We start from the raw sequence: 471,465 nt of genomic DNA, 5'->3' as shown, positions 1-471,465 counted from the left end.
CGATGTTTTTTCGCCCTAAAAAGCAGTCAGTCAGTTTCCCTTTTTAAGATGTCTGTTAATCTCTTTAGTCTTCCTTGGAGCAGTGAAGCTGGATTTATTTATGTAACTTTATGTCTCAGAAAATACAAATACCTCTGAAATCTGCAGTGTCCAGATAAGAGGCACTGAAAGTGAGCTTTTCTACATCTACAACCTAGCAGGATGTCTGCAGTATCTATCAACCCTGGTATCCTGTTCAGTTCACCAAATTACAGTTTCTAAAGCAGAATTCACGTCCAGTTAACATGAATATTTATCATAAATTGAGTCATCATTGACAAGACTTGCCTTTGGGTGATATTTACTTTCTCCACTAGAAATAAGTTTTTTTTTTTTTAATTTAATTTTTCGGGAAATAAGTTATCTGACTAGAACTATAAACAGAAATATGTCAGAGATACCAATGTAAAGTAAAGGCAGTAGTTGCTATGAGTTAATCAACATTTTACAGTGATACACACACACATTTCCAAACATATTTACCAAACATAAACTTAATCCATAGCCATAGTCACATTTCACGAAACAGCTTTGCCTCTTTGGGATGTGACTCTCATACAATATTGCACCAGGAAATATACAGTTAAGCCTTTGTGCACATGTGCTCATAGTTTGCTGAAGTGAGAGGTGCAAGACTGAGCATAGCTGAACATAGTTGGAGCATGGGAGTCCAAGCTGCCCATTTCCTAGATTTCCTGAGATTCTTATCCGTATCTAGAAAAAACAGATTTAGTTACAGGAGGAGAAGCTGGATCCATGAATACTTTGGTGAGTCACAGATCCTGCTTCAGAACATCTGTGGGCTAAAGAGCCATTGTGACTATCTTGGTTAAACAGATTTTCCCAACAGCAACACTCAGCACATGCTGCTGAAACAAAGCATCTCTTTACTTGTGATGTCAGTTAATTCAGCTGCAGAATTTGGTGCCTTTGAGAGTGAATTTGCAAATCTTTGTAAAGCCGCGCTTGAAGAAACACAGTCTAGGACTAAGTTTAGCATGGGTGCATTTGTATACAAATTATGAACTCTCATAATATCTCTAGTCAGTCTGAAATGCGGCGTATGCAGCAAAATCATACATAAAACCCACGATGACTTTTTCCCACTCCGAATAATCACACTCAGCCAGTGCCCTCAACATGGATTTCAAGCATGTCTGTGAAGGAATATTATAGTGACAATAAACATCAGCAGCAGCCACAGTAGCCGTAACTCAATGTCTTCTCCTCTTCCCAATAGGAAGAAATGAAATTTCCAGACCAATGGGCATAATCAGTGCACCATGAGCATACTCTACACTTTAATTTGCTAGACATATTAAAAGGTGGTATTAATAATCAGAATTTGAAGAATCCACTGTGGACCTTGTCAAGATCAAGGTAATAGAAATATCCCACCTGTAGCTTTGAATCAGGCATATAGACCATTAGTATTCAATTTACTGCATTTTCTTCTGCTTAAAGGTACTACTAAGATAGAATTTTACAATCATTAAAAGTAATGAATATTTGATACTGCTTTGTTTGTTTTCACAGCAGCCACCAGAGGCATGAACACACATTTTGGCATTCCTTACTCTGTTGTTTACAGGAGCAGAAAAGGCCTGTGGCCAGACAAAGCTCCCCAATGACACAATACAGTGTCGTGCTGCAGTGCAGTAGAGTAGAGCCAGGTGAGTGGGCAAGTTAAATCCACAGAGTGCAATACCATGCAGACACCCCAGCTTGTACTCCAAAAGCAGCATGTGAGTGAATGTTTGTACTAGTCAAAACATTTTTCATGCAGCTTTACTTTATGGCAGTATAGGCTAACATGTCCTGCTCAGTTATTCCTGCTATAGGGCAGAAACCGTTGGAAGAAGGTCAAAGTGAAAAATCCAAAGTTAGTAAGTCTATCAAGGAATGTAAAGCCACTTCACAGTGATCTCCATTCATAAGCTTGTCAGACTCAATCCAGGACATAGTCCATATTAATATTTAAAGCACAAGGCCCTGTGGTTGTTTATGTTTCTGTTTGGTTACTTTTTTGTTGGGTGGAGGGGGAGCGTGTTGGGTTTTTTTTTTGATTGGGTGGGGTGATTTTTTTCTTTTTTGTTTTTCCTTGTAGTTGTTGGAGAAAAAATAGAAATTTTTAGATTGCATCTATCAGGTCCTTTTAAGATTTATTTATTAGGATTAGATTATTTATCACATTAATAAGTTAATTCCACCATGATACTGTAATGTAATCAGAAAGATCATTTCAAGTAAATTTTTGTCACAAAGTAAATATTCTAAATCTTCAAAATTATCAATGTAGCTGAAAATATGATAACTGCTTCTGAGAGTTTTGTCTTAGAAAGCCAGCAAATAAAAGCAGTGGGAAGGACAAATCTAATAGCGTTCAACAACAAAATATATACTGGGGAATGGCTTCAGATAGAGGGATTATTTTTGTTGGGTTTTTTTAATCAGACAAAATCATTAAGTGATGTACACTCATTTATTCAAGGTCATGTTTCATCAGAGACTAACAAGAAATCATCATTATTTAGATTTGCTTGGAAAATACGGGAATTAGAACTTGCTTTCACACCACATTGCAGTGAAAAAAGGATATTCATAAACCTGAAGTATAACTTCCAAAAAATACTTGCCTTTCTATCTTCCTGCCTTTTTCATCATGTTGAAAAAGAGCAAAGATGCTTTTTAACTTTCAAAAAGTTTAGTATTTTATTTTATGTGCACTGACCTTTTAAGAGTGTGCATATGGTAGAAATTCACTGAACCTCCAGAATATAAAATATTCTCTGAAAACGATGAATATTCTGGCCTAGAACATTACCCTTTCTGTTCTGCACTCTGGCTTTTTGACTCTTTTCCACACTTTCATGGCATTGCTTTGTGAATTTCATTAAACATTACACCAGGCACACAGAATTGTGAGCTGGCAGATGAATATTTAGCTGTGAGTTATTTACATTTGTGTGGGGTTAGTGTCTGTAATGATTTGAGATCTGCTTACCCACAGGAACTTTTAGAAAACACCTTGATTTGTGATTTGTTATCATAGTTCCTGTGCTTGAGTGGATTAGATATTGTAGGGATATTTTTCATTGCATAGACAGGCAGTTGTGGGAAAGAAAAAAAAAAAAAAGAAGAAAGGAAAAAAAGAAAGGAAAAGGAGAATAAAAAATATTTCAAAACATTTTCCATCCCACCTATCTCTTTCAAAGCATTTAAAATGTTCAAATTAGGGAACAACAGAAAAGAAGAAACAGTTGCAAGATTGCAGATTACCTTTCTGGGGCTTCTTCAGTGCTTCCTTACTGGTTGATGTGGTCACCTCTTGTGTCTCTGGTGGTGAATGTAGCATTGGTATGAGCAAAAGCACTTCCCATCCTCTTCTGTAGCTGTCAGTGGAGCCTAAGCTGCCAAGAGGACTGCCACTTCTACAGCTTGTGCCAGGGAACAAGCCCTGGTAAAGACAACTTTCTGTCATTGCAAAAGCTGTGTAAGATCAAAGGGTGCCAGAGGACACATTGTTGGGAGGGAGTTCAGTGTAGGATGATTGGTAAGGGAGTAGATGGAAGCTATGGGGAACTATTTCTTATTCAGAATGACTACTTGCAATTCAGAGCGTTTGATATTGTACAATGCAGGAGAAGGAGGAAGGAAAAGAGGATTTGTTGGTAACTTCTGTATTTTGAATTTGTCCTCTTGGAAAACTGGTTTCACAAAACTGGAAGTAAACAAATCGCTCTACTTGGCCAGCAGGTGCCATATGGTCTACACAGCTTTTACCTGCAACGAAGTCAGCATAGAGGGCCATAGTTATTGCAATAACACAAAGCCCTCAAAAAATAAAAAACCTTTCAGCCTGTTGGGAGCTGGATACGCATGCAGGCTACGCTTTCAAAGGCTGTAGAGGAATTGTGTTAGAATAGAATAGTATTTGGGCTATAAAGGATGTGGATTTTCTTTCTTCTCACTGGACAGAAGGCTATAAAAGTCTTTGAAAGGTCAGAGAGCTGAAAACCAGACTATGATCTCTTTCTGGTCCTGCATTCAGTCCACCGCCTACATAAGAATTGGGGGATTTAAGCCACATTAAAAAGTGTATCAAACAAAGCAATTAGTCTATTTCTGTAACCATAAACAAAACACATATTGTGGGAAGTATCTTCTTACCTGAAACAGAACTTTTCTGTCATTAGCACAACAAAGACTGTTTTCCCCACACTAGGTCTAAATAGGCAAGCAGACCAAGGTCTGATTAATCAAGGACATAGCCAGGGCAGTGATTTCTGCTGCACAGACTGTGTGTATTTATTTAATGCATACAAGACTTTTCTCTCTTGTATGTTTGCTGGTCTTGTTTTTTTCTGGTGTACCACAGAAGTATTGCGGGGACAGAAACAAACATCGTATATTCATATGCTTTGAGTAACAAATATGAGACTTTACTGTAAGATACAGAATTCACATGTCAAAAAAAGGGAATATTTCAAGAAAATATTTCAGGCAACTGAGCTAGGTCCTTGTGGCAAAGTGTTAAAGTTATTCCACAGTATTATGCAAACTAGCAACTAATTTCCAGCCTTCTCTTTAATGACAGGAACAGATAGATACCACACAGATCTCCATGCTAAGCAATTTCTCCATATTTAGATTTGTGTTGCTTTAAGGATCAGATTTCTGCTCAAAAGAAAATTGATTTTAAATCAGAGGCAGGATCTGATAGAGACTGAACAATTTCACCCCTACAAAAGAACTCTTTGCTTTCCAATCTACCAGGAAATCTTTGGGACTTTCTACCACAAGCAAATAAAATAATCTCATCTAGGCTTCTTTTCCTTTGAAAGTCTGGGCCAGATGATCTTTCCAGGTTCCTTCCAACCTGAGCTGGTCTGTGAATTCGTCATTCTGTGAATACGACTGTTCAGTCAATTGCACCCCGTTTACTATGTTGAACACAAAGTAAAGCTACTTGTGTCTTTATCTGGCTTCATATTTGCCTGCCAGTTAATTGTAAAATCTTTCTGTTACTTGGTCCTCAAAGAAAGATGCCTTAAGAAGCAAAGTCATCTGCAAGAGAAAGTACCAGGTGACAACAGAATGTTCTTTGGTGCCTCTTAATATTCATGTTAAAAGTGGAAGAAGGCTTCGCTTCTATATGGGTTTTGTATGTTTAATAACTTGTTTCTCTATTTTCTGGCCTCACTACGGAACTAGGTACTGGGGGAAAAAAGTGCTTACGAATTTACTTTTTGAATGAATAGTGTTCCAAGCTTCAGAAAGACGGAATTAGAAGAAAATACATCACAGTGTTTAGTAACAGCAATGACAGCTACTGAGAGATCCATATGATCCAGCTAGACCTCAGCCATATATCACTTCCTCACCTTTTATTAGATTTAATTGGTTCTCCGGACTTGTTAGCTTCATTGCTAATTCTTTTGAGATCAGAAGATGTCCAGAATAGAAAAAAAATCACCTGCTGGTATGCCTGAGTTACAGTGATGAAAAGCTGATACTGCTGGTAGCCCTGACATATGTACATGCTACAAGACTTAAAAGGAGGCTCTGTAGCTTATCAGAGTTCCCTGGATATCAAACATCAGATCACTCTGCCGGAGTATAACACAAACAAGGTAGAATTGCGTCATTAAAGAAGAACATTACTCTGAGTTAGGAATGCCTGCTGTTTAACATGTAATGCAATTAAGTGAAGTTCACCAACCACACAACCTGGAAATATGATGAACAGATTAACTGATTTCCATATGATATGCTGAAGGTTCATCACTTTCCACAAGAAGGCTCAGAAAGAAAGTTCTTCCCATTGAACTTGGATCCAGGCTTAGGCCTGTCTTTCTTTTCTTCATTTTATTCCCCCTACCCCCCAAATGGGATTATTTCTGCTTTCCATCATTATAGTATCTGAAATTAAAACTAAAAGCTTTATGGACTTCATAATTGCGTGAGTAATCTAGTGGGCTTCTGTGATGGAGTAACTGTGTTGGTGGATAAGGGAAGAGCAACTGATGTCATCTATCTTGGCTTCTCCAAGGCCTTTTACAAGATTGCATACAACACCCTTATTGCTAAATTGAGGAGATCTGTGTTTGATGGATGGATTATTTGATGGACAAGGAACTGGCTGGATGGCCACTTTGAAAGGGTTGCAGTCAATGGCTCAGTGAGGCAGTGGAGAGATGGAGAACAGTAAAAAGAGATCTCCTTCAGGGTATTTTTTATTACCTTTATCAATTGAGTGCACCCTCAGCATGTGGGTGACATCAAGTTGAGTGATGCTGTTGATTCAGTAAAGGGAAGGGATGCCATCAAAAGGGACCTTGACAGTCTGCAGGAGTGGGTACATGTGAAACTCATGGAGATCAAGAAGGCTAAGTTCAAGGCCTCACACCCCGTCTGGAGTAATCACTAGTACCAATACAGACTAGAATATGAAGAGATTGAGAGCAGCCGGGCAGAGAAGGACTTGGGTACTGATGGGTGAAAAATTTGGTACAAGCTCACCACATACAATTGCATTCCAGAAAGACAACCCTATCCTGGGTGCACCACAGGAAGCATGGCCAGCAGGTCAGGGGAGGTGATTCTGTCTTGTGAGACCCCACCTGGAGTAATGTATCCAGCTCTGATGTCTCCAGTACAAGAAAGACATGGACTTGTTAGAGTGGGAATAAAAGAGGGCCATGAAAATGACCAGAAGGCTGGAACACCTCTCCTGCGAGGACAGGCTGAGAGAGTTCGGGTTGTTCAGCCTGAAGAAGAGAAGGATTCACGAAGACCTTATTGTGATTTTTCAGTCTACAAAGGGGGGCTTATAAGATAGAGAGAGAAAGACTTTTTACCAGAAACCGTAATGATATGACAACGGGCAATTATTTTAAACTGAAAGAAGGTAGATTGAGATTGGCCATAAGGAAGAAATTACTTTTATTTATTTTTTTTTTTAACATGAGACACTGGAATGGGCTGCCAAGAGGAGTTGTGGCTGTTTCGTCATTGGAAGTGTCCAAAGTCAAGTTGGATGGGGTTTTGAGCAGACTGATCTGGTGAAAGCTGTCTCTGCCCACAATAGGGGTGTGGGACTAGATAACTGTTAATGGTCCTTCCCAATGCAAGCCACTCTATCATTGTATGATTTGATGATTCATAATCCTACTGTACGTGTGAACCACATACATGGATAGTGCTTGTATCAAAGATTATATGAATCTGTTTCATATAGTATAAGCTGAAGTTTTTAGAGTTAGAGGTTGCCTATCCTGTTCTAATAAAGTTATGGTCAAAAGTTGCAACTCTCGATACATAAACTCCCAGGAGACTGCTGAATTAACTGATGATTACTATGCACAGTACAATAACATTTCCTGTAGACATCTCCTGTTGCTTCTGTTCGTATCTTGACATTTTCATACCCCTGCCATTTCTGTTTATATCATCAGTTTTAAACACTTTAAAGATATCTGGAAAACTATTCCATAATTTGGGTTTTTCAAGCGAAAGCCTGCATTCTGTTCCCAGGAAATGAGGATTTTACATTAGAAGCTTTCTGCCCAGAATATTCCATCTATGCTCTGACTGTATTCTCAATTATCTTATTATCTCCATGAGGGTTCAGCAGTCCCTTGAGTTCCCCTTATTTCTCTAGAGAAGATGTTTTTCTGTTGTTTTTCTTTTTTAAAAAATTATTGTATTTAAGAATGTAATTTAGATGCAAGCACCATACTAGGCACTTCAGAGAAATCTGCTACAGACTTTCCTCCTAGAAGGGAGTGACTCTTCTTCAGATCAGTGATTTTGTTGGAGGAACTTGAAACCAATCTTCTAGCACATTTGGTTTGCTATTTTTAAAAGAGGAATATCAGCAGCTGATTAGATTTATACAACAATGTATCTGGACAGGTACAAACACAAACTGTGACCTAGTTTTAGAAAAACACGTTGTGGATTCTAAAAGGTAGCTCATAGATGTAAGTCTTCTTTATTAAACAATACTGCATGTTAATAAAACGCATGCATACAACACTTGATATTTAACTAGATTTCAGGGCAAAAAATACCCCACCACTTTTATATATATCTATAAAACTATCCAGAAAAGGAATGTGGACAAACACATTCAGAGAGAATTTCTTCACTGCATCATTTCTCCAGTGTTTAATTTCTGAAACACAGCTTAACTCCTTTGAGTATACCTGAGATAACCAGTGAAGATGCAATTATGTTGCTCAGCAAATATATACTGTATGTCCTACTTCTCAAGAATAATGCCACTTTTAATTTTAAAAACCTCCTGAATCTCTTTGAAAGCTATTTGTTTTCCAGAATTATTTCAATTATTTCCATGTGTTGCCCTCTGTTTATGAGTTAGGTACATTTTGCAATTACCAGAATATATGCAATGTACGTACAAAATACACATCTTTGGCAAGTAGTAGTGTGGAACGCACATGTGGTTTGCATAAACGTAAACAATTCATAAAAACTAAAGTTAACAATTAAGTTAATAGTTAATCATTAATTCCCTTGTGGGATTTCATCTGTGTTTCCCTGTTGGATCCTCTTAATTCAGGAGACCCTGGCTCATCTCCATAAGACTTCAAGTGTGCAGCAGTGTAGCCAGCACATCCAAGAGCAACAGGTTGAGGGCCCTCACTGGCAACCCATCCCTCTAACCTTTGGATGTCATCCCCCTGCCCATCACAAGGTGTGTGGAACTAGATGATCTTTAGGGTCCCTTCCAACTCAAACCATTCTATAGATTCTATGATCTCTTAAAGAACCCTTGGGTCATGGAAAGATGTCGCCTTTAACATTCTTCTACTCTGCTTTGCCTTTTAAATTTGCCATTCATAGGGATAATTGTCTGAACTTCAGGCCTGGAAGTGGTCCAAGTTCAAGTATCCAAACGCAGATACTCTTATTGAAGCTAAAAAGCTAAGCACATCCATTTCAGAAAGGGAAAAAAGAAACAAAACAAAACAAAACAAAACAAAACAAAAGCGTTGAGAGAAGGTATAGTCTGCCTGAGGCACACAAGTACACATTTTTGGTGTATAATGCTGTGTTCAGGACTCAAGTCCTAGCGGATCTTTGAGTAAAAGAATTAACATCAGCTCCTTTCCAAACTCACCAGTCATATTGCAAAAAAGCACAAATATTCATTGCCATCTCTCTCTACAATTAGAAAGAAAACCATCTTAGCCTGGGTTACTGAAAGCACCAAACTTCTTGTCAGATAGACAGACTCCACACAAACTGCAGGGAAGAATACTTAATCCTCAAATTGGAAATTACTGCACCACTGATCATAGTAATAAACTTATTTCTCAGTTCACTTACTTCTGTGCCTGGCTGAGCTTAACTGGGCTGGAGGATTTTTGTCAAACAATTCTTAGAAGCTTCTTCCAAGATAAAAAAACATAAATCACAACTTTTTAAAAAAGGGCATGTGAAGAAGCTGTGTTGAAGTTCCTTATATATTAATGAGCACTTAATTCTCTTTTGCTATGAAGCAGTCAATCCCCTGGGTGAGTGATGGAGAACAAGAGCAGTCTACCATCCCAAGTAGAGAATAAAATAGGGGAAGATATTCTACCCTTTGCAGATGCCTTATCTGTCCCTTCAACAAGGCCTAACAATTGAGTCATCGTATCTCCACTCTTGTGGATATTTCCTCATAATCATAAACACTGAATAGGTGGTGGTTCTTGATCAATGTCTGCCTTTGGGGGCAGGTCTTTGGCTACTTTCTTCTCCATTTCTCACTTGCTGCTTAAGGTGTACTTATGTTCAGTTGATTTCCTGCCTCTACCCTAACCCTCTGTGCATGTGATTTACTGAGCCTGACCATCTCAATGAAAGCTGTGACAGGGCACTTGTGGGATTTAGATCTCTTGCCAAGGAGACTAGGATTTATCTAACACAATGTAATGCATGACCTGCAGTTCTGAAACCGAATATTCACAGTTCCCATGTAGGACCCACACACTCTTTTACTTGAAAGGCATTGCACAGGACTTGTATGTGCTCCCATCATACAGAGAGGTTTCCACAGCACACATGCAAACCTGTGAACTAAAATGGGTAGTCTGCTACAGTCTGGTATAGTCTGTTCATCACACACTTTTATGCAAAGTAACATTTTTTAAAAGAAATATAAATATTTGTCTCTTTTGTGCCTTACAAAAAAGGGTGAAATTACTTATTTAGCATTTATTATGCACTTAGAGGCACAAATGCCAATGAAATGAAAGAGTATCCTTTTGGAGGTGTGTTCAAATAGTACAGAATTCAAGGCATCAGGAACACGCATAAAGCAAAATATTGAATAGCTTCTTATTGTTCATTTGGTGCCCTGAATACGATAAGAATCTGATTAAAAGGGGTGTGATTTTCTTTTGTTACAGTTTTTAAAAAGGGTATATACATTAGAGGGTCAAACTAAAACTATAAAGTTAAAGAAGAGTCCTGATCACTGCCTACAGCTACCTGAAAGGAGGTTGTAGTGAGGTGGGTGTTGGTCACTTGTCCCAGGTGATAGGTGATAGGACAAGAGTGAATGACCTCAATCTGCACTAGAGGAGGTTCAGATTAGACATTAGGAACAAATTCTTCACCAAAAGGGTTATTAGACACTGGAACAGGCTGCCCAGGGAGGTGGTTGAGACCCTGGAGGGATTTAAAAGATGGATAGATGAAGTGTTTAGGGATATGATTTGGTAGTGGACAGGTACAGTTGGAGTCAATGATCTCTAAGGTCTTTTCCAACTAAGCGATTCTATGATTTACTATGTGATCTAGTGTGACTGTCTATCTCTGCTAGAGGTGCCTTTCAGAACAGATTCTAAACCATCGTTTTTTCAGATTTATGCGACTGAGATTTTTTTCACTGTGAGTTCTAGTTGATTGCTTGTAATGATAATAATAATAAAGATAACAACAACAGAATATGAATGCTAACATATGACCTGTGAAAATAATTTCAAGTATCTGTGGAGAATCTAGATGAACCTAAAACAATACATAACCACCTGACAGTCAAAGATTTGGTTTCCATACTTTTCTTTTATAGTCAGTGTAGAGAAGTCTTCTCTTTGATCTTGGCAAAAAGATTCTCATCCTCAGAATCAAGCAAGGCATAAATAGTTATAATAAAATCAGTTACATGAGTGCTAAACTTTATATATAACTGTTAACTTTTCTATTAAAAAGTAACACGAATATATAAAACATGATCACTACTTAATGAGGAAAAGTTTGCATCTGCATATGTGTACACTCATAATCTTCCTTTTGATTTTTGTGGGAGGGAAAAGTCATATCTTGTTGGATCAGATTTGGAACATAAATTCAGCTTTCACTTTCTAAGTTAATGTTGATTTTGATTCTGGAAATGTTTCAAAATATTTAAACTGATAAAGCTTTTCCCTATTATTATTAGTTTTTTTATTGCAGCTTTGAGCAGCATGTGGAAGGGACCAGACTGTCAGATAGCAGCAAGGGATGGAAAGCTTTGTTTGCAAGGCAGTGGCCTCATCAACCAAGGTCAGACAGTGCCCCTGAGCGAGGTGAGTGGGACAGGCTGGGGACGGTAGCTGTGCTCAGCCCAGATTCCAGGTGATCAAACAAGTCCGTAGCAATAAGGCAAGTCCAAGATCTAGCAGGGAAGTCAGTCCTGTGGACTCAGCAAGGTCAAGGCAAGTTTGCAGTGTACCTCAGACAAGCATCAGGCAAGGGTCTAAATATAGCTTCCAAGCAAAGGGCCGCTTTCTTAAATAAATCAGCGGGGTTACACCACTGTGTCATATCAGAGCTGACATCCAACACCAAAATTATGGTGGGGCAGAGGCTGCGGAGATGGTGTCTGCAGTTGGATCCCCAATACCGACTTTGATATGCAGGTCACTAGTTTTAATGTGACAGTGCATCATGACCCATTACGCCTGGCACAGGCAGTGTCTACGTCATGTCAACATACAACAGGACTAGAGCTGGACAGGGTGAAAACCTGATTTTTGTACCCCTGACTGTAACCGTTTTTCTCACTCCAGCTGTATTCGGGTGGTGAGTCACCCTTAGTGATGAAGGCGTAAGAAGCACACACAGGAACATAAGGAACAGACATTACACAGCTGAATTGTCAAAACTTCGGTGAGTTTCTGGGATTTTTGTGAACTAAGATTCACAAGACTCATATTTAATGCATGAAGTTAAATAGTTTTGAATTCCTTCTACCTAAAAGACTTGGAAGTAAATGTGTTATGTGCTAAAGATTGTGCTCCTACAGTGAGGACCTAAAAAAGTTCTTAGATCTATATAACATGTATGGCAATGATAGGGCTATGAAGTAGGTTTAGGAGGAAAATCCAGCAACTCTCTGTATTAGTAAAGAGCCCTTGGTGCACCTAGTTCTCTATTTGCTGCACTTGGCGGTGGCAGCCGTGTCCTGACAACATACAATTCGGAGACTCACTGGAAGAGAAAATATTTAGGCTTTTAATTCATTTTTTGTATTTCTGGGATAGTAAGAGATAATAAAATGCTTCTTCTGGAAACGAAACCAAACACAACAAAAAGAAACACCCTAAACCACAAACTTCCCAGATCATTCCCAATGGATTCAGTTTTCAATATGAATGACTAACTTCTCTTTTTCTCTGGCATCTGAAAAGTTTAAGGAGAGTATTCGTTTGGAAGAATAGTTATGTGCTCCTGATAGCATGACACAACTGGGGATTAAACCAAACAAGTGCCAGAATGCCTAGAATGGCCTGATGTTTCTGGGATACTAATGGATATCTTCTGTTTACGCCATCACAGAGGCCCATATGCAATGTCAAGTCTAACAGAAAAAAGCGTATTGAAAGGATTCTTGAAAGTCTAAAGAATTATGGTCTTTCTTGCTTTATCATCAGCCACGAAAAGACTAGGTTGCTAAAAACTAACTTGAAAGCTGTGATGTAACATTTTGTCACAGTCAATAACCCTATGGGGAGAGCTTGGTTATGCATATTGATTTTGCTGCAAACTTTTACCCTTCCATGGTTGCTGCCTTTTGGCCCAAAAATCTGATAAACTGTTAAAAAATCAGACTCTTTTCATGTACTCACACTTTTTATACTGCAGCTTGTTAAATATTTTTAAATGGTTTTAATTATACTATGACAGATTATTTTTGTGTCTGAGTTGTTGGGACGATGTGATGTGTGTGAGTGTACATTGCTGCATTTTTGATTCTAGGAAAAGTGAACATTTTTAATGGATGACATGTTCCAGCCCACTGTGTTCCTACATACATCTGGAAACATAATTTTTTTTTTGTGAAATCTTCCAATATTGAGGAAATAATGAGATCTTGTGGCATTCTTGTAGTCTGCTGGTGGTGGTTCTCCTTGCAGTCCTTGGTTTTGTGAAAGGGGAGTAAAACAAAGAGGAGAAATTTGTTGCGTTGCGCAGACCTAGGTTATTCATGCTTCTGGTTTCTAGGACCTTGTGAGGTCAAGTATAGTTTAAACAGAAACAGAACTGTGCAGGTGTATTTTAGGAGCTAGTCTCATCTGAGGACACACACGAGGCAGAAATGATCATTCCTTTTAAAAGGTTAGAGGATCTGCTTGGCTTTCAGCTAGGTAGCCACTACTAAGTATCTATTTCAGTCTAGTACTGAAAACTCTCCTTTGTAGCAGAAGCATTCTCAAATTTCAAAGGGCAATGCCAGAGCATTTTAATACTGCAAATAGGAGTATAGGGGGAGAGTCCTATAAGCCATTTCTTGTATTCTTTGTTATTACACTGCATTCGTCACGATGTCATCTGAGCTTTTGTTTGCTTTCCATTGCAGGTTTTGTGAGCCACTCAGGTTATTTTACTCCTTTGATTTACTATTGATTTTTGCCACTCTGTTTTCTGTACTAGCCAGTTAATCATTAACTCTGTGTAAAGAAGTATTAACAATTATAAATACAACCAAAAAAAGGAAAATTCAATCATGACTACTGTGAAAAATAAGCAGAGGATAGTTTTAATACTCTTCAGAAAACAAGGCATCAGGGAATCCCAGACAAAGAAGTAGTGGTGATCATGGTTTCATGGATGTGGTGATCCATGGTTTCATGGATGGAAACCTCATCGTGCAATTACAAAGTACAGAGTATAGCTACAAAAAAAAGTTACTGGGAAGATCTAGATTTACTTATTGAGTAATTAGAATGGCAGAAAGCCCCTTTGTAGACACACTTGTATGGCTGTTTCACTGATTGAAAAGATAAAATAAATATAGATGCTGATATTAGCTGTGATTTTGCTGGCAAATGAACAAAGGAACTCTTAACGATTGAAGTTGCCCCTTATGAGAGGAAATGCGCAGCTGACTCAGTGTTAGCTCCTGATTCCTTCTGGTTGTGGGGCAAAACAAGTTAATTTATGTAGCTGTCAGAAGGTCTAAACACATCCTGCTTCAAAAATGAGAACGTTCAAAGCACATACAAAAGACCAGAAAGGCAGAACATCTGTGAAAAAAAATAAATTGCTAAGCTGCTATAAATCACACTCAGTTACATAACCGTAGCCTAAGGGCAAATGGTTGGTATGTCACCTCTTCACAACACTGCCTTTGCTGAATTTCGAGAGCAGTACGAAGCATAATTTCTTGCTGCTCATTCTGTTCATCAGATTTTCATGGGACATTTCAAGTTATTTTTGGCCTCTTTATACCCATCACAGAGTCAAGGAATGGGAAGACAATGTGCTTTTCTGTTCTTGTTCCCACTGTTATAATGCAAATGAATTAATATTGTGTCATTCTCCATTCTCATTACTATCCTTCTTAGAGAAACAGAATAACACGAAAACATACTGGTCAGCAAAACCTTCTGTGATAACTCAGCATTGTGATGAAATGTGCTACAGTACAAGATGTAACATGCATGTGCTCATTTCATTTTGAGGAAATGGAAGATGGCAAGAGGAGGATGGAGGACAAATTAACCCTTTCTGGTAACCGAAGTTAGCTACCCTCGAGAAGCTTCTCTGCTTCTCTTAGTTGTAAGGCATGTGACAGCACAGGGCACAATCTGTATTGATCTCCAGCGGATATTTTTCCCCTTTGTAGCAAAACAGCCCATTAGGTAAACAGAGCTTTGTTACCCATAGCAACAGAAATTCCATTCTAGCAGGATAACAATGTATTTTAGTTTTGCTTATTTCTTTCAAAGTTAAAAATAAAGATCAGGAGGAAAAGAGAAGTACAATTACAATTATTCCTTGCTTAATAAAGACTGTACAACTATAATGAGAAAGAACAAGATTCATCATGAGAATGCTGAAAAATAAAGCATAATTTTGTAGCATTTACTTGCTGCTTATTTTATTTACAGCAGTGATAGCCTGGCTATTCAGCTATTCCTACCACTGCCGGACAGCTTGCCACAAAGAAGCTGATGTTGTTCATATTATGTTTTCAGACATTGTCTGATTTAGCTTACATGAAAGTGTATTCCAAAATATAATTTGTAATCTTACAGCATAGGATGTGTACTTTCCAGTCAGTGTTGTCTCAAGGAAATAAAGTTACAATTGTAATTAATGTGTTGTGTTTTAGCCCTGGTGCAGCCTAAATGGCAGCTAAACCACAAGCAGTTTGTCTCAATTCCCACCCCTCCACCCCAGGGAAAGAGAAAAGGGGAAAGAGGGGAAAAAGGCTTGTGGGTTGGAAACTAAAACTAAAACAGCTTAAATGAAACACTATTAACACTATTAACAAAAATAAAATACTATCAATAAGAAAACAACAAAAGACATGCAAATATAAAAAATTGTCCCGTCCCCTTGATGACTATGGCACCACAGATCTTGCAGAGCCGACGTGGGGAAAGGTCCCTGGGTGACCTCAGCAGCAGGAGAGAGCTAGACTCAGGAACTGGATTCAGGAACACAGAGATCCAGGATCAGGTGGGAGAAAAGACAGACGAGGTCCTCACTGGACATTGACCATTGAAGGAGAGTGACCTTTGTTATCCCTAAGGAATGGGATGAAGAAGTCTACCAGTATTAGTTAGCTATTCAGGTTAGTAAGAACAAGAGGAAACTGAAAATAATATGACGCTACATCACTACAATCAACGCAAATCAATGTGAACTGATGAACAGCAGAAAAAGAAATTGAACCTCATGTATCCAATGATAACATCTGGATATTTTGCCCCTATACAAATACGTGGTTTACCCTTAAAAATTCTTTCAACCTTTTTCAAGTCTACTGTCTTTTTTAAGAAGAATGGTCCATAAATGTGTAACTTCAAACAGAACGATGAAAGGTATGGAATGGCTTCCATACCAGGAAGAAGGGATCAGTAAATAAAGTCTCTTCGGCCAGGAAAAGAACTGAGTGAAGGGAGTATAATGAAGAACTACAGAACTGTGAGTGGCATGGAGAAGGTGGGCAGCAAATCATTTGTCACTGTCTCTACCAACACAGAATCTGTGGGCAAGCAAATAAAACTAGCAGAAGACTGCTTTAAAACAAAGCAAATGAAGTGCATTCATCATGCAACAGGTGAATAACCGTGAAAGTTTACACAGACTTGAGCAAAGTCTAGGAGTTCAGGGAAGACAGACTTGTTTCATTCTGCGAAATGCACATCTGCCTCAGGAAGTTCCCAGAGATGAAAAATCTTGGAAGATGGGACAGTATCAGGGGAAATATCACCATCCCATATTGATACATCCTGTGACTGGAGTCTGGAATCCACATCACCAAACTTACCATGACTGTTCTAATTACTGAAGTTATGGTTAGATTCAAACATGCACTGTTTATTAGATTTAAGATGATAACATGTCTGCAAAATTTTGCACCAGAAAAGGTTAGTATCTGAAACCTGTCTTCCAAATCATTTGGAAGCACACCTCTTGCATTTAGGTAGGTGTAGAATATGTGTACCCGCTAGATTTAATGAGGTGCAAGAGAAGAGAGGGACGAGGCTTTAAATTTTTTAACTTTGCTTTAACTTCCTCTAGAAAAGGGTTTGGAAAACTTTTCAAGTCATTTTCTTTCTAGTTGCCTTTATTTCTTGGTTGTCAGACTTTTTTTTTTTTTCCTTTTCAAGGAAAGATATGGATAGGATTGGTTGAAATACAACTACAAAGAAAACACTGAACTGCAAGAGAAATAATACAAGATTTTATCTAAAATACTGAACTGGTGATACTTTTTAGTCATCTGAGTTTCTTCAGTTTTTATTATGGCTGAGTTACAAGGATTTACTTTACAGTGGGGAATGTCTTGTATCTTTAAAAAAAGCTACGGACGTGCTTACATGGATGGTAGGTAGTGACACAAATTGAAATGCATTACTGCTGCTATGGAGAGAAAGTCTCCAATAATTCATAAGTCATCAGGGAATCAGAGGCAGTTTCTTATACTTGGTTTAGCAGTAAGAACAAGCCTGAGAACTTTTTCATCCATTTAGAAAAATACCTACAAATAAATTATACCCCATTAGTTATAGAATAATTCTTGAACGGTTTTGTTTGTGAGAAGCTCAGAAACCCTCTAAAACTATACACAGACATCTGAAAGATGTTGCAAGGACCACTATTATTTGCCATTTCTAAAATATAAGCTCACGGAGTCAAGGTATTATTTTAGACCACAACTTTTTAATATTCTTTTTTAAATTCATATTTATAGCCCATATGACTCCAAAGTAGAATGAAAATGTAGGACTCAAAGACTTTTTTTAGAACATACAAGGTAAATTTAGGTAACCAATAGTTAAATATTTATGTATTTCAAACAATTCCTTATTTCAAGGATAAGCTCATTATTTCCTGGTACTTCACGGTACTTGAATGCCTGGTTTTATTTTCCTTAATTGCATATTATAGTTTAACATCAAGAATCACATTTCTAAAATAAATGCTAGCGCTTATTAATTCAAAATGTGCTTTCCGTGAATATTCTGCAATAATAGCTTAAGAATTGATACTTCTTTGCAGTATTTGCCAACTAGAAACCATATCAATGTGAGTGGTGCAGGAGAAATGGAGAGTGAAATTAACTGGATACTGATGAGACTATTTTCACTAAAGAAATGCAAAAATCACATTTGGTAGAAAAGTAAACCCCCGCAAACCTGAAATTGCCTCTAAAATGACTTTTGGGCAATTTTGATCATGATTGAATGTGCTCTGCAAAAACATCTGAATAGAGTTTTTTATCACATAAGTACTAAAAAAGCTGTTCTGAAATAAAATTAACTGTAGGCCTATAATCTCTCCAATAATTTATTGGTTTGTGATGGTGTCTAATTAATGCAGTGTCTTTCACACATTTTCTTTTATTTCCTAACATTTCCTTGACTGTTCATCTCACCATTTTTTTCTCTCAGAATTCCATCTTGCAACTGCCAAATTACAGAAATTTCATTTTTAATATTTTCAAGAATTTACATCTAAACATTCGATTACGTATAGACTCTATTTATTCAAATCTGCTTGTGATCCCTTTCATATTAAACAATCTCATCGCTTACCGTATATTTTTGTAGTCAAAGCACTCTTCACATACATGCTTCCCAATTCTTTAATGATTTACCCGAGGGAAGTGAAGAAATAACTCTTTTGAATTAGTGGCCACTAACTCAATCACAGGCAGTTTACCTGCCAAGAGTTAGAATCAGGACTGGCACACACGACTTTCTGGTAGCTGGACTGTACAAAGTCTTTGAGATCACAAGCGTCTCAACTGCTGATTGAAATTCAGGGAGTGTCCATGTTAGAGAAAGCTTAGCTAAAATAAAACTGATAGAATTATTTTATCAGCCTTCTCCGTATCCACAAATACTCCGGTGATATTTTTATTAATAAGTTAGTCAGTACAATCCAGCTATATTCTTTCCTAATTTTCTTAAGTATAGCATTTCACTTGGTTGTGACTTACTTGTGAAAGACTGCTTTTGACCATGATTACAATTCACAAATTACCTCTGAAGGCTGAAAATATTCTCCTTCAATGAAAGCTAAATCTGTTTGGAATGTGATGCTTTCATATTAATTTTCCGTTTACAGGCAAGATTTTTTTATCCATGCAAACAACAGTACCAGATCAAAGCCACTCATGGCTTCTCAGAACATGACAGAGCCAGGAACCAGTTTAGAGTCACTATGAACAAATTATAAAAGGAGTTAACCAGGGCTTGGGAATCAGCAATCCTTCCTCTTCATTAAAAACAACTGTACAGGTGAGAAAAAAAAAAAAAAAAAGAAAAAAAAAACCAAACAAACTATGTAATAAAAAAATAATAGGCTTTTTTTTTTTTTTTCCAGTCTGGAAGGTTGAAGTGTGTGTGAGTAGGAGGAAGAGGTTGGGCAAAAGAATAAGGATCAGTCCTCAAATGATTAAATGGTGACAAGTGAATATAAAGAAAGATCATTAAAGTTTGATTAGCTTACAATCATTCTGAGATGGGGCTCTGTAATAATCTTAATTTGTTGCTGCAGTTATCAATATGATTTTGACCTAAGAAGTTGATAGCCAGTATGATTAATAGTGACACAATAGAGCTAATAGTCAAGAACGACCAGGCTTGCAAAACAGAGGCCAGATGCAGAGCTGGAAGTGATTGATTGCAATGCCTGGAAAATGCAAAAGACCAATCATTAAGTACATAGAGGCAGTCACACAAAAATCCGGTGAGGCATGAGCGTACACATTAACCTCAGTGGTGGGCTAGAATGCTGTATTTCAAACATTGTTTTGTGTCACTCAGGTGATTGCGAGCAAAGACAAGCATTGCTTGTTGTACTCAAATGTATTTTTACACAATTTTTGTGTTTTGTATTTTACAGTGCTCAGTTGCACTCAGGTTAACTGGATTTTTTGGTGCAAGGTACAGATGCTCTTGAATTTTAAAGTGAAAAATATCACTGAATGAACAGATTAGCCTTGATCACTACAGTATACATGTGACGATTGTAGCACTGACAATTAAATAATCTTACAATCATCAACTGTCATATTATGATGATTTATAATTTCACCTATTCAGTCTAATCTGCTCTTTGAACCTAGTCATCTGAAATCAAATCTCATGAAGCTAGCAGAGATTCTTTCATTAATTTCTGCAAACCCTGAATCAGCCCCATGGATATTACAGTGACAACCAACTCCTGCTTTGGTACATAAGTTGTGGTTGACACTTCCTAACGTAGATAAGATATCAGGATCCACTATAACTATGCTGTTTAACACAACTGTGTACAGGATTACAGTAGATTTTCCTACAAGCAGTTAATAACATGCTCAGACAAAAACCACTGCATGCACATTCTATTATATACAACTTCGTAAATTATCTACCTTTCTTCTGACAGTAGGAGGTCAATCCCAAGTTTCTAGCTGTTAAATAATTCACGTTAATTTTACTGTCTGCTTATCTAAAAATTGAAGCAGAGTCCCCTGTTTAATCCTGTAGGTACTGTGATTGCACAGAACTATTCAATATTTATTAGGTAAAATGTAAAAGAGCAATATGAACAACACAGGAGTCATAAAATGAATCTCAGAGAAAACATTGTGAGCTGCCTATTTGAAATAGCTGTTTCCAGGTTCTCCTAGTAATTATCAATTAACTTACTTTTATTTCTTTACACTAGAGCTAGATATGAGATTTTCTTTTACTTTAATAACTTTTTTGACTTTCAACTTTGTATATTTACACATGAAAGCCGTGTAAGAAAAAACATGTTTTTGTGTCCTCAATATATATAAATGATGTTTTAATAAAAGGAAACAAATTCTTCTTCTGGAAGCTTAGCTTAGCTTAGCTTCCAGGAACAGTTCTAAGTCTTTAAAGTGAAAATATATAATTTTTGTCAAATACAGTAAGTTAATATTTTCACTTGATATATTTCAACCACTGCCTGTTCTGCTAACAACTTTTCTTCATTAAGATAGGTCAAGCTTTACATTAAAATTTAATAAACTTCTCTTAATATTCTAATTTTATACACTCCTGTTTGACAGCTCTCAGCAGTTCAGTTTATCAGAAGGTGAAAGCCCTCAGTTTTCTCTAAAACCATACATTCCTTACAAACCTAGGAGTTACATCCTTCCCTGCACAAGAAAAAAGAATAATCTAAATGTCCCATACTCCTACAGAACAAGAAGGACTAATAACAAATAACTGGGTCAGAGTGAGATGGCCCACTTTGCTTAACAAGGAGCTGAAATGGTTTTAAGTGGGTCAAAACACCTACTAATTTGGCAGCCAGCAGACTTGTGGTCAATCACAGAGCACGTTTTACACTACCTTTAATTGATAGTTAAACATTTTCCTCTCCCTCAACATCTAAGCTTGGTATGTTAAACTACGTGAAAAGTGGACAATGACACATGACATGGTAGAGACCAGGGCGAGTGCCTTCCAGTGGGAAAAGGATCTCAAAAAGCCACACTTAGACCTCAGAGTTGCTGACCACCTTCCTCTCCAGAAGCAGTGTCATGTGGCAGATACAGCTGCTTAGCACAGCATAGAACAGCTTGAAATTCAGTGTGGGATCCCAGTCTATGTGGAAAGCCAGTGTTGCAGTGCTTATGTAGCAACACACACACAAAAAAAGCTGTACTGCAAACAACTAAATCCATGAAGTTTATGTTCAGCAGTAAAAATGTCCTTGTTGTGAATGTCATTCTACCAATTCAAGTCTGTCAGAGGAAAATATATGAGCTATTTTAGCATTTTAAGATTTTATAACTGTAATAACAAATTGTTTGCTTCATAAAAAAATTATACATCTACATTTCCTGACATTTTATTTACTACCACTAAGCATTTCCCAATTTACATATTAATGTAGCTTAGCCAATAAAGTTTACATGACCCACCTGGGAAAAATTCCACTAGATAGGTGGTCACTGCAGCATTGTAAAGACACAGTTCAGATGAGTGTTTTTCTCATTCCTGTTTTAAATAATTGTAAAATGACTGTGTTAATGTCAAATATAGGACAGAGTTGTGAATTGAGACCAAAACCCAGGTTTGCCTTAGCAAGCTCCTAGCAGAACAGTCATACTTCAACAGTTTTCTTTTGGCCCAAACAAATATTGCAAAGTGGCCCTGTTTGAGCACTGGGCTATTGAATATCCAGTCATCTGAAGACAATGATGTTACGAGACTTTAACATTAATATACTTTCCACTTTGAGGATTTCATGTTGTCTGGATAGCTTGAGATCAAGGTTTCTTTCAAGAAACTTCTATTTTTTTCTCTCTCGATATTTGGAATTAAAGAAAGTTACCGAATATCATTAATTTGTGGGAAACTTGTGAAAAGTGGCCAGGTGATTTTTAAAAAACACTATTATTCTCCACGAGAGTAGAAAAAACAGAATATGCAGATAGTTTTTCTATTAAGATCTTCTGCATTTCAAAGCTATAACATAGCTTAAATGTTGCACAGAAAAAATTCTTTTTTGCAGGATAAACTAAATAAGTCATAATGCGTGATAGCGGCAAGACCTTCTTACCCAGAAAGCTAATGCAAACCCTCTCACAGAAGCCTTATACTACCTGACAGAAACAGCCAGTTCACTGCAATACGCCCAGCATATTTGGACGGCAGGGCAGTCATCCAATCATGTCTTTTTTCTGTTCCTTCACAGATGTGTATATAATATTTCAATAGCAAAATTTGCTAAAAGAATAGTCAGGCCACTCAATCTCTTTTAAACACAACACTCTCTCCTGAGTCATATTCTCCAACAATATCTAATTCAGCAGGATGGCTTTGATGTGCTGCCTTGTTTTCCCTCTGCTTTCCTTTACTGTGCTGCAAAAGACAGGTGTGACCAATGGTTTGGTTCAGAAATAGTAATTTGCTTGTGCATTTCTGTCCACATCTGTTCTCACACGACTAGATGGATGACTTCTCTCTGATCTGATAAACTATTCTTTCCTAGGAATGTCAGAGTTGAAATGCTTACTTCGGGAATATGCCTGAGAGCATTATTTCCAGATATACAATGCAAGTTATCCCCAGTGCATTTTGCTTTCCCACTAGCACTGCCATCAATCCACATTATTGTGATTTATTAAGTATGTAGGTGTTACCCTGATAGTGACTCAGCAGCAACAGGGAGATTACTCACTTTTTTTGCATGTCTACAAGGTAGGTGTCAGTGGGATAACAGCAGAGAAAAAGATACGGTTTTTGTGTCAATGGCAGGTGGAACTCCAATTTACAGTAAAGTGTTTCTACACACAGCTGCAATCACTTTTTATGTATTTACATGATAAATAAGCTGTATGATGAGGCTGCCACTATCTGTCTGTGTATGTCTGTGTGTTTTTTAAGTGTTTTGTCAAGAAAATGCAGGACTTTGAAGGGGTGTCCATTTCCATCATGGAAAGCACAGACACTGCCAGTGACAAAGTCAGGTCACTACGGTCACTTTTATGACCATATAATCTTCTGTTTGTGAGACTAGAAAAAAACAGCCAGGGAAAACAAGAAAAATGATGTTCTAATCTGTCAGTCTACCAATTTTCCATGTGGTTTTGGACACCTTTCACTATCTCCTTTCATAATTGTTTTATTATCTCTTCAGGGAAGAACTTTCCCTTTGTACTCGTTTGGATTGTGGATGGCCTAAATGAGGCCCTGCCCTCAGTTTCAGCCTTAAAACTCTGCCATGGAACAAACACCTGTAAAAGACACATTTACTGGCCTCTCCATTAAGATGCCTTTTCTGAAATCCATGTGATGGAATTGTTTCATAATTATTCACCATAAAACCTCATGGCTTTTAGAGAAGGAAACAATGTGATATACAAATGTATTCATCTGTATTTATTTTAAAAATAAAGATGCTTTGACTGCCTTCACATATTTCCCAGAGTGTTCTCACTAATTAATGCTTTCAGTACAGATAACAGCTACAATTAAAAGTTGTTTTAGTATCTAAAATCAAAACATCAATCTAGGATTGAAATGAGAACTCCTAAAAGAAATGTGAATAAAAGACTCAGCTGTAAAATCTTTTTATTTTGTTGGCTTTGACGGAGGTTGTGGGGGAGGGAAAAGCAGGGGTTTTGTTACTCTTCTTGAGTAAGAATCAGATTCTAATGTTAGCTACAGTGAAGGCACTGGTACATAAATCATCATTCCACTAATGCATTCTGACAGATGATTATGTCACACGTGTGGCAGGATGTGTCAGACACTTTGATTTAGAGTCTTCTCTAGCAGACTCCACATCCAAAGAAGTGCATAAGGGTTTTGACTCCACCTCCGTAACTGCTAATAAAACCACATTGAGAAATTTGACTTAGTGGGACTTCTGTATCAAGTGATGGTCTGAGACAGATGAAAAGTTGCCTGGTTATCTCTGTAGGTGGTAAGGAAAAAATGTAACAAGACAGCAAAAGCAACTAAGTGTTAAGGTCCATTAGCCTCTATCTTCTAACTGACACAGCTGGTACTTGAACAATTTCCTAAATATGCAATGTTAGTTTGACCTTGTGATCTCTTCCCTGAGATCAACTTCATAGTATATTTAAAAAAAAAAATTACATCCTTATCATGCTGGTGTTTCTGATGACGTGATGTTTTTGAAATGTAATTAGGCCTACAATAATAGCAAAAATTAACAATATATACGGAAAAGGTAATGTAATTGCAGGTCACTCAAGGAACCCATTATGGCAGCTATTCTTTATATTTTGGATTCTTTAAGAAGCTGCAGTGTCAGCAGTGATAGAAACTGGTTCGTGTTGGACCTCCAGCAATGTTCTAAATGATTGACTCCACTCAAGGTATATCAGTGAGGTGCAAAACAAGCAGATCCTATACAACAGATAAGTTAATCAATCTCTTTGAACCAAAAAAATACATTTCAGAAAATCTTCCAAACCTGCTCCTTGACATTCTTGCTGAAAATTCTAGCCTGGATATTTCTATTTATACATTGTAGTTTACCACCTCCTATTCTCTTATTGAAAGTTCAGTTAAGTACCAGTTTTGTTAAAAGGAGTAAAATTCCTTGTGAGTAAGCCTAGCTAACCGAGAAAACATTTGGATTGGCAATGAATGTGATTTACATTCGTAGTGTCTTCTGAATTGCAGTATTCAATCTAGCTCTGAAGGATTTTCATTGCTTTCATGACATTTATGACTTGAGCTGAGCACGCAGCTCTCCTGTTCCCTGCAGATCCATCACCTTGACCAAGAGTCAAACTCTGGGAGCCAAAGTTGTGTAAATAAATTAATAAGCAGTAATTCTAGGTTCTCTGATTCTTCCATTTTCATACTTAATCCATATAAGGGAAACTGGAAAAGATAAAATAGACTTGACAAAGTCTGCCCATTGGTAGTTATTCTGTTAGAAAATTTTTAATGATTGAGTTAGTTAAAAAATGCTGTCAATGGGAAGGCCTTCATTCACCCTGAAGGCTGACTAAGCTAAACAGTTTATTTCACTGAGCTCCAGTATAGTCAATGATGAAGTCTTTTCCCTCCAGAGGTTACATAGAGGATGTAAGATGACAAACCTTCCAATCTAAACTCTACAGCTGCTTCTTAATTAAAAGGGCAAAAATATGTTTCTTTCTCTCCCATGATGCAGAAAATAGTCATAAATACTACATGTTTGCTTCAAGCATACAATACTTTAACACTCTTTTTAAAGCATACTGGTTTAAAGCCTGGGGTAGGCACAAGTCTACTTGAAAGTTTACAACTTACTCTGGGGAAGGGGGCGTATAAGCCAGTATGATTTAATGTTCTTCTCTAATCTTGAAATCTGACTGTATGAAATGTTTTGAAGAAGGAGAAGCTATACTTCACATTTCGATTGAATTTCAAGACCTGCATGTAATTTGCTTTCCTTAAAGATTCTGAAAACTTTTTACCTTTGTTTATAGGATACATATCTCCTCGAGCTCTGTTCAGGAACTTTGGAAATGCTAGCAAAAATTTTCAGGATTACTTGGATCCTTTCAGTCTTCAAAATTCACTCTCTTTGCATCTGCCTTTAAGATCTCCTGTATTTCGCATTTCCTGTTTTCACTTTTCATTGACAAGCATCTGGAGGTTTTTGCAAGCCAAGTGCAAATTCTGTATCCTATAACTTTAGAAGCTGAGATATTCCATCTTGCTCTGGTTTCTAATTCCCACTCCCACTTTCCTCTTTTCACATTTTGTAATGAAATACAATAATCGTAATTACCATAGCCTATCTTGCATAACATACATTTACATTTTGTGTAAGAGAGAACGTATAAAAGATGGAAATGTCCTGAAAGCAGATCAAAGCTCATTATTCCATTTCAGAATGTTTCAAATTTATCAGGAAAATGACTTACAAATTTTACTGTGGGGCTGAAGCAAACTCGGAAAAGAAAGAAAATTTGGATTGAGGCTGGCCAGACATCTGTTCTTAAATCACTGGGAAAAAAATGCCAGGTGACATAATAATAGCATTTTCAGTCTAAATTAATTTCCCTGGGCTCTTTCATCTCTAAGACTGTGAGCTAAGGTATCCAGACACTGTGTCTATTTTGTAGCACTTCTCTCCCATTATTTTTCTTTATTTTCCCAAAACAGTCAATATACTTGTTGTTACTCGGTAGTTAAAAGTGAGTATTAGCCCCAGAGATATTCAGCTTGAAAAACATAAATTGACAGCCATCCACAGGGATGGTTTTGGCATTTCCTTAATTTCAGTGAATGCATTTAGAATATTATGGATAAGAAAGGGCAAATTTTATTGTGTAAGCCTAAAGAAAAATGAAGAAAAGTAAGTGTAAGAATTAAGAGACATAATTTGTGTGCAGTAAGAGACATATAAAGGATAGTTTATATTAATTTCAGCTCCCTTACAATTGTTTAAAGCTGGAGGAGGTCAGTCTCTAAGAACTATTTCCTATCCTGAATCAAATGTGTAGGGGAACTTTAGTCAGGTGCCCTGTGCTAGCTCATGAATACTGATGTAGAAGTCTACTGTGGACCTGAATGCATACATGCCTGAATTTCATCTCTTAGTTTCTGTTATATAAAACTGTGTTATCTTGCACTCAGATTTCTTATATTCAATGTCTTGATATTAAGCTAGTGAAGTTTTTAGGGTAAGTGTTTAACAGGTTTTTTGTAACAATGACTGTTCTGGTATCCTGTTTCCTCTAGTGGCCACAAGTAGAAGTCCAAGGAAGAGTGTAAGAACAGAAGAAGCATATGTGATTTCCTTCCCCTAACAGTCTTGGAAGCTACACTCATTTTCAGCTCTTAGGCTGCCCAAGGCATATGTGGCTTTCCTCCATTTCGTAATCCTTAGTGGAGGAGCTCATCCAGTCTCAACTTGAATCCATCTAAACTTTTAACATTCACAACATTCTTTGGTAATAAGTTCTACAAAAATGCTACCTGTTTTGTAAAAAATCATCACTTTTGTTTATTTTAAGCCTGTCTACCACTAACTTCAAATGGTGGCCTTTGTTTTTTTGTTCTGGAAGAAACAGGAAATGTCCACCTAACTTTACCACACCACCCATGACTCTATATTTGTCTACAATATACTCCCCATTCATAGACTGTCCAGGCTCAAGAATCCTAGCACAATTAGCCACTCCTGCCTGGTAAAGATTTATATCTGTTGGTCAGGAAAAATAAGAGGAATAAAAAAAAAAAGTAGTAATAACAGTAAAATAAATAATGACTGTAAATGTCTGCTGCTTAGGACTTAATTTCTTATTGTCTCTCTCACTGAATTTCATCCATGTATTAAGAATATACTTCTGTGTTCCTAGGGGTTCAGTTAGATTGGTAAGAAAAAACGAAGTTTTCAGTCTTACCTGTTTTTACATAGTTCCCAAACCTAGAACAGCTTGAAGTTTTTGGGAACCTCTGAAGACCATCTGGTGCAACAACCCTGCACAGAGGCTCTGTCCAGCTGGAGAATGTCTCCAACTCCAAGGATGAAGACTCAACAACCTGTCTAGGCAAGCACATAATGTAATGCTTGCACCAAAACCGTAGAACTGAGTACCAGTACAGTGTAGGATATTAAAAATCCTAAACCCGCTTTGCAGTAGTCTTTTTGCACCTTTTGAATACCTTAGTTTGCCATATTTTAGCTTAAATGCTGCATGCTACACTTACCTACTTTTTTTACTAACTCTGTGACAATTTAATAATTTCCTTACCATCTTCTAAACATGCACACAGAAAATTAGATCACTTCATACTGTCACACCTTTTAAATCCAATTGCAAAAATTTATTTTTGAAAGTCTCTTTGAATTTTCTGGTGGAGTTTAGGACTAACATATTTGGTTTGAATTTCTTCAAGGCATTTTCTTTTTGTGTTTGTTGCTTGTCTTTAGAATAAATACAGTTCAAGTTTGTGCTGAACTAAGTCCAAGCTGTGACTATTTATTAGAGCACTCCTAAAGAATAAACTATTGAGTTACCTCTTCTTGCCGGATAATTGCCTCATTAATTTTTTCAGAAACTGAGGGTACAGGATTTAAGCATGAAGAAACCAAAAGATAGCTTGCTAATGCATTCGTAGAAATAGAGAGGCAAAGTAGGGTGACTAGGGCAAACCATATTTCATTGCTAATTTTAAATTACTCCCTCAAATTATTTCTCCTCCTCACTGTATTTGCATTCTGATTTTGCTGGCAGGTAAGTTTGTACAGTTTTCCTACTTTCACTGTGTGTTAGTGGATGTGTGAAAAGTGTACTCTATATCTGCAAATAGTCACACTCCATTTGGCAGCTAAATGGGCAAAAGAAAGATGTGCTTTGTGGTCTGTGTCCAATTGACACAGCTTGAAAATTGAAACATATTATATATGAGCATCCACTTACAGGATGAGAATTATTGCCACGGTCTGGCCAGAGTCCTGCAAATGTTAATTCAGATGCATATGGACAGATTAGTTGTTTTGAGTTCATTTGAGCAGTTTACTGATGGAAGCGAAGGAAGCTGTTCAGAGCCCTACAGCCTTGGAGTGCCTTTCCACGAGCTGCAAATACCAATCACCAAATGTAAAGTTCACTCTGTAAAGCTCTGCTAAAGGAGTTCACCTCAGCTGTGAAGCACTGCCAGGAAGACTCTAACAGATGTTTCAAACAGTTGGGAATTTTGTTGACTTCTTTTTCCCTTGTCCGTATCCCTTTTATGAGCTGTGAGGAAAATACCACTATAGAGACTATAAAGAAGGATTACTAATGAAAAAGAGTTGTCAGAGCCCTCACAGCATTCCCTGTCCCAGACCCTGGGCTGCAGGAGCTCACAGCCTCTGCTGCTTGGCCTTCACTGGAGCTCCAGGTCCTGCAGTGCCATAGCCTTGCAATTGCCAGGCCCTGGGCCTCCGGGGTCTGGGTTCTGTCTCCCATCCGCTGGCTGATGTTCCAGACCAACCCTATCCCCAGGGACCTGCCTGGTGTCCAAGGCTTGGGCTGCCCCGGCTGCCCCCCAGCCTGTCCTGCCACCCCTGGGAACCCTTGGCTACCCCAGCAAAGGCCCTGCTGGCTCTCCCAGCACCCTGCGAGATTCATTGGAAATATTGGGTTTGCCTCTAAAGCATTACACTTTTTTTTTTTTTTAATTCAAGGAGGTAGGAGACTACTCGCTGAGAAGTACAAATGTTCATTTCTTAATAACTCCCTTACTATGAACACTGCTAGAAATTTGTGGAAATACATACACAGAGCTCATCTGTTTAATAGAATCATAGAAACACAGAATAGTTTGGATTGCAAAGAATCTTAAAGAACATTTAGATTCACTTCCCCTGCCATGGGCAGGGACATCTTCCACTAGATCAGGTACTCAAAGCCTCATCCAACCTGACTTTTAACACAACTTTTCTGGGCAACCTCTTCCAGTTTCTCACCAATCATAGTAAAAGATCTCTTCCTAAGATCTAATATAAATCTACTCTTTTTCAGCTTTAAACCATTACCCCTCATCCTACCACTACACTTCCTGACAAAAAGACTCTCCCCAGCTTTCCTACAGACTCCTTCAAGTACTGAAAAGCTGCTGTAAGGTCTCCCCAGAGCCTTCTCTTCTCTAGGCTGAATAACCCAAACTCTTTCAGTCTGTCATTGTATGTTCCAGCCATCTGATCATCTTTGTGGCCCACCTCCGGACCTGTTCTTCCAGTTTTGATATTTTATTCATTAGTCAGGATGAGTATACTGATCAGGAAATTGATATATATGAACATATCCATCTTCCTGCCCAGTGAACAGGATATAAGGCAATATATACAGCCTTGCTGTGCCAACTTACTATATCATCTGAGTCAGCTGCAGAACGACCTGAGCTATCTTTAGGTTCGCATACATGGTAGGAGAATTTGGCTTAGTCCTAAAATGAATGGAACTTACATTCTTGTTCATATCTGAGCAAATACATCTGCTTCCATGTTCTTGACTAGAAACTCCTGGCAAAGAGCTAGATGTTAAAAACTGAAAGAATTTTCAGTTTGCAGAAAGCAATTATGTATGTTTTTCTCATATTTCATTCTTGCATATCTTTTGTTTACATTTAATATCCACACTTACTTTTTTTTTTTTTTTTGCACATCCAGTTTATTATACACAGTGTCCTGTGGTTATTGGCAGGAAATAAAATACTAACTCAGTCTGGCGTAGATGTGTCTACTGAGCAAGAGGGACCATCTTCTCAACTTGGAGACTGTATAACACTTGAAACTGCTAATCAGATGCTTTATGTCTACGAGTGAAAAAATGCTGATTGTAAAAATGTTAGAATTGTATACATACAAACCAGTAAACAAGAATGTAAACAAGGAGATATATTTTTGCCATATCAAATAATAGGCTTGGAGTGACCAAAACTTGTCAGGTGTGAGGAAAAAAACTGTGTTTGTCTTGGCACAGTTGCAGCTGATTTTAACTTTCACCTGATGGCAAAGTGCTGCTTCATACTTGTATGAGCTGAAGGCTTGTGAACAGCCAGAAGAGTAAAGATCTGGGGGACTTATTGCCTTGCAAGAAACAGCCCTTGATAACCCCCGAGGCTAGGGAAGGCAACTTCCAGACTTCAGCAGGGAACAGGTGATAAAGAGGCAAACTACAACAAGGAAACATGCAAATATAACTCTCAGTGGATCCCAAGAGAGAAGAGGAAGAAACTCTCACCCACTGTGAACATCAACCTGAGAAAGCGAGGAGATGTTCAGACGTGATAGGAAGTGTTTCTTTACTAGGTGGGTAAACAAACAATAGAACAGGCTTCCTAGACAGGTGGTTGATGTCCCAAGTTTGTCAGTGTTTATGAGTAAATTAGACAATGCTCTTACTACCATGCTTTAACCTTTGATCATTCATGAAGCGATCAGACTGTTGGGCTAGATGATCATTGTACATCGCTTTCATCTACATTATTCTATTCTATTCTATTCTATTCTATTCTATTCTATTCTATTCTATTCTATTCTATTCTATTCTATTCTATTCCATTCTATTCTATTCCATTCTATTCTATGGATTTCAGCTCATAAAAAACTGACAAAGACTGACAACACATCATAACCACTGCCCTAACTCCTGCTTGGAAACTGCAACTGTCAACCATAGAACAAAGGGAATATTGCAAGGATGACTATAATGCCAGAGAAAAGGGAAGAATATAGGAAGAGGGATTCTGTGTAATGATTATAACTGTTTCATTAATATGAATGTTATATATAATATATAATGTTTCAATTGGATGATCAGACTGTTAAAACATTAATTCAGCTCAAATGCTTTAGTTATATATATGTAGTTCTACATATTGCCAGTAACATTATTTTACATGACACAAACTATACCTTGAAATCCAGCCTCAGAAACAAACTGAGATATGGCTGTAGAACATAGCTGTATTTGTTTATATGATGTTGAATTTAAGCTCTCATAAATATATTTTTAAATGTCAATGCTCATAGCTAACATATTTCTACTAGGCTTGCCTATTACTCAGTCAGTTTTCTTGTCCCTAACGTTCGTAGAGAACACCCACATCTACATTTAAAATACACTTGATAAATACACTATCATAAGGAAAGAGGAAGTGATTCGGTAGCACTTGCCCTTTTACTCATACTCAGGATGGGAAACAGGGTGGGACGACTGAGTGGGTTAGACCATTTAACCATCTGTCTTTATTTTGCAGGGCTTATAATACAGCAACTATATTTCTCTGTCATATTTACTCTAGCTAGATGTTCTCTTGTTCTTTTATAGGTCTAACTGTTGGAAGCCATAAGCATTCATTTTACTCTTCAAGATAAAGGTCTGTTTTCAGAATTCATTATTGTCGTGGAGACAGTCATAGAGCTGTTTAAATGATGTGACTGAGACTAGGCAGCATTAACATCTGGCAAGATCAAACAGTCAGCTCTTATGCCAGATATAGCTATGGAGCCTTGTAAAGTCCTAATATGCTAAACTCTCCAGCTACCCAAGAGGGAATTTTTCAATATTCATAGATTAAATACTGTGATTTTTAACCTACTTCTCTCTACTAAACTTAGAAAGATATCCACAGTTTTTCTTCGTGTGTGGTTGAAAGTCGTGTCTTTTTGTTAGGCCTGAGCAGCTAGACACTTGTTTCGTCTTGTTCAAGATCTTTAAACCAGATGCTTGTCTGCCTACTAAGGAGATGGATGTATTAGAGGTTCTCAAAGTTCATTTAATGTGGTGATTGTATTCATTTCAACACAAAACTACTTCTGTTCAAATTATGATCACATAGATAAGTTTTGCTATCTGTCTCTTAATTCAGAAGCTCAGGATTACAGAGGGATTCCTATACTGGATCTGAATCACAGCTACAGCCACTCTCTGACTCCCAGGAGCCAATATCACCACTTTTCAAAGAAATGGAGTAGGATTTTTCTTTTTTTTAAAGTTTAAGGGTTTTACAGCATAAAATTTAGAAGTTAACATAGTTAATCCACTAGATCATGATTTTAAGCTCAAAGGAGAAAAATAGGTTCCCTCTCCTCTCAGTTCTTCCCCTTTCCAGGAAAGTGTCTTGTTCTAACAAAGAGCTCTCAACTCATGTGATGAGATTGGTTTTGTGTACCAGAAATCTAATTCTCTTAGTTTAAGGAAAGTAGACATCTGCTTTTTCATGTAGCCTCTTAGGTCATGAGCAGAGAGCTGAGGAAGACCTGGTCTCTTCTCCAGGAGTTAATTGAAATAGATACACAAACAATTATTGAAAGAAAAATGTTCTTCGGTACTTAAAATCATGATCTAGTGGATTAACTATGTTAACTTCTAAATTTTATGCTGTAAAACCCTTAAACTTTAAAAAAAAGAAAAATCCTACTCCATTTCTTTGAAAAGTGGTGATATTGGCTCCTGGGAGTCAGAGAGTGGCTGTAGCTGTGATTCAGATCCAGTATAGGAATCCCTCTGTAATCCTGTTAGTTCCCACACCTCTACAAATCTTGCCTTCATCTTTTCTCCGATTTTCCTATTAGCTATTTCAGGCTTTATGTTACTTACTAAAGAAATTATAGTGAATTCCATTTTGTGGTACTTAATTCCTTCTAGGTACTGATTAAGGAACATCAAGTATTTAGCCCAGGGTTATCAATTAAGGCTAACTGGAAAGTTTAGTTGTAGTTTTCTTCATCACTCAAAATTGGCTATCTTCTTGGCAAGATTTATGGAGGACAAAAATTCATAGCAGCTCTATTCTTTTGAAGAAATGCTGGAAGCTGTAAAAAGTAAGTATACTCTTATAAATGTAGGATGTAGAATTTTTTTCAAATTCCTTGTCTCTAGGGAGGGAAAAGAGGTTCTTTTGAACTGAAAATATATTTAAAAGAGAGCAAACAACCCTCCCCCACCAGCATGTGGAAAATCTGCTTCTCAGCTAGGCTACTTGCCTAAACTCTGGTATTCAGCCATTAGCCTGGTGTTCAATACTCTGAATGACTTAATCTTGCTTAATGTGGAGTCTGCTTTCCAGTTAAAAAAAAACTCTTAAGAGACTCTTAAGAGTCCGCAAACTGAAGAAAATAGAAAAGCACTGGTGCAAGTTATGATTCAGCACTTGAATATGTTACAGTTCAAGGGTCTTAGCAGGTAATCGGTTCTTAACTGGAAGAAACATTCCTGTTTGGCAAAGATGAATTATTTTAATACCAAATTCACTCCACCTCTTTTTTTTTTTTTTTTTTTTTTGAGAAAACTGCATGAAGGACAACCATGGTGGCAGGCATTAACATCTTACTCCAGGGGAAACAGGCATTTACAGGGGAAAACTGGTAAAGTGATGCCTGCACTAAAGAGAAAGTTAAAATTCCACATATAACTTGGATAAAACAGTGTCTGATATCTTTTAAATTAAATCCTGGCTTCCCTCAAGTCCATTACATAATTCAGCTGATTTCCCTGGGGAAAAGTTTTCGATTTAATTTTTCTTCACTTGGTGGGACTATGTCAAGCAAATAACGAGACTGATATCCACAAATACAAGTGACTGGGTTAATTATTCAAAAGAGAGTTACCTCTTGAAATTATCCTTCTCTGTTAATAAACAGTAATAGCTTCATTTATACTCATTTACCCACAAATAATCTATTTTTACGTATAGTTTATTACTGATATCTTTGTACTGAATACTACTTTTAAGACTTGCAAAGCTGAATTTGATCCTTGAGCTTTTTTTTATTTTTTTTATTACACTACTGCTTCCCCGAATAAAAGCACTAAAGACAGATTGGTAGTGTGAGCATAGTACATAAAACCCGCAAGAAGGACAACTAATTGTTTCAATTTGAAATTAATATCAACACAAAATGAAAATGAGTCTATTTTCCTCAATTAAATGAGTTACTGCTATATTCTGAAAATGTCTGTTCAATAGCCATTCTTCTGAGTCAATATTGCTTACAAATGCTTAGAAAAATGCCAACAGAAGTGTGCAGGAATTTTTCTTCAGTCACTGACACGGAATGGAAAGGCCATATGACTGAGGAAGACTATTGAGGATCCATGTTCTGTGGCTTTGATAGCACTGAGTCTCCTGCTTTCATAAGCAACAAATTCACTATGCTCAAATACCTACAAACTGCCTCATAAAGATTCACTCCAGCTACCTCATTTATTGAAAACAAAAATGTGAAATCTGACATGAGCCTTTGAAATATTGTTTTATTGAGTTATTTCTAGTTTGTTATTATACTATGGTTTTTTTTGAAACTGCTTTTTAAAGTGTACACTCTGATACAATGTTTGGACTTGAGATTAAATGCAGCCTCTGCAGTGTTTTTCTAAAGCAGTTCCTCCTTTGTCAAGAAAATGTCATTTGTTCTAAAATACAAATATGTGAACAATGTGAGCAATACAAATATTGTTAGCTCCTTCTTGTGTAAGAAGCACAACATAAAGTCAGACATCTTTTCCTCTTTTCCCTTTAAGCTAAAAATACATAGAAATACCTGAGGTGGCCTAACATAAAATACCTTTAAGTATTTTGTGGGCTGTTCTCCAGACATCCTGTTCTAAGGGGCACTGTAAAGAATTGTTGTGCAGGATTTATCATATCAATGTGAATGTGTGCAGAAACAGAGATTGGATTGCTTTGCTCATTTTTTATTTTTCGCTTAATTCTCAAAGAAGATGGATTATTCACGCAGATCTCCAAGTGCCTCTAAGGTCTCCATACTTCCCACTGCATGTAAAATGTTTCAAAGTGGATAGGAGGGAGTGGAACACAGAAAGAGATGGAAATACATCCATAAGTTTATTATCAGAAAGCAACATATGAGTATAGAACGCCAGCAACACCAAAAATTTTCCTCAGACTATCCTCCACTTAACAGATCTCATGAAACAAATATTGCATCTACCTTCTGATTTTTACCTTTCCTCAACCTGTCTCTATCTTTCTTTATCAGAAGATCATTAGAAGTCCAGAGAAAGAAGAAAGTAAAGGTCTGAAAGTTGTCTTTTGATCTGAAGTTGACTAAAAATGAAGCTTTTCTCCAACACAGTTTATATCATAGTCAAATATAGCTCACACACACATAATTTCATAAAGGGCTATAGATTGAAGTAAGTACATTATAGTTTTACTGATAATTGTTAGTATAATTATACAGTCTTTTCTGACTGCTCTTTGTGAGGCCTAAGAAGTAAATTCAAGTTTCCCAATGAAATGCTGGCTGCTATATGTATCTTATAAGCTTGATTTCGTCTTTATTGGAAAGAAGAATATATATTAATTTCTAAGGAGTAAAAAGAAGTCATGTTATAATGATAATAGACTAAATATTATTTGCTCTAAATACCAGTCCAATTAACCAATAGTATTAATAAAAGGAGACTCATTCAAGCCAGCTTATTAGAGTTAAGTCAGAATTTTTAACAACATCTAAGGAACATTTCAATAGTCATGCTGCTGTCATAACACACACACCTACGTGGTTCCTTAACCCAGATAAGGCACATGGCTGAAAAAAAGGTAAGATTTGCATCTTCATAAGTCACCTGGAATGGCTCTTCCTACTGGTCCTAAATTCAAGCTTCAGAGAACTCTGCGCATCTTCCTAAATATTTCTGTGGACTGAAGATTATTGAACATTAATTTTAGTGCTGTCATTGTACCGTCATCGTCAGGGAAGAGAAGCTGATGGCCCAGAGAGACCAGCTGAGACTTATTGGACGATACTAGGCACAGGCCAGTAACAAAGCCAGACACCGGTGAGGTGCCTCTCCCACTAAGGGTCGGCATCCTATAAAAAGCTTGAGAGCATCTCTGCATTTTCAGCATTGCAGCAGCTGGCATTAAAATAGACAGCAGAAGGGCTGTGGCAAAATGAGTCATACACATCTGAAAATGTTCAGATACCTGTACAGGCCATTCAGAAGAGACAGGAGAGGAAGGAAGGTGGAGGCATTGTCTTCTACATCAAGAAATGAATAGCGTGCAGGACTGTCCCTGAAGAATAGCCATGAGCAGGTTGAAATCCTATGGGTAGGAATTAAAGACCAAGGCAACAAAGGGAACCTCGTGGCTGGTGTCTACTACAGGCTGCCCAATCGAGGGAAGCCTATTGATGAAGCCTTCTTACTCCAGTTACAGGAGTCATCACTCTCACAGGATCTCTTCCTGCTCAGGGACTTCAACCACCCTGATATCTGCTGGAAAATCAGCATGGGGACTCCTGAACAAGGTAACAGACAGCCCTGCCACAGGGAATGTGTTACTGAACCTGATGGTCACCAACGCAAGTGACTTAGTGATGTCAGGGCTGGAGACAGCCTGCACTGCAGTGATCATGCACTGGTGGAGTTCACAGTCCTGTGGGATATGGGTCGGGTGAAGAGTAAATTCAGGACCTTGAATCTTAGGAAAGCAAAATTCCATCTGTCTAGGGACTTAATCAATGGAATCTCCTGGATAACAGCTCTCAAGTGGACAGACTGGAAGATGGGGACTACGGGGGAGGAAAGTCCTTTCCATTGTAAGAGAAGATTGGTTTCATGACCATTTGAGGAACGTGAACATGCATGGTCTATGAAACATGATAAAATGCATCCTACAGTCCTGAGGGAATTGGCCAATGTAGTTGCCAAACCACACTCCGTGATCTTTGAAAAGTCATGACAATCAAGTGAAGTCACTGGTGACTGGAAAAAGGGAAACATTATGTCCATTTTTTGAAAGGGTAGAAAGGAGGACTCTGGGAACTACCAACTTGTCAGCTTCACATCTGTGCCTGAGAAGATCATGGAACAGATCCTCCTAGAAGCCATGTTGAGGCGCATGCAGGACAGGGAGGTCGATAAGGGAAAAGCTACGGATGTCATCTATCTGAAGACAATTTCTGTAACGCCTTTGATACAGTCCCCTACAACATCTTTCTCTCTAAAGTGGAGAGATATCAATTTAATGGATGGACTGTTTGGTGGATCAGAAATAGATTGAGTGGGTAGTAACCAATAGCTCTGCCAAGGTCTTGGAGGTACTGGTGGATAAAAAGCTGGACGTGAGATAACAATGTGTGCTAACAGTCCAGAAGGCCAACCACATCCTGTGCTGCTCCACAAGAAGAATGGCCAAGGGTGGTGATTCTGCCTCTCTACTCTGCTTTGGTGAGACTGGATTACTGAATCCAGCTCTGGAGCCCTCAGCACAAGAAAGATAAAGATCTGTTGGTGTGGAACCAGACGAGGACCACATAAATAATCGGAGGCACAGAACATCTCTCTTACAAGGAAAGGCTGAGAGAGTTAGGGTTGTTCAATCTGGAGAAGAGAAGGCTCTGGGATGACCTTATTGCAGCCTTTTAGTACTCAAAATGGGACTCATAAGAATGGTGGAGAGTAACTCTCTAACTGGGTCTGTTGCAAAAGCTGAAAGGGTAATGATTTTAAACTAAAAGAGGGTAGATTTGAACTAGATATATGGAAAAATTTTTTTATGATGAAGGTGGTGAAACACTGGAACAAGTTGCCCAGAGGGGTGCTCCATGCCCCATTGCAGGAAACCATTCAAGGTCAGGTTAGAGGTGGTTCTGAGCAACTCCATCTATCTGAAGATCTCTCTGCTTATTGCCAGGTGAGTGGACGAGATGATCTTTAAGGGTCCCTTCCAACTCAAACTGTTCTATGACTCTATGAAAAAGGGCCAGCAGTGCCTTTTGAAAGTCATCTTAAGTCATTTAAAAACAGCTTTTTCATCTGATAACAAATAGCTCACTACAGTTGCATTGGTATTCCCCTTTCTATCCTACTTTAATGCTGTCTTTTGCTGTTCTGAATCCATTTTTCTTCTCTTCTCCATTAATTACTTCACTATTGTTTATTCCCATTTCTTCTTGAGGAGATTTAGAAACAAAACCCATGAAACTTGCACCTCAACACAGAATAAATATCCTAGAAAACAATATTACTTCTTCAAGGTTCCATAATTGCAAGTGATGTAGCTGTTAAATAGAGTCGGTGTTAAATTTCTGTACAGTAAGACAAAACATCCTATCAGAATAAGAAAAAGACTCCTAACGGGAAACTGATATAATTGATAATATAATTGATATAACTGATATATTAAAATAGGATCACGTATAATTCAAGTGAATACTGAGACTGCTACCATTTGTCACGTAGCTTTCAGTTCCCTTCCACAGATATTCAGTGGTAAGAACAAAGTACTTGGTTATCTCTATGGAGTTGTGACAATCTCCTTACTTGCATGGAACGAGATGTACATGATTAAACTGTCATGCTTAGAAAGGAATATTAGCATTATGAGCATCTCAGAGGGAAGGGATGGCTCAAACCTACTGTCACTCAAAGAACACTTTCTAAAGTTGAATTGGCATCTATTACACGTAAGAATACCCATGTCCTGATGCTGCTAATCACATGAGCATCAGACTATGCTACAGTTTCAAACTGAACCGTGAGAGGCATCAAGCAATGACTAGCCAAAACCAGCAGTAAATAATAAGGAGCATAGAGTAATAAGGAATTTGGGCGAGGAAAATGGGCGAAGATGTTGTCTATCTTGTACATGATTTTGATGGACTGAAACATATAGTCTTACCAAGATGTCATAGATGATGGCTCTGAGAAAAAAAAAATAGCCACAAATAGAACAAAATGACAGGTGAGAAAAATGGATTCCTTCACACCTTGGCCGAGAAGGTCAGAGGGGAATCTTATTGCTGTTTAAGCTGCTTACTGGGAGGTCACCAAACTGTTTTCAGAGCTACACCACAAAATGATGATGGATAGAGGATTCAAGCTACTTTGAATGTTTAGCTGCCAGGAGATGTTTAGGCCTTAGGAGATATTATCCAGATGCATAACTTTTTTTAGCTGATGATAAAGTCTTTTTATGTCACTTATTACCTGAAACCAATCCTGAGATCCTAAGTATGTGTTAAAGTACACAAGGTGCATACCCCATGCGGCTAAAAAAAAATTAAAAATGTCACCATACTGCTAGGCTTTTTTTTTTAGATCTTTTATCCAAGTCTTCCTTCTAACTTGCACATTCATTCCTTAGTTGCACTGGTATAATGCACAAGTCTCCTAACAGATAGTAACAAGTACTTCATGCCAAAGCAACCCCAAAGCTACAAAATCTACCTTCCCATAATCTCTCTGTTTGCCACTTGCCCTGATTTATGAAAACTTGCCATGGGGGACAGGGACAGAGTGAGAAGATTACTCCAATTAAGTAGCTGTAGGTTTCAGTGTGGAAAAAGCTTTGAAACGAAACCTCAGTAACTACATCTATATAAAATCTTTATTCTAAATAACAAGGGGAGGAGGGCATTGAAAAAAATGCTTTCAAGCAAGTAAGGTAAATATCTTCACAGGGATAATAGGAAATAAAAGATATTATCCTTAACAGTGTGAACAGAATTTGGTTATTGAGTATCCCTAAAATCCACAGATAAAGTAAAATTTGTCAAAAAACACGTTAACTTGTTAACTTTTACTTTTCAATGGAAAGTGGAAAAAATAAAATATCAAAGTAGGTAAATAAAAAAGAGAAGAAGAAAGCTGTAATTTTTATACAGGATGAAAAGGAAAGAGAAAACAAAATACTTGGGTCAGTTGTCCCTAAAATAAGTTCATTCAGTGTTCAAAGACATATATGATAGCATAACAGGAACAACACAACAGCAGGAGTAACTATGTAGCTAGAAATTCTGAGGTAGATTAAGAACTCAGAGAAAAATCAGAGAGGTAATCAGGGACTAAAAAAACTAGCATATTACATCACAGAGGAGTTAATCAACTTTGTGACATCATTTGAGCTCATTCTAGCAAATGAAGTATTTCTAAAAATAATCGTAGAATCATAGAAGAGTTTGGCTTGGAAGGGACCTTAAAGATCATCCAGTTCCAACCCCCCTGCCATGGATAGGGACACGTCCCATGAGATCAGGTTCCTCCAAGGCCCCACCCTACCTGGCCTTGAACACCTCCACGGATGGGGCATCTACAACTTCCCTAAGTAATCTGTTCCAGTGCCTCACCACCCTCATCATGGAGAAATTCCTCCTTATGTCTAGTCCAAATATGCCCCTCTCCAGTGTTCAGCCATTGCCCCTAGTCCTATCATTATATGCTTTTGTAAAAAGGCATAATGATGCGGGGAAGTTAAGACCTGAATATTTAACATCCAAAGCATGCAAACTTTTAGGGCCATTTAAGGAATGGAAACTTAAAGATATCCATATACCAAGGAAATGGAGTAAAATACATTCCAAGCTTGATCATGCATATATCGCTTCGACTAACTGGCTGCTGGGCTGCTCTACTAAGGGTAAAGCCTCCAAGTTAAAAGAAGTTCTCATTACTCTCTAATTTGGTTCCGTGAGATCATAACAACTGGTTTATGTCCTGTTTCGGGCTCCCTCCTATTAGGATGATTTTAAGCAAGTCTAGCAGAAGGCCATCAGCATTGCTACTGGCTAGATTTATTCAGCCTTGAGAAGGAAGTGGGATGGAGAGGTGATTTTGGCAAGGATCTAATCACCATCTTCAATGACTTAAATGTTAGTGGTTATGGGGAGAACCGTGTACTACAAGGCACATATGAAGGCACATATGAAAAGGGCAAGGAGCAGCCTTCAGAGATTATGGCAGATGAATATACCAGAAAGATGAAAGGATTAATTATTTCTAATAAGATTGGTAAGAATTTGGAACAGTTTCTCTAAAAAAGATTTGGAATTTCCATCTATTGAGTAACTCAAAACCCAAATGGATAAGGCCCTGTGTATCCTCTGACTTTGGAGTTAGTCATGCTTTGATTTGGAACTGGTACAGATGACTTCCAAGGGTCCATTCCAGCCTAAATTATTCTGTAATTCTGTGATATTTCTTTAAATAAGGTAAATAGTTCTCTATACTTACTAAATGTGATTGATTTAATTTCTCTGGGCAAAACAGACTTGATAGGAGTGACACCAGAAGTTATTTTCAGTGAGGTATTTGAACTATGATTTGGGGAGAGTTTATATACATGAAATTCCAGGTCAGATTTGAAAAGAAATGTTTGTGCAAATTTCCTAGCTGAGTAGTAATGTGTAACTCCATAAGAACTATGCGCATGGTTTATAAACTGTTATTTCAATCCAGACTTCTTAGAGTGTGTTATCTTTGCATTATCAACAATATTTTTTTACTCCTTAGGAAAAATATAACATGCATCAAGTTCTCTCTTGTATTCTCTGGCTTGCTCTTAATTTTGCAGATCTTAGAGACATCCCATTTATTTTAGTCTTCCCCTTGAATTGCTCTGCCCATTGTGCTGTCAGATCTATTGGCTTCTCCACAACTTGTGTTATTTTAGGTTTTAAGGATGATGTAGATTCCAGCTTTTGGTGTTTGTTTGCTTGTTTGTTCTTGTTTGTTCCCTTGTTTGTGTATAAATCTGGAACACCCTTATGTTTCATCTGTATTGCTGTCCTGATTTGATACCATCTCCAGAGGATCAGGAATAATTTTACAAGTGCAGCCTTTTTAGCTACTGATATCTTATATATTTGATTGCTGCAAATGGTTTAGCTCTAATGAATCTTTGTCATAGTAGACTTGATTAGACGTTTTTATGTTTTCCTAACATGATTTTACAACAAGATACTTTTACCATTTACTTCTACGTAATCAGGTAACCTGATTCTAAGATTTTAATCAAGCAATATTTCAGCAATTTCTACTCCAGTTTTCAAGAGTGCTGATCTATAATGCAGTGATGCTGAGGAGAGATCTGACTCTTCAGCTTTTTTGAAATATCCTTTCAATGCTCTTAACATTTCACACAAAACCATTAGGGAGTGAATACGAAAACCAGAAAGCAATATGCTTACAATCAAACTCCTTTGAAAAGGAGTTAAACTCATAATAGCGAACCCATAAGTCATATCACTGCTGCAGTGGGCATGACACATCTCAGAACTACAGGCGCATTTAGCAACTGCATTCTTTAATGATGTTATTTACAGACAGCTTTATCATAAGGTTGAAAAAATAAACTCATATTACTCTATAATTTCCAGTAGTATTTTCAAACATAGGTCAAGAGCAAAGTGGTGAGCCAGGCTTTTTGCTCTTTAACTGTTTTATAGGCAGTGTCTCTCTTTTTAACAGTATTAGGTGTTGATGTTTTGCTTTAACCTTCGTGGTCCAGAAGGACTCCTTCCACAGGGCATAATTCCTGAAAGAGGTAGATCCTACAGTTTTATGTCATCTGGCTACTTCTGAGTTAGTTGTCTAGATATCCTTTAAAGCTGGTTAAGAAAAATAAATATCTAGGGTATTATTAATTTTTGAGCTGTTAAGCTTCTGACTACCTATTTGCTTTACAAATAATCCTGCCCAAATTATAGGTAAACTTAATATTCAGTCTTCCAGAAATATTACAGTTAATGTCCTCAGAGTACAGGCCATTGTTTTACAATATTTGCCATAGGCACAATATAATGGGAATCTAGTCACATGTCAGACTCGCCAAGTTAGAGACACAAAAATGTTAATAAAAACACTTCTGCAAGTCAGAAATTAGACTTGGGGTCTAATTAGTCAGACACTTCCAGAAATCCTCTATGTCATTAAAATATCTTTGGTCCACTAATGCTTTTAGAATACAAATATTAAATAAAACAGCAAAAGAACATCTAGAATTTCCTCCTACCTATATACATTTTCTTTCACATTTTAACTCCTTCTTTTTCGTGGATTTAAGTGTTGATGGGATTAATATTTGAACTATGAGTGCCTCAAACTTATTTGTAAGCATATTTCAAATCTAAGAGGCTGCAATTTTTTATTTATAAGGCTGAACATTTTTTTCAGTAGGAGAAAAATTACTTGAAAACATTTAAGAAAAAATGAGGCATATATAATCTGCAGTGGAACATACAGGATAGCCTGAGCGCATGTGTAATGTTGCACCTCTTAGATTTACCTGTTTATTTTGAGGCAAATCTAAGCTTTCTCACCTAATTATCCAGTGAACTATGCAGCTTCACCCTCAAAGGAGAAGAGAGTACAGCATGAAATTCTGCAGAAGCCAGAGCTACAGAAACTGTCACTGATGTGTGAGGATAATATGTAATGGATTCTGTTTCTCTGGGTACAGGCGGAGATAGTAATGACACTGTTTAGTGTTAGACTTTTCGCTCAGTACTCATATTCTTGAAAAGATACATAAGTGATTGTGGAGGAAGGTGCACTGTGTAAAAACTGTGTGCTGAGAGATTAATTAAATCATCATCTTTTTATTTAGTGTTTTGATTCTAACACAGACATGGTGGTTTGGTTTTGTCTTTGGGGGAATTGCACTGTTCCTGTTTAGGGGTCTGTTTTCCATGGTACTAAAACAACCATAAGGATCTGGATTGTATGTTAATGTTTATCACAAACCTTCAATGTTAGAGAGGATCTGCCAACAAATGAGAGCAGCAGAAATTAATATGAGGTTTATTCTCTATTTCTTTTCAGCCAGCACTCTGAACCTTATGAAAACAGTTGGCTGAGGATTTTTCTGAAAGATTAAGAGTTTCAATAGGAGCATTTCTCAGGTTGTAATTTAACATGCAACTTAAAGTTTGGGTTTTTGCTTTGTTTTTGGGTTTTTTTGTATGAATTTGTTTGGTTGTTTTGTAAATATTAAATAGTAAAGGAGCAAAAGCCAATATGTACTGTCCTCTTAGGACATAACATTAATATTTTGATCACAAACTACTTACTATAACTGTGACATTAGGTTTACTTAGTTATTATACAAGCCACTCATTGTAGTTCCTCTTAGTATACTTAATTTTTTCATCCATAAAAAGAAGTAACTGAATATTATGATTCTTTAATTTTTAATGCAACCAAATGTGTTTATATGAGCTATAAAAACCTCAGGAGTAGCAGTAAGCTCTTGATAGATTATGTTCTCTGTGGCTACTGGCCAGCTGATCAAAGTTACTGATTCCAGCAATAATGAAAGCTCTTAAATACAATGTTCCTCTTTTTTCTCTCAGTACCACTCCAGATACAGCAGATACAGCAGTTGCTAGGACTTGGACAGTCTCTCCTGCAGCATTAACAGAGAGCAATCTTGCCTCCTAAAACATGAAGGGAAGAGAGAGAGACTGAAGTCTATTTTTTTTCTGTGAAAAAGGAATGCAGAAAATTGCATTTTCTCAATCCTTTCATAGAAGACAGGTTTCATTAATGAGGTGCTATTTTAATTTGGAACTGTAAAAGCCTCTCTTAAGACTGATTTACTCATCCTAATATAATTCTTTGAGTCTGCTTAGTCTAAAAAGTAATTGGCTTGCTATGTTGATTTTGTTAGCACAACTTAGTATTTAGGTGACTAAAATATATATGATTTAAGACCTATGAAGTTGTTCGTGAAGTAGGATGTCCCATAAGAACTCGGAGTGACAGAACTGGCCTGTAGTACACTCAGTAATGCCAATGACAAGTTTACCCAACATATTGTGTCATCTTTTGTATTTCTTTCACTAAAATATTTATTCCTTTCCAAAGAATTTACTAACAACAAACATTTACTTAGGATCCTCCTAGGAGGCTGAAGCACAGAAACACGCATGAGGTAATGTTTCCCAGTTATTGCATTCAATTCCAGTGGCAAATCCAATAAACTTCCAGTGGCATTAATTTGTCTTTCATTTTTAAACAGATATGTTTCTTCCACATTGGAATATAAAACCAGCAGGCAAATTACTTCTGTATTTTTACAGTAGAAGATTTGATAGATGATATTTTTTGGCAACAAATTCACATTGAGTAGTGCTCACTCTCTTGCAGCGAGACAAAAATACTCTTTAGAAAACAGACTAATGCTACCTCACTGCTTTTTCTCTTCTAAAGATGTGCTGTGGTGCCAAATGGAAGGAAATAAAAGAATGAAAATGTAGCCTCTTGAATTTCAGAATCTGTGCTCTATTTGGTAAAACCTTGTTTCAGTAATACCTTCTTTCAAGAGACTAGTTCATGTTCCTAGTAATGGGAAGTTTACTGATTGGGTTAATATGGCTTCTAATCTATTGACTGGTGCCTTCAACCATTTCAAAACCTCATACCTGAGAAGGTTTTGCAGTGGTAACATCTTGACATTGCTTTGAATACTTTTGCATTTTCGTGCATATTTAAGGGGATAGTTTTAATGAAATGCATGAAGTTCAGTAATTAAGACCTAACCACAGCAGATGGAAAATACATTATTCCTTTCTTATTTACAACCTTTTTATACAAGTGAAATATATATTGAAATATTATTCTTCTTCATTATCTGTTTTTTTTCAAGATTTACTCCCACTGCCTAATGCATTCTTTTCTGGAATTCCAATCTTTTGTCTCTTTTCTCTGAACTCTACAGAGCAGAAGGTAGTGTCCATTTGGAAACTGTCCTGTTCAAGGAGGAGTCAGTAAGTTGCGAAGTGGAAGGAATCCTCTACAGATTGTTCTTCTGATTTATGTGATGGTATAATGTTTGATTTAACAAGACAGTATTATTGACTTGCATAACTTGTGATCCATTATAACCTCAAATCTTGTTTTGCTTACTGCCCTGCCACTCTTCATTCCATGTTTAATTAAGTGGGTGTGCCAAATAAAGTTATTTGCTTATTTTTTTTATATGTACAGAATCCCAACGATATCAAGCTATTTCTGCAACTTTTCAATATAATGAATTTAGACTACAGTATTGTCCTCCAGTATAGTCACAGTGTCCTTCAGATTAATTTTGTTGAAATTTTAATAAGAAAATAAAAGTTAACAGGATTTTTCCGTCATCCCAAGATAGGTCCCTATGCAGTATAACTTGATATTTTGTTATTTGCCAGTGAAATACAGATCACTGTTCTGCAGGCAAGGCCATCTATCTAGTTTTGCACGCAACCTGTATCATTTTTATTCACCTTGTTTTTCTTCCTAATTTACATGATTTAATGGATTCAGGATAGAACACCTACTGCTTGTCTCCACCTGCAAGGCCTACTACTGTTCTAGAAGACAATTATACTGGTCTGTTACGTGCCAGATTCTACCTGCTATTCCCATTCAATTATTTCCCAGGCATTTGAAATACTTTGATTACCACTCTAGAGTTTTTCTGATTAGCAAAAAAAAAAAGAATTCAACACCGAAAATCATAGGAAAGTAGGTAATAATTAGTATGATTTGCAGAAGATTTACTGAATAAATTTGACTGTAGAGTTATTCAAAGGTGCTCACAAACTCTGATTGTTCAGGCATCTAATGTTTCTTAGTAGACAGGTCAAACCTGTGGCATTGGACTGTGGGAAAGGTTTTCCTCAGAGAGTTGTTAGTGTCAAAAGCAAATAATGGGTTTGAACCTGTGTTTATTTACATCGGAACCTCACCAATACTTCACTGAAGAGAGAAAGGCATATAAAAATGGGATCTATGCTGTCATCATCAAGTACCACAAAATTCCCTCTAATCTTGTACAGCTGCAAATAGGCCCTTACTGCAAATAACCATAAAATAACTCTGCTCGTTTTGCTTTCTTTCTTTTTGTCTTATTTATAACTTATTTTATTTTTAACAAGTGTATATTCTCCATATATACAGATCACAGAAGTTTCCTTGTTTTGGAGAAGGAGTGAGAGATTTTGTGAGAGCAGGGGAAGTTGTAAAATATTGCTTTGTCAGTAATTCTGATAGTCATGTCTTCCTGATTGCTCTTGTTACTTACAGCTGGTGAAAATTCAAACAAAAAAATTAACTTCCTTCTTAAATCAGGGCAGATACAAAGGTAAAGTTGAAAGTAGCAATCTTGCTCTCCCTGTGCTCTAAATATGCTAAGTACAAACAACGCATTCAACTTTGTCCTTAAACCATTATTTTCAAAAGAGTGTAGTTTGGACACAAAAAAATAGGGGAAAATATCTTACTACAGTCATTCCTTCAGGCATCTGTTGTCAGCCTCAACCTCTGTCTTGAAAAGTGGTATATCATCACCTTAGCAAACAGATCAGATGCAGTGTTCCCAAAAAAATCGATACAGCATTTGCATTCATTTTGCCAGTTGCTTATGGTTTGCTTTTTCCTTCTTTTTTTTTTTTTTTTGGTTCTGATAGCTCCATTCCCTCTCCCTCAACACAGACAGTAATGAATGTATTCACATTTTTTTTTCCATAAACAAAGAAGTGCGTATAAACATTATCAGTGCGTAAATGGTTCAGAGGTGCTTAAATTTATGCCAGGTGATTCAGTGATTCATTACCAAAAGGGGCAATGTCTGAGAGCTTAACAAGATATCCATTTTTCCTGCTCGAAATGTCTTTTCACAGAAGCTTTTTTCTGTTAAGAGCCATCGTTGATCACAGTTGCTCAGAATGCAGAATCAACCATAGCTGAAAAGGCAGCTTAAAAATCTGAGTAATTTTCTTCCACTATCTACATCAAAACAGTAATTTTTCAACAGTCAATTATTTATGGAAATTCAAATAAGATGCCTTTAAGAAAACCTTATTTAAGAAAATAGTGCTAATATATTTGTTGGGTGTTTTTCAGTTATAAAAGCACAATGTATATTGACACTATGAAAAATCTGTGATTTCTTGTTTCCTACAACTTGATCAGAATGAAAATTAGTTGTCATTTGGGAAGAAGAATATGTACAAAAGTTGTAAAATAAACCAGAAGATACTTAGGCATCATTCATTCTAATCTGTGTTGGTTTTGCGGTTTGGCCAGCACTTCAGCCTGCCTCTTCTGACTCATTTGGAACCCCTTTACCACAAGACTGTGTCTTATTTCAACCAAATTAATTCAGAAAAAAATAGAAGAAATATGTATTACAAAATGAATGACCATTCATTTCCTAGTCTGCTTTATCCTCTGATCTATGAAACACACTCATATTCTAAATGGAGTCATATTCTGAGGTGTAACACTGAATATCACATTGAAAATTATTTTCATTCTCCAATATACTGAACAAATTTTTTTAGTGTCCTTTAGGACACTTAGATAGTGTCTGAACACTGACCTCTTGAGCACTGGCATTGAGCTGTAAAGTGTTTTTATTTTGATGCATTTTCATTTCTAGTATTTGTCTACATGCGCAGTTGGTCACCGAAGCAAAGCTTGTAACGAGTTGAGAATTTAGAGAGTTTCTTTTTAATAGGTGATGAATTTAAAGGCCATAATGACACTGACACTTTAATGTGTAGATACTCACCTAAGTTGATACACATTTTACATTAAAAGAGAACATTCAGATTTTATAACTATTTTTCTGTTTATTCTGCAGATAATATTTTCACTTGCTGAGATAAAAGAACAGAGTGAAGTGGGTGGGCTACTGTTTCTGAGCAGTATCGCCTAGGTGTCAGGTGTTATCACAATGCTGCGTTGTTTAGCATAAACACATTATGAGCATTAAAGAAAAGTTTTCCCTTTCTTTTCTTTCTAAAGGTAATGAAAATGTAATCTCTCGGGATTAACAGTTTGATCTAAAAGTCATTAAAATAGATGGAAACAGATCCATTCATTTAACCAGTCTTTAGAGCTGGCACTTAAGTGGCTTTTAATGCTTTTCTCTCTAGTTCAATGAACTTTATCTTTACTATATAGGTAAAGCTGTGAAGTCATGGGAAGGTTAAATATTGATTCAAAGACTACAAAATGAGGCAGTTGCAAACCCAATACTAAAATATTGCAAGTTCTCTACCTGTATTTCATATTCAAGACAAAACTTTATTCTTTTTTTGTCTAAATAAATGAGTAGTTAAGACTAATTTTTTAAAAAGGCATTATATTTTTTAAATAGTTCTTGATCTTGCGATCATCAAAAAAATAAAAATTAGACATTACTTTAATAGAACAAAGAACCTGTACTGTTCAAGACAGACATTAGTCAAAGATTGTTACGTTATGTTACACAACACAGCGAATAAGAACTTTGCATTAAAAACATTAGCATATTGATAGAAAATAAGAAGTTTTTCTTAGTTTTACTACCAAGGTCTCTCTGAGGTGACAGTGGAATAAGTACAAGTATTTTCAGTGGTATTTTGACTGGATTACTTAAGCTATCTTTAGACAGGCATGCAAATAAAATTGTATATATAGAAAAATAAGCCTCTATAGTCAACCACATAATGCAGTCAAGAAGACAGAACAAAGCTAGTATGGAAGTCAAGAACCACAACTCAATTATAAAAAAGAATTATGCAAAACTTCTGCACAAGTAGGTAGATTAAAAATTGTGTACCAGTGTTTTTATTTATGAGGGGTCTTATCTTAGTGACCAGTTCCAATGAGCCTAGGTGGAAATTACATAGAGACTTTCAAAGAAATTAAATACCCAAATCCTTTTTCCGTATACGCCTCTGTAAGTTAATAGATTTATGAGGAGCAATAGAATTGCAATCTTTCATCTTGATGGTGAAAATATAACAATATTAGCTCTTATTGCCATTAAATCATGGATAATTTGAGATTTGGAAGAAAAAATAAACCTTCTCCTGTGTGCTGTAGCACAGCTACCAGTGAGAGGTCTTCATTGGTTTTAATGTGAGCATGAACACTTCTGAGGCACTGCCTTAAAGAAAGGTTGAATGACTCCTTGCTGGGGAAGTGTGAGGAGGGTGAGGCCTCTCCCCATTCCTCTTCATTGGTCAAGCAAAGCTGTCAATGCTTCCTGAAACAATAGAGACATTGTGAAGTTCAAAGGAAGGAAGAGGGTTGGACCTTACTGTATGGAATTGACCTCAGAGGGCCAGAAGATTAATCCCAACAATGGTATCATCAATTTGATTTTACACCTGCTATAGGTTCAGTCTCAATCTAGCTATGGAATTAATGTTGAGGTCCATCTCCACAGCTACAGTTAAAGAACCTTTATGAAACAGCAATATCTGAATATAGTATACAGAAGTCAGCTTATAAGACGACTCTGACTCAAGCGAAATTGATTTTAAAATGAATAGTACTTATGTTTCTTCGCTATGTAATTATATGTCAAGTAATTTCTCAGAGTGTACTCCTGACTTCAGTCACTCATGGGGAAAATCCAACTTCTCCATATATATTGTTTTTTTTTTTTTTTTTACTTCTCTAATTATATTGGTTTTAAAAGATCAAAATACCCTCTCCATAATTTTGCAGTCCACTTAGGTGCCCAAACAAGTACATTTGACTTTTTGTTGGCAACAAACACATTCTGTACCGCTGAGCTTTCAAAAGCAGGTTCAGAAAGTTCCAAGGATTTGAGACAGAAGCATAAATCAATCTGTTTAGTATAATTTAACTAAACTACTGCCACCAATTTATATTCAGAGTCCCTTTGTCAGTGCCTTGACAAGAAATAGAAAACTCATTGCCAAAGAATTGTCTGAATCAGAATGAAATGGCAAAAAAATCTTCATTTAGTTTCCTCGTATCCTTCACCATCATTGGTCACTACAATGTATTCACATTAGAATAATATAAAAAAGTTATATTCTTGGAATAAATTATACAGAAAGAAACATTCTCAAAATTGCTTTATGTTATACTTAAATTCTAAATATTAGACTAGATTTTGAAGGCTTTCTGTAGTAAGATAAAATACCCTCAAAATCCAGAATATTTTGTAGAGTAACAAACCAATGTTTAAAATCTGAAGTCTGGTCCTAAATCTGAAAAGGAGTTCCAAAATGTATCTAAGATTAAATGCTGGATTAGTTTTGGTGCTAGAGAGAATTCACCTTTTCTCTTAAGTCTGTATCACAGGAAGAAGAGATTCTGTGTCCAAAGGAGAGAACAAAATGATTAGATTTTTTTAAAAATAATATTCTTTGAAAAGAAGGCAAAGGAGCTGAGATTGTTATGGATTTATTTCTTTAATGCTTATCCTAACTCAGTATTGACAGGCAAACTGAATGTATCTGTATTATCCGATTATGTGCTTATTTTGTGATCACTTCAAAAGCTGAAACCCTGCCTTGTGCTCTCTGAACAGGCTAATGGCACAAAACTCAGTTTCTAGTGTATTCATGGGCCAAAGTACATGTTTTAGGAGTCTGTATTTAGCTCAGTGCAGAACAGGTGCCCTTGTTACCACAGGGAGATTGGTTAAGGTTTATTTGGTTGATAAAAGTTTTTCTTTTCACTTGCTCAATAAAAGAATAGCAATATCATATTGATAAGTTCTTGATAAGTTCTCTATTATTGTAGAGCACCAGCTGGGAAATCTGGGGTGTTTGGTTGCTCTTTTTGTGTGCGCTTGTCGGTGGTTTTTTGGATTTTTTTTTTTTTTGCTGCGCTTTCTTTTCATTATTATTTTTATTATTTTGGACTTTTTTTTCTTCTTAGGATCACTTCTGTTACTACTCTTTTCTACCTATTGTTCCCTATGTTTCCTTTTAACTTTATTTCCATTCTCTGTCATTACTTATTTTTACTGACACAGTCAACCCCAAGGTAGCTTGCAGTTCAGCACTAGATATTATTGGCAGAAATTATTAACAGCTAGTGCTCCTTGAAAATGGATGGGATACGCAGGCCAAGAGAGCTTTTGATTAGTTCACCTGTATCTCATTTCTGGAAGCAGTTGTTTTGTTTAACAGTGCTCAATAGAGTAGTGTACAAATGATTATTCACAATGAACAAACCTTGTGAAAGCTTAGGCTGTGGTCCTGGAACATACCTTGTTACAGTCACTTATTACAGAAGCTTTCAAGGCCTGCTTTGTAGGGCTAAAAAGTAGGTTGCAGGATGACTGAAGAAAGACTGGCCCATGGCATCATTTCTTCAACAAGATTGTTACATAAATGGCAAAATAATGAAAGAGTCATTAAAATGATTGGCTACTATTCTTATTTTCCATTTAAGCACTTATCCCAGAAGACGGTTGTTGAAAATTGACACATGATTTTCTGCTGGAATGAATGCAAGTCACTCACTCTCCAATAAATCCTCAGATAATGAATATAATACAAAATTTTCATATTGGCTTTACAGAGATATTTCTGGGCAATCAATGTTTCTGATCACTTTTGTCAGGCTGCAAGTTTCTCTTAGCCCAATTCTTCTTTCTCTTACTCTGCGCTCACAGTTCTTCACTCTATCTACTAACTCAGCCTTATATTTGTCAGAAATACAGGAATTTAACATCTTTATAAGTGATCCAGTTGATGAGACCTAGTGTACCTTGATGAAGCTCGCTAATGATATGAAACTGAGTGAGGAAGTCGACACTTCTGAAGTGAGAGCCACCCTGCAGGAAGACCTCAATAGGCTGGGAAGAGTGGGCTAACAAGAACCTTATGAAGTTCAACAAACACAAATGTAAGGTATTGCAGCTGGGAAAGCATAATTCAGGAGTCTAGCACAGGCTGGGATCTACCCAGCTGGGGAGCAGCATTGTGGGAACGGACCTGGGAGTCCTGGTGGACAGTAAACTCAATATGAGTGAACAGTGTGCTGCTCTGACAAAGAAACCAACAGGATGCTGGGATGCATCAATAAAGGCACCACCAGCACAGATAAAAAAGTTTTTTTATTGACTCTACGCAGCACCTGTCAGGCTACACCTGGAATGCTGTGTTCAGTTTTGGTCCCCACAACATTAAAATTTGTGGACAGGTTGCAGAGGGCCCAGAGAAGGGCCACAAAGATGATCAAAGGACTGGGAAGCCTGACACGCGAGGAAAGGCTGAGAGAACTGGGTTTGTTCAGCCTTCAGAAAAGAAGGCTTAGGGGAGACCTTATCACCATGTTCCAGTACTTAATGAATGGCTAAAAAGAAGATTAATGTTCCTTTTTTAACAATGAGTCACATAGAAAAGATGAGGGGCAATGGGTAGAAGTTACTCCTGGGGAGATTTTGATCGGACACAAGAGTAAAATTTTTCACAGTGAAATCAGCCACTGGAATAATCTCTCCAGGGAAGTGGTGGATTCCCTAGCGTTGGACACTTTTAAGGCTCAGCTGAATAGGGTGCTGGGCCATCTTTCCCAGACCATGATTTTGCCAAGAAAGGTTGGACCAGATGATCCTTGAGGTCCCTTTCAACCAGTTATTCAATAATTCTATGATTTTATGATTATATTAATTCTGCTTCTATGAATGTCATATTAATCTCAGAGCTGTACTGAAAATGTTCTCAATTACCATCATTATAATCCTTCCACTGCAGTGACTGTAGTCAGCAAATCATCTTTACATGGAATTTACATGGAAGGAGGTAATCTTATTTGTCTCACTAGTACATCCATTGTTCTCTTTAGCAATTTAATTCTGTCTGTTGTGCAGTGTCAATATTGCACTGTGTAAACTGGGGTATCTATGAATTAAAATTATGCTCTAGGTAGTAATTTCCCAAGCACCAAGAGAAGTAAAGCACTATAGTTTGACTTAATCAGAGCAATACAACTTAATCCGTTTTATAAAACAACCCAGACAGGGCCAGCAAATCACTAAAATTGTGGACAGGAGAAGATCTTGTCTCCTTTAGAAGAAAAAAAAAAGGAAAAAAACCTACATACTGGTCTGTATAATCTATACACAAAGACATTTTTTTCTTATAATATATTGGCAGGACTGGGTATGGTAGTCTTTATAGCTGAAACCTGAAATTCCAGAGACATGAAAAAGATCTGTAAGGCTTGGGCTACAATTGTTGTAATTTTCTGTAGGAAAACTCACAGAAGTTGTGCTGCTTTGTATCTGACTCATGATTTTGATTTACTCTACTGTCACAGGTGATCATTCAATCACTAGCTATTATGATCCCTTCAAAACTATGACAGATATCTTTCAAAAGCTTGAGAAACAGTTTCACATTACTGCTACAGCACTAAGATATATTTGAGAAGCACCTCGCTTAGAAATCCCTCAAAAATAATTAAACCGACTCTCCTGCTGTTGCTGCTGCTTTAGTCATACTGTTTTCTTCATGTAAGTGTATTAGCAACACGATGGACATCAGATTCCTAGATAAGGTTATAAAGATATACTGACACTGCATTTCCAGAAAACAGGAATGCCCTGGTCACCATCCTAAAATTCCTCATGATCTATTTTTAACACTAAATTAGTCTATGGACTGTGAATTTCCCTTCACCCACTCCCTTTTTCTTAGCACCAATTATTACTGTATTTCAAAGTGCAGCAGTAGTTAAAAACATTCTATAATGATCTCATTTTCAAGATACTGATTTCATATGTTACCTGTACCCTATAAAATATGGCATTTAACAACCACCTTTAAAAAAAAAAAAAAAAAGAATCCACTGTAATAGTTGACTTTGCATTATCAGGAAATGCTTTAGATAATTCTGGGTTATATGATATTTTGTTTATTTTGTTGTGCTTGATGAAGTAATTTCATTAAGGTTCACAAGAAACATACGTGCTCAATACTTTGACAAGGGTACTTCTTAACAGTACTTACAAAAGATAAATTCAGATAGTGTCACTTTAGCCACAAATTTCATTAAGAATTTTACAGTAGTTCCCGTTCTTGCTTTTGAACAAATCTGCAGACTATTAATATTTTTAATACTGTTAGAGTCTTGGCACACTGTCCATTAAAAGTAATTCATGTACCCTGGCATCAGTTTCTCTGTAGTTCATAGAAACTAGAATTCTTTCCAATACATGCACCATCATAATTTAAAGACTGTTTCCCCGTTTCTTTTTACCAAAAATTACAGCAGAAGAATACATGTGGAATTTATTCCACTATCCATCAGATTTCAGTTCTAGTTGATGAACATTTTACTTCACCTCTTTTGTAAGATTTTTAAAACTTGGTGCACAGGTACATTGTTCTCTGGCATTACATTAGGCAGATGCGTATACCACTCCACTCAAGTGAGTCAGGAAATCACAGAATGGTTGAGGTTGGAAAGGACCTCTGGAGGTCATCCAGTCCAACCCTTCTGCCCAAGCAGGGCTGTTTTAGAGCCACTTGTCCAGGACCATGTCCAGATAGATTTTGAAGATCTCCAGGATGGGAAAGTCCAGTCCAAACTGTGTCAGTGCTTGGTCATACCCACAGTAGAAAAGTGTGCTCCTGTGTTTCAGTTTCTGCCCATTGTTACATATAGTGTCTGTTTGATATGATGTATTTAAGACTGCATAGAATAAGCTTAACTAATAAAAACATAAAAGTATTTGTTGTTAACTACTTTAAATTAAAAGTTCCCCAATATGATCAAAATATTTCAAGGGGGATTTGTGTAGCTTAGCTGTCAAAGCCCAACTGAAAGACCTCTAAGCTCTGTCCTCAGGTGTTGCCATGTCCCTGAGAAGCCCCAGTTCTTACAGATACCTAGCATTTTCATGTTTGATAGTGCTTATTTCTTTCTCTAAATATAAACTGTTTTTCAACTTTGACATTGTTGATCCACTTTATTCATAGCTCATCCAAGCAACTTGGTCTGAAATGGCTTAATCTGAATCAGTTTTTGACAGGTTAGGCTCCCTCAGATTTGGGATGTATGAAAACTTCCTTTGAGGAAAAGAGTATCATGCAAAATATTTTTGTGTTTAGAGAAGTTGTCATGCCAGAAGGATGGGATGTCATCCAGAGGAACCTGGACAAGCTGGAGAAGTGAGTCTGTGTGAATCTTATGAGGTTCAACAAGGTCAAGTGCAAGCTCCTACATCTGGGCTGGGGCCATCCACAATTTCAGTACAGGCTGGGGGACCACATGATTGAGAGCAGCCCTGCAGACAAGGACTTGGGAGTACTGGTTGATGAGAAACTCAAAATGATCCAGCAATGTGTGCTCACAGCCAAGAAGGCCAATGTTATTCTGGACTGCATCAAAAGAAGCATTGCCAGCTGGTAGAAGGAGGTGATTCTCCCTCTCTACTCCACTCTTATGAGACCTCACCTGGAGTACTGTGTGCAGTTCTGGAATCCCCAGCATAAGAAAGATACCAAACTGTTGGAACAGGTCCAGAGGAAGGCTATGAAGATGATCATAGGGCTGGAGACGCTCTGCTATGAGGACAGGCTGAGAGAGTTTGGGTTGTTCAGCCTGGAGAAGAGAAGGCTCCAGGGAGACCTTGTAGCAGCCTTCCAGTACCTGAAGGGGGTACAAGAAAACTGGGAAGGGACTCTTTACAAGGGCATGTAGTGATAGGGTGAGGGGGAATGGCTTTAAACTGGAAAGGTGAAGATTTAGATTAGACATTAGAAAGATATTCTTCTTGATGAGGATGGTGAGGCACTGGAACAGTTTGTCCAGGGAAGCTGTGGATGCCCAATCCCTGGAAGTGTTCAAGGCCAGGTTGGATGGGACCTTGAGCAGCCTGATCTAGTGGTATGTGTCCCCGCCCATGGCAGGGGGGGTTGGAACTAGATGATCTTTAATGCCTCTTCCAACCCAAACCATTCTATCTTTTTATAATTCTAAGTTGTCAGGAAGTAGATGATAGGATGTGGTTCTTAATTCTGTTCAGAGGAATACAAATCCACATTTCTTTTAAAAGTTTCCATTAACCACAGGTGATAACCAACACTGAGGTGAGTTCTGTCTACTCCCCATTTGAAACTATATCAGTGTTAAGGTAAGAATTTACTGTTCAAAGTGTTAGTAAAGGTTATTAAGAAAGAGAGCAAACAGCTTGCTTAGTGTTTAGGGAACTGTCTGGGAGGGAGAACAACTTGTTCCAGTTTCTTACATGGAATGCACCAAAGCAGATTCCAAGTGCTCCTTACAATGGATGGAAAGGAGGAGATAAGTAGCATTAACTCTTTGACTTCACTCAGTGTATTCATAGATCGTGGTTCCTCTCTTCTCTTTCACCTGGACGCTATGCCTGCTTGTCATCTCCAGGCTTCAATGCATGCAATAGGTGTAACAAAGATGGTAAAGAACAGAGATGAAAGGATGTTTCTTGTTATTTTCAGTGTGGCCAGGATATCTCCCTGAGTTTCTGAATAATAATAAAGGAAAGTTAAATTGTTTAAATTTGCTTTCCCACTTGATTTTCTGATGCTTTATGGTAAAAATTCCCAATAGGTGTATTGTGATGGCCAGTGTATTCTGCTCTGCATCCAGTCTAAATAGCCTGGAAAGAGCACGAGGTCTCAGGATATCAGTGAGCAGCATATCATGCATGACCGGTCCAGCAGCTGGTCATAGTTGTATTGGGCAGAGCCAGGACTGCTCAGGAAGATCTGTCACATGCCATCAACTTTAACACAGAAAATCATGAGCCTCATGTATCAAAAGTCTGGGAAACATTGGCTGTAGTATCTGGACTAATCAATTAGTTCTGTTATCATGGATTAAAACATATAGCAATGATTTACTTCTCTGTGCAGCCAAAGATTTGGTCTTTAAAAGGAAGTTCAATGTATTATTTGTGTGTGTTTCAGGGCATGCAAATCTTTCAATTTCCATTTAGGAAACTTGACTTCTTTTTATAAAGCCTTCTTGAACTTTTCATGTCTAAAACTGGAAGATTTGGGTCAACAAATATTGACATCTGCATTTAGATTCTAGTCTTTAGGGATCGGAATACCTTTGAAGAACTGAATTCCCACCGATCGTCTCATCCAATGGAAAGCTATCAGCAAACACTTCTGACTGAAGATTAATTGAGGGAAAAAATATAATAATTGTGCCATAAATGCTGCTGTCAGTAAAAAATACACCCTGTCAGGCCTTTGCCACTCCATAACAAGCAGGAGATTGTGTAGTTCCAATATAATCTTGGCTTATTTGCAAAGTCTAGTGAATTAAGGATTCACTGGTGTGAATATTTTGTATATAATTACAGAAAAGCGGGAGTATTTCCTCCATATAAAAATGCTTAAAGCATTTTAAACAAAATATAAAAGTGTATCATTCTGAAGAAGTCCTGAGTAAGTGCATGAAGGCTGATTATGTCACAAAATATGAACGTAAAAAACGTCACTAAAATACACAAGGATCCTCAAAACCTGTGATACCTAAATCTAAACCACAGTGACTTTGCAAAAGAGATCTTAATTCTAATTAGATCTAGTCATAACTTATATAAAATAATATTTGCTTTTCACTTAGCCTTTTATTTATTATTTTTTCTGATTCCTGAATTAGTTGCCAAACAATCCACAATTGCCCATGCACCTTGACTGGTTCCAACAATTCCAAAGTTAGGTAAGCTTTTAAGAATACAGTTTTAAACCTTAAGCCATCAGCTAAGGCATTGAATATAACATATCAGACATAATAAATCACCACTGTTAAATCTCTATTTAATGGGAACAGCTATGGCAATTGCTTACAGTTGTGACAACGAGATTAAGTTTTGTAGGAATCCAACAATTTTACTTTGTGCACTGTTGTATAACAGACTTGCCAGGCCTTGTGGATGGCAAACACCAAACTCACCATGAATTTGCAAAAGGGTAGTGATTCAACTTGAACAACAAACAAATTTATCACAGAATCATAGTATCACAGTACTATGATACGGTTTAGGTTGAAAGGGATCTTAAAGATCATCTAGTTCCAACCAACTTGCCATGGCCAGGGACACTTTCCACTAGACCGGGCTGCTCAAGGCCCCATCCAACCTAGACTTGAACACCCCCCAGGGATAAGGCAAGACAGATGCCAGTAAGACACATGCTGGTAAAACAGATTAACTGGGTTACGGGCTAATGTTCAAATCAGCTGAGTTACCCCTGGGGTGAGAAGGAGGCCTCAGCCTGATGTTGCTTCAGTTAAGAACATAAAGACCCTCTGAAAGCAAGTCCTGAGCCCCCCCCACCTTGAAGGTGTGGAGGACCAGCCAAATCCCCACTTCTGATGACAGAGCAAACCTTGCCAAGAACCAGTCAACACATAATAATTGACTTAGTCCTATCCTGCCAAGAGGCACCGAAGAGTTTTCAAAAAGTATGAAACTGACACTTGAAAACCCTTTTTTTGGGAGGAGGAGTCATATGACTACCTTACATGACGGACGGGTCGACGAACCTGCAACTCTCTTCCCCTCCAAGAAAGAACGACTTTTTGATAAGAGTCCTGCACCCCTGACTTTGTTGAATGTTCCCCAGGAATATAACTACTAACTGGATTTTCAGTTGTTACTTCTTTGATATAAATGTATATTTTTACATTGTTAACCAGTTGTAATTATCCAATGCTAATGCAGCAAGTGAACTTAAAGCATCAATGCTGAACTTCTTTTATCTATCACTCTAAATAAATTTCCTACTGTTTCAGCATTGCAAAAGTGTATTAGAGAGAATCCTTGGAAGGCTCTGATAGGCATTGCAAACCTGTTTGACTGCTCTGGTGACCCCTGACTTGGCTTGTTGACAGCAACTGTTAATCCTATGTGTGAGAGCTTCTGAGGAGACTCACAGGTAACACTGACTCTGATTGGTGGCCAACATGTATACTTACACTCATATAATCCTTTAGTCATAAACTGTTGACAAAGTCTGGGGCTAGGGATAGATCCAGATACACCTAGGCTCCTCTTTGAGGAGAAGCTTAGAAAGCAAGGGTTCTGTCCTGAACCTCGTGACTCAATGGGAAGACATCCCTCAGCCACCTGTCAGAGTCGTATCAGAGCTGTACCTATTTATGCAACAGTGTTCCTTTGCATCTGACAGCTATTTTGTCACATAGAAATTACTTACAAGAAAATCAAACTTGAAATCAAGACACAGTTTCTTATGAGTGCAGTAGAAAGAAGAACTGAAGCTATATAGTTCATTTCACTTTTAAGTTATGCAAGTCTCATTTTCTGGGAAGCTCTTATATTGTACTGATGGATAATTTATAAAATTCTTAGATCATTCTTTGTCACTCATTGGAAACCGTTGAATTTATTCCGGCAGCTAAGAGATGTGGTGTGGGAACTGCATACTCTTAAGAAGGCCAAGAACCAAGGCGAAGGTGTTGGACAGAAAGTCTCCACTTGCCAGCATGAGATTTCTTCAGGACTTTGGTATGTGAACTAATCTCTTTGCTTTAATTTATTTAAAACTAGAAATAATTATATTGCTGTAGTCTAGAAGGCTTTGGTGATTCTAAATTTAGTACTGTTTGTAAAGCCTTTGAGAGGTTTCATTGGAAGATGTTCTAAATTATCAGTACGTACTTACAAATACGCCATCATTTCCTTAAAGGCTGATACTTCCTGGCAGCATTAACTCAGTATTTTCAAGGGACAGATTGCTAATTATTTTTTTATATTGTGGAAGCACACTAAAACTAAGAAGTACTCAGTCCTGCTTAACATAAATTACTTAAAACTTAACTCTTGTAATACTAGGTATTGATACTTTTTTCATACTATAAATATCTAATTTAAAATTGAAAAGCCATTACATATGAAGTCACATAAGGAATAATATGGAAAATAAGCAGGGAAAGCCCACTGCACAGTTCATGGGATTATAAGAACAATGTGATGGATGGTACTTTCTCCACTAACTATAGTTCAAGCCTCAACAGTAAAGCCATTTCAACATTCTTAAAACTTCCTGCGGGTGTGATTGAACTGTTCCTGTCATGTGTGCTTTATTTCAGTCTTGTTTTTCCTCCTTATTTAGACTTCACATCAGCTTTGCTTTGTAGTCTTTTTATCTTCTTCCTGTGTCCCATTTATTTTGGTTTTTTTCAGCTGACTGGTAGCCTCTTCTAAATAAAATCCCTCACAGATACCCAGTAATGGATAATTGGTACCTAAAGGAACTACAGTTGGTTTTTTATGTGACTCTTAGCTTTCCCTGTCTTCTACGTTTCCCTCTCCCCATGTCTTGAAAGGTTAGAATGTGTGTTTTCTATGGGGAGTTCACCAGAGATTTGCAAATTTGATCAGACAGGAGGTAGAGCAACTGTTTTTCAATAATATGTTTTTAAAATGTGGCAGCTGCTTTGAAAAAGTTCAGTACTATCAGGAAAATAATTTAATCTGGAGCATACTCTGAGAATGAAAAAAATAAGCTTTTTAAAAAGGAGCGGTCTAGGGAAGGAGAAAAGAAATATTTAAATTTCTGTTGCACAGCAACACAACTTCAAGTTTAGCACAAAAATATGGAGGAGAAAGGGAAGGTGATTGAGTCGGAACAAAGAGAGGCAGCATAACTTTCTCACAGGCAGTCTCTTTGAAGGAGGTAGGAAGGTCCTCTAACTCTAAAACTTGAAGTTTGCTTTTAAAAGGCACTGCCTAAGGTTAGAGTGAATCTACAAAATTATCTTGGCTTCTACAGCTAAAATTAAGCTTCAAGAAGTCATAAATGGCATTGAAAACAAGATGCTGGATACTAGGATTAAATGACAGGATGTAGTTTCCTCTCATGCTTTTCTTCTGTAATACCACGCTGGGTTTTGTGATCAAGAAGTTGACACAAATTGGCTTTATCTCCTTTTCATTTTAAGCTTGACGAGTATTTAAAGTGAATTCAGGGATATAGTACACTTATATGGAGTTTTTACTAGTGCAGAAGAAAAAAATCTACACAACAGGAGGTATGCAAATAAATTGTCTCAATGTTTAAATTCAAGCAGTTCTTGGTATTATGTATATCCCATTCATGTGCAGAAGCCAAACTGGCACCTGATATCCATAGTATATGAAGCTTACTCCTGTATTTATGAGTGGCTCTAGCAAAGAACTGTTAGTGAAAGGACAATCTATGACTTGAGGAGAGTACATTTACTTTTCAGAGTAATAAATTACAGCTAAAATTTTGGTATAGAACAGCAGGCAATACCTCCTGAGTTTACTGCAATTTTGTTCACTTACCCAAACCAGATCAATGATCTGCATGAAAAACAGTTTCTTTGGGACTTGTGTATATAGGGGTTCTTCTTGGAAGAAATGTGTTGGGCCAAATTCTTAGCTTGTTCATGGGAACTGAAGTATTAAATAAATCATTGCACATAGAGAGATTAATGTCATCAATTCTCAAGATTTTACCTAGTCCTTTGCCCTTCAGGTTGCAGAGAACATCCCAAGATCATTATTCTCACATGTTCAAATCAGATGGGAAACAAAAATAATCCAATCTGTAAGTTGTCTGAAAATTCATGAGGTTTTTTTTTGCATTTTTTTCAAGTCTCATGACTTATTGTGCCTGTCTTATGATTTTTCAAGTGTCTGACTCTGACAGTACAGTTAAACATAGAATATTCATTCATTTTATTCAATTCAGTTTCTAAAAGGTATCTGTCAAAATCTTTCCACCAGCACATTCAGATTTCCATTTAGCTAGCTGACCCCGTCGCAGAAAGACAATCAGCCTTGTACTTAGCAGCGTTAAAATTTAATTAAATTGCTCTAAATATACTTTTTTTTCCCCAAAACTGTGTTTTGTTTTGTTACAATAATGTTCAATACTCTTTGAAAAAGCATTCTTTCTTTTTCCTGTTGCTTTCTTCAAGCCTTATGCTATGCTTAAAATTTTCATTTAGCAGCTGCTAAGACATTTTGCACTTCAGTATCTCCTATCACTGAAACTATCTGCAGAAGAAGATGAAAATATCCAGGGTGTATTTAAAAGTGAAAAGTATAAAGACTTGCCAGGCTGGTGACCATCATAATTGGCTACTTACGAGCACAGCTAAATCCTTGTAGGGAGGAAAATATGTAGTATTTAATATCATATAGGCAGTAGCACAGCTTAAGTAGACAAGGCAGAATATCTTTTTTTGCATGATATTGCACGATATCTGCTCAGTAAGTATTTCTCTTAATTGTAAAGTGCTGAGAATGTCCAAGGAAAGGGGAAAAAATATCTTATTCCTGAGCCGAATTTACAAATTCAGCCTAGCATAGTGTGGAGTAAGATTCATCTACCACTTTCTTTGCCCGTGAAAGGATTTTCTAATCTATACAATCCTTCCCTGTTTATTACCATAATATTTGATTTCTAAGCTGGTAACATAAATATCCTATTCTTTAATTTCTCACTGAAATTGTAGTGTATCTCTTATTCTGATTAAGGAGAACACTTAAGAGAATATTCTGATTAAGAAGAATACATACCCATACTTTTACCCTTAATTGATCTCACATATAATCTATCCAACACACAACTAAGTAACATTAGTAGAATTGGTCACATAGTTCAACAAGTGGAAATGCAAGAGGAACAACCAACTTAGACAGTAGTGGATACTAGTGGGAAAGCAGCTTTGCAGAAAATGGATCTGGACATCCTGGCAGACACGTAGTTGAACATGAGCCAACATGTGCCCTTGCAGCAAAGAAGGTTAATGGTATCCTGGCCTGCATTAGGAATGCTGCCAGCAAGTTGGGAAAGGTGAACCTTTCCCTTAATTCAGTGTTAGTGAGGCCAGAGCTGGAGTACTGCGTCCAGTTCTGAGCTCCTCAGTACAGGACAGACATGGACATGTTGGAAAGAGTCCAACAAAAGGTGACAAAGATGATGAAAGGGCTGGAGTATCTCTTATGTGACGACAGGCTGACTGAGCTGGGACTGTTCAGCCTGGAGAAGAGAAGGATCAGATCTTCCCAACGTGTACAAATACTTGAAGAGAAGGTACAAAGAAGCTGGAGCCAAACTCTTCTCACTGATGCCCAGAGACAGAACAAGAGGCAACATGCACAACTGAAACACAAGAGGCTCTGTATGAACATCAGGACATACTTTTTAATTGTGAGAGTGACTGAGTACTAAAACAGGTTGTGGAGTCTCCCACCTTGGAGATATTCAACATATGAGGTCCTGGGCAACCAGGACCTGATGAGGTCCTGATGATGTCCTGGGCAACCAGATCTGACTGAGCTTGTGTGAGCAGTGGGGTTGGAATACCCGCTGTCAGAGATCCCTTCGAACCTTAGCAGACTGTGATTGTGTGCTTTACTATTTTCAGCTTGTTTTATTGAGACAATATTTCCCAAATTTCACTTTTAAATGAATCTTGGTTTGGGAATTATATCCCGCTGAATCTGAACAAGACTTATAAAAACTATAATGAAAATCACTGTCCTATGCCTCCGTGTCTAAACATAAGTAATACTGAACAGTGAAAGGTTGTTACAGTTGATTTTGATGAGAGTTAACTCCAACTCTATTTGAGTAAAGTAAATATCTGGCAGATTCTTTTTTCTTTGACATGCTAGTTTTACTTAGCACTCTCTTGCAGCACCTGCATGCACATAACCTTCAGAACAGATCGCTTCTAAAAGAGCTTAGACATATCATCAGAGGTAACATTTAGTTATTTTATCTTAAAATAAATATCAATGCTCTGTGTCTCTAACACTGTTGATTTATGGTCCTCAGAATAATTTTGCTGTCTTGCCAATAATTCATTCCTAGTATGTGTTTTAGAGGAATGTGTTTTGAAACATAACCTTTTAGATTAAAAGCCTCAATTAAATGAGGTAAATGTGCTATAATTGCAACAGAGATGCATAGAAAAGTTTCAGAGAAAATTAACTTAAAAGCTAGTTCTAAGCGCTTAAATGTCAGTTTAATTCTTAATGGAAAACTTACTGTTTGTAATAGATGATGAAATGCACCTCCTAGACTGTAGTTATTTGTGTGAAAATTAGAAAGTGCTACGTGTTTTGTTATTTGATGTCCTCTTGATTACATATCTGGTCTACTCTAATAGGGACTTTCTCTCAGGCTGACTGATCAGTCTTCATGTCATTTAATGTATGAAATATCTACTTTGAGTGCCATGACATAAGCAGAAATGTTCTACCAGAAATTCACGCGCTACATACTTCCATCGCAACACATCTATATTTAATTACCGTATATCAGTGTCAAAAAATGTGCATGTTTGTGTTTTATAAGATTTAGATCTTGGCATTTGAATAAGCAAATATTAATATGTCTGAATTGGTTTTACATGGCAAGGCTTGGGTAGCAGGAGGAGGGGCTAGAAGGATGGCTTCTGTGAGAAGATGACACAAGCTTCACCCCTGTTTGGCACAGTTAATGCCAGCTATTTCCAAAACGGACCCACCACTGGCCAAAGACGAGACAATCAGTGACAGAAGCACCTTTGTAATAACATATTTAAAAGGGGAAAAAAACTGCTGCAGAAGAGCAGCCAGAAGAGAGGAGTGAAAATATGCGAGAGACACAACTCTGCAGACATCAACACTGGTGAAGAAGGAGGGGGAGAAGATGCCCCAGGTGCTGGAACAGAGATTCCCTTGCCTCCTCTGGTGAAGACCATGGTGAGGCAGGCTGTGCCCTTGCATCCCATAGAGGGACACACACTGGAGCAGGTGGATGCCTGAAGGAGGCTGTGCCACCATAGGAAGCCATACTGAAGAAAGTTCCTGGCAAGACATGTGGCCCTGGGAAAAGGAACCCACATTGGATGAGGTCTTCTGGCAGGACCTGTGAACCCACAGAGGGCCACCGATGGACTAGTCCATTTCTGAAGGACTACATCCCATAGAAAGGACACACGCTGGAGCAGTTCGTGAAGAACAGCAGCCTGTGGGAAAGAGTCACATTGAAGAAGTTCACAAAGGACTGTCTCCCACGGGAAGGACCCCATCCTGGAGCAGGGGAAGAGTGTCAGGAGGAAGGAGCAGCAGAGACAGCACATGACGAACTGACCACAACCCCCGTTGCCCATCCCTTTGCATTGCTTGATGGTAAGAGGTATAAAATGCAGGAATAAAGTTGAGCCTGGGAAAAAGAGACGGGTGGCAAGAGGATGTTTTTACAGTTTGTTCTTATTTCTTCTTATTCTACTATGATAGAATATTCAAGTTAATTTTTAATGCCTAGATTGTTTCCCCAATAATTCCATTGAAATGTCGTTCCACAAAGACACTGTTCTCCAGCTAGAAACAGTCTTCTAATTTCCAAGATAATTTAATAATGACTAGTATATCCATTTGTCCCCGTGCTGGCATTGCCCTGTAACTTCTTGGCTTCTATATGTTTATTTTTCTGATGTATTTAGAGAACGTAATCATATCCTTTCCTCAGCCTTCATTTTACTAGGGTAAAAAGGCCTAGAGTCCTTTAATAACCAATCCTAAAACAGGCACATTTGTAGTGCTTTTGGTTGAATTTCTTATCTGTTTTACTTCAATTTAATTTCTCTTGAAACAGAATGACCATGCTTAATATAAACAGTATTGCAGATGAGACCTTAAGGTCTTTTATAGTGACATTAAAAATTCTATTTCTATCCTGAAAATACAAAGCCTGAAACATTTTTAGATTGTCTTTAGTGTTATTCAGAACCTTCTCGCTTCAGAGGTTTCTAGTCATCCTGTAAAAGATATATTTACCCATGTTCTTTTCCTTTGCTATTTCAGACTCATGCTCTGGATTGTGGCATCAGTTCCTGTTGTTTAGCCTAAAGTTCACAAGCTATTGAATTTCATTTCATTTCTATTATTGCCATCCTCAAGGTCATCAAATTTGTCCTATATGGAAGAGAATTCCAATTCTTTTCTGTATGGATGACAACTCCAAGTCTTTTAATGAAAGAATCTCATTAACCCGCTCCACTTTGTGCAAAGGACATCAGAAAGTGTATTAAAAAGATTAACCTCATGACCAGTTCTAGAAAAGTGCTACTTGTAAACCCTCCTCAAGCTTTTTCTTCTGCTCTTCAATGTGTTATTTCATATTTCTTGCTTCCTAGCTATCTATAAAACTGAATATCTCGACCTTGTGCGATGTTCACAAGTGTGACACTATCTCAGATGCTTAACTGATATCCAGAAAGGTAAGGTGAGCCCAACCTTTACGTAAAATCTATATGCAGACTTACATGTAGAAAGTTCAGGTTAGTCTAGACTTGTAAATTCATTCTTTTTCATTTGCTTTTACATCAATGTATCGTGATACACAGGGATTTTTTCAGTATGAACATTTAAAGGTGCAAAAAAGTACCGGAATGGTAAAACAATTTGATCAATGAAAGGCAAACTTAGAATATAACCTTGCTTTCTGTCCTTCTGTGAGTGAAATGTATGGAGAAATGAATTAGGATACCATAAAAAAAATAGGGAAAGGTCTAGGAAAAAGGCAACTATTACATTAGATGTTTTTAGATGTTATTAATTGTTGTTTTGGGCTGTATGCATAGCATAAAAATTAATTTGTCTGGAGTATTAACACCTTTTTCACTGAAATTGACACTAGTATTTTTATGGAGTTCTCTCTGAATAACAAGTTATTTGGCTGCTTACGCAAAAGTAATAGAAGCATTTAGAAAGTTCCTCAAGAAACTTAGCAAAACTGTCCATTTACTGTATACAATACCTTAACTCTGTAAATTTACTCAAATAAACAGTTTTAGTGATAGCATCTGCATGAACTTTCTACCTAATGCAGCTGCCACAACCTCTGTCTGCAGTTAGCATTTCTGTGCCCTGCTAAAGAACACAGCTCAGGGGAAAAAGTAAGGCCACATTGGCTTCCTTAGGGAAAGAAAAACCCTGGCATGAGGTAACTCTGTCATCTCAGTAATTTCTTTAGATAATGAAAATTGCAAGGGGTTGTTTTTCCTGAACTATGAAGGACAAAGTAAATAATTAATTACAAGGGGAAAGTAGCTACAGGAAAACCTCTTTACTAAAGCAAAAAAAAGGGACCTCTTATTTATGAGATTTCCCTTCCGTCTGCATTTTACACTTGCACCATTAAATAATGGAAGATAAATAGTTATGACCTTTAAACAGAGTTTGGAATAGACAGGTTAAATCTGCTTTTAAAATATTTTTTTCTCCTCCTGATGCTTCTTGCAGACTTCATTTTCTCTCTTTTACATGATAATAGTGTTCATTCAGCAGTAGATTAACGTTCTTATAAAAAAAGGAGTACACTATATTTTTTTAGAAAGCTGCTTAACTATAGGTGAAATTTCCAGTAATTACAGTTCAGTTTGATGAAAGGTTGAAAAACATGGCAAAGTGTATATATAAGGAGACATAAAAGCAAAAAAGCAAACAAGAAAACCTTCTGAACACGGGGAACTTTTTATGTTCTTAAGTGCTGAGCTCTAAGGAACTCTTTCTCTTTTTTTTTCTTTTCTTTTTTTTTTTTTTAAGTTTGTCATTATTTAAGTTCTTTCCTCACTGTTGAGGAACTGAACATACTCTTCTTGCAGATATACATAGCCCTAGAAATGGAATTACTTTTCTTGTCACTTACAGCTAAAAGGTAATTAACAGTACTAAGTTTAGGAATATTCTCCCTCCACAGCTGGAAAAAGTAATATATTTTCTCCAGAATTTGCCAGATGAACCTGTGAATCATGTCTAGGATATTCAGTATATTTTTGCCCCAGTTTGGGTCAAATAAAACCTTTAAATTCTTGCTTCTGATGGTACAGTAGGAGTGGGAGAGCCATGCAAGAAATGGAGCTGATCCTGACTGAGATTAATCCACTGTATACTTTCACAGAGAGACAAGTGAACTTGACAGCCAGAGGCAAAAGAACTTGACTACAGTATTAGGAGTAAGTAAATGAACAGCATTTCCAGAGAAGTTTTTCCATTACAAGAAAGCTTCAGTCAAAGCTGTATTACAATAAATTATAAATATGCTCTTACTTTTGGGAAGAGAAAAGGAGACATCTTTTTAAGAGTTTATCAACAAAGAGTTAAAATATTTGGAGAAAGGAAAAGCATTTGTACTAACAGCACAGGCAGCTGTCTTGGTTTGGTTCTGTTTATGCCTCTGGAAATGTCTAGCAAGCTTGCAGGCAATGAAAAGAAACATGATATATAACAGATATAAAAAGTAAAGTTCCACCTTCAAGCCTCAGGGGAGGAAATTGGAATGTGGCTGAGCATAAACGTACTTCACAGTTTGTGCTTCATTTCTTTCAGTGCAGTCCCATTGGCATCAATGTGTAATCTATGGTGGAAGTTACCTTGTAACTGGTTCCTGCAAATTGTGTGATTTCCTTTAGAGCTGAGACTATAAGGCTACTGAACAGATCCCGGTGTGCCTCTGAGGAAAAAAAATAATTCTGTACCAGAATTATCTGATGTTTTCTTGATGTATCAATTATATCTCCTTCCATAAACTGTGTACATGGAGAAAGTCCGTGGGCACTGGGCTGTGTACCAGGGCTCGCTAGTCATGATCATGTTCATATGGTGTAACTTCTGATCCAGGTCTAAAGAGATTCATTGGGATCTTGCCACTGATCAATGATTTGCAGCTGTAGACTTCTATCAAATTCAAAAGGCACCTACTGTTCTTCTCCTTTGGGAAGATGTCAATCCAATTAACTGTTACGAGGTTCAGCGCTTGAGATATGAATGCATTTAATTAGCCTATTTTGCTAGAACATACAGCATCTGTGTTTTCTATTTTTACAGTTAATTAGGAAACGTTTGGTGATGCAGAGTATGCAAGTAAATGCACCGTTCAAATAAGCAGTGATATCAGTTGGCATTTTCCTGATTTTTAAGTTCAACTATTGAGGCATACTATAAGAATAAAACCACAGGTGACTATTTATAATAAATATTAATCTCTTTATAATTCTGAATTATTTATCAAACTCATGCCAATAGGCTGAAGGGGTGTTCAAGGTATAGAAATAATAAATTTGAAAAGTATAAACTACAATGTCTTTTTAATTTTTTTGCCTAAGTTCTCCCAAATTTAGACTTATCAGCTGTATATTACGTTTATGTAGATTACATAATTCCTACCCTAAATAAGCAGAAGGAAGAATAAAAAAAATTGGAGGAAGCAATGGAAAAAATCCTGAATGCACACAAGTTAATGACAAAACGTACTGACTTCAATAAGATAAAAATGTCATTAATTATGCTTTCTAGTTTCAATGGTTTGTGATTAAGTCTTGCTGAAAAATGAATAAAAATGGAAAGTTGGTATTTAGAGTAAAAATATATAACACTTAAAAATTTTAAAGTTGTTGAAGTGTGAAATTCTATTTCACATGTTCTGATCATCAAAATCCTGAAACTTTTCAACCAGCTTTACCACTTCATATGTTGGCAAGGAGATACCACAATTTAAATGTTACAGCTACATTCTTAGCTGAGATATCTTTGGAAGAGATTTTCAGTGGAGGGTTTTTTTAAACTTATTTTTAACTTCTTTTTAAATAAAATATTTGGAACATCATGGAAAAGGTACATTGTTCAGGAGAGATACTCATAAAGAGGTATTTATTTTCTTTTTATGCATATAACTAAAATAAACAACAGCCTTTGTTACTCAGAGTCCTGTAACACAGACTTTATATCTGTTTTATGCAGTTTTTTGCAGAACTAATCCGACTATTTTATCAGAGCCAATGTTAAAACTTGAAGCTGATTTTAGAAGGCTGTGTCTGCCAAGGCACCCCCTACCTGTTCTGAATAAATCACTTCCTGACAAGACACAATAAGACCATTCTAGTACACAAGAATGGAAAAACTTCATATGAGGGAACATATAGGATGCGAAAATTAAGCCGGCTATTGAGATTTTCTTCAGTTGAAGTGCTAAGAGAGAGCAAAGTAATGACAGTTCTTTGCGAAGGTGAAGTAATAGTTATCTTGGATTGGAAAGGACATTTTTAAAATGTAGAGGCAGAAATGTAGCAGTTGCCTCTGACCTTGTATTTTTTCTCCATCTGTACCCAGATACATGACTTTGCAGGAAGGATAGGATAAGATAAAGTGGAACAACATCTGCATACACAATCACAGAAGGACACACAAAATTTCTGCTCTTGTTTCTACCAGTAACATCTTGTATTCTGATGCCAGGTACCTGAAAGAGCTTCCTGTTTGCTTTCAAGATAGATATCAGAGCTGAAAGTTATTACATGCATAATTATCAAATAAACAATCTGACAACCTCCTATCTTCATAGTCATGGACTGCTCACAGTAAGCAGTATGGGATGGCCACCTAGTTTTGGAATAGTACAGAGTTTACTTGAGTGGACATGAGCCCTGCCGTGCCAATAAATATCAGGGCCAGGAAGCATTTTATTCAGTAATATCTATTGAACATCCTACGAGTTAATTGTAAACAGTGTAAAATATCTTTCCATTAGTCCAGCGGGTTAAATTAATTGTGTGAACACAGAGATGTGGTTTTAATACAAGTATTTCAGCTGCAAGACTTACCTTGGTTTCTTACAGTTTGTCTTCCAAAGTAAATTTCTGGATAAACATAAATTGTCACATAAGGAAGACTGGAACATACCTTGTTGTGCTTAAAAGGTAGCAAAATACTGAGGTTTAGAAGTAGGTATGAATCTTAGTGCAATCATTTATCTGAATAAAACATGCTATAAATTAATTTAAAATAATGCCATTTAGGTTACAAGTGGTACATCACACCAAATGTGTGAAAACTGCCTCCACTAATTTTTTTATCCTGTAAATAACAAGTAGGTATCAGTGGAATATTTGCTTTGGTTGACCACAGCTGGCTGACAGACACCCGTGGACCCACTCTTTTCCTTCTCCTCAACAAATCAGTGAAGAAAATAAAAAATATTGTGCATCGAGATAGAGAGACCACTGGCCAACTACCATCATAGTCAAAACAGACTCAATTAATTTAATTTATTGCAATTAAAATCGAGTTGGATAATGAGAAATGAAGATAAAAATTAAAACACTGAGCCACATCCTTTTTTCCAAGCTTCATTCCTTCATTCTGACTCTGCTACCTCCCCCTGCCTCACCTGGTGCAGGGAAATGGGGATTTGGTTGTTGCAGACAGTCCATAACAACTCCTCTCTGCTGCACCTCTTCCTCACACTTTCCCCCCTCTCCAGCATGGGAGATTTAACATGATTTTTGAAGGTATGTTTCTACTGTGCATATACAACAGAAACAGAACTGGAATTTTCTGAGCTGAAGATATAAATTTATTTTTGTTGTTCTTGATTTCATAGTTTGGTTTTTTGTGGTTTTTTTGTTCCCTTATTTGTCTTACTGGTCTGTTACAGCCATTGCAGTGAAGAAAATTGCTTTGACTCTGCAAAGTGTGACAGGCTTGATAGCTAACAACAAGGAATGTGAATGTATCAAGGAGGCAGCCATTTCGCTTCCACTGAACTGTACTATTTACCCAGATCCGAGCCCAGGAAAATACATAAACACACTTCAACAAACAAGGAAAGAAGGAGATCCTGAAAATCAATTCAAAGTCACTAGTTTCAACATAAATTTCAGAAACTGGCCAGCAGACTGTTGAGGTGAAAACATGTCACCTAAAGTTCAAAGTAGATAGCTTCAGTGAATGAAGACAACAAATTAATTGTCTTGCTTGTATAATGATGAACTACCAGAAACTTTCTTTGAACTATTACTCAGCTGCTGAAATGTGTTAGTGTGACATGGCTAATGAACACAGTGTGAGTGATTTGGAAGAGCCATCACTTGCAGACAGCAAGGACATCTCACTTGCTCAAGGTACATAAGTTATAAATTACATTATTTATTTCGCATGTGGCTATGGGGTACATTGAAAGGTCACTATCAGAATTAAAGCAAAGGAAAAAGTAAGTATCTTTACATTGTAGTAGACTAAGATAAGCTTCAACCATGTGATTCTGTGATCAGGGAAAATACTACAACTTTTTATGGGAATTCACACAATATTTAAATGCTTCTTACACATTAGTGCATACTTTGCTTGTGTATGTGCATAAGGCAAGTTTTTGTTTTCTTTAGATGTCCATATATATGGCCATATCTGAGCATAATCTAAAGCAGTGTCAGACTTTAAAGGTATTACTTCAGCAATAGGATATCTGTCTCTAAAGGATTAGGTACTGGTCATGCAGAGAATTTTGTGTTGCAGTGGAAACAGAACCCACCTCATTTGAATCTCGGCTTTGAGATTGTCATTCCAGCACAATCTGGTTTTCTGTCTATCGGAGCTTTTTAAGACCCACCTAGAATGTGTAATGCCTATTATGGATTTGCATGAGAGTAGCTAGTAAAAAAGAAACCCCAAACATATTATACACAATTTAATTCTATCTGAACTGTGACGTAACAAATGCACAAATCAAACCATACATGTGAAAACACCGATAAACCCACTCAAATGCTAAAGTGACAGTAAAGAAAATAAAAATAAAATAATATGAACTCCTAGTATGCATTCACACAATCAGAACAGTAATCTTAATCTATAATCCTCATGGGATCTAATCTGCTTTCGTCTATCGGAAGCAATCATGCTAGGTCAGCTTGTTCCAGCTATGGTTTGGGTTTGTTCTTTTCAATTCTACTAGCTGAGAATGGAAGGTAAAAAAGCAAAAGTGAGTAAAAAATATTAGACTGTGAATATTAAAAAGCTTTCCCCTTCAATGAATTGAAGCATTTTCAGAGCTCAGCAAATAAACTGGCAAAGTTATTGTGAAGAAGACAACAGTATTTTGCTACTTGTAGAGATGATAAAACTTTTTTTTAACATATGACACCAATAAAAATAATCCACACAAATATGTTGCTAACTAAATGAGAAATTCCTCTTCCCCCTCAAACTAATTTCCTTAGCTTGCTTGAGGAATAGTGGTTATCAGACATAAGAGAGCGTTAGAGAACAGCTCAGACAGGAAAGGTAAGTAAGTGTGAACTGGCAGCTGTCCAGAGCTGAGTGTGTGTGTGTGAGGGAGTAGGGCACGTGGCAAAAGTTTTTGGATCAGGGCCAGCTATGTTCTAAATCTTTTTTTTGTTCACATGCTGCGTGGAGCTGCATTAACTATACTACTGATAGCTTTCTAAATTAAAAAGAATTGTTTGAAACATTACATAATAAACATAGTCAAGGACACCATTAAAGATATAACACTGGTATAGTCCTGTTCTGAAAATACTGCTTTCCTTTGTAAAATATATCTTGAATAGGATAAACCTTATATAAGATGGTTACATTATAAAACAGTATGTGGGCTCAAATTACTGTCCTGCGATGCTGAGTTGGAATCACTGATTTTGCAATCTGTGTTTGGTATTAAGAATTACACAAAGTACTCAGTTGTGCCAGAGAGGATATGAAGAGATTAGAGAGACCAATATATCACAGACTAACCTCTTTGCTCTGGACATTCGCAGGGACACAGGCAATTCTCATTCTACGGCTACCTGGAGCCACTAGACAAGAAGACAAATCTGTCAAATCACAAGAAAAGCTGAAGTTTAAGGTAAGCATTTTTTTATTAGTTGTAGTTTTTCATGTTCAGCAGCTTTTAAATTCGCATTGTTTATGTTAAATGTCATTTATAGTTAAAAAAAAAAGAAAATGAAAAATAATCTCAGGAGCTGAACAGTTACTAGCAGCAACTAATTCACTTTTTGTTTTACATTTCCTTAGTGGAATTCCTAAGTGTTAGCACTGGTTATCCCAACTTTATTTAAATCATGGTAAAACAAATAGTTCTAGCAAAGAGGTAAAAATTAGGGCATTATTAGGAGTTGCTTATTCTTTGAAAAACATCAGAAGTCTGTACAGGTACATAAAAATCACATAGCACAACACAGATAAGTGATACAAATACATTTTATCTTCATGGCAGCATATAATATATTGAAAGGCGCAGTCTTATATAACAAAATCTCTCATTATAATTAATTTTTTTTACAAAATAGGTTAATAGTAGATAATAAGTTATAATTAAATACAGCTTGGATGGCTTTTTTACTTGTTCCATTGGGAGATATTCTCAGCTGCACTACTTTCTTAGTATTTTCAAAATATACACTAAATTTTTAGGATCATGCTAAAACTTCTAGTTCGTGTATAGATTACCTTTTTCTGGCTGTACTCTCTCAACAACAAGATCAGCAGTTCTGTGACAGGTTTTAGAGCAACATGAATCCTAGCTATACACAAACAGTTAAACTGTAGCTTCACTCTAAGGAGAAAGTGATGTTTCTGAAGGTGTTCATGAATAGTGAATTAATTGTCTTTCAAATTTTCACTTGAGAAAAGGGAGGTGAAAGAAGTAACAACAATCAGAATAAACAAGAATGGGAATGAAAACTGAAGAAAAATAACTCTTTCAACCCTACTATTGCACTCATAACTGTTGTTATTCTCTGTAAGTGTACATAGGAGGGTGCTATACAGCTCGTCATATTCCTAAATGCTGTTACACATTGCTCAGGCTCTGGAAAAATGGTCTTAAAATTGCTCTCAACTAAGTTATTTTGACCTCTTGTGACGTGCTGTGATCCTCATTGCTGAAAATATCTGCTGCTTCTAGAAATTTCTACGATCTTGGAACACCTGGTGAAGCAATGTTTCATTTGCCATTAATTGTATCAATTAAGTAGTAAATTTGTACTACAAATTCAGTGTTGCTGAAAATTTATTAAAGGCACCAAGCCTTGGTCTACTTAGAATTAACTTACAGAAAATGTTCTTAAATGTAAATATAAAATAAAAGTTCTTAAATAGAAATCAATAGCAGCTGAGTGACAAAAGTAGGAGTTTGGAATTAACTGGCCTTTGAAACTCTAATTTTAAATTATATACAAGCCTGTTGATCCTGTAAGGGAAATCTTACACTTATGCCTACAGTGTTTGGCCAAGAATAATAATTTTAATTTATTATGGGGTTTTGTGCACAAATCTCTTCTTTTTCCTTCCTTTATGCTCAAGCTTCCTATGGTTTTCCTTGGTGCCCATAGGAAATTTGAGAATAAGATTAGAAAACTACTCACTTGATGTCCTATGCAGATTAGAGTAAAAATGCAACAAATAAGACAAGGTGGTAGTCCTCTTGTATTTGTTTGATCCTCATGGGAGCAGAGAAAGATTTCTATCAGCTGAATAATTCAGCACATCCTTAGCTTTACCAAAAGTAAGTGAGTGAGTCAGGAACTTATGCTGAGGAGTTATGGAAGGACTTAGCTGGGAAGAGACTTGAAATAAAATAAAATAAAATAAAATAAAATAATGTATCTAGTCCTTGGGGAAGCACTGAGTCAGGATCATGGAAAGCTAAGACACAGAAATAGCTGTGTGTTCAAACCTGAGACTACTGGCAGTTGTTAAGTCTTGGTCTCTTAAGAGTTTTGATTTGCTGCTCCAGAGTTGTTTCTGGAAGAAGAAATCTTTACAAATGTGGAATGTTGGCTATGGTACAGATCTTTTTAATTTTATTTTACTTCATGATTTTTCAGGTCTGGGGTGCATAGTTAATAGCAAATACGGCTGTACTAGAATTTGTCTATGATATTTTGGTATGTAAATGAAACTGGGAGTCACTTCTTTAACACAGAGGAAAACATTTACATTCCTAGTGATCTTCTTCCATTACGCTTTTGCTTCAGACAAACTCAGAAAGTATCCTTCTGGAAGGCCTAAAAAGCATCTAGATCATATTTTACAAAGAGGAATCTTAGGATTAAAAGTCACTTTTCTAGGTCAACAGGAAGAAGAGAGAACATCCATTTATTTAGCATAGTCTCTGAAAACGTATATTTTCTCTAAGTCTTTGCAGAAATCTATATTTTTATGATAAAATGTTTTAATCTTCTCCACAATCATAAGAGTATCAAAGACAGTGCAGTAATGAGCAAAGTTAAGAACTCTGCAAGGTCATACCTCACCTCTCCCGACAGAACCTGGGGGAAGTGCTCTGCTACTCTTTGATTCTCTTCTTTCTGTGGTTTCTGAATTATAGCTGATTATTTTTACTTGTATTTTTGTAAATGTAGTACAAGTGTTAAGGGAATTAGATAGACGGAATGATGACTGGTAGATACTCCAGGGCGGGGGATGAGGAAGGATAAGATGAAAGGGGGGAGAGGACCTGTGTGGGAGGGAATATATGCTTGTTTTAGCTGAAATTATAGATTCACCTCTCTTCATATCCTCAGAACTTCTTTTAGTGAATTAGTTCAAAAACTTTAGGAACTGTTAAGAAACTTCACTGAATCTGCTACAGCTCCAGCAATCTCTGTGCTGTGTGAGTCAGTTCTGTTTCACCTGGTGAGAACTGACCTGAAAGACTAAAATCAATGGGTGCAAGAGAAAAACTAGTTCAGCCCAAATGGGTGAGGTTTATTTGAAATTGGATTAGTAAATAGTAGTAATTTAAAACCCTATATGAGTTATTTATGATTTAGCTAAATACTTTCTTTATGTAACAGGCAGGCTGGTAAGTGAAATGAACTGGACATTTTTATTCATGGTGTGTTTGCTGCTGTTCTACTGCCTAATCTCTGAAGTGACTGTATTTTTTATTTTCTTTTGTTGTGGATACTGTTTTGGGAAATCCTGTAGCTGAATTAGATCATAGATGTGCTTGTGACTTTGGTGCTATATTATTGTGAGGCATCAAGTTTTTAAATGGTATTCTACTGAAAAAATGGAACCTAGTGGACTCTCCATCCTTAAAAAAGCCATCTGGACATGACAATTTGGTCTAGGTATCCCTGCTGGAGCAGGGAAGTTGGACAACGTGGTCCCTTTCAACCTCAGACAGTCTGCTGTTCTGCAAACTTTCCAATAAATCCATAAAAATATGCTTCTTCCACCTTGCCCATGAGCAGCTTGACCACCTTTCCAAAGTAGTATTTGAAACAGTTCACATAATCCTTTCTTTCTGTGCCTTAAATTGCTACAGAGACTTTTCTGTGAAGCCTATAATGTGTTCTTGATCTTAACTGTGGGTGTCATTTGCACTGCGTATATTGGCCAGTGTCTTACACAGGAAGGGAAAAGGGTAAGGAATACTTACAAATTTTACCTTTCAAGAAGAGACTTAAAATGAAAATCAGATGAAGGCATAGGGACATCTAAATTTTAAGCTATCTGTCTGACTTCCCGTTTCGTTAATGGAAGCTCACACCAGGCTGGTTAACTTTCTGATGTATGCACTGCTCCCAAGTCATGTGCTCACAGGTAGGTATGTAATGCCATTTAATAAGCCTTACAGTAGGGCTGGCAAATATGACTGAGAATTTACAAAAGAAATTTTATACCTCATAAAAGATCTCTATCTCTCTGCATTGGCAGCTGAAGTTCAAGTAGCCCACAACATGTTTATGCAACTGAATCCCACCTGGTGTTCACCTGAATCCTCCTGTGTGATTTATGGACTGGCTTTCCTCCAACTACAAAGGGATTATTAACTCTTAGCTCACATGTAGAGTCTGTATGTAGGTATTTAATGTAGGCTTCCTAATTTAGCTAAAACGTACCCTTGATTCTAATTGCTTAGTGGAAAAATGCTGATAAAGACTTTGATAATCTGAATTCATATTTACAGAGACAAAACACTGTTAAGAGAAGTGACTTCAGAACTCAAGCGAGTTTTCCTCATAGTCCACTAGATGTAAAGCTGCTGTGATTCCCTGTTTGAAGTCTACACAGTAGTGACGTCAAGCATATGTTAGTACACACACGCTAAATTACTCCCACAGTACAGACCTGGTCAACAGACAAATGCAGTCAGAAAGATAATGCCTTTATTTGTGGTGCATACATACAATCAGATCTCATAATAACATGAAGAAAGGGCTTGATCCTGCTCTTATTTGATAAATAATGAGATAGAAAGATTTCTAGCATATCACACAAATACTCTCACACATATGCTCTCACACAACTTTTTCGTAACTTTTTCAAAATCTTTAGACGGTACAGTATCCAACCTTTGGGCCTTCTGTTTTACTTAACAGTGAGACCATCTTGATTTCATTTATTGTCTTCCACATAAAATAGTCCACTCTGGCACATGCAGCAGCATGATATTCTGTGTGATATTAGAATCATGATAAATGAGAGAAAGGTATTCCACTCTTCATGCCCTCAACTGCATGGTCATCGACATGGGCAGCAATGACACTACCAAAGAAGACTCTGAGATTAGCAAGAGCAACTAGAGAGCTCTGAAGGCAAGAGTAAACAGGAGTCTGAGTCTCATTCTCAGTCCTGATGACAAAGACGAAAGGCTGGGTAAGAGCAGATGCATATTTCATGAGATCACAGGAATGTCTGGGATTTAGTGGGGTCACTCACATGCCTTGTTCGCAGAGATGGATGGAAAGAAAATCTTTAAGAAAGATAGGTAGAGGTGAAGAGAAAGAGGATTGCTGCTGATGTAAAGGAGCAGCTTGAACGTGTGAAGCTTTTCATTGGTATGGGCAACTACCTAGTTGGGAACTTGCAGGTCAGTATCACAGGAGAGGACAGTAAGAGTGATTTTGTGGTGGGAGTATATTACAGACCCTCCAAATCTGCGTGAAGTGAACAGCCTTCCTAAAACAATTGACCAAAGTCTGTATATTACAGACTCTGCTTCTTACGGGACTTAAACATCCCTGAAAGTAGACAAAAAGGTGGTACAGCATGACACAGCAATCTCAAAAATTTCTGGAGGCTGTCATGCATAATATCTTAATACAGGGGCTGTATGAGAGGTGATGTTCTGGACATCACTACTCTGAAGTGCTTGTTGGGGGTGTGATAATCAATAACAGGCTTGGTTGTAGTGACTATGAAACTTCAGAAGTTGAGACCCTGAAGGGAAAGAGAAAAGCAGAACACAGATCCGAATTACAAGAAAGTGGACTTCAGCTTAGAGAATCAGGAGGTATATGAACTGGGAGGTAATGTGGTGCGAAGCAGTATTGAAGGACAAAGGTGCTCATGACAGTTAGCAGATCTTTAAGGACAGTCTCCTCCGAACAAAAGGATCATCCATCCTAGTACTCACAGAAAATGAATAGACAGATCAGGAGCCCATGTTGGCTAAACAAGGACCTGACTATGGTCCAGTGCCAAAAGAACATTTATATAAATGGAAGTGAGGGCAGGCTGTGAAGGAGGAATTTAGAAACATTGCTTTAGTATGCAGGGATGGTGTTAGGTAAGCTAAATATTGAAAAAGGAACAAGTCAGAGATCTGACTAATTTCAGTATATACAGATACTTGGGACTAGAAAGGATGCATCTGTGAGTACTGAGAAATTTGCCAGTGTCGTAGTGACATTACTATCAGACATCCTACAAAGGTCATGGAAACTGGAGGAGTTCCCTGGTAGCTGGGGAAAGGAAAATTCCACAATCGTCTTCAGAAAGGGCAAAAATGAGCAGTGAACTAAGGACAGGTCAGCGTCACCCTAGTTCCGAGAAAAATCATAGAGTGAGTCCTCTTGTAAACCATTTCTGTGCAAGCAAAGAAGGTGGTGAATGGAAATAGCCAGTATAGATGTGCAACAGGCAAATTATGTTTTGGCCAAGTTGATTGCCATTTATAATGAAAAAAATAAGCCTGTGGATGAGGTGAGAGCAGTGATATTGGTCTTTAGTCTTGATTTAGCCACGCTTTTAACATGATCTCCTATGAATCCTTGCATCAATGTTGGAACTTTACAGTTTAGATGGGTGGAACAGTAAATTGATGAAAAACTGCCTGGATCACTGGGTTTGAAGTATACTAGGTAGTGATTTGTACTCTGTCTAGAGGTCAGCTCAAGTGAAGCTCTCCTGGGGTTTGTCCAGGGACTTATCATGTTTAATAAATTTATCAGTGATCTGGAGAAGGAACGTACGCTCATTAAGTTCGTGTGTGATACCAAACTGGTGGATGAAGTCAATGTGTTCTGTGGCAGTGCTGTCATTCAAGGAGACCTAGCAAGGATGGAGGAATGGATCTCATGAAATTCAGGAAGGATTTTTGTGAAGTCCTGTGGAACCACCTGGGATTTCAGGTGGTTAACAACATATTGGGCTGTATCAAAAGGATCGTAGCCAAGAGAATAAGGGGAGTGATTATTCCTTTCTACTCAGCATTTGTTAGATCAGATCTGGAGTGCTGTGAACAGGCTTGGGTTCCTCAGCATAGGAAAGAGATTGACAAACTGGGACAAGTCCAGTGGAGGGTTGTCCAGACTGTTAGGAGACTGGAGCATCTGACCTGTGAGGAGAGGCTGAGAGAGAGAGCTTTGTGCCACCTTATGAATGGAAGGCTCATAGTGAATCCTGTTGCCATCTTCAGGTTCCTAATGTGAAGAGACAGAGGCAATTCCCAGGGTGCATACTGAAATGATGAGAGGTATCTGAGGCAGGCTGCAAGAAAAAAAAAAACAACTCATCAGATATAAGGTTGCTCAGAGAGACTGAAATCTCTGTCCTTGGAAATACTCAGTTTAACTGAAAATGGTTCTGAGCAATCTAACCTATGTTGGGCTTGTTTTGAGAAAGGAGTTGGAGCAGGTGACCTCCACAAGCTCTTTCCCACCCATTCTAAGACTGGGTTTGGACCTAAATGAAAATCAAGGTATTTGAGATGTGTAGATATGGTTTTCTATGTTCCTTTATGAGCTAGGAGCTATTTCTAATGTCAAGAGTATAAAGCCTCTAAGTAAATACCTGATGAGAAGAGTAAACTTTCTTAGTCTTAAACAGATACACTTTCTGTGATAAAGACTGTTTACTTTACAGGAAATGAGCAGTATCCAGAACTCATTCTATGAAGGACTTTAGACATCAAAGTTAAACTTTTTACTTTTTTTTTCCACAGAGCCAGTTGGCAGCTCATGCCAGAAAACTTAGTTAATGTATATTTGACTTGATCTACAATGTGTCACTCAATGCATGGATAGCAACAGTCAGTAGCCATTGGAACTGTGTGCTCTGCATTGCTGTTTATCACTCTATGTATGAGATCCTAAAGAAGGATTCAAGCGCTTAACTTTAATATGGTATCCTTGGAAATGATGGCCTGGGCCAAAATTTAGTTATATATGATACTTAGAATAAGGCAGGTTTCATCTCAGGAATTCTATTTTAAGTAAGAACAATGTAATATAGGTGAACTATATCCACTCCCCTCATGGATTATACTAATTCAGAAAAAAAAATGGGTTTAAACAGAAAGCCCGTGCTCTGTGGCACAGGCAGGACCTGAACACAACCTATATATGTGCTTTACTAACAAGACTTTCCTCTGTTCAGGCTACAGAGTTTTCAGTTTTAAGTACCTACTGTGTCCTGGATATGAAAGAGATAACTGCTAGGGGAACCAAAACTTTCAAAACTTTTACTTTAACAATTACAATCCTAAGAGAACGATCCTGAGAATCTCACCGTTACACTTACTGATGCAAACCCAATTGAATTTACTTTATTCTAATGTGATCTATCAGAATTTGATGCTTGTGATGGTTCAAATAAATTTTTAGGCTCTTCCTAACTGAATGCTTTGGCTCTTGAATTGTAATAATCCTAATTACTATTGTTTCAATGTACAAGCAAATAAAAATTGAGGTCTTTGTGCTGATGTTTGTACCACTGCTAGTTTTACTTAACTGCTGCAGGTGGACAAGCTCAAATTAGAGAAAGCATCTGGAGAACAACAGGATAAAAGTACCTATTGTTGTTGTTGCAGGTGTTTTAGGAGATAGGCGTTGCGATTAAGTCTTTTTTGTCCCATTCTTCAGTTTAGATGCAAATCACTGTTTGTGTATTAGAAGCTCTGATTGCAAATAAACATTTTTAACATTGTGACTAATCTATACTGTGGGAGTCCATATTGTGAGCATATCAGCATTGCTGTGCTGCAGGCATTGGCAGACACTCTTGTTTTGTTTAAGCAAGCAAATCTTGTTGTGAGATCGCCAGGATAACTTAGACAGGTGTATATGCACTGCCTGTTCACTGGACTAGAATGCAGGTACTAATCCTGTTTCAATTGGACTGATGATAACGAGGCTAAAACACTTGTATCTCCAGTGGCTGTTCAAAAGTAATTTAATAATAAATAGGATACTGTAATATTAATGATATTGTATCAGAAAAAAACCCAGATATTCAGGAACTCTAGAATACTGAAAATAATCCTGCTCAGGGTATTTTCTCTTACCTGGGCACTTTTATGCTATAGTCAGTCTTTTTTTTTTCTTTTTTTTTTTTTTTTAATTTCCTTAAGTTGGTGTTTTTTGCAGGATCTCTGGACAAGAGTGACTCATTATTCTGATGGTTTTGAAATCTGAATGTACAAAGTGCTGGAATAGAGAACTCTGTGTAAAGAGAGAAAAGTAATACATATGTGAACAGAAGCAAAATACACAAAGCTTTACACAAAGCTTTGCAAGGTACGTTGTTATCGTCCTTTACTGGTTGTTTCGCTGACCAGTAAGATAGGTGACACAAGATTTATTATGATCTTGAAGAACGTTTGCTGTGCAGCCCTTATCTAGACTTTGCTTGATAAACAAGAGTAGTTTTGGTACAGAATTAGTACTTGTAAGAGAAGAAGCCTTAGTCTCCTGTGTTCTTGTTTCCGAACATAGAACATGTTTTCAGCCATTTTATGCAGACTGTGTCTGCATTTGCTTCCACTCCTTAACACGTATTTCATATAGCCTGCACCAGGGAGCTGCCTACTATGCTTGTGCACCGGTGGCACATACAGGTGCACATACAAACATGTACTTTAAAGCATTATGTACTTTTGGCTTATGCATTTATATAGATAAAACTTATATTTGAAATTATTATTTCCTAAGTTTTGCACAACATTTTCCAGAAAACCAATTCATACCCTTTTATTTCATCCTTTAAAAACTCAAATCAGTTTTTTTTTTTTGTATTGGATGACTTCCATTCAGTATACTGATTCAATCTGGTTTTGGTGTGTCCCACCATTTAATGTCTGGTGCCGTGAGCTCACTTGCATTTTGAGACAGTGATTAGGAGAGGACAGTAAGCATAATTGTGTGACTGACTGTACTGTGGTATTCTGTATTTTCTTTTATAAATTTAAATATATTTATCAAATGTATTGTTTTAATTGTTTGGAAAGAGCTATCATAAAGAGGCATTGGTCATTCTGTATAGCAGATGGACTGAACTGTTGGATGCATCTTAGCAATCTCCTTTGAACTCAAAATACCTTCCACAGTCGCTGTAGCTCTGAAATGGAGTAGGTAAAGGTGATAACGGCATAGTAACATTTAGCTAGGTATTTGTAGAAATTAGAATATGAGATCATTAATATGTAATGCATTATAAATATGTTTATGCAAATTCTAGGTCCTCTTTAACTTTACCTTACTTTGTGGTACAGATCAGTACAGTCTCTGTTAATTGTTAATGATTAGAACACCTTCTTCCTTCTTCATTTTTATCTGGGCATAACGCCAGGCATATTATTAAGATATAAGAGTTTTCCTTCCCCTGCCGTTTTGCCAGCTCATGCCAGGGTTTTAGTGACCTCTTATTCCTTTCTTCTGATGATCTTAGCATTAGTTCTCCAAATTCAATGCACTAAATGGCTTTTATTTTCTTCCCTTTAAAATGTAAAAATTACATCTATACTAAACAGTTTACTGATGAGACGATTGGATGTCTTCAATGTTGTCCACCAGTACATTAACTTCAAGCACTCGTTTTAGTGCTGAAGTACACACTTAACTGAGATTCACTTGCCCCACATCCTATTCAGCACTGGAAACCAGCAACCTTGTGCTGCTTCTGCCTATTTGGCTCTAACTTGAACTGGCTCCTCTGGAGATTTGATGCATCAAGTTTGCATATCAAACAGGTCAGGACCAGATGAAAGCACTGTGTTACTGATACAGTGCAGTCCTTAGTCTGAATGAAGTTACATCACTTCAAACACACCGTGCCTTTGTTTTGCAGAGATAATAATACCATGCATGGACTTCATACTGTAAAACATATAAATGTTTGTTGATTGTGCTGGTCTATTGTAGTTTCAAACAGATATAATGAAAATCTAACAAAAACTGTAAGTGACCCTTCAAAGGGTATGTTGGATTTGCCTGTGTTTATGATTATCCTTTTTATATTCCCTAGTATCTAAGCAAAGGCAACTCACTTCTCTGTCTCTGTTTCTGTATTTATACTCAGTGTTCTAATTTGCATGCATTTTTAAAAGACTATTTTATCTCTGAAGGATTTAAATAATATTTTTCAGTGCTAGTGATTAAGAAAATACATTTTTTAAAAAATAAGACTACTTACCCTGAAGCCATCAAGCTGTTTCTTGCATGTCAGACATCATTACTTTTGAGAAAAAGGCTGATTCATTTGATAACTCTTCTTGCTACAACATAATGTTATGCCTCATTGGTTTGTGAGTTTTGTTGGTAACACGAAAATGAGAGAGTTGGTCTCACTTTTGGACAGGTTGTGAAGTATATAGGGAGAAAGATGTGCAAATTATGAGATATAGGGAAAACAGTCCTGCAGTGGGACTTAGGGGACCTATAATGTTTTCATTCTATTTCATAAGAAAAGGTAAATGTCAAAGAACTGTGAAAAGAGTCAGTTTCCACAAAAATCCCTAAGATATTTGAAATCATAATCATTTTAAGGTGACATCCTTCGCTTCAGTGAAGCCAATAGTGAACTTCCCACCAAAGGTTATTTCTCATCCTGCATCTCTATTTGGGCTCAGTTTACTTCCTTAGGCACGGTATGTTTCTTCCCTACTGTCTTCTATCACAGGACACGTTAACAGTAAGATAGGAACGGATATAGCTTTGAGCAGTAAGCACTAGCAGAACTACTGTTTCCCCAGCTTTGATTGTTTTATTGAGTGAATTTAATGCGTTTTGATCTCACTTGTTTTGTCTGCATCTATATCCAACACATGCCATCTGTTTTTAAACAGAAGATGACTTCTAAGTCTGAGTCAAAAGACGTAGTTATTTGTTTGGCTTTGAATAAAGAAACATCGGGAGTATGAGGTTTTTTTAGAAAAAAAAATGCATTTAGGAATTTAATAAAGTTCCAGACTACCCAGCTAACAGACAGGAACACCACTTTCCACAGAATATTTAAGTACACGTGTATATTTAAGTGCACATCAATGCCTACACTAGTGTGTATCAGAAAACCAACTTTCACTGATTAAATCCCCTCCTTCCCCATCTTTGTTGAGCATTCACCTTCTCCCAGGCTGCAGCACTTTGCACATCTATTCCTATCTAAGCACATGGTGTTCAGTTGTGCTAAATGAATACATATGCGCATTTGCCTCCCTCTAAAACCTCTAACTGAAATCTGTATCTTTCCTTTACATGCCAAGTGAATCCACCTTTGTTCAGGTTGACTGTGTTGTGTGTCACCTCTTTCACACGTCTCTCTGGTGTCTTTACCTAGAACAGTGTATGAATAGGCATCCACTTACATTCATGTCATACTACTCCATTTTGAGGATTTTCCCTCTGTGTTTTATCATGTTCCCTGCTGAGCTGTTCTTTTGAGGTGTAACATAAAATCACTTGAGAGAAAAGCAGATAACCCCCAACTGCTACTAGTTTCATCATTTACTGTGAATGAGTACTGGGAAAAATAGTTCCTGATTGTCACAATACAAGAGTACTATAAATATTTGGACAGCATCCTTATGTAGGTCATTTTGGGGGCTGGTCTGCATATATCTGTGTCTGGAGAAATAGAGTAACGGTGCTACAGAATGAGACAAGCAAGAGCAACAAATGCTGTCACATCCCTGTAGCTAAAACAACCAATAGTTGTGAAGATCTAGCTGTTTATCAAGCACATTGTGATATTCAAAATACAGCCACAATTTAGTAAGGTCTCTGGGAAGGATTTGGGAAAAAAATTGGCCACCAATCAATGAGGCAGGAAAATTAGTGGCAAAGGACATAGAAGAGTCAAGGTACTTAGTGGCTTTTTGCCATGGCTTTTATGAGTGAGGTTTGTCCTCTAGTCTCCCAGGTCCCCAAGCCTAGTAACAGAATATGTGAGAGCAAAGCATTATCTGCAGTAGAGTAAGACAGACTTAGGGAGCACTTAAACCAGCTTGATAACAGGAGTTTATGAGACTTGATGGGGTGGAGCAAAGGGTGCTGAGGGAACTGGCTGATGCTATTGCAAAGTCACTGATCATCTTCAACATGTCGTTGGGAAAGTTGCCCGATGATAAGAAAAGGGCAAGCATTGCATCTGTCTTCAAGAAAGGGCACTCACAAGAGAACTACAAGGCAGTTAGGCTAAGTGTGTCTAGTACTCTTCCTGGGAAGGTTACAGAGCAAATTGTCCTGGAAGCCATGTCCAAGTAGACAACAGACAGGAAGGTTATTGGAAACAGACAGCATGTATTTACCCTATCAGGCTTTCAGCATGATCAACTATAACATCCTTACAGCCAAATTAGTGAGTCTTGTACTGTGGATGAAAAGAAGACTAAACTCTAAGTCTCAAATACGTTGTGGTTAGCTTTTTCAAGTCTAACAGGTGGCACATTACTGATTGTACCTTTCTGACTAATAATATTTAATGTCTCTGGTAATGATGCAGGCAAAGGCATGGAACACACCCTCAGCAAGTCTGTGAATGATGCCAGTGCAGAGAACAGCAGATACACTAAAAGCAGGGCTGCTGTTCCCAGGGTCCCTAAAAGGCTGGAGGCTGGACTGGCAGAAACTTCATAGAATCATAGAATCACCAGGTTGGAAAGGACCCACCGGATCATCGAGTCCAATCATTCCTAACACTCCCCTAAACCATGTCCCTAAGCACTTCATCAACCTGCTCCTTAAACACCTCCAGGGAAGGTGACTCGGCCACCTCCCTGGGCAGCCTGTTCCAGTGCCCGACGACTCTTTCTGTGAAGAATTTTTTTCTGATATCCAGCCTGAACCTCCCCTGGCAGAGCTTCAGGCCATTCCCCCTTGTCCTGTCCTCAGGCACTTGGGAGAAGAGGCCAGATCCCTCCTCTCCACAACCTCCTTTCAGGTAGTTGTAGAGAGTAATAAGGTCTCCCCTCAGCCTCCTCTTCTCCAGGCTAAACAACCCCAGCTCTCTCAGCCGCTCCTCATAAGACTTGTTCTCCAGCCCCCTCACCAGCTTTGTTGCTCTTCTCTAGACACGCTCCAGAGCCTCAACATCCTTCTTGTGGTGAGGGGCCCAGAACTGAACACAGTACTCGAGGTGCGGTCTCACCAGTGCTGAGTACAGAGGGAGAATAACCTCCCTGGACCTGCTGGTGACCCCATTTCTGATACAAGCCAAGATGCCATTGGCCCTCTTGGCCACCTGGGCACACTGCTGGCTCATGTTCAGTCGGCTGTCAACCAGCACCCCCAGGTCCTTCTCTTCCGTGCAGCTCTCCAGCCATTCTTCCCCCAGTCTGTAGCGCTGCATAGGGTTGTTGTGCCCCAAATGCAGGACCTGGCCTTTGGCCTTGTTGAACCTCTTGCCATTGGCCTCAGCCCAGCGGTCCAGCCTGTCCAGATCCCTTTGCAGAGCCTCTCTACCCTCCAGCAGATCGACACTTCCTCCCAGCTTAGTGTCATCTGCAAACTTGCTGAGGGTGCACTCAATGCCTTCATCCAGGTCATTGATAAAGACATTGAACAGGGCTGGACCCAGTACTGAGCCCTGAGGAATCCCACTTGTGACTGGCCTCCAGCTGGAGTTAACTCCATTGACCACTACTCTCTGGGCCCGGCCATCCAACCAGTTTTCAACCCAGGAGAGTGTGCGCCCATCCAGGCCAGAGGCTGACAGTTTCTGAAGCAGAATGCTGTGAGAAACTGTGTCAAAGGCTTTACCGAAGTCCAAAAAGACTACATCCACAGCCTTTCCCCCATCCAGTAGTCGAGTCATTTTGTCATAGAATATGCTCAACGATGTTGACCAGAGGCAAGCACAGAGGCCTGTGTCTGGGAAGGAATAACTGGAATGACAGGCTGGCTCAAAAGCAGCTTTGCAGAAAATTTCCTAATAGATGAGAGGGTGAACATGTTTCAGCAGTATGTTGTTGTGAAGAAAAATGCCAATGGCAGATCAGGCTGTGCTGCCTCAAGTGTGGCCAGCAGGTTAAAGAAGGTGATTCTTCTTAATATATCAGCAGTTTTGAGACTACATTAGGAGTACTGAGTCCAGTTTGGGGCCCATCAGTCCTGGAACGACATTGACATACTAGAGTCAGTCATCACAAAGGTGGTCAAATACTGGGATAGGGGCCCACAAGGGTTATGACCACTAACTATACACAGTTCCATACCCTAACCCTATCGCTACCCCCATAGATTTTCCCCCAAGGAGAGTGAGACGTGTAGAGTTGTCCTGAAGAGAGTTATCCACTGTGAAGGGTTGGCCCTTTCCATCCCAGAGGGGCTGTGAAATCTCCATTCATAGAGACATTCAAAACTCATCTGTGCATGGCCCCGAAAACCTGACCGCATTGGCACAGCTCTGAGGGGGTTGCTTGGATGGATGTCCTCCAGATGTGCTTTCCAGTCTCATAGAATCCTAGAATCACTTGTTTGGAAAAGACCTTTGAGAACACCAAGCCCGACCACACCTGTCAGCTACTAAATGATATCCCTAAGCACTTCATCTGCCTATCTTTTAAATACCTCCAGGGACGGAGACTCAACCACCTCCCTGGGCAACCTGTTCCAGTGTTTGATAACTCTTTCTGTGAAAATAATTTTCCTAATGTCCAACCTGAACCTCCTCTGACACAACTTGAGGCCATTCCCTCTCATCCTATCACCTCTTACTTGGGAGAAGAGACCAACACCCACCTCTCTACAACCTCCTTTCAGCTAGTTGTAGACAGTGATCCATCAGCCTCCTCTTCTCTAGGCTGAACAATCCCAGTTCCCTCAGCCACTCATCATTAAGACTTGTTCTCCAGTCCCTTCACCAGTCTTGTTGCTCTTCTTTAAACACGCTGCAGGACCTCAATATCTTTCTTATAATGAGAAGCTCCATCGTGCTTTGTGGGAAGCTAAGCTCCACCGACATTGGGGAAAGCTAAGCTCCATGGAGCTCTGGGGGAGGCCAAGCTCCACCGAGCTCTGGGGGTAGCCTAGCTCCACCGAGCTTTGGCTGCCCCTGAGCACACATGTATTTGCCGACGAAGGCCGAAGAGAGGGAGGCAGCCCCGGGGAGCGGAGGGCAGAGCCAGCTCGCACCCCTCCGCCCCCTCTCCCGCGGTGCGCTGGCCGCGGTCGTTGCTGGTGCTCGCGGTGCCTTTAAAGCCCGGTGGGGGGCGGGGCCGGGGCGGGGGGGGGGGGGGGACGCTGCCCGCGCGGAGCATGCGCCGCGCCGTTCGGAGCAGCACGGCGGGCGGGCGGCTGGCGGCGCCGCTCCTCCCCGACAGCAGCAGCGGCAGCAGCGGCGAGCCCGGCCCCGGCGGGGGCCGCGGTGGCGGCCGCTACGGAGCGCTGAGCATCCCGCCGCGCAGCGGGGCCGCGCCCCCCTGCCTGCTCTGCGCCCCGGGGAAGAGGCGGCGAGCGGGCAGCCGCGGCCATGGGCAACGAAGCGAGCCTGGAAGGAGGCGAAGGGCTGGGCGCCTTACCCGAAGGGGCGGCGGCAGGCGGGGATGGCGGCGGCCCCGCGGCCCCCGGGCAGCGCCTGGTCCCGGCCGGGGTGGAGGCAGACCTGAGCCGGCTGAGCGAGGAGGAGAGGAGGCAAATCGCCGCTGTCATGTCAAGGGCGCAGGGGCTGCCCAGAGGGAACCTCGCCGGCGCGGAGCCGCCTCCCATGCAAAGGCACGCACGGAAAATTCTCCCTTCTCCCGCTGTTCCCTTCCTCCTCCGTCCATCCCCTCGCGGTGGGGCGGGGGGCGAGTCGCAGCACGATCCGGGCCCGCCGCAGCGAGCGTTGCGCTTTGCTGCTGAGGGAGGGAAGGGAGCGGCTGCACGAGTAGGATGGAGGCTGCACTCTCCAGCTCTTCCCACTCCGGTGGTTTCTAATAATAATGACGATCCTCGGTCCTGGGGGGCTCAGTCCTCTCTCTTCGCATGGGTAGTTTCTGTGCCCAGGGAGGGGAGAGGTTGGCACACGTTTCGGTTTTGTCTCTGTGTGTGTGCCTCACGGATCTGGAGTGCCCTGCAGCCCAGGTAGCAGCCAGGGGAGCTCTCTTCAGGGCTGATGGGCTCTGCAAGCTGCTCCTGGAGAGATTCTCGTTGAATCCTTCAAAGCTTCTGGGCATAATGTGTTTGCTAGCCATTACTCTGCCAGTTCTTCAGCTGTACAACTATCATTTGGCTTCATTAAATAGTCATGGATTGAGGAGGTCTGTTTGAGGCTGCCTTTCCTCCTTGATTTTTTCCCCTGGATTTTTTTTTTTTTTTTTGCCTTATTTGTTGGAAAGGGAGGAGAAATAATGGATTAGATTGATTGCCACGGGATTCGGTATTGTGGGCAGTGGTGGCTTTACCTCGCTGTGCATCTGCAAAGGCTAGGGCCATTTCCTTGTCCCTCCTTTCTCTGCCTCTCAGCAGATTGACTGCCGTCCGTGCAACAAGCCCGTTCCGCGCCCGGCCCAGCTGGCCCCGCGGTGCGGGGCATGCTGCCCTGTCCACGGTCCTGAACTCGCCCGCTGCCCCTGTCCACGGTCCTGAACTCTCCCTCTTCCCCCCTCTCATCACCCCACGCTCTCCGTCTGCGGGGCTGGGTGTGTTGTTTGCCTTGGAGGAGGGTGCTGAAAGGAGCTTCCTCGAGGGATTGTTCAACACAGTTCTTGTGTATTGATCTCAGCCTAGATAGATGCATATTGCGTTTATATAATATAAGGTTTATATAAGTGAATTCTAAAAGAAGAGAAGCAAAGAGAGGGGGACAAAATTCATCTTCGGGCAAACTACTGAAGACACTGGGATTATGCCTGAGATGATGGTTTTCCTTTTTTTTAAAAAAGCAACTGGATGTCAAGTCCTTCTATTTTATATCTTGCATGATTATTAAACAGGTGTTAACACTGTGTAAAATATAATTTCCCATTCAGTTCAGGACTCTATAGATATTAATGGAAAAAAAAAATCCTGTTGATTAGTTCTGTGACACTAAGCTCTAATTTCCTTTTTGTGTAGCAGTCTATGAGCAAAGACACAAAGGCTTTAAAAGTTTATTGTTTCATACTAATGTTCCAGTGAAAAGCAAGATAAATGTACTTGGAAGATTTTAGAATAGGCTAAACTTATTGCAATGTGAATATTTCTGCATTGATAAATGGCTGCTTTCCTGTATTTATGCTGTCAGACACTACTTTGGTCTTAGTGTACTGTACTTCCATTCTCCATTTAAAATGAAGGTGCTCTGTATTAGTGACTCACAGAGTTTTAACTTTTAGTCAAAGTTGGCATTTTAACATTCAGTGCAATAACCTATAAACTAGCTTTTCTTGTGGGGTTGTAGCAGTTCCCATCATAGTGGTTTTGTGCCTGTCATGCTTTAATGAGGTTACTACCAGTCTTTGCTTCTGTGGCTGTACTTGCTCTTGCCTGCCTCTTTTCTATCGAAATCTACCAAGAGTGATGGGAATAATTATTAACAACTTGATCCAAATCCTTGGAGTAAGACTCTTCTAAGGACAAAGGATCAGCCTCTTCCAGACTTCAACTTAAGTAATGAACTAGCCTGCTGAGACTCATATTCTGTAGCTTCAAGCTTTTTATAGTCTCTGTGGCCAAAGAAATTGGATGTGGAAAATACCTCTTAACTGATGCTCTACAGCTGTTGTTCTCAACAGTTTTTAAATGAGTAAAATGGTGATCCAAAGAAGAATTCTGGTTTCCAGTTCATATAGCCTTGCTTTGTGACAGTGTCCCGATTACATTGTCTGTTAGTGTTTTTCATGTTGATAACTGGATTTTTCATCTGTGATTTCCAGTATAACATCAGCTGTTATCCATTCTTACCTTACTTTCATTCCCCTCACAAAGTAACCGAAGTCTTGAAGTGTACAAGTTCCTTATGATTGATGTAACAATTTTTGAAACGACAGGCTTTTAAATAGTAAGTAATGTATTCATCAGTATAATAGTTACACCTTTACCACTATAAAATATGCTACGGCTTCTAGGACTTGTACAGGCTTTGAGCTCTTAAGTCTTCAAAAATGCGATAACTAAATAAACGCAATTAATATTTATTATGCATTTTAATATAAGCAGTTAAATGTAGAGCACCTAAAGTGACCTGCCTAAATCAAATGTACCTTTTAATTCCTTTTTCTTTGAACATTGTATTCTCTGTTCCAGTCGGAGTTTGGGATGCTAGCACCTGGGAAAATAATTCTATCCTATTTCAGTTACCTGCCATCAGAAAACTCATGCTTAGGAGTTTTAGCGGAATCATACACGCTCAATTTGTAAGCAAGTTCCAGTTGTTCTAGCCTCATTGAAAAACTCTGTAACTGTGTCAGTGCCCACTTGCTGAGGAATTATTCCACATAATCTGAAAGAATTAGATGACCAAACTGAATATATGAACCATCTAATGCAACTGGGTCTTTTGGGGGTTTTTTTTTGGTTTTTTTTTTGAGTGTCACATTTCTAAAGTATGTTTATGGTGTATTTTCTGCAAGAAATAGGTATTTTTGTTAATGCCATCACTCTATTGACTTAAACAAAAATGAGCCACCAGGGCTGTGCATAAGATGATGCATTTCTTGTTTGTAGATATGGAAAGATCTATCTGTCTTGGGATTATGTGGTTCTTGCACTTCTCTCTGAAGCTGTTTAGACTGATGAAGGGGAAAAATACATGCCTACTGTTCATACGTTTTTATAATTATGGCATTCAAGAACTGGACTGGTAGTCTCTGTTAAATCTTTTCTTGACTCCAAAATAAGCTTTGAATTGGCTGTAATATTCCCGTAAATGGATAAAGTTGAGCTCTGCATCAAGGCCAAAGTGAAGAGAAACATAGCAACACAAGGGAAAGAATTAGGTGAGGGAGGACTAAATGATTTTTTCTTGTTGAGTCTGGATAGAAAACCTTTTAATCATGAGTATTCCAGTGTTGTTTTAAAGGTTTAAAAATAACATTTTTGTCAAATAATGACAAGACCTTTTTTTTTTTTTTGAGGATTTCTGATTCTCCAGACTTTATTTAAAACATTCAGTGTCAGTATGTGGCTGGTTGTAAAATTGTTCTAGAAAAGAAGGCTTTAACTTCCATCTACCTAAAGCTAAATGGAGCAAGTCCTGGCATTTCACAGAAGTAACGTTTCTCAAGAAGCTTGTCTTTTCAAAGCTTTCTTTCACTTGTTAACCATGCTCTGTCTCCATTGCTTAGAAACACTGTTATGTATAACGGCAAGACAAGTCTGATGTTCAGAACACACCAGCAGCCTTTAAGAATCACTTGGGTTTTTTATTTCCTAGATCCATGGGTTTTTCAAGTCCTGACATCTGATCATAGAATGTTTTGGGTTGGAAGGGACCTTAAAGATCATTTAGTTCTAATCCCTCTGTCATGGGCAGGGACATCCCACTAAATTAGCCTGCTCGAGGCCCCGTCCAACCTGGCCTTGAACACCTCCAGGGACGGGGCAATTTATCAGGTAGAAATTTATGGAGCATAAATTTATTTTGATAAAAATGAAAGCTGGAGAACTGTGTTCCAGTTGGGATCCACAGTTATTCTTAATGCACTTAATTCCTGTCAAGTTGAATTTCTAAAAGCAGTTTGGTTTTTTCTTCCATCCTCACACTGTAAGGTTTGGGCATGGTACCCTGTTTCCTGACCTGAGTTTTCATAGTACCATTCATTCTTTTCATTTTTCCTCGTCACTCTTAGCATTGTTAAATGAAGCCTTTCAACGTTTTGAACGCTTGCAAGAATAAATGCTGGAAGTATACCAGACTACCACAAAAAGACACATTGAAATGATTTCGCTTAGTGAGCATTACCTCCTTGGGTAAACCTGGAGTGCTTATCTAAATAGCAAGAAACAGAACTCCAGGTAGACCTACCGAGTTGCTAATGAAAGCAAAAAAATTGTTCTTTTAACAAGCAAAAATACCAAATATTTGGATAAATTAGGTTATCATTGGGCCTTTCTGAATTAACTTATTTTTGAATAATGGCTTAATCAGTGTTCACTGATGTCAATGGAAACACATGTGCTCACTTTGTTGGGTTCCACTTTAAGGTTGTAAACTTCTCAGAATTATGGCCAATTTTACAAGAATGTGGAAGGATAAATGGAGTTATGGAAGACTGGAAATAGTTTGTTCTTAAGCACATCACATGGAAATTCTTAATTTACAAAAATGTCAGAAACAAGGTTGTGGGAAAAGCATATGTTGCAAGGAGTTCAAGAACAGAAATGACTAACTCTTGGCTTCTATATTACCATTGCTGGGTATGTAATGAAAACTCTAATTGTTAATCAGAAATAGTAGTAAACCCATGGTGACATTAACAGTGTAAAATATATTTTTGAATGTGTCTATTATATATGATTCCAGAGACTTTTGATAAAACGCTAAACAGAATTGTGAATTTATTTATTTATTTTTTTATTAAGTTGAGGAATAAAGTTAAATGTAATGAGTGGTTGTTTATTTTGATCCTGAATGCTCAAGAAGGAATGTCATGTCTGGAAAAACAAGATCACAGTTAGCTGGATCTCAAAGTGAAAACTGAGAATTTTATATTTTCAGCACTGTTGTGGCACTGAAGAAAATGTTGTATCTTCCAACAAAAGCATGGTGATAGCACTGAATACAATATTTTACTATGTCTTGTAGCAATAGCATTGATTACAGTATTATTTCTTCCAACTGTAGCTCACTATAGCAACAAGTAGTATACTACACCACATATGCAAGCATGATCTTGACTTTGGTTCCTACCAAAAGTCAGTTTTATTTTCTCCTATAAGGAAACACAGCAAAATGTTGTTTTTAGAGAATTAGGAAAAATCCCTGTTTAATGGGAGATTTTGTTTTTATTTTTGGGCAGTGTGAATTCTTTGGATGATGCTGGGAGGAAGCTCTATAGTACTATTTAAAAATAATAGTAAAAGAAGCTTCAGGACTAATTCTGTGAAATTACATCTGTTTTATCCAATTGAAAATTATAATTTTTGAGTGATAGTAGGCAAATTAAATAGTTTAAAGAGAAGCACAACCTTAACCTACCTGGATTTTAGGGTTTTAAATTCCCTGCTGCACACTGAATTTTAAATATATCAAAATTTTGTGCAAATAGCCAAAACAGAAATACATAAACATTTCATATAGTGCAGTGTTTTTTCTTTTATGGCTGTTATGTGATCTCTTAATTTTCTGACATGTCTGTTTCTTTTATTCTTCTCTGTCTCCCCATGTTTGTACCCCAAGGGGTAGAGTGGAGAGTTAGTCATTTGGATATAGGTAAAATAGGAAGTTGTATCTGTCAGTTCTTCAGATTTCTGAAGAGAAAATTGTCTGTTTAAACACTGTTGTTCTATGGGATTATTTTCTAAATAATAAATCAGTCTATGTCTGAATACTTGTGTAAGCCTTTATATATGTTGTAAGCTTTGTTTTTGCTGAGAAACTTCACACTGTTACTATAGCACTTCCAGGGTCACAGGTACATCTTATTTTATCTCATTTTTCTGTTACTCGACGTTATTTTAATTTTATTATATTTTCTGTCCACAGACATCCTGAGCTCGATACAAGCCGGCATCCCAGGCAACCAGGTAAGCCTCCAGATCCAGGACCACCAAGTTTAAGTAAAAGCAGAACAGTAGATGTGCTGAAGACAGAACAACGGGCACCTGGACGGAGCCCTTCTTCTATTAGCCTAAGGGAATCAAAATCCAGGACTGACTTTAAAGAAGATCAGAAACCAAGTATGATGCCCAGTTTTCTCTCGGAAGCCAATCCACTGAGTGCGGTCACTTCAGTTGTGAACAAATTCAATCCTTTTGATTTGATATCAGATTCAGATGCAGCCCATGAAGAAGCTGGTAAGAAACAAAAAGCTACCCAGAAAGAGCAAGGGAAACCTGAGGAGCAGAGGGGCCCTGCAAAGCATCCAGCTCAACAGCAGTCTCCAAAATCAGCTGTTCAACAACAAGGACCTGTCAGACCTACCCCCCAGCAAACAGAGTCTTCCAAACCAGTGCCTCAGCAGCAGCAGCCTGGGGAACCAAAGCAAGCTCAGAAACCAAGCCCTGGTCATCCGGCAGACTCTAAGCAAGAGCAAGCAAGACAACCAGCCCAGCCACGAGGACCACAGAAATCTCAGCCCCAACAGTCAGAACCAACGAAGCCTGTTCAAGCTTCTGCAAAACCTTCATCAGGCCCAACAAAACCATCACCACAGCAATCAGACAGTGCTAGAACGTCATCCCAAGCACCACCACCTACAAAACCATCATCACAGCAGCCAGGACCTGTAAAACAAGCATCTCAACAGCCAGCACGACAAGGTGGTCCTGCAAAGCCATCTTCCCAGCAAGCAGGGCCTCCAAAACAGCCTTCTCAGCAACCTGGACCTGAAAAGCCATCTGCTCAGCAAACAGGACCCACAAAACAACCATTGCAGCCTGGACCTGGAAAGCCACCTCCACAGCAAACGGGTCCTGTGAAACAAGTGCAGCCACAGGCAGGGCCTACAAAACCATCTTCTCAGACTGCAGGGGCCACAAAGCCTCCAGCACAACAACCAGGATTTACAAAACCACCAGGTCAGCAACCAGAGCCTGAAAAACCCTCACAGCAAAAGCAAGCTGGTGCAACTCAACCTCCTGAGTCTGCCCCAAAGAAAACCTTCTGTCCTCTTTGTACAACCACTGAACTGCTGCTGCATGCTCCAGAAAAGGCCAATTACAACACCTGCACGCAGTGTCATACTGTAGTCTGCAGCCTGTGTGGATTCAATCCTAATCCTCACATAACAGAGGTGAGTAGTTTCTAAACTGATGTTTGCTACCAGAGCACAAAATTAAGTTTACCTTCCGTACGCTGAAACATCATCACGATCACTTAAGGCTTTAAGTTCAGTGAAAATGATGCTATTTGGGAAAACTGCTTACAAGTAAGAGGGGCTGATATTGGGGAAAAAAGAAGGTAGAGGTTCTCTGTTGTACGTTGGTTTTTTCGTATAAAGATGGAAGAACTTCTGTGTGGCTTTTCTGCCATTTTGCTTGATTTTAAGTACTCACTGTCTGTGTTTATAATCTGCCCACAACCACCATGTGCTAATATGTTTATAAATAAGCAAAAATTGCTTCTATAAGAACTAACTAAGCAAAAAAATATGAAAATGACTCTTCATAGCCCTGGTGTTTGTTTTGGAAAATGATGTAGGTTGGATTTTGCTATCACTAGCAGGTAATCAGAGTCATGAGTTTTGACTTGGTGGTACTCAGGTTATTTCATTCTTGTGGGATGCTAAGAAAGAGATCTCTGACTATTTCTAACATTGATCAATATTTTTGCTGTAATTATAGAACACAGAAATGTCATAGAAAGTAGTATTGGGACTTCATTTGAATTTATTTTAATCTGCTTTTTGTGGTGACTTGATTTATGTGCTTATACATATCCATGTTCTTCACTTGCTCTGCCTGAGAATAAGGCTTCATATGAATGTCTGATCTCTTCTTATTACTTGAACAGCTTCTTGTACATCCTGATATGCTAATTTTAAATTTTCAATGTAGTTGGGTTTGTTTTCAGTATGAACACTTCTATCAATTTATAGAAATTCAAGTATAGCGGACTTGGCACTGAAGACTAACTAGTGATAAATAGCCAGAAGGGGTATGTTTGTCTTGTTTTTCTATTAGTTTAGCTGGTCAGAGACGCTGTTAGGAAGAAGTACTGACTGCTACTATATGCTGGATCTGACAAATAATATCCTCAGGTTTAAATTGGAATCAAAGAATTGCTGAGGATGAAAGGGTACTATGGAGATTGTGTAATCCAACCATCTGCATAAAGCAGAATCGCCTACAGCAGGTTGCTCATAGCCATTTTTTAATATCTGCAAGGATGGACTCTCCACTGTCTCTCTGGACAACCTGTTTCCTCATTTCTACAATGTTTTAAAAACAGTGCTAGCCATTAGATTTCTTTCCAGTGTGCATGCTTATTAATGATAATTTTAAATGGGTGCCTGCTAACAAACAGTAGGGGTTTTGCATACAGCAAGTATTTATTGATTTGTTGTTAAAATTTCAAATTTAAACCTAAAAGGCAAATTACAGTAACCATTGCTAGCACATTGCATCATTTAGGAGTATACACTTATTGGAGTTTAGGGAAATTTATGATTGAGATAGTTGGCATTAATGCTTGAATGGGAAAAAAATTGACTTGAAGAGCTGTGTGCAGAAATTTCAGAGTGTCTGCAACTGACCAGGTGCTCAAAGATTATATTGTCAAGGTCCATTTGAAGAAAGGTCATAAAGCATTTAATTTTGGACAGTTTGAGGTAAAGAAAGATATATTTATGTTTAACAGACAAGAAAGGTCGTACATTGATGTTGAAGTTGGAGGAACTTTTGTAAGAAACTTTACGTTCAAGTTCTAACAGAATGTTTTTAGACCAAAATTTAGTACATTTTTTTTGTGGGTGCCGATTTGTTTATTTCATTGGTGTGTTCCTGAAGTCTCTTGGAGCTCCGAGTTTATCTTCCTTTAAAAACTCCAAATTTCCCATGGAAATGGTAACAACTTTGATATGTTCAAATGAAATGTGTTTTGAGAGAGAGAGTGTTTATGTAAGGTCTCAAAGAATTTGGAAATTCCGTGAATAAATACTGTTTTTTGGAGTAGGTACTCAATATATGTGAAATTGAGGTAATAAATACAGCTGCGTTTAAGACTAACTGATTGCATACATATGTAAAAGCAGATTTGAATTTCATATTACACATTGAAATAAATGTGGGATATGCATTTATTTCATGATGGAATCATTTAAGTAAATGAAGGTATTGGACATCTAATTCATTCTGCGATTAGTTCCAATCTCCTGACTCCCACACAGACTTTTCTCATTTGCTCGGCTTTGCACCACCAGCTGTCTTGCTGAAACTTCATTGCGGATGTCCTGCTCCAATCCACAGTGAAGTGCAACAAAAGTCTCATCTGACTTTACTACTGAACATCTGGAGCAGAGTAATAGGGCCTGCCCTGGCACATACGGAAATATGGCTTATTTCAGCTGCAAAGGTTCCCACTTGAGTTATTATCAAACTTCCCCTCTAGTTTCCCTTTCCTTTAAATATTTAGACTATTAACAAAAGTTTCTGATTCCTCCTTTACAATAGTTTACACATTTATTCCTATCTAGCATGAAAACCATGGTTTGTTCCTTGAGGGTCAGTTTTCTTGATTATAGTGCAAGTTTTTTTCTTTTGCCTTCTCTTATTTTAAGTTCTCCTAAAGCGTTACTGACAAAAGTCTTTGTCTCTTACCCATGCACTTACTGACTATATCTTCACCTTTTTTGTTATACTTTGACTTCTGCTGTTTTTTTTGCCAAGTTTCATAATTCTGTAATCCTGTGTTGTGCCTTTCCCAAGCTCTCCATAGCCACTTGTTTTTTTGCTTATATTAAAACACATTACTGATTGGAAAGAAATAATTTCTAATTAGATGTGGAGAGAGTGAAAAGAGTTCTTAACTAATAGTTGTTATAGTCTTCATGACTAATACAGTGTATTACTTTTCCCAATATAGATCTTTCTAAATTTCTGTATTCTGTGTTTCTAGCAGATTCTGGAAGGAATATAGCAGGCTTTATAAACTGGCTCAAGAAGTAGATTGCATGCATTATAAAACCATTATAAAAAGTGTGGACTTTTAAAAATTATTTCTTTTTTTTAAAACCTCTATTTAAATTGCAGAAATACATCTATTCTGTCTGTTTTAACTCACTAGAGAACTGTGTAACTAAGAGCAGAAAGTGATACCTGTACTGCCACAAGGTCAGACACCTTGAACTATTTTCTGAACCATCTGACATTGTGGTCCCCTTGGGAAAAAGATAGTATTTTGGTTTTGTATGGCAATCTAGAGAGAAAACACACCATACATAATCTGTGCAGTAACATATGTCTCTCTAATCAGTGTAGGTATTCACACTCCACTCATCACCATGGCACATGCCTGCCTAGCAACAGTTGCATAAAGTAATGGAAAAAAAAATATGAACAGGTTTGATGACTAGTAGTCTGTTCCATTTTCCTTTCACATAGATCAGAACCTTGTAGCAGGTGCATATTTATTTTATTACGTGGTGTTTTACTTTTCACATTGTTTTTAAATTTTATTTTGCCAAAACCAGTCCCCTGAAGCATTAGCAACAGAAACCGTCATTTCTTAAAAAAAGATTCAGTCCTCTAGATCATGTGAATAGGAGTAGGCTTTCTGAAAATGAGCAAAGACATCTGAAGAACTGTCCATCTTATTAAATTCTTATATTTAGTTTTTGATAAAGCTAAGCAAAAAGCATTGATCTACTGTAGTTAAATCTAAATGATCAGTGCTTACGCTCAATAGATGGACTAAATTTTCATCCCCTGTGAAATAGTTACTGGAAGATACATGCAACGTGGACTGAACACTAGTTTAAACTCTAAAAAGATACCTTTACATTCTTTATGGTGGATATCTGTAAATTTGATCATCAAGTGCAGTGTTAAGGCTGTTAACGTTGGAAACTTGGGTATATGAAACCTCTACTCCATGAACCTGGCCGTGATGAATATGTGTGCATATGTGAATGCCTGTCTCCCACGTAGCTTTTAGGAGGGATTATTTTTCAGGCATTTTATCTATGTCAGTCTGTTTTGATATGCTTTTGAAAGACCATCTAAAATTAGTCTTGGATCCAGGTATAAATTTTTACTTAGATAGTTGCTGGAAAGTTCATTCACATTTGGAGAATGTGAAGATATGTATCGATGAAGGCTTTTGTTTATTTGCCAAAAGCTCTTCTAGGTGGAGACAAAGTGAGTTCTAAGAAATATTTTTTTGGTTCTGATTGTTTTTGAAACAATGTACCTGTATCAAAGTTGCCTTAATCCTAATTGAAAAAGAGGAGCAGAAAAAAAAGGTTTTGATCTCCCAAAGTGGAATGTGTAATTTCAGATCAAGTAGGACATTTTACTGGATCTATGGTTTGGTTTTTTTCAATTTGGCAGGAAAGGTTTTTCAACCCAATCTGAAAATATTTTCTTGGTTTTTGATGTTGTTGGAATGTTTTTGGAGGAAATGTCTTTTGGTTTATTCTTCTTCTGGTAGGGCTAAGAAATTTCTGGATCTTGTGCTCTAGCTACTAGAGCTTTGAAGTTTTAGTCTTTCTGATTCCATTTTTATGTAAAATCATATCACCATCTTTGGTGATTTTAAGAGTATCATGATCTAGTTCAAATACTCATAATATGAGTCTCAGTATTTGTATTTTTTTAATTGACATCCTGCATCTCCAAGTTTTGTAAACAGTAGCAAATACTTGGTCATGAAGTATTTTCAGCAGCTAAACAGAATTTAAGCAGATAGAAATGCATCAAGTTTCTTCAATTATTATCATTATTATTTGCTTATACAGGGAAAGGAATACATAACAATTTGAAATTCTGATCATATAAGGAAGATGACTTAGTTTTGTGGTGAACGCAGAGAAGTTCTGCTTACACTTACAATAAAATTAATAGAAATGACTCTGTTAAGTCTTTGTTGATTACATGACAATGGAAGCTATTGATTGAATTGAAATATTCCTGTTTAGACCCTGCTGTGTTGCAGTAGTGCACAAGAACTAGAATGCAACATGGACTGGAAATGACATATAAACAAAAATAAAACTGCCATCTCTGTGGGTACTGATGTGCTGCAAAGTCTAAAGTCTTGGATACCAGGAAAAATAAGCTTTGAAACTGTAAACTTAGACTTGGGTGGGTTTTCAGGGTATTATAAGTAATGTAAAACAATATAGAAAAGAACTCTAATCTGACCATCACCTGATATAATCACAAGTTGTAAAGACAAGGGTTAAAGCCTGCCAAAGCTTTTTTTTTTAACTTTCTCAAGAGCAGATATCTTAATATCTGCACCGAAGTCAAGCTAGAGGTAAGCTGTAAAAGAGGATGGAGCCTGGATTCAAACTGATCAGAGAGCAGATTCAAACAACACTTGTTTTGTTGTCTTTTAAAAATTATCCAAGTCTGAAATATTTCTGTGTGAAATATTTGTTTTGGTCCAAAGAATGTTTGGGGTATTCCAGTGTTAACACTGCAACATACATGGAAGTGGGGATTGTTCACGTTTTTTCGTGATGAAAAGAAGTTTGTTTACCTCCTTTAGTTCTGCCCCTAGCCAGAACTGCCACATTGGCATTTGGAAAAATTATAAAGATCCTCAAATAGAAGGTTATGGAAGTACAGAATAATGTTTCTCTCTGTGGAATGTTCTTAAACACACTCCCACACTGCACACTGTTTCTTTCTCAGAGGAAGACTATGTGCCTACATATCTCCTTTACATTTAGGATTAGGTGTATTAACCTGTATTTTTCTTTCTCTCTCTCTTTTTTTTTTTTTTTTCCCCACCTTATAAGAAGAGGGCAGAACATAGAAAGAAGCAAACACCTGTGCATGGCAAATAGTTTCTCAATATTTAATTTGCCATCATGGAAACGTGATGGGATGAATCCCACGACTGGAATGTAGCTATTGATGGCTACAGGCTGTTCATAAGGGACAGACCGGGTCAGGAGGGGTGGAGGCGTTGCCCTCTATCTCAGGAAAGGGATAGAATGTGAAGAGCTGTTGTTAAAGAGTAGCCATGAAGAGGTTGAAAGTTGTGGGTCAAAATTAAAAGACAGAAGAACCAATGGGGAACCTTGTGGTTGGTGTGTACTACAGGCCAGCCGAACAAGGAGAGACAACTGATGAAGTCTTCTTCCTCCAGCTACAGGAGGCTTTGCGCTCGCAAGCTCTCATCCTGCTCAGGGACTTCAACCACCCTGACATATGCTGGAAAAGTAGCATGACAAGCTGAAGGCAATCCAGGAGACTCCTGGAGTGCATTGAGGATAATTTCTTAGTCCAACTGATAGAGACCCCCACCCAAGGAGAAGCAATACTGGACCTTATAGTCACCCATACAAGCAAACTCATCAGTGACATTAGGATCGGAGGCAGCCTGGGCTGCAGTGATCATGCACTGGTAGGATTCAAGGTCCAGAGGGATATGGGACAGGTGAGGAGTATAGTCAGGAGACTAAATTTCAGGAAAGCAGACTTCCAGCTCTTCAAAGAATTACTCGGTAGGACCTCCTGGGACATGGTCCTCTGAGACAAAGGAGTTGAACAGACCTGGGAAATATTTAAGGAAGCTTTTCCACAGGGCACAAGAGCGCTCAGTCCCCGTAGGTAGAAAATCAGGCAGGAAAGGGAAGAGACTGGTGTGGCTGAGTCGAGACCTGCTGGTTAAACTAAAAAAAAGGAGGGAACTGCACAGGCAGTGCAAGTGGAGACAGGGAACCTGGAACATGTATAGAGATGCTGCCCGGTTGTGTAGGGTTGAAGTCAGGAAGGCCAAGGTGCAGCTGGAGCTGAACTTGGCAAGGGAAGTAAAGACCAACAAGAAGGGCTTTTACAGGTGCATCTATTAAAAGAGGAAGGTCAAAGAGAACGTACCCGCACTGATGGTTGGAAAGGGAGATCACGTATCAACAGATGAGGAGAAGGCTGGGGTACTTAACAACTTTTTTTGCCTCCGTCTTCACCGATAACAGCTCTCCTCACCCCTCCTGGGTCATAGGACAGCAAGATGGTGACCAGGGGTGTAAACCTCCTCCCACAGTAGAGGAGGATCAGGTTCATGAACACCTGAGGAACCTGAACACATATAAGTCTATGGGACCTGGTGAGATGCATCCCAGAGTCCTGAGGGAATTGGCAGATGTGGTTGCCAAGCCCCTCTCCATGATATTTGAAAAGTCATGGCAAGGGCTGAGGGGAGACCTTATTGCTCTCTACAACTATCTGAAAGGAGGTTGTGGAGAGGAGGGAGCTGGCCTCTTCTCCCAAGTGACTGAGGACAGGACAAGAGGGAATTGCCTCAAGCTCCACCAGGGGAGGTTCAGGCTGGATATCAGAAAAAAAAAAATTCACAGAAAGAGTCATTGGGCACTGGAACGAGCTGCCCAGGGGGGTGGTCGAGTTGCTTTCCCTGGAGGTGTTTAAGGAACGGGTTGATGAAGTGCTTAGGGACATGGTTTAGGGAGTATTAGGAGGGGTTGGACTTGATGATCTGGTGGGTCCTTTCCAATTTGGTGATTCTATGATTCTATGAAAAGCAGCGTGGCCAGCAGAGCTAGGGAAGTGATTCTGCCCCTCTATTCCTCTCTTGTGAGACCTCATCTGGAATCCTCAACGTAAGAAGGATATGGAGCTGTTGGAATGAGTTCAGAACATGGCTATGAAGATGATTGGAGGGCTGGAGCACCTTGCATACGAGGACAGGCTGAGAGAGTTGGGCTTGTTCACCCTGGAGAAGAGAAGGCTCAGAGGAGATCTTACAGAGACCTTCCAGTACCTGAAGGGGCTACAGGAAAGCTGGTTCATAAAGGCTTGTGGTGATAGGACCCGGGGGAATGGGTATAAACTGGAGAGGGGCAGATTTAGACTGGACATTAGGAAGAATTTCTTCACCATGGGAGTGGTGAGACACTGGAAGAGGTTGCCCAGGGAAGTTGTGGATGCCCCATCCCTGGAGGTGTTCAAGGCCAGGTTGGATGGGGCCTTGGGCAGCCTAATCTAGTGGGATGTCCCTGCCCACGGCAGAGGGGTTGGAACTAGATGATCTTTAAGGTCCCTTCCAACCCTAACTATTTTATAATTCTGTGATTCTCTGATTCTAATTGAGCAATAGTCTACAATATGTTGGAGTATTTACTCATTAGCCCAGAAAACTGTCCTGTCCAGTTTTTAACACAAGTAAATAATAAATTAATCTGCATAGCTAAAGATGTCAACTGCAGTGAGCCATCTGCGCCAGTGTTGCTGTTGCTCAGCAACTGTAATTTACTACTATGTTAGGCCATGTGATGTGGAGATGCTGTTTGCTGGGTAATCACCGGGCAGGAAGCGTGGCCCAGCCCTGCTCTGACGAGACAGCATAATCTGTTTTCAAATCCCAGCGATATTCACTCAGCTGTGCTCTGTGCAGCACAGATGTACTTTGTTAACCTGTTCTTTGCTGCTCTCTTGATTTGCTGTTACTTCTTTTTAATCATTCGTGTGTTTCTAATATGTTAAACCTAGATGCAGTTAATGAAAGCAATCAGCACTTGTCGCAGTGCACGATGCAGTGCACTGAGCTGTGTTTAAAAGTCTTTTTTCCTTGTCCAATGCATGAGGCAGCTTAAACACGTTCAGCTATTAACTTTTAGTTATTCTGAAATACTGGTGTTCAAAAAATAAAAAAAGTCAAAAGCTTATATGTTCATTATTTTGCGTTATGATTCTAATTATAGCAGCTATGAAGTAATAGTTCCCCGAACACTCATACTTCATAGGCAAGCTATTTTGTAGTAGTAATTTAGTCAGGTAGTGAAGGAGGTTTTAAGATGGTGATAACTACATAACACAATTCATCCAGTAATGTTTTTTAGTAGTTTTAGATAGCTAAGTAACATCTGAAAAATAGTCTTTTAAAATGGCTGTTCAAAAAGTTTGCTCGAACATTGGTTTGGCATCAAGCTACAGGACTTGTAACCATTGCTCTAGTTTGTGGAATGGATACTTGGGGATCCTGCTGCTGACTAGAACCTACCATCACTTGTGTGAGCACTTTGTGTCAGTGTTCCCTGATAAACTCCCTAGTTACCTTACTTTCAGATATAAAAGGCAAATATTTATTTTGTAGTGATAATCTGTTTGCCTCAAATGAGGATCAGTCACATACTGTGTACAATAGTTAAGTGTTTGTTTCATTGTAATTACTTCAAATAGATGAGATTTTATTCATGGAATGATGGCATAGAAGGAAAACTTTGTCTCTATTGTTGCCCAGGCTACTTTAGAAGACGTTTTCAATTGTATGTTGACACAGTAATTCCGTTTATTCTGTGGCAGAAGTTGTTACTTTTTTGTTTGTAATTTTCTGAGCCAGTTTCTTGTCTTTTATCATATTCTACCGCCCTACATGAAGCTGCATAAAATCATGAGCTCAAGTGCCTTATTTTTCATACTTCTCTCATCATCTTGGCAGAAATGTATGCTAAGATCCAAATCTGGGTTCCTCACTCCTCTCTAAAATTGTGAGGAACAACCAAATAAGCTGATGTGTTTTCAGAGTAGAAACTGATTTTGCGAGTAAAGCTTTGGGGCAGCATTGAGCAGTGTCAGCAGAGTCTATTTACGTATCTGTGGCAGTATAAAGGTTCTGTAAATCTTTACATTTCTGTGGTCATGTAAAAGGATATTGATATTGTATGCATATCTTACAATTCCTTTTTATAGTACCAGGTGACTAGTCTAAATAAGAATGAGACCCATTGCCTTAGAATGTGGTTCTGTTCTGTAAAAGGGCTGTTGAAATGGCTTGAGCACTACAATAATATTGTGTGCCAGTAATTTTTATATGAAATAGGTTCAATATGCAAGTAAAAAACTCTTTCTTACAGTACATATGGAGTCTTAAAATCAAGATGGATTCTCTTTCTCCCCTACATCATCAGCAGGAATACAAATTGCGTACATCAGTTGATGCACTCACCCTCTGACATTTTTCCTATGGCTTTTAATGGGTTTGCGTACTTAGAACATATCTGAACACTTTTTCAGAAAGGTATAGGCTCCAGATTGCCTCCACTTGTGTTGACTTCGTTTGGGATAAGGAGGACTGAAGTGTAGCTTGTATTTGTTATTGAAGTCTTTATTCATTATGAATGAATAAAGAAAGGTGAACTATGGAACGTGGTGCTATAATTTTCTTCAATGTAATTGTTCGTTGATGTTTTCACTAAAACACTGTGAGTAAATTAATTTTATACTCCCAACTAATGGAGTCTTTCTGAAGCTTTTTTAAATGTGGTATGGATGATGAATACATAAAATATATTTTAATTACTTTGTTGTAAGAGCATATAGTTTCTACTTCAGTGAGTTGGAAAGCAAGGTAGCACTTTCTATGTTCAGTAGTTGAAGTCTAAACAAAAATACTGTATGAAATATGACAAATTTACAGTTGTAGTCATGAAAATTAATGCATGAGTCTCAGGATGAGGAAAATCATGTGCATTTCTTCTAGAAATAAGACCCAGCCACCACCCCTATCTATCAATGTATAAATATAGCACTTGGGGTCCACAGCATCAAGGAATAGTCTACTTTACAAGTAGGCAGGACTGCAAAATGAGGTGTTGCTCTGGAAACTTCTACATTATATTCTAGGTGGTGTTATGAGAAATACAGAGAAAGAAACTAGAAAATAACACAACTGCTGTCCAGGAAGACCTTTAAGGATAGACAAACTCCAGTATTTTAGCTGTCTACAGCAGCAGCTAGTTTTACTTCATCCGTAGTAACATATAAGAGCGTCTGTACTTAACAGAAGCCTGCTCCTGTTAAAGTTCATGAAATTCTCCATAGCTGCAGTAGAGTGAACAGGCCAGTCTTTGATACAAAAGGGCATCATACAACACACTTCATTTTGAACTCCTGTAGTTCCAAACACAGCACATTGCACAGTTTGTGCAATTTTGTATTTGTCTGAAGATGATGTGTGTAAGCTATAATGACTTGAGGGTTTTGGCACTTAATTCCTCCCACTAAAATGCATGGGACAAATTTTGTCTAAACTAGAAAGATTTAAAAAAATAATATGGTGAAGTAAGACTTCCTACGTTCTCCATTTTGAAGTTCAGCTGTAGGAGTTGTAAAGTCATTTTAAGTTTTAAAGGCTTCAATTAATACTGAGAGTGCACGTCTGTATATATTGGTATAGAATTTTTCATAACCCCCCCCCGCCATTTGAGAGTTAAGGTTTTGTATTCTGCAGAAGATTGTGTTAAAAACTGTATACAATTAACTTTTGTTTGGACTCCGGTTAGATGGTAGAGTCAGGCTGGACCAGCTGCATGTTGAAGACAAGCATGAATACTTATAAATACAGTTGGAATCTGCACACCTTAATAAGAATTATTCAGACTACTTGTTCTGTAGCCCCACCTTACCCTACGCATCATTCCTTTGGGACCTTAAAGGTGTCATAGTGACTTAAAATTAGATTTTCAGGAAGCTGAGTGAGAGCAGGTAAGCACCTGTTACTGCCATGGTTTCATCTGTTCATCTTACTTTAGAGTATAGAACTTTCACTAAAAAAAAAGGAAATGGGCAAGCAGGGATGTAAAAAAGAAGCAGAAACAGTGAATCACCATGAAAGCTGCATTGTCTAAATCTCTGTGAAAGTTCTCTAGGCAGTGGGAAAAGACATTTCTCACTTAGGCCCATCAGAGAGCTCCTTACAGGATCCTGTCTTTTTGCACTGCAGAGGAGAGCTCAGTTCCCTAAAAAAAGAATTCTTAATTGCTTTGCCAAAGTTGGACAAGCTGTGATAGCTGAGATGGGTGTTCAGAGTATGTGGCTGAAGTCTGATCTTTGATTAGAATTAAACCTTTCAGCAAACCCTTAAGAATTCATTCAGAAATGTTATTAATGTGTTTCTTATGAAATTAGATAACCGATATCTAAAATGAGGTGTCATAATTAACATTTGCTTATTGCAAGTAATTGTCCCTTGGACAGGGGACTCATAGGGGAACTGATCACCAATCAAACAATATGGGAGTTAGGCTGAATGTAAGCTTTGGTAAAGGCCTCTGTGCAGATGTGAACTTAATTCCTTTAACAATTCAAAGCAGAGCTTAAACATGTGTCCTGGTTTTGTTCCAGATGGTTTCAGTCTTGGTAACAGACACTTATTATATAGGTTGCAAGTAGATGGGACAATTGTTTAAACAATCGAAAAAAATCTAAAAAAAGTTGCACTGAACATGAAAGATAAAAGCAGTATTATTATGAATGGTAACTTGATTACTCTGAACTTACAGTGGGGGCTAAAATTGGGCATATCTTTGTGAAGCTTTTAGTAATAGCAAACTCATATTCCAAACTGAGTATAGGTGTATTTGTTCTTCTAATTTTTGCTGCTGGAAAACCAAGATGCTGGCAAAGCACACCAAAGTAATGAGTTCATTGCCTCAGTCCATGACATCAGAGTTCTTTCCTTCCAGTGAGCTCTGATATTAGACAGACAAATTCTTTCTTTGCGTGTAATATCTCTAGATTCATCCCATGGTTTATGGTAGAGATTTCAGATCTTTATGAGAAACAGGATCCAAAAACCTTCACCCTTTGCTGAAAAGACACGAGTCCTATATTCTATGTCCTCCTGATTGCAGTTCCCCTCTGCCGCTGTGGTGCATGCAAAAATGCCATAGCTGGTACCCTGCATTTCACACACAGACTAAAGAACAGAAAAGCTGCAGATGACCTGCTTAAGTATCTACTTGCAGGTGTAGGCCCACGGGACTGTGTCATGTTGAATAGCATTTTTGCTCCCTATATTGTTTCTGCTAGCCATGTAAAATATGGAAAATAGCACATACTGCTTACTGACAACATGCTGCTCTCGCCTGTTTGAACCTTTGTCAGATTGTGAGTACAAAAGCAAAGGTAGGGATGACCGCTTAGGATTATTGGTTTTTTTTTTTTTCTGTCTTATTAGAAAATACAGTTTCCCTCTTGTGTAATACTGCTTGGGAAGCAGAAAAAATGTTTTAATTTTTTTAGGTACTAAAATTAATGGGAAACATGGGCAAATACATTATTTGCTTTATTCCTTCTCCTCAGCGTTGAAGAGAGAGGCTCATTGTGATTCTATGATTTTTGAAAGGTGTGCAGTAATTACCTTGCTAGATTATTTTAATAATAAAGAAATTTGGGTAAACCTAATTATGACTCTTAAAATACCATCAGGTCTTAGGCAAAGCTCCTCACTGATTGCAGATGAAGACTTGCCTCAAATAGGCGGTAAAATTTGAGTCTAATACATGGTGTCCACTAACACACCTCAGCGCCTAATTCATTGGATACATGTATACTGCCAATACTTGTGATACTGCCAATACTGTGATTTAAACCATTACCAAAACTGTGAGCTGTGCAAAGAGCTTGACAGATGTGTGCTTAAAAGTACTTATGCATTTACTGTGTTTTAATTCTGATTATTGTTTTCTGTCAGCAGATCTGATGTGTCAAACTATTTTAGCAGTATTTGTCTCTTTTTCTCTATTCTGGCAAATCATTGCTATAAATTAATCACTGCTGGGTCCAATGAAATTCCAGTGCATTTCTGCATTCTGCTGGAGTTTTATCCTCCAATATTCAGCTCTGCATAAACTGAATGTGAGGTCATTAGAAGCATGGGCTTGAATCACAGGAGTGTGGAGAACAAAAAAATCATTTGGGCATGTTAACTACAAAATAGTGGTAATATTTATCCCTTTTTACACATAATTCTGAAACAAGCCGTACACTAGAATAGCCTATTGCTATGTTGATTTTATTAACTTTGTCTTATCTTATTATAATAACTTTAAAATTATTTTTTTCTGCAGATTAAGGAATGGCTCTGTTTGAACTGCCAGATGCAAAGAGCATTAGGTGGTGACTTAGCACCAGGTCATGGTCCTGGGCCACAGCCACCTCCACCCAAACAGAAGACACCTGTTCCACCTTCAACAGCTAAACCACCTGTCCAGCCACAGCCAGTTCAAAAGAAAGATGCTTCTCCAAAACCTGATCCTTCACAGATAGCAGAATCGAAAAAGACCCTGCCACAGAAAAAGCAACCATCCTTGCCTGGATCTCCCCCTGTAAAATCAAAGCAACCCCGTGCTGAGCCTGCTGAGATCTCTCAGCAGGTAGATCCTGCTCCAAAGTCTGATCAGGCCAAGCCAACCCAGACAGAAGATAAGCAAAACCAATCCACTATACAGAAGCCAACAACTGACACTGTGCCTACCTCTGCAGCCCCAGGGCCGAAACAGGATTCAGCAGGTCCCAAACCTCCACCAACTCAACAGAAAGTGACAGATTCTCCAAAGCCAGAGCTTGCCAAACCGTCACAGGACACTCATTCTACTGCAGATAAACCGGATTCCAAACCTCTTCCGCAAGTGTCTCGGCAGAAGTCAGATCCCAAGCTTGTGTCTCAGCCTGGGGCTCGCCCAGATGCTAAAACTCAAAAGCCTGTTGAGCCAACACAAACAAAAGATGATCCTAAGAAGTTACAAACAAAAGTGGCCCCAAAACCTGATACCAAACCAGCTCCCAAGGGCCCACAAGCGGGGGCAGGTCCCAAGCCAGCACCAACGCAGCCGGTGCCTCAACCCCAGCCGCCTCAGAAAACTCCTGAGCAATCAAGGCGTTTCAGCCTTAATCTGGGAGGCATCACTGATGCCCCTAAGCCTCAGCCAACAACACCACAAGAAACAGTTACTGGGAAACTCTTTGGATTTGGAGCTTCAATCTTCAGCCAGGCCTCAAATTTAATTTCCACAGCGGGTCAGCCAGGGTCTCAAACATCAGCCCCACCTCCACCTGGTCCTGCAGCAAAGCAGCCTCAGCCTCCACCGCAGCCTCCAGCCTCTCAGGCAGCCCCTAAAGAGGCTGGTCAGGCTCAGCCTCTTCCAAAAGCTGTTCCTGTAAAGAAAGAAGCCAAGCCTCTTATGACTGAGAAATCAGAGCCATCAAAAGCGGATAGTGTTTTAACTACTAAAGGATCTGATTTAGAAAAGAAACCTGGTTTGGCTAAAGACAGCAAGCCTCAGGCTGCTGAAGCTAAGAAACTAGCTGGGCTGTCGGAACCAGAGAAGGCCAGCCAGCCTGAAGTGTCTTGTCCTCTTTGTAAAACAGGACTAAATATTGGTTCTAAGGATCCCCCCAACTTTAATACGTGTACAGAATGCAAGAAAGTTGTGTGCAATCTCTGTGGATTTAACCCAATGCCGCACATAGCTGAGGTAAGGTGATGGAGTGTATTTATCGGGCTCTTACCTGCCATCTTCTCGTGCTTTGGAGATCAGTCCATAGCTGATTTTTAGCTTCCAAATTGTTGAGAAAAAATTGAATGTTTCATCATCTGAGGGCTTTTAAAATTAAATATCTGTGTCGCATAAAACTTGGTCTGCAGTCAGAAAGTACTTGCAACAAGTTTCTGGAAGGTTGAGGGAGTCTGGTATGGCTGGTCACTAGGTTTTTGAGGGATAAACTGATAGTTAATTATGGTCATGAGCTCTTTTGAAATTGGTGCTACTATAATACAACAAACTACTGTACTTTCAGTCCACCGTGGGATAAATTTTTCTCATATGCTTCAGTATTTTGTGGTAACATATATGCTTCTGTAATCAATGCCCCTGATTCAGACAGTTATCAAATGAAGGAATCTGTTAATACTTAGTTATTCCCCTTCCCTCTTGTTTAATATATCTGTAAATTTATTCCAGCAATCTTATTCTGGCTCTGGAATTTTTGCATGTGTTAATGCACTTATTAGGAAGGTTGATGTGTGAGTGATATGTTTGGGGAAATAGGTAGGTTTTTTATGTAAGTAATGTAAGGTTTTCTTCATTCATTTAGGAACATGAGTTTGAAAATGCCTTTTCCATGATTGCCTAAGACAAATACAGTAGGGCAAACTTTAAAAAAATTAAGCAACTTACTTTCAACAATTTCCTCACATTCCATATTTTTCCCTTCTGTTCTTTCTTTTTTTGGCAAGGAGATTGGAAACTATACTAGCTTAGCAGAAAGGCGGCAGCACACCTTACCTGCTGTATCAATTTGGCAAATTCAACTCAACATAAATAGACTACCTAAAAATGCTTGCAAATAATTTAAATATGTAAGTCTGTGTAGCACATGAGGAAATTTGCTGTCAGTCTTGTGTCTTTGAAATCTAAACTAATAAATTGGAAATGGCTCCTTGGGTTAAATATTACCATAGCTCTGCCTTAAGGTGAGAACTAACGTCTGGAGAATAGCAAGTTGCAGAGAAAATACTGCTGATGTTCTCTTCATATGCTTTTTCTGTGGATTGTTGTCTGGAACATACTATAGTTCTAAAGGTATTTGTTCTACTGTGATAACCACATTTTATCTAGCTTACAAATATGTTGTTTACTGTCTTTGTGGTCATTTAGCTCAGAAAGAAAGACCTGAAAACACAGGAAGATTGATCAGTGAATGGAAGCCAGTATTCAATTGACTTGTAATGTTTCTTGTGTGTTGAATTCCATCAAACACACATTCCTTCATCACTGTCCAACCCCCTGACCCATACACACACACACAAACACACACTTCTTTAGGTTTTAAATGTGGAAAATGCACGTGACTTTCTCCAGGGCCGCTTTATTATGCATACACAGAATACCACAGAAACAAGATGTCAGTAGGGGTGAAACACAGTGCTACAGTGACAGCTACTGAAGTCCTGGTGCAAATTGACTTCTTCAGAGTTGACTTTGGTGTGATAATGGGGGACAGCCTTGCAGTGTGCAGATTTATAGTCTGTGTTTCTTCTGCTTAAGATGAGAAGGCTGGTACTCCGTTTCTTTTCTCCCCATCTCTATTATTGCCGGAGAATTCTCTCTGTTCCACTCTTTGGAATGTGAAGAGCTTGAAATACTATTGATCTTCTGTAGTCTGATTTCCTTATCTTTGCCTCCTTTTTTTGGCTCCTTCTTTGCATTTTCTTCCTTATACTACACACTTTCGTCTCTGTCCACAGTTTTCCATCTTCTTAATTTTTGGTAAAAATCAGCAAACTGCTTTTCCCTGACAACAGGAGGTAGTTTGCTTGGCTGAGGGCAACCTGGTTTTCCTTTTAATGGAGATGGGAGACAGAAGAGGGGGTTCATCCTCTCCTCTCCCAGATAAGCTGTGTGAATAATGTATTTAACCTCAGATAGCAATTCTGTCCCTGTATGCACTGTATATAATATATACCTGTTCTACGGCATAAACATGAGGAAAAACAAATAGTTTATGCTTACTGGCATACTCTTTTCCTCCACCAAATTTTTCTAACATGTTGAGTACAGTTTTAAAATTGGTCTTTCTGGTATTTTTTTACCTATTTCTTTTATTCTTATATTCTACATTCGAAAAAGTACTTACAATTCCTTAAGGCTGTACTCCCTCTTGGCCCCAGAAAGCGTTTTGGATGAACAAACGTAATGGGTATTTAAACTCCATAGGCACTTCTGCCTAAAGATCTTTCAGCAGGGAATATCTTCCAGACAATGTGCTCCTGTACTGCAGACGTGGCTGAGAGTACTTTTAAGGGCTTTCTTGCAGTGGCAGTTGTTTGTTCTTGCCTGTATGTGACAGAAATAATTTTCAAAAAAGTCTTTAGGCTGCTACAAACAGTCGGTGTTCTAATAACCCTCTTCTGCAGGAAATAAGAGAACTAGACTTTTACCTAGTATAAATCAACAATATGTTGTTTACTTCAGTGAAATTATTCTGATTTGTGCAAGCTGAGAATTAGGCTAGAATGCTTTTTCCTAAAATGGGCTGGCTGATAGTTCTTTTTCTTCCTGATTTGTTGATCCAACAGTCAAACAGCTATTTACTTAAATAGTAATTTATCCATGGAGCAAAGAGGCACAAATGATTAAATAAATGACACCTGATAGATTTCAAAGATCCACAGGTCCATGTGCACCCTGGTGCATTAGCAGAGTCCTTATTCTGCCATTTGCTTAATAGGGAGGAGCACTGTTTACCAGCTCTGTAATTAGCTTTCCAGCTCAGGTAGTTGGAAGCAGCTCTATTTTTAGTAACAAAGCACAAGATCACAACTGAAGAAGCCAGAAATGAAGTGTGTGGCAACGACCATTTTGTGCATTTAAAACTCAGTGAAGCTGTTCAGAGTATTGAACAGGAGCAGAGATGGTTACCTTTAATGTAATTAAGTATGTTGAGGCAGCAAGGTCAAGAATATAGAACCTGTGATGAATTACTGTAGTAGTAAAATAAAAAAGAAGATTTAAAAACTAAGCTAAGGAAAACTAAGATATCCAAATTTGTAGAATCTGTATGGGCAACAAGAAAGAATAGCATCTTAATATAATCACATGTTATAAACAGAAAGAGCCCGAAATGTAATGTGTGTGTGTGTGTGTACTAATGGATTTAATCTAATAGAACTGCCGAGGGAGCAACGGAAGCACTTTTTAGTCTACAGATAGCTATAAAATTATCTGGAAAGGTATTTGGAGGTAAAAAATATTCCATGTGTGAAATAAATTATTTGGTATACATAAAGGAGAGAATTGTTTTGAATGAAGGAGAAAGACAGGGAAGACTGGGGAAGGGCAGACAAAACATCATGTCTCAGATTTGCTAAAGATTTCTTGTTTGAAAAGAGATGTAATCTGTTAGAGATGTGATCAGAATAGATATATAAACGATTTCACATGGAGAGAGATTTTTCTTAGTATGTTTATTACAGAGAATGTTGTCTGTATGAAATTGTTTGACATGGGTGAATATGATAGCAGGCATCTATAAGCAGGAGTTTATAAACAATGACCTTGATGGTTCCTGTCCGATCCATATTCTCATTCATAGATCTTTTTAAAAAATAGATGTAAAACCCACTAAAAGAATGTAGATGCTTTTCTGATGACTTCCTACTGTTACTTACTAGACCAAACTATATAAGTATTTTTTCTCCTATGGAGAGAGGTAAAAGCAAAAAAAAACCACCTCATTTTCTAAGGAAGCTCAGTGCTATTATTAAACTCAATAGTTCAGTAAGGTTAAAAATGGTACATTGCTCCTTCAGTACAAACTTCTACAAGTCACAGTAAATAGTTTGCGTTTTGGAACTGATATAAGCATCTCTGGAGATGAGGGGAGCTCTCTTGTCATGGTGTGTTGTCATATACATGAATACATCTCAGGTTCTTGTATCTCCTCCTAAAATCCTGCAGAAAGGGTACTGGGACAGGTGGGTCCCTGATGTAAATATCTCTGGCAGTTTCTATTTTCCCAAACTTTAGCTGATATCCAATTGCAAATGGAGCAAGGCTCTCGGCAGCTGTGACCATTACTGAGGCTTTACTATTAGACGTTGAAGAAATTATTTTTAAAAGCTCCGGGCCTATACCAAATGAGTTGAACCCTGCCAGTGAATGCCCAAATGTGGTTTGGACATCTTAAGGCAAGTGTGCAGGAACACTGTAAAGTAATGACCCATCTATGACCTTAATGAAAATCCTTCAAAATGGAGTGCTGCTTCATGTGAGGTGACACCCATTGCCTATCTTTAATTTACTGACAACTCTGTACTATCTTTTTTTTCCCCCGTTTGAGAAAGCTCAGGCCATTCTGCAAGTTAGCAGGTTTAACTCCTCTTAGAAATTCCTGTCTTCTCTGTTATGTTTGGTGATGAGTTGTTTTGGAAACATGATGTCTGGGAAGCACTGAGGAGGAATTTGCCCTGAAGATACAGAAAGAAAAACAGATACTCCTTTCAGCTGCATCATTTTCTCTGCCTATTCCCTCTCCCTTTATATTTAAAGCTCCTTTTCAAATTTTGATTGTCAGAAAGTGAATACTATTAATTATTAATAGGAATAGCCAAATATTACACAACCTAATAGGCTAGCACAATGTATTCACGAAAGTTTATGGAAATTGTATCCATTAAATGATAAGTCTATAATTGAGAAAATGTTAAAACTGGTACTAATTATTATTTTGAAAGATAAAATCTGGCATTGTAAAACAGCATGCATGTTAAGTGATCAAAACCCCACTGTATTTCATGACTGTTAGAATGAAATTAATTTAACTCCAAACGAGGTATGCTGCTTCTCCTGTTTTAACTAATTCAATATGCATAATAGAAACAACATTAAAATGGAAATATTTTTTATAGTAGAATGACTCACTTCTTCCATTTTTCCTATAAATCACACATTGTGTATATACAGAATAGAAGGACTAATATGGAAGGACCTTTGATAGATGAATTAGTCAAAATTGAACACAAATATTTTGAAAAAATTAGTGCCTGAATTCACCTTTGAAATGATGAAACTTAAGCTCTTCAGCCTTAACAGAGTTAGGCTTCTGGTATTCATATTTGCAGAAGTATTTAAATGCTTAAAGATGAAGACTTGAGTTGTCCATGATACTTGTAAGTATGTGTTAGGAACTTCTGTCCTTCTCTGATGCCTCAGCTTAGGCTGTGTTTCAAAAATTGCTGCTTTGACCTGATGATTCTCCAGAGGCCTGAACTTCATTCTTTCTCATGTGCTTTGAACCATTCCTTCTGAGCAATGTCTAGTTTCTATTTAAATTCCTTTTGAGGAATAATAGCAATAATATTAATAAAGCCTGCTTGTGGTCGATCACAGTGTGGTGGTGGTTTGTTGAGTTTATTCGTTCTCCAAAAACATTATATGCAAAATACAGATTTGCAAATGGTCATGTGACTTTAGGACTCCTGTCCTCAGCTCAAGGCTGTTACTGGGATGCTACAGGCAACCTTCTTGTCTCCTGGTCTCCTCCATGACTGCATGAGTTTGCACTCTTTGAGTTGCAACAGAGGAAGTGAAGAATAAGCCACTGCATCCAGATAAGCTGGATTAATAGATGTCCTGTGGTGGTTTTGTTTGAATTCCTTGTCACTGTAGAGGGAAATTAAAACATCCTTACTTTCTCACAAGTGTCTCACAAGTTCCTCTCGACAGATATCTTGCATTTCAGTAGGACTGTCTGGCCAAAACAAATTGTGAACTAATACAGTTCTACTTTTTTGGCAGTCAGATTTTGATGGTTGCTTCTGAATGTGATAATCTTAGGACATTTGAAAGCAAAACTTCAACTAGGGGCTTACAAGAAAGCTGGAGAGGGACTTTTTACTAGGGCATGTACTGATAGGACAAGGGGTAATGGCTTTAAACTGAAAGAAGGTAGATTTAGATTAGATATTAGGAAGAAATTCTACACTGTGAAGGCAGTGAGGCACTGGCACAGGTTGCCCAGAGAAGTTGTGGACGCCCAGTCCTGGCAAGCATTCAAGGCCAAGCTGGATGAGGCTCTGAGCAACCTGGTCTAGTGGAAGGTGTCCCTGCCCATGGCAGGGATGTTGGGACTAGATGATCTTTAAGGTCCCTTCCAACAGAAACTTTTGTAAGATTCTTAGATCTCTAGGGTTACTATTCAAGGCATTAGCTACAAGATTGCATTCTTGTTAATTTTTCTTCCCAGCAGTTATGACTATAAAAATAGTGTTGTGGGTTTTTTTTGGTTTTTTTTATTTCTTCCTCTGGAATTAAATTCAAGGTGTGAAGAAGATTGCTATCAGTGCTCAAAGTAATAGCGTGACCTTTGGAAGCGCTATTACCATGATTAATTGCCTGCTGTTTGTTTTCCTTATTCAGGTTTCTAAAAGTTTCCAAATTACCTTTCACAATGAAGAACTCCAGGCATGGATAAATATCATTGAAACAAACAATGAGATATAGACACAAAGCTGTGCAAGGCCGTATGGTTTTTATTAATATTGATAATGGTCATTGATAGTGTGAAATCCAAAGGGATGTCTACTGCAGCTCTGCTGACACAAACAGTTCCTGTCTAGCTGGCTGCTTTCCTCATCCCATTGGAATTCATATAAAATAACTCCTTTACCTGTGCTATATGTTCCATCTCTAGATGTTTCTGCACCTTTGAAACATAAAATGCTTAGGTGAATGATTAACACAGTGCTTTTAATGTTGATTCTTGTCTGTGATTTGCTTTTTTTCCCTGTGCCATTAGGAAATCAGCTTCTACACTAGTGTGTTAGCGAGGGTCAAGCTGGAGTCACAAATCTAAAACAGATAATCAGGAAAATTACTGACCTGGCCTTGAGCCAGATGATTTTCTTCTCAGTTATTTGATTAGAAATTTGGTTGGTGTCCCATTATTAAATGAGGAAGAAGTCTTCTGAAAGCTAAGCTGGTATTAATTGCATCCAAGTTTGAAATTTTCTGTTGAACTTTGTAATAATATTTTAAAGAGATTTTATTTAATTCAGATAATGATATTTTGGTTTTTTTCTTTTATATAACAGAATAATACATTTTTGTTCATGTTTTATTGAGAAAAAAATGCTTAATTTACAGACTTTAAATATTGGTGTCAGATTCAGTTAATTCCAAGATAAGACCCAATGAGACAGGAATACTTTGACCCAGTTCCAGATTTTTATGAAGCATACAGACAGTATCTAATGGATGTTAAGTGCTGCAATTTTTTTTTTGGTGCCCAGCTGAGGTATCTCAGTAAGACATAACTTGTCATTTGATCATATTAACGATATGTGCAGACATCATCAAAAACGTTGATCATAAAAATATAAAGCATTTAACATTTCATCAGAACAAATGCTGTAATAGCATATTTTAAAATATCTGAGGATTTTATAGATTTGAAAACAGAAAAAGTTTCACCGAATATTTGAAAATGTAATAGTTGGATTAATAGGACAAACAAATATTTGAGTATTTAGTAAAAATCTGAAAACAGATTGCACTGCAAATTTAAACATTCACGTGCATTTTCTGATCTTATTTCTCACACGATGGAACTATTGATGTTGTTAAAGCAGTTAACCAAAAAGCTAATATTTGCCACACCATAATAGTACGTTAGTAAACAAAGGTCAACATTCTGCACAAAGCAGGTCTAAAAATCACTTGTTTGCCACTGCTGTATGGTGATTTTGAACTTAATGAGATTGATTCCTTTAAATCAAAGGCATTTTGCAGTTAATTTTAGCTGATCACATGGAGTGTCCAGCAGTAAAAATAATTAATTAAACCTTAAGCTAGAAAGAAGGAGAAGAAATAAACAAGATGGGGCACTTTTGATTCCTTTTTGTGTGCTGTATATTAGTAGTTCTCCCTGAGTAATGGAGAGAATGTGTAACTTAAAATTACAGTGGCCAGTAATTATTTTTCATATTTCTGAAATGCATATGATTCAGTGGACCAGAATGAGAACAAACCTGGCTTCAGATTGAATATTATTTAGGTATTTTATTTCTCCAGTGTTACAAAGAGTAAGAATGGAAGTTGAGGGGAGCCTAAACTAGTTGGGGAAAGGAGATTAGGTTCATGCCAATAAGCTGTTTGAGGTCCTATCCAGCAGCATTGGAAGCAGGAGGTCATGGACTGTTTCTGAAGAGGGAAATTATCTGCCTCTAAATTATTCTGACTGAATTTTGTACAAAATGATGTTGTATTGGGACAGGGTGAGGAAGAATATTTTCACAGTCCCTAGATACAGTCTAGGCTGTATCAGACCAGAACACTCGCATACCTCTTCACAGTTAGTTTTCCATCTGTGTTTTGGAGGTTAATGAAATTACTCAGAGAGTGAGGTAACCTAGGCTTCTAAGGACAAGACTTGAAAGACCATATGGTGGTCTTCTGTTTTTAGTATTCCTTGGTTAGTAGTCTTTTGAGGTTGTTTATTTATTTTTTTTTTTCTGCTAGGTTACAGCCTTCACATTGGAAATGGTCCAGTTGTCATGTACAGAGGTTAGAATTTGAGCATAAGAAATCTTGTCTTTAGATTTATTAATTTAATTTATGGAGATTCTGTGTCCTCGCAGTTAACTGAATAACCAGGCTAAAACCTGCAGGTGTATTATAATCTTTCTATTTTTTTCTTGAGGTTTCTGAACATTTTCCTGACTATCCAGGAGTATATTGTTTTGTTTTACAATGGTGTTCACTCATAATTGTACACATTTGCAAATACAGGAGTATATTGAAGATAGTAATGGTGATAGATGATTCTTATTGGTAGTTGTCAATACAAGTCTCTGAATTCAGGTTTTGAAGTGCTGATTTTATAATTGATCTTAAGCTTTGTATCTTCTCTTTTATGTAAGAAGAAAACCTAAAGATACATATATCTTTCTGGATGTTGACAGACTTTTTTTTTTAACTAATCTCTTTAAGACACTAGCTGGTAACTATCTTTTGTACATTTATAGCACAGTGCAGTTCTTTATTGTCTGGAAAAGCTGTCAGATACATCTGACCTCCCTGCTCCTCCCCCAAACTAATAAACCCTTAAATTTCAATGTAAATATTATTTTCCTAAAGAAATATAAGAGGAATTTTTGCTGAAAAATTGAACTCTGACATATTACATAAAAAACAACTAGAGCACATAAACAACTTCAGATACTCTCTTCTTGCTTTTGAATTATAGTAGGAATAAAAGGAATATTTTTGAAAATTGGTGTGTCTTAAAAGTTTTTGTTTTGAAATATGCACCAAATATATTTTTGGATTAAAAGTCTATTTTACACTGAAAATTAGCTAAACCAGTAAAATTTCAACATACTCTACTTTTTGTCAACTCTTTTTAGTATCTCATAATAGATTTTTTTTCCACTTTTCTTTCAGTGTCAGAACTGGGTATTGGATTAAAATTCCAGAGCTATCTCTAAAAGTATTTGTATTTTTATAATGTTTAATTTTTACTATAGAAGGGCAAGAATTCTGGTGAAACCAGTTTTAGTTTAGATTTTTTTTTTAGAAGAAAAAAATTCAATTTAGAATCCCCTTAAGGTGACTCAAGGTTGATGTCATGGTGTGACATTTGTAAGACTGTGAAATTGTAAGATTTTACTCATTATGGAATAAGTAGAATAGAGCTACCTTTTTCCCAGGCTTTTGTACATCCACCTTTGCACTGACCTACAATGTGTTTCTGTTTTGTCCTGGATCATGTCTGAGCCAAGAACAGTTGTATTGTGCTGCATAGTGAATTTTTAAAGTCATGTGCCCTCTATAGCTGATACTCAATTACACTATTATCCTAGGGCTCTACAGAGAAAGAGCACTGCCGTTTTTCTTCTGTATCACCTACCAGCGGAAGGATCTCCTGATCAAAACTTAATCTCTCATGTGATTTGGCATCCTTTTAAATATTTTAGCTGTGCTGCTTTTTTCTCCACACGTGTAAGAACTGTTAGTGCTCTCTCATCCTTCAAGTGACTAATCTGGTCAGTGCTGTTTAATGAGGCGTAGTGTGCAGTGAAGCTAAAGGAACTTTTGCTTGAATATGTGTTATAATTAATTAATACATTATAATTAATTGCAGTCGTAATTGGAGGCTTCAGTGAAATTCATGCCCTCCCCTCCTCCTCATTTCTTCTATGTACTATTGATAACCGGAATCAAGAAAATCCAAGTTTAACACACAGTGAATTGGCCTGTTCTGGGTGTTGGTCTGAGGCACCAGTGCAGTAAATTTCTACTTGATCAGACATTATACACTTTACTTTTTCTGTACATTATTCATAATCAGTAGCAAATAATTATTTCTGTATTATAACAGGAATCAGGCTGAAATCTTTGGGACTTCATCAGCATGCAGAATATAATTTTTAGAGCATGTCTAGGAAAATTTACACTAATTTTCTTTCTGGACTGTGATAATCATTACAGCGGTGATTTTACACCCACCCACCCCCAATTTGCTTTAATCCAATTGATTAGTTCTGTCCTTATGACTTCGACTAATTCTGCGTATATTGCATGGCCTTAGTATGTCTTTTAATTACTTTCCTATTGCACACATACATTGGATAAAATGGGGCTTCATTGTCTGTGAGGAATCATTGAATAATGCATTGAAAGGCATTTAATTCCTTTCAGTACTAAACTTTGTATGCCAGTAGTAGAAAACAGAAAAGATCAAGGTGTCCTTGCGATGGAACATCAGTTTCCTCTGCACAGGTTCCTCTCTTCATGTGTTAGAATCTTGTTTATGCAACTCCTTCAGTGGAAAGAAAAAGGAATGCCAGTAGACTGAAACAGTTTTAAGGTCACGTTTTGAATTTCTGAGTACAAAATTTGTACTTGCTGATAAAGTAGGGTCAGGTAGTAGTTGTTAGAAACTAGTCATTTCCCTGGTATGCCTTCTGAGTCCTTACATGCACAGCTACTGTTCAGATAAAAAATAATATTTCTGTTGACACATCTTGTCTGTTGTTTCTTTGGCATCACTTATTTCTCTATTCTTGACTTCAAGTCTGTTGCACTGAATCTGTCTGAGAAGAGATAGATCTCGGATTTTGTGTTTGAAGCACTACTAAGTGCTGTGTTTTAGCCATACTAAAGCAGTTATTGCCTATTTTCCACTTGATAGTAAAGTCAAATGTGTGAACATCCCATTTTATTTAATTACCAAAAAGTAAGATAAATTTTCTAAAACATTAAGAGAAATGAAACTAGACAAGTGGAAAGAAGAAGGTGCTGACAGAAAGATGGTTATTTGCAAGTTGGTGTAATAAAAAGTAATAAGATCTGTTGTTAACATAAATCTATTTCCTTGCAGTTATATTCTTTTTGTCTCTTGAATGTACCAAACCTGAAACCAGTATTTCAGCATGGTAGAACGTGATAGATGGAATTATTTCTGTGAAATAATTAAGACGGGCTCTTAAGTTTGCAATGTCATGATTTATTTTCGGGCTTCAGTCTATGATGCTGTCTATTCTTAGAATCATAAAAAATAATGCACGTATACAGAGATTCACATGCATAGATTCATACTGCATATCACCCTTATGTGTCTGCAGATGGTGTGTATTTTTGCATATTGTCTTTTAAAGGCTGGATTTTATGGTGGTTAGAATATGTTGCAGACTCTTGTATTTGATGGGGTAAATGTAGGGGAGTGCAAAAATTAATTGCAAATGATTTAATTCAAAGATTTATATGTACATTTTGTAAGCGATTTAGTTTCCAATGAAGGCTCTAAATCGTTACCTTATTGCTAGTTCTTTTAAATTTTGATGATATTGTTTCCTTGTTCAGTTGAAAAGGCCAGGAGTCTGAGCTATTAAATGCTTGGATGCTTAATGTTGAAGGCTTTGTCTATATATGAGGAGAATAAAATCAAATAAGACCTTGTAGTGCATAGAACAAAAGAATAAAGGAGGTCCATTTTGATAAGATTTTTGTTCAGACTTCAAATGGGCACTCTAATATAATTTCAAATGAGGAAAGTGAAAGCAGCGTATGTTTGAATTATGCATGACCTACAAAGATAAAGGTAGAAAGACATGCACATTGTCAGTCATAGAAGTGCATTGCAATGATCAGCCACAAATTGATCAATTCAATTAATTAGGCTTTTTCCCTGGTGTCCATGGAATTATAGGTTATGACATTCCTGCAATCAATTCTTGAGGACAGTCTTTCGTCCCAGTATCCGGTTTTTAAAACTCTTCCTTCTCACAAGGAGGTACCAAAAGGGAAACATGAGTCAGCTAGTGCTATGTGGAGAGTGCTCACCAGGAAAGCGCTGTCTGTACTTAACTTTTGCAGTGGCCTTCAGTCTTCATCACAGGTGGAAAAGTCATGGCATCAACAGCTTCTAAACTAGACAGATGTTTAAGTTATTATGAGACTGGTAAGAAAGGAAGGAGAAGGCACAGGGCAAGTAATTTCTTCTCTGTTCATTGACTCACAAGAAGGGGATGCACTTTGCCCATGTGGGAGTCCCACAGCTTCTACTCCTGTGACAGGCATCTGTCGGCACAGTCCAATCAAGCCTGTTGAAGTAACTTCAAAGTTGAGATGAGGGATCAAGTTAGGGAGATTTTGCTTTGGCAAGACATTTTAGAATGCGACATGAGTAATATGGTTGATTGTGGGGTTTCCTCGTATGTGATAGGACTTCCATGGACAGATTATTAGTAAAAATAGATAGGATGTTAAGAGTGACAGTGGATTAGATTTCTACAACATCAAGTGTTATGTATTTTCTTTGTCTAGTTCTTACTGATGGAGGATTTCTATTGCTGACTTCTACTGACAAAAGCCCCTTTTGGAGACATTAAACCTCTAAACCAGGAAAAGAAAAGTTTGTTACAAAACACTACAAGATAAACTCTGTTAGTCAGCTGAACTGTGGCAAAAGAGCAAACCATTTCTAAACATCACTACCAGAAATAATGTATTCCTCAGGTCTGTTTGTGAGGTAGCCGAAGTAACTTTTGAAAGTCTCAGTGGTGTCTTTTAGAAGAAAGGAGTCTCAAAATTAATCAAACAAGGAAAATAGCATTTATATTACCTGATTTACTTCTCAGGAACTGCTGGAAATGACTCTGATTTCAGAGAGACTAGAATTGGTCAATCAGCATCATGTAGCAACTGTTCAAAATGACGGACTATGTTTCTTGGTTTTAGTAAATAGCATTGTCTGACAGGATGTGACTGAAGCAAGTCAGCCTTGAGGACTAACAGAATCAGAATTAAATACTGCTTTAAGTGCTTGCATTGTTTCTGGGGATAGACTTTCATAATGGCATTTAGGATTTTAAAGCTTCATCCTCTAAACTGATTAGGTAAGTGCTAAACTTTGGCTCTTGTTAGTTATTTCCAGCTATGTTCAAAGGTATGGCACTAGCACCCTGAACGTTATATTTTTGAAATTACAACAATTTTCAGGAAATTTTGGAAACTAACAGTTCAAGCCTTAGTCGTGCAAGTAATAAACTTTCTTGTTGATAATCTGATCTACTTCAGCCTTCTTCTACTTATGGGTAGGATGCTGCCATGTTTCACTCGTTTGAAGGATTGACTTATCCTATAAGGAGCTCAGTCTGCTTATTCGGAATTTAGGTGCTAAATTTCATTCTTCCTAAGTAATGACCACTATGATGAATGAAATCTTTTAGGGAGGTGACTAATGTGGTACAATTGCTTGAAGTGGTGCATAATGGTTTTTCATGGTGCTGCTCTACACAGATGGACAACTTCTGAAAATATATAATTGTTTATAAGTAGAAACTTTAGTCACAAATAACATAGGAACTTTTGGATGATTGCTCAGTACTTTTTGGATCTTGTCTCAAGCGTTCCTAAATATGCAATTATATTTTTATTTTATTTGGGGGGGGGAGACTTGTATTTGAAGACATCACAGAATGCTTCTAAAAAGTGTTTTTAGTCTATATATGTTATAGAGGAACAAAATAGAATTAAGAGGAGAAATTTAGAGGAATGTCATCTTGAAACAATAGTAATATTGAAGAGCATTCTGAAGGCATAAATTTTAAAGTAGCATTTGACCTATGAATCAGTCCTAATATACATTTATGCTTTCATTTGTATTAGTGGTGAATGCTTTGCTGTCAGTTGCTGTCAGTGATCAACATGACTGGGCTCCTCGACAAGGGAGCTAAGGGTGATGGCAAGACTATGACCTCATCAATGAAATGTGCAGTCCAACAGTACCTGAACAGGACAAGGAGAGCAGGTTTGGTGACTATAACAAAGTTCAGCCAACACTTGGGTTGGTGATTACCAATGAAGTCAGTCAATAGAGTCAGTCAGTAGTCAGTCAATAGGGTAAATTTGAGGTTGAACAAGTAGTCAAGTCAGCAAGGCAGGGTCAGCATCAACAAGGTGCGATCTGCAGCAGGGCAGAGGCTTCAATGCAGCACCCCGGTGAATGAGTGGAAGCTACGTGGGTGGGAGCCCCATTTGCAGCTTCTCACAGCAGTTTTCACACAGCTTTGTTCTTTTTGTAAAAATCCCATCCAGGCTTACACAGCTATGCTCTATCAGAGTAGTCTTTTAACCCAAGTACCTAAACCTGTGGCAGAGCAAGAGTCTTGCAGAGAAAAATGGCTTAAGACTGGGGAGGGCAACTGGAGCCTGTTGGTGTTCTCAAGGGACTGACACTTCAAGCTAGCGTCACCAGATAGTTGGGGACCATAAAGATGGAGACACAAGGGATGGGAGACTGCTTTTTTTGCTGATCATCCTGTCATGTTACCCTTAATGTGTACACTGTAACAGGCATTGCTAATGGCAGAACTTTAGCTCCGTATTTCCTCTAGGTATATCCATGTTGAAAATTGTTCATAGAGGTGGCTGGACTTTTTCTGATGAAATCAAGTGTGTACTTTCAAGGTTCTGACACTTCAAAGAGTTTGAGATTTTTTAGGATGGGAAGAGTTATATTGGAAACTGGTATTTTAAACTTAATGTGTGGAGCTCATATGTTTTGTCTGTGGACAGTGCAATGCAGTGGACAGCTGCAGCCGGTCACATTCATGAAGGTTAACTTTACTCAGCAGTAGGCTAATCAATGTAGTTAATGAAGTGATGTGATTCATCTACATATGGTCATATGAACTATTGACTGAACTCCATGGACTGTATTGACTAGGTCCCTACTGACTATAATGGGATCTTAGACAATCAGCTCAAATGCAGAAGTTTAAATTGGAGATACAGAATGATTAATGTTAGAAGGGACAGCAGTAGCTTATTTAGTCCATCCTCCTGTTCAAATCAGTTAGTGGACCAGACCAGGCTGGCCAGGACTTTATCCTGTCTAACCTCCAAGAGAAAACCTCCAAGAATGGAGACTGCATAATGTCTGTGGGGAACATGTTCCATTGCTTGAAAGTCCTTTATGGTGAAATAAAAAACAATAAAATACTTTTTTCCTTATTTTTGGTTTAAATTTATTTGTGGTATCTTGTCCTCTCACTAGGCTCCTCTCTTAAGTGCCTGGTTCCATCTTCAGGATTACCTCTCTGTAAGGACTGTTAGGTTTCTCTTAGGGTCTCTTGAAGCAGTCTTCTCCTGGCTGAACAAACTTTCCCTCATTTTCTACTTAAAAAGGAGTTGCTCTAACCTCTTGGTTCGCTCTTACTGAAGTATCTGTGGTTTGTTGCTATTTTTCTTGTACTGGGATGCAGCATGCTAGATAAGTACTGGGTAAAATTACCCACTTTGATATACTGGCTGTGATCCTTTTAAAGCAGCCCAGGATGCTCTAGGCCTTCTTTGTCGTCAGTGTGCTACGTTCACCGTATTTAGCAGTGCGCCTTGTATTTTTCTTCTGCTGCCTTTTTCTTGCTTGTTGAGTGTAGAAACTATGCTCTTGATGTCTCAATGCACATGGCTGTGCATTGTTTCTAAATTCCTCCTATGTTTCCTGTCTAATTAGAGTGCTAATTCTGGAGTAGAAGCAGGGTTCAGAGATCCAGGCATCCTGTCCTGTATACCTAGCTGGTTGCTTTAATGCCTTAGATCTTATTGCAAACAGTATATGCAAATTACTATATATGAAAAGTATGCAGGAATATTTTAAAAGAAGCAAGCCAGTGCAAAGATATATAGAAATATGCACTTCTCAATGCCATTTGGGTTTTGAAGTAGTGCGTTACTAATGTCACTGTGTTTTTACAGTCTCCTAGTCCAGGCATAGGCTGTCCCTGTAGTGGCAGTTTTTATTTCTGATATCCATAAGAGAACATTTCAGTTCCCCAGAGATGAGAAAGCTATTGTCCCTGTGAATCAAATTTACTTGACTGTTAATGCACTTGTTCATCTAAACTTTATGATAATGTCTTGTTTTTCTGCACTGAGCTACTTGACACCATTGTATCTGTCACATTAAATGAAACTATAATCCTCTTCAACTTTACTTTATGTAGGAATTGTCAGACTTTGCATATCAACACATGAAATTGTATCATTGGTATGGGATAGGGTTGGTTTACCATAGCAAAGAATTTGCCCTTCAACAGTAAGAATACGGTTAGTGTAAGTTACTGCATTTATCACTTCTCATAGCAATACTTATTTTTCTGTTATAATATCTGATTGTAATTCTGACAGATGCTCTGAAAGAGGCATTACTAGACAGTAATATTTTAAATGACTGCTTATTTGATTTGTTATTTATCTCTGATAGATCAGGATATAGCATAGAGGGTGGAAAACGTAGGTTAAACTAAAGTTGTAAAAGAAACAGTTTTAATGTGTTAAACACAAAATTTTCTTGACAAGCAAAAGAAAGGCTCTGTGTATTCAACCCTGTAGCTCAATTTTAGGAAATAATTTTTTTTTTTTTTTAAACCAAATACCTTGACAGATAGTGAAGATTTGTTATGTAAGTTGAAGACGGAAGGATTTATGTAATATTACTCTGTAGGCATAATTTGAATGGAAGTTATTTCTATATGGATCAAATATATATATTTTTATTTTAGAATTTAAAGCTTATATTATAATAAGCCTTGGGGGTTAAATTGCAGATAATAGCCGAAAGCAGTTATGTCAATGGTCTTTCATTTGAAGTTAGTGACTGGCCCAGCTCTGTCTGAATGAAGTTATGGCCTCAGAATAGGAAGGAAATGTTTGGTTAGGCTCAAAAACTGGGTGCCTTCCCTTGTGCCAGGACATAGCTGTGCCACTTTCTGCTACAGATCAGCTGTACTGTAGGAAGGACAAGAGCTAAAAGCAAGTTTCCCACCAAGTCTGGTCACAGGCTCGTTACCTTATTACAAATTGCCTTGACAACTGTTGACAATCCTTCATTTATAAAAGGTAAGATCACCCTGAATCCATCTGAGTACAAGAAACTTGAAAGTTAGCCAGTGGACATGACAAGGTAGCCCCAAATCTGTGTCCACTGAATCATTTTTCCTGTTTGCTATGTTTATACCAGCTTGCAATTTGTTTGGTTGCCATCATTCACTATGTACTGTTGAGATTAATATCATCAGCTGATTTTAATTTATGCAAGAGGATGGTTATTAGAGTTGTTACAGTAAAGAAATACAGCATTTTGATATTAACCTCCGAGCTGTTATAAACCAGACAGCAGATTATAGCCCCATCAGCTACTCTCATTTAGATCAGTATAAATCTGAAGTAGCTTCACTGACACAGTAGAATTTCCTTCATATGCAACAATATACCTGAGAGTAGAATTCAGCTTTGCAGTCATTTCTGAAGGCAAGCCATCTTTTTTCGTCCAAGTAGCTATCTGCACCTGTAGTAACTCCTAACACTTGCTGTAGGTGGACTTGAACTGGATATTTGGAGCTCTTGATTCTAAAATTGACAATATGTGGGCAACGTTTTACATTTCGCTTTCCAGATATTGACCTGTTTAGTCTGCCAGCTATGTTTGTCTGCTTAGCTCAGAACTAGCCATGGTTTTGAATGCTACTGAGATATGAATGGTGACAACAGCTTTTCAAATGGGAATTCTTAAACTCTAGAAAATCTCCATCTGCTTGTGTATCGACACACAGAATATTAGCTGCTCAATTTGCATTGTATTCTATAGAGAGAAGATTTTTTATTATCTCCATACATCCTGCTGCGAGCCAACTGGGAATGTAAAACATCAAAAATTGTTAGGAAATCTGTCCTTGTGAGATTACTACCTAAGTTTTGCAGAGCCAAGAAGTTTTTAAGCTTTCAGAAACGCTCATTTCTTTATGTGTGTTTATCTAAAATGAATATGCAAATATGGTTTTGTTTGTTTGTTTCTGTTGTAGGATATTGTAATGTTTCTGCATTAGAAAGAGATGCTGTATAATAGATTGCTGGCAAAGAAGGCTGATCTTATGGTTAAAGTAAAAAGCAGTTTAGATTAATGATTGACTGCTGTAAACAGAAATTCTAGCACGCGGTATGGGATATAAAATACTGGACATGTGAATCCTGGATTAGCAAGAATGCTGGTGTGCTATAAAGCCATGGTACTGGACTTAAAAGACCAAGAGGTATTTGATAATTTGTTCATATTTTATCTATAAAATGTATGCTTTTATGACTGCTGATATTTTGGAAGGGCACTCAAGAGACTGTAACAATTAATTTATATGTGATTAAACAGACAGCCTCCAGAAAGACAGAAAAAATGTATTTTCAGTCTATTTTGATGAGGAAAAGCTTAAGATCAGCTTTTGTAAAATTCTTTGAGTACCTGATGAACGGAGTTTGATAGCAAACAGCTCTTGGGGGTAAACAATTCTAATTACTAACTGAACATAGCTGTTTTTAGACAATCAGAAAAGGTGCAGTATTGAGCACAGGTAGTTATTTCAACAAAGTACCAAGAATTAGTGATAATACACTATTTTTTCATTGCATGACCTGAGGAGCTACTACCATAAATGCCATGAATATCAAGAAAATAAATAGATGCATTGTATGTAATAAATAGAGATTGTCTCAGTTTGGGTAAGACTGTACAGTAGTGTTAAACACTAACCACTAAGTCAGACTAATTGAAAAAAAGTGATTTCCTGTGCCTGTGAACAGTGCAATTGATGATGAGCTCTCAGGTAGTTTAAGTGTCCTCTGGCACATGATTAAGGAAAAAGTAGAAAAGTTCCTTCACTTGTAGAGCAAAGAGTATTAGATTTATAGGCAAAACACTCTTTCTTTGACTAGGATTCATATAACACCAAATTTTGATAGGTGACACTGGCTTTTTTTTAATTAATAGTAAGTGAAGTCTTCATTTCTTTCCATTCTCTGAGTCACTAATCATCACATAATAAAAGAAAAATTTTTTTCATTGAAAATCTATTATGGATACAATTTAGTCTAACAACAAAGAGATCTGGGAAACGGAGAAAACAACATTAACCCTGAAAAACCGAACTCAAGGTTTCTGCAGCCAACCACTGACCGTTTTCAGCATCATGTATAGCAATTATCCTGGTACCATATTAACTAAAATATCTCAGAAAACAGGACTGATTTTTTTTTTTGAGTCAGCAATTAAAGAATGACTTTGAAAAAAACACATATCTTAAAATTCAACTCTTCCAGAGGTTGCACTGAGTCTTGCCTTTGCCTTTATTCCACAAAATATAACAAGACTAGTCTGCAGAACAAGGATTTTTGCAGGTGTTAAGATCAAATAAAATGAATCACTTGTGGAGATGGTCTTTAGCTGGGTCACTGGGTCTGAACCCTTTTGCCTCGTTTAAAGTTCACGTGTAGAGCTAGATGTAAGCTTTGTGATTGACACTGCTACTGTTCTTTTATTTTATGAGGTTGTGTAGACATTATAGAGGCCTCTTTCTCTAGACTTCTGTCTTCACAGTGTGTGTTATGTTGTTCTAATGTGGAGAAGGAAAAGCTATCTTTAGGTTTACTACTTTCTCTTTAATTTGGTGAATGTTGAGATTACCGCTGGATGAAGGCATTCTTATGCTAATAGCTACATTTATTGCACTTTTATGCATTAGCAATGGTACACAATCGCCCCAAGACAACATCTGTTCTCATTTGTCTAGTTTCATTTATGTTAATGTAAAAACTGAGGTTTTGATAATCACTTACCTACTTTAAATCTTATTTCTGTGTGTTATACCATTGGTTTTGTTTGCCAATTTATGTATCCAGCTAAGTAACTCTAAGTGCTGGATAAACAACCAAACCAAAGACAGTCTCAGAAGAAAGTTATCTGAATAACTCTTCCTCTGCTCTGTTCTATGTCTGTCAGTGTGCTGTATTCCAGCATGGAATATATTGAGTCTGTTGTATCACATTTCTTGTAGCTACTGTTACATACTGTCAGATCTAGGTTTCATGATAGCACTTGTTCAAGGTTTTTATGGATGTATTAATTTTCTCTTTCTTTCAATTATTGCCACTGGTGATTTCTATGAATATTCTTTCATGCACAAATTTGGTTTCATTTCTGTACATGAATGGGGCTAAAATAAGTGTCCCAGGGACTGGTCAGGTTTAGTAGTAGTTTCTTTTCTACTTGCTGCTCTGGCAATGTCTCGTAACTCTAGGAAAGTTAAGTGTGAGAGTGGATACTTATTTCAATCTGCTATTTTTTCTGTTTTTTGAGGAGAGCCACAAATTCTTCCTAGACATTAGGAAGAATTTCTTCACCGTGAGGGTGGTGAGAACACTGGAACAGGTTGCCAAGGGAAATTGTGGATACCCCATACCTGGAGGTGTTCAAGGCCAGGTTGGATGGGGCAACCTCATTTAGTGGGATGACCCTGCCCATGGTGGGGGGGTTGGATGATCTTTAAAGATCATTAAAGATCTTTAAAGATCTTTAAAGTCCCTTCCAACCCAAACTATTCTATGATTCTATAAATTCAGCCATCTTGTTGGCCAATGTGGCAAGTGTGGCCTTCGTCCAAGAATGACACTATGAAATGATATCCTTGACAGATGCTTGAGCATAGTCAGAGTGACTAATCTCCTTTTTAACTTAGCTTTATGCCTATGCAGCCTCTTTACTGCTTAGATAATTGTGAATGTAAAGCAAGACTTACATTTAGAGGGAACTGAACACCTCCAAATGCATTTTGTATATTTTCCTTGCAGCTGAAGTTCTGACAAGTGGACAATTAGTGTAACTGTCATTATACCCAGGGAAACAGTGTGGTTCACAGGAATTTCAAAGATGACCGATAGTCTTATGATTGTTCGGTTTCCTGCCTTCCTCCTCCTTGCTTTAATCATCTGAAACATATTGACCAGAGTCTTACTTACATGCAAGTCAAGGATCTAGAAAAACATGAAGATGACACTTCTCTCAGAAAAGTAACCTTTCCATGAATTATTCAATGTAAGCTTCTATTTTGGGATGTTTAACTTTTGCTTTATTCTCACTTCAAACTTAGCAAGTGTTAATAACACCTTAAAAATAGTTTCCTATACTTTCCCCCGATTTCTCTAACTCTATTTTTGTATTCTCTCAAAACATTCTCACTTCTTTTCATCTTTGACTGGTTTTATTTTTAAATCTGATAACGTCTCATTTCTTTCTGCATTTTTCTCTGCTGTTTGTCTTTGTGAATCAGTACAAAATTATATTTTTCTTTTGGATATATGTAGGGAGGGCTGATTACTGCTGCTGCTGCCAGACTTTATACAGCATTTTGTACACTTATAGCTAAAAAGTAGTATGGGCTTATTTATAGTTATTAATGTTTCACAGATGGGTGGATTTACCACCTGTTCCTACTGCTGTATCCAGCTGTTTCAGTGATAATTACAATTTATCATCATGGGAATAAGTCACAGACAAACTCAAAAGTGTAAAACCCATTTTGGTCTGAATTGAGAAAAGAGTGAAGTGAAAAAAAGATGCCCTGAAGTTCCACATTGGTGCATTTTCCACTTGTAGTGTGTTGTCATATGCTTTGTGATATTGAAATATTCCCCGTGGTTTCTACTGTGACAGTAAGCAGATCAGCTAAGCCAGCATTGCTGAGAGCTCTATGAGTAAAGATAGTGCCTCTTCCTTATATTTCGCAGTTCCAGTGTCACTGGGACTTCTTGCAGCTCAGTAGAAGTGATAATGTGATAACTGGCCCTTGTCTGTATTCCAACTCTATCTGTTTCCTCCTCCTCCATGTCACCCCAATCTTGAGGTTTTACATGATATTAGGAGTCTCCAAGAAGCAGCTCTAGGGTAAATTTCCATTTGTATCATCCAAATGCATAGGTCTTATGTATGGAAATAAAACTTTTATGAGCCTGCCTAGGGTCTGGGAAATTTCCTATTCTCTTGCCTATTACCCTTTGTCTCCAGCTCAGAACACAGTGTGCTATGTGTGTCTTGGTTACTAATAGCACTATCTCACCAAGTAAACTTAAGTATTATTTTACTCCATTTTTGTGTATTTCTCTAAGGTCAATTTATAAAGTCTTTCATCATAATTGTTTTTTCATAGTAGAAAGTAATCTTCCTTATTTTCCTTGAGGCAAAGCATGGCAGGAGAAGATCCCTATCATCTGACATAGTAATCCCTGATTACAAAGAGGTATGTATTGTAGCAACTGTTCAAAACTCAGGCATTGTCTGACTCATAGTGAGTCTGTCTTCACTGTGAGCACAGTTATGAATTTCTCATGAAGCTGTCAACAGCATTTAAATAACTAATGCCTCCTGGGATTGATTTTTGTGACTGATATAGAAAAAGACGTGTAGATTCAAATTGGCTAATATATGTTTATGTATACATGTGCATAAAAGACAAGGATAATGTTCTTCCTCAAATATTGTTAATTTGTATACATTTATAATGACTTACAAAACACGTGGAAGGAGGATCAATGTGCTTAGTATTCTGTTGCATACAGAATGCAATGCGAAAAGTTTTGCTTAAAAAATGGGAAGACGCTAGAGATCAAATGGGAGTTGTATACAGATCTTCCCTATGTAAAATTATAAAATCCCTTTGGAAGCCCATTTTTATGACATCAAAATGTTGTTTTGAACTTCAGTGTGTGTGTATGACCATCTATTTGTTTGCAAGAAGCTTATCATCTTTGGTCAGATCTAGCAAAGCAGCTTCAGTTCCTAGCAAGAGCAGCGTAGTTTGAAGCATCTTTCAGTGTATTCTTACACATCCTGAGGGTAAAGGCTGCTAGTGCTGCCTGTCCCTTCAATATCCTCAGAACCTCCTTAATTTTGTTTAATGTCTTGACAGTTCTTGGATTTGTTTAATATTTTCATTGATAATATAGACAGAGAGATTGAGTGCACATTCAGCAAGTTTGCATATCAAGCTGAGTGGTGCATTGGTCACACCAGAAGGAGAGGATGTCATCCAGAGGGACCTGGAGAACTGGGCCTTTTTGAACATCGTAAGATTCAACAAGACCAAGTGCAAGTTCCTACACCTGGGTTGGGACAATCCGTGGTTTCAATACAGGCTGGGGGATGATGTGATTGATAGCAGCGTTGAGGAGAAGGACTTGGAGGTGCTGATTGATGCGAAGCTCGACATGAGCCGGTAATGTGTGCTCACAGACCAGAAGGCAAATTGTTTCCTGGGCTGTATCAAAAGAAGCATTGCCAGCAGGTTGAGGGAGGTGATTCTTCCTCTCTGCTCTGCTCTTCTGAGACCTCACCTGGAATACTGTGCCCAGTTCTGGAATCTCCAACGTAAGACAGATATGGAACTTTTGGAATGGGTCCAGAAGAGGGCTGCAAAGATGATCAGAGGGCTGGAGCCCCTCTGCTATTAGGGCGGGCTGAGAGAGTTTTGGTTGTTCAGCCTGGAGAAGAGAAGGCTCCAAGGAGACCTTATAGTGACCTTCCAGTACCTGAACGGGACCTACAAGAAAACTGGGGAGGGACTTTTTACAAGAGCATGTAGTGACAGGATAAGAGGGAATGGTTTTAAATTACAATGGGGAAGATTTAGATTAGACATAAGGAAGAAATTCTTCATGATGAGGGTGCTGAGGCACTGGAACAGGTTGCTCAGGGAAGTTGTGGATGCTCCCTCCCTGGAAGTGTTCAAGGCAAGGTTGGATGGGGCCTTGAGCAGCCTGATCTAGTGGAGGTGTCCCTGCCCATGGCAGGAGGGTTGAAACTAGGTGGTCTTTAAGATGCCTTCCAACTCAAACCATTCTATGATTCTATGAATTTTGTCCTTAGTCTGTTCTTCTACATGGGGTCTTTCTCCTACCAAGTGCCAAGCATCCTCAGCTTTAACTGAAGGAATAATGATGGTCCTTAACAGACATTTTGTAGGGTTATACTATTTCATATGGATTAGTTACTTGAATAAACACAATAAATATCAAGAACTGAGTTGGAAATGATGTTTAACATAATAATCTGTGTGTGCAAAAGTGGCTGGTTTGGGTTCCATATGCTGAATTTATATTGCCATCTCCCTTTTCTGCATCTCCTCCTACTTCTGTACTTTGTTCATCCACTTGGTGATGAATCTACTTTGTTTATTCCTATACGAGGGCTTTTCCTGTGTTGTTCTTTTTTCATTTCATTCCATTCTCTTTGGTTTCATTCAGTGCAGTCTCATTCTGAATGTGGTTTTAGTGTAACGCGTGCTTTTTTTGGACTGAAAAATATGTTGTTCTAAACTGTTATATTTTGAAAGTGAAAACTAGGTATTACTTTTCTATTTCTTAAAATTGACTTATTTATAATATTATCTGTTTTACTGATTAGCATTCTGCATTGAATTTAGTTGCCTCAGCTGAGTGTTGCCACTTTGCGAGACAGTCACACTGGCAGACCAGGCATGTGCTCTCTGAAACAGCAGCTGGAGGCCAGGGAGGATGTTGTAGGGCATATGAAATACCTTCACAGGGACATCTGTACTTAAACATGTGAACGCACCACCTGATTTTACCTGATCTATAAAATCTCTGGGTGTCCTGTATCAGTGTTTTTTGTTTGTTTTTCTCCAACTCTTGCTATATTTTTTAGGAGTTTCTTCTGATTCTTTGTTTTGTTGAGAGTTGAAAATATTAGTATTATTAAGTCTGAAGAGCACCAAAATTCATCTGGTTACCTGTATCCTTAATTGCTATCTCAGTTAACTACTTCAAGGGTCTTTTCTATGAAGTATGCATTTAGCCGTGTTCCGTTTCTGTGTCTGCATTGGTTAGCACAGTGGTGTGGGCTGACTTGTTGGAAAGCTGCTGGTTGAGGAGAGAAGCTCTGTGGTCAATCAGACACCCCAGGCCTTTGGCTTTTCGAGCTCACTCAGTGTACAACCAAACTAGACCAGGAGTGTAGAAGAGCTTGAGGTACGCTGAAATGGGAGAATGCCAGTGTAAAAGATCGTAAATAGAAGCAATGACATGGGAGGAAATCTGGATAATAGCAACAGAAAGGGAAAATGTGACATGATTTTTATGTATACTGCAGGGACTGAAAGAACCCCAAGAAATAAACCCCAACCCTGCTCATGACTAACCTCTCACCTTGGCTACTCTCAGGTATTTCAGAATGGGATCTAAAAAATCATGGTGATTGTTACAGAATTCCCAGTGCACTAGGGACAGATTTATTTTCTTGACGGTACCTGTTAGTGAAGAGTTGTGGATGAGCTATCAGAGTTTGTATCTCACCATGCATGTTCATTTTCTGGTATACAAGAATGAAACATCAAATGATTTTTTAAATTTTTTTTGTTGTCCACGTAAGGTGCCGGCAGCTTTGCAGTGTGGGTACAAATGATTTTTGCTTCTCTAAGTAAGGGAAGTGAGAGAAAGACAAGAAAAAACAAGGAAAAGTGGGAGCAGAGCAGTGTGGCCTGACTGGTGAGCAGCCTCTGGTGCCAGAGCAGCAGGAGAGAGGAGAAGGAGGAGAGGGGCACCAGCACAAGCCACCACCTCCTCAGGCTGTGGCACAAACCCAGCAGGCAGGAAGACCACAGTCGATGCACTGCTCCTGGCAGTTGGTTGCCTAGTGCGACTGTTTATTTTGCCTGTGAAGTCAGTTCTGACTGTTTCGTTGATCATTTTGTACCACTTGTGAATGCAGCATTACTCAGCTCCTTTTTAAACAATCCCAGCCCTTTCAAAGGCTCTGTGTGTAGGAGTCTTTACAGCTACTCAAACACCTTTTTTTTTTCTTTTTTTTCTTCTGTTAATCACCTGGTTTTGGACTATTTTTCAGTGTTAGTTCCCTGTGTTTGAACCCGGAGAGCTGAGAGGTGTTTTGAGGTTATGGGCTTCCTTGAGTTTAATAAGATAAACTGTTATTTTCAGCTTTATAGTGGCTTCAGTATCAACCTTTTGGTTTTGCTCATTTTAGCTGCACACTGGTGGTGAGGGATCAGTCATTCAGATGCCTTTATTATATTTGTGTTTTATATAGGTGTTTTAAAATTAATTTGGGGTCTGATAATAGATTTTTGTTGTTGTTGTTGTTTTGGTGGGGTTTTGGTTTGTTGTTTTTTTGTTTTGTTTTGTTTTTTATTCTACACTGCCTTCAGAGATATTCTGGAAGAGATTTGGAAATCTGTAGTTTTGTTATCTTCACCTGGACCTTGTAAGCACTGTCTTTTCTCTTTTGAGTAGTTTTGATATTTGAGCTCCCAATTTTTTGTGATGCAGTTTTCATTTGACATAAAGAGAACAGATAGATGTATGCTTGCATGTTCTCTGAACTTCATTTTATTTTGCACCATTCATTTTGCCTAAAGTCCTTCTGCAATGCTGTGCAGTCTTTCCTAGATGTGATTAGAAGGGAAAGTGGTGTTTGATTGTGATGTTTTGCAATCTCAAATCTTGTTTCGATACATATTTAGTGTTTGCAAATGTGAACAAAGCAGTACCAGTCAGTACAAATTGTATGGTTGTATATTCATTACGAGCTATGTATTCCTTTTTTTTTTTTTTTTTACAACTACATAATAAAATGGTGGATTACAAAACAAAAAAAAAAAAAAAAAAAAACAAACCCCCAAACCAGAAAACATTCATCAGTCAATTATAGTAAACATAGAATCATAGAATGGTTTGAATTCAAAGGGACCCTAAAGATCATCTAATTCCAACCACAAGGTTCCTTTTGCTGCCTCCGTCTTTTATTCTGACCCATAAGCTTTCAACCTGTTTGTGGCTGCTTTTCAAAGACAGCTCTTCACACCTTCTCCATTTCCTGATATAGAGGGAAGCGCCTCCACCCCTCCTGCCCGGTCTGTCGCTTCTGAACAGCCTGTAGCCGATAGCCACACTCCAGTCAGGGGATTCATCCCACCAAGTTTCAGTGATGGCAACCAGATCATAGCTTTCTAGTAGCATGGTATCTTCCAGCCCTTCCCGTTTGTTGCTCAAACTTTGTGCATTTGTAGAGAGGCACTTCAGCTGGGCTGTTGGTCACATTGCTGCCTTACTGGAAGACCTCTTATTTCCTTTAAGTTGTTCTGCAGAAGTTTCCTTCCTTGCACCTCCTACCTCAGGAGTCTCCTGCTCATCTCCACAGGACTTCAACTGTGCCATGGCATCCCCAGCATGCCCCGGTACAGCAGGTGGATGGCCCATACCAACGCCCCATCCCTCCAGCCACCCTGTGTCCCCCTGCAGCTTCTCATAGGCAAGCCTGATATCCCCCACCTCTTCACATCTAGTTTAAAGCCCTATCAATGAGCCCTGCAAGCTCCTGAACAAATACCCTCTTCCCCCTTTGAGAAAGGTAACTCCATCTGATACCTGTAAGCATCGGGACTAAATTCTAGTTTATCATTTAAATGCAACATTTATCACTTGGCATTTAATAACATGACAGATATTTATAAACCAGGTGGGATTGAATCGTAGAATCATAGAACCATTAGGTTGGAAAAGATCTTTGAGATCATCAACTCCAACTGTACCTGTCCATTACTAAATCATATTTCTAAGCACTTAATCTACCTGCATTTTAAATACTTCCAGGGATGGTGACTCACCCACCTTCCTGGGCAGCCTGTCCCAGTGCTTGATAACCTGTTCTGTGAGGAAATTTTTCCCAATGTCCAATCTAAACTTTCCCTGACACAGCTTAAGGCCATTCCCTCTTGTCCTATCACATATCACTTGGGTGGAGAGACCAGCACTCACCTCTCTACAACCTTCTTTCAGGTATTTGTAGACAGTGATAAGGTCTCCCCTCAGCCTCCACTTCTGCAGGCTGAACAACCTCAGTTACCTCAGCCATTCCTCTTAAGACTTGTTCTCCAGCCCCTTCACCAGCTTCGTCACTCTTCTCTGGACACACTCCAGAACCTCAATGTCTTTTTTATCGTGAGGGGCCCAAAACTGAACCCACTATTCGAGGTGCAGCCTCACCAGTGCTGAGTACAAGGGCAGAATCACTTCCCTCGTCCTGCTGGTCACACCATTTCTGATACAAGCCAAGATCCTGTTGGCTTTCTTGGCCACCTGGGCACGCTGCTGGCTCATGTTCAGTCTGCTGTTGACAAACATTCCTATGTGCTTCTCTGCCAGGCAGCCACTCTTCCCCAAGCCTGCAGCACTTCACAGGGTGGTTGTGTCCCAAATGCAGGACTCTGCACTAGGCCTTGTTAAACCTCATCCCGTTGACCTCAGCCTATCGATCCAGCTTGTTCAGATCCCTCTGCAGAGCCTCGCTACCTTCAAACAGATCGACACTTCCTCCCAGTTTAATGTCACGTGCAAACTTGCTAAGGGTACACTCAGTCCCCTCATCCAGGTCATTGATAAAGATATTGAATGGAATTGGACCCAGCACTGGTCCCTGAGGGACGCCACTTATGACTGGTCTCCAACTGGATTTAACTCCATTTACCACAACTCTTTGGGCCCGGCCATCCAGGTAGTTTTTAACCCAGCAGAGGGTGTACCTGTCGAGGCCAGTTGTAGCCAGTTACTCAAGTAGAATACTGTCAGAAACAGTGTCAAAGGCTTTAGTAATGTCCAGATACTGCATCCACAACCTTTCCCTCATCCATCAAGTGGGTCACCTTGTCATAGAACATGATCAGTGGGCCTAATCACCCAGTTGTCTGTTGTGTGCTGTGTGATAGCACTCAAGGTCACCTGTTCGGTGACCTTCCCTGGCACTGAGGTCAGACTGACAGGTCTGTAGTTTCCTGGATCCTCTCTCTGGCCCTTCTTGTAAATGGGTGTAACATCTGCCAGCCTCCGGTCTAGTGGAACTTCCCCAGTCAGCCAGGACTGCGGGCAGTTGTGTTAGGAAGTTTTCTTCCACACACCATATTAAATAGTCGAACATGGGGTGGTTGATTATTGAGCAACATCATCTGCTTTAAAAGCAGAGTACAGTGATTTATACTGCAGAGTTATTTTTATTGGCAAAGAAATAGCCAAGGTATCACGCAGCTATATTTTGCTGTTCTTGATTTCTTTCAATCTGAACCATACAGGTAGATCTAGAAGTTCTTCTGTTAAATAAATAGAAATAGGTGTTACAGTTTTTAATTTGAAGCCTTTATCAAATAAATCATTAGTAGTACTTGCATAATAGATGAAGAAAGTGAGAGGATCTGCACAAAGCTAGGATTGTAGGTGGCAGACTGAAATTTTATATGCTTGGAAATACAACAGTTTTCAAGGTACAGAAATAATGAATATTTAATCACTTGAAACCCCAGTAATACTATATTCCAGGTTTATTAAAATATTATTTTCTGTCCAAGCTATTTTATACCATGCCTAGTTATTTCATCCATAACATATTTTTGTCATTTTTCCTTATGCTTAATCTTTTTATGCAGTTTGCTCTGGGAAATAAGATAAACATTTAACAACATTTGGTTTTGCTGAGTTACTTGGTATAAGATTGGGATTAGGCAATAAGTAATAGTCTTTCAAAAAGAAGTAAAACATCTCAAAATGTTAAAGAGCTGGAATTTCTCCATAAACTTGTGGCAAATCAGACTGTGAATCTATTAGATGTTGTTGTCGTCATCTTTGGTAACATTCAGCAGATCCACTGTAACTCTAATAATTTATTGGTAGAAATGTATGATATGGGTCACTCCAGTCCTAGAGAGGATGAAGGGAACTGTGTAATGTATTTTTCAGTTTTTACAGAGTTGTTTGAGATGACACAGTTGTGAGCAATTCCAGTAATGTTGCTGTTGGAATTAAAATAAGTTGTCATTTCCTATTAAATATCCATAATCATTGTACAAGTTGATGGTAAAAAATACGCTGACTGTATTCTTCCTTAACCAAAATGACAATGACAGTAATAAAAGTTGAGTTGGGGAAACAGGTGCTTTCTACTCAGTTTTCAAACTGTGCTGGATAGACCACTGGTGTAGTTTATGGGCTTCCCAAAATCATGCATTGCTTGTTGGATAAATTTCTATCAGTAATTGAGAAGTAAAAAAAAAGAGAATGTTAAATGTTTTAACTGGTGAGTTTTGTCATGAAAATAAATTAAACTGTCTCTAAATTGCTGTCAGGAACCTTGCTGTATAAGAGTGGTGGGCTGATGTTAGTACGCTCACAGCTAAAGCCTCTAACTGGGACTTTACTAGGCAGAGCAAGATGAATGGAGATACATCTCTCCTATAGGCCGTACAAACTTCTGAATAAGTAAATCCTTCAAGAACATGCACAACTGAAATCTGATGTGTTTTAGCTAACTAGAACTAGTCACCTTAATGTTTTACTAATTCTCTTCCTGAACATGAGTTTAGAAAAGGAAAGATGATGAAATATGGTAGCACTGGTTTTACTGAAAATCACTTGGGCAAGCGCGCAGCAGTTCATTAAAAGAGCTAGGAAGAGTAAGGTTTCCTACTATCTAATCAGTTTTGTAAATTTGGGAGAACTCTGTTGCACCTCTAAAATATCTGCATGCTTTTTGTTGGGGACCATAGTAGTTTTTTGCCATTGCTTTTGATGAATCCCAGAAAAACTCAAAATGCCACCTCCCACCCAAATTAAGAGGAAGAGCAAGAAGTTGGGAATGCTGTTACAAATGTTTGTTTCCTGCAATTGAAAGGAGTACAATTTGTAAACAAAGTAAAACTTGACTCTAGGTCTGGATACTTCCATAGACACCTACCTAGTGCAATGGAGATTACAGTTTCAGTGCTGGAAACTAGCTGTATGGACAATTGCCTTGGGTGTGATAAGACCTACCTTGATTGCAGTATGACTTGTTAGATTTCACTTGTTAATAGAGGAATTTTAAGTGATTGAGTAGTTTGATCAGCCTCCATTGAATGATAAAAAGAAATTTCAAATCACATCAGGCAAGTATCAAAAGTCCACATTGATATAATTAGCATAAAGTTGATGTGTATATATAGGTAAAATTCAATGAAATGAAACTGGTTTAAAAAGAAAGACAGTCTGGAAAGGATAGTTGTACTAGAGATTGCTGCACTTTTTGGTCAAGTAAACAATTAGCTGAACTTCAGCATGACATCAAAAGCTCTCGAAGTTGCAGTTATGTACTCTTTGGCTTTCTCTTTCCTTACCAGTTTGAGCTCCAGGGGTACTGGTTCTAGTTCTACAAAACTGAATGAGGGGTGCTGCTTGTTCTGTCTGTGGGGACAATAACTCTGCCATGACTGTGAGCTTGGCTCTTTAAGAATGAGTTTTTAGGATGGGGAAAATATCTAGGGAAAAAATGATACATATCATTTCCTCCTATTCAATGTATGGAGTACTAATGAGGTCGCTTAATTCTGTATCTAATAATGCGTATGATGACACTGAGAACAGATTAGGGCCTTAATCTAAAAGAAGATTCTTCACCAGATTTAAAGAGGAGAGGAAGATCAACTCAATATCTTCATCATAATTATGTATGAACACAATTTTGGGATAGTGTCACTCCACCCAGGAAAAACTATAGGAATACTTACCAAGAGCAGAAGAACTACACTGCATGACATCCAGTATGTATCTTTAGATAGATTTCTGAAAGAATTAGTTATTTTTGTTTTTAATGGATGGCAGGCATAATTACTCATTTTGCCCTCTGTAATTCAGAGTTCAATTTATTTTAAAGGTGAGAAAAAAAAATCTGAAATTGAAATTTTTGAAGTTGAAATTGCTTTAGAAAAAAATACATGTTAATCAGAATAATACACAAGATACTGAATGTAGACTAATGTTCTAGTCTGATAAAACCTATTTTTAGCTTTTATTAATAGTTTTTCTTCAGAGTGTAGATGTTGAGTGGAGAAAGGTAAACCGTTTCTCCTGGCAGCAGAGGTGTTATCTCTTCAACCAATAACATCTTTGTGCACAGAATATAACAACATCTAGGAAAACATTAAGTTTACCAAGTGATTACAAAAATTGTAATAGAATGAATATGAGTTAGTATTGATATGTTGATACATATATACATTCTGTACAACACTTCAGTAGGTGTTTGTACTTATGGAGAAAGATAAGCAAAGCAATGAATGTAGCAACAGAGGAAAGAATAAGAGGGGGAAAGAGCTATCTATTTTGTGAAGTTTTGTGAATGAAGAATAATATTTTTAATAAAAATGTAACTATAATTTTAAACAAGATAACTAGATAAGAGAAGTTTCGTAATGTAATGAAACTTCAATACAAATCAGATACAAATGGCTGATGAGCACTTCTTTAGTACAAATTAGCAAGTTCAAATGCCACTTTTAATAGAAAATGAACACAGAAGCAGACATTCCACAGTAAAATAGTCATCTTAAAGTTCAGATACAATGATAAAGAGTCAGGTTGCTTAGTGGTACAGAATAATTTCAGTTTTTTCCATAATTTAGTTATGCAAAAGATTATTCTAAAGAATGCCCAATGATTGTTACTGAGAGTGCTTTGATGAAGACTGCTCTTAATCTACCGGGATCAGTACTTCTCCCATCAAAAGTGTTATGTCAACACCTTATGGCAGGTCTTTTGTCTTGCTTCAAAGTTCTTCCATGGTGGGTTTAGATTTTCCTAGTAGTTTGACCTGTTCTTTGGGGAGGGAGGTTTATAAAGCAGCTTTGTGGTGAAAATGCTAAAAAATATTTCAGTGCTTTTTTCCTCCTCAGTGAAAAATTTGGTGTTTTTTTCCACAACAACCCCTTCTTTTTTTTCTTTGTGTTTTAAAAGCTACTTTTCACCACATGGATTTGTCTTAAAAAGATTTTCAGTGCAAGTATTAAACTGTGTGTTCCTAACCTATATTCATCCTGACTACTGAAACACTGATTTACTGATTGGAGTGACCCTTTAACAGGGAAAAAAAAGTGACTGTTTTGTGTGACTTGAGAATCTGGGACATGAAAGTATATTGAATAAGTTAAGCTCTCCACTCTCACCCAGAGAGTGTTGCCATGTTTGGAAGACTATTAGCACAGTAAATTCAGCGTGACTTTGGATGTTCTACTTTTTAATTCCTCATGCCATTTATAACAGTACATTGTAGCCTTTATAGTAGCACATAAATACACATAAAATTATAACACAAACTGTGAGCTTGAAGGTTTTGTTTGTACATTGTTGAAAAAAAAATAAAGGGGTTTGGTTGTCAGTACAGTTGATAAAATAACAGGTCAGCTGGTAGGTAGTTACTTAAAGAGTGGTAAAATCTCTTAGGGTGAATGTAACATTATATCTAATGTGAAATGCAGAAGAATAAATAGTATTTTAACAAAAACAAATCATGCTCCAGAGTTAAATTTACACGTTCATTTTTCTTGATTTAGAATTATTGTAAGTGAAATATTATCTCAAGCAGTCCCTTTCTCTCCATTCTTTTGATGAACGAGAAGAGGCATTGTATAAAACAAAGCTTGATTTAGTGATGCTCTTGGCTTTCAAAACTTTGACGGCACAATTAATTTTTAGGGTAGCTTGTTATCTTAAAAACAGTCATCTTTCAAAGGAAGATATTCGGGAACTAATCCCATTCCAGATGAAGGCATAACATTTTTTTTTTTCATTGCCTAAAGACACAGTGTAAGGAAATCTGCAATTAGCAGTAAATCATCACTAGTTTTTCTGGGCTGGGTTTTGTTTTGGTCTTCTCTCTTCCTTATAGTAATCATGCTGGGTTCTCCTTTACAACATGTGCTCAGGTTTGGAGAACACAAAAGAGTGTGTCTTAACACCTTTCTCCATCTTGAGAGATTTGAAATTCTCTCTTTCGAGAGACTGTATGAACAATCTGATTATTCTGGAGTACAGTGGTTGCTGACTTTACAGGAATATGAATTCAGATTTGTGTATTGTAATTTGGGATAGACAGATTTAAGCATTTAAGTGGACTGCTGTATCTAGCTCAGGTGCCTAGTAAAGATACTATGTGAGTGGCTTACTAGTTTTGTGATTTGAAAATGAATATTTATTCCAATTTGTTGGTGTCAAATGAATTTATAATATATTCTTTACATCATTGTAAGTATTTCATAGATTAGAATGTGTGTGATAGTATAATGTGCACAACAACCGTTAATAAGGATGAACGGTTAATAATAAGGATGATTATATGTCAGATATCTATTATCTGTGTTGTTAAATGTGTTTACATGTATACGTACTTCCCCTATGTCACTGGTATTACTCTGACAATCAATATGAGAAGACAGAGAAGGGTTGTTACACTATTTACTATATTATGCCTTGTCGCAGCAGCATTGAAGGGAAAAAAACACTCTCCATAACCTGGAGGTGTTGGCTTGGACAAGTAGTTGGAATTTTAAATGATTTTGGGGTATACAGCAGGAAAATGGCACAAGCCCATGTGCCCCTTCTCAGCTGAGTGTCCTGTGTGCAAATGGGATCATTTCATGATTTCACTCTTTAACTCCTGAATTTTTTTTTTTCTCTCCACAACAGATAAACTTTAGGTGATGTAACCCTATACAGTCACTGAACTTTGTAGTTAGAGAAGTTCTGTAAGTATGGGTTTGAATGTGCTTGTGCAGAGAACAAAATTTAATCTGGGTCATCCATATGAAGTGTGCTAGTGCTTTAACCAGAAAGTTATTACATAAAACTGGAGACCACAGATTTTTATTTTTTTTTTCCCCCTTGTGGTCTTTTGTAAGAATGCCCCATTGCATTGAGTTTTCCAAACACTCTGAGAGGCATACTGGCTCAAGCCTTTCATGGGTTTAGATGGAAGATTTGCTGTCTGCTTCCTTACTTGGTTTAAATTTAAATTAGCTGTGCAGATTTATATGCCAGTGATATTACAACTAAGACCCTTGGTGCCTAGAACACTTTAAAATGTTGGATTATAGCATATCTTTCAAGAGTAATGTTTGGAACACATGTAATATGTCACATATATATATATATATTCTATGATTCTACGTTATGCATATGTAGATAGTTTGATAAAAAGTCACTGGTTTCCAGACTTGGAGTTTCTAAGCTGTGTGTGTAAGTTTACATAACTGTGAAACGGTGGCTGTGTGGGTAAGCTTTACAGTTATTTTGCTTTTGGGAAATAAGAGATTGGGACATGAGAGATTTAAAATTAGAGTACAAGCTACTGTGTAAGCAGCTGTATGTAGAAAAACTGTCTTAGGCTGTATTAGTGTTTTTGACCTAATTCTTGGTAGTAGTTAAATCTAATCTATATTTAATTGATGATATTAGATAAAGAATATCAGAGCTAAAACAGTCTCCATTCTATCCGTGTGAATGTCTTAGGTACTCAGCTGGCATCACTCTACAATTTTCTTGGAGCTGAACCTATTACATCAAATAAGGATCTCTTTTTCCCTTGGTGTTTAAAATCTGTGATCATCCAAGATGAAGTTTCCCTGCTGTGTTCTCATTCCTCCTCTGCAGGTGCCCAAAATACTTTTGCATTTAAAAAACAGCAAATCATTCTATAAGGTTCTCTTCTTGCCCAGGAAAAATAATGAAGCTGAAGAAGTTAAATTCAACATATGAATATTCCTACTCTGTGTGTGTGTGTGTATAAGCATATATATGCACCTGTGTGTGCACATCGATATACAATGTACAGATTACAGGTAATGTAGACATTACATAATCTGTAGTAATGTTTACATTGTATGTATACATCCATAGTCTTTCATATACTAATGAAAAAGAAGTGGAGAATAAATAAACATACAATCTGCATGGATGTACTGTTATCTAACCATTTTGGAGACTGCAGGGAAAGAAAAGCTCAGATATTAGATCATAGAAAAGAGCAGAATTGTCAACGTTCTTAATAAAAACTGGTAAGAATTAATCCTAAAAACAGCTGCTTTATGGTTAATTCTCAGAAATGGAGACTAAGTAGAAGTGAAATGTAAAAATCTAGAAAATTGATTGGCTTTGAATTAATATTGAACACACTTTGAAACCAGTGTGGCTAATTTTTAAAGCGCATTTTTCTAGCTTCCTGGAATAGTTACATATATGTATAATAATTGTCATTTCACTATACTTTGGTGAAAGAAAGGAAACTGACTGCCATATAGAAACCAGCTTATTACTGTACTGGATTTTTCTTTTAATTCTTCAAATTGAGAATAAAAAAATGTGAAGCTGTATGTCTGTATTCAATTTCATGATATGTATATTTAGGTCTATACAGGAAAGAGGGAGGTTATAGGTATAGCCACTAATTTTAGATATTAATTTACTTTCTCTGAAATTATTTTTACAATAGAAGTGTGTGAATATAAAAACTCGTGATGGCATTAAAATAAACTTGAATATTTGCACTATTGATTGTGTTTAATCTTAAAAGGTGTTCTAGTGAAAGAGGCAAGCATTTTACATTATTTAGTACTCTGTTTAGAAAAAAAGGCATTTGCAACTGAGAGCTTTAGTGAGGGATTTTTGTTGTAAAGCAGATAGCTTACACATTGCTTTGTAGCAACAGCAAACAACTCAATATTTTTATATTACAGAATAATATACCTTCTACTATGTCATGTGCGTCAACTTGGTTTTATTATTAGGCCTGATTTCATTTCAACAGTCTCAGTTAGGAGAGGTAAATACCAAGATAAGTAACATTCACAAATGATTGTAAATTGAAAGTTATTGCTGGACTACAGAGGTCTCAGAAGTGTTCAAACCAAATGTGTATGCATGCAGCATAGACATGTTGCAAATATATTTGCATAGATGTATACGAATAATGTATGTGTGTCTTTGTGTGTACTGTATGTGTATGTTTGACAAAAATACTTCTGAAAAAAAATCAAATTACTTATCTCGTATGAGAAAAAATGTGCACACACAGAGACACAAAATGAGGATTTGCATGCTGCTGTGTAGTCTGAGGGGGAAGGGGGTTATGGTTTTATTTGAATCCTGACCTTGTTCAACATTGTTACAGCAGCAGGAAACAAAACTGGCTTTCCTCTGGCAAGCTACTTAGTGCAGCTGTAAATCAGTCAAAGAAAAAAGAGATTGGAAAGCACCCAGCATGTAGAAGGTCAGAGAGTATAACTGACGTTTATGCGTTTCGTATTGTTTCTGTCACCAACAGGTTAATATACTGGAAATGTCTTCTCCTTATCCACATCTCAGAGTCATCAAAGTAATCAGTTCCCTATCCAGTGGAGTTCCTAGGAAACCATCTCATAGCCCTTTCAAATGCCTGCACAGTGCAGGAGGAGCAGAGACAGCTGGAAGTGATTAGAATAGACTGACATGGGAAATCACGTGGGAAGGGATTCATCTCACTGAAGAAGAGGAATCAATGCTCTGTTGTGTAGGGGAAGAGGAGTTTAAGTATAAAAGTGAGCAGATTTTCAAAGGGGAACATGGAAATTGAGCTTCGTGATTGCACTGATGCCATTTAATATTGCAAATCACATTCTACCCTCGGTAGATTATATTTAAAAGCAGGCTGATAATCACAGATGATAGTTTCATAAGAGCATAGGAACCAACAGGCAGGAACACAGCAGTTGTTCCCTTATCCTGGTCCTCCCTCTTAACTCTCCCAAAGCACACAGTGATATCAGAAAAAATAATAGAACATTAGTAAGTACATAGCTGTAAATGTTTAATCTACAGTGTGAAAAAGTGATGTTTCCTGGACATGCAAGGTTTGATGATTTCAAACCTTGATGATTTAGCTATGCTAAAGCACATTAAGGACAGAGAGGTGGTAAGAGGCAGCCCGCATGGCTTCACCAAGGGTGAGTCCTGCCTGCCTAGCCTAATGGCTTTCTATAATGAGGTGACCACATAAGTGGATACAGAAAAAGCAACGGATGTGATCTATCTGGACTTCTGTAAAGCCTTTGACACGGTCTCCCACAACACCCTTCTCTCTAAATTGGAGATACGGATTTGATGGCTGGACTGTTGGGTGGATAAAGAATTGGTTGGATGGTTGCATTCAGAGAGTATTGGTCAACGGCTCGATGTCCAGATGGAGATCCATAGCAAGTAGTGTCCCTCAGGGGTCCATACTGGAACCGGTGCTGTTTAGTACTTTCATCAGTGATATAGATAGAGAGATTAAGTGCACCCTCAGCAAGTCTGCAGATGATACGAAGTTGAGTGTTGCATTGGTCACACCAGAAGGAAAGGATGCCATCCAGAGGGACCTGGACAAGCTGGAGAACTGGGCCTTTTTGAACGTCATAAGGTTCAACAAGGCCAAGTGCAAGGCATTACACCTGGGTTGGGTCAATTCATGGTTTCAATACAGGCTGGGGGATGATGTGATTGAGAGCAGCCTTGGGGAGAAGGACTTGGGGGTGCTGGTTGACACGAAGCTTGACATGAGCCTGTAATGTGCACTCACAGACCAGAAGGCCAACCGTATCCTGGGCTGCATCAAAAGAAGCATGGCCAGCAGGCTGAAGGAGGTGTTTCTCCTCCTCTATTCCACTTTTGTGATACCCCACCTGGAGTACTGTGCCCAGTTCCAGAATCCACAATATAAAAAGGATGTGGAAGGATATGTTAGTGGATTCTTGGTGTAGCAGCAGATTGCTAGTCTAAGAACTTATTACTTTACAGACATAAAAACCTGCATCATTTGGGGACTAGGTAGAGCTTTTCTTCTAATATCAGATTATGATGTTTTTGTTCTTTTGAAACCTGAAAAACTAGGTGAGACAACTTAAGTAATTATTGAATTTTGAGAATATTCACACATACTTTATTCATCTCCTAGAAACTTGTGTAATTTCATATTGATTTGTGCCTTATAGTCATGAAAAATGTGGATTGGATTCAGAGACTTCACAATTTTTCACCCACCTGAAGTGATTCTTTTCTTGTTTTAAAATTATGTAATGTTTCGTTAATTATGCCTTCATGGGAGATGGGCAGTGTTGTCGAGGCCCTAAAGTATCATGTGTGTCTGCCATCTAGAAGTGTTGATGAATTGCCTTGTGAATGTCATTTCTCTGTGTGACATTCTGGCAAGCAATCCCATCTGCGGGTGTCCTTCCTTTTGGTTTGCTCAAGCAAACCCAGTGTTTAAAATTGTTTACAATGACTGTTCTGGAAAGGAACAGACCCTTTTTGTTCCATGAAAGCAGTGAGAAAATGCCATCCAATGCAAGACCTAGTTAATGTTATAGACAAAGAGATTTAGTCCTCTTCCCACAGGTTCTTTGAATTAAATTTTGATGTGGTTCTCCTACCTGTACTGTCCTATTTGAATTAAAATACTTGCATTTTTGACTGGAGAAAAAACTCATACATTTCCCTTATTTAGCTTCCCTTGTCAAGTATCATTTCTCTAGGTGGTAAAATTACTTCTTACATCCGTAAGTTATTGTTATGAAGCTTGACAGTTTATTAAAGAGGTGAATATTAAGTGTTGTAAATGAAATAGTAAAAGCCTGCAACATAATCCTGTCATATAAGATATAAAAGAGGAACCCTTACTGTTGTGGACAGAAGTCATTCAGTAACTACCTTCATACCACGTGCAACTCTGGTCTCTCTTACTGTCTAAAGTGCAGCTTGATCTCCTCTGCCTTTAGCCATGAAAACTGTTAAGCATCTTGTCTAAATTATTCATTAGGGCTCCCTCTGTGTGTTTAGTGGAGTGAGGCTGTTTTTTGCATGAAGTCGGTGTCTGGTTAGAATGTCAGTGTTTGTCCATTGGAGGTGAATTTCCCTGTCGACTACAGCCATAGCCATGATAAGTGGCCTGTTATTAAGCAAAAAATGCTCGTATGTTTAGAGGTAGGAATGCATCCTGTTCTTGGAACAGCTGCTCCGGCCAAAGTGTAGTCTAAACCAGAGCAAAGCCTTTTGATAAACATTTTGAGTGCATTGCCCCTTAGTCACCGAATAATCCTCTAGTAAAAAATAAATGAAAAGGAATTAAAAATGAAATAGTAACAGAAAAACCTGTCCTAATGGCAAAGACACATAGTACTTTAAGCAATTGCCTATTTCTTGATGAAAACATTTTTCTATCATGCATTATGAACAGGAATGTCTGGCAGAATAGTGCCCAGTCTTAGCTGAGATAAACCGAAACACTTTTAAGAGTCTCCTAGCAGTTAGCTGGAAAAATGTAGCAATACTCATTTCATTGCTGTTGAGAGTATCTTACCCCACTATCAATGGGCACCAAGTGACCTTGCTAGAAAACCCAGTCACATGTTTTAGGCTTTTTTTCAAACTTTTGAGAATAATATTAAAAAAATAGTAAAACATCTAATTTCATATACGTGTCTGCAGACACACACACACATATATATAGACATGTATATATGGGCGGAAAGTTAAGTAAAGTAACTCACAGAAAATAAAGGAGCTTTGAAAAATAATTTTCATGATTCCAGAAATATGCTTCATTTTAAAGCTACAAAACATGTTTTCTACCCATCTATCATATGTGTCCTTATGGATGTGTGGGTGTGAAAATTCTATGCAGTAGCTTATGTAGAGTGAAGGCATTATTAATTCAAAGCCTGAAGGATTGGATATGGCAATGTCGGGCTGGTTTGATTGTAATTTCAGAGTAGCCCATATTCATCCATTCTAGATAAAGTATTCCTTTTTGTTTTTCAGCCTGCATAGAGTGGTGATGGTTTTGGGTCAGACTGAGGTACACTGAGCAAAGAGTTCTGTCTCCATTAGTGGCAGATGCCAAAGGAAGAGTAAGAACAGGGAGAACAGATATTACTTTCCCCTGATATTCTCCCTGCATCCACTTCCTTGGGCAGAGGTCCTGTATTCAAATGTAGTTAGGGGCTGCCAGCCTTCCTGGTGTCCACTGTAAAGTTCTCTTTCTCAGACTCCCCTGAGTTTTTTTCTGGCCTTTGCATTTGTACCTGCTTTGTGCCGGTGTTCCCAGTCTTCAGGTTCTGTTTCTTCTCTTTGTCTATTCTGTTGATTTTTACCATGTTGCTTCCTTTGTTTTGTATTTGTATTTCAGTCCTTTAGAGTAACCCTTCATTTTTCTTGCAGTATGACATAAAGATAAAAGCGAAAACATTGGCTAGCTTTATTAGGGAATCATCAGACCTGATTGTTCATTATATGACTATATGACAGTTCTTTAGAGCTCCAAAAATGATAAAGGAATGTAAGTCACATTTGTGTCATACTGTCACAGCTTTAAACCTGTCCCTTAGCAGCCTTCCGTGGTCTATGAGCTGGGATATTTGAGCAGATGCAAAGGTAACTCCAAAATGTTTTATATGGAACAACATTCATGTAAGAGACTTGATCTCTTATGCTGTGCTGTAATTAACTGTGCCTATACCTGTGTTGTGCATCTGAGGCCATTGACAGAGGAGCTTCAGTTCTTACCATTAAAACTCTTCTACCCTTTAAACTGCAGTGGTTAAACTTGCAGCGTGTATTGGGAGTGATCGCTCGCTTTGCCTGGGAATAGTTTGAGAGTGGCTTAGGTCAAACCTGCTCCAGAAACTGTTCAAGGAATTTCACAGGGTAAGGAGCACAGTCCAGGGACTGTGCTATGGATCAGGTTTAACGTAGGTATGAGTCATTACCCATGGTTGTATCTGTGAAAAGGCCGTTTATATATCAATTCTGAAGTTGCTTTGCATTGGTTATACGCAAACAACCTGACAGGAGTGACCTATAATCATTACACTATAGCCTATGCGGGGAAGCCACATCCCATTTCTAGGATGCGTATTCAGTGCCAGGATTACGCTGCAGGTATGTTTCTTATAAATATTTAATGGTGAAGTGTGACCTTTAGTTGCTTGCCAGGCATCTTATGACTCTAACACAATAACCTGTGACAGATTGTTTGAACTGAAGAGCCCCGGAGCCCTGCTGTAGGTGAAAAGAGGATGCTCCTTACTTACAGTGAAGCATGTCTAACAAGGGAACAAGGAGAGATCTTTTAAAAAAAACGACAAAACCAACAGAAAAAAAAAAATCCTATGAATAACAATAAACAGCAAATAAAGGAGATCTAGAGTTGGGAATCTATTTTGTTCAGAACCATATCTCCAAAAGTTTTTTGCTTTCAGTCATTTTTGAATTAATCCACATAATGAACGACTCAAATTCAGCACCTTCTGGTCTGTGCTACCTATGCTACATCTGCTGTCTGAGGCTGTATCACCTCTGCTGATGCCTTCTGTTTAATTTCTCAGAGCTGTAAACCAGCTGTCTGCTTTCTGCCAAAGAGTAAATACTTGATACTGACTCAGCTTCGCTAATTTATCAAGAGAATATCTTCGCTTTTTGTCTCTGCCCACCTACTATGCAGTTGTAAGTGAGAAGCTTTGTGGGGAACTCAGAGGAAATCTATACAGGTCACCTCACAAATGAACACATCCTATTTTTTCAGATTTTATGCTATAATTAGGTTTTCTAGACTTTGTGTTCTTTGCACTCTCTGGTTATTTTCCTTAACAGTTACTCAGTGTTGTGAAAACTTTAAAATCAAGGTACGTGGTGCTGACTGCAAAAGAATTGGAATAGGGCAAGATGCATATGTTTCCGGGAGAGAAAACTGCTTCAATGTAATTTTATTAGTGGTAGGGCAATGCCATACCTCTGATTACTAACTGAATGCAAGAAGAAACTGGATACGTGGCAGTTAAAGGAATTAAATGCTTTGGCTGTCCAGAGTGAGTTACAGAATAGAAGGTATGAGCTGATGGTTAATGGGGTGGGAGGGTGCCACTTCTGTCCAGAAGAGCTAATGAGAAACATTATGGGTATTGTATGTGGATGGGGCTAATGAGAAGAAGGGATAGCACTTCAGATGTTGGACAGGACTTAAGAGGGGAAGGGGTTGTTGTTCTAGTTGGTGGAGAGGGATGTGATCTGAATATTGGACTTGATTTGAACTCTGCCCATTAAGAGGAATTGGAGGCTCTTAGTTGTCTCATTAGAACTTCTGACACTGAAGTTCTGGCACAGATCACAGGTTTTGCTATAAATTCTGCCTGGTAACTGCTCTAGAGAGGCATAACAGCTGTTACTTATAGTATGCTGTGTTTTGGCTACCATGTCGGCACATTCTGGAGTGCCTCAGCACACTGCCTATTTTCGACTTGACAGTAGGAGCACAGAAATGCACCACATAGTCCTAATTCACTGGAGCACGTTTCCAGGAAGTGACCCAACATCATAGTCCAGAGTCAATTTCTTTGCATCTGTTATGTTTCTGTTTGGCACCCAGATCTTGGGAATCACTTTTGAAAACTTTAGTATTAAGCTTTGAAGAAGCTCTGCCTGAGTCTACAAAACATTAGTTTCTCTATCTGAAGGGGAAAGTTTCTATAATTGTGTTGTTCTGTGACACAGCAAAGAAACCTAATACCGCATGGCAAAATGTGGCTTAGGTCAAAATATAACATTTAGTGTGTCAGACTGAGAATCTGTGGATGGATACAGTTCTCAAGACTGTCAAGGAAATTGCCTTGCCTTGTGTGGGGAGGTCTGTATACCTTATCTCTCTTCATAGTACCATAGGGTGATACTGGTTGGAAGGCACCTTCGCCCAAACATTTAGAAGATAATCTCCCAAAGTAATTTGTTTACATTCACGTAAAGGAGTTAAACTGAAATTTTTATCTGACTCAATGCTTGTCACGTACGTAGAGATAGAAATAGTAGTTCCTAGATGTTGCTAGTTACTTGTTAAAAAGCTACAAGGGATTTACTATTTACAAATCATTTACCAGTGATTGCTTCATGACAACCTAGAGCACTGAAATTTCCTCTCTTGAAGGAGCAGTGTATGTCCTAGTCACTAGGCCACAAAGGACATAGCTATAGGAACATGTACAAATGACTACCAGCTGTGCTATCTCATTCCCTGAGCTATCCAGAGATAAGATATCTCCAGAATCGAAGCCAAATATTCATCTTAAGCAATGCTCAATGCTTAAGGAAGTTTGACCTATTTCCTTGCCGGGGCATACTGTGATAATGGCATGGCTCTGTAGCATCTGAACTAAAGTTATCTCGTGCTCACAGCACAGGCAGTGCAAGCTTAAATCTGTTAGTCCCTTGTTATGGTGTCTAAAATCCTGCTACGTTTACATATATTTAGACCTAATATATATTACTCGTTTTGTTGCTGCTTCTGGCAAAGTGATCCTGCTTTCCTAAAGCACAGAATTATTTGTTTGACTGTAGGATTTCAGGAAAACCTAGCTTGATCTGATGACTTCTTAGAGCAGCTTTATATTTTCATGTGAATCTTACTCTGAAGATCCCGCCGTCATTTGCATATAGTCCAATGTGGCAGTAGCCTTTGGTCTGCATCATGAAACTCCATTTTTAAAAAGAGTTTTTCAGCAATTAATACTTTGGGGGTTTTTTTTTAATAACAACCGTTCACTAAACAGACGAAATAACATCAGTTTTGAATGCTGCTATCACTTTTCTGTTGATGATAAACACTACTGTCACTTGTGCTATATCTGAATAATGATTTCTTTGAAAGTGCAATTAAAACCCTGTCTTCTTCATAATCAGAATTTGTTTTATATTGTGAACTTGATTCAATAAATAGCCATCTGACTCACACAGCAGAAATGAACACTTGGGCTTATGACTTTTTCAGGAAGAAACAATATTTGATATAAAATGCTGTATTCATTTGGATGCATCAAGTTGGAAGACACCTCAAGAGGATATGTTGTCCAACCTCCTGCTCAGAGCTGGGTCAGCTCTGAAGTCAGGCCAGGTTATTCAGGGCTTTATCCAAACTCATTGGGAAAACCTCCAAGGCCTGCACAAACACTACATAACCTCCATCTGCAGCCAACTGCATCCTTAAGAGAAATCCGAGAGATTGAAGAGGGAATGAAAATACATTTAAAAAAATGGAGAGACTTGATAGAGCACATGTTGTAAATCAGATGCCTTTTTACGTGCTTCTTTATGACCACTTATGTTCTTAACTACTTCAGTGTTGACTTCTTCATATCCAGTGTTTAAAGTGCATTAATTGACATAGCCTGTATTCTAACGAGGTGTTAGGAAACATAGAAGTTAAAACCGCATTAGGTTAAATTAATTACCTGTTTCCTGGCCTTGAGAAGCTGCAAATCAGTGAACAATGTTCTATCCTGTGCTTGTCTGATGAGAGGGAAAAGTGCAGTGTAATGACCTGTTGATGCTGTTTCATGCAGTTTGGTTAGACTTGGTCTCATTTCAGCTTTTCTCTTTATCAGTGCATTCTTACATAACCTCAGCCTGCTCCAGTACCACCCAGAGAAAATGTGAAAATTGACAGTTCCCTTATTCAGACTAAAGATATGAAACTCTCGGGAAGTTCTACCAATAAGGCATGTACACTTTTCAGATGAGCACTTTCTTACTATTATCCTCGCTTTTGTTCCACAGTCTGTCTCTGAGTTCTGAGGAAGTGTTAATGAGCTTGATTTGTAGGAGAGAAATTCTCCACCTTTCAGTGGAAAGGAAATGCAGTCTTTGATCATTATTGGAAATATAAATTGCCCATCCTAAGAGCTAAAAAGTCAGAAAGCTTGGTTTAATTTCTTTTGAAAAAAGGATGCTTCTTCGAGGCATGATCAAGGACAAAAATCTTCACAGTTTATTTACTTATCTTAATGTGAAAGACTATATTACTGTGTGAGAAATAAAAAGGGAGATTGTAATAGAAATGATTATAAAATCATAAAATCATTAAGGTTAGAAAAGACCTCTAAGATCATCCAGTCCAACTGTCAGCCCAACACCACCATGCCTACTAAACCATGTGCCAAAGTGCCATGGCACCACTTCCCTGGGCAGCTGATTCTGATGCCTCACCACTCTTCCAGGAAAGAAATTTTTCCTAATATCCAATCTAAACCTCCTCTGGCACAGCTTGAGGCCATTTCCTCTTGTCTTATCACTTGTTATCCAGGGAAGGGACCAGCACTCATCTTGCTACAACCTCCTGTCAGGGAGCTGTATTTGAGCACTCACAGAGTAGGGACCTAACTGACTTCTGTCACCCCAATTCTCTCCCAGTAGCACTTGACAGGGACCACTCATAGAATCAATGATGCTCAGCTGACTCCATAAAACTTGGTAGCTACTGGATGCTCTCTATATAATCCTTTCCTCTCTTTTTTTTTTTTTTTTTTTTTTTTCAATAAGGGATGACTTAAGAATCATGCTCTAATAGTCTCTTCCCTATGTAATCCAAGGAAAAAGTTCCCATCTTCAAAGGTCTTCTTTTGCTGGGGGTGGTCTGGCACTGATTTGACAGTATAGCTTTTTCTGCTGACATTAGGTTTTTTGTGCAGACATCTCTAATGTTTCTGCTGTAGCCGTACTATACTTCTAGTGCTATATTGAAGGAGAACATTTTATAACTTTCAAGTCTGATGTGTTTCTTGGTCTTGTAATTCCTTTTCGCAGTTTACCAGATGACACTGTTTGTAAACTCATGTCGAGACTTTGTACTATACCAAAGCATCTGGGGATTGATGAAACCTTTTGACTATTCAGTTCGAACTGTGGCAGAGGATTTAGTTAAAGGGTTTTTTAGAGCACTGAGAAAACCGTGTTAAAAATGCACTAGGAGACGTGACTGCACTGGGAGAAAATGACAGCAACTGGAAGTTTCTCTTTTGCAGTACTTTTATGAATTCAAACATACAAAACATGGTACTAAAGCATTCTCATTTTTTTTTTTTATGCTGTTGAAAAGTTTTATTTGTACGGATGAAAATGCTAGCTACCAACCAGGAACTTGGGACCATTATTTCTTGTAGCAGAAGTAAAGAAAGTAAAATTAACTTCTGTAACAGGGGTCTTACAGATGTGATTAGTTTAAATAAGTGATTGACCATAGTGGCTGGTCAGTCTCTCTTCATATAGACAGTTCCATTTTTTCCTATTGCTGCCAGTGGTAAGAGGGAAGCAGAGTCTGCCACGTTGTCTCGGTGTAGTCTTAGTCCTAGTAGTGGTATGGTCATGATATTTAGGAGAGGAAGAAGTACACTTTGGGAAATTTAACCAGATAGTAGAGAAGGAAGGCTACAGGAGAGTGACTTTTTTCAGAGAGGGGAGAAAAATGAGTGAAACCAGGAAAGAGCTAAGGTCTGAGGCAAAAGCATCTTTCATATGAGAAGAGGCTGAGACAGCTTGGATTTGCTTAGTCTAGAGAAGAGAAGGGTCAAGGGGATCTTACCACTGTGTGTAAATACCTGATGAGATGTTGTAAAGAAGATGGAGCCAGGCTCTTTTGAGTGGTGCCTACTGAGAAGATGAGAGGCAATGGGCACAAACTGAAAAACATGAAATTCCATTCTAACCTAAGAAAGAGAGGATTTTTTTTCCTTTCTTTTTTCTTTTTTTCTAACTGAAGGCTGTCAAACACTGACACAGGCTGCCCAGGGAAGTTGTGGAGTTTCCCCCTTGGAGATACTCAAAACCTGAGCACACACAGTCCAGAACAACCTTCTTAGCTGATCCTGCTTGAGCAGAGGTGTTGAACTAGTTCAACTAGGAGGGCTACAAAGATGATTGGAGGGCTGAAGCACCTCTGCTATGAGGACAGGCTGAGGGAGTTGGGCTTGTTCAGCCTGGAGAAGAGAAGGCTCCGAGGAGATCTTATAGGGACCTTCCAGTACCTGAAGGGACTACAGGAAAGCTGGAGAGGGGCTATTCACAAAGGCTTGTGGGGATAGGACCAGGGGGGATGGGTACAAACTGGAGAGAGGCAGATTTAGACTGGACATTAGGAAGAATTTCTTCACTATGAGAGTGGTGAGACACCGGCACAGGCTGCCAAGGGAAGTTGTGGATGCCCCATCCCTGGAGGTGTTCAAGGCCAGGTTGGATGGGGCCTTGGGCAGCCTGATCTAGTGGGATGTCCCTGCCCATGGCAGAGGTGGGTGGGAAGTAGGTGATCTTTAAGATCCTTCCCACCCTAACTATTCTATGATTCTATGAACTCAAGAGGTCCCTCTCAGCCTAACTTCTGTGACTCTGCCACTTAGATTTAACCTTCTTTGAAAGTGGACCGATACTTTGAAAAAGCAGGTCCTGGATGCTTTTGTACGTAACACATTTATTACCTTCTGTAACTCTAGTCACAAAATAAAAATAAGGTATTATTCAAGCTTTGTGTAGACAACGTTTTTTTCCGAATTGCACCTGACTTTTCAGAACACTACTGAAATGGAATAAAAAATGGGAATTTACATTTTGCATAATGTATCTATATCTTTATTTTACTAAAGGTTAAACAATTCAAGAGAAGCAACTATCTGGGACACTATAGTACTCTAGGTTGAAGATTTTTATTTGTGAGGTTAGGGTATGTAAGGGTAGATGTAGTTAAAAGACCACAATAAATATTTGTTTAAATTATTTAATTGGCCCATGTTCTGCAGAAGTAAATGCTTCCCTATGCGATGTCTTCAGCTTCAGGTTAGTTTTTTATCATGCTGAAGTCAGTATTATCACAGGTAAGAGCTTTTAGCTAAGACTGCATTTTAGCATAGTTAGCACCGAGTATGCAAATAAAGTAAATACCCTTTTCACCGATTATCAAAGCCATTGTATTCTGCTCGTAAGCATGAGGCAGCAAATGTACTCCTCCATGTAATTTAGTGCCACAACAGACCATATAAAAATGGAAGTCAAAAAAAGTTTAGTTTTTCCTTTGAATGTGACCCATGATATATCACTCAATGTAGTATTACTGCTCTTGCTGGATAAGAAGGAGGTGACAGGAAAAATACAAATGCTGAAATAAATAGTGCCCTTTTCACAGTTCAGAGGACCTGTCAGTTAGTTCCTCCCAAGATATGAGCTTGTGCCCATGCAAAAATGACTTGCGTATGGTGTGAAGAATGAGTTTCTAAAGTTTGCAGGTGCTACAAAACATTGCAGCAGACTTTTCTTTGAAGCTAGAGGAGAAAAATAGCTGAAGGGTATGGGAATGCTGAGTTAATGGAAGGTGAAATTACAGATTTATTAATTTTTTTATTAATGAAATAGCTTCACTTAATCAACTAATTAACTAAGTGTGTGTATATGGTTGTGTATTTTCCCACCCTCTCCCAGCTCTGACAAATGGTAAGCTTTGACTTAGATTTTGTCATTGCAGAAAAATAACTTGGAGTCATCACAGAGGGATCTTTGAAAACATAAACTCTGTGTTCAGGAGTCAAAAGGTTAGATATATTATTTCCTAGGTGACAAGTGAAGTACAAAACAAAAATGCATTGTGATTGTCTGTAATTTCATATCACACCCATATCTTGAATTCATCTAGAATTGTTCCCAGTCTTTAAGGTTATTCTAGGAGCTGTAAGGAAATGATGAAGGCTGACCTGACAACTCAAAAGTACAGGCATACTTCCGTGCAAGAAAAGATTAAGTAAACTAGGATGTTTCATCTTGGAAAAGAGACTGTTCGTAACTATTATGACATTTACATAAAATCACAGATGATGTGAGAACACAAACTGAACAATGATTTTAGTCTGAACCTAGGTATTGGGGAACAATTAGATAAGAAGTATAAAATTAAGAAGTTTTTTTTTTTTCTTTGTTTTACATTTGACAATGAAATTGTGTAAATTCTTCACAGAAAATTTTGCATTTATTAATCATATAAATAAATTCTAAAAAACCCAGTAGACAATTTGTGGATAAAGTCATTTCTGTCCTCTGAGACAGATGGGATTTTTAAATACGTACCGAAATTTAGGAGCTTTAATATCAAAATTATTCTCACTTTTTAAAAAGTCATTCTTACCACAGCTGATAGGAATGCATCTTCACTAAGATTCCTACTGATAGTGATTGCTCTTTTCCCATTGGAATCAGTATTTTTATTTTAAGGGTTTCTTCATAAAAGAAGAAAAAGTTATGTTTAGAAATCCATCTCTGGAAAAAAAATACAGAGCCTAGTTTATTGATAATCTTAAATTTTAGGTCACTCTGTTGTGGCAATACTTGTCTGTTCTTTTTATTTCTTGTTGTATGCCATGACTTTGACAGTGTCTAGCACAGTGAGACAGTAGTCCTTATGGATGCTGTGACTGAAAAATAAGTGATCCTTAAAACAGAAATTATTTGGCCCCCAGAAAATACTAGATTACAAATTCTTTAATTATGGACAATCTCATTGAAATAAATGTTATTCTTGCCAGTTGTAAATACAGAGTACTGCCTTGCCCAGAGTGAAGCAAACCTACCTGTAATGTCTTGTGATGACATTTACTCTTACAGAAGCTTTGGATGTAAAAGTGTAGAGGTTGGATGTTCTTATAACAACAGCCATTTTGGAAAGTAAACAGTTCCACACTGTGTAGATTGTCTTTCTGTTTAAGAAACTAAAAAGCTTCTGAGTTATTTTGTATATTAAGTAACTGAATCTTTCTTTGACCATTAAATCTTTATTATATCAATTTAATACTAGTCTTTCAAACAGCTAGAGTTATATTAGCATTCTTTCTGTGAAGTTGATTCTCTTGCACCTTTATCACATACACTGTAGAAACAAAAAATTGATTGCTGCTATGGACTGTTCATTTGCCCTCTGTTTTGTCAGTTATACCTGTACAATGTGAGTAAAGAGTAGATTTTGAGCGCTGCAAAATCAGTGTATTTTCTGAAATGTGCTTCCATTATGTGCATGACATAAAACAATGAAGACTCAGTTTTGGTCTCAGTTTTGGTCACTGCTGTTATTTTTTCTAACATCTTTTAATTCCTAAGTCTTGTGTCTGCTTGCTGAAAACTCTGGTTCCTCCCCAGGATTTCTCATTTTCTAGTATATAGTTTGGTCTTGTGGGGGACATTTTGTTTAGCTTACCTCATTCAGAAGCTTTCAGAATACTTACCTGATTAAAGTGTATAATATATATAATTATAGATACTTGCAAGAGAAGAGATTTAGGTTAGCATTATTTTTAAGGTTGTAATTAATGAGCTAATCTCTCATCCCTGCATCAAGGAAGAGGATTTGCTACAAGAGAATCTATAAGTCCTGAAGATGTTGTAATCCATTGAGCACCTCCAGTGTCTAGACCAGTGATACTGGCAGTCTCTTATAATTGATATAAGTAATCTACAATATGTCACAGTTGAAATGTTTGTTTGTTTGGGTTTGTTTTTTTTTAAAGAATTGTAAGAAATCTGGTTGTATTATGAAGTAGGGGCTTACTAACTGTTATACAATTAACCTTCTATAAGGAGCCAGTTGGTATTGCAAACCATAAGCCATCATAGACCTTTCTAAAATACCAAAAGAACAAAATGCACTGTCTACAAGATTTTCACATTCTGCATACCTATGAACAAAGAAGTCAAAGCTGTTAATTTTTTTTTCTTAATTTCTCTTTCAGTATTTAGATCTGTGTTAATGTGTTGTAAAAACACATGAAGATGGCTCAGCTATTTCTGGCCTTATATGTCAAAATGTTGTGCATCAAAAATGTGTGGTGCAAACCCACACATCCTAGCTAAGACTTTACTGACTTTTTATTTAAGATGGTTGTCTTCTTCAGCTGAATGTATCCAGAAATATGTGTGTTAGGCCTGTCACAATGAAAACTCGCCACTTAAAATAACAGGATAATTTGGGTTGAAAGGAACCTCAGTGTTTCAGCTAGTCCGAACTCTTGCTTAAAGCAGGGTCAGCTCTGGAGTCAGATCAGGCTGCTCAAGGCTTTATCTAGTTGGTCTGAAAAACTTTCAAGCATGCACAACCTGTGCATGGTCAATCTGTGCTACTCGCTGGCAGTCTCAGTGAAAAAGTTTCTCCTTACACCCAGTCTGAACCTCTCATCTTTCAACTTATGCCCATTACCTCTCACTTGCTCACCAGACACTGTTTTGAGGAGCCTGGAAACATCTTCCAATAATATCCTCATAAATATTGGGGAATTGCTGTTAGGTTCCCCAGACGCTATGTCTTCTCTAGGCTGGATAAGACCTCTCCCTCAGCTTCTTATCACAGGTCAGGTGCTTCAGCTCCAACTAACTTGGTGACCCTCCACTGAATAATTCTTCCTGTATCATGTGGGGTGAGGCAGTCAGGGAGATGCTACAAGCTGGATGCAGGTTGTGTTGTTATTGAAAGAACTGCTATACGTTTTTCTCTTGACACAGTCTTCCATGTACAAATCCCATCATAAAATTTAAGCTTACATTTTTATTTGTAAAATGAAGAATATTCATAATTTAAGTAAATTTGTAGAAGCTATGATATATAAAATAAGTTATTAATTGAGATTCACATTACCAGATGTAGGAGTATCTGTTGCATGCGTCTCCAGCTCAGCTGATGGCCAAGAATTCCCTTTAAATTCCCTTAAAAAAGTAAGAACTACTAATATTTTACTTCATCCTGGAGTAAATATTGGACATAAGGAATATTAAATTTGGCCTTCAAAGTAGCTTTTTTTACCACTGTAGAGTCTAAGCTTAGGCAGCCACAATCTTTGGCCAGCGCTTGTTTGCTTGTAGACCCTGGTGAAAGGAAGGCATAGGAAGAGATCTCAACTATATCTTAATGAATGTGTAGATGATGAACCTGATGTGTCTGCATGAATACAAGTGCGTTGGGATCTCGGTTCAGAGTTAAAATAGAAAGGCTATTGTTGACTGAGGTACAGTGGAATAAAGGTTGGGCTTCCTATGTATACTCTGTAAACTTCAGTACAAATTTCCAAAATTATTAATAAATTAACCCAATGAAAGCACAAGTCCCTAGCCTTTTAAAACTCAGTGATATTATTTATAGAAGATATGTTTATGTATTGGAGCATCTTGGAAGTGAGTTAAATATTTTTATGAAGTTTCACTTATAAATTTCAGTTGTATTTTTGCCTGTTCATTTATATACAAGTGTTGTCAACTCTAGCTTATTAATTGTTTGTGTTACTGTTTTGATAATATCCTCACAGGAGCTCTTGCATAGTCTTCTGTAGTTTTTACTTGGGGTTTGTTTGTCTCTGTTTCTTTGCTGCCCCAAAACTTCCCTTGTAATGTTTTTATTAAATAGCAAACCTTCTATTCAGAGGTCCTCCAAAAAATTCTCCTTAGAACTAATTATAGCTTCCTTTAAAAGCTACTAGCTTCTACCTCCCCAAAGTAGTTTTATACTGAAAGATAATATTCTAAGTAAAATGTTAAACTTTCTTTTACTGCATAAAGGTACTTTGATGTGACATTTATGCATTGTATTATTATCAAGTTCTGAAAAACTTATTAAATCATGTTCCAAGTGATCAATGGATTTATCCTTTGCAAACTAAGGTGCTCATCATTCATGGCACTCCTTTGTTCTGGTGGAATGGAAGACAGTTCTAATGCATCTTGTCAGGTCCTTATTCTCTTTATTTCTTGGAACATGATCTTTACTTTTCCATAAAAAATTGAAGAAATGGTCATTAAGTAACAGCCAGAAACATTCTTTTTTTTTTCCTCAGAAGCAAATATAATCATATCTTTTTCTTTTTTTTTAATCCTTATATTTTTTGAGGCTGAGTGGAGACAAACACAGCCATAAAATTTTGTTTTTCAGAGAATTTCAACAATATAACCCTTTCATTTCACAAATTACTTACTAGCAGATCTCCAAAATTACAGAAATTCACTTCATGGAATTCATAATGTATGATGGAGAAAACAATCAGATGTTGGACTTAGTCCACAGTGTAAATAGTTGACAACTATTTCTATGTCAGTTCTTAAGAACAAGCTGCTGTACTCTGTTTGCTGAAAACTGCTTTCAGATTTACTCGCAGACAGGAATTCAGAACAGATGACCACAGGAAGAGGCAAAATTTTGATTCCTAACTGAGATCCATGTATACCTTATCCTTTTGGCTTTAGAGAAGTAACTTCAGAAAGTATTTGATGTAATAGGTGGCATCAAACAAGCAATCTAATGCTCAGATATTAATTTATGGCAGTTTGTGTGTTATAAATGATATAAATGGTATTCCCTAGGTTTTTTAATGCTAACCATAAAACTGAACTTTCTTTTGTTCCTAATTCAGCAGCACACAATTTCTATAACAGTAAGGATATGTGAGCATGTTATAGAAAGGAGGAAGATTCACCTGACTGTGAAAGGCAAATGAAACAAGATCATGAAATATATATAAAATACTAGACAGAAGAGCTGTGTTTTAATTATGTAATAAAGTATTTAATCTCAAATAAGAATTGGTATAGAAGGATATATAGTAGGGAGTATATAAGTAGGTGACATGCCTTAAAGATCATGAGTTTGGGTTTTTTTTCAGTTTTATATTTCAAAATTTGGTTTTGTTATATGTCACAGTGAAAATAAACCTTTCCTAGTGTTGATATAAAACAAAAATATATTGGAATTTCCATTTTATTCACTTGGAATGACCAGGTATCCTTCAGATTGGAGAGTACACTGAAGGGGAGAAAAAGCTCACCATTACATTTAAAATATCACATAATGCTACAATTTGCCACAAACTTATTTAAAAAAAAAAAGTTTTAACACTGGAGTGCTTATCTCAAAAGAAATAATAGTGTTTAAAAAAGTAATAATAACAGCATAATACAAAATCTGATCCATTTCTACTTTGGAATTTGCCTTTTTGTTTTGTTTGTGTGACATATTGTCTTAGATAAATAATGTTGCACTTCTTTCCTAGAAATTAACTTTATTTTCTTTTGCTCATCTAATTATAATGATTTTTCTTAATTATAGAAATTATACCTTGTGTCAAGAAAATCAGTTAAGCCCATATTTTAGTCATCAAAGGCCAGGAAACCTAAAATAACAGAGATTCTAATGCTATGTAAAAGTTGCGAGGCAGGGAGGTAATTATCACAAAATGCGTTATCTAGACACTAGCAATACTTCGTCTTGTGAGAGAGAAAAAACATGGTGGTGAGATTAAGTATCAGGAAGAGAATCTATGGATTCAGTATTGGTGAAATCAAAGATTTTCAAAGAGACTGTAACTGGCAAATAACCCATATGGACTGTCTTTATTTAGGATAAAAACAGTTGCATTGTTTGCAATGCCGGGATGGGCTAGCAATTAGTTTTGTCATTGCCATAGGTACTGTCTTTCACAAATGTGCATATGTTTCGAACGACACAGAACGACAACGGCTGTGCAGTTGGCTGTGTCTGCAAAGGACTGCTTGCCCTCCCTTTGCAGTTAGGGGAGAGCTGTTCAGGGCACTCAGGGTGGCGTTCCATGTGTAGTCTCTTCCACAAGTAGACACCTATACTTGGTGAGATGGATAGTGCTCTAAATTTTATTGACTGTATTGACTAGGGGCTTGGTTCAGTTACCTAAACAGTGACATGTAGTACTAGTTGAGATGCCTGTGGGCATTTTGCCTAGCTTCTTGGCTGGTCCAGAGGCTTGCAGACTGTATTATCTGCCACCATGCGTATGTCAGGGCATATCTGATGGCACTGATGTTCCTCTGCTGACATCTGTTTTAGGCCACTGAAGTGAGATCTAGGTCTCCCTTCAATGTAGAGCTCTAAATAGCTGACTAAGGAATAGATTCTTGCTTTGTATCCGTCAACAGTTAGGTGAGATAAAGGCAGTTTCAATAATTCTTTGCGTGTATCAAGCTGGTTTGTTCAGCAACAAAGAGAGTCTCTGCTTATTTCAGCTAGCTGAAGTCCTCCAAAGAAAGAACCAAAGTCTAGGCCAGTGTCCATACATACATCTTATGTAAATGTGAGTAAAATTATTGACACCTGAACTATTGGAATACACCCTTTTTTTCTTTATAAATGTGGATGCTAATTGCTTTGATATTTAAGTCATGTATAATGTAGGAATTGCCATTCACATAGCAGTAAAGGTGCAGAATATCAGTCATGCATGAGCATTTCATCATTTGGCATTTGAGTGTGGAATGCTGGAGGGAAGAGATACTTCCTGCATTGATCACCAAGCTAGATTTGCAATATCCAGTGTTTGAGAAGAGGTGGTCACTGAACAGGTGCAATTACAGAAGAGACTTATCTCCTGCTGGTGACTTGGAGAACCACACCAGTGGCAGACGGATTGTAGATCCTCTAGTCTTACCTCACAGATTACTTTTGAGGATTAGAAAGGGGAATTTTCTTTTAATAGAAAGAAATAGTTCATATTTTAGAATAGTTTTGGAACTATTTTAGAATAGTTCACATGCATAATGAAAAGAGATTGGCCTCTATAGAATAATATTTCTCTTTTAATGATGATCTTAGTATTATGAATTGAGCATTCTGATATAAATCTGTTATTATGTTCTTAATATGCTTGGTTATTTCCTTTTTATACATTTATTTATACATATATTTAAATACAATATGTTGTCAGATTGAAAATAGATTTTTCTTTAGCTCATTCCATTTCAAAAGGAAACAAAATCAAGATTAAACTAACCATTTTACAGATTTCAGAATGTGTAGAGCTTAATAAATCTTAAAGTATAAACAGAATAATATGTTTTATAAAGGAATTAATATCTTTTCTAACCTGCTTCCAGAGGGTTCTAAAACACAGAAATATTTCACATATTTAATTGTCACATTTCATTTTCAGTTACATTTAGATATGATGATGATGATGATGGTGATGATGATGAATTCAGTAAGTACTTTTTTTTGTCTGGGAGAGACAACTTAGAGGTAAGGCCAGGGAGTCTCAAGAGGACTTAAAGTTCCTATTCTGACTGAAGTGTTTATGATAAGGTATTTTTTTCAGCAGGCTAGAGATTACTAATCCAATGTTTAGACATTGAGGCTGATTTCACATGTATTTGTCATTTATATTCAGTATAAATAATCCATATCAAGTAAGTTCTCTTTAAAAAATATCTGCATGTTTTGTGTCCACATGTATGTGTGAGAAATTATGTCAGATGGCTTATTTCTTTATCTGCATATGAAATCACTGGCATATTATTTAGTACTGGTGATATCCAATGTCCAAGCATAGTAAAAATTTCTCAAATTTTTGATACTATTATCCAAATATACTTCAAAAGATACAGTTTTGAAAAGCAAAATGAGCTTTTCCTTGAATATGTAAATGTGTAAGGTTGATCACATAGCACAGACTTTTGGAGCACTCAGTTCAGAATTTAGAATAAATATGAGATCAAAATAGTCCTAACCATTAACAAGACCTTGTTATTACGCTTTAGTACTGAGGGCAGGTTCAGTTTTAGGCATGGCAAAAGAAGACAGTGGCATAGAGTTTAAAAAAATGTTGGACTTATGCAAGAGAGAAGATTTCTACTCTAAAAGAACTGTCTGAAGTTCTATGTCTGACTCAGAGGTGGCCATAGGTTTTCACTGCAAAATCCATTTAGTGTCTGAGCAGTAGGGCTGAGCAAGCCCCTTGGCTCAGTCATAGGCAGTAGAAGGGTGTTTCTGCCTGGGCATCCAGCCTCACACTGGTTAATGAGGAGACCCATAAAAAATAGCGAAGAGTAGAGTGTGTTCGGTCTAGAGAGATGTCTCAGTCTCAGCACCCAAACACATTGAAGAAGATGATGTGCAAGCAAACGGCTCTCCTATGACCAGGCAATGGTCCATGCAACTTGTTCTTGGAGTCTGAGATAGTACTTTGTATAGTATAGATTCCAGAGAAGTCGAACAGAAATGTTGTGGGAGTATAAATAGCAATAGTGTTTTCATAAAATCCTAAGATGTGGAGTAATGGATGATTTTTCTTAAATAGCCATCAAAGGCTAAGTTATTTATTTCTTAGAGGAAGGATGAGGAGCCAGTTACATTTTTATAACACCACTGAAGGAAATATAGATAGAATATAAATTTCTCTCTACACTGCAACAGAAGAAAAGAAACATTAAATATTTTGCAATTTTTGAAATAGCATGGGTTTCTATGTTTAATCTTTCACTGTCCAAAGCCAAGGTAACTTCCAAATTTTCCTTGAGTATTCTCAACTGTTCATTTAAATGTGGTTTTTTTACTGTTTAATTTTATGAATATAAATTAACAGGAACAAGAAATGTTGGCTGTGAGTTCCAGCTCAGATGGTTGTATTTCAGGAGGTGTCACAGTTCTTTCCCCGACCCTTGTCCTGAAATCACAGTTTTAGGAAGCAAACAAAAAACCCCATGGGATATTTTACTGGGTCATTACTAGGAATAGTACACAAATTTGATGAATGATATCTGGTTTGGGGTTTTGAAAATATTCAACAATTCATTCTGAGATTCACAAACCGTTTACAAGTCAGTGTCAGTCTCTGTTGCTTACTTGTGATTGACAAACATCTGACACATTGTATGCATTCAGTAAATATATGGTCTCCAAATTTTGAGTATTTTGTTCGAACACCATAGTGATTTAAATAATATGCCACTCTACAGCAATCATGACATCCTGAAATAACAATTCATGCTAAATTAAGCAGAGAAAAGTGGCAACAGCTGACAAATGTCTCATTTAGGAAGACTGCAGTTTTATTGATAATTCAGTACTGATTTTCAGTGTATTAGGCTTTCTTCAAAGTGCAGTTAATAATTTTAAGATATGAGTGTGGTCTATTATATCTCGTTCTGTCATGTTTAGTAGACATGTCTATGGGACATTTTTCTGATGATAACAAGCTAGCTAGCTGGTTAATTGTAGTTAATTGTTCTAAGAACACTGTTTAGTTTTATGAGATCCTTGAGTATCTAATACAATAATAACATTTATTTGAGCTCTTCTGAAATTCCTGATGTTAAAATACCAGGGACTTCTGGAGAAAATTAGTTTTATTAATTCCAGTTAGTTCTAAAAAAGTGAACAAAATTCTTAACCAGTCATTTAGATTACAAACAATTATTTTTCTGTTCTTCCTATAAATTTATGTTTCCTCAAGCCTGTATTATCTTCAAGGTAACACAACTGATTTTTGTGAAATCAGTGAACCATTTCAACATTATTTTTCTTTTAATAGAACCATTCTTATGAAATTAGGTAGTAGTTGAAGATATCACCAGAGAGATGTATGTTCCTACAGTTACGGAATTAGCATAAAATGAAAAAGTAGAAATTTTTGTGCATCAAAATGTTGCATAAATGGCCGTCTTTAAAAAGAATGCAGATGACAAAGAAATAGTAGCCTTCAAATTTTATGATTAATTTTGTATCCAAAAGAAATTCTATTTGCATTACCCAGTACTTGCCACATTGTAGAAGGGCCTTTGTAAGACATTTATAACCTACTTGAAGGTATCATTTTTAACTACTGTCCGCAAAGAAAGAAATCTGGTAATGCATTATAAAAAATGTATACTATAAAAAAGATTGCTTCTACATTCCCTTTTATCTTCACAGGAGGAAAGACAAACAATACTGCATTAGATAAATCTTCAAATTTAAAGATATAAGTCAGAGAGGATTGTTATAAAGATATAGAACTGACCCACAAAGCAGTATAGATGATCAAGTTCCTCTCCTCTAGCAATTCTTTTTTTGGCAAGCTCAGAATACCAACTAGGGAAATAAATTTTCAGTACAGCTGTAATTAAAACTGTCTGCTCACTTTTCTACCACATCTGCCCAGCTGAAGGAAGAAATAAAAGTCTGACAGAGCTTTGTGGTTTTTATTTTAAAAATACGTGATTTGTTTCCTTGACATAGACAAAGCTTCCCTTCTGGATTCCTTGCTGTCTTCTCCAAATTTCTGTGAATTACAAATCGTGAGGAGGAACAACATGACATAAGTAGATCTTGTATCCAAAACTGACCTACATGTCTGATGGCAACTACACTTAATAAATGGACGTAGAAAAGAAAGGGAGGAGGAAAGGGAAAGAAGGTCAGAACACTTGCTGTAGCTCTGAAAACAAGAATTTTCCATTACTATTAAAAGGCGAAAGTCATTGGACTGAGTTGACAGTGCAAGGTATCAGGACATATATGGGATTGGTTTGGCATGGTTTCAGATTTCTTTAATGATTACCAAGTGGCAAAGTGATTACTGCCTCACCTTTGTGTGAGCTGAAGCTTTGTGAACACCAAAAGTGGTAAAGGTGCAGCACTGGTGCAGCTCTGCCTTACAAGTAACAGCCCTTGATGTCAGCTGAGGCTGAGGGGAGGCAACGTTCAGACCTCAGCAGGGAACCAGTGAGAAGAAGGCAGAGTGTGATAAATAAATAAATAAATAAATAAATTTACAAGTATGCCACAGGATAGAAAAGGAAGAAACTCCCACGACTGTGAACATCATACTCCCTGCAAGGATCTCAGGTTGCTCACAATTTGTTGTAGTTCCCCCTCTTTCTATTTATGGAAGACTGTAACTCTCAGCCCTGGGAACTAGAGGAATATTGGATGAGCAAGAACAGTGTCAAATGGTATTAGTAGATCCTAGAAGAGTTTGGTATAACTAATGGGTTTTGTTGTATTATTTAGATAACTGCGTGTTTAGATAAACATGACTGTTTAAATACTAATTTAACTAACTGTGAATTCTTATCTCTTTATATGTAGTGTCTTCCCTTTTTTCCATAACAAGATTTTGAATATAATGCCATGTTGTATTTTTATGACTTTCAGCAAAGGGCAGGAGACCTCAATGGGCTAAACAGTCACAGAGCAATCATCTGGGAGAAGCCAAATAAATCCCTAAGACAGGCAATCTGAAATGTGTAGAGAATTTCCTCCTCTGCATGGCTGTGGCTGGTATATTCCTCTGGATTTGGGAGATAGAAGGCTCAGGAGGGTCTAGAATCAGGTTTCTAATCCTTTGCTAAGTTCTTTAATTACTTTGATGTGCAAAATACCATTGTGTTTACCACTGATTCCTCCCCTGTGAGACAAATGGTTATCCACCTAAGCCTCAATCACTGCAGTGCTCAGGGTGGAACAGAAACATCTGCTGCCCAAGGACAAGCTCTTCTGAACATTTCATGTGTCAGAAGATAACCACAGAGGGAACTTCGAGGCAACCAATTGAAATATCAATAAAGTCTTAAGCACAGGCTTGGAAACACTAGGTGAGCCATGGATTGAATTCCTTTCCACCCTCTTCTCTCACTCCCTTTTTAGTGGGACAGATTAGCCACAGTTAGTGCTGTGGGCTAGGAATTGTGCTATGGAAGTCAGTGAAACCCGTCCATCTGGTTTTATTGCTGGAGCTTGTGATCATGTAGCTATTGCTCCTCTTATTCTCACATACCTCTCTGGAATAAAGAAAAGCTGTGATTGCTAGATCACTGTGTCTCTGATATCACTCTGATATGTATCAGAAGGGATACCTAAAATCTTACAACTCTAATGATTTTAAAGACAAGAAAATCTTCTTGTTTGTATTGTTGCAGCGTCTGTAGTGTGGAACAATGGAGACAAAGTTCTTCTGAAAGGAAATAAATATTCAGGTTCACTGAAATATGGGCAAATACTCAACATGGGTCTTACAGGAGCTGTGAAATGGTTACAAATCCCCATGACAATATTATAACACCAGCTCTCTAACAGTAAAATCTTCAGAGCAGCTTAAGTGCCTTGGCTAAATGAAATCTTTTAAGACAGGAAAGGACTCTTAAGTAGAACTCTGAATGAACGTATGTTTTCTAGTTGTCACAAACCTATGACTAGGCTGGTTTACCAGGTCAGGTTGTCACCTTGAAAACTGAGCCAAGCAATTTAATCCTGCAGTGTCACCCAGCATCAGAGACCAGTTCAAGGCATGACTGAAACACAGTAAGGGGCAATGCATTGAAACCCCTGAATGGGCAACTATCACAGGATGCAACAGTATGCAATCGTATTACATGAAATCTGAAAACAGTATGGTGAAATACCTGACTGGTCTTAGTTCTAGGCATAATTCAAATAAACCTCAATCAGATATCAGTTTGAAGTTTGCTTCAACGAGTCAGCTGGTGTTGTTTCTTCATTTTCATGACATAGCTATGACCTTAACCACAAACCCTGCTGTGGTAACCGTCTGGAAAGTTATGCCATTTGACAACAGGTTGAAGTATTCATGATCACAGAGTCAAAGAATGCATTGGTTTGGAAGGGACATCTAGTTTAAATGTCATCTAGTCCAAATCCCTGGCAGTGAGCAGGGACATATTCAACTAGGTCAGGTTGCTCGGAGCCCCATCCAACCTGACCTTGAATGTTTCCAGGGGTGGAGCATCTGGGAAACCTCTCTGGGAAACCGGTTCTAGTGTTTCACCACTCTCATTGTAAAAAAAAAATATTCCATATATCTAGTCTGAATCTACCATCTTCTAGTTTTAAACCATTATGCATTGTCCTATCGCAACAGGCCCTGCTAAAAAATTTTTCCCCACCATTCTTATAGGCTCCTTCCAAGTACTGGAGGCTGCAAGGAGGTCTCCCTGGAGTTTTCTCTTTTCCAGGATGAAGAAACCCAACTCTCTCAGCCTTTATTCATAGGAGAGTTGTTCCATCCCTCTGATTATTTTTGTGGCCCTCCTCTGAAATTGTTCCAAGAGGACCATGTCTTTCCTGTGCTGAAGGCTCCATAGCTGGATGCAGTACTCCAGGTGGGGTCTCATCAAAGTGCAGCAGATGGGCAGAATCACCTCTCTTGATCTGCTGACCACACTTATTTTGATGCAGCCTAGGGTACAGTTGGCCTTCTGAACTGCAAGCGTATGTTGTCAGTTCGTGTCCAGCTTTTCATCCGTCAGTACCCGCAAACCCTTCTCAGCAAGACTTTTCTCAATGCCATTACCCTCCAATCTGTATTGATATTGGGAGCTGCCCCAGCCCAGATGCAGGATGTTTCACTTGGTCTTCTTGGATGTCATGAGATTCACATGGACCCACTTCTCATTCTCTGCATGGTGTCGCATCCATCAGGTGTGTCAGCCACACCACTCATCTAGGTGTCATCCACAAACTTGCTGAAGGTGCACTCGATTCCACTATCTATGCCATTGAATAAGTTATTAAGCAGTGCCAGTCGCCATACAGACCCTGAGGAACACCGCTTGTCATGAATCTCCATCTGGACATCGAACAGTCCATCCATTCCTGAACAGTCCATCCATCAAATCCATATCAATTTAGACAGAAGGATCTTGTGGGGGACAGTGTCCAAGGCCTTACAGAATTGCAGATAATATAAGAAGTGTTCTGTTGCTTCATAGATGCTATTTGCTTGGCGGTAAATATTTTGCTGTCAGCAGAACAGTTGCCAGATGGTGAGTCTCTATGAAGAGCAGAACTATTGATTCAGAGTGGTCTTTCAGTCTTAAATCTGCAAACTATGAAATGCGTTCACTTTCGCTGAGAAAACCTAAGCCACAAAGATGTAGAAATATGCTGTCACGGCAGATGAAAACAGTTACTTTTTAGGTGTTAAATGTTTAGCTTCAGATGTCTTTTTTTTCCCTGTCATAGAGAGGGAAACCATTAAGTAAACTGTAACAAGACTTCTAAGACTCATTAGACTTCTCTAGCATTTCCCAATTCATTCTGAAGCATTGGTACATTAAATATTGTTTTTTTGCATGCAGCCAAACTTTCATTGAGAGGAAACATTAGATAGCCACACTGTTTACATGAGCCGTCAATTGTGTATTACAAAGTTTTATGATGTGGTGTTTACACACTCAGGTCCTACTGACATAGGTAGCCGGTAGCTCTTTTCCTTCCCTTTTTAAGACTTACCAAAGGTAGTTAAAGGTTGGTTTTGAGAACTACTCTCAGAGACACCGACAACCATTTATCCTCTTAGTATTGCTCTATGCCTTGTGTGTGTATGTATGTATGTCTTTATCTTAAATTAAGTAATAAAGAAAAAAACAATTTTGCTGAAACTGCGGTTTTATCAAAGGTTTCTGTTTGAGCCTTCTTCAAGAAAAATATGAAGAAAACTGTAAGGATTTTTTTTTTTTTTCCAAATATATTTATCTCCAAAGGTTGGGAGTACATTCAGTACTTGTTACCTATTCTCAGTGCAGAGTGTTGATAGGTCTTGTGGCCGAAGTGATGCACCCTTTTGGACTGTGTTCTGGGTATCACAGTGTTAAGGGTGATGTATTTCACGGTCCTGCTTTCTTAAATACCCCTGCACCTTCACGTGAAATTAGAGCTCTCTTGAGTATTTGAAGCACTGACCTACAGGATGTTAAGACTGCTTGACTCTAGGCATCTAACACAGGGAAATTCAGAGTATGAAAAGTAAGCTGCTCCGTTGTCACCCTGTAGAGACACTAATATCTTTCCTTTTACTTCACAAGAAGGTGGGAAGACTAACTTCCTATCTGTCAAAATAAGGCTAATAATATATATTACTGAAAAAAAGAATTATTATTTGGGGAAAGTGAATAGTCCTTCAGTTTAATATGAAGAATGAGGAGAGCAAGAAGATAAATTCCTTTATTCAAATCTAAGAGTGCCTCTCAGCCCACCCCAGAGACATTTTTAAAACTCCTTTCCTCATCAGACAACATTGCTAAGTAACAGAGTAGCTCAGACCTGTGGGTGAGGTGGATGCCATGGTAACAGCATCAGGTGAGTAAGTGCTTCTGTATTTTTTAATGAACATTTTACTTGACTCTGTAAGAACATTTACGCTGACTCTCTGTGAGAGGAGTTCAGCTCAGGAGTTTTGCTTTGGTCCTTCAGAATTGTGGTTTATACGGACACCAATACACAATTTGACCAGTAATGGCAAGAGTGATGTGAAACAGTAATTGTCTGACATGCTACCTCTGTCTCTATTTGTGTTTTTATTTTAGGTTTACAGCTGTAGTTTAGCCTGGTGAGGAAGCAAGTTTAGTTAGATGATAGTAAGATTGAAGCCATTTCCTGTTCTGACAGATGCTTTATAACCATCTTGCAGATCTTGATGCAGGAGACAAACATAGTGTAGCATTAAATTTTCTGTTTTACGCGTGGACAAATGAGGTTAGTGTTCCTGGCAGACACTGGAACCTTTCAAGACAGAGCTCCAGGAAGATTTTAGGGCATTGCTTCTCAGAGGTAAAAGGATCTGTGATATTCAGCAGGTTTTTGTTTGGCTCGGGGTGCTACCTGAGCAGCATGATAAAGTCCTGTGGTATGGATGATGTACATATTCACATTCATATGACTTGTTTTCCTTTGATTTGTCTTTCTCTCCCTCCTGCTTGAATCTGCAAGCATGTGAATTTTTTTAGCAAGATGCACAAACATCTGTTTAGCTATGCAGCTTTTTTCCTCTTAGTTAGCATCTCTGAGATTCTGTAATTACACTTCTGGGTAAAATATGCTGTCATGATAATTTATGTCCAGAATACACTGTTTAAAGTGGTGGGTCCCATTCTGCTTGGATTTACACAGAGTAAGAGGTTGTGCCTATGGATGGAAGTAGATTAGAACAAATTTGATCTTCCTCTGAGACAAACAGCTGAAGTTCATCAACTCAGCATAAACCTGACCAGCCTCTGGAAAAATGTAAAAGGAAGATTCTTCTGTGTGGTATAATATGGAGACTGCAGATTACCTTTTGTTTTTTTTCTTGTAGGTTTGCACTTTCATTTAGCCAATGAGTCTTCTGTTCAGGTTGTGCTACTGACCTTTAAACTTATTAGCAATTGGAAGGAATACAGGATTGGCAGCTGCTGCAGTGCTGACATCAATTACTCAGCGATAGCAGCTTGAGAGTAAGATTGATGATCCTGTGAACACTTTAAAGAGCGTAACCCAGAAGATTAATCTAGTGAAATATATTCCAAAGAAACACAATTGCCGAGAGACAAAGTTAATCTCGTAAACAATGCCTTGTAGTATCCTCGTGGTGTTTTTTTGTGAATATGTCAGGAGAGATTGTTTGCTATAAGGAGTCTCCTCAGAAAGGGAATTTTTTGATTGTGGAAAATTCTGCAACTTTGCCTCAAACATATCATGCAGGATATTTTCCCTCTAGCTCTAGTATGAAACACAGGCATCCTATTCCCAGACAAGCAGGCTTTCTGCAGAATCATACTGATTTCACCGAGAGCTCAGCAGAGATCTCATAGGATGAGCTTTTGACTCACCAGTATGAGGTTCACTAAATAAACTCTAACGTCCATTTGAAATCAGAACCTAAACTTCTCAGTTTTACATAATTTCACAATGGATTTTGCAGTGTGGTAACATTTTGACTTGAAGAAGGGTGGTGACCCAGATTACTAGAGTTAGTCTTTAGTTAGTTAAGAAATTTCAAAAATAAATATGTATTTATGTTTTGCTATTAAATCCTCTACAGAAGGTAATTTCTTGCTGCTTTGAGTTTCATAAGAACAGCTGGATGTTTTTAAATGCTTTTATAAGAGGTGCTGAAAAGGAACAAAGGCTAGAAGGTGCTAGAACTTAGAGAACCTTAAACTTTGCCACAAACCTGTTTTTTCCCCTTAGCTTTATGATACAGATATCCTGGTATTGGTCTGTTTGAAAGAACAAAGAGTTTTTCTACCTTGGCACAGACTTGAGTATCTGGTTTGCTAAATAATTACCAGGCTGATTCAAGGATGAATAAATTGATCCTCACTGGACTGAAATGGTCTTGAGTAGGGCACTTTATGGAACCCATAAAGTAGATAATATGAAAAATATACAAGAGAAGAAACATGCTACAGCTTTAACAGATAAGAATTAAAATTCATGCTATAATATTTTTACAGAAAGCAACATAAATGTGAGTAGAAGGTCTCCTGGAGGAGAAAACTGGGCAGAATTCCACATCTCTGCTGCCTAGAATCATGTATGATGTTCAGTCTTACTTAACTGAACAGAATTTTTGTTAATTTCCGTATGACTCTCATGACAACAGTATGAAGAGAGTGGACTTCCTCTACTATATATTCCTTACAGGGATAGTTAGCAAGTAGTTAAGAACTGATCTAATGCATTCCTTCCCTACTTTACAGGGTATTTTGAGAATACACTTTCACAGACTGCTTTTCTTTTGTAGATTTGAGTAATTTGTCTGTTGAGCCATTTTTAAGAGTGATCTGATATGATTGATGCCCTGCCCACCTCCTTTAATTATGACATTTTGGATTTAATAAATAGACAGTGGAGAGATGAAGCCAAGAAGTTAAAATCTGTTACAATATCATTAGAGTGCCTTTCAGCAAATGCTTTTAGAATTAGGAATTGGAAACTATTTTTTAATTTGATATGTCTTCTTTTATGTGTTGCATGCACAGCCATCTTCTTGTGAATGCATAGATTCATAAGCTACTCATTGATACCCAGAGTTGGACATAATTGCAGTTTTTAATATAAAATTCTGTTAATAAGTGCTGTTGGCAGATGCTTTTTAAAATAAAATTGAGAATACAAAGAAATGTTTCTGTCAGTCTGAGTTGTATCATACTGAGTATCATTTCAGTTGGTAAGTAAGGTTTTCAAATAATTCTTCATGACTTTCCATGAACCACCTCACCTGGCTATTGACGTTTCTTATGTGGCAAAAATCTGATACAACTGTACTACCCCAGAATGTCGATAATAGAGAAAGCAAATGTTGTTTCAAATTTACCTTAGATGTAAAATAAAGGAGTAATACAAAAAAAGTATAATTAATTTCTAACAGAAAGCCAATCTAGATATTTACATATTCACATTACAAATACATAATTGAAGGCAAATACAGCCTAACTGGTGTTGTGATTAGCTTATCCCAAAAATATTAAACAGATTAGTGTAGGAAAGAGATTAATTGCATATGATTTTGTTTTGTTATTCCCTGTGTAGGAATTTCCCTGGAAATACCCACAATAGTAATATTGCCAGCATTTGTAAACTTTCAGTTGGCTAAACTACAGGAAGGAGAAATTACTTGATATCATTAATTTCAGGGAGAAATTTTCCGGCAGTGATTCTAGTGCAAAATCGGGATAAGAATCTGCTAATGAAAAGTCTCAGTTTCCATCCAGGAGGGAATAGTAGCTGCACACCAGTAGTTACAGAATGGTAGTTTTAGTTGTGAAGGTTACCACTCCTTGATGGAGATTTCAGATTTTGTGTGTAGCATTGATTCCAGTGTGCTGTTGCTCAATAACAATGCTATAGCCTGGACTTGGACATTCTGATCAAGAAAAAGTTGTCACCCGTCTTTGTTCCAAGATGAAAATGTTTCATGTGCTGAGCTATGCTACAGTGGAGTGTCATTTATGTGAAAACCACACAAGCTTTTACATGCTTTCAACAACAGTGAATCATTTGAGGGTTCACTGACATCGGAGATAAAACTGTAATTGAGTTTCACCCATCACAGATTTTTATTTAGTGCAACTTAAAAGAGGATTTCTTTTTTAGTTTACTGATACTGAATTCACCAACACATTCACATTTTATATAATTTGCTATGTGATAATGTTGGCTTTATATAGAATGTGGTATAGAATTGCTCGTACAAGTGATATTTCTATATATAAATTAAGTGCTGCAGATGATTTGCATTCAGAAAGGAGTTTATCAGTATTAAATTATAAGATCATTGTGACTAAATGAAATACAATTTTTTTTAACTTTCATTGTGAATTCTGAGATTGCTCTTCCGAAACTATAAAATGTTATTTCCTAGATTTGAAATCTAGTTATTTATAGAAGTTCTTATGCAAAGAGGTTTTTTTTCTTCATACCTAACAATTCTTCCACCGGTGTATCAGCACTAAAAATAAAATTAGGATTAAAGAAGATAATCTGCTAGGATTTATTTCCACTTTAAAGTGTTTGGTCTTCTAACTTTTGCGTCTATACATTATTATCTAATAACTGCTTCTATATTTGGAGATAATAACTGTCTCAGTTTTAGAAATCCATTAATAGAAAGGAACATGAATGATATTTCTGAAATAGTCTATGGTAGATATAGGGTCAACTAGATTGCAGGATTTACATATGGAGATCAATACTCATCCACTAGTTAAAATTTGTGTTATGGCATGTACTTGCACTTTTCAGACTTCAATTTCATGCAAATTTTTTTACTTCCTTTTTGATTGCTCTTTGTTCTTATGTCTACATCTGTGTGTACACTATCTGTGTGTTCACTGTCTCTGCAGCTGGAGGAAAAAAGCTATAGATGTCATGATGGAGAGCTTAATGAAAATTTTGGCCTGATATACAAATGTACTCCAAGGAAAGGATTGCTAAGGAAAACAATAAAAGAAAATATAATATGTGTTCCATTTTTACTATATAGATTAGTTTAGTATTCTGGCCTGAAAATCTGTATTGCTTTCAGGTTACTGTGTCTCAAAAATGTGAAATAGCAGGAAACATTTGGAGGCAGTCAGGGGCTGCCAAATCTGGTAATTCAAGAGAAACAGAGCGAACACAGCTCCCTGTCCCCAGGTCCAGTCGGCAGCAAGGCTCAGCATCTGTTCCTGATAGGTACACGCACACACACACACATACATGCAATACACAGAAAACCAGAAACAGCTGGACATAGATACCACAGAATGCAGAGCACTCACACAAATGCAAATAGCACCAATGGCCACATCCTGTTCTCCACTCCCGCTAATAAGAATGAAGGTCAGTTGGCGGAAAATATATAATATATGACACAGATAATTCCTGTCATTGAAACCTCCATCAAAAAAGAAACAGACTGGAAAGAATGGTACTGTTTACTTAGGTGATAGACAAACCTTTCAACTTGTACTGGTCATACAGCTTAAGAAACATTTGAAATAGTAAAGTGAAAATCTAAAATGAATTAAAAGAAATACCCCTTCTAGAAAAGACTTATCTATGGAGCTTTTCTTCTGCAGATTCTGAGATTAGATTTGATATGTCAAAGAGAAAATCATTAAAATAACTGTAGTCTACTAAAATAAACAGGGTTATAAACTCACACTGATCTCATTGCAATGTTTGGAGAACATCCTTCTGTGGAGATGCTCTCTCCTAACTGTTCCGTATTTTCCTGTACATTTTCCTTAGAACTGTTTTGGGAAAAAGATTTTTTTTCATAGGAAAACCCAGTTGTGTCAAACTTAAAGTGTCAGTTTGAATGAAATTTCAGACAGGCAAGAAGGTCAAGAGAAATCATTAGGTTTTCCTACAGATAGTCTCTGGTGTGAGAGAGTGTGGTTGGGTAAGGTAATAATGTGTCATTTGGATTGTTAGCAGTAAAAGAGAACAATGAAGATGGATAATAAAAAATATTTTTATTTTGCAATAAATTTAAAAGTCTTGTCATTTCCTTTCAAACTTGCTTGGAGACCCTGATTTTTCTTCTAGTATTAATTTGAAGTGAATCAGTTCTAATTCACTTTGCTTTGGAAGTGGTCACTGTTGCATGTTGAATAGCAAGATAGGATCAGCACACCTGATTGTTTTGTAGAAAATTGTGTACTCATGTTATAAAAATTAAAACCCAATTTAATTTTATGCCTCTGTGCTTATTGGAAAAGTCTTAGAAGTCCTTTTTAAAATATAAGTTTATACCCTGCCCATCAACGGAGTAAACTAAATTTACTGAGGGATAAGGGAATATTAACAAGGTTAATAAGATAATGATATATCTAGCATAAATTAAACAAATTTCATTGCAGACGCTTTCAAATTCTTTTCTTTGGCTATAATTTCTTAAAAAATGATTGCTCAATAGACATTTTGAGTAGCTGCCACTTACTGATGCACCTTTTTCTGGGATTATAGATTAATTTAGATAACTAGCATTTGTCTTGAATAAAGGGTAGTACATTTCTGTATTTGTTAAGCAAAAATATTACAATGATGAAGTAAAAATATCTGTTTTCTCACACTAGTGAGTAGTTATGATTATGATTAGTCAGAGATAAGGGAAAAATGGTTTCTGCAGTGCTTCACCATCAGGTGAAATACTTCTCAAGATATGTCCAATTCCAGTTAATTTATATTTTTTGCAATTTAAAAAAAAAAAACAAAAAACAAACAAATCTAAACTTTCTGATTCTTCTGTATTGAAAAAAGAAGATGGCTTCTTGGCAGAAGGACTTACCTCGTGGACTTCACTGTCTTAAATATGTTGTTAGAGTAAAAACCTTAAGAAATTGACTGTTTTTTCTACCTACAGCTACAAGAAAGTTCAAACCAACTTTTGCTTACTTTGTAAGCCTTAGTTACTCGTGAGCTCCTCTATTAGTTTCCAGAAACAAATTGTGCTACAAAAAGTTATAGGGAATAATGCAACGCACAAAATGAAATTATGTTCTTGTTCCTTTGCAAATTCTTTTGTTTGTTTATAAGACATGAGCTTGAAAACTAATAAAAATCCTACAGAGACAATCATAATGTTGGACAGAATATTTTTACAGCTCCTTAATGAAGCATAATGTCTGTATTACCGCAAGCTCTCCAGAACTGGGACTTTATTTTTCTTATATTTTTGATATTGTTTTAGGTTTTTTTATATTTTTTCTATGTATATTAACCATCTGCAAACCATTTCCAGACCGAAGACTAGATGGAAATGGAGTTTAACTCAGGGAAGGTTTCTTGTAAATACATGGCAAACTAAATTCAAAAGATTCAGAGTGAAAACTAAAGATTGTAGCTGGAGGGGAAAAACAACAACAACAACAACAAAAAGAACAAACCAGAACCGAACAACCTTAAAAATGAAGTGTACAAACGCTGAGTTGATATGTGAGCGGATCTCTGGTCCAAGATTTTCTTAAAGAGACTTTGTGTGTTTACTATATGAATAGTGTATTATAGTTTGCATATACACAAACACATGCTGTTTGTGTTTGAATGTCTTAAAAACCTTCGACCTGCAGTAAAAATACTAAATATGCTTATTTTACCACTGAATTTCCTACCTAGCCATATTAGTTGCCTCAGATCTTGTGGCTGAGTAGGAAGCAGGTGGGAAAGCTCATTGGCAAATTCAGACCAAGGCAGCGCCACATGGATTCATTATAGGAACCTAAGCTGCCTCACGAAAACAACATACATAACTAAAAAATCAGCATAGAGTGTATTTAAAAGTGGGTGTTACTGTGTACCTTAATACTGCAGATCGGAACTGGAGTCCAGGGTACTAACTGCGATCTTAACTGATGACCTCTGCCTGAAAATGCTAACAGATACCATGAGCAGTAATTATGGGTTAGTTCTTTGATCCTGGAGATTATTGTGGAGACATCACTAAGCTATAGGAATTTTTAGAGTAACAGCAGTAGAGCAGATTTCAGTCCTTTCAGTTGCCAAGAATGATGATCTGCGAACGTTTACATAAAAGATACATTTCCTAAGCTACTCAATTTTGCTGTCTCTGATAAATTTTTATTGTTCAAGAAAATATTACCAATAGCTTATTCAAAGGTGTGCTAATACCTGTCCTTATCAAGAACAGAAATTGCTCTTCAGTACATCAGTTGCATGGAGAAAAAAAAAGCAAACATATTGGTGTTTCTGTGAGCTTCTAACAATTCTAAATTTGAATTTTCAGGAATTTAGTTTATTTTTAAGCACTTAAAAGCCACAGTGATTAAAATTTCAGATTTCAGAGTATAATGAATATGCATAGAATAAACATTCTCAGAAAAAAAAAGCGAATGCTAGTTCAGCTTTTTAAAAATATATGGTTTGGCAGACACTGGCTTCTTATTTTTGCATATCATTATTTTTCTTCAGTATCACCTTTCAAGGAGGAAGGAAGAGTGCACTTTGTGCTAGCAGTATGTAGCAGAAGTACGATCTGGTTTATATAACCAATATGCACATTTGCCCAATTGAGTTTTAAATAATTTATTTAATGGATCTATTCTATTACTTACCTATTATAGGTTTTAATATGATGATTTTCCGGTTTTCTTACCTTAAATATAAAAAAATAAAATTACAAGATGATGTTTTAGATACTGAAGTTGTTTGCTTACTGTTTAAACAGGGATTTTGTTGACATCTGTGTTATTCTGAAATTCACCTGGAACATTATTCTGACAGAATTCTCAAAAGCATCCTTCTTTTGTGATGTTACTCAAAACACAGATGCAGATGGGATAGCTTTTTCCATAATTTTTATTCATTTATGGAAATATATGAGCTAAAAAAAATAGCATGCTATTTTGTTGTTTGGTTTTTGTTTGGTTTTGTTTTGTTTTGTTTTTTTTAACGTATTTTCAACTGATGCTTTACTTAGTTTATAGTTTTAATAAGAGACTATGATCAACTGGAGGAATCATGTACCATGTTGACCACAATGAATATTTATTGGTTTTCCCTTACACAAGTGTTGTTAAGCAAAACCAAAATCAATTTAAAAAAAAAACCAGAATAAAACAGAACAAAACAAAAAATACCACCCTTCTTTTACTCTTTCATGAGAAAATACTAAAATAAACCAAAATGGTTCAGTTTTGGAGGGACAGATGAATATCCAACTACTTCTCTGCAAATTACCTCCTTGTAGAATTTCGGGCAAATCCATCTTGAGACTATCCATCCATCTTTAGATAATCTCAAATAATTACTTTTGAGCTCCTTTAATCTTCAAATCAAGAGGATTCTTAAAACGCTTTTCTGAAAAGTGAAGATTTTAGTTTAGATGTTGAATTTCCATGTTAAAAGTAATGGCTTAGAGCTAAGACAAATTGTAATTTGCTTATAGCTTAGCCTGAGTGGATAGTTTGACATAAGTGAACTTTGTTTTTACCATTAGTGAACTTTGTTAGCAAGAATGACTAAACAGAAGTCGTTCAGGGCGTCTTGCCCCACAAAGATATTAAGGACCAAAACCTTGATATCTTGTTTAGGGTGTGCTCCTCCAGAGACACCGAGCCCGGGCTGCAAATAGACCATCTCTGTGGTAGAACTGAGGGTCTGAACTCTTCATTTCAGTCAGAGGCTAAGACTGGATCCAGCTGCTAAGACTGCAGAGGCTAAGATCCAGAGGCTAAGACTGGATCCCAGATCTTTTGGGACTCTTCTATGACAAGTTTTATTTGTGGACTTCAATGGAAATATTTATGTAAAGGCTTCTCCTACTAAATTCTTCTTTTGTTTGACACGGAAGCTATATGTTGATAAAAAGGACAAGCCATAATAAAAATAAAATATTAATGTACACATCTTGGTTTTGTAATGAATGGTAAAGGTTGGCACCCCTTGAGTTCAGGCAGATGATCATTTCAGTTTACTTTCCCAGTAAAAGACCCTGGTGGTTGCTAATAGCTGATCACTGTTTTAGTTAAACAAAGAAGAAAAAACAGATGGAAACAAAGAAAAATGGAACTTATTACTTTCTCACAGATAACAGTTCAATAGCATTGAGTCTGGAGAAGAGCAAAGCTGAAAAATAAATAATAAAAAGAATATCTGAGCACCTGAGATGGAACACAGTAGTTTAGACACCACCTTAAGCTAATGTATGCTTAGGAAGATCTTTGCTTATTAAAGCAGTTTCCTTAAGTGAGGAATGTCTGAAGAAGATATTTCACCCATGAATGAACAGGCGAACCTCTTAAAAAGAATAGTATTTATAACAGAAAATGTGAGATAGAGCTATAGTTATGCCAGTGGAAGTTACATTGTAGAAAGTACAACTAGTCACGGAAAAAAAAAAAAAAAAGGAAATATAAAAGAAAATACAATAGTACAGGTTATTTTCTTGTCCAAATGATGTACTAGTTCTACCGGTCCTCACTAAGTATCTGTGATAGTTTGTCTTAACCTCACATTGCAAGAATCATATAATTATGTAGTTCTTCAGTAATATTTACATTAAGGTGTTCACAGGAAGTCTTTCAATATTTATCATCATAATCAAAACCTAATTGATGCATATATGTAAACTTTGATTGTCTTTAGGGAGTGAAACTAACTGCAGATCTCTAACTGGCATCATATTGCTAACATCATCTCTTGTGTCAGTTATGTTCTCCACAATTATTTTCCCCTGCTAGGCCTATCTGTATAAACTTTGCTATACATGTAATAGCTTTTATTCTAGCATATAATATATTTAAATATAACAAGCATATGCTTGTAAGTGACAATAACGAAATAGCTACAATTTTATCAATGTTTTCTTCATGTTTACATGCAAGTCTTGTGGGTTCCCTGTTTTCTTTGCATTATTCACTCCTGTCCCTGCCCTCTTCCTGCCACGTTCTCAATACACAGTATTATATTTGCCTTTAGACACTATTAAGTTATTTCTCTTAATTGGTGTCCTGTTAGCATGCATTTTGCCCAATGGCTTTGATTTTTTTTCCTTTTTTCCTCTTTTCTAGCCAGGGAGCTAAGGTAAATTGAGCTACCTGTTCTGTGCCTAGCCGATTCTTCCCCTTAATCATCACAGCTGCTTTGAACAAATAAGGCGAACTAATCTTGCTTTACAAATGTATGTAATTTTCCTTCGCCTTATTAGAATGTCTCTTCTTTTTTTGTTGTATTTTTGTTCTTGGAAGAGCACAAAGATGTATTACCAGAGCACTTGCTAGTTATTAACTCAGCCAGTGCCTTGGATTACAGGAAATGTGTCCAAGATCATGCAAAAGTTAATGAGAATTAAATCTCCGAGGAAGCAAAATCCATGGCATTGCCATTCTGCTTTGGGCACTTGGCCATTATGAAAATCTGGTTACAACAGATACATACCCATAAAATGTCTGCTTTCCAGAAACAACGTAAAGTAGATTTATTTGGGGGGCAAAAATGCCTTAAAGCAAATTATGAGGTTGGAAATCTTTAAAAGGGCCATGAGATATGCAGTTGTCCATGACAAGAGGAGCCTGGCTTCCAAACCTCACTCTGCTATTTGACTCGAATATTTTATGCAGAGAACTCTGACTTTAGTTAGAAAACATGAATAATAGACCAGTCTGTAGACATAAGATGCAATGTATAGAGACAAGAATGTATTAGGATTGGCATCTGTACCCAACCACCCATATATTTATGGTGTGGCAGAAATAAAAGATATTACAGGCACTTGGTGAATTTCTGATGCTGCTTAGATTTATATTGATAGCCAATTCAAAGGATCAAATACTCATTTTTGAGTTCAAACTGAAGCAAAGAAATATGGGGAAAAGGAAATGTAAAAGAAATTCAGGTCTGATAGAACAGAACTGTAAACCTGAAAGACAAGTTATGAAGAAAAATGTATTAGAACTGTGGCTGTATCTATGAAAGTGAAGGTAATAATGAATTTGAGAACTTAAGCAATTCTTCCTGAATAAAGTTCTGCACCTAAAGGTGGATATTCCACTCCTTAGATTTTTCTAGGGTGTATGATTATTTACGATTATAATTCCCAAGCATACAGTTGGTTGTTCAGGGGAGTTAAAACCTTGGCAAACTAGATTCTTGGAACCTTTCTATTTGAATATAATTATTTGAGGATCTCATAAGGGATATTATTAGATATCAAACAGCATATTGTTCATAATTGCCCAGACAAAAGAATGTTAAATATTTAAAAAATACCCTGCAAATTTGCAGATTCTGCCTCAGGGTCCAAGTTAAGTATCTGATAGAAACTTTCATCAACCTTTGCACAATACAATTGGAAGCACATTTAGTCCTAGCTTCACTGTTTGTTTTGCTCTTGCTCCTTTAGCGTTGTCTTTGATATATTTATACATGGTTTTCTAACTACACAGTTGGATGTCCTACTTTGAATAATACATGCTCTATGTGAAATCTAACTTCTCACCCTCCCTAGTCTCTTTGCAGCTTGCTATACCAGCTTTCCATTGCCCTTAAATCCCCTCTTCTGAATGTGAACTATTAGTAATCAGTATTGTGCTGCATGTGTTTCTGCTGATTGTACCAGAGGGACTCATCACCACTGTATATCCATCAGATCACTCAGAGAGGAAGGTCTAACAAGTGTATGCTGGGGTAGAATGAACTGTAGTTAAAGTCTGCTGATGACAAATCCAAACTATTCCTCTACATTTGTAAACTTCCAAGATCAAAGGTGAAACAAACCAATGTGTTCCTTAGTCAGGACTGCTAGACAAGATGCGAGTTTACTGGCATTCTTCAAATGGTGTCTTTACTTCCATCTATCTAAGTTTTTCTCCCACTTTTCCTCAATCTCCTCAACTTCTTTCCCTCTCCACCCATCTTTCATTCATGTTTCTTTCCCCTCGAGTTTCCTTCTATTCCTTTTTGCTCATTTTTTATTTCAGGGTTGACAGAAATGGGCCCAAGCTACATCCTCTTATAAGAAAGCTATTGTGGCCCACCTAACACGTAAACTTTTTCTGATGTGAATATAGTGAAGAATTTATACAGCCTGGCAGAGCAGAACAAAAAGGCCTCATAAAAAAATGTAATTAAACAAATTGTGGCATCGGGACTTTCACACTTCACCTCATTTTCCCTCTGATTTGATTGTTATTCTGTGAAGATATTTTCTGTGGTATTACTCGCTTTTAAGTGTCCCGTTTTAGAAATGTCAAAACACTAAGTGATTGCCTTAAGGAAAATATTCTTCTACTCTCTGACTTCCCATTTTTATGACATAATGGAAGTAAATTGTTGAATATACATGCAGTTCTCGGTCTTGTCATCTTGAATTTATGTGGTTTGCTGAAATAAAAACTTTAGATTTTGGGGGTAAAAATAACACATTTTCACACTGCATGTAGACCTCTTTATAAAGTAAAATAAAAATTATTTTAAAATGAGAAATATTGCATCAGTTTTACAAAACTAGCTTATTTGATTTCTAGATACTTGGTGCATTTTAACCTTTCTGGTTTTATCCAATGATAGTTGACTTGAAATAAAAATAATAATAAAAAAAGAATATTATTTCTAAAAGGAGTAATTGGAGACTATTTTTAAAAATAGCAACCAAATATACCAAATGATCATTTTGGCAAGCTATTTCAGATGTTTTCTACTTTCAGAAAGTAGAATAATGCTACATTACTAATTAGCATCTTTTACTTCTCTCTTGACACCCTGTGGTGGGAGACTAATGAAACTTTCTTAAAAAACTCTGTTTTTTCTCTGCTGTGTTGTGCTGTACCTCTAAAGACTTTGGTTCAACAAATCTTTCTCTCATTTTGCTTCACTCAAAGTTTGGATTCAATCCAAAATCTTCTATCTTGCCAGAGTCTGTTATACTTTATATAAGATGAGGACTGTTTTTGTGGTTTTCTGTCAGAAAACTTATGGTTTATGTTCCGTAATTTATGGTACGATGTAGCATGAGAACATGTAGAGGTGTTTAAGACTGCAAAGCTTACTGGGACAGTGGTGAATGGTGGTGTGTATTTGGAGATAACCGGAGGCAGTGAAACCTTATTCAGTTGCCTGTTGGGAAAAGTATATGTTGTGGTGAGTCCCCTGATGCACCCCTGACAGTTGCCAAAAATGCAGCAAGAGAATACAGATTATTAAACCTTGTGGTTTAGAACTTGTGCTCACTCCTTCTCCTCATAGTATTTAATAGATTGGACATAACCTCTGTCTCTTCTGCTGAAAGCATTCTGCTTGTATATGAAGTACTTGAATATTCATTTGAAACACTAACTCCTGCCTTTATAGGCGGGAGACGCATTCTCTAGTCCCATGAATACATAAGTAGAACAGCTTCAAACAGGATGAATTAATAAATCAGTGTTTCATCTGTTAGGCTTGTGCTCTCAGTAATGCTATCGAAAAGGAAAATATTTCCATTGAATCTGGGAGATGTAAGAGAGTGGTAAAGGTACAAGAGGAGACCCAGGCTCCAGGATCGTATGTTCAATTGAATTAGTTGAGCAGATGGTGTTTAGGGAGGCATAGAGAAAACAAAAGGCTCCAGGGAAATGAAATTAAAAACTCTTAAGCCAAGGGGAAAAAAAAATATATGTACACTAATTTTGTTTTAAATGAGGAGAAGGCATGGAAGCTAGAGGTTGAGAAGAAAAATGAATGCAGAAAAGACTGAAAAAGAGCCAAGAGAAGTATCATATATGAGCATGATCACAGTAAAGGAGAAAAATATAACAGGTAGGGACTGGAGAAACTACAAAGACCAATGGAAGGCCCAGTAGTTGGAAAATCAAAGACAAGAGGAAAGGGAAAGAGAGAAAATATCTAGCCAGAGAGTTTCTTCTCCCCCTCCACTCTTTCTGTTCCATGTACTGATGCATTCTGCACTTCTTCTTCAGGTTGGCAGATGTAGGTTCCTGGCATTGCAAATCATCAGGCCATGATCACTGTCTGGTTTCATTAGTAAGATAAACACATGTGTATCCTTCAAGGCCTAAATTTTAATTGTTTGAAAACTTTATTTGCAATTAAATCAGCAAACTGTCACCAAACTTTTGTAGATACAAAAGTATCTACAAAAGGTGATGAACCATTCAGGATAACAATGTGAGAGCCCAAATTGCCATTTTGAGTGAATTCTCATTTTAATTTCCAAGACCAGCAAGTCCTGATCCCTTGGGGGAAGAAAAATTATGGGCAAATACATAAAATCCCGAAGTTGTCAAGGATAATATATTGAATTTGTTGCTTTTCTTGTATCAGATATAAGGATTGATATGCATTTTGTTGCACATATAATAACAACTCCCAACACAAATGTCATAACTTCCTTCCTTTCCAAAAAAGAATCAAAGAAAGTCTCAGTACATGACTGGATCAGCACACTATGGTTTTTTACCATCCATTGAAGATGGTGAGAATATTTTTGTTAATTTAGAGACATTTCAAAGCCTACTGAAATTAGTAGCTCATTTGCCATATAGCAGTATGTTACCTTTAACGTTACAAAGGAAGATGAGAAATAAAAGAGTTAAGAAAATGAAATGCAGTTTCATGTCTGTTGATACATGTCTCAAACATTATTCAGTTACTCCCATGGTTCTCCTCTTCTTGGTAATTATCCTTAACTCTCATGCTCTGTTATACAATTGCCTATGATGGATCTCTTTAAATATATCTAGTAAGCAGTTAAACATACTAATGATATTTTTTTAGTTCATTGTAAATCACTGTAGTAAATATTTGCAGGTGGATATTGCAATCGTTACTTTTTCAAACTTAGTGAAGAGAGTTCAAAATAAACTTCATGAATCCTACTTTGAAGTTAACTCTAATTTTTCACAGTAAGTTGGAAAAGTTTATTGTTTTGACTTGAAGATTGAGAAAAAATCTGACCTGTTCCCATTTAGATTGATGAAAATAAAACTAGCAGTAAAATAACACATAGTTCTAACACATAAAGATGTTTCTTTGTGAAGATTGTGAGCCCTACCAGTTTAATAAGCCAAACTATATCAACAAAGAATCTATTACTTTTTATTGTGCTGCAGTAAGAGTTTTGTGATTCCACAACAGATAAGAAAATATAAACTATTTCCTAAGCTTCCTTTCTATGATTTATATCATTATTTTAGAAAAAAAAAAAAAAAACACCGAAAAATAATAAAACCCATATGAAGTTGCTCCTGGTCTTTCCAAAGGAAGGATGCTTATTATTTTGATGCATATCTTTCAGTGTCTCTCCTCTCCTTTTCTTTCAGTGTCTTCTTTCTAGGTTCTTTTGTTTGGGGTTTTTTTTTTTTTTTTAATGCACACACACATGTATTTTATATACACACACACATAAAATTCCTGGGTCATTACTTTTATTCTTAGAATATCTTTCATTTCTCAGATCACCAAGTGATCATTTTTTATTCTTTCCTGATAATTGAGCCACTCTAACTTCCGAGGCAGTGAGCACTTTCTGCTCTAATGTTAGGAGTACTGTGCTTTTGACCACAAATTTTGTGAACACTTATCCACTTTTGCAAACATTTGGCAGCACTTTCTCTTTCTGAATAGTCAATTTTTCAGTGTCTCCCTCACAATTTGAACAATTATTTCATCCAGAAACAAGAAAGATTAAAATAACAGGAAACTTTTTACTGTAAATAAAGATAAAGAACACACAGCTACAGAGCTACAGAACAATGTCAGTGGGAGTAAGAGCAACTGGAAAAACTGAAATAATTTATAACTCATAACAAAGCTTGTAAAGATATAATACAAAAGATGCAAATAGAGAATGATTTTTCTCTTTTTTTTTTTTTCAGCAGAAGCTATTGTGCTGAGTTTTTTACAGCTGCATACCAACACAGTATTTTTGGTTCTCATTAAAAGGATCCAGCTTGTTCTATCCAGTGTTGCATATGGAAAAATTATTCTACAAAATCAGTGACAATGATTTTCACTGGGATGAAAACCATCCATTCCTTTAGTATGAATTGACATTGGTCCATATTTTGCAAAGATGTACACACCTTTTAATTATGCACTTTAAAAATCTGATTGTTTTTAATGGTGCTAAGCAAAATATGTAAACTGGTGCAATGTTGTATTAAACAGTCAAGGTCAGAGATTTACAAAAGTGTATTAGTAAATAGAAAACCAGGAGGAACACAAGACTTATTTAATGCTATCAAAGCCTTGTGTACGGAAATGCCATTGAACGCACTAGCAGAGTTTATCCATCAAATAGAAATCATTATTCTACAGCCTCTTTTCTTTCTTGCGGAACTAAAAACTTTTGCCATTAAAAGTGATTTGTATAAGAAGCTAAAGAATGGTTAATAAATATGGATAATAAAAAAGGAATCCTTTAATTCCTGGTCAAAGGAAATATTCTTTGGAGCGGCATGAAATTCAAAATTCACAAAATGTTATTGAAGGTTGCTGTTGTCTCTGCAAATTTTGTGCAGACTAAATTCTTATGTCAAAGCTTGTCTGTCATCATACTAATCAGTAAAGATACCAAGGCTAAACTCTTCACCTTCGGTAACACGGATTGTCACTGTTAGGCTGTGCTTTTCCTTTCCAGTGTGAACTCTCTCACGTTCAATGCTACTGTTTTACAGACGAACTGTTGTAAAATCTTTATTGGATTTGTTACATTTAATGTACTGTCATGTTCGAATGTATGTCAGAACTTTTATTAATCTGTCAAATTATTTCATTAAGGAAGTGTCATTTGGTTATGGGATATTTCTGAGCTGTCTTTTCAGAATGCATAGTTCCCATTCCACTGCTCAGTACAGGAACAGAATTCAGAGGTTAAAAGGGAGCTCTGGAGGTCCTCTACTCCAGCCGTCTTCTTCCAACAATTAGATCAGGACTTTGTCCAGTGAGGTTGTTAATGTCTCCAAGGATAGAGATTCCACAGCCTCTCTGGGCAACATCTTCCAGGGCATGAAAAGGTTTTCCTTATATCAGAAGTTTGCTTGTTCAGCTAGTGCCTGTTGTCTCTCAGAACACGCCAGGGAGGTGTGAAGGGCAGGTGATGGGTTCTGCTGCCAGTAAGCCCTCTGGCTTTATCTCAGGTGGGAGAGCTGTCATTTCCTCTCACTTTCAATCTATTTTGTAAAACAGCCAAAAATTCTCCAGTATGTTTATCAAGTCCTAGAAAATGATTTTCTGATTAACATTTTTTTTCCACTGGAACAGGCTGCCCAGGGAGGTGGTTGAGTCACCATCCCTGGAGGCATTTAAAGATCGGTAGATGAAGTGCTTGGGGATATAATTTAGTAGCAGACAGGTATGGTTGGACTTGATGATTTTCAGCCTCGGGATTGTATGACTCTGTGGATTACAGCATTTTAAAACTAAGGTAAATGTCCAAATATTTAAAAATTTGTAATGCTGTAGTGAATGTGTTGCCATTCCATTTTGATGGAATGTGGACTTGAGTCAGAAAAAATAAGCAATTTCTCAGAGGTAAAAGCCTAGCAAGCAAAAGCAAAAAATAAGTTTATGTAGTACTTTGGTTTGATGATGATCGTACCCTTTGGAAGGGCTATTGTTAAATGTCTTTTATGACTTCTGTATCACCTCAGAAGGTGGGTAGGAGCAAGAGGAACTTAATATTAAAAGTCTCCAATATCCGTATTGTAGTTAGTCACTTGAGACTTCCTACATGTTCACTGAAACAAAGCAAGCCCTTTTAGAAAGGGTGCTATTTATCTCATCTTGAAGTAGACATCTAAAATCAGTTGAATTAATTGCACCTCTACAGTCACTATAGAGGAGTCAAAGGTAGCCAGTTCTGATGCTACATGTTTAGTCAGATAAAGCCACTCCAAGATTTTTTAAAATCTTTTGGTTTCATTGGATAAGGTCAGTGCCAAACTGAACTCTTATCTCCTGGAAGTCTGAATTATATTCTTCAGTGCATGGTATGGAATTTGATGTCTGCATTTTCTACTCACAATTTATAACAATGAATTTAAGATGGTCTAGTGAGATGAAATTTTGGGGATACAAGAAGGTTAATAAAGCCAGCATGTGTCTATGCTGACATCAGCATATATTGAGCAATGGACAGTTCTTGATTCAAGTTCTAGCATTATTAGTAAGTAATTGAAAGCTATCCTAAGTGAAAAATGAGTAACTTTAAGCCAAAATGAAAAAGATAAGAGGAGTCAAAATGCATAAGATGTAGTCTCCTTTTAAATGATCTCCTGAGCTAAAATATATGATAGTTTAAGATTATATTCTACAGTAATATTTGTATACATTTCTTTTGTGAAAAAGCAAAACACTGTGTCTTAGAATTCACTTGCATTCCAGTGGGGTGTCATAGTATTACTAAAGGTTGAGTTTAGAAATTATTTCCTCAGATCAGTGTCAGTAGAAGTCAGACTGTATTATATTGAACTCCTACCAGTATTTTCAAGAGGCAACAATCTAGTGCCCTGTATGTTTTGTCCACAAACACTGCTGTAATTGTGCTTGACAAAACAGTAGAATCATGCAAGAGGAAGTACTCGCAAGGTAAAATGCTTGCAGAGCCTATGCTTAAAGAGTAATAAAATCCAGGAATATTCTCTTATTGGAATTTCCTGGAGTGTAGGCATTGGATTTCACACACTGGGAATTTCTTCTGCTTATCTTTTGCTAATGGCAGTTTGAAAAATGCAGTACATGCTAAAATAGCTTCAAAGATGCATTATAATACAGGGCTTATAATAAAAGAAGCAGAAGCCGTTATCAGAATGACTAGAGATTTTAATTTCTTGGGCCTGACATTCTTTAGCTTATAGAATTGCTGCTGTGAATTTAACCTTACTTCCTGTCTAGAGAAGCTGAAACCAAGAAAGACCTGTTAGAAATGCAGTCATCTCACAAAACTCAAAACCTTTTTGATTCACAAGGGATATTTACCTTGTTGCAGTCATTGTTCTGTAATTGCTCAACTATTTTAAAGTGGCTGTACAGTATTTGCAATGATTTTATTTATTAATTTATTCATTATAATTTATGTATTTATTTATTTTAAGAATTACTCTCAATAAAGAGAGTTGCCTTAGAACGTTCTTGCAGCATTTATATTGAGTCCATCACACTACTAGCACAGGGAAGCGGTTAGAAGGTGGCCCTTGCTATTACTATTTCACAGCCTCCAGTAAAGCCCGAAGCCCTGTGTAGGCTGTGTATGAACTACTGCAGCTTCTGAAGCTGCTTTTATCTGAGTGCTGTTCAAGCTTCCTTCTTTGCCTTTAAGAAAAAAGACTGTACTTGTTTATTCTTTCAATGGCTGCATATGCCAATGGGCAAAATACCTCTCACATGTTCTGTCTGGTGAGATCAATCCAAAGTACAAAACTAAATGAAGATCAAATGAATACAACTTCTAAGTTCAAGAGCATACAAGCAGCTTCCCGACTTCAGCTCACAAATGTTGCTTGATTAATTTTTAAAGCAGTCTTGCTTGGGCCTCCTGGCTTTTCTGGAAAATTAAATGTTAAGAGCTTGTGAATCCTCTTATCCTGGCACCTCCATTTCCTCATCTTGCTGTGGTTAGTGCCTTCTGAGATCTTCCAAATGTAAGCTGTAGGCTGAATGGGCCTCCAGGCCGTTTCATCTGGGATTATGAGGGGGTTGTTGCCATTTTGTCCATTTGCTAAACTTAAATGCCAGTGTCAATACCAAAGTTTGCTTCCCTTTCCCAACACGCATACATACACTATCAAATACTTATGAAACTGTGCTAGACATGAATGTCTGAGCTATCAGCTGCGGTCCTTGTGTTGTCTATTTTGTTTTCTCTCTCCCCACTTTCTTCAAAACAACATGTATTACTCTTACAAAAATGCTGATCAAAACAGACTGCTTTTTTCACCCCCCATCTATGCTATGTATGTGCTGGCTGCATTTGCAGTTTTTTGGGTTTTTTTTATCTCCTGGGCATTTACTTGGCTGATTTTCGTTTCGACAGTGTATGCAACTGTCTGTGTTGTTTTTGCTGTGCTACTACTTTGAACTCTGTCTGCCTTATCGCCTCAGGTCTTCTTTTTTGTTTTTTTGGGGTTTTTTTCAGTATTTTGCATACTGCCTCATCCAAAAGTGTTATCATTTGTGATAGGCCTTATCCTATGAGATAATTTCTTTTGATCAATAAATTTAGTTTGCTTTATCAAGAATTTATTCTAATAATTGTAACTATTCTTTCTCTGCTTTGTATTCTTACTGATTCGAATTACAGTCTTCTTTTTATTAGGAATTTCTCTAGCCTTTGTGAATTGCAAGACTGTATTTTTTAATTCAGATGAGGTTCCATGTGTGGTATCATATGCCATGGCATTTGCAAATTCTCCTTTGGTCTTCTTTTTTGTACCTCTTTTTTTCCCTCTCTCCAGTTTTATGTTAGATCTCTAGTAATTGCTTGCAATTAAAGAGTCTGGTCCGGATAAATTTGTATTACTGTTGTCTTCCAAATTCCCCAGCTTTCAATGCTGGTGGAACTTTTAATGCAAAATCCTTCCAGTGCTCTTTGGCGTTTTCCTTGTGAATGTGTCTGTTGTGGGGCAGAATCCAGTTATGTGCTGGCTTTGATGCTTCCAAGAAATCCACCTTGTGATGAGACCTCCCAAGTTGTATCTCTACTGAAGTCAGTTTGCTAGCCTTGCGTGGCACAGGTTGCATCCCTACAGCTACATGTGCTCTTCCTCCTGCAAGAGGGAACCTTGCAGGGATAAGGGTTTTTTTTAGCAGACCAATTTTTAACAGAGAATATCAAACCAGGATGCTTGCTAACAATAAACCAGGCTGGATAGTCATGAACCAGTGTGTGTCTGTTCCATGACCCTGCTTGTTTTAGTAGTCTAAAAGTAATGTCAATAATGCATTGAAATTATACATAGAGGAATTTCAACTATTAAAATATTTGGTTCATCAGGAGAAGGAGTTGATTTGCTCTCGGAAGTAGAAATAACAGTGTTGCCTAACTTCATATTCTCAAATATTAAGCAGTTAGGCATTCCCTGAGACAGAGGGAATCCCACATTCAGATCTCTTTTAAACCTTACTTGGAGCAAAGGTTTAAGCTTTGATCTCCTGTCTCTGAACCCTTAGGCTTGCCGAGTCAGTCTGTCTCTATCTGTAATCCAATGAATATTTAATTATTGAAAAGTGGAATAGTGCTTACAGAACACATTATGGTATATGGTTGCCGTCTTATAGCTGCAAAATAATTATTTCAGCGGGTCTAATTTTAACACCTGGAATCTTTGCTAATTTATCTGAAACAATCTAATTCACTGAGTACTAATGGTGTGTAGTAATTGAAACAAGGGAAATGGTTGTGAACATTGTGTGCTAGGGTAAACTGAAGGTATCTTGCCTTCCAATTTGGCTTGTTTGTAAGGAATTCAAAAATAAATGCTTCTGACATGTTTCTCTTTTTTGCATTACTCTGGAACATTATGTGCCTTTGGCAGTTTGCTGTCCTGGTCTAAGTATTTCCATTGCTTTTGTAGCTTTAATCTTTTAGGGAAATTTAATTTCAACTGGCTTTTTAGATTGTTCATGAAGACATGCTTTAATTAGTATGAGTGTGAACTGGACTTTCCTGTGCAATTGAATGATTTATAATTAGCATTCTTGGTTTTTGTTGAGCTGCCATAGTACGCTACATTCTTTCTATTCAGTTTTGTTTGTGATGATTTTTCCTTCTGTTCTTTCAAAGTTATTTTCATCTATGTTCTTCTGGGAAAATATAGTAATTACACCTTTATGAATTACAGCCTCTGCCCTATTAATTGCAGATAAGGGAATCCATACATTCTGTATAAATGAAGGCAAAAAGAGACAATGTGGATTTCAGAAGCTGACATTACTTTCTCATCTCCTCCTTCTGTATTATGCTGCTTATGTGTGCAAAATTCAAGATTAAGATGGAAACTAGAAATATCCCGTTCATAACCTTGTATTCAATATTCATGGTTTTAAGTAGGAGAACCTTTGAAAAAAAATTTGTCATAGGGTTTTTGTTTTTTTTTTTTTTTCCTACCATACTTTTTCCTTGTTGTCTATGAAATATTCTGTTCAATAATAATGTGATGACCTGCTATCTGTGTTCCTGGAGCAATCGAGGGAGTCATGTAGTGAAAATTGTACCTTCAGCTATGTAGGGCTAGAAACAAATCCCTGTGCACATGTGGGAAGGAAAAAAAAAAAAAAAGCACACAAAACATTTATATTCCTGTTGAGTTAAAAAAGATCAGCTGACAGAGAGCTGGTTTGCTTATTTTTGACAGGAAGTCCTTTTCGTGCAGGATTGTTCTCTGGTTTACATTTCTTCATTTGTTAGGATAAAAGCAATTACAAAATAATTTGGGGAAAGTAGAGAACTGAAAGTTTCTTTGCTTCACAGTTTTGCTCAGTGATCAGTTGCTTGCAGCAGCGAACTAGATCTACTTCAGGAGGTGAAGGAGTTAATGTTGTTTCTCCTTCTACCTATGAGCCTACGCCTTTCTCAGAGCTAAGCCAGGGGGAGCAGATGGCCCAATGGTTTAATGGCAGCTCCACTTACATCTCCCTTCCCTTGAGTGTTTGAGAGAGTTTTCTTTCCACTGGTTTTCTCTCAGTCTTCTCCATCATGTGCAACTTGAATGAGCCCAGAAGTGCAGGCTCTTTTCAGCTGGAGAGCAGTTTTGCTGCTGGTGGTGTTACAGGAAGGACAAAGAAGTGGCCAAGCAAAGCAATTAAGAAGGTGGGGAAAAATGACAAGCAGTCTGGGGAGAAGTTTGACAGGGAAGATGAAAAACAAGGGTAACTGCTCTGAAAGCAGTTTTCCTCATATATATAGAGGAAATAAAATTCAATGAAGACTGTTTTTAATGCTTGCTATGCAGAAGTGTGGCTTCAAAACTGATACCATAGTTTACTCACTATTAAACTATGCCTTGCAGATTAGTAGAGGAGCACACTGCAGTATCTTGGAGACCTTTATTCTTGCATTTGGGGTACTGAGAGCCTAAAGAGTGGACCAGTCCCTGTGGTTACCATTGACTGAGGGACAGACTAGTTTTCCAGTAGCACTGGCATCACTATTACTTAAGGCAAACAAAGAGAACATATTATATTGAAAGTATAAAACTAATAGGAGAGCTGCTGTTTTGAGAGACAGCTATCCCAGAATAGCTACTTGTTCTCAAGTTTAACTTCATGTCATTCTTCCTTTGTTTCCTTCAGCTAAAAAGCTCTCAGGATATTTGTACAGTGTCAGCTGGTACTCAGAGAACAAGTGAAAAATGGTGCTCATTTCGTAACAAATATAGTTTTATTTGTCTATTTAGTCCCTGGCAATCCAGTGGGAGATACACCCTTCCCATAAATGTGTCCTATAAATTATAAATTTGACACTTAATCATGATGTGCTTTTTTAACTCACTGCCAAGTCGACACAATTTGTAATGAGGATTGAACCAGATGTGAAGCAACCTCTTTATGAAACACAAATTCATGACCTAAAAGATTTTTTACAGAACCGATTATAGTTTCATATGGCCTCTGTGAATGAAAATTTTTCTGAGATCTGATAGGGTGAGGTTTATATCTGGGTACCAAGTTTTCTAAACATACAAATTTAAATTGACTCTCCGTATTTAAATTGTAAGGGAGAAAAAGAACTTCAGCTTACTACTGGCTCTCAGTAGAGAATCTGGGATGACGATTGTTAAATATGTTTGGGACAATGGCATGTTTGGGGATGCTAAAGATATCTTGCAGGTTCTGAGGAGAGTCAGGGAAATCTGGCAAGAGGGTGAATGTCAACTTCTTATTTATCTTCTTCATGTGGCTTCTAGTCCCAGTTTTGTGAGGAGCGATCCAGAGAGTAAATAAGAGAAATTTTAGTTTGTTTTAGTTTCTGTTCTTAACGTTCATGAGTTTGTATTCAACTTCTGCATTTCTTCAGTGTTGGGGTTGTTGTCATTAATTGGTGTTGGGGAAGCTCATGAGGTTACTTATTGATTCTGGTTGTCCTGTGGATTGGACAGCACAGGAGAAACTCATATAACAAACCCCAGATATATTCTCGTGCTGCCAATTTCATAAATAGGGATGAGGGGATGGAATGACAGGAATTGGATGCTGAACATGCTGGCCTCATTCAGGGCCTGGCTGTATTGCTTCCTTGTCAGCTGGGTCCCCTCCTTGCACTGTTCTGTCTTCTCTGCATGTTGTTGGGAGCCAGATTTAGCATCACTGTGATCATCGTGCAACCAGCAACTAACTAGAGGTATTTTTCCCCAGGCTTCCCTGCTTTTTGCCCTAAAAGCAAAGAAACTGAAATTCTGTTTCTTTTTTTCTTTTTTCCTCATCTCTTTCCCCTGTGTTCAGAGTGCCTGTATGGCTGGGAAAGTCAGAAATAAATTAATTATGTGTAAATGTCACGTCATGGTTATGTTCAGTAAAATAATGATAATCTGCAGTTCATTAAGCAGTTCCCTTCATAATCTCTCAAAAAAAAGGGAAGGAGGAAAGAAAATAAATCCTTGTCTCTCTTTTACAGCCCTCAGTAAGGATTTAATAGCAGATGCTGTAGTGAGGTCTCATACTGCTAAGGCTTAGTTGCATTTAAGAACTGTACTGCAGCATATCTGCTAGATTACTGAGCTATAACTTGTCAAATAAATACAGCACAATTTGTGATAGACATGTTTTAATGGAGTTTATTCCCCTCTAATTTGCAAAATCTAGTCATTCATAAGAAGTTTCCTTGGCATTGAAGTCAAGTATCTTCATTCTGTGGCATTGGATAAATTAATTGTATTTATATAAGATTTACATGCTGCTGGTGAGCACAGCATCTGAGTGTCTTGGAAACAGTTTGAGTTGGTTTCACAGCACATTATCACGGTGGGGAAAAGTGTGAGCGATTTGGTTTTACGGAGCGAAAAGCTGGTGTATGTGGACCCTTCAAGCTCAAAGAAATCTAGTATCTGAATGTTTCTCACCTGGCCACAGGACAGGGGTGAAAGCTAAGCCTTTTGAGGCCACTATTGAGGCCAGATCACCAGCACACCGGGATATCAGTCTAGTAACGTGGCAAGATCCTTAGTGTTAGGCTTCTAGTGGGGAAGTGCATTTTTATGGGACATTTCCTCTGCTTCAGGGACTATTATTGCCTATTTCATGCTCTGGGTGCTTCAGGATGTGAGCCATTAGTTAATCTACAACCAGCTATAGGGTATATAGGTGTGTGGGGACACCAAGTGGGGTAAGAAGCAGTGGCACCTGGCTTTGGGCTTGGGGCCATGGAGTCTCAGCATAGCCGTCCTAGATGGGAACTACATGCACATCCTCAATGTATGAAACTTGGCAAGTCTGTACCTAAAATCAAAGCACATTAGTTTCTGTGGCAGAAGTCCTCATTACTTCATCAAGGTTCAGAATAGATTATGAATTAGTTCTTCATCTACATTTAAACCACTGATTTGAGTATGTCCAGAAGGTGCTGAGACCTGCTAGTAGAAACTGACACATGCTCCTGGAATTGAACTATGTCTCCCAATAAAGTGAAGTAGTCACATGAATACCTGTCCCAGGATAACTCCCACAAGCTGCCCATTGGACACTGCTTGGTACGGTGCTATTTATGTGGCCAGAAAATAAGGCTAGCAATCTGTCTAATGTTTGAACAACATGAAGTGTTGAATTTATTGGCTGGAGGCACTCATGGCTCTGCTTAACTTGATATGGTCAAAGCCTCTGTAGCTTTGAAAAAGTGTCTAACTCATATGGAAAGTTTATGCAGGATTTGGAGTTTACCCAGATTTTGACATTTGAAGATATCTTCACTCCTGTGACAGAAATTACATTAGTTCTCTTTATTACTCACTTGATTGACTCGCATGCCTAGAAGTGATCACAGTCTCGGGGGAATATTATTTTTTGGGGGATTAAATGTAAAGATAGTTTTGACGGTAAAGATGCCTTTTAGCTTTACAATGGTAAAAATAAAAAGAAAAAAAAAGAAAAAAAAAGCAGCAAAGATATAAATCTTGACTTCAGTGAATCTCATTTTTGTATCATATTGTTCTGTTCCTGCTGACTCTGTCACATAGTTAAACGAGCAGAGTTAGAGTTGCAAAGTAGGCTTTTCAGGTGAATCAAACAAGAGCTTTATTCAGACTTGTATTTCAGAATGAAGTCTGTAGAAAACTTCTTGTGGAAATGCAGTCTTGCAAATGCTTTTTACTGTCCCTTTTGATGTTCCCAGGTACAGAAGATGTCAACTTGAGAGAATAAATGTGCTTGACAGGGAATGATGTTGGATATATGAAAAATGAATTTGTAGTATGGCACTGTATTCTCCTTGGAACATTAATACAAGGAAGTGCAAGCTATTTTATTAAATCATGGATTCCAGCATGGAATCTGTAATTTCCTCCAAGATGTTGTATTTTTAGAACTGCGAAGTTGCTTGTCATGCTGCCACATCTCACCTGCAAATAGTGTGCGAGATACAATGAAAAATAGTTTAGCACTGACAAGCACGTGTTAGGTGTAAACCTCAATACACTTATATCAGCAAAACCCTTAAGATTAAATTTTAGTTTAGTCCAAACTGCTATATTTTCTGAGGATAGCTGATATAATGCATTTTGCTTAATCCTATAATAGAAGATGGAAAATTAATTTGCTGCATATTTTTGACGAATTATTGAAAATAATTGAAATTGGAAAAAACCCAAAAACAAACACCAAAAAAAAACAGATTATCTACCTGTTGGCACATGTATTTGTTCAGTCCTGGATAACCAGGCTGACGTTTCCCTGTGAATGTTTCACAGCTGGAAGCTTTGGTCTCTGTCAGGAGATGCATGCAACTCTGTACACTTTGGGTTACTTCTAATTCCTCAGGCAGAAAAAGAGTCCAGGTGTCTAAAGATCTCAAGCGATACCTCATAAAAAATCCGTGAGGGACATCAGGACCTGCTGTTTCTTGATATAGCCAACCTTTATGTAATGTAGCCCCCAGCTTTTCAGTGACCCCACAGCTGTTACTTACACCATGGAGTTTTTTTTTAAGACTTTCATGTGCTAAATAACTACGAGCTAAACAGAAAACTGCATAGAAACATGAAGCCAGTTTTGTAGACTACAAAAGTTCTTTGCCTTTCTCTCCATGCTTTAGGAATTCTTATTTTATTTCTTTAATCTTGACCAAATTACTGCCTTGGTGAATTGAGTCTGATGTTCAATATTATTATTATTCATGTCTCAAGGGCAGAAGTCTTGCTTCCACTTCATATTGGTGAGACGAGCAACTTGCAACAAATATTCACATTGCCTAAAAAATTAGATAGATTGTTGAAGGATATGTGTATATACAACATGAAATAAAATCATTATTTCTTAGCAATGGTTTTATGTTTTTGCATTCATCTTGTGATTTGAAATAAGGTGAGAGGCTTTCTCACTCTTAAAATCATAATTTTTCTACACTGAAAAATTCTGGTGCCTTTGTTACTGATGTCGTTTTGGATTTTGCTCTGATTTTTCTTAGCAACATTTTCCCCGAGCACTGATGTGACATAGTTTACATCAGTATTCATTGTTTGAGATCTCACATGTCTGTAAACACAATGTTTTCCTCCCTTCCCCACTGGCTGATGATAAATAAATTAGACTCTGAATTCTTATTTATTTTGGCATACCTGACAGTGGGTTACACTTTTGGAACTGAGCTAATATAGGCTTAGTTTCTGCCCTAAAGATCATCCTTTTTGTTGTGGTAAATAGAAGAAAAGAGATGTCAGAAAAAGCAGAATAACTATCCTGCCACAGTTCTTTCGGGGAGGGGGGTGGTCACTGAGATCAGGCATCAGGGAATAACTCTGGTGAACAGTTGGTGCAAGGCTAGTCTTGCTGCTAGTCCTCTTCTACATGGAGTCAGCTATCTAATGTGGAATCTCCAGTCAGTTCTTATTTCCCATCTTGCAAAAGAACCAGGCATCTCTGAGCAGTGAAACTTTATTCTTCCTTTCACTCAGGCAGCATCAGTGGTCCTTCAATCACCTGTACGGAATGATACTGTAAGGCCTGCTCTTCTGGGAGCATCCTGTCCTTAGAGGCATGTGTTTACCTTTCTCCCTTTCATCTGGATCGCAAACGTATTTAAATCCTTCACCTGGGAAGCAGAGCTAATCACAATGCTTGGGTGTCATTATCATTTTCTTAGAGATAGCTCATTTGTGCTTCCAGAGCTTTAAAATGCCCACAATACACTGAGCACTGAATTGAGTGGTAACGAGACAATTTCTGCACCGCAGAGTGGTGCTGAGCACTAACCTGTTTGCAATGCTGTGTATCTTAACTGACTTGTATTGAAGTTATTTTAATTTACACTGTTACAAGGGAACAATTTCTTTTAGAAGAATGGTTATCTTATTAATTTTTACCACTTCTGCAATTGCAGGTTTTCCTGAGAGAAATTCTTTTGGAGGTCAATATCACATTATTTTCAATACACCTCTAGAAATCCCAAACCTATCTTCATCCTGCAAAAAAATAACACCTGGAAGTAATTTGTTGTATGTGAGCACTTTCCTTAATTTCCTTGTGTTCACTTATGTTTGAAAAAAAGCCCTCTGATTGCAGAAGAGTTTGCTCAACTTAGTCTTCTATTCTGTATGTTGGATAACTTCTCACACAGTATCACAGAGCTGCCAAAGTTGGAAGGCACCTCTGGAGGTCATCTGGTCCGATCCTGTGCCCAAGCAGGGTCACAACAGCAGATTGCTCAGGGTCATGTCTGTTAAGAGTTTTGAGGTATGAGAAGATTCTATCAGGGAAGAAACCTTTTTAGCTGCACTGGCGCTTGCACGTGGTACAAGTCTACTGATAGTGGTGATCTCACTCCTGATGTAGGTTGTTTAATGAGGAACAGGTTTGATGTACTTTTTCCTGTTTTACTAAAAATGGTCCTGTTACATATTACTTTTCATGAGATTGCATCTTCTTATTCTTTATCTTTCCAAAGCAAGAACTGTATTTAGTTTTGAAGTAGCTTGGCTGATGCTTGCTGAGCATGAATATTAAGGAATCAGCTGGAGCACAGATATTGAATATAGGCAGTAATTGTTACAATTGTGCCAGTATAAATTTTAGTACAGTTGTTTCATTTTAATGACAGATAATCCAAAGGGTTTTTTTGACAAAATAGCAAATAGTGAGCTCAGCAGAGAACGGAAGAAGATATTTCTAAATGACTATACCTTTATTACAACTATAAGAACAAATTAGTTGAATAAGCAACACCCTTCACAATGAATAGTTTTTAAAATAAATAAATGAACCAAGTGAAATCAAGTTATCTCGATTATGTGATTTTATAACTGTGAGAAATCTGATGTATCAGTAATTTGTATCAGTAATTATTTGTACCACAAATGGCTGTTTCTCCTGTTTTCAAGAAGGGATCAATTTTGTTAACAAATAGTTCTTGCTTATAAAGAACGTGGTATTGACTTTACAGATACCAGAGAGGAGTCACACACTGAACATTTTTGACCTTTTCCTTCATTAACTGCAATGTAGAAACAAGTGAATGAGAACATGATAGTGAGGGAGTATTCTTCATTGAATTGAAATACATATGTGAATTTATAGCTTGGGATGCACAAAGAAGTCATGGCAAGGTAACTCTGAGTGGTAGTCATTTTTAGTTCTGAATATCATGCAGTCTACTCACTACTTCACTTAATAGGACTGAGATTGTTTTATTAAAAAAAAAAAAAAAAACCAAAAACCAAAAAAAACAACAGCAAAAAATCCCCAAGCAATTAACAGCAATGGTAATTTTTATTGATAATACATAGTAACTGATGCATCCATCTTACGTTAAAATGTGAACCAATGTTACATAAGTCAAGTGTATATTTGGGTGCTGAAGGTTATTTCCATTACCTGAAAGAACTGAAGATAAATCAGGTAGCACTGATAAGTCTTCTTTCTCTGCAGAGTTGTACAAAATCCTTATTCCCCGGACATGATAGAAATCAAGTATCAAGAAGCAGTTTCTCTCATAGTTAATCACTGTCTGTTTTCTCTTTTCTTAACGTCCTAACGTTTGATTAGCTTGCGTCTAGTCTCTACCACCATTGCATCCCTCAGCATTTTGGTGTCTCTGCTGATTCACCTCAAAACCGTCACAATATTAAATGTAATAGAAGTAACCTTTCATATTTGGCATAGAAGTAATGGCTTCTTCAGCCTTCCAATTGGACAGAATGCTTAAATACATAAAAGGACAGCAGAGTTGTGTCCCCCACACCCCACTCTGAGCAACCCAGAGTAATCCTAAACAATGCTTGGGAGAACCATTAACTCTGATTTTGTGAGAAAGGTATTTCAATCTTCAGAGCCTGCGGTGGTCATACATGCAAGCTGTGTGTGACCGTGCACCCTCTGAACTTGCACTCGGCAGCAAGTTGGCCATTAATTCTTATAGGAGCAGGATCAGTGAAGTGCTTACAGAGTGATTGCTATACACCCTTTTTCAGACGCTGTTTAAACCTGCATGTGGCAGGGAAGTCTGTCTCAGGAATTCAGTAAAGAAAATGCTTATGTCTTCTATGCTTATGCTAAAATAATCAGTAATTCATCCTCTTGTTGTGCTAGTTTCCTCTTCTGGCCCTGAAGTATTTTGTTATGGGAAAATAGTATAAATTCTGGAATCTCTGCTGTGCTATATCCCTTCCAGAATGTTCTAGATTGCATTGAAAAATATCTTTTCTTTCCAAAACTCATTGAAAAAAATCATGTCAGTCTTTCTCTTAATATGTAAGAATTTATCTTACTGTCTTAAAAATACAGTAGGAGAGACACTTTTAAACAGAGATTCAGCTCTTTATTTCCCTTTATTTGCCACAGAAGTTACAAGTTGGTGACCCTCCTAGCAGTGCCAGACAACCTTGTGTGCTCAGGGAGACTTCTGTGGGACTGATACTTGCACAGTATTTCCTTAGTATCAGCTGTCCAAGGGCTATAAAAAATGTTTGTCAGATTTCTGTGGGGAATTAATCTCTTATCACTTTCATGTGGCAAAGAACATAAAAGAAAAGAAGCAACGTAGCAGCATATATCTCATCCATAAGATATTACAAGTACCTTTCAAGGCTTTGACCACAATGTGTTGGAAACTTTGGAGGTTTTCAAGTGTGAGAGACAATTCATTTCTCCTCTTCTGCATCCTAGAGCACATATACATTTTCTAAACATAGTTGTAAATCTTCTAGATCAACGAAAAAGGTAACCATTTGCTATCTGTTCCAAATATCTTCCTATCTTATTGTTCCATATAGACTATTAAAAATGATATGAAGCTGAGTGCTTTGATGAATAGATTGGCTGACGTCCAATAAGCTTGAGGTGATGAGAGCACACGTGGCATTTTTCCCTGTTGGGTCCTGCAGTCTACACAGAAGTATGCCTGTAAATTTCCGTATTCTTCCTATTCATGAAACAAACCAGAAATGAATAATAGAAAAATAAATGGTGATATGCTTATCTGTGATTCATAATATGGAGCAATATGATATTAGCAATCCCAAGCACAAATACAGGCTGGGCAGGGAACGGATTGAGTGTAGCTCTGAAAAGAAGGACTTGCGGGTGTTGGTGGATAAGAAGCTCAACATGAGCCACCTATGCATGCTTGCGGTCCAGAAAGCCAACCATATCCTAGGCTGCATCAAAAGTGTGGCCAGCAGGTCGAGGGAGATGATGGTCCCCCTTTACTCCATTCTTGTGAGATCTCATCTGGAGTACTGCATTCAGTTCTGGAAGCACAGGAAGAATATAGATCTGTTAGAGCAGGTTTATGGGAGGGCCATGACAATGATCAGAAGGCTGGAGCACCTCCTATGCAAGGACAGGCTGAGGGAGTTGGGGTTGTGTAGTATACCACAGAAAGAGCTGGTCTGACTCAACATCACACCTAACCTGAAGATCTCGTGCCCAGATAACCACACGTGGACTGCAGCGCTGAACCGGACGGGTTTGCAGGGTCCACCCTGAGGATGGCCACAGCTACCAGACAAAACAACTGCTGGGAGCTGAACATAGTGGGGGGAGTTAGTAAAATGAGCCTATCTACAAGGCATGAATCCGAGCATATAAATGGACAAAGCACGGGTGGGGTTTTGAGAACGTTCCTTCTCCCACCAGAATGAGCATCAGACTGGTGGGATATTGCAGCACCATGGGGGTAGTTTTTCTTTTTCTCTTTTTCTTTCTTTCTTTCTTTCTTTCTTTCTTTCTTTCTTTCTTTCTTTCTTTCTTTCTTTCTTTCTTTCTTTCTTTCTTTCTTTCTTTCTTTCTTTCTTTCTCTCTTTCTCTCTCTCTTTCTCTTTCTTTCTTTCTTTCTTTCTTTCTTTCTTTCTTTCTTTCTTTCTGTGCCTCATAACCAAATAAACAGTGGCACATTTAAGCCTCAATTCTGTGTCCAAGCATCCAACCTAAACATACCCATATCTTTATCAGCATGTATTGAAGGGGGCCTACAGGAAGCTTGGGAGTGGCCCTTTATCAGGGGGCGTAGTGGTAGGATGAGTAGTAACCAGTGCTTCCAGTCTGAATCTAGAGACACTTTGGTTGACAGACAGTGGTCCACATTGGGAAATGTCTTGCAACAGGTCTTTGGACCTGTATCTTTTCCCTTTGCATTGTCCGTGCTGTGTTTAAATTTGAACATGTAAGAGGATTGACAGAAAATTTTCAGAGGTAAAGGTATTAGTGTAAAAAGTCTGAGCACCATTCATGTACACAATACAGTGCTGTTCATTCACACCACTGGAGCAAAATGGTTTCCCATTTTAAAAAAAAAAAAAAAAGTGTTATAATATCTGCTTCGGCTTTTTTCGATACCTCAGCCAAGATGATCTGCCAACTGCACATGTGGATTAAACTGAGAATAAAAGCAGAACATTGATGATTTCAGTTCAGCCACAATATAAAAGCTGTTAAGCAGATGGATCCCTATTTTTTACATTCTTATAGTCCTTTATTGTTATCCTGAATATGTTATTCTGTTATTCACAGACTAGCAGATTTTATTTATACCACTTTAAACCTGGTTTCCAAAATGTGTTTAATATTTCATATCTTTTTAGTTATTTAAGGAATATGTTTCTGTTTCTCTGCAGTAAGTTTCATGGGTGCATAAGTGAAAGCTTTCCTAAAATCCACATTAGAGTAATTATGTATTGTTTTCTCTTTGTTGATCAGTACTTACCCATAAATAGCTGCTCTCACTTTTGCCTTCCCCCCCCCCATCCCCAGACATTTGGGAGTGCTGGGAATTAGCAACACATCTTATTTCATTAGAAAGTACTTAAGCATATTTGGCAAATTTGTTCCATTCATAAGCTTCTGAAAAAGCATGACCCAGATCAGGCTTCCCAAATATTTAGCTTGCTCCCTTACTGGAAAGGGACCTTTGACCTGGCAGTCTTAGTCCAAGCTTCACCACCCAAGAGAAAAATATCCTTAATAAAAATCTTGTGAGCCAGGAATGGCATGGGCAGGCTGCCACTCTATAAATTTTAATTATTCCAGTTGCCGTTTAGCCAAACATCATGTTGCATTCCAATCAGTTGCTTCCTGCCAGTTACTGCAGTTTTCATATGCACACAAATACAAAACATAAATTTGTTTTCTTGTTCCTGTTTGTTTTTTCTTAATCCTTTTCTGGCATTACATTTACCATATAACTCAAACTCTCCATTTTAATACCTGCTGCTTTCATATATTATTATGCTACTTACCTGAAGGTTAAAAAAGTATGTTCCAGACTCTGTTTTATATTTAGGCAATGAATGAATACATTTCAATTAGATTAAGATTGGTAAGAGACATTGATGGTACCTAGGTAACTTGCATGTCATTTCCCAGAGTTACCTAGAAACTTGGAGTCTAAGGCTCAGATTCTTATTATTTTCATTTGCTTTTGAAATGTTTTCAGAGTGCTTTTCCCCCTGCTTAATAGAGACTGTTTTATTTAGACCTCAGTCTTCATACTCACTACGTTTAGCCTTTCAAGTCTTTCAGGTGATCTCTTCATTTTATTGTGTCATTTTGCAGTAAGAACAGATTTTGTACGATACTCAGAGTGGACATGCCAAATATTGTCAATATTATCTATTATCACAAGTAATTACATTCTCCAGTAACTGTGTTTGTAGTTTGATTTGGTTTTGACATTGCTTTCTGCTCTTGTTCTCATTAGTATTATAGAAGTTGAACTATTTTGTTACCAGGAACAGGTCAAATTCTAGGAAATGCAGGATGTTTACTTGGTAGTATGTTATGCGGTAACACATCAACTAGGCTGCTGAATCACATACTCAATTCTGACTATCAATTTCAGTTCCAACTGGACTATCTTTTGTCCTATTTACTCTGTACTTTTGACTTGTTTAATGCCCAGCTTAGAATCAGAATTCATGTTTCTTCCTGAGTAACTGCCTACCATAAGATTGAAAAATTTAACTTTACAGTTGCAAATACTGAATGCAGCACACTTCTTTCTCCATTTAACACTTTTCAGCATTTGTACTTATATTTGTAATTGAATTTCCTGTTTTGATATCACAGTTCCTTAGCATCTTACCTGTGATCTTTGTTGATTTAAAGTAATTTTATGTAATTTACATTAGATGTGTTAGAATTCCATTTTAGAGTTTCTCCATCCTCATTTTGTTTAAGGAGAAAATTGTGTTTCCTGCTTTAAAATAAATCCTGGAAATAGTGAAATATTCCTTTAAAAACTGTTGTTTTTTTTTTTTTTTTTTGATATTTTCACAGTGGCATAGGCAGAGCATCACTATGCTTCAGAGAATGCTACACTTACTCATGTTTATAATTTCACTTTATTTTGGAAGCCTGTTCATTAAGACTAAAATGACTCAAAGTTGATTTAATTTTAAATGCATTAGAAGTCCTAGCATCCCTGTAGCTTTTGTTTGTCAGAAAAATAAGATTTACTCTAAAGTAAGATGCCTTTTGATTGTAGCAGAGAGTTCTCATTGATCAGCAGGGGAAAGAGGGAACTGAGTAATTATTTCAGCAGGATTCAATTTAACTTGCTGCTTCACAACTGATCATAAGGTGTCTTCATAAATTAATCAGAAATTAGGGTTACAAGACTGACATTCATAGGAGGAGGAAGACAAAGGCAGACTTTGGACTAAGGTGTGCCACAGCTCCAGTCTCTGTAATACCAAACAGTTCTTTGATAAATAACCACTCTGGGCAGCCTAACTGCTGGCTCATCACAGCATTCATCTGGTTTTGGGTTGGGTTTCATTTCCCGCGACAAGTGGAGGTACTTCTGAACATCTCTGGTGCTGTGTGGTTTTGAAATGTGGCAGAGCAATGCACGGTAACTGCATGACATTAGTAATTACGTATTTATCCCTTTGTTTTAAATTTCGGTGTGAATAGCTACTGCTGCAGATGTAGAGAGAGATCTGTTTGTGCCCGTAATGATGCTGTACTAGAACTGTTTTAAAACCAGTTATGACTACTCAGCCTTTCCCTCCCAATAGTTCAATATGACAAGTGAAAAAGAACATAGTTCTTTTCTATTTATTAGATTCTGGAAAATTCCTCATATTGCAGTAGGTGCGTTAGGAATAATCAGAAAAACCTTGATGTTTTTGGAGGGAGTGGTTGTTGTTTTGGACACAAAGCATATATCATCACAAAAGGTAGTTATAAAGCAGAACACAAATCCAATCTGGGTATCTATGTCACATTTAGTAAGCGCCACTCTAGTGTGCATTTTACTGAAACCGACAAGCTGGGCTACGTATCATGTGTGATGAAAGAGTACATCAAGTACTGAACATAAAAAAAGTATATATATTTATTGAAAAGGAATTCAAGTATGTAATACAAGAATGACACTGAAAACTGAATAATCGATTTTCTATAATGCAGTAGTCTACTGTGTTGAAACTCTTAGAGCAAAGAGAAGATCTCAGGCTTCTTGTGTGCTTTTCATAATGAGGTGTACTGAGATGGGGAAAGGAAATTGATATGGGTGCTATTTATATCAGAGAATAAATGTATTGTAAAACCTGAAACTCTCAGTCATTATTATAGACTAGAGAAACTAGAGATGAAGACGACTTGGTCCCTGAATCCCCTCACATTTCAATTATCTCTGACTTTGGTATTCTGGTTATTAGTGCTTTCCTTGTACTTTCAGTTTTCATTCAACCTTGTCAAAGATTGGATTTTCAGAGGAGTTCCTAATAGTTTGCAAATTACCTCTGTGTTATGGTCTCCTCTAGGAATATATTTCCTGTAAGGCACCTGCAATGGGAGTTTCCAGAGAAACTGTGGTGTGTGCTGCCATTCTGAAGGAAGTCCAGCCCATGAGACTAGCAGATAGAGGTGAGGAAGGAGGCATCTGAATTAATTAGAATTCATCCAAAAGACTGCAGTAGATCAAGTGTGGTAATTAAGTGTCAGGTTAAATTAAAAATAAAGCTGTTGATATACTGGAATAGAAAGAATAATAATAAAAAAAACTGTTATGTGAAGAATAAAAATTTTATCAGTTTCCACAATGCAGGTTGAAGAAAGGGAATATAATTTCAAGCATCATGACACTGAAATTTCCACCCTCAACTCTTACCAAGTCAGGCAGGCTCTGACTCACAAAGTCATGTGAGATAAATATACTTATTTTGAGTGGACAGAAGTAAAATAATTTAACTTGGAAAAAAACCCCATATATATCATAATAGTGCACTGTAGTTTCAAATTTCCTTGCATAAAACTTTATTTTTTAGAGGACATCATGTACGTGATTTTAAATTTTTTACTAGCTCAGCTAGTTGCTACATTTGTATTTCCTAAGACTTCCTAAGATCGCTCCTACAGGATTTTATTGTTGATGAAAATGCAAGAAATATTGTACTGACAGGGGAAAAAAAGAGCAATTTTACCTTATTTTCTCTGTGGTTTTAGATACAATCCCCAAAAGTTAAAATTTTTACTGTAGCTGGAAAGAGGCTTTTGATATAGATGCAGATCTGAAAATTACTGCTCTATTCTCTAACTATGAATTTATTTGGATTTTTTTTTTATTATTATTCATATGCATTTGAATGTATTAGCTAAGTAGCTGCTGAGGCCAGTGAACTGAACTGAACCATACTGAATGCTTGGAATTTAATTATCTTAAATGCCTTGTGTTTATATGCAGTAGATTGGCACAAATTTGGTTATATAAATAGTAAATTTTTCTGTTAAAGCACTGTTAAGAACTGAGTAATGGCATAAATCAGTGAGATTTTGAAATAGTTTGGCCATTGAAGCAGCAAAGAAAGTTTTGATACCCAATTTGAGAAAAAGGTTAAATAAAACATGAAAAAAATGTATAAACTTGAAAAGTTCTAGAACTGCGTGCATATAGTTATCGCATTATTTTAAGGTTACCAGCAGAATCACAAAATATATTTTTTTTTTTCCTTTAAAGTATGTTTTTCTATGTCTTGCCTGAGTGCGTTGAGTCAGAACTGCTCTAGTACTCTCTTTTGAAACAGAGAACACTTTGCTAGTGGAGACACTACCATGAGGTTGCCTGCTGCAAAACCTCTTCAGATCAGATCAGTTGTGATGTGAATGGAAATAAATTGGTACTTTTGAGATTTATTAGTTTGACTCTCTGCATGTCTTTTTTTCCAATGATAAAAATTGTGACCTAAAAATGCCGATTTTTTTCCACTGGCTGTGAAGGAAACCTGGCTGAATCAAGTGCAACTCGTGTCGTGTTTCAAGTACTGAACCGCTAAACAAGGGTTTACATTTGATGGCAATGCTGTTTGCAGTGATTTAAGTGATATTTGTTCGCTTATACTCATTCCCGTCCCTTATCAACCCTTTGAACGGTACTAGCCCAACTACTCTTGTGGCCATGACATGGAAAGCTTCCTCAGTCCTAATAAAAAGTAAATCTGGGAAATATTTGATTTTTGCCATATTAGTTCCTAGTCAAGTTCACATCTGATTTCAGAAACTTTTGCATAAACGGATGAGAAGGCAAGAGAGTTTTTGGGATAGTGATTTTGCCAAACAAATGCAGGTGAAACAGCCCATGATCAAGAGACTCATAGTTGTGCAGTCTTCTGGGGAGGAAGTGGGGAATAAGCAGTCATCAGGCATCATGGAACCACAAAAATGGAGAGACGTGTAATAGCACACCTTTGCAGTTATCTTAGGTTGTATTATTTTTAATAACCACTGAGAAGCCCTTTAACCATTGCAAGACTGAGGAATCCGTGGTACATTAACACTCGTTGTCCCTTCTATAAGCAGGATAAATGGAGACTTAATCACTTTTTTTTTTTTTTTCCTAAAGAGCTATTTTTTCAATATGGCTAAGGCTAGACTAGGCTAGGGACTGTTAGGAAAATATGGATATTTTCATTTAGTAGGTCACGATGAAACATTTGATGAGAGTACTTAAAGATCCACTCAAAATAGTCTTTGACCTATATGTGATTATTTTGGATTCTATGGAGGACAGGAAAGGTCCCACAGGACTAAGAAGCAGCAGCATAATTTGTAGCCTGGGATACTTGCAGTGAGATCCCACTGTTTCCATTACTGACATTGGTAGAGAGGGTACAGGTATGAAACTGAAGATGAACTAAGGCTAAGAAGAATTGCTAATGCTGTGAAGAACAGGGGTTTAGTTCCTAATACAGCTACAAATGGGATGATGTCTAAAACCAGCAAGATAAATCAGTAAAGACAAGAATAAAACTCTATTAGTAGGAAGAAATGTAACAAATTCATGAAAAAAAAATATCACTGGGCATCAGTAAGGCAGAAAAATGTCTGAAGGCTATAATGCATCATGAATTTCATATAAATTAACAATGTGACGTGGTTTCAAAGGAGATGAATCTAACTCTTTGCTAAATTAACATTACGAATCACTTTATAAGAAGGCTATTATTTCATCTGCATTCACTGCTATTAAGATCTCAGCTAGAATTATGTGTCCCTCTTTTAAGTACATCTGCTATAAGAAGGGTATAGACCAGTGAGAGAGAGAGCAGTTGTGAATAACAAGAATGGCCTATTAAAAAAGATAAAAATAATTAGGCTCAATTCCTCAAAAAATAGATATGATTGTGGAGAGATTTAAGAGCAGTCATCCAATATGCAGTAGACCATTCCAGAGAAATCCAATCTATTGCTATAGGAAAGGGTAATAAGGGACCTCATACATTTTCTGATTTGAATAATAGGGAAAATTTTCATCTGACTACAAAGATATTCAAATAATGGGAAAATAGAGTCTGGAAGGTGGACAAATTTCCTTACCAAAATATTTTACCAATCTTTTTTAAGTTTATATAGCTATGTGTATATATATATTTAAAACTGCCTAAGGGTTTTTATTAAGCTCAAAGAGTTCATAGTGTGGTTTAGTGATAGAAGATGCTATTTCTATGAAGCATGATTTGTATTTAAGGACCTAGAGGAAGATCTGATTTGACAACAGTGGGCAGGTTATGAGTTTGAATTACAATTAGGATGCTGGTGTCTTTTAGAATTATTAAAAAGGCATTAAAAGGGAGAGTTTGTGGCAGAGAGAGAAAACTAAATTATGGTTGTGATCAGCTGGAGGCGGCAGCTGAGTATCCTCAACATTATGATGTTGAAGTCCAGGAACAGCACAATCAGTGCAAAGTGTTAAATGCAGGGTTTTAAGAACTGCTATAAACCCCTTCACTGGTAAATGTTATGAGTGGATCCACTATAGTTTGCACACCTATCTGTGGATTTTGAACCAAAACATGTAAAGACCTAAGCAACAAACAATGTAGCAATCTAAAGCTTTGTAGCGGCAATGCTATGAATACATCTGATAAATGCACTGGAATCACATTTAACTGGAAACAATTTATTGAAACAACAAATTTGACAGCAAACTATTTGAAATAAACAGGAAAACACAAACCATCAAAGTTTCAGAATAGGAACAATTAGTTTGCAATATAATCAAGTAGCTTGATTTAGACTGTAATAGAAACTCAACTCTTTTTTGTTCATAGCTCCCCTGTAATCTTACATACCATAGGGTTAAAGAAAAAAAATGGAACAGATTTTTGCAGGTGTGGAAAATAGCACAAGTGGCATTCAGGACTTTGTTGCTTTCTTCTTTAAATGGAATAAGAGAACCTCAGACTTTAGTAACTTCTGAATGTTGGGGCAATTCCAGATCTGACAGAGCCATAGAGGTCTCAAAATTATTAAGAGAGTGTTTCATATTATCAAAACTACTTGGGGAGGTTCTTTGTAAAAGCTATAACTTCAAGAAAAGCTTCTCTGAGCTCACATTTTCTTAGCTACAAAGGCAGATTTGCCTCATGTCATTGTAATTTAAGAAAAATATACAGGAGACTTTAATATTATGCTTAACTGGCATTTCCTAGGAACATAATAAAGCTATATATATATGGTAATATATATATGATGACTATATATATACATGTGTAAGCATGTATATGTATGTATTTATGTGTCTGTACTTAGATTAATTGATTTGCTATAAACAATGAGATGTTTGGTTTTTTCCCTTTTATTCATAGAACCTGGAAAAAAACAGCAGATATCATGGCCTTTTCTTTCTCTTACTTTCTTTATATGCAGTAACTTATACTTCTCGGTAAAGGTCATATATATGGAAAACATGAAGAACAGTACTGATTTCTAATAATTCTCCCTTGTGTTCCGAGCACAAGACACAGGGATTCTTGAGCAGGATATAGTTTTACTTTTTGTTGTTCTGGAGTTAGGCAAAAGTAAATTTATTACACAGCTTCCAGAGGAGGTTCCAAGTAAGTCTTCCTCTCTTCCGCTTACCTCTGACATACACACACACAGACAGACACATATACATTTATGTAACCCTTTCTTACTAGATTTTAAATTTATGTCAGAGTGTACAGTATTTGTATGCAGATAAACTGGAGCAGTAGATGTAGAAAAGAACATCTGGTCCTCTTCAGAAGCAGTATTTTTCTCCAAATTGTATGTAATATCCAATAATGATTTCTGTCTAGTGAAAGACTAAGTGAGCACTGATTAGGAGCTGTGTATATTTTAGATTAATTATGTCTTGTGGACAGTGTAGCATATGCTTCAGTATACAGAAGGCTAAATTTAAGGATACAGAAATTGCCTCTTAAGAGCAAATCAAAGTCACAGCAACAAAGTGATCTTAATCCCATCTGCTGTCAAGAAAGAGCCAAGCATAATTCAACCAAAAATTTAGAGTTCTTCCTGATGACTTGCCACCATAATTTCTTGTTTTATTATATTACAATTTCCAGCTGTAACCAAATGGTTTATGGGCAGTGTAACCATAGATACTACTGAGTTTCTTCATCCTTTGTTAGTTCTTTAAGTTAATAAGATTATCTGATACTGAGAGTTGTTGGATTTATTATTCCTTTTACTTCGCTGTTGTCTCTTTTTTTTTTATTCCTTTTATTTATAAATATGGAAAATAAAATACAACAAACTATTCCTGTCATCTGCAGTCTAATAGCCATTTTATGTAATTGATCCAATTTTTTCCTTCTGTTTTTCTATGCAAAGAAAGTACTCCTCCTTGAAAAATTCCCGCAGGAACACTGAACTTTGTATCTACATGCATTTTGGCAAATATATCGACTAGCTAACTGGTAGCTTATAAATTTAAGAACAAATCCATAGGAGGTCTCTTGTATCATTACAAGCAATGAAAGCTATTTTTTTTACTTTTTAAAGATTACTATTACTAAAAAGATTACATTTAATGGCAATCTTTATTTTAAAACAATTAGCGTGTTCTTATAAAAAACATCATTCTCTTTTCCCTGAGTTAGCCACTTTTACCTCCCTCTAAAAGCTGTGTTTATAACATGGTTAATTTCATCAGAAATAATACTTGTTGCATTCCTGAGGCATCTAGTATGAGACTTCATGTTTATTATACTGCCTGTAAATGAATTAGAGAAGCCAGTGGTAAAAATGTGATTATTTATAACCTAGCTATGATTCTTAAAATATCTCAACCAATTAGCCCCACCTTGACTGTGAGATGTCTGTGAAAGAATGGTTGAAGTCAGAGCTTGACACATGCACTCAGTTCCTTGAGCAAGTTCTGTGGCAGTGAAAGGGGATTGTGATGACTCCGGGAGGCTGTTTCCTCACAAACAAGAAAGCAGGAGGATAATGTGTGGTGAAGACTATTAGTGTCCCTGCTCTGCAGCTTGAAATGTGTAGCAAGTCACACAGCAGATTCTCGTGTTCATCTTAAGGGTCAGTGCCAGTGATAGACCTCTGCTGGTGTTACAGCACTGACTCTGATGTCATGTGAAGGGATGATGTAAACAGAAGTAAACAGTAAACAGAAGGGCTCAACTTCAGTTGCATAAATAATCTATTTTCAATATATAAGCACAAAAGCCCAAACCTGTTTATTCTCTCTTGGCCCAAGTAATACCTTTCTTTGAGTCCAATCATTATCATATTTAGGAAGATGAGGAGACGGCAGTCTGGGTCAGCCCATCCTTTCTTTCAAGACTGAAAATTTGTCAGCCTACAATTATTGTCCTTTGTGATAGTATTAGACGCCCTTACTTGATCAGTCCAGAGCTTTCTACCTCCCTCCAGCCCCTTGCAGATCCAGCGCGGACAACTGCTCCAGCCTGTGCATCCCTGGGAGATGACTAAGGTACTAATAAAGGAGCAATCAGAGACTATTTAAAAAATCTTCTAGCTGGATAGAATAAATGTTAGAAGAAGTTTTCTCTGATGCCCAAATGGTTAAATCTTTTATAATTTCAGAATTGGAATAGAAGCCAAGAGATTTATGCCATGTACCCCAACAAATACTTTTTTTTTTTTTTTTTCCATAAACAGTAAAAGCCCATTCGTTTTGGACTCACAGGACAACAAAGGAGACCAGGATGTTTGTTTTAGCCATTGTCTAGTGGCCAGGTGACTGTTGTCTCACTTTTGTGTGAGCTGAAGCTCTGTGAACAACATGAATGATGAAAGTCTGGTAAACCTTGGTTGGTCTAGCTGATCTAGACGATCTTTCTGCCTGCGTGATCTTGTGATTCTGTGATATTGTATTCCAAATTAACCAGTGATCAAATGTCTGGAATATGTGAAAGCTGTTTGCTACTGACAACATAACCTGTGCCTGCCTCAAGACTCTGAATGGATGCTTCAAAATCAAACAGATTTGTTTTTCATGCATCAATCATGTCTGTGCCCCAGGATCTAAGAATGCAAAGGAAAAAAAAGAAAAGTTCATTAGGAGAGAGACTTGCTAATTATGCCAGAAGTGGCTAGTCCTTTCTCATATAGTGTGTCCTTTGACATATGGCTGCAGAACATGAAGGTGCTTGCTGGGCTGCTTGCCTTTGAACATCCCAGATTCTGCTGAACCTAGATAGAAAGATTAGGCATTTTCTACGTTCTCGGGACATCTCTTTGTATTTCCTGCAGGACACTGGCACTAGCTTTCTGAAAATGTCATCAGGTGAATGGAAGAAAGGATTTACTGAGTCATTATCAGATTAAACATCCGGGAAAGGATCCCAGAGTTACAAAAATGAAACAATGCCAACATTTGACAAGTTTTGTTGCTTGTTGGCATTAGGCCAATGTGTTGTACTCAAAACAAATGTGCTTGGTATTGAATTTGTTACTCCATGCTGTTATCACTAGAAAGAAAGGAACATTTCAAGACAGTGCTGATCTTATTAATATCTTACTTTATTGAGGTAGCAGACTATCATTTCATAAGTAATCTTTCTTTATAAGAACTCTCAGTCACCAGTTCTGCATGGGTTTCAGTGAACTAGCAGCTCTCTCTGGGTACAGAGCCTTGAATTCCACACAGAAGCCTTGTTGCAGTCCTTCACTGCCAAATCATCCTTAGTATGTTCCCTGACATGAGGACCCCTCCTGGATATATCTGTAACATTTTAGTTAACAGATGGGCCTGTGATGCTTGGTGGGTGCTACTGCTTCACAGACACAGATGAAATACTCGAGCGTTGCAAACTGTTGTGCACAGCAGACGTTTTTGGCTAATCTTTACGGCCTAAAAGTTTCCATAGTGTGAAGGAACATCCGTTTAATCAACCTGAATTTGCCACACAACTTTTAGGCTCCCTGTAAAGCAGAGGCATTCTTGATGTTCACACAGGTACTCCCTCTTTTCCAGACTGCAGTGAAATACATAGACCTTCTAGAAAACTACAAGGCATGATATCATGATATCGGATTTTGTCATCTGATGTCAAGTGTTATTGCTCTTTATCTCTTTAATGGTGCATTCACCTGTAATAATAATTCACAGGTAGTGGTGTTGGTTCTTATGAGCTCTCATTATAATATTTAAGAAATATAACAGGATTTTACTGAATTTTGCTTAATGTGTTGGGTAATTTTACATGGGAGGAGATATAGAATCACTTAAGCTGGAAAAGATCGTTAAGATCATTGAGTCCAACAATTATCCTTGCACATCCATCATTACTTTCTCCTTCTTGAACTTAAGGCATTTTAACCTTTGTAACAGCACCAAAATCATTATGCCAATGTTATTTTGAAAAGAAGTCTGGTCCTTAGTTTAAGTAGTACATAACATATGCACATATTCTATTTATTTTATATATATATATTAGCCCACATTGCAGAAGACAGATTTTGGTCATAGTGGGCATGAGAGTCTAGTGACAGTGTTACATGAAGCCTGTCATTTAAGTTCCAGCAGACACAAGCTGTATAAAGCCTTTTATTTCAACTAGTAGATGACAGGAGCTTTTTCTATGTTTACAGCAGGGCATTTTAAGACTTGACACTAAAATATGTTATTTGATTGTATCATTTCATTTGTCGTGCCTTTATTGTTGCAAGAAGTGGTCAGAATGTGCTGTAGCATAAACGCTTTCTTGCAAGGCAAGATTGCTTATTAAATGTCCTGCATGATTTTTGAGGATACTACTTGGTACAAGATTTTTAATAATTCTTTTTCTCTTCCTTCTTTTGTCCTATGCCTCTCCATTTTATTGTGGTGTACAGTTACAGTTATGGTCTGTTAGAAACTTAACTCCAATTGCCTTGTGTGTTGAGTGAGGTATGCACAAATTTAGTTTCTGCAAGTCATTTCCAGGACAGAGTTCATTCCCTGATTTTTCGTATACTGCTGTCAGAGTGGAACTATGGAAGCCCCGTGGTCTCCTTTGTATAAAGGAACAGTAATCTGCATTTCGTAGGAAAAAGCAAGCACTTTGCCTGTGCCGAGATAACCTCGCAGCTACCTGCCCTCTGAACAGACATTGCTGAGGAGGTGTTTTATTTTGCTTGGGTTCTTTTTGGCTTAATTGATTCATCTTTGTGTGTATATAGTCCTGTTCAATTTAATGTTGAAAACCTGAATGCAAGAGTCAGGAAAATTTTCTACAACAGTTTCCTGTGGTCAGACTGCGAAAATCCAAGTAGAAAAACCTTTACCCTATTGACATTCCAACCAGTTGTGGCTCACAAGAGCTATTAGAGGCTTCCTCCTGCTAGTCTGAAAAGCCTTTACATAATGGGGTGGAAAACCACTTTGTGAAGGCATACAAATATCTCTTCACAGAATTCTGAAAATAGCAACCTGCCTTCCTCATCTATAGCACAGCAGGGGCAAGCTCAGCAATTACATTGATGACTGAAGTGCTGATAAAACAGCACTACTCACTGCGAGGAATCTTGTAAATAAAGATCTACAAGGGTGTCCCAATCTTGTATGGGGTAGCCATGGCAGCAGTTCCAGATCTACCAGCAGAATCAGGACATTTTTGGTCAATGCCTATGCACGCTTGCACAGGAACCCTCATGTCAGATAAAACTTCCTACTTTGTTGTCCCTAACTTAGAAATGGCAGAATGTATGTACTTTGAAATGCTAACTGAGTCAAGAGTTGAATTACCATTGGCAAGCCATCTTGGTCATAAGCTTTTATTTCAGTCACTTGAGTCATTCCTGGTGAGGTTTTCCAAGTCTCAGTAAATACACTGGATGCTGGTACGTGCTCCTATTGCTGCTTACACTTTTATCCATCTGTTATCATGGCACTATTCCTACTTAGAAGTTGGTTGGACCATTACGTTAGACTGCAGGTGCCAAGTGAATGTGGGTTTAGACAGTTACAAAAGCTCTTCTGCAGGCTATCTCAGCCCTAAGATAGAATTGCCACATTGATGCCACATGCGTCCTTACCTCATGACATCTGTTGATGCCAAAATGCCAAAAAAAACCCCACCTGTGTATCTATAAAGTGGACCTCTTTGTTGCTTGTATATCTTGACAAATTTTATTTCTAGTATTTAACAGAGATGTGTCATGCAATCACATACTTTACCAAATACAGAATCCCCTTGCTCTTGATTTTAAAGACACTTTTATTACCTGTAATATCAGCCAGCAACTCTATTGGTAGAAAAATATTGATATTGATCTTAATTCAACTATGTTTAATAGCTATATGATAAGCTATAGTTACTTCAGGGTGCTTGGTAACTAAGTCTTGTTGCTACAGCTCATCATCGTGCAATTGTTTGATTACAATTTCATCACAGAACAGTGTTTTTGGTGCAGAGTACCATTTTTCTCATATTTTATTTTTTTTTTTTCACTTGGCCAATTTTTTTACTTGACAAATTTAATTAAAATAATTGCTTGATAAAGGATTAAGTTATTTTAGAATAAATTCTAAAATGGGCTCAAAAACATCAGATATGAGTTGAATTATAGCAGCTTGACAAAATACCAGTCAGCTGAGGTGTGGTACCCAGCCATACTAAATGTCTGCTGTTAAATGACTGCCAAGGAATCAGCATCACATTTTTATGAGTTAATTCATGTCATCAAAAGAGCATTAACTGATGATAAGACAACTTTAGTTTTTAAAAATGTCATGTAAAATATGAGTGTATTACATTTTGAAATTCAGGCAGAATGGAAATGAACATTTAGTCAGGTCGTGTGGCTATAATGACCGCTAAGCTGCAGTAACTTGATTGCATATATTTTCAGTTTATCCTCATTTTGTATTAAAATGCGTTAGACTAAGTATCGATAGAAGTAGTATAATCACAATAAACTATTGTGTTTTCATTTGGAATGGAACAGGCAGAAAGTGCACATGCTGATGAGCTTCTGTAATGAGTGATTGTTTGTTAAGCACCATATTGTTATTGTGTTCACTGATGTCTGTGCATTCTTGTATATAAATACATGAAGGAGTTTTCCTCCAGAACTTATGATGTTTCTAACAAGTTTGTCACTAGTGCTTAATAAACAGAAATTGAAGAAGAAATGTAACTACTTTTTAGACCAAAGAATAATCTGCCGGTGAGACTGCATTTTAGATCTGCCACAAATTTTTGGTCATCACTTGTAGGAACATTAATGACTTCTGTTTACTCTTATTTTCATTTATATTTGAAACTTTTAACTGTATTATTAATTATTGTATATTTCATATAGATGCTTATATTCATTATTTAATAAGTATTATGATTATTATTTTTATTTAATATTTTTAAGAGTTTGAAATCCTAGATTGAACTACAGTGCCAGCACATTTTTTTAATACAAAGTGTGTTAAGAGTGGCAGGGATTTACAGCATGGGATCCACTTTTCTTGTTCTCATCCTGGGGCTCATTGTAGCTCTTGAGACAAGGTGGGATTCAGTTAAGGATTACTGTCTCTAGATTTAGTTGCCTACAAGTACGTATCCATCCTCTGGTGAAGATCCAGTCAGTCAACCTAAAAGAGCCTAAAGGGAGAGTTAGGTAGCTGTCATGGTTTAGCCCCACTTGGTTTGATTGGCAGCCAAACGCAAACTGTTGTGGAACAATCCCACCACCCCTTCCTCAGGAAAGGGGAAAGGGAAGTGAGAGAAAGATAATTGTGGGCTGGAAATGAAAAAAACCTAAAACTGAAACAGCTTTAATGAAACAATAATAAGAAGAAAAATACTACTAATAAGAAAATAATAAAATATATATTAATATATTAAATTTACCCCCAAATGGCTATATATCATCACTGATGCTGCAGAGCGGGCATAGAAGAAGGTCCCGGCTGGACTCAGTGGCAGATGAGAGCTGGACTGCAATGCATGGATTGAGGATCAGGAGCAAAAGGACAGATGAGGTCTGTATTAGAAGGTGGTTTTCAAAGAAGTGGACTTGACTCTCGTGATGCCTCAGTTTTACACCAAACATGATGTGAATGGAATGGAATGGAATGCTCTGTTGTTCAGTTTTGGGCAACCTGTCCAGTCTGCCTCTTCCTGCAGGTGCAACTCTTTTTCCTCCTGTTGACTTACAGCATTCCACCAACTTCAGGATGGCCTTTATCTCCACATGGACAGACGTAAAAAATGGCCTTTCTCTGTAGCAATGCCCCATTACAGGGTGATAATCAAAAATTTTAAGTGCTATTACTTCTAATGACAGACACTGTATGGAAACATTCAGTTAGCTTTCAGAAAATGAAGCTACTTAGAATCATAGAATGGTTTGGGTTGGAATGGAACTTAAAGATTATCTAATTCCAACTCTTCTGCCATGGGCAGGGCATCTCCCACTAGATCAGATTGCTCAAGGCCCCATCAAGGCTAGCCTTGAACATCTCCAGGGATGGGGCATCCACAACTTCCCTGGTCAATCTCTTCCAGTGCCTCACCACCCTCACCAAGAAGAATTTCTTCCTAATGTCTAGTCTAAATCTTCCCCTCTCCAATTTATAGCCATTCTCTCTAGTCCTATCACTACATGCTCTAGTAAAAAGTCCCTCCCCAATTTTCTCATATGCCCTGTTCAGGTACTAGAAGGCCATCATAAGGTCTCCTCAGAGCCTTCTCTTCTCCAAGCAGAACAAGCCCAACTGTCTCAGCCTGTCCTCATAGCAGAGGTGCTCCAGTCGTCTGATTATCTTTGTAGCCCTCCTATGTACCGATTCCAACAGTTCCATATCATTCTTTTACTGAAGAATTCCAGAACTGGACACAATACTCTAGTCTCACAAGAGTCTCACAAGAGCAGAATAGAGGAGCAGAATCACCTCTCTTGTCCTGCTGGCCACACTTCTTTTGATGCAGCCCAGGATATGGTTGGCCTTCTGGGCTGTGAGTACGCATTTCTGGCTCATGTCAAGCTTCTCATCAATCAGCATCCCCAAGACCTTCTCCACAGGGCTGCTCTCAATCACGTCATCCTGCAGCCTGTATTGAAACTGCAGATTGCTCCAACCCAGGTGTAGGACCTTGCACTTGGCCTTGCTGAACCTCATGAGATTCACATGGGCACACTCCTCCTGCCTGTCCAGGTCCTTCTGGATGACAGCCCATCCTTCCCATGTGGTAACTGCACCACTCAGCTTGGTGTCGTCTGTAAATTTGCTGAGGGTGCACTCGATCTTGCAGTCTATGTCATTGATGAAATATTAAACAGCAGTGGTCCTAATCCAGATCCTTGAGGGGCACCATTTGCCATGGATCTCCATCTGGATATCGAGCCATTGACCACTACTCTCTAAATGCGACCATCCAACCAATTCCTTGTCTACTGAAAAGTCTACCCATTAAGTCCATATCTCTCCAATTTAAAGAGAAGGATGCTGTGGGGGACCACATCAAAGTCTTTACAGAAGTTCACATAGATTACATCTGCTGGTTTTCCAGACTTATGTGTGTTCAGGTTCCTCAGGTGGTCACAAATCTGATCTTCCCCTACAGTGGGAAAGGATATAACCCCTGGTCCCTTTCTTGTTGTCCGTTGACTCAGGAAGGGTGAGGGGAGCGGTTGTCAATGAAGACTGAGGCAAAAAAGTTGTTAAGTACCTCAGCCTTCTCCTCATCTGTTGATACAAGGTCACCATTTTCATTCTTCTGTTGGAGGATGCTTTCTTTAACCTTCCTTTTGTGGTTGACGTACCTGTAGAAGACCTTCTTGTTAGTCTCCACTTCCCTTGCCAAGTTCAGCTCCAGCTGCACCTTGGCCTTCTGGACCCCATCCCTTAACAACTTGTCACTGTCCGTTCACTGTTCCCAGGTTCCCTGTCCCTGCTTGCACTGCCTGTGCAGTTCCCTCTTCGTCTTCAGTTTGACCAGCAAGTCTTGAATCAGCTACACTGGTCTCTTCCCTTCCCTGCCCAATTCCCTACATCTGGGGACTGAGCGCTCTTGTGCTGCATGGAAAGTGTCCTTAAATATTTGCCAACTCTGTTCTGCTCCCTTGTCTTAGACAAGGTTTAGCTGAAAAGTTAGAGAATCAATTCTGCTTTAGCTCAAACCAGAAGAGTAGTCTAGAGTTGCCACTAAGGATCTATTTTCTTGTGAGCTCTTGATAATTTGAACTCAGAATGCTAGACTAGGATTTAAGTGGTTATAACATAGGTACCTTATACCTTTTCAGGCATGTTAGAATATCATTCTTTGCTTGCAATCCAGAGGGCACAACTTTCCTGTAGATACTAGCTCATACCTTCCAGCTCCTTTTTGGTGTCTTGGATACTGCAGTGTGTATAAAAAAGCAGGGCATAAGGTGAGGCAGGATAAAGTCAGGCATCTAAAATGGCAATGACTCCCAGGTTCAAGCAAGTGAATGCCACCATTAACACATGAAAACAAAACTTTGATGTCACAATCTCAGATCAAATTCCTCTCTCACCTCCTGATGGTAGGCAGGGTAAAGTCTCATATCCATGACGAGGTTTTAGAGGCTGTTTATATATGCTGTTTATATATGGTTTAAGTAAAAAGTCTTTGCACAGAGGAAGATGATGTCTTGCACTTCTATGTTTGTGGTTTGTTCACATTCTGGATATATGAAGAAATTACATTATTTATTTCAAGGCATTTTTGCCCCAAAGAGAATTGCTCATGTGAAGCTATATATGAACATATATATTTTTCCATGCCTATGCAGCCGTTTGTTGGCTAATCTCTGAGCACCACACAAAGATTACTTAAGTGTCCTGTTGGTTGACAGTTTCTATCAATGTTAAGCAGTCGTGTCGTTGCACGTTGGCTTTCACTTCAGCCACGTGAGATTAATACATGTCTTTCGTAATACATTTCTGTAAATGGAAATTCTTAGTACATTTATTTCTTCCTCTGACTGTTTTCTTTCTCTTGCTTTCTGTGCATGTCAGTGAGAGAGAGAGACTGTCTAAGGACTTTATCTTTAATGGAAATGTTGCTGAATTAAATTACCTGCTTAAATAAACATCAAATAAGTTCTCTAGAGTGGAAGTAAGTTATTATTTTCTCAATGCTGGCTGAACAAGAAAGTAAGATTGCATCTTAGCAGTAATTATAAAAACTGGTCCATAGGAACAAAAAAGTTTCAAGCTTCAGACATGACTAGAAACACTAGAGAAAGGGTCATGTTGGAAATGGACAGGAAGTTTTTTTCTTACTGCCTTCATCTCTTGGCATTTACAAAATGTTCATATAATCATAGAATCATAGAATAGTTTGGGTTGGAAGGGACCTTAAAGATCATCCAGTTCCAACCCCCCTGCCATGGGCAGGGACACCTCCCACTAGATCAGGCTGCCCAAGGCCCCATCCAACCTGGCCTTGAACACCTCCAGGAATGGGGCAGCCACAGCTTCCCTGGGCAACCTGTGCCAGTGTCTCACCACTCTCACAGTGAACAAATTCTTCCTAGTGTCTTCCTAATGTTCCTATGTTAGAGATTCTGGAACTCTTTAGAAGAGACATTTTTATATGTATTCTCTAGGTGATTCAAGCAGAGGATGATTCTTCAAATTTCAGTGGAGCCTGGAATGAATTATTTTCATTTCATTTTTTATAAGTTTATAATTTGCATAAATGAAAAACATGGAAAAAATAAAAAATTGTGTTTTCATTAAAAAATTTAAATGTAACTCTTAGATGTCTTTGACAGCTCTGTATGTCTGTTCTAAATTTACAGATATCAGTATTTGCTGCATTTCTACAACACCCTCTTCTACTGTTTGTGTGAGAAAATCTTAAAGAAAGTTCCTGATAAGTGTTTTGTCAAAGGTGTTATACTTCTCCAGGTACTTTTAGGTACGGTGAATAAGGATTTTCAAATGAAAAAAGTATTTAATTGAAAATTCTTAGTGAGAATTTTCTGAGATAGTACTTGAAAATTGAAAGTTATGAATATTCTTTTTAATGGTGATCTTTCAACATATTAAGTTCCAATTTTCCCAAAAGAATTTTTCAAGAAATAACATTCTGAAGATAAGTTACTCTTTAGTACCCTTTTTTTTCCCATGTGTATACCATCTATGGAGATTTTCAGTCTGAGTCTGCAAGAGAGTCTTTGAGGTACTACATTGTGCCATCTATTAGTAAGAAAATACTATAGTAATTTCATTAAAAATACTGACTTCTAAAGCATCAGTCTGTATTAATATGTAGTCATTTTTTGATCATTTAAAGCAAGTGCTGATATTTAGTATTATTTATGGAAAATGTATCATATAGAGAATTTGTCTCTTTCAGAACATAGTAACCTTTTTTCCCTATTTAGGATTGTGTTCATGTCAATGAGTAAATATTTTTTGCTATTGTAATTAAGTTATTCAGGTAGGACTGTGTCGCAGGGTGACTTAAGCCATGTGCATCTCTGTGAATAAGACAGTGATTTCAGTGCTGGTGTACCTCAAAGAAACCTTAGGTCTAATTTAACTAAGGCAGAAACGAGTGAGGAAATTTCTTTCAGCCACAGAAGTAGTCTATGCTACAGATATGCTCTGGGTTGAAGCGTGGTTGACTTGCAATAATACATAAACATTTCTGAAAAAAAGGGACTCTAAAATATTTGTAATTATTCCCCTTATTTTTGCAGAATAATCTGAGATAGTAAAATAAATCAATAGGGAATAAAAAAAATTTAAAATATAATCTAGAATTGGAAATACAGAAATTTTTGTTTTACTGTTTCAGCTCTATATTCTTACCCTGTTGTTGTGCTTTTAAACACTCATAGATAGTAGTTGAAGCTCCAGTTTAGTCACTCAGTTTATTGGTTTCTTTACTGTTCACAGTCAACACGGTTTCAAAATAATATGTAAGTATCAGCAGATTAATTCTGCTACATGTTTTATTTTCATACTGGCAGGTGGCAAAGGTTCTCATCTTTGGTTTTTAGTTTTGTTTTGGTTTTTTTTTTCCTCATAGCAGAATTTACTTCTAATAGAAATAGTAATTGTACAGAGTAAGTGTAGAATTTCTTCTGTACTGTCATATATTACAAAGCTAAACTGAATAACGTGATTTGTCTTTTCCATTTGCTATACTTCTTTCATTGTGTCATTAAAGATATATTCCTGATTTTGGCTTAAATTTACACATACTAAAGTTGGATTAAATCCACAAAATCCAAATCTTGATTTCAAATTGTGGTTTTAATAGTAAGAGCCAATTGCAAAATGCCATTTCAATGCAGATAAATGTTTATAATAATGAACTTAATATGGATTCTCACAGATTTTGCATGAAATCAGAACACAGAACCATGGAAAAGCTTTAGTATTAAAATGATACGTAAAAAATCAAAGCAAATGTGCTCTCATAAATATGAAATTAGACTACGTACTTCACCATTAAAAGTTGTTGAGAAGAGTGAATCACAAAATTAAAAATGGTTGAACACCACAGAAGTCTAAGAACTTACAATAATAACTAATAATAAGAGATAAATCTGAGTCTTTCAGAGTTTCAGCTACCCTGCAGGAAATAATCAGTAGATGATCTTGCCATTTGCTGAAGCATCAAATATCTGATATGTGAGATAAAATGCTATATGAAGCTACTCATAGGAAATAATCTAGACTGAAAATAATTTTCTGTTAAGAACTTTTGTTTGCTGCACTGAATTAGGATTGGAGTGCTCTTAGGATACCTTGACATCTTTCTGATCAAGGACCTCTTCACTGTATATAAGTGTAACATTCTTACTTGAAAAGGGTCCATCCAAAATGAATCTATGGATTGAAATCAAGTATCTTACTGGTAGAACTCAAGATTATTGAAGTTGTTCTGGAAAGCATTGTCAGATCTTGTCATGCTATTTTACATTAGATACATAAGTTTTGGAACCTGGGTGAAGCAACATAAGAGACTGTAGAAGACTTGTTGATATGAATTGGTAATGTGGAAATATAAAGCATAACTTCTCTCATAACTGACAGCATTCTTTCCAAACAAGTTCAAAACAATGTGTTTTGTTGTTTTTCATGTACATTTGCAAGGCTTTTGCCAAGATAGTCAGCTTTATAAAGAAATGCACTGTTTTGAGGGCTGCCCGGAACTGTATACTGTCTCTTTCCTTATTTTTAATGGTGTAGAAAATTTTATCAGGAAATGAAAATCTTTCTCAATTCATCCATTACTTAGAGAGTATGGATAAAACTAAGTGAAGACTGTATGACTTTAGATCATATAAAAAATGGAAACATCAATAGAAAAAAAATTGACAAAAATAGATTAGGTAAAGAATTAGTAGAATTATTGAAATCTATATCTTGCATTTATGAATCCTCAAATATGCATCATATTAGTTCATTTAAAATAGACATGACAGCAGTGGTTTGAAAAAATGTAATTTAACTTCAAGGAAAACTATGTACCCTCTGTAAACAGAAATTTGGCCCAACAGTGACGTTTTCTCCAGTTCTACACAGCTGTTTCTCTTTACAGAAAATTGAGGAGCTAGTCTACGTTTAGTTAGACCTTTTGTTAGATTACCAGCAAATATGTTACATACTTATGTATACATACACTCAGTCAAACACACACGTCTCTACTCTCTACAAAGGGAATGTTATTTAGTTTCTGTAGGGAAGAGTTAGAAGTATCTGTTACAAAAATATTTTTCTCCAGCTGAACCTATATAGAACTTCAAAGAAACTTTTAATTTGTCTTTTTCTGCCTTCTTAACTCTGCTCATCTGTGCGTCTATATGTGTAATTTTGTGCAATTAATTGCTTTCTGTTATATGGAATAATTTGCAAATTGTGGTTAATGACCAAACTACACTCTTTTAAAAGAGTTCCTCTGTGATGCAAATCATCTACCTTGTGCTGGTTTAGAGCTTATCATTAATTTGTGGCAAATTAAATATGAAGTGAATTAATTCACAGTGTTTATTCAGAAGTAAAGTTTGTTCTTTAATTTGAAGGGAGTATCCATCTGTTTTTATTTTCTGCTACAGTGTTGAAGCTGGTCAGAAGTAACAATTTCCTTCAGTGAAAGTCTGTTTTAAAACATAGGTTTTTCGTGAATATACTGAAATATTTAATGAAATAGTACAAAAAAGTGTTATTGGGTGTATTGAAATAATGCTTTCACACAATATAGTGGATATAAGGTGACCATAAGCAATATAAACTATTGGTAAACTAATGATGAATTGTTTAAGAAGCACTGGCCTGAAACCGTCAATATAGTTGATCACTAGCATGCCCCCTGGATGTTTTTAGCATTTACCAATTTATCAAAATCCAGGCAATTTATGGTCATAGTTTGCATAATAGCATGCAAGATATTCCCAACAGACAGTCTGGATGAAATAATTTTGGTTTTGGCTGAAATGTATGTAGGGGGAAGTGCTAATAAAACTATAAAGACAGGAGCTCTGCTGCACCACTTGACCTCAGTGACAGAGAACAGACTCCAACACACTTATTTGTAGATGTGGCCATGGAGACATGCCCATAGGGGATATTGATAACATAAACCAACATGATTTGTACCTCTCCTGAGATAATATGGTGTAGTGGCTCATCAGGGCACACATTTAATGTCTAATTTTCTCCCTTAAAATGTTTTAGGTCTAATTTTATGACAGATAAATAAGAGAATGTCTTGCATTCTTGACATGCATGCTTCCTTTCATACTCCGTAAAATTAATGTAAGGTAACTATCTTAAATATATTCTGCTAGGTATTTCAAGTCAGGTGAGATTAATGCTCCACTGACATCCGTTCTGACTCTTTTGGGTGAGTTAGTGTTTACGTACTCAAAGAGGGAGAGATACACTTAAGGTTCCTTAGTTCTTTTTAGTTCTTTGGATTTTCCAGAAGAGAGGCTGAGCAGCCTCCAAAGGTTGTCTTTCTAGGCCTTTCACATTAATTCTTTCCATCACCTTTTCTATTCAATACTCTGATGGGATCTACTGAATTAACTATTTGCAAATCAAGCTGATACCAACTAAGATTATGGTGACTCCAGGTATGAAAATAGAATATTTCAATTTTTTTCTGTTAAGGTTGAGTGGCTTTTGCAGTGAATAGTAGTAGCCTACAGACCCAGAAACTTAAAATTTACATTTAGATAAACATACATGCACATGCCCAAAGCCTTTCAGATGAGCTCTTCAGTCACCTGAAGGGCAGTACAGATCTAATTGACTTCATTTAAAGCGTTCTATATTTGAGGAGTAGTTATCGACCCTTCAGCAGTTTAAATAATCTTATTTTTCACAGGGTCTGCACAGGAAACAGTTTTATTACTTTGCAACATCCTGAGTCTTAATTTTAAGTGGTCTGTTTCAGATGAACTTCAACAGACCTATCTTAAATCTTTAACAGTTCAGATGAGTTTTATGGGAAACAAATAACTTCAAGATGCCTATCATGCTTTATTGACCTTTTTTTTTTTTCCAGTGGCGATTAGTGATGTGCATTGAAACACATCAGCAGTTTTTGAATGAGACTGCAATCACCACTGAACTTCTGTTCTAGACTTGTATTGCATAAGTCAGCAAATGCTCTGACCACATCAAGATTGGATACTGTGTAGCATCTGAAGATATTTTTGTGTGGAAATAATAATTGCATTACAATATTTTCAGAAAGCTAACTGCAGTTTCAGCAAAATCTTTCTTTAGCAGTGTTATTTATAGTGGCTGCAGTCTCCCTATGTAGAATTAAAAAAAGGCCTTAGTAAGAGTTGTATTCCTAGGTAAGAAATTATCTATATATTCTAATCTGAGACATTCTTATGGAATAACATAGAAAACAGGAGTTTATAGCATTTATCATCAAATTATTGGGATATTTCCCTTTTCTTTGTTTCCCTTTTCTACCAAAATATAAAACTGGATTTCCTCAAAATTAATGTGAACAGGAAGGAAGGGGATATATAGACACTGAACTGGAAGTCAACTTCTGGGCTTGTGTCTGGTTCACTAGTTGGTCTAAAATAAATCATAACTTCTCCACTTACTTTTTGATTTTTCCACAAAATACTGCAGTGGTTCATAGCTTTTTCTTATGGGCATTGGCAATTACAGCCTGAGCAGGACTTTGACATCCTGAAATGAGCAAACTGTCTTAATGCAGCATATCATCAATTGTGTAGGACAGGAGAAAGAATAGTGGAGTCTGGAGAAAGAGTGATGTTTTAGAAAACATAAATTAGGTCTGAAGAGACAGAGGAAATATTGTAACAAATGGCCTAGATCAGAAGGAAAGTCTAAAGAGGACAGACAGAAATATTTATTCCCACCTCATCTATTGCTGCACCTGATTCGCTGGGTTTTTTTGCATCTGAACTCTGTAGATTAGCCTCGTGTTTACTTCTATCTGACATGACATTTGCATAAATTTGCAAAGGTCTCAGTTTTAGTGATGACACTTGTAAATCTCACCAGGTAAATGTGAGATTAGAGCCAGATACTACTTATCTATCTGTCTAGTGGATCTGCGCACAGACTGATAAACTATCAGCCATGAATGCTGATACAATTTATTCTTGTAACAATAACTGTAAAAGGGATTGAAAATGGCAAATTTGTAGTGCATTCTTGTCACATAGATTGTAATGAGAACAGAAAATATCACAAACTTAATTTGTTCTGGTGAAAATTGTCAAACTGTAATGAGAACAGAACGTAGAACAAAAAATTCATTAATTCTCTGAGCTTCCTAAAACGCAATCTCATTGTTGCCCTCAAATGCTATTTTTCAGGTTCTACTGATCTTCTCCATCATACAAAGCTTTTTTTGTTCACTTAACCATCTCTTAGTGTCCCATTAGAAATGTACACAATTCTGGGTTGGTTTTGGAAGGATTATGGGTGTTTGGGGTAGTAAATATAAACTGCATTCATGTTGTTGAGTGACGTTTAAGAAAACTGGCCTGAGTTTGAAGTACTGCATAATTTCAATATGACTTCTAATAATTTCTAGAGCTTGATTCAAGTTCTTTTTGTTTACATATAGTCTTTTTATTCAAACCAGGTAGGAAATATTTTCTTATCTCAAATAATTCTGGAAGCTCAGTGAATTTATTTCCTAATTGGTTGCACAAAAAGCTCTATCAAGCATGGATGCTTCAGACAGTCCTTTTGATGAAATGGATTCATTTTCTGACATACTGATGAAAACTGTTTTGTATTAAGAAGAAGCTCTTAAAAATTATTTTTGGACATCAGTTTACCCCATGCTTTGGTAGACAATAAGCTTTTACAATGGACTTACAAAGGCATATTCTTCAAACCAACTAGTAAACATATGACTTCCTAGAGGACTCATCGGGTATTAGAGAGGAAGCCTGAAAAGCAAATTAGCCAGTCCTACAGAGATGTATTTTTCATAAAGTGTATTGTTACTGTACTTATTGCTGTTATATAACAGAAATCACTTATCAAAGCATGAAGGCTCGGCGGACAGAGCAGCACTCTTTTCTCCCTTTTTCAAATCAGCGTTTTTCTGAGAAGGATCTGTAGTGGACTTGGAGCTGTCCAGGGTTCTGTTGTGCTTTGTTCTCCAGCAGTTGTTTTACGTAGTTCTCTTCAGTGATGTGTGTGAGCATTCATCCTGTCAAGCCTTGCACTGTGGTAAAGTTGTTTTGCCCCAATTTTTTTAATTAAAAAGTTTTGCTGTTTCATTCAGATTTTTCTTAAACTCATAGAACATTTTACTTTTATTTCTGTATGTGCTTGTTAAGTCACCTCTTGGGGTTTGTTGATTTAATTTGGTGAATCCTCTTATGTAAAACCAGACAAAACCAGACTTAGTTCTTCTCTGGCTGTTTCTGTTCAGCACAATGTATTCTGCAAATACACAATTTTATTTTTTTTTAATCCTAAAATACTCAGTGCAGATACAAGTTTGTTTTCCTGCAAACAAACAGAAGAAGATTACCAATGAAATTCATTAATGATTATGGAGAGCAAAATTTTTCTTATAAATAATTTCTAAGGAATGTTTTTGTAAAATTATACTGCATACTTACTGAAAAATAACAATATTATTTTTGTAAGATGCAATGCCCAGTCAAGATCTATTGGGCAAATACTGTGTTAGAAAGAGAGAACTGAGAAGAGCTAGTAATTTCTGATCTATCTACAGTCTTACTGTAATGCATTATAGTTGTAATGTACCTGTTTTGTCTATGTTTCAAAATTAGCTGATCAAGACTTAAAGTATTATGTTTTTTCTAAGTAGCATTGTAGCATAATCAGGCAGATTTAAGCAGAACACTGATAAATACTGTGATAAAATGAATATGTCAGATCGGTTATACAGGTAGATATTCAACCAACAGTAAGACCTCCTAAATAAACTCATGAATGACGAATTTTTTTTTCAGTCTAGCAAGACATTATGTGTTACAGTTTAACTTCCCAAACATGACTGTGAAATGAATAGTCAGTTGAAATAATTATTTGCACATTTTTTTGAACATACTAGTATAATTTAAACACTTTTGAGTTGGAATTACTGTTTTAACTATACTTTAATTGTAACAAAACAAAAAAAAAACAAAAACAAAAAAGTAAATTTATACCGCTAAATATCTGAAAACAGCAGTAAAAATTCAAGCTTTAAAAAAAATTCTACTTAGTTGTCTTTGCAGAATAATTAGAATGATTGTATGCAGGTGCCATTTTCAAATTAAAAAGATTATTTCTGCAATGCTGGATTTATATTAAATGCAGGTTATTGGAGGACATAATCATAAATGCTTTGATGTACAAAAATTCACTTCTGCACACTGGAAACTGCTTCCAGTTCTGCCCTTGAAGACAGATGTGAACTTTCCACTTCAATGCTTAGAGATGTTTTTTTGAAGAGAGCTCCATAAATGGTTCATTTTACAAGCACACTGTATATTATTCTTGTGTCAAAGGCTTGGGAATTTATTTCATAGACTATAATAAAGATATGATAATTTCTGTTATGTTATAGGATGAAATTTTAATTCTCTGTGCCATAGAATTGGAGTTATGGTCTCTAATACACTCTTTATGTATTTGTGTCTGCAGCTCTCTATAATGCATGTTTACAAGGGCCCTTACTCATGTTTTTATTTACACTTTTTACCAATACATAGCATATTTTTTTCTCTTTTTTTTTTTTTACTTGGGCAGATGCCTATTTTACCAAAAAAGTTTAATTTTTTTTTTAATTTGGCTCAAGTGATATATATATACTTAAAAAAAAAATAGAATGTAAAAAATATATGTAAAGTTCTATTCCAAAGATTTTTTTTTTCAAATAGACCAAATGTAAAAAAAATATATTCTGGTTGTGTAAATTATGAATTAAGATGACAATATACTAGCTAAATTGCTCAGATGACACCAAGCCAAGAACTTAACTATTTATTATTATTACCGAAAGGCAGATGGAAGTTTTTTTTGGTAGTTTTCTTTTTTCTGGAAATTGTAATAATTTTAGAAAAATAAGGAAATTTAGAGATAACTAGTAAAGTCTGTTCCAATTTATTTTTTTTAAAATGTTTTTATTTAATTCTTTTCAAAGCATTTATTATGTGGGTATCCTGAAGACAGTGGAGAGGTTATAAATAGCAGAGAAAACTGTGGATCTCTCCCTGAAGAAGAATAAAATTACTGTAGAAAGAGTTGTAAATTTCTCACCTAGGATTTTTACACAGAACAGCGGAGGTGCTATCTGGATAGGACTATCAGTTCAGTTTAATCACCAAAATGTTTTTGGCTGAATTTGGACCATCATAGCCTAGAGAAGAGGGATAAACACATTTTTTCCATAAAAAACCTTTTCCAGAAAAAAAATGCACTTTGTATGTTCATGATACATCTAACCCAGGTGATTCTTCTTGTTCAGCTTCTCTTTTGCCTCCAACGCAAGTAGAAAGTGAGGAAAGAGAAGGAGAAAAGAAAGAAAGTAATACAAAACTTATGAAGGACTTTTCATCAAGCAACTGAGTGCTGTTGACTTCTTTGTCATTTTTATATCCAGATGTTTGTTCTTGACTTAATAGGGAACCTACAATTAAATTAATTAGAAGCTGATATTAGTATTACTTATCCTGGAAGATTGCATCATGTTATGTTATCTATGATGTAAACAGGTTCTTTAAAAGTGTATTTCAAGGGTTTAGCAAATGCTTCAAGATTAATTAAGACTTGAAAACTGACTTTCAATGCAAAAATAAGATCAGTCTATTCTGCATAACAGCGACATGTTTGATAGATGGCTAACTGCAGTCTGCATAGGGAATCATGAAGAAACAAAAGCTGACAATGTAAAAATTCAAATGACTCTTGCTTTTATTGACTTATTTGCTATTCATACCAAGGTTAGGTTTAGGGTTTGTTTGCTTGTTTGTTTTAATAAGGAATAACAAGATAGAATTCAGTCAAAGGTTTTGGAGAATTAGAAGTTTTGTTTGCTTTTGCTAATATTTCTGGTGTAGAATTAAACTAAGAGAATTGCTTACTTCTGAAAAGACAGATGGGCTCTTTTCAATAGAGTAAAAAGAGGAGGTAACCTTTGAAGTCAGTAACATTTTACATTAAATGCGTTTTTAAATGTTTCTAAAAGTATTCTACAATTTGCAGTATCTCTAAAAGTTTTATTAAGTTCCTATGAGCATCAAATACCCTTTTAAAACATGGTAGAAGACAGACCCTGCTTTAAAGATAAAAGCTCAGCTTCCTTACAGTTTCAGCTGAAATTGTGAGGAATGATATAAACATGATGTTTACCACAATAATAATGGTTTGTTAAATCTAACATAAGGTACAAAAAGGCTGAATTGATGGGCTAAGGCCAACTGTATGGGTTTTGTCAACACTCAGTGTCGGGTCCCATACTACTTGGGTCGTAACAAGCCTACACAATGCTACTAACTTGGGAAGAGTGGCTGGAAAGCTGTCTAGAGGAAAGGAACCTGGAGAGTGTTGGCCAACAGCTGGCTGAGTATTAGCCATCAGTGTGCTCAGGAGGCCAAGAAGGCCAACAGCATCCTGCTCTGTGTCAGAAACAGTGTGGCCAGCAGGAGTAGAGAAGTGACCATATCCCTTACTCAGCACTAGTGAGGACACCTGTAGTTCCATGTTCAGTCCTCACTACAAGAAAGACATTGAGGTGCTGGAGCATGTTTGAGTCAGCATCCCTGAAGATACTGAAAAGATGTGTAGATGTGGTTTAGTGATGGACTTAGTAGTTTACAGTTGGACTCAATGATCTTAAAGGTCTTTTCCAACCTAAATGATGCTTTGATTCTATGATTCTAAACTACGAATGGAAATGGTGTGATATCAAAATAAGTACGACCACATTAATTGTATTTTTTAGCATTACTGTTGTAGAGTTCTGTCTACTTTAATATAGAAACTATTTTCATCACTAAATAACTGCAAAGTTCGTTGCTAAAAGGAACTGTGAGTATAACATACATTCATAGCTCAGCTACATGATGTAGGAAAGTCATGAGCTTGTATCACATGAATTTTTGTCTTGCAGTAATTCCTTTAAAGTTTAACTTGTAGTATCATTCTTTAGAAAGGCAAATATACTTAAAAAATCATATTTTCACTAGCTTTTTTTTGTATTTTTTGTGTCATCTTAAGTGTCTACATGTAAAAATTTCTACAGATAGAGTAATTATTTGAACAATTAACTTTGAAGACAGAGAAGTTCCTCCTCCTTACATTTGCTTATCTTTCTGAGAGAAATGCTGAAAGGTCGAGAACAGAAACCTCCTGGTGAAACGAGATGGATTATGGCATTAACAGGCCAAATCTGTTGAGAATAATGGCCCCTTCTGGCCATAAGAATCTACAAATGTATTGAGTAAGTTTTTTTGGCTTCCTACAGTGTTCCACATACATATACATGCTTGCAAATGTCTACCTGTGTGTCACTTATGCATGTATGACTATAATTTAACCTTTTCTTGAAGGGAGAGATCCTCTGTCTTCTCATCAAAGGGAAATATGGAATCATCTTACATAGATAAATAATTGTGTAGTTAGTATTAAAGTATTCTTTATTCTTCTGGAAATAGCAAAAAAGTAGTGTAGAAGCAACTGAGAACTGCAGAGAGATCATTTCGAAGATACTTTAGTTCTTGCTGTCTGTGTAGCCTTTTTTCCCCACTTTGTAATCAATAAAGTGTGTGTATTTTGAGACATTAAAAGCTTAATTTTACAGGGATAAATGAAATAATCTTCAAGTAATTAATCTAGAATTCCAGGAGATTGGAAACTTTTGGTATTTTTGTTTTGTGGAGTTTTGATGAAAACTTTTTCAGTCTTACAGAAACAAATTTTTCAGCATAAAATGCAAATATTTTTAAAAGTTCCATTTTATGAATGCAGTCTTGGATTCTTTGACTTATATAGTTTGAGATTTTACCCTGACTATGAAGTTTTAACATGAAGTAATAGCATAATGCATGTGTCTACTAACAGGCATTCCAAGTCCATTGGGAAACTGAGTACTCTTACCATAGCTCAATTCTGTATTTTGGGGTCTTCCTTTTACTTACTTCTGAGAAGCTACCACTGATTTATAACTCTAATGAGATAGAAAAATTAAGTTCCCTCATTTCACTGACTAGATTGTTTTGTGGATTTTTTTTCCTGGCAGTTAAACCCTTCCTTTTCCTCTTACAGTTAATACTGAGAGTTAGGTGTACATTTGTTCTGGGCAGAATTACATGAGTTTAGATTATTTGGTGGTTTTTTTGCATAATTGTCCTCATGGTGTCTCTTGAAAGTAAGCTCAAGCCTGTTATGCATGACTGCTGGAGTATATTGGATTTATTTTCACATTAGATGACACAAAAACATCTGCTTTAAGTCATACTGTAGTATCGCAGTATGTTATGCTTTTAAATGGATTGAAAGCATGTTCTGTAAGAAATATTGAGAAGATTTTTTAATGAATATTGCTGTAAGGGTTTTGGGAAAAAAATGCTTTATTTTTAATTCTTTGTGTAAATATTTACTGAATTATGGAAGTACATAGCAAGTTCCCCTTTTGTTTGACTTACAGTGTTCGACAGGATTATCTTGCCGACTAAACGGCAGATTCCTTTTAAAGACAATCTTTCCAGTTATTTCCTATTGTGTGGCTGTGCAAGGGCAAAATTGTAGGCAGGAAAGTGCAACATAAAATCAGTGGGCAGGACATACATAAAAGATTAGTATTTGTTAAGATGTGTCTACCACAGTCTTCTTGAGATGTAATTGGCATAAATCTCAAAGAAGACAGAAGCCAAGACACTGAGAAAGCTTGATTTTCCCATTTTGCAGCTCACCTCTCCCTTTGCATTTGCCTGGACTTTGGACTTCATTGCCCCAAAGCTTGGGAATTTGACTCTTATCAGTGAAAATGGTCACAGCTAATGATAAACTATTATTCTAACATTCTAAAATGGGAGTGGGTGGAAGTGTCTTTAGGTATTTAGAGCTTTCAAAAATCAGACCATTTATTTAGGTGTCAGAGTACAGATTCAGGACCTTACTTCAAGCTACCATTTAAAGAAAGGTTTGTCTTTGGACTATAGTGTAGGTTCTCAGCATATCTCAAATTCATCTTTGAAGTGAGGTCTGTCTGGAGCATAGTTTGCTGCAGACTCTCTCTCTAATCGGCAATAGGTACAGTAGTGAGCCCACCACTGATGTTCATATGTTCATATCTGGAGATAATGTCCCATAGCCTGGTGAGTGAATTTGAGTAGCGAGGGTCAAAACTTTAGCTCCTGAGTTAAGTATTAAATATACATGAGATGAGATTGGATGGAGCAAAAAAAAAAAAAACAAAACCCCCCCAACCTTCTGTTCTTAGAGTATTTCCATCCTCCTCCATTCCACTTGGATTGTAGATCAGCCACTTCCACTTATAGCATGCAAATCCTTCATAAAAAGGACTATTCATGCAGTAACAGACTAAATGTGAGCAAAAGGCAGACACATTTCAGTGTCTTAGCAGATATATTTATTTTTCCAAACACTGAAATGAACTACATGTTAGCTTTAGGATTAACTGGTTTTCAAGAGCAAATAAAATGCAAAATGACTTTTCAGAATAATGATATATGTCAGTTGTTCCTGTAGTTCTATTGAGGATGACTGAAATAAAAAAGATTTTACAAAGAATGGTTGAACTATTTATTAATATGATCCATTACATTTCAGCTTAAGAGGTAGTATTTGTAGTTTACCATAAAATATATATTTTGAGACATAATAAAGATCCACTGAAAAATAGGCTCCCTGAAACATTAACAATAGCTCTCCTTTTTATTACAAAATTAATCTCATCTAGTTCCATAGCTCAGCCCTTGCTTTTGAACAAAAACAATTTTCTCTGGACTCTCCAAAAAAGGGTCAGCATTGAACAGAGGTCTGAATAGACTGCAGACTCTTCAGGGAGTGAAATTGTTTGTTGTTTTAATGCCATCCGTGACACTAGACATTTTGTCAGCTCAGAACACATAACAGCAATGATGGGATAGGAATACTTATGCTCTCTGCTGACCAGTTGTGTGGGGAATAGTGATGCAGCTGCTGGAAGGTATAGAAAACAGTACAACAGACTGTTATAGTAAAGGGTACAAAGGAGCATACTAGGGCTGCTCAACTTCTACATATAGCCAAGAAGGATTCCAATGACCTAATGTTTTTAAAGCTCAGAGTAGTTTGTAGATAACCAGTAATTAAAACTGTCTTTTGCTATAAAATTATTACTTCATACATTAACACAGCCTTGGGTTTCTTTGATCTATAATATGATCTAAATGGAATAACTAATATAATACTCTCAGAGAAAGTTAAAATAATGTAAATAAGGGTCATATGTTGCTATTAATTAATGCACGACAGCATGTTCATTTGCCATGGTTGCAAGTAAATTGAAATTGCTGTAGTAATCTAACTGGGAATCTCCTTAAAAAAATTCTTTGAAAAAGCATGTCATTGCAACAATTGTCATTTGACTATGATTGTCAGATATATGTTGAAATATGCTTATGAATGTAATTGTTACATTCTTAGCCTGGAAGGAAATACTGAATCATAGAATCAGGGAATCATAGAATAGTTAGAGTTGGAAGGGACCTTAGAGAACATCTAGTTCCCACCGCCCTGCCATGGACAGGGACATCCCACTAGATCAGGCTGCCCAAGGCCCCATCCAACCTGGCCTTGAACACCTCCAGGGATGGGGCAGCCACAACTTCCCTGGGCAACCTGTGCCAGTGTCTCACCACTCTCACAGTGAAGAAATTCTTCCTTATGTCCAGTCTAAATCTGCCCCTCTCCAGTTTATACCCATTCCCCCCTGGTCCTATCCCCACAAGCCTTTGTAAACAGTCCCTCTCCAGCTTTCCTGTAGCCCCTTCAGGTACTGGAAGGTCGCTATAAGATCTCTGAGCCTTTTCTTCTCCAGGCTGATCAAGCCCAACTCTCTCAGCCTGTCCTCGTAAGGAAGGTGCTCCAGCCCTCCAATCATCTTTGTAGACCTCCACTGGACACATTCCAACAGCTCCATATCCTGCTTACATTAAACCTGCGGTGTCTTCTGAGAGTAGAAAATGAGATACCAAAATGATATTGAAAACATGCTGGGACAGACATTGTGGATTGGAAGACTGCTTAATATAAAGATGTTAATATCATTGATGTGTAAGGACAGAAGGCTCTCCACATCTGATATTTATGCATATTTTGTTGTAAAAGTCGGTAGTCAAAAATATCATAAAGACTTAAAATACAAACGACAAGGAAAAAGAAATTTAGTTTATGTTTGTTTGATTGACTTCTTAGTTTCTAAAAATTGTATTATCTTTTAGGGCATTATTATGAATACCTGTGACTACCAGTATAGCTTGCACTATTGAGCATGCACAGTTTCCTGCTCAAGAAGGAAACCTTTTACCTTTGTGGAGTTCATCACAGTGAAAGGAGGGTATGTACGCTGACTTGGAGTGGCAGGAATGGATTCTTTCTTTGACTAGAGGACAGCAGTTAACTGCAGAAGCACTCTGAAAAAACCTTAAGTGTGTTATATACTTTTGCAGAAAACCCAATATCCAAACCTAAATGCCACTTCACTTAGAAAAGTCCTCAGGTGTTCATACTGGAAATATAAAAATAAATAGATGGCAGTATGCATTCTGAAACAAAACCATGGTATAGAATCTGGAAAGTTTTTATTTAAAGGTGAAAACATAAAGTATGTACATAGGGTAGGTATTCTCCATTTGAACTAGAGAAATAAACAGCATGATACATATTTTAATGAATCTTTGGTAGAGATGGAAAATGAAGAGGTTATGTACTATAGAGAGATTTTTTTAACACTCCCTTCATAAAGCATTGACTATTAACAGGCTTTCGTAAATGCATTCTTATGGATCCATTAATTAAAACATTCAACCACAAAGGCTTGCAGGGTATCATTCCACATGAATTAGGGGTTAGTATTATTACAAGTTTATATCTTAGTGGCACCTGAAGATCTTTCAATTTCATAATGAGATACACTACAAGTATGATATGTAACTGTAAAGGAACTAGAGTCTCAGAATATTTTCCCTGCATAGTTGTAAAAAAAAGATGTATTCATTTTCAGACAGTGTTTGTAGATTTTCATTGTAATCCAGAATTTCTCAAAGTATACACAGATCTTAATCATCTCAATTCCACTGGAATACTTGAGGTTCTTCCATTGACTCTTTGGCCTTTGGATAACTGCCTAATTTACGTTGTTGTTTTAATCCTTCATTGTTTTAATCCTTCAAAGTGGCCGCCAGAGGCAGTACATGCTTGTTGGGAATTTTTCTGTCTGAGTAAGACTGAGGAGGAAGGCTCACTGCTTTGCGTGACAGCACCCATACAGTTAAACTCGCCAATACAAAGGAGGACTATTAGTCATCTTATTATAATAGTGCCTGATACAGAGTAAAACCAAGTATAGTAATATTGCCCCTCCGCAATAAAAAAGCAGGTTTTTTTCAACAGCTTTGTTTCTTTTGTGTCTGTGATGATGTATACACTAGTTATATGTTTTTGTGCATTGACAGCATAATTCTGAGCCTCTAGAGGCTTTTAGCAAAATAGCTAAAGGAAATTAAACTAGACACAGACTCTATACACGTAAAAATCATATTATCTATTAAATTTAATTACTAAAATAAAAATCCCCTAGCAACAGAGCAGTTGGTAATAAGGTATAAAATTTAAGCTTTTTCTAAAGGTACTGTGATGTATCTTGAAGTAAGGTAAGGGCAGACACATTTCAGAATGTCATCACTTAGGGAAGTAGGTCATCCTTGTGTTGTCATTTTCTGTATTTCATCTGCCCATAATTGAGTGAACTATTAAGCTGTCCCAACACTATAATAATTAAGAAGCAGATAATTCCTGACACATGGGAGAAATACTGATTCGTCTGTACTTTTCTGGTAATCTGTTGCAGTATTTATGAACCCTCTTCCTTTAACACTCGGCGTCAGAGAAAAGAAGAGATTATTAGTGGCAGCGAACCAACTGACGAAGTTCCATGATTTATTTTTATTTTTTTTCTGGAGCCAAAGCAAAGTCTTAGGGCATTAGGAATAACTTGCTGATTGCTCTACCACTAAAATAGGGTTTTCTATTTAAGATTTTAGATTTTGAAAACTTCTGACTGAATAAAATATTACATTTTCTGGTGCCAAGGTACTAGTTTTTTAGCCCATTGACAGAATCACATAATGATTGCAGTTGAAGGGAGGTCATCAGACTTTGACAGGATAATAAAAAGATAGAGAAGAATTTCTGGGGATGTATCAACCCTTAAGGAATGTAGATGGATTGTTTGGCACCTTTTTGAGCTCTTAAGCCCTTGTCCTCACTCCATCATCCAAGATGTGTTTATTCAGAAATTCAAAGTCTCTGAAAGCCTCTGTTACTGAGCAAACACAAACTTGAATCAAAGACATTAAGGATAAGGAAAGTCAAAAGGAGTGGAAGATTGAAACAGTGGTTGCACTTAGTCACTGCGTTGAACACAAAGGCTCCAGAGCAGATTTTGATTGGGTAACCATGCACTCAGTGTACTTCTAATTATCTAATGTCTTATGATAGGTGAGATTTACTGCCTTCTAAATATTCCTGGTTTTCTCCATTGAAGGTAGAAGTTACCAACCACAATTATAAACATCCACACAATACACATCCACAGTTCAGTAGAAATACTGCTCTCTCACCTGCTTAAGTAGTGCCTGCCCCAGTTTTTTTAATCAATGCTAAGCTACAAATAAGATTTAATAGCCCAAAGAATAAGTGTTCAGTTAGACTGCATTGAATAATAATACAAAAATTCCAACAAACTTAAATTTATGTGATTTAATTAAGTCTTCTAATATTTTGGAATATTTCTTTCTTCATCTAAAACCAAGAAATATATTGCTGTTAAGAGATGCTGAAAGATGCTTAAAGCAACTGAAGGAAAAAAAAGAAGTAGTAATTTTTGAGAGATTTAATGACAGTTTTACTCTCAAACCCTTTATTCTACAGATGGCAAGGTAACCCAACCTTTAGAAATTTAAGATTTCTTTTATTAGAACCACTTTATTTGACTCAGTAATTATTAGAATTCCCATTGTCCAAGACAGATGATTATGGACTATCATGGAATAAAAAAAGGTTTCACTTTTATTGCTCCCATCAGACACCAAGTAAGAAAATACAGTGACTTAATGCAGCATGCAGAAATGGCATCTCGTCAAGCAGGCTATGCGCTAAAGTATCACAGTTTTACAAACAGCAGGACTGCAGAAACACTGCCTTTTAAGAGGCAAAGGTTAAATGTAATTTCTTTGGCATTTATTTTTAGGTTTCTGTTGCACATCAAAGTTGACATAAAGAAAAATAAGCTTGATACTAATCTTAGTCTGATATTAATTGTATCTTCTAACTAACTGACCAAAATCTTTTTGGTCTTTTTGACTTTTGTTTATATACCATAATTAAGCCGGAATACAAATCATTGTCTTCAATAGCTATGCAGAACCAGGAAGCATATAGCAAATATTTCTGGTAATGCATACAGGAAAAACAAGTAAGAATCTCTTACTCATTTTTGCTATATGGGCTCTCCAGCGGCAACAGAAATCAATCTGTAAAATCTTATTTTGTCATATCAGTTTTTGTATCTTTTAATGTATACATCAACAAGTCACATAAGCTCAGCAGTGGTAACTGGGTACAAACACAACTCTGCAGTGAAAACAATTTATTAAATAGTTGTGATGGCTTAAAAGTAAGCTTATCAATTATTGACAATAATCTGAGATGCGGAGATAACTTGGTCTTCCTCAATTGCATACAGAAAGCCTTTGTTTGACAAAGAGATAAGAGCTGCTCATCTTTTTGCATTATTCAGCTAACAATCTCAGCTTGATTGCACCTTCAAACAAACAAACAAAAAAGCATTCTCAAACTAAAAAAGTAATATTTTCCTCCTCCTGTTAGTAAACTGCTTTATTCTGCAGGAATTTTTGTGTGTTTTCTGTTTTAAGTTGATGCTTCACTTTTACCTGAACCAGGTTTTTTTGGACTTCTGTGATCTCTCTTTGGTGGCTGAAAGGTAACTTGACACTTATAGTTGGCTAAATGATATGAATCTATTTAATGTTAATAATATAATGCATTCTGCCCATGACTACTATTACAGGAATAAAGTTGGTAAAACTGGGAGGATTTCATGATACTTTCAGTGATTTTGTTGGCAATCACATCATATATTGAAATCAGCTGCATTTCTCCGTAGAACCACTCCTATCGTGCTGTACTTCTAACTGCAAATCACCAATGGCAAGGAAGGTCTTCTAGTTTCAAACCTGAATATATCCATAGGTGATTTATATCCATTTGGTTTGCAGCCAGTATACTTTTCCTTCTATATGTCATATACATGGGATTAATTTCTGTGGGTTGAATTAGCCATATTCTTCTAACCCCTTCTCCAAAAATCAGCCATCTGACAAAGCATTAGTTTGCACATCGTTTCTTCACTTGGGGTGAAATCCGATGATGTGTGTGAGGTCCCGAGTGACATTTTAGGCAAATTTATGTGTTTAAATTCAGTGGAATTATTCTGGAAAACTGCCTGTGACTTCCTCAGTCACACCGTATCTATGAAAACTACTCTATATTTTCCTAATTCTGGATACCTTAAAGGCTCAGCTGTGGACCTTCTCTCTGCCAAGCTGACTGCCTTGTCAGTTACTTTCTGCCTAACATTTTTTGGCTAGAGTGTGTGTGGGTTTTATTTTATTTTTGTATTTTTTCATCCTGCCAGACTTACAGTCTGATTTGGTGTTCGTGCTCTGAATACCTTTGTCCTTCCGTGTGATGGTAACTTTTTTTTACATATAAATCTAGCAATTTGAATATTTCCACTAACTGTAGGAAATCTGAATCCTGAGTCTGTGTGGGATTTGAACTGGTAGTTGACACATCCCAAAGAAATGCTCAGGCCACGATTCCCATTCTAGCTGTGTCATTGTGTTCAGGCAACTTCTACCATATGCAGAGAGACTCAGCAAGGAAGATGCACAAACTTTAGGAGTACAGAGCAATTATTTATTGATGAACACACACAGCAGACAGATACATCTGAACAACCATTAAAATACTCACCACATTAGCGAAGCCCTTGAATAGTATTTGCTGGCCAGGCAATCATCAGGTTAGGAAGCATCAACTTCTCCTGCTCCCTGGAACAGACCAACCAACTATCACTATTGCCAAGTTGCTGCCATCCACTCTGTGTATTTTATTTTGGTTTTATACCACTTAATGTCAGTATTCCTGATTGCTCCTCCCAATGACACTCTGTAGGTTTACTCTTGGTTTTGTTGTTTTTAATTATTTTCTTACATCGGCTGGCTTTCTCTCAAACACCTTGTCACATTTTAACAGACATTTTCTCAGTAACATTGAGTTGAGGACTCGCAGCTCTGCTGCACCAACCTAGGCCTTGCATCGTAGACTTACGAACCTCTGGGATATGGGTTTTGAGAGTACCTTCTCTTCTCCTGCTTGCAAATAGAGTCATTCTGTAATAAGTGAGACAGGAGCTTCACAAGAGGAAGAGTGACTCTGGCCTCGTGTTACAGTATGTCCCTCCAGGGAAGGAAGATGTGAAGGCTTCCAAAGCCGTAAAACAACTAACTAAAACTTGAGAAAAATGTAGGGTAATTTACCTCTATAGGATATGTGCTTTCCCTACCTGGCAATTTCTTTACTCATCTCTAATATTCATTTCATGGTGACACAGGCTTAGTTATTGTTCTTGTATCCAAGTATGCTCAACATGTAATAATTGCATTTTTATCTATAGAATAAATTATACTACCCAAGAAAAAAAATAAAAGGCTTATCTGACACAGTCTTCCTCCAGTAAACACATATTGCCTCTTAGTATATGGCCCTTTTCTTCATCATATGGTTAATTTCAACTTTCTTTCAAATAATTAAGAAAAAATTCATAAAGATTTGAATTGGACTAGCAGAGCTGTAATTACCAGGATCACTTCTACAGATTAAATAGAAGTGGATGTGACTTGGATGTGGGTAAACTGTGTGTTGCTCAGTTTGGGTGGATAGTGTATTTTTCATAGCTGCTTGATTTGGTTTTCTTATGCCCGTATACTTTAATGAATAGTATTAGGCTATGATCATGCATTTTCACATCCAATATTATGATTTCTATTCTGTGTGCCTATTTCCTGTTGGTATTTGCTTCTGTTCAATCTCACTATTAAAAAAAATTGAGATTAAACACATTATATGGACCACATCTCTGCACTCTGACACAATCTTAACTGCACTGTGGATATCTTTTTATCTGCAAGGATATAAAATATTGTGTTGAATGAAATTAATGAATGTTAGATGTATGCCCTTTTCAAGATGACATTTGTTTATTAGGAAATGGAATGAGGTGAATATTATGACACAGCTACTTTGTTCTGTCCAGCAATATGAAGTTGTAATGGATTGCTGAAAACATGAGGAGAGTGCCATGGATCCAGATTATCAAATGACGTTAATATCACTTGTGATACCAATAATAGCATCTACTGCCAATACAGGAGCCAAAGAGTGTGAAGAATTCTGTAAAGAACTAAGTAGATTTATCTAGTAAAGACTGCTTGAAGAAGATGATGTCCATTTCCCAATTCCTAATAAATTTGAGATGACAGGCAAACTAAAAAGATAGCCTTAGGGAAAAACTTGCATTTAGGGCATGAGGTTAACTGAGGAAAAGACAAGTCTAAAACTGAGCCATATGACTTCATGGTACAAAAATTTATTTTACACAGAAGTATCCTGACAGAGAATGAAGAGCTAGAGGGCTGGAGATATAAGAAGATTTTTGTAGGCTTTTTTGTGGTCAAATATCCACATGATTATAAAAGCTTAGACTGTCATTTAAAACATAGCTTGGGAGAAGTATTTGCCATGCCTATATAGCAACACTAAAAAAATAAAGTGGTAAATAGATGCAGATGTACTGAAAATCTGAGAGGACAACAGCAAGGTTTATTAAATCTCTATGCCTCTGGACAATTCCAGGTCATTTCACTAGCATCACTTGCATCAGTACAGCAGAGAGGCAAGACTTCCATCTCTTGACAAAATTCAGTGCAGTTTACCAAGTTCCTCATCACCTTCCTTTGCTTGTGTTAACTGTCATCGTTTTCCTTTTTAAGAGACTTCTTCAACTACGTGCTCAGCACAAAGCACGGTCCGTGAGTTGAAGAAATTTACTTCAGAAAAAGAGACTGAATAGGAACGGTAAGAAAAACTGAGAGGAAACAGTGACTGAATAACTGGGTTTTTAAATAGATAATACTATCGCTAAAGTTGTTAAAGTTATTATAAGCAGTTCAAGGAACTGAGTCTGTGAAGCATTTATATGAGGAAAGGGAGGTGACTTGATGAATCTGAGAAAAAACAGGTATATAAGCAGTGCATAGGCTACAGCTGAAGGGGTACTAAATGGGATCTACGTAACCAGCAGAGCTAGGAGAAATAAGAAAAGCCAAATGTAGATATATAGAAAAGAAACAAACATAGAGACCAGAGAAACAAGATATGAATATATTTTAAGGATATAAATGGAAATTATATCACAAACAAATGGTACTGCGAGAACGTGCGTTTAATATATGAAGTGACCTTTTCTTTGATAATATCTATATAGCATGTATGCAAAATTCAGCAAATTCTGGAAAGATCGATTATTTCATAGTAGAAGCCACTTAATTGCATTTTTATGAAATTAAAGATGGCTAAGACTAAATTCTGAGAAACTTGGTAACATTTAAGTATTGTCTTATTCCCATGCCCTGGGCTGACAGAATGCTTGCTACCACAAATAATAATAGTATTACTTTTGATTACATTGTGAAATGAGTATTTGTCAGGCTGATTGGAGAGGGCAAAACATGCCCCCTTTTTATTGGGTTTGAAAACTTTCGGGCCCTGCAATAAATTTAATGAAAATATTGTTCTAATTATCTAATCAACTTTCTGTAGTATTCTTTACAATCTTTATAAGAAAAGAATCCAGGATATCATGGAATTAGGTCTTTTTCCTGTAGTCTGTTTATGCTAAATATTATTTAGTTTGTTTAGTCACTTACAGACTCCTGATAACGCTAACATTACTATTTTCTGTGGGCCAAATTTGTTTCCTGTTATATTACCTCTATTTTAAGTTTATGAAGATAATTCACAACATACTTATGGCTTCCAACATTCTTTTCTAGGAAAAAAATGTTGCTGCTCATAAAACAAGGAGGAAACTATTGTTAAAAAAATCCAGATAAGCCCCTCTAACAGAAATATTTGCAAGAAAACAAACTATATTTTGCACATTCTTTATAAAGAAGTTAGTTTTATTTGTATTTCTTAATTAGTTCTTCTCAGACAAATGATGTGTAGTTGGAGCACTTTTAAGTACTATGGAGGAGGTTAATCTTCCCTGGAGGATTATGTTTTAATTCTTTTTTTTCCAGGAAAAAAAAACCTAAACCTAAATCATATTTATTAGTCTCTTACAGTGCCATGTTCAGTTTGGAGCTGCAAAGGCTATCGTAATCATTAGAGGCTTCATTGCATTTGGAGACAGCTGATTCAGTTGATAAACACATTTATTGCAACAATATTGTCCAATACTTCTAATAAATATTTATTTGTGTCAATTACTAGAACTCACTAGTTTGGTCCTTTTCTGTAAAAGGAGAATAATAAATACAGAAGGAAGCTGTTAGATGACCTGAATGATAATGTGAGTGTTCTTGCATTTCTGGTGCCTGAAACAACATTTATCAGACAAAGAAAATTATTTTATACATTAAGTAGCCTCTTCTTAGTTGCATTTCAATAAAGTTAGCCTTTCTTACTAAATTTTGTTTCACATGCAATTGTTATTACTTCTGCAGTACTTGGAATTCATATTTCATTTATTAACTTAATAGCTATTTTTTCAAAGAGACAGCATCATAGTAGTGATTCAATTATTTAAAAAGCAATTAAAAGCCAATGATAAAGCCATTTAACAATGAGATTTAGATCTGAAGTGTACAGATAGATGTCACAAGCTGGGGTTTTGGTAGATAAATCCAGAAAGTGTTTGAAACCAACTAATATCAACATGTCTTAATTTCTAATGATATCAAAAATCATAGTTCTCTGGACTACTGTGCGCAGAAATTTTACTAAGCACCAGTGTGCTCAAAAATATCCTGACTGACATGATGTGATGGGATGTGAAAGCAAGGCAGTTAAACTCCATCATTAGAGATGAATAAAGAGATGCCTCGCTTCTGGTTAAATATCTCGATAAGCCAAAGTGATTCTATCTTGACCAACCCTCATCTGTGAGAAATGCCACATCAATGACAACATGCTGGCATCACCAAGTAAGTACTTTTGGTAAGAAAACCTGCCAGTGCATTTGTTGAAGTTAGACTCTGCGTTAAACTTTAAAAAAAACCCAGATTACATGGAGTCAGAGAGCCTGATGTTGGTGAAAAAAGATGATGAATGACAACCCTGTCATTCATGCTTTCTTAGCTGACAGGGTCAGAGCTGGAGTTCCTGTCTTTGCTTTTGGTGTTGCCTCATTTATTGTATCACTGTATTATTTGTTAATATAAAATGCATGAGCGTTTTTGGAGTTGTGCACTTCTGCCAGATACCCCTTCTTCTATCTAAACACCACATCTTCTGGGCTGATTATATACTTCAACTGATTATATACTGCTGGATATTCTGAAATATTCAGTGACAACTGATAAGTCATCCGTGCTATCTTAATATTTTCATCAGTATTACCTACATAATTGTGAATAGAACAATTTTGGTTTGTTTTTCATGCATTTCATGTTCCGTACGGCACTAAGTTCTCTAAATCAGAGAAATAGGGTAGCTGAATTGATGAGAGCTTGTTTTGTTACAGTAAAAGGAGTTAAAAACAAGCATACAAAGATTTTAATATACAACACAGACTTCTCATCCTCCATAGAAGCTCATTTTGCGCTAGTGAAATAGAACTTCATTTTCTATTCTAGTACAGAAGATTCTGGGCTTTTTCTTTCCTTTCAATACTTTCCCAAGTTTGAAATTTCCTTTTGCTATTCTAAAGGAACTATACTCCAAATCCCACTGGAAACAGTGTTATTACTCCTCTTATGTAGTAGCTAGGCAACTGGCAACTGGGTCCTTTCCACAGATGTAAGCGTTTGTCCTTTTTTTTTTTCTGATTTTCTGGGAAGAAGAGTAACAGGAGCCAGCGTGCGGCAGAGATTTAGTAGCAAAGAGGGCAGACAGATGATCTTCCTTTGTGGTTACTGCTGTATTAAATTTATACATTAATACACTAAATTCAAGAGGAGAGTGTTACCTTTCTCTGAAGAGAAACACAAAGAGCCATGACTCACAGTTGGTCCCTTTTCATTGAGATTTACAAAATTAGAGGAACCTATTGGGGGTTTAGAAAACAATCAATGTTAGCAATATATAAGCAAACTTTGTGCATAAAGATTGTCGGTACTTTGGAACGATGTAATTGCTGTTAACTTTTTCAGTGTAATTTTATACTTGGCTTTCTGGAACATTACTTGCTTCATTTCTGTTAGAAAAGTGTTACAGATCTTCCTGCAAGAACAATCAACAAAGAAAATAACTTCTCAGTATGCATAGCATTCAAATTAAAAGGATTCAACTGTATCAGTTGAAAACCTGTATGATTTTCAAATAAGTAACTTATTTACAAATAAGTAACTTATTTTCAAATAAATAACTTCATATTTTTGCTGTATTGCAGGTACAGGAATGGCTCTGCTTAAACTGCCAGACCCAAAGAGCAATGTCAGGACAACTTGGGGATATGGGCAAGGTGCCACTTCCGAAAACAGGCTCTCCACAACCAGTATCCAAACCACCTGCTACTCCTCAAAAACAGCCTGTGCCTGCTGCCTCACATTCCCCTCAGAAGACTTCCACACCACCTACTCCAGCAACAGCAAAACCAAAAGAAGAACCAGGCGTTCAGAAGGACGTTCCAAAATCTCAGCAGGGGAGACTAGAAAAAACATTGTCAGCTGATAAAATCCAACAAGGAATTCAAAAAGAAGATGCAAAACTTAAGCAGGGAAAACTTGTCAAGGCACCGTCAGCTGATAAAATCCAACGTGCTTCTCAGAAGGAAGACACAAGAGTCCAGCAGACAAAACTGACAAAGACAGCCTCATCTGATAAAATTTTGCATGGAGTTCAGAAGGAGGATGCAAAATTTCAAGAGGCAAAACTGGCAAAAACATCCTCAGCTGATAAAATTTTGCATGGAGTTCCGAAGGAAGATGTAAAACTTCAAGAGGCAAAATTGGCAAAGACGCCCTCAGCTGACAAAATTTTACATGGAATTCAGAAAGAAGACCCAAAGCTGCAACAGGTAAAAATGGCAAAGGCATTGTCAGCTGACAAAATCCAACCTGCAGCTCAGAAGGAAGATGCACAACTTCAGGAGGTCAAAATGCCAAAGGCAGTTTCAGTTGATAAAATCCAACATGGAATTCAGAAAGAAGATACAAAACATCAACAGGACAAAATCGTGAAAACTTCATCAGTGGAGAAAATCCAACAGGAAACTCAAAAAGAAGAATCAAAACTTCAGCAAGGGAAACCGTCAAAGACACTTTCAGCAGATAAAATCCCTGCAAGTTCAGACCAAAAGAAACCCCTAAGCACAGTGCAAGAAGATAAAAAAACTCTGCTCCCAGAAAAGAGCACACCACACCCAGAGGACAAAAAAGAACAAATTACAGCTGAGACTAAAGACCGTGTTGCTGAACAGAAAGTAGAAGTGGAAGCATCTTATAAGGAACTGGAAGCTAAGAAGCAAGAGGATGTTACAAAAGAGGGTTTGACAACTGGGATCTCACAAATCATTTTGAAAGCTGAAAAAGCTCAGGAAGAAGAGATTCCTGATAAAACAGCACCTTTGCCAAGAACTGACCATGTGGAAGCAGTGAAAGAAAAAATAGTAAGTGGATTTCTCCTTCCCACCCTTCTCCCTTGCTACAATTTAGAATCTGATCCTGACAGACCCTCTCTCTTATGTCTTCCTGCTCTTTGTTGTTATTCTCTATTTGGAGTTTTTCTAAGGGAAAAAAAATCAATGTCTCCCATTAAGATTCACCAGTTGAGTTTTTTCCATTGAGTTTCAACACGTAGTCCTGTGATCTACATGCAACTTTTCAACACTTCTTGCGTGTTTTTTCAGTCTCAGGCATTTAAGCAAATGAAACTAAGGCAAAGTTTCTGTTTTTCCAATATTTATGATTTATTTACCTGCTTCTGTAGGCTCTCCAAAATTTAATTGTTCAAATTGGAGTGTTTCCATGGTTCCTAATCCCAAAAGGGAATCATCAGTGATGGTAAAATGTACAGTGATTCACAATACCGAAATATAATAAACATTTCAGGAATCCTTTGTGATGCCCTAACATGTTAAAGTATGCAATTTTTACATATTCTTACCATTTCATTTGCTTATCTCACATGGACAAGTACTTTAAAGTAGAGTTATTGGTGAGTTTTCAAGTTAGATTAATGAATGAGTTTATGATAGCATGTAGTAGGGGCCTGCATTCCTTAAATAAATGCATTTTTCTGGATGTGAAGTCACCAACAGGTCGCTTTATCAGCTGAAGTGAGTAATCTACACAATTTGTGGAGAAATGAAAAATGCTGGTTTGGGTTTTTTTTATATCAGGACTGCAAATTTGGTGGTGATTATTATGTTGTGAAAGTAGGAGTAGATTTAGGAAAAGTGTTTGACCTTTGCCAAAATTATGTTTTCAAAGAATCACAGTTGAGAAGATCAAGAGGGTTGGGTTTTTTTGTTGTTGGTGGTGGTGGTTTATTCAGAAATATTTGGACAGAAAAATATTCTTCTGAAATTGTGCTGTAGAAAATCCTATTGTTTTTATAAAACAAGTTTCCAATCTGAAGGAATCACATGTTGCGTTTCTTCCTTTTAATAGTATATGTAGAAGCATGATGTCCCCTGGTTCTGCCAAGGGAATCTCTGAATTATGCTCAGAGTAACATAGACAGAAATCCTCTCTTCTGGAAGGAAGAAATAGAAAATCTATGAAAATTCTGTATTGATTTGATTATCTCAAACAATAGACACTGTTTCAGGACTTTCTAAGAAATGTAGACTTAATTTTCTTAACATAATGCCACTTCTCGGGATTTTTTTAAATTCATATCAGATAACCAAAGTAGTAAACTTAGAATTTTGCTACTGTTGTTAACATTTAGGGGGAGTTACCTGTGGAAAATCATTTGTAAGGGAAAATTTTCATCACAGGCTAGTTTCAGTCCTATCTGGTCATTTTGAGGCTTTGTAAGGAGGTGAAAGCATATTATACTATAAACAAATTTGAAATACATGTATTGGATTTCCTTTTCTGATAGTGACAGATTTTAATTGTAGGTTAATTAGTGAATTCTAATGCGGCACACTCTTATTTAACTTATGCCTTCTAACTGGAATCAGACCTCAGGAGTTAATAACATAAATAGGGAACATCATTCTTTTGCTCTTCTTATCAGACTTTGGTGTACACTTAGCTAAAAATTGTAAAGCAGAAGTTTCATAATTAAAAAAAAGTATCTAGTTTTAAATAATTTTTAAATTTTTAAACAGGAAGCTTTTATATTTTTAAAACTGTTTTCCCAATTCTTTTCTCCTTGGAAATGTTGTTGTAGTTTTTTAAAAAGAAGCATCTCAAATTGTTCAGAATTAAAAATAAAGCTGGCCCTTCACCTAGATTTTTACTTCATAAAAATAACTTTTTTATAAATTTTTGTTTTTGAAGTATTTTAATATTCTCCATGCTGTACATCAAACATTATTGGATGCAATTCTTCCCAAGAGTGCATGTGACAAAATTGGAAGAGATAACAATTTTAGATATCACCCATTGATTCCATTTTAGTGGGTAAAGAACAATATCTAGACATTGAAGAATACGTTTTATGTGTATTTCGGGATGCAATCATATGTAGGATTTCATAAAAATGATCAGAAGGCTGGAGCATCTCCCATACAAGGACAGGCTGAGAGAGTTGGGGTTGTTCAGCCTGGAGAAGAGAAGGCTCAGAGGAGACCTTATAGCGACCTTCCGGTACCTGAAGGGGGCCTATAGGAAAGCTGAGAAGGGACTGTTTACAAAGGCTTGCAATGATAGGACCAGAGGGAATAGGTATAAACTCAAGAGGGGCAGATTTAGACTAGACATAAGGAAGAATTTCTTCACCATGAGAATGATGAGGCACCAGCACAGGATGCCCGGGAAGTTGTGGCTGCCCAATCCCTGGACGTGTTCAAGGCCAGGTTGGATGGAGCCTTGGACAGCCTGATCTAGAGACCAGGGACCCAAAATACAGAAGTCAAGGCTTATATGTAAGCACTTTTTTCTGGACAGAAATAAAATGTTTGATTTCAACAATGTAAAATTCCAATACAGATTATCAACTAAAGTCTTTTCTCACTCTCCAAAACTTCTTTTTAGATAATGTAACTATCTCTATTTCTTCTATAAACATAATGACCTTTTAAAAATAATGAGTTCCTTTGCAAAATAAAATTTCTGTTCTGTGCAACAGAATGTAATCTGGCTAGTTATACATAATTTAAGAATCTGACAGGTCTTTTTTTATCTTTTAATAGTGTTCTGAATTAATTTGATAACTAATGGGACTTTTTCAAGCACTAAGTTTTATATTTTCAAACAAGAATTTTAGAAATTAAGAAGTATAAAAATAAATAATGCTTCTAAAGCAAAAGCTTGTAGCGCAAAATAGTTGTATGATGTATTGACACTGGAGAAATGCCACTAGAATAGTACAAATGCATCCTACATTAGACTATTTTTATCATTAGTTAAAGAGGTTGCATTTGCTGACTTTAAACAGCCTTATCTATCCTGTAGCTTTTGAAAGTCTCCTTGTTCCTCACATCTCAAGAATATCCTCCCATCAATGTTTGTATTGGAGCTAAATTTATCCAGAATTAAAATCTCATAGTAAGCAAACTTTAAGAAAAAAAAGGTCATTCAACTAGTAGAAAGGTCAAGGATTTCAACATGTACTGAACTATTTCCTGCTTTATAAGATCTGAAAGCTGTTGAGTATATATATGATCCTTAGCAGCTTTGATTCTGCAATATTTTGTTATTAATCTAAAATTCTTGTGTTTATGGTATGTTTACAAGTTTAAGCATAATGTTGTCTTTTTGCATCTGATGTCCAACCCTGTAGAGAATAAATTACCAGTCATTTAAGAATAGATGTAGCTAATGACAATGTCATAATTCTCAGGCTGCAGGAAATGGGGGAGGGAGGGAACCCTAAAGACCAAATATTGCTTATTACATGCATATGATCTTGAAGGGATAATTTCTGCATGCTGTATCATGTGGCAGACAGCTATGCATACAAAAATGATAGAAAATATTTTCATGCTGTAGCCTTAAAAAGAAAGTTGGATGCTCTCATTGCATTTATTTCTAGTGCTAAAAGAAGTCTGTCTTTATCATAGATCTTTTTCTTTTCCTTCCTATAGAAAAATGGTTTTACCATATTCAGTTTCCTATTACTCATAGCAGTGATTTTATGGCATACACAGAGGTTCAGCAACAAAGTGGGCAATAGCAATTTTCATTGCCATCTCCTCTGGTTTAGTCATACAGTAGGTGCTGCACATTGGACTCATAGATAGTGGCACCGTCGCAAGTTAGAAGGGGAATGACTATGAAATGAATCATTTCATCTCCCTGTGGAGAACCAAGATCTGTCAGAATCACTTTCACTAGTGTTGTGGAGGCACCCACAAAACATAAAATCATTCACTGGAAATAATGAGGATTTACTTAGCACTATGACAAACAAAAATAAACCACAGGTTTGGATGTCAATAGGGAATATTACTACACAATTGCCTTAAGAATTCCTGAATTTTGTAAGCAATCCCTTGGAGGGATGACCTAAAATGTGCACAATCACTCACTTACAAAAGGAAATCTCTCAAGGGTACAGCAGAAGGGTACAGAAGGTTGAATCATTCACCCAAAGGGGTGAGGGCTCTCTCGAAGATATATCCGGAAAAAATAATCCTTCACCGAAAGGCGGGAGAGGAAAGTTACCTCGAGTGGCATCCCAGTCCCAAAGGGAGAATTATTCTGTCACAGCCCACTGCTCTGAGGAGAACCACTCCAACTGGCTCTCCAGTGGGACCCCATTTTATCCCATAGCCAAGTCTGATCTGTGGTCGTTCTAACTGACCAGGGGTCCCTCATCTTCTGGGAACGTGTGCCTGGCAACAGTTCTCTACTTCCTCCCCTACCAGCAGGAGTGGGGGCTTCAGTCAGTTCTTTGCTGACCTTAATGTTCTCTGCACTTCTCCATGAAACCAGAAAAAGAATAATCAGATTTTAACAGCCTGAAGGCCTTGGTCTTTGTGCCTTTGGCCAGCCTAGTATCTGTCAGGTCCTTGGTAAGCCGTGATCTTCATCAGGTCGTTGGTAGGCCATAAACTTTGTTGGATCCTTGTGAGGGTGGGCAACACCTGCCACAACTGGGAGGACACAGTCTTTCCATGAACTCCTATGAGACCTTCTGAGCTTGAACTATATTTGGATTTTCTAGTAGCTCATCAAAGCTGAGCACAGTGTTTGGTTGAATATGTTTTTATAAGTGGGAATATATTGGGAATAAAATGAAAAATAGCAATCAGATGTCATAGGTGAAATTTTCTTGAGGGCTATGATATTTCTAGATGAAAAATTCTTTGGTTTTAATGAAATAGGTATTTTTCAAAAACGTAGGCCATTAAATTCCCTTTAAACACTTTTTTTCATCAATAAAGGGAACAAAAATCTGAATACAGCATGCAAATCCTCAAATTTTAAACTATGCTTCAGTGCTGACTTTTTATAAAGAATATATATCATAATAAGGCCTGCAGAATGTTCAAGACCATATTTCTCAGAATAGGTGCTGAAGTGTCTAAGTGAGGACAAATTTCCAAAGTTCTTTGGAGTACTATGGTTTTCTCCATATTTATATATTAATCACAGCCTTATAATTAGAGTTGTCCTTAGAAATATTTGGTTTCACATTAGATTTTTAATTGCAATGGATTTTGTTCTGATATCAGATATTTGGGGTTACCATATTGCCTACAGTATTGGTAAGAACAGATGGAAGTAGAATCTGATTTTTCAGAAATATATAATAAATCATTCCTGTGAAACCTAGATTACTAAATAAAATATTAATTACTATATTATTGTAATAGTAATTAATTTTATACTGTAGGATCATGTGCACAGTGATAGGTCTACCAGCAAGAACAGGTATTTTAAATGCAAATTGAATAATGAAAGAAACTCACTGGTTTTTTAAAAATAACTGAAAATGAAACATATTTGGTTTGTGGGCTTTTAGCTTTAAATATAACTTTAGTATAAATAAACATTTTAAAATAGTTGTAATCGATATCAACCTAATACGAGTGCAAAGGTACTTTTAGATTGTAATTAACCATTTTCATCATTTTCTTAATATATTTATTCCACAGTATTTTTTTAACTCAGTGTATTGCCAAGGAAGTTGATAAATTAAAGCTTTAAGTAACTGGTTTGCTGTATTTCTGAAATCATTGACTTAAATTAGCAAAATTGATAAATAGTGCATAACTGTATTATTGAAGATGAAAAAAAAACATGAAGATCACATCATACTATTAACCTCAGGAGACTTTGTTGTGCTTGTTCTCAAATTGCTAGTGAAGGTGGGGACTCTTCATAAGACTGTCAGCTAAGACAGCCACTATGATGACATTTGCAGAGTGAGCTATTTCGTAAGCTGTATGGTGAGATACTTTCACTAAGTAAAGAGGATTTCACAGTTGAGAGAAGGAGGAGGGAAACTTTGACATGGAAATACTTGCTGTAGGATATTTGATATTTTTGTCATCTAAAGGAGAGAGGTGCTTGTCATTCAGAATGGTGCAGAAGGATCTGAATGCTTGGAGAGTGAGTAAGGGTGTTTAATTAGAGCTGAGAGGAAAACATTGGTTATGATGCTTAGTCAGGTATGCTTGTCTTGTTAATTTCCTTATTTCCTTTGATCATTACCTGATCATTGTGCTTTCCTCCCTGCAATTACATTTCCCTATCAGCAGCTTACCTTTGCATGACAAATTTACCAAGAAACTTATTTTTTATGAGGTACTCAGAAAATGGTTGTACAGTGCCAAACTGCAGATGAAGGGACATTTCAAATTGCATTAAATCACACTTCAGTACTCCATGTATTATCTTGCACGTTACAATGTGTAACACTTAAGTCCACCAAATGAAACAATGGGTCCAAAATTAGAGAAGACTGACATAGTGCTAGAGAATTATAAAAGATTAAATGGGCAATGTAGGCAGTTTTGAAAAGTAAGTAATCAAAGTCTTTATTTTGAATTTTTTAAATTTATTTTTATATTCTAACTTTACCCCCGAACATCTTGCCCCATGCATACGTGAATTAATGATAGATTATTGTTAATAAGTGTCCTGAAAAGAATTAAATACAGTATTTGTTTGCATTGAACAATAGAACTCCTTACAACTAATAACATTAGTTGCCAGTGTGGAGAGCCATAAAAACCATAGTTAGATTCAATGCAAAATCTCGAAATTTGAGGAATTTTTGTGTTATTTTAATAGCTTTGAATAACAAAATTAGTGTTCAGTTTTTTATGGTTTCATGTAACTGTTCTTGTCAGCATAATTTTTTATCTGAAACATTAATTAATTAATCTTTTTTAAAAAAATCACATATATCTGATTGCCTGGAGGCATTAAGAATTTATGTATAAATATATACACACACATATGTATTTATTTTTTTAGGAAAAGGAGGATGACAAATCAGACACATCAAGCTCTCAGCAACAGAAAAGTCCACAAGGTCTGAGTGACACCGGGTATTCTTCCGATGGGATATCAAGTTCACTCGGTGAAATTCCAAGTCATATCCCCAGTGATGAAAAGGATTTACTCAAAGAATCTAATAAAAAACCCAGTATTTCCCAAGAAAGTCCACCAAGCCCCTCAGATCTAGCTAAATTGGAAAGTACTGTACTGTCTATTTTGGAAGCTCAGGCAAGTACACTCTCTGATGAGAAATCTGTGAAAAGCAAAGAGCTTTATGAAACATACAGTGAACAGGCAAATGATCAACATAAAACAAAGCCTTTGCCAGTCACTCCAGAATCTTACAGCTCAGATGAGGAAGACTTAGAAGCTATTCAAGAAGGTGAAAGAACCATCGTAGAAGATGGCAAAGGAAGTGCTTCCTCCTGGGCAGCTTACAGAGAAGAAGAGGAAGGAGACGACATATTGGCAAGAAGGCAACGCTATGATTCTGTGGAGGACAGCAGTGAGAGTGAAAACTCACCGATCCCAAGGAGAAAAAGAAGAGCTAGTGTCGGTTCTTCAAGCAGTGATGAGTACAAACGAGATGACAGTCAGGGATCAGGTGATGAGGAAGACTTCATTAGAAAACAGATTATAGAGATGAGTGCTGATGAAGATGCCTCAGGTTCTGAAGATGATCAGTTCATAAGAAATCAACTCAAAGAAATCAGTGCAACTGAAAGCCAAAAGAAAGATGAAGTGAAAAGTAAAACCAAAGTAACAGCTGGAAAACACAGAAGAATGACACGGAAAAGTAGTGCAGGCTATGATGAGGATGTAGGAAGACGACATTCATGGCATGATGATGATGATGAGACTTTTGATGAAAGCCCAGGGCCAAAATACAGGGAAACTAAAAGTCAAGACAGTGAAGAACTTACAGTAACTGGAGGAGGAGGCCTTCGGCGTTTCAAAACAATAGAATTAAATAGTACAATAACAAACAAATATTCTGAAACATCCGAAAAACAGAAAGGTATTTTATATTTTGATGAAGAGCCTGAGCTAGAGATGGAGAGCCTTACAGATTCACCAGAAGACAGATCTAGAGGAGAAGGGTCTTCTAGTTTACATGCTTCTAGTTTCACACCAGGTACATCTCCTACTTCGGTGTCATCACTTGATGAAGACAGTGACAGCAGTCCTAGTCACAAAAAACTTGGAGGAGAAAGCAAGCAACAGCGCAAAGCCAGGCACCGGTCGCATGGTCCTCTTCTTCCAACTATTGAAGATTCTTCAGAAGAAGAAGAACTCCGGGAAGAGGAAGAACTACTAAAGGAACAAGAGAAACAGCGTGAATTAGAACAGCAACAAAGAAAAAGTTCTAGCAAAAAGTCTAAAAAGGACAAGGATGAACTAAGAGCTCAGAGAAGGAGGGAACGTCCAAAGACTCCACCAAGTAATCTTTCTCCTATTGAAGATGCATCTCCAACAGAAGAGTTACGGCAGGCAGCAGAAATGGAAGAGCTGCACAGGTCTTCCTGTTCTGAATATTCACCTAGTATTGAGTCCGATCCTGAAGGATTTGAAATCAGCCCAGAAAAAATAATAGAAGTACAAAAAGTTTACAAATTGCCTACTGCTGTCTCTCTATACTCACCAACAGATGAGCAACCAGTTGGACTCCCAAAACAAGAAAGTGGACAAAAGACATTGAAAAGTGCTGAAGAGGTATATGAGGAGATGATGCATAAGACCCATAAGTCCAAGTCATTTCAAATTACAAATGAAAAAGATGAAGTATTTGAAAAAGAATCTTTATATGGTGGAATGCTAATAGAGGATTATATTTATGAGTCTTTAGTAGAGGATAGTTACAATGGAACTATTGATGCTAATCTTGTAATGAGACAAGATGAGAGCAGTGAATATATACAACAGAGAGGAAAAGATAAAAAAATAAGAGCTTCAGAACAGATCTATGAAGAACCACAGAAAATTACTGATCTACAGAAAGACTACTATAGTGTTGAGACTTTACATTCCATTGTGCCTCAAGAAGATATTGTTTCTAGTTCTTACATTATCCCAGAAAGTCATGAAATAGTTGTATTAGATAGCACAGTAACTTCCACTAGTGAGGAAAAGCAGTTGTTAGATGCAGAAGCTGCTTATGAAGAGCTTATGAAAAGACAGAGAATGCAGCTAACCCCTGGGTCCAGTCCAACACAACCAACTTCAGATTTCATTCCCACATCTGATACAAAGGTATCTAGTGTTGGGGAAACAGTCGATAGTACATCTTTAACATCAAGTACTACTTCAGCTATCTCAGATGTATCACCTGTCAGTAGCACAGCACTTTCTATTCCAGATGTTAAAATAACACAGCATTTTACAGCAGAGGAAATTGAAGATGAATACTTAACAGATTATGCCAGAGAAATTCAAGAAATAATTTCTCATGAGACATCAATGTTAACATACTCTGAGACAACAGAAGGTGCTGCATCAGTCTTACCTTCTGATACAGCTTCTTTAACATCATCTACATCTTCGGTTTGTACCACAGATAGTTCATCACCTATAGATAGTGCAACCACAGGTTATGTAGATACAGTAGATGGTGTAAATAAACTAGCAGATTCTGAAGGTGTCAGAACAATAACACAAGTTCCCTTAACATCTACGAAAGAGTACTCTGAAATGCGCATGCCTTATGAATCCATTGCCGAAGCCACTAGAAAGCCATCTATAGCATCGCATATTGAAAGTGTGGATCAAGCTGCAGTTTCTTTGCCTGAAACTGCACCTTCGGTAGTGACAACTACAGTTATAAAACCCAAGCAATATGCAACTGATGCCACTACCTTTGATACCCCCAAAGCAGAAAAGGAAGCAGCTAGAAAAATGAAAAGTACAGTAGAGGCTGGTATTGTCAAAGTTCATCATGAAGATTCACACAAAGAGGTGGATGGTGATATAACAAGGATTAGTTTGACTAGTGTTACATCTGAGCAACCACCTGTATGTATAGCACCAGTACCAGTTACAGAGCCTGCATCAGAAACATCTTCTGTACCTACTCCCAGTGTTTTAAGTAAGACCAGCATGGTCTCTGTGCCTTCCTCAGCTCCTGCTGTAACATCCAAAGTCTTCTCGCTTTTTAGAAGCTCTTCTTTGGATTCTACTGCACAACCTTCTCCACCCCTGCCTCCTCCTCCTCCACCACCTCCTCCACCACCTTTACCTCCACCTATTTTACCCAAACCAGCCATTTATCCCAAAAAGAGGTCACAGATTAAAACTCCAACAGCAGCAGCTCCTACAGCGGTACCTTCAGTCACAAGTGTTCCAACACTAGAGCCCACAGCTGTATTAAAGACTCATGTAGTACCTTTAACAAAAACATATACCCCAACACCACCTCCTGTACCACCCAAACCATCCTCCATTCCAGCAGGGCTTGTTTTCAGTCACAGGCCTGCTGAAGTAACTAAACCTCCAATTGCTCCTAAACCAGCAGTTCCTCCACTCCCAATAGCTGTTTATAAGCCAGCAGAAACACAGTCTAAACCAATAGGTTTGTCATTGACTTCAGGTATGACTCTGAATTTGGTCTCTGCACCTGAATACAAAATAGCATCACCCACTTCCCCTTTATCTCCACACTCTAACAAATCATCACCAAGGCTGACAAAACCCTCACAGGAAACCTATGTTGTCATCACGTTGCCATCTGAGCCTGGAACTCCCACAGAAGCTATAACCAGTCAGGCTGTTACCAGCTGGCCTTTAGAAGCACCTACTAAAGAACAGATTCCTCAGTCTGTGCAACCAATTTTTACTCCGTCCATGAAAACTACGGAAATTCAAAGTATGGCACATCAGAGTATGTATATTTCAGGTGCTTCACAAACTATTCCTGTCACAACACAATCAACTTTTGAAAAAATACCTAGTTCAAAATCAGGAGTAGTAACCACAGAGGTAACCAAGACCACAGTGTCTGTGGTTAAGGGCCCAGTGCCTGGTTTTAGTCTAGGTAGTGTTGCTATTACAATACCTCCAGAGCCACTACATATAGTAGAACAACCCAGATACAGAGAGAATGGAAGATTCCATCCTTTGGGCGATGTCATAGATCTTCGCACTTTAACTAAGGTGGATATTGAAAGGAAAGACAGCTGTATGGATCTGTCTGCTGTTTCCATAGACATGAGAAGGCAAATGCCAGCAAGTGAGACATGTGGGCGGCCAGTAAGTACTGTCCAGCCAGCGATAATAAATCTTAGCACTACATGCGTTGCGGATTCTTCTCTGTCTGTGGTCACTGACACAGTAACTGTGATGACCTGCACCGCCACTGTAAGCTACACTGCCAGTACAGACAGCCTTGTGGATCTTGGACACGCAATGACAACACCACTTCAGCTAACAACGTCAAAGCATTTTGAGCCTGCATACAGAGTAACAGGCAGCCAGGCTTTCTCTGCAAGTACAGATGAAGTGCCAATAAATTTATCCCTAGGTACTTCAACACATGCAGTGACATGGGCTACTACAAAGCCTGTTACTGTACCGCCTGTTGGTGTTACAAATGGCTGGACTGATCTCTCCACGGAGCCCACGGAGACTGGAGCAGTTGACCTTAGCACTACAAAATCCCACAGAACAGTAGTAACAATGGATGAAACTACTTCAGGTATCATAACAACAGTAATAGAAGATGATGAAAAGCCTGTGGATCTGACTGCAGGGAGAAGAGCTGTGTGCTGTGATATGGTTTATAAATTGCCATTTGGTAGGAGCTGTACAGCACAGCAGCCACCAACTACTCTTCCTGAAGATCGCTTTGGTTACAGAGATGACCATTATCAGTATGATCGTTCAGGGTCATATGGCTACCGAGGAATGGGAGGTATGAAACCATCTATGTCTGACACAAATTTATCAGAAGCTGGACTATTTGCATACAAAAGCAAGAATAGCTTTGATTATCGTGTTGGGGCAACTGATGCAGCAGTAGATCTTACTTCTGGGAGAGTTACTACAGGTCAGTATGACACAGCAGCAGATCTTTCTTTGAAATATAATTTTGATGTTCCTCACCTCATTTCAGGATGATTTTTTTTAATTATTTTTCCCCTCCTTTGTTTCATTTTCTTTCGGACAGTGTGACAAAGTATTCTGGATTACACGTGTTTTTCATTTCTTCATTTTACATATGTGTTTTGCACAGATGTGCCTGCATGTGCCTGCATGTTCAGAAATGCTGTTTCCTTCACATCTAAAGTAGATCATTAACCTGAAGATTTGCATGCAGTTTCCCCTTCTCATTTAATTCATCAAGATGGGATGACTTTCAGAATTCACAAAGCAGCATTATTGTGCAGGACTGGACTGTAATTTTGCCCTGTAATTTCAGGTGAGGTTATGGATTACTCAAGCAAGACTACTGGTCCTTATCCAGAGACTCGACAGGTGATTTCAGGCATCGGGCTCAGTACACCACAGTATTCCCAAGCAAGAATGGTATCATCTCTGGGTTCCCAGTTTGGTGTTGGAAATGTTTTAAGATCATCCAATGGTGTTGTTTATTCTTCAGTAGCAACTCCAATTCCATCCACATTTCCCATCACTACACAACCTGGTTCTATTTTCAGTACAAGCGTCAGAGATTTGCCTACTCTTCAAACAGTTGACTCAGTGTCCTCTTTATCAGCTTTACAACAGAATCAACCACTCCCAAGATCATACAGTTTCTTGACAACAGTGGCAGCTGAAAAAGATAGTGCAATTACTGCCATTGACATGGAGACAGGGTTACCACCTCTTACTATAGAAACTATTACCAGTGAGCCGCCCAACTTGATACCTACTTTAACAACGGCATCTGAAGTTTATACAGATGTGATTGAAGATGAGGTTGCCCTTCTCATTGCCCCCGAAGAAGGCAAACAGCAGCAGCTTGATTTGGAGCGTGAACTGCTTGAGCTTGAGAAAATTAAGCAGCAGCGCTTTGCAGAAGAGCTGGAATGGGAACGTCAGGAAATTCAAAGATTTAGGGAACAAGAAAAGTTTATGGTGCAAAAAAAGCTTGAGGAGTTGCAATCGATGAAACATCATCTTTTATTTCAGCAAGAGGAGGAAAGACAAGCACAGTTTATGATGAGGCAAGAGACATTAGCCCAGCAGCAGTTGCAGCTTGAACAATTCCAACAACTTCAACAACAGCTCCACCAACAGTTAGAGGAGCAAAAAATTCGTCAAATATATCAGTATGGTTATGATGCTTCAGGAACCGGCTCACCACAAGCTACCACAGATCAAACACTTTTGGAAGGACAGTATGCAACCACAGAAAATGGCCAGTTTTGGCCTACTGATGATGTGACCACTACGGCTTCCGGAGTGCTGGGTATTGAAATTCCACAAAGCCAAGCATGGTATACAGTTCAGTCTGACGGCATTACCCAATACATACCTAGGTCTGGTATTCTAAGCTCTGTTTCAGAAATGTCTCTTAAGGATATTGATGTTAGAGAAGAGAAGCAATTGAAAAAGAGAAGTTCTATGCCAAAATTACGTGGTCCATATGAGGAGCTTGAGGAGACCCTGGAAGAAGAGCCCCGGTGCTTTAAAAAGATAGTGGACAGTGGAGTGCAGACTGATGATGAAGACGGAGCGGACAGAGGTTACACAAACAGGAGAAGGAGAACTAAGAAGAGTGTTGACACGAGTGTTCAGACAGATGATGAAGATCAAGATGAATGGGATCTTTCTAGCAGATCCAGAAGGAAGCCTCGTGTAGGGAAATACAGCGAGACTACCACTGAGGCAGACAAAGCTAAACAATTCTCCAAAGTATCTAGTATTGCAGTTCAGACAGTAGCAGAAATTTCAGTACAAACAGAACCTGTAGGAACAATAAGAACACCTTCAATCAGGGCCCGATTGGATGCTAAGGTTGAAATCATAAAGCACATTTCAGCTCCCGAAAAGACATATAAAGGAGAAAGTTTGGGATGTCAAACAGAGACAGAGTCAGATAATCAAAGTCCCCAGTATCTGTCAGCGTCATCTCCTCAGAAAGATAAAAAACGCCCCACACCATTAGAGATAGGATACTCATCCCACCTTCATCCAGACTCCACATTGCAGGTAGTCCCTTCCCCTCCCAAATCTCCCAAAGTTCTCTATTCACCCATTTCACCTGTTTCACCAAGCAAAGTTATAGAGTCAGCATTTGTACCCTATGAAAAACCCATCACTGATGACATCAGCCCTCAGAAGATGCTGCATGCTGACATTGCCAAGGTTCCTCCATCAAGCCCAAAGGCAGCAAAGATGATGCAACGCTCTATGTCTGATCCTAAGCCCCTGAGTCCCACAGCAGAAGACAGTTCCAGAGCTCAGTTTCAGTACACTGAGGGTTTCATGGTAAGAAGTATTTGATTTCTTTTTTTTTCTTTTTTCTTTTTTTTTTTCCTAAATATGCAATTCTGCACCTATCAGTACAGCTAGAGGGCTGACACACTAATTTTTAATACCTGTGTATGTAGTCTTTTTGCACACCTTGCTGAAAGGTCTCAAGGAATGTCTGCTGTCTAAAGCAATGGTTACTTCCTTCATTGCTTTGCCTGGAAATAGAGGAATCCATCTTACAGTCTTACTAAGATTCAGAGAAAACAAAAAACAAAACCCCTGCAAATTCTTGCTCAGGATTGGGAAGGCACTGTATGTTTTACATGGCAATTAATTACTAATATAGTGGTTACCACCAGTTCTTCAGAAAATGAGAATCAGTTTCTTCCTAATCATACCACACCCAACTCTTTTGGCACAGTCTGTAGTGCATTTACTTTAAAATTACTGTATGTGCCTTCTGAGAGGCAGCTAAACCAAATTTACAATTACCTTAGCTCTTCTTAAGGACCCATAAGAGGTATCTAGACCATTGGTGATTCTGTGGGTAGACATGTATGCCAATCTGTACATCTTTTATCTCTCCCAGACCAAAAGGCCTCATATCACAAATCTGTTTTCAGTTTGTTTGTTATGGGTAAGAAGGATTATCAAGAAGTTATGCAAGTGTTGGAGGCTGTTTCTTACAGGGCCAGAGGAGGTAATTTTGAATAAGGCTGACATCACCAGGATTTAATTGTGTCATTCCTGCAGTATTCCTTTTCTTCGAATGGTGAAATTTCTGATTTGGGATTCAATTTGTTATTGAGGAATAAGAGGAATAAGTCTTGCATAAAAAAATACCTTTATAATTTAACACGTCATTTTAAAGCCGTCCTTTTGTCCAAGTTGATTCCCTTCTGTCAGTTGCAGGGTCAGTATCTTGTTTGTGGGAGCTCTATAAGAGCTGTCCTTGAAGTTCCTCAGCATTTTTTGCCTTTTATGTTCAGTTATCTTTGAATACATGAGTGATTAGTACAGTCTGGATAGAAAAAAGAGGGTTTAATCTCTATGTTGTATAGTTTGCGGTGGCTTTCAAGCACAGAATTATCTGTTTGTATACTCCAAGGCTCCCACTGTGACTAGTTTCTGCAGCTTCACATATTTGTCTGGATAATAAATGCTTCCTACACTGTTACTGCCTGGAAAACAGTACTTGGAATTTGAAGGGACAACTGTAAACATGACATTGGCATTACATATCAACATCGTTCCTCAATGTAGGATTAGCACAGTGGTGGAAACTGTGGCACAAACACTAAAGTTTCTTGTAGAGGTTTTGGAACAGCATCTTAAAGAAAGTTGTTCACAAGTTAGAAAGTGTTGGGTCCTACTAGATGTTGGAAAGTAGGTATAATAGTGTAATATTGTTAAATAACCGAGAGTATTGAAGCTATTATGGAGGACAAATTATTTAATTCACTTATTTAATAAATACATATATATTTGATATTATTCTTTACCATACGATGGTTAACAAATTCGATTAACAGATGATTGTTTAAAGGCCTTCACAGTAGCTTTTGAATATATACATTTTCATTAGAGACAGGGAAAAAAAGGGCTTGTTTATTTTTTACCTACCTGTTTATTACTATTTTGCCTTGAGCCCAAACAGTAATGGGCTATATTATTCTTAATAGTACGCAACCATCATGCAACAAATAACCCATGTCTCAAAGTACGTACAGTTTAAATAAATGAGTTGGACATTTTTTACAGAACATGGGGTGCAAGTAGACACGTGCAAGGAATGTAAAATAATTCTGTGACTGTATAGTGGGCTGCACTAAATGTTTCATGTGGCATATGTTGAGGAAGCTACTCTGCAAACCTCCCAGGACCATCATAGCTACTTTCACCTCGAATTTTCTGTCGAGCATTGTCTGTTACACCCTCTTTCTCTGAGAGAGTTTTTTTAATTATCTGGGGTTCAGTTAACTTAGGATGAGATCAAGTATAAAAAATTTAAAGGAGGAAAAGAGATTTATGATTAAAAAAAATAGTATTTAGAGTATTTAGGGTGAAACTTACCTAAGATGATGCAATGACCTTATCAGCATTTGGAAATAAGGGCATAAATTCCTTTTGCAGTTGCTGATTTTGGTTCTCAATTACTCATTGTCTTTATGTTGTGAAAGAGAGATCTGCAGTATAAGATCTACTTTCCTGATATTCCTGACAAGCCTGATATTATTCTCTCCAGCTTGTGCTTATTCATACCAACTGAGTTTTAGGACTCTCTCAACTTGGAAACACAGGAAAGAGTGGACAGTGATTTCTTCTTTTGTACATTTTGTCACACTCCAAAGTTCTTCCTGAAAGTAAGCATACACACAGTGTCATGGTTGGCAATGCACAAATCTTGTTGACATTTTTTCACCTGTAGAACTGTGCTGTTAACATTCATACATCATTATTATACTTAAGATTAAATAGAGGGTAACTTTTGGATTATCTTGCTAAGTGTGAAAGTAAGATGTTTCCTCAACTTTAAAGTGGTTTTGACACTGTGACTATTTTTTCATTCTTTGTTTGTACGGTGCTCACAACAGCTAAAGTCCTTGTCTGTTAATTCTTTGTGTACACTCTTATGCCTCCTGACGGGAGAGCTCCTAATTATAGAAGGGATCAGTCATGTCATTTAAAACAATGAAGTTCAGTGCAGAAAAACTTGTGAAACAGTTCACTCTGGAAAATATAATTTACCAGAGCTGAGCATAAAAGAACAAAATGTAAATGAAAAATTATTCTTTCACTACCTTAGAGAAATGAAGTGTGTCTATGAATATTTTTTGCATGGATGAATATCCCATCACTTTGTTAATAGCATTCGTAAACACTGCAGGTGAAAAAGGTTCATCTGTTCATGTATATGTTTCACAGATCTTTTTATAACAGTTTATCAAAAAATTTGATCCTTATGCGAACAGTGGGACTAAAAGTGTAAGAATAAGATCAGTCTTTTTCTAAACATTACTCTGAAATTATACCATGTCCTTCAGGCAGTGCACTTTTATCATTCATGTACTTCTTCCATTGAAAAATATATTTATTACAAAATTTCAAGAAAAAAGATTATGGCCATTATGACTGAGATGATTAAATTATGTCTCTGTGTTTTAAAACTGCTGCCTTAAATATAATTTTATTCCTTTTATATGAAATTATTGCTATGTTTTATCTAATTTAGTATGAGTGAAAGGCTGAAAAATAACCTATTAGCTAATCACATAATAATGAGTGTCCAGATAATACTGCTTTCTGCGATGACACATTTAATTTTCAGATAACAAGTTATATGTTTACATTAGATTTTCATTTACTGTCTATTGTAGCCATTGTCTTTATATGTACACTTGAATGAACATAGATGGTGGCTTCTTGTTAATCCACATTGACACTATAGCTTTCCATTGCCTTCCCTTTGGTAGTTCTAATGTGCTGTACATTTCTGCAATATTTATTAGTAATCAAGTGTATCTGTGTCAAGGCAAAATTGTGTGCTATTAGTTGTCAGCATCACAAAAAGTTGTGGAAGCCATCTATCTGGAATTGATACTTTGCAAAGATTTTCCTGTTTTGTGAGCTTTGTGCCACTTGAGCTCCCGGTGGCAATGACCTCCCCAGCTCTGACTTTGATAGATTGTCCTGCAGCCCAGTATGCTAGGATTCCATGGAGTGCAAAGCCATAGCAGTGGTTTCCGTGAGGGCACTGGGAAATGTTAGAAGAAATTGGAAGTGAAAATTGAGATTCATTCAGCAGCAACAAAGAATTTTGAGTACCTATCTAGTTTAATAACTAGCTTTACCCCAGTGCAACACAGAATCAAGTCACTTGCCAGTCACAGTCAACTTCAGCACTTGTACGTATTGCATAAGTGTAATCAAAGATGGAAGTTGTCTTCCTTTTGCCTTTGGATGCAGAAGGCCTGCTCAACTTAACTGAACTAAATTTCAAAGATCTTGCATGTGTACTGTCACATTCATACAACATCTACAGCTAAGCAGTGCATAAAGACTCAGAACAAGTGTTTATATTAGTGAAACTAATCCAAAGACACATCTGTCAACATCCTGTCAGCTTCAGGGTAGAAAATGTACATTTAAGCTTCAACACTTATAACGAGTTCGATCAATCTGTTTATTAAGAGAGTTAACCAAGACTTTTCTCAAATTTTTCATCTGATATGAGTGGCTGCAATTGTAAGGCAGTATAATTCCAATCTGTATACTACAGTAAAAAAGGTAATGATTTGAAGCAAAATCTCAAAACATCGTTTCTTTCTTTAGATAAGAATTACAGGACTTCATCTATTGCTGTAGTAAGACCAGAAGTGATTTTACATAGACTTTAAATGTCTTAATTTCCGTAAATGGCATAAACTTAAGAGTAATAAAACCAGAGAACATTAACCTGTTTTTTTTCTTCGATGGTGCTCTAAAGTTTCCAACTTTAAAACTGAAGGTTAGTACTTCAGTGATTTTGGCTGTCCTTTGCCTTATGAGGTGTGCTGGACATCTAGACACCGAAGAGGGTAAACAGGGTAGTTGCTCCTTCCATATATCGTATCCATGATGCTTTGCTTGTTTTTTTCAGGACTAAGCTAATCACCAGGCTTGTAGTTCAACAAGGAATGTTTTGCTTGGGTAATAGAAAGAAACAGTAGGGATAAATATCTGGTTTGACATTGGGTATTTTTGTTTGTTTACCTTCCTCAGAAGCAGGGAGTAGGTTCATTTCTTAATGTCATGCCAATATTGCTTGTAAGAGATTGCTGCTATTGTTGGAGCACTGGATGTCTATGTTTCCCTTGGTTTCTTGTTGTCTGAGCTATTTTCACCTAAAAGAGGTTGGTCTTTGTTATAGCTGTTATAGTTTTGTGGTCTGAGAGATAGGTGGTCACATGGTTGTAACTACCAAAGGCTTAATTCAGTGACTTTAATTTTCTGATTTAGTCCCATGATTCAGTCTAGAATAAAGAAAGAACGTTTGATTTCTGCAGAACTTATATTTCAATATAAAGGAGCAGAAACAACTGCTGTTTGGGTTTAAGTACAGACAGGTGATGAGTGAGACAACCAACTTTGGTAGCATTTAGAGTAACCTGGATTGAAAGGGCGGAGTTTTGTTTTGATTTGTTTTTTTTTTTTTTTCCACAGTAACATCCACAGGCTGTGGTTTAATAAAACTCTTCTTCAAGCACTGGTGGAAACCACTCCTTCATTTTCATGGGAGCAACCTGATCGGCATGATTCAGGTGGTGTGCATGCAGTTTGTGAGCTGCATACCTGGGTCTGCCTGTTGGTGTGTTAACACAGTTAGGAATAGGCTGTCACCAGGTCTGATTAGGCGCACAGGTTCCTGCATCCCTGATGAGCACCATGCAGCTGCAAATGAGGCTGTCCATGGACAGGAGACCTTATTTTGTGATTGAATTCTGTCTAGCAACCCAGAGAAGGTGTAGATGTACCTGCTGAGATCCCTTTGTGCTGGAATATCAAGTCACACACTTTTTTTGTGTGCTTCTAAGAAATTCACTGGAAACCGAGTTGAAAGAGGATCTCATTCGTATCTAGAAACAATTCTAGACAATTTATCCCTGTGTAACAAATAGGACTTACCTATCTTCCTCTTTATCAATGTGGTTTTAATTAGATTTAAGATTACTTTCTCCACTAATGGTCTGAATTATTACCATTTAGGGTCCTGTTAATATTTCAAATGACTGCTTCCTGTGCTGTATTTGAAATCCTTTTGAGTAACATTTATGTGACTCAAATGGGGCATCTTTTTTCCATCTGTCAGATCTTCAAAGCAGAAATGTTACCCCATATTTGGTCAACATATTATATAAACATTATTTTCTAAAGCACATTTAACTGAGTCAGTCCATACTTCTAAATTACTTGATTTCACACATTCTCTATTCAACCAAGGGATTCATGCATAGTAGAGGATTACTATGGTGGTCATTCTTTTGCTTTTCAAAGGGGATCCTCAACAATCTTTTGTAAAGCATGGGATTTATGGCAGAATTGACAAAGAGCCTAGAGGTTTTGTCACTTGGGCTTTTTCTCACCTGCTGTCAGCTTATCCATCTTCCTCTTAAGCCAGCTCTCATATACACGCTAAAAAAACCCACAAATCCCTTCCATCACTCTTTTATCTTCCATAAAAGACAAAGAATTAAGGTACAATAATATCTTTCCACTCACTGCCAGCTGACTTGTTTGTCTTGGTTATCCATTTTAGGAATACTTTTTGAATTTCAGGTACAGAGGCTGGTATTATTGTGATTTATCCCTGGCAGGAAACTGAGCACCTGAGAGCTGCTCGCTGCTTTGATGGAATGGGTGAAAGAATCAGAAGAGTAAAAATAAGAACACTTGTCATTTGAGATAAAGACAGTTTAATAGGTAAAGCAAGGGTTGTGTACACAAGTGAAGCAAAACAAGGAATTCATTCACTTGTTACTATTGGCAGGCAATTGTTCGGCTATCTCCAGAAAAGCAAGGCTCCATCCCATGGAATGGTTACTTGGGAAGACAAAAGCCATAAACCCAAACGTCTCCCTCTTTCTTCTTCTTTCCCCGGCTTTATATGGTGACCATGATGTTATATAGTGTAGAATATCCCTTTGGTCATTTGGGGTCAGCTGTCCCAGATGGGTCTCCTTCAAACTTCTTGTTCATTCCCAGTACACTCTCTGGTGGGTTGGTGTGAGGAGCAGAAAAGCCCTTGACTCTGTGTAAGCACTGCTCAGCAATAAGGAAAAGGTGTTACAAACACTGTATCCAGCACAAATACAAAACATAGCCTCAGACTAGCTACTGTGAAGAAAATTTAACTCTATCACAGCCAGAAACGGCACAATCATGTTTCCTGCTTTAAAGTAATAAATACAGCGCATAAACATATACAGCAAAACCGGGCAGACACAGAAGAATGACAGAGACACATACTGACCAGCAAGTTTTGGCCTGCTTCAGCTCTGTTTTTCCTCAGAATTTCATCTCCTGTAAAGCCATGGATTACTTTTGTTAGTCTGACTAAGTAGCAGGAGGGTAAAATATCTACTAGTGTAGTAGCCTGGCTGAACAAAAAAGAGGGTTTCTTTCACAGATTCTGATGATAAGCTTAGCTCCCTGTGTTTTATTCTGCTCGATCTTTTATAGGCAGCTATGACTGAAGGACAGCAAAACCATACTGTGATGAGCAAATGAATGTACATTCTCCAAAAGGAGCATAAAAACAATGTCTGTAAAATCTTCCCTGCACTGACTGTGCTATGTTAGCAAGTTGTTTGGTACAATAAAAGCAGAAAAACAGATGAAAGTAGCTGATGCTAAAGTATCAGCAAGCAAATGTGGTGTTGTCCAAAAGGACCCAGTCATTGTTTTGGACTGTTTTTCCCTGCTGGGATTTAAACACATTTGAGATACATGTAGATTCCTATTTAGTTTTCTCCAGAAGGAATCTAGTTTCCTACATGAAAACCTCCCTGCAAAATGTAGCAATGTGCAATAACTAGGGAAAACCAATTTGTTCTTGTCAAAGTAGTCCAAACTTCATCTCATAATGTCATACAAGTATTCATTCTAACAACTTTTCCCATATTATTAAAATATTTTTAAGCTTGTAAAATATTGTGTTGATCAGCCAAATGTGATTGTTACTTGGCAGTGATCCAAACCCCATGATGGCTCATGTGTCCCATATGATGATTAGAAGGAAAAAAAAAAAAGCCCTGAACCACAACCACGGTGTATCCAAAACTTACGATCAGATGTAATTAAATATAACAAATTATTCAGAACAGTAAAATGATGTTCTGTACATGTCTTCATTCTCCACTATGTCAATGGTTAGCACATTTTTGCATGTGAGGCCTCTGGGATGCTCTGTTAATACAAATCACTGGATTTAAAATTCTCCCTGTCTGTTTTTTATTTTTAATTATTGTTTTATTTTTTTATTAAGAAACAGTGCAGGGTATGCATGTATTAAAGTCATTATTCTGTGTGATCAACTCCTTAGAATTTTCCTTAGAGTTTCCGTTTTTTTCACCTAACTGTGCCCTCCCCCAGTAAGTCTATTTTAAAGCCCTGCAAGCTCCTGAGCAAAGACCCTCTTCCCCATTTGAGAAAGGTGAATGCCATATGAGACCAGCAAGCCTGGTGCCGTATAGGGCTTCCCATTATCAAAAAAAAAAAAACAAACTGTGGTGATGACACCAGCCATGGAGCCATGTATTAATGCACCGGGTGCATCTATGTCTTCCAAAGTCCCTGCACGCAACTTGAAGGAGAGAAATAAAAATACCCTCTGCTCCAGATTCTCTCACCAACCATCCCAAGACTGTTTTGAAGTCTGTTTTGATGGCCTTTGGACTACACATTGCAGCTTCATCACCACACAAATGGAAGAACAGCAATGAGTAATAGTCCAAGCCAGGAAGTTTCCTAGTGGTGTTCCCAGCCCAGATCCCAGGGACACAGGAGACTTCCCTAAGAAGAGAGTCTGTTATAATCGCTTTTACTGTGCTTCTTTACTTTCTTACCCCAGGACAATATTATTTATTGATAAACTAAAATTTTTGCATTTACTATTTTTTAATGGAAGCTTACTTTCCATCTGCCAGCCAGAAGATATCTTAGGACAAATTGGTCACTGTCAAACTGGTAGGCAGTTTTAAGTGGATCATAGGCTTGACTCTTTAATAATTCAGTTGCAGTTTGTGGTATAGAGAAAGCACTTGTATAGTACTTGAAGATCAATATAGGAAACACAATTACTTGGGAAAGCAGAATTGCAGTTCAGAGTAATGTTCCAAAATAAAATTCAGTAAGGATGCAGACAGTACAGGTACAAAAGAAGAAAAAAAAGTATTCAGAAATATAACTGTTTAAGCAATAGAAGTACTGGACATGTTCAGGTGTAGCAAAAGTTCGTTGCTTAAATGAAAGGCAGTGGTGTTCTGGGGAAATACTGACAACGTGTGCATGTGTGAGACATGTGTTGTAATTGTTCTACCCTACTCAGTGGTTGGTGAGACTTCAGGTATACTACTACATGCAGTTTAGGTTAGGACCACGTAAAAGTTAGAGAAAAAAAATTCAAAGTAGAGCAAAAGAGAAAGGATAAAATATTTAGACAACACAGTGATTTAAAGGCTGAGGATCTGTCTCTGTTGATACAGAAAGAAGACCAGAGCTGGGCAAGATAACAGTCCTTCACTGTGTTAAACATTATTGAAAATAGGACAGCTACTAACCACTCTTCACATCCAATGGGTGCAGGAAATGGATTATCTCAATTTACTGCCTGGGATGTTTAGTAGATACAAACTAAAACTTCATAAATGCGATAGCATAAATGCTTTAGAAACAACGTATTTTAGAGAAACTCTATTATATCTGAATATTGGGAATAACATAAAGGAATAGATGACCTACATGACTGATTTCCAAGCCAAGAATTTCTTCAACAGTATAAGTAATAGCATTATCTTTAAAAACTGAATTCTAAAATTAAATACAGCTTTCTCTAGTATTCATGACTCTTCTTACACATTATCATCCATATCATTGCTGTCAATTTGTATTGTTATAGAATTTGTCACACTGCTTGAATGAAATAACCACTCAGACCATATAGGACTCTTTTTATAGTCACAATGACCTCTGTGATACAGTCTTCATTTAAAAGATAGGAAGCTGAGAAAAGAAAATAGGCCCATAATCAAGTAGTCTAAATTATATCTGTTTTGTTCCTCCTGTCCCTTAGCTGAAGCAACATTTATTCCCCGTTTTACTTTCCTCGCTTTACAATTGTAAGCATAGGGAGGTCTTGCATCTTCCTGGACTGGCAGAAGGGCATGGGCTTCATGGTTAAGATATGAACGACTGGAAAGATCGTGTTTAATTCTAGATATTGGTAGTGTAAAATCACTGCCAGTCTGGTCACTGCAGATTCCTTTTATAGTCTACAGGCAGAAATATTCCAAGGGAACAACGGTTCATCTACTTATTTTGTATTTGTACTTTAAAATATGGTTAATCTCACCCATTTTTCCATTTACTAAAAAGAGATTCTAAATGGCTGAGACTGCATTTGGTTAAGTGAATCCCATGGTCTTTTGGAATGCCTGTCTTCTGGGTGCTCCGTGTTCTTAATTCTTGCTTTTTCTCTCATTAAAAACGGTGGGTTATTTGCTCATGTACTATTTTTCTTTTATCAATTCTGCAAAACAAAAGTTATGACTCCAGTAAAGTTAGGATTATAAATTGTTTTCTAGGTACCAAAGCTCAGTTAAGAAAAAGATAAAGTAAGTTTCATTGTATTCACTGAAATGTCATTTAAAAAAACAAAGCTTTCCAATAATTTCCAGTTTCTTCCAGCATACTTTTAAGGCGAATGGCTGCTGATGGATGGTCATCATAGCACAGATAAACCTCTTATTACACAACAAGACTGGCTTTGTTGACACTAATTCACTTTCAGAAGCTATCCTGTCAATAGTTTTCAAATCTGACCTGGAGAGACTAAGACAGTTTTTCCTTTGTGCTTATCTTCTCAGTTCAGTTTCTCCACATAATTTCCAGTTTTGTTACTAAGAAGGAGCTGAACACTGGTAAACTCTTTCAGAAACTTAAAGAAGTGATTTCCCTGCTGCAATATTCAGCTCAGGGAGTGGAATCCATAATAGTATAGTAAGTGCTTACAGTCTGCATTTAGAATGCGGGTATGAGACAGGAATTAACAGTAACCAGTTTGCTCAGTGCTGCCGCGCCTAAGTCACCATTTAGAAAATCCAAACACAGGGGTAAGTCTGAAACATTGTCACAGGATATGACTCAGACACCTCTGTGAGACTTTGATGCAGAGCCTGAAATTTCTTTCTTCATATTCCTCCTCTCCCTCCAGATGAGACTACAGGGGAAGCTTGCCTTTTGGCTTTCTTCCTAAATAACTTGCATTTTGTACGGAATGAATCCAGATCTCCGTTCAATTTCTGTTCACATTCTCCATCTGTCCATATCTTCTCTCTAATCTTCTTGCTAAAACTTCTGTTTCCTAACCAGTCTCTTTCTGACACCTTCTCTCATCCAGTCTAAGAGGTTCCTATCAAAATACAGCTTTTATTATCTCACCTTACTCAGTTAACAAGCTGTTTGCTAATGCTGAATTCAGCTCAAGCATCAAGTGTCCTGGTGTTCTCACACCACCTAGCAAGCCTTTTTCCTGATGTAGGATCCTAAATGCCAAACAGACTAAGTGGAATAGCTATTAACTAAAAGTAAAGGCGGGATATGAACTTAAAGAACTGGTATGGAAGAAGGCCTGAAGGAGGAGTAAATGCTGTGGATTTCCTCTCTGTGTGTGAGATGAGAAGTTTAACCATCTTGATTGCTCTAAATCTGTTTGGTTTAGACTGTCAGTCGTTACCAGAGGTGAAAAGATAATCAGGAAGGGTGTTGGACCCAATGAATCAGAATGAGTGTTACTCCTTCAAAACTGAAGCTGCATACAGAGGCAAATTTGAGTCTCAATGTTTGTTTTCAGTAGCTGAATAACATTAATGAAACACAGTGACATAAACCTCAGGAAATCATAAGGTAGCTTGGACGTAATGTTTATTTCATAAACTTATGGAGCACTGGATATCAGGAAAAAAAAATTTCACTGAAGGTATCATTGGGCACTGGCAGAGGCTGCCCAGGGAGGTGGTTGAGTCACCATCCCTGGAGGAATTTAAAAGACAGGTAGACGAGGTGCTCAGGGACATGGTTTAGTGGCAGATAGGAATGGTTGGACTAGATGATCCAAGACGTCTTTTCCAACGTGGTGATTCTATGATTCTGTGATTTTCTCTAACCCCTTACGTGGTTGTATTTTTGCTATATATATACAAGAGAGTAACAGTGAAATAAAATTATGTGTCTTGTCTGAGTTAAAATTGGTACCAATGACTGTCTTTTTCAGAAATTTTACTATCTAAGTTAATCACTTGCATCATATTGATGCTTCTTTTATGATCCCTAAGTTATAATCCACAGCAGAAATATCATGGTCTTCTAGGAAGAATGGAGAGCAGTCAGTGAGTTTGTCCTTTGCTCATTTATCAGTGATGCAGTCATATAGGGAGTTTTATATTAATGCCTCCAGCTATTTCTGCAGGCGGTGAAAGTCACTCTCTTGACAGCAGTAGTGTAGGCTGCTCCGAGTCCTTATGTTCTTACAGTCTGTTTGAAGATTGCTGGTCTGAGGTAACCATAACCCAAGCAAAAGAACCCATTTTCTTCCCCATTTCTTCATCATTTGGCCCAAAAGCCCACCAAAGAGAACAAACTGTTTTGACAGTGTTATAGAAGTAACATTATATGTACATAGAAAAATACATAAAAAACCAAATGCCTTTTCTAGAGCGTATTTTGAAAACGTGACTAACAATATTTTTCATCTCAGTAACACTACAGTTACAGAACATTCTTGCCTACATCGAAGCTTTTATTTAATAAAAATAAATACTGCAATCCCTACTCTTTCACATCTTCTGCAACAATTTGGCAGAAAATTCTTCAGGCTGTTAGTGCCTCCATTATGTTTTGCAAACTTTAACTAGCTAAACTCCTCAGCTATCATAGTAACCGAGATAAGGATCACCAACAAATTAGATTAGGAAGGTTATGTGGAGGCCATCCACCACAAAGCTGGGCAAATTTCAAAGTTGGATCAGATGACTAGTGAGCGTGTGCAGTTGAATTTTGAAAATCTCTGTAGATGGAGATTTCACTGTCTTTCTGGGCATCCTGTTCTGGGACTACACTGCTTTCATGGTGAAGAATACTTAGTTTCCCATGTGCAACTTGTGCCTTTTGTCCACCACTGTGCATCTCTCAGAAGAATCTGAGTCTATCTTTTCAGAAGTGCTGCATTTGGGACCTGAAGACAGCAATTACCTGTTTTTTCCAAGGGAAAGAAGCTCACTTCCCTTAACCTCTCTTCCTAGAACAGCCACTCTTCTTAAGATCTGTCCATCTCACTGGGCCTACTCTGGGCACTCTAGTGAAGCTTTTCAGTGCTTCGGGTAGATATAAAGCAGGATGAGAAGATGGAGAATTTTCTCTTCTATCTGAGTCCTGCTCTCCTAGTTAGCGTTGTTGTTCTCATTAGTTCAAGTGCAGGACGCTCCACCTGCTGTAAACACTCCTTTTATTCTAGATTTTTTTTCATACACTGGAGTTTTGAGAAATTCTTTCATCATAAAAAATAATATTTGTTTAAAGGCGTGTAATGCATAGGTGATAAATTCTGAGATACTAGCACCTCAATGTCTGTCATCATTACAAACAGAAAATAAGTACATTCTGGATTTTTAACTAACAGGTTTTAAAATGCCTCGTTTGATCCCATGATATTGGAAACAAGGCTTGGAAATAAAGATTCCCCAAATCCAAAGTCAGTGTTCTGTAAGCATGTCTATGAGGAACCCTATGAGGAATTTCCTTCAAAAAATATGACATAGTAAGTATTTCCATGCTTTATACAAAAATAAGAAGCTGCTACAGTTTAAGCATAAGTGCACTGCCAAAACACTAAGTTACAGGACCACCCCAAATTCAAGTTGACACTCATAAATACTTTTTTATATTTTGATTTTTTTACTATTTTTTTAAGTCTTGATACTGGAATCTTTTCTTCTAATTTGTAGGAATTATTTTTTTAAAAAAAAATGTTTTTAAAAAATTAACTTTTAATCAAATGTCTGTATTAAAGTAGTCCTAAATTTTCTTGTGGAGCAGTGACTCAGAACCTAGAATGGTTTTGACTCCTATTTCCACTTTATTATTGCAAACTCTTCAAACATTCTTGAGGTGCATAACCCTTGGCCTTGAAGAAATACTAGTGTTTTCCATTACTGCTCAATTTTGATTGTTCCTGGTGTGTTTAAGCAAACAATTTTTTGTACAGATGAAGATCTGTCTTTCAAATCTTGATCAAATAAAAAAGTTTGTTTACTTACTACCCCTTTAACCTACGTACTGCTTTCAGCAGCAAAATTTTGTCTGCTGCAGTTTGCCGGTTTATTTTGGTGCATGGGCATAATTGAGGATGCAGAAAGGTAAATATGGAGTAGTAGTAGAGTAAGAAATGATTTAAAAAAAATTGCCTCTGAATCCTTTGTGATATATTATAATGGCTTAAATTCAGTACTGAGTATGTCCATTGACTTTAAAGCCATAGAAGCTCGTGCTTATATCTCAGGGGTTGTCATAGAATACATTAACTAGATCATTCATAAGAAACTCTCTTAATTTAATGGTATGCTCTGTTAATTCAGTGAGCCATGGAGCATGCCTCGAGGAAATTAAAATGATTCTTTTTCTCTGAACTGGTTATGCCACTGTTTCTATATGGTGAAACTTCCGTACTTTTAAAAAAATGCCTCAATTCTGATTATTATAAAAAATTGAATGCCACAATGGGTAGAATGTGGTGAACAGGGAGAAAGGCCATTCATTTAAATGATGAGAATATTTAGTGCCACTGAAAATGTTCTAGTATTAAGTAACCTTTAAATCTGAATTTTATATCGGAGAAGTTCATATTTGCACAGGAAAAAAAAGAAAGGAGTTTTGTATGCGATGGTGGTGGGGGGGAAAATAATAGTTTGTCAGCTGTTGATGGAGAAAAAGTGAAAACGCAGCCCTGGCAAGCTGAAAAATTAGACAGTGATTCTACTGAAACTAATTTTTCTTATGCAGATTTTAGACAAAACAACCCAACCAACCAAAACAATACAGGCATGCGTTGTTTTTTTTCCCCTACTTCTGATCCTGCTGGAAATATTTCTGGAAAAAAAAAAAAAGTTTTTATTAATAGAGAAGAATTTCCTATTGTCTGAGCTGTTCTCAAAGTACTGATGACACAGTCAATAAAATAAATGGTGGGAAGTGACAGACAATAATCAACTCCATTTCTTTCAAAACCCAGAAAAGGTTTGATATATAGAATAGCTCCACAAGTGTGTATTGAATTGAAGATACTAATAGAATATCTGAGACTGTGGGAGTCTCATTTTGCATCAGATTTGTGATTGTCTTTTTATCAGTCTCTACTGATAGGTACAGATGTGTACTGATGTGTATCTTTCTCACCCATATTGATATGTTATCTTACACAGACACTGGAATGACGAATAAATTAAGAAATTATGGGGAACAAGAAAGGTGTCCTGTTCACAAAGCATAGCAATATGAAATAAAGTATGTTTTAACTTCATTGTACTAAGCAGCTTGTAAATATGTGGCGGGGAAACACATGTAAATGCTTTAAAATACCAGCATATTTCTGATCCTTTATCTGAAAACCATTGTTATCAGTTGTAAGTTTTCTGCTGAAAAGCATAGTATCCCTAGTCATTTACTACTAAACTCCAAAACTTTTTTTTAAAGAAATGTGTTGAAAATAATTTTTGCTGCCTCACAGAATAATTAGAATTTAAATGTAGTTTGGAAAAGTAGTGGCAAACTGAGAAAGGGCAGAGTGGAATCAATGCTTTATAGTTCCTCCCAAATTGGTCATGCAGAAAGAATAGGCTGAAGAATAAGTTGAAGATTTTCCAGTGTTTGTTTTTTTTTGACATGCAGTTCTACAGTTAGAACATAGTTTTGCAAGGATAGGATCTGCAACACAATTTCAGATCAAAGTCCATCTGATTCAGCCCCTTCTTCACGACAGTGAGCAATTCATATATTTTCAGAAAAGATAGTCAGCTTCTGAGGTTGGGTGTCATCCTCTCTAAGAGAATTTACCCCTAGAAAGTTAGAAGAATGTTTCTTTTAAATTTTTACTTAAGGCTAACTATTAAATACAACGCATTGTCTTTACCCATAAAAGTAGGGGGTTTTTTTTGATCTGAAGTCTGAATGGAAAATACATATATTTATTGTATCTTAGAAAATATTCAGTGCATTAAATAAAATGTTGGGACAAAATATTGGGTTTTTTTCCAAAACGTGTTTTTGCATTTTATGTAGGATGTCTGAAGCAGACATTTTTCTCATATTGTATGTTTCCCAAGTGTTAAGCACAGTGGTTTCTGGGTAACTAGGTGGGTTCCAAATCACTTGGATCACTGTGTGCTTAATGTTTCTGAGGTGAAGTAGAGAATTATGCACAAAATACTCCCATACTTTTAACATCTAAAGACCTGATTTTTCCCAAGATAGAGAGTATATTCCTCATGTATATGACCTATATTTAGAAAGTGGTGCAATGCTTTTCTGGTGTTCTTTCAGCAGCATAGGAGGACTGTGTGGTGTTGGGGATTTTTGACATAAGCGTGATGTAAGGAAATTTCTCTTAAGTAGGACAGGCTAATCTTATGTTCTGACCCAGATCTATGAGCATGTTAGAAAGCAAGGGTGTCACCTTTTCTCTCCTTTTTAGAGTCTTCTTTTTAAGTCTTACAAAGTGCTCAAGGTTTGCTTTTTGGAGGAAACCCTTGTACCAGTGAGTTCCTCCTGACTTTGTTCTGAGTTTTAACTGATCTTAAATTTGAGAACCAAACATTGTTCTTCTTATGTCACTTTAAGCTAAAAATATATTGGATGTGTATTCCTTTTTCTAATTCTTTGTCATCTTACATCTTCTGAAATTATTATTATTATACTTACAGTATTGTATTTACATTAAATTAACATATAATTTGTAAAATGCTGTAAGAAGGAATCATTGCTGTGGCAGAAAAGCAGTGTAGATTAGAAATGTTGGCTATGGTTGGATACAAAGTCATTTAATGTCTTTCAGAAAGAGAGCAGAGCAGAAGAAAACTGTTTTATTATTAATTCAGTACTTAGTGTTTATGTGTAAATTGATGTTCAAAGAACACGATAAGGTATTGCACAGTAATACACATTGCTCATAGACAATGCATTCTGGAGTAAATATCATAAATTGTTTCATCGGTCAAGATAATCATCACTATTCAGCCTGCCTGGCTCCTGTCTGCTGAATGTACAGCAGTGTACAGAATGATTACTGTGCCTTCAGATACCAGAATAGAGATCTGAAAATTATAGTATCTCATACTTCCTGCTGAAATGCAAACACGTGGTTCTTATAGAAAGGTACTTTACTTTTGTTTGTGGACTTATCAAAGATCTGTGAAAGTAAATACTGTCATCTGAAAATGAAGTAAAAACTTTTTAGGTTCCTGCCTCGATGCCTTAGAAATCTTCATCATGTGAGTTGGCTTGATGGTCTCTATGCTGATCTGCCCAAGGCTCTAAAATCGGTGCATGACTGATGCTAAACAATAACTTTTTGTCAGTCTTGGCTCACAGGCAAATAAATCAATGCCTAATAAGCCCAAAACCCTTAACCGTGTAGCGTTAACTTCAATGCAAAATCAAAATATTTCAGTTAAGCAATGCTGCTTTGAGTACCTTAAATAAATACCAAAAGTAGTCATAATTTGCAAAATATTATTTAAAAATAATTTTATTAAGTTTGTCATTTAGATCTTGGAGTTCTTAAAAGCTAATATAATAGGACTTGCACAAAACTAAATTTATCTCAAAATGAGAAAAATTGAAACAAAACCACTGCTGCCTATATATTTTACATAGGTGAACTGATGACCAAAACTGTTCTACATTGAACACTGTATAACATGTAGGTATTTAGTGTATCAGGTAAGCATTCCTCACCTCTACAGTACTGTTAAACATGCCATTATGGTTTCCTTCTGAATGGTGACTTTGAGAAATCAGGTGCTTAAAGTCTGTACTTCTTTTCTTTCCATCCTTTGACTTGTCATTTTTGAAAAGCCAAGGTCTCTTTCCAGTGTGGTTCTTACCTTGGGGATATCAGGGCTCATTCCTGTACGAATTTTATAAACCTAGCTAAAGTTCTTTCTTAATCATAAAGAATTGTAAGAATTTTCATTTTTATGTGGTGTATTGAAACACTGCAGTTGGTTTAAGTTTCATTTCCTCTGGTTTTAATATTCAAATGTAGGTTTAGAAACTGAAAATGGCACATCTTCCACATCAACTTCTGTTTTTTTTTTTTCTATTGCCTCTGAATTTTTAACTTCATTAGTGTTTAAAAGTAATCTTGCCAAATGTTTGTCTTCCTGTCCTGCTTGTCACAGTAAGCAGAAACAGGAAGAGGAAGGTCACGATTCTAAAACAGTATAATTGATATTAAAATAGTAGGAAGAAAATTCATTAAAGGTTACTGCTTTCTTCTTCCTCAACCCTACGCAGTTGGATTAAATGTCACATTGCCTGCAAGGCTGTGATCTGATTGAGTTGATCCAGGAGCGGAATGCTACCTTTTCTGAAAATAAATTTACATTTCAGTGTTAGTCATATAAGCCATACTTAATAAATGCAAAACCAATCAGATATAAAAGTTGGATCCATTTTTACTGAAAAAGAAAAGGTGAATGGTTTTCTGGAAATCAAGACTTTCAGTTTTATTTGCAGTTGAGCTAATCAAGACTGAGCTGAATGCCCTGACAGAATTTCTTTGGCAAATATCTGGTGCTAGTGTCCAGTCTGGTTTTAAATACTTTCAGATGATGAGAAACTTGCTACTTCTCTTTCCTAGCTCTGTAGATTAAATCTGGTGTAATACCAACAGGCCGTAGAACATATACATATATATATATTTTTACAAGAAAAACTGAAAAAAAAAGAGTAAACTTTGAAATAATGGTTTCATGCATTTTAAAAGACTTTTTGTTTGAAAAAGAGGTTTTATTTTGAAAAAGAGGTATAAATTTAGACAGGTAACATAGTGAAGGCTGTTTGTTTTTTTTTTCTTGAGAAGATGTTTGAGTTTGTATCAGTATAGCAAATTTTGGTACACATTTATTCAGGTATTAATGCATTCTTCGAAAAGCTGCCTTTTTAAGGCTTGGGGTGAGGTGGGAGGAGAGCTTCATTAGTCTTTAACTTATGCTCTTAGAAAAGGGTTTATATCAAACTGGAAATGCCATTCTTATATGAGAACAGGAGTAAGAATGTGGAGATTTGTGTTGTCTGGCTAGTATACTTTCTCACTGTAGAAAAAGTGTAATGGAAAATCTGGACATACTGTGAGTGGTTTTCACACTTCATAAGTTTAGCCATCTGTGGCAGACGATCTATTCTGTGTGTTTGGTGTCAGGTTCAGCTACAATCCTTTAAAAAAGGAGAGGATTGGGTTGGCAGGAAGCTTCTGGAGAGAGAGAGAGAGATTGCTCCTGCCCTGGGAGCAACTGATCATATTTTAGGGGCAGTTCTCATGCTTCAGGAAAGGGGAGGTGGAGGGAAAGGGGAAACAAAAAAGTTTCAGACAGAATGTCAGAGAGAAAGTGAGAAAATGAAGAGAAAAGAGGGAAATCGACAGCCCGAGCTGATGGAGAGTGCAGCTTGTCCAGCTGAGGCAGAGAGGAATATGCATAATTTGCTGCAGATCAGAAAGCTGGTGAGTCGTTGGAATGCGGTGAAGCCTGGAGGCCTGGCATCAGTGACCAAAGAGAGTTTCATAAACTTCCTTTTACTTCTATCCTGCCTTTTGTTTCATTTCTGTTTCGCTTCTCTTTTCTCTTCTCCTCTCCTCCTCTCTTCCTCTCTTCTCTTCTCTTCTCTTCTCTTCTCTTCTCTTCTCTTCTCTTCTCTTCTCTTCTCTTCTCTTCTCTTCAATGCTGGGATTTTGACAACCATGTAACCTCCGTGAAAATCTATCAGTCTTACCGAACTTGAAAAGCCTTACAGAGATATACATGGTACCAAAGTAGAGCAATAAGTATGATTTTCTGCAATTGAATGCATTGCATTGGTAAATTTGAAGGCACTTTAGAAAAGATGGGAAGGAAATTTGCTGCAGGCTGTTCTGCAGGTGCACAGCAGTATGGATGAAGTCAGGGCTAAGCAGAAAAGGCAAAAGTAAGGCTTAGCTATGATGCTTATACAAAGGCCTGAATTAAAGTTAGGCACTTGGTGAGTTTGTCTAATCTGTGCCTTGCAGCAGAAGTTAGATGGCCATTGTTCCTCAGCATGCACCACATTTTAGTGAATGTGATTAACCTGGGTTCTGCTCAGACTGCCACCTTTAATCTTAGATCAGGCAAGCAAAACATCGTGAGCACGGGATAAAATACTGTAAATACTGCCTGAACGATCAAACTGAGCCAAACCCAGAGCCTTTGATTGCTGAGGAAAGGTGTCATTTCTGAAGAAATGCAGAGGTGGCAAGATTCTTGCATGGAGAAAAGGATTAAAACTCAGCTACAGAACAGATCCTGCATGTGGAGTCAAAAGCAGGAATTCAAACTGCTGATGTTTCTAGCAGTGGGACTGACCTCCTCTGTCTTGAGACATTTACAGGTGACGTCTGTGTTACATGCAGCTGTTTCTGCAGTCAGTAAGAGAAAGAAGTGTGGTTATAGAGTGAGCTGAAGAAAAATCGCGCTTTCTTTCAGTTCAGTAGTCTGGAGGACTAGCTCAGATTGGCTCTGTACATTATGTCTGTGCTTGGGCAGATGAATCCTCACTCTTGCGAAAAAACAAGGGCTGTGGCACAGCATGTGGAGAGTTGTCAGCTACCATTCTTTGGAGGAAGTCAGTAGTGAAGGAGAGGCAGAAAAAGCCAAGATTTTCTCATACCTTTTTTGTTTGTTTCCTTTGTTTTCCTGCAGAACAAGATTAATATTTCCTTTCTTTCAGAGAGGGGTTTGGTGGTTTTTTTTCATTTTTTTTTTCAATTGTAGCTGAAAGTTTGCGAAGTATACCGATATCAGTTGAAAACCAGATGGCATTAATTCAGCATATGCATATCCTACTGATAAGTATAAACTGTTCTGAATTTTTCTCACCAGCATTTTCTGGCTGGGATTCTCAGTTAGATTGCAAAGGAGGAGAATTTAAAGTATGTTCTCATTGACTGGTAAGACTCTCTATAATCCAGAAAAATTTTCCATAGATGAGATCTGAGTTTTAAATAAAATGTATTATTCTGACTGAGAGGAATGACATGTTATGATTTGTGTGTTACATGATGAGAAACAATTTATTAATTACTACGAGTGAATGAGCCCATGCTAAGGATGTGCAAAAAATTTATTCGAAGGGCTTCATCATTCCAAGATGAAGATGACTGATGTCTTTTTCTACTGCCATGAATAGCTTCATGATCAACTAATCCCAAAGCTAACGATTAATACTTTGTTACAATATCCTTTAATATAACTGTTCTCAATTACCAATGGCAGAATCGCATCACCTCTGTACCAGAACTTATTACTGAGGTTCAGTTCTCTGTCATTAGTTAGTGAATCCAAAACCAGGCTGTGCTGGATACAGGGCACATCATGTGCAAGTAATATTTGTGTCTTAACCAAACACAGGCATCAAATAGGCCATCCACTTCATAGGACTTTTGACAACTTTCCACAGGTTAGGCTGAGACATTTTGAGTATCTACAGTTCTGTATTTATGTAAAGAGCCTCTCAGACTGACAGTGTAAAATAGGGAGAAAAAAGGAGTGATGATTGATTAAGAAACACTAATTATGTGACAGTGCAGTATACTAGGTTATGCTATAGTACATAGCCACCATGAATCTACAAAACCTTATCTCGTTAAGCACCTTCCTCATTGCAATTCCAGCTTTGCCATTACTGTTTTTCCAGACAGCGAATCTTTCTCTTTTCCAGCTTGCTGTTATGCAGTACATAGAGCTCCATGTATCTTATCCTCTATCATTTACTTCATAATCTTTTGGGTTGTGACAGTAGAATATGCTTCAGAAACCTCCTCTTCAGAAACTTCCATGAGTCACGAGGAAGATAGCATCTAGATAAATCAATTTGTTTGGATCCTTTTTTCTTTTAAACAAAAACTGGACTATGTTCTTAAAATTCATAAGTAATATCTGAATGAGGAAATTCATAGACTCTTAGAACAATGGAATGGTTTGGGTTGAAAGGGACCTTAAATGTCATCTAGTTCCGATCCCCCCCTGCACCTCCCACTAGATTAGGCTGCTCAAGGCCCCATCCAACCTGGCCTTGAACACCTCCAGGGATGGGGCAGCCACAGCTTCCCTGTGCAGCCAGTGCCTCACCACCCCCAGTGTGAAGAATGTCTTCCTGATGTCTAATCTGAATCTTCCCCTTTCCAGTTTATACTTGTCGCTCCTTGTCCTATTACTACATGCCCTTTTAAAAAGTTCCTCCCCAGCTTTCTTGCAGGCCCTTCAGGCACTAGAAGGTCGTTATAAGGTCTCCCTGGAGCCTTCTTTTCTCCAGGCTGGACAACCCCAACTCTCTCAGCCTGTCCTCATAGCAGAGATATTCACAAATAAAAGAATTAATTTGGAATTCTTTATCAGGTTGAACTTTCAGTCCTGGGTTAGAGGCATAGTACTGTAGCACTCGGAGTACTAACCGGAGTTGATACTAAGATCATAGTATTGTAGCAGTGGGGGAATGGTATTTTGTTTCTGTGAAGCCCCTTAATAGTTTTTTTAATATATATAAATAAAATGCTTAAGAATGTTTATTTTAGTACAAAGGATATAAAGACAAACATTTAGTAAGCATAAGTAGGCATTGCCTACATAGCAACTATATACTTCCTGCAATGTTCTCAAGACGTTATAACAAACTATGCAACCTGTATTTGTCATGCAGAGAAGAAATTCTGACAGTGCCCTTCTGTTTTGATGGCAGGGTTGATGGCTCTCTTCTCTTCTCTTCTCTTCTCTTCTCTTCTCTTCTCTTCTCTTCTCTTCTCTTCTCTTCTCTTCTCTTCTCTTCTCTTCTCTTCTCTTCTTTCCTATTTCCCTTTCCTTTTCCCTCTTTTTCCTTTTCAAAGATTGAATGGTGGGAAAAATATTAAGCCCATTTTGTACAGAGATTTCATTGCAGAAGCAGTGCTTAACTCTGACAATTTGACTCTTTCTGTTAGCCTGACAGATGCCCGTTGTCTGAATCAATCTGCCAGAGATTTTTTTCCCCATTGCAAAGTGACTGAGACACATGTAGTTCTATAGACATTTAATGTAATTGGACAGAGAATCTCTTATATAAGCTTGAACCCCAGAACACTTTGCAATGATAAGTAATATGACTACAAAGATAAATAGCAAATAATAGCAGATGCAAAAAAAATTAAGAATAAAAATGAAAATAATTGTTTTCAGGTGAGTTTTGAAGGTAATGTTATGAATGAGGTACCCAGAAATGTTTCCCTTTTATATAAGGCTTAAGCTACGGAAAAAAAAATTAAACAACACTGGATAGTGCTAAGGGGAGTGGGTAAAGAGACTGCTGAGTCTTCTTCAGTGAACTGAAAAACAAACAGTATAGATACTGTTTATAGATATAAGCTGACGAGAAACATAAGCTTATGAATAATATGCATGTTGTCTAAAATCAGTTAAATGCACAGCTATGTTGTATTCTTCCAGTTACGATATTTAAAGTCAAAGTTTCAGAACATTAGATTTCATTCTTCTTACAAACTGATTTTCCACTGATGTATTTCTGCTGATTTAAACTGCTGTTCCTCATATTTACCAGTATAAATTGAGGAGGGAATTACCCTATTTCCCTTATAAGCAAAAGTTGTCGACCGTGTTCCAAGTGAATCACAAACTGGTTAGTCTGTGTAAAACTATCTCTTCTGTGCAAACAACTGAGAACAGCTATTATGCTACTCACATAAAGTAGATGAAACATAGGCTTAGATCCCTTTGAAAATCACCATGTAAGGGCCACATCTGTCTGTAGTTTGCATATCAAATTTCCATTGCATTTCTCCTTTCTCGCCCCAAGATCAAAAGAAGCATATGGCCTTTTATGTGTTCAGCTGAGGAAAGAAGTTGATATCTCATGTCATGTCAGCTGTTAGGAAGCACACTGTGCTGTTCCCCTTGCATTTGAAGTGAAAATGGCAATTTTAGACAATTTTGCAGAGAAAGTAAAAGGAGCAAGGGGATGGAAAGTGCAGAAGTGCTCATCTGAGGGACGAGTGACTCTGACTGACACAAATGAAAGCAAAAAACCTCTGAAAAAATGATTATTGTTTTGCAATAGACTATTTCTAAAAAAAAAAAAAATCTATTGGTTTTAACAGAAGAGAAATTTATCTTTAGAAAGCCTCCAAAGCAGTGAAAAAAACCCTCCAAAAAAAACCCAAATCATGAGAAAATCAAACTGACTGGCATCACAGTGCTCCTGTGTAGTGATTTGGAAACTAGTTTTCTGCTTGACTGCTCAGTCCGTACAGCAAAATACTTGCAGAAAAGCAAAAGACAAGAGTTAGATTCAAGGAAAGCTTTAGTACATTACTCATGAAGCAGGGTGTTTCCCTCCTATACACAAGCCTGAATTCAGCTCGTCAAATTCATCTTCCTCTCACCTTGCCAGCAGTGGCACACAAGCCAAGGCAGTGCAGGTCAACTGATGGGGTTTTTCTGATTGTTAGAATTTGATCAGAGCATGTATTACTCCATTCTCAGCACTGCTGATATTAGTTTTTATAAATACATGTTTTAATATATTTTCCTTACCATTCATCTGCTTGCCTTTACCTGTTGGCTTCAGAGGTGAGTTTCCACGATCTGTGGTTCTTCATGCCATAAAAGTGACCCTGTGTCAGCCTCAGCCAATGGAGGGAAGTTTCCTAATGTTCTTGCTCTGATGCTGGTTATCAAGGGTTAATGAAGCTGGTCCTGTGTATTCAATGGTTACCACATAGTAGACATTAAGTGCAGAGGGTCCACAAAGACGTACATAAGAAACTATTTCTTTGCACAGGACAAGCTAGAAAACATCCAATAACTCTAGCTGCATCCTATAAGAAGATGCAGTTAAGGAGTCCATACTTAAAATGAATTAATCTAGAATTAGTTTATTAGCATCTTTTGGAATTGGGTTTCATTTATAAGCAATTGTAAAGGTACGGTTAAATTACCAAAAGGTCTTTAATGAGTGATAACTGATTTTCATAGATTCTTTGAAGCAAATTAAATGTTTAAAATAATGACTTACCAAAATTTCTAGCTATGCTTACTGGTATATTTCTAACAATTAAGAGCACATTCCATAATACTGAGTAATACATACCAACCATTTATAAGTTGAACGGCTTCATTACAATTGCATTTTTTACTGTGCATTTTAGGGATTTGGAGAAGTTGCGTTTGGGAGGGTTTTGGTACATGAAAAATCCCAGATGTGAAAGCTGGAACACAGAAAGCTACAGAACAGGCTTCACCTTCTACCCCATTGCTGCCTCAGTCACTTGCATTAGTGCCCACCCAGAGTGACCTATTTTCTGAAAGGGAGAGTAATTTCTATCCCTCCACTGCTTGATATTTTTTTTTCTAGATTAAAACAATTTATTCCCACTAGTTTGATTTAACACATCAACTTGCATCTCACAAACTGATGCTTGACTTTGCTGAGCAAGCTTCTTGACTACGTGGTTGTTGGTTGATAACAAAAAATACTATTTGCACTGATTTTCTGGTAATCAGGGTACAGGCAACTTTCTACTGACATTTCAAGTCCGTTGCAAGTCAACATCAGATGCTTCAGGAAACCTTATGTTGCAGAGGGTAAGGTTTTTTTCCTCTGCAGTGTAGAACAGGCTTTCCACCATGGTGATGAATATTCAGAGGATTCTGACAGAGGAGTAGCTTCAGCTATGACCCCCTTTACCTTTGCTTTTTCATATCATCACAGGTAGTCTGACTGTAGGTAGACTGACATCACTGATAATCTAGTGATGGCAAACTCTAATAAGAATGCTATCATTACAATTGTAATTGGTTTGTGCATATCCATATATGTATATCTATCACATACGTTTTTTGTGGGATTTATCCCTACTTAAGCTAATTAAAATATATATATATATATATATACAAATGCAGGTCTATTTTATCACCTCTAAAGATGACAGAAAAAGTTTAAGTATGTTTGTGTTGTGATCACAGAAAATGTTAAAGGAACAATGAATTATGAGAGTTACCTGTTTGCTACTAAAATCCAAAATATGCAAGTAAATGAACTGTATGTCCAAGTGCAAAAGCTCAGTTCTTTGAGAAAATGAAACACATCCACGCATGGCTGGATGAATAGCGAGAGAGTGGCATGCAGGAACAGCACCATGCCATATTCAAAAAAATTCATTTGAGAAGAGGAGAAGAAAAGTGGAGTGACTGAAATCAAACACACAGTTTAAAGGTAGAAATTCATCACGGATGTCAGTCCTCCAAAGTAAACTATCTTTATAAAATAGATAAAAAACAGTGGAATGTATGAGTATTTACTAGTGCTTGACAGATTCTTGTAGTGGGGTGGAGTCTTGCTGGCCTCATCAGCAATCTCATCAAATTGGAGGAGAAAAAAATAGGTAGAAAAAGGTATTTTTACAAAGATTCACAAGGAATAGGATGGTCATCTCAAAGATATTCCTAGTCACTGCACAATTTAACAGAGTTCACAAGCCTTTGTTCAAATGACCTCTAAAATCAAAACTCAGGAGATAAAGCACATCAAGATTAACTTTTATTGACAAGGCATAAAAGGGAGGTTTTGCTAAATCAGTTTGCACCCAACCTTCAGCTCAGTGTTTTGAATTTTCCACTGTGATGTTATCTTGTCATTGAACTGCAGGTCTGAGGAGTGCATTCTTCTATCTATTATCAAAACTTTGTCAAGTTTAAAAATTAGTGGAGGAAGGGAAAGATTGTTCCTTCCTCAGTTCTTGAATCTGTAGTATTGAAGAGAATATATCTGTAGCTTTATCTCCAGCACAGGCTTTGCCCTTATTTTAGAAAGGTGAGGTTTGGCTCAGAAGCAGATCTGTTTACCCCTATGTCCACCTTGAAGGGATGCCTCAGACTAGTGTGAAATTCTCTCAATATAGAAGGGTCAGCAGTAAAGTAATAACGTTTATAAGGTTGTCATGGTGAAAAAAGAAGCAAATAATTTACTTCTAGTTCTTGAGATTTACAGTTAGCACTTATAGCGATAATTTTCTAAACACAGAATGAATTTTAAAAATTAATAAGGTTCATATCAGATAGAAGAAAACGGATTAGAATGAAGAAGGCGGAAAATGTGATAAAATATGACAGAAAACTTCATGGCTTATTCTGCTAAAGAGCTTGCTAAGTTTGCCTGTCTGACTTCTATCCTAATCTTTAGTCAGTAATTGTAAGGCCTAAAAATGCTTGCCTGTATTTGATAAGTTTATTTGGTTCCAGAATAATCTTATGCAGGTTTCTGCTCCATCTTTCCTTTGGGATGCTTTAAACCTAAAATGAGCATAATATTGTAAATATGCTACAGGCACCAAGAATACAGGGTCAGGATTAGACACCACAATTACTCCTTTCCACTCCCAATTCTTTGTGATAAAGAAATTAGAATTTGGTGAAGATCAATGCTAACTCGTCCTTTTTCCTTACTAGCTAACGAATTCAAAGGAAATGCAAAACCAAAATTTGACAACTACTCTAAAGGTATCTGCCAAAACACAGGGGCTGAATTTCCCTTCAATCTACTAACGTATTTCCCAGGTAGCTTGCTTTCATAACTGATGATGAGAATATCAAGGACAAAGACAAAACCCCACACATTTTGTCACAGCACTAAGATAAATTTATTTTTTGTTATAGCGATGTAAATATCAAGTAGAAATAATTAAGAATTGCCTTTTCTGAGAATAGCAGCTGAAAACTAGAGGTTATCAATGCTTTTTCAAAAGCAAGTGGTACATCTTCCTGTAGTGTTTATAAATCTGAGATTCTTCATATGCAGACAAAGATATAAAGACAAGATATGGGTTGTTTGGTTTTTTGGATTTTTTTTTTCAATTACATGCATTATAAGCTGATGCTGGGATTTATTCATCAGCAACTTCACTTTCATCATAAAATAATAATTCCATAAAGTATTATAGACCTTTTAACGAGTGTGTTATTAATAGCTCTTCCCCAATACCAATGACCATCTGTGAATGCCTCACCATCTGTGATTGTTGTTTCAGTTTGGGAGGTGGAAATAACAGTGGTATTGCACTGCATTTACAGTATAAATTATTAGACAACTAGACCTGCTGTAGATTATTAATTTGTCTTTGATTATAAGTACACACTGAGAAAGAGAAAATTAGTTTCTTTGATTTGTTGGCACAACATGGGGTTGGGAAATGGCCATGGGAAGCTGAAAACAAAATTAAGTTGCCGTTATTGAAATCTGAAACATGCAAAAGTTGATGGAATTTAGATGAGGAGCATGAAAAGAGCTTAAATGTCAGTTGAAAAGGTAGTGAATGTTTATTTAAAGATCCATGACAAATGATGTGTTGATTATTGTGTTTTGTTAAGTTTAGGTAGCAGGGGAGCAGCAAAAGAGAGTTGTCAACACTTTTTAAAAAGTTTTAAAATTTGTTGATGAAATTCAAATAAACATTAATTAAAATTAATCTTTTTGATTTCTTATCTGAGTGAAGTAGCATTTATTTCTGATGAAATTCCATTTTTAATTAATAACAGTTAATGCTTGCTAAAGTGCTGTACTTTCCTGAAGAGGCAGAAAAGTCAAGTTGTTTAATAGTCTTTTTACTTCCTTTACTGAACTGTGCTAAAGTGTTTCCCTATTTTACTCTTAACACAGCTGCATTCTGTAATGGTTGAGGTGATTATTTTTGGTGTTCATGTATAGATCAATCTCCTTTTCTTTACTCAGGCAAAATTTGTAAGAAGCTATTGACAAGATAGGATACAATTTCAATATCGTGCAAGTCCCATTTCATAATGTATCTTCATTGTGTGTGAGCATAAATTTACTTCAAAGAACTTTTCAAAACCCCTAGTAATTTAGGGTGCAATTTAGATTGCATGTAACCAGAAGCATTGTCTGCTTTCCTAGTTGATGAAGAGAGGCGCCTTCAAAAAAATGGCTCATCAGCCTAAGGTAGATACGTTTTCTAGATTGGGATAAATCACCCTTCTGCCGTTAACTGTAGGGAAGTTCGGATATCTGAACTGAAGTCCCGTATTGTTATGCTGCTTACATTTTTTCTTAGTTTTAAGCTTTTGGAATGAGAACAAATTTAATTTAAGAAAGGCATCAATAAACTGAAGAAAGTGCATTCCACTTTTGTAAAGTGCAAGAATCTGCCCTGTAAATGCACACAGTGTCTGGCTCAGAGACTTCTATTTGATTGTACAGACTATATACATATTTTTATATGAATATAAATATGTGTACATTTATAATTACACATATTCTTATTCGATTAAATGTTATATAAAAGGAAGGTGCATAGGTCTATATATATTTCCAATCTGCACACACAGGCAATGTGTGTGTTTATGTATAAGCAACATGGAAATTAAAAAAAACAACAACCCTTTTCGATTGCAGTCAATTCAATGTCAAGAATATAAAGAAGATTTTTCAATCTTTAACTAAAGAAAACCATAGTGTCACCCTTATTTTGCATTAGATTGCTTATCTTCCTGGCCTTTAGCAGACTGATGGCATTTTTTCATGCCATTTTCTGCTACTTATTCACACATACCACAAGCTTTCCCCTCTGTTATAGAAAATGTGTGGTTAAGATATAAAGCCATACCATGAAAAAATATAAACAAATTGAGAATTATTTGTGATCAAGCCTCCAGAATAGTGATTTAGTCTTGTTTCTTCTGTCGTAGACAAAAGGTTCTTCAAGCATAACTCCATCAGGCACCCAAAAGAAGGTGAAGAGGACTCTGCCCAACCCACCTCCAGAGGAAGCAACAGCAGGAACTCAGTCACCGTATAGTTCTGTGGGATCAGTTTCACGCAGAAGGATTTGTAGGACCACCACTATGGCCAGAGCCAAAATTCTTCAGGACATAGACAGGGAACTGGATCTGGTCGAACGTGAATCAGCCAAGCTTAGGAAGAAGCAAGCAGAGCTAGATGAGGAAGAAAAGGAAATAGATGCCAAGCTGAGGTACTTGGAAATGGGCATTAATAGGAGGAAAGAAGCCTTACTAAAAGAAAGAGAAAAGAGAGAGCGTGCCTACCTCCAAGGAGTAGCAGAAGAACGTGATTATATGTCAGACAGTGAAGTTAATAATACCAGGTCAACCAGAATAGAAACTCAGCACGGCTTGGAAAGACCCCATACTGCACCCCAGACAGAATTTAACCAGTTTATGCCACCACAAACACAGCCAGAAACACAGTTTGCCCCTGCTACAAGCCCATATGCTCAGTATCAGTATTCATCTCCTGCCCTGCCAACTCAAGCACCAACTCAGTTCACACAGCAATCACATTACCAACAACAGCAGCCTTTGTATCACCAGCAGGTTTCACCCTATCAGACCCAGACAGCTTTCCAAACAGGAGCTACTGTGTCCTTTACTCCACAGGCTCAACCTCCATCATCTCAACAGCCATCATATCAACTCCCATCACAGATGATGGTTATACAGCCAAAGCCAAGACAAACCTCATTATATTTGGAGCCTAAGATAACAACAAACTATGATGTAATTCGCAATCAGCCTCTCATGATAACACCGGTTTCAACTGACAATAATTATGCAGTTTCTCAGCTGGGTAGTAAATACTCTACCTTGGACTTAAGGATAGGACTAGATGAGAGAAACAGCATAGCAAGCAGCCCTATATCAAGCATATCTGCAGACTCATTCTATGCAGATATAGACCACCACCATACACCCAGAAATTATGTGCTGATTGACGATATAGGGGAACTAACTAAAGGAACAGGAGCCCTTGCTTCCAGTTTTAGCCTCCATGAGAAAGATCTGACAAAAACAGATCGACTGCTTCGCACAACCGAGGCCAGGAGATCACAGGAAGTGTCAGACTTCCTAGCACCATTGCAGACTTCTTCTAGGTTACACTCATATGCTAAAGCTGATGAAGATCCAATGGAGGACCCTTATGAGCTCAAACTTCTGAAACATCAGATAAAACAAGAGTTCCGTAGAGGTGCAGAAAGTCTTGATCATCTGGCTGGCCTGTCGCAGTATTACCACATGGAGGGCAGCTACAGGCATTTTCCAAAATCTGAGAAATACAGCATAGGTAGACTTACTCTTGAAAAACAGGCTGCTAAGCAGCTTCCAGCAGCCCTGCTTTACCAGAAGCAGTCAAAACACAAGAAAGCATTGATAGACCCCAAATTAACAAAGTTTTCACCTATCCAAGAAAGCAGAGACCTTGAGCCTGACTATTCAAGCTATATGACTTCTAGCACTTCAACACTTGGGGGTATTACTACCAGGGCAAGACTTCTTCAGGATGATATTACTTTTGGCCTTAGAAAAAACATCACTGACCAACAGAAATACATGGGGCCATCACTGACTTCATCCATTGGAGCAGGTCTGGGGACTGCACTAGGTCCAACAATGAGATCCACATTACAAGACGAATCAGACAAGTCTTATAGCAGTGGTAGTAGGTCTAGGCCCTCATCTAGACCCTCCTCAGTTTATGGGCTTGATTTGTCATTGAAAAGGGATTCTTCCAGTTCTTCCTTAAGACTGAAAGCCCAAGAAGCTGAACCCTTAGATGTTTCTTTTAGCCATGCAGCACCTTCTGGAAGAACTAAACCCACCAGTCTACCTATTAGCCAAAGCAGGGGAAGGATCCCAATAGTAGCACAGAACTCAGAGGAAGAGAGCCCACTAAGTCCCGTTGGACAGCCAATGGGAATGGCAAGAGCAGCAGCTGGACCATTGCCACCAATATCTGCAGATACCAGGGACCAGTTTGGATCGAGCCATTCATTACCTGAGGTCCAGCAACATATGAGGGAGGAGTCACGGACTCGAGGCTATGATCGAGACATAGCCTTCATCATGGATGACTTCCAGCATGCCATGTCAGACAGTGAAGGTAAATTAGGCCTCAGACTGGTATCTTACTATCACAATGCAAATCCTCATTTCTATGCATGTGTCTAATTTTTGTTATACTTCAAAGACTGGTTATTTTTTCTGTTCTTTGGTGCATCTTCTGTGTATTTACATTTTCGGGGTTTGATTTGTTTTGTTTTATTTGATGTTTTTTATTTTATCCTAACTCCAGTTTCTGGATGGTGTTAAGCTACTCTAGCATGCTCGCTATATTGTTTTGATTTGCTTTGCTTTTGGTTTGCTTGTGTGTTTTCCTTTTCACTTGTTGATGTCTACTTTTCTAATGATACTGTGTAGAACATTCCATGTACAATACAAACCCTACCATCAGTCTTCATGTGGAGCCTTCTCCAGTGACTGTGAATCATTGAACTTATTTGCGATGTTTTTTGTTGGGATTTGGAAATAATCTCCCAAATCTCTAAAGGACTCTAGTAATTTTATTTGCATGAAATATCATGATAGAGTTCAAAAATTGATAATTCCATCTCCCGATGCACCACTTTAGAATTGTGTTTATACAGAAATAGTATGCTCGTTAATTACATATTGTATCTTAGAACCATATAGAGCTCAACGTGATAGCAAAATAATGTTCTACATATGGTTTGTTGAAAGCATCCTGTCCTGTGGACTTCTGTGCATTCAGAATTGTGATGATGTAAGATAATCTGTCATTGAGATGGTGCAAGACAATCTCATCCTTCAATAAACTTGCATAAACTATTTTACTTCTATTGACGGATTATGCAACATAGCTGGTTTTATATGCACCTCATAACATATGTCTGCCAAATAAGCACAAGTTCTTATTTCACTTAAGTTCATGAAAGGAACCTTTCTGTTGTATTATAAATGGTGCAATTAAAAATGTTTCTTCTGAATAAATACAGCAGAATGTTAAAGGTGATGTTGAGTACTAAATAATTGCAAATTATGTATCAGTTTTACTTAAGTCAGTTCAGACAATATATTCTCAATTGTTTAAAAAACCGTAAAGACAGTTTGAAAGAAAATGAAATTAATATGTTCAAAATTGTATGCGCTTCCTTAACTTTTTCTTATGTGTATTTATTGCACAATAAAAGAGACTTTGCATGCGCTATACTGTCTGTAAATGGCAATGATTGTCTCAAAAGACACATTTGCATGATTATGAAGTAGTACGGTTTATTTTTCAGGTTTATATTAACCTCAGTGCTCATTATTGCATTATTACTTTTTTTACGTATGCTGAATCTTTCATAAGCATTAGGAAATTAGATCTATTTTGCCTTCCTAATGCTAGAATGAATTGAAAGGGTTTGTTCTATAAGATACTTTTCATAGTTATTAGATATTTACAACCCTCCCATGAAGTCTGTGTTTCAGGAGAGGTTTAGAATCATCAGTTTTTTTTGATTTTTATCAACAATTTAAGTGTTTTCATTGCTCTTAAATTCTTCGCACACAGAGTCCTATAATTAAATCAGAAGGCAGCTTAGAGGAACCCCCCAAATTGCAACTCATATCATTCTTCTTAAATAAGTAGATATTATCTTGTCTCAACTCAACTTTTGACTTTAAGGGCCGTCTAGGGTCACATTGTGAAAGACATAAGACTTTTCCTCCTGAAGTCTAAGGATAACCAAAGTGGATTAAAAAAAAAAAAAAAAAAGAGCCTATTTGGTGCTGTTCTACCTCATATAAACAGGTTATAGGGAATTATATTTCTGCACTATAGTGCATTATGTTTCTGTTATATATTTGTGCAAGGCATACATGTTACCTTTTAGGTAAAATATGGTTTGGTTTTAAGTTAGTCTGTGACTTCCCCTTTCAGCAATATTTTTCTGATTTCTTTCAAGCTTTTTTCTCTTCGCAAATAGCTTATTTCCCACCATTTTATGTAAAGTCTTGGGGAATCAAATCACTTTATGATGCTATTTTCAAAAATGCTGTCTAACAGCAAGTGACTTGAATTGAAAATACTTGATATAATTTGGATGTAAGATAAAAAATATTCCAAAGAAACAACCACAGTTCTTCAGAAAGTCATGCCCTTCTTTTCTCCGGGCTACACTTTTCTCCGTAGTGCCCTGACATGGGCAGCTATTCTGGCATGTTGCACCCAGCCTTTTAAAACAGTCTGCTTTGCTTATTCTTTACTTTTCAAAAAAACCAATAGCTACATAGTTTTGATGAGATTTCATTAAAAGAAATCATTCACTGTCTTAGGAAAGCTCTTGTACTCAAGCTTGAATTTTCATCATTAGAGACTTAAAAATGAATATAAGTCAAGATTTTAAATTTAAATTGTTTTTCTTCAAACTTAGAAAAGGGCTTGACTTTCTGTTCATTTTTTGTAAGTCACATTCCATAACAAATACCGGAGGCCGATACAAATGGGACTTTGAAGCCAAACCTTCTGTTTTTCACTAAGTAAACCTATATAGTGAAACAAATTTTAAAACATTGTTTTAGTACATGAGTGATCCCTACACCAGGATTCCAAACTTCAAAGAAGTTTAAAAAAAAAAGGCTTTAGTGTTGAAAAAGCACAACATTCAGCAGTTCCCACTGAAAATTAATAATGTTTTTAGCTTTTGAGATACCTGAATTTTCTCAGGGTTCCAAGTACCATGAAAGCTCTGATCCAGAAAACAGTTCTTTATTCACTCCATAGCTGCCACAGTTTCCACAAACTATTAATTATGTTAGAGACAGTAATTTTCAAGGATGCTGAAGCTAGAACTCAACTTTATAAATGTAAGTAGTCCCTACTGGTCAGCTGAGAGGATATAAAATGTACCTTTTCTCACCTAAAGGGTTGGTTTTTTTTTTTTCCTTTTATATGCTAATGTGTTAATTCTACCATACAGTTTAGAACTTTAGACTTGAGATATGAAGACATGAGGACACCAGCACAGCTGACCCCTTGAAATGTATCACCTATGGGATTTATAGTGATCATTATTAGTTCTCTGGTCAAGTGTCTCGGGCTTCACAGCCTGGAGTTAAATCTCACCTTGTTAAACTGTGTGTGATTAATAGCATGGGACCTTATTGACTCCAACAGGAGTTTTTTACAAGTAGACCCATCTGGCTGCTCATTGTTAGTGTTAGCAAAAAAGATGCATCTCCTAAAACTCTCCATGATTCATCTTGGCTGCTCTCAGGTTTCCAGCTGAATCAAATCCCAACTAATCAAGCCAACAACAATTGTGTGTGTATGTACATCTGAGTGTGGAGTGTGTGTGTCTGTATACACATACATACATACATAACTTTTTAAAGTTCGTACAAAATACACACATTCATTGCAGTCTGATAAAAAAACTGTCTGGTCTGACCTGCAGTGTGGGTTTCTACATATGTGCTAGTTTTCTAAAAGAAGAAATCCAGCAAAAGTTATTTCAACTGAGACAGGAGGAGATTAAAAAAAATATATTCTTTCTTCTGCTTAGCTAATGACATAGATCGTGACAGTCAGCCTCTGGGATCAGAAAAATGCATTGAATTCTCCATGTAAGCTTCAGTAAGGAGTCATGTCAGGGTGAGGTATGCACCAGCCAGCTACGTGCAGGCACAGGTCAATTGCCATAAAGGATTTGCATATTAGATCATAATGGTTTATTGAAAGCAATTAATCAATAACTAATCTCTAGTCAGGCAATCGTCCATCATTAATAATGTTTATGTTTAACTCATACATGCTGATCTAAATAATATCTTCAAACCATTTCCTATTAAATTTGTGTACAGTTAGGAAGGAAGAGACTGCATAATATCTGAACCAAGATTAAGAATATGATATAGGATGTTGGTTTTACTACATACAAAACAATATTTTTCAGAAATCATGCATATATATTGCTCCTCTTTTTGGAGAAACTTAATAAAATAGTAATGAAAAAACACACCTTGTTTTTCCTCCCATTAAATTTTCTTCCAATTATTTGTTGAATCAATTTGATTCTGTTTACTTGAACAACTAAATAGAGATTCACACTATCATTTTTCATTTTAAATTCTCTTCTGTGTCATGGAAGAGTTGCATTCACTCTTGTTACTATAGCAACAACTGACCTTATTTAAGGTTTGCATTTTCTGGTGGTTTTGCAGAAACAAATTTTGTCTTTCTTTGAATTCCAAATTTGTCTTGCTTATTAAATCATAAAACTCAAATTTCCATTACATTCTAGTTAGCTTCTCATTGTTTGGTTTACACTGATAGGCAATACAAATGAAAGTTTTTATGTTGTAGAGTGGAAATATTATTCTGCACATAAAAGCTGATTCTAATCCCAGTGGAGCGAAACCTATGTCAGTTGAGCCAATGGTCAGTAGGCATAAATATATGTATTTTCTGAACTACTTTGAATGAAACTAGGTTATTTGATCGCCAAAGGGTGTCTAACGCAATAGATTTTATACAGGTTTATAACTGTTGCAGATATAATAACATTAGTCTTGTAGGACTATTGCAGAAAGGACATTCTAGCTAACTTCAACACACAGAGGTTCAGGCTGCAAAACTAGGGGATGAAATTCAAAGAGAGAACACTTGCAATTTTTCTGCTTAGACTTAAAAACCATGTAGATTATTTCATCTCTTCCTTTATTTGGGATGATACTGATTTCTTAAAGGAGTGTCAGTTTTCTTATAAATAGTTCTGAATTATTTCAAAAATAATTTGAACAATATTACATTGAGAAGTTTGGGAATTAGTGGAGGTTGGGGCTCGAAGGTTGGGTTTTTTTTTTGGGGGGGGGGGTTTGCTTTGGTTTGGTTTTTTGTTTTGGTTTGTTTTCTTCCTAGCCTACTGCAACTTAATTTGACTATTTTTTTCATCAAACATTTTAGAAAAGTAAGAAATCTGCAGTGTATTTCTGGTGTGCCAGAAGGAAGCAAATGGCTACAGCACTCAGCAGGGAGTTTCTTCTGTTCTAATTAATATCCATAAGTTTTACATAAACAGAATCTTCTCACTTTATCACTTACGGCTAAATTATGCCTGAGTTCCATGTCTCAAGTCTCGCCTGTAACTTTGCTTTAGCTGCATGGCCAATTAGTAACCACTATGCATGTCTGCTATGCACAATGCACATTATTGCCCTTTGCCCAGCACGGGATCAGAACATTTGACCTGTCCTTGGTTTTCAAAGCCTATCATCTCCGACGTGAAGAAACAGATTGGTTTGACAAGCCCAGAGAGTCTCGTTTGGAGAATGGACATGGCCTCGACAGAAGACTGCCAGAGAAGCTGTCCCACTCTCGACCACCAAGTCAACATCAAGATCAAGTAAGCTGTCAAGTAAGCTGTGCCTGTAATTTTATAAATGTTTGAAAATTTAACCATGCTGTCCAATAGTGTAAGGACTGCAGGATTAATCCAATTCCAGCTACATTCAGCTGAAGTGCTTTTGAGCCTATATTGGTCATCAGTATTCGATGATGGCATTAGAGTAATATTTGTCTACAATTCAGTATTAATTTAGCAGGTTATCTTTTGATTTTTGAATCATATCTGAAAGGAGTTGATCTGCTAGCCATTGCTATCTATATATTAGGTATTCTTATTTTTTTAAAACAGATAAAGAATAAAAGGAGATAGATAGTCCCATTTAACCCTATCAGCTTTAGCCCATCCAAATTCAAGGATGAAGAAGTAGCTTGTGGAAAAGAGTTGCTTTATCCTGTTGATGCTTGTTCCCACTTTTAGTTGGTCACTACAACCCCAACATTCTGTGATCAATATTGAATAAATCAGCAAGACTTTATCAGTCATTTAATAATTGGAATGTTTCATTTATTATAGCAATAAAGAAAAATACCACACTCTGCTTTTCAAGCTTGCTAATTTTGAAATATAGTTCACCTTAGTATGCCATCACATATCCTCTTTAAATTAATGAATTTCATATAGTTCAAATCTTTAAGGTCTCCACTTGTTTTAGCTATCAGGTAGTTTTTTTCTGACTTATTGAGATTATACACTGTTTTCCTTGAGAGACAATGGATGTAAAAGAAGGTATTACATGGTCCCTTTATGTTACTCAATAATTTATATTGCTCACGTTAATTCCTAAGATAACATAAAAAAAGAATGTCCTATTGTCATGCAGCCTTCCAAACTTTTTGGCCAGTGAGCATTTTTGCTGATATTTGACATTTGACATTTATGAAGTAAGGATGTAGGTTTTATGAAGTATGCATTCAAATATCTTACAATATAAGCTGACATTTATTTTTTCCCTCTTTCCCTATCTCTAGTTCAGTATAATTGTATCTGACCACTACAGCATCATGAGTTAAATTAAAAATTTACCTTGAAAATCAGTTTTGTCCGAAAGGGTTGCTGATATCCTGAGGTCTATGATATGGAGGTGATCAGTAAGATGTATTTAGTCCTTTTAACTACAGAACTTTTTTTCCTGGGAAACGGTTCCAAGGCAAGTTACTAGTCAGAAAGGTCCAATCTTTGTTGTTTCTTTCTAATTGTCCTCTTTATATTATAAAATTCCCTTACATGAGGCTTCCATAGATGTTCTTTATCAGACAAAACTCTTTGCTCATATAAATAACACTATGTTAGGACCAGTTGAAAGACTTTGATCAAAATTTTTCAGGAGGAAGTTTGAGGGGCCTGAGAAGTTCTTATTTTTCTGGATTGTTTCCAGAAGCAAAATGTATCTTTTTTTTTTTCTACCTGAAACATTTGTTTTATCTCCATGTTCTTAAGGAAATAGAGCTATCACATTTAAAATCTTTCCAAAAACATTTTTAAGTTTTTGTAAAATCTGGGAAATTGGAGAGTACACATGTTCTAAATAATCCTCTGTGGTGCTGTGTATAGCCTCTGCAGAAGAAAATTGATGCAGAAGGAGAAGCTTTAAAACAGTCCATCTTCATCTCTTTCCTTCCAGGTTAGCTACTTTCACCCACTGGTACAAAATAGTATCAATATGTCTGCAGAACAGAGAAATGCCAGTTGTCACCAACTGTACATCACCAACCTTGTCAAAATACTGCTCAGATATTGCATATGTTAAATATTTTCTGCGAACATTTGTTTGAGATAACTATTAAAAATGCATTTTCAGACACATCCAGAAATGAAATTACTTTAAGACAAGGTATAAAGTGTCAGTGCCATTTAAAGTGGTTCCATTAGCTCCACATTGAATTCTGAAAGGAAAACACTGAGCAACAGAAGCAAGTAAATCAGTAGTAACATCTCTATTTTCTAGTATTCATTTTATATTTCAGGCTATCAAGAAAAATAAGCCATTTTCAGGCAAGTGAATGTGCTGAGGCAAAGTAAACACTCCCTACAGGCTTTTTCAGCCCTGTCTCTTCTGTAACCAAAAAGTTATGGAATTCATTGCCCCATGCTGTCTGTCTTCTGTATGCACAACTCAGTTCTGACCAGAGAGCTATAGTGCCAAAAATGGCCAATAGTTCTTCATCCTGACTATTTGAACAGGTCCACCTTCACTCAGAGCTTTCTTTGTTGCAGTGGCTTTTCTGAAATCAGTTTCCTTTTTAGCATTAAGCCATTTCATCTCCTTTAATATCCCATACTGAACACAAACCAGCCACAAAAGGCAGTATTTGCATCAGTACCGCTAATCTGCTTGTAATGTATCAGTCAGCATTTCCAAATACACTTATTGGCTCCGAATATGCCATTTATATTTTCTCCTTTGTAAAAACTGTAATTTATTGACCACTTCAATATTTGTATGCCAGAAGATTTTGTTTCACACGTGTGGAACATCAATTTCCTTTCTAGATGAAATCAGTACTGCTTGAATACATCCCACAGAGCTTGTACAATTAAAGGTAATAAATAAAGTACAACCCTGTGCTTTTGAAGCAAGAATGCAATGGAGTAACAACGGTGAACTTCCATGTTTCCATGGATTTCTTGTAGCCTAGAGGATTAGGCTCACATACTGTATTATTAATAATAAAATATATTTGTTTCTATAGCAACTCCTATGGTGCTACACAGTATTCTTAAATCACGTTAAATTGCTGTGCAGTTTAGTATTTTAATAGCTGTTTCCCAATATAGTGATTCTAAACTGCTTACCTAAGGAGGGTAAACATAACATAAACCTAATCAATACACAATCTATTCCACATTTCTCATTGATCCCTGTTGACCTCGTTTGCTTAGTCATTGCCATTTGCCCAGCAACTTCTTTAAAACACCAGATATCAAAGCTTCTTTTTGTGATTATTTTCTGTGAAAAGTATTTGTATGTCCCGGAGTCACAGAATGGTCAGGGTTGGAAGTAACCCATGGAGGTCATCTAGTTCAACCTCCCTGCTAAAGCAGGTTCACCTACAGCAGGTGGCACAGGAAAGTGTTCAGGTGAGTTTTGAATATATCCAGAGAAGGTCATTGCATGGCCCCTCTGCGTAGCCAGTTCCAGTGCTCTGTCACCTTCACAGTAAAGAAGAGATGCTGAGATGGACTTCCTGTGTTCCAGTTTGCACTCATTGTCCTATTGCTGGACACCACTGAGAAAAGTCTGACCCCAACCTATTGACACCCCCCTTTAGATTTTTATAAGCATTTTTAAGTTTCTCTTCAGTATGTGTTTTGTAAGGTATATGTTATCAGGGATCTATCAGTAGAGAGAATATTCCACTATTAGGATTTCTAGACAACTTGACATTGTTGCTCTGCAGAGAAGAAATGTAGTAGTTCAAAGCAGCAGGATTACCTTAGCTGTGGCAACTCCTTGTGCTGGCTTCCACATAGCTTGTGCGCTTATGCAGGCACTTGTGATGTTCAGAAATTAGGAAAGATACTGTCTAACCTATCAACTTCAGCATCCACCATCCTGTTCCTGGATAGCTAACTTAGGTAAGATTTCCCTTGAAGACTGCTTCCTAAAGGACTCCAGCCTGATGTAGATGCTGATATTCACCTTAATGAGCCTCTGTCTAAAATATTGGTGGAAGATGAGGTGCAGTACTATTTAAAACTAGAAATTACTGTAGCTTTGATGACCTGATCAAAAGATCAGTTAATAGGTCATAGCTGTTGCTATGGACTTTGCCTGGAATACTAAAATACACTTGATGCATTTTATTTCTTAAATGTAAATACAGCACTAAATAAATGTATTCTTCCTTATTGTCCTCTTTATCTTATAAAATTCCCTTGCACGAAGGCTTAATTAGATTTTCTTTATCAGATAAAATATGTAAAGACAACAAAGATAAAACGAAGTGTATATTTAAACTGGTTTTCTGTAACAATGTTACAAGACCTCATAACATTTATTTACCTTTTCTTTTTTTTTTGGGTGGGACAGTCTTTTAGCTGACTAATAACGTGAAACAAGTGACCAGGACTTAAATTCCTGGAGGAAATTCTTTATTTATGCAGTTTTCATTTAACTCACTGGGATGAAACCCCCAAGGGCCCTCTGCATATTGTGTAGAAAAAGTGTGGCCTGAGACCCATGTCAACTCAAAGAGAACAATAGGAGGGAAGACTGGAGAGTCAAAATGTGTCTGTAATCAGAAGGGGATGGCATTGCCAGTGCTGAACTGCAAGAATTATTACTTAAGTGTATCGAATGCTCCCAGAAAGGCAAGGAAATGATCTTCATGGAAAGGATACCAATGCCTTGAACATCTCCAGGGATAACGTGCACGACTTCTCTGGGCAACCTAGTTCAGTGCCTCATCACCTTCATAGTGAAAAATTTCTTTCTCGTATCTAATCTAAAACTACTTTCTTTCAACTTAGAACTGTTACCCCTTATCCCAGCACTACACTCCCTGATAAAGAGTCCCCTCCCATCTTTCCAGATGGCAGGAGCCTATGGAGTTGGTAGCAAATCAGTGGGATCAAGTCACATTTTGTCCTGTGATGTTAATCTGTTCTTAGAGACTTACACGTCTTCCATTCCTGCAGCCTTGCAGTGGAGGATCTGCCCCTTCTGTGCCGTAGTTCAGATTTACGCTGTTGTGGTGAGGCCCCTCTGTATCTTCAACTGGGGGAATAGTCAGCTCGAAGGGCCTCCTGGCATATGTTCAGATAAAGGGAAATCAACTTTAGTGAAAGATATGAACAATTAAAAACACAAAATAATTTGTATTCTACAGGTTTTCAAATAAATGAGTAGCTTTCAGGTAAACATGGGCATTAGTGGTTAAAGTAAACTCATCAAAAATAGTCTAACTGCTCTTCTTTGCATTATCTATATACAGCAACGACTGATTTTTCCTATTTATTCTGCCACTTTCAGACACATACTTTTCTGGAGGTAGATGCCTAATGACATGTTCAATTTAAGTAGTGATTCCCATAAACAATAAAAAATAATATGCTACCCTGTATACTAATAAACTTTAACAGTTTTATTCATACTCATATGAATCAAAAAGATTCTGGAAGTGAAAGTACTGAGGAAATAATAGCCTAAAGTAGGAGAAGGTCTATATTTTCTGATATATTTGTCAGCAATCACAAAATATGGCATTGAATATTATTGGATTTTTATCCAATTAAAAAATATTAAAAAACATTTAAAAAACAGTCTTTCTAAAGAAAGCTAAGATAGGCCAATCAAAAAAAATGTGAATTGATATTTATGAGCTGCAATGTTCCTTACTTAAATTTAAATGCTTCCATTAAAAAGGATTACAGCTAAGGATCTCTTCAAATGTGTTCACACAGTTCTCTTGAATTGCATTATTTTGGCGGGTTTTTTATTTAATAAAAATAAAATCAAGATACATTCTTTCAGGGTTTTTTTTTATTTTATTTTCTGTAAGCTACACATGACAAATACATTATTTTTGCTGTTAAATTGAACTTGCGGAATATCTGGTAATGGCATTGAAAACATAGCAATGTTCTTATCCATTTATAAGTGTGGAAATCTCACAGTAGTATAAACACTTCTGGTAGCATTAGACCCCGTGTACTTGCAAAATTCTGTGAAAAGTTCTAAAGTCTGCTTGATTTAGTGTTCTGATTTATTCTCGAGTACTTGTCAACTACTAAATCCATGTCTTTTATGTCTGAGATTAATTATAGTCAATACACACACAGTGTGTTACAGAAGGACTTCAGCCTTCTAGATGCAATATCATCCACTGTATAAGAAACTAAATTTTGACAAAAGATGTATAAACTCATCTGCTCACTGTGGGACTGAGCTAAGTGAGTCCCTTGACTTCTCTGTTTGTTCTCCCATCATTTATGTGTGCTATGCATTCACATTATGAACTCTCCAGGGCAGAAAGTGAGTTTGAAGTGCTTAGATCAGGGGGAACTTAATCCCTTTAAATGTTACTGTACTATAAATAATGGTAATAAACCCTTGGCAGCAGGCTGCTGATATCCTGCAGCATATCTGTGCTGATTAATATTGTTCCATTGGCTCCTTGAATCCACCTCCCCCAGGTCCCATCCCATTGACACTCAGCCTGCAGCAGTCACAGGTGATCACACTCTCTTCATGCCATCTGGGTGCAGTGCTCAGGGTCAGCACTAGTGTTGGAGAGGCAGAAAAATGATGGATTCAGCTTTGCTTCCAAAAGATCAAAACTGCTGGCAAAGAGGATGTGTGATATATGTGATGTGTGAATATTGTAACAAACACTCCTTCTGCAAAGGCACTTTGATATGGACTCACGGTGATTGTCGCTGGTAAGTGGGTTAGTCCCTACTGCATGGCTTTTTCTGCACCCATACCATGGGGCAGGTGGGAATCGTCCCATCTGGAAACCTGGCTCTTTCCTGCATCACGTGGAGATGCGTTTCTTTCAGCTTTGACACTTTCCAGTATCAACACAAGCCAAATGTTGCACATTTTCATGCAATATGTAACCCTACCAGTTTTAGGCTGGATTTTTCAAAAGGCTTTTGAAATTTGATGACAAGCAGTACATTGGGATATGTGGTTTTGCTGAAACTGAAGCAGTAATTCTTTTACACATCTAAACGTCATTTCGTTGAGATCTGTATAAACAGGATTTTAGAATAATTACAGGAATAATATTTAATGTAATTATTCACTTGAACATTGGTTGGACAAAGGAGTAGCGTTAAGAGAAGGTACAGAACACAGTAACCACCTTCTTGTCATTAGGAAATAAAAACTAGTCATATTCAAAATTAATCAAGCTTTATGGAAACAAACATTCATTCCCATGCAAAAGGATTTTGCAGCCTGACAAATACCTTGAAACTTAGGGGAGCGTTTGAATTGTGAAGTTGTGATATTTCCTTGGATGAACTAAGTTTGCTTGTTTCTGTTTCAACTGTCTAAAAATATTGATACAATTCATGTTATTTTATCCATTTTATGACGTGCATATTTGTGTTCCTCAGATAAATGGGAAGCCACTGCAGTACATTTTCCCTCATACAAGGTTGAAACTACTGAGAGACCCAAAGGATCACACAGTTTCAGGTAAAAAACAGCAACCTTCTATGAGACATGATAATTAATCTGATTTCATGAGTCATGCAAAAGGTTTTCAGTACTAAAAATAGCTCCTGTCTCTTTCACAGTAGGAAATTCAGCGGTCATTTTAAATCTTTCTAGTTGGTTCTAACAGAAAGCAGCAGTGTGGAAAAAAGGCCACAACATCTGTTCAAGACACATAAGCTGTACAGACATTAAATGCAGAGGGAAAATCTGTTGTTATACATAACAGCAGCCTGGTTTACTGTTGTTTTTTATGTAACTATATTCTCTATATGAAAAAAATTTATGAAGTAGGTTTTTGTAGGTGTTCAACATGTACAGAAACAAGAATTCTATTTTTTCTGTACTGGAGCTGTTCTACAGAGGTGGGTAGCAGAACAATCAGATCACATTTTTCTGTACTATCTTCACATCGAGACATTTATCACAGGACTTCAGATTTTTTCTCTTTTCCTTAACGCTATCAAAAATGTTCATGTAAGTCTGAGTCTACTTGCAGAAGAGATGAAAGTGGTAAAGGTTATATTCATTCACCTCCCGGACTGTGAGCAGGAACGCAGCGAGATGTTTTCATGTATCAAATTGTAAAAGGCTGCCACTTACTGGATCTGGCACAGGTAATTGCAGAAGTAATTACCAACTGCCAGCCCTGGTGTTCCCTCGAGCATTAAGCAGAAAGTGGTACAAACTTACTTGAATTGCTAAATATTATTTTCACAGGGTTTCTGGCAGTAAAATCTTGATCACTTCCACCCCCTGTATCCACCTCATATTTAGGGTGTTAAATGGATGTTCTGTATGTATTATGAGGTATTTGCTTGCTAGTCAGTGTAACGCCTACAGATTATGTTGGGATGCATAAAGACCCCTCCACCCACACAGCACAGGCTGAAAGAAGCCACAAAGTCTGCTGCTGTGTCAGCCTCCACTGCCCCAGGCCCTTGCAGTCCATAGGAGCTCCTTGACATCTTAGTGGAGAATTTTGCCCTGTGGGTGATGAGTAATTCTGTGATCCAAGCTGCTCTCTTGCCCAAGAACAAGTGGAATTACAACCACTCAACTTTAACTTGTGATTTAATGTTGCTGAAGGAATGCTCTCCTATGTAAAGCTACTTACCCTCCTGCAATATATACTTATTCAAAATTCTCTACTAGCTCTTGTGCTGGGAACCACATCAACGTGCTGTGCATCAGGGTAAATGCCTTGTAACCAACGACTGGAAAACCAAGGTGTAGTTATTGATTTCCCATTTCCTAATGCCCTGCACAGCTTGAGATCACACAGGGTCAAATATTCACTCAGGAAATTGCTCAGGCTTCACAGCCCACATTAGGATTGCTCACTGCTGTAGCTGTGCTCTATTGTACCTAAATTCTGATTGGAGTAAGCAAACTTAGTTGTGTGTCTTCAAGCTGTGGTCATACTTTTGGGTTTCAGTACAGATACACTAAAGACCTGCACAAATTCAATTCTATATGATGTACATATAGATTTCCCTACAAATATGAAAAGGTTGAAATACAAATTGTACAGAAAAAAAGCTAAAAGTGGAATAGGGTACCAACAGGGTACCTTGAGCCAGAAGAAATTGGTGTATTTTTTACATCTGTGAAGTAATCGTAACTCCTTGACTTCATGCTATCCTTCCTCCCCTTCTCAGTGCCTGAAGGATTAAAGTACACAGAAACTCTTTTTAAATGAGTAGTGTTTCTACTCAGCCTTAAGCTTTTCAAAGGGCTTTTCCAAGAGCCACACACATGGGGTTTATTCATTTTAAAGAAAAATACTTCGATGAACCATTATCTGCAAACTAATAGCAAGTATAATTGTTTATTAAACAGACAGTGACTATTAACCAGAGGCTGGCCTAGAAATATATTATGCAGAAAAAGTTACTTAAAATTCTGGTAAATTAAACAATATATACTCTTATATCGCCACAGTTACCTCTCTACAAGACTGGTGGATGCTAACATGCATGTCGTGGTTGATTGGTTGGCTTCCCGATTTCTTTCTCATTGTTTCTTTGTTTCTTCTCTTCCTCTCCTTCTTCTGCTCTCCCTTTCACCCTCTACCACTCTTTCTTATAGAAATTACTAAGCTGAGGCGTTGAATCATTTTATCTACTGTCTGCCTTCTAATTGTTGCATAGGCAATGGAAGAGTGTATGCTAAAAACCCCGGCAACTCTCAATAAGGCTCACATGGGGAGTCAACTCTCTCCAAGAGAACAGCCCATCACTGTGAGAGGGCTGATGAGTCTCTGTTGCAGCCATCCTTGTGGCAGCATCTTCAGCTGTGTTGGATGAGACTCCTTGAAATGTTGTATTAGTGGACCTTTACAAGCCAGCTGGCCTGCGGTCCATTGTTTCTGATATCTTAACGGTATTTACCAAACAACCCCTGCCTTAGCTATGTACAAAAGCCTTTTCTGTCTGGTCATTTCTGCACATCCAAAAGCAGTTTGTACTGATGATTTAAATGATCCAGGTGCAATTTGGTCAGTTCAGCAGCAGGAGCTGCCTGGACAGATGCCTGAGACTGACAGGTTCTCCTCTTATGGAAATAATGAACACATCTTAAATATAAAAATAATGTATCTTAACTGGTCTATACACAACAGTAGCTACATGGGAAATCTCCCAGACTGTCCACAACTGTCCACAACATCCACTGAGAGAACTGTAACTGTTGATCAGTTTGTTTTGATGGGAAACTGGTGAGTGGCTCAGCCCAGCACCTCATCTCACTGGGGGTGTCAGCCTGGGCAATAATGATTCTTTGTTCTGAGTCAGCCCCAGTATTCAGCTATACCACAGCTGTAACTTTGGGGCGAGCTTGAATTTCATCCTAATATCTCCATTATAATTTTAATTCCATAGATCTCATCACATAATTACAATAGTGGAGGTTACTGCATGATTATGGATCCAGAAAATGTCACATTATGAATATCAATAAGAAGATTACTCCCAAATAATTTCAAATTCAAGCTGTATCACTACATGTTAGGTGAATATTCATGCTGATTGTTTGCTTTCTTGATTAATGAAAACTGGCTCTGAGGTACAGATAGATGCCTTTACTGCCTGTTACATAATCTGGTATAATTTTGCACACAAAAACATTAACTGCAAATTTTAACATGTGAGTGAGGTGTTAAGAAGCAAGCAATAGGACCAAAATTATGATGGCGAGGGAATAGTAGCTCTAAATGAAAAAATAAATGTATACATGCTAGCTGACCTCTCTCTCAGATTCCTGTTTCTATAGAGTAAGCCATCATCTAGAACTTGTAGCTCTTCTCAGGCGGTGCTGATAGATAAGAAGGAATTGCCAAGGATTTTCTCTAAGTAGATGGATTAATAATTTGCATTAAAGAAAAAAAAATTGGCTTCATGGTTATGCTGAGTTGCCAAAGCAATGATGGCAATGATCACTGAATGATAATGTTGCAGTGTTTAACACTCCAGAATCTCACTGTTTGTTTTCACTGAGAATCCCTGATTCCTTTTGGATCATTTAGCACAGCAGCATGAGCACTGTTTAGTACTGCCAGCATTTTCTCTTCATGTTTTTGACATGTTGTAGTTATATTTGAAAAAGTAAAGAGAGGATGTGGCTATTGAAGGTAATCAAAACACTGGCAATGCCCTTGGAGATGTTGCAAAGATTGACATTTACGTTGTGTAATTCCTGATTGGAAAGCTGTTTAGGCACACTGGGTGAAAACCCAACAAGGCAAACACATCTCGGTACGTCTAGAGGTATGATGGATGCATTTAAGTCACAGGTAATTTTTGCTGCTTTGCCTCACTTAGGCTGAGTCACAAGTAATTCTTCCCTTTCCAAAGGTATATATTCTGTCTTCCCAGGAAGCAAAATATTGTAGAACATCCTTTTCAATTCTGATGAAAAAATAAATGGCAGAGAAGAAGTTCAGAAAAAGCTGTGAACCTCATAGAAGAGTAAAGAAGAGAATTAGACTGTGGGCAGAAGACTCTACCCTTAATCTGCACTTTAATAGTGATGTCAGTGAAGCTGCTAAGAGGATGACAGGATAGCTGTAACGCTGCACAAACGTCAGAGATGCCTCATACTCTCCATATGTATTATATAATTCTTGCACACAACACTACATTTCTGCAGCATGCCAGCTCATGGGCTGCTAATCCTCACAGACAGGAACAAAATTAGAAGAGTCGTTGTGTAGCAAGACATCATTGCCTTATCTCTAAATCTATAACCCTATATATTTAGGGGGGTGTTCACTTGCAAGTTCAGCAAATTGAGTTCTTACAGCAAGTTACAGAAGTGCAGTGCTTATGTGATTACTAATCAATTAAAAAACATGTTAAATATAGTTGCAGTCAGTGTTGAAAGTGATAGAGTAGTCAAAGACAGAGCATGAGACGTGTAACCCATCTCTTGTCCTCAAACATTTTTCTTGAAGTATTACTTATCCTGTTTCTTTGGCTTCATGTTGAGAAGAACTAAGATAATACTTTGCACCAAACCCCAATACCATCCTCTAATACTCACTTGTCACTGGGGAAGAATTTCATCCCTAATTAACAGCCATCATTCCCTTAAACACTCTCTTCTTATCAAAGACATGGCACAGAAAGTAAAAACCATCAACAGAAATGGACAGAGGTGCTAGAGCCAGTCAAGAAAGAGATTTTCCAGGGAAGTCCTATGGCAGTAAGTTACACCAGGAAAGGAAATAAAGGGATGGAGACGTCTTTTTATGTCTTAAGAGCAATCTCAGAAAGAACTTAATAACATTCAGGGTTTTTAAAATAAAAATGAAGTCCACAAACCAATGTTTCTGTTTGTTAGAAACATTTTGTAGAGATACAGACCACATATTCCATGTTTATGTGCGTTCTCTCCAAATTAACTTAATTTGAAAAGCACTAGTGTGTTTATGCATTGAAAATACTTTCCTCTTTGGCAGCTCAGTTGTGTGTGTATTTTTCAATATATAAACATCCTTTGAGGGATGCCTAATAAGATCTTAAGATGAGCAGAGGTAATTAAGAGGGCAGTGTGTTTGCTGGTTATAAAGGTCCAATTTATTGCCACAGCTTTCACGCAGAAAAGGCTGCAGAAATAGATCACTGCAACATGACCAAATTACAGTTAACTAAAGTTCCTAGGTTCCTGTGGAAAGCTGACAGGAAAGCAAGCACATAAGAATGAGATTCACAGAAGCCAAACCAGAAATCTCTCTGTTTTGGAGATAAGTAATTCAGGTCAGCACTTTCTCATGAAGAACTAGAAGATGAGACATGCAGGGATTCTTGTCATTGGTGAGACAACTTGTCAAGGACATTTTAGGAAAAGTTAATAATTCAAAAATGTCAGTTTAAGGTTTCATTTCTCAGGTGAGACATAAATTGTCTTAACAACTCTCAGAGGGAAATGAAGATCCTGTGTTCCCTTCTTTCCATATCGACTATCAAAAAAACTGCACAGATTTAATAATTACCCTAGAATGAGGCAGTTACAAAGTGCAATTAACTGGAAGTTGGAATAGTTTAAAAAAATTACATTTTGGATATGGCTATATTCTTTTATTGATTATAAATGGATCATGAGGTGACTAACTTGGACAATTTTTGTCTTATAAAGATCTTAAATTAGTTAAGATGAACAAATATGGGCTTATGTATAAAGAAGTTATAGAACAATCAAAAGAATAGTAGAGGACTAGTTGTCTAAAGGACCACATTGCTCCTCATCACCAAGGGACAAATGCCTACTTGAGCTGGATGTAGTTTCTGGAGCAGGATACGGGAACGTTTTGAGAATGATTGCCTTCATTTCACTATTTAGCTAATCACAGATTTGTACAGGTCTTTGAATTACAATAAGTGTACACTCCCGGGCAATCTGGATGCAGGATGATTAAGGTTAAGACGTTCTGATTCTGCAGGTCACTGACACAGAGAAAATGTTCATTGTGGATTGTCTCGTATCACCAAGATAACTAACGTGCAGATTCAAGTGAAACCTTTGCTTTTTGTTTTCTGTGTTTCTGAAATTCTTTAAAAAAAAAGAAAAGTAATTAAAAATAATTTTGTCAACACTTTAAATTGTGGAAAAGTTGCTTTTCTATGTTTTATGTTATGTTTTTATGTTTTTATCTCTATTTTTCTATATTACTTCCTTTTCTTTTTTTTAATTATTACTTCATTACAAGCTTAAGCTGGGTATAACAGAAGTAAGGCATTTCGTTACTTAAGGACATTAATTCAAACCAAGCTTAGATGGGAAATTATTGGATACAGTTACTAACTTCATTCAGTAGTGACTGATGTCATCAGGAAAAGATGATGTGTAATGAACCAGAGGTCTTAACATGTGTCCTAGCAGATGGTTAACTATTTCCAAACACAAAGCTAGCCTGTACCCACAGATTGGATGGTAGTAAGAAATGAACTGTCAATAGCCACAAGATCCTTCCAGGGGACAGTCTGAACAGCTACTTTGTGATACGTCTTCTGAGAATAAGCCATAAGCTTCTGTCTGTGCTGTTGCCGGCCGAGGATCTTTTCCAAGCAATGAGTCAAAGTTAATTTGAAGTTTAATAACAGAGGAACTACAATTGCTTCACTTGTTTTGTGTAATTTTTTATAGTCTTACAATGCTTTTAATAAATTTTTCACCAAAACCAGATATCATCTTCCTCTTTGAAAATAGAAAGAAAGTTCAGTTTTTCACACAGACTTAAATGATTTCAGGTGTTACTTTTTTTGGAAGAATGGTATTTTGCAATTTATAGTCCCACTTTTCCCCCCCCTTCTTGACAGATACCCATGCAACACTGTATCAGTTGATTTCTTTATGCAGGAGAATTTGGATGAGATATTGCTGTGGTTTTCCTTTGAGAGGAACTATCCAGTGTGCAGAGCCTTTACAGAGTGGTTGTTGTGCACAGTATCATCTTTCCTACAGATGCCTCAAAATGTTAATCAAGAGTCATCAATGTTCCTCATGATATGTACACTCTCTGTAGTGTCTGCTGTCCCAGAGGAAGTGATAGAGTGCAGTAGCTTCTATTTAGAAACAGAGAATAGTTTGGGTTCAAAGAGACGTTAAAGATCATTTAGTTCCAACCCCCCTGCCATGGGCAGGGACGCATCCCACCAGACCAGACTGTTTGAGGACCCACCCAACCTGGCCTTGAACACTTCCAGGGATGGGACATCCATAACTTCCCTGGGCAACCTATGCCAGTGCCTCCCCCCCTCACTGTGAAGAATTTCTTCCTAATGTCTAATCTAAACCTTTCCCCTTCCAATTTAAACTATTCCCCCTTGTCCTACCACTACATGTCCTTGTAAAAAGTCCCTCCTCAGCTTTCTTGCAGGCCCTCTTCAGGTACTGGAAGGTAGCTATAAGGTCTCCTCAGAGCCTTCTTTTCTCCAGGCTGAACAACCCTGACTCTCTCAGTCCGTCCTCATAGCTGAGGGGCTCCAGCCCTCTGACCATCTTCATGGCCCCTCTCTGGACCCATTCCAACAGTTCCATATCCTTCTTATGTTGGGGGTGCCAGACTGGGCACAGCACTCCAGGAGGGGCCTCACAAGAGTAGAGTAGAGGGGGAGAATCACTTCCCTTGACCTTCTAGCCACGCTTCTTTTGATGTAGCCTATTTGTTGGTCTTCTGGGCTGCAAGTGCACATCGCTGGCTCATGTTGAGCTTCACATCAGTTAGCACCCCCAAGTCCTTCTCCACAGGGCTGCTATCAGTCACGTCCTGTATCAAAACTGTAGATTGCTCTGACACAGGTGTAGGGCCCTGCACTTGGCCTTGTTGAATCTTATGATGTTCAAACAGGCCCACTTCTCCAGCTTGTCCAGGCCCCTCTGGATGACATCCTGTCCATCTAGTGCGACAGCCGCACCACTCAGCTTGGTGTTGTCAGCAAACTTGCTCAGAGTGCACTAGATCTCACTTCTGTACCATCAATGAAAATAATAAACAGCACTTGTCTCAGTATGGACCCCTGAGGACACTTGTCACGGATCTCCATCTGGACATCAAGACATTGACCACTACTCTCTGAATGTGACCATCCAGCCAATTACTTATTCACCGAACAGTCCACCTATCAAATCCATATCTCCCCAATTTAGAGAGAAGGATGTTGTGAGAGGCTGTGACGGAGGCTTTACAGAAGTCCAGATAGATTACATCCATTGATTTTCCTATATGTGGTCACCCCATCATGTTTCCATTTCCTCTTAATCCTGTCCTTGAGTTTATCAGCTTCATAAAAAGAATTTATGATAGATACAGCCTTTGTGCTCCCCAAATATCAGTGCCATGATTAACAGGTGAATCATAGAACAAGAAGGAGAGAAATGTGTTTCTTGCTTCCTTCCATAACTGTACGCTGGACAAGTGTACACGATACCCTGGACAAGACTTTTAGCAGGTGTAGTTATCTTCATTGTTGATTCTGTTGCTGTTTCTTAAACACCAAAGTTGAAACAAATGAGAGAGTTCAAAATCGACATTTTAAACAATGAAGTTCAGCTGTCAGTCAGTGACAGTCTGTTGAGTCTGTGTCAGTCTATTGAGCCATTGGTGTCTATCAGTAAACACAAACAGAGATCAATCTCAGTGCCTACAGGTTTTTTATAGATTTTTAAGTTACAGTCTGCTGTAGATGACACCTTAGATTATATGTGACAGATCATCCAAAAATAAGAGACCTGTATCTTGTTTTCAAGTAGATATAAGTGCTACAAGATTCTGATTTGTAGAACGATTTGTGATATTTCAGAATGATAACCAGTATGCAAATCAACATGAAGCAGATTTGCAGCTGACATATATTAATGCTCTGCTGTTAAAACTACTGGAATATATCTGAATTCCGTCAGCACAGGATTTGACCTCATGTATATTTTATGTTTTAATTGCCAATGACCAAGAAGAGGAATAACTGAGTAGTCTTAATCATGTTTCTAGGAAACAATTTCATTTAAGCTAATTTCAATTAGAGAGCTGGAAAACAATTCTCCTGAGTGCAATACTGAAAATGTTGTACCTATCCAGACAACCACGCTTTGATATGGATCATCATGTTGTGTCTTCCACATAATCGTACAGGAACAATAAAGCAAATAAAAACTTAACCTGGATTTTATTATGCCAATTACTTTTCCTGCTACTTTCCAAGTACCTGATCTTGGGTTTGTTTGCTTTGTCATGTTTCCTCTCTGTCCATTCTCCAGATTTTTCAGATTGCTTTGTTAAAGATATGGTATCTAAATAAATAGCTTTCGTTTCTTCATGGGACTTTAAAGTCCAAAGGGAATTCATTGCTGTTTTTTTCTGTGGCTGACAGTTCTGTATCATACAGACAACAGAACGTGGTGTAAAAATGTTCCAGCAGATAAGGGCCTACCCACACCCTAGCATATGTCTGGTCTAGATAAGGCTGGAGGAGGAATGGAGAGATAATGTCTAGCAAATGAACACAAGAGTAAGGTATGTTCTGTCATTTTTTATAGCCAGATAGACTTTAAAGATTTCTTATTGTTTGATTTGATTTATAAGTTCTCCTAGCTATAACATAGTATCTTGGCACATTGCAAAATCTTTCATGCTTACTGTCTCATTTTCATTCTGTATCTTAATGCTTTTTCTAATTGCAAACATCAAACCTTGCCCCCCCAAAAGGTCATCTTTGTACTTCCTTGCTATAAGTAAGCCCATGGGTTTAAAAATTGATTTTGAAAGTATTATTAGAAAGTGATGAAAACCATATTTAGGCTTGTGGCTCCTTCTTCCCTCATTGATATGTCTGTGCATTGGCTCATGGGTGTGAAATACAATACTTAATCTTTATTTTGAGTTTGAAACATATTTTCGTTTTCAAAGTACTTGGACTTGTGTTGTAGCCCAAATCTGCATCTTGCAGATTAAGTGAATTTCAATGTTCCCCATTTTAGTTGTGTATAATTTCAACTCCAAAGCACATAATATCCAAAGGTGGTAAGATGGCCGCAGCTTTCCAGAACCAGAATAAAAGCTGATTTTCAACTGCCATCTTGAAGGTTGTGCCCCTATTGGTTTAGAAATCCAAACCAGTAGTGTTTTTTATCTTTCTCAAAAATTCGATCAATGAAAACTCTATTAAAAATTCATGTAGCTCTATAGCTGTGACAAGAGTCAAATTGCCACTCATACTTATGAATTCCTTTGCCAATTTACACAAACTCATGTGTGATTACTGATAATCTGTTATGCATTTTAATTGCTTCTTTACTTTCTTTACTCATCTAATTAGGCAGACAAATGCTGTCGTATTTTGAAAAATTAGCTCAGAGGAACTACTTATTTAGCATGTGAGCAGTGTTTGCTCAGAACTTTCGGGTCACATGCATGCATTCTCATGCCTGCACTGAAGTTGTTGCTCCTGATGGGACTTACCTAATAATTAAACAAAGTTAGTGCCTGTGTTGTGTGCTGGAATTCTATTTACTTTTGTGAGAGAAAACATCCCTGGGGACTTATTTTTCAGCTTTGTGTAAAGGAAAGACTACCAACTCCAGCAAAAGCCTGATGTGCTCTAAATTATTCAGCTTTTCTCTGCTCTTTTTTTTTTTTTTTTTAACCTGTAACTTATAGAAAGTGTTATTGACATTTGTTTGGAAAGCCAAACCTAATTGTTGCTTAAATGCTGAATAATTTCAGGAAATCTAGGCGGTTTATAGTCTAACGGCCGTTGTGAAACTGCTCAGCAAATTAGGAAAAAGAAGATAAGATTTCATGAGGTTCTCTGTGAAAAGAGCAACAGCAACAGCTTGACAGGAATCTGATCTTTATTGTCCTCATAATGGAGAAAAAAGACCAAATTGTAATTGCAGATCTCAGGTTATGGACAGCTTACTCTAGCAAAATAAAGTATAGCCCTTCTGCTGTGTTGCTACTGTGACACAATAAAATATACAAGGGGATAAGATTTCATAGTGGTCTGAGATACATTGAGCTATACAAATTCAGCATAAATAAGTCTAATTGGACTGTCACAAATGAGTTTAGTATTTTAGATAAAATTCATATTTAAATGAAAGTGCAACAATAGAGTTTGATGATAAGGTCATGCTATTACTTACTGCAGGAAAGAAATATATGAGGGAAAACCTGGCTATATGTGTTTATAGCTAAAGGATTATATATACTTATACGCAAAGCATTATATGTGCCCACCCAATCCCCTGTGTTGCTTAGCTCTGGAGTTCTAAGTTCCATAATGCTTATTCCAAATTCACTTACATTTCTATCTGGACATTCATTGAGTGTTTGGTCTGGAGTTCAAATTCAAGGTTGTGCAAAGCAGACTCTCGGGCATCAGCTTTTATGAAATCAATAATTTAGTAGAGGAATATAGAAACATGGTTGGGGAGAGAGGCTGACTCCCCAGAGAGGGGCTGACATGAACCAAACAATCCCTCAGCAATTATAACCTTACAGAACACTTATCCACTTCCCTATGCAATGGTTCAGTCCTGTAGTAATTTTTGGGTCTGGGATCTTCTTGTTCCTTATTGAATTCCTTTTCTGTCTTTCAGACAAGTTGTAACCTTATCTTAGTGCTGCTGTTGTTGATGATCTGAACCTTTGAAGCCTCTTTATTTTCCTGTTTTTCATTTATTCTGGAGGGCATCTTTTACCTGAACCAGTTACACGTGCTGGGAAAGCTTTTAATTGGAAATTCCCAGCTTATGGTCCAGTGCTTCAGAGCAACTCTTGCTACTCATGTTAAGAAAGCTAAGCAAACATGAAATCAAACAACATTATAACTCTAAATGATTTATTCTATTTAAAATATTATTTATTTAGGCTAAACAACTAATCCTTGTTAATGAGGAAAATTGCCTGATTCTGCAGTCCAGCTGCAGTCCAGGGAGGATACAAATGGGGCTCACCAGTGACCGTCGTTAGTAACAGATTTCATTGCATCAAGGAGCACCCTTGAGAGGTATCCCAGTGCAAGGGAAGATCATCACTGTGTAGCCACACTGCCCAGCAGGGGGAAGTCAAAGCAGGCTCACTTAAGCTGTCATATTTATCATATGTCAGCTGTCATATTTATCATATATGTCATAGTTATCAAATAACTCCTTATCAGTGTTCATTTTGTTCTGCTCCTTGTGGGTTTCTTAGAGGAGTTCTTAGGCCAGCTGTGGTAAGGCCTTTCCCTCCTCTGGAGCCTAAACCAAACCACTGCTAGTTTGGTTAAAGTGGAGTGTGTGTGTGTGTGTGCTCAGCACTTCCATCTCCACTTCCCTGTGTCAGGAAGCTGTAGAGAGCAATGAGATTACCCCACAGTCTCGTTCTCTCCAAACTAGACAAACAAAGAGTCCTTAGCGATTCCTTGTAGGACATTCTTTCCAGCTCTTTCTCCAGCTTTGTTGTCCTCCTCTGGATGCATTCAAGGACCTCACAATCATTCTTAAATTGCGAGTCCCAGAACTGCACACAGTACTTAAGGTGAGGCTGAGCCAAACCTGAGTAGAAGGGGATAATCACCACATTTTACTGGCTGATTATGCTGTGTTTGATGCACCCCAGGATGCAGATTGTCCTCTTGGCTTCCAGGGCACATTGCTAACTCATAGAATGATAGAATCATTTAGAATTCTGCAATAATTTAGGTTGGAAAAGATCATCAAGTCTAGCCATTAAACTAGCAGAGAAAAGGCCAACACCCACCTCATTGCAACCTCCTTTCAAGTAGTTGTGGAAAGTGATGAAGTCTCCCTTCATTCTCCTTTTCACCAGACTAAATAACCACAGTTCCCTCAGCTGCTCCTCATAAGACTTGCACTCCAGACCCTTCCAGAGCTTTGTTGCCCTTATTTGCACACACTCCAACAACTCAATGACTTTCTGATAGTGAGGGGCCCAAAACCGAACACGGTATTCAAAGTATTGCCTCACCAATGTCGAGTATAGGGGGACAATCACTTCTCTGCTCCAGCTGGCCACGCTACTGAACCAAGATGCTATTGGCCTCTTTACCTGGCCACACTGCTGGCTCATATTCAGCCAGCAATAGGCCAATATGCCTAGGACTTTTTCCCACTGCGCAGCTTTCCAAGTGCAGGGCTAACACTTAGCCTTGTTGAACCTCTTACAGTTGACCTCAGCCCATTGATCCAGCCTGTCCAGATCTGTCTGTAAAGCCTTCCTTCCCTCAAGGAGACCAACACTCTCACCCAACTTGGTATTGTCTACAAACTTACTGAGGGAGCACTCCATCCCTTCATCCAGGTCATTTATAAAGTTATGAAACAGAACTGGCCCCAGCACTGAACCCTGGATAACACCACTTGTGACCAGCCACCAACTGGATTTAACTCCATTCAAAACAAAACTTTGGACCCAGCCATCCAAACATTTTTATATCCAGCAAAACATATGCCCTTCGAGCTATGAGCAGCCAGTTTCTCCAGGAGGATGGTTGTAAATTGTGTCAAAGGCTCTACTGAATTCTGGGTAGACAACATTTGCAGCCTTTTGCTCATCCACTAAGTAGGTCACCTTGTCATAGAATGGGGTTTAGATTAGTTAAGTAGGACTTCATGCTGCCTGGGCCTGATCACCTGATTGCCCTGCATGTGCCGTGTAATTGCACTGAAGATGATCAGTTGAAGTTGTCCTAGAATTGAACCTTTAAGGACACCACTGGTGACCAGTCACCAGCCAAATGAAGCTCCATTCACAACACTTTGAGCCCTGCTCTTCCACCAATTCTTCCCCTAGCTTACCATGAACCTGTTCATCCCACAGCTGGACAACATGTCCAGAAGAGTGCTGTGAAGGGCAGTATCAAAAGACTTGCTAAATCCAGAAAAATGACATCCACTACATTCTCTTCATCCACTAGGCAGATGACCTAAAGTTTCTATGTTTGCATTATCAATTTTTTTAATTATTTACTCACAAACTAGCTGTAATATTTTAGTATCCATATTTGTTTGTTTATCAAAGTATAAAAGCAATTTAGTTGCATGACTTATGCTGTTCGAGCTCAGCATTAAGCATTGTGGGGGTTTGGGTTGTGGGGGGCTTTTTTTCATAGTATGCTGCATCTTAAGGCTTTAGTTAAGATTAGGTAGGGGAGTAGGATTACACCCTCGGGAGATCAGTAGAAGCAGTTGCAATTGATTAGTAGTCTTCTGGCTTTGAAGCATCCTAAAAATTATTAGATCTTAAATGTGTAAAATTCCCTTTGAAGAGACATTTTTCTGACAATATTTTCCATAGAAATCAATCCTCAGAGTTCAGAAAGGTGCTCCCTCTCTCATTCAAAGCATGGCGATTTTCTTTCTGGTGGTTACCTAGTCCCGTGTCTTCTAGAGAAGAAAACAGTAGTTCATTAGTCTGAAAACCTAAAATTGGAAGATGAATGTCAGGTTATATCAAAATGGTCTGAGAGATGGAAATTAAGACTCAAAAATTTTAAAAATAAATAAAAAAAAACAAGGGAAAAAGAGATCTGAGAAAGCACACAATTGATATTTTTAAACTATCCACATTCAAGGTGATAAATTGGCCGATGTCATTGCAAATAGACGTACTAAACCAATATTTTCAATTGTTATAGTCTAAACAGTTTTCAAATATGATATTTACATGAGAAAATACAGTGACATCAAATATGACAAGAAATATTTCTTTGTCAGCCAGAACAGAGCATTTAAGGCTCAATGGGCAAAAAAGAACTCATTCATTCTGACTTCCATGAACTGATTGTTTAATAATTTAAGTTAAAATATTTCTTCTGGTATTGTCTTTGCAACACAGAAATAATGAAAAACAGTTTTTCAAATTAGCGCAAACAAATTAAATTAAATAAACTGTCCCCTGATTTGTCCAGCAACAAAAACATGCACAGAAACACACACACACCTCAGTCCCATGGTTGTCCCTTAGCAAGCATGTTCTTGTCTAGTACATCATGTCAGTCATACATTTGACTCTAAAACTTGCAGATATAAAATCATAAGCCTTTTCAAAGCATCTGACAATAAAGTTCTTTATATGTTATCACAGAAAAGAATTGATTTTATTACCAGCAATGCAAACATCTTAGATTTGCAAAATCGGAATGAATATCAGCCATGATTTTCAAAGGTATCTGGCATAGTCATCCATAGAATTGCCTCTGAAATCGAGTGTCTTGTACAACCTTTCATATGACAAACAACCTTTCTACCATTCTATTATATTGAAGCTATCAGATGTAGAGATATTACCGTAGTATATCATGAGAGAATTCTGACCCTGTAGACTTACTCTGCTATGTGCTGAAAAGCATACAATCCTAGTGATAAAAAGTCCATGTACTGGCTGTGTGTGTTAAAAGTAAGTTATTGTGTGTTTGTTTGTGTGTGTTGTGTATTAGTAATAATTTTTCACTGGATTTACTGAACTTTATAGTTCCTAGTTGTGAGCCTCAGATCTGTGACGCATTAACAAGTCTTTTGATAGTGTTTGATCAGCAGCCCTCTGATAAGTGTGCAGAACAGCCCACATTAATTTCTAAGTCTTAAGGATGGACTAAAGTTTAAATGCTTTTATTGGGGTACGCGTTTACTGTGTGCAATGAAGTGCTCATGGTTTTGAAGACTACGTTATTCAACTTTAGTAGAGAACATTTAGACCTATCCTTAGAATGGTGGATTTGCTTTCCCTATCAAGTCAGGAAAAATAATTTTACCAGAGCTAAATATAAATTTTGCACTGAAATAAGATAATTCATTTAAAATAACTATGCAGTTTGTTGCAATTATACTGAAAAACTACTTACTTTCTATTTCCCATAGAAATTCTAAAGCACAGTCCTAGAACACTGATATAGCTATTGTTTAAAGCGCAGCATCTTTTCTATGGATCAAATCATTTGTGTCAGAAACCAGCCAAACAGCGATATGTTTAGTTAATCAATTAACATTCATACCAGGTTTATAATTAAAGGAATATTAACTACTGTGATGGATATGTCCTGTAGCAGTTATTTAATTATATTCCCTGTGCCTGTAAATAGCTTAGGTATTTAGGTGGTGTTAGTTTATGTTAATTACATTGATCTTTCTACATTTTTATTTCAGAAGATCCCCCTCAAGCTGAAATATTTATACTTTTCCGATTTTTAATTTGCTGTTGAAAGAAAGACAGACAACTGTTCACTTGTCAGGTCCCAAAAGGGGTTTAAAAAGATTTACATTCTTTTATGTTATATTTGCATTACTTTACATCCCCAGGTGCAAGTCTTGCAAGTAACTGACTTTCCTAAAGATGTGGCTCAACTCTTCAAATTACAAAAGGAGGAAAAATACAGAGAGGGGTCAAATTGGCCAATATTTAAGCAACAGTTTCAAGGAACTTAAGATTGAATTTCATGCTATCCTCTGAGTAACCACAGCACCTGCTCTAGATACTTTCATCATTTTGCAGTGGGTTTTTGAACTGACAAAGTTGTACTGGACAAAAAGCAAGGTAAACTTGAGAAGACATTCTTGCCATAGCAAATCTTTATGCAATTATTACAATGTCCGGTTTGTCCTAGGATTGAGTTTACATACTCCCTAAATCTCTTATCTGTTCTGCAAGTATCAAGACTAAATATCACCACATAGGTAAAACAAAAATACAGATGCTGAAATGCGTTTATATGACAGATCTGAACTTTGTCTTAAACTTGGATGTAAGCATGATCTGGAGGTGAATTATGTTGAGCATATGCATACGAATTCCTACCTATACTCCTGGTAGTACCATACCAAATCAACTTCTCCTCTTACATTCTATAGTGGATAAATAGTAAAAGATACGGTCTGTGAACAGTGTTGATCATTCTTCATTAAAACTCAAAGTCTATTGTACCACTCATCATACACTCGCCCCCAGACATATCATGGCTTATACCCAGGTTATTTACCCCTGAAACTCATCCTTGGCCATCAGCCCACACTGGAAAGATTCACTGAAAGTTCTGTATACTGATAGAACATTACCAGTGGTCATCCTATCACTGAATCTCCACCCAAATTTTGTTATGTGAGGTTACAAAATGTAGATCTAATGGAAATATACCATCTCCCCAGGACCAGTCCGTACCCATCATCTTAAGTGACACTCACCCCTGCCATTGGTTGTGTGGTTGAACTTCTTGCTTGCTCCAGGAATGCATACTCAATATACTCAATAGTATATTGAAAAAATATGAAGAGTAGTCTATTCATCTCAGTGCATTAAATATATCTATATACACTAATGACTATGCTGCAGATCTAAGAACAATGCTCATATATTTCCTTTTAATTCTTCACCATTATTTTTCCATGGTTCCTGCACCAACCTGTTTTATTGGTTTATTAGAGGGATACACCAGTTTGGTCTGGGCTTGTGGTGAATGAGCTGTTTGTACCTTAGGTAATTCCTGCTAAACCACTTAAGTCAAGAGTCTGCTGTGGTCGTCCTTACCTTTATATTGTGCTACCCAGGATCCGTGCATGTATCTGAACAACAGACATCTTCCAAATGGAAAGAAAGTGCTTGTTTGGAAAATGTCTAATATGCAATGATGAGGAAAGCTGAGGCAAAAATGATACAGATTTAGCTAAACTGTGATAGAAAAAAAAAAAAAAAAAAAAAACCAAAAAAACTAGTGGAAACATTTTTGGCCAGAAACTCAATGTGACTCTCTCGCTTCTAAAACCAACTCTGGGCTGACATCAAACTCAACGGTATTAGGAGGAAAAACCTTGGTCTAAGAAGATAAAGCTTTGCAGATAATATGGTGAGCTTCCTATAGTTGATTAGTCTAATCACTCAGCAGGTTTGGCTTTTTAAAGTAGTAAATTGAAGATTAATCATTTAACCATTACAATTAAGGTGGGAAAATCAGTCTTTACTTTCACATCAAAGTGTGAATCACTTCATATGAAATTTACTTTTTCTTCAAAGAAGGAATTCGATTTTGTTGCATGGGAAGTATTTTTTTTAAAAAGCAAGATGACATGCAAAATTGGCAATGCATAAGATTAGCTTTGTAAGACTATTTTTTAAGCTTTTGTTTTCACTCTCATTGTTCTGTAGATAAGGGAGATTAGTGATCTGCTTCTCTTCAGCTAAAATAATTGGAGTGATAAAAATCATTTCAACTTCTAATTTTTTTAAAAAAGGAGGAAATACTTTAGATTCGATGATGCTTTACACAGACTGTTTTTCCCATTCCAATAATTTGTATAAATCTCTTGTAAAATACGTCAGTTAAAAGCAAATATTTAAGAAAAATAATGGCATCTGCCAAATACAGGTTTATGTAAATGTATATGCTTTGCTGCTGGAACTCAGTGATCTCTGTCTGTCTCCATATTTATGTGATTCTAAAAGCTCAGCTACTATAATTTTTCAGATAAATTGCATTCATGTTTATGATAAAGCTATCCTTAGAATCCAGACTTCATGTGGATTTCTATCCATTTAATGATATTCAATTAATACTGCAGGCTGTGGTTTGCTTGAAATAGCTTTGCCATGATTTAGTCCTTTTGCAGTACAGTAAGGCTGTCAGATGAAGGTAAGATTGGCTTCAATGTAATTTTTAGTGAATCAGTTATTTGTGTGATGCTAGTCACACAGTAGTTACTCAAGAAGATCTTTTTCTTCGCTGAAAAGCTTCTACCCAAAATTAAGTCTTTGGGAAAGTGGCAGATGGGACTGCAGTTAACCTCAATCTTCCAAACATCTGGAAGTTATTGATGACATCCTTTAGTAACCTCCGATGAGCTGTTCTCTTTCTTTCATTCCAGTGAATTATTAATTACTTCATCTCTGTTTAAAGTTTTCTTTATCTTTTGATCACAGGCAATGGACTGGGAATCCGAGTTGTAGGTGGGAAAGAAATTCCAGGAAGCAGTGGGGAAATTGGAGCTTATATTGCCAAGATCTTGCCTGGGGGCAACGCAGAGCAGACTGGAAAGCTCATAGAGGGTAAGATAATTGTATTATCAAAAAATGGAACTATGTGAATGTTGAGGGTTTGGTAGAATTATTTGTATTACACATTTTTCTCTTGCACAACAGACGTAATCTTCTGCAAGGAGTGAGGGGCCTCTGAGAGCCTTTCTAAACCCCCATGAGTCTTAAAGCAGAAAAGGACTAATTGAAGGTCATTTTATGACTTCTGTAGCCAAAAAATATTGTCATGATGAGCAGTACTATGTCACGTCTTCAGTAATGTATGCCAGCATACTGTCTGCACTAGGGGTAAGACAAGAATGGCTAGAGTCCAACTGTGTATCATGGACATATTTCATCAACATATGCTATGGACCTGCTATTTTGAAGATCTTTGACCTCACTTGATCATCTAGGTACCTATGTTTGGGATTACTTACATTTCTTAGTTACCCAGGTAAAATGGATCACAGATCCAGTTCTCTCTCAGTTACATGCACTAACTTTTATTGACATTATCTAAAGTCAGACTTGTCTGAATTTATCAGAACTAAGTTTAGTTTTCCAGTTGAAAACAGTCATCCAACCTGCCTCAACAGGCAATAGAGAAAATAAGCATCAATAGGAGGAAATTGATTTAATCTACCACAGACCTCTGTTTCAAGAATAGGGAGTGTCTTCCTTATTTAATTCACTTTAAGTAGACTGCATTATACTGCACATTGTCCTTTAGGCAACTAAAGCTAGGTGAAATTAATTTGATTTAGTTATCATTAATTTTTCTAGAATTATTGCAGATGTGAAGAGTCTGTCTTATAGCAATGTATTTCTATATATAATGACATAAATTATCCCTTCCCTGTATAACTATTTTCTATTTCCTTTCTTTTCATATAAATATCAGTATGGACCTGAATGACCAGTTTATCCATGGACAAAACTGTAAAACATATTTTTAATCAATTCAATTGATTATTTTTATTTGTTTAATAAAATCGGATATCCAGGAAAAAAAATAACAAAGGAAATAAGTAGGAATAATAATTCTCCCAGCCAGAATTCAATTCACATAAGTTTTCTGAATAATAAACATGCAACAGAAGTCACAGCTAAATAAAAATTACTTTGCAGATAAAAAGATGAGTAAATTGATTAAAAAATGTATTCATAAAGACTAGTTTAGATATGTTGTGAGCATTATAAAACAATGTCACCTCCACTCGTATTTTCTCTGCTGCTTTTTATATCCTCAGTGGTTTCTTTGTCAACAGTTTAAAGTTACTCATAAAAAAGCTGCACATACGCTGATGTCAATTTTAAGTGAAGAAAAGATGTATCAAAAAATCTTCCCTTTTTTTCACCTTAAGAGTTAATTCTGCCATTCATATTTAATGAGTAGTATCTCATTCGTCAGATGTTAGAATAGTGTTATTTATTGCACTTCTCCTTCTATTCAAAAAGAGTCTTTCATAGCTGTGCTAGATTACACATGCATTGTTCCAATACCAAGCAGGTGAGGAAAAGGGTGTGATTATTCAATATTTCTCAGAAACTGTGCATTTCAAGGAAGAGGATGAGAAATTACTGCTTGGGATTATCTCCGGTCTTTTGATTTCTCTTCTCAGGAACTTTTTTTGAAATTGAGGTTTAAAGAAGTTCTTCATTCACCACATAGGTATATTTTAGCAGCGATCAAGAACATCTTGGATTTACAATAGCTACAGGAGAAGTTCAGACATGGCAGTTTGCTTTTCTGTCTATTTATATGATGTATTTTGAAGTTTTATTCATATTTTATTGAGAGATTTACAGGACAGTAAAATATTTATTCCTTTGTTTCATTCTGCCATAATATGATCAGGGTCTGACCTTTATAAAAGTAGCCTGGACTTCGGTGTGCTGCTCAAATCAACTCCATAAAATCACTATACTTTTAGTCTGTAAAATTTGTCCACACAAAGTCCTAAAGTATGTTTTATTACTGATGTGTTAAATGTTCTGTCAGAGAGAAAAAATGTTTTCTGCAGAATGCACCATTCAAGACAAACACTTCTTACTGTCATTTACCTTTTAAATCTCGCCTTTATATCTACTTTACTTTTTATGTCATTTTAGATGGCTATCATAGATCAACAAGGAATATATGGCTACTCCACTGTTTGTTTTGATTTTTTTGCTTTAGTGGAAATACAGCTGATATACACTTAATTTCTGCTCTTCAGAACTTCTAAAATTCAGTGAGATCTTCAATCATTCTCATATTGATCTCTCTAAATCCAGCCAAATTGCTAATGTCACCAATACTGCAGATATTCTTGTGTCTGAAAAGAAAGACTACCCTCCACTTCCTTTCAGAGTTATTTGCTCTTTCACATCACATACAGAGAACTCTATGTCATTATTTGTACATGACAATCATATATTGATAATTTGTTCAGTGATCATGAGTCACTTTTTCTGCTAAATGCTATGCCACTTCAAATCAGAGTATATAGCTAGTCATCAGTTAAACATACACTAATGCCATTGCAAGTTAGTATCTTCACTCATTAGCCTTTCCAGGAACAAGATTCACTGCAAAAAAAAATCGCATCAACTTAATTACTTCCTCAGATTCTGAAAATAGAAAACGCTGAGTCAGATCTGAGATCCCTATCAATAGTGTAAGGAACAAGCATAGATTTACTTTGGTTACGAAGGAAGGCAAAGTTCCATTGGCTGTCTGCATTACTGCATCTATGAAGAAATGACACACTTTAAAATAGAGATAACGTTCCTTTCCTTAGGCAGTAGCAATCCATAAATTTTTTCCCTATTTAAACAGCTTTGGAGGGGTCTTGGTGCTGAAAAGTTTATTTATAGTTCTGACTAGCAAATACCAGCTTTCTTGGTTCTCTCACCTTGAATTGCTTTTAGATGTCAAAAATATCACTGATTCGTTGCTCCCTCGCATTACAAAAACTGGAGGTGGAAGACTCATTCCACTGAGCTCATCAAGTGCAGGGACTGTGTCAGTTTGACAGACATTTCTGTGCTCCTTCTTGTGTTGACAGAAACATTTTAGTTATATTCCACCTGAAAAATCTACTGAGATAGATTTTATCCTGCCAGCACTTTTCAGAAACAGAAGAACCTAGAGTGAAGAGCAGAAATAAAGTAGTAATGTATGTTACCAACTGCTGTAAATTTACTGGATGCCCTTGGCAATCAAATTTTCTTATTGGACCATTTCAGTAGTCTGACTAGGGAACCTGGGAACTGATGAACCATGGCTGTCCTTGTTCCATGCTTTCAATCAGCCAGACATACTGTGTTGCAATGCTTAAGCCAGCTGACATTCATGGGATGAAGAGATTCCCTGACATTTCAGTCTCATGGCTGCATGCTAGGGAAGCTGCATGGTCTAAAAGCTAAAGGTGAACTTGATTTGTGGTGATCTTACTGCCTTTGTTCAACAGAAACCATGACACTGATCAAATTTTTGTTATCTTGTCCGAGGCTTTATGAGGACATGTTTATTTTTTAGTATGTATGTCTCATTTAAATAGTATCTTCCCAAACTTAGAAATAGGAAAATCATGTATAGCAAAGATAAAAACTCTTATTATTAAAAATACTGAAATAGCACCCCTAGCTACTATTTTATAGCACACATAATAATGTAACATTTCTAGCATAACAGAGGATGCTACCTACCTTATGAGTCACAGACCTTTACTGTAGAATTTTACTATGTAGACAGTCCATGCTAGCAAAAAGGCATGCTATTCAATTCAATTCAGTTGAGTTTTGCATTTTATAATGTAATAAAATATTCATCATACAGGTATATTTCAAGATTCCCCATCCTGAAGCTGCTCCAGTAATATTATAAAAAATTACTGATATATGTATAGACAATGAAAAATAATGCCATCCTGTCAAAGACGTTAAGTAGGTCAGAGAAGAGAAAATACTCTGCCATTTGAGAGTTCTGTAGTAGTCAAGCGTGCCCTACCCCTCTGACCAATCCTTAGGTACTTGTTTTGATCTAGATGAATAACAACTCCCTTCAGGTTGCAAGAAATATTGCTCTTCAAAACACCATGAAGGTCCTCTAAGAGCCACTTGCAGCCTAATGGGAAGTACGAAACATAATTAAAACCTTGAGCAATATCCCCAGCATCAAAGTCTGAAGATTGACAACAAGATCATAAATGTACTCACTATCTTTTTAGATTTAGATTCAACTGCTAAGATGCAGATGATCAGTTTTCCAAATTGGTTGGTTGCCTTTAACTGTTCTGCAAGTAGTCCAGGCCACATGGCTAGTTTCCCTTGGGACAGTATTTTGAATGAGTAGATCCTTATTGAGAATGACAGAGTCCCCTTTCATCTTTAGAAAACTGTGCAATCTCAGAACATTAAGATGCCTTCAGGAAATAAAATATTTTCTACCCAAACTAGAATGTGATAGGAGAAAGGAGCAAAGATCTATGTGGATTACCTCCATGGTCCCTACCTTCACTTCTCAGAAGGAGGCAGACCCAGGAAGCCTTGTCAGATTCTGCCTTGACCAGAATGCTCTACAGCTTTCATCCATGGTGTGGGGTTTGGCATCTGAACTAGCATACTTCAAGCATACTCTAAGCATACTCTAGCCTCAGGCTTCACAACAGAAGAATGTGTACTGAGAGGTTTCTTTGAATGCAAAGAAAAACCCAGGATTTGCTGGACCCTTTGTCTATGTAGATCCAAGTGTCATTACCACAGCTCTTCATTATTTCTAGGACATGCAGTCCTGGGCAAAAATATCTTGTGTATAGAACCTGTGATGCTTGTGCTTGCCAAACCTCTTTCAATCATCTACTGACAGGCCTGGCTGACTGGGGAAGTTCCATTGGACTGTAGGCTGGCAGATGTTTGCCTGTTTACAAGAAGGGCTGGAGAGAAGATCCAGGAAACTACAGGCCTGTCAGCCTGACCTCAGTCCCAGGGAAAGTCATGGAGCAGGTCATCTTGAGTGCCATCTCACAGCACACACCAGACAACTGGGTGATCAGGTCCTCTCAACATGGGTTTATGAAAGGCAGGTCCTGCCAAACTAATCTGATCACCTTCTGTGACAAGGTGACCTGCTTGACGGATGAGAGAAAGGCTGTGAATATAGCGTACCTCGACTTTAGCAAAGCTTTTGACACAGTATCTCACAGTATCCCACTTGAGAAAGTGGCTACCACTGGCCTGGACAGGCATACCCGCTGTTGGGTTAAAAACTGCCTGAATGGCCGGGCCCAAAGAGTGGTGGTAAATGGAGTTAAAGCCAGCTGGAGGCTGGTCGCAAATGATGTCCCCCAGGGCTCCGTGCTGGGTCCAGTCCTGTTCAATATCTTTATCAATGACCTGGATGAAGGGATCGAGTGAACCCTTAGCAAATTTGCAGACAACACTAAACTGGGAGGAAGTATTGATCTGCTGAAGGGTAGGGAGGCTCTACAGAGGAATCTGAACAGGTTGGATCAATGGGCTGAGGGCAAAAGGATGAGTTTTAACAGGGCCAAGTGCAGAGTCATGCACTTGGGACACAACAAACCTATGCAGTGCTACAGGCTTGGGGAAGAGTATCTGGAAAGCTGCCTGGCAGAGAAAGACCTAGAGATGTTTGTAGACAGCCAACTGAACATGAGCGAGCAGTGTGCCCAGGTGGCCAAGAAGGCTTGTATCAGAAACAGTGTGGCCAGCAGGACCAGGGAAGTTATTCTCCCCCTGTACTCAGCACTGGTGAGGCCACACCTCAAATATTGGGTTCAGTTTTGGGCCCCTCACTACAAGAAAGACATTGAGATCGTGAAGCGTGTCCAGAGCAGAGTCTGTATCAGGGGAAGTTTAGATTGGAAATTAGGAAAAAAATTCTTCACAGAAAGGTTTGTCAAGCACTGGAACAGGCTACGCAGGGAGGTGGTTGAGTCACCATCCCTGGAGGTATTTAAAAGGTGGGTAGATGAAGTGTTAGGAATATGATTTAGTAGTGCGGTTGGAGTTGATGATCTCAAAGGTCTTTTCTACCCTAGGAATTCTAGGATTCTATGATTCCTCTGAGAAGAATGTAAATAAGGCTAATGAGCAGACTAGAGAGGAGATGGCCAATCTGCGGAGATATTAAGTGTACTTTGGTTGTCTAGTATAAGTAAGATGAATCTGGGCATAAGTTCAGTTGGATAGAGGCTTTGGAATATTAGCATCACTGTTACTTCTGCAAAGTACTTCCTGGGTTCTAGGCAATAACATCTTTGATTACAGGCAGCTTTCTTCCTCCTTCAGGTCAAAGTACCAACTCCCAGAAGCTGTTTCACCTTAGTTATGTCCCAGGAACATTCCTTTATCTGCTTTCAGATCATAAATTTTCATTCATAACTTCTCAAGTTCTGAAGTCCTTTTTATCTTCATTCACATTATTTACTGGCATTGGAAATACTCAATTTAGGTCCTCTCAGTGGGGTACGCTGCTAGATTATTGACCAGACCATGAAAGGAGCAGAAAGAAAATGTTAAGAATATTTTTCCTTCAGCTTGTTTGAAGAAATTTTGCACCAATTTGAATAGTACCAAGTGCTGAATAACAAGACCAGACCCACTGTCAGAAGGTCTTTTGTGAAGGCAACAGCATGTGCAATGGCTGTCCGTGTTATCAAAACTATCTCTTTTCATATCACAGACATGTTTTGGATATTGCTTGGAAAATGGAATGTGGTTGGAATGGTCATGGGCCATAAACAGTTGGAAAACCAGAACAGAAACAGTAGGGCATTATCCTTCCCTTACTTCTCTTGCCACACTTAGCTCTTATCCCTGTCTTATAGGTGGGTTCAAGTGGAACAGTGTGATCTTCGTCATCCATTGTTGGGAAGTGCAGTAGGTACAGATTTTCCTGAGTTTAGTAAGACTGTAGTGAGTGCTGTTTGCTGTTTAGCCAGCTAAAATTAGAAACATTGATCGGAGCATCACAGTGAAAAGAGATTTTCCAGTCCCCATGAAGCTAGAGACAGCGAAGAGCCAACATCCCTTCTTGAGTCCCTCTGGTAATTACATTCCTGGCAGAAAGTAGATAGCATGTTGAAGCTGGAAAATGATGAAAGTAAATTGAAAGGAATGCAAGAAGGGAAAGAAAATGTCTCAAAATACCTTGGATCAAGTCTTAAATGAACAGAAATAGTCTTCCCATCCTGCACTTCCATTTTGCAGTTTGACTACTTTATCTATTACTGCATCAGAGGAAATAATTAACTTTATCCTGTTCTCTTAGCATTACCCTTAGTGATTTATTGTCCTATCCATGCTTATTCTGGGGGTTTAGAAGAGAGGAGACCTCAGTCTCAACATGTCTTGTGGGTTACAGGCTCAAGTTTATCTGTCCCAGCAGAAAATGACTTTATCAAGGGAAGCGTGCTCAAAATAACAGGCATTGCCATAGCTCAACTGAAAGCTTTGCCCTAAAGCTTTTTGGAAAAAAATCTAAACAAACCCTTAAATGCCCCTTATCAGCTATAAATCTTCACTTGCTTAGTTGTGGTCCTCTTATCCATGTATTTGTATGTTCTACCTCAAACTTCTTTCAAATAAGTAATAATTAATAAATGTGCTGTGTCATTCTAGCTAAGCGTGACAGTGGGTATTCAGCATCTAAGAAAATTATTTTAAGTTTTAAGAAACTATTTTTTTAAGAGGTAAGTCTACTATAAAAATATAGTAGAAAACATACCACTTACATGTTACAATTAATCTTCTATCTGATAGAATGAAGCAAGGAAGGAAGAAAGTTTTTTTCACTCTGGTTTAGCTTTTACATATGCAATTCCACTGATAGTGGTCTTGACTCTGTTCTTAGTATGCTTGACTCTGTTCTTAGTATGGTCGGAGATGAATTGTACTGAGAGGTCAGTTTTGCCCTTTGGGAAGACATGAGAAGGAAATCAGAATCAGGAAAAAGAATAAGAATTGTTTCAGCATGTGTGTGTGGCTTACAGGAGGAAATGGCAGAAGATAAGAGTTGCAGTATGAACATATGACATGGAAATCTGTGAGTTCTGGTTACAGTAACACTGTCCACAACTTTATTTGCTATATCTATTAAAGGCAGTCGAAACACACTTAGGAAATAGTACTTTTCCCTGTTTCACAAGATAGGGCATCTGGTTTATGGAGATTTAGTTTATTTTTGTGGTGGCATAGTGAAACAAATGGATTTTTGCAAGGATACTTCATCAGAAAACTTCTTGGATACCTAGAATACCTGTTTTAATGAGATAAAGCAGGTAATATGAGTTTGTAGTGTTTCTGCCTAGCACTGTAATTGCTCTATATTTAATTTTCCTACAATGAAAATAACCACTAAAAATACCTATTAGAGGTAACTTGGACCTAGGAAGTAGTAAAGCAGCTGTATAGACTGGGATTTCAGCATCTTTTTAATGTGATCTAAAGCAGAAAATAAGAGAAAAGTTATAGGGTACATTTTTAAAGCTATCAGAAAGAAGCATTAAATGAATTCATATTAGGACCAGTAAAGATCTGTCATTTTGTATAACACAAGTTACAGATTTTTCATTTCTGCATTTAGCCTTGTCATGCACCACATAAAGTAGTACGTATTATGCCTTCTTTATGATCAAGAACTCTGAGAATACCTTGAACAAGTTGCTGAAAATCAATTTTCCTGGAAAAGCCTTGTCGCAGAAATTGCACCAGGAGATTGGATTCTTAATAATAAATAAATAATTGCATCAAAATATCTCTTTAGGGAGTTTCTTTTTAGTCTCAAGTAAGCCAGTCTAATTTATGGAGACAAGCAAATTAACCTGATGGCTTCAAGCAGAGTAGTTACAGACACAGTCACTAGACATTCCATAGGTAATGAAGCAGAGAGCATCCAGAAAGGTCAGGCTAAAAGCATTCATCAGGTGGTTTAAAACAGAAATCGTGGAAGATGACTGGTAAAAATGTCATTGGTGTTATAACTAGGTTTCAATAACATTCTATGAAGATTGTATTAGAAAGCACGGTTAACTATTGTAAAATGCTTATGTGGAGCTATAAAATTAATAATTAGCAGACACGCTGCTTTTGATAGATGTTATTGTTCAAGAATTTGAAGAATAATTCTTGTTAGGAAGAAAGCCTGAGTACTTCTTGGAAAAAGTGGCTCCCACTAGGACCATACACATCATGGGTGCTTGATTTTCTGCCTCTAATATTGACAGATATCACCTGTCCATGTTGTCCCAGTCATTCCCCGCTTACTCTTCTTGGATATTTCTGGCTATATTCTGCCACTTTGAGTAGTATTAAGGTTCATTTGTCACCATAAAAGAGTTTAGTTCCTTCTTTCATTATTTTTAATATGGTCTGTTCATTCTTACATCAGAGACATGGTTGCAAGGCCAGACATTAACTACTTAATACTGTGTAACTACTAAAATCAAATCGATGCAGATTTGTAAGAAGATGCAAGTGTATTTCCTATTTCTGTATTCCCAGTACACACGGGCAGGGGTGACAAGGAGGAGGCTGTAACTTTTCTGATTTGGCCATTTCTGGAAGTAAAAATATAGAGTGCAGACACAGCTGTGTGGGCACAGAGGTGAATCTCAGCTGTAGAGATGGGTTTAGGTACTGAGCTTGAGATGATCAGGGATAAAACTACAGCTTTAGTCAAACAAAGGCAGTCACTCTGGAGTTGTAAGAGACAGGCTAGGTTCTACATTCTCTGGATCACGTTATTCATGATGCATAGGCAAATAACAGAAGCTGGGAGACATAGAAACTGTGCCTGCCTCTTTGCATAGCAACTGCTTGCTGTGTGCTAAAAGGGAGTTGAATTTCAGCTTGAAGCATCAAAAATATGTTCTTATGTTGCTCTGTTTCTTGTCTTCTGTTTTCAAAGACAGGCTTCTGTGTAGCAGATTTACAAAGAAACCGAGAAAAGGTAAATCCTTCAATAACTAAACTGAGGCCATTTGGCTTCCCAGTCGAAGTCATCAAAAGCCCCCTCCTGTCTCCACTGGCTGTATAGGGAACTAAGGTATTTCCTTTAGGAAAATAACAACTTAAAATTTAGATGCTAAGTGCCTACACTAGACATAGTGGAGATCATCTCATAAAACAAAACCAAGAATAATTCTTGTTGTTGTTTTTAAAGAACAATACGTATTTGGGCTCATTCCAAGAAGAAAAATCTTATTACAGCATGAAAAAAATCTTTTTTCATAACTACTGAACTGTGGGGTTTGATAGTGATTTTGCAGTCAGCGGGAAAACTAAAAACACCACAATTCTGCTTCCTGTTGTGCAGACTGTTGTGGACGGAAACTAGCAAACTAGTGGATTGATGTGATTTTAATGTGAAAAAACCCTGTGAAATCAAGCTGAGGGTCATCTTGAAGAACAGGATAAATATAGCTACGTCCTTATGGACAATTTTTCCTGCTCTGGGATTCCAGAAAGTTCACTAAAGCATTTTTGTGTCTACACGTAGCAATTTTAACCTTTAAACCCATACCTGAAATCTGTATTTCCATGAATATTAGGTCATTCTCACCTGAGTGTTGTATTAAGGTAAAATATATCCAAGATTCAAGGTATAAAACCATTTGTCCCCTGTCAGGGTTTGTTCTGCTGCAAGTCAGGTAAACAAATAACCACTGTTGCTGCATCTCTTGGAGGCAGTGTGTCAGCCCTTTGCAAGAGCCACTTCCCAGAAGTAAGGAGTTTTACAAACAGCACACTTTTATGCTAATGGAACTAAGTACTGAAAAAAACAGACTTTCTTTAATCATGTTATTTCAAAGTAATTTCTAGATATCTGTATGCATGTTTGTTCTTCCAGCGCTATAAGGAACTATATTAATTATTAACAATTTATTATGAAGAAAGAAGGACTACTGAAAGTGAGTTTTCTAAGAGTAGAACATTATCATATGTCTTTTAGGTGGACTTTGACCAAGGTAATATGTAAGACTTGGACACAAATTTGGAATATTTGATCACATAAGTTCACTTCAGTGTTTTTTAGTGTGACAAGGTCACATAGATAAAGCCTGTGTTTTCTATAAGTACTTGGCAGTAGACAGAGAGGAAATAGAGGAAACCAAGATATGTCCTAAATTGCTTAAATGAAATCAACAAATTTCTGGAGGTACTTAAGAAAAAAATATGTGTAAGCATGTTATTCCAGGCTTTTACAAAGTTTTCTATAATAACTTCTGAAACATCTGCTATCAGCTGTTTCCAGAGGAGATGCTGAACTAAGCTGTATTATTCTGACCTAATCTGATCTGACAGTGGTTTTGTTATTCAATTGAAAGAGTAAAGAATATGGAAGAAAGTAAAATAAGGTTCTGCAATCCATTTTGCAATACAGTACATTACAGAATAGCAATATTATGTAAAGTAATACTGAAAATATTTTGGAAATCACCTTAAAGAAAGAAAAACCCTATGAACATTCTCAAAGCACTGCATAAAGACTTTATTTCAAATTTCTTAAATAATGTTCTGTTCCAAAACCTTATTAGATCGTCCATGAAGTGTGTCTGGGAAAATCTCATACAGGAATGTTCAGGTTTCTTTGAGATGAAAGGAGTTGATTATATCACTGACAGATAGCGGAGTAAAAAGTTGATTAAAATTTACTTTTTATCCAGATTACTCATTTTGACTTCAGTGTATATTTGAGGCTTACCACGTAAAATTAGATAGTCACTTCACATTTGCATATGAAAAGACTAGAAAAAAACACTGAAAGTATATTCATAATGTAATGATACAACTTTAAACATAATTGAAATTGAAGATATTGAATTAGTGACAAAAGCTTGAACTAATTTTATCAAGAAAAAGTGAGTATCAAATCTTATGTTCCATATTACAACAAAACAATAGTGTTTTGAAAAAAGAAAAACCTGTTCAAAAATAAAAATGGATCTTTGAATTTCATTTAAAGTTTCATGCAAGTAACTGGTAAGAGTCGTTTTCCAACTTTGCACTGTTTCTAATTTAAAAAAGAATATTGCCTAAAATACCGTCTGGAAAATAGGAAGATATGTTATGCTTATTTCCTATATAGATCCTAAAGTATTTCAGCCAGAACATGTTGAACTCTGCATTATTTTTCATTGTTTATAATGAGAGTGCCTGAGATCCAAAAGGAACGTAAAGCTCATATCTTTCTGAATACAGCAGCAAGAAGACTTCTATGTAGATCTTTGGACTTTATAGTCTACTTGAAAACTTCTGAAATTACCCTGTGGGTACAGTAATGTGTTCTAAGTAACTTCTCAAAGTGTTTTTGTTAGGTTCTTAAATCTTATAATTTCAGGAAAAATAGAATCAGTCTTGATTTGGATGGTTGCAGGGGCAGAGTACTAACTGATCCCAAAATACAAATCTTTGCAGACAATTGCATTCAACTCAGTAAAATAGTAATAATCTTATATAAAGCAATAGCTATTTTCTTTGATTATTAGAGATCAGATTTCATGAACAATACATGATAGAGTAGCATTTTTAGGTCATCTTGTACCGATATTTCCTCTTCTTGGCTGTAGCAGCTGAAGGAATAGATAGAAAATATTAAAAAAACCTGAAGGCAAAGAGATTCTGGGATGCCAATCTTTGTGTCTGGCAGACATGGGCAGATAGCAAGTAAAATCCTCAGGGTCTGAGTTCTGCTTAAGTCTCTGAAGGGACACAGTGTATCTGTAGTGGTTCACACTGCATTTGAAACATGTAGATTTTAAGAGTATTCCTGAGTTATCATGTATATGATGTAGCTGGTCCTGACTGCTTTTATGGGAAAACGTAGCAGTTCAGTATCTCCCAATGGAATACAAAACTTTGATTCTGGGCCTGGTGTTCAAGTGCTTGAAGATTTCTGCTTCTAAGAAGAGCTGTGTTTGAAATGGAGTTACTATTAAATTCAATTAAATGGAGTTACTATTAAATTAAATTAAATTATTATAAATACTATTCAATTCAATTAAATGGAATTACTATTAAATTCAATTAAAAATGGGCAATTGGGTCCATTTCACAGAATCACAGAATCCCTAGGTTGGAAAAGACCTCCAGGATCATTGAGTCCAACCATTTCTGCGAGCCACTAAACCATACCCCTGAGAATCTCATCCACCCATCTTTTAAATACCTCCAGGGATGGTGACTCAACCCTCTCTGTGGGCAGCCTCTACCACTGCCCAGTGACCCTTTCTGTGAATTTTTTTTTTCTGACGTCCAGCCTGAACCTCCCCTGGTGGAGCTTGAGGCCATTCCCCCTTGTCCTGTCCCCTGTCACTTGGGAGAAGAGGCCAGCTACCTCCTCTCCACAACCTCTTTTCAGGTAGTTGTAGAGCAATGAGGTCTCCCCTCAGCCTCCTCTCCTCAAGGCTAAACAACTCCAGTTCCCTCCACTGCTCCTCGTAAGACTTGTTCTCCAGCCCCCTCACCAGCTTCGTTGCTCTTCTCTGGACACGCTCCAGAGCCTCAACATCCTTCTTGTGGTGAGGGGCCCAGAACTGAACACAGTACTCAAGGTGTGGTCTCACCAGTGCCGAATACAGAGGGAGAATAACCTCCCTGGACCTGCTGGTCACACCGTTTCTGATACAAGCCAGGTGGCCTTCTTGACCACCTGGGCACACTGCTGGCTCATGTGCAGTCGGCTGTCAACCAACACCCCCAGGTCCTTCTCTTCTGTGCAGCTTTCTAGCCAGACTTCTCCTCGTCTGTAGCACTGCATAGGGTTGTTGCGCCCCAAGTGCAGGACCCGGCATTTGGCCTTGTTAAACCTCATGCCATTGGTCTCAGCCAAGTGGTCCAAACAGTTCAGATCCCTTTGAAGGGCCTCCCTACCCTCCATCAGATCCACGCTTCCACCCAGCTGAGTGTCATCCATGAACTTACTCACGGTGCATTCAATCAACCAGTTTTCAACCTGGGAGAGTGTGCGCCTCTCCAGGCCAAAGGCAGACAGTTTCTGAAGCAGAATGCTGTGAGAAACTCTGTCAAAGGCTTTATTTAAATCCAAGAAGACTACATCCACAGCCTTTCCCCCATCCAGTAGTCGAGTCACTTTCCCATAGAAGGTGATCAGGTTAGTTTGGCAAGACCTGCCTTTCGTGAACCCACATTGACTGGGGCTGATCACTCAGTTCTCTTGCATGTGCTTCTTGATAGCACTCAAGATCACCTGTTCCATGACTTTCATTTCTAATTAGATCTTGATTTCTTTTTTGCAGCTGGTCTGTCTTCCAAATGATAAACCTCAAGCTATTATTAAGTGTAATAATTAAAACACTTTCTGGAAAAAATCTACTTTTTTTGTCTTGATCTTTATTGCATTGAAAAGGACTTTTAAAACAGCAGTTTTCAATTATAATTAATCCCACCACTGTTTATACATAATTTTGCAACTGCTATTGTAAGGCCAAATCCCCACTAGCATATACTGGTCAGTTCAACCTGAGACAGAATTACAATATCTAGATCCTCAGATGTAACATTTTAAGTAGCACTTTTTAAATTTATTGTGATGATGTGTGCATATAAACAGTTAAATGCCTCAGTAGTAGGAAGTCAGAAAGAAAGATAAAATCCAGATCATTATATTACACTTACTTTTAACCAGTATGTTTGAATCCTGAGAGAAGACTTCTTGGTTTAGCCTTTACAACCCCACTTTAAAATTTTGTGCAGAATTTAGCATCCACTATTGATTATTCATGACACTATTAATTTCAACACTGTCTAACCAGTTTTCAATACTCTTCTCCATGGTACTTAACATGAAAGGGTAGCTTGTGCGTTTTGAAAGGCTAAAAGCTTAACTGGTCTTCATTAAAAGTAGTATCATACCGAAAGATTCAAAAGCTTTCAGATAATGATGTTGTTAAAGTCCAAATTCTTGCCTATTTCCCAGTATGTCTGTGTTTAATTTCCTGCAATTTATTCCATTGCTTTAGTCGTTGTGACAGATAGTACAGATACAGTAAATTATGTGCTAGGTAAAAACATGTTACTTGTTTCCTGCTCTTTCCAAGGAACTTCATAACATCCTTATTCTCTCTAAATATTCATCTGCACGAAAAACGTACAAAACATTGCCGATTGACACGTCTTTGCCAAATCAATTGATCTGAACTGTATTGCCATTTATACTGAACTGCACACTCGCAGGCTAAGAATAATAATTCACCTGAAATAGAATGCCATATAATATAGCAATCACTTAAGAATGAACAGAGCAACAAGTACATTAAAATGTTCACTGGAAGAATAACCTAGATAAAACAGTGAGTTGTTATTTTCCCTGCTGATTGTGGCCATAGCTTTCTCAGAGGTGAATCTCTTCATGATTTATAGCTATAAAGAATATCATAATATCATTCCCAGCAAGTATTTTGTAGTCCTTTGAATCTGATAGTGGCAAAAATTTACACTGTCAAGTCTGGTTTTCCTGTCTTTTTTTTTTTTTTCCTAAGGATACTGGTAAGGTTTGGGGTTTTTTTAACATTCATATACCTTTATTTTGGCTCCCTTCTTTCACAACATTGATTACGTGACAATTGATTGCTCTCTGCTCTCTTCTTTGTGCATTTTTAGCATAACAAATGGCAACATGAGAGAAGTACCATATGCAGGACTAAGTGTTCACAGTGAGAGGGTTTGGCTGTTAGTTATATTAAAACAAATAAAAAGAAATGGTCTGAAAATAATTCTTCATATGCTAGAGCATCCACAAGACTCAGTTTGAGGGCTCTATACAGGGTAACCAGGTGGAAGTGTATTATCTATAGTTCTAAATTTTATATTGGAAAATTATTATATTGGGAAAAAATATACTGCACTTTAATATATATTTACATTTTATAGAAATGGGGGAATTTCCATTAAGATTTTAGGAAGCTTAATACTAATAAGACTTTATTGCAACTTTGTTGTGAAGCAAAAAAATCATGAATTCTGAGAGTATCTGGAAGCAACTACTGTGACATTGGCATCTCATTAAGTATTGCCATGTACAATTAAAGCACGAGTTTTGATTTTTCCACCTTTGCTCTTGGACATACCAGTCTCTTTAGTGATGTTCCTCTTCAACAGCTCAAGTCAATCCTCTTCATAAGTTCTTATCTGCTGTTTTCCTAGAAATGCATGTTGCAAAATGCCAAGGAAAAGTGAGAGGTGCTGAGCAGTTTCTCCCCAAACTGACATGAGTAGGAATTGCAGAGGGTCAGCACAGTTATTTTTCTTGCTTGATTGTCTCATTGTACTTTTTTTCCCCTCACATGAAAAAGGTGTGAGAAAAGTGTCAGCCTCCTGATATTAAGGAAATATAAAGAAAATATTTTTCATATTTGGCCTTAAAGTTTGCTAATAATATACAAAGATGCAGAGCAGTGAGTCTGCAGCTCTATGTCTACTTCTGAATGCTAAGAATCCCACTAAGATATATTAGTAATTTCACTTAATACTAATGTTCTTTGATCTAAAATTAGCTTTATCCATCTACTTATGTAATGTTGTACATATACCTCTACGTTGTAACTGTAAGGGGCATTTCCCTGGGGACTCATTGCTGCCAAACCATGCTAATAACTGAGAAGTAGTAAGTCTTAAAAAGCCAATAAAGACTTAAAGATAATGCAGTTTGTTTGATGAGAAAGAACTGCACGGTCTTCCAGCATTAGTCCTGTGCAATAGTTGTTCCGTAGCCTTTGGAAGTGTGCAGGACTTTATGTTTGGGGTTTTTGTTAGTTTTTTTCACAAATCTATTCCTAAAAGGCCAGCAGGAATAAAGAGTCGGAAGTATATATATATAAAAAAAAAAAAAAGGAACAGACAATTAAAGACAAAGGAAAGAGATTCTTTTTACTTGCTCATGTGCTAACTTTCTGCTCCCTTCCTATTCCAAACCAGCTCAGGTCAAGAGGAGCATGTCTGGAATATTCAAAGATAACGTACCCAGACAAGCAGGGCTGGTTTTAGTACTGCACGCAAGTCCTCTTGTTCTGTGAAGGTTTGGTTTTCAGAAGTACCGTGGGATCTCAGGCAAGAGCTCGGAGAAGACTCCTGACAACTGATGCTTTGTGCAACAGGACCAAGGTTCCCTTAGTCCAGAACTATGAGTTCATACACTGCTTATAGGCAGACAGACCAGACTACAAACATATAGTAAACTGGGGCAGTCCTATGTTGGATGGTTGGGCTGGATGTTAGCTATGCTATAGCAGCCACAATGCAAAAAGGAGCAGGCAGGAGGTAGAGGACATAGGATGAACTGGTTAGTGCGAGAGCAAACAATTTCTTGAACTGTGTAGAAGCAATGGGGTGAAAAGTAAACTCCCATTCATCATTAGAATTTATTTGCATGAGAGAGATGAGCACCGTTTACCTGCTCTAGTGCAATGACAATACCATTTAGCAGCACTGGCCAGTCACCTCGGTGAACAGAAGGTTTGATTATCTCTTAGTTACTAGATAATGTGCTGAACAGAACCCCATGAAATTAACCTTTAAGATGACACGGTAAAAGGAAATGAGTCATTCCAGGCAATGTTCATCACCCTGTGAGCACTGTGCTTGCTAAATTAGTCCTGTCATAGTGTGGGTGAAGTGGAATCAATCCATATAATTCATACATTTGCTGCTCATCAGAAAGTTTTGGGACAGCTAAATAGAAATAAGCATTGACTTATGTCTAAATAAAATAAAGCTTTTTATTACATTTACTTATTATACTTTCCAAACTGATCTGAAGTGACTGATTAGAGAAAACTGAGAGTTTCTGAACTGCATGTAAAAGAAAAAATAAAAGGAAGTAAAATTATAGGCAAGGACTTTTATGACTGATGCTAATGGTGAAGTAGAAACAGTTTTGGTCTTAGACAGTATTAAAGAAAGGAAAGATAGTCTTTCATCATCTTATTCACTGACCACTGTACTACTCTAAGGAATATCAGCTTATCTCAGTGATAGTAATAGCTGTGCACTTTGCACATTGGAATCTGATTAGTCGAAAGTTGGGGTTTGCTTCTGGTTGAGTAGCTGTAGAGAACATGAGACAAGAAAAACACTTCCCATGGTTTAGGAAAGAGTCCGAAGAAGGAACTGAAAATATGTTCAAGTGCCACAGTGACCTATGTTGACTGTTGTGCAGACTGGTATTTATGATAAAAATAGCTTTACACCAGACAAATGGTTAGTTAAACATGGACTGAAGCATACGCTCTCCTTTCTGGATGAACACCCATCAGTGGTGCACACTGATGGGCTGTAATGGCATTTCAGAGGTTCTGTCTCTGAATGGAGGTTAGCTGAGAGAGCACCTGACAGCTACTAGCAGATAAACACTTCTCTATGTTACCTACAGTTTCCATGTATATGGAAAAATTTGGTGCCACCTAATGGACAACTCTCCATATCTTGATTTTCTAATGCGTTAAACTCTATACAGAGTTGCTTCTGCTTTTGATCTATAAAGGCCTGTTACCTATATTTGTTAATGCTTCACATTAAGAATTTCTCATTCAATACGCTTAATCATGTATGTTGGAATGCAATATGCATTGTTTAGAGGCAAAGATGTACTAAGCCCCACAGGTGATACAAGGACTTCCGTGTTTGCTGGCTTTAAATTTATGAATTGGAGTCATCATAAAACTTCTTCCATTTCAGCAACATAACAACATGTGAAACTAAATTATTGCATGTAAGTGTTCTGATGACTCTCCAGGTGAAATTTAGCTAGGTCTTTTGTCAAAGTGAGATAGGTTAATCTAGACCATCCCTAAACAAGTTCACTGCTGCAGCTCTATGGACAAAACTATGTCTCTTAGTAGTAAACATGACTACTGTCAACAAAGCCCATGGAGTTTATACCACTGTGTGCACACTTGAGAAGTACATTAGCAAAAAGGTGTTGGACTGCACCAGCACCAATACAGTGACTGTCATAGTGAGCAATAGTGCATACAATTGTTATTCCTACAAAAGCTGTTAGCAATGACCTGACTGTATGTCGTGTACATCAGATAGCAAAACAGCTAAAAATACAGGAGTATCTCTGTTTGATCAGAAGAACCATCTAGCATGTCCCAGAAACAGTAAATTAAACATATATGCCTGTAATATATGTATAGATTTATGTATGTACATATGTGACTGTATGATTATACGTGCACATATACACATATAATCATACATATAGTCATATGGTTATATATGAGTATGACATAGACTATATGACTCAGGAACTCCCTAGGCAAGTGTACAGCATGATATCTTCCGCTTAGTAATCCATGGGAAATTTTTCCTGCATGCCCTTTTCTATTCTACCCTTAGACTTCAAGCATAATGACCTTCCACAGAATAGTTGTATGATGCAATATCTCCTCTTGCTTATTTGAGCCTGCCCTCCTTGCAGCATCATCCATAGATAGAACATGAGCATTGGGATTAGAATTGTAATTTGGACAACATATCCAGTTCTCAACTGTCACTGAATTCAGTGGAATAATATGTAAAATACTGCTCAGTTTGTTGAATTTCCATTTGTAAAAGCACGTGCTTTGAAGAGGCACATAGGTGAATGAAATCAAGTTTCCATCTGTAGTTTAGATTTAGAAGTCTTCAGGATCCATTATGGGTTCATATCTTTGCCTTTGTGTGATTAGGAATGGTCCTACGGGCCTCTAGACAACTGGCAAAAAGAAATAAAATTGGCAATTATATTTCTATTGCCTCTGAGCCTTCAGAATGAACTGAGAAAAGTGACTGGAGGTTTTTCTTTCTTTAGAATTGTTTCATAGATACAAAACAATATTTATTATATTCTGTAAAAAGAATTGTCAGGTAAATCTGCTTCATTACTTTTAGAGAAAAAAAACTATTACTTTTAGTGAAGACAAAGAAATGTCTTTGAAATGGTGATGAGTTGATAGGCAATTTAGAAATTGCTTGGATACTTGTTACCAAAGGAGAGTTGCTCAAACATTTTCATCTCTAAAGCATACAATATAATTTATACTTTACTCTTATTCTATTCAGTATGTTTGTGGAATTTATAGTTTCACTATAGTTTCACACATAAGTTTTACTGCTTGCATATATTTTCACCTTCTTTACAGCTATTGTTATGTAACAAATTCACAATATTTCACAGATGCATTTGCTAAGTTTTGAGGGGACAATGTTTTTGCTTACATTTTCTTAAGAAGAAAGAAAATATGTATGCTTTATTCAGTTAAATACAATTCCTATTTTTCCTTCTTTTGCCTGGGAAAGAATATTTAGTGGTTTTATTACTTTTTCATTTCCTGTAGCTTCTTTCCCATCCTATCTGGGATAACGTTAATTAGTTCTTGGTCTCCACTGGCTGTTTTTTTCTTTTTTTGCTTTGATGCTATTTCTCACACCAACTCCTTAAGCTATGATGTGAGTTCCAAAATCTTATTCTAATATAATTAAAAAGCTTAATATTATATAAATAACGGTTACAGTAAAAGTGATAGGGCGTGTTTTAAACATCTTATGTGAGTACTCATGTAAGCTGGTTAGGTGTGTAGCTGCCAGATAATCACCAGCACATCTTGAATGTTCAGTATAGGTTCAGTAATTATGCATTCAAGTTTCTTTTAGAGAACTCTACAAAGAATGACGTAACCATCAGCGTAATCGTGCATCTCTTACTTGTAAGGTTATTTCTTTCTTCATGCATGAATTCTACATTTATTACAATGGATCTAAGTGTGAGAGTGATGATAGTTCCTTGTACAAGTACTGAAGATCAAATATGCATACAAGAGATATTAACAAAAAAAAAATTGTGTGAGTTACAAGTATGTTAGAGATGTGTAAGCATCAGTGGAATTACATTCTAAGGTAGTGAGAAAAATACTATTTGAAATTATTTAATTAAAATTAAATTTAATTATTTAATTTAAATTTTATTTTTTAAAAAGGCAATTGTGCATCATGGACCAATGCCTATGAAAAGTATGGTAACTATTACTGAGGCTCACATCCCTTTCTCTGATTCATTTTGTAGATTTACAAGTGTGGTTTAACCCTGGTAGACAGTTAAGATCCACACAGCTTCCCACTCACTCACTACCCTGAAGTCACATGGGGGAAAGATGGCTCTGTCACAGCAAAAAACAGTACAATAAATTGAACTTTACTCTTGAATGTGACCATTCACAAGTTTCTATCCCTCTCTGACTCTGCTTATAAAATCATGGGTAGAAACCTGCCAGAGTTTTCTGATTCGTAGTTCCTACCTCAGGTTGCGCCAAGACAGCAAGTAGCGCTTGAGCTTGCAAGAAAGGCTACTTGGGGAGCTGGAAACACTGCTCTGGGCAGCCTTAGCATCATTTGGGGAGAGCCTAGTTGCTTTGTGCACCCAGCAGTGAAATTGGACTACCATTCATGTCACTCAGTAGATGTTCCTAAAAATGAGATTTCTGCCTCATTTTAACACTCAACTTGGAAGAATAAATATTTATTGTAAACAGCAATCCTGCATTTTTTCAACTTTACTGTTAGAAATGGTAGTAATGGTACTAATTTCTAACAAGTAACTTTTAGTATCTCTCATTTGTCTAACAGATGCCTGATGTGTGTTTCGTAAAGTTGAATAATCCTAACTTTCTTTCAGTAAAATCTTTTATCTATGATTTATAGGGATATGAAAGTTTAAGAGTTAATGCAGAGTACTTAATGCTTCGCAAATACTGTCTCCTATAACTCCACAAATGTTAGCAAGATTTCTGATGCACAAAGACCCTTAGCTTTACTAACAGCGCTTACTGCTTGCAAATCTCAAAGCTGATGTACAATACTCTTATCTTTCCACCATGCCTTCTTAACACATAAAGAAACTGAAGCATAAAGAGGCTAATTGTCTTGCCTATAGTGGTCACCTGGTTGGCTGTAGCAGAAGCAGACTACAACTCAGCCTCTGAGGCCACCCCATTAAGCCTCTTTGAGATATGCTGTCTCTCAGTTCATTCTTCTCATTGTTGATAAGGAACAGCAAAAAGCACATTTCTGTTTCTAGGATAGATTTATAATTGTAGATGACAAATGAGGGAATCAATGCACATAGATTTAGATGTCTGAAAAGTAAACATCTTACTTAGTCTGGTATTAAGGTCTCCTTTTTTAACTACAAGTGTAAGAAGGTTATCCCGAGGGAAGTGATTCATCTCATTCAGATGTCAGTTGAGATGAGCCATCCTAAGAGGACCCTGCCTCTCTTCATTCATAAACTACTCAAAATTCCTAGAGAGCTAGTGGAGTTAAGGCGCTTACCTTTAAATAGATAAAAGGTGGTAAAATTACTCTAAGCCCAAACAAAGGTAAAACCAAAAGGAGATCTTGTTTGTGTATGTGACATTTCTTCCCTGCAGACATGCATACTGCTGTCCATGCTGTTTTCTTTATTGCTTTAAATATGTTGAAATTTTGATTAAAAAAAAATAAGTGTTTTTTATGCATTTTCACCTGTAGCTCAGTTTATTGATTGTTGAAAAAAGCCAATAATCAGACAAAGCTTTTCCACGTAATTTCTACTGTTGTCCTAGAGCTGTGGAAGGGCTAAACACCAGGAACTTGTACAAACATCAAGCCAATCTCTGCTAGAGAAATACAATAAAATTGAGCGAAATCAGATCATTCCAATCGTTCAAATTCTATCATTCTGACTACTCTACGAAAGGAAAATATTTTGTTGTCCCATAAGGAATCGAGAGTTTCTTAATGTCTGAAAATATGTTACTATCCTCTGTGGCAAAACCAATATTCCTTGCTTAGAAGCTGTTTTATAAAATATTTTTTTTTCCTAAATTAGTTACTTGGCACATCTAGTCAAGTTTCTAGAGAGGTAAGTATTTGTTTAAATACTAAAGCATCTATTTCCGTCTCTGAAGATACCATTAAGAACTTGTAAACAGATCTATTTGTACAGTAATTTAAGATCATTGTTCTGCCCTAGTACTTCTGTCACACCAAACTGCTGATGTTAGTAATAAAAATGTCTATGACAAGCAAAAAATCACCAAAACAAACAAAATCCAAAATCCAGCCTCCTTTTTTTTTTTTTTTAAGAAAAAAAGTGCTAGCTTTCTGTCACTACGATATTTTGGCATGGCTTTGCTCTTTCACCCGTGTATGTTAGTATAAAAATTGAAGTTAGCTTCTTATCAAAATAAACTTTTCTGCCTAATTAACCGTGGATAAAATTCCTTCAATTTCTAATTAATTATATCAAATTAACTTTTTATTGAAAAGTATTTTTGAAATAAAAAATATTTATTTTGAAAAAGGATAAAGTATTACTTCTTTTTTTTTCGAGCTAAAACCATGCCAATAATTTTAAATTATTTTTTAAATAACTTCAGTGATTGGGAATCTGCCTTTCTGAAAACTCAATGCATGACTGAAAAATTTAACTCAGCTTGAATTAGAATGTGAACATGTTGGTTCTCAGCCAATATCATGAGTTCCTTTTACCTACTGATGATAAGAAGTGCCTAATTTCCCCAAACTTTTCTTAAAAGAAGAAAAATAGAGTTGAAAATTAGATACATACAAGATATGACAACTGCTTGGAACCGGCCAGCAATTTGTGTTCTATTTTGTTGTTTTTCAGCTTACATGAATCTCAGAAATTAGAAAATAGTGAGTAAATTCTACTTTATATTTAAATAATCACATAGTGTCAGATCTGTAAAAATACCCGCAGGGTAGAGGAAGATTATCTGAAAGAGTGACTGCTATTAGAACTAATCAAGTAAAGATCTCCCTCTATCCTATATGACAGTGTTAATTTAAGGTCTTCAGCCATTCTCATCAAGAAGCTTGACTTTTTACTTAAATGGTAGTGTTTTCTTGATGTGAGTCACAAAAACTTTTTGTTCTTGTGACTTTAAGTAGCATTGTCATTGACTTCTCTCATTCCAAGCACTCTTTCAATATTTAAATTATCACAATAATTACCTTGTTTTCTGAATTGAACTCTAGTCCCCTAGTGATTACATTGCTGGAGACCAGCAAAGGCTTCATTACACAAGCGTAGACCCCCAAGGCAGTGCAGGTCTGTATCAAAAGAAGCTCTGGCTTCAGGGAGCTGCAACAGAGGTAGCAGACTGCTGTTCCTCAGTTAAGAACAACTTTTCTTCCAAATTTCTGTCCTTTCTCAGCTGTGCTTTCTAAATAAATCCATTCTCTCATACCCACATTCTCTTAAGGACCAGGATGTGTGTATCCAAGTGGTATGTCTATAGGGCAAGGGAAAGCAACTATTGAGTAATCTTCTTCCTCCTTCTTCTTCTGATCCATCTTCTTCTCCTTCTTCTTCTTCCTTCCCTCTAGGTTCTTTGTCATATGATGGTCTTGGAGGTGCCTTTTTCACCCTTTTAGAAGCTGATAGTGATTGCAGTCTTTTGTTTCTCTGCCCCTCACCTCTGAGTCACTCAAAAATGTTGCTGAATTATTCTCAGACATTTTTTCTGTGATGGCCTCAGTCCATAAGACCTCAGTCTTTATCTTCCTGCCATTGTCTATGGTTTCAGGCTGCACTTTAGTCATTTGAATCGGTATACCCTGTCTTTTTTAGGCTATATTCCCTGTCCTGATCTGTATGTCCTGAGAAGCCACTTGTAAATACATTGGGATCTTGATGACCTGCTAACCTATGTGCTGCGACTTTCCTTCTCCTTCCTCCACCATTCCTTCTGGGAGTCCTACATATATAAATTCCCACTTAAGGTTTCTACTATGTAGCTCTTCTTGACAGAGATGAGACTTTGCTCTGGATGAGTTTCTCTCCCTTGATTCAGTTTTTCTTACCGGTTGAGTGGCAATTAGGATACCACAGAGTGCTATATATCTGCTGTTTCTTTGATGTAGTAACGATGTCTGGTCTGAACTCATTTTATCCTGTGTGCTTTCATTGATGGGGGATATTTTAGTTGAGGAAAGAGAGATGGAGAAGAGATAGAAGGCAGAACAGAATGTCATGTATAAATCCTCCATTAGTACATATAGACACCAGCACTCCTAGGTGGGAATATCTGACTCTGCTGAGCTTGATCTTGGCAGAGATTCACCTTGTTATAGAGAAGATGCTGTGGGTATCTTAACAGCAGTCAGTGGGCCTCCTACTGCATGAGGTTTGGGTAATTTCACTTCTCGTCTGTAAAAGACAGAGTATTAGGTCTTTTTTTTATTTGGAAGTATAAAAGAAATTTTAACACTAATAAGTTATGTCAGTTTTCTTTTAACATAAATTGAGTTGTACTTACAGTCTAATTGTTTTGACAGTAGAACAGGGTTTTATATAGACCTTGTTTGACATTCACAGTAGTAATTTTTACTCCTAAGGAGACTAGAAAAGAAGTAATACAGAGAGAGTGAGTCTTCTGACATGCACTGTAACTTCCACAACAACTGTACCCTTGAACACATGCAATGTCCCTTTTGCCCCTCCAAAAGAAAATTTCAAACCGAAATATCACTCTGTTCTAATTTGTAACTGATAGAAACTGGACTAGGAGAAATGCATTTGTATAAATGAAAATAGTTTTTTTTTTTCAAAAATGGGAATACCCTGCACACACACTAAATTCTGAGTACACTAGTATTGATAAATACAGAATGCAGACAGGGATATACTAGTCTAAATTCATATTTCACATTAAACTTCCATGTAAATAATGTTTTTTTTATATTTTCCTCTCAAGAAGGAAGCAGCCAAGATAAATTCCTGCAGCATTTTTTACTGATCTTTAGGTGACTTTGAATTACACAAAATTTTCCATTCTACCATACATGTGCTATCACAGTTTTTGAAAAAACTCCGAAGTTGTAGTAAACTGGATTTTGGAGGTGAACACAACATGATAATGACATGTTTAAAATTTTCAGTTAAATTAGAAGTCTCTACAGGAAGTTCATCTCTGGCAAAATCACTCTAACCTTTCATATGACATTACTGAAAGCGAGGTAAATATGCTATGTTCTATAGTTTCAGTGAACAGTATGTTTTGGAAAACATTTATTTTTCTGGAACAATGAATAATTACAATGCATCATAGCATTTTGTTCAGTGTGATATAACTGATCTTCTATCTGTAATTCTAATGTAATAAATGTTTGATAATAAAGTAGTGGTGAAAGCACTATAAATTTATCATTTATATCATAGTTCTTTTCATAATCAGTAACCCCAATCTTCATTTAATTTGCTGTGTTCTTCCATTCAGGTAGTACAAATATATCCAGATCAACCCTTATTGGACTAGCATAGTTCAAACTGCTCTTATCTATAGAATTGTGTGCCAATATAGAAATCTGAAGGCAGACTAAATCATAGAGGTGATTAGTACTGAGTTGATAAGTGCAGCTGACCAGTCGGTGGTGTGGTATATAGTTGCCTGTAAACGCCAAATACACCCCAAATAATAGGTTGATTTTCTCTGACTGTACTTTTATCAATGCCATTTCATAATAGCAGTATAGCAGCCATGAGGTGTAGGCAGGTGCATTATATCATTTCCATTTCATGAGCAACATATCCATATCCATTTTTAAGAATTGTGAGTGTTGTCTGCATAATAATTATCGTACTAATGGGAATTAGTCAACCTGGGTGTGAATGATGAATGGAAGAGGAAGTTAAGGTGTCCACAAAAAGTAATGACTTTTGGTGTGATTCATGCCCAGCAGTACAGGGAAATATATTAACACATTGACTTCCATCAACCTATTTTTAACCATCAGAAAGGTTTAGAAATAAAAGAAAAATAATTGGAGTACATAGACCATAAAGTAATTTAGCATTGCATGTGAGGTTGCAAGTTGATATTGTTTCTCTTTGTTCTGAGTGCACAATTTTTATAGCACTTTCTTGGATTTCAAATTAATGATTCTGAATTTTAAGTCATCTATGAAATAGGAAAACACTAATATTCACATTTGCTGATTGAAGCTGCTAGCTTAGAGAGATCATTTCTTTTCCTCTGTAAACACTGGACCAGTGAAAACTCCATGTGGTAAATTGACTCTGGCTGGATGCTACGTGCCCACCAAGCCGCTCTATATCTGCCCTTCTCAGCAAGGCAGAGTGGGGAGATAATAAGGCAGAAAAAACTTGTGGGTCAAGATAAAGGCACTTTAATAAAGCACAAACAAAGGCCACATGCAGGAACAAAGAAAAATAAAATATTTATTTGCTGGTGATGTACAGCCAGTTCCTGGGAAGCAGGGTTTGAATACACATAACTTGCTCCAGAAGACAAACATCATAATAAAAATTACCCACTTCCCCTCCTTGTTTCTTTTAGCTTTTGTTGCTGAGCAGACAGCATATGGTATGGAATAACCCTTTGGGTCGGCTACCCTGGCCAAGTCCCCTCCTAACCTCTTGCCCACCCTCAGCTTACTGGTGAGGGGGAATTTTGCAATGACAGCCTTGATGCTGTGTGAGCAGAAATGCAGAAAGTAATGGAAGATGGGTGAATGCTGAGATATACATAGTGTTTTCTAGTTGATAGCCAGAAAATCTAATATTAAGACCTATTCTCTCTACATATTTTATAATTTATTTTGTGCTTTTTTATCAATAGTAATGTTACATATACAATCACATTCAGTTAAACCGTACAGCTTTATCACCCAGATAGTGGATCAAAGGATGTATTTCTGGAGCAGCATCCTAGCAGAGTAGGAGCTCTTCACATATATTTTTATATATACATCCTTGCACTATCTCATAAAGCAAAGAAATTCCTGATCACTATTAAGGAAGCAGACATTAAAAAAAAAAAAGAATTATCCAAAAATGTCTGGAATAGATGTGGTAACAGATGTTATAGACTTTCCAAACTCAGGACATATCCACCCGCTAAATACTTCATTGACTCTTTAATTATTTTGCTCTGTTTCCCCTTCTTTCAGTCGCTTTTTCATACCATATAGTCAGCCTCTACTCTCAAAGCTGAAGGATAAAGGAACAAACCCCTCTCCAATCACCTCTATGTGAAGCCGTAGAATCTAAATAACTGATAAATGCACAGTTCCATGAAGTAAATTAAAATAACAATATTCAAAATCTTAATGCAAAGCCAAGGAATTACCAGTTACAGAGAAAGAAGCTAGAAGTAGTTCTTCCAAGTCTAAGGTGAGTTATTCTTAAGTACCAGCATAGGGTATTTGCAACTTGGCTATATTGCTTCTGTGCATAAATTAATCATCTAAACTTTCAAGTCTAAAGATTCCCTGGTATGAAATACACTTCAGAAAGTGGTTATTTCCATGCAGCATGAGTTTCTCCTAAAAACTCTTCTGAGTATGAAAGCCTAATATTGTAAATAGTCCAGGGTTGTGGCTCTGAATCACACCTTGTACTGGCATTTGAAGGCAGATGTCATTTCTATAAAGTTTCTAAACTCTGTGTTACTCCTGGCACACATAAATACAGAGCAAAATATGGTCGAAAGCTATTGTACAGCCAATATCTAATCTGATTTTTTAAAAAGACCATTTTTGTCAGTGTTTTGCTTTAGTGCAAGTCAGGAATACAGCTAACAGAATTCCTAAAACTACTGTCAGTAGAAGGAGAACCAATGTCTGGATCCCTAGCAGGGAAGTGTTAACAGCCATAGTCCTTGAACAAACCACGTCTCCAAAGAAACTGTCCTGAAACTGTCGGTCATGAACGTAGATTGTACATACCCTAAAGAGATACACTCCTGAAATGCTTGTAGGTTTATACATTTGAGATAGCCATGTTCTTCACTGTTAACCATTAAAAGCAAAAATTTTAGTGCTAAGGGTTTTGTATCACCATAGCATAGCAAATTAAGTGGTAGGAAAATTGAGAGTATTTTGTTATTTGTTGCATCAAGACCATAGCTAGTAGTATTTTCTCATCACTCTCCTTCAGTCTGTCTTAGTTGTCTTTTCTTTATCATAACTCCTAAAAGAGGCAAAAATACAATGACTCCCTTTATCAGCTCTCAGATCTTTCTTACAGTTTAGCTTTAAATAGGTTGACAGTTGATTAATTTAAGTACACATCGCTTAATGAGGGCAGAGTCTACTCAGAGAAACTACATCAAAGTACTTAGAGAACAAAGAGAACAAAGAACACCTGGGATTTTATAAGTTTCTCCTAAATACTGTGATCCATGATATAGGATGCAATTATATATAACTTTTAAAATGGAATGTAAACCAAGGTTTTAAAAGAAGCTATGAAATTTAGACGCTCGCATATTTCAACAATACCCATGGAACTAATTTCTCATCATTTGGTACTGCAGATTTTTTCATTGTTGGTATTTCTCTTCATGAAAAAACAGATAAGTAGTTTGAGTACATACCCACTCAACTACAGGGATTAAAAGAGATAAGAAACAATTATTCAGAATTCTTCAGTTAGACCAAATCAGTTAATTCATAGAACTCTTCTCTGAAGTGATCAATCCGAACAAGTTACAGTAGACCAGCTTCTCGAATTTGGACACAGGTTTACTCAGGCTCCTGAGAAGTCTTATATGGTGTTGTAAATTCAAGCCTGCCCTTTTTTTTCCACATTATTAAAACTTTCTACCCAAAAATTCTCTTCCCCCAAATTTCACAGATCTTCCAGAACCAACAAAGTACGTTTCACCAGTACCTACCTTTCATTTCACAAGCTGCCAAATGACTAGTCAAAATGCCAGGAAAAGATTATTAGTTGTGCTGAATTTTCAGTTTTATAGTTATCAGTTAACACAAAATTTGCCTGCTCATGCTTAAACAAAGATAATAAATGTTAACATTTCACTAGTTACTAAAAAAACCCTGATAATCTTGAACAGAATTAAGCTGCATGTGTTAAGTATGGAAATATAATACATTCCAACAAAATTCTACCTTCTACTCATGAGGTTTTTGGTGAAACATGGGCCATACCCCTCCATCCAGGAGCAAGCTCTTAGTTTAAGTATTGAGAGCAGCAACTGTAACAAACACAGGAGACCTGGAGATTTTTATTTGGTACTTATGAAGAAGAACACAATGGCTGTATTATGTCAGAGGAAAGATACACTTAGATTTTGATAACATATCCCGCTGTGGCCAGCAATAAATGCATATGGAAGAATAGACGAACACAATGGACATCTTTCTCTCTTTCAATACAGTAGGGTGATAGCATGTCTTTTTTTAAGGGAAAGGATTAGATTAGACATTAGGAAGAAATTCTTTACAATGAGGGTGGTGAGGCACTGGCACAGGTTGGACGGGGTCATGAGCAGCCTGATCTAGTGGGATGTCCCTGCCCATGGCAGGGGGGTTGGAACTAGATGATCTTTAAGGTCCCTTCCAACCCCCAACCCAAGCTATTCTATGATTCTATGATTGTATGATTCTATAATTCCATGATATTAAACTAGCTAAATGTTGATATCTCCATGGCAATTATGAATGTATGAGGTTACCTCTCTGGAATAATAATTTTGTAATCATTGAGAAATGATAAACTTCTGATTCCAGGTTCAAAATGTCACCATAAAGTAGATGCCAAAAAAAAATGAGTAAATCATGTGTGTCAGCACATGTGGTGGAGCAGGGAGGAGGTCTTTATGTACGAAGTTGATCTGCTGACTGGGAGCTGATATTGTTAAATAAGATGTTGCTCACCATCAATGCAGGAGGTAGTTGTCCCAATATTTTTATTTTTTAGAAGAAATTATGGATTCTATTTTATGCAAGCAATTACTAGCTCTTCTCAGTCAGCAGAGTTGTCATGGATCAATATAAGTTTTATCATCTTTTTCCTACTGAACTAGCGATTTAAAGCATACAAACTTTTGGAAATGTGAATAATATGTCCTGAATACCAAAGACCAGTTAGAGAATATGATTGATTTTTAGGTAAAAACTTTTTATAACCAGGCTCTTGTGACTTCTTTCTGTTGACTAGACTCACATGACAAAGGTTTTCTTTGTAACATTTTTTTCCCAGCAAAAGGTATTTAGCAGTTACTCCTTATGGAAACAAAAGTCAGCTTCTTGCCTAAAAACTTTTTCCTTAGAGACTAGGGCTATCAGCCACATCAATTAAGTCATGTTTAAATTGCTTTGATTTTAAATATTAATGAATCCACAAGGTAGCCAATAAAAAGAATATACCCCTATACTGGCAGCTTAAATGGATGTGTATGTGAGCCAAGGCTGCTGAGATTCAATTTCCTTTTGGTTTCCTGCCTTTTTTCATGTGCGTTTGATTTTGCTGACCAATTGAGTGACTGCTGTGTCATTGTACTCTTTAGTGAATTTCACACCAGTGGAAATTAGACTTGATTTCCAAATCCCAGTACTGCCGCAGTACTCAGTTAGGCTCTTCCTGCTGGTCTTTTAAATTAAAACAAGTTATTGACCAAAGTATTACAACTCCTGGTAAATTTTCTTCTGAAGCCATGGAAGCAGGATGTGATAAACTTAGGATGGTAACTGGATCCATTTTGTCAACAAAGCTCTTCTTTTTCTTTTTTTTGTTTTAGAAAAAAATGTTAACCACTTTCTCCAATATCTAAAACTTTGCACTTTTATTCTTGGTCATCACCAATACATAAAAGTGGTAGCTTGTCTTGTCTTACTTAAGAGGTTCATGCTGTCATACTCAACATCCTATGCTACGATAGCATTATGAGGGCACACATTGACAAGAAAACAAAAATAAACTCAGTTCCTTCCTTTCTGAAAGCCTTCTAAAGACAGAGTGCATGCTGTGATATTTGTATGGCAGAAAATCAGAGAGAGATGCATTTATTCCTAATTACTGTTGCTTTATTCTAGAGGAACCGAGATTAAAAACAGATCTGCTCCAACAAGAAAAAGCAAGATCATACTTTTCAGTGATGGCTGGTAAATGAAAGAAGCTAAATTTTAGGAAAAGACAAATCTATTTTGGTAATAAGCATCTGGATGTACTGCTTTCTGAGCATCACTCTTTAGCCATTCTGTATAGTTTATATTTCTATAAACAGCTGAAAAAAAATGTTAGTGTCTGTCTTATAAAGGTTACGAGCAAATCTGATATTTCAAAACCTAATTTGTGGAATCCTATGGAAAATTTCGCAATATTAACTTACAGCCTTTATTTCTCATATTCTTTCATTGTCAAAATTGTTTATTCCATAAATTATTTTCATTATATTTTATTTAGCAGCATGTTTTCCTATGAATTTATCTCCACATTTCACTTCATTATTTTCCTGTTGTATGCAACAGCACAGGATTTTGAAATAAAAATATGACCCAGGTGAAGACATGGTTTTATCTGTGTAAGTGACAGCAAGATAAGTGTTTGTGGTTTTCCTTGCTGTGTGGATGATGTGATTTTCAGATGTTTTGTAATACATAGCCTTTAGTGGACGATTAATAATTCAGTCTTTTGGCCCATTAAGCAATATTTTCATCTAGAACCCGAGTCTTGGATTTCAGCATTTAACATTAACTTCATTGAGAAGTTAATCTCTTTGGAGTCATCCTTATGAACAACTACTTCAAAATATGAATGCAGCTCTCAGAACTTCAGTTGTAACTCACAGATATGAATCTACAGTTTGCTTTTTGCAAGCATCTTACTGTAACCAAAAGATTCCTCATCTTATCAGAATATACTTCATACAATTCATAGAGGGATTGACTCTGGAAATAATGAGCATAAAACTTCCTTATAGTGATTCCTTGTTCCATACCGACTCTCCTGGCTCAGTCATGGGACACTTGGAAAACACAACAAATTAGATCAGTATTCAATATTTTCCAGCATGTTTATTATAGCTCTGTTCCTATATTCCACAATGAATTATGTTTAGCTGTTTTGTCACTTTTTCATTAGAAAAGATATATAAGAACAATTTAAACCAGGCTGATGTTTGAAATGTGAAGGTACATTTTTCATTTAAAAACATTTAGCCCAACTGCTTTCATCTTGTTTATTTTTTTAAGTGACAAAATAGAGAGAACATATTTAAATAATCAAATCACCTTCAAAATTTAATTCCATTTTGAAGCTCAGCTTCTTAACAGCAATGTGCTATTGTAGCAAACAGTTGTCTTCCAAGACTGTGGCTGGCCAGGAAATGTCTGATATGTAAAATGTTTTGGTTTCTTGCCATGTTGGTAGGTGTGCATGTTTTTGATATTGCAAAAGTTTTCCAGTCTCATGTAACCAAGACTGTGGAGAGTGCTTGTATATTTTGAATCAGAAAGGAATTTATTTCCTGACTTTTTCTAACAGGTAAGCTATAGCTGATGGGACAATAATATTGAACAGTGTAACATGCGTGAAGTGAAAGGGCTTTGGTAATGTGTTGTGCCACTTAAGCAACATTCACTGAATATCACATAAAATCTCCTTGTCAAAGCAGTCTATCTGATGTCAGATCTGCACACTCAACCTCATGTTGTTTTGCTGTCTTAGGAATGCAGGTGCTGGAATGGAATGGCATCCCCTTGACTGGGAAAACTTATGAAGAAGTGCAGAGCATTATTATTCAACTGAGTGGGGAAGCAGAAATATGTGTAAGACTGTGAGTTTTTCCCCATCTTTCTGTTTCCATTTTTTTTGGCTTTTCATGGCTTTTTTTTTTTCAAATTTACAGTTGTTAAGGTAGAATCTTTGTTAGCACGAAGCATCAATGTAATAATTAGCAAGAGTCCACTGAGTGTGAGAGGTCTGATTGTTCTTTCTTTGTTTTTCTTTTAAAGTCTTAACAAAAAATAAGCTGAGGGAGATGTTATTAATTATACTTTTAAAAACAATAATATCTCCATTCTTAGGCCGCAATCTTCTCTCATTGACACATATACAATTCTCTGAATTTACTAGCATTAGAAAAAGATTGTAATTTAGCACTAACTTGACTTTTACTGAAATCTTTATCCTTTGCATTAAAATCTTTTAAACATCATGAGAAATATGTAAGCTTGCATTCAATCCATTAAAGAAAGATTTCTTTCATAAAAAAGAACCTTTTATTCTCACGTCTTTAACAGCATTACAAACACGTACCAGCTAAGAAGGGGCCATGCTTGGGAGCTGCTTTCTGTCATGAACCACTATTCATTTATCTACTTAATACAATAATGAGGGTGTGAGGAAAGAGTTTCTTTTGTCTCAGGCTTCTCATCGTTATTTTTTTAGGGATCTGAACATGCTTTCCGACTCTGAGAATCCCCAGCACCTGGAGCTGCATGAGCCAGTAAGGGCAGGTGAGTGACAAGCTGTTGCTTTGATATTGTAGGACCAGACCACAGCTGAAAATTGGATGTGATATAAGCTAGGACATCAGCATTGTAAACTCAGGTGTTACATACCAAATATTGCCATGGACAGAAAGGAGAACCACACCTTATCCACAACCCAAGCACTTATTGTTTATTATTAGTCCAGTTCTATATTATCAAAGGAAATCTAAGTAATAATACTGCAGCTAAGATTTGTTATCCAGAGAAAACCTTCCACTAGCTACCCCCTCATCCCTAAATGCCGCAGAAAACTGTGGCATAATCGTTCCCCTTTGGCAGCTTCTCCAGAGCAGTGCTTTTGCTCTGGGGCATTGCAGGAAGTCCACAGTGTCCCAAGGAATATGCTGGGAGGAGCGTGATGTTTATGGTGAGAGTTTTTGACTCCTTTTTACTGGGAGCTGGACGATGTTGATGATTCCTTCCTCTTTGCTTTAGGATCTGCTTGGGGCCTTTTTTATGTTTTCTAGCATAACTTGCTGTTTCCTCACCAGTCAGCATCTCTACATTACATATGACTTGACTGGAAGTTGTACACATTGCATATGATAGGTTCCTGTTCTTTGTTTGTTCTGTTGCCCCTCAAAACTCATTTTGCCCAGCTCCTGAGTATACTTTAGTGTCATGAACTGACCAGTGAGTTGCTGGTAGCCCTGGGGCCTCAGCTATCGTGTTGTGCTCAAAACTCGCAGCACTCTGCTGTCGCCTCAGGCATGTGCTCCTGTAAGACGCATTACTAGTCAAAAAATTCAGTCTACACAGTGCAATTACTGTTGGGCCTTGATATATCAAAATTATTAAGAATGGCCGTTACGCCATACAATTGTATAAGGTGAAGCGTAATGCAGTCAAATTAGCATTGTAGCCCCCTGGCCGTTGGACAAATGCTGTTCCAGAAAGAGAAGATAAAACAAAGCTCCTAGAAAACTGGAGCAAGTCCAAATAACACACAAGTCATAAGGCCTGTGTTAGCTTAATACAAGATTATTGGCTGTTAGTAGTGATAAAAATACAGGGGTACAATAGGAAGTACTTCGTATGAAGTTTTGTTATGTGAATTCTAAAATGGCAGTGCTTCTTGGGGTCATTCCCTTCTGTTCAGTCAGTACTGTGACTGCAGGCTCCAGTCACGGTATTAGTTGTATCTAATCTAACTTTGAGTCAACGATCACAGTCTTAGTAGTAATACAGCTCTTCAGCAAGCTCAGTGAAGATTAAAAGAGTGTTTCACTCAGCATCTTTTGGGTCCCTTCTGAATTCTGTTGTTTCCTGGCTGCTCCTTCTCCATCAGTACACAAGTTACTTGGATTAAATCCTCCATTTTCTGACTATGTACTTGTTTCCATCTCTGTTAACATACCTACCATCTGTCACGTCTTGAGGGGGGTAGGGGACAAGCACAATGGATGGCATGAGAGGGAAAATTTGACAGTCAGCAAGAGACTTCACTGGTCATTTGCAGTCAGAAGGGAGGGCAATCAGACTCCTACCGCAGATGCCTCACACGAGTGTATGAAATAAGGAAAGTTGAATCAAGGCTTTTACTTTTCATTTGTTTTCATTTTATTCTGCTCTGACTAATTTGCGGTGTTAAAATTTTGAGCTCTTTTTACTTTTGTATAAATTATGTCAGAGACAGACTTCAGTTTTATTAATGACTGGACATTAGTCAATTAAACAGAAAAAAAGGAAGCTGAGATTAATGCTTGTTACAACAAAGTTCAGATACTTAGTGAAACTACACCAGTTCCAAACAGTAAAAGAAAACACAGGCCAGTCATAAAAGCCGTAATTTACTCCAGTATGATTCAGCATGATCAGCAAGGCCTATTTTTCTTCAGCTGGAGAATAACCTTAAAAAAACCTTGCTAGATGAGTAACACTAGTTGACAATGTTGAGTAGAAAGATTGGAATTAGGGTGATCATGTGGAGAAGATGTTTATTTTTTACAGGCTGCATTTTGCATCTTCAAAGTATACAAGCAGATGATATGAAAAGTTGTAAAGATCATTATTCTGTCCCTGTACCATGGCAAGATGGAGTTGAACGAGCTAGCAGTTATCAATACAAATCTCTCTTTCTTTAATGCAGTAGATAAAGCGAAGTCCCCAGGAGTTGATCCCAAGCAGCTGGCTGCAGAGCTCCAAAAGGTTTCTCTACAGCAGTCGCCTCTTGTTGGTTCCTCAGGAGTGGAAAAGGGATCTCACGTTCATTCTGGAACCACTTCTGCTGCCTCCAGTGCAGTTCCCAGCCCTGGTCAGCCTGGTTCACCCTCAGTGAGCAAAAAGCGGCACAGCAGCAAGGTGAGAAACATCTCAGTTATGCAGCAGTAACATTTAATGGCAAGAAAAAGCTGTCTATTTATATTCTTCCATGCATCAAGACATCACAGCATATACTGATGAGTTAATTTCTGTGGCAGTGATGAATATTACTCTTAAGGTATATAATTTGGACACAAGGAAAGGAGAGAACGTGATTTATCTAGATTGGTCTCTCTCTGAAAATATATTTCTCTAACTTAATATTATTATTTTTAAACAAAATAATTGCTCTTTTTATGCCTCATTGCTGCTGCTTTGTAAGTGCATCCTTCATGAGGGTGAGGTACAAGTTTCAAAGAAGAAGCTGACAGTAAGACCATAATTTCTCTCTCTGTTCTAAGATACTTTTGGAAGTGTTATAAGTTATGAATAGTCATGGAAATGTTAAGTATTTCTGTGAGAGCCAGGGAAAGAATGAAAAATAAATTTACCATAAAACTGTGCTTTATCACTAGCTAATTCCTGTAAACTTGTTAAACATAATTTCTCATTTTCTTTTTCACATCCTGTCCATTTCTCAGCTGAACTTCTTTCTCCTTGTGCACCTACTTGAACACCTGGAAAGGGCAGAGTGGGAACTTATAACATTTTTTCATAAAGTCATCTGTCACATTTTTGCATTGTGTGTCAAAAGAATTTAACACCTGAAATGAAAATTAATCCTGTGAAGATTGCATTTGCTAAAGCAATTTGAGATAGCAATCCTCAATAGTCAACTTCTCACTGTCTAACTTTTGAAAGCAAACCTTCACATTGCAAATGAAATGTTTGCTAGATGTTTATTTCTTTGTATCTTTATTCTTTCTTCTTGACTGTCAGGTACCTACTGCATTATTGTTATGTTTGTGGTTTTGTCCTGTTAAAGCTATGACTGTGATTTGAACTACAAGTGCATTAGGTACTGTTCAAACAAAAACCAGCAAATGGTGTCTGCTCATTTTAGATAACTTCAACATGCTTATTTAACTTTCGTGTGAGGGGAAACACAAAAATCTCTTTCATCAAGCAGTTTAGCAAAAACTGTAAAAGTGTTATTTGATCACTTTGGTTTGGTTAGTAATTCTGTTTTGCCACAATTCCCGTAGAATTGTTATGAAATTATTCATGTCTATGATACACAGGTCAAGATTTAATTCACCTAACTTCAAGGATCTGGCAGAATTACCTAATCTTCAGGTTAATAGTTGATTTCATTGCACCTTACTCCGGGTATGGTGTACATCTACTTGTGAACTAGTTTGCCATATACTTTACATTTACCAGTGGGAATGATGTACTTCCAAAGTACAAGTCATGAGACTCGGTGAAACCTGACATGGAAGTTCTTAGGCTGCATGGAAAGGAGAGGGCAAAGCAGATGTCACTATCTACACTGAAACTCCTTTCATTTGGCTAGAAAAATCACACTCCTAAATCCACTGCATAGCGTGTGGAAACCTATAAATCCTTCTGTCCTGGAGACATGCCTCTCTCTAGCCACATTAAAAGGCTGGATTCCCAGCTTTGGCACTGTAACAAGTCACCTAAAGTTAGATGAATAAATTTCATATCCTGCATCACAGAGGATTTAGTAATCTTTTATGAAAATTCAGCTGGAGGCTTATAAAGATGAAACAAAAAATTATTAAAACTAATGCCTTTATGTAGGAAATGCAAAAGTCAAAACTAATCAGGTAAATATTTTAAACATTCTTTGCTTCTTTCTGAAAATCATGTTGAGAGCCATTTCTTTCATAACAACCATAGCTCTTGTTGACTTGTGTAGTTTCTGTTCGTTGTCTGGAGGCCAAGTTTATAATGGTGTTGAGCTCTCTTAGAGGAAAAAGCTACTGCTCATCCTTTCTGGAAGAGCTTTCTGCCTTAGGCTGACAGCATTTTTAGGCAGTCTGCAGCCTTGACAGAGTATCATGACAGACTAAATATCCAAACTGCCCAGATCTAGGTTTTGCTACTGTTCTTATTTTATAACAAGAAAAAGAAAAAAAAAAAAAAAAGAAAAATAGCTTTTTGTATGGAATATACACTTCAGAAATGTTATATGATTTTCTTTGATATTCTGCAGGGCCAATTCTCTCATATTTAATGCTTTATCCCATTACTAGACAGAGTGATAGTACGTAGCATCACAGCCTGGCATTAGCGAAGTTTCACATCATGGTAATGACAACCTTCTCCAGCAGGTGTGATGGCATTACAAAGCACCATCCCTTACATACGGTGTGTGAGTGCATGCAGGGAGTATCAAAAGAAATTAGATTAGCCATCACAGGCTCACCTTTGGGAGCCTTGAACTGACTATATCCTCTCCAGTCCTGTTTCTTTTGTAATGTAAATACATGATCATTCTACAGTGCAGATTACATTCAGGTTATAAATACCCTATAGAAACATTTAATTGTCTTTGCATCCTGAAGAATGGATTTTTCTTCTAAATCCTTAGACTCTTTAACTTGTAGAGAAGTCAGCAGTGACATACTTTTCCTTTTTTTTTTTTCAAATTAATCCTCACTGAGGCTCTGTTAAAGTAAGATACTTTAAGGCATCTCTGCCTTTCAATTCATATCTGACTTCAAAGTTGGACCAGCTCTGAGCTAGAGGTTGGACCAGATGACTTTGATAGATCTCCTTCAGGCTGAATTATTCATGTTTCTTTGAAATACTTGAGTAGTTCTTCATGGTCAGTTTTAAATCAGCTAACGTCAGAGAGAAAACAAAATATTTAATATGCTGAATCACAGCCTTGTAGCTGAATACAGAGATTTAATGCTGATATCAAAACATAAAATTGTACATTTATTTTTCCAGACAAGTAGATGAAAGCAAAGTAACTGCAAGGCTAAAGGGAACTGCACTTTAACCACCTTTGGAAGTTCCCATATAAATTCAGCCTTTTCTCTGAACTCCATCTATAGTATCTGTACTAATACAGTCCATATTACATGATATTTGGAGTGAACAAACTCATTACATTTGCTGTTCAAACTTCTGAAAAATTAGAGCACTTAGACTATCTGGGAGTGATTTTATAGCTGCAACACAGCTAACTCTATCCTGTTTTATAACAGTCAGTACTAGTAGTGAATGGGGTCAGTACTATTTAAGTATAATAAAAACCATTTGTAGAGGTAAAATGTGAGAAATGTAAGCCATTTAAGCCCTAGTGTTAATGTCTACGTGGTGCTCAGGTAGGTCTATGTCTTTAGCAAAAGGAGTAAAACTATCTCTTTGAAGCAAGTTTTAGGAATACTTTGCTATAGAGCTAGATTACCATTTGAGATTGAGAACTTTTTATAAACTATTGATGACCTACTTTAGCTGTTAGAGGTATTACACTTCTCTATAAGCTTTGTAAAGTACCAAGAAAAACTGATTTAAAAATTGCCCAGGAGAATTTTTTTGGAGACACATGCATTTCCAGGAAAATCAACTTTTATTTTTTTTTATCTGAAAAAGAAGGCAAGGTGAAACATGTAAACCAAACCAAATAAAGAAAACACAAGACAGTGAATATCAGGGAATCATAGAAGGGTTTGGGTTGGAAGGGACCTTAAAGATCATCCAGTTCCAACCCCCCTGCATGGGCAGCGACATCCCACTAGATCAGGCTGCCCAAGGTCCCATCCAACCTGGCCTTGAACATCTCCAGGGAAGGGGCATCCACAACTTCCCTGGGCAACCTCTTCCAGTGTCTCACCACTCTCACAGTGAAGAATTTCTTCCTAATAGCTAATCTAAATCTTCCTCCCTCCAATTTATAACCATTTATAACCATTCCCCCTCATCCTATCACTACATGCCCTTATAAAAAGTCCCCTCTCACCTTTCTTGTAGGCCCCCTTCAGGGCATTTTTTTGAGAGTCCAGGATTTGAAACAAATTATGGTATTGCTTTCCAAGTACTAACAAACGGGATGTAAGAAAAAGGAAATAAAATGTCACCTAGGATTTCATTGCTTTTATCAGCAACCTAGAGAAGCTCAGTGACAGAGAACAGGAAGGAGCACACAAGATTATAAGGCATCATGAAGGGGGAGGGCAGAAAATTTAAATGTCATGTCCTGGAAAGTGTGTGGAGGATTCTGAAGATGAAGTGCTGTGGCTGAACTGATTATCAGAAAACACAGAATAAAGCCAAAAATATTATATGAGATGGCTTGCAATTATGAAATCCACTTATACACATCAATCAGGTTTAGTAACATTCAATCCACTCTTTCAACCCACTTTCACCTACACTCAATTTAAATTAATGTAACCTCTGCCTTTCAACAGAAACATTGCTGTGCTGTGCTTGACATGGTTTTTGGTTTCTCTTTGCAGCATTCACTTTTCTTAGAGAGTGTTAACATTGTATTGCTTTTCTCCCCACACCTCCCTGTGTGACCAGTCTGCTCAGAGCACAAAGACTTTGATGTTCAAGTTGTCTGACTCTGTATTAACACAAAGGTGGATCAAAATGGCTGGGCTGGACTTTAAGTGCTGTTGAAATACCATAACCCTTAGTTTAGAGCATACAATATGTAGCATTACAGCAGCATATAAAATATCTGTTCTAAAAGCTAACTTTTAACACCTATTATTTCCAATACGCTTATGTGAATATTTGTGAGTGTGTGCCTATGTATTTATTCATCTATTTTAATCTGGCAGCCCACTGAAACTACAAAGTCTGCTTCCCATCCAGTCACTGGAGAAATTCAGGTAAATATGGAATTGTTGTTGCTACTGGCTGTATTTCCCTGTTGAATATGTTTGCTGAATGTAATATCAATTAAATGGTTTCTTATTTAACTCCAACCCGTTGAAATTTACACTGAAAATGTAAATCAGTGCTAGGTTTTTGCTTCTGTCTTTAACGTTAGCTTGTGAAATACAAACAGAAGAATGGAATATGCTACTGTTCCTGAAGGGGCTAAAAATGTAACAAAATTCACTGTAATCTTTAATCTTTGGGCACTTATTGTGGTTTACTTCAGAAATTCCCAGACTCTACATTTAAGCGAAGGCTGCTGTGGGTTTCCTATAGTGAAGTGGAATCATTTCCATGCAATGCCAAGTTTGTGGTTCTCTCTTATGTAAGCTGACTTAACTTTAGTTTTTCAAAACAGCAGAACTGGAAGCAGAAGAATAAACGAAGCCTAATTTCCTACAGATTTCTGTCTCCTTCCTTAATTCAACCCTCTCCTATACTAGTACTAGGGGTCTTCCTATAGTGCTGTAACATCCTTCCTGGGCTTGGGCTCCTGGTAGTCAGAATTTGTGCAATTCATATTCAATAATCTGGCTGTTGCTCAAATTTCATCTGCTTTGTCCTGATCAGCATAGAACAACAAAAGTGTTTCCTTTTTTAATTTTTTTAACAAGTACTAACAGTCTTTGAAAGCAAAATTTGTTTCAAGACCAAACACAATCATCAAACATATCCTTCTACTCAGGAGAGAGAGGCAGAAACTTCTAAAATGTGTTTATTTCCAGCCAAAGTAAAGGTTTAAAGAAAGGTTTAAAACTCATTTTATTCAAATGAAAGATATTGAATCATTTAGGAAGTAAAACTAAAAACCAATCTTACTGTATCTCAATGCATTCTCTAGCTTCAAATCAACTATGACAAACACCTTGGCAACCTTATCATCCACATCCTTCAGGCAAGAAACCTTGCTCCCAGAGACAACAATGGCTATTCTGACCCTTTTGTTAAAGTTTATCTTCTTCCAGGGAGAGGGTAAGTGTAGGAGAAATTTTAACCTGAACTTTCTTTTAAGTTGAGTTTGTTACTTGTGACTAAGATGCAGAACTGAGAGTTATCAGAGGAAAATGGTGGATTTTTAATAGGTCATTTCATAATGACCTCAAGTATTTCATGATCATATCTTTTTCCTATGTTTCCATTAAAAAATTCTAACACATGCAAAAATACATATTAAAAATACAACAGACTCTACTGAAATGTACAAAATACATGTAGTACTCTCTGTAATGTAAAAAACTACATGATAATGTTAAATTTGAATTGCTACTTCAGTTTGAGACATTCTGAATTTGGTCATTTGCAAACATGCACGATTACAGTATTCGAAGTAAATTTAAAGTTGCAGTATAATATTAAAGGTGAGAAATACTAAACAGAAAACATTTATTCTGTGTGATCTTTTATGACTATTTTAAAGAGCCAAGATGTGGGTCAAGAAATTCTGATAATTTAGTGTATAAGGATTATGCATATCACAAATTAGTTTTTCACAGATCATTGCTTTTTTTGACTCTGTAATTACAAATATATTGTGTTTACTTTAAAAGACATATTTCTGTATCAGCAATATTATAACTCTTTTTTCAGAATGTCGTATGCATACGACATATGCATTTATAACCTAAATTTTCAGAATGTCGTATGCATACATAAGTATACACAGTTATAATAATCCTGCTGACTTCAGTGACAATGTCTAAAGCTAAGTTGATCGATCAAACCTTAGATTGCAAACATAAATTCTCTGCTTGTGTAATTGCACTCATCCTGAAAGACTCTTTGGCTAGGACCATGCAACTGAATAAAAATCTGTATTTATTGTCTAATCAAAGTAACAGGAAAGTGACTGCTCAGGTCACAGTACAGCTTTTGGCATATGAGCATGCACCACTAAAAGCTCATGAGTGATACAACTAAAGGCACATGAATTCTTTTTGGGTTGCTAATTCCAGCTGTACAGTATTCAGTATCCTTCAGTGGCACTGGACCCAATGCTGTTATTGAATATAATGGGAACGAGTCCTAAATCTTCAGATTTCTTTGCACCTGAGCCTTGTAAAGTACTTGTCAAATCAATCTTACTAGGAATTTTGCAGATATATTCATTGATGTAAATATAAAGCTTTGAACTGGGGAGACATTCACTCTGCAGAGATCTAAACCAGATAAAAGTTTAAACTTGTGGCCAAGTTATGAATAATTTGGATTTTAGTTTTTCTTGGGTTGGTTATTTCAAAACATGTCAATGTCACAGGTTTTACATGTAATTTTGGGCTTTAGGTAATAATGAAAATGAATAAATTGTCAAGAATTGCAAAAGAATGGATTCTGAAAGCAGAAACTTGAATTGCTACTGAATATATTTTATTTGTAGATCAGTCCATGCTAGTCTTCTTATTCTTCCTAATGCCTCCGTTTTCTTTGATTCTGATACTAGAAACTATCCATTATTCACGTTTTCTTTCATCTCTGTTCTTCTTTCCTCTTATACTGCTTCCTCTGTGTTCCTAACTCTGTAAATGCTGGGTATGCAGACAAGTCATGGTTGTCCAAAATGCAAGGTAGAGTGTCCTATCCAATTTTTTTTCTTTCATTTTTGTATGCGTGCATAATACTGTGATAAGCATGTTCATTGAAATGTAGATTTCTCTTGGCTTTTAATGACACACGATTGCAGCATGGTTTTGCTGTCCATTTCCAATGAATACTATTTCCAGGCCAGAAGGAACTTGAAACAAGTAATTAATGTTCCTCAAGGCAGTAATATTCTAGGGCCAAACTCTGATAACAAGCAAAATTACTTTTGAAATCTGGAAGACATTAGTTCGAAGATATCTAAAACTTCATTCGTTCTCACTGCAAGCTGCAAAATAATTCACTGTGAACCTGTATCAAGAATTTGAATGGTGTTACTGCCAAGAGAAACAGGCACTATTTGGAAAAAAAATGGTATTTTTCTCTCTGCATCTTGCACAATGTATAGACATTAAAGCCAGGTGTAATTTTAGATAATTTCCCAGCTGGCTTTAAAGCTGCTTGGCCACATAAATGGCTATTTGTCGTAAACAAAGTTGAATTTTTAGTTGTTGAAATTACTATTTCTTTTTTTGTCCTGGAGTTGGAAACATAACATGAAACTATTCTCAAGATATTCTAATATCAGCCCAGGCTAAGCACATAATAATAGTACTTCAACCTTAATTCTATTTTTTTTAAAAAAAATATAAAGATGACTAAACAAATCAACAGATGAATTTCAATAAACAGATATTGTCTAACATCAACCTGTTTCTTTATTACTTCTTTATGAATGTGTTTAAATGCCACATTTTATATGCAGTTATTCTGTTATATTTTTTTCATTGTCGTTTAAATTTTATTGTGTATTACTAAACTATAATTAGGGAAGCATAAAGAAATTATAAAGAACAGAGTAATGCAGTTTTTGTCTTTTCACACGGCATACTCTGTGAATTTCAAGTGCAAATTAATTTATACTAGGTATAGACTGGCTTAATGAATTCATTTTATTAAAACCTGACCATCTGTTAATCACAATTGTTGAGGAGAAGGTGTGTCAGTGGTATTAACTTAATATATTTGCCAGATCCTTCCCTTCAGAGATATAGAAACCTTCAGCTGTCATCCAGCTTAGCCAGGGTCTGTAACTCCTTAAAAGTAGTCAAGGTCTCCTACTTCCCTCTGCAACAGATCCATACCATAGGTTACATGAATGGGGGCTGACACCACCTTGCTGGTTTATATCCAGTTACTCTGTAGTCTTCAATGGAAATACTTTAGAGTTACCGTGTTAACATCTTATTTATCATTTGTCTCTGTCATCTTTGGTACTCAGCCTTGTATGAATCACCTTCTCACATATTTCTGAAAAGAATCAGAAACTTTGAAAAGATGATGAAGTTGTAATATTGCAAAATGAAATCCAGGGAAGAAAAGAAAATGTCTTGGTGTTATTTTTGTGGTTTAGCACACAAAAAGTCCTTTCCTACTTTGTCCAAAAAGATGAAAATATATCAATCAGCTCCTTAAAACTGGTAGATCATAGGACATTTATACAGGCCTAAGCTGTATAATACTGTCCTGGGTTAGTTAGGGCAAGAAGTAAGTGGGTTACTCTGAGTGTAGGAGGAATTTGGATAAGTTAATATTTCATTAATAATTGTTAAGAACAGACATTCACTTGAGGAGTACTGTGAGCCCAGAGAGAGGTGCTGCCAGCCCAGCTGCCACTTGCCTGTGTCCCATCTCTCCTTAGGTGTCAGTCAAATCTCATTAATACATTGAGTGATAGCAATGCTTTTTTTAGATCAGAGAGTGGGAAAGGAAGGCTGCTGATGTGCTTAAAAAAAATTACTGTATTACTGGATAGGATTTGCCATTAAAATCTAGTTTACAAAAGGATTCAGGTTTTGTATTTCAGCTTTCCTTGCAAGATATGCAAAGAAATAACTTTGTGTGAGTTTCTTTTTCGTATACTCTTGGTTGCCCTAGATTTTAATTCATCCTTTTCTTAGTGACACACAAGAAAAAAGAAACCTCTTTTTTTTTTTTTTCTCCCCCGAAAAGATATCATTGTATGTTATGGCTGAGAGAACTGATTGCATTATGGAGAGCTGCTGCTTTCTTCTCATAAGCAGAAGTGTACAGATACTTTGTTCCACAGGTCCCAAAGTCCTTCACATTTTTTGATAAACTGGAAGACAGGATGATGTGCTTTGCAAAAATATAAATGGAACTGCTTAGAATGACTATGAGCAAAATGTGGGAGCAAAAATAGCTGCAAGCCACCTTCATTAAAAGATAACAGTCTAGTAAGCAGCTTGGATATGCCCCCCCCCTTTGGGAGAACAAGGACAGCACACAGTCCAGAATAATTGGAAGGGGGAATTGCAGAGTATAATTGAGTTTCTAAAGTGAAACTGCTGTTGCTGAAGACCCAACAATGACATGTATGTCAGTGGAACATGCAAATCTTTCATATAATGTTAATTCAGACCTACTCCAATCTGGTACTGTGCATGGTACACCATTAGTGACTAGCTGATTAAATGAATCCATGGTTCTTTACCTCATATTGTGTTGGGTTTTCAAAGTGTTAAAAGCTTCTCATATTCTCCAACTCAGCTTTTTTGAGATGTCCATTAAAATGTACATTAAATTAAAATTGGAATGGAAGCAAATCTGACATCAAAGCTCACTGAGCTAAATGAATCCATATTCTGTTAAAGGTCAGTGTATTGTTTTCTCCATACTCAGGAAACGCAAAATACAATAGAAAGCTCTACTGATTCTTTTTAAAAACAGATTATGCAGCCAAACATTTTATTGACTATTGATAAAAACAATCATGAGCTTGATGGACTTTTATGTTTGTTTCCAGTACAGTTAGAGGTATAGACAGAGAATAGGATCAATAAGAAATTAGTGTTTCTATCATTAACAGGATATTAGTTACCCGACGGCATTCATTAAAGGCTCTTGTGCGATGGGACTTCTGTAATTAGAAACTGCAACCTATAAATATAATGGATTCATGCTACTTTAAAGTGCTAATAGGAGGATGGTCTTGGAAAAGAAATCAATGCATTATCACTTCAATTTATAATCAGAGGCTAACACCTACAATGAGAGAACAAAGCATATGTGCATGTGCTGACTGAAGCTTTATGTTGTAACAGTTGTAGGCTGAGCTAGCTGCTGAAAAGTGAGAAGATGTTTTGAAAGACCGTGTCAGGAAACCGTACTAATGAAAAAAAAAAACCCTAAAGGCTGTCATTGTCCTCTTATAAACCTGAGTTGTTGCAGAAATGAGGGTTGCAGTTCTTTTCTTTTTCTGTTTCTTGGTTTGTGGGTGAGTTTTTTGCATTAGAACTGAAAGAAACAAAAGATCGCTAATGTAATGTTTCCTTCCTTTGTTCAAATTCAGTGCTGAATATAAGAGGAGGACTAAGTACATACAGAAGAGCTTGAATCCTGAGTGGAATCAGACAGTCATATATAAAAATATCTCCATGGAACAGGTGCGTGACTGGTAGTACTATTCAATGCAATCTGCTGTTTTATTATTTGTATGTTCTGCAGTGCTTACTGTGAAGGAAGCAATGGTACTGGTAGTTCTGTAACCCCTTGTAAAATCTTGCATCATTCAGGTGAATTTTGGAACTATTTTCTTGAATGTGATAGAGCTAACTATATCAATACTTTTTTCATGTCCATTCTGCTCATAAAAATGGTAATTTGTAGATATTACACTCATAAGCAGGTCATAAGTACGGATGTGGCAATTTTAAAAGTTATAATGGAATGCAGGGAGGGAATAAATTAAGACACAAGTTTCTGAAGTAGATGCAGAAATCACTGTCGCTTTTCATTTCAAAAGCTGTGCAAGCTCACATAAAACAGTTCTTACCATTTTCTTATTCAAAAATAGTTGTAAAATGTAGAAATACATTCTTAGATTTAGCAGCATATTATGGTAATGGGCTTTGAAATATAATTCATCTGAAAAAATAAATATTTCATTTCCTTATTACAGAAAGATTAAACTTACATCTGGCAAAGAAATATGTGGAAGTCCTCTCTTGGTGAACTTTTCTTGGTGGCTTCCTAACTCTAACTGACTTACAGGGTTAACTGAGGCAGTATGAAACAACTGAGTCCTCTTTTTTGCCATCTTCCTTTTTAAAGGAAATTTTTACCACCTGAAAAAGGATAATAAGCAAAATTATGATCAGTCCATTTGTTTAAATTATGAAGTATATTTTATAGAATAATGAATCTGTATGCAGTCCTAAATCTTTTTGCCTTTCTTAGTGTTTTGTTCTTGATACTTTCAACTTCATTTTTCAAGGCTATTTAATCTCTCAGTGCTTCTTAAAAAAACCCAGAATAATCACACTTTTTAGTGAATAGATTTCTCAATGCCTTTAATAGACTTCTCCAACAAAACATTAAGACCTCAATATTGTCTTCATAACTTAAAATTTGGTTATTTGTTCTCCTTGTTCATTAAAAGTAACATAGATTAATATACTCGCTTTTTGGTGGAGCAAACATCTTTCCACCGGATTCTCATGATTGTTCCTGCAGTCTACACATCTGAACTTAAGAGGCAGTAGTTTAGAGTTAACATTTCTAAGTAGCGGTTATGGTTTACTGGATTTTGCATTCTGTAGACTTACATAAATCATAACTCATTGACAGTGAAATGGTCAGAAAAAAATAACCTGTTGTTTGCCTAGCTGCAATAAAGATCCTAGGTGTTCCTGGTTTTGTGAAAAGGTTTGGTAACCCTTAACAGTATTTCCAAATTGAGCTTTCCATTTAATGCTTTTCAGGTAGCTTAATTTGCTTTCAGGTTCTGCTGTGACATTTCACAGACCTGTAATTAAGAGTGCTTGGGTACTGGACATACAACATCTGTTTGCTGATTTTAAACTAGATGATGATCTTAGCCTAGGATTTCTTAGACAGAGATTTTTATGATGGAAAATCTCCTAACATCTTTGATGTCAGTTTTTTTGACGTTATTGCCAGTCACAAGTGGTTTTCCCCAGAGTTCAGTGCTAGGTCCAGTTCTGTTCAATATCTTTATCAATGACCTGGATGACGGGATTGAATGTATCCTTAATAAGATTACGGATGACACTGAGCTGGGAGGGAGGCTCTACAGAGGGATCTGAACAGGCTGGATCGATGGGCTGAGGCCAGTGGAATGAGGTTCAATAAGGTCAAGTGCAGAGTCCTGCACTTGGAATGCAACAACTTCATGCAGTGCTACAGACTAGGGGAAGAGTGGCTTGAAAGCTGCCTGGCAGAGGACCCAGGGGTATTGATTGACAGCCAACTAAACATGAGCCAGCAATGTGCCCAAGTGGCCAGAACAACTAGAGTTGTTCAGCCTGGAGAAGAGGAGGCTGAGGGGAGACCTTATCACTGTCTACAACTATCTGAAAGGAGGTTGTAAGAGGTGGGTGTTGATCTCTTTGCCCAAGTGACAGGTGATAAGATGAGAGAGAATGGCTTCAAGCTGTGTCCAGGGAGGTTTGGATTGTACATTAGGAAAAACTTCTTCACTGAAAAGGTTATCAAGCACTGGAACAGGCTGCCCAGGGTTGGTTGAGTCGCCATCCCTGGAGGTATTTAAAAGACAGGTAGATGAAGTGTTTCAGCATATGATTTAGTAGTAGACAGGTACCGTTGGAGTTGATGATCTCAAAGGTCTTTTCCAACCTAGAATTCTATGGTTCTATGATTATTTGATGAAATTTCCCTTTAGGTTACATATGGAATTCTTCAAATTTCTCTTTCTATTACAAATCTCCTCCTTTTCTTCTGAGACTTTCATGCATTGCTTATGATAATAAGTGTGTAAGCTTCCATGGTTTGTATCTAGTGCTAAGATAGCAGTACGAGTGATTCATCTATATAAATCAGGCTTAGAGAATACACTGTAGGGTAAATCCCCAGATAATTCCATGCTGATGATAAATGTCCTCTACAGTCTGAAGAACTACCACCATGCAAGAGAATATAATTTGTACTCATAACCTTCAGGAATTAATATTTCAAAATATTTAGGAATGTGAAGGAAGTACAGGACAATGATTGTGATAGACTGAGTGTTCTGATTACCCAACAAGCAAAACTGCATCATACACATAATATTACACATCATGTATAAATGCAAAGTTATACAGTTAGCAGTCATACCCTAACAGAAATTCATGAATCTTTGCAAATAATGTTTCTTCAAATAAGCATTTCCTTTCCTTCCTTCAAAGCATAAGTTGCTTGTTTCGTGTCACTGTCTCGACTTTAACTGATTGTATAATTTTTCATTTTCCTTTTTTCTTTCATAACCTAGTTAAAGGGAAAATAATTATAGGAAATAAATCACTCTTTGACATGAAACAGTCTTTTTCTTTCAAGGTCAGAATGATTATTTTTATCACGTAGCAAATTTTACTTTGAAAGTTGGAAAAAATAAATTAAAGTGTAAATATTTAGTAATTTAAGGTTTTTGTTAAGTCATAAAGTAGAGATAATTACAATTTGAGAGAAAGGCTGAGTGTACACATCACATGTATTGCATAATAATTGCTAACTCAGGTCAAATACCTACTCAGAGCACGAAAGGGAGCATTAGAATGATTTAAGTAGAAGACAGTAAAACATGTAAGTTCTGTTGCTGGTGTGGCTATTGGTAGAAAGTATGACCACAAAATCAGATGTAACTTCGTTTGCCTCAATTTCTTAGTTGTCAGAAAACAAATAAAAATAGTTCCTTAAATGATGGGTACAATTCATTGAAGAAAATAACTTTTGCTAGCTCATGTCTATAAACTGAAGGTAAGAAAAAGTAATATTTTCAAAATCCTTGAGTGATGTAGGAGCCTATGTCTTCTTTCCAAAAGTAAGAAAAGATTTCATATCAATCAGTCAGGTGTTGGTTGGACAAGAGAAAGTAAGCTTCTCAGTGACCTAGCAAAAGTCTTTTTTACTTCCCATATACTAAGTACAGAAGTATAGGGAAAAGTACAATAAAATGTTAAATATGAATGTAAACATAAACAAGTATAATGCATGATCTAATATAACACTTTCATTTCTACTCATCAAATCTACTGAGTGAGACTACAAAATTTTATATTATTTCTGAAGCAATTACTGGAATTTACTTGCATCATAGGAGAAAAACAAAGTACATTAAAATTATTTCCTCAAACAAATCTTCTCATGAGATTTTGAAGGAATATGTGTTAAATATTTCAACTAATGCATATTTAGTTACACACACCTGCATTATCCATAATAACACTCAGTGATATCCAGATATTTAAAAGAAGAAATTGATGCTTCTGTGCATGTGGTGTTGGTTATGTCTTCCATAAAATACTGCTCACGTTGGCTGTTTCTGCATGTTCCTTCATTTTCCTTGAGTGACGGTTGACCACAACAGCCTAAATCTAACTGGAGTTACATGCAGTAATACGCTTTCAGAAGGGTTTTTATTTTTAGGTTTTCTTTATTTTTTATTCATTTTTAGTTTTTCCACAAGGCATTGCCTGAAAGTAGTTACTGAAAATTTTTTCGTAATACACGTTTAACTCTGATGAGCTTACAACACGCGTAAGCTGCCTTCATTCTTTCTTATTTTCCTGATTGTACATTGCCTACTTGCAGACACAGTCAGACGATAGTGGGTTTCTGCTACACATTTTAGTATTACTGTCAGTTAAATTCCTGATGAGGATCTGAACTCATGGCTTCACAACCTAAAATTTGGTGATGTAAGGCAGAACACTACTTTGCTTTGATGGTATAATGGCTACTTCGAAAATCACCAGCCATTAAGTGGTTTTTGCCCTCAATAATGGTACATAAATATATCTTAAGAAAAGCAAATTTTCCTCCTCTTTGAAACTCATTTCGTGCACTCTTCCTAATAAAGCTCTTCTGATGATTTTTCATTGTCATAATATTTTATAAAAGCTTTATAAAACTAAGAGGCTTAAAATAAGTATCTCAAAGAAATTTAGTGTACTGCAAGTTTTCAGCACAGGTTTATTATCATAGTAATGCAAAGTAGTGTTGTAGTTACTCTGCTGCATTAAACCAAGGAGCAGTGGAGGTAAATAGAGAACAATGCTACTCTTGAAAGTGTATATATTATCTACAGTGAATGGTACAGCTTACAATTTTGAACAATGACTTGATCCTTTGTTGTCCTTTTTTCCAAGAAGCCAATTTATAGTCAGAGCAGTTAGTGAGACATTGCTTCTTTTTGGATGATGACCTCAATTGCCACGTAAGATTTTCTGTTCTGATCACTTTTATCCAAGTACATGAAAAGATCCCTATTTTCCTTAGTAATGCTTGGAAGTGTCCAACAAATTCTTCACTTACAACTTCTTAGCCTGACTTCACAGATATCCTATATGCCCAGGATTTTGTCCTTCTCTCGTTCAAGCTACATAAATTTATTGCTGCCTCTCCAGCCACCTGCTAGCCTTTTGAACCATCATACAACATGGGTAATCAATCTTCTCCCCACCTGTCCCATAGACCCCTGGAATGACACTCAGGTCGGTCTTTCCAATAAGGTCAGCTCCTTTTGCCAAAAGCTTTTCTGTCTAGTGCTACCTTGTTATGTTAAAAAAAACTTACTTGTTTTTTACTGTAGCCTGGAGGAAGAGTGTTTGAAATGGGTATCATGTTCAACAAGGTATGCAGATAATGGGGTTTGGTGGCTTTCATCAGTGCAAGCCAAACTTGTCCTGCATGTCTAGATTACTTGCAGAGTTCCATTGACTACACTGAATTACGGGGTATTAAAGCCTAGTCTTCTCAGATGAGTTTGTGTAAATGGGGTGTTTTAAATAATACATTTGAAATTCACAATCAAATGGACTTTAGGCAAATGCCTCAGTTCATACAACGTGGATCTGATGATAAGAAATGCTGCAAAAATACAAAAAAAGGAGGTTTAAAAATCAGTTTATTCTTGTAGTGGATACACATTCTGTCAAAAACAATGTGGAAATTCCTAATATAGGGCAAGCATGAGTCCATTTGTCTTGATAACAAATAATAGCCCAAATAATTTTTCTGAGATGAACGTTGATGGGAGGACAAAAGCTGCCTAGCTTTTACTCTGAGAAAGGGTACAAGGAGGAGATAATAGATAGAAATCACCATAAAGACTTAATCTGAAGTTTATGATTCAATGGGGTTAATTATCCTATCCCATTTAAATTGCAGCTGAAAAAGAAAACACTGGAAGTAACTGTCTGGGATTATGATAGATTCTCTTCGAATGACTTCCTTGGTGAAGTGAGTATCTTCTTTCCTCCTCTCTAACCATGACTTATTAGGAAGATGATTAACTGTATGCTGGTATTTGGAGACTGTTCCAGGGTATGGTACATGTGTTAAGTAAAACCTTTCTTACATCACAGTTTTACTGCTGATTTCATAACAAATGGTCATGTTTTCTTTTATTCACACATGAAAGATGCCCTCCCTTTATCTCAGTAAACAGTAGGGAAGTTCATTTACGACTCAACACAGTGTTAATAACCTCAGATAATAGCAGTCTTCACAGTGACTGAATTGGGCGTTGTTGCCATGACTGACAAGTTGTCTTCCTTGATTTTGACATAACATCAGAATGCTGGGGAGGTATCAGCATTTGTAAGTAATTAAAGTATTAAATTCTGCCAACCTGCTATAATTTAGCAGATGCACAAGTATCTGCAAGTGTGAGCAATTTGATCTTGCTGATCAAGGTCTCATTTTTTACACTACAAAGTAGTAATATCGTTACCAAACTATGACTGAATGCAAAATGTTATAATTAATAAATGAGATGAGTGATCATGAGAAGTATGGTCTCTCTGTTTAAAGCAAATAAACAAACATATGCACGTATAATACAGAATTACTAGCAATAACTATGATGTCAATAAAATAATTAAAAATGCTATTACAAAAAAAGGATTTTAATTAGAAACAGAAGTCCAGGGAAATCAATTGCTCATATAGAGTAACTCAGACTATCTCTGCTCATTCCTCATTTGAATTTTGAAAAAAGTCAGTCAGTTCAGCTCCAGCTCGCCTCTGTGTAACTACAAAACTGAGCAATCAATGTCACATTTTAACAATTACTATAATAAATGCATAGGAAACAGCTACATGATTACTTATTTCCTGTGTACTGCATCAGTATTCTTGTTGGATTCAGCATGTTTGTCCAAATGCAGCACTTCGCTGCATATTTACATCTTTGTTATTTATGCTATTTAGAAAGTGGATGCTAAAGCAGCGCTTCTACAGGAAGAGTACTTTTGCCTTAAAATATTTTCAACCTTTAGGACTAATTCTTTTTAATTCAATCATTCAGACTTAAATATTGAAACAGTTCTTCTTGGAAAAAGGAGCTGATAAGATTATTGAGTGTGTTTTAGGACCAGGATGTCCAGTTGGTTTATACACCATAGCATCAAATATGGAGTATCCAAATTGTGCCCTAAGGACTTGGTTGAATAGGCCTAGCAACGCTTGCATGCCCCAGAAGTGAAGTGGCACATCATTATTCCCGTCCATGGAATGGGAACTGTCTTTTACAAAGCAAAGTCTCCAGCTTGTGTTGCATTTAGGGAAAAATCCTCAACCATGCTTTCTTCCAAGTGATTTCCAAAGCTATTACCAAAGATCACAGCACGGGGCATGCTAAGTAGCTAACCTGTTCAGATTAAGTATAGACCTAACCAGCAGGACCAAGCTGGGTCATTGAGTCATACACAACCTATGAAGCTGAAAGAATAAAAGACTTTTAATCTTCTATGAAAAATCTGTTGTGAAGAGACTTCCCCGTCCCTAAACTTGAAGAAACCTTCTTTTATTCAGAGTCATGTAATAAACTGGCAAAGACGTTATTCCCTGAGGTAACCGGACATTTTATGTGTCTGGCAATTTTAAAAGTTCCCTATCTGACATTAGTTTTAACCCTCTCACCTTAGAGCCAAATACAAGACTAGTTTTGTCCTTTCCTTCATTCAAGACTCTGTGACTATTTTTTAGTACTTTACAACTCTTGTCCCTCTCAGCTGCAAGAACATTAAGAGAGGAAGTGTCTTTATCGGTCCCAATGTTCATTTTGTAAAGTTCTTTTCTTTCTTTAAAGAAATTCCACAGAACTCCTGCTAGCAGTGTAAGTGGCCTAGAGCAAATTTCAGCTACAACGCAGGGTTTTTTAGCCAATTTGCTCATTTCATTTCCACAATGCCACTGCATCACCCTTTGGTTCTTTTTCCAGTGAAGTTTTGAGGCCTAAAAGGCCTGTTGAATTCTGTTACTTTAGTGAAGTGCAAGGGTATCCCTATTCTTTTATTTTTGTTACAAATTCTGAATATGTGATTTTTTTTTTTAAAGAATCTACAAACATCAGTCTCATAATATTGAAGAACTTATTAAAAATATCAAATTATTTGCACCTTTACTAACACTGACACAAGGGAAAAAAAAAACACTGTCTGATTCTTCTATTAGAATATTTCTATACAGAAGCAGAATGACAAGATGTCTTTTTAGTCCAGCTTTCAAGCTAGTGCTCACAAGCTACCCTTTAAACTGTCTAGCTGTCTTGGTATGAAGCTATTTCTAATCTCATAGTCCTTCCTGAGGTCCTGTTGAGAAGACATATTAGTTCAGACACATTGATATGCTAACAAATGTGGGTTTGAGATTACGATTAGCTTATACCAGGTGAGGTCAGAGCACAGGCTGACTGTCTTGAATCTGTCAGCTCATGGCCTTATACTATTAACTTCTTACACTTGATTGCAACTTCTGGTAACAAAACTGTGGACTGTTCTACTGTGCATAATCATTAACAGATCAGATACAGGCCATATGTTGTACTTTGATTTATTCATAGGTATTGGTTGAGTTATCTAGTATCTCTCAGCTTGACAACACTCCTCGGTGGTACCCTCTGAAAGAACAGAGTGAAAACATTGATCATGGGAAGTCTCATTCTGGACAAAGTAGCCAGCAATCTCCAAAACCATCTGTCATCAAGAGCAGAAGTCATGGAATCTTCCCAGACCCCTCTAAGGGTAGGAATGACTTGGTGCACCTGATATGAAATGTTTTCCCCAAATGGTGGGAAAATGTTTGCTATGTATAAGTTCTAATAGAAAAATACAGATACTGCTATGAAGTTTGTATACACTTTTATTAAAAATGTATTTATCTCTCTGATTAACTCATTGGAGCTAAGGCTTAATTTGGATCAATCACTACCAAACAGCTTTCTGAATAATTGTGTTCCTCAGAACAGCAGCTTACAAGCTCTGTGTGATTTGCACATCTACTGTAGATACTGTGTCCCTTTTATTTTTCTGGTAGCCTTGGCCAAATTCAATACATATTTAGCTTTTTATGTTCTTTAAATGTTCTATGACATTTTATCTTCTAGAAATGTCATATTAATATTTTATAGAACAACAATTATGTTATAATGATGCATATGCATTTCCATTCAGCGATAATGGGCTGTGGCACATCTCAATTGTATTGGAAATCAGTGGAGCTGATATAGAAGAATTACACCAGTGTTTACAAAAGCAGAATTGATCTCAATGTCTTCTGCTTTCTTGGTCCAAGAAATTTATCTCTAAGTCATTTTTTTTATATGCTAAGTAGTCGGTGGCCAGTTGCTCACTTAAAATACAGTGTGTGTCACATCAAAGCAAAACACCAAACAGCATCCAGATGAGAGCCTCAGAGTGATAAGACTCCTCTCTATTTCTCGGTGTAACATTTTGCTAGGAATTAGTGTCTATATAAGATCTATATCTAAACTAGGGGTTAATATAGAAACTATTGTAAGTTAGGCTATGGTTTTGTCTGGGGCATTCATCAGAATAAAACTGCTTGCATTAGCTAAGTGTTTGTTACTGGAGTAACTGATGCCAGTTAGTCTTTACATACTACAGAAGAAGAAAGTGGAAAGCAAATTTGTCTTTAGGCTACCCTGTCATTCCATCATTGTAGTGTGAACGAGCACGGGAAGCATAATTTACAAGTAACAGAAACCCAATAATAAATAATTATACCATGGGCCAGGGAACAGTGGGAAAATAGAAAATGGTGTCTTATAAGAGTTTCCTAATCACAATATATCCTGACATTTTTAATGGCATCACACATCTTAATCTTTATTCCTCGTTCTGGAATGCAGTTGAAAATCCAGTCAAGAGAAAGCAAATTAAATTGTTCTCTTGTTTTTAATAAAAGCAACAGTTGTGCTTCCTCATTTTCTTGGTAGACATGCAGGTGCCCACCATTGAGAAATCTCACAGCAGTCCAGGGAGCTCCAAATCTTCTTCTGAAGGACATCTACGCTCTCATGGTCCATCTCGCAGCCAAAGCAAAACCAGCGTCACTCAAACTCACCTTGAAGATGCTGGGGCAGCCATTGCCGCTGCTGAAGCAGCTGTCCAACAGCTTCGCCTTCAACCAAGTAAAAGACGCAAATAAATTCCTCAGCATGGCAGCTTAATGTTCATCTGTTGCCTTTTTCCCTGCTGTCCTTCCCTTTTCGGATAATTTTTTTTCTGTTCTTGGCACACTGTGCCCACTCTATTCAATGTCTTTCTTTGTGTGCCTGTGTGTGAATATATATAATTACAATATACTCTTGTATTTAGAGTTCTTTTATTTATTTATTTATTTATTTATTTTAATTTATATAGACTGCAGTGAAACTGGCTGTTTCTCCATCAGTTCCTTCACTCATCGTCTATGATGTTCCATGGTCGTGCATGACTCACAGACAATTCCATTGTGTGGTATTGTTTTGATGTCGCTAAATAACTACCAATGAAACAATTAAAACCTGCAGAGATGTGAATGCCAGCTCTTCAAGTTGGTCGCAGCAAATACTGAGACCACATTAACGACAAGCTGTATGTACAAGTAGTAATTAGGAAGGACAATACTATATACATGAAAGAAGATTTAAAGTTAAAGAAAAAATGTTTTTAATCTACGTGGGTGAGATTTCTATTTTTGAAACATGATTGTAAATATATAATCTTTTTTTGACAGGACAGGAAATATAAGGCAACTTTCTTAATATCTCAGCTAAAATTATGTTAGTGATGAGTAGAACAACATTAGACAAAAACATTACACACATTAAATGCAAAATCATTAAACACAGAGCCATTAAAAACATCAGATTTTAACAGTGTTATCAAGTTAGCAAAGTCAAAGGCAATTGAGATCTTAGTCATATGTTGTAGTCAGTTTAATTTTTCTAGTAATTTTTGTGCCATGGATTGATTAAAGTTCAATATAGATTTTGTTTGACAAGTTTAAATAGAGAATAAATGAAAAAATTTCCATTCAAAAGGTTTGCTCTCCAGCGTATGCTTCATATCAGTATCTGATAGCTAGTTGAGGGCTTAGTGGATGGCAAATTGAAACTCTCTGACTGTAGAATCATTGTGTTTGTCTTCAGGATTTGTTGATATGCCATTAACCTACCGTGGTATAATGCAAAAAAAAAAAAAAAACCTAGGGGGAAATTATTCCCCTTGTCTGCACTATCATTAATAAAGAAACAGCCAGTTTTAATACTCTTTAATGCTGTGCATGTGGTGTCTCTTTGGTGTTTGAAAACACTACTTATTTAAATACAGAAAAAAACACTTCTGTTTGCATGAATAACATTTAAGCTGGTTCCATCTGAGGATACATACTCTGGGTTTCCATTTCACCCACACTGCCACAGCAGCACATAAAAGCGGTCAGTCTAATCATGCCAGGAAGCAGCACAGACACAGCATAGCAGGAGTCCTCCCTATTCAAAGAACTCAGTCTGACAATCTGCCTCCACCAGCCAATGACAACAAAGACCAAAGCCAACTAGCCCTCAGGAAAGTGATGTCTGATGGACCAGTCAAGCCTGAAGGAGGTGAGCAGAAAGACATGGTTAAGAAACTGATCACACCCCTAATCCTTCTTGCCATGTCTACTAATTCATTGCTATATTTAATTTTTTATTTTAACCCTCCATTAAGTGCTGTAAATGTTAACATGAATCAAGAACTCTGCTTGATTTGTCCACATTAGCACATAAAACCACAGTGAAAAACTGTGTTAAGTAACATTACAAAACAACAAACATGCACTTCCATTCCACTGGAGGACTTAGACTTCTGCTGAAAAATAGTACAGCTTTGCTAATATTGTTGCTTAATAAAAAAGAATGCATCCAAATTCGCCTGCTTAAGCATGATTGAACATTTCTCGTACTGTGACAAAAACCTAATTGTGCATTTTCATTTCTAGAATTCTAATTGAGACATTAACAATTTATTTTTCCTCTCTCAACATAGTTGTTATGTCAAAAGTTATTAGCATAGATACTTTTTCAAACCACCAGTGGAAAGGAGTTTCGATCTATGTACAGCTCAATCTCTTGAGGAGTTTTCTATCATCTTAAAAAATTATTTTGTACCTCTAGGCATTTGTACATCAAACGTAAATACTAAGTATCATCAATTTATCCCCTCATCACAAATAAAGAGCCAGAATCTCAATTGATTCAAATTGGCAGCATTCTTTTGATTTCTGGAGCATTTTGCTTATTTAATCAGAGGGATTACCCCAATAAGCCTAGAGACTGGACTCTTATATGTTCTCTTGTGCTGTAATTCCTTCCTAAGCTCTTATGCTTCACTTAAAGTTTTTCTGTCAAAACCATTGCACAACATGGACAAAACAGTCTGGCTGACAAGGTTGTAGGAGAGAAAAAGGGAATGATACTTCAGTATACCCTAAAGGCAACCAGTAATTAAGAGAACTACTGTGATATTAAAACAGCTACTTAACAAGGGCAAATTTAACAAATAGTTTTAAACATTGTATTTAGAAGTAACAAATTGATTCTTACGAATTCTTCCGTAAATATACCAATCTACACACATCTACATCCACCCACACACATATTGTGTTACTCTACAGCTCAAATCCAGACACTCAGTTCAGGCAAAGGCCACAAGATATCATGGTCCTAGTTCAGTCATTTTGAATGAAAAGCCCATCCCGTTCCTGGGATGTCTACCATAGAAATCTAATTCTGGAAGGAATGTCCTTTGAGGAGTGTATAAGGACTTTGCGTTTGGCTAGTTTGGAGAAAAGGAGGCTGAGGAGTGACCTCATTGCTTTCTACAGCTTCCTGAGGAGGGGATGTGGAGAAGGAGGTGCTGAGCTCTTCTCCCGTGTATCCAGGGATAGGACACGTAGGAACAGTTCAAAGCTGCATCGGGGAGGCTTACACTGGATATCAGAAAGCATTTATTTTCTGAGACGGTGGTTAAACGCTGGAACATGCTTCCTAGAGAGGTGGTTGATGCCCCAAGCCTGTCAGTGTTTAAGAGGCATTTGAACAATGCCCTTAACAACATGCTTTAACTTTTGGTCAGCCCTGAATTGTTCAGGCAGTTGGACTAGATGACCACTGTAGGTCCCGTTCAACTGAAATATTCTATCATGTTCTAAATAAGTCTCTTGATCTTTAGGGGTGTCATGTCTGTCGAGATTCATCATAAATACTTGTACTCCTCTGATGCCTTTTGGCATGCACAAGTAGTGCTAAAACCTTTTGCTTGTGATATGAGGTTGAATCAGGTTTCACATACACTTTTATGATAAGATAGATAAGCAGTTGGGTTAGCAATATTGGAAGCATCAAAGAGAGTTATGGGAAGAAGAACTCTCATTAATGTCATTAGTAAACAAGTAAGGTTAGAGTTACAATGAAGAGACACAGTACTTTTGTAATTTTACCTCTGACAAATATACACAATGCATGGTCACCTACACAAAGTTTACAAGTATGGATTCAGATCTGTGAGAATTTTTGACTTCTTATTGTACCAAAACTAGTATGTCCTAAATTATTCATATGGAGTGTCCCAATAATTACCATTATGAGGTTAATAGATCTCATACATTTCAGCAGTGGAAAAAAGCAAGATTAGTTAATTGCAGCTTTATGGAGCATGTAAGTAGAACTAGAAGAGATTATGGTCTCAAAAATGCACCAAAGATACTCAAAATATCTTTCAGTTTATGGAATTATTTGTGGGAGGAAGAGAAGATAAAACTAAAAAACTCTAGAAGTTGGGAGTATTGTGACTGATAAATATCACAGCATCATCAGTTTGCAAATCACTTCCTTCAGGGATGCTGCATGGTTCTGGTACACCCACCCATTACCTGCTGGAAAAGAACCCATTATGAAATGATTTTATGGACTGTAGCAGTCATCTTATCAAGTTACTAATTTTTTGTCCATAAATCTCAAAGGCTTTTAAATAAAAAGTAGCAACTACAGATAATTGACAACATTATTATTGATATTACCACGGTTATTTCTCTGGATTTATCAGAGAACAGCATCTTTTAGAATAATTATCTGAGTTTCTTCAGCTGAAGCACAAAAGTTGGTAGTACTCTAGCAACATTTCCACAAAGGTGAATGGAAAAGTTCTATTCTGTGAGTGATCATCCTACACTACCTAAGAGAACCCTCAAGAAGCATTTCATACTTTAACCTACTCTCTCAGTGACTTCTTTTTTTCTTTTTTTCCTTCGGTTAAATTGGCACTTGAATAAGCAGAACAAAACAAGAACCCTCAATCATTCTTAGAATGCCCAGAGAAATCTTTCTCTATTTCTGACTCCTAAGACCTTTTCTATTGGTTGTATTTTGTCAGTTATTAGTTGTATGTATGATAAGTAGTAAAAAGGAGATCTTAAACAAAACCAGCACTCATAGTATACTTGTATTTTGTGAATTCAAAGGACTTGTACCAGCTTAAATTTATTGGACAAAACTATTTCTGTATTCATTTTAAACAGTAAAAAAGTGTATTTTAATGAATCTGTTTTGAAATTAAGGTAAAGCTACAACAGAAAATATTGATCTTTGTTCATCATCTTTGTAAAATCCAATACTCAACTACAGCATTTAATTAAAAATAAATCCTGAAGAATAATTTCTTTGTTGCATGTGAAAGACGAGAGTGTGGTCTGCAGAGAAGCCAATTGCATAATACACATTCACATCACACCCCTCAGAGAAGAAAAATAAAATTTCAGAGGCAACCCTTTGAAGGTAGAAGTTGCAAGGGATCAAAACCAGAGAGAGAGAGAGAGAGAGAGTTGCTGATGTTTGAGTTAATTTGATTTTGGTTTTGTGAAAAATCTAATCATTGCCAATTACACATTCACATAAAATTAAGCACATCCCTTTCAAAATGAATCTGTGTACTACCATCTATCCACCAGATAAATCAGTTTTAGAAATAGTGTAGATCAGTCCACCTCCTTTTAAGTCAGTAGTTTATCACATAGAAGGATCATTCCACTATATGGACTTTTCTTGGTAGGCCACTTATGTTTTAAATATAATAAATGGTTTTTGAGTTCTTCAGATGTTTAAACACCTAGAGATACTCTGATGATATATAATCAGTTCTCTGTATATATGCATGTAAAACAGTAGGTGTATCTGTAATATAGTTATTATTTGCTGATTTTATATAAAAGGCCTTCTCAAAGTCAGTTTATAGCTTCCAAAGAATTTATACATGTTTTAGTTTTAATAATTTCCAATAAAATGAATAAGAAAGACAAGGAACAGCAAAATTTCCCTTCAGCATCCATGCAAAGTAGAAAGCTGCACCAGCTCTTCTTCTCTAGAATAAAAAGTGTAGTTTCCAGTGAAATAAGAAGTTCAGAGTAGGAAAAAAAAAAAAAAAAAAAAGTGAGTTTACCATAAAATCAGCATTTACCTACTTTACAGATAATTTTTTTCAAGCAGATGGTTTTATAGGCAGCTGTAGTGTCTACATGGGTGGTTTTTAACACATCTGCTTAGTGGGTAAAATTCAGTGGGCTTATCCTTATTTGCAGAGGAAGAGGAGTCAGCTTTGCCCCAGAAGTTACAATGATTGTACATTGAAAAAAAAATTCCTCTCTTATATCAGAATACTGAATGGTCAACAACAGCAAAATATTTTAGGAGCAAAGAAGAGAATTTCTAGAAAATTATGTTTTTTTCTTTCTAGGATATTTGGAGAACTATAAATTGATATTTAAATAGCTAAAATAATTATTTTGAGCCCAAAGTCCATTGTAGTTACATGGTTTTTTCTATCCTTTCAAACAGAGTCTTAAGAGGGAAGCTACAAGTCAATGAGATGTTGCTTGAACATCACATAATGATGGATGCCATATGCAAATCCTCTTTTATTTGACATACACATTATAAAACTAACCAAAGAAGAAAACAACAGGCCAAGAGAAAAGTACTGCTATACCCTTTACCTGAATTAGTTAGCAAATGTTAAAGAGTGTAAGAAAATACGCTGGGAATTTAAAATCATAACATTTTTCTAAATATCCCTAAATCTAATATCTGTACCTAGAACCTATTTATTTTTTCCATCTCATAGAGAACATTTCTTCTTTTACATTAGGAATTTCCCATTGTGACACAAAAGGTTTTCTGTGATCTCTTAAGAGGAAACTACTTTCCAAATAACTGTATTTCATGTGATTTTATTGGTCAGAGGGAAGTCTACATCAAAGACTCATAGTGTTAGCTGGAACATCTAAGGTAGGCAGACTACACATCAGCATTTTCACAACTGTACCCTAATGAACCTGTCAGTGTACACCTCTCAAAGGTCCCCAGTTTAAAACACTTTATTTCAAAAAGTAGCATACTTACTTTTATGTCACTTGGTCCAAGAACTCGACAAAAGTTCACTTAAGTGTCAGCATAACAGGTTAAAGCTGCACAGAGATGTGATGTGATGTGATGTATGTACCAAGGTATTGCTAGCACTGTAAAATCCAGAATACAGGTCTGAGCCAGAGCTATGTAATTTCTAATCACTTACCTGTGAGAAATTAAAATTGACAGAAATTTTCCTTTTCACTATGTTCTATTTGCTGGCATTAGCAACAATATGGAGTAAAAGGAAATTGATCCCTATGTTCTATAAATCTTTTGGATTGAATATGATTCTCAATTTAAATACCTGCTTATTTGGGGTTCGTTTAGGTCTGTACACATTTTCACACTTTTAATAGGCAATGCAATATTTTAATTTCCTAAAATAATTTAGAATGTTTCCTTCACCCTTTAAATAATGTACTGCCCAAAGCTATTGTATGCCTAGCTTCACCAGTCTCCTAATTTCCAAGTTAAACGGGCCTTCATATCACTACAAATAACCCATTTCCAAGAATCATTATCAAAACAAGAACAGTTTGTCCCCACTTTCTGCAGCAGCAATAATCTGAGGTTGTCTTTTGAGTCTCGTTTCAGTCTAATAGCTGGCACATTTCATTTTGGTTATACCCGCTATTTACTCTTCCACCATTTTAAGCTGACATATAATTTCAGGAAATGGCTCAAATTCATCATTTGATAACCCTTATTTCAAAAGTCTATTAGATGGTAGCCTAATCCTGTGGAGCACAAGGAAAAAAGTTATTTCATCAGAATTGCTTTGCTGGGTAAAGAAATGCCATCACAACAGTTTAAGATGAGTGCTGTTCTGCCATCACTCACTTCAAATGGTAAATTGCTCTGTAAAGGGTCATGTTGAAATTTCACAAAATATCGCTGCTCAGTGGGTGGTCAAAGTCATGTCTAATATACAAATATAGCTGAAATAGGTGACATCACAGGCTAAAGTACTGTTCAGTACGAGAGAGTGAAGAAAAGAAACTGTCAGAACTGACCTGAGGTATATGCCTTCAATCACTAGTTATTTAATTATTCCCATTCTGTCACTAGATCACAAAAGATGCAACTAGCAGTCCCAACAACACATTTTTACACTGCAGAACCTTTCAGGGCAAGCCTGAACAGCATGTGCTTTTAGTTCTAGCAAACCCTTCATTAAAACAGGTCAAATTGCATTATGGGGTCAGTTCGAGGTCAGAGTATTTGAAACATAAGAGGACCGATACTGAAGGGTAGACAAGATCCTGCCAGAACTTGCTGTGTGTGACAAGCCCAGTCTGTCAGTCAGCAGATAATTATCAAATGTAGATTTGTGATTTCATCTGCTCCCATGGGCTTGCATCTTTTTGAGAAGACTCAGAGAGATGCTATCAGCCTGTTTTGCCACCCAGCGTTTCTTGCAAGACTGTCAGTTATAAAAAATAATTTTCTTTCAAGAAAGAAAACCTGGCCAATATTTTAAAAGAGCATCTTCTCTGTTGTAAAATCATGCTTTTCTGAAAGATTAGATGAAACCATATGACTTCTCTCACTTCTTATTGATTTTAATATGTCTTCCTTATATTAAGGGATGTTTTCCCTTTTTTTTTTACCTGGTTTCATAAGCAAAACTCTGTATTATTTAAGAAAAAATAAATTAAATGGAGCTAGAAGCTGAGGCTGGTGCTAGCCTCAGTTTTCTTGTATCAACAATTCTTTTCAAAGAAGGTATAAGGATACATATGGACAAATATTTTGTCGGAGTAAAATCCTTTTTCTTTTTTTCCCATGGATAGTACAGAGTATAATAGATGTCTGACTAATCATGTTATCTTGGGATTCTTTTTCCATGGAAAAACCTGATACTACACCAGGGGTAGCACTACGAGCCACTATTTTGACAATCTGAAAGATCTTCTGCAAGCAACCGACAACTCTTCCAACTCATTATATATTATTCACTAGAATAATTTAGCTGAAACTTTTGCTCATACTGGCTTGTTCAGCAAACAGTAAAACTGTCACTCAGAGGCAGTATTAATGCCGCATTGCTAGCTACTAAATATATGTCTACCCACTGACACACTTTCAAAGGAGAGAATATTTTATCTCATTGGAGAACTACCAACTACGATAGGACTAGCAGATGAAAATGAAATCAGTGTTAAAACATTGAATGATAAGAAATTCCATGCATTACTTCACTGGAAGCAGCTCATAGTAAAGTTTAAAACTCATTTCTTATTCCCATTATTCATAGTCCAATGGCTGGACAGCCTAGAAATCTTTAAATTTAGAAGCTTTAAAAAGTACCAAATACCAGTTAGCTGCACAAACAATTCATGGAGAAACAGCTGGAGGGGGGAAAGGACATCTCCCCTCTTCCAGGAACAGGCCAAATGATGATGCTGGATAATGATTTTCAGTTCATCTCAGGCTTGAAGACATTCTTCTTTCTTTGAGAGATGAAATTAATTTAACATCATAAGTAATTGACAGCAAAACTTTGTATATGTGTGTGGATATGTGTCTTCAATTTTTTTTTTCTTTCCTTAAGAATCAATAAATAACTTGAAAATCCAGTGGGCATGGAAGTAATGAAACATAGCTCTTCCATACTCTGGATACTTAATAGTTAAATGATGGCACTTTCCTTTACACCAGCACCTATTTAAATACGTGTTCTACATAAAGGCAAAGCAAGAATACATCTTGTAGAATCAGGCACTTCTGTGATACCAGAAGAGAATATTCAGTCTCTAGACCTCAAAAACCACCAGAGCTCTGTAACTCGGGTGTGAACCTACCCAAACCTCAGTTTAATTACTTGTCCTTTATGTGGTTAGGAATACAATGGTCCAGAAAGATGGCAAATGCTCTGATGCTTACAGGGCTTCACAGACCTACGTTGGCTAGTGAGACCAGAGAAACACCACCATGAATTTGAACTTTCTTCTTAAAGTTCCTAAGACAATGTTTGCATTTGTTCACAGTGAAAGGGCAAGACATCAAATAAATGCATAAACTAATCCCTTGCACATGAGAACAAGGAACAAGTTCTAAATTTCAACTTAGAGTATAAATCTAGCCATGATTATTATAACTCCCAGAAAAAATATTGTTGGTTGCAGGCACCACCACATCTTTGGAACATGGTAGTTTCCTATATAACCAGCAGTAGAAGCTTAGACATTTAGATTTATCTGTAAAAATATAGATACACAGAAATTGTGGGTGTCTTATGAGTTAGATAGGAGTTCTCTGTTTCCACATTCTTAACTTATCACAAAACCAGCTGTAAATCTATTTTTGGATTTCATCTCTTGTTGCAAACTGATGCTGAAGTTCATTGCTGTCATAGAGCAGACAGAAAAAAAAAAGATTAATAATGAACTTTAGAATTTTCAAAATCCATGAATCATGAATCTAAACTTGGATTCATTATAGCCATTCATGAAGAGACCTTATGGGAAAAAAACATCAATATAGAAAAAGATGTAAATTGGCCAAAACAGTAGAGAAGCTACAAATACTGCATGTATCATCAGGATACAGCTGTTTGAAAGGAAAAAAACATGTTTTGATGATGAATAGATGTCACAAAACTTCTAAGCCATTTATAAAGGCTTAATTCAAGCTTTTCTGTTATGAACTAAATTCTAGGTTCTTAATGGTTTCAGCAATCCACCAGTGAAGATATAAGGAATTACTTCAGGCACTAGTTTTAAAGCAAAGTCAATAAAAATAAGAGCCCAGATATCAACCATTCTTTCAGCCAGACTTATTATGGTGGAGATGTATGCTATGGTAAGAAAATTCATGCCCCAGGGAAGGACTAAAGGCAGTTTTTTGTGCTGGCACAATACTATCTTTAGTTCCACAGACTTTTCAGGTGTTTGGCTTTTCTAGTTGTCCTCACCTATGAGATATCTATCATGATGTGGCAAAAGAACCTCAACTCAACCTAAAGAAACCCTCATAATCCCAAACAACTTACATCAAAAGTCATACTGGTCACACAAACACTATGAGAATGGAAATTATGGATTACTTGGGGACATGAGGTAATCTCAAAACAAGGTGTTGAATACAGGGCAAGTGGTAATAACACACTGTAAAGGAGAGCTTGACATCTCTTGTCTGAAATCTGGCTCTTGCCAGAGCATTTCCCAACAGCAGTTCCCTAAGATGTCAACATAGTCTTAGCAATTCACTCACAGTGCCACAAACTGAAAGTGATAGAGCAACCACTGCTCACAGCTGTCTGAGCAGAGGACCCTGATGTGCTCTGGCTGTCTGTGCAGGAAAGAAACGGGTGGCTTTTTCTCCAGATGAGGTACGAAGAGTATCTGTTAATAATGTTATGATTTTACATTTTATTAATTTGTATTAACATGCAAGAAGATAGTCTATGATCGATGTATAAAATAATGAAATAGAGATAAAGAATATATTTTTAAATAACAGTCTGACCAATTACTTTTGTGGCTGTAGGCAACAGTGAAATGGGCAAGGTTAATAGAGTTTTTAAAAGTTATTTTACAGCTCTGTTTAGCAGTGTAGAATCACTTTGCAGTGTAAGTGTTCTGTCTTAACTCACAGTTCATCACAGGGACTGATGACATATGAATCACTTCATTCCTTTCTTCTATTTTCAATTCTTAATCTGGTTTTGCATTATGTTTAAGCAGTCACACTCATCTTGCCTGTCCCACATCAGGCAGCATACAGCAGTCCTCACCAAAAATATTGTTCATTCAGTCAAGCATAAAGCTTGCCAGTTTAAGGCAGAACAGCATTGGGGCTCTGGCTCTTATTTGAAGTAATTTCCATTCAGTTATTTGAATAATATCTTATTTACAGAAGAATCTCTTTTAACTCCTTGCATTAGAGTTTCAGAGTTCATCAATATAACATAGAACCTCATTAAGACTTTGCAGAAAAATAACTTTACCAGAAAAAGTATTTTTTATCTTCAGTATTTATGCTCAGTCAGTTGGACGAGGTGAAACATGACAACAGGAAATGTTGTAGAGGTAATTTAAAAACAAATTCCCAAAATCTGTATCAGTATTCCCAGACAATTGTGTTCTTCGATATGAGAATAGATACTCTATTGATCATGTACTAGTATTAATGTTTAATGTCTCTGTGTCCTTTTTTGTTTATATTTCTCAACTTGCTAATGGCTGAATTCTGGAAGACCTGTTAACGTAGTGCAGTAATATCCAAAACATAAATTAAGACATCTGAAGTAAAAATATCATTCTAGTGTACATTTTCTACACAAAATTGTCTTATCCAAGATTAGACCATCTCCCATCAAAATATGTTCATTAAAATTCTAGGCATCTAGTAAAAGAGATGCAAATGGGCAGTAGCAATTGAGAAATATAATGCAGTAGCTGTATTATGTCTGATGATGGGTGGAGGTCTTTTTACAGTTTCTGTGACTAGAGATGTGTACTTTTACTCCCTTTCAGCCTGTCCTCAAAATCACCAAATGCAAAGAATGTTTCACCAGAAATGTGAGGAAGGTCCACTGGGTCTTTCTCTTTTACGAGATTACCATATTAAATGTTTCAGATGAATAACTGATTTTCTGTAGGTTTAATCAGAAAAGCAGTGTTAATCAGTCTAATCCATCCTTTTTTTCCCTTCAGGCTGTTGATTCGAATTGTTAACATGACTGGCGAAAAAGATATGGTGGTATACTCTTTGGTCTAGAACATTGTTCTATATGAAAATAAACATTAGATGCAGAAGATGATAATGCAATACTGGAATGTAAAGTAAAAAACTGAAAGTGTTTGAAGCATGTGATTTTGATAAATTTTGATTTTTCTTAATGTGGATGGCACTGATTTCTTACAAGGTTTTTGGTAACCCACTATTCCCACCCTGTACAGCAAGGTCTACTAATCACCGCCCTGCAGAAAGTTCTGTCTCCACTGGCTCATCAGCGAGTAGTTTTGGCAGTGGATACAGCATGGACAGTGAAGGCAGCAGCAGTGCCACAGGAGAGAATAATCTATTTCCTATCCCAAGAATGTAAGACTTTTCCTTTAATATACTATATCCTCCATTCACTCACTATGTATAACCCTTTCACTTGCTCACCGTCTTCTTACAGTTTCTTATGCACACTTGAATTATGCAATAGAATAGCAGCTAAAGGGGGAGAATATTTCAGAGCTTGTATTTTTATTATGGTTTGCTGAACACTGAATTATTACTAACCAAGTGAACTTCTGTCTCAACTTCATGAATTTATTGCTGTCACACAAGACAGTTGCTAATCTTGGCCTTTGAAGCAAGTCTGTAGAGGTGGGCTTGGGTTATGTTTTAGAAGTACAGTTTTGGTTGTCCTGAGAATGCTTAGTTTAAGTTTTTGGATTGAACTTCTTCTAAAAAGAAGCACTAGCAGTGCAAATGAAATTCAGAGTCTGGATATAAACCAACTTTCCCAAAGATTTTAAGGGCTTGAGTAGAATGTTTCAGAAGTTCTTGGTTAGAAAAAGATTTTTTAGGAGGAAGTCACTGTACAAATTATCAAGCTGCTATCACTGCTATAAAACTATAAAATAATTTAATTTTCAGCTGTTTTACCTGGTTAACTACTACACGGAGAAAAGTTTTGCCAGGAGATTTTCGCCTCAACTTTGACTGTATACACCTTCATGTAGCAATTTCTTTTATATGACAAAGTAACCACTCCTGATCAACTTTAAGTTTCTGGTCTTAATCTTTTATAGACTGACTGTTCTCAAAAAAAAAAAAACCCTTGGTGGTCATTGCTTATTCAGTGTCTGCAATAGTTGTTCCATGTTTTTCTCTGGAACACAAGCTTTTGCTTTTTCCCTGCCATCTTTAAATGTTAGTCAAAAGAGCTTGGTATAATCTCCCTAAAAAAGACTGAATGAAGACAAAATTCATTCTCTAAGTATTCATCTTCTAATTGATTTTATAATATTCATCATAATCTAAAATAAAGCCCAATGGTGTTTGTCTACATCTTATTAGTGGCTAAAAGAAAATATACACAAATCTAATTTTCAGAATCTAGGACAATGAGAGCTCAGATTGTGGGGTTCCAGTTGTTTAATGTTCATTGAACTTTTCACACTTCTTGTTCTAGGTTAAAAGAAGTTGTACTTCCCAGGGGAAAAAAAAAATTATAACCATTAGTTGGATTTGAAAATCTCAAAATTATTTTGCTGTCATATCTAATGAGAAAAGCATAGATGTATAAAATCTGTATGCACTGAAACACACAATGGAGTTCTCAGCAGAATTTTTTAGTTCATGTGCTAAATTTCAGTCATAACAATATCACGGTGTATTGTCTAGAAATGTGACCATATATACAGTTACCTGGTATTTGGCTGACTATTAAACCTGAGATCAGCCATACTCCTACTGAAAAGCAGGAAGAAACCTTCACAGCTTCAGCTTTTCTCCTCTCATGATTTGTTCCCATGATTTTTTCTGGATTAAATAAAATACATCCAGGCCTCTTATTTTCTGTGAAGGACTGGAGTATCCTCTTTTATTATGGCATTTTTATAGTAAATTGTTTATATGCTGATATTAGATAGAGACTTTAAAAGTTACACAGACATTTACATAGACAGAAAATGCTTTCTTTTTCATGTTAGTCTCGAGGGTTTTACATAGCAGTGTGATGAAAATGAATGACAAAATTACTGTTTACCATTCGAGACATTTGAGACCATCCCTGTGGAGAATGTTGTAAAGTAGATAACTGTTCCCATATTGAATTATGGATAAAGTTCTTATATATCTAAATATACGTATGATTGAAATTCTAGTAAGGTTTGCATTCATGCTGGCTTGGTAATGACTTCAGGGACCCAAACTGTAATGTAAAAACAAGCATTAAAACAAGATAGTGACCATAAACTTGCCTTACCTTTGAAGTAACTGGCATTGTAGAGCAAATATCAATTTTCTGAATCCTTATTATATGTTTCATTGTTCACCATAACATGATATATTGAAAAAAGAAGATATTTAAGCTGATTGCGGAACCCTAGGGTGTTGGGGGGCAGGGAGCAGACAGCACCTGATAGCCCCATTAAAGAAGAATGTACAGGCTGAGTAAGATGCAACTGCAGTTACCTCCAAAAGAAAAAAAATTAATATGCTCAAGTGATCTGTCCAAATAATAATAGAAAAAAAACTATGATCCACTTTATTTTCTTGAAATTAGAAACATTTATGTATACATACACGTACACTTTTCTTGTGTGCTAGAAATATCTGTCATGTTTTTCTTTTGGTACAGAACCAAGGCTCACTGGCTTGGGTGTGTCATTTTCTTTGGTCTTATCTCTTTATGATGTTACTGACAACTGCCATCGCATCTTTTAACAGAGGGAAGATGAGCCAGAATGGACAAGAACCAGTAAAGCAGTCGGGAGTAGGATTAACCGATGCAGAAGGTAAAAAGAAATACAAACAACACTACAGTGGTATCCAATGTTTATAGAACCAAGAAGTTTATTTCTTTACCTTGTTATGCTATGAAAGATTAGCCTATATTTTTTTTTATTATAGATTAAAATCCTGACTTTCATTTACTCTAAGGGCCCTTTACAAATAACATCAATGTAATGAGTCTACAGTTAAAATAAGAATAGTGTATTACTTGTTTCTTTAAAGTAATTAAATAGTTAGTTTGAAATGAGTAATAACTGTCTTTAAATGTTCATTGCTTTTCATAGCACTGGAATATAAAATATGAAGGATGGACCTGACTCTATATTCCCTAACAATCCAATGGCTGTCAGGCTCTATTTTTATACTATTTCAGAATATGTACTTCATAAATCAAATATGAATTTTGGTGTCTACATAAAACATTAAGTTTAAACAAAATATGAGCTGAACATCAAGCTTGACTGTGGCACTTAGACTATAGTGAAACTCTTATCTTATTGGGAAATCCAGAGTGCATTCTTTTGGTATGAATGTGGGGCTGCCAAGAAGGAGACACAGTAATATTGGAGCTGGAGAGAGCCTGGTCAAAAGGCTGCCAAAGTTTCATGAGCAATGTGACTATCTCTTTCTTATGTAATACTGGACAACTGCATGAAAACCAAGAGAGTTCTGTATTGAAGGATATGTTAGGAAAATTCCATTTCCCTTTAAATATAAGATATTTTCTTTTAAGTGTATATTTCTGTTGACTTCAAATATAAACATTAATGATCATGACCTTCATTTTATTATTAAAATACTACTTATCATTTTAATACATCTCAGTGCAGCTGTGGGGTTTTAATTAATCCATAAATTGAAATTCATATATACAATTGAAGTTAAGTTCAGCCTTTAAATATCAACATTTTTCAGGTTTCTGCAATCTGTGTAAATGGGGAAATAGTTACTGTTGCTGTATTTGGGGTAAAAGCAATCTAATATCGCATAGATTTAAAGAAAACAAATTAGAATTTTAAGGTAGAACTGTAAAGCTGTCTTTTCCAATGCAAAAATCCTTAACTGTGCATATGCACTCTACTAAATCTTTCAGTAACTACTACTGGCCATACAAAAATACAAATGCAGCTGCTTATCAAACTTCAATTTTTTCAATGGTGTTTTTAGGTATTTGAAAAACAAACTGATTTTTAAAAGAGAAATGGTGGGATGAAATGGGAAATCAGGAATTTTCCATTTTTACCTTGTCATGATGTGTCTTATACAGAATGATAATTGTAAATGATTTTCATAATTTTGTTCATCATAAAGTGCCCTTTAGGTAAGGTTTTAAGTCATAAATTTCAGAACCTACCAATACAAAATGTTTTAATTTAATATTTGTGTTGGTCAGAAAAAAAAACCCTACCAAAAAAACCCAAACAAAAAACAACCTTTTGAAACATTTTTAAAGATGTTATATAGCATTTGGTCACTAAAAATACTTATCCAGACAAAGGCATATTTTTGCTCATCTTCAGAATGTGCAAATAATTCGAGAGCTGTAGTTTCCTAATTTTCACTTATGATGCAATTAACCTTTCCTGACCTGAGAACTACAACAGTTACAAGTTCAAGTCTGATAAAGTGATTCTTACCAAATGTTGTTTCTTTCCATCGAGAGAACATGGGGCAGCCAGCCTAGTTTTAATGTCTGATTTCTAGCTGACTAAAATGGGACAGATTAATCTCAAATGATAAATTAAACTAAAAGTTGGAAAACAATTCAAAAGCAGTTCAGTTGCATCATGTAAATATAATTATTTTGTGTGGAAGTAGTTGAGAATTTGGAAGAACTCAAGATTAACTGGGAATTACTTCTGTATTATGGAATTATTATGGTATCCTTTTCACAGATGAACAAAATTGAATGAAAAGCCTAAAGTCTTAAAGATAAAATGATAACTTTTCTGTAGTGCACTTGTCTGTATTGTGGAACAGAGGAGCTCTGCAATTAACTGGAAGCAAATATTCAATGTCATTTTTCATTAATTTGTAGAGAGTCTCCATAGCTGACATTTGTATTCTTATTCACAAATAAGGATTTACTGTTATACCTAAAACCCTTGAATACTAGTATTATTTTTAAATTTTCAAATATTCTTAATGGATAAAGTGAAAAGTAGCCTGTGGATTACTATTTTTAAAATTGCAGAATAAATTCAGTTTCTTAAACATGCGGACCTACTGCTACTTGAAATACTTTAGTCACTCAAGTAATTCACATAGACCTGGCAAATGTGGTAGGGAACTTATAGGAACCAAGATCTTTAAGAACAGTAGCCTGAGGCAAAGCAAGGTAGGGCTCTCAAGTGACAATGAAAACTGGTTTCTAGGCAGCTGAATCAAAACTATGTCAGCAGGATCTGAATTCAGCTCACAGGGAATGACGTCAAAATTTAGGCATATGCATAAGTGGAATCACCAGGGGAATATATATTCCTTTTGTAATTGTTTACCCACTTGAGAAATGTGCTAATGTTTTCTTGGAAATAGTTTTTGTGCTATTAAGATGTATCACTTAAGTTATGAGCAAATCTTGAAAAACGGTACTATTTACTTTGCTGCGCAACCAAATCGTCGATATAAATAACTATGAGTATTGGTATGATAATCTTTGTTCCACTGAACATATCTTGTCATATTCTGTATTTTCATACTACTTAAAATATAAAACAATTTAGAGTTTTGTTCTTAGACATTGTGTTGCAGTTATTTTTATGATATGCACTGTTGCATGCTATCTTACACTGGACATTCTGCCCTGAGCAGATGAAGTACATTATCTTCTTAAACTTCAGTAAATCTTATGATGCATATTGTGATCTTCTTTGAGTTATGCAAAACAATTTCTCTATTGGTTTTGAAAAGTGCAATATCTTTTGTTTAAAGATCTCTTATGACATGCTATGGAATATTATACACATTACAGACGAAAAAAACCCAGTTGAGTTCCATGTAAGGATTGAAACTGTTGATTAAAAGCACATGATTACTATCTTGATTCAGTTGTAGATCATGATTGGTCTATCTGTCCTGTGAAGCTTCTCAGCCAGTATATGCCAGATGGTATTTTACACTTACCAGCTATTTACCCAATTAAGATATACATGGAGAAAATTATTTTTATATATTTCAAAAGCGTGAATCCCGAGCTAACATTATTTCTAGTAGAAGATATATTTATAGATACATACAGCATTTTAAAGGAAATCCTTTACTATCAAGAAATTTTGGATCATCTCATTTAGAAGATGCTATATACATGCAAAATATTATTCCTCTAGGATTACAGACATTGAGGTTCACCTCAAACAAAGTCTCTTTAGGCAAAGATGAATATGTTGGTAAGCATGGCCTGACTTCATTCATTCAGGTTTTTTTAGAGTGAATGAGTACTCACAGTGCTTCTGTCATCCTCTATGCTTTGCCTCATTATTGTCATAATAATTTTGTTTAGGAACGGAGTGTCTCTCTAGCCGCATCTTCTAAGAGAGTGGGTCATTTACCTTTTTTTTTTTTTTAAAAATTCCCATCCAGCCCATGTCCTGAATACCAAAAAACTTGTCTACAGTTTTGTCATGGCTTAGAGGCTCCCCCATTATTAGTGGTCCTTTGAGTATCATCCTTTGAGTGAAGTAAAATGAAGTCCTATAAGTAAGAAACCCTCTGTTTGTATAAAGGACTGAACTTGAACTGAAAATTACAGAATAATCTAGTAAAGCCTCTGTAGATGTATTTCCACACCTGATCAGAAGGAATAGATTTGTACTCTTTCAAAATCTGATCGCACATACTCACTGAACTTCGACGAGATGATATATTAGTGATGCACACTTATTGCTTACATAACCTTAAATGAACTCTTCCAGAATTTTCTTTTTTTGCATGCTGTGTATTTGCTTTAGTGGCAGACTAAAAGGAAAGAAAAAAATAGTCATGCTCTGTGATAATAACATACTTTAACAGGCAAATTTTACAATACTATGATTTTTATTTCATCTATTCAGAGTAGTCTGAGCTAAAAAACAGTATTTTATTTTTTTATTTCTGAGCCTCTTGAGAGCTCATGCTGAAGGATCTCCATTTCATAAAGAGGAAACCCCTCTGCCACCTCTGGAGCCCTCGGATAACAGAGGGCTACAAGACAAAAGTCGTCTTTGCTGTGAAACCTACAAAGGCCAGTTATCTTCCTGATAGCGTATGCAGGCAGCCTCCCAGTATTTAAAGGGGAGTTACAAGAAAGATGGAGAAAGACTTTTAACAAGGGCCGGTAGTGACAGGACAAGGGTCAAGGGTTTTAAACTAAAAGTGAGCAGATTCAGGTTGGGCGTAAGGAAGAAATATTCTAGGATGGGAGGTGGGAGACTGGAACAGGTTTCCCAGGGAAGCTGCAGATGTCTCATCCCTGGAAGAGTTCAAGGTCAAGTTGTACGGGACTTGGAGCAGTGTGAGCTACTGAAAGATGTCCCTGCCCACAGTGGGGGAGTTGGGTTAAATGATCTTTAAAGGTACATTTTAATCCAAATCATTCTATAATTCTATGAAATGAAAGAGGTTACAACGATTACTGAAGAGTAACTGAAGCTGAAAATACTCCCGTACTGTGTGGGTAGTATTCTGGAAACAGTTGCCCTTTCAGGCAAATGTATTTTGCAGCTATAGAAGCAGAAATACTTTTATCCTTCAACAGTGGTTTCTTTTGTAATTTTGACTAGGATCTTCAGGCACATCTCTCTCACTTTGCTCAGTGATTTGTCTGGAACAGATACAGCCAGTGAATCCATTCCAAGAAAATTCCAGTTTCTTTCCAATTTCTTAGCTTCGTGTCAAGCTTCAATTACTGAAGCAGCATCAGGATGTCACACGTTTAGCAATGGTTAGTAAGAGACTGAGGACTGTTACAAAGTTTTCACAGCACTGGGCCTGCTAGCAACAGAGGCATTTCAGCTGTCTCAAAGGGGTTAATGGATTCTCACTCATGAGTTGGCAGGAGTCATTGAGAGGACTTTAAACTAGGTTCAAAGGGGGAAGGCGATATAACCAGGCTCACTGAAGATAAGCCTAGGGGTGGCATGCCAGTCTTGGGGGTGAAATTGGTAACCTAGTTCAAATGCATTTGCACTAATGCATACAGCATGGATAAAAACCAGGAAAACCTGGAAGCCATTGTGCAGCAGGACAATTATGACTTAGTTGCCATCAAAGAAACGTGGTGAGAAGACTCTCATGACTGGAGGGTTGCAATAGATGGCTATAACATCTTCAGAAGGGATAGGCAAGGAAGGAGCCGTGGTGGGGTGGCTCTATATGTTAGGGAGGGGTTTGATTGTGTAGAGCTCAATGATTGTGATTAGAAGGTCAAGTGTTAATGGGTAAGGATGAGGGGAACAGACCAACAAGACAGTTATCCTGCTGGAAGCCCGTTATAGACCACCCAACCAGGATGAGGAGGTAGATGAACCATCCCACAAGCAGCTGACAGAAGTCTCACAATTGCTTGCCCTTGTTCTCTTGGGGGACTTCAACTTACTGCATGTCTGCTGGAAATACAACACAGCAGAGAAGAGGTTTCTGGCGAGTGTGGAAGATAACTTCTGGACACAGGTGGTAAGTGAGCCTACCAGAGCATGTACCTTGCTTACCCTGCTCTTTACAAACAGAAAAGGACTAGCTGGAGACGTGGTGGTCAGAGGCCATCTTAGGATTAGCAACCATGAAATGATAGAGTTCTTGATTTTTAGTGAAGTAAGGGGCGGAGGGAGGGGGGGGAGTGGGGGGTAGGTAGATGTCAGCAAAACCACTACCATGGGCTTCCAGAGAGCGGACTTCGGCCTGTTTAGGACACTGACTGAAAGAGTCCCTTGGGAGACAGTCCTAAAGGGAAAAGGGTTTGAGTAAGGCTGGACATTCTTCAAGAAGAAAATCTTAAAGGTGCAGGAGCATGTTGTCCCAATGTGTCATAAGGCAAACTGGCAGGGAAGAAGACTGACCTGACTGAAAAGGGAGATTTGGCTGGGACTCAGGAAAAAAAAGGAGAGTTTACCACATTTGGAAGAAGGGACAGGCAACTCAAGAAGAGTAAAGGGATCTTGTTAGGCCATGGAGAGTGAAAATTAGAATGGTAAAAGCCCAGCTACAACTCAATCTGGCTACTGTTGTACGAGACAACAAAAAAATGTTTTTGCAAATGCGTTAACAGCAAAATGAGACCAAGGAGAAGCTCCATCATTTTTTTAATGCAAGGGAGAACATTGCCGCCAAGAACAAGGAAAGGGCTGAGGTACGTAATGCCTTCTTTGCCTCAGTCTTTAATAGTCAGACCAGTTATCCCAAAGGTATTCATCCCCCTGAGCTGGAAGACAGCGACAGAGAGCAGAATAAACCCCCCATAATCCAGGAGAAAGCAGTTAATGACTTTTTACGCCACCTGGATATTCACAAGTCTGTGGGGCTGGATGAGATCCACCTCACATTACTGAGGAAGTTGGCATAAGAGCTTGCCAGGCCACTCTCCATCAGTTATCAGCAGTTCTGATTAACAGGGGAGGTCTCATATGACTGGAGGCTTGCCAATGTGAAGCTTATCTACAAGAAGAGCTGTAAGGAGGATCTGGAGAACTACAGACCTGTCAGCCTGACCTCAGTATTAGCAAATATTATGGAGCAGTTCATCTTGAGCATGCTCTCCAGGTATGCGCAGGACAACCAGGGGATCAGGCCTAGCCAGCATGGGTTTGTGAAAGACTGGTCCTGTTTGACCAACCTGATCTCCTATGACTAGGCAACCTGCCTAGTAGGTGGGGGAAAGGCTGTGAATGTTATTTATCTGAATTTTAGTAGAAGACTTTGACACTGTCTCCCACAGCATTGTCCTAGAGAAGCTGGCAGCTAATGGCTTGTACAGGTATATTTTTTGCTGGGTGAAAAACTAGGTGGATGGCTGGGCCCAGAGAGTTGTGATGAATGGAGTTAAGTCCAGTTGGAGGCTGGTCACAAGTGGTGTTCCCCAGGGCTCAGTTTTGAGGTCAGTTTTGTCCACTATCTTTATCAGTGATATGGATGAGGGCGTTGAGTGCACACTCATTAAGTTTGCAGGTGACACCAAAGTGAGTGGGAGTGTTGATCTGCTCAGGGGTAGGAAGGCACTATAGAGGGATCTGGATAGGCTGGATCAAAGGGCCAAGGTCAGTTGTATGGTGTTTAACAAAGCCTCGTGACAGGTCCTGCACTTGGGTCACAACAGACTCATGCAATGCAACAGGCTTTGGGAAGTGTGGCTGGAAAGCTGCCTGACTGAAAAGGACCTGGGAGTGCTGGTTGACGGCCAGCTGAACATGAGCCAGCAGTGTGCCCGGGTGTCCAAGAAGGTCAAGAGGATCCCAGCTTGCATCAGAAATAGCGTGGGCAGCAAGAGTAGGGAATTGATTATTCCCCTGTATTTGGCACTGGTGACGACACCCTCGAATACCGTGTTCAGTTTTAGGCCCTTCAGTACAAGAAGCACTTTGAGTTGCTGGAACACATCCAGAGGAGGGCAACAAGGCCTGTGAAGGTTGTCTAGCACAAGCCTTAAGAAGAGCAGGTGAAGGAACTGGGATTCTTAGTCTGGAGAAGAGGAGGCTGAAAGAAGACCTTATTGTTCTGTTCAACCACTTGAAAGGAGGTTGTAGTGAGGTGGGTGTTGGTCTCTTCTCCCAACTAACTAGCAATAAGATTCAGGAAACAGCTTCAAGTTGCACCAGGGGAGGTTTAGACTGGGGATTAGGAAAAATTTCTTTACGGAAAGAGTGGTGAAACATCCGAACAGGTTGCCCGGGGAAGTAGTGGAGTCAACCTCTCTGGGGATGTTAAAAAAAATTTTAGACGTGGCACTTTGGGAGATGGTTTAATAGGCATGATGGTGTTGGGCTGACAGTTGGACTTGAAGGCCTTAGAGTTCTTCTCCAACCATAGTGATTCTATTTCCATGAAAAAATCAAAGTATCATTAAATGTCATAAAACTACTCACATCTATGTTTGTGTCAGAAAATGAATGGACAGAGGAAATGTAAATACACATGCCCAAGATTATGCACATGCCCAACGTTACGAAAAAGTAGTCTCCAATTAATTTACAAATTATACACTAATGTGTTTATTTTTCTTATATGTTATTAAACTGAACTTAATCTTCTGAAAAGAAAATTCCTGTCTCCTACAACATAATCCCTCACTCATTCACACAGGCAGTATATAGATAAGCAATAAATGCCCGAGTCAGAGCCAGCACTTTCTCACAATAGCTGAGAATTTCTGTTATATTGGAATAGTTCCATGTTTCTGCACCAAGGTCCAATCCAATTCTTCTCAAGGCCTTTTCAGAGCAGTGTCTCAAAACCGCAGGGAGCACTTATGTATTTTGTTCTAGCACACGTTAAACGCTATTTTTGCCATTTACTGCCTTCCTAATAAAACATCTCAGGAGTACTTAACCTTTAAATCTAATATATACTAAAATGTAAGACAACCTGCAAAAAATAGTCCGGACATTCAAGTATTTTTCTTGAATCAATAGAATGCTGTACTGACTAAATATGCAACTTTTGACTTAATTGTGATGGATATTTATCCATGAATTTAAAGAGAAGTATTTGAACTGCATTTTTTAGTTTTGCATTCATATCCAGTAGTACATGGAAAAGAAATTGCTGTATATTATGTTTTTCATATAAAACAATATAAGACTAGTGATCTCTTTTTTAAAACGCATTTTTAGCACCTGTAATATCTGATTTGTAGTCTTATTGCCATTTTGATTTACATGTAGATGAGGTCAGTTTGTGCAATAAGACATTGATCAGTAAAATGTGATCTTTGCCCAGGAAGAGATCTAACTGAAAGAATTAGGTATTTTCAGACTTCTCTACTATCTCTATAAGTAAAAAGGCTAAAATTAAATGTGGGATTGTTTAAGCTGTCTTTAATATGAAATCACAACCTTGCTTTTTGCTACTGGGTTTTACAACGGTCTACTGTGCAGTAGTCTTAACAGCATAAGTTTAATCAATGCCAACAAAATCTAAAACAGAAAATACTGGCAAGGGTGATTTCTTACTTAAGTAGTTACTTCAGTACAGAGGGAAAAAGAGACACAAGGGAATAGCAAATAAGTAGGGAAAGCCCTTGCAGTCAGCCTGCCACATGTGGATCTGCTCATACTGCACCTCTTTTATTTTGGGGAATGCAGATTTTAATTTCAAAAATTAAACATATCAGATACATTTTCTGTCACAAGGGAACCTTAAGCAATAAATCAGGCTTAGGCAATAACAATATTCCTCCTCTCTTCTTTTCTTTTTAAGTTATCTATACTATTTTATACATGCTCCTTTAAGCTAGGACTAGCCATACTACTAATATCTAAATATCACATTAATTTGAAGAAATGGTAAACTCTCTAAACTTTTGGAAATATTCTTTCATCTCTTCCTGATTGGCCCAGTAGTTTAATTTGTTCACCTGCCTCTCCAGTAATAATTGGAGCAATTAGATCTGCCATCCTGAGGTATTTGCCAGTATAATCCAGCTGGTTTTCCTAAAAAAGAAGGAAGAAGAATTTAAATAAGAATAAAGAATGCAGACAGATACATAAACACAGCAGGAAAAAAAAAGAAAAAATAATTTTCTCAATTCTTCTACCCACATCATAAACAGCATTGTTTCTCATAGTTGCAAATCATTCTGTTCCTAAATTTTTATTCAAAAGTGTAATTAAAAGAGAAGTAAGTAATCCAGGAAACCTAACAATGGTTAACTATTGGCTGGCCAACAGCTTGTACCACTCTTATAAGAGCTGGTTCTGGATAGCTCTTAGCCATTAAATTGTGTGGTGAGAAATTCTAAAATTTGGCATTTTTTTAAAGTCTTTTAAGTTTTAACTTCTTTTAATTTTTTTAAGTTATTTTTAAAAGTCTACTTTTCCCATGAGATCTGTATATATAACAAATATTAAGATGACAAACAAGCAAAAAGAAAACCAGAAAAAACTGAAAGCACAAGTATTAAATCTTGAAATCAGAATATTACCCTTTATTATGTCGCTTTAGTAATCCCTTGGAAAGCTAATTTACTTACCTGATGTTCTTAATACTTTTATTGGCCTAGCTCTTAAACACATTTCCACTAACATAACGCTACTTGGGACTTTCAAGAGATTTCTGCTTGTGACTCCTTGCAGATATAATGAGGTTGGTGTTTGGGCTGGGAATCAAAGTGCTACGAAGTCTATCAGAAATCTGACAAAGCTACATGGTTTCATTTCTGGGGACAAAAAAAAATATAAATTGGTAGAATTATGTAATCTATGTCTTTAAAAAGAAGAAAATCTTTTTTAATACCAACTGGCACATTTAGTACAAATGCCAGTTAACAAGGATGATCTTCAATGGTAGAACAATAGAAAGCAGACAGAGAGATACTCCACCAAAATGGATTAAAGGCGATAACGCTGGAATATACAGTTGCTGGACCTGGATTTAAGCTGGTTTAAATCTGAAGAAGGGCTTCTTCACCTAGTCAGTAACTTAAACCAACTTTGAAATAGAGTCAATTTTCATGGTCGGTGTTCATTTAAAATTAGAAAAAGTTAGGTTGAAGCATTAATAGGATAGAAAGTGAATTGCTAAACTCTAAATAAATTCCCTTCTGTTATGACAATGAAACTAGGAGGTACTGAGCAGGGCTCTTAAATATCATCTTCCTGGATAATTCAGGTGATCTCCTCCACGTAGCTGTATGATTAGGACCTGGAATTTTGGGCATACTCCAGGAAAAAAAAGTAAGTAGAATAGATGTGTTTTAAGGTCAGTAATGCTCTGTCCTCAAATATGATGTTGCAGGAATGGGGCTGAGAGGAAATCAAGAGATCATCCCATTGCTTCAAAATATAATGTTGTTCCTAAAGGTCTTTTTCTCTCATGCAGCAAAAATTACTTAGGGGTGATAGAGATTTTACAGCTTCATTAGTCTGTTCTAGTGGTTGATTATCCTTGACGTGGAATGGTTTTCCTAACTTCTAGCCTATTCTTGCTTGCTGAATTTAATACTCAAGGAAAGAAATAAGAATTCAAAATCCAAATTCTTCCCCTCACATAGCACATTTTATCAAGCACTTCTTATAAATAGATTTTTCCAAGCCTGCCTACAAATGATAACACAGCTCTTCCTACCAAACCATTCTGTATTAAGAGTCCACTTTTTTTATTTATTTGAGTCTTTTTTTAGAAAAAAATAAGAATATTATAACTTGTTTCTGTACTTAGCAGTCCTTTGTAGCTCCTTAACCTTTGTAGTTTATGTAAAAGGAGCTGGTATTGTATTATGCGAGGTCCAACACAAAGAAAAATACAAGAACTCAAGAGTGTGCTTGTAACTCTTTTGGTTTAACAAATTAAGAAAATCAACTATAATCTCCTTCAAAATAATTCCCTCCTGAGTTGACACACAACTGCATACAATGCTGCTAATATTCAAAGCAATTCCACAGATCTTTTTTTGAGAATGTTGAGGATCTCTGTGATTTTTGCTTTCACATCTTCTACCAACAAACAATACGTTCCTTTCGGCACTGACCTGAACTTTGGGAAGAGGTAGAAAATGTAGAGAGCCAGGTCTGATGAACAGGGTGCGAGGTCAAGTTCAGCGATGTTGTTATAAGCTAAAAACTGCTTCACTCCCAAAGTGTTGTGGGTTAGCGCACACCAAGGTTTTCCGACCAAGGGTAAGAAAACTTCCGTATTTGAACATCCATATATTAATACTGAGTGAAGTTATTGAATTGAGCCTTTTCTCTATTGACAAGTTAGGAGATGATCAATGACTATCTCTTTGTCTCTCCTCTCCCATTCTTCATTCCTGTGCTATAGGGCTAGTCTTGGGGCTTTTTTTGTGTTGAACCTTGTATGTCTGTCATTTAAAAGGTTATTTATTCTTTATTTCTTTTGTTAGATGGTTCATAACATTCTTAGAAATGAAACTATGATGCTGGGGATGCAGAAAGGAGTTTTTTATTTTTCCTCACATGCACCTATACTATGAACCCCCTTTTAAGACTGATGTTCAAACAGTTATCTTGAATGGTGTTTACATACAGATGTATCTAATTTCCAGATGGGATCACATGGCAAGCTAACATTAAACTTCAGGTGATATTTATGTTACTATATGAGACTGCTCAAAATTACTGGACTGTAAGTTGTGTTTCAAGACAGAAAGTTTTGAAAATCAGTGCATTAGAATGTATATAAACCTTTCCTATAATGAAATTATCTAGATTCTCACGATTCTCATGATAGTCTGCTTTCATATCTATAATTAGAACCTTGTGCTTTGTCCCCAGTTTATTTTCAGATTAATATGCTTTTCATAATGCTTATTTTGTCCTATGACAGTAGTCTTTTGGACTTATAGCTTAAATGAAAAGTGTTATCCATTGCAACAGTATGTGCATAATGATTTGTCTGTTAAGGAAAAGCTTCAGACTGTTTATTTCTCTTAAAGAATTCCTAGCAGTTTGTCCCATGTAGACATTTGTAATTGCTTTAGTCTATTATATGCTGCTCTTCCCTTTTGTGTATTGTTTACTCTGCTACTACTAGGCTGTGATGGAGAGGGAATCAAATAGAAGTCAAATTTAGGCGCAGAAAGCGACGTACTGTGTGTCTAGAGTAAGATGCAGTTTATATATCTTTATCTAGAAGCAGATTCAGGGGCTTTAAACATAAGTTTATCCCGCTGTTTTAAATACCCAAAAGTATTTTTTTCCCTTAGTTCAATTTCTGCTCCAGGAAGCTGTAGTTATCTCACAGGTTCTTCATCACATCTGACATCCCTGACTAGATACTTCAATTTCACTAGCACATCTTAAATGACCCCAGATCTATGTGTCTGTAGGTATAAAACTGAGTTGCTCCTACTGCAAAGACAGTATTCTGGATTCCCTGCATAGTTGGCTACCTGGAAAGTCAGACCTTTTCCACTATCTGTTAAGAACCAAAAGATTATAATGAAAATTTACAACATATAGTTTAGTTTGCATAGCTAAATTTTAGATGGCTCATATCAGATGAGATTAGTTCTACCAATGGTCCATGGGTTTGCATGTGTATTGATGCCATCCATTGCACAGTTCTTTTTTTTCTGAAACACCTTTTATTATGCTTTCTTTTTGTTGTACTTTCTTTTCTATGTCCTCATTAGTTTTTTGCCTGCCACATTGGCTTTGCACTCTGGCTGATTGTGATGTGATAATAACATAATGTGACTGAGTTTCCATGCTTTGGAAAAATGCATAAAGTTTCTGAAGATCTGCCGGGTCAAACATCTGATACATACATCTGCCTTCATGTTTCAGACTGCTGTAATGTCTAGAAGTTCTCATATTTTCCAGAAATCTGGTGACATATTGCCTACAATAATCACTCTGTTAGTGTGATTTACTAGAAAAAACTCCTTATTTAAATTCCATCAATGCCTGCTGAGTATGCTGTGGATTATTACTGGTTCCTCCAGTTCCTCCTGCTGCTCATTAATATCTATAGTGTTTTTTCACCAGCCACCTGATCGCCTTGGCTGTGCCTGGCTAACTGTTTTGCTTTTTAGAACCTTATTTGTATTCATGGAATGCTCTGTTATATTCTTGAAGGAATTCCAGTGAATTGAATGTAATAATTTGACTCTTATAAACTATGCCCTTCTGACTAGTCAAATCATCTTAAACTTTCTTTCTTTCTTGACAAGTAAATGAGAGAAAAGGGAGGCATGCCTTCTTGTCTCTGGATGTTTGAGAGAGTGACAGTGCCTTACCCCTTCGTGTAAACTTTGGTTTAAAGGCTATTTGGAGTTCTGTTTATGTTCAGAGCAACATGCAAATCTCTGACTTTATACAGACACATCTTTCACACAGTTTTCCATGTTTGAAAAAGTGAAACCTACACTATTTCCACACTTTGTATATTCCTTCATACTCTGTTTTCTTTTCAAACACTCCTACAAGTAAAATGACTTGAATTCCTGTAAAATTATATTTCTGCTTATTATAATTTGGAAACGCTACAGTGTAACAATAGGTTTTTAAGTCCATGATAAATTTGTACATGAAAGCTGACATTTTCAAAGAGAGGGATCTGAGCAGAGTTGGAAAAAAAATGGAAGAAAATTTACAAGAGGGTGGGTTTTTTTCCTGTTGATGAACATTTTTTGCATGAAACTAGCTTTCATGTTAAAAGGGAAACAGAGTATGGGAAGCAGAGCCTAGGAGCTGCTCTTCGCCTCAACAACTTTGTCCAGGTGTTAGTCCATTAACTAAAAGGGCTACTTCATATTTACAAAATTATACAAAGAGAATGAGGCATTGAGGAGTCTTGGTTTACTTTCAGAAAATGTCTTGAGCATGCTTCTCTGGAATTACATAAAATAAGGATTAGTATTCTGGTTTATATTTGGGATAGTTTCAAGAATGCTACATGAGAAATAGATTCCATCAGAATGCATTCAAGTATAATAAGACAAATCAATCTCCTCTGTATTGGAGCATCTATTCCCCTCAGGTTACTTGTTCTGAATCAAATTCCAAAATTAAACATTGCAGTTTTGCTGTTGAACAAAGCTGAGTGATTTGTTTCAAGTAACATTTTCTGCCACTGGCTAAAGATTCTAAATTGAACACAGCTTGAAAAACAGATATAATAGGAAGTTATGCAAATCCTGGGAGAAGAGACACACATGTACACAGAAAATACAAACAAATTCTCTCTTCCCTTCTCCTGTCTGGGATCAAATGAAATGATGGATGTATATTTAAAGCATCGATCAAAAGATGTAATTATTCCAAATTCTGCTATACTTTTGAGCAAAAGGCTTTCTCAGAGATCTACATCTGTTATGACTGTAAATTAAATAAAAAGAGGCCAGATATTTTTAGATGCATTTTGTGAATCTATCTACATGGTTACTTTTAACTGAATAATCCAAATTACAAAATAGGAATTTATTTCATCATAAAAGTGAATGTCAACAAGTTTCTCACAACAGATTTATTAAAAAGATTATAGATTTCTATGAAATTAAAATTTAGAATTAAAAATAACAAAAACCTGGGAATATATATGTAAAATTGACATATTTCTTCCTTAGTTTCCTAATGAATCATTTGAATGAGTAACCTGTTCTTTATAACATAGTTTCCTATTACAAAATGAGGGTTCCTTTATGTTCTCAACTGCCGAAAATGCTTTGAGTGTATCTATTGGGAAGCCTTGTGTAAATACCTTTTCTAATAGTAACAAGTCACCTTTGATGATTAGTAGAGGAACTTCGGGGTTTCTGCATCATTTTGTTAAGCCAATGGAATTACTGACCAAAGACAAAGCTTATATTTAGAAAATGTACATAATGCACACTGTGTGTTCTGTCCTTCCATCAGTCCTTCTCAACTATTAAGTCCCTGCAATCTCAAATTCATATTCAAATCACATTCAATCATTGGAATAACATACAGCTTTGACATGGATTATTTAGGTATTATTAGGCCCTCCACAAAATGGGATTAAGAGGAGAGACTGCATATGGTCAGGCCCTCTGCTATCCCTCTGGAAGTTTTCATAGAGGTATTGCATACCTTGTGTTCTCCTTGTCCTAGAAGCACTTATCTATTTAGCCTCCTGTAGACAAATGTAAGTAAGCTGCAAATCTTCATCCCTCTCCATTTCACTTGAGATGGGAGAATATTTTACCTTTAGCGTCAATTCAGTATGACCATGAAACAGTAGACAATCAGTCCTGTAGTCTCACAAAAACTGTAGTCTCACAAATAGTGTAGTCATCTTACAGATATAAATCTAAGTCCATTATTGTCCATTCTATCTTGCATCAAACCTAACCTCTTTGTATACAGACAAAAATCTTCAAACTTAACTTAGTCACAACATAATGGGAAAAATACAGAGGAAAAAATTCTGCAAGCAAAATTACACTAAAAAAAATAATCTTGGGGATCATAGAAAACACCCCACTAAGCATGGCCCTGCTAAGAAATGCATTAGTTACTGATACGTACAGTTTAAAAGCAAGTGCTTCTCTGCTTTACATTAATTCTGAAAATAGTCTCTCTGACATCATTATGCACTCCTGTCCCTCAATATGTCAAAGACAATGATAGGTCCTTCAGATGGAACCAGATTGCATGCAGAAAAGGAACATTTGTATCACAGACTGGAGTAATTCCAGTTTCAAGTAAAAGCTCTCAACTCTATTTAATACAGATTTAGATGTCTCAGAACCAACTGCCTTGGTCTACTGATTTGTTCCTATTGCACAAGATGAGTGCTGTGTAGACACGGTTAAGATAATTAAGCAAACACCTAAGTACAAGCTTACATAATTTAAGAACCCATTTTTCTATTGATCCTTAAAATTGATATATATATAAAAAAAAAAAAAAGAAAGCATACATACCTTTTTTTCCTGTTGTCATCCTGTGATCAATTTGATAAGAAAACCCCTTTTGTGCCTGAGTCACACGAAATAAAGGAGATAAATTTGTCAGTTACCATATTTTACAAGAAATCAAGCAAGCAAGACGTGAACAGTGACGAATATTTCATCTCTTTCTACCAGAATGTACCAAGTAAAAGTCTCTTCTTTCAGTTACTTTTGAGAAGGAAATACATAAAGACAGCCAAGAAAGTCCCACAGCATTCCCATTTAATCTTTTCCCTATCTTTTTTCTCATCTTAGGTTGCTCATTTTATGTGAAATGAATTGATATACAACGAGGTCCTGTCTAGTGGGTTTTATTTATTTATCTCAAGACATATCTTTAAAGTTATTGATCTAAGAACTATTGACAAGTTATGTTGCAGACCATCAGGATTCTTTGACTTTTTTAATATATATTTTCTTACTCACTGTATGAATGGAATTAAGTAACAATTTCTTAGTATATGTACATATATGTACATATTACTTCATAAAATTACATAAAAAGCATCTTTTCATGCTTATGATAGCTGAGACTGCCTTGAGTGAGTTAACGGGAGTTTTGCTATTGGGAGTCAGAATTCCGTGTAGTGCCTTTTGAGTTCTGCAATAAATGTTGAAACAAATTACTCAAATTAATACTTTTCATTGAATTGTATATGAAACACTGCTTCAATGCAATATATTGTATAGAAGGTATATCCATGGTCATGGCATACATAGGTGACATGCACAATCAAATAGATGTAGTAGGCTAAATTAATATTGCATAACAGTTTAGATCAGGACATACTCCATGAAAGTCACTGAAATTTCATCAGCCTAAGATTGACACGAGAGAAGTATCATGCAATGAGAAGCTCTGAAGTGCTCTGAACAACACAGGAGCAACAATTTTGGAGAGCTGTCTCAGCTGTCTCAGCAACTGAAGTGTTTCAAATAATCCCTGAAGGTGGGAAGTCTGTCCTCTGAGTAAACCTGAGTTCAGACTCCACAGCTTTAAGGCTATTATTTGGTGTGGCACCACTTTTGCCCTGCTCAATGTGTTTAAATCCCCAGGTTTTCACTGGAATTATACACTGTACTGTATTTACTTTAAAGAAGCAGCACTTCATTTGAGAAAGTGACATATACAAATGTAAGGAATCAATTGCAGCTCCTGGTTCAAATTCAGATCACCTGTCTTCTCCTCCGAGAAATATCCAAACTGTGTAATTTTTTTTGCTCCTCTAGTTGTTTTTTGTTCTGATGTCAGTGGAGTTTGATTCTTTCTTTTTTTAAAAAAAGTTGCAGTTATAGTGTGGAATGGAGGGCAAGATTTATGAACAATTTGAAGTGGAAAATTTGTATAATACTAGATGTTAGGAGCAAAAGCAGAGTCAGCAAAACTAAGTTAATTTAACAAGCTATAACTTTATAAACCTAAATTAGAGCAAAAGTATTTAGTGTTGATTATTCAACAAGATAAAAAACTCTGTGCTGTCAAGGTAGGCTTAATATATGTAGATTTCTAGGATTAGGACAGCTTCAGTAATATATAGACACATATTTGTACAAATGCACATATGTGAATGCACATATATAATTGAATTGAATCACACACACATACATACACATATATAAGTATACTTATATGTATTATAACCTCCTAGCAGCGCTACATACATAGTTGGAAAAAAGACAAACCATCTCAGTTCTAAATGAAATGCTTCACCTGTGTCTGCAGGATTCTCTATTATTTAAATATCACTTTTGTTTCTTGAGCTTTAATTATCTGGAAAATAAATGTTACTGTTTGTGACTGCAATGGACAGCAAAAACACAAGACCTGTGTTTCATACTGGGTGTCACATAAAAAGGCAGTGAATCCCATTAATCACATTCAATTTTTCAATTTACTTGCATGTGTTCTACTCTTTTAATGATCTTCTTTATTTAAATACGTTTACAATACTTTAATGATTATTTATTTAATTGGCAATGTCTTTTGAATCTTAAATAGACGATAAAGAGAATTCTGGTCCGATCCTTTATATCTCACAAATGTGACCTCCTTATGTAGTCTAGGAATTTCTCTGAATAGTAAAGCTTATATTTCAGTCTCATATTCATTCTATTTCTGTGTTAAGTGTCTAATTAAAACCCTCGAGTTTTGTCTACTATATTAAAAAAAAAATCTAATCTAATATTCTTATACAGCTGGGACCTCTGGAATTGATAATGCAATCAGAAACTTAATCATGGGAGTTATGAGAGAATCAGCGACTTAGATAAAACTTTTCCAATCAGTGAAAAGAAGAAGATCATTTTGAAGATACAATTCATCTGACCTATTTTAGAGATCTATTTGCAAATAAGACAAACCACATTTTAGAAGAGTAATTGCTCTTCTTTTGCTATAAAAGGAGCCTTGACGTCTGCCTCAGATATAGACATTGATGCTCAGGCAGATGAATGCTAGCAGCAGGGTCTAGCTCCAACAGACGGTAGGTGACAGTCACTGTAAAATGTTATTCTATATGCATCAAAAAGTAACTTTTAAGCACATTTAACTTTATTTGACAGAAATGCTAATTTGATTTGTTCTGCAGTTCTGAAATGGCTGCTGTGCTCAACAGCAAGTGTAATTACCATTTGGAGTGTTAAGTTCCATAATTATCTTGAACTAACAAGAAGCACAAAATGGTGTCAATTGGGTTTTTTTTTTTTGTTGGAAAAGGCTCTAATTAGGAGGTGAAAAATAGAATAGGGGAGAAATTTTGGGTCAACAATTTACTCAAATACAACATAACCATCTTGAAATAATACACATATAAATAAATAAGTGAAATTGGGTTTATTTCATTACAGATGAAAACTAAAGCAGATTACAAATCTAAATTAACCAATTTTGTGCATCTTTAGATTACAGATACTAATTCTGTTTTCATTGCATCATATAACCTAATATTTCAGCTCTCTAAATTCAGTGTTGTTAATCAGTGAGAATTTTTTCAAATTATTATTTATGTATTTATTTATTTTTCTGAAGGCAACAGGAATTCTACCAGGATTAGTGATCATCTTAGCAATAAAATGAGTTTGTCTTTTGGTTCTGCTTAAGGAAGGCCTCAAACTAATCCTTTCTTTTCTCCACCTTTCTAATCTCACTGGTAAGAGTTAAAAAAACTCAATGCCATACAGGTTTTATAGACAGCCTGCAGAATTCTTCTATAGATTCAGTGATTGACACAAAGCTCTTGAGAGAGAAGAGAACTAGGAACACTCTCGTGATTCAAACTGTACCTGGAGCAAGTGATTGTCTCTTAATTGGTTTTGTCTCTCAGAAGAGCTGATGTTTTGCATTTGCTGAAAGAAAACCTTTTTTGAAACACACTAGCAGATAGCAGTGTCCCTTGTTGACCCAAGGCATGTTTGGCAAGAAGCCCTGTGATGTCTAGAGAGACCATATATGCTTTTCTCTGAATTCTGTACCTCTCTGGAGATAGCATCTGTATCTCTGTTTATGTCCTCATAGTTCATTGCAAAAGGAACACCCTGAGTTATAAGCTCAGTTATAATCTTGGGAGAAAAGAAGTGACAGGAAACACAAGTAAGTGAGGCTAAATCACAACATTTATATTTAATAACTTCCTTCTTGTTTACAGAAATCCCTAATATTTTTTACAACTGAGTAATGGGATATATAGCAATATATTAATACCTGTCTTAGATTTAAACCATAGTCCTGCACAATTTTTGAATTAGGGCTTGGGACGTGGATGGAAATATCCTCAACAGTTCAGAGATGTTCGCTATTTCGTACTTCAATAATTTCTTCCGGGTCCAAAACTCATCAGTATATAGACATATAGTTAGCGGTTAATGGAAGGAAGACAAAGATCACGAATCCCAGTAGGGTAGCATTTACCAGCTGGGAAGAAGGAAGATATCTGGGAACTGTCAGAGGAACAAAGATGAAACTGGGAGGGACAAAGCTGATGTGGGAACTGGTTAGAAGGTATAAAATAACCCTTATAATCCATATCATGGATGTGTTTTGAAGCTCAGACCTTTAAAGCTCGGGGAGTGAGCAGCCCACAAGGAAGCCAGGCATATGTCTGTCAAAACAAGAGTGAGGAAAAGCCTAAATTTCATTGTTTTGACTTCTATATAGAATGATAATGAGGAATTGACGTATCCTTGAACTATGAACACCTCCCAGTGAACTGTTACACACGTGCTCATAGCCTATGCCACAATCGCACCTCTTGTACGTGGCTGACAAAAAATTAGCCAGGCTGTTACATTTCCTCATTGATTTCAGAGTAACAGTTGGGCCAAAGGTGCAGAGGGAAACCTGCTCACTTATGAGAACTGCCAAGCTGTCTTTATGTAAATTACATTCAACTAAGTCCAGCTCAGTTAATGAACACACATTCCCAGTATTAGAAGCCTTTGGGAATCATCACCAGCCTTCTGTTTATATAAAGAGCAAACCCAGCCATACATGACCAATCAGAAATATCTGTGCATCTGATCTGTCCAGCTCCCTGCAGCAAAACTAAACAATGTAGAACTGGGCTTACATTTCTGCTAGAGAACTGATTTCCATCTCCTGCAGCAAAACCCTTGAATAAACAACTGGACTTGCTTTCATGCAGAAGTACGAACTTGTTGATAGCACCACCGCTATCAACAAAACCTCTTTTCCTAAGGCAGCACTTTTTTTTTATTTTTGACAGTAAAGTATATGGTTTATGAAAAGAGATTTTTATGCTACTATTTTTTTCTCAAGCAGTCTGCTTTTTCTCAACCACAAAGCAAATTCAATATTCTTTAGTTTTCTTTAAAATGACTGAAACTAAAAACATACAGTTGATGCCCAAAGCAATTTAAAAAAAACCTGAAAGTGCTGGCATTGGAGAAAATGTCCTTTTCCTGCACAGCAATCAATTTTTATATGTCTTCATCTTGAGTATGTGGTGTCCACTCACTTCTGCTCAACAGAACAGAAGTTGTTTAAAGCACTGCTCGAATCAGATTTTCTATAAGAAAGTCACTGGTACAATGACACCAAAAATTTTTCTTTAAACAATATTAATTTGGGAAATGGCTTTGTGATCATTGTTGCTGCATAGTGGGCTGCAAAACGAATCATGCAAGGATTAGGTCATAGAAAGGGATCATTCCCTTCCACTGTGTTGTGAGGCCACATCCAGAACAAGCTATCTGGTTTGGGACCTCTGGAGATACTGAGGAGACTCAAACAGACTGCCAGTAAGATGGTTAGGGGCCAGTACAAGCGACATTGAGGAAGTGAGCTATTTTATGCCTAACTACCTACCTTATGGGATAGTATAGAGAAGATGGAACCAAACTGTTTTCAGAGCTCTGCAGAAAAAAAAAAAAAAAAAAAAAGCGAAGAGAACATTCACAAGATATAGTAAGGGAAATCCCAACTGAAAATAAGGAAAACTAAAAAAAAAATAAAAGTCACCGTGAGGGTAGCTGAACACTGGGTAGGTCTGCCAAGAGAAGCTCTGGAGTTTCGGTTGGGAGACTTTCAAAACTCAATACACAAGCTCTGTGCAACCTGATCTAATTTGGTAGTTAACCCTACTGTGAATGTGAGGTTGGTCTGGAGGCCCCCACCAGTTCTTTACTCTCTGAATTATCAGTCTACAATTGCTTTATAAACCACACTTTATCATAAACCAGCATTGTTGCTGAAATATGCCATTCTTCTCTTCTCTCCAGCTCGTTGTGCTGAAATCGAGCTGGGTGACTAACCCAAAATCAATACACTGGGGAGGGTGGTGTAGAAGTAGCAGATAGTAGGATCATTTCTGACAACTAATTCACTAGGCAGCTGTACAAACATCTATGGCTAAAAGCAATAACATCAGGGAAACTGTGTGGGAAGAGACAGATTAGAACATGAGGAGAGCTCTTTCGGCATCAATGCCTGTTTATGCCATTTTAAGATGAGTAAGAATCAGTGACTTGTTACTGGTAAAGACGTTCTTTACAGCTAGACTGGTGCCAAGAATGGTATTATTTTCTTTTTAAGGGGATATCTCACCAAGATTTAAAGCAGCAATCCAATGCAACTGTTTATTAAACACTCCATAGTATTGTCATAACCGCTGAGTTGGCCAAATTCCTCCCAGGTAATTATGTTCTATTACTTGAAGTTTTCCTGCTGCAACTGCATACAGCTAATATATTATATTCTTTCCTTACCTTACGTATGCCAGTAAGACTTGGCATATCTCATCACAGGCTTTGTAAATAAGGGGTTATTTAAAAAGTAACAAAATAGCCAGTTTTCCTTTGCCTTTTCTTTGTCTAACCAGTAGGATGATGGTTTGGTGGGTAAAGCACTGAGGAACACTCAGAAACCGTGTTTGTAGTTCCCAGTGGCACCAGGTTTGTCTTTGACAGTAGAGGAGTTAATTCTGCCATTGCCAGTGCCTGTTTTCAAAGCATAACAGCTTTCAAAGTCAGAAAGTACACTGCTCAGCAGGGTAGCAGACTTATGTGTTTTGAAGCATTCTCGATAAAAAAGTACTCCTTTGCTGCGGCTTATTTGTCACATGGAGAGAGGAAAGAAATTCAGCATAAGAGCTTGAAAGCTCCTTATTATGTTGTCTCTTTGTGCTTCTCTGAGATAGGTCAGAAAAGTTCTGAAGATTACCAGTATACATTTAGTTGCAATTACTGTCTGTAGCTGTAGTTGTCTGACCCTCCTGATAAGAAGACCTGCTTATAATTACTTATAATTTTGCACAAATAATAAATGTAAACACACAAGATAGACCACTCAAACAGCGCTGCACAACAAATTCTCTTCCATATGACTCAGAACTAAAAAAGAAAACAGGATTACATAATGATTTTGCTGCTGGGTTAGATAACGTTATACAGCTTTTCATGCTCTTTAAGCCTCAGTTTTTGGTTTTTTTTTTTTTTCTAACTGCCACTGGTATTACTCTTAGTAAGCTAAGCAAACAAAAAATTTACAAGGAACATTTTGTGTAAGCAGTTGAGAGTATGTATCATAAAGGGACCTGAGACAGAAATTTGCTGGAAATCATGACTATTAACTGACTGCATGATGGGTACCTCCTCTGTTTAATGTAGAAGATTGTATCCATTGTTCAATTGAACTATTTGGTATAAATTTTATTTCAAAGTTGAGTTCATTGCACAGGTTAATTAGATGTCTTACGAGCCATTTCAGGATCAAATTTGCCATCTGCTGCATTGGCATGATGTCCTTAGTTTATGGATTTAAATGGCTGCATTTTTTCCTGTGGTCAAACTGTATCAGAAAGGAAGAGTAAAAGTTATTAAAGAAGTTAAAAATAGTGTTGACCTGAGTCATGTTGTATACATATCCTCAAATTCCATATCTGAAGATAGTAAGATTGGTAAATAAAGCCTCCACTTCTTTGGAAAAGCTATCAGTACAGAGACCTTATGAATCAGCACTGAGGGGGAGATGAATAGAACAGCACTCGCAGACTTACTGCTAAGCACTGGATCCCCAAAGTTGTGCTTGTGAAACCACATGTGATGGGAGACCTCTCATACATGTTGTCATAAGACAGTAAAATTGTGCTGAAATAACTTCAAAGGCAGAATATAGTCTTCAGGTTCTTTATCCTTGGAGCCCTATCTTTCACAATGAAAATCACTTTACAGAAATAACTACAGCTACCACCACAGTCAATAAGCCCATTCAAATGGGCAGAGTAGTAGAGTCTCAGTATGAACATGTAGAATTTTCCAAAGAAGATGGACAATGTGATAGTGCTCTTAGGGAATCAAATGAAACACATTTTTACATAATGAATGAAGATATTGTACTTTGAATTTGACAAAGATGAATTCAGATCCAATCATATTCATTAGTACTGAAAAAGTAGCCTCACAGACATTTAGGAAAATTTCCTTCCAGAGGCAGATCATAATCTGAAATGATTTTTAGGAAATTTGATTGTTTCTGTTACTGAGATAATCTACAGTTATAACCCAATATTTGCATATTTAAGTAACATTTCTACTTTTATTTTTATGCTTATGTTCTCAGTGATTAATTACTTTTGTTAGGAACTCAGTGAACAGCTGTTCACTAAATAACGTCAAATGCTAATGAGAACTACTAACTAGTCCAGATCTTATGAATTTTTCTCTGTCTTCAATCATTTAATATTCAGCATACTCATTAAGCAGTCAAACGTATTTCTGAGATTTTCTGCAGCTGTTGATGTCTTTTCTGACCTAGTTAGTTCAGAAAAATTGAGACATTTGTATTCTGTAAGAAATTACACATACGCTGGTTTTCCTCTTTGGAAAACAGTTTGTTGTGCATCGGATCACTCACAAATACCATTGCTAGCTGATGTTCATGATACTTTACTGTTAATCACAAGATTTTGTCTAGTGATGCTGAGTGTATCAGCTGGCATGGTAACTAACCATGGCCTGGGTGAAGCTTAGCAAGTCTTTAATGATCTCTACCTCAAGGGACAGTGCAATTTCATATCTTTAAGCTAATTTCAAGCAGATATTCAGTAGACATATCAGGTCTCTTCAGGGTTCCTGAAAAGGCAGTGCCGTAGAGTTTTAAAATTTTCTTTACATCATTCAAGACTCTTTTTGTGGTGAATCTTTTTGTGGCGACTCTTTTTGTGGTTTGGAGCAAGACATATTTCTTCAGCTCATGTAAGCCTGAATTGTACTTCAGATCTTTATTCGGCCTTCTCTCTTACAGTATAGGGTGCTTCCTAAGTTCTAAATCCAGGAAATTGTCTATTCTGTTCTCCTAAACTTTGTCTTATTGGTTTTAGTTGAAAAGAAAACTTTTTACTTTCTGTTCAAAACTGATTGAAGCTTGTAAAGACAGCCTGTGTGATTCCTGCAGGTAGTGGAATCATATTCATGAATTATGATCACAAATACAACGTTCGTTATACTTTATTACAAAATTACAATTAGTATACAACAGTAATAATATTTTTCAGGGTTCCGGATATTTTACATTTCAAAATCCACTGGACAAATTTTAAATCACATTATGCAAATAGCCTATGTTGCATTTTCAGTTGATGAAGACTTGCAAAAATCTTACTTTCAATTCCCACAAGCACAGCTTTAATTTTTAAAAGATAAATTGCAAGCAAGACTACAACAGCTGTCTTCAAAGGAGCAGTACTAAATCTCAGAGCTTCTTGATAAAATAATGAGTGTTGGCCTCAGTGCATAATGTCTGTGAGGCATTAACTCTCAAAACAGTCTCACTCTGCTGTGGCAGGAGACACTAAAAAAATCCTCATTTCTCTTTAAAGACAGTTACCAGAAAATAAATCTACAGGAGCTGTCAGAGCGTTAGCTTGCTTTGAGATACTCTTTAGTATTCATTATTGAAAAGGTTTGGTTAATTATACAGGTCCTACTGCATACATACTGCCCAGAATCGGAAAAAGATGTTTAACAAATTACAGAAGGGTTGAGATCTTTATATCTATATATAGGTGGTTTGTGCTTCAGTGAGTTCAGAAAATTTAGAGGGAGTTTTTAAGCCAGCCGGCCAGGCACATATTCAAATGCAAATATGTGTGTGTTCTGATTCACCTGTTTTAGGGCATACAGTTTTGACAAAAATTTAATCAGAAAAGTTTCCCAGTTGCAGGTGGAATTGCTGCCAAATCCAGATGAAGGCCAACTGATCATAGCCTCAAGACTGCTTACTTAGGACAGACTCTCAACTCCCAGAGCAGGGGATTGAGTACCACCATCCAGTGTAGCACCAGTCAGAGATATCTGCACCTGAGATGTAAGATTTCCAGGGATCAGTCTCTGTCTATTTTCCTCACTCTTAAAGGCCCTGAATAAATGTTTTAGGTCATCATACTGGAAAACTTTCAGTCCTGCATTATAAAACATTTTCCCCTTTACACATCTCATACCAACCTATCACATTCTCCCATTACTGAACATTAGACTCTTCTCTCTTTCTACAATCCATAATTTCCAGCTCTCCCTGTCTTTGTAAGAGGCCTTCCACCACCTCCCCTACTCCCCATGAAAGTTAAGAAACTCAGAAACATTTTTGGCATTTTAACATCCTTAGAAGATTGACGCCTCTTCTATAGAGTAATTTAGTCCACTTGGAACATAGACATCATTTTGAGCTTCACCGCTGGTTTTTAAGTGATATATAATTCCATTTACTTAACAGGTTTCTTCCCAGCTCATGAACACTGTAAACAGGAGCACATTTTCCCTTTCTTTCTCTTTCCACCGTTTCAGGCTTCCTCACAAAGCTCTGTGAGTGCATTTACGTAAGTGCAGTACTGTTCCTGCATTTTTTCTTCTGAGTTTTCATATGATATTTTTTATTCAAATGTATCTCTGTGGACTTTAACTACACACATCAGTTCAACAGTGCAGTGAAATGCCAAATTTAGGCTATGTCTATTACAGCAGTTTGAGGGAATCAGCATTGCATGAAATGAAGAATAATGACACTGCTGAATACTGAACGAGAGGGAAAATTTAAAATACGTATTTCAATGAAAAGCAGGTACCTTACACCATAAAGATTCCAATGGAAGTTTGCAATTTCTTAAAATAAATGCATTTAAGAGAAGACTCTGTGCTGAACCTGAAAGGTAAATTGATATTTCTCCAAACTGTTAACAACTTTAGGAAACCTCTCCACATTACTGTGAACAATACTTCGAGGCATCAGTCCTCCAGGGACTGTATAACTGAATTCTGCATAATACTGTGGAATAGTCTGCATAACATTTCTGACTGTCCCTCCTGAGCAAAATTTGGGTTAACACATTTGTCCAGTTCTGACTGAGTTGATTCCACATCTGTCCTTATTAATGGGAAGGATTATCCCTCCTTACTCTGTTGGACAGATTACGCAGGTAGCTGAATCCTAGTAATAATTACAAGTATTCATTACTGTGCTAAAATTTCCTAGGTTCTCTGCAGCCAGCCACAAAACACTTTGGTAGCCATGGAAGACAGATTTGTCTTTCTTTACCATATTAGACACAAAGAGCCTTGTTAGAATTATCACAGCTCTTACTATTATACTGAATAGGCAATTTCTCATACTTATTAGTCTTACTAGCAACAATTATTTCAGTAATCATTCTTATTTAATGATAGAGAAATAACATCTTGACAATGGGCTGCTGCCACTGTACCAGGTAGTGTAGGTTCACAAAAGAAAATCTATTAATATAATAGCATTACCTGTTTTCCTCATGAACAGTCAGTGCAGAAGCATCTGCTCTGGTACCCAAGCTGTGCCGCGCACACGACTGTGCTCACCAGTATGTAGTTCCAGGGAGGTATGAGCAAGACGTTAAGCATATTTCACTGAAGAGCCTCAGAGCTGCAGTATAAATCTGAGGGAGAATCTGGAAATCATGATGTGAGGAAGGAATACGCAGGTTCTTACCAAAATTTTCATTTTCAGCTACCACGATAGTGTGCCTACTAGGTTTATAACACAAAAGAGTGCTAACATATTGTGTTAGCTTGAGTATGTGTATCGATATATTTGTGTATACAAATGCCATCTTCCACCTCCTTCTCAAAGAAAGCTTTATAGAGTTACATATGCCACCATGTGTTAAGTAATTTTTCTATGGGCTATAAATGACTTGGAAAGCTGTGAAATGAAACAGCTTGTTCCACTGCACTGACAGTGCAGACTCAGTACTTATTGTCTGTGCAGTAAATTGTGCAAAGAGCCACTCTCCAAACTAACTGAAATGAAAACACATCACATGTGGTTTTTACACCAACTCTTATCTACTATGCATACTTCTGTGTGGCAGCATGGCATGACAAAGGGAAAGTACCAAAATATTTTATTATTTGCACTGCTATGTCAGAAAATATCAATATTTTTTTCAGCTTGGTTACACTTCTAAAACTTTTAGCATTCCTTGTAAAACTAAGCCTGTGTTAGATATGGAGGTAATATCTACCCCTGAAGTCAGTGCTTTATCCTTGAAGTGTTTTTCTATGTATTTTTCTAATGATTTAAATTCTTTAGAGACCTGCCTCTAATTTTGTATATCTATCTTTGAGGCTGGGTTTTTTTCTTTTAGCAGACCATATGTCCAAAACATTAAAGGAATGAAAAATCACCACCTGATCAGCTATCTGCCAAAGCAAATGAGGAAGTTCCTAGGTGCCCCTGTAATGCAACATGTTGTTTGGTTTACATTTAAACAAAATATGACTCATTTTGCTTATGTCTGACCTACAAATTTGGCAGAAATTATATAAATAACCTTTGTTTTCATGTCACTCTCTTCCCCAAGTTGTCAGCAGGTTTCCTAACAGAACAATTACTTTTCAGAAATGGAACATTCAATTACTTTGATTACATTGATTTAATTTTTAGCTGCTGTTCTTATGAAATGTGTTGTTCTTACAATAGTTTTGAAACACTATGTGTATTTGAATCTAGATTTGTTTACATCCCAAGTACAAAACATTCTGTTCAAAGGATTATTGTCTATTTGTATTCACAAAAGTAAACAGTACACAAAACCTACCTGGCAATCTATTTCTTCCCCTTCTGATACTATCAAACATATATGATTTATATTTATAATAATTGAATCATTGATATTATATCTATAGGCAAATTTTCTGCTATCACTTGCTACCATCCATGGGAGCTATTTCACTTCTCTTAAAGTGCTCATATTATTTGCATTACAACTTCATCATATTGTAATATAAGCCAAATGAACTTTAATCCATTTCCTGGGGGTTCTGATGGTTCAAACTAGATTGTCTAATTTCATGACATCAAGTGGACAAAAAGAATAAATAAATCTGTTGTGCTATTAACACCTTCAGAGATAGGAGATGTAAACATTTTCATTATTTTGGCACAGAAGCTGAAGGCTGGCTCAGAAGAGACTTTGTAATTTCAGACTATATTGTTAAACTCTCAAAAACTTGCATATCAAAAGTAAAAAATAGATTAAAAAATGTATTTGTCATGGGTGAGGGAAAGTAGCTTAAAATCTGTCATCTTATAAATAAGAACCTTAGCAAAATCTAGCAAAATCCACCCTGGTTTTGTATAGGTGAAATTCATTTTGGGTTCTTCATGGAAAAAGAGCTTGCAGACTCACTTGTCCTACTTTAACAGAGCATTTATGCTATATTACACAAAGATTATTGTAGTATGTTGCAAAATACTTTACTGAATTGTGGTTATATCAAATACAGGCTTTTAATAGCAGTTAGCAAATTTCTTCTCCCTTTAGCAACACATTTTCTCCTTGGTAAAGCTGCAATGGAATAGGCTTAAAATAATCAAAGTTCAGTTTGCTCTGTATGTATGACATTAAATACTTTTCTTCTTTTCCCTCTATGAACTTTTGTCCATCTGAAAGCCAGGGCAAAGAGTGCCTTTCATCATCAAAATTTCAGATGTGCTGTGCCAAGCCATCTTTTATGCAGCCGAATCTGTAGCAACTGATTTATCTCCTTATGTAAGATGCTAAAATTGTGAAAAAAAGACTATGAATGTATATTTAGGCTCAGGCAACTATTTATAGTGAGGATGGAAGAGAGAAAAGGTGACTGAAGAGATTTTTGCCTTCTGAGATATGGTGCTGCATAATATCCCCAGGTTGCACCCACCTTTGAAGTTCAATTAAAAAAGCAAGAATAAATACAACTGTTATTTTAGCTTTTTCTCATTGAAGTTATGAAAATGATACAGCTGTAGATTTACATTTTGATACTTCTAGCCCAATTTCACTGTTTAAAAATCAGATTTCTAAATCTAAGGCATCACCTCGCCTCTCAGCTGTCACTGAAAAAAAAAGGAAAGCAGTTCTAGAAGGCATTTATTCATCCTAAGATAATAGTTTAAGGAGGCACTATCTGTGTTGCTTAAAGAGTCTAGGGAATTTGAGTTAGGCACCTAGATTTCCTTATGATTAACCTCAACATTAGTTTGCTATCCTAAGTGAAAATGAAACTTTAGGGAATTCTGGTATTTGAATGAATTATTGAGAGGATGTTGATAGAACAAACATCTTTCCTTTCCAATGAAGTATTTATAAGTAAATTAAAATAAGAGATATCTAGTAGGATATACTATGAATTGGTTCTGTAACTTTTCTTGACTTCCATCACCACACTTGCTTTCTCCCTCTACAGACTACCAGTTAAATACAGGTGTTCTGTGTTTGTCTTCATCATTAAAAGCAATCTCTGCAGTCTTCTCCGATCACCTAAATTGGTTGAATGAGATGTTTTATGATTTTCCCTCCATTTATTCCAAATGCCTCTGTAGTACAGGGACCTGTCTCACTAAAACATTGAAAAAAATTTCTGCAGAGACCTCTGTTCCCCTATACTGTCCTTTAGGTCGCTGACATGGGCAGCTTCTGACACTAGTGAAACTTTCTCCTCTAATCCATCTCCACTAATCTTATTCCCGTATTAACCTCTTCTTTGTGCCTCATCAACCTCCTCTTACAATATTTACAATGTCATTTAACAGAAATAAAATCAGTTGAAACTGGATTTGTACAAGTCTATGATTTTTATTTTTCCGATTTGAGCACGCGTGAAGCACCTGTGTCATTTTCCCTTAATACCACTTTAATTCAGGCCAAGAGTTTTGCATACGTCATCAGTGCACCATCAATATAATTTTCTGGGGTTTTTTTTTCCTTTTAAAGGAAATGATTCAAACATCTTATAGAGGTGCATACACAGTGACCAATAAATGGAGTAAGGTTTATATTTTTTCTGGGAAGTATTTCACACCTCAAAAATTTCAACAGGCAAAAAGTTTTTTCTGTTTTCAAAATGCATTTTGCATAATACTTTTTATCTGTTTGAAAATAAAGGCTGAAAACTATTTTCTTTCAAATATTCCTTGCTTGATCTTAGGAAGAATTCTGGCCATGGAGGCTAAATTTCTGCACTAATATAATCAAAATTTTGTGGATAGAGAGCTTGCTGATTCTAAGAATCATAAAGTGAAACTGTTAGCTTCTTTGTATGCTTGAGCCTTAGAGCCAGCCTCTCTCCCTGTCCACAAAATTTCTAAATTGTGTTTGCTGTGAGCGAAGTTGCTTAATTTTGCTCCTTTTCCTCGTTGCATGATTGAATGTACATCACATCCAAGGAGATAGGGAGATATTAATGAAAGACTTTAATCTTCTTTGCTCATCTCATAGTATACAGTCTGCTCAGAGCAGTTCACATCTTCAGGGTAAGGAGAGGGAAGAGAAAAGAGAGAGCAGCTGCCTCTGTTCACACCTGCTCCCATCAAAGAGCACCTCAGCTTCCTAGAGGGAACCCATTTGTCAGGAGTTGAACCAATAATGTTTACCATCCATAAGAAGCATGACTGCCTGCACACAACATCCCTACCTATATCAGGTAGAGGAGGGAATAAATTCTAGCAACACCTCAGACCTTTATGTATAAGAAAGACCACCTAGCCTTCATGTGGGTAGATCAGAGAAGACTTTGAACACATACAAGGGACCATCAGCAGCTGTAACTCCTCTTCAGAGCAAGGGAAAAAAGAGACAGCCTTACTCTGGGCCTTAGTTTGTCCCATGATCTGTTGATAGCACCATGCAGAGCAAACTGGGTATCATCCAGTTGCAAGGAAAGCAGCATATATCAAAACGTGTATGTATTCAACCTCACCTGTGGAGGTGAGGAGCGTATTTATTGAGACAGTCCTATGCCAGTAAACTCAACAACACTTAAAGTCCTGTGAGACAGGAGGTGGTAGAAGTTAAGATTGTATTAGATATCTGGTTCTTCTTACAGTACGGAACACAAAGATAAAACCGGCCTACTGAGAGAACTGTGGCAGTCTTCAGGGACAAAGAAATATGTGGGGAAAAAGAAGAAAGACAAAAGGAAGACAATGAAAAACATCCCAAAAGGGCAGAAAAAGTCAGAGCCTGTAAACATTGAGTGGCATTGTTTATAAAGCTCATCCATCACTACCTTACAACAGCTTTGCCAGTAGCTCATATCACAGCAAGAGTATGAAAGGCGTTATTAAACAAATAACTGGTACTACAAGCAGTAGGTGTGGTTAAAATAAGATTGGAAGACTTTGGCTTCTATCTCCACCTCTGCAAGTTAGGCACAGAGACAAGATCTGACACCAAAAAAACTCCTAAGTGTTAGGAATCTTGGGACAGAACCAACATTTTTAGGTCCTCTTTTTCTTAAGAACCCATCCTGGATTCCTGGGATTCTATGTCATGCTACTACATATTCTAACCTGAATATTACAAACATATCCAAAAATAGCTAAATCCAAGATTTTGTTAATTTAAGCAATACAGCTATTATACTTAAAGACCGTTTGAGTAGCTTGGTTATGGAATCATAGAATTAGATGATAAATGTTTTAACAAAATCTTGGTGGATTCTTGAGAACTTTATTAAAAAAAGGTAAAATTTACAGCTTTAAAACATGGGACGTGATTAAAGGGAACTCAAAAACATGGGTTCTGTTTTATTGCACAATGTTTGAGATAACTATACCTGCACCAAGTCCGGGTCACTAGATATCTATGAGACAAACAGTGGTAAAATACGTCAGAGAAATTCTTGTATTCTGTCAATGAACATTGTGCAGAACTCTCAGGTTCCCTAATTTAATCTCTCAGATAAATGCCTAAAGAAATGAAATTAGTTCTAACAAAAGAAGTTTTTATTTCTCGTCATGTGTTTATGATTACACTGTGTTTATCATTACTTCTCTCTTCATCTTAGACTGAAAGGTTATGGAAATTTTGAGATTTATTACTAACTCTTTCAGAATCATAAATGTAGCAGATTCAAAAGAGTAATATTTCATGTTGTGCTCAGAAATACTTTTAAATAAAGTTAGGAGACAGACTTCAGTCCCTTCAGTTTTCTTATAGTGAACGCTCATGCAAAAGACAAGTACCAGATACCAGAAGCCACTAATGCAAAAATCTGTGGAGACCGCTTATTCCCAAAACTTCCTCAAGAGAATATTTACAGAGTTGCATCATGTTGTCTCAAAACTGGCATATGCACTGCCACATAATTTCTTTCCTTGTTTGACTCCCTGATCTGGATTCTTTCATTTCTATACCAAATGTTCTTACTTTTCTTCTGGGAATTCTTTTAGCACAATCTGATTTGCTCTTTCTGAAGCAAATCCTCAGTTCTGGGACAGCCTGCTCATCTCCTAGAAGAGTAGAGGACATGTTTTTTTTTTTTTTCCTCTGTGATCTGTGCCAACTGTCAGCACTAACACAGCTGTCTCTGCTCCACCAGAAGCTCAAACATCATACTGTCTACATACCACCATCATCATGCTACAATAGGCAAACTCTAATTTTATTAGGCTTTTTTGCACTAGAACACGACAAAAAGAACCCCATATTTGTGTTCTGGCCACAAGGCAACAAGACAGGGGTCAGAAGATACAGGGCTGATGGCAAAGCAGTGTGGGTGTGGTCTTCTTTAGAGGAGGATTGTCTGCAGCATTAGAGCAAGATGTTGTTCGGCATCCACAATCTGAAAACAGGGATTGCTCTCTGGAATGGGTGCTTTAGGAAAAGTGCAAGTAACATGAGTATTCATAACCAGGAACTGTAGAAATAAATCCTGAAACAGTATGCATTATTCTTAAAATGCAGCCATCTCTCTGAACATAGATAAAAGAAATAATAAGAAGAGATATCCTGCAAAGACAAACAATGGCTCTGTGTTCCTTCCTCTTCCACACAGGTGATGGATAAAGCATGTTAGTCCTACAGGTTGTAGCCACAAAGTGTAGGAAAGTAGGGGTGGGGTTTTGTTGGCTTTTTTTTTTTGTGGTTGGAGATTTTGTTTGGTCTGTCCTGCTTATTTTTTTCCAGCATTTGAGTTCTTTGAGCAGTAAAAGGATGATCTGCGCCGTAATGAATTAAAAAAAAAAACAAAAGCAAACCCACCACCACAACCCAAAATTGATATTGCCACACTCAGGAGGTCTGTCTCACTGGAAGCAGCTCAGAAGGATCTTTCTGTGATTTTAAGTCCTTAACCATAAAGTGTGTGGCTGTTGAAGCTTCAGAAGAACATTTCCTGCTAATTTTGGCAGCAGACTTGATTTGAAAAGAAAAATGCTGGGATATCATTGTCAATATATTCTACCTTCCTCCATTTTATTTCTAATTCCACTGCTCTAACATCCTCAGTCACTTCTGGAACAGAAGAAGCCCATACCAACTTATGCATAACTATGGAACAAAATGTCAGTTTATGTATTTTTTTTCAGGCCATCTGGAAATTCAGTAAATTAATCTAATAGATTCTCATCTGATAGCAGTGTTTAGTCATCTTTTATTTAAATTTCCAAGTTTAACCTGTTTATAGTTGGTCTGTCTACACAGATACGCATAGTCAACCTGAGAAGGCAATTCAAATTACTCTAAGTTAAATGTGTAAATTAAAGAGCTTAGAAATTTATATTTAGACAATGGAACTGAATGAAATTCCTGCCATTGATGAGTGAGATTTACCTGCTTATTTAAATGCATTGCTGAATTAGCCTGGAAAACATGTACCAATAGGAGACAACTATTTGCAACCGTTTGGTGCAATTTTGTTTGACAGCAGGCATCTGATCAAAAAAAAAATAGGACCACAATCCATAGTTATCGGTCCTTGGAAGTTGACAACAACGGTGCAGATGACATTGCCTGTGGTTTATAGTGGTATTCATTTACGACCAACGGCAGAACTAATTAACCTTTCACAGCACTGCGTATGGTAGTTCTACAAGAGCAATAGCTTATATTGCCACCATTGTAGCGAATTTAAACCCCATGACTTCTCAAATACCTTGCAGATATTTAGTTAATTAACCATCACCTTTTAATTCTTAATGGATTTTTAATATATACGGTCCCCTAAAAAGAGGTGTATTGTCATGCAAAAAACACTAATGTATTTAATCATAGCTATATATTTTTAAGTAAACTACTGTAAATGTGTTTCTAAAGTAAACACAATGCTGCTGTGCATCTCTGTGATCTTCTTGTGTTACATCAGTAAATCTGCATTTGTTATGTATCCACACGGGTAAGATCCACTCAAACTTACAGAAAAATGCAAAAGTTTGTTACTGGGCGTTGTGCTTCAGCTATTCCTGCCAATGAAATCCTGGGGGTCATCCAATCCCATGACACCCTGAGAGAATTTATTCCTGTCCTGTCAGTCAAAGAACACTCCTGTTCAGCTGAGTTCAATGTGAACTCTCTCAACAGCTCATAGACAGCTCATTATTAAAACTTCCTTTCATTAGTGTATCTCTTTTCTAAATGTATTTCCATTTAAAGAATCAACTCCACAAACCAATGTACATTTGAGCTGTTCTTAATGCCTGTCAAAGGAAAGATGTAGTGAACATATACAAGAAAGAGATAAAAAAGCCAAACAATGGAAGGAATAGGAACCCCTTCTGAGTCTTCAAAATTCTGCTAGGTTTTGAAGGGGTGATTTATTTTAGTGCAATGTTTCATAAGCCTGGTGTTAAAACTTTTTCACTGCACATTGTGGGATGAATGAAAATTAGCATGGAAACACAAGAGAGCTATCGTGCTTCATGTACTCGCAGCTGGAGATCATTGTTTTCCCCATAAGATCAAATTGTAAAGCAGGATTTTTTTATCATAAAGAGTATTTGAGGATTTCCAGATGGAATTATCAAACACACTCTGATTTACGGGAACCATTTGTCCCTTTTCCTAGATCACAGTGTCACAGGTGGCATCCAAGTTACTTGATCACATTTTATGTTGAATTGCATAAAATGCATGTAATGAAAAAAAAAATCAAGAAAGAGGAGATCCTAACAATTGTTACAAATAAACCATAAAGGACAGAAAGAGAGTAAAGTAAATAAGCTGAGATTTTTTTCCAGGAAATTCTGTGGTTAATTAAAAATTACCTGAAACTTATGTTAGGTTTGTGCTACAACTCTCCACGCTGGGCTTTTTTCATGGTCAAGCACTGAAGTCAGTGCAAGTACCTATATTAATCAAAAAGCCAGATTTATGCAACATCTTTCAGCTGTGTCATGTCTTCAGTGATTTTGGTAGTTTATCCACAGAGCAGAGGAGGCATCATAATTTTTTGTTATATGTATTTGCAGTCATTCAAAATTCAGTTTAGCCAAGCTACACCCACTGGCCACTCATGACTTTCCAGAGTAAGGTCATTATTACCATAGGTTAAAGCTGGTTGACATATGATGGAACAGATAAATAAATAACAACAGGTACATTGTTGGCCTTTCCTTCTTTGGCCCCAACTACAGATGATCTTTTCCGCTGCCATTATAAGATGACGGCTTCATTCTCTTTGCACAAACATGTAGCAGAAAGAAAGGTGCTATTATTACATGTTCAAACCTATGGGAAGGGATTTCTGATGATTAAATACGGTGAAAACATCACTTGCTTCCTAACAGATCCTCTCTCATCTTACAAACGGGTCAAATTCTGACTCAATTGATTTTGCAAATTTGCCCTTGACTGTATCTAAGTCTGATTCCACCTTCAGTTTGTGAGGAGGGTTAAGGAGCCAGTCTATAGCTGTGGTTATTTGTTATTTATTTTTTAGTCATGATTGTCAAAAATATTTTAAGTAGGACTAACAATAGAATGTATGATTCCTCATAGACATCCATGACACGACAGCTGCTATGTATAGTGTGTATTATTCCAGTTTGATTATACATTTGAGATACAACTAAGTAAAGGTCAGTTGGTAATTTTTTACTCCTTAAGAGAGGAATCTCTTCAGATGTATTATAATTTTTTACTTTCTGCAGAATTGTTTTGCTCCTTACAACATCTTGGCACCAGCTTCTAGAATTCCCTGGTAATGTGTTATAGCTCCAGCCTGCTGGCACCAGAAACTAGGTAACAAAGACTCCAAGAGGATTAATGGTTTGGGGTTTATTTGTTTTGTTTTAACTAATGTCTAAGGACAACAGGAAGGTTAAATACTATTTTTTTACTAGCATGACATTAGATATAGAAACATAATCCCCATTATGTCATGTTGCTATTATAGACAACATTGAGCTGACAGCATGGTCTCTGCTTACACCATCACACTCATGTAGAAGTTGTAGCTGTGTTCTACTTCTTGGCTTCAGTAAAGTTTTGTGGGAGGACATGCAAGCGAAAGGTGAAAGAGTTTTTCCTACATTTCATCCCGTGCCTCTCTCCAGCTCTGGACTGATTTAGATAGAATTCCCTACAATGTAAGAATAATGGGCCTGTATTTGTGCTCACATAAGAAGGGAAATCACCCTTCCATAGTGAGAACTTCCCTTCAAATGGCATGAATGATATTGCTCCATATACACAAGCAGGTAAAATGAAAGGCTAACTTCACCAAAGTCTTAATTCATTGCCTTTCAGAATCTTACTTTTTAACAATCTGTTTAATGTTTTCCTTTTTTCATTATTTCTTTTTTTTTTTTTAATGAGATAACTTGACAATCTTGTAGTAAAAGTTTCTGAAAAGGTGAATTGTAGTAACCATTACATGACTTGTAATGACTCCTAGTGAAATTTGTATTCTTGGGAACAAAGATCCTCTGAAGTAAATACATTCTGAAGCATAGAGCCTGGTTGTTCAAGTGTACTGCGTGTATCTACCGTTTATTCATTCAAGCAATTAAAAACCATAAGCTGTCATGAAAAAAAAAAAATGACAGAAGAATGCCAAACAAAAAAAAAAAAAAACAAATCAGAAAACTACTTTTCTCCAAGTTAGAAAGGTGCATTGTTTCCTTTTACACTAACGAAGGTTGCTTTTTCTGCTTTTCCAGGTAAAACACAGGTTATGGGTGAGATCAAGATCGCACTAAAGAAGGAAATGAAGACAGACGGAGAACAGCTGATAGTAGAAATCCTTCAGTGCAGAAATATCACATATAAATTTAAATCTCCAGATCATCTACCAGGTATCACACAGAAACCAACTTCATCATACTTTGAAAACATTAAGTAGGTTGTATCTAAATTTACCTAACATCACCACTAAAATGGGAAAGAAAATTGTTTCTTAATCAGAATGACATATTCTGTAGGAATCTTTTTAGAGTGTTTTTTTTTTTTCTCCCATGAGCAACTTTAATGTAAGTAAAAACATTGTATAGAAACAAATTAACTCTCAGAAGTTAATCCTCTTTTTAAATTACTTTTGATTGTTAAAAATTAATCCTTTTAACTTTAATAAAAATGATAACTTCCTGGATTATTCAAGAAGAATGATATCTAGTGAAAAATTGTATTTTGATGAGAAAGCTTTTGCAAAATTAATAGTTCATGTTAGCAATAACATTTACATAAATACGTAATGACATCAAGGTATTTGTTTCTTTAATGACAGCATTTTATGTACAAAGTAATTCCCTCTGATTTAGTGGGATGGTTCCATTTCTAATTCACATAAATGAGCAGAGAATATGGCTCTGTAAAGTACCACACTCTGTTTCTTCAAATCTCCCCTCTGTTGAAATAATTTGGAACTTCAATTATTTAAAATTTTCTGTGTTTAACTCATGGAACTGTTCTTCCGCAGACCTGTATGTGAAGTTATATGTTGTCAATATCTCTACACAAAAGAGAGTAATTAAGAAGAAAACCAGGGTATGCAGGCACGACCGAGAGCCTTCATTCAATGAAACATTTAGATTTAGTTTGAGTCCTGCTGGGCATTCTCTTCAGGTAATTCTGCACTTTATTAAAACCTAATTTTGCATGTTGTGTATGCTGTGCTATGGGCATTTGAGATCAACTTCTACCATAGTTGTTTACCGAAAAGAGAAAATTGCAAAGGATATAACACAACTACATGATAATGGAAATATCCGGCTGGAAGGCATTTTTAAAGATGGTTTAATCCACCACTGCACACTGAGGAAAGATATTTATAAACGAAAGCTGAATGTTATAGGCTTGATCTGCTCTTAAAAGAAAATAAGGAAGTTATATATGCCTTCCAGAAATAGTTTTCTAGATATTTAGAAAGTTTAGTACAGTATCTAACTTAAATAAGCCATATTTTTAAATTAAGGTAATTTATCCTTAAATATCCTCACAAAGCACAGAAAACAGCTGATTTTCTTTATTTTTGTAAAAAAAGGGTTGCACTCTGAAAGTCTGTTATCATATCTCTCCTCTCTATTCTTCCAGACTAAGTAAACCAAATTTTTTTTGACATGCTCTGTCACCTATGTGCCTGACCATTTAGCTATTCTATCCAGTTCTTCAGCCTTTTAAAAAGTTATGGTGCCTAAAATTAGACAAAATAGTCATAATCTCAGGCACTGCAGAATCACTGATTATGCCAAGTCAAATATTCTCTGCATATATTTGTAAAGGAGATGATGGTATTTTCATTCTGTGGCACATCAAATGATGTATGGAACTGATTCAGGATTTTCCCCTCTCCCGTGTTTTAGTTCTTTAGAAAGATTTGATCATTTGGTCAGATATTATTTTTAGACAGGTAGATTCACTTAATCTACCTTCATTTACCTTCAGATAAGTAGATAACTAATATAAGCTTGATATTCAGGCTTCCTCTGGTCAGTTTAAAGAGACAGACAATTCCAAGATTACATGCATGCTAATCTTAAAAATAAGTGGGAGGAGTTATTTGGCATACAATATCCATTTAATGTACCAACAAAACCAAGCCAGCTACGTTTTGACAACTAACTACAGATTGGATTTAGATTGGATTATCTAAATTCTTTCGTTAGGCTTATTACTTGAATCATTAAAAGTAAAGCCAAAAGTGATACTGCTCACAAAAGGCGGCCAACAAAAATAGGTACTATCTTTTCTCTGTGTTAGGATGTTCTAACAACTTTACTGATTCAATAGACTCAGTAAAAGACTATTTCAGATGTTATTTTACCTGGGAAAATCCAGAGTGGTCAATAAAGTCTTGCTGAAGTTTAAGAGCTAAAATTTCTGTAAAAACTTCTTTTCCGGTGGTGGTTTGAAGAGGAAATATTAATGGGTGAGTAGATCAGTAAAGAAGAACCCACAGACTCCAATGGAAAAATAACCCATCAAGTTGTAAAGGAGTGAGGCAGTGAGTGAGGCAGCCATAGGAACAGTCTGAAACTTTACAACATTTCCTCAGAAACTCTGTGACACAAACTGGTGCTGCACACCAAACCTAAGATAATAAAGACTGTAAAAGTAGCAAGTTTAAAACAAAACAAACAACAAAAAAAAGTCGTTCTTCAGCTGGAGAAAATGAATGGAAAAATTCATGGGCAAAATGCCCCATAGTCCGTTAAATATAACATGTAACTTGTGAATTAGAAATTCAATGGTCCACAGATTATAGTAGGTATTTTTGGAAAGCATCACTACATAACTGTCCTTTTCTTATATTTTGCCTTATGCACTGCCCTATACATATTGGGAACCAGAATATTTGCCAGAAAAGGTCTTTGTTCTGACTCAGTACATTTGTTTTTATATGGTTTTCATACCTATCAATCAATCTGTTCACACTGCAAATGAAGCTGGCCAACTTGAAAGCTGAATTTGAGAGTGGCGAACATTTAATGGCAAAAAGATGGATATTGACAAAAGAGATTTGAAGCACAAGAGAAGGGGAAAAAAAGAGAGAATGTAGAGAACAAGCATGGAATTGGGAGATCAAGGGGGGAAATAAGATCAGAGAGAGGGAGTAAGACATGGTAATCATAGAAAATACATCGTAAAGAGAGAGGAGAATATTAATATTAGCCATAGAAATGGGTCAAAGGGATATTGAGGGAAAATGAAGAGGAGAGGAGAGGAGAGGAGAGGAGAGGAGAGGAGAGGAGAGGAGAGGAGAGGAGAGGAGAGGAGAGGAGAGGAGAGGAGAGGAGAGGAGAGGAGAGGAGAGGAGAGGAGAGGAGAGGAGAGGAGAGGAGAGGAGAGGAGAGGAGAGGAGAGGAGAGGAGAGGAGAGGAGAAAGGGAAAATGTAATTTAGAATCATCTGGTTAATATTGAGAATAAGGAATCAAGGACAAAAGGAACGGGAAAATTCTGTTAGAATTTTGTTTCTGTCCCCAAACCCTTGATGTGTCAGAATAGAAATATTCTGCAGAAAACATTTTGACAGGTTTCAGGCAAGCGCTTGTTTCAGCCTCTGGCAGCATGCTTGCTTTCTTCTCTGAATTTTCCCTGTTCCCTGGCAACCCACCTGCAACCCTTCTGGAAAGCACTAAGGTCCCGGCTCCTTCACCTTGTTCTCTAGCTAGCTCCTGGCTGACTGATTTGTTGCAATTAGAAATATACAATGTCCTGTGTGAGGGTAACCAGAAAAATCCAGAGGAATGTTTTTCACAGATATTGTGGTTTGGCTTGCAAGCTTCTAGGCTGTCCATTTCTTCAAAAAACACTGAATCAAGTGACCTAGAAGCCACTGACAGTAGAAGCAGGCTGCCTATTTTCCCCAAAGATTAGCTTTCTAATGAGTGAAATAAAATGGTGTTCCCTAAGAGCTCAGTGCCTAAGGGTCATCTGGTCTTCCTTCCTCAGACCTTTTGACCAACAAGCATGTAGGTGTCTAAGCTGTATGCATACACACATTACTGGCAAACTGATATCAAAATTACTACGAATTTCTTCCCTTTAAAAAAAAAAAAGAAAGATTTTTTTAATTACTGTCAAGTTAACATTTTTTACTTTGTTTTCCAAATGAGAATAGAAATTTTTCAAATATGATGACATTTTTGATCACTGGAAGCTCTGGTTCTTCTACAGTTCTGTTACATGTCTGCTGCCGTATGGTGTCTTCCAGCATCTCAGTAGAGTACAAAATCTTTGAATCTTGACATTCTTCGGTTAGCCTAGATCTGTGAAATCAAGCATCAAAATACCCTATTCTCACTCCTGCTGGTTCACACAGAGGGTGACAGACTCCTACTGTTATCAGTTGCCTCTCTTGCTCATTGCTGGAGATCTGCTCAGTGACTTGTGAATATAAACCTGCTGCTAATTCCATCATGGAACTAAATTTTTCATGAGTACTTTTTCATCTTAAAAAACATAGAGAGAAGTTAAAAAGAAAAATAAAAGCTCTGAACTTGTTCATTCAGATACTCAATAACCAATAAATGCTAGAATTTATCTGTGTGTAACTGTAACTCACCCACTGAAGTATATATATTATCAGATGCATTGCTCCCAGAAGCACACAGGATGAACCTCTAGATCCACAGAAAGAATTAAGTTCTTCGGACAAGGCTATTGCTTGCATAGCACGAACCTGCTTAGCTGGAAAACTTGTGTCTGTGCGATATATCAAGGAGAGTCTTGAACATCCAGCCTGCATAGCTCACATAACTGCTGAGGATGCTCCTTGCCCTTCCTACTCTTCATGGCTTAGTAAGCACGAGCCATAAGACCAGACACAGTACTGTAGGTCTCAGCCATAGCAGGAGTGAGATTGCAGATCAACTCCACATTTTAGGATAGACTACCACTTGCTGAGGTGAGAAATCAGAACTTTGGACTTTCTTACACACTGGTCTCCTCTGAGATACAGCCTGGATGTGCAGCACTCTCCGACCTCTGTGCACTTAAAAAGGGCTGGTACTTTGCCTGCAAAAAGCTTTAACCAGTAACTTAAAATTTGACCTTGTGTTTGTCTTTCGTAACCAGCAGGTGAACAAATTGCTTACTAAAGCTCAAGATTGCCGTCTTGTAGTTGCTACGTCCCACAATAATAGAGTAGAAGAGGGGGAAAGTTCAATTTTCACAGGGCTTGCTTTCTATTGGGAAGGTAACTATATAAAGGGTTAAGATCACTATTGCTTTTCTCTTGTGTGGGTTCTGAATCAGAGCTCAACATTTCTGAATATTTCATGTTTCCTAACAAATGCAGTATGTTGATATGCACATTGATATTATATTATTATTATTATTATCATTATTATTATTATTTTCCCAGATTCTGCTTGTCTCCAATGGAGGGAAGTTTATGAAAAAGACACTGATTGGGGAAGCTTATATCTGGCTTGACAAAGTGGATCTAAGGAAAAGAATAGTAAACTGGCACAAACTGTTGGTCAGCTCCACACAAACACACTGAGCAGAGCTGTCTGCTTAGGGCACAAAACTTGCAGAGTCTGCTATAAACAGCATCACTCCAAGACTATAGTTTGATATCATTGTGTTTAGCTAGTCTTTCAGAATATAAAGTAGAAAAGAGCAGTCTCTGGGCTACATAGCACACTTAAATGAGGGCTAGTACATGTATTTTGCTGCAAAAGACAGCAAAGCAAAAGAAAACCTGGGCCCAGAAGTTAAAGTGAGGCTGTTTGAAATGAAGACTGATACGAGGGCTCCATGTTGTTGGACTCTTTGTGAAGAGAGTAACTGTGAAGGAAATAAAGAAGGCTGGAAGGCAGGTGTTAATGCAGAGGTCAGCTGCAGCTGGAGATACAGTGATGGAAAGAGCTGTCTGGTTTTCTGTGCAACCAGAAGGAGATCATTTTATGCAAAAACACCTAGGGTGACTGACTTCCCAAATCTCACTTATCAGAAGTGCAAAACTGGTTCCTCTGCACCTTAGGATCTCTGATAATTTGCTGTAATGAGATTATGCCAATTGATACAAACTACAAGGCGTTTGCAAGAGTGAAAATATTATTTTACATTCCTTTATTTTCCTTCTTTTTTTTCCCTTCAGAATCTGTACTGTAGAGAATCAGATCTGATTGTTTCATTTGTTTCTGTGTGTTAATGAATATAAAGCACTGTCCTAGAATGTAATGGATAAAATTATTTTAATGGTCCATAATTTGGGATGTCGTTTTCAAGAGAAAGGACGGGATGTAACTGCTCTGCATCAGGAAGAAAAAGTGCTGTTTCAATGTCAGTGACTCTGTACTTCGCCCTTTGAATTAGCAATTTGAAAACAGTCTGGAATTGTAGAGACTTAAGCATTGGGACTAACACAATTTCAACTAATCCTTCTGTTTTTCAGCAACCAGTCTTTTTCTGAAATTGTACAGAGACAATGAATTCTAGGTGACATTGTGGGCACTTTGGAGCAGTAGACTCACCCTGCTAACACCAACCTGCACAGTGCAGGGATCTGTATCAGCACCAGTGAAACACTTAAAATCTAAGGGGAAGGGATAACAGGGCAGTAACTGCCTAAATGCTGTTGTGTTAGAGAGAATTAAGAATATCCTCTTTCTATCTCAGAAGAACATCTGAGTATAATCCACTCAACAGCATGGCTTCTCGGTCAGGGAAGTAATAAATACGAAGGTAACTTGCAACATTTCAGACTGTGTCAGCACTTCCATACTTAAAGACCCGTTTTCATGGGCTTGAAACCAAGCAGTTAGCTCACCTTAGGGAGAAACTACTGCCTGGCATGGTTTAGGCTGGTTGTTGTATTTTCCCTCATACCACTTTTGAAGAACAAGGGAGAGCTTCTCCCATTATCAAAACTAATAGTTTCTTTAAAAAACAAGAATCAATACTGTTCTAAGTCCCATGTTACTCAGAAGTCATTTAATATTTCACAGCTTCATTAAAAAGTAGTTTCTCTTGAAATATTACCTCATGACCTTTGCATATTTAAAAAGAAAATGACCAAACTTCTGCACTTCAGGCATTTATTTTCCTTGCCCAGTAAAGACTTTTCACAAATTATTTAATGTATGTCTTCTTATACTTTCTGAGTATATGTAGTACACTTCCACAGGTTGTGTAAGACCAGCTTAAAATATTCTGGAAAATAATATATGGGTTGAAAAAAAAGGGTAAATAAGGCTGAGCTTATTCAGAAGCTGCACTCACAGTGAAAAAGCTACACCATTTAATCTGGTGACACTTCCCACATACAGTTTCAATTTATCTTTGTCAACTGAAAATGACTGTGGGGTAAAGGAATATGAGAAGAAACACACAGAAGATATTAACGTTACACATACCAAGGAAACTCCTGTTGTTAATAATCTGCTGGTAGCCTGCGCAACTTGCAAGCAGAGCAACCTTACCAAAATCTTATTAGCTATATTAATAAAACAACATCACTGACAGTGGAAGTAGGATGTGTGCTTTAATGTTGAATTTTATGCTTTCACCAGTATATGTATACCCTACCTCTCACATGTTTTAAAAACAGTCCTCTGGAGTTATTGTAAACACCCTATATGTTTTGATGTTGTGTATGTTTTTATAAGATAAATAATTGAAAGAAAAAATCCCCAATCAAACCAAAAAAAACTGTGTGGATATATTTGACATATGTGTTGCTCTTTTGGTGGGTTATTTTGCATTTCTGATGGCCGTAGTGTGTTCTTTTTTGGAAAAAAAAAAAAAAAGACTGAAAAAAAAAAGGTCCACTTTTATTTACTGTGTAAAGTACAAGCCATGAGGTGTGCAATTTAGTGCAAATTGCTGGTAATTTTGTTCTTGCTAAGATTTATAATAAAGACAGCAAGTCATGCTGGTAGTTGCTATGGAGATTTCTAGCAGGAACAAGCATTACCCGTCTGCCTTACTGGGAAGCTTGTAATCATCACTCTGAATTGAGAAAGCAGACAGGCATGCTTTGCTCTCACACACGTACAAATGTGGCCAATATTTTTATGACATAGTTGTTTTGGGTGGTATAGTTGTGGCCGTATGGAACAGCTACATTTGTGGAGTACATCGGCTGACAGCGACTGGGTTAATTCGAGCATCTTTGATTCTCTGAACAACACATGAAATGTTTCTGCATGTTGAAATGGCAGTTTCGGACTCCCATCATGAAACACAAAGAGTAGAGTTTGTCAGGAATGCGGCATCGTGTTGGCCAGCTGCAGCGAGGACAGGGCTCCTTTGGTGTCAGCAAGGTTGGGATAGTGACAGACCTGGGTCCACGTGCTCTCTCTTTTCTGAGGCAGCATTATTCAGAGGTCAGAGGATGCTTCCAAAGTGTGCCAAGTTCCCCTTTTTGACCAAATTTCTAGGTTGTACTGGAATCTCTCTATGCAACACAGATTCATGTCTGAATGCATTTTTTTCTTTTTTTTTCTGTTTTGTGAATGAAGTAGAGAAAAACTCTCTTGTGACAATGTTTTTTAAAAATAATCGAACAAGGACTATTAGTATTTTTTTACTTTTTTGTATATATCTCAGTATTTTTTTTTTTCACTTTTTTCTCACTAAATTTTGTTTCCTTTATCTGGCCAAAAGTGCTTAGATGTGACAACAAATTTTATCATTTCTGAGTGATTGATTATTAATGAGTTCACATATTTCTAAAATTGCTTTGAAGACGCATATTGCAGGGAGGCAATAGCAGAGGCATTTTAACTGTTTTTATTCATTAATCTTCTGAGTAAACAGAGATCGAAGCTGCTTCTTTGTTCAAGGCCTTGTATAGTGGAAACAAGCTGAAAAATGAGCAAAAGCACAGTATGTGTGTTTACAAATGACAGGGATTTCTAATGTTATCATTATTACTATTATTATTTTTTTTATTATTATTATAATACATACAATGGGCAGCAAACAGCCACTTTTCTTTTTTCCAGGCTAAAACTAGACATGAGAGTTTCTATGATGAATGTTGAGCTAGTTTTTTATCATTACACTTTAAAGTGATAGTATCCAGGGACAATGAGTGCTGCTTCTTCATTATTCTCCATGGTTTTACATTACATAGATAGTGTGTGGAAGAAACAAAACACCAGTTCAAGTCAGCTGAAGTCAATAATAGTCAATATGTTGACTTAAACTGGATTTAAATAAAAATCTAGGAAATATTTGAGTTATTTTTCTGGATGCTGGGTGTTCGCATGGATAGGCTGTGGGAAATGGTAGCTGGTAACCAGCTGATATTGATTTTTACTTTGCGTATGATGATGAAGAAAAGGAAAACATCTATTATATTGTAAGCTAGTGTGTGCCCAATAGAGAATATTTAAGTAGGATTTAGTTTCATGAAGATATCATAAAGATGTTAATAGTATTTTTTTACATCATTATTTGAATCATAACTGACACTATTTTTAAGTACTTTATTTTCATTGCTACAATGTTGAATGCCCCAGATTCCATTATTTGAATATATATCTAGATATGTACATACCTATGTGAATAACAGAAAATTTGCATTTGTGTGAGTGTAACTTATGAAGTTAATGAGACAGAGGGGAAAGTAAGTGTAAGTATCCATCACATTATATTTAAACCCTAGTCCTACATGCCACGTGACTTTTCACTACACCTAGCATGTAGGATCAGTTGTTCTTTATGAATACATGTTGCCTCTGGAAGGAAAATAGAAGGAATAAGTGAATCCGGATACTCTCTCTTTAAATCATAAAAAACATTCTAATGTTTTCTATATGTTCCGTTTTGTTATTTTAAAGAGATTAATAAACTAATATATTGATGAGCTCAAGAGTTATAATATATATAGATATCCATAACTCAAACTGGATTATTTGAGCGAAAGCCTTTTTGTTAATTTGTTACCCTGTAAATAAGTGCACATTTTTGTAAGAGAGACTGAGTTTAAATTATTAACTCCATCTTACATCCAGGCATGTGAATGTGTCCTTATTTGACTGTATCTTATAGATGTTCAGTGATGTGCTCAGGTGCTCAACAATGGCTGACTAGCGTGTGTGCTGTCATGCTACGAACAACATGTACAGCATAGCCAATGTTTAAAAAAATCTAAAAACACCCAAAAAAACCCACAAAAACACACAAAAAAAAAATGATTAGTCCTTGAAGAAATGTAATGTTTCCACAGTGAATGTTGCATGCATAGGTGGTGGTTTGTTGATATTCATTTTAGTTTTAATTTCTTTTAATTTTCATTTTGCTAACATTCATACAGATTTGTTCTAAAAGTTGTAAAAACTGAAACAAAAGCAGTATGGGAATTGTATAAAAATGCTTGTAAATCTGTTTCAGTTTTCACTTTATGTATAAATCCATGTCATGGTTTTGTGATTGTATACAGGATGTAACTTGAGAATTTATGCAAATTGTGCTGTATAAAGGCTGTTATCTCAGTCTGAACAATAAATATTTAAAATATCTGGTGTGGTTTCTTTTGCGTAATTAATATGGAAATCTATTTTGCTGGTTTAAATCTCCTATTTCTTTTTTATCATATTGCTGTACACACTGCCCATATTCACCTGTCTTATTTTGGCATTGGCTCACGTCCCACAGTATCACTCATGTCCCACATTTAATTTTGAAATAAGGAATAGTTAGTTCATCAAAACCTTTCTTCAAAAAAGTCAGAACCAGAATGCACATGCAGCTTGTTAATATCATTGCAAAGATTCATCTCTGACATCCTGTATACACATGAATTAAATGTTCATGTGTCAAAACAGTTTAGGAATATACCGAGCATTGTCTCCTCACTGCAAAGAAAAGATAAATTGAAATTATATACTAACTCTTTATCTCTTTTTAAGTTCCTGGCAAAGGCAGAATGCGAAATTATCTGATAAACCCTTAAAAAACTTTCTGGCTCTTTCCTGCAGTAGAAAGAAGTTTTCCAGGAACAATATCTTTTATACCTTATTGTAAAGAAGAAATCAGTTTCTTTCGTAAATCATTTTTATATTACTGACTTGTACCTGAATTGTAAAACATCTGTGAGGTTTCCCCACAGAGCCTGCATTTCTGAGCCATGTCTAGACCTATATTTATTATATTTGCGTAGTTTCCCTCTTTGATACAAATAATAAAAAAATCACATTTCCCAAGTAAGATAAACTGATTTTTGAATCTGTTACTTGGAACACACAGCCTGGATTTTTTTTTATGCCCTTTGATGACCTTTTCTTAAAAAATAGTGAGAAGTAGACAACAACCTTGAGGATACCTCAAGAAATGGAATGATCTTCTTCACATTAGCCTGCACGCACCAGCACCAAAACAGGCTAACTTCTATTAATATCCATCAGGAGCCAAACACTGGTCTTCCCAGTAACTGCCTTAATCACAAAGATATATGCTTGGGGTACTTTGGGTATCTCGTTGAGGAAATAATCATGGCTACAACCAACACTTCACCCCACACTCAGTCCCACTTCTCATCTTTCTCTTTTATTTTGGTGAGGAAGCTCATGCCCAGCATGCTGGCCCTCTGGAAAGCATTTGTGAAATGATAGAAGCTTCATGGGACAGAAAGCTGACTGGAATTATCTGCCATGGATGCTTTAGGTTTAACTGAATCTAGTCCCAGGAAACTAGTTTACAGAAAGAAAATCCTAGTATCCCTTCACATGCAGAGAGTCATGATTAAAGAAGACATTTCTTTCTCAATAATTAATAATTTTTAATAAAAATGTGTATTTACTCAGTTAAAGAACTCAGCAAAGTGCACAGTATGAATGAAATTTTTCCTCAAAGTGCTGTTGTGATGTTTAAACGAGCAGCTATATGTGGTACACAGTGCAAAACTGGGAATTGGGCAGTTCATAAAATATTTGTAAAATATAAGCTGAAATTAAAGTTCATACAGAGAAAAGTAATTGAAAACTACACACAGAGATTCAATTCAGCATTCTGTCTTTGGGTACGGGTCCCTCAGTTCTCAGACAGTGAAATGAAACACTAGTCACTGGGCTCAGAGTATGGGAACAGCGTCAGACTCTGAAACAGTCACAACGGAGGGGCTGTGCCACCCCCTTAGAACATCATCAAGCACTGCGGCTCCGTATTGGGGACACCAAATCAGAACCACAAAATCATAGAATCTTTCAGGTTGGAAAAGATATTTAAGATCATCTAATGACATGGTAAACCTAACATTGCCAAGTCCACCAATAAAACGTGTCCCTAAGTGCCACATCTACACATCTTTTAAATGTCTCCAGGGATGGCGACTCAACCACTTCCCTGGGCAGCCTCTTCCAGTGCTTGACAACATTTTAGTGAAGACGTTTTTCCCAATATGCAGTCTAAACCTCAAGTCCTTCTCTGTTCGGAAGAAACAGGTCAAGCAGGGCACATTCCCTGTTTGGCTCTATCACCAGATATGTCAGCTAGTTATCCTCAATCCACTCCAAAAACCTCCTAGACTGTTTCCTCTCTGCTTTATTGTATTTCTAGCAGACATTTAGTAGGTTGAATTTCCCCACAAGAACAAGGGCTAGTGATCGTATTCTCCCAGCTGCTTACAGAATAATTCCTCTGTCTCTTCAACCTAGTTACATGGTCTATAACAGACTCCTACCATGATATCGGTCTTGTTGGCCTTCTACCTCGTTCTTACACATAAACACTAAACTCTATTATCACCGTCATTAAGCTCTAGACAATTAAAACACTCCCTAACACAAAGCTACTCCACCGCCTCTCCTGCCTTGTCTATTCCTTCTGAAGTTTGTAGCTATCCATTGTGGCACTCCAGCTGTGCAAGATATCTCACCATATTTCAGTGATTCTAGAATTGCTTGACCAGCTATTTGCTGCATTTTTATCATATTTTTAAAATAAAAATGGGTCTAATGTAGTCCTGTTACTTCCTGTGAAGTCACATATGACGGACACCTGTTTCTCTATTCTGCCCTCTCTCCAGTGCTCTCACTTCAGGATTTTGTTCTTGTGCCCTCTCTTCTTATATGATTTGCTGACTCAACACACTTGGTTTTCTCTAGTTTTAGTAGCTCAAGCATATCTAGATATAAGAACTTTTAAATTGTTAAAACTGTCTCCAGGAACACGGATGTCTGGGCATATTGTTTTGACAGAATTCCTGTGTGCTTTGGAAGATATACGCGAGATCCTTCTGCTGGTGACCATTAAGCCCTTGAGGTCTAGCAGAAGTCACTGCTACCCAGTTGTGCCAACTTGCAAAACAGTGTCCAGCCCACCAAAATTCCATGAACTCTTTAATCTTCTGCTTTCTTAGGAAGGCCAAACTCTCAAGGGACTTTATCAAGAACATTGCAGCAAATATCTTTAACATTATTCTTTTCATGTTTCCTATACCTGGGAATTAGGGAAATCCTTCATCTTTTTCCCTTTCAAGGTGATTTTCCTGACACATCTGATGCAGAAAGAGCACACTGCATCTTTATCAGCCTTGCTTTACAAGGACACCAAGTTCCACAAATTTCAATCCCTTAGTTAATGATATTTATGAATTTAGGCCACAGAAATAAGCAAAATATTGTAATAAAAACCAGCCACAAATTATCAGAGATGTCTTCAAATCTGTTACATTAGTATATATTTCACTTTACACTGGAGGAAAAAACAAAGCAATAGGGATAGTTGTATGATTTACCTATACCAATATAGCCAAAATGGTAAATTGTTTCCAGACAAGGAGTCAGACAATGAAGATCTGATAGAAGAAGGGTAACTTCCAGTTTGTATGGGCTTGTCATTTAACTGTGGTTACCATTTTAGAGTGGCTACTACTTGGGCCTTTCAAAAGGATCTAGTATTGCTTGGCCCTGCAGCATTCCACTTGCTCTATCATGATTTTTAGACGATATGTCAGTTAAGATTTTAAACACTTTCACAGGGGGAAGAGCTGAGGCACAAGAAAACTACAAGTCTCTTTTCAAAGGTCTTCAAGTTACCACAGCTTTCACATCTTTCCTTTGTAAATTACAGGCCTTACTCAGTCCCCCCAGCCCCACCCCAAGAGAAAATAAAAGATTTTCAATGCTGTGTTCTGGAAATCAAATTAATAGAACCTGGAATAATTATTTATGTCTGAAGAAAGGAGGTCAGAAAGGAAACTCCAACTAAAGGGCAGTAAGCATTCATGTTGACAGCAAGTGCCTGGAGCTTTCATGATGTCTTTGAAGCAGATTTGGGCTGAATACATTTGGATGACTGCTCAGAGCTTCTTGCTGTCTCTACTCTAATTGACGGTGGTAGTAACAGGCTCATTTTCATCAATGTTTTGAGAATTCGGAGGAGCGTTTACAACCTGGAGGGAATTAATTCTTGCTTCATCCTAGGCATTCAGAAGATGGAAAAAAAATAAAATCAACTACTTAAAAGCTAAGACTCTGTTTGTTAGGACTATACTCTATTCTCAATCTCATCTAGTGTGACCTCAGGGCACAGTGGAATATGGTATTTTACTTCTTTGTATTATTATATTACAGATAGAGGGATGCAGGCATGCAAACTTTTTAGCAACTTTTCTACCAGAGTTCACTTGATGTCATCTTTGTTCAATGAATATCTGTGGCTGCTGTACTGCCTCTCCATGGAATGTTATTTCCCTCTAGTTCTGAGGTATATCACATGGACTGGAATTCCTTACTTGGTTCACTCCTTATCTTCCGTGGACATGCGACATCTTTAGCTTAGATTAATTCTATGTTCAAGCACAGAATAGCAATGTAATCTGAGAGGCCTGCATTATGGGCATCTTAATTTAGGTAAAGTAAATCCCACTTTGGGAGTCTTAAATGTCATCTCAAAACTGCAAAACAAGGGAACTCTACAATTGTAGCAGAAACGGTTCTGTCTGGTAAGCAGACAGGAAGGATGTGGTTTAATGAAAATAAATTCTCTGTATAGTATGAAATGTTTTGTTCAGGACAGACAGACAAATTGACATTAACTTATATGCATGATGTTGCTTTAGGAAACAAATCCAGACCTGCAGACTGTGTTCGTTTAACACCACTCACACAAAATAGACTCATCTGAGCTTTTCAGGGCATTGGAGTAACATATAAAACTGCCTGAAATTAATCTATTTTTTGTTGTTTATTGGAAGGCCAGGCTGCCTCTGACAAGAAACTATATGTGCTTTCCATAATTTTTAGCATATTTCAAATCATATAGTGTAGTAAAGAGGAAAATATGCACAGCATGCACTGTAAAAGCTCAGAAACACAGCAACAAATAAAGAGCCAATTTCTTTAAACAGTTTTATTTTTCAAATACAGGTTTGTTAGTTGTTTTTTTAATGACTGAGTACTGACAGTCCTGGAATCAGTATTCCCAAGAGGAACTATATTGCAGGAATGCTAATAATTTTTCTAAAGCTTAGACTGTACATGCATGCCAAGGAAATGTGGCTTAAACCCATAAGAGAACAGTGTCTGATGATGTGCAGCACAGCAACACTTACATATAGATTTACATGAGAATAGAACAGCAGGTCTGTGATTGTGGTGTGCTAGGAAAGAAAACAACAAACCTAGCCTGACTGCATTAAAAGCTTATTGAAATCAACAAAAAGACTTCAAAATTACATAAGAGAAGATTTTCTTGAGTAAAATTTTGTGCTTAGAGTAGGAGCTCTTTTCTCATTCCTGCCATGATGTTTAGTAAGATCTTCAAGTTCAACTTGGTTTCACAGACTGTGTTGTTCTGATGCCATGAGGCTTCTCAAAAGTATCAGTATGGGTGCAATTAGGTTCATTATTATTATTAACCTTAGTTTCTACTGCTTGGTATGACCAACACACAGCATAAAATATTTGAGGGCAGTGTAAAAAAATAGGCCTACATAGAAACTCCAAAGTACAATATTAATCATAACAAGCTCTCAAAGGCAAAGTTTAATCACATCATATCATCAGTTAAATCATAAAATTGTTGTTAGTATACAAGTGAACAAAAAAGCTAAGAGAAACAGAAAAAATATTACATTGTAGTGTTACTGAAGGAGCAATGCAACAATATTATGAAGTTTGATGCCCATGGGAAAAATATTTCCTTGTAGCACTGAGTTATCTTAAAATTTTTCTATGAGAAAATATTTTTGTATGTTCCAAATTCAAGAAATAGTCTTTGTATGTTCCGTGTTATTTTTTTTAAGTAATTAATGTTTGGGAAAACAGCATCAAGAGGTGAAATTTTAAACTGATGCTTTCAATTCTATGTATGTAATATCACCGATGAACGCTAATGCCGCTAGTGAAAATATTTCACCAGCATTTTTAATTTGTTCTGAAGCCCTTAAAATCACTCCTGCTATAGCAACACCAAGTAACAACACTAAGAAGCAGCAGCTTTGCCAATGCCACCTGACTTCTTTTAAGATGTGGTGCATCCAAGTTTGCTGTGATTCAGCACTGTGCTATCAGTCACCTTACTGTGTAGGTTGGAGCAGAAAACACGCACACACATATGCCCACACACCTGCTTAAAATTCTGATATATTTAACCTAGTTACATTAGAAAAGATAACACATTAAAGATGACTGCTGAGATGCGGCAGCAAAATGTGGCGAATGGCAGATAAAATATGAGCTCTATTTCTCTACCAGATGAGGCAGAGCACTTGCAGAAGATGCCCCAATGGCACTGCCCAGGTTTAGTGCCCTTACTCTCCCTCTTCTGCTTCCACTCCTGTTCCTGCAGGGGCTTTCATTGCTCTTTACAGCTTCATGTTATCTCCTTTGTGCTTTCGTGCACACATATGTTGTGTTTTATATGTCATGGGTACATGTTGCTTATCTCTGGTGTGTCTGAGCCAGGTATTGCCCAGCTCTCAGCGTTGCATTGCTTCAATTAGCAGCAGTAGAGCAGAGGAGATTTGTATTCATGCTCTTAGGACACTTGATATCACATTAGGCTTGTACTCTTCAGGCCTCTGCTTATAAACCGGAGGAAAAAAAGACACTACAGAGATCTGTTTCCCTTAGAATCAAATGTAGTCAGTAATTACAAGGGTCTAGTGCATTCAGACCATCTTCCAGTTACACAAAAGTCTAGTCTCTATTTAAATGCTGTGATGTGCTTATGTCTACAAGCATTCAACAGAGGATCCTCGAGCTCAATCAAACTCTATATGGATAAATATGAAGAGCTATAACATAAAAATCTCTTTAAAAACAAACAGAAAAGTTGTCGTGTTTTTCATATGCTAAAAAAAAATCAAGCAAATAAAAACCCCAAACAAACAATGTAGCTCTTTATTATCAAAGAACAGTTATTTTACTTTAAAGATTCAGACACTAAACTCCAGGCTGAAGGGAGGCACTTTATCTTTCTCAAGAGTAGAAGTTCAAAACCTTTTTCTTGACCCATCTGCTAGCCTGAAAAAGGCAGAGCAATTGGTGTTGTCATCCAACAACTAGGTAGGCATTTATATGAAATGTGAATGATCATGGTTCATATTCCTCTTTTTTACCTGTTTCCCGGCAAGTCTGAAAACCAGGTTTTACTTCTTTATTAAGTAACTTTAGCAGGGTTTACTTTGCACTGGCCTGAGCTTCGGCAGCTCAGCCAGACCTCCTACAGGGCTGAGGGTGCACTCAGGGCCTTTACATACGAGTTGGAAAAGAAATCATTGGTTTTGAATGTCCTTCTGGGAGTGGGTGTTAGCTCAGGCTGAGCAGAAATCACTCACATTGGTTTGAGAATATTTTCTACACTCCTAAGGCAAAAAAATCCTGAAATCTGGCTTGCAAGACCGGTCTTTCCCAATCCTTCCTATCTAATTTATTACTCTCTAAAGCTGAAGGTCTAAAAGTGGAGTGCAGCTTGAAGTGTCAAATACAAAGCTTGTTCACTAGACACCCAAGTCTGGTGATTAAAGAGAGAAGCCAGTAAGAGTGGCTGAAGTACCTGCACTCAGTGGGGTAGTGCTCATAATGCACGTCCTCACCAGCCACAAGAAGTAGACACGAGCTATGTCACTTATTTTAAACCACTTATGGCACCAGAGGCTATGACATTCACAACACCGCTCAAAATCCAGAGGGATATTTGGAATAAGTATCTAGGCATATTTGGGTAGTTAGAAGCTAACAATAACCTAAAAAAAAATAAATTATGCTGTAGATTAATTAATCTTTTAAAAAAAATTAAGTGGAATCCTGCTTGTTAAGAGAAAAAATTGAAGTGCTCATTAAATACATTCTCATCATTCCAACCCAACTGACCTCATGTGTTAGGAGGTTCCAGTCTCCCAGAAAAGAGTTTGGAAAAGGTAATATATGGAGCTTGTGTTGACATTACCATCTTATTTATGTGTATTTACACTGTTAAGTATTTACCCTTGCAAGAAACCAGATATTGGTAAAGCATGTTTTTTTAAAAAACACTTCAATAGTTTATAAACATAGATTTTTTTTTTAAGAATATGTTTTTTCACAGATTTATAGATGATTATAAAAGTGAGACAGTATGGAAACTTCAGGTTTTGTGCAGAAGTTGCTGATTTCTTCTGTGTTGACAAGAACAACAATAATAACAGTTTTAAACAGCTATTTTTGTTTGTAGAAAAGGCATAAATTATTACCAAAATACCCTGGTGTTCTGAATTTTATTATTACTTTTTAATTATAGTCTTGGATCTGTGATACATTTCCAGTGTCAGATACATTTCAGCCAGTTTTCAAAAACCTCGATTCAAACTTCAAAGGAACATGAAGAACGCTGACTCGGCAACAGCCCAGAGATATGAGAATAAGGAATAAATGAGTGAGTAAACTCTCTGAGGAAGAAAACCCAGGGGCTATATAAATCTGGAGCATGCCCCACAAATATATGCTACGTTTTTATTTAGAGCTGAAGATGAAGACCATATAACTGCATCTTATGACGATATGAATACAGTGATAAGAGTAGGGAAAAAAAAAGACCTTTTCTAAAATGATAAACTAAAAATAAATATTAATGACAATTTTATGGAACATTTCTTTATAATGAGACTTCTATTCATTTCCACATATTTTAAGTTATTAACAGTGATGTAACTACCTAAAAAAATCCAATTAAATAACTTTAATATGATATTTAGACTAAAGAGCTTTTAAGCTGCAATTCTTACATCTTTCACTAGTATTTGTGAAATTCGGAAGTTTAGCTCTATGCTTCATAAGGGATTTTTTTCCCTGACATTTAAAGGCTGTTGCTTTTCAAGTAAGCAGCAGATGGCAGCAGCGACAGCAGCATTGCCCTGCAGTTTACTCACCGGGCATTTACAGTGGATGAACACTGACAGCAAATCTTGTAACTTCCAGTAGAATTCAGGGGGAGAAGCTACCCAATCTGATTAGTCTGAACTAAGGTTCCAACGGAAATAATGAAACAAAAATGTGAAATTGAATTTTTGCCTGAATAAAAAGTTTTGTGGAAGCATATCTTTACAAAGTCTCTTAGCCATGCCAGTACTGAGGAAGTATTTGGTTTTGAAAGCAGTGAATTCTGTGACTGAATGTAATTCTATAAAAATTCAAAGCCTATTTTTCATTAAAAATTAGTCAAAAATTCTTTAGAGAAAGAATTTTTAGAAAGGGATGTTATATAAATAAGATGTAATCGATACACAAATTTCTTCAATCTGTTTTTGAGGTCCTATGCTAGCCTGTAATATTCAATTTTGCAAGCTTCAGGTGTTGTGTAGGACAGCCCAAACTGCTCAAAGGTGGTGGCGTGACAACATTTCAGACTTACAGGGTGTGCACAAATCTCTTTAGAAGTCCCAAGTTGTACAGTTGAAAATATTGATGCAAAAACTAACACGAATTCAGCTGAACTGCCACTGATATTTTTTTTAATCATGCATTTGCATGCAAAGCATAATTTTTTGGCAGGCTAGAGAGAGGCTTTAGAAAATCTTGGGAAAATGTACTTTCTAAAAATTAGCATTACAACATAACTACTTACTAATTCTCTCACAGCCATACACACTTTTGCAAGTCAAATAAAAAGCATTTTTAGTAATTTTTATTATGATACTTGAATGTAAGTATGCTAAGGGATGGTCTGAGGACTTCTCTGCTAGCAGGATGTTCTTTCATCTGGGGGTATGACAGAAGACAGTGAATGGCTGATGTGTGCAATAAAACACTATTTCTGGTTCAGAGCAAGGTCAGAGGAATTAAAATATAGTTAAAGTTGTCTCTCCATCCATTACCTTCCCCATACTCCATCTATGCTGAAAGTAATGTGAGTAAATTTCAGAATCAGACATTCTATATAGGAATTGTAAAAATAAATATTTTAAATTACATTTCTATGTAGACCACTACATAAATGAAAATATGTTGCTTAAAGAAACTTGCTTAAGGATATATCTTTCAAAACTACTTTACTAATGTTTCTAACTGATTTCAGACAAAGAACTATATGGAATATATCTATATACAGATGGAAATATATATTGAAATACATTCCCATTCCCCAAAATCAGACATTACTCTGTAAGCGTGGCTCTGCACAAATAAAACTCAGCTTCTCAGATGTTGTGCAGTTGAAAACTACTGCCTGGAAATGATTTATAAAATTTTGATCATTAATTGCTGAGTGCAAAAGTAAATCTCATCAACCAATTTACCAGCTTAGATGCTCATTTTCTGTCCTAAGTCTGAAACAACTTTCAAAACAATTACGAGTTTAAAAGTTATCTTAAAAGCCCAACTAAACTTTTTTGTTTCAAATCAAAGGTGATTTCTTCTGTTTTCTTTTTTTCAATGATACTAGCTTCTGTCAACATCCATCATGCATCGTGACTACAAAAAACAGAAGAAAGAGAGAGTACCTATCAAAGAAAGTTTACAAGGTCACATGTATGTTAAAAAGAAATTCTTATGCTTTAATAGCTCTGGAGAGAAGGCACAAATCAAATAGGTGAGCAGCACAGTGAGATACGACTCAGTCAGTCTAAAAAGGTAACAAGAGTTCTTGTTATGTTGTTGCTGCTTAATACAGCTTTTAAAATGCTTAAATATAGAGACAAACAGAAAAATACCCCATATATTTCCAATTTGTACATATTCTTTTCAATTATGATATACTAGAATTTACAGGCCAACTTTTTAAAAATCAAGTTCTGAAATTGTCTGTGCAGAGATGATATAATAAACTGAAATATTCATGCAAAGCTAATTACTGAGCAAGATTTTAGCATTTAAATAAGAAAATTCATCCATTCTTCTTGCATTGCAAAACAAAGTCATGGGAAAATGCCCAGAGAGTGCTGACAGAAGCCTTAGGTATATCATGTTAATGCTGCTACATTCACATTTAGATGCACGGATGAGAGAACATCACGCCCCACTCATAAATAACTACATCTAGCAAGAGATTTCTTTTAACATGTGTTAATAAAATCATCCTATAACTAGTTTCAGTTCAGCTTGAAAAAAATTGAAGTTGAAGATGTAAATTAGGCATATTACAGATCACAGAAATTAGGAATGCAAGAAACCTAGTATTAGCTTGTCTATTCTGTCAAGGCAGTTTTGTCCAAATGATCATTTACATTTTTAAATAACAAAAATGACGGAGCAGCCAACATTATTCTTGGAAATTGCTTTTTAATAGGTTTTAACATTGAGTACTTAACCTGATGCTCTGCCATTTTAGTTTGGTTTATTTGCAATTTCTGCAGTTCCAAAAAACAGTTACACTATGTTAAGAGACTGCGGTTGCCTGGGAAGATGTGACAGAACATTGTCAGTAACTCAGAGACCAGAAACTCATCAGTTTGAGTTTATGTATGTATTTCTTCTTTCACCTGTAATATTTATCCCAGATACGTAAATAATTAAATTATTTTACAAACAGTTTTAATAAAAGTTGATAGAATCATACCACTGAAGAATCTATAAGATCAAAGCATAATTTCTGCCACAAGAGAACTCATGAGGTCTTGTCTGATGTGTTTTGATGTCTCTGTTGAGCAGGAAGCAAGGCACAAACTATTGTGGGAAAATTTATGACATCCTATTCATATGGTGACACACAGTTTCTAACCTTGAAAATGATTTTCTGTACCTAGTCCTCAGCTGTCAGATTTGGTTCTCCCATGCTGTCACGAAGGGGGAAGCGAAGGTGTGACTGTGGAAACAAAGGTGAAAAAAGTCCATCCCTTTTCATGGTGAAGTTCCACTACAACGCTGTACACATTGCCAGTAAAAGGTGATCTCTCTGTGTGCAAGCACACACAAAAATGCAAGTAATATGGACCTGTCCCTTGATTAATATATCACATGCAGCTGGGAATTCTGGTAATTAAAATGAGCTGGAGGTGGAAAGTTCAGAGGATGCCTGGATATCATTTTTTTTATTTGATTCACAATAGGTTATACCAACTGAGAGCTAACATTCCATCTTGCCAGGAGATGGTGCCATAACCCCAGAAAATGTGGATTTGTTGGGTTTTTTTGGTTTTATTTTAGTGCAACGTGAAATCAGAAGTACAGATTTTAACACTGCCATACAGAAATTTTAAACCTTAAACATTAAGAGAAAATCTACCAAGACAGTACTGACCCCCAAGATTGTTTCAGTTTTGGAAGCTTTTTAAATTATTTTTTGGTTTGGGGACTTTGCTTGCTTGCTTGTTTTCTGTGTGGGAATGTCACGCCCTGGACCCACGAGCCACAGGCTCACGTCCAGGCCTGATTGGGGGTGGGTGGGTTCATCTATCTGTGCGGAGTTCCGGAGGCCAACAAGGACACTCCCAGGGCGAAAATGAAAAGTGATATTTATTCTGGCTCTGACAAACACAAAGAGACAAAAATACTGCGATGCACAGCCAGGACATGGGGGTGCAACTTCCCCAAATTACAGGAATGAATCCCAACCTGTTCAGATCACAATATGATCCCTGAACGCAACTCAGGTCACTCGTATCCGATCCGGCATGCACATCATAAGGGAATGGGAAGGAAACAGAGAGAAAGAGAGAGAAGGGGAAGGAAAGAAATCACCACATCGATGGCAGCAGCGGTGCTCAGGAACATGTAGTTGTCACAGCAGAGGCTTCTTCCAGGCCGTGTGGTCCAGGTAGGTCCGATTGAAGTGATGGTCGAGAGACCGTGAGAGCATGAGAGTGAGAGCCGTGCCTGGTTCCTTGCGAATTTCTGGCACCACAGACAAGTTGACGCCATAAAGCACACACATGGGCAGCCTTCAGACAAAATGTTCAAGGCAAAGAAAGAAACATAGTTGGGCTTTACAGGGAAACTACTCATGAATAATTGCTTACAGTACAGAGTATGGTTTCTTTCACTTGGTCTGTTCATTACCATAGTTTACTTCAGTAAATGTGGTTCTGTTTTTTTTTTTTTTTTTATTCATACTTCATATTGAAACTAGCAAGACTCTTCTACAGGTAGAAGGTAAATCCAAATACTGACAACTCTTATGAACTAACAGTGAAAGAACCAGGTAGGTATTTTGGATTGATACATAAAGAACCATGTTTGATTTCAGGATTAATTTAAGTTTGTAAAACACCCAAAGTAAACATGACTGCTCTGGGAAGCTTGGGACCACTCCAGAACCCTCTCTCCTGTAAAGCTAGCTGTGCTTCAAAACCGCATTTTGCACAAAGTAAGATTGGCCCATGCGAATTGTACATGCATCTTCCTTTATGCCTTTCATTTTATTGTTTATTTTGGAATATTTTAACCTCCCCAAACCTCATAAATCCTGCTTACCTGTATTTTACAGAATGTGAGTTGTTGCAAGGCAGAAATAAAAACTAGCAAAAGGTACTGTGATTTGCCAGGGTCTTAGACAACAACCTGACATAAAAAAGAAAAATTTAAATGGCATCAGTACTGTTACTTCCATAATTTAGCAAAGTTGTAAATATTTTTCAGGAAACACATGAACTATTTTTTATTAGCTACCATTTTGTTGTTTAGATTGGAGAGTTTCCTAGGATAAGTTATGTGGTCATGAAAGGATCATACTAGACTGATCAAACTGTATTGCAGAAACTAAGACCTAGCTTGACAGCCAAAACTGTTACAACTCAGCCCCGAAATCAGCCTGAAGTGCTGTGGCACTGCAAGGATGAAGCCTTGAATACGCACGTGGATGATGTGAGTCCCACCCAAGGTCAGGTTATTTACAGGGTCTGTTGGCCTTTCTAGAAGGTCTCAGAGGGACCTTTTAAGGCACATCCCAGATTGTATATTCTAGTACATGTTTCATGACACATGTAGAATCCCAAGCTGGATACAGCATGGTTAGTCTATCCTGCTTAAAAACTCCCAGAATAACCAAAACTGTTGCTTGAGCTTGATTCTGTGGTTCTGTGAGTAAGCATCCAGGTTCCTCTTCTTTGTTCCAGGCATTGTAACTCCCACCTCGCCACAACTGTAGCTCTGTTCTAAAGCTTGCAGAGTAGCTGAGACAACACTGTGATTCTCACTGTTCTCCACATATTATTTCAAATTTATAAGTCCCGTGGCAAGAGACTGAATAGGGCTTCTATGATGCAGTGTTTCTGCACTTCTCTCAGTGCATATCAGTGTTAACCTGTGCAAGTTTTGTGTGTACTGGAGAGTGAGTGTCTAGTAGGAATTTCTGGAGACAAAGTGCTGTGTCAATTGTATTTAGTCAAATAGCATATACTACATCATAGAACCTTTTGTATTTGGATGAGTCCTCCAAAACGTCTGTAAATGCTACATAACAAAGATTCATATTTCT

At 37.0% G+C, this 471,465-nt stretch overlaps 1 protein-coding gene and 1 long non-coding RNA gene across 2 annotated transcripts; one reads left to right on the top strand and one right to left on the bottom strand.

Moving 5' to 3' along the window:
• Nucleotides 1–91,238: 91,238 nt before the first annotated feature.
• PCLO (piccolo presynaptic cytomatrix protein) lies at nt 91,239–453,709 on the top strand. The gene is made up of 26 exons (XM_054056434.1): nt 91,239–91,495; nt 97,389–98,637; nt 112,381–113,787; nt 257,167–258,384; nt 265,322–270,383; nt 270,756–272,770; nt 302,542–304,750; nt 309,919–310,067; nt 317,124–317,205; nt 336,131–336,256; nt 369,732–369,840; nt 370,455–370,522; nt 372,648–372,859; nt 377,530–377,580; nt 378,471–378,601; nt 380,164–380,190; nt 383,577–383,670; nt 389,414–389,485; nt 392,091–392,271; nt 393,486–393,680; nt 394,956–395,138; nt 405,884–406,025; nt 408,372–408,439; nt 446,900–447,034; nt 447,655–447,800; nt 452,042–453,709. The coding sequence occupies exons 1-26, from the start codon at nt 91,254–91,256 to the stop codon at nt 452,180–452,182; spliced, it is 15,714 nt and encodes a 5,237-aa protein (XP_053912409.1). The 5' UTR covers nt 91,239–91,253; the 3' UTR covers nt 452,183–453,709.
• On the bottom strand, nt 416,160–436,866 carry LOC128850942 (uncharacterized). The gene is made up of 4 exons (XR_008448201.1): nt 436,258–436,866; nt 430,322–430,368; nt 424,972–425,026; nt 416,160–418,054 (listed from the first exon to the last, which is right to left on the bottom strand). It is a non-coding gene; the product is annotated as an uncharacterized LOC128850942 (long non-coding RNA).
• Nucleotides 453,710–471,465: the final 17,756 nt, after the last annotated feature.

The sequence above is a fragment of the Cuculus canorus genome, chromosome 1, assembly GCF_017976375.1.
Source record: "Cuculus canorus isolate bCucCan1 chromosome 1, bCucCan1.pri, whole genome shotgun sequence".
NCBI classification, from domain to species: Eukaryota; Metazoa; Chordata; class Aves; order Cuculiformes; family Cuculidae; genus Cuculus; species Cuculus canorus.
This window is presented reverse-complemented; position numbering and strand designations above follow the sequence as displayed.

Bases quoted from the DNA above. Each gene is read 5' to 3' on its own strand.
- PCLO (XM_054056434.1), top strand. From the start codon at position 91,254: ATGGGCAACGAAGCGAGCCTGGAAGGAGGCGAAGGGCTGGGCGCCTTA. The intron at 270,384-270,755 runs GTCAGTATGACA...CTGTAATTTCAG, and splicing joins TTCTGGGAGAGTTACTACAG to GTGAGGTTATGGATTACTCA. The intron at 372,860-377,529 runs GTGAGAAACATC...TTAATCTGGCAG, and splicing joins AAAAGCGGCACAGCAGCAAG to CCCACTGAAACTACAAAGTC.